We start from the raw sequence: 576716 nt of genomic DNA on the forward strand, positions 1-576716 counted from the left end.
GAAAATGTGCACACTCTAGGAGTGCAACATCCAATGCAACAATCTTTAATTATCTTGGTAAATGGAGTACCTACAAAAGACAAAATAAATTGGCAACAACTGGTAGATTTACATAAAGTTAGAGAAGCCCTGCAATATCTTAAAGAGAATAATGAATATTACAAAGAAATTAATATTGAAGAAAACTTGAAAGATACAACTGAAATAATTCAAGAGACACAAGAAGCTGGTCAATTTGAGCTACTAGATCCTACTACAATATCAAACACTTTAGACCATTATACAATTCATCCATTGCACTCTAATGACACCATAGAAATATGCACTGGAAACGTACCAAATGCGTCAAACAAAAGGATCACCAATCAGCATATGGGAAAAAAGTATAGAAGCATGTGCTTTTCCTCTACTCTTTCCTACTGGCAAAGGAGGAAGATACGATGATAGACCTATTCAAATATCAGCATCAGAATATCGCTCATTACGAATGTATTCTGAAGATCCCAGATTTCGACAAAATGTGGAATACATATTTCACCTACTCTTTGAAAGTGAACTAGCAACTTTATGTTACGGAGTTGCACACATATTAAAATCAGGATCACACTTTCAAAATATGACAGCTAGACAAATATTACTAAAGGTTCAAGAAAACGATGAGGTTTTACAAGCAAATCTTACAAATCTATTAGCAAATATGCGTTGTACTAAAGAGTACTGGTTTCGACGTCATGGAGATGTACGTTGTATGATCAGAAACCTTGGCCCACCCACTTGGTTTGTTACATTAAGTTGTGCAGAATATGCATGGGAAGATTTACATGCTTTCCTACGCATATCAAACGAAAACAAAACAAACATAGATATACTAACACCTGGAGAACTTTGTTCTCAGGATCCTGTTAATGTTTCAAGATATTTTCACCATCGCTTCATTGCTATGCTACATTTTATTTGTAATAAAACTGTTCCTACCCTTGGAGAAGTGCAACACTTCTTTTGGAGAAAAGAATACCAAGCCAGAGGAGCACCACATGTCCACATGCTTTTATGGATTAAAGATGCTCCTAAATTTGGTCAAGACAGTGATGCCACTGTTTTACAGTTTATTGAAAAATATGTCACTTGTGAAATTCCATCAGAATCCACAAATAGTGATCTTCATGCAAACATTTTACAATTCCAAAGACACAAATGTGGCAAATACTGTTGTCGCAAATACAAAAACAAAGGAAAATACTACACCAAATGCCGATTTGGTTTCCCTAGACCAGTTACAAATACAGGTCAAGTGAACAACCTCATGTCTTCAGTTAGACATAGTGTTAAAGGTAAGTCACCTAAAAATACATATTGCATAAAAAGAAAAGAAGAAGAAAAATATATCAATGATTACAATTCAATCATTGCCCACTTATGGAATGCAAACATAGATGTGCAGTACATTGCAGACAATTCTACTGCAGTTGCACGATATGTCACAGCATACTTAACCAAATCAGAAAAGACAGAGCTCCAAGACCTCTGGAATACCGGTCATCAGATAAAACAGTGTCTCAGAAATTATACAGCTTGGACATAAAAATGCTGTCCCATAGAGAATGTGGATCCTATGAAGCAGCTGATCGATTAACTGGTACTGCATTGTATGGTAAATCTGAAAATATAGTATGGCTAAGTCTTGGTCCAGCTAAATCTAGAAAAAGAGTTCTAAAATCATACGAAGATATAGAAACAATAGCCAAACATGATCCCAACAGCCAAGACATTTTAAAAAACAATTTATTGGACACATACTACCCAAACAGGAGTACCACTTTTGAAACCATGTGTCTATACCACATAGCCCAAAACTACACATGTAAAACCTGATGAACAAAACCGTAAATACAAAGTGACAAACTGTGAAGGCAGTTTAGTAAAACTCACCAAACCAAATTTAATTAATCATATCAAATTGTCATTAAAGACTCCTCAACATAAAGAAGTATATTACATGTCCCTGCTACAACTCTTTAAACCATGGAGAAAAGAAGAAGAAATACTAGATAACTATGACTCATATGAAGACGCTTTCAAAGCAAATGAAAGCAGTATAACTGATGTAAACTTTGCACAGTACAAAACAATGTTGCACAATGAACAGCAACACGAAGAAGAACTCCAGGCCCAACTAGATAAGGACACTCCTGACAGTAGTCAACCTTCTGTCACAGGAAGCCAAGAACCACTGGGAGACCCACTAATAACACATGAGGCAGAATTAGCTATGATAGAAGTAGAAAACACCATTGTCAGTATCAAGATAAAGAAGACTTAACTATACTACAATCAAAGCTAAACAATGAGCAACGTAGCATTTTTCAAGAAGTAACATAAGAAATTGCACATGGTGTACAACATGAAAACAAAGAATGCACCTGTGGATGCTTGTCCAGTACGCAAGTACACAGGACTACAAGGACATTCATTGGCCTGCATTAGAGGACCTACTTGCAAAACAACCTTCCATGATATCAAAAGGATATCAACACATCATGCAAGTATAAGAAATCTAGTTTATAAACTGTACTATGCTAAAAGTCCTGTTTTAGCACTAGCCAATTTAAATAACATTCTTCTACATGGTACAGCAAAAGACCTACTAGAAGAAATCGACTATATCCACACAAAATATTTTGGAAGTGAAACGCACTTACAAGATGAATTAGCTGTAAACCAGCTTCGTAACAATTCTGCACATGGCAACCTTTCACTACACACATACAAAAAAGAAATACTAAAATTTGAAAGTACTTCAGCTGAAGTACCAAACCACATGTGTGTATGTTGCCGCAGAACTTTTTATAAAAGTAACACAAAAACTGTAGACCTATCATACAAAGTAGAAGACAATGAAGATTCTAAATGGTTTGAATTAGCTCTCTACCTTATAGCAGAAAACAAATACGAAATAACTGACCCCATAATACTTTGCAGTTACTGCACTACAAAACTTGACAACAACCAAACTCCTTCACGTGCTATCACAAATAACTTGGAATTATATCCACTACCAAAACCCCTTCAACAACTTAATTTATATGAGAGCATCATAATTCAAACAGTGCACCCATTTCAAGCAATAATACGCCTTCAACCAAAAACTGCAAAATTACCTCCCTCTGAATTAGTGAAAGGTATTTGTGGAAAAGTAGTGTATTTACCATTAGTTCTAAAAGAAAATGTGCACACTCTAGGAGAATGCACCTGTCAAAATTACAAACCTATACTATTGTATGTCAGTGGTGAAGCTGGTTCTGGCAAAACATTCCTAATCAAAATCATCAGTAAGTTCCTTCAACAATTGACAAACAACAAACTGTCAGCTCTTGTCAGTGCCCCACAGGTTTAGCTGCCTACAACATAGGTGGTGTCACTTTACACCGATTACTACTCCTGCCAGTAGAACACCAACACAAATTAGATTATTACAAACTTTCTGCAGAAGCTGCAATGGAACTACCAGAGTATTGAAACAAATGAAAATGCTACTAATAGATGAAGTGAGCATGGTGTCCAACCTAATGTTGGCTTTGATTCACCTCAGATTACAAGAAGTACTCAAAACAAACTATGAAGAGCTCTTTGCAGGAAACCACATTATTGTTTTCGGAGGTCTTCTTCAATTGACACCAGTAAAAGGTGAGCCTATTTTTAAAACATTAGGACACAAACTCTGCCGTAAAACTGTTGGCAGCATTGGAAATGTCAACCTTTGGCAACATTTCCGATACAGAGAATTAACAGAAAACATGCGCCAATCTGCAGATCTCACTTATGCCAACATCTTAAAAATTATCAGAGTTGGTATACTTTCTAAAGAAGCAGAAGCAATATTGAAAACCCGGCACATTCATGCACTTTATGGTGATAATGCATGTGCTACAGATGTTATGGAACAATTAGCCCACAAAAATGTCAATTGTATGGCCTTAATGCCAACTCTTGCAAGCTGTTTCAAATTCAATGAAATAATGTTTAGTAAAGAAATGCAACCAATAATGGTAATTAGCGCCACAGACAAACTAGATGTACATGTAATGACGCTACCCATGTGTGACCAAGCCACAAGACTAAATAGTTTAGAAAAATCAATCTCAAACACAGCAGGCTTGGAAAAGATATTAAAATTATCCTTAAATTACAGAGTAATGCTGAAACATAACCTTAACGTGGACCAAGGACTAGTTAATGGAGCACTGGGTACAGTTGTTGGCTTTCAAACATATCCACGTGACAACAAAATTCAGTTTGTCAATATTCTCTTTGACAAACTTTCAGAAGTAAAAAGAATAGGACGCTCAACAGCACGATTCCTTCTCTTCAAAGACATGTATGTACGCAGAGAACAATTTTCTCTAACTCTTGCATACGCAGTCACCATTCATATATCACAAGGTCTTACCCTAGACAAAGCAATGATAGACATTGGTAACACAGTCTTTAAAGAAGGCATGAGCTACGTAGCACTATCACGCTTACGTACACTTGACGGTCTATTTCTAATCAACTTTGATGCAAGTAAAATAAACGCTGATATTCCTTGCATTTTAGAATACAATAGACTTCTTTCACTATACACTCCCCATCTAAACACATATTCTGTTCCACAAAAAGTAAAACATTATAAAAGAAAAATAAATCAAACAGAAAACCAACAGGATGTCACTGCAAATCCTCCAAAGAGAGTAAAAGAAAGTAATACTTCATCAAGTGCCACAAGCAAAAAAGAATCAATTAGGGAAAGTAAACCAGGTACTTCTTCAAAGAAGGAAGACAAACTCCAAAAAAAGCAGTCAGATACAGAACTACCTGGTCCATTTAAACTCTCAAATATAGTTGGTGTAAGTTGCTACGCAAATGTAGCAATGAATATTCTATTTCAATTACCACCAATTGTTGAGAACATTTACTTACACAGTACAGACCCATTGTGTTTGCAAATGTTAGTACTTCACAGAAATGCAGCAAACAATCCTGACAACACTTATAGTGTTTATGGAATAAGACAACAATTGGAATACTGTGCTGGAATGGTAAAATTCACTATAAACTCACAGGAAGATCCACAAGAATTTCTAATGTACTTACTATTAGTACTGGAAAACAAAAACATACCTATAAATGAAATCTTCCAGATTTCATACATGTGGAAACATACATGCACTCTCTGCAACAATGTGACACAAGAACAACTCCCCAATGAACGCTTTGTATATATATCAATACCTAATTGTGAATCCGTTCCATTTCAGCAACTTGTACAAAATGCAAACCATGGTAGATTATGTTCGACCTGCAATTCAGATAATCGCTCCACGTTAGTAATACAAACACATAGTAAATACTTTATACTAATGCTTCTACGTTACAATGCAGATGGTACCAAAAACAACTGCAAGCTGACTGGATTCACACATGGTCAAATATCACTTGGTAGGAAAACCTTCACAACAATAGGTATAATCTACCATGCAGGTGCCACAACCAATTCAGGGCACTACACTGCATATATAAAAAAGAAATGTGGATTGTTTGAATGTAATGATAGTACCATTACTAGCAGAGATTACCAGCAAATCTTCAAACGCTTATTTAATGTTCTTAAAACCAAAATTTGATAACTAAACTGTATTTAAACCTTAAGTACACTTGTAGTAAAAAAATATAAACTGTCATCATATTACAAAAGCTATCTAACTGCCCAAAGATGCTACAACAACTAATCAGATAAATGAATACCACTCAAATAGAGAAAAAAATAGACAGTTAGAATACGCCAATTGGTATCTAACTGTCCCAAAATTTAGAAATATCCAAACAGATAAATCAATACCACGAAATTATATAAAAAAATAAACAGTTAGAATACGCCTACTGGTATCTAACTGCTCCAAAATTTTACAATATCCAAACAAATACCTAATATCTTACTGCTCCCAAAAACTAGAACAATCCAATGTATAAAGCATTAGCCAGAAACAACAAGTAAACACTGAAAACACACAAACAAATAAACTGTAGCATAACAGAAAAAGGTTTTTTTTTTAATGCACCATGGATTTTTTTTCTCCCACAGACCCAATGATTTTAGCAACAAACACAGAAACTGAGCAAATTGCACAGTACTCTGGTTTGTCATCTACTAAATATGAGGGTAAAAAAAAGAAGAAAATGTTGATTGTACAATGTAATAAGTCTTTATAAAATACTAATACCAACATGCTATTTTCTTTTATCACAGAAATGAACAAGAAAAACATGGACTCCCGTTACTAAACCAAATAGTAAGTATAACATGATAAATACAACCATTGCAGCATATCACACCCATACTGGCTTATAACATTGTTCCTTATAAATTTGTTTTTGAGCCAAAGTTATAAGCCACTAGACTCTTGGGTGCATGGCATATGACATAGATTCAAGCATTGGCATGGCATAGATTCAAGCATTGCAACCATTTTAATGTCCACGGACACAAGGAAGTTCCTAGAACACATTCAACTTGCCAGAGGACGATACGGACAGCGTCCTCAGGACACCCCCATTTTCTTATGTACGAACATTTCAGGACACCGCGAGTGTTCTTAGAACACTTTCAGCTTGCCAACGAACAATACAGACAACGTCTTCAGGACACCCCCTGCGAGCATTCCAGGACCCCACGAGTTTTCTTAGAACACTTTCAACATGACACCGAATCCATTCTGTTTATTTACGAACATTTCAGAACAGCCGTGTTGTCCGCAGACAAATCGAACACAACAAAAGCGTCTAGCACATAAAAAAAATACAACATTGCACCTATCTCATACTCCCCCACCTCCCCAAACACTCTTACACACCAACACACTCCGCTAAATACAATTTTTAAACCAAGTTTCATCTCGCTGTCCGCGGTCGTCCGCGAATGCAAGATGTCGGGCGCACCAAAAATCTTACGCGCTCCACGCCCCACGCCGTCCAATCAGCGAACACGTCGGATGTCCGCAGACATCGTGCAAGCCGCTCGGCCAATCAGGGCACTGTCCGCGGAGCGAACCGGGAAGTCCGTCCGCGGAGCGAACAGAGATATTTTAATTTTTTTGCCTTACATTTTGGTCATTTTAAAAAAAACTACTGGACGGATTTACACCAAATTTGCAAAACCACGCTTTCGGGACCAAGCCCCCATTCCTGCCGCAAATTTGGTGTACATCCGTCCAGCGGTTTGGGCTGTAGGCGTGCGCAAAGTTTTTTCCCATTATGTCTATGGGAAAAAACAAAAGTTTTGGGACCCCCCCTATAACTTTGCCCCCCTTGGACAAAACCTCTCCAAACTTTGCAGAGTGGGTCATATACTTTTTTTGCAAAGTTTGGTGAGGATTCATCCAGAGGGAGCGAAGTTATAAGCCACCCAGAAAATGTTCTTCCTTTGGAAACACCAACTTAACCATAACTACATGGACGCTACCGCGTCCATATATATATATATATATATATATATATATATATATATATATATATATATATATATATATATATATATATATATATCCCTCTTGTGTGACTGGTTGTTAAAATGTATAACTGTGTAATCATGTTCTTTCTTAATAACGTAATAGTCTTCCTCTGGGACTGAACATTTTAATGAGTTAGATTGATGACTGTGGTATGCCAGAACGCCTTGAGCGTATGACTTTTTTCAAACCGAGTGATTTGCAGCTTATTTGCAAAAGGGATGTAGGCGCTGCAAAAGAGGCACACAGTGGCCCTTACTATGTGTCTCCACAACACCCTGCACACACGACCCTGCATTATAGGGGAATTGGATGCAGGAGGAGGAACTGTCTCCGGAGGAACAAGACCTGAAGCCAGGCCTGCCAGGCATATATAGATTATGTGCAGCAAAGCTGTACCAATGGCGCATTTGAACTATAAAAAACACCTTTGACATTGGCATATCGAAAGGTTGTATGTGTTCCCTACACTATCAAGTACACTGGGGAACTCCACCCATGTGTATTCAGGGTGCACATTTGCAGTGAGTGGACAATATGCCAGTGCAAAGCGAATTGCATGGGCAGATTGCCTTTTGTGAATCCCCTGTCTGCAGAATGCAGGGTTGTCCTATACCTGCAGGTGCACTTGGCACAAGCAAGTGAAGAAAACCTTTTGTGATTTGTGCCTGAATGCTTATATGCCAAGCCTGTCACCGTCATTCCAGCGTTCTCACTGCCATAATTGACCCTAGAAAGAAGGGTCACTTACCTGTTTGGCCCTAGGCACTCTGTGATTGGTCACCCTCTTCCATTCCCAGTGGTCACTGCCACACTGCAGGTAGTGAGGGTGGCCACAAACGGCCTTCTTTTGAAGTGGGTGAGTGCCTTTTCTGCAGGCACTACAGCACTGTAAGTGCATAGAGATGGAAAGGCACCTGTACAATATTGGAAAATGTTTTAGAAAGCAGTACAGCGAGCTTGATCCCCAGACGCAAGAGAAGTCCTTCCCAACGTGTTTCTCTCAATATTTCTTTAAGAAGTGTGTTGCTCGTTACATAAAGGAAAACTGTGTCATAGGAATAACCCTTGATTTCAGAAGCACCAGATTTATATGAACAGCTCCTTTGGGTACATTTTTATCAAGGAAGGAGCCGGAGCTTTCTCCATGCCTCGCCAGCTTCTGCACGACCTGTTGACCTCTTCATCTCATAAGGACATAGGACATGGCTGACCTTGATGCTTGTATCTATCTTGTACTGGTAAGAGACCCTGAAGTAGCCAACTCATAACTGCCTTCTCTCGGCCCCCATATACTTAATTTGACATGGAACACAAGGCATTTACCTTTGATAGCATGAGACCTCCAGAAAAATGTCAGTGAAGAACTCTAAGGTCGGAATTCTATAACGTGGGGAAGAGGTGTAGAGGAGAAGCAGAAGCCAGAAAACTGGCCTACTTCGAGCTGGAATGGCACACCGAAATAGTAGTCGATGCAAGCCCAGTGGCGCTCGGAGCCATACTCGCCCAGACCAACGGAGGTGACTCCCACCCGAGGCAGGTAGTGGCCTATGCCAGAAGGGCACTGGCACCCCCCGAGTCTGCATACTCCCAAGCAGAAAAACAGAGTCTGACGGCAGTCTGGGCGTGTGAACATTTTCACAACTTCATAATAGGGAAAAGATTCACCCTCATTACGGACCACCACGCCCTACTGTCACTGTTTGGAAACCCACGAACAAAGATGCCCCCCAGATTTGACCCGTGGGGCATTCGCCTACAAGAATACGACTACCACATCATACATCGTCCAGGAGGTGAGCATAACCCAGCCGACTACCTGACGAGACACCCCACAGGAAAGCCAACACCAAGACAGGGTGACATGGAATGCATAAGCTACGTCACCACAAGCGCACTGCCGCAAGCGATATCACTGGAAGTCGTCGCACTCACGTCAGCAGCGGACCCATCCATAGCCCTGGCGATTGAACTCACTGAACACAACAAATGGAAGGACTACAAGAGGGCACTGTCAACGCATCCAGGGGCAAACCGAGGCGAACTAGAGAGGTTTGCAAAAGTCCATACCGAACTGGCCATACATAAAAGACAGAACTATACTTCGCAGAGGATGCAGAATAGTAATCCCAGCTGCCCTGCGGTCAGAAATAATCAAGACGGCCCATGAGGGACACGGGGGAGCAGACAACACCAAATGTCAACTACGCTGCCACGTGTGGTTCCCTTTCCTTGACGCCCTAGTCGACCGCTAGGTAAGGAATTCATTGGCGTGCCAATGCACGGCCAGAGCCGAAACACCAATACCCCTACAGCCGACACAGATACCAGAACATCCTTGGGAAAAAGTGGCGGTGGACTTTTATGGTCCCCTTGGATCAGGTGAATACCTACTCTTATTCATTGATGAACATTCAAGGTTCCCAATCGTAAAGAGATCACCATCCACAGCCTTCGCACAAGTCGCAGCTATCTTCAACGAAGTCATGAGTGAATGGGGCATACCTGACGTCATCAAGTCAGATAATGGTCCGCCCGTCTGCGGCTACGATTTCACAACATTCGCCAAGCACTTAGGGTTCAAGCACCAGAAAATAACACATCTATGGCCACAGGCCAACGGAATGGCCAAGAGGTTCATGTCATCGATCAAAAATAAGTTGCAAAGAGCCAGACTAGAAAATGTCGACCCACATCAAGTCCTATGCAGGATGCTTCGAGACTACCGAAACACGCCCCATGAGGCCACAAACAAGACCCCGCCCGAACTCATGGTAAAATACCAAGTTCGCACACGGATCATACAACACCCGATAAACAAACCAGAAACAGATCCAGAAATCCTAAAGAGAGACGCGGAAAGGAAGGAACGAGCCCGCATCAGACAGATGAAAGGCAAGGAGTGCGCCCAAAGGACTTTCAAGTAGGAGATGAGGTGCTGGTACAACAGCCAACCGTCAAGAAGACTGACTCGAGATTTTCCCCGCAGCCATTACAAGTCACGGCGATCATGGTGACTGCTGAAAATGAAGAACGAGAAATAACACGGAACAGCTCAAAATTCAAGCTCACAGCAACCACGGAAAATGACAGCCTCCAGATCCTGAACCTATTTCAATAGATCCTCGAGACACACTATGGACACCTCCAAGATTCTCCCCTTGCCCAGGAACAAAGAGAACAGAGAGGCCTGACGAAGATCCAGGAGAGGGCACGAGTAGCCGGCCCCAACGAGCCGTGAAGAAACCAGCACGCCTGGTTGAAGAATGTTGACATTGTTGTAAGGACATTTCATCCGGGGGTGATGTTACAGTGTTCGTGTCTCCTTAAGAGACCGACACCATGTCATGTGAGACGCATCACGTGACGTAGCACGCAAGGGGGAGGGAACGGTTAAGAATCAGAATCATATGTACAGAGAATAAAGAAGACGTGTTTTCCACTTCGGTGTGTCTGTCCTCCTTATTGTACCCCCTCCGGGCATAAAAGAAGGATGGTCCATGAATTAACCAAAGTTTAAAAAACCAATGGAGAATTTACCGAATTCTTCTGGTCGAAAAACCCAAATTCCTACTTGCTTTTTGCACTTGTAATGTGGAGGGAGACACCCTGCATCCACCTCACCACCTTACCTTAACTAATCCTCTTACCCCACCCCACACCTATATTTTAATAAAAATGTACCAAAACCTCGAAATATAATCAGCCAAAACAATTTGGACATTTCTTCCTCGGTTCTTTTTAGATTCATTCATTTCTACAGATACCTTAAAGAAGAACATGTGTTTCAGACATTTAGTTATTTTCTCATTGTTAAATGAATGTTTCTTGTGCTTTTCCTGTGACCCGGAACAGTTGGTGCATGTGCTGATTTCTATCCTAGGTATTCATTTCCTGTCCTAGTAATTGTAGCTCACATCTAGATAACATCAATTGGAAATATTCTATAAGATGAGCACAGCAACTCAACATCTATGGGCAACTGCAACATGAAGGTGTTGCTTAAAAGGTTTGTGCAGCCCCCCAGTGCTTAGAGTTTTTGACACTTCTTCGACATTCACCATCCCAGATCCAATGTGTCTTCTCTTTACAAATCATATTCATCGGCCTTGTGCAATATTGTCTTGTATCTCGTGATCACTGAGGGCGTTCCTGCTACTGTATTTAGTGGGGAAGATAGCATATCATCAGTGCAATTGTTATTTCACTGTAGTCAAGGTAAAAGCAGGGGAACTTGTAGAGCGACCCAATCAACCTTCCACAAGGGAGTCCCCCGAATCTACATAGAGTACTGCACCATAAACAGTCAAAATCTCTACAACATGACGAACGGCAACCTCTGTTTGCCACGATACATGCAAAAATTGTGTTTTATTAGGAAACCTCAAACTTGAATGAACGTCTACTCCAGCCCTACAGTGATTTCCTCAATTACATGTTTGCCTTTTTGAATGCCAGATTTCAAGGATAAGCAATGCAGCTTTTAAGCAGCAGCTGGAGAGTTTGGGGTCAGTTTGACATCGGTAACCTACGGTCAACAGATCTTATGTACAAAGGTAGACACGGCATAACTATTACTGGCCCCACAGATACTTAGACAGTGGGTCAGGTTGCTTTTGTGTTTCTCCTCCTCTCAAATGCCCATGGTACTATGACCCCATAGATGCTGTCGAACCCGCTCCTTTCCTGATAAATGCCCTTGCTCTCTTCCCTTGCCCTTCTTGCCATGATATCCTGTCCTTTATGCTCCCAGGCATTCCACCAATCCAACCACGGTTCATAATGTGTTCCACCTTTTCCCCCATTATTTCCCCATGATGATACAGAACCATGCATTGCGAAAACCAACATGCAGAATGAGGTAGTCATGCCGCCGGAATCAGTTATGCTGTGAATGATGCAAGGGTGCACTGGAGTAGCAGGCAATGTAGGAAGATAATCGCTGGAATGCTTGTCGAAAAATCTGCAAACTAGTGGAAGGCAGAGTTGCTGTATGAAGTAGGTAAGAGTCCTAGGAACAGATGAAAAGAATGTAATGGAGGCACGTCATCTTATGGAACCCCTGGCCCTCTCTCTGCTTATTGCAGAGAGGGCACAGCCACAAGGAGCCCATCAAGAGACAGATCAATAGAGCCTACACTCATTTGATCCTCTGGAGGAAATGGGGCACAATTGGGATTCACTGTCAAATAACTCGTCATAAGAAGAAGTGTAGAGAGGAAGAAGAAAAATCCCTGGTGTCCAGTGATAAAGTTGCCTGAGAAATGGCCGCCAGGGGGTGACTTTTCCCCAAAAATGCACCCTCAGTAAAATCATACACTTTCCCCAAAAATTCTAGAATTGGAGTTTATAATATAAATTGGTACCCCTCCTAGAATATTTGGGGAAAGTATTTTAGGGGAAAGGAAAAAAGTCACCTACCTGGCAACTTTTTTCCAGGTGACGTCCTCAAATGGAGCCATCCCGGGGCCAGTGTGCTACCGTTCTCCTAAGGGAGATCCAGGCGCGGCTGTGTCGCATGTTTTCCTTCACAAGTGTCAGCTCATTTTGTACTTAAACTGGGATCTGTATATTGGGATTTTGACTGTAGCCCCCGGGAGCTACCCGATCACAGATTCGCCTTCCCCTAAATGTGCGCCCGTTTACCATTAACCCTCTGCTCGACATTTGCAAAGCTGCCAGTGGATTCTTCTAAGTATTAAAGGAGAATTCTAAGTCAGGTAGGGTGCGGTACTGAAAACTGGCACTAGTGTTCCTCGTGTTTGTGTGTCCTGGGTAGAATACATTTCCCCCAGAAGCTCCCAGGAATGACTTGCACTGTGTGGGGTGCTCTTAAACCCAAGGAATGGAATAGATATTGCACCAGGTCCACACAAGCCTCCTTGGACATGGTTACCTCTGTGTAAGCTGGATAGGTTGACAAGCTCCTGACTGTGTTTAAAAAATATATATGTTTCTTGATGTAACAAAACGAACATGTGATGACTGTGGCCTAGGAGAAATAAACATGACAGTAATAAAAAAGACATGTAATATGGTTGGGGCACTGTTATTCATGTAGATTTTGCAATAATTATGGGAGACAACATATGTGGCAACTGTGCTAATTTGGCATAATGAAGGTGGGGATGCATCAACCACCACAAAGGTGGGGGTCCCTGTCCACCTTAAAAGGTCAGGTGGAGGCAGTGCAGGAAAAGGGCCGGATCGGCGCTCTGACAAAACATGTCTTGCCAGAGCACCGCTCTGTCCTCAAGACCCAGGGTGTCCCAGACCCAAGAGCAGCCTGCTTTCAGAAGACTCGACGTTCGTGCTGAGTCTTCTGAAAGCAGTCTGCGCGTTGTAGCCCAGGCTGCTCAACACATGCAGCATTCAAATTGCCCAATACTGGAGCCTGCATACAAAAATGTTGAATCCTCACATGCAGTTTTCCAGATGTTGAATCTGGTATATATGTCCTGCATTTTACAGACCTCTCTTTATAAAGGTGAATATTGTGACCAATCAAAACAGAAGAGTCCATTATTCGCTTAAAAGGTTTTCTTGAATCACTATAAGACATGTTTAACATTTTAAATTGTGAACATTATGTTGTTCCCATTATGCTCTTTGCTTTTATGCAAATTGCCAGGATTGGGTTCTCTATAGAGATACTGTGTTGCGCAACCTGGCCAGGGACCATGCCTCTTGAGCCCGCGCCCTCCTTCCCAAAGCCCTGCCCCTCCTAAGCGGTGACGGTTCACCCAATAAATGTTTTCCATTTCCAGCACTGGTTGGAGGTACTTTCATGCACATATTAAGTTTGGGCAACTTCAAGGAGAAGGGGCTGTGAAGCAAAATGCTTGGTCAGCAATTAATTACAATATCTCAGTCGGGCTGAAACCCTGAAGCCCATCAGTTGTGAAATTACATATGTCGCACTCATTGGAGCCTAGGCTCCAATAATCAGTGGTGAACTATATGGACTTTTGTGGATCAAAAGTTAAAGATCTGGTCTTAAAATCAAGTAGGGGGCATGTAGTCATTTTTTATTGATCGCGTTTACTGAAACAGAGAGGGTGTTGATTAGAAACAGAGAAAGGGTGTTCAGTAAGAGGTGTCTGGACTCACCTGTTCACCAAAAGAAAATGGGTTTACACAAAATGGGGTGCGCAGGTCCAGGGAGCACTAACCATTCTCTTGCCTCCAGCGTTCTGCAGAGGTCATCATCAGTGGCCTCCGTCACATGCATGCCACGTAGCGTAGTCCACTCATTAGTAGGACTTTTGGTGACTGATTGTTGGTGAACATTTTGAAAGAATATTTGATATTTGAAGGTCATTAAAATACATATTGCTGATTATTTGAAGAGGTTTCTGGGACAAACCTTTTAAGTCCTATGGATGTCATGTTGTCTGAAAATATGTAGGTGCCTATGTTCCACTCAGGCTACGGTCGATGTAGTAGAAGCTCAGGAAAAAAGATCTAGGGAAATTACAACAGGGGTCTGAAATCTCCGGCATAGAGCAAGGTGGTAAATTAATAAAGAATGTTGCATGTCATGCTGTCAACATGTTTCCAAATGCCTCAAGGAAGAAAGACATGGATAAAGGTTTACTGTTTAAATGCTGAGCATAAATAGTGCGAGCAGTAGAATCTGGCAGCCATCTTGGAGTAGATAAGTGTTGATGAGCGCACAGTATTACTACAGTAGGTATCAGCAATGAGCTGGTAATAGATGTAGAAATCATTTAACAGTGTAAAAGGACAAAAGGATTAGCCAAGGGGCCAATTTGATTAGTGGGTGTAATCTGCTCAAAAGTGCAAGTACGCTACTACCTAGTGTAGCGACCTGCTTTCTTTTTTTTCTGAAATACACAAAATGATCCACTGTGATAAGGTTTGTTTGGTCACAGCCTGACCCAATCTATGTTTGGTGTAACCAACAAAAAGTCGGTTGTCTTGTCTGATGTTAGCTAATCTGCTTATGTAGAAGCTTACAGCTCTTTTAGGATCCAGCTGGTGTAACCTCTCTTCTTCCTTTGAAGGATGAGGCGGCAGATAAAATGCTGATATGTTTATTTTCTCTGTCAGGTGAAATTCCGACACCACTTTAGGAAGGAAGGAGGGGTAAACCCTCAAAACAACTTTCTCTTTAGAAACAAACATGAAATGGGATTTGTGCGATAACGCCTGAAGCTCACTCACTCTGCGAACAGAAGTGATAGCCACCAGAAAAATGTTTTTTAAAGTCAACACCTCCTCTTTTGTTGAGGAAATGCATGGTCACTGTGCTGTCTGTCATTATCAGGACCTTTTGCCCCTATATGGCAAACCATGCATAATTCTGACCATTTTCTGTTTGATGTTGGATGATGTCTTTTCACATGGAGCAAAAAGACTACATGATAACAACGTGTTTTATTCAACCATCACATGGTCTTTATGTGCAAAATACTTGCACATATGGAACTTGCGACTTCATTTCTGTTTCCAGCCATGCAGCATGCAGGGACAATGCCCGAGACACCCAGTGCTGAGCGGGATAGCATTGAGTATTCTGCCACCAGCATACTAAACAACTTTAACGAATGTATTTCTTATGAAAATGTACTTGTGGGACATCTCATTTGTGTTTGCAGAGACACCCAGAGACATGAGGCAGGCACAACTGAAAGTTGCACTGCTGCCATAGCAGCAAGAACTGCAGTCAGAGCCCCAAAATGCACCAGGTGCAAACCACTTAGCAAAGACCTCTAGCACTAGACCGCCTGCAATGTATTTCCATTGTTTGTCTGAACCCTGCTAGTTTCTACTTTTACAGCCACAGTCCTGTTCATACCTCATCCAAAACCCTGCTCATCCCTCCCACCAATCCCGACTGTTGTGCTACCCTCATTCCCAGACTGGTGCACCTGAAGCCTGCAACTACCTCAGCTTTCCACTGGAGCCCTCCTCCCAAAGGTGTGCCTGCAACAAAACGTCTAGCCATTTTAAACCCTACTGCAGCCAGGACCTCCCTGCCTGACCAGGTCACAACATTCCTCGCCTCAGTCTACGGACGTCCAACAGCACCATCTGCAAAGGACGCAAGGTACACATCTCAGACAGCAAGCTGAAGGTTCTGCTGCATGGGGTTATGATGGAGGTCCCTTACCTCATGGGGGTAGAATATTCCGACAACCACAAATGCCAGGGCACAATGATCAGGAGAACCATATTGCAATAGGTCTACGCTGCGGCGCACCCTTCAAGCAGCATGGTCAACATTTAGAAATAATGGCAGGGCCCATAAAGGCAAGAGCATAACTTGTCACTGCACACTGCAAGAAGATACTGACCACAGCAGATGTCTCCTCATCAATGCTGCTTGAGTGCAATCATGGCACGAGCAGGCTCAGATGGTGATTGACCTGTCAGGCATTGGGAGAGTTGGAGGGGTTGAGGATGGAGCAGAAGGCCAGTCCCCAAAATGTACTCATGACATACAACAATGATGTTTTATAGCATGTGTGTCAGAGGTCACCATCATAAATCTATGCCTATATGTCACATGTGCCAACACCCACTGAAATGTGATGTCAACACTTCCTACATCTGTGATCCATATCCTTCTTGCACCTGTTGAGTGGGACATCATATAATTGTTCCTGTACATGTGTTGATTAGATGTCTTCATGTCACTGGTGACACCAGACCCCAGTCCAAGGCCCAAATAATCCCCCCCATAACATTCTGGCCTTTGTAGTGTTTTGAAATAGAGGATCAAACAGTCACTCACAGCTTACAGGGTATGAACATGCTCCAACCTGAGTACTCCTTTTTTGACTTTGCATCTTTCTCAGTTGCCAGGTGTGTTTTTTTTTAGATGTTGCCTTGATATTCTGCAGTCCATCAAGCAGTCTGCCTTCACCCCCCACACACCCCAAGCTGTAGCCTATATACCTCCCCTGCTGCCCCCACAGTAGCAGTACCGGGACAGAGGGAGGGTTAGGAGAGTGAGAGGGTACACACCTTGGGTGTAAAGGCCACAATTTACCCACCTATACCTGACAGACTAGCACGTCCTGCCACCCCCTACTTAGAGATGCCAACTATCTTCTCCCTCCTGACAGAAGTAGAGATCAGCACAGTGATGGCCCTTGCACATGACACTACTCATCTCTGCTTTTTCAGCATTCTCTTGCAAATATTAACTGCCATGATGCAACAAATGTACCACCATATTGCTTTTCTCACTGACACTGCTGCCATCAATGGCACTTACAGTCGGTTTTATTTCTTAGCGGGGTTCCCCAACATGGCAGGTGTTCTGGGCTGCACACACTACGCCCTTTAAAACGCATATGCAGTTTTCCATCAGTTTGCAAATGATCTGTGATGATGACCTGCTCCTCCATGTGTGTCCGAGATTCCCTGGGCCAACACATGCTTCCATGGTCCTTCCACAAGCAACCTGTCGCGCATCCTGGAGGGATTGCAACAAGGCTGGGCATGGATACTGGATATGTACATGATATCACACTACCACAGAAATGCACGTCATTGCAGGCCTACTGACCATGCTTCAGCACAACAAAGTACATTGAACACACACCTCGGAGAGAGCACACAATCCCCATCACAAACCACACAGGTATGGCATCATGGCACGGTGGCACAGGTGGAAATGCCCTAACTCACAGGAAGTCCCAGAAACTAGGGGCATAGTGTAGGCCAGTGATTCACTCGGGGTACAACAATCCTAACAAGATACCTCTCCCATATATAAGCATGCTGCATTGGGTGAAAAATATTTTTGACCATTAAATACTTCTTGTACTGTGGGTTTAGTGTATATTGTAGTATTGAATTACTAGTAGGGTGCACACAATAACAAGGATGTTTCCCCAGGATTTGTCTTATGGTAAACATCTCTACCTGCGAGGGCCGACCAACCTACTGGTAGTACTGTGTCCAGAAGGTCACCAACCCCACTCCCCAATGGGGTCACTTCACATACAATCATGAGACCCAACAATAGGTAGGCTGCAGCTCATACCACTCAAACCTGTCACCACCCAAACAGGATAGGAAGGGGAGCACCCCCCACCCCTTATTACCTAAGACCGTGATTGGCAAATGAAAGTGACTTTTTCTAGAATTGCCTTCTGTATATTTGCCCACAGGCATTTCTAAGATGGGGCGTAGGCGTGGAAGTGATTGGTGCAGATGTGGCCAGACCATTCTGCCAAGCCTTTGCTTCACCTCGGATTATAGAGTGAATGGGTACTGGCCAGCTTCTTAGAGTAGTCCCATTAATGTTGTGGCACTTGGTGCGGGCAGGCATTTGTGCCCTCAGTACAGGGTAGACTCAATTGAGATCTTACACTGCAGTAGGTGAGGCGCATGCTTTGAGCAATCCTAAACCTCATCCCTCTCCATGGTTATAAAAAAGGGCCTGCTTCCCCTCATTGGATTCCTACCTTCTGAACACTGGATGCAGTCTTGCAATGACTATGTGCTCAATGCCGAATATTTCAGCTGCCCATTTGCAAGGAGCTGGACCCACCTTGTCCAGACCCTCCTACCAGGAGACAGTGGTATTGCCACCAGGTTCTGTACTCAGACAGCTTCATCACGATCAGCGCTGACATGTTTTACAATCTTCTCCAGCTTGAATGACGCAAGAAGACACAGCCCTTGAGTACCAGTTCTGTAGTGGGTCTGGCACTGCTCAACTTTCCCATGGGAGATACAATTATCATATGGATGGTTGTCCCCCAGGGTAGAGTGTGGCACAGCAGGCTGCTGCCCGACCTACCCCGAGTTGATTGAGGTAATGTTCACAGGTCGTGACCAGTGTGTTGCCTGTTCTTTTTAACTTTGTGGTGGGTCATGTCTGAAACATTGTTATGGTTAAGGAGGAGCATCCTGCCAGGCACTATTCCATTAGGTGTGGTGATGAGGCCTGTCCCATACCTGGTGTCTGATGATTGCCTCATCTTGTCTGAGCATTGTCCTTGCATTGCATTGTAGTCTTGCAGTCTCAGTAGTCCTGCTGGCATGCTGTATATATTTTGCTCTTAGGTCATGGCCTAGGACCATATGTTGCAGAATTCTGGGAATACTGCCCTAGTCTGTGCACTTGCCAGTATTAGCCGCTTAGGCTTTTAAGGCATGATTCTACATATTCCTAAATATCGTGACCTTACGTCTATTGCAGCTGGACAAAATGGTGATAAATGTCTAAGAGTGTTTCTTTATCATTATTAAATGTGCAGAGTTTACATGTTGAGTCGTTATCTCCATTTCGATTCCCAGATGCTGGTACTTCCCTTCTAGGGTACAAGTTAAGGCGAAAATGCAGATATTGTAATCGATCAAAACTACTCGGAAATTTCAATAGGTACTTGGGGAGACTATTATATTGTCTGCATTCTGGGAAGGGTTGGCATTACTATTCATACAATTGTATTTGATCTTGCATCTCTATGCAGTCCTTCATCCATAATTGTTCTTTCACGGCCACCGGCTTTATCAATAAAGTCTCCTCAGTGGTGCCTAAGTTTGCTAGAATCCCAGAGGAGGCCCACTTTCAATCTTCCAGGATTCGCTCACTATGTTTGAACAACGCTCCCAAATTCTCGTATAAAAACAAAAACAAAAATAAATATTGTAGCAAATAGGAATTGCTTGGATAACATATTAGAGGTGTGGATGTTGGGTCTGGATCTGGGTTCCTTTGGAGCTTAGTTCTTCCTACTTTTGGTAACTGCTTCATAAGGCCACCTGAGATGCATCATTAGGGGGTGCAGGCTGGAAGGCAGAATTGCTTGTTGGTTATTTTTGAGGAACAGGTCTATGGGTAAAAGTTATTTGATGTGCGTCCCCTCGTACACGGGGCTTAGTCTTCCTGAAGGCCTTGGTTTGCTTTGTGGGAGCAGGTTCTTAGGGTTCCACAGTTCCTTTTCCAGTCTATTTGAGGGGTGCAGGTCCTAGCACTCAAAATCACATTGCGATCCTGGTAGTCTTACAGAAGCCCATTTGGTTTTCCTTTTCCAATGATTTGAGGGATTCACACTTGGCCTGTTGCAGGCCAGTCGCTGGTAAGGGTGCACAGGCGAAAACCGCTGGACAGAATTTGACATGTTCTGAAACAACTTGGGCACATAGTGTTGACTCACAATCTTTTGGGGGGCTGGGGTTATTGCTTCCAGTACTTTTTTAAATATTTGATGGAGATGAGGGAGCCCCCTTCTCCCAGAAATATAGAGATATCTCCCATGGTGCTTTGCAGGATAGAGTCTTTCCAGAAATGAAAACGTTGGCATCTTTTTTTTGTCCGATGCGAGAGATAACTGCAGTTATACCTGCGGCAACCTGAAAACAAAAATAGAAAAAGTCCATTTGGAGTAGGAAAAACAACAAAATGGCATCAGGCTAGAGGTGGAGGGGAGGCAGACACCATGTGAAATTTGGAAGTTGGAGGGGGGGCGAGAGAGCAAGTGCACAAACGATTTCCCGTAGCCGCGGTTACTCAGCAGATAAACGCAGCAACAGAAGAAAAGGCAAGCAGGAATTAAATTGCATCACACGGAAACAAGTGTTGGAGGGAATGGGAGCGGGCTGGGGAGGTGATGATGCTTAGTGGGGAGAGCAGGCACAGATGAGGGGGCCACTTGTTGAGTGCCGGCATGGGCAGGGATCCATTTTTATGTCATCATTTTTCCCGATATAATAACAACTACAGATAACCAAGGCTATCTGTAGTGCATATTTATTATAGTTGCCGTTATGGGGAAAAAGTAAAAAAATATACATATGTTTGTACACTTACAGTGAGGTAGGAGGTGAACAATTGGCCTGGTAGATTTTTTTAAACAATAGAGTGGGCCTGGGTGAAGGCAGGCAGTGTTGTAAAATATATAGTGGCCACTGGCTATGGCCGAAGGCTTGGTTAGCTGTCTGGTAATGTTGTAAAACATACAAAGGGCACGGCCCAAGTGGGCCTGATACACATGCATAGTGGCTACTGCTGAAGGTCAGTGGCCTGGAAATGTTGGAAAAAATGCAGTGGACACGTCTGAAGGCCGTGCCCACTGGCCATCGGCCATGGCTAGTACTTAGTAGTGTTGTAAAATATAGAGTGGGCATGCCAAATGCAGTGCTTACTATCCAAAGGCCCTTGCTAGTGGGCTCAGTACACATGTTTAGTGGCCACGGCCAAAGGCTTTGGCTAGTGGCCTCGTAGTGTTGTAAAATATACAGTGGGCAAGTTCAAAGGTCATACCCACTGGTCATGGTGGAAGGCCATGGCTATTCGACCATGGCTAGTGGCCTGGTAATGTTTTAAAATATGCAGTGGACACAGCAAAGGTTCATGGCTAGTGGCTTGGTAGTGAAAATATACTGTGGGGATGGTAGAAGGCCTTGATCACTACCCAAGGCCTAAGGCACTCACTAGTGGGCACGGTACACATGTATAGTGGCCATGCATGGTCGAAGGCCAGGGCTAGTGGCTTGATAGTGTTGTAAAATATAAAGTGGGCCCGGCCGAAGGCCATGACTGGTAGTCTGGTAATGTTGTAAAATATACAGTGGACACGGCCAAAGGCTGTCGCCACTGCCCATGGCCGAAGGCCATGGCTAGTGGCTTGGTAGTGTTGTATAATATACAGTGAGCACGACCGAAGGGCAGTTGTACGGAAAAAAAACTATGGTATAACAACACATTTGCTAAAGTTTGGCTAAGTTGCCCAAATGTATCGCAACAATACCCCTGAAATTCGGCGCATTTAGGAAGTCATGACTGGCTTAACTTGGCTCATTCATCTTGCAAAGCCCATGGGCACCTACATATTATGGGAGAAGGGATTCACAATGACATAAAAAATGGCATTATGGGGCACATAAACGGAAGTGCACTGAGTTAAGCCAGAGTTAATGCCAGAGTTAATGCGCTGAATTTCAGGGGTCTTGTTGCAATAAATTTCGGTCAACTCAGCCTTTCATACTGCTGAGGTTGATAAATGAGTACCAACACAGGTTGGGTAATATTCTTTGAATATTTGTTCTATATGAAGCGCTTAAGCGTAAGTGCTATATAATAACATATCATAATCGTTTGGCCTTAGATGTCTGTTTGCATTCACAGTAATTTGGTAATATGGGCCAATACGCGCTGATATTAATGATACATATAGTGATCCATTTTTGTATGAATGTATATCACTTTACAGTGACATCATAACCATATTTTTCGTAGTGTACCTAGAAACAATGCTATGTGATGCCACTTCCTGTTTTGTCAAGTGGTGAAAGGTTGTGTTCCATCGCTTCCCGTGATGTCACTTTGGGGTATGGTCAAATGACATCACTTCATGTGATGTCATCAGAGGTCAAGGGTCGTGTGATGTCACTTCCGCTATCCCAGGCATTTTGGTGAAATGACGTCCCTGCTATTAGGTGGCACTTAAGCACTACCTATGAGCAGAAACTATTACACTGACGTTCAGGTAGGAGGGAGATGACATTTGAGTAGAGAAGCACAGCTTGTGGATGTTGTTTGGTTCTTTACCCACCCATTCACTGCCAATTCCTATTGCCATTGCCACTCACTAGCTGCCAATTCCCGCCCCAAAACACATCCTCCTTGTGCTCTTTCAGCTTCCTCTATCAAGCAGTAACATTAAACTTTAGTCTGCCAATGTTTTTTTCAAAGCATTCTGCTGAGAGTTAATGGCTTAATTGCCGTTTTGTTTGGGGTATTTGACAAACCCTTGACATCATGTAACGAGTTAAGCTCAATTTTTCCAGCTGTTGCAGTCTTATGGCCAAGCAGTACAAGTATATAATTGCCTAGCAAATGCCTTTTCCCATACCTACACAGGAGGCCAAACTGTTGGCTTTACCAATGCTTGCTTTTTGTAGCAGGAAGCCAGGATCCTCTTGCTGTTTGGCTAGAAACAGCTGGCACTATTAGTGAGTCAAACAGCTAATGCAAAGGTCAGGACTGGGTCAGAGATCAGGTCATGATGAGTGAGGAGAGTTCCTGATTAGCACTGAGCAGCATACATTTTCTGTAAACACCCCCCGCCCCCCATCAACAATGCACGCCACGTACAGCTGCTGAGGTCGTGCCAGCGTACAATTTCAGCAGCTGCACAGTGCTATGATGCCGCAGCACAGATAAACAGCCCGCACATTCTCATCTCAGACACCCATTTTACACTGTGATGTGGCAGCTTTCTCTCGGCCCTGCTTAAAAGCAAAGGCGTGGGAGTGGAGTGGAAGAAAAGGGGAAATTCTTCAACTGCAAAACTCAGGGCAGGCCAAACGCCATTACCAACACAGCGCTAACAGAGAGATATTCAGACTAAGACAGCGCCCATTGCCAGTGTACACTCCCTTTCTCAGTGCGGCCACTGGCAGTCACCTAAGCCAGCAGAGATGTTCCAAGACACAAGCTGAATTTGCAACTTTTTTGTGAGGTCTGTGTTTATGCCAGTTTCAATCATGGCCGAGGCCTTGTTTTATTTTTTTTCTTCTTTCTTTTTTTGGGGTTTCTTTTTTCTGTAAAGAGCTCAGAGATTCATTTTGTTTAAAGACACACACGCAGAGCAAACAGTAATTGATCCTTGCAGTGAAAGATGCGTCCAGCGTTGCTTCGACCCGAATCCCCCTTGTGTAATCAGACAATTGGGTTTGAGGGCCCATATCGGTTCTCTAAACAAGGTTACCAAATTGGCATTATTCGCCTCAATCCCGCGCATCAGCGTCAGTGCTCTGACAGCCAGTCACTCACCTTCTCCTCTGGCAGAACAAAAAGCAGTGGTTCAGCTCAATTGTTCGTCAAGAAGCTTTTAACTCAGCAACCCTACACACAATTAGATCAAAGCTTAGTACATCTTAAGGCTTCTGCACACGCCGTGCACCTGCATTTAGAAGCCCCATCAAGCTCCCTCGATTCAGCTTACACCAAAAAGACATGCCTGGGCTTATCCCAGGCCTTTGAAAGTAAACATGGCGGGCACTAGCTATCCTTTCCGCTATCGATCAAATGAGCTGTAATTTATCAGCTGCTAGCTGTCAATTACAAGGCCAGTGGTTTCTTTTTTTCCCCCTTTACAGTATGGGTAATTTACTTGGGGACGAAAGCATTGATTTCCCTAATGATCGTGCAAAATTCTGCTGAGTTTCTTAGCCTGCAAGTGCGCGCTCTGTAAATCAAAACACATAAAAATGTCCTGCACGCTCCTCTTAGGCTTTCTGCGAAGTCTCCTACTGCAATGCCTTGTCTGATGTTCTGTAAAATTGATTTTTATGCGCTTCCTATGAGCGGTAAGTCATCTAAATATGTGCACGGCAATACCCTCATTCATAACACCCAATTAGGCAATTTGGAAGCTGCTGCTGGCCGGCAGTTCCGGGCAGAATGTGGAGAAGGTCTGCAATGTGGGGAATTCAACAGGGGGAGCAATGATCATGTGCGGTCATCTTGGGCCTACACCTGGCAAAATGGCTGTATCAATTACCGACCTCACCTTTTGACACCCTTACTTATGAAGATAAGCACTCGTCCTCCAATTCTTGGCACCTAGTTTGCAGTGTATATATAATTTGTACTTGAGGGCAGCCTGCATTTTGCTAGCACAAATCCAGGCAGGGCCGATTTAGCCTTTCTCCTTTGGAGGTTGATAAACTGAGGCTTATTAAATTGGGTAATAACATTACTTATCTTTAAAGTGCTTACAAGCTGGAGGAAACACGCATGAGCTACTATTAAAAGGTGATTTTTTAAAAACTATATATGATGAAGAACCTGTAGCCAGGGTCTGGAAACGTCAAAAATGAATTCTGCAGGGAAATTAGTGAACTCTACCTGTTTCGCCAATTTCATTCTTGGAGTGAAATTGACAATTCTGGTTGTTTTCCCAAACAAAATTTGTATCGGGAAGTCTTATTGAAGTGCAATCCAATTAGTCGATCAAACATTTTGGCCCCCCCTAACAGGCCGACATTTCAGGCAAAAAAAGAAATTTTGATAGGAAAGACATTTTGTCAAAAGTGGCAAATCTGCCAAAAATCTGTTCCACTGGGTGTATTTAGGCTTTCTGCTGCCCTGTGCCCAATTAAGTGCATGCACCCTCCTTCCATCCCCAACTTAACACCGCCACTGCCAGATTCTGTACCTCAACGGATTCCGCCCCATCAACTCAGACGTTGGCCAAACTACACGTCCTCACCACCACCTTGTCCCATATTGGCTCCATAACAACATAAGGACATTTTTAACGCTGAGGGGACTAGAAAGTTATTGGGCCTCATTCCGAGGTTCGCGTTAAATTTCTGACTTTACCGGCGGAAATACCGTATCCGCGTTGGTAGCAGGGCGTAATTAGCACCATATTCCGACCTCGCGGGCACGCACTTTCCGCCATGCCGGTAAACCCCCTAGCGCCATACCGGTAAAGGGCGCGTCAAACCCCTTACCGACAACAACCGAGACGTAACTAACACCATCGCCCTCCACGTAGTGCGTAAATTGCGGTGCCCGTAATTAACGATGACCGTAAATTACGGGCACCGGTAAAAACCGTAGACGGAAATTACGTCATCGAACAGGAACGGGAAGCTTCATGGCGGCCATCTTTAAAATCACAATCCATTGCAATCCTCTCCATACAGGACTCGTGGGCATATTGTGATAGGCAAAATAGACTCCAGAGACCAGCATCATGCCAAAAGCATTAAAAAAGGGTGCTGCGCGCATCAGGAAGGAGAAATTCTCCCAGGATGAGCTCCAGGTACTCGTCGATACTCTGCATGAACATGCTGAGATTGTTTTCAGCAGCGACATGCGCAGGCCCACCATCCTCAGGAAGAAGGAGATATGGGAGCTGGTCTCGCAGAGGGTGAGCGCTGTCGGAAACACCCCCCGCAGCACGACGCATTGCCGCAAACGCTGGGATGACCTCCGTCTGAGGGTGCGGGCCATCCTCTCAGCAAACCACAATCTGGCCCTAGAGACAGGAGGAGGCCCAGCCTCACCCATAAAAACGATGCCCTGGGAGGAAACATGTGCGGAGATGATGGGCACAGAAGCCATCGAAGGTGTCGGCGATATGGATTGCGGTGATCCTTCATCAGCTGACGCAGGTGAGTGCCATCAGTGTAAACAGTACATGCATCCCTAATGCAAGTCATCGCCAAGGGTGGTCAAGCAGTCACATCATGTTTGGGTAAACCCCCCCCACCCTCCAATGATGCCGTAACAACTGGGACCCAGGATGATGTCAGGTGCAAGGCTGACACCCATATTGGGCATGCCACACAAAAAGCTGGTCAATGTCAGTCACCACATTACTCCGCCAACATGAGTGACCCTGCCGACAGTATGCTTTTCCCATCCAAGCAAAGATCACAGTCCCACTCAGCACCCAAATGTCACCAAAACGCTGCTATCCCATCGTAATACCATTGTCTGGAAGTAATTCTGACCCCCAGATCATTGCTCATGCCGTCTCTCTCTTGCCCCCAAAGGCAGCGGTCATGAAAGTGAGGACCAGGAAGGCCCCCGGATAAGTACCTCCCGGGGCACAGGCAGGGGACAGCGCACACCTGCAAGCAGGAAGAAGGCACATGCCACACCACCTGCCCCAGCAACCCCCATGGAGGGTACACAACCCCCATCCGCGGCCCTGGACATGCCTGCAGTTCTGCGGGACACATGCCCCACGCTGCACCATGAGGAATCGAGTGCGTCAGGGGAGAATGCTGCCATGTGCATCCTCGATGTGCCAGGCAGCACATCACCAAACACCATTGACAACGTGGAGGAGCCCAATGACTATGTTCAGAGCCCAGACACTCCCTCGTACAGCCAGGTTGCCCATAGCGACCCTGGGTCGAGTGACGGCCCAGGGCTCACAGGCGAAGGGGATACACCTGTCTGTCATGAGCCCACTTCCCCTGCAGGAAGTCCTGAAAGTCCTGCAGGCACAACAACACGAAGCCTGCCGACCACATCGCCCACATCGGCTGCAGAAACAGTGCGCTGCCAGCACCTCACGGGCATGATAGAGGAGTTTCTCCGGGACAACCGGGAATCAGGGTTGGTGCTTCATAATGACCTTCAGGCTCTGGGCGAGATCATCAGTACCAGCACAAACCGCATCTGTGAGATGCTTGGCAGGATTGCTGATGCCCTGGAGGCAGCACCCCCCAGACCACAGCCCCAGCAGGAGGTGCCACCCTCCCAGAGCTCCTCCACGCAGACCAGCCCGGTCCGTAGGTCACTGCGCACGATGCGCCGGAATGGAAGGGATGCCCCAGGCTCTGGCAGTGACCATTGACCGTGCAGCCACACACATGTGGCCAATGCTGCACTGATGGGAACATTGTGGGGTTGTTGTGGGGGGAGGGTGAGGGGGTTGAGGGTGTGTGTGGGAGTTTGGGGGGAGGGGGAGAGGGGTGAGGGTGAAGGATCTGTTGTACACGTTTGGACATCATCATACAATACACAGTTTGGTCTATCCTACAATACAGAGTGGACATTCATTATTGTGCATGTGTCTTTTAATGTCTCACAGTGCATGTAGTACATGTATCCCCACACCCAGTGCCCAATGCCCTGTCATCCTCACCCCCTCAGCTGACTTGTGATTCAGAAATATTGCTCGATCAATGCTTGTCGCACGGAACGTCCCTCCCGTGCATCGGCACCGTGTTGCTGTTCTGCCATTCCTTCCCCCACCTCCTCCTCCTCCTCATCTGGTGGTAGCAGTCCCACGTCAGGGGGCAGTGGCACGTTCCGACGGATGCACATGTTGTGCAGCATTATACATGCCATGGTGATCTTGGACACCTTCTCGTGGCTGTAGATGAGGGCCCCACCTGACCGGCTGAGGCAACGGAATCGTGCCTTCAGAAGGCCGAAGGCCTGCTCTATGACCACCCGTGTACGGGTATGAGAACTATTATAGTCCTCCTCGTGCCTGTTTTGGGGGTTGCGGACCGGGGTCATGAGCCACGGTTTCAAAGGGTAGCCAGCATCACCTGCATGAGAGTGGAATGAAGGTAAGTGTTAGTACATTCATGGTGGAGAACTGTGCTAGTCTTACATTGCAGCGGGTGATGACTGGCCATGCACACATGTCCCTTGATACAGTCAACCCATTACTGGTCCGGCCATGTGTGCTGGCCAATGGAATGATGGAGGGGGTAGCTTCTCCCTGATGGGTCATGGTGCGCACTCATGTCTTGTTGCATGTGCATCGTTTATGCATGCAGCAGTGTTGGACTGCATTAATTGATGACTTGCGTAAGACCTGCTGTAAGGGTGTGTTGGTAGTAGTTGGTAGCATACCCTTCATTCAGCAGTGATCCCTATCATGGTGATTGGCAGCTATCCTATGGAGGTGCCGAACCAGTCACACGCAGTAGGATCCCTGTTAAACTAACCTCTATGCACTCCCATGGATGACTGTCCTTTGTGTTGAGATGCAGGAGTCAGCGACATGGTGCTATTGCACTGCATGGTGCACGATGACCTTACGGTGTGTAAGGTCCACCGATGTGTGGTGCATGTGTCGTGGTCTTTGGCCAGGGTAACTGTTTGTCAGGTACCATTAGGTGTTGGCTCGTATTCACAACTGTGTGGTTAGGTGGTAATGTGGCGTGCCACTTGTCATGGGGCACAGTGTTCTGTGAGGTGCACAACGTACAATGGCGTTGACATTCCCTCCCGGGTGGAGTATGCATCCCCCCCCACTTTCCCTCCCGGGTGGAGTATGCATCCCCCCCCACTTTCCCTCCCGGGTGGAGTATGCATCCCCCCCCCACTTTCCCTCCCGGGTGGAGTATGCATCCCCCCCACTTTCCCTCCCGGGTGGAGTATGCATCTCCCACACCCCCTTTCACAGTGGGATATGCTGACAACCTACTCAGAGCCCCAATGCACTGCCATGGCCCATTACAGTTACTCACCAAGCAGCCAGGTACGTTGTCCGGCATGTCAGTCCATGTAGCCTGGTAGTGTTGAGTTCCGCAGGACCAAGGAGTCATAAGTTGATCCGGGGTACCGAGCATTGCATTGTGTGATGGCTTTACTGGCATTACACACCATCTGGACGTTGATGGAGTGGTATTGCTTGCGGTTGCGATATGGCACCTCCATGGCATGAGGAACCACCAATTCTACGTGGGTGCAGTCGAGGGCACCTATGCAATTTGGCATGCCTGCAAGTGCATGGAAGGCAGCTTTGGTATCATATATCTCCTGTGGAGTCCGGGGGAGGCATATGTAGTCCCTTCTGTGCTTGAGGAGGGCATCCAGCACTTGGTTGAGTATCCGGGAAAATATTGGCTGTGAAATGCCATGCATGTGCCCCACTGTATGCTGGTAGGTGCCTGTGGCAAGGAAGTGGAGCACGGACACTACCTTTAGTAGAGGGGGGGTGGCAGTGCTGATTTCTATGAGGCTCACTATGTCGGTATGTATCAGGGCCACTATGGTGGTTATGGTGTCCCAGTCAAGCCGGTACAGGGTATGGATCTGCTCTGGTGTGAGGTTGAAGGGGGTGGCTCTGATGCGGGGAATTGGGGGCTGCCGGCGTGGTAATGGTGGCTGCACCGGTAGGGCATGCTGGCCCTGTCTCACCCTCCTTCTCCTCCTGTGTATCCTCTGTGGTGGGGGCTGTGGTTGCTGTGGTTGCTGTTGTCGTAGTTGCTGCCTTGCAAGCAGGGCCTCCAGCTCCAGGAATGCTGCTACAATTGGTATCATCTTGGTGTGGGAGGGGGTGTGGTGTGTGGGTGTGCTCCTTTTGTGCTGTGCCAGACTCTATTGCCTCCACCTGTGCTGATTGGGTGCACCTGTTCCTCTTCCAAACACTGATCAGGGTTGTTAACACCTTCCCCGCGATGCCGGTATTAACGCCATGGCGGTAAGGTACTTTGCGCCCTTGTGGAGGTCGTTATTTCCGTGTTCGCTTTGCTTGGAATCGGAGATGGTTTACGCCTTCCCGTTATTTCCGCGATGGTGTGTCGGGCGAGCGACACTGGTCCGCTATTTACGCCATCGTAGTTTACGGTGGCGTAAATAACGGTGTGGCGTGTCAGAATGGCCCGTAACGGTAAAGGAAGTCGTTATTCCTTTACCGGCCTCGTTTTTCCCTTAACGCCGGACTCGGAATGACCCCCATTGTGTGCATACTATTAATTCAAGTCTGTTGTTAGCTTCTAAGTTATGTTACTTGAATGATAGTTTTTAGGTCTTCTGTTGCCCAGGATTTGGAGCATGAAAATGTTCCACAGTTGAGTAGACTAGGGATACTTTTTCAGGTCAATTGCCTACTTTCGTTTAGGTCACAGAACAATCTTTTAAAGGAAGCGATCAGAACATAAGTTATCTGCCAACTGGACACAACCGGTAGAGGGTTGGAACAAGGAATGTTGATTTCAATGCTTGTATCTGTTTTCTCGGCATGTACCTGCTGTCACCTCACGGGAAGCCCCAAGATTGGTTTGTGATATGAATGTTTCAGGAAACATAACTACATTTCAGCATGGGCTCTTTTCGAATGGTAAAGTTTATATATACAATATGTGCATGTACGTGGTACAAACGCATCTTAAAAATAAATGTTTATTAAAAAGAAGTAAACCTTCCTCTCAAGGTTACAGCACTGATGTTAGAACGGGACATAATGGAGATGAGGCACTTCACACCCGATGCAGCCCAGGTACCTCCAATCCTTTGGGCTTAAACGCCATTAAAAGATGGAGAAATCACAAGTGAAATTAAAAAACCTGCCTGGGCATAAACACATCAGTGGAGTAAATACAGATGAAGAAGGTTCTTGGAACCTTTGTCTGAGCATTCTCACCCTAGAGTAATGGATAGAGGGGACCCTGAACATTAATGGATGGGAAGCAACAGCATTCCTCGTTGCTTTGCCTGCAGGCAGCTTTTATAAGAAATTAAGTGGTACATACTGTTTACATCATTGCTGTTTGTGCCATTGTCCAAAATGCCCAACACTTCAAGAGTAAAACTGAGTAATGGGTTTTGTTTACAAGCACATTCCCTTTGTGGGTGTGGTTTAGGCTAGATGTTTTGCAAGCTTGCATTTGTGGTAATTTGCGTTTTAGTTTAACTCCTGAGTGTGGTTAGACTCTACAATACAAAGACCCATTTTGAGATTAGTGGGTTGATATGATATGTTTATAACGCGCTTAATACCCAGAGGTTTCTAAGCACGGACCCTGGGATCGAACCTGTGGTGCTCCGTGTCGTCTTGTTTCCAAGGCCAGCACATTGCCCCTGAACTATCCTCCCGAGGTTAGATATACATTTCCTGCTGTCGATTGAGGTACTGTTTCACATTAAAAATCCTAAATGGTGTCTAAAATCTAAATTATGTATAAATGTAACTTTTATGCATTGTACGGCATACTTTGCAGTTTTTGTCATGGTAGCGTGCAGCTGAACATCATCATTGGGTATCATTTCACAGGCTTCTATTTAAATGTACTCTTCGCCATTTTCCATTCTGCATGATCTATTTCATGATTACACTTTGGAGCCTAAACAGACATCCTGCTACGCGTGGGGCACATGAAGGTAAAATAGTGTTTGATTGTGCCCACCTGTGGGGAAATCTGTGCTTCACTTAAGCATAGGCATGCATTCACTATTTTAAAATGATGCATCATTTCTAACGTTTACTTGTATGAAAGGAAACACTTATTTTAAGAAAAAATGCATGTCGTGTATTTGAACATAATAGTGATTGCTTAACACAGTGTATATGTGTGTTAATTAGACAGAACCCCATTGATAACAGGTAGTGGCACTGAGAAAGTCAAAAAGGTTCTCTCTGTTTTGCAGAGTTTTGTAACAGCATCACTAAATAACTAATGCACGCTGGGTTTGGTACACACTTCTTTTTTTAATGAACAAAAGTCCCCCTAACAATAAAGCCTTTGTATATCAGACATATATACAAGTTTGGACAGCGTCAACCTTTCCTGTTAGAGTGCAATGACTGTTAACACCTCAGGTATCAGCTACATTCCAAGAAACAAAACTAACATACATTTAAAAAAAAAAAACTATTGAAATAATCTGTTATAAAAACTCTGCCGTAGTGGCAATCTGCTGTCCTAGGCCTTGGTCTTATTGTAAATAGGTGTCTTAATATAGGCAAACCTGAAGCCTATAAGGTTGAAACCTGGTCATCCAGAAAGAGGGGATGTCAGTAATTTCTCCATGAACTCTTACCCCACCATGCACAATCCTGCACATTAAGTGAAATTGAACTCTTCTAAAGAATTGGGTTTTCTGTGTGGAATGATTTGGATATGAATTGACACAAGAGTATTTAATGTTATTCTAATTAGACATTTTGGTGAAAATGCACTGTAATTAGCAAATCCAACATTTGGAGTGTCTGCCTCAATGTTATGTCTGCATTACAATAAAAAAAAAAAACATAACAGCAGTCTGCTAATGTTCTCAAATCACACGTTTTGAAGTATGTTACTTACTATGCTTCCTATGATAGGAGTGTAATGTGTCATTACACTCATTGTAATGTTTATTGTAATTTAATACAAGAACAGTTATAATTATCTAAATAAAAGGCTTTTTGTTTTCTCTTGTAGGCAATACATCCATTGCTTTCTCCAGAAAGTCTACAATACTGCTATAATCCTTCTTCAGACTATTAGTTATTTTAAAGACAGAACTTCGACAGATTATGGTGAGAAGTTAAGAACATTAGTAGTGACTCACGAAATAAAAACAATTCCTACAATACTTACAAATACTTGTCCAGTCCATACATCTAAGGTGCAAAATCTCTGTATCATGTTTGACCCTTTACTGTCCTTTTCACACCACGTTGCACACATTTCTTCTGCCTGTTTTTTCATCTTCGATCTTTACGAAGAGTTCTGGACTGTTTCCATTTTCCTCATAAGGTAGAGCTGATAAATGCCTTCATTTCTAGTAGGCTTGATTACTGCAACTGTTTATACTTAGGGCTACATCCGGGCACAATGAAGAAACCTCAGATTATACCATGGCACATGTCCCCTTTAAACTCAGCCTCCGAGATCACGTAGATTTAGTATTTCGTTCCTTGCAAGAGTTCCTTTCAAGTCCCTCTGCCTGGTACATAACGCTCTTACGTCTTATGGATGTGGGTTCCTATCTAATAGATTTTCCCCTTACCTCACAAACATTTTGCTCAGATCTGGTAGCCATGCTCAGGTATCGGCCAAGGAATTTCGCTTCGTGCATTGGGGAGGCAGATCCTCTGCAGTACCGCCAACGTATGCCCACAGTTCTCTACCTGTTCAACTACATTTAATTGAAGACCACCTGACTTTCATACGCTTCCTTAAAATGTATATCTTTCCGTCAAACTTTCATTAGATGTATTGGTGGTGCATTGACCTCAAGGATCATTTAAGTCTGGAATCTCACTGCCAAGATGTCCCTTGGGGTAAACAAGAACTTTATTACTCTACATAACACAGCACTGCATGACATAACAAAACATCCACTTGAGATGTGAAATATACCCCTGAGTTAAAAGCACATGATTCGCAAAGGAAATTTGATTTAGGAAGTGCTCACAGACTCCTGAAACTTTGTTACATGAACCTATAAGTCTGGGTAGGGCAGTTTCATATAGGTCTGAGTATTTTTAAGGAGGGGCGTACTCAAGATGGAAGAGAAGGGAGGATTGCATCTCATTTTACTATTCAATGGTCACTCTCTGAGCCTGAGTTTGGGCAGGGCCACAGATCATGAGAGGTTTCTTTTTGTCCAGATGTGTTGGTCCTCATCATGAGTTTGACAGGAACAGTAAAAGTATACAGTTGCTGTAATACTGCCTGTTTTTACCGGTCACCTGATTATAAGATACATTTCCCATGGAGTATTTCCTCCATGCAGATCCAAAAAAATATGCATGTGGTGTTTCAATGACACAGCATACAGCAATCCTCAAGCAGTTCTGACTGCATCATAATGAGTTTGAAAAGGGACAAAGTTACTTTACATATATTTCTCCAGCCAAAGGATGGTGTTAAGGGATTCCACGTCATGCAAAATTGTACAAAGGCCAAAAACAAATATGCAAATAGGTGATGGATGCAAATATATCTGGAAATTTGAACCACTCTTTACGACAAGACACATAGAATGGTCACATCAAATTGGGGACGTACCCCCACATATTGGACCAATAAACATATGGCATGCATCTGAAAGATAGCAAAATCATGTAGAAAAAGAAACATCTGAAGATAGTGAATGGCAGGTGTGCACGCCACCATGCAACTGTCAAACACTGATCAAGGCCCACAATCGTCAGGCTAAATGGCCCCTCTCTCAGTGCCACTCATTGAAAACCTTCTCCGTCAATGGGCTAGAAGCAATCTTTGCAGCCTTCCGTACCACGAGGAATGATTTGGTCCTCCTAGAAATATTCAACAACTCTGCTTTGAAAATGGTGGACACTTATGCCCCCCCAAAAACCAGTCCATCCACCCCTTGGAACAACCCCGAGCTCACCTCCAACAAACGCTCAATCAGAGCCATAGAGAAACAGTGGCACAAAAACCATAACCCTTGAGATCTCACCAGCCTCAAATCTGTCACCGTCAACCGTAGGATTCTGATCACCAAGGCCACAGCTGCTTACTACTCCACTACCATTGTAGCACCCTACAACAGGACAAAGCCCTCTTTGAAGTAGTAAATCATTGTACGAGACCCTCACCTGACACTGAGGTGCCAGCAACTCAGTAAAAATGTGACAGAATCAACATTTTTATTGAAAGAAATAGGTACATTTTGACAAATTATTGAATCAACCTCCCATTGCATTAGCTGCCTCTGCACCCCGGGCATGCACACTGCCCCTCTGAACTGAATTCCCTCCTCTCACTCCCCCATGCCTCCTAAAAACACTTGTTTATGTATTTATGTATTTATTTTGTTATTTGTATAGCGCACCTAACCCATAGGCATCTAGGCGCTTATTCTTAAGAAGATGGTTACATAGATTGCTTGCTTAGATGAAGGTCACAGAGATTGTTTACATAGGTTACATAAATTGGTTGCATACAGAAGCCTGAAGTGGTGGACTAGATTACAACAAACCTGCGCAATGCACATTAGCATGGACCTGAAAGCATGTTTTTGGAAATATGACTTGGTGTTAGTTTCCAAAGTGTAAGAATGTAAGTAGTAAAACTAGTGATATACATTTGGTGTCTGGATAGTGGGCCTGGCCCTCGGCAAACGTAAATGTGTACTCTGATTTGCTTATTGGGAATGCATCATGGCCGAAGTCCATGCCCCATGGATTTGGAGACTAGCCACGGCTGCAAGCCATGAACACTGGCCCTTGGTTACATTATTAGGGTATAGTGGAAACTGAGGTAGGTGCAGTGAATAATAGCAGTAGTTAGATTCCGCTGAGGTCATTGTGGAGCCTTATGCCATAGGCAATTGAACAATGATTTACATCCCCAGCATATGCTGCTGATAACTACAGACATAAGTATGTGTTGCAAAACATATGTTTCTTGAAGGAGGTTTATAGTTCTTTTATATATATGAAAATAGTTAATTTTAATAACTTGTATACAGTGCTGTAACACCATAAAACATGTTCACTTAAAAAAAAAAACTATTAAATTGACAGAAAAACTTTGTTAAAAGGATGTTACGGTTAAGATGCATCCCACCCTTGGGACTCCTCTGCTCCAGTACCTAGCCAGTGCATCCCACTGTGGCATCCCTTGGCATTTCCCTCCTGGGCTCTCATGAGCACTTGCCCATCCATACTGCCCCTTCTATTTAGGCACTTCTCTCACTGCACAATGCATATGTGCATTTATAGGAGCACTGTGTACCATTTTCTTTGTATAAGTAAGGGAAATGCAGATGCAAAGGATTTGTAGAAGATTTTTAAGTGGCAGTTGGCTTGTGGAAGCTTAATATGGTCACAAGGTAAAATGTATAGTTTTTGGAAGTGATTGGTGGATGGATGTCTGACTGTTTGAAAGCAGACATTGATGGAGTGTTACAAAATGCTAATGGAAATGTTGGAGAATCTTATTGAGTCTATCTACTTTACTGAAAAATGTAAAGTAGATGAAGCCTATAAGATTATTTTTTAGTTCTATTTTTTTAACTGTGAAAGGTGTTTTCTAAAGGAACCTTTTTTTGGTGTTTTTTGATTTTCTTTGTTTGCAGGAATGGTCAGAAAGTAAGGTGGGGAGGGAAATGGGGTAAGAGACACCAACTACAAATATGGAAGGGCAGGTGGAGAAGAGAAGATGTTGTGCGTGTATTACATATAAGGAAAGGGGCATGCTCCCTGATTACAGCTTCAAAAGCACTTCAAAATTGCTCCCCCCTGCAGAGTGGTGTGTTGCAGTATATACAGAGTACTGTTGTCTTTGAAGGATATGGATCAACAGCCTCTTTTATTGATTTTATTGCTTGCAAGGTAGCTGGTGTGATGTCGTGTCCCACAGAAGTAGGCTGTGTGGTTACAGTATTGTTTGAGGAGGATGAGGTGGAGCAAGACAACCTACTACTTGCTAAGAAATGAACAACCTTTCTGAGAGCATTGTGGGGGTTGGATTTGGTGTGGCGGAGCATGGAGATGGTCCCATAGGAGTACTGTCCAGGTAGTCTGCGGCTGAGTTACACTCAGTGCATTTCACTTTGGTAGCTTTAGCCTTTGGTACATTCCCAACAGTGGTAAAGAATGGCCACACCCACGATTCTCTCTGGGTGCTAGAGGTTGGCACTTCCTCTACCTCATCTTTTTGGTCCTCTTCCTTGTTTTTTGAAGTACTGTGCTCTTTTTGTTGTGTAGATCCTGCAGCTGGCGGTGGTGGCTCTTAGGGAGTAGAAATGGCAATAGCCGATGGCATTTTTAAGATAAATAGCCATTTTGCTAATATTCGTCCAAGTATGTGCTATGTGCTAGATTGTTAATGGATGATGTTTAAGAATATGTGTAAGAGCTGTGCAAGGGTACATTTTGGGATTCAAAATTCCTAGATCAGCTGAAAATGCAGTTCCGAACTGTTCGCGAAGCACAGACCCGTTTGCAAAGTGAAGACACGTTCGAGGACACGTCATCATGCTGCACGCAAGCGCGTGGTCACGTGACACTGTCTGAAAAGTCAGCAATGGTGTCAGATGTTTGCGAACGTCGATGAATACAAAAACAGTGACAAAAGTTGCAAAAGGTGTATAGAAGTGTTAAAAATGATGCTAGGAGGTGGGAAATGACAGAGTTTTAAGGTGAAACTTTGTAAATTGGACATAAATGTTGCTATATTGGGGTAAGTATGAGATTAGTATGTTGTAGGAATTAGTGTGCACTGTTAAAAACCCATGAAATTCACTGAAAAAACTTTGTTAAAGGGACATTATGGTTAAGTAACTTGCACTGATAAAAACCTATGAAATCACTGAAAAACGTTGTTAAAGGTACGTTATGGTTAAGTTGCACTAATAAAAAACTATGAAATTCAATTAACGTTTTTTGTTAAAGGGACGTTATGGTTACAAGTAAAACTGAAACTCTCAGAAATGTGTCAGTTATGGTAAGCTAAGCAACCATAACTCGTGCCACCATTGTGCACTGCTAAGACTAAAACCGAGGACATGAAAGAAAATGGAAATAAAAAGTGGAAACACATTAGACTTCCTCAAGGGTACTGCGAGTCCCCTTCCGTATTCAAAAGGGTACTCCAAATGGACTTAGGAAATGTACAGTTAGAAAAGTGTTGCTATACAATACGTAGACCACATCTTGATTTGCAGCTAAACAGAAAAACAGTGTACAAACAACTCTGTGCACATGTTGACTGTTCTCGCAGAAAAAGAATACAAAGTAGACAAAGCCAAATTATAATATTGCGAAAAAGAAGTATTGTACATTGGACAACTAATATCGCAAGATGGGCGGAAAGTGACACCAGAAAGAGTGGAGGCAATTCGTAAGACTCCAAAAGCGAGGACTATAAGACAAATGCAGCAGTTCTTAGGACTATGTAATAACTGCAGAGCGTGGGTATTCGACTACAGCACATACACTGGGCTCTTTTAAGCGCACTGACTGAAAGAAACACAAAGAGGGGAGTGCACCTTATAATGGACAGAAGAAATGACTGAAGCATTTAAAGAGCTGAAGATAGCAATATACACAGCTCCCATGTTGGGGATCCCAGACTATCAATATGAATTCTTCTTATTCTCCCACTCCAATGGAGTAGTAAATGCTGCAGTACTGACACAGAAAAAAGACTGTGGGGAACATACCATTAGCATACTACATCAGGAGTGATCTGAGGTGTGAGGAACTCATGGTGGCAGCAGTAAAGGCAGCCACAAGTGATCAGAGTTCAATGTTGTTTATTAAACTGCATGCAGGTTGGAAAAACACCTAATCTAAACTTAAATCTAAGATGGGAGCAAGCGTCTACCATCAAATGAAAATAAGACAGTCCTAGTGGTGTTGTGTCAAATAAAAAGGGCCTATACTAAGAAATCTATTGCCAAACCTTACACCTAATACAAAAAGTGGCGTGGGATGGTTTTCAGAAAAGAAAAAAGTGTTCACAAATAATATGTCAGGATGCAGTAGCTTGGTTCTCCCTTGCCTATGTTTTGAGCACGGGGTACAGTGGGATCTTGGAGCACAGCACACACTCAAGCTTTCCCAGCATGATTCGACAGTTCTGTTCCAGTCTATCAGGAGCCTGGATGGCCAAATCTCGTTTCCCTAGAAAGTATCTTGCCTTCGAGGTCCTGACGTATTCAAATAACAAAACAAAAGTTCCTTCAACAAAATGAAAGTTTGCTTCATGATTTTACATAGGGTGAGGATTCTTCACCCCTGGGTCCCCCTCTTCCGGGCACTGACCCCTCTTTACTTTCTGCTTCCCACCTCTGGGTTCACTATGGCTTATCCTTTCACTCACAAATCTTAATGTCTTTTTAAACAGTTCCAGTGGACATCCCTCAGGTGGGTTCACGTTTGCCTACACCCTGTTTCTTGGGACTTTAGACTTGGCCCCTTCCTTGTTAGCATCCCTCTTTTGGGTTCACTCTTGCCAACTTCACCCTCACATTTACTTTCAATGCCTATGGGATTCACTTCCCATGCCTTCTTTATAGTTCCTAGGTTAAAGGCTTTCGACTGTACAAGGATTTGCTTGACCTCCTGTATGACCACTTTGACCTATCTTGGTGGCTCTACTACAGCCTTCTGGTATCTGTAGTTGTACTCAGATGGGAATGGACCAGGGTTTCTCAGAGCAACACCCACGTGGTGCCGGTTCCCTTCTGCAGCTGGTCTTCCCCTCCCCTTTTCAATCTTGCAGTTCTTTGAACTTCTTTCGTTCTGCCACTTTGCGTCTTTTGTTCATCATAGCCCGATTCTTATCTGTTCTTCCCTCGACTCACAGGCTGTGATGAACCGCTTGACTTTCCTTGTAACTGGTGTCAAGGCAGGTACCAGGAGTCTCCCTTGCTTTGGCTTATCAGCATAGATATGCTGCGTGCACTGTTGACATCTGCTGCAACACACTTGGGCTATTGTCCTCGGTTTTACGGTTCCTTCGGCTGAGGTTTCCATGGGTTTTGTCGAAAAGGGCAATGTTGTGTCTCTCCTCGTAAGCCTCTCGATATTTGCTGCCTTTCTCTTCCTCTTAAATTGCTGGGTCTGGATAGCTGTCTCGTTGTGCGGTTTGCCTTGCTCGTACTGTGCTCTCTTGCTCCACCTTTTATCCCTGTGGGGAAAGTAAAGGGCCGGCAGGTGTGTGTGTGATTCTGATCAATTGCCTGACTCTGCCTGACCCTTGTATTGGGACATGTCAGGTAAACGGCCCTGGTGTTAGTCCCTTTTCTTGTCTGTCGTTTAAAAGTGTTTGTGTCAGAATAGGGATGTGGGGGGCAGTGGTTTTGAATGTCCTTTGTTGTAAGATGGGGAAAAGGTGTTGAAAGAAGGGGGATACTGCATCTCACATGTCGGTGTCCCACTCCCACTCCCTGAGGACCCCCCATCCAGGTGATCCTCCCTCACTGGTCCAACCCCAGGAACTGGATACAATAGCGATGGCCGTGTCCAGGCCACCTGGATGACAGATCTCCAGAGACTAGCTAGGAAGACACCTTCAGGTTTCTCACAGAGGGCACAACTCTTGCGAGCAGACACTGGCTACAGCTGCATTTGTAGTGGAGAAGTCAGTGAGTAATTACAATGGGATGAAGCACCACTGTTTTCTTGGAGCACAATCTCTTCTCAATACTAGAAAGGCCCAAAAGTACATTGACTGCCCAAAAGGCTTTGGGATATGAGGTGACACTGTCAAACCCAACTCTCAAGGTACTGAGATTCCGACTTGTCAACCCATTTGACGGGTCGTCGACAATAGACCAGAACTCAGGTGAAAGACATACAGGGACGGCAGTAGTGAGCTTAAAAGAGGATGGGAAAAGTGAGGTGGTGGTAAGCGCATGCTTACCATCACATTTTTCAATCCAGGCTGCTGAGCTAGTAGCTCTAATACTGGCACTGGAGCACAGCAAAAGCAAGGAAGTGACAGTTTATTCAGATTCAGCCTACATGACATTCACAGTGCTTTCTGGGCTGCTATGTTGGCTGAGGAGGGGCTTCCAACATGCTGATGAGTCACCAGTGCAGCACACGCTCCTATTCCGCAGACTAATAGAGGCGCTCCAGTTCCCACTGCACATAGCAGTGGCAACTGCCGGGCCCACACAAGGGGGGAGAATCCTGTTTCATGGGGCAATGAGGCAGCAGATGTCAAAGCAAAACGCACTGCTTATTTTGGGGAAATTTTAGAAATGGACAATCCGTCCCCGACGCGTAACCATATACGAACAATGGAATTGAAGGAGGGGTATAACAGATTACCCGTGACACAAGTGATGGAATTGCAAGGAGCAGCACCCAAAGAGGAAAAGGAATTATGGGTGGAAATGGGATGCTCAATATCGCCAACAGACTCCCTGTGGTTGCAAAACAACACAGGGAAGGTAGTGATGCCATTGTCATTATTGCACACTGCACTGAAACAGTTGCACCATCCTAACCATATAGGGAAGGATGTACTTTCTGCTCATATAGAAGATTGGTCTGTCCTAACTTGGTGGAACATGTGGCAGAATGTATGACTAATTGCATTGTTTGTAAACAACTCACAGCAGGCCATACATTAAGGGTGGTGTGAGGAGCCTCCAAGTATACCAGGGCTACCGCTACATGATAGTGGTTGTGTGCCCATTTTCCCAATGGATCAAAGCTGGTCCGGTTCCCATCCTGATGCCATTAGAGCAGCAAAATTCCTGGTTCAGGAAACTTTCCCATGATGGGGAGTGTGTGAGGACCTGTGGTCTGACAATGGCCCTCACTTCATCAATGAGATGTTTCACCATATCACAACCTTGCTAGGCATACAACAGAAATTCTCTTGTGTGTATCACCCGCAAGCAAATGGGTTGTGTGAGTGCCTCAACTGGCTGCTCTAAGAGAGTATAGTTAAAATAAAGATAACATTGAACAAGAGCTGGTTAAATTGTTTACCATTGACCTTATTTGCATTGCACAACAAACCAGGCTGTGTCCATCATTTAACCCCACATGAGGTGGTTACCGGGTGGTGCATGAGGCTTCCCCTGGCTCCTCCCAATAGGGCATTGCTGGATGATGAAAAATTGTCAGATGTATTGGGTGAAGAGATGTATGAATACAGTGCTTCCTTGATGGCTAGTGCCTCTTTTATTTCTCGCCAACTGCAGGGACAAAGGGATCGGCCCAATGCAAAACAAAAAGAAAACAACATAGAAACAAATGTGGAACGATTAAAGGCTCCATGACTTTATCCTGGAGAAACTGTCCTTTTGCTGGATTTTACCCAAAAATGGTATAAGCCTTGGTTTACTGAACCACACGTGGTAGAAAAAGTAACAGACCGAGCAGTGTAATTTAAAGTAAAAAAAAAAGCCAGGATCTATATTGGTGATATCTAGTCCTGTCAAGCAGCGGCCTCCCCTAGCACCAACAGCAAAAGGACCAACATTCCACAAGCAGAAGAACAAAGAGATCATCTAGGAGCATCGCAGCCCAGCAGAGGCCAACCCATTTTTACTCGCTCTCAAGCCAGGGAGATTGGGAAATTACTTCCTAAACCTCCAGCGTGAGGATACACTGCCTGTTTATTATTTTTCTTTTTGCGCACTGATAGCATTCATCATGAAAGTTGCAACAGTTATTGCTACGTTATCCCATGCTTCCCCAAGACCATCACTCAGCGACCTTCAAAGGACAATTTGTCCAGTTTGGTAAAAGATCTAACAGTGTACGAAGACATTCTCTGAGTGTATTTTTCTGTGTTTTCCTGCCCTATTTGTCCGACAACTGAATAGAAGAAATCCATCAGTGCTTGAAGTACTTTGTTATCCTAGGATACGCGTTGTGTGGGAACAATTATCCCTTCTTGCAATGAAACAACATTGCGTTCACGGAGCTTGAAATAATAAAGTACTACCAACAAAATAACGCATTTGTAGTGCATTTCAGGTGGGTCATCAATATTCTTAAAGCTATGAATGGTTCCGAAGCAGAGTAAGTAGTGAATACCATTATTAAAAGTGTGCTATCGGTTTCTTGGGTCTTATTTCCGTTTGGTATTTTTGCTCTTATTTTTGGTGAATATCATTTGTTATAGAGAATAAAGCTGTAACCCCTCCTAATACAACCCCAACCTCGGCAGGTGGGCTTACCAGGTCAGGTGGGGAGGTAAGTGGGAAGGTAAGCACTGCTAAAGAAATAAAGAAAGGTTAACGCAGTGTTGACACAGATGTAGGAGGGATTGATCTCTATATCTCTGATACTGCTCGAGCAAGAAATAACATGTGGTACAAGCACATGTTCAGATTAGGTAAACAAACCACTGTGGAGAGTTGCTATGTCTGCTCTCTTATCACCTTTGCCATGAGTGCCTCCAGAATGTATGTGCAACTTGATATGGATGTCTAAAGCAACATTCCCTTAGCTACATAAAAACACTAGACATGATGGACAATTATTGGAAAAAAGACCAGGCTATACAATATATTACTGACGGCCCACAAGCGGAGACAAAAACAACACTGAAATAACTATCATATCCTAAGAAATAACATAAACAAATAGGAGGAGGACCAGGATGCTGGGAAAGATCATAGATGCTTGTGTATGGCCAAGTATACACAGCAAAGGGATGTAGAGAAGAAGTGGTAGGGAGCAAGGTTCACATGCTCCTAATGGTTCCAGTAAATACAGTTCAGGAAGAAAACGACAAATGCCTCAAGGAATGGGAAGCAAGTGCAAAGTTACTGACCTAGCCGGAGAATGAAGCTGGACCAATGCCCATAATACCACTGAAGAAAGCGGCAATATGTTTCCAGAATGATGGAGCAGTAAAAGTTGGAGAAAACACAGAATGCAAGCAGACAGTAAAGATTCCAGGTACGAAAGTAGGGACATCCGTATTAATGCATCGTTACTGGGGCTGTGGCTCTAAGGCATACGAGAAGCTGCCACCCAACTGGCGAGGAGTATGCTCACTGGTACATATCAACACGCCAGCACTAGTAGTTCTACAGAAAGACATCAAGACAGATGATATCCCTAAAATGGATGATAACAGACAAAAGAAGAGATCACTAGAATTAACTAGGTTGAAGAGAGGTAACTACATATCGTCAGCATCAGAAGATTCACTGGAGGAAATACCCCCTGAGCACCGATTGTTCAGCAGAACAGAATTGTTTTTCGCGTCGGTAGTTCCATCAGTACAGACATACACAAACGCAAAATGGCTCCATATTATGAGGTGGAAGCCGGTGCAGACAATAAACTCAACTGTCAATGGCTTCAATGCTATAATAGAAGGACTCTGAGCAGTAATGTTAATGGCCCTCCAGAACAGATATGTTCTGTACCTTCTCACAGAAATGGAAGGAGGAGTTTGCCAAGATCAGGTCGTTTTGCTGCACATTCTTCCCAGCAACCGATGAAGCAAATGGGACACTAACTGAAGCAGTTACCAGATAATCGAAAATGCATGCCAAAATGGAGGAAAAAGCAAAAGGTGCAGGAAAATATGAAAGCTGGCTGGCATATATATTCTCCTGGATACCCACATGGATGGAGAATACTGAAGGTGTTGCTAGCAGCACCAATACTAGTGTTACTGACATTGCGTGTGATTAGGATATGCATCATACAATGCAGCAAAACGATGGAGAAAACTGTAGGGATGAAAGTATTCATTGATACAACTGCTGAGGAGGGTAAAATAGTAGAAGCCCGGAATACCAAGAGGACGCTGATAAAAGAGTGTCCATTGTTCCCAACTGAAATGATAACATTCGAGGATCCCACAACTACAAAAAATATTGGGGGAAATGGGCATGGTGCAACCCAGAGGGTTAATGCTGTAATATGACATGGGCCCTCATTACGACCCTGGCGGAAAGCGACTGACCGGAGCGCCACAGCGTAAATAGCGTTTCCGCCATTGCACGAAGGAGCAAAGTGCGGCCCATTCCGACCCATCGGGCACGAGCACCACGGCATGGCGGAAGTGCAAAGTCCGCGATGGCGGAAATGACCCCAAAACGGCCCACACCGCCGCCGTACGGCGCCCTAGGTGCAATACCGCCACCCCTCTTAGCGGTCACCGCAGTGTGCGCCTACCGGAAAGTACGGTGCCCGGAAATATACGGAAACGGAAGTTAAAACATGGGCCCGGAACGGGAAACATCCCGGCGTACACCTATAAATACACTAAAACCACACAACCACTAAAATCACTACCCTGAAACACACCCCAACCCGTCAACCACCCTAGCGAAACCAAGAAAAATGGGAAAAGCAGCGAAGAAAGCGTGCGACCGCAAGCGGCAGGTCCACTTCTCCCGTGAGGAACTCACCGTGCTAACAGAGACCCTCCAGGAGAATGCTGCCGTCGTCTTCTGCACGCAAATGACCAGGACGGCACTTGCAAACAAGAAGGCCATATGGGCTCTGGTGGCACAGCGGGTAAGTGCGGTGGGGACCGCACCCCGCACCCCACAGCAATGCCGCAAGCGATGGGACGACCTGCGGATACGCGTCCGCAGCATACTCTCTGCCAACCGCAACATTGCCACAGCCACCGGGGGAGGTCCTGAATCACCCATCAAGTTGACCCCCTGGGAAGAAATCTGTGCCTCCACCATCGGAATGGAGAGCATAGAGGGAGTCGGAGGGATGGAGAAAGGAGTGCAGACATCCGAAGATACAGGTAGGTGGGCCAGATAAAACAATGCCAAATCCACACAGTCCATCCATGTGAAGTACCATGCGTCCACATAGTGCAACAGAAACACATGTCCAGGAGAACGTCCACACACATCGGCCTGATAGCGCACGTTAAAACCCACAATAAATACATAAATAATTAAAAACCCCTAATACACGCACTACACGTGCAGCAGGCACACCCTAACTGCAGGCTGCCAAACAACTGCACCCTCACTCCACACACAAATCAAAGCACCTCCAAGGCCCCGACCCAAATCACCCTCAGGTACCACCCCAATGCATGTGATACAATGCCATTCCAATTCCCACAGACCCATCAATAACCCTCGCCCTCCTCTACTCCACCACAGGGTCCGATCCAAACGACGAGCTACAGGACACCCCTACCAGCACACCTGCAAAGAGGGCCAAGACCAACGGCCAGAGACCCTCCACCTCAGCTGCACGCATCAAGACACGGCAGCAGCACAAATCAAGTGGCAGCACACAGGAGGGAACATCAACAGGCACCCCAGCAGCCAGCATGCCCACAACACCACCACCACAGGTCCCCCCAACGGATGCCACAGAAGGCACTGCCTCTGGTGGCAGCAGCACCATAGGTGACACCCCATTGATGGCAGCATGCTCCGACACAGAAAACGGGGATGCCGAAGTCAGATCCATCCATGACCTGTCCCAATCCCCCTGTCTGTCCCATCCCGTACAACATGAGGATACCACGCAGGGGCACCCACAAGACGACGACTGGCCATCCCCCACAAGCCCTGTGGCAAGGCAACATGAGGACAACAGCCCCTCTGTGACACCCCCGCAAATGGCCTTGGCCCAGCAGAGGCAACAGTCCCTCGACCAGTTGATCGAACAACAGCAGCAACTGGCCACGCTCCTCAAGGACCATGCTGATGAATGTGGGGGCACTAAGGCAGACATAGAAACATCAACTGAGACACTTAGGGCACAAATCGAGAGTAGCACCGAGAGCCTGAGAGTCCAAATGGAGAGAAGCACCGAGAGCCTCAGGGGGGAACTGCATGCGACGGCCAAGGACGTATGTGCCGAACTTGCCGCAGTGCGCCGTGTGCTCACTGAGCTCTCGCAAACCCTTAGGGACATGCATGGACGTGAGCAGGCAGACACATCATCCGTTGCAAGTTCCGTCCAGGGCAGCCCCCAACGTAGATCTGGAAGGAACCTGCGCTCCACAGGCAGGGGTGCCCCTGATACCCGCAGAGGGGGCATGCAATAGCGACAGCCCACTGACAATGAGCATCTTTGGACACTGGTGTTCGGGGGGGAGGTAGGGGGGTGGAGGGGGTGTGTTGGGCTCACTTGGGTGGCGGGTCGATAGGGTGTTCAACATGACATCCCATATGCCATAAAAAGTGCACGATCAACCAATGAGATGTGTGGACATTGATCTTTGTGTACTAGGCCATCATAGGCGTACAGTCCATATTGTGCATGTCCCAGACACACGCAGTGCCACGAGTCCCGTGTCCATGTATCAGCCACCAGGCGTGAGTGCTAGAAGCATACATCAATGAGATGCTGACGAATGTCACGGGCCTCCGGTGCCTCGCAGACTCCATGAGGTGCTGCCACATCCCCACCCTCATCATGACCATCTTCAGGTGCTTGCAGTTCTGCGTCAGGGGGCATGGGCACATTTCTACGTACGCACATGTTGTGGAGCATGACACATGCCATCACCATCTTTGCAACCTTCTCATGGCGGTACAGGAGTGCCCCGCCAGACCTGCTGAGGCAGCGGAAACGGCCCTTCAGTAGGCCGAATGCCTGTTCTATGACTACACGGGTACGTGAGCGGGCATGGTTGTAGTCCTCCTCATGCTGGTCCCGTGGGTTCCGGACTGGTGTGAGGAGCCATCTCTTCAGTGGATATCCAGCATCACCTGTATGTGGACGAGAAACGTATGATGTGGAATGCCATTGATACGTACGCACACCCCCCCCCCCCCTTCCTGCCAGGTCATTGCCAATTCACATACCCCACATCATCATGCATGTAATGAGACTCACCGAGTAGCCAGGATCTGTTCCCTGCGTGTCGCTCCATGTAGCGTGGTATTGTAGAGTTCCTCAAGACCATAGAATCATGGGTTGATCCAGGGAATCGGGCACAACAATGTGTAATGATCCTGTTGGAGTCACACACCATTTGTACATTCAGGGAATGAAATTGTTTTCGGTTGCGGTACTGGGCCTCCATGGCATGTGGGACGACCAATTCAACATGGGTGCAGTCGATGGCACCAATGCAACCCGGTATGCCGGCAAGTGCATGGAATCCCACTTTCGTGTTTGTAATTTCCTGCTCCGAGCGTGGTAGGGAGATGTAGTCGTCTGCGTGCTGCAGGAGGGCATCGAGCACTTGCAATAGTGTCCGTGAGAACAGTGGCTGAGAAATGCCATGCAACTGTCCGACTGTGTGCTGGTAGGTGCCTGTGGCCAGGAAGTGGAGTACAGACACCACCTTCAGTAGGGGTGGGATGGCGGTTGGGCTATCTATCATGCTGACAAGGTCAGCCTGTGTCATGTCCACAATGGCGGCTATGGTGTCCCGGTCCAAACGGTAGAGGGTGTGGATCTGCTCATCAGTGAGGTTGAACGGATGTGCTCGGAGGCGTGGGATTGCGGGCTGCCTGCGTGGTGGTAGTGGCTGTGCTGGTGGGCCTTGCTGGCCCTGCCTTGGCCTCCTCCTCCTCCTGCGTCTCCTCCGTGCTGCTGGTTGTAGTTGGTGTTCGTCTTCTTCTTGGAGTTGGAGCACTTGCAGTGCTATCAGGTCCCCCAGGGCCAACATCGCGAGTCCTGCCGGTAGAATTACGGTGTGGTTGTGGGAGGAGACTGGCTGTGCAATTTATGTGTTTTCAGGCTGTATGGCCTCCACCTGTGGTGATTCATTCCACCTGTGCAAACTGCCCTCCCCTTTGGCCGAGCACGTCACGCGCACAACGCTGCAATTCGGGGAATGGTATCTTGCTATTGCTATCATGTATTTGTACCCGATGGCCGTGTAAGATTGGTTGATATGTTCATTCGGCTATGGTCCCATTGTTTCCCATTCTATCTGTGCAGTCGCGAACAGACTTGTGAAGGGTCAGTGGAACGTAGTACTCGAGTAACGGTGGGCCCTCATGCATCACTGTACCGAGTTGCAACGACGGGCGGGGCGTCCCATTCGTGGGTGAAGGCAGTTGCAATTTTCACACACAGCCGCACTCGATGGAATAATTAGTGATTTCAAACGGCCACAGATGCCTTTCCGACGTGGTGTTGCAAATGAGGAATTCGAAGGGCGGCGCTTTCGGTCTTCAGCTAGCGGCGAGGAGATGCCCACAGGTCTGACTGCAAATATAACGTTCTATTGTTCAATGTCCTTGAGACAGGGCCCATGGCGAGGGAGCAATGATTGATATGAATAGTTTGGGATGCGCAATAGCTACGTGGGCGATGAGGCCGGCCGTTCCCAAATACATGTTACTTCACAACACTGGAATTACGGGCTGGGGCACTGTGGATTTTGCAGGCTGCATGACGCACAGACTCAATGGATGTTTCTAATGTTATGTGAGTAATTATTCAGGCGTTTTGATCCCGGGATGAGGGAATGATGAATGGATGCATGGGCAGGTGATTTGATACAGAGTTTGCCATGTACAGGGCTTCTTGGGATCTATCCGCCTCCCCTACGCTATGTGATGGAGGGCTGCCATAGTGGGACCATCGTCTATCTGGCCTTGTTGAGCCCTCCCTGTCTCGAGGCGCCCTCAGACACTTGTGTCCATGCACGTTAACATTCCCATCTGATGGATTCTGTTTTGACAGACGCATGCACAGGTACACTCGTTTGTGATGGTGTTTGCACCTCGATATAGATGGTTATGAGTCGCAAGTGGTTTTGGGGTGGTGATGATCCTTTTGAGTGGGCTAGCATGCATATGGCTGTGGATTTCGTGTGATCATTGAAGTGAGTTGTTCGAATGTAGTTCTGATGGCCATTCTGTTCTTTTTCTTTTCTTTTGGTTGACAGGTATCTCCTCCCCTTTTGCCACTGCCATCTGTATGCCACTCCTGCAGATGGATTTTACTCCCGACACCTGCTGCTTCGTGTTAATCAGTGGAGCAGCATTACGATCTTATGGGACGATCGCCAATGGCCCACATGCCCTTACGCAGTACTGGTGGCTCGTAGCAACATTTCGGCCTTTCAGCTGGACTAGTGCCTCCCCATTGGGACGGCCCTGCGGTTCTGTGCGCTTCCATGTTGCCTTTTCGTACGTGAATGTGGCTCTGTGTACCATGGGGGAACAGGGCGACACACAAGTAGTGGCTGGTCATTTCTTGCGGATGCAGCCCACAATGGTGATTAATGTTTTGGAGTTCATGGCCTGATGGCTGTATGGGCTTGGTGACTTTGATGTGCATAAATTGCTATTCTGATTTGGCCCGTGTAGCGTTTTTCTTTGCAAGTGATGTGGCATATGCCTATTTGGGGGGCGATGTATTGTGAGGAGATCTGCATTGGGTTCCAGCTTCGGGGTTTAGTTGCGTGGTACTGTACTGGGCGCATTTGCCTACTAAGCCCGTGAGGTCAGGGATGGGGGCTGCCTATATGACAGTTTGAATGTTGTCATGCTCAGGGGCGGGGGATTGGGTTTTGTGTAACAGATGCCGGTCAGCCAGGTGGACTGGTGGAATGATGTGATTTTCGGAATATTGCTGGTCACAGGTGCCTGTGTTTGCGTGCGTTTCTTGGTGGGGGACTGTGGTCATGTCCATTGGGATGGCTTCTGTATTCGTGCCATCTGTGCCCTGCAGCTCCCATTGGCCCCTCTTGTGTTGCTTTTGTTCGTTGGCATGCATGGGTGACTTGTACATTTCAATGGTTGCATTGTGACTTCATTGCACCTACGGGGAGTTGTACTTTGTGGGCAGGGAGCGGTGTACAGGCACTCAGTGGGGCCGTTTACGGTTGATTCGCGATGCCGTACTTCTCGCCATGGCGGAATGGTACATTACGCCATGCCTGATGGCGTTAGGTACATGTCCGCTAGGGTCGGAATTGGCGTACCCTTGCGCCATGGTGGTGTTTGCGGTTTGGCATGGCGCGCGCGCGCGTGCTTGGTGCAGTTAGCGTTGGCGTTCACTACGGTGTCGCTAATGGCTTCGTACTTTGCGGTGACGGGTCATAGTCGCACCGAGCGCTATTCGATGGCGGTATTGCATTTCCGCCATCGTTTTTCGCTTTCCGCCAGGGTCGTAATGAGGGCCATGGAGTTTTGATGACCATGCAAACTATATTGGAAACCTTGGAGCAGTGACAAAAATGTGGCTCCCAAGGACAACAGTGAATAGGTTTGGAGATGTGGTCGACATGTAGACCAGAGGGGGGACTGAAGAGAGGGTCCCTGGAATGGCCCTTTTGTCCCCTATACACGTGACAGCCCGAAGAATGAGAAACGAGAGATGCCAGTCACTGTTTAGCCAAACCCCAGGAAGGCCAGCACATCCTACGTATGTGAGCAGATATAGTCTTAGACAACTGTTCAAACCCTATCCAGCCGATGTCTTCATGGATACAGGTGCCAAATCGCTAGTCCAGGTTGTCTAATGATAAATATCATGCTGTGCTGATATCATTAGTGACACCATGACATAGTAACATTAGTTACAAAACAAACTCGCATCCATGCATGAAGTTACATAGACATGCACGTGCACACAAAGGAAGAACATGCATACACAGTTCTAAGAAGAATACCACAATATATATGTGTAGAAAAATCATAGAATGACTGTAGTGAATTCACATGAACCCACAGTCCTCAGAATAAGGAATGACGAGATACAGATTCTGCAGCACAAAGCAAAGGGCCAGTGCTTGCATCCAAGGACAAGGATGGGTGGAACATACCTGGCTCCCGGGACAAGGAGCCACCTGCAAAATAACAGAAAAAATCCTCACTAATTGCAGACCGAAAAGCACAGTTGTGAGATCCTCACCCATGTGACTGAGCCAAGATGAACAATAGCCCTTTACCTGTGGTGGGAAGAGAAGCGGTTCCTAGCAAAGACAGACAGAATCGTTACATGTGTTGCCCAACGAACATTGCAACCTGCAGGGACTCTCCCAGGCTAGGTGGCTATACCAGTCACAACAATTGGGAAACACAGTCTTTCTCTTTACCTTGAGAAGTTACACTGAGCACTGTGAACAGAGCAGGGTCCCAGGCCTGGGGGACCTGCTCCAGCCAATCAGGGAGCACACATCCTGGGTTGGTGTGGAATGGGGCAAGGGCCATCCTGCAACCATGCAACAATGTAATAGATCGTTTTTTGGGAAGTCTCAGGCAAACTCACCTGACATGGAAGCACTGGTCAGACCGCTGATACAGGGGATACCTATAGGTAATAGTACCCGAGCTACCCAATGGGATGGGATCTTAGATTGTTGGGGAAGGGCAAGGGTTTGTGATGTCATAATACAATAAAAGCTTGTGACACATGCTCAGGCGCCGTGGTCGCTGGAGAATATTGCTTTTCCTTTAGGATCCCTGTCTGTTTGGAAAATAAAGGACAGTTCTAACTTGCCCTTGGCTGAGTCCTCTGTCATTGCAGGGAGATGGTTCATTGGGCCCTGGGTACTCTGCAGAGTGGTGACTGTGTAGCTCGAAACCTGGTCCTCTGGCATACCTTTACAGTATCATCGAGACAGCCACAATCCAGCTGGTGTATGATGCCCTCCAAATCATAGATAGCAGTGACTCATGCCTCCTCTTCCTACTTGAGCTCACAGCTGCATTTGATACCCTAGGCCACCATATCCTCCTGTCCCTCCTTGCCAACATGATGGGATTCTCTGGCACTCTCCTGTATTGGTTCACCTCCTCCCTCTCTGCAGGCTCGGACTGGCTTATAGGGCAATAGGCGCATGCTGAACCAGAAATGCACAATGCTTGTGTGGGCCAGTTTTTTAGGTCAAAGTGGGCCACTTTTTTGCCAATGTGGGCCAGTTTGAAGAGTTACTTGACTATGCGGCTAGTATTCTTTAAAATGCACAATTTGCATCACAATTTATCAAAAATCTCCCCCTTGGGTACTATTCAAACAGCATCACAAGAGGAATGAATTGCCATTTGCAACTTTGCACCACTTTTCCGTTGTTGCCTGAAACAATTGTATGCCCCTGTCTGACCCTGCCTCTCGGGCAAACAACATGCAGACCATAAGAACACTCTGCATTCTAACCAACTCCTATTCTCCGGTGGAGTCCCTCAAGCCTCCACCCTCTCGCCAATTCTTTTTAACCTTTACATGGACCCTCTGCGCACACTCCGATCCCGATGTAGCCATCCACCAATATGCATATGATACTCAGTTGTACATAGGATTAAAAATCTCACAAGACATCATTCATCTGTGTGATTACCCAGCCATCATCCAGTCCTGGAAGGCAACTGCACCGACTTCATCCTCATCTCTCCCAATGATAAACAAAAAAATTGTTGAACAGTGATTCAATTATACGTGCCTAAAAGAATTTGAACCACAACTCTTGTATTCAGCAAAACAGCAGCATGTCCTTCCAGAAGCAAATAGCCAAGAAGTCCCAAATTGCCTGACTCCAAATCTCCACACTTTGCAAAATCAAACCCTTAATCCCACAGCTTGGATTTTGGATCGTAGTGTAAGCCCTTGCGACCTTGCACATCAATGGGAGAAATACACTCCTGATTGGGCATCCAGCCACTCGCTGGTCTCCCCGAAAAGCAGTCCACCATGCCTCACCACATCTTAGTATAGGTGCAATGAAATTTGACCCAATCACCTCATCCTATGGCAACTACATTGACTTACTCTCTGGACCAGGATACTGTTCAAGACTGCATGTACCATCTACAAAGCAATCACAAATAGCACACCAGAGTACCTGGCGGCTAAGCACCACATATCTCGTGGCACACGTTCCTCGGGCAGCAAATCAACCAACCAACTTGAATCACAACTCGACCACTAAAAGAGGACCGTCAAACAATACCTCTCTTGTCACATACCCATCCTCTGGAACTCGATCACTGTATTGGCTTGAAATTCCCCACAATTCTCCAGTTTTGCAAATCTCTCATAATGTGGCTATTTCAGCAACACCTGATCCAGGAACAATTCTGAAGGGTGTACAAACAGACATACAGAAAGCAAATCAGAATACTGCGCTACTGTTAAAAGGGTTGTATACGAATTGTTCGAACTACAATTGTTCGAATCACAATTGACCTTTGCACAATTGATCGAATTGTGAAGGTCATTTGTTACATATATGCGGGGGGAAACCCCCGCAACCCCCCATTATATATATAAAGATATATATAACCAAACCAATACATATATATTTTCAAAACAAAATTAAGCCCAAAAAAGGGCCAAATCTGCGGAATGCACTCCCAAGAGCAGCCAGGTCCAGAGAATCCAGTACTTAGCAAATAAAGGGCTGCACGGCAAAGATAAGGTAGCACCAAATGTTCTTTATTAATAAAAAGTGCATAGCAAAGGAGAACCTGAAGGTTACAACGACGCGTTTCGCGATCAACTGATCGCTTGTTCACGATAGTAGGGTAAACACAGAAAATGGACTCATTAAAACACAATTCAAACTCTATGGTTGCAATGTGTAGGGTGTCTCGTACAACACGTAACTCAAATGTAAGGAGAAAAACAATCGGCCATATTGTAGTGACCAAGTGTTACCTCATATCGAACTTAATAGTCTCAAATAAAAACATTAAATAAAATGCTGAGCTTCAAGCGGCAATTTACAGATTAGATTATTGCCGCTAACGCCACAAAGTACACCTAAGAGGGAATAGATCAAAAAGACGACAAATACCTCACAAAACCCTAAAATGGTCAAAATGCAAGGTAAAGTATTATTAAAAAAAATATATATATATATCTATATCTATATATATATTTATTCAAAGTACTGCCATTCTCATGCAGAAGGTTCAAGCTGCACTCTTCACAGTATTTATTAGGCAAAATCGATCCCAATTGGAACAAAAAATGCTGCCGGATCCACACCTTGTTAGCCAAAATTACCTTCCTTTATTTTTCTTGCAGGGGGAATCGTACAATACGAAAACATGGAAATCCTTTAAAATCCAAAATGACCAAAATACACGGGTCCTCTTAAGTGCAGCAATCAGTTTGCTGAGGCATTCACTCATTCCGCGGCCAACTCGTCGCTTGTTCACAACGATTTACCTCATTGTCAAACAAACATTTAAAAAGGCATGAAAGAGAGGCAGCCCAAGAAAATTGGTTATAAACACAGTCAAAGGACTAGTTTTCCTAGGATGCTGCAGTCCCAAAGATAACATGTCGGCCATATTGGCCTAGTGTTTTAGGTAAGTAACCAACAACGTTTTACTTTCTGCGAGTGTCATTCTGATATACGCACAGTAATATATTTACAATAATTGTATAATTCCACACAGCGTACTGCATTCAGGTGCATTGATACTCTTGACATTATTTTTATATTACGGCTGATAGATAATAAGGCATATTACCATATGTGTAGTTGAAGGACAGTGACAGCGCCAGTACCCATAGAGCTTTTTACATATTGCAAGTTTACGAAACATTTCACACGGGAACTATTAATATAAACACCATGTGTTTAGGCGATCTGTTTTTCAAGGTAAAGCGCTTAGTGCATTAGCAGCTTGTTATTTGAGCGATAAAGTGCAAAGTGCAATGAAGCATTTAGCATCTGGTCATTCTAGCTTCTCTTTAACGCTGTGGTTTAATCACATACCTGAATGTATCACAGTTACATGGTACATACTAGGCAACCCTTGCAGAACATAAAATGCATAGTGCAAAAAAGCAGAAATGACCGCATCACTAATAGTTTAATCAATTTCATCTATAAAGTGCGTTGTGCTCTAGCAGCATGTTGCCATTATTTCACAATTCCAACACAATACCAGCTCAACCAATGTTCAACTACCAATAGAGGGCATAGTGTAAATCATGATTGTTCGTTATGCCCTACCTATCTTGAGAATGCCCCAATAAATCAGTTATTGTACTCGCATTAAACTGATGCTAGTCAGCATAATCATCAAATCATTTTGCATGGGAATTACAGTGTCCTTTTGTAACACCTGTTACACCTCCTCTTTCACCATCATTTAATTCATTCAGTATTTATAATAGACATAAGTGCAAAAAGAAACAATCACCTAAAAAACATTAAAAATTTAAAACCTTAAAACCTTGATTATAACTGTTAAAACATTGTTGGTGTTAGTACTGTTACTATTCACCATCAACACATCTTGTTGCTTTGTAACCATTCAATCTGGGTACTGGAGAACTAACAGAATACTCAGGAGAGGTTTCTCTTTTAGATTAGGTAAGGGACTCTAATACCTATACGCCTGTTTCCCCTTTGAGTTATTTGTAAATATATATACCAGGAAAACATGGGGGTGTGTTTAGCATCCCAGAAAGGTATACAACTCTTCATCGATATTATGTCCATCGGGTTGTTTGCTTTCAAAGTCCAGCAGCGGGTTTCTTTTTGTATTAACAATTTCTCCTTGTTTCCTCCCCTTGGGCCCATTTCTATTTTGTGTAGTCCAAAGAAACTAAAATTCTCAATATTACTTTGGTGACAATCAGAGAAATGTTTAGCCATGGGGTAATTGGCATCATTGTGCAAAATTGCACGCACATGTTGTTGGATACGAATTTTAAGTTTGCACTTCGTGCTGCCAATATACCATTTTTGGCAGGGACAGGTAACAACATAAACCACATGATCAGATTCACATGTGATCCATTGTGGGATCCATGTTTTTTGGCCTGTCAACGGATGTGTAAATGCTTCACAATTTATTGCATATTTGCAAATATTGCACCTTGTGCATTTATGGAACCCCTTCTTTTTCATAGTCAACCAATTGGTTTGTATCTTAGATTCATCTTTGGACATGAAACTCTGGACCAGGATGTCTTTGAAAGATCTATTTCTTCTAAAGCTTATCTGTGGGTGACTTTTAAGACTTTTAGCGAGGCCTGGGTCTGCTAAAGAATATTCCAATGTTTTTGCAAAATGTGTCGAATAGTTTTGGCTTCTCTGTCAAAAGTGAGGATAACCCTAGTATTGTTCTTCCTCTGTTTCCTCTTTTTTATTGTGACAGCTTGCTAGTAAGGTTTGTCTCTCTAGCTGTCTAGCTTTCAGGAAAGCCCTTTCAATGACTCGCTTTCAATACATCTGTTGTTGAAAACCAGCGGCTATGATCTTGCTTTCTTTATCATATGCTTCCAAGGTGGTGTTATTCCGTCTCAGTCTTACAAATTCACCATAGGGGACACTCCAAATCAAACTCTTTGGGTGTCCACTCTGTGCATGTAGTGGTGTATTTGAACCCACCTTTTTCCTATGTAATTCACACGTGATTTTGTTGTTCACTATTCTTACATTGACGTCTAGAAAGGTAATTAGAGTCCTGCTATGGGTTTCAGTGAATCTTAGGTTTTTAGAGTTTTGATTCAATTTTTCAACATAGTCCAACCAACCCTTTGCAATACCCTTCCAGATAATGAACAAATCATCGATGTATCTGAGCCACAAGACAACATTTTGTGTAAATTCATGATTCGTCTCTGCCCAGACCTCTTGTTCTTCCCATGCTCCCATCATGAGGTTTGCACATGAAGGCGCAAATGTTGTGCCCATTGCAGTTCCTTGAACCTATCTAAAATATTCATCGTTGAAAAGGAAGACATTATTCGTTAAACAAAGATTGATCATTTCCATCACCATTTGAGTGTGTTCCAAGTAGTTCAATGATTTTGTAATCAGATAATGTAGGCGCGCTCTTTTCCCATCCTCATGTCCAATGGATGTGTATAACGAAACCACATCCATCGTTGCCATTACATATTCCGCTTCCCAAGGGATATCTTCAATTTTGCACAAAAAATCTGTGGTGTCTTTAATGTATGACGGGAGAGCAGAAATGAAAGGGAACAGTACTTCATCTGTGTATTTGGACACATTTTCCAAAGCCGACCCTACGAGACAGACTATGGGTCTCCCAGGTGGTTTTTTCAGATTTTTGTGAACTTTTACCTCATTGTCAAACACACATTTAAAAAGACATGAAAGAGAGGCAGCCCTAGTAAATTGGGTGTAAAAACAGTCAAAGGACTAGTTTTCCTAGGATGCTGCAGTCCCTAAAATAACATGTTGGCCATATTGGCCTAGTGTTTTAGGTAAGTAACCAACAACTTTTTACTTTCTGCGAGTGTCATTCTGATATATGCACAGTAATATATTTACAATAATTGTATAATTCCGCACAGCGTATTGCATTCAGGTGCATTGATACTCTTGACATTATTTTTATATTAAGGCTGATAGATAATAAGGCATATTACCATATGTGTAGTTGAAGGACAGTGACAGCACCAGTACCCATAGAGCTTTTTACATATTGCAAGTTTACGAAACATTTCACATGGGAATTATTAATATAACCACCATGTGTTTAGGCGATCTGTTTTTCAAGGTAAAGTGCTTAGTGCATTAGCAGCATGTTATTTGAGCGATAAAGTGCAAATTGCCATGAAGCATTTAGCATCCGGTCATTCTAGCTTCTCTTTAATGCTGTGGTTTAATCACATACCTGAAAGTATCACAGTTACCTGGTACATACTAGGCAACCCTTGTAGAACATAAAATATATATATTTATACGGTCAATTGTGCAAAGGTCAATTTGGACCCTTGACTTTCGGTCATTTAGGTAATTCCAACAATTGTGTTTGAACAATTTGGGTAATACCGTTAAGAGATGTTAGCCCAAACGCTGGCTTCCAGGATGGTGTACAGCGCTTGCTGCTCTTGAGCTAGTTCCCGCACATTAAAGATTCAAATAAAATAAAACATCAAACAATGTCCAGGTACATGCAATCACACGAAAATATTATGAGAACCCAAGAAACACTGACTGAGGAAACATGTATTTTATATTTTGTGGGTATTGATTGAGTGTGAACCCTGCCCTGGCTTGTAAAGGAGTACTGTATATTGGTAGGCTTTACAGTAATTCACTACCAAGTTAATGGGGTACTAGTTGATCCTAATTTCAAAGAAGCAGAATACTCTCCTCCGTGGGGATACTGGGCTTGATGTGTTTGGGGAATGTATATTACGCAGTGTGGAGAATGTGATCCTTGAAGAGGAGGGTCTTGATTTCTTTTTCTAATTGCATGAGGGTAGGAGCTGGTCTGATATTGGTGGGTATGAGATTGTATAGTATGGGGACTTTTATCGAGGATGCTTGTCTCTGATACTTTCTTTTATGCATTTGTAGTGCGACGAGGCCCTGACTTCTATTGATGCACTGCTGGTCAGAGAAAGCAACTTTGTCTACCCGTTCTGAGGCAGCAGGCATGGTAACAGCTTCGCATATGATGCACTGGCTTTCATTTGCATTATATGGCTTCACTTGTGGAGACCAGTGATGAGGTAGGGAATGGCATGTACGATGCTTCTGATAGCTTCTATGGTGTTAATTGGTAGGCTGGTCGAGCTAGGCCCCGGGCCTGTATACCCTGATGCATGGAATGGGCAGATTGTGTGGCAAACATTAGTGGACAATTCTTTTGAGCAAACTTGAACACAGTAGAGAGTATTCCACGTGTTTACTTTAACCCCACCAACTAATATCACCCTCTACTTCTGCAAATATAACCAATGACAGCAGCATTTCATGTTTGTGCAATTTATTAATACTTTTAGCCCCATCTCAATACCCCAGTCCCAACACAACCCACACTTACCCAACTCAAACCTCCCAATTGACCCCTTATTCAAAGCATTACTCCCACTAAAGCAATGATATCCATCTCCAGCACTAAGCCCAACAGTTCCACTTCTTCCACATAGTCACAGAACTATAGCCTTTTGTCACCATGAAGTGGAGTTATTCGAGTGCAGCATTCTGTTGCTGCACAGACCTCCGTGTTGAGCTGAGTGTTGCAGTGGTGCTGCCAGTGTATGATACAGAGGGCATGTGATAGACATGCCCGAGGCCTGTTGTTTCTGGGCACCTCTAGCCTATTCTTGTAGCCAAACGTGAGGGCAAATTCTGCACATGAGTGGTTGTGTTGCTGTGAACTCCGGTTGCACCTATCGATGTTTATATACAGTACATCCTGGATTGTTTTCAGTCCACCCTATTGCATTTCTGTAGCCACACAGCATGTGCCCCTAGACCTTTGTTTGCCTTTTGTGCCATGATTTAGAGTCTCTCCAGGATAGCCTGCTATTGGTGGTGGGGCAGAGACCCCCAGCAGCACTAAGTGTTATCCCTCCAGTCCATGCATTGGGGGTCTTGTGCCATGAGGGAGGGTGTGTGCAGCAGCAGAACATCCTAGATATAGCACACCATCATCATAATTACTGCAATTAATGTAATTCTGATTATGCTGATGAAATTCATCCTGAAAGTCCTGCCATACCTGGATGGCGTGGGACTCTTGTTTGTGCTCCCACCCCCCTCGACTACCTTTCTTCTGTCCAGGGTTGGACGGGGATACTAAAATATACTACAGCTCAGATAAAAGTGACCCACAACTGCAAATTGATTTTCATTGCTCTTTTGAGGAAACAGTGTAAAGGGTACCTGACAGAACATGTATGCCAATAGACAGGTGCATTTTAATGAACGTGTTTATTAACATTGATCAAAACAACCAGCTCCACAGTTCATCAACTCATCAAACTGCCCACAAAAGTGATCCACAGTTGCCAGACGAGCCAGCCCTCCGGACATAGCCTCATGGCCCAATGGGCGCGTCGAAACCTCACTCTGGCACATCCTCTGCAGTCTGACTGTGGCTCTGGACTGATCCTGCCAGTGGAATTGGCAATGAAGGAGGTGGCAATAGAAGGGTTGAATTAGTTGGGACCCCCTTGGCTGGTGGCTTCCAGGATGTTAAGCAGCTGTAGAATGTTTTCTGGTTGTCTGCTGCGGTCGTTGATTCAGGGGTGGGTACGGAGGCAGGCAGCTGCAATGGAAGTAGACATCACCATGGGAGTAGTGCAAGGGGAGGAGGTGGTGGGTTTAGCCATTGTGGCAGTAGTTATGGCAACAGAACAGGTAGTTGCAGTGCCGGTGACGGTGGTCAATGTGGCGGCTGGTGGTCTTAAAGGCCCAATGGCTGCTGACTGGTGTTACCTTTTAGCCCCCTATGTCATTGGTGCTGGAGTGGCTAGTATCTTAATGTATGCATTGATGGTATATTATGGTATACATTGATGTATACCAACTACCTTCGGAGAGGTAGTTGGTAAACATTAATTGGTTCTGGAGATGACTGAAATATATTGGAAGAGAAAATGGAAATTAAAGACAGAGCCAAACATATCTTCATACTTATTAGCATCTTTGTTTAAACAAATGGATTTTAATGTATTCAAACAAGGAAATGTTGTTGCCCAATATTTAGTTTCCTTAATTGTTCACTGTTAACATCCAACACATGTTTTATGGAATTTGCTAGTTTTGTCTATCCTTGCTCCTTGGTGCTTTTCTGGTGTAACCAACAGCACCAAATAGAGGGATGCTTGCCCTCACACGGATCCCTTTTGACCCGGCTGTCCTCTCAGTTCAATCAGTACCCAATACAGTCCTAATGAAGTGCAGTTGGTGCCATGAAACATGTGTAGGCTGTTCACTGTGCACAACTCTGAAGGATATTAAATATTGGACATTAAATGTTTCTGTAAATAGGAGCTTCTGGGAAAGCCTTGCCAGATTTTTATGTTTGTTGGTCCTTCCTACGAAAAACAGAGTGCACGGTATGTACTTCAGGATGCATCATAACTGTTGAAAATTAAATGAGATTGCCTTTATTTCCCTTGTGCACAACAGTAGGCTTGCTTTGACAGGCTTGCTGGGCTGGCTGCTGGTTTCCACCTTTTTACATTACTGATACCTGTATCCGGTTTTTAGTCTAAATATAACATCTCCCCAAAACAAGTAATTTTGGATTGCCGATTGATTTTTTAATCCTTCTAAATATTTGTTTCCTGGACGCCAGATGCCAAATACCATTTATGAATGAAAAGTTGTCATTCTTTTAGTAAAGGTAGTTTGGACTCATTCATGCATTTAATGCATGTGTCAGTTAAGTGAGAAGAGTATGTTAGATAGGCAATCAAGTGTCGTGCAGCATCTTTAAGAGGCAGTTGAAGGCATTGTATCATTTGACTTTATGGCCCTTAGGAACGTGCATATGGAATAGATGGGATCACACCAGAGTCATTCTGAGTCCAAATAACGGAACCAACTCAGAAAGATGGCAAAGTATGGTTTATTAACAATTATCTAAAATATGGAGGTTACAACGAACATCAACAAATGTACGCTCAGTCTCTCAATGATCTCTGTACAAAATACAATACTTATAGTGATAATGCGAGTGATGTCATAATGTGAGGCAATATTTAGAAAACCTATCAAGGGTCGGGATTGGTTAAGGGAGCCATCTAAGTATACATTTCTATAGTTGCTATGATTGTTATTGGCTGTCCGTTATAAGGTGGACAACTTATGCCTACCTCTAAAAACATGTAATTTCAGAAACATTTAGATACACAGTTTCTCATTGGTCTTCAAACTATAAGTTCATTCATTATATAGACAGATATAATTGGTTGGTACACTTGTACCATGTCTGGAACATTTGGTACATTTAGCAGCATTTAAGCCCAGACCGAGGTGCAAGGAGACAGGACATGAAACTACCTCACCACCCAATTAGCACAGCATCTCTCATCGTCCATGCCTTCTGCCATGAAATTGTCTTTGTACTTGGCCTTGCAGAGTATCCTTGTCTTTTAAGAATGCACGGGATTGAGGGTCCTCGCTCTCGTGTCTGGAACTCCAAGTTCAAGCTCTGTTTCCCTCCTTGGCTCACGTGACAGGAGACCATGATTTGGTCCATTTTACATGCTCTAAATGAATTAAAGCTTGGTTTCCTTTGTGTTTTTCTTTGCACCTTAACATGAGAAGGTTCATTCTCTGCATACTTGTTCTTCTTCAGAATAGATGGCTGACCTCGCTTCTTGAATCTTGACTCGAGGCCAGGCAGCCTCGCCATGCAGCTCCATGAACCTGTTATACTTGCTGCGGCACAGTTTTCCATTCCCTCTTCATGGGTTCTGGCTTACTCAATTCATGGTACTAATGTCCATTTTGTGTACAATGACGGCTTTGCCTGCATTTTATTCACTACTTATAGCTAGCTTTTATGATGACTTAATCTATCTCGCATTTCAGCGTCTGTACATTTATTGAATGGTTGTTCTCTGCAGCACTTTGTGCATGTGTAATCTTTTTCTTTTATACTTGAGAGTCCACTTGATTCTTGCTTCACTATTAGCCCTCTAGGATCCATACATCATCTTCAGCCGTGTCTCGAGACCTCAAGCACACTTTCTTATGACGTCACTAGCTCTTTCTTTTAATATTCCTATTCCTTCAGAGAGTTTCTTCTGCAGGGTATCATCACTTTGGGTGTACATTGGATAAGGTTGTCTTAATGGGTATCTTCTTCTAAACACTCGCTGCATTGTTTGGCACAATGGCTGTTTCAAACACGGCACCATCTCATGTCTCCAATATGATATGATATGATATGATAGGTCATTTATAACGTGCTTAACACCCAGAGGTTTCTAAGCGCGGACCCGGGTATCGAACCTGTGGTGTTCCATGTTGTCTTGTTTCCAAGGTGAGCATGTTGCCCCTGAGCTATCCTCTCCAGACAAATAAAATGGAGGTGGGGAGGGATCTGCTGCAGAGGTATACAGCTGCTCCTCTACACCCCTGCCCGGTCGAGTCTTCAACCACCTCCTCAAGTGTCTCTGCATCCTTGTATTTTCTCTTGAAGAAGTGTTTCTTGGGTGTTCATATTTTCATCACCGCCCTCAAGGTGCCCGCTGTTTTAATGTGTTCATCCACACTTCAGGTCATGAAATTACATTGTCCATTCGGGGTACAATAGACCTAACACCCATGTATTTTGTATGCTTCTTTGGGTACCAGAACTTTGTTCCTTCAAGTGCTACAATGCTGGCCTTTATATAATCTCTGATGGCATCATCAGTCAGCTCCTTGGCTTCCAGTTCATCCTTGGCATCAATCATGATCTTCATTCCTACTGCCTTCTTTGCTGTTTTCTGACATCGTGCAATTATTATCCTGATTACACAGAATCCAAAAATGATCAGCACTAGTATTGCTCCAATAAACATGAATACGTTTGCCATCCAATGAGGAATCCATGAGAACAGGAACGCAAACCAACTGTCATCTTCAATGCCGTCTGTCTCTTCCTCCATCTTTGTGTGTAGGACTGTCAACATCTATATAGCCTCCATCAAGGTCTCATCCTCACCATCGTGAGAAGGTGTGAATGTGCAACATGATGGCCCGATTTTGGCGCAAACACCTCCTTCCACTGATGTGATCATATCAAGAACATACCTTTTCTGGAGGGTCATTAGTCTGTTAAGTGACTTCAATTCAGTACTCCAACTAAGTCAGTGCCTAGTCTGAGATGCCCAATGAAAGCCCTTATTTATATATTTTTATGACTAGTTAATGAATCTGGATGATAAACCCTTGTATAACGCCCCTCTCTTTGAATCCCCCTGACCTCACTGAGCCAAGAAGTAGGTTTGTTTTGCAAATTAAAAGATTTATTGAAAAATTAAACAAGATATATATCACACTTTTATAAATAAATTAATATTTGATAGCACACTTATGAATATGACAGTGATCAACAATGGATAATATTACACTAGCACACTTTTTTAATTACTTAGGAGTTGGTATAGAGAGGATAAAGCAGCTGAGAATGCTGTTATGGGTTCAAGGAAATGCAATGATGGAAAAGAATGCAGCACAGAAATAACTGAGATGGTTTCCACAAGAGATAATATGTTCACTTTTTCTTTTGACAATTCACTCCCCCCCTATGCAATATAAGGAGATGGAAGGAGAGCACTCCTAGCAAGCTTAGAGCAACAGGGATGATTTTAAAACACAGGCAAAAATACTTTAAGTGTGATTTGCAAAGAAGTGAAAATATGCTAAAAATGATTTTAATTCCCTTTAGGAGATTCAGGGTAGGTGACAGCTATTTTGAATTAGTCCAGGTCAACACTAGCAATTTTTCAGGAGGGATTATCAGGCTGAAAACGAATTTCAGCAATGCAAGCAAGAGACAGCTATTTTTTAACGTGTGGTGAGATTGAGCTAGTTTTCAATTCGCTGCACTTTTTCCGAATGCGTAAAGCGCGATTATGGAAAAACTATGAGGAGTCGGTATAGGGCTGAGGATCTTAGCTTTAAAATGAAAGTTAAATCTCGTTCCTAGCACGTGCGGTTCAAAAGATACAGACAATTTAGTGGAGGTAGATTCTCAAAATTAAAGTTAAGCTCAGAATGACAAATGACACTTTCACAGGTTCGAAATCACAGAATGGACACACGATTTCTATGCAGTTCTAAATAGGTGGAAATGGTTTGAATTAGATTATTTTAAACTAAGAGATTGGTTTTGCACAGCTCTGGCTGGATACTCACTCCTAATTTTGGAAGGAATGGGCCTCGTCACAGATCTGGTCAACAGGTTTAGCTGCGGTTCTCTCTGCTCTGCTGGTCTGTATCTCTGGTTCTGGCAAAAGTTCTGGCACTGCACAGTGGTCTGGTCTGGGTCTGGTCTTCTATCGGCACTGCACGGCGGTCTGGATACAGCTCTGCTTTCTGGGTTCTGGCACAGGGTTTTAGCCAGAATCAAACAGCACAGCCCGGCTGTTTTATTCTGATGTGCCCCTTGGAAGTCTGGGGTAAAATCCGTTTGCACAATTGTAAGGCCAGCTGAGAATACTTTTAGCTTGCAGTAGGCCTTCTGCTTCAAAGTTTTGGAATCTATTATCTGGAGTCTAAGTTCTGGATATGGTCCTTCTGGATATTGTCTGGTCCGGCAAAGTGCTTCGCAAGAAAGGGGAAAGAGCAGTCTCTACCTGGGTCTCAGTGGCTCTTTTTATGTCTTTTGAAAGTGGGTGGGAAGGCTGACTTTCTATGCCCAACCCTCTGAGGATCCTGATAGGCTATAGGATTCTCTGTCGCCTGACTGGGGAACTGAATTGTGAGTCATCTGGCATCCTTTTTATGGCATACAGAAAGAACACTCCCCTTGTCACTTTGCACACAAATCTATTTTTGACTTAAATGCATATTTATCTATGTACAATTTTTCTAATATTAAATGTCCAGTTAACATATTTTCTGTAGCACCAAGCCATCCGATCCCTGTCTTTGTAAGATGTTGTGTCCACTTCTGACAGAATTCTGCCCTTTTCATCCAGAACACAACCTCTAAACTTTTCCAGAATTTACACAAATGTGCGCAATATGGGCATCAGATGATGAAGTGTCAGATTTTTAACATACAGACATTTGGGGTAATACCCTATTTTCCGCTACTACCCCCAAGAACATACCACAGAGTCCTAACACCTCTTAAAATGTGCACAGAAAAATCACAGGAATCATGATATTATTGATATAATTTTGACAATTATGTACTATGAATTATCCATCTTTCTAAAATTATGCTCTGGCCCAGAGGAGTGTGGTTTCCCAAAGCACATGGAGGAATTTCTGGTTTGTCCACTTCCTCCAAGCTCAGCTGGCTCACAGAGGCAGTGCCCCTCCCATTTCCTTCCAAGAGGAAGCCATTTACGACCCCATGATTTAACATTTGCCTGAGCCAAGGAAAGTTCATTGTTCTGTTTCCTGCAGTCCCAGGGACTCCTCCCCTGATTCAATCAGAGAGGTGTGATCCCCTTTTGGTGGGGGCAGTAGAATGCAGCCAGGCCTGTGAATGCAGTTGCTGGGCAAGTTTCAACTCCTGTCGGGGGTAGTTGCCGGGCAGAATTCAGTCCCTTTAAGCCAGGCTTCAGCCAAAGGTCACTTTTGTTCCCATTTTTCTTCATTCAAATCAAACTTACAATTTTGGACACATGCAGCTAGAACGCTGATTCTGAGTTCAAAACAATGACATTTAAACAGTTGCAAGCTATGTGACACTCAAAAGTAGGTCACTCATTTATTTTAAACATTTCGATTTTAGTGGCTTTAAATCCCATTTCACTTAAGCTGCTGACATCCACTGCTCAGCCAGTTTTGTTATGAACATTATTTTAGGCTCTTCATCCTTCCAGATTTGGTATGCACACAAGACTTCATTCTACTAAACGTCAGTAAGATTTTTGAATATCTTGCAATGTTTGAAATAGGCATTTTGAGCTCGCATTTCAGAGAAACAAAGGTGATTTCAAAGCGCTTTTTGAGCTAACAGGCACTGCTGTTTTTCCTTTGGCACCACGTTTCACTCATGGCGCTTCTGGCCCATCACGCTCACGCTGGTGGGTGGCAGGTCAGGCGACCATTTTGGTGTGCGCAAAAACTGCTCGGTTTTCCTGGATTCTGGCGCAAATGTGGGCTTTTCAGCCATCTTGGATTTTCTAAGCCCACAGCACCAAATGTTGCAGCATAATAACTTGAACGTGGGTCGATACACCTGACAAGCCGTATGGCCCTGAGCTCTTCTTTTATGGCATTCAATCCCTTTATAGTAGCATTGATTGTCTGTAGAAGGTCCCACCTGGTGATCTGTAGCCATTTGGCATTCACTACTGTTTGAAGTCCATGCATAAATATAGATGTCATTATCATAGCAGTCTTGCTGAACAATTTGTGTTCATCAGGAATAGCTTCATAGACCTTTATCGATTTAGATGAGAAATAATTCTCCCTTTTCATCCTTCGAAGTTCGATTGATCTTCTTTTTCTCAAATGGTCATCCACTTTTGGGAATTCATCAATGTTCAAATCGAACTGAGGAATCACCAATGCTGGAACATGGATGAACACCAAGGAACACACTCTGCCCCAATTGCTGGGTAACTTCATATAGGCTCTAGATCCACAGGCCCAATATCGATCCATTATAACAGCTGTCCCTTTTCTCATTCCTGGAACGTCAATTGTGGCCTTGCACCCTTTATTTTGTGCAACATAATTCTTTCCATGACCCCGGAAACACATTGTCGCATTAACCAATCGAACTACGGCTACTGGGCCTGATTCCTCTTCCACCCATGTCAGTAATTTGGAGTACTTGGCCCACGACTTCAAGCATTGATCATTCACCTTCTGTATTCCTCGTATTGCTTCCTTTCTTGGCAGATGAGATGCACAGGACATCATACTATCTTCCCATCCTTTACTTGTGCTGAATCGTCCATTAATCGGCAGCTGTGCTGTTCCCAGCACCCATGCACCCAAGCTTTTTCTGTCATATCAGAACAGTTCATCCTCTTAATTTCTTCGATGATCACCTTATCTTGTCCTGCTGCAGAATACACAAGCATCTTGTCTGTCCATCCTGGCTCCTTTTCCATGTGAGTAGTCTTAATAAAGTCATCTTGGTACGGGAACAATTGTCTTGTTCTCCATATCAGAGTTGCCCAACTCCCTTGGAATAGTCCCCAAGTAGTACATGCTGAAAGATGGCTGAGGCGTTTTGCATCGCATGCCAAAACCTCCTTTGAAATTAATGTGTTTGCTGTATTCATGGCATAGGGGATGAGAGAGAAGGCATAACAATTCTCACCAGATCCTCACCCCACCTTTTATCATGTGTTGATACCACATATTATTCTCCAGGTGAGCTGAATTATCTAGATATGTATTTATTGCCTGGTTATCTTCCTCTGCATCCCTTTTGTTGCATCTAACATACCCATAGAGATCAAAGAAATTGTCATAATTTGTACTCATAGTGGGTAAAATTATAGGAGCTCTTTCTTCTATAGGACCTTTAGGATACTAGAGATTGAGAAATGTAAGATACAAAAAGATAAATAGAATACACATGCATATGTAAATGATGCATAGAGGTCTGGAAAACATTTGTTGTGCCAACCCAACGCTTGCTGAGCTTGTGCACTCTCTATATTCACATCATCCTCCTCACAAATCCTTTTAATGCAAATGTTCAATTCTTTTACATTTGTAACTGAACAATCTGTTAAATTATAGCAAGAAGGAGTCTTCTTATCACTGGACCATTTTTAGGATCCTGTAAAAAAGTATGGATATTGACATCTCTTCTGACAAGAGTGGGGTAAGACTGAAGTATGAACACGAAGATGGTAACCAGAAGCCGATGTTTGTCACAGTTGTCAAGTATCATGTATTTTATCAATTTAAAACAAATATTCTCCATGAAATGAATCTGGATACTGAGCTCTGTTCGAATTTCTGATCAAGAACTAACATTTAGGCATAATTCTGATGCGCTATTAATTTCTAAATGAATTTCTAAAAGTTTGTTTCAGCCTCTGGAACTTCTCTGTAACACTTTGCACTTCCTGTTAAAATATATAAGCAGTGCCCATTGGATTCCAGTCCAAAAGAAATATGTACTAATCACTTTCTGGTGTATTGTCCTTCTTCTTGGTCATCGATCAAAAATGCAGAAATTCCTCTTCTTGTCTTGCTTCTGGGTCAGCAACCGCTGGAGGGAGGGTCTCACCTTTATAAACTTTCACATCACTTAGATGCAGCCAAGCTCGTCTTCCAGATACCTTAACTGCAGAAGGGGAGACTTCCTCAACAACAAAGGGGCCATTCAACCTAGGTTTGTGCCACCTTCTGGTAATTCTTTTAATAAGAATTAGATCCCCAACATACAAATTTGGCGGTGGCAAAAGTTCACTTGGATTGATCACTGGATTGTCCTCTTGGTATTCCTAGACCTCTCCCCCTGATGCTTGACTTGATCTGAAATGAAATACATACTGGTAGTCATACATGTCAAATATTCGTGCATCTCATCACCTAGAGTCTTTGCTACACTCTGGGCATCACTCCTGACTCTAGATGGAGGCAAAAGAGGCATTCTCATGCAACACTCTGTGACTAACTTGTGAGGGGTGAGCTGGTCTTCAGAACCTGGCTGATTCCAGAGGGCATATAAGGCCTGGTGTAGGCAATATATCCATCCTTCTTTAAAGTCAATTCAATCTTGGTGATCCTCTATTTGAGGATGGGGTTGAGTCTCTCACGTGTTCCGTTTGCTTGCGGGTGAAATGCAGAAGAAAACCTGTGCTTTATTCTCAATAGAAGCCCTATTTGTTGGAATAACTCATTGACAAAATGTAGCCTATTATCGGAGCTCAGTGCTTCACACTAATCCCACCTCGGGAAGACTTCGCACACTAAAAACATAGCTGCGCAAGTGGCGTCAGGGTGTGCACCCGGACCGGCTTCAATCCACCTAGAGAAGTGGCACACCACCACTAATAGATAACTGTATCCATTACATGTCTGCAGCATATCAACATGGTCGATATGTAAATGCTGAAATGGCCCATTCGGTCTGGGTATTTCTCCTCTGATTGTACTCAGTGTATGCCCAGCAGTAAACTTTTGAAACACAATGCAATTCACCATTAACTGTGCAACGTGTTCCAGTAGATTAGGAATTAACCTTTCTTCTGCAATGGTGGCAGCAAGACTTTCTCTGGTTATATGTGCGGGGTAATGCAGTTGTTCAAGTGTGACTTTCAATAATGACACTGGCATCACTGGCTTTCCAGTGTTTTCCAGTCACCACAATGCGGATAAAGAGCACCCCCCCTTTGTTTCCATAGCTCTTGCTCTTCTTGTGGGGCGCTTCCCTGAATTTCTATCAGTTGCCTAATTGACAGCATATTAAACCCCTCTCGTATTAAAATGCTTCTAGGTGAACTTTCTTTAATATCTTCAGTATCAAAACTTGAAATATCTGGGGAATATGCAACCCTTTTGGCTTCTCTGTCTGCGACTTCGTTTTTGCGAGATATAAAGTCTGTTAGTTTAGTATGGGCTGGCCAGTTTACAACCGCTATGACTACTGGGAGTTGTAGTGCTTTAATGAGCCTGTCCAATAGGAATGTGTGTTTTACTGGGGAGCAGAAGAAGGTCAACTCTGAGCTTCTTCTAAAAATGATCTAAACAATACAATTCTCCTGCAATTACAGTGAGCATTACATATACCAGGTAAAGCATTTTTATTCTGCATGGGCCACATCCCAGATATTTGCATATGTGATGATAGTGATATTATTTTTCAGTGTTGGAACATGTCTACTACTAGGGTTAATCATGCTACTGTGAAATAAAGTATGGGATCCAATAATGATATGTTTCGCTCTGATACTAATTACCTCCGGTAGTATTTACCTTATTTTACTGTATTGGATTTTTTTGTCCAGCACTGGCCCTACGAAGAGGATCTCGGAGCACCTTACAAGGTTTAAAAGTTGAAAAGGTGTGAAGTACACCTGAAGTTCTACTACATTAGGATAGGATAGGAAAACTAGGATAGACAAGTGGTAGCAGGGGGGGGTGGAGTGGCAGTGTTATGTGTGGGGAAACAGATATGTTTTGAGGCTGTTTCTGAAAGTGGTGATGGAGGATGCAGTGCAGATGTGAAAAGGTAGGGTATTCCAGGCTCTGGGTGCCCACTGCGTAAATGCTTGTTTTTGTGTGCATGTTAGTTTGCAGAGTGGAGTGTTTAAGAGATACTGGCTTGCTTGTCTGGTGTTTGTGTGTGTGTGGTGGGTTTGAGTTTGTCATGAAGGTAAAATGGGGTTTTGTGGTGCATTGCTTTGAAAACAATGCAGGGTCCTTTGAAAGCAATTATCTGGGGCTCAGGGAGCTAGTGAAGCTAGGCAACAGCTGAGGTGATATGTGAATGTTTGGTTAGGTGTAGGATGAGTCTGGCTGCTGCATTTTGTATAGATTGCACAGGGCCAAGGGTGCCATTTCAATGTCCAGTGAGGAGAGCATTGCTGTAGACCAGATTGGGGAGAAACAGTTCTTGGACTGCAGTATGCAAAGAGTCGGGATGAAGGATGTATCTGATCTTTAGTAGGAGATCTGGTATTAGGTTGCATGTTTCGGTGACAGCAGCTTAATGGTGTGTGAAAAAAAGGTGGGGGTGGATAGTGAAGCCTAGGGATTTGGCAGTTGAGGAGAGGAATGTGTCTGGGGTTTCTGTGGTGAGTTCCTTGATTGAGGGGGTGAATTTGGGTTTGTAACTAGGGTCATATGAGGAGGCATTTTGTTTTGTAAGGGGTGAGCTTGAGGAAATGGGTGGCCATCCAGGTGATGATAGTGGAGTACAGCTTTTTTGAGGGAGTGTTGTAGTGAGGGAAATATTAGCATATTGTCTGAATATTGGTGGAAATGGATGTTGTGTTAGTTAAGAGTATGTTCAAAAGATTCAACGTATAGGTTGAAGGGGAGCCTTGCATTACACCACACTTGAGAGTTGCCTGATGGGTATTTTGGAGTTGAAGTTGTCCATGAGGTAGATGCATACTGCAGCGGATGGGGATGTGGAAGGATCTGATGGTGGTTTGGAGAGGGATTTAACAATGTTTAATAGTTTCTGTGTATGATTACTAGTGGATTGAAGTTCTTGGATGTAATGGGTGGCTTTGGTATTGCATATAGCTGTTTTCTGTTTGTTGCGGCAGTGGTTGAGTGATGTTATGGTGGCGGGTATGTTTATTTTGTCAAAGTTTTTAATAGGCATCTGGCTTCCTGCTTGATAGAGTGGAGGGAAGTGTTGAACCATGGTTGATGGTGGTGGCTACAGGGTTTTTGTGTTTTGAAGCAGTTAATTGTGTGGAGGGCCTGTGTGGGGATGTAGTTTACTTGTTGAGGAGAATGGAGGGATGTGTGTTTTGGAGACAGGAGAGGTATGAGTGGTGCTAAGGATGTGTTCATAATGTGTTTGATTTTTCTGGATGGGGTTGAGGGGAATGTGTGGCAGGTGGGGAGATCCTGTGTGGCACAGTGAGTATGAAGGGGGTTGCAAAGTGATCTGACCACCACACACAGACTAGATTTTCCACAGAGGCATGATGTTTGCTTCATAAGGACCAGGTTTTTGCCAGCTGTGTGTGTGGGGTAGACTATGATTTCTTTGAGGCCATGGAAGTTGAGATTGTGTTTTGTGGGCAGTAAATGAGGTGGATATAGGAGGCACATGGCTGTGTTGGAATGGAGCAAGTGATAGTCAGGGCTTCAGATAGTGTATATGGTGGTATGAGATTAGCTAAGTGTGAGTGAACTATTTTATATAATGGCAATACCATCACCTTGTTCGCATAGTATCTGTGGTGGATGAGATTGTGTGGTGGTAGTATGTCAGAGATAATGTGTGCATGATGGAGTTTGGGCCATATTTCTGTAAGAAAGAGTATGTCTAGGGAGAGTGTGCTAATGTGTTAATCAATTTGGTATTCTGGGAAAATCTATGAAAAAGAATGCTGAATGTTGAATGCATGTTTACTGCACATTCAGCATTTACAAAAACATAGAATTTGATTTTGCCGAATGAGGGGAGCAGGGGATGCAGAGGGTATCCCCAGCTCCCCATGTTTGGTAAAATGTGATTCAGGAGATGCAGGGGTGTCCCCTGCTTTCACTACATGGATGGGGGCAATACATTTCCCTCCCCAAAAAAAGGACCCTGTGGCGGCAGTTCCAACCCACCTTGGGAATAGGGAACTGACATCACAGGGGGAGTGGGGAAACGCAGCACGGGAAAGAACTGTGACACAGAAAAGTAATTAGGGATAAAGGGGTAGCGGGTAAGGGGGATGCGGGTAAGAGATATCTATGTGATCACAGTGAGGCACCATTTTCAGATATGAACATTTTTATAATCAACGTTTCGGTACGTGCAGTGATCTCATAGATCCATTGATTTCATGTGTGTGAGCAGGTGCAGAGTGGCAGTTAAGCAGAATACAGTTGTATTGAATTACTTGTTTCATTGGAGTGCTGTGGTGGAGCTTGATTTGAATGTTGTTTGTGTGATTTGTTTGTATCATGTTTTGTGGCAACCAATGGCCAACATAGGCTAACATGGAACAAAGAATGAAAAAGGAAAAAGATAATGATGGCAAGAACCTCTAGTTCTGTCAGCCCTTTGATTTGGACACCCGGTCTATAAGATGCCTCAAGGAAAACAGATAAATGCCCCACATAACCCAGAAGTACTTCAGCAGGAGGCAGATATAAACAGAAAACAGGGAGACAGTCCTCTTTTGACAGTGAAAACAGCAGCTTCAAGATCACAAGGGGTTGCTGTTGCTACTCTTATTGAGAGAAGATTTGCCTAGCATTTTGGTGCTGGACTGCCCGTGGGCAGGACAAAAACTGATATGCAGGGACATTTATCCTCTGTGAAAGGGACAGTGAGCTAAATACTTGGTAGAGTCTCTCCCAGGGGCAATCCACCCAAGAACAGGTCATTGGGCTGTGTTTGTGCTGGTAGAGGGAATCCCAAACCCCCCTTGTTTTGCATATTAAGTAACGTTGGGTCTCACCCTAAGTTAACAGGGGAATCCAGACGTGGACCCCTTGCTCACTGTTCTTATAGAGGCACAGCTCCACCTCACTGATGAGGCCCGACTAGGCCGAAACACGTGTCTGGGGTTACTGTTGGTACTCTTGTTCAGAGAAGATTTGCATAGCATTTCGGTGCTGGACTGCCCCTGGGCAGGACAAACACTGATATGCAGGGACATTTCTCCTCTGTGAAAGGGTCAGTGAGCTAAAGACTTGGTAGAGTCTCTCCCAGGGGCAATCCACCCAAGAACAGGTCATTGGGCTGTGTTGGTGCTGGTAGAGGGACTCCCAAAACCCCCTTGTTTTGCATCTTAAGTAATTTTGGGTATCACCCTAAGTTACCAGGGGAATCCAAACGTGGACCCCTTGCTCACTGTTCTTAGAGAGGCACAACTCCACCTCACTGATGAGGCCCGACTAGGCCGAAACACATGTCTGGGGTTGCTGTTGGTACACTTGTTCAGAGAAGAATTGCCTAGCATGTCTGTGCTGGACTGTCCCTGGGCAGGACAAAGACTGATATGCAGGGAAATATCTCCTCTGTGAAAGGGACAGTGTGTCATGTCTCGCTGGCGCCGCGGCTCCCTTTGGCGGCGCTGGAGATTGCGGACTATGTCTTTGTTTCCCTCTCACAGCATGGCTCCTGTTACTATGGGTAGCGGTGCAGTGTTTCCATCTTCAGTCAGACGTCCTCTAACGTCACCACGCTGTTCCAGGGATCCCGGATATGGCGCAGCGGAACCACAGCTCAGCGCGTCGCTTCTCTCCCCAGACGCTCCGTAAGTTCACAGCTAGGGTGCATGTTACCTATATCCTCGCCTTTAAACTTACCTTCTCTCTTTACCTACCTACAGACTTGTGTCCTTATCCAGCCTCCAACTTCCGACATCCGAGACTCCTCAAGACTCTTCGTTAGTCACTCCCTTCCAACACGCTGGGTACTGCTCTTTTCTCACTCCTGTCTGATTTTTCTATGACTATACTTCAGCTCATACCCTGTTTGTTTAATTAGAGTACAGAAGCAGTCAGAGTCCCGCGAGTAGAATCCTTCCTGCGTTGAAGAGCGGCATACCGAGGACGATTGGATCCATCCTGCTACATCTTCGTTCCGGCAGGGTTTTCTCCCCCAGGAGGGTTTCCCTGGGATCCCTCACACAACCCCTTTTTCCCTTTCTAGGAGAGGGGAGGTGTCAGGGTCCCTAGGGGGCTCCCCAAGTGCCTCGTTGATTGCTGCACCATCAGGTTAGTGATTGAAATTCTCACAGCAAGCGACGCCCATATAAACAAATCTCATTATGACAACGCTGCAAGCAGCGTTAGACCAGGTGCAGCAATTAACGACCGCGGTACAAGGTTTGTCCCATGAGGTAAAAGCCTTGAAACATAAAAACGCTTACCTGAAACAGCAAATATCACTGAAGCCTCCCACAAGTTCTGAAATCCCTCCGGGTCCATTACCAGGTGGGAAATACGATGGGAATCCTCAATCACTAAGGGAATTTCTGGACGCCTGCACAGTGCAATTCGCATTTAAAACATCTTTTTTCCCCTCAGATAGAGACAGAGTGGGATACATGATTTCCCATCTAACAGGACCCGCACTAGCCTGGGCCACACCTATTGTCACTTCTAATAACGCCATTCTTGATTCAGTGCCTGCTTTTACTGCCAGCCTGAAGGCTATGTTCTCAAGAAAGGAGTACCATGTCTCCACTCAGGAGAAACTGCTAGATATCAAGCAAGGATCCTTAGGTATTCTAGAATACATCACTCGATTCAAACAACTGGCGTCCGGCACCTCATGGGCTGATGACGCTCTGATAACTTTGTTTAGAAGGGGGCTTCATGATGAGTTAAAAGACGAACTCGCACGGGTCTCTAGGCCCAATACACTTGCAGAATTGATCTCCCTCACCATGCAGTTGGACTATCGGCTACAAGAACGGCAAGCTGAAAAGAAAAAAGGGAGAAGTCACCGCTTTGGGCCAGACATTGTTTCAGTCCCCAAAACCACTACTCCAGATGAACCTATGCAAGTGGGAATTACTCGGGGACCTCTTACTCCAGAGGAACGTGCTCGCAGGAAAAGTCAAGGGCTATGTATGTACTGCGGCTCTTCCTCTCATACCGTACAAGAATGCCCTATCGCTCCTCTTAGACGGCAATCCCGTTCGGGAAATGCCAGACCCCAGCCGCAAAGGGAACAACGGTCGGGGCAGCAGGTGCTGGTTCCCACTCTCCAACCCTGATTCCTCCATCATTAGACATGGTAGTTTTACGGGTCTCTCTTTCCTTACCAGATAGAACCGTAGTAACGGTACCCGCCTTGATAGATTGCGGTGCAGTGGGACTGTTCATAGACGATTTATGGGCTAAATCACAGAATTTACCTCGCTCTCCCAAAGCCTTCGCTATACCAGTGGAAGGGGTGGATGGTACGCCTCTGGTTTCAGGACCCATTCGGGAACAAACGTTCGCTTTAAAAATGTCCATCGGTTCCCACAGAGAAGAGATCATATTTGACATTATTAAGGCCGCCCACTATCCCGTCATTTTGGGGTTGCCCTGGTTAAAGCTACACAATCCCTTCATAAACTGGTCAGCCGGTTCCATCTTCTTGGGGTCAGAACACTGTGTTCAACACTGTCTCGCAGACAGCTCTGTAGGATTCTTCACTCCTCCTTCGCCTCCTGACAGATCCCATAAGATTGTGGACCAGATCAGCCTCCTTCCTCCCGAATATGAGGAGTTACAGGACATTTTTTCTTCTCCTCGGTTCTCGGAGCTTCCGCCTCATCGAAGAGACGATTGTTCAATTCGTCTTGAATCTTCACAGCCCATACCCCTCGGTAAAATGTACATCCTGTCGGAGAAGGAAAAATCGGTCTTAAGACAGTATCTTGATACCAATCTTAGGAATGGACTGATAACGGAATCAATCTCTCCGGCAGAGGCATCTTTGTTTTTCATAGCGAAGAAGGACACAGACGAATTAAGGCCCTGCATCGATTATCGGGGTCTTAACAAGATCACCATTCCCGATCGTTATCCGATGCCACTCATCCCTGATATCTTGGAGGCAGTAAAGGGAGCCACAATCTACACAAAACTGGATCTAAGAGGAGCTTATCACCTCATCAGGATTAAGGAGGGGGATGAGTGGAAAACAGCCTTTCGCACCCCCTTTGGTCATTTCGAGTACCGGGTTATGCCCTTTGGTTTATCAAATGCTCTTGCTGTTTTCCAGAGATTTATCGACCACATATTTTCTGATCTCCTTCTCCACACAACAGTCGTCTACCTCGATGACATCCTGGTGTATTCCAAGGACCCTAAAGAACATCACCAACATGTGAGTCAGGTTTTACACAGATTACGGAACAACCACCTATTCTGTAAACCAGAGCAGTGCAAATTCCATCAGACGACAGTTACTTATCTGGGGTTCGTCCTGTCCTCCTCTGGGATTTCAATGGATCCCAGCAAAGTAACAGCGATTCTGGAATGGTCTCCACCCCGTACCGTCAAAGAACTCCAAAGCTTTCTGGGATTCTCAAACTTTTACAGGAAGTTTATTGCAGGGTTTTCTTCTATTGTTCTGCCACTAACAAGGCTGCTCAAGAAGGGGAAGACTTTCGAATGGACAATAGAAGCCCAGTCAGCCTTCGATACTTTGAAAGCCCTTTTCATGTCGGCCCTACTCTTGCGAACTCCAGACCAGAGCCTACCCTTTATTGTAAAAACAGACGCCTCTCACTTCGCCTTGGGAGCCGTGTTGAAACAGGCTCAGGCACATGGACCAGAACATCCTGTGGCCTATCTTTCTAAAACCTTCTCTCCCTCTGAAATCAACTACATGGTTTTAGAAAAGGAACTGTTGGCCATAAAAAGAGCATTTCAGGAATGGAGACATCTTCTTTTGGGTTCCCAACACCCTATCGAAGTACGCACGGATCATCAAAATCTTAAAAGCCTCCAATACGCAGAAACACGTAACACTCGGCAAGCTAGATGGGCACATTTCTTTTCTCCCTACAACATAACATTCACAATCATCCCTGGTAATACCAATCTACAAGCCGATGCATTATCAGGCAGAGATCCAACCTGCAAACTTGGTTTTCAGACCGAAAGACTGTTTCCTCGGGCTATATTTTGTTGCTGTAGTCCAAGATTTTCTTCACTCGATTGCATCCCAAACTTGTTTCGTCAAGGATTCTATCAGTCTTCAAATGGAAAAGTGGGGTCTCTCCTTTGAAGACGGATGCTTTTATCAGAACCATCGAGTCCATGTCCCTACTCTCCAACTCCGTACCGAAGTGATGCATATGTGTCATGATTCTGTCATGGCCGGACATTGCGGTATAGCCAGTACTCGGGAACTTGTATTAAGGCATTTTTGGTGGGAAACCCTGAGAAAGGATGTGAAAGACTATGTTTCATCGTGCATACTTTGCCTCCAAGCCAAAACCCCTCGCAGCAAACCTTTCGGGAAGTTGGCACTGGTACAGATACCTACCCGTCCCTGGCAACTGATTTCCACGGATTTCATTGTCGACTTAACTGCGTCAAAAGGTTGTACCACCATTATGGTAACAGTCGATTATTTTACCAAATTGGCCCACTTTCTGGCTTTGCCCTCTATACCGACAGCCCCACAAATGGCCAGACACTTCATCAATACCATATTTTCTCAGCATGGTCTACCGGACAGTATAGTGTCCGATCGAGGTTCGCAGCACATCTCCCGATACTGGAAGCAGGTCTGTTCCGCGTTAGGAATTAAAAGAGCCTTAAGTTCGGGTTACCACCCTCAAACTAACGGACAGACCGAACGCTTGAATCAGACTCTGGGAACTTACCTGCGTTGCTTTGCGTCTGCGGCTCAAGATAACTGGATGGAACTGTTACCCTTGGCAGAGTTTGCCTACAACAACGCTCCTCATGCATCCATTAGGACAAGTCCGTTCCATTGTACCTATGGATACAATCCCTCCTGTTCTCCTTCCTCCCTTCTCAAAGCTTCAGCATTTCCAGATGCCGACGCCCTTATGGGCGACATCCAACAGGGACACCTTCTGGCCAGGACTGCTTTGTTGGAAGCTCAGGAAAGCTCCAAACGCTTTGCGGATTTGCATCGTTCACCATCTACCGAGATTTCTCCGGGGGATTTGGTTTGGCTCTCGGCAAGATTCCTTCCCAGACACTTGATTCCATCTAAATTGTCTCCAAAATTCTTTGGACCTTTCACAATTTTGAGGTCGAAGGGCTCTCTAGCCTTTGAATTGCAGCTTCCACCATCTTGGTCCCGAATCCACCCAGTATTCCATGTGTCCCAACTCAAGCTCCATGTTCCAGATCGATTCGGCTGTTCTAAGGTCTGTCCTCCACCTGTGTCAACTGATGATGGTCCCGAATTCGAAGTCTCCGGTGTTTGTGATTCTCGTTATCATCATGGTCGGCTTCAATATCTGATCCACTGGAAGGGGTACACTGTAGCGGACCGTTTGTGGGAACCAGCCTCTGCTGTCCACGCACCATTGCTTGTTCGCTGCTTTCATAGGTTTCACCCCGACAAACCCGGTGGGGGGGCCCTTAGAGGGGGGCATACTGTCATGTCTCGCTGGCGCCGCGGCTCCCTTTGGCGGCGCTGGAGATTGCGGACTATGTCTTTGTTTCCCTCTCCCAGCATGGCTCCTGTTACTATGGGTAGTGGTGCAGTGTTTCCGTCTTCAGTCAGACGTCCTCTGACGTCACCACGCTGTTCCAGGGATCCCGGATATGGTGCAGCGGAACCACAGCTCAGCGCGTCGCTTCTCTCCCCAGACGCTCCGTAAATTCGCAGCTAGGGTGCATGTTACCTATATCCTCGCCTTTAAACTTACCTTCTCTCTTTACCTACCTACAGACTTGTGTCCTTATCCAGCCTCCAACTTCCGACATCCAAGACTCCTCAAGACTCTTCGTTAGTCACTCCCTTCCAACACCCTGGGTACTGCTCTTTTCTCACTCCTGTCTGATTTTTCTATGACTATACTTCAGCTCATACCCTGTTTGTTTAATTAGAGTACAGAAGCAGTCAGAGTCCCGTGAGTAGAATCCTTCCTGCGTTGAAGAGCGGCATACCGAGGACGATTGGATGCATCCTGCTACATCTTCGTTCCGGCAGGGTTTTCTCCCCCAGGAGGGTTTCCCTGGGATCCCTCACACAACCCCTTTTTCCCTTTCTAGGAGAGGGGAGGTGTCAGGGTCCCTAGGGGGCTCCCCAAGTGCCTCATTGATTGCTGTACCATCAGGTTAGTGATTGAAATTCTCACACAGTGAGCTAAAGACTTGGTAGAGTCTCTCCCAGGGGCCATCCACACAAGAACAGGTCATTGGGCTGTGTTAGTGCTGGTAGTGGGACTCCCAAACCCCCCCTTGTTTTGCATATTAAGTAACTTTGGGTCTCACCCTAAGTTACCAGGGGGATGCAGACATGGACCCCTTGCTCACTGTTCTTAGAGAGGCACAGCTCCACCTCACTGATGAGGCCCGACTAGGCTGAAACACGTGTCTGGGGTTGCTGTTGGTACTCTTGTTCAGAGAAGAATTGCCTAGCATTTCGGTGCTGGACTGCTCCTGGGCAAGACAAAGATTGATATGCAGGGACATTTCTCCTCTGTGAAAGGGACAGTTAGCTAAAGACTTAGTAGAGTCGCTCCCAGGGGCCATCCACCAAAGAACAGGTCATTGGGCTGTGTTTGTGCTGGTAGAGGGACTCCCAAAAACCCCCTTGTTTTGCATATTAAGTAACTTTGGGTCTCACCCTAAGTTACCAGGGGAATCCAGACGTGGACCCCTTGCTCACTGTTCTCAGAGAGGCACAGCTCCACCTCACTGATGAGGCCCGACTAGGCTGAAACACGTGTTTGGGGTTGCTGCTGGTACTCTTGATCAGAGAAGAATTGCCTAGCATTTCAGTGCTGGACTGTCCCTGGGCAGGACAAAGACTGATATTCAGGGAAATTTCTCCTCTGTGAAAGAGACAGTGAGCTAAAGACTTGGTAGAGTCTCTCCCAGGGGCCATCCACCCAAGAACAGGTCATTGGGCTGTGTTTGTGCTGGTAGAGGGACTCCCAAAACCCCCCTTGTTTTACAGGATCACAAAATGCTGGTATTGAGCTGGATGGAGGACAGCACTGGGAAGTTCTTGTGGCAAAATGCCCCCCCCCCAGGGGAGGTGGGACCAACCCTACATTTGAGCCTTAACTGGATGCCCCAAGGCAGGACGCCCCTAAGCAAGTTTCTCAATAAAGCTTCTTCTGGGTCATGGGAGAAACCAATATATCGAGTTTGGATGGTTCTAGTAAGCTCCCTGACCTCTGCAGGCAGCCCCAGGTAGCATGAATGAGTGACTCTAATGGTTTTCTCCTGAGTTCAGTCTTCCTCTCAGCCCAGTTGAAGCCCTTTCTGAAGATGGAAAGACCATTCTTGGCATTAACCTCTGGCATAATTACCTGCAGACATAATTCCATATGTTCTGTGGGAATCTGGAACACCAAAATAGGCAACTTCTATCCTGTGGAACAGTGGTAATCTTAGCAGAGTGGAAATTTACCACCAGTGGTATTTCTTCTAAAAATGAGGTCTTTCAACTTCCATAAAACTCTTTTGACTTAGTTGAATTTGATTCAACATTGATGTTCTTCTCCTATCATACATTATCTTTGCATTTGCATTAAAAAAAATATTTCCTGTCCTTTTAGTGCTTCTTTTATGGGTAATGTTGCTGGGTCCACATTGCTATGATCTATAACTAAGCTAAAACATTTACATACCATTCCGTTAGAAAATATTTCTCAGGGATGAGCAAACAAGCAGAAAAAGCAACTATGTGAAAATCAAAACCATGAGAATGTCTCACCATGGGCAGACAATAATCATGGCCCTGCATGATTTTTTTAATTATTGCAGCCTAAAATCCAGCATTTGTTATGGCAGTCACTAGTTGTTCCCGTAACAATTTCCTCCTTCGAAGTCAACAGGGAGAGCGCCATATTTCACAAAATGTCCCTCAAATAGCCAATCCTGCAAGTGGTCTCTAATACATCCTTCTCCAGCACATACTATGATGTTATCACTGATGTCATTTGTGATGTCATCAGTGTGTTTAGAGGTTGTGCAATGGGAGTCTCAATGTTAAAGTGGCATAGCTTTTAACATCTGCCAAATTTCAGGGGTTTTGTTGCATTAACTCAGCACCTTAATGTCACGTCAACTAAAGGTGTTTCACTGAACTGTACTTTTTTTCCATTGAACTTATTCAAATTAAGTTTCCTTTAACTGAAGTGTTTGCACTGAATTTCAAAGGTTTCATCATGTTATACCTCCCCAACCTGTAATTCTGCCATTTTGTATGACTTAACTGATGTCATATCCTTTGTTATCAACATGTGTTCTTCAGGTACTTAACATGGGATTCATCGAGTAGTGCAACTTTTTCTGCCCAGTAGATAATGGATTAATAATGGTGTACTGGAAAAGGAAATGTGTTTTGGGGCAGCGGAGGACTGTGACAATGAAGACTGAGGTAGGGGTCATGATGGACTTTGACAATGAAGAGTGAGGTGGGGTTGTGAATATTGTGATGAGGAAGAGTGAGGTAGGGTCATGGGAAACTGTGGTGTTGCAGAATGTAGTGAGGGTAGCAGAGGACTGTGATGCGGAAGAGTGAGGTGGGGACAGTGGAGGACTGTGATGAGGAAGAGTGCGGTGGGGTAGTGAATAACTGTGACATGGAAGAGGGATTACTATTGGGTACTGGGACGAGGAAGAAGGATATACGGTGTGACAAATCGAGGGATTCAGTCACTTCTTGTAAGAGGGAACCTCTTCATGTGTGTGGCTAGGGGGGTGAGCCTGCTACACAGAATTCCCCTTTGGGGTGGTGGGAAAGCAGGACCTCACCAGGAGAGACTCCCCTCTTGGGCATAAGGACTGCCTTTCCACTGAGGAACTCCCTTGTCAGTATTCTCAAATATCCAGTGCAACCCTGTCAGTTGACAGACAACTAGACTCGACTTATATCTGTTATTGTAATGTGAAAACAGAACAAAACTATTAGTCTGGTACTGTGAAGAATAAGAACATGGGAGTGATAAAGAATACCTGCCTGTCAATCACTGAGACGAAGAAACATAAAAGTGTTATGAAGAGTATAGCCCCAACTCAAAGGAAGAACTAGCCAGAAAAACTGTGGAAGCCTCAGCATAGCATAATAAAAGTGGGAGGGCCAAGAGAACTAGCAAGAGAGAGCCGGGAGTTTCAAACCGGCTGGCAGAGCGAAGCTGATAACTCAGGGAGAACGCTGGTTTGCGTGTCTGCAAACCGCAGGAGAGACAAAGTGGCGAAGTGAACTACTGGGAGAACAGGCTGGAGAGAGATTGTTCAGAGGCTGGTAGTCCCTGGAGGGACATTCACTTAGGGCAGCAGAGGAGTCCCAAATCTGACATGGCTGAGTGCAGCAGGCTGAGGACAGACTGGGGAAAATCTGCCAAAAACTAAGGAAATCCCAGGAGGTAGCAGGGCGTGAAATGTGGTGGACAGAAAGGTGAAAAAGTAAATATCCCTTTCTTGGTCAATACAACACACCAACACCACAGTGTGTCAAAGGAGCGAACAGAATAAGTCAGAGTAGCCAACCCGACTGACAGAGTGCAGACCCATGGTGGCCATGAAGGGGAAGAATGAAAAGCCTATTCTTTGTTGATACCACATACCGACACTGAAGCGTGAAAAGAATTGAAGAATGCACATAAGCCGTATTGACTGACAACAGAACAAAAGTAAAGAACAACACTGGCCGGTGACACAGCCCCATTACACCAAAGGTAAAGTGGACAGCGGGAGACCCAGTGAAGAGGGTGTGAGAAATAAGTGGGACACTCACATTTATACACCTTGGAAAACTGAAAATAAAGATTGGAATAATCCTAATGTTCCCAGGGAGTGGCAAGAACATCAGAAAAGCAATAGTCAAATGTGGACTCAACCTACGTGTTTCAGTGAGAAGATAAATCAGAAAGAAGAAAGAAGAGTTGTGAGGTACAACACCTATTCAAAAACTCAGTCAAGAAAGAGAGAAAGTCCTGAGAGGAATCTGAAGAGTCAAAGAAACAAATATTAGAGGGCCTGGAAAAGCCCCATGAAAGAACTAAGGACTTATTACCAGAGATAGCAAGAGACGATCTGAAGATCCAGTACTGAGGGGAATCTTGCTAAAATAAAAGCAATACAGGAGAAGGGAGTCATTCTCGTGGTCTTTACTTTTTTAGTAATCATGGTAGGGTCACAGCGGCCCGAATGCCCTCATTTCTGGCAACATCCCTATCTCCAATCTGGTTACTACCCCCCTCTCTTGGTCTGACCACTCTCTCCTCCCACCTGGGTCCCCTTGGCCCTCTATCTGAGCCACCCCCAGCACTGCCAGCCTCCTTCACCATCATCGACCTATGAAGCGAGTCAGTCGCTTCTTTTGCCACTGCATTCATCCCCCTCTAATCCCCACCTCTGACTCTCACTCTGACTGTCCTTGTTAACCTGCACCTCTCCATCTCTAACACCCTTGACATCTTTGCTCCTATTATGAAGATTCTCCGAAAACCTGCATCCAAGAACAACAGCTGGTACAACTCAGATCTAGCATCTCTGAAACACAAGTGTAGAGTTTTTGAACGGAAGTGACAGAGCTTGGGTTTACCCTCTGACAAACTGGCCTGCTGCCTGCCCCAAAGGCACCATCACTTCTTGATCCACTACAAGAAGTGTTCCCACATCCAAGCCCACATCTCCACATCTCGGGAGCCACTAACAACACGGCCGAACTTTTCAAAATCTGCAAGGAACTCGCCAATCCAGACGCAGTCTCCACCTCTGTCCTCCCTTCCGAGGCTCTCTGCACCGCTTTAGCCTCACATTTCACATAAAAATTCCAGGGCATCCTGTCCTTACTTTCCTGCACTCCCATCTCCACTCCTGCCCCCCTGCCTCTCTTGGCTCTTCTCCTTCCACCCCAATCACTCTCCGCCCTCCTGTTCATAGCACGGGAGGATGTCTCAAAAGTGGTCCGCTCTATGAAGGTCTCCTTCAAATAGGTGCTCCTCTATTCCTCCTGAACTATTAACGACAACATCTCCTCTCACATCCTGGCTCTTGCTGACTTCTGTAACCACTCTTTCACCACTGGTTCTTTCCCTCTATCCCTCAAGCACTCCCTTGTGCACCCTCTCTTAAAAAAGCTGTCTGTTGGCCCATCCTGCCTGGCTAAATATCGCCCTATTTCCACTACCGCTTCCTGGGTAAACTCTAGGAGAAGTTGCCCTCCCCAACTGTCCCTCCACACTGATCTTGTTGGTTGCCTTCATGACTAGAGGAAACTGCCCTCCTGAACACCTGTGAAATCATGCTCGCAAATCTTAACTCCAACTGCCCGCTCTTCTCATTCAGCATGATCTCTCCTCTGCCTTTGACACGGTCAACCATTCCATCCTCATAAAATGACTCTGTGACACCCTCTGCATCACTGACCGATACTCTCGGCATCACTGTCCGGGAACTGGATTGGTTGACCTCTTTCCTCATTAACCGACCTTCCCAGTTGCAATTGGAACCTTTCTCTTCCACCACCTTGCTCTCTACTTGTGGTATCCCCCAGGTCACTATCCTATCGCCAATATCTATCTTGCCCTTCTTGCTCACCTGATTTTCTCCTCTCCTCATTTCCTGTGTTATGCCGATGACACACATCTTTCCTTCAAACTTCCCTCTACTACCTCCTCTTCCTCCTCTCTGATCCCTGACTGTCTGTCCCCAATTCAGGCATGGTGTGTAGCCAACAAACTCTGCCTTAATGGCAGGAAGATGGAGATCCTTCTGATTGGGTCACCTGTGCCCTCCTTTTACCCTACCTTCTGGCCACCATCTTTCGGCCCTCTTCCGCAACCATATTGTGAGGCCAAAAACCTCAGGGTCATCTTCAACTGCGCTCTCTCCTTAATTCCTCACATCATGGATCTTACTAAGAAGTCGCACTTCTAGCTCCTCCTCCTCAGAGGCATTCTTCCCTTCTTCACCTTCCACCAGAATCTCAATGTCTCCAGAGCTCTGGTCCTATCTAGGCTGCACTACTGCACCAGCCTCTTTCTCAATATCCATCTTTCCCATCTATGCCCCCTCCAACTAATCCAGAATAGGGCTGCAAGACTTTTCCTTGGCCTCAAGCCCAGGGACGGTATCTCTCCAGCCCTACAATCTCTCTATTGGCTCCCGGTGGCTGCAAGGATCAAATTCAAGACCCTCTGCATCATCCACAAGGCCTTCTTGGGCCTGCGTCCACGCTATTGCCAACTTTTCCTCTCTAAATACTCCCCCGCTAGAGCCCTACGCTCCTCTAACTCTGACTTTTTGATTGTCAAACGCTTCTCCAAGCAGAGAGTGTGGGGCAGGTCTCTCTCCTCGACTGGCGCTTCGCTTTGGAACAGCCTACCTGCCCGTCTCAGATTTGAGCCAGACCCCGACAGGTTATGGAAACTGCTCAAAACTCTGCTTTTTTTCTACCTCCTTCTCTCTTTCCCTGCTAATCACCCCACTGCCACTGTGACCGGTGGCCTGTTCCTCATGAATCTCACAGGTCTCCAGGCCAGGTCTCCACGTCTTCCCAATCGATACCAGCACCATCCCCACTGCACTGCCCTTATGGGTCCCTGCTTGGCAGCTCTGCATCCCACTCTTGGGATTCGCCTGCACTAACACTTAGCTTGAGGTTCTCACCTTTGGTTCCCCTTAGCACTTCCCTCCCGGTACCTCCACCAGCACTTGCTACTTCTCTGCTCCTCCTTCCTCCCTATATCCTGCATCTCTCCTTACCGCACTTGCATGCCCAAATGCCACAAGGCCTACTAAGACTGTGACTGTATTTTACTGTTTTGCTAATGTTGTGTCCCCTGTTCCCTTCCCATTTAGCCTTGTGGCACTTAGAAACACTATTCAGTTGTATAAGCACCTAAAAAATGCGCAATAATATAAAACTAAATATTAATAATTACTATTGGGTACTGGGACAAGGAAGAGGGTTGGGGTAGTGACATAGATTACTCTTGGGTACTGGGATGAGGAAGAGGGATTTGTGGGTAATGACAGGGATTGCTATGGGATGTTGGAACGATGAAGGGGGATGTAGGGTCAATGAAATAGGTTATTGTTGGTTACTGGGAGGAGGAAGAGGAATGTGGGGGTACTGTCATGGGTTATTATTGGCGATGGGATGAGGAAGATGAATGTGGGGTTAATGACATGGATTACGTTTGCGGTACTGGGATGAGGAAGTGGGATGTGGGGTTGCGACATGGATTAATATTGAAGAACTGGGATGAGGAAGAGGGGTGTTGGGGTAATGACATGCGTTACTATTGGGTACAGGTATGCGGAAGAGGAATGTTAGGGTAACAACATGGGTTACTATTGGGTACTAGGATGAGGAAGATTAATGTGGGTATAAATTACATTGTTTACTTTTGCTGTAGTTGGACAAGGTAGTGGGATTTGGGGGTAACGACTTGCATTAACACTGGGGTACTGGGACCAAGAAGAGGGATGTGCAGATAATGGCACGGGGACTAACTGGGTACTGGGATGAGGAAGAGGGATGTGGGGTAAAGGTAAGATTACTATTGGGTACTGGGAAGAGGAATAGGGATGTGAGAGTAAAGCTAAGACTACTATTGAGTACCGGAACAAGGAAAAGAGATGTTGGCATAAAGGTAAGCTTACTATTGGGAACTGAGACGAGGAAGAGGTAAGTGGCGTTGAAGGTCGGATTGCTATTGACTACTCGGACAAGGAAGAGGCATGTGGGGGTAAAGGTAAGCTTACTTTTGTGTACTGCAATAAAGAAGAGAGATATGTGGGAAAAGTTAAGATTACTATTAGTTATAGGCATGAGGAAGATGGATGTTGGGGTAAAGGTAAGATTACTACTGAGTACTGGGATGTGGAAGAGGGATGTGGGGGTAAAGTTAAGATTACAATTGGGTACCCAAAGGGAATTTTGGGGGAGGTCAGTGAGCTCAGCTTTATGGGAAAGCATACCGGGATTGACTGCTTATCTCTGTGCTCTTATCTGTAACGTCTGATACTGAGTGAATGAAGCATCGAATGACTGCTTATGGATGCTTGATACTGAATGCATAACAAAGTATCTTAAAGTGCCTTAAATATTGCAGATACATTGTAATATATCTGTGTACAGACCTCTAGACAGCAGAATTCGCCGAACTTAGAACGCCACACACGCGCTGCTGTTCTCCTGTCAGCGTGTGTACATGACATCTCAGGCAATGCACCGCCCTTTCCTTGCCCAAGGTTTCCTAATCAGTTGATGGCATTCAGCCGCTTTGCAGAGTGCAAATATCCAAATACTTAAAGAATGTGCGTGCTCACGCAGCAGAGTACAATCATTTTCATTTGCTGGCTAGTGCTCTGGGTCCACAACTCCCAGAAGCACCGGCGCTCCTCATAGTGAAACATCAGGGGCTTCAGGAGCCAAGCCGGTCTTGCGCCGGTCCTCGCCGTCCACGGCACCCAGCGCAGGAAACGCTGCCCATAAGTACTTCCGTATCACACTACACATTATTACAAACCTCAACATGGGACTCCCCCCCTGGACAAGTTAATTCTAGACTTTCATGGACATCAATGTCTAAACAAAGCCACTTTGGCTGCCCGTGTGGTCAGTGACAGCAAGGACAGACTCCAAAACAAGAAAGTCTGGCAATAAAAATACACAAAAAAAACAAGTAAGGTCAATATCAGACCAGAAATCTAACACCACCCAAGCAAATACACATAAACAAGAGCTAAAGGTTTGTTTACTTAACACCCGTTCCTTAAACAGACATGATCAATGTATCCACGATAGAATCATTGATGAAAGGATTGACATCTATTGCTTTACGGAAACCTGGCTCAAGGAGCCGATAGGCCCAACCTGCAACATTCCAGTTCCTGAGGGCTGCATTATACACTATGCCAATAGAGAAACTGGCCATGGAGGAGGGATGGCAGTTATTGTAACAAGCTCCATACACCTCTTCCCAGGAAAATCAACCTGCAATGGTAGTGGTAGTGCCGGTCAAGTGGCACAGCGAGTAGAGCGCTCGCTTTGACATCAGTGCAGCGCCTGCGAACGCAGGTTCGAATCCCGGCAGCGCCAAACTCAGCGTTTCATCCTTCCGAGGTCGATAAATAAGCACCACACACCGTGGGTAATAATACGCAGCGCTCAGATACCTAAGGGTTCGTAGCGCTATATAAATGCCAAATTATTATTATTATTATTATTATTCACTTAAAATATTCACTGACAGCGAACAGTTGCCTCAACCTGATTGTAACCTATAGACCACCGGTTACCAAACATGATTTCAATGAAGATTTCATAAAGCTCCTTAATCTTCTCAAAGGCCCAAATTCGGCCACATTAGTGGTGGGCAACCTCAATCGCTGGCGTGGCAACCCGAAAGACAAAGACGCCATTAACCTAGAAAACGTACTAAAAAAATATAGATTTTAAAGTCACCCATCATGAACCCACAATGGAAAATGGGCATCAACTAGACTGGGTTGTGACTAATAACCTTGAATCACATGATTACAGGACAGATCCCTGCATATGGTCTGACCATTTGTCATGCCCCGCATTCCTGTTTCTGGACACTTGCGGGTATTTACTTCCCGGTGGAAACTGCCCTGGAGACTGTTAACAGCTCACGGAATCCGCTGCACTACAAGGTCCAGAATTCCATCTGCTCGCGGTCACGTGAAACGCCCGCAACGTGCCTCGCGTTCTGAAACAGATTCCAGTACTTAGTGTGGCGTGTCCCTGTAACGGGTGCTCCTAAAACTGACTATTCAGTTCGAGTACTCGATCTACTGTTACTCTGATTCCTGTTTTATTCCTGACCCGGCTTTGTATCAAGGACTATTCTGAACGTCTTTCCCTTCAATTTCTGGCTCCTGGCTCCCTCGGTTGTTTCCCCTGGTTAACGAACCCCTGGCTCCCATTTCGGATTTGTTCTCCGCCTGCTCCCGTATGTTATGGTATTCGGATTTATACAAGAATAAAAGACCTTCAGTGCTACTCTCTGTTGAAGACTTCCACGCACGTTTCCTTCCCTCTATTGTGCTATCACTATTGCACGAGTTTCCTGCTTCCCTTCCCTTTCAACTATTACACAGAAAATATACAAAGACAGATCCACGGCGCTGCCCGCCGCACAAGAAGACAACGCTCTACATACTGAAGTGACCAAACGGACGCTCTGCTGTTTCTGGTGGTCACTCCCTGGATTGGTTACACTTGGGGACGCTCTGCTGAATACACTTGGGGATTATTTTGGACACTTGCCGTTTCGGTTAGCTGGATCATTGCACAGACTTCTTTCAACTGGAACTTCCATTTTCTATCATCACGTCAACTTCCTACTACGCTCTCTAAGGTTACGGGACTTCCTATCTTGCTAAGCAGGTAAGAGGGGGCAAGTACGGGGGGAAGGAACAAGTGCTGTATTTTCGTACCTCTTTGGCTGCTATCTTGAACTATCCTTTTCTTTGTTCCCTTAGCTCTGTTGTCGCTGCTCCTGCCTTTCCACTTAAGTCCCTGGCCTGTTAGTTGGTATACTTTCTACAGGCTGCGCTCTTGGGGGGAAAGTCTTGTGCAAACATCGCGTTCAAGATATCCCAGAACCATCTTGGTGATAGTCCAGGACGTCCCAGAGTGAAGGGGTTCCAAAAGTGGATGCTGACCTTGTATCCTTTAACAATCTGTATCCTTTTCCAAAATTGCGTAAAAGTTGTGACACCATTATAGCGTAACCTTCTCAATCACCCCACCTATACCCAGAGATAAAATTCCCAACCCTCCAATTAAAGTCAAACAACAGAATTTCAAAAATATAAACAGAGGATTGCTTGACACATGTGACACACTAGTGACCAACTTACTAGATCATCTCAAAGAATTGGTAGACATGAATGCCCCCTGCAGTCTAAAACCCTTAGAACTAGCATCAAACAATCCCTATGGTTTACTAGCAAGCTGTCACACCAGAAAAAGGCTAAGAGAAAACTAGAAAACGAATGGAAAAAAAAACACCACAGAGAACAATGAGAATTGGAAGGCTAGTGAGAAAAGCTATAAGGAAGCAATAATTGAGGCAAAAAAGAATTACTACAATAATCAAATCACCTGCAGATAATGCAACCAGTAAGCTCTTCAATATTTTGAAATCTATCAAAAAACCTATGGTAATTTCCCCTCCCTTTGCCCCCGCTCAACAGGAGTGTGACAATACCCAAAATGCTTTTTTTACGAAAATCGTCAAAGCCAGAGACCTAATCTTGAAATCTCAATCAAACAAGCCAAGTGTTACAGCCTCTGTTACAAAACAGGCCATCAAAAACATCAAGGTTTTCACGTTTTCAGACATTACCCCATAGGTCATGATAGAAACCCTTGTCACCATGAAACCAACTACCTGTGCCGAAAATATCATAACCCCAAAAATGATATTGGAGCATTCCGACATCTTTGCCCCAATACTAACGAAAATCATCGATAATCAATTAATCATTTAGGGATGAGATAGTCCCTCGGGACATAAAAAAGGGTCACAGTTACCCCCTGGGTAAAGAAAAACCTAGCCTGGATCCAAGAGACCCTAGCAATCTCAGGCCAATCACAAACTGCAACTTTATCCTGAAAATCATGGACAAGTTAGCCACAGCACATCTTCAAGAGCATGTAGTGGCATCTGGATCTCTCCATACCCAACAGTCTGGATTCAGACCAGCACACAGCACGGAGACTGCTATGATAGATCTCCAAACTAAAATGCTAAGTATCATGGATCAAGGGAAAACAGGACTTCTTATTTTACTTGATCTCAGTGCTGCATTCGATCTGCTGGATCACAATCTGCTCAAAACAGCGCTGGAAAAAACAGCCAACTGCTCTATTGAAGCAACACGTTGGATAATGTCTTTCTTAAAAAACAGGATCTCACGGGTACACTGGGGAGACAAGGAAATCCTCTGTGGTGCCCCACAAGGGGCCAGCATGTCTCCATTACTATTCAACCTGTATCTGATATTTCTCTGTCACGTACTAAACTACCCAAATATCTTTTTGACCAACTATGTTGATGACACTCAGCTGGTAATAGAACTCAGTGGAGACCATAAAAAAGACAACAAGCATCTGATTAAGGTCTATTCCATCATAGAACAGTGGATGGATACAAATTGGATTTGCTTAAAGGGCAAGAAGAACGAGTTAATGGTATTCGGTTCCCATCAAGCCAGAACCCTCCTTCCCCCTGAATACTGCGCTTTCCAGATAGAAAACACCCTAATTCTGGTATTGGAAAAAGTCAAAACCTTAGGCATGATTCTTGAGGCTTCCCTGGGTGCTGGGGTGCAGACCCAATACATAAATAAAACCTGCACATGCTATCTCAGACTTCTTAAAGCCATTAGACCCTACCTCTCGGAGGGCAACTGTGCATGGTGGCCAGAGCAACCATACTTTCACACATAGACTATGGTAATGCTTTGATGTTAGGTTCCAATAAAAAATGCCTTCAAGCATATCAGACCATACAAAACAACGCTGTAAGGATCATTAAGAACAAAACCAAATTTGAACACATCAATGACTCAAGGAAAGATCTTGACTGACTTAAAATTGAAAATAGAATTCAGTTTAAGGCACTGACCCTGGCGCATAGTTGCATCCACAGAAAAGCACATGAGTACTTAAAAACTAGAATACACCTATACATACCTAAACGCGGGCTGAGATCATCTGACCAAGGTACGATATCTGTAGCTGCTCACAAGCGTAAATTGGGCATGGGGGAAGTCGTTCCCCACGATTACGGCAGGGTTGTGGAACAAACTACCAGCCAACATAAGAAATGAGACCAATTATCAGGGTTTCTGCAAACTGGTGAAGACCCATATCTTCAACTAATCTCCTTTCCAAAGGATCCTTTCAGCTTTCATATTGTCTGTCATGTACCGTCTACTTTGTGTTTTATTCTGTGTGCTTGTCTCTGCGCCCCGTACACTCCAGACCAGGACTCTTGATACTGGGCCAGGATGCTGCACACAATCAGAATACTTTTATTTTATTTATTTTGAATTCAATTTGAGAAGGCACCCAACCCATCTCACACCCACCTTCACAAACACCCCGGGTCACAATGGACCATGAACCAGGCTGGTGTGTAATAATAGAATATTTATTTATTTTAAAATTCCAATAAAAATCACACACATTTAATGTAGGGCAGCAATCACCAGTGTGGTGATAATTTACACAGTAAATTGATAGAATTCACTTAGTCTGACCTTGTTACGTAAGATATATATTGCACAATTGAATAAAGGCAAGATTACATTTTGGGAGGTGTTTTCTGATAGCACCACAGTTAGTATTTCCCCCTGCAATGCTCCCTCAAACCCCTGTTAACCAAATTTTGTGTGGGTAGAAAGGAGTAGCAAGGAGTCAGGGATACTAGGCAACAAACAGAATGCAAATGTGACCTTCCCCCTCTGAATGGGAGGCAAAATTGGTTTGAAAACCTTTGAAAATTGAGCAAAATAGCACTCGGAATTGCTAAATATTTATTTTACATGTGCAGTTGAATGAATGAGGTAGAAATGAGTATAGCAGTATCAAAGATGTACGAACACTAGCAAACTACAAGGCAATGTACTAACAATGGGCATATAGTTCAGAAAATTGACTTTGGAAAGAAAAACACAGTGCAGCCAAATCTCACGTGGAGAAATTGCATTTGCTTATTTTGACGGGTTTAAAATGACAAAACAGCTTGAAAAATGGGTCAAAAAGACAAAATCAGAATGCAGTTTTGATGCTTATGGACAAATGCACATCACAGGTATAATATGAAAGTGAAAGGGTAACTCTAAATAGATTACAGGATGAGATTCTTAACGGGAAAGGAAACTCGGTTTTAATGAAATAATTTCACAGGAAAACTCGGTTTGAAAAGTAAGTGACAAGTTTTACTGAGACTAGATTTTAGTGGCTAGAATAGAGGTATGCCGCCCGTGAAAAGGGTTAAACTGCAGTCTCAATCCCCTCATGCCGTGTTCCTCTTTATGGGGGAATTAATTAATTTATTCAAAATAGTACTACGTACTTACACAAGGGCTGAAATGAGTTAGAAAGAATGGTGCTAACGCTTGGAGATCAATACAGATTTTCCTGAAAACAAGGTACACAGAGGATTCTGACAGTTTTAAGGATTTTTGCTAGGGCAGTTATAGTATCTCTTGGGATTGGACCTAATACAAGGTAACAAAGCAAGGGATGCAGTTTGTGGTTGCTGGGGAAGTGATATACTCACAACAAACACTTGAATGGGGTAGCTTGGACAGCGGACCAGGTTTCTGGACAGCAAGGCAAGGTTGGTCACTGCACACAGCGGCAGCCTCTCCTACAAAGGGACGGCTGGGCCTAGTCTGGTCACTGGACAGCATGGCGGATCAGCTGTGCAAGCAGGTAGTGGGGCAAAAGCCGGTCTGGTCACAGGATTCTCCCAAAAGCGTACCACAGCTTTTCCTCCTTTCTCCCTGAATGATTGGGATTTTTGTGGGGTTTTTCTAGATCAGTGGTTCTGCCTGAATAGGATCAACTAGCTCTGGCCTGGCAGTGCAATCTGTAATCTTGCAGGGTGAATATGGAATGTCTGGGTCTCTGGATGCTTGGAAGCTGGAAAAGTCAGAAGAGAGTCCAGAGCTCCCTTTGCCTCCCCTTTACATAAGGAGCATGACATCACAGGATTTTACTATGGGACTGACTTAAGCTAGACATAGCTCTAAAAAGGGATAGGTCAGCCTATGTATGTCGCCTCCTCCCTGGAAGCAGATTGGACTGAAGGAGGTGACTCAGTTTTATGGTGGGCACTTTTACAATGTGCTTTGTCCTACCAAAGTTACTTTTGCCAAAAACCGTTATGGAACAAAACACTCATATTTACAAATGTCATCATCAGGAAACATATATGGGAAGACTACATATTTTACAAGACACACGCTGATCCAAATCCCAAGACGGTTCACTGCGTTTTAGTCATTCTGGTAATCTTTAGCAATTTCTATGGACAATAGTTCACCTAAAATTTTGGTGACTGCAAAAGGCTGTTTTCATGCAAGGCAATGTTGTTCAACATAGCCAACGCAACCATTCTTCTTGTAACTGCTAAAAATGCAGTTTGGTAATGTAGGGGAGTTCTGATGGGCTGGCAAATGTACCCCACAAGGTAAGATTACTAATTGGGTACTGGGACGAAGAAGTGAGAATGGAGTGATATTCACTAATGACGTGCAGTGAAGATAGAGATCTTCATGACATGCTTGTCCAATCACAACAAAGGGTACTCTAAACATGCAGTGGCATCACTCGAGCTGTGGGTGCACACTTTTTAAAAAGTCATTAAGCAAATTAAAGCTTTTTAAGGAAATGCAAGACCTCCAAACAAAAAATAGTCCCCAAAGGCATTTGTTTTTATAATATAAACAGGGAATGTTTCCTCAAATAATTTAAAATGTTGCTATGCACCTAACTAGCACTTACTGTGCGTCCCACATCTCTACATTTAATATTTGTAAAGTATTTACTCTTTTTTGCCACTAGAAACAAATCTCAGCAAAATGGGAGAAATAAATGTCTACACTAACGACAATCCCCAAATCTTCATGAATCATCATTTCTCATCCTGCCCAACAGCCCCAGCCTCAGAACTATCCCAATCACACCCCTTATATAATTTTAGAGCAGTTTCCAAAAACATATCAAGGTCTGAACTCGAATTCCAAAATGGTGGATTCTCACACATGAAAAGCCTTTGGTGCAGCAATGTCTTATGGGAGATATAGCTAACCTTCGTTTTAGGTACATGGCCACTTTCCTAAGTTTTAAAAACTACTGGTCAGATTTATACCAAACTAGCAAATGATTTACACTCGAGTTTGTTATTTGCTGACAATCTGTCCAGTTGTTTTGGCTATCTGTTTGAACAAAGAATGGACATTTTACCTATGGGAAAACCTATGCAAAAGTAAAAACACACCCTGTATTTGACCTGCTATATCTTTTGAACTGTAAAACGGATTTGCAAGAAATGTATACGTTTTGGGCAGCCTGCGCCAGATATCTTGTTTTTAATATGTCGTGCTGATCCATCCTAAAGCTCATAAGTTATTAGACATAAAATATTTGTATGTCCTATGGACGATAGATTTTACCGGCCAAAGACAAAACCCCTCTAGTGATTTTAGAGTTCACTGCCCTTTGGATTTTTCCAGTGGCCTGCTAGCCATGTACTTTTTCCGTACCAACTGTCCATTTTGCCTCCATTTTTTTTTTAAACACAGAGGTCCTTATGGCCCTCTGGCTGTGGCCTTCAGCGATGTCCACTATCCATGTTGCCCCAAATATAAAAATAATGTGTCAGAGGGCTCAGTGTCATTTGGCCATGACTGTGTCCACTGTACATGTTGCACCAATTTTTCCCAAAGTCCCATTGTCCACCACCTAGTACATGTGCTCTCTGCAGGTGTCAAATATGTTTTCCCACTTCGTATTCCTGCGATAACTTCCCAGGAATCATTGATGTTTATGCAGCTACCCATGGTAGCACAGCAGTGTGCCGATTCTGCGATAACAGGAAAAACGCTTGAACTAACTAAAAAGTCTTCCCTGTCCTCACAGACACTCACCATGTGTACTGTGAAGGCATCATGAAGTAGGATACAGACAACACACTTAAAGTTCAAATAAAAGATAACTAAGAATGTCAGGATGGTTGAAGCCCTACCTTGCCCTATGCTAAGGTTGGATTTCCCTACCTGAACGAAACTAAGGAAAGTATGAGTCAAAGACTTCAACTTAATAGTCTGTCTGTATCCAAAACCTATTCTTGCACTCACAGCTAAAGCTAACAAATATGCAGGGATGTCGACGTTAAGAAAAATAGTGTTTAACTTAAAGTTAGGAGCTTCTTCCAGCTCACAGCTTTCTTTCAGCTCCCCTTCCCCAAGCATAAGACAGTTCCATGAAAAAGTCTCAAAATTTACCTTTCTCCAGTTCAAGACAGTATATTTAAAAAACAATCTTTGGGGTTACCTTCCCCAGGTTTCAAGTAACACAATCCAAAACAAAAGGGTCTTGAGACTCCATTCCCAAGACAACAAGTGTGGTCCTTTGAGTCTCAGGGTTACCTTTCCCAAGACTTCAACGTCACCACTTACACTTTTTAAGAAGTCTTCATAAAACACTAGGTCAACCTGACCCTCTTTCTGGCTTACCTCACCAGTTCATTTGCAGTGGTTTCATTGGGCTATTTCACAGTGTTCTTATCTTTCACCATTCAGGACTCTATGGTCTAGAAGCAGTTGTTAGACCGCATGGTCCATCACAGGTCGCGCAACCAGGAGCCCTGGACTCCTCAGCCGAAAAAGGTTCCTTGGCACTTGCTCCTGTGCACCAAGTCACCTTCACTTAGTTCCTTTTCTTTCCCTCTTTTCTTAATGTGTAGTATAGCTCTCCTCTGGCTTCTCCTTGATAACCTTGTGGCTCTGCCACCAAGTGTCACACACCTCTTTCCAAATTGGGGCCTTGTCGCACTGCATTCTCTCATAAAAGTTCACTGTTTGGCTCCCTTCAGCATCCAATGCACTTGATTTCAAGGTTTCAGTTAAATAATTGTGCACCACACATTCAATATCATTCACTTTCAATTTGGTGTTCAATGTGCACTCGTGTTGCCCAGTTATGTTCAGTTTTCAATATGTACTTATTCGCTTCAATGTTACATTTCCATTTAGTTTGGTATTCAATATACATTTGGTTTGCTGCAATGTTAAGTTTCCATTTAGTTTGGTAATCAGTATGCATTTACTTGCTTCAAATTTAAGTTTAGATTTATTTTGGTATTCAATGTGCATTTAGTTGCTTGCTTTCATGGACTGTTTTATCCTTGCGGTCCTATAGGATCACCCTAGTGCATGAGCACCTTCTCGACACTCACCTGTCTTCTGTTTCTCTTCCCGGTGGTTCCCGCTAATTCCTCTCGACTTCTGAAGCCAGGAAATCTACTGGTGTGAGTTCTGCTGGCTTGTCGTGTGTTACCTTCCACACACCAGCAGTTCCAATGCTTCTTCTTAGACACAGGTAGCATCCTCTGTGCCCTGGTCTCCTCAGCAGCTCCTGCTGCCCTCTCTGGGTTATGGAGGCTCCCAGACCTGTGGGAAATACAAAGCCCGCTTGTATCAGGTCCCACAAGTCCTCTGGAATAACTTCTGGCATCATGGCTCTTTCTCCAGTCCCACCATGGCTGCCTCCTCATATGGGTCTCCTGCTGTTCTTCCACACACAGATCTTCCTGTTGCTCTCTTCCCTGCTGGGATGGTCTCCCTTTATACACCTGCAACCCTTTGACAGGCTGCCAGATGTGGATGTTTGATTAGCCTTGCATGACCATAATTAAAGGGACATGCTTGGCCCTCAAGGCACTTAGCAGGCATCTTCCTCGTCCCAGTGGTGAAAGGGTGCAATCTTCATCACTCTTAGTTACTTCTTTGTCTCAATGCTATCTAAATGAGGGGTGCAGGCTTATAATATCCCATAAAGGTTGGGTGAGGTTTAGGTTGGTCGTCAATAGGGAAAGCGGGATACCATGTCTCACCCAAAGGCACCCCACTACCAATCCTCAGGGACCCTCCACCCAGTTGTTTCTCCCTCGCTCTCCAACCCCAGGGTCAGGCTCCAAAAGTGATGGCCTTTCCCTGGCCTCCTGCAAAGAGGATCCAAGGGGACTACGAGTGAGGGTACCCTTAGGTTTTTCACAGTACCACATCTTCATTTGTTCCCTCCTGCACTCAATTGCCTTTTCCCTCCCCGACCCTATCCCATTAACCCCTATCACTCTTCAATTAATTTAACGCAGTTTAGTTTCCGAGTGCATCTTGTGATATTACCGAAGTAATCTTGGAGAATCCCCCAGGATTCCCTCTATAAACTGAACATTTTCTATCCATTATCTGGCTCCCAAGCCCATCCGCATCTCCACCACTTCAGACAGTGTTCTCTTTTCCCCTCCCACCTCTAACCTGATCTGAATGCACCCCTTTTTTCGACTGCAAAAAGCATTTGGAGCACTTTTCTTTTTCAGCTTCTCTCAGTATTATCGCAGGAATCGATAAAAAATAATCGCAGATTGTTCATTTCTAAAAACTCCCAGCCTCTGTGCTGCAAAGCACCATGGGAGATATATAACACTTTCTTTGGAACAGGGGGCACCTCCTCCTCCATCAAATATTTAAAATATTCTGGCTAGATTTAACCAACACCAGCAAAAGAAATATTTGCAATGTTTTGTGCCCAACTTGTTTCTGATTTGATACAATCCATGCAGCGGTTTTTGTTCTATGGGTGTTCAATCAATGCACTTTTTCTCCATGGGAAACCGAATGGGACTGGTCCCAAAAATGTTTAGTTTGAGAGGATGTGTGAACACCGTTTGGGAGGAAAATGACATCCAAATCCATCCAGCGAGTCAATAGTTATTAGCACTAGAATTTTGGAAAAAGTCTACATGCACAGGCTTCACCTTATCTATAGGGATATTATAGTGCAGCGGACGCCGCACTACAGTTAAGGTGAGTATCAAGTTCCATAGGATCCCCAAAAATTGCATTGCTAATAACTTTTGATGTGCATGACAGATTTGGCTGATAGTTTGTTATGGCTACACCTCCCCCCCTCGATTCCCCCCACATTCTTCCCCCTGACTGGACATTTTGGGAAAGATTTGTTAAAAAATTGGAAAGTTATTAAACCATCAATAAAGCAAACAAACTGCTGTCTTCGGCCTACTCCCATTCATTATATAGAAAAGTCTACATTTCTGTGCAGCGCACAACTAAAACTGCTGGATGGAATTGGACCAGGTATGAAACAACTTTGGCACAAAGTGTTGACTCGATTTCTGGGAGGATTCGCTAGTTATCCTATCCAGTAGTTGTTAAAATACTTGACGGAGAAGGGGTACCCCATTATCGCAAAATTATAGCTATTTTTCCCATGGTCCATTGCAGTAGAGAGGCTGAGAGGCTTTTCAGAAATGAAAAATCAGCAATTTTCCCACAAAACTCTATTGCTACTAACCTTTGACTTGCTGGAGGGATGTGGATGAAATGTGCAAAAGAAAAAGTTTGTCAAGGTCTGTCCCCAAATCCCTAACTTCACATGGTGTCTTCTTTCCCACCGCCAACCTCTAGCTTGATGTGATTGATGTGATTGATTTGATTGGTATTGGTATTGGTATTGGTATTGGTATGGTATTTATATAGCGCCTACGTCCAGGCCATCCAAGCGGCGCAATGTTTCCAAACAATCAGTGTTCCCATGGGAGTGACTACATAATCAGAAGAATTTTGAGTCTCTTTCTGAAGTTGAGAATGTTATTAAACTCTGTATGGCTGTGGGGGAATTCATTGCAAAGTTTGATGGCATCCTTTTTCCGACACCAAATAGCATACTTTCATTTGCGGCTTCTCCCGGTAATATCGTGGGAATCAGTCGAATCGAGCAAAAAATAAATAAAAGTGAAAATCCTCTATGTTGCAATGCACAAAAGCCGATATATATAAAGGTTTTAAGGAACAGGAGGACACCCTGATGACTCTGTCGAATATTTGAAAAACGTCTGGATGGATTTACCCCATACCAGTCAAAGAAAGTAAGTCAGCACTTTGTGCCCAAATTGTTTCTTATGTGGTCCAAAACTGTTTTCATGCTACGGCATTTCAAAAACTGCACTTTTTCTCTATGGGAAAAATAAATGTGAGTAGGCTTATAACATAATTTTAATGTTTTCTTAATCACATTTTCATTTTCTAACTAATTGATCCCAACATTTCTAGTTTAGTGGGGCTCTTGACTAACATTTTGTTTCGAAAATGTCATCCAAATCCATCCAGGAAGTCAAATGTTATTAGCCTCACTCAGCCTCTCTGCTGTAAAAAGCACAAAAGCTGGCATACCGGTTTTAAGGAGCAGGTGCCACCTTCTCTGTTGAATATATTAAAAAGTACTGGATGGATTTACCCCAAACCAGTCAAGAAATGTAGGTCTGCGCTTTGTGTCCAGGTTGCTTCTTATTTGGTCCAAATCTGCCCAGCGGTTTTTGCGCTACGGCTGTTCAAATATTGCACCTCTGTGGGAAAATGAATGGGCTGAAAACTGTGAAACTGTGGTGTTTTGTTTTCTTAATAACGTTTTCATTTTATAATGTTTTGATCCCAATATGGAGTATGGGGTGGCCCTTGACAAAACATTTTGTTTTAAAAATTTCATCCAAATCCATCCAGCAAGTCCAACATTATTAGCAATAGAATTTGGGGAAAAATTGCTGCATTTTCATTTCTGAAATGCCTCTCAACCTCTCTGCTGCAGAGCACAATGGGAACATTGTAGCTATCATTTTGGGAAAAGTGGCACCCCATTCTCTGCCAAATATTTTAAAAACGACTGGCTGGAATAACCCCAGACCCCTCCTGGAAATCGAGTCAACGCTTCATGACAAAGTTGTTTCGTAACTGATCCAGTTCGGTTCAGCGGTTTTTGCTGTGCGCTGTGCAGAGATTTTGACTTTTTCTCTATGGGAAACTGAATGGGAGTCCGTTGAAAACAGTGTTTTTTTTGCTTTCTTAATATCTTTTACATTTTTTACAAATCTTTCCCAAATTGTCCAGTCTGGGGGGCCCGTGACAAACATGTTGTTTGTGAAATATCAGCCAAATCTGTTATGGAAGTCAAAACTCATGAGCAATTCGATTTCTGGTCCCTAAAAACAAAACACCAACTATGGGCAATTTTGCCCATGCTCCACCCAGGCATCCTCAATTCCCTCACAACTGATTCCCTTCAGTGTTAATAGTACATAGCACTTCCTGCAGGTGAAAACGGCACCTTCTGTAGACCTGTGTTGGCTTGGAGAGTCCAGCGCAAGACAGCAGATGAAGCGCTCCCATCATTGGCAGCATATGAAGTTGAAAGGAGAAGTTGAGGGGATGATGCATTTGGTGGTGGTAGTTATGTTTCCTCTGTGGTCTGTGGCGTTGCAGGTCTGGAGGAGGGTTGCAAAGCATTGCAACCATGCCTACTGTCAGAACCTGCTCCTGAAATGTTCATCTACGTGCCATGTAATGTATCAAGTGGTTGACAAATTATGTGGTGCCCAAGCTCTGCGTTTTTAAACCTTTTTAAACCCACCATAACTTTCTTGATGTTGTATATAGCCCCGAGATCCGTCGAGAATGTACCTCAGGCTCTAACCCCACAGATATCCACATGGATAGCCCCAAAAGAATATTAGCAACAAGAAAATGACAGGGTGACCCCTCTGAAGCGCTGCTCTTGGAACACAAGAGGGTTTCTGCATTTGTTTATGGAGGGGAACCCAGAGCTATTAAATGATGACATCTTATGTGTTCAGCAGACATGGTTGCGGAATGTCCCTTTATGCAATGGATACATTGCATACTTAAACCTAGCCAATAAAGGTCACCAGGGCCACACTTCATCAGGCCTACTGACTTCAGTAAAATCTGTACATGGTCTTAAACTCATAGAAATTCAGTACCCTAATCCCATTTTCCAGATTGTCATACTGGTCAGGAGAGGGTCCAAGCCATTGGTAATTTTCAACCCCTGTTGAACAGTGCTTGAGTTCCAGACCATCTAATTTCAAGGAAAGCCCTTTTATATGGTCAAAAGAACTTGAAATCTGTTCTATTCATTTGCTAAATGGCCAACTGCCAGAAGATATTCCGGAGACCCCAACTTGTCGAAGAGGTAAATCAACAGCATATATAGTACATCTTTGCTTCCCTCAAGACGATCCTGCCTTTGGCACTTTTGTCTGTGTCACCTACTGACAATAGTGATAATCAGCTTGTGACTCTGATGTGAAAAGGGACACAACAAGGTCAGAAAACCCCAAACCCTCCGAAACTATACCCACCAAATGGAAAAAAACAGCTTGCATATCCGCCCGGGTGATGTTCCAACATTTGTATCAAAATTCGCCTCAAGCTGGGAAATTGGGACCCAATCATTGGAAACCGATTGGGTCCTGGCTCCATACAGGTCACAAGACCTGAAAGGGCCTAAAATAAATTCCAAAAATGACCACACATACAATAAAGAACTGGTGGCCGTTAGGAACATTTATCCAGCCATTTTAAGAAAACTGCAAGCCCTCCCACTAAAAATTGGATCCCAACAATTAAAAAAAGGAAACAGAAATACAGAATTTGGTTGCGAAACTCTCGAGCACAATGCTTGCAACTAGATGTGGAAACGATGTTGAAGGCAATGTGTATTCAGAACACAAATAATCTGTGGGCTCTGCTAAATTTTCAACACAGATAGCCCCACATCTTGATGACAGCGGTTCCAGAAGAGCTATGGGTCTCCCACTTCTCTACTCTACTTGCTAAAGGTGCCAAAATGAGAGAGAGGCCAAATATTAATCAAGCTCGAACTTGACAAATTGATTGGAATAGAGACAAAATTGTAATGCTGATCAAAAAATTAAAAACCTTCCGAGCACCGGGACCTGATGGTCTAACTAATGACATGCTGAGATCTAACCCAGAGGCTTGGACTGACTTTTTTGTCCCCTTGTTTTCAAACATCATGGAAACCAAAGAAGTTCCCTCTTCATGGAAAAACGCTGTGCTGGTGCCCATATTCAAGAAGGGGGTTCGATCCCTCCTGGCAAATTATCGACCAATTACTCTATTGGATCCCCTTGGGAAGCTGTTTGCAATTCTCCTAAACCGTTTAACCACCTGGGTGATAAGCAACCACAGGATGGATTCTAGACAGACCGGCTTCGTCAGGGTGTAGACACGAACATCAATCTGCTACTGCTCCACATGTTAAAACTGGAAGCACTAAGGACAAAAATGAAAACATACCTGGTTTTCATAGACCTTGAACAGCCATTCGACATTGTAGACAGATGAAAGTGGTGGCAAAAGCTTCTATCGTGGAACTGCCCTCCTGACCTAGTGGATGTTATCTGTTCCCTGTACTCAGCAAATTCAGTTCAGGTTAGACCTTTGGGAGAAGGAGCCCTTTCTGACAAAATTGAAACCTTGCTCGCCCTCAAACAGGGATGCTCTTTGGTGCCAATTCTTTTCAATCTCTACATGTCGGACCTTTGAACCAGTCAAGAGAAAATAAGAGCTCTTCCACCGATTCTGAATGCTGTACCTGTCCACTAGATCATCTATGCAGGCAACCTTGTCCTCCTCGATAATGGACTGATGGCCTCCAAAGAAGATAGAAAACCCTTGAGTCTTACATCTTGGAAAATGACTTGAAAATCAATGTCACAAAAACCCAAACCATGTCCTTCTGTGCCCAACATGGCAACCCAACCGGAAAGGGAAGTTTACACTATTCGTGGGGCCTAATAAATTAGACCAAGTTCATTTAACAAAATATCTCGGCGTTCGGGTGAACTCGAGTATATGAGAACATGAATGGGAACTAGCTCTAAGAATTATCGTGGAGAGCTTACCTTGCCAAGGGTTGACCCTACACAAGAAGTATGGGAAATGTTCCATGCTTCCGATGGTCACCATCTATCTACAGAAGGTGACTCCAATCTTTACCTATGCAGCGGAAACAGCCCTTAATTTAGCATGCGATATTTGGGATATTTTGGAAGCCATTTTTAGGTGGAAAGTATTGCGTTTGCCTCCTTCCTTCAATCGCTTGGATCTACAACAGATGTCCTGAAGATAAACCCTGCTAAAATCAACAACAAAAATACAGATGAATGATTGGATAGAAACTCAGTAAAAGAAAGCTCTATAAAAACTATCAATTAATTGCTTGGATGAAAGATGCTCAAAAAACCAACGACCTCGCTACCTAGTAAAATTCCCTTGCTTGATGTTTAGAGATCTTTTTTTGCGACTAAGACTAAACCTCCTCCCCACGAGGGAAATTTTAGGACAACAAAATCAACTGTGATCTGTCGTTTTTGAGAGGATCCTGAGCGAATTGAAACATCAAGGCATCTGATGATTGAATGTTCAAGTTTGACTGCTACAAGAAACAAATATCGGGAGCGCCTGACAGGTGGTCCATCAACATTGGAGGCGGTGGAATGGAGGAATCTGCTCTTTTTTGGAGAACACAATAACATAATATTCACTATGAAGATGTCCTGGAAGGAAATAATCCCAGTTCTCGGACTATAATGAATCTATGAATTACTCCCATGTTTTTGTATTGTATTATATATTTTGATGCAGCAAGGAAACAGTATCCAACTGTCTACCAATCGTTTCACAGTTTCTAACCTATTTAAATCACGTTTTTAGTTTTTAAAGGGAACGTGATATTAGATTTTCCATTTTTTGGAAAAAAATTGAGCATTCCTTTTCATGAATTAGACCGAAAGAGAAATTTACAGGATACTTTTGTATTTTTTTTCTTGTTCTTCTGGTTTTGACCTGATGTTGAAATGTATGTGAAAGGTTTGTAATTAACCAAACACTAAATAAAAAAAATAAAAAAATTGGGTGAGGTTTCGTGCAGGGGGGGGCAAAGTTATAGGGGTTCCCACATTTTATTTTCTTTTTTCCATAGACTGAATGGGGAAAAACTTTGCGCACGGCTACAGGCCGAACGGCTGGACGGATTTTTACCAAATTTGCGGCAGGAGCATTGGGTTGGGTCAGAAAGCATGCCTTTTTTTGTTTGGGGGAAATCCGACTAGTACTTTTGTTGCAAAGAACTGAAATGTATGTCCCAAAAAATGTGTAATATCTGGGTCTGCTCCATGGACCCATTTCCCTGTTCACTCCGTGGACCAAAGTCTCATTGGCCTGGCGGTACACCATGATGTCGGTGAACATTAGATGCAGCGATTGGTTGGCTGGAGGGAAGCGTGTTGTGCGTCAAAGGTTTTGGGAAATGCCGCCATGGTGTATCAGAGGATAGTGTTGTGGTGTGTGTAGCAAGGCTCTAAGCCATTGTGTGCATGGCCGGGACTCTTGTGTGTAGCAGTGTGCGCACTAAAATTAGTCATATCTGGATCCGCTCTGGCATCCCATTTCCCTGTTCGCTGCGCGGTCAAAATTTGGATTGTACTGCAGTGTGTAGTGACGGGATGTGTGTCAAAGTGTTCCATAATGGCAATATTTTGTATCGGAGGACAATGCAGAGGCAAAAGGGCCTGGAAAACATTGTATGGCATCTGGTGGTGGGAAGAAGGGATGGAAAGAGCGCAAGAGTGAGAAGTGCTTCATGTGCTATATCTCATTATACAAGAAGATGGTGGTCTGCCAGCGATATCCGTGCATGCTCCACCAATGCGCGGATACCTCAACAGGCAACAATCTTGTGTGGTCATTGCAGGGAGCCTTCGTTATGGCATGCAATCTGCAGCAGCAATGTTTTTCTGTGATGAGTGGTGGCGGGCACATTTGCAGAAGGGGAGTGCATTCAGCGAAACATGAGATTTTTAAACATAGCATGTAGTATGGCGTGCTGTGTGAGGTAATTCCATAGCCCCTTCGATGCATGGCTGCAGCCATAGCACAAAAAATTAAGTCCACTGGTTGAAAAGGTCGGTCCACTGGTTGAAAGTAGGTGCCACATTGTTGCTTTTTGTGTGCGGTTTGGCTGAAGTGCACACAATGTTGGTTGCATGGGTGTGGTGTTTGGTAGAACAACCTACAGTTGTCGGTGTATGGGTAGAGATGGTGCAGTGACCAGTTGTTCAGTGTGTCCACTGGGTGCACCAACGGAGTAGAGTACATATGGAAGAGGTCAATGCAACTGGTTCTTATATGTGCTTGCACAGTGTGCATTGCGCAGATTAGTAAGTGTTGCAGTGTACTACGCACCATTGTTTCTATGCACATACTAGAGTGTTGGGAGCAGGCCCAATGTTGTGAAGATTGTCTTGTTTGGTTAGCATGCTTATAATGCTTTGCGATTGGAAGTGGGCAGCTCTGCCGAACATAGCCATATGTTTCTGCATTACGGTAAGTGGGACACGTGTCCCTGCCTCCCTGCTTTATAGTGCAGTGGTTGGGTGGAAGTGCTGGTGTGTATGTTGCCTTTGTAATTTCTGGCACATGCGTACATGGTCACCTGCATGGCTCTTTTATGTTGTGGTGAGTGTGGCCTAAGCGTAGACTGTTGGGTGCATGGCCGAAGGCCGTAGGCCATAGGCCATGCACCGAACAGCCTAGGCCTTCATCACAGCCACCACAATGCAGTGATGCAGTAGTCACTCTGCATGCATTTGAAGTTGGTGAGTAGCACACAATGGTTTTAGAGGACATTGTGCACTTGGTGGAACAGCAGAAGTGTGCTGCTAAGCGTACATTAGTATATGGTGTTCATCACTGCCCATGTTGCACAATAGGAATGCACATGTCACCATTTACATTTTCTATGGTTAGGCCATAGGCCATGCACCGAACCGTAGGCCATAGGCCATGCACCAAACAGCCTAGGCCTTCATCACAGCCACCACAATGCAGTGATGCAGTAGTCACTCTGCATGCATTTGAAGTTGGTGAGTAGCACACAATGGTTTTAGAGGACATTGTGCACTTGGTGGAACAGCAGAAGTGTGCTGCTAAGCGTACATTAGTATATGGTGTTCATCACTGCCCATGTTGCACAATAGGAATGCACATGTCACCATTTACATTTTCTATGGTTAGGCCCTTATAAGACTCTTGCTTGAGAAAGTGTTTGAACACATTGCGCCATGAAAGGAAGTCATCAGCATCAGAAAGTTGCAATATGGACATTGTAACCAGCCACTCACATACCGTTCAGCACAGGCAACACAACGTCATGGAGCCATGCATGCAAATATGTGGCCAGGTGAAAGGTGGCAGGTGCTATTGCAGATAGGGAATGCATTACACATGACATGAGGAGTATAACGTGGGGTGCACTAGGGTGTGCTTTGTGTGGTGAGGGCATAGTGTCTTGGATGCATGGCTGGACGCCTCACACGCACAGCTATGTGGGTTGCTTGCAACTACTCAGATTGTTCCATTTTGTGTGTGGTTTGTGAGTTGTGCATGCATTGTTGATTCCATGGGTGGGCTCATTGTTCGCACATCGTACATTTACCAATGCATGGTAGGAGCTTATGGAGTGAACAGTTCTGCAGTGTGTACACTGAGTGCAGTGGTGAGAAAGTGTGTGTGTACCAGTGCATAGGGTTCAACTGCATAGTGTATGTGCTTGAGCAATGTGCATTGCGCAGGTTACTAACTACTATACTGCACTTTGAAATATTTTATCATTGGATTTGGTGGAGTGCTGGGAGGAAATAAACTATGGCTACCTGCAAACTTGTTACTTGGAGATGCTTTCACATGACACAAGACCTGTACTGTGAGTGTGTAAAGGTATGTCTGCAGTGCAGTTCAGAAATGATAGTGTTCAATGCAGAGTTCTTGATGTGAACGGTACATGCGTGTGCGACTATTGAATACTACCTAATGTGGGAGTGTTGCATATACAATAGTGGAAATGTGGAAATGGACTAAGGAGTGCCTGTGCTTTACTGGGGTGTGGCCCTCGCTGTAGCTGGGAAGGCACACGTGCTACAATCTTCCCCTCTGAGCATGGTGCCTTTGCAAATGGAACTGTGGAGATTATCCAATCAGTTGTTGAGGGTGTGGTTTACAGGAAGGGGCAGTGATATATTTCCCCAAACCTCGATGCAGTGAGTTTGACAGAGAGGGATAGATGCAGAGTGCTCATCATGGGTGATACTTTTGAGCAAGATCTGCACAGGTATGCCATGGAAAGAGGCTTTGATACTAACTTTCAGTTGGAAGGAGTGCAGGCTTTTTGGGACACAGTGTATGAGTGGGGTTTCAGAGCCATGGTTCTCCTTTGTACATGTGTGGCCTCTGTCAGTAGTGTGGATGATGTGGTTGTGCATTATGGAGCACTGCATTTGGGGTACATGTCATGCTCACATGTCCTCCGTCACCACAAGAAGTTGATGACAGCAGTGATGCAGATTTTTCCCACTGCCAAGGTGATTTTCTCCTCCATACCACCAAGAGGTGCATGGGACCATGCCGGTGTAATTTGCCCACAGCCAGAGGTCGGGAGGTGTTTAATAAATAGAAGCATGTGTGACTTTATGTGTAGTGCTGGGATGTTCAAGAGCAAGATTTCTAGTGGTTCCAAGGAAATGGAATTTTTTTTACCTCCATTGGCAATGCTGTTTTGCTTACCGCTCTGCACACAGCGTTGCATACAATCCTGTAGAACTGTAAGAGAAGCATTAACGTTCAGTCCGTACAAATGTCAGGAGGAGAAGCAAACACAAACTCATGGAAAGAGATTAAAAAAATTGTATGCAAGCACGTACATAACAAAAACAGGCTAAAAAAAAACATTTGTTTTCTGAGACAGTATTACAAACCCAAACCCCTATCTTGTTTTACATTTACCCCCCAATGCAGCCCCCCCTCTTCTCCCCCTCCCTCCCTAGCACGAAAACCCAGTGTATTATGCTGTACTTTCACGCTTCCACGTGCCACATCCAGCCATTTTCTGGATGGGAGCCAAGGAAAGTAAACTGTGGAGTGAAAGACACTGTTTATAAGGTTGGTGGGTCTGGTGGGTATGCAAACACTGTGCCAGAAGGTCTCTTTGCACAAAGAAGTGCAGAAGGCTATGGTGGATGTGAGCAAGGTAAGGGGCAGGTATCCTGGGTGCATGAATGAACTGTATTTGTTTGCAGTTAGTAACATGCAAGCTGTGCAGCGTGTGCACAATATTTTTTTTCAAGTGTGCAGTAAGTGGGATTCTGCGGAAAACAAAAAACAACTTTGCAGTGTACACAGTAAGTGGCAAGCATCCTACTGTTGTGCATGCTTTGTGTGTATGATATGATATGATGTGCAATTATATGCTACGGCATTTGTAATGCACCTACACACATGTCTAGCAAAGCACAACGAGGCAAGGGAGGAGAAACAGAGGGGAGACAGAGACAACGACCCTACTAGGCCAGGTGTGTATTAGATCGCCCAAGTGCATGGGTGGAAGGAGGGGAAGGTACAGTACATGGGAAGAATAACAAATGACAATAAGTAAAAATACAGGCCAATTGTGCCAAGTGCACGGATAAGTGCACACAAGAGGTGGTGGATGCACTGTTAGGCATACAGAAAACAGACCTCAAGTGCGGGATTTGCTAGAAAGCCAGTGTAGGGGTTCGCCTGGCGGGGGGAGGTGACATGGGTCCGACATCACAGAGTCGCTAGTTAAGTTGTGCAGAATCAGTTAACGTCAGGGAGTTGCCGGGGAGAGGAACAGAAACAGCAGACCCTAAGAGAAAGGCTTTGAGGTGCTTCCGGAACCGGCGATGGTTCCCCTCAAGTGTCAGGGAGGCAGGTAGGCTGTTGCAGAGGGAGGCCCCAGGTGAAAAGGCACATCTACCACCAACTGTTTTTTTGCAGAAGCACCTGACCCTGATGGAGGTGGAGGCGATTGAGGGAAGAGCTTGCGCATGCAGATATATAGGGAGTTAGGATTGAAGGTATTGAGGTCCCAGGGGCCAGAAGGCCTTCTGCATAATGCAGAGTCTTCTCACTTTATTCCTTGCAGCCACTGGGAGCTATTGGCGACATTTCAGTGAAGGAGAGATACGATCCCAAGTCGTGAACTCCTCTTCTGGATGAGTTGCAGAGGGCGGAGAGTAGAAAGGGGCAGATTTAAAAAGAGCCTGTTGCAATAGGGCAGCCTACACAGAAGTACAGCTGTGCAGACAATGATCCTTTTGAAAGTTGCTTTTGCTTGGTACAATACATTCAATGCTGCTATAGATGGCATTTTTTTACGATTTATGTAGGAGGTTGGTTAGTGGGGAAAACATTTTGTAGCATTGTCAAAAGCAAAACAGAGAGTTCCTGTGTTGATATTACACTGTATGATATGGGTAAATGAGAATGTTGCAAGCAGATATCACTGAAGTTTCACTTCATGGTAGGGGCTGGGAAAAAAACCAGTATGCTTTTAAAGAACGTAATGGCCGGTCAGTGGCAGATACCGCGCACAGAGGCACTTATAACACAGTCATACACATAGTGCAGAAAAAGTTTCCGTACCTCCATTTTATGGTGATGGATGCACAATTGGATGAATGTGGATACACAAATATTGCAATCTTTTACTGAACTTTCTACTGGATGTGCTGTCAAGTGACAGTACACCAGCAGGCTGAATTTGTAGCGGTACCTATGAAGTGTTATGCAGAACTGACAGTGTTAGATGATAATGTCTTGGATGGCATTGGTGGAAACGTGTGTGCCCATTTAGCTGTACCCAATGAGGTTGTGCTGGATAAAAGGTGGTTTAAAGGGAAGAAGGACTGCTCTTGCTTTACTGGGGTGCAGCCCTCGTACTTTGGGCACCGCACAGGCTATAATCTGTGCTTCTTATGTTGCTGTCCAATGGACATGGGACTTTCGGGATTATCCAATCAGGTACTGTGGGTGTGGTTCAACGGAAGGGGCTGTCAAACTGCTGCACATTATACTCCGCGTAGTGAGGCTGGCTGACATGACAAAACCCATTGTGTCGCCTATAGGTGATGCCTTTCTACTAGGTCTGCACAAGTATTCCCTGGAAAGAAACTTTGATGGCAATTTCGGTTTGGAAGGAGTGGTCGCATTGTGGAACGGTGTCTAAGAGCGCAGTTTCTCCGACATGGATGCACTTTGCAAAGACCTGGCCACTTTTGCTAGAGCAGATGTTATCGTCATCCACTACGGCGACATGCATATGGGTTACATGTCTTGTTTAGGTCTGTTCTGTCGACTGAAGAGGTTGCTAAATCTAGTGAAGAGGCTTTTTCCTACTACCAAGGTGCTTTTCTCATCCATAACACCACAAAGAGTATGGGCAACTGCTCATGGATGTTGTTCCGACCAGGCTCAGGAAGGTGTCTCATTAACAGAAGCATGTATACTTTTTTGTCCGCTGCTGGGATGTTCTTCTGTAACAATTACCTCATTAGTTGTGGAAATGCAGAATTTTCCCAAGCAAATGGCATTTCTTTGTCGCCCATTGGTAATGCTGTTTTGTTTGCCCGGCTACAAGATGTGGTGAAGAGTTTACTGTTACAAAGTCGGCACAAGAAAACACAAAATCAAATAAAAAGTGAAAAAAGTTGTTCCTCTAGAAGGATCTAAAAAAAAAAAAGGCTCTCTTATGAGCTGCCCCTTATACCGAACTCCCCCTACCCTGGTTGCAAGTTATTACCCTATGCTCGCACGCAGCACGAAAGCTACATCCGGAGATTTTCAGGGTGTGGCAATGTAAATGGGACTGTGGAGCTACAGGGATTGCGCAATAACGTTTCTGGACGGGGTACGTACGCAGAGGACTGATGTACAGAACTGATACTGTTACATGGAGAGCTCTTCAATGTCATTGGTGGAAGCATATGGAACTTTTTAACAGTACGCAATGACGGTGTGCTGCAAAGAATAAACTGGAAAGGGAAGAAGGAATGTTTCTGCTTCATTGAAACACGGCCCTTGCCGTCCTTGGGGAAGCGCACATGCGCATACTCCCCTTTGCCGCTAGCTACCCATGAGATTGGGACAGTGGGGACTATCGCAGCTGTGGGTATGGGCCACAGCAAGGTCCGTTCATAATTTTCTCTCCATTTCTGTTCATACTCAGCCGGACTGACATGGATGGTATTAGGTGCAGGCGCACTGTAGCACAGCAGATGTGATGCACCATTACTTATAGGACAAACCTATGTGGCCTGCTACTCTGTTCTCAAACGCTGCAAACATATTGCACAGCACCTGTTGGGTGTGCCCTTTTGTAGGGTTGTTGTGGACAATTTTCACCCGGAAAGCAGGCCTACATTGTTCCAAAATATACATAAATGTGCATGGCGCATTGTGGTGTGTCCAGGACTTTCCCACTGTTCGAGGGTCCGGTTCCTGTCCCCGAAATAAGGGCTCACGCGCAGCGTGGGTGTGGTCGCATGGTGACGTTGCCATTGTTCTCCTTTGGGCCGGCTGTCCGCTGGACGCGTTTTGGGTGGAATACATTGTGAGCACGTGCATGGGTGTCCTATGCACACTGTTGCTTTTTCTCGACTGACTAAAAGTGTGCCACATGTGCGCCAACCATCTAGGGAGATGCTGGCTATTTATAGGGTACAGCAGGTGGGATGTTTCTCTGTATAGCTACCTGTAAGACATGGATGGATGCGCCGACCTAATTACCACCATTTGTGATGTCATCTTTGATGTCATGGGTGTTAGTCCTTGCAGTGCACAGGGGTAGCGCGAGTTATGGTTGCTTAGCTTACCATATCTGGTGAATTTCGGGGTTTTTTCGGTTTTACTTGTAACCATAACGTCCCTGTAACAACGTCTGTCCATTGAATTGCATAGGTTTTTACTAGTGCAGCTTAACCATAACATCCCTTTAACAACGTTTTGTCTCAGTGAATATATATGTATATATATATGATTGATATATGCGCATACATATATTGATATATAAAAATAGAAAAAAGAACACTATAAAACAATGTAGGTTACTTGAGCAAAACATAGTCTACAAACAGTAGTCAAAGTATAAACACTCACTTCAATGCAAACAGTAGAAATAACATTAAGTTACAACCACTCCACACCACTACGAATGCAACCATGCAACTCAAAGCATAATAACTAACTTAATTACAAAAAATATAAATAACAACAGTAAGTTACAACCACTCTATAACATTACAAATTCAAACATGAAACTCAAAGTATAAACACTCACTTCACTACAAATAGTAGAAATAACAACATTAAGTTACAAATACTCTTTACCACTACAAATTCAACTATGAAACTCAAAGTATAAACAATAACTTCACTACAAACAGTAGAAATAACAACATTAAGTTACAACCACGCTATATGACTACAACTTCAACCATGAAACTCAAAGTTTAAACACTCAATTCACTCAAACAGTAGAAATAAAAACAGTAAATTACAGACACTCTATACCACTATGAATTTAACCATGAAACTCAAAGTATAAAGACTCACTTCACTACAAACAGTACAAATAACAACATTAAGTAACAAAAAACCCACCCCATAGCACCCGTAACACACGCGTATGAAACGTATAAAACTTTGGTATTTATGCAACCTGCCTAACTTTTATACTTATGCTTTCATAGTTGCATTTGAACTGGTATAAAGTGAGTGGTTGTACCTTAATGTAGTTATTGTTACTGTTTGAAGGCATTACATTTTATTTGAGTAATCGTAACTCTTTATTAAACATTTTTTCTACTTTATTTCAGAGTTTTTTTGTGGGGATATGGCATATGAATCTATGACGTATAGGTGTATGTCATATAAGTAGATATATTATAAGTGGATTGGAAATGTGTATGAGTATATAAGCATCTGAGTGTCTGCCCTATATGTTTGTGATATATATGTATTACATATGGGTGTATCACATATGAGGGTATGGCGTATGAGTGTGTGGTGTATTACTGAATTGCATAGAGCTTGCCAATGCATGCTACATGCCATTTGAGTGTATAGTTTATGAGTATATTTTGTATGTGTTTATGTCATATGTGTTTATATCATATGTGTGCATGGCATATGTTTGTGGAATATGGACCACTGGCCACTATGCAATATTGTGGGTTCATGGCGCTAACTGTGACCTTCAGCCATGGCCAGTGGGACTACAACAACTGCAAGTAGGCCCGATGAACATTTCAGTGAGGCAGTTCTGTAACATAAACAACACAGGATGTTGATTTCCGACTAGTACCTCTAAATCATGTTGCAAAGTCCAAAGTATGTATGTGAATTGTACAGGTAAATCTAATCTTGCTTCAATAAAAACTTCAAAAAATGAGGGCAATACTTGAAGCGCCAATCTCGACAGGCTTGTCGCACTGCAATGATAAGCTGCATATCATGTTATAAGTACATAGTAGATTTATAAGAAGCACCCATTATTATCATGTTTGGACCATTAAAAAGCGTAATCATACCTGAGTGTGGCATTCAATCTATGGTGGTGGCTTTAGAACATCTTATGAGCGCAGGAAGCAGGCTGCTTACATGTTGTTTCATAGACTTGTCATGTTGCAATGACAATCACTGTATTGTGTCACAAGTATATGACCAATATATTCACCATTTATGCTAAAAACACAACTTATTGTTTAGCATGCTCCACCAGAACATTTGATCATACCTGGATGTAGTGCTCAGGTGGTGGCTGTGGCTTGAGTTCACCTGATGTGAAATTACATATGGTCAGCTTCAAGCAACTGGGTATGTAAAGATGTATGTAGAAATTGTCTTGTGACCATGGCAGGTGGAAACATTGCCTGAAGCATGACATTCAGACAGGTAGTCAGTGTTTTTACCTCAGAATTTTCATCACAGATGTTCTAACCTCACATTATTGAATCTTTTCTGCAAAATGCAGGGGAGGGAATTTGTGTGACGCAATAGGGATGGGGAGAGCCTAGTGAGTGCGGGGAGGTGAGGAAGACGAATGTGTGGACTTCCCCCACATTCTGTAGGAACAAAATCAGTAAAGGAATATGTAGTACAATAAATCACAATGAAAGAATGTTTTGTTTAAACACATGGAAACATTTCACCATGCCAAAGATCCCTCCAGCCCACCCAGAAGAGCCTTCCGCAATGTCACTTATTCCAAATGGTGACCAAAGGGTCAACTAAGCCCCTCACACTTATCTTTCATTGCACTTCACTTGTTGCTCACCCATGAGCACCACAACACCTATCCCATACCCCTTCCATTCTGCACTTTCACGTTATGAACACTCACAAGGCATAGCAGGTTTGTCCCCCACTGGATTTAATATTTTGTATGTACTTGATCGTTGTTACTTCCCCATGTCCCCTCCCTGTTGCCCTGTGGGTGCTTTGAAAGAGTATTTATTTCCTGTATAAGCACGAAACAAACAAACAATAAACAAATAAATAAGCCTGCCCAAGCCAATAGGGCCTATCGACCTAGAATGTGTGTGAAGTGGCAACTGAGCCAGGACACAAGCCAGGCCCAATGACTACTTTGGGTGGCTTGTTGGCACCAAGGACATTGCTGAGGTGCCTTTCTGTGGCTTGGTGGGTCATGGAGCAAGGCTGTGTTACAGGCACAGTTACAGACACAGTGGCCAGTGACCACGGACTGGCAATGGGAGTAAAGTGGGCACCGGTCCATGCTGCAGGCCACGCCCAATGACTAAGCTGTGCAATAGGCCAAGTGACTACTGGCCGGAGGCCATGGCCAGTAATCCATAGAGCCACAATGGATGTAATGCAGGAACTGTGCTTGGCATCAAGTGAGACTGGGGCCAATTTGGGTGGCTTCGGCCATGGCCCAATCAAAGCGGCTGCTGGCAATGGCTGCAGGCCTTCAGCAGAACATATTGTAAAGCTTAATTATTTTAAAATAACTGACCAACTGACTTGCAAGTTAAATCTCGGGGTAACCTAAATCTAAATGTTCCCAGGTACATAAAGCAGTCATAGGAAAGTAATATATCACTGTTCAGATATATTAGATTTGCCAATGGTCCAATCAGGGTTATGTGAGGAGAGTGGGGGCAGAAATACCATTAGGCGAATATTGACACACAGAGAGGTTTCCCACTAGGTTATGCTTTAACAAATGTCTGGTAAGGCTGGGGAATTGTCAGTCATTTGCCTGCCATGTCAGGCACTATGCCCCCAACCCTACGTGTGCTTCAGAGCCACAGGTTGATTACTGAACCTCCCAATGTATATATGAGTAATTTTCCCTCTCCAGGCAGCTGTTTTACATAAAATAACCTGTTGTAGTTCCCTTTAAGAAGGCCCACTGCTCTGGTGAGCCCAGTAAAGGGCAAGCTCTCTCTCCCTCACACACACACACACACACCCACACACACATCCAGCCATCTATTTGTTTTCTCTGTGTGAAAACTCCTATACAAGTCGCTACAACGCATGTTTTCTGCAGAGATTAGTGGGAAGCTATTGCAATAGGCTTTTCTGAGACCCAAAAAGAGAGGACAAGAGCATACTGTCAAGCATCGCAGAGCCCTAATCAGGATATCTGAAGGGAGCTGCCTCAGAAACTCTTCTTTTATCAGGAATTGGAGTGCATTGGGAGAATAATGCCTGCTTCCCACAGCATTGTGCACAGTATAATGACCTGATCTCTGCTGCCCCAAAGTTACAATGAGCCACAGGAAGCAGAATGATGGTGCCCGAGCCACAGATGGGCCAGGGATATGTGAACCACGACTAATCTCACAAAAATAAAATTCATTTTTTGTTCAACAAAAGTGTCATTCCATGCTGTATGCAATTCATTCAATAAAAACATGTTTTGATTCAGTCTTCATGGACGAAGAAAAATAGAGTGTATCCACCCTATTAAAACTGGTGCTCTCAGTTGGCCCTAAAAGCAGGGCTGTACACTTTAGCTCTATTTGTAATGAGCGTGTGTTAAAGTTCAAATAATAAATTATCTCAACCAAATATAATGGATAATTCTCTTGAGAGAAATGTTTATTCACATCTCTTGATTCATCCTTCTATCGAATATTTTGCTTCATATTCAATGAGAACAGGCATAAAATACTGGCTAGAATTTCTTGTACATTTGCCAATGCATTTCGGTTTTTGAAACCTTCATCAGGGCTGTACATGAATTTTAATATGCCCAAAAATTAACTATGTTGAATAGTTTCATAAACATGTGGTAAAACAAATAATTCAACAGTAATTAAGGATTGAAATGCATAAAAAACGCACATACCGGTTCCATATATATTCAAATGTTCCAACGGTAACGTTGTAGTGGTGAAAAATAAAAAAGAACAGGAAAAACATTTTTCAAAGTCAATGATGTGACTAGCATCAAAATCATCGTATAAACATGAAGGTAATATATTGAATGTGATTCAACGGACTCTTCAACACGTAAATGAAGAATCCAGTCTGAGTAAAAGCTCCTGTTAACATCACATAAAGAATCATCAGAAATCAGTCATTCTTTCAACACCCAGTAAAATGGAATGTAGGATGGATGCTTCCCATTACTCAGCAAAAAAAGCGCTGCGTGCATGTCAAACGAGTTCGCAGTGGCGCGAGCGCGAATGCAAGTGGCAGCATTTAAACGTTGCCATGGACCCAAAGGCATCGCGCGTAGAACACGTACGCCTTGGGTCCCACCTCCATGCGAGCACGGGAGGCAGGAATGTCGCCATGACAACGCCTTACCAAGTTAAAGTGAAACTAAGCCATGCAGTTGTAAGCAAATGCGGAAAAGTTACTGAAAAATGCGCGAATGCGTCTCGCCATCATTCAAAGTCCTGATCACTGACCAATGTTAAGAAAACACAACCTGTGTGCTCATGTTGGACAATATCCTGTATGGTCTGGAGCTTTGGGTGTCGAACGCGTTTGACATGCACGCAGCGTTTTTTCTGCTGAGTAATGGTAAGCATCCATCCTACGTTCCATTTTACTGGGTGTTGAAAGAATGACATTTCCAAACTGGCTGGAAGATCTATTTCAGAGGTACATGGATGTCTGCCATGAAGGGTATAGAAGGGCGTTTGTCCCGTGCTTGAGTGCAAAGAATTGTTATATGCATATTCGGCTATACATAGTAGGTCTTTCCAATTCCTTTGTTCGTGGTGCAGCATGCACCGTAAATATTGCTCGAGTGTCTGATTGGTCCTCTCGGTTTAGCCGTCCGTTTGGGGATGGTGACTGGTAGATAGCCGAACATCGATCTGCGCCATTGCACAGCATTTTTTCCAGAAGTTTGAAACAAACTGGCTGCCTCGATCAGAGACCAGAACAGAAGAGAAGCCATGTAGCTTAACCAGGCCCTCCAGGAACACTTTTGCTAAAGTGGCTGCGCCTGGGAGGCCTTTGAGAGGGATAAAATGGGCCATCTTCGAGAATAAGTCCACAACTACAAGGATGGTGTTGAACCCTTGGCTTGGAGGTAGATCAGTGATGAAGTCAAGGGAAAGAGTGTGCCATGGAACTGGAGGAATGTAAAATGGTTGTAGGAGACCAGATGGTTTTTGTTTCTGTGATTTATTTTGTGCGCAGACACCGCAGGACTGAATATACTGAATGATGTCCTTACGCCAGGTAGGCCACCAAATTTCTCTTTCACCTTAGCTAGGGTTTTGCCGATCACAGGATGCCCTTCGATCAGTGAATCGTGATAGTTTGAAATAATATGCTGTTGTAATTCCTTCTTGGGTACATATAGGCGATCCCTAAAAAAGGGTAGGTGGTCCTTGATGGTATATTGTTCTCCTTGAGTTTGCCATGCGAGGTAGGCATCAGGATTCATTGTCCGTTGGATTTCTTTTCGTAGTTCTGCTTGTGTTAAGGCTGTCGTGATACCCAAGAGTTTGTCTTCAGGTATAATAGGTACTGGGTCTGGAGTTATATATACTATTTCATCTATGCCCATGCGAGATAAGGCATCCGCCTTTCTGTTTCTGACTCCTAGTCGAAATGTGATTACATAATCATATTCGGCGAAGAAAAGGGCCCACCATAATTGGTGCGAGGACTGGGCCTTGGCTGTTTTGAGATATTGCAGGTTTCGGTTTTCTGTGATGACTGTAATGGTGTGTCTGGCCTCCAGAAGGTAGTGCCTCCAGGCTTTAAAGGCAGATTTGATAGCCAGGAGTTCCTTGTCCGTTATGGCATAATTAAACTCTGGAGGTGAGAACCTTTTCGACCAGAAGGCCACAGGATGTAGCTGGCCGGTTTCCGGGTCTCTCTGTGAAAGGACAGCCCCCATTGCGAGACTGGACGCATCAGTTTCAAAGACATAAGGGAGGTCTGGACGAGGATGTCGCAGGATTGGAGCGGAGGTAAACCTTTGTTTAAGTTCCTGAAAGACTTCTTCTGCTTCTTCGGTTCAAGAAAACTTTTTATTGTTTTTTCATAATAGTACTGTGATTGGGTGCACAACCTGAGAGAAGTCTGGGATGAACCAGTGGTAGAAGTTTGCAAAGCCCAGCATGCTTTGTACCCCTTTCAGAGACGTCAGTGAAGGCCATTTCAGAATGGCATCTACCTTGTGCACGTCCATTCTAAAGCCTCATGGAGTAAGGATAAACCCAAGAAATTCTACTTCGGTGACGTGAAAAAAGCATTTTTCAAGCTTTGCAAACAAGCGATGTTGACGGAGCTTGGTGAGGACTGAACGAATGTGCCTGACATGATTTTGTTCCGAGGCTGAGTATACTAAGCTGTCGTCTATGTACACTAAGACGCACACATAAATTAACTCCCTTAAGACGTCATTCATGAAATATTGGAATGACGCAGGAGCGTTGCATAACCCGAAGGGCATGACTTGATATTCAAACAAGCCGTACTTAGTACGGAAGGCGGTTTTCCATTCATCTCCTTTTCCGACTCGGACCAGGTAGTACGCTCCTCGAACGTCCAATTTGGTATAAATCCGGGCATCTTTAACTTGGTCAAGCATCTCAGGGATAAGTGGCAAGGGGTAGCAGTTCTTCACGGTGATCTGGTTCAATGCATGGTAGTCAATATAGGTTCTCAAGTCTCCTTCCTTTTTCGGTACGAAGAACAAAGGACTGGCTGCGGGGGACTTCGAAGGACGGATAAATCCATTTGAAAGGTACTGGTCTAAATAGGATTTCAAATGAAGGTTTTCTGGTTCTGTGAGAGCATAGATCCTGCCACAAGGGATTTGTGCACCAGGAACAAGGTCGATCTGACAGTCATAGGGCCTGTGCGGCGGCAATGTATTGGCTTGCTCCCTTCGGAAAACATCCTGGAAATCATGATATTCACTTGGCAAGGTATTAGTTGCTCCCAGTGTTGATACTGTCGCTCCGGGAGTCATGGGGATACAGACGTCGGGTTTCTCCTCTTGGTAATAGCAGGCAGGGGAGCAGTCACCGGGGAAGGTTAATTTGCATGCCTGCCAGTCTATCAAAGGGTTGTGAGCAACCAACCATGGCATCCCTAGTATTAGCCTGAACTGAGGTGCCTTGATGAGATTGAATGAAATAGACTCCCGATGTCTGTCCTGGCACAGCAAGGTTATCCTGGCTGTGCACTGGGTTTCTGGTCCAGAAGCGATTTCTGTCCCATCCACGGTGGTTACCTTGTTCATAGTTGGCTTAGAACACAAAGGAAGCCCCATCTCTGCTGCCAGTTCTTGATCAATATAATTTCCAACTGCTCCGCTATCGATGTATGCTTCAACGGCATGCATTCTTGACGACTGTTGGTGGTTAATTAAGATCACTGGTATTGCAAAGTGTGAGGTCAGCAACTCTTTCTATTCACTCGACAAACTGACCTCTGCGTTTGTCGAGCTTGGTAGTTTCCCGATTCCTTAGCCTCATCCTTCTCTGTGGCCCGACTGTACTTCTTGGGGGTTTTACTGGACAGTCCTTCAGGAAATGTCCTGGTTTCCCACAATACAAACAAAGCTGTTGTTGTCTTCTTTTGTCCCGCTCTTGTTTTGTTAATGGAGGCCGTATCCCTCCAATCTTCATGGGTTCTACAGCATTGTCTGGTACACGGGGTGTGTTTTCCCTTGGTCGAACATACACGGTCCGAGGGTCCGTCTTAGACCGGTCTGCCTTTCGGTCCTGCAACCGGTGATCTAGCTGCATGACCAGATTTATGAATTCTGCACAGTCTCTGGGTGGATCAACCACCTGGGCTAAGACGTCCTTTAATTCGCCTCATAAGCCTCGATGGAATAACGTGGTTCTTTTGTTTTCTGGCCACCAAGCTTCGGCAACAAGTCTGTTGAAGGTAGCAATGTACGTTAACAAGTCCTGATTCCCCTGTCGGAGGGACAAGAGTTCATTGTCTACTGCTTGTTCCTGGGTATGGCGAGTAAAACGTTTTTCCATTTCTCTCTGGAACCCCCCAAAGTCATGTAATAGAGGATCGTCATGGGTTACCAACAGCACTGACCAATCTGCTGCACTACCACTCAGGTATGATAACACAAAAGCTACCCGAGCTTGGTCATTTGGAAATGCTCCAGGCCTACAAAGAAAATGAAGGCGACACTGATTGATGAATGCCGCATACTTCCGTGGGTTGCCTGAGAACCTTTCTGGTGGTGCTAGGGGCACTGTTCCAGGTAACGTGATCTGTACCGGAGTGGGTGGTATGGCAGGGTTTTGCATCGTTGGATTGCTTCCAGGTACAGGCGTCTGTCCTGCCTGTGATTGCAAGTATTGCCTACTAATCTCTTCAGTGCGTTCTTTGGTCACTATTAGGTCTCTCCGGAGGGCATTAGTCTCTTATCGGGTAGAATTAACCTCAGCACGAAGCTCTCCTAGTAGTTGGGTCAATTGGTCCATTTCTGATGTCTCCATGGCGCCCAGGTGGATTTGTTATGGTAGGCTTCGTGTTCTGTTATGCTCACCTGGTATCCACAGGGACGCCACCCAGCCGGGTTACTCACTGGTATGCTTCTAAGCTTTGCCCTGATGTGGTCTGTGGGGAAGGTTCTGCCTGAAAATACAGGAGTACTGTGTTCAAGACTGTCCGACTGGGGTGAGTATCTTCCCTCCACCCCGGTATGATTTCAGTCCCTCTGGCGCCTTCTCCTCACCTTGTGGTAGAATTAGGCGTGCTCTCCGTCCTGCCTTCTTTGCAGGGGCACGTTGTTTTTCATGGGCAAGTGCGGTCCAGTTACTTCACTGACGCCAGCCCGTTTGATATTGTTCAGGTAGGTCTTATTGCTGTTCTTTAGTTTTATTGCTATCCTGCATGCCTTTCTTTGTTTAAAATGTCTCTTTTTTCTCCCTTAGGTATGCATTCAGCGCGGCGAACTGGCTTGGTTGAGCCCCGCTGGTAAATGATGGCGCTTTAAGAGTGCTATGATGCGGTAAGTAAGCGCTATGCACAGCACTGTGAAGTCTCGCCTTTGCTAACCTGTGTTTTCCTTCCTTGTAGGTCGCGGTGTTCTTCAACGCAAGTGGAATGTCCGGAGTGGTGCCAGCCAAGAGTCGACCAGCCAGGTAAGCCTTTTGAGCAGTTCGTAAATTGTAAATGTCTCTACAGTTTTCTTTAATGTTGCCTCTATCTTCCTCTTTCAGGTCGTTCTGTCCGGGAGGCGTGCAGATTCGAGGAAGCTGTTCTCAGTAGCTGCGAGTGTTTAAAGATGAAGACTGCAGGTAAGCTGCTGCTGCTTATGATGTTCCTTTTGTCTCCTTGCAGGTTCTGCTTCTCCGAGGTTCGAGGGAATAGCTGGACACGGTGAGCGTCACGTTGCAAGCTGCAAAGTAACACAAAGCATGTTCTGCAGTCAGGGTGTGGTTTATATAGCCCAGGTAAAGTAGTACCAGGGAAAGTAGTTCCAGGCCTGCCACACCCAAAACACTAGACCGCATAGCTTGGTTCTTAGGGAACCAAGCTATGTGGATGCCTGCATGTTGGCTGACAATACAATAAAGTAGTTCCCAAGCACATTGTTGTTCATGGTGTATGAGCCTGGCGCCATAGGCGCCAGGACTGGCCCCATGAGGGCTTTTGAAGAGGATGCCAGGCTATAGAGGCCAGAGTCCTGACTCCACCTGGCCAATGGGTTTGTCAGAGGGGGTTTTGGGCGAGGGTCGTGACAGCACTCCTCCCTAAGGCCCCTCCCATGGTGTTCCTTCTGTCAGGCCCAGGTTTGGTTGGGAAGTTCCGATGGAATTTCCTGATTAGACGTGGTGCGTGGATATTCTCACTGGGCTCCGAGTCCTGACTCCACCTGGCCAATGGGTTTGCCAGAGGGGGTTTTGGGCAAGGGTCGTGACACCTTCATGTTTATACGATGATTTTGATGCTAGTCACATCATTGACTTTGAAAAATGTCTTTCCTGTTCTTTTCTATTTTTCACCACTACAACGTTACCGTTGGAACATTTAATGATTCATGGAACCGGAATGAGTGTTTTTATGCATTTCAATCGTTAATTACTGTTGAATTATTTGCCTTACCATATGTTTATGAAACTATTTAAAGTTAATTTTTGGGCATATTAAAATTCATGGACAGCCATGATGAAGGTTTAAAAAACCGAAATGCATTGGCAAATGTACAAGAAATTCTAGCCAGTATTTTATGCCTGTCCCCATTGAATATGAAGCAAAATATTCGATAGAAGGGTGAATCAAGAGATGTGAATAAACATTTCTCTCAAGAGAATTATCCATTATATTTGGTTGAGATAATTTATTATTTGAACTTTAACGCACGCTCAGTACAAATAGAGCTAAAGTGTACAGCCCTGTTTTTAGGGCCAACTGAAAGCACCAGTTTTAATAGGGTGGATCCACTCTATTTTTCTTCGTCCATAATTATTTGGTCCCTATGCCAAAGGAACTTCTCATGACTGGTAGCCCCAGGCTAAAACTTCACTAATCAGTATAAGTCAACTGAGACTGATGAAAGAATTGAGAAACCCCGTGGTGCCCACCTTCAACCTCTTGTTTTTGATTCAGTCTTCAAAAAGTGCATTTTCTTTCATTCTGTGAGCTTGAAAAATTCAATACAAAGTTGTATTTTCTTTCTCAGAAAGTGCATTTTCTTTCATTCTGTGAGCTTGAAAAATTCAATACAAAGTTGTATTTTCTTTCTCAGAAAGTGCATTTCCGAATGGGATGAATGCACATTGTATACTAGGACAAAAGGATTTCAATATTTAGGAAATTACTTTCAGCATATTGCATATCTTTTTCAACATAAATCATATTTTTTCCAGCATTGGGCGTACACATCCCGGAATATGAAATATTGTTCTCACTTTCCAGTATATTTCTTTTCATTACATAACATGTACGAATGTCTACTATTAGTAAATATCTCTGTTTCGCCATGCAATATCATTGTTTCCTTATATGATATGCACATTTCATTTTATGATGTATGCAATATACTATAAGGTGCATATGTTGGATTATTTCACATATTTATCAGTATATTATATAAGGTTTTTGTAAAATAACGATGTGTTGGAAATGCTAAATTATGTATCCGTCGGCTCTCACCATTTCCAACGCATTTTGAGTGTAGCCACACAAACTCTTCCACTTTTAAGTCAAGCTCGGAGCTCATTCACACAAAGGTTGCTTTTAGAACGTATATCACTTAGCAGCAAGGGACACTTGTAGCGATAATTCATCCAATAACGGACATATGAGACTATTCTTCCATACAGCACAGAAGCTAATGACATGTTTCTATAAAATGCAGCCGTGTCTGCTAGGCCTTCATGAGGAACGTGTATGTGTCCCACCAGTAGTGACTCACGGCTAATCGCACTTCCGTCTCCAAAACATCATATAACAGGAAGGAGAGCGAGCCAGGATACTTACATCTGCCAGTAACATGAAGTGACTCCTTTCTGCGAAGGACAAAAAGGAAGTATGCTTAATTACAAACGGTTCTGGGAAAAAATCCCACGGTGCCATAAACAGCGATTGAATAGTTAAGGCTCTGATTACTTACCGGCAATCTTCATTACTCCTAGTCCTACTCTTCCTCGTCACAGTACTTACCTCATGAGGCACCCGCCTCCGACACAGGACCTTCTTCTATTTCTTCTTATTTCTATAACTCCTCCCCCACACCCACGTCACTTAGTTTCATATTACCAAGCCGTAGCATGGGACCTTCCCCGCAGGGAGGGTGAGGAGGGTTGTCAGTACTGTGACGAGGAAGAGTAGGACTAGGAGTAATGACGATTACCTGTAAGTAATCAGAACATTACCTCCACGTCCACTCTTCCTCGTCCCAGTACCTCATGAGGTATACCAAAGCAACAAACGGGGAAAAAGGTCCCAATGAGACACAGAGTCAAAACAGTGCAGAAACACACACCTTTAATAACTCCAATTCCACATCCCTACAGACAAACCTCCAACCCCGAAGGAACCAACCCCCGAGTGGGAGACATTCAACCTATAGTGGTTGATGAAGGTGCTCTGATCAGCCCAAGTGGCAGCTCTACATATCTCCTGTAGAGAAACCCCCCTAGCATCGGCCCATGAGGCCGCCAAACCTCTGGTGGACTGCCCCTGAACGTGCGCAGGCACAGGCAGGCCCTGAAGCCACATAGGCCATGGAGACCACAAGACGGATGCATCGGCTAATGGACACTACAGATGCCTTACGCCCAGCCCCAGCTGGGCCAAAAGTAATCAGAAGACTGTCAGAGTGACGGAAAGGGGCAGTTCTAGCCAAGTACTCCAACACCGCCCACCGCACATCAATGTTATGCCAAGCCACTTCCTCTGGCGTTTGCGGATTTTGAAAAAAGGCAGGGAGAACCAGATCCTGAGAGGTGTGAAAATGAGAAACAACTTTAGGGAGAAACTTTGGATCACACCTCAGCACCACCGAGTCCAGCAGAACCCTCAGGAAAGGGGGGTGACATAACAGAGCCCCAATCTCCCCAAGCCTACGGGCAGAAGTTATGGCAATCAGAAAAGCAGTCTTCAGCGTCAGATGTTTCACATCAATTTCGGAAATGGGCTCAAAGGGAGGCCCTTGAAGAAACTTTAAGACAAGAGGGAAGCCCCTTATAAGTACAAGGACAGGAAGAAGAAAAACCCCTGAGCAACTTCCCCACCAACACCTCCCCATCCAAGTGCCCATCAGAGTCCCCCAAAAGGAGTTTTATGGAGGCCCACTGAGAGCGAAGAGTGGAAACCGCCAGGCCCTTATCAAACCCATCCCGGAGGAATTGAAGGATAGCGGGGAGGCCAGAACGCAGGGGGGGATCCCAGACCGCCCACACCGGTCCCGGAAATGGCTCCAATGTCTGCCGTAAGCCTTCAGAGTGGAGGGTCTAAGAGCATTCATTATGGAATCCACCACAGGACCAGAAAACCCCTGAGATATCAGCCTAGCCCGTGCAATATCCACACTGCCCATTGTATCTGGCGGACCCCCAACCATAGCTCCCCCAGAAGGGGACAAGGCCACTTCGGAACCAGCCAAGGCTCCTGGCACCGAAGCTCCAACAGAGAGGGGAACCAACTCCGGCTGGGCCAGTACGGAGCGAACAACAATACAGTCACCCTGGATATTCTGATGCGCTGAACCACCCGAGGCAGAAGAGGAATAGGTGGAAAAGCATAAAGGAGACCCTGAGGCCACTGCACAGAGAGGGCGTCCACCCCCCACGCACCCTCTGTCTGAAAACGAGAGCAGAAGAGGGTAACTTTTGCTGAGGCCTGAGTCGCAAACAGGTCCAGAAAAGGGGTCCCGAACCTGACACAGATCTCTGCAAAAACCTGGGTCGAGAGGACCAGTTCCACCGAGGAGGGAAACCGGCGGCTGAGTAGATCCGCCCGAACATTGACCACCCCCCTGATATGTGAAGCCACCGGGGACACCAGATGTGATTCCCCCCAAGCACCTATCTGAGCTGCCAGGGCATTCAAGGAGCGGCCGGAACCCCCTTGGCGGTTGACGTAAGACAAAGCTGTCGTATTGTCCGTCCGGACCAAAACTGCCCGGCCCATCAGCAACCTCCTGAAGTACACCAGAGGCCAGAGAATGGCACACAACTCTCGCCAATTGGATGTCCGATGGCTCTCTTCCGGATCCCACAACCCCTGAGCAGAGAGGACTCCCAACGTAGCTCCCCAGCCCCTTCCACTGGCGTCGGTAGTAAGTGTGGTCACAGGAGGAATGATCAGGGACACCCCAGCCCGTAGTTTCGGAACCCTCAACCACCACTGCAGGGAGACCCGCAGCGCCAGAGACACCGGAATCAAAGCCTCGAAAGCTTGAGATGAAGGGAGCCAGTGGGAGAGAAGGTAGGACACCAGGGGGCGTAGATGAAGACGGGCCCAGGGAACTAGAAACACGCAAGAAGCCATGTGCCCCTGCAATTTCAGCAATAGGCGGGCCGGGACATACTGCCTCCCGAGAACCCTGCCCAGAACAGTCAGCAAGCGACGGACCCTCTCCAGGGACAGGAACACCTTCCCCATCCTGGTGCAAACCTGTTCACCAATGAAAACTAGATCCTGAGAAGCCTCCAGTTGGGACTTCTGCCAGTTCACCAGGAAACCCCAGTCCTGCAATGCCTGGCAGACCAATCGGAGATGAGAAATGACAGTCTGCCGGCAGGACGCTTTGATCAACCAATCGTCCAGGTAGGGAAATATCTGAATGCCCTGCAGATGTAAGTGCGCCACCAGGGGAGCCACCAGCTTGGTGAAAACTCTGGGGGCAGATCGCAGTCCGAGCGGGAGCACCCTGAACTGAAAATGTCGGGATCCCACTGCAAAGCGGAAGAACTGCATGTGCCAGGGACGGAGAGCCACATGGTAATAAGTGTCCTGGAGATCCAGAGATGTCATCCAATCCCCCTTTAATAACATAGGAAGAATGTTCTGTAAAGTCTCCATCTTGAAGTGTTCCTTTTGGACGAAGCAGTTCAGGGCTTTGAGGTGCAGAATTAAACGGTACTTCCCCAATGGTTTAGGGACAAGGAACACTCGTGAGTAGAACCCCTGACCCTGCACAGGGAGAGGAACGTGCATGATGGCCGCCTTCAACACTAATTCGGAGAGCGCGGCGTCCATGGCCAACCTCTTGAGCTGAGACCTGGGAACCACAGTCCGAACCATGCAATGCTGGACAGGAGGAGATAGGAAATGCACTCGATACCCCCATTGTACTGTGTCCAGAACCCATGAGTCGGAACACCACCTTTCCCATACTGGAAAAAACTGCCGGATCGCCCGCCCACCGGCAATTCCAAACCGTCAGGACTTAGGTGCCGGCCCAGGACGTGAAGAGCGTGGAGGACCCCGACCCCCCCTAGCTCTCTGAAAAGAATGTGATGAGGAGCCAGGAAAAGACCTGCTGGTCACTGGACCAGCCCCAGAGGAAGATTTCTTGGCCGTTGAAGGAGGCTTGCGTCGAAGTTTGTCAGCATGTTTGTCCGCCCTAAAAACGTTGTGCACCTTATCCTCAAGGCAATCACCAAAAAGCCTGGACCCAGTGAAAGGAAGTTTCAGGGCAGCCGCCTTCTGAGACCCATCAGTCTTCCAGTCCCTTAGGTGCAAATGCCTCCGGGCAGATATACCAGCCCCCAGGGCCATGGCTGAACCACGCACCCCATCAAAAGCCAGATCGGCCAAAAACTCAACCTGTCTCTGCATGGCTGTAAGCAAAGGGGCACAATCAGAGCCTTCATTGACACCCTTTTTCAACTCCCTGAAACCATTCAACACTGTTTCAGCTGTGTAGGAACCATAGATATTTGCTCAAAGGGCCAGATGTGCCCCTGCATGAACCTTCTTAAGGCCGGAATTAACTCGGCGGTCCACTGGATCCCGGACAGCCGCCTCCTCGGCCGACATAGAGGAGCGACCCACCAGGCTGGCGAGGATATCGTCGACCTCAACTGGATCAGACAGCAAAGTCTCGCCCTTCAAAGGGTAAAGTTTGGACATGAAGCGGGGCATTGCAATCTTCTCCGAGTCATGCCATTCCCGGAGGATTTTTTCCCGGATATCGGAAACCAATGGCAACCCCTTCCTAGGTGTATGCCTCTACTGGCGAATAGAAGGGTCGGCCCCCTCCACCGGCACCAAGGGCTCTGAAAATCCCATGCAATCCCCAACTTGAGCCAGCACCTCCTCCACTCCCTCTCTGTCCAGATACTTCCCTTCAGCATCAGCCGAAGAGGAACAAGAAGAGGCCAATGACTCAGCGCCAGAAGAAGAGGAGGATGATGAAGACAGACGCCTGCGCTTGTGTCCATGAGCACGTGTGCGACTCCCTCTACGATGCTTAAGCAGCTTCTTCAACTCCTTTCTGGTCAGGGAAAAACGCTTAGCCTTCTTCTTTCTCTTTCTGTGTAAATCAGGAGAAGAGGAAGACGAAGAAGAAGAAGACAGGACCGGATGCCTGCTCTTTGCAGAATGTTTTCCCATGTTGAGTAAGCTCAAAAACAGTGACCAAGGAAGCCTGCTTCACCAAAGACCCCTGTACACCGAATCAAGGCTCCACATACAAACAATTGCTAACGTGCCTCTCCCACATTCAAATAGAGGCCAGAAAGAACAACAACCAAAGGAACAACATCAATTAATTCCTATGGCAACATGCCTGCAGCACCAGAGGAGGAGCCCACCCTCCTCTGGAGCACGTGGCTCAAACAAGAAAAAGGAGCCGCCAATCCGTGCACAGCCGCCCATGCAGCATGGCCATGCAACAGGAAAAACATGCCCCCCCTTCTCCTTACCTTAACCCGGGTCCGTTCTCCCAGAACCCGGGCCACGATGCCCTGCGCTGGCCAAAGCCCAGCAGAAACCAGGCAAGGCAGCCTGACTCAACCGGGTCCCAAGCCCCGCAGGGAACCCAGGAGTCTTGCCACACCTGAAGGAGCCGAAGGCCCCGCCACACAGCCCCACCAGGGGGCCAGCATTCGGAGCTCCCCAGCGCCCCGCACCGGGAAGAAAAAACAAGCCCAACCTGCCAGAGGCAGGAAAATTAAACTAAGTGACGTGGGTGTGGGGGAGGAGTTATAGAAATAAGAAGAAATAGAAGAAGGTCCTGTGTCGGAGGCGGGTGCCTCATGAGGTAAGTACTGGGACGAGGAAGAGTGGACGTGGAGGTAATAAGCTTCACTCACCACAAATCTTCAGTCGGCGAGGCTTTACATTCAAATACCATTCATGTGTGCAATGCATACTTACAGTTGTTTCTAGCGATTCTGTACTTTGTAAGTTGCAGAAACACGCAACTAGAGAACATATTTTTCTTTTGTGGAACACTAAATTTACCACAATACAATTAAAAGTATCGGCAATGAGAAATGTATTGCCATATAATTGAACAACCTAAGTCTGGGAAGAATGACGCAGAGGAAATGCACATTTGGCCAGGCACATACATACACGCTAAGCTTCATAGGCCATGCAGCCTACCACATGCTCCAGTCTGACCTCTGCATCCGCATCCTCGGCTTTCACAATGGACTGATGCCCAATCAGAGCGTGCCCTATTTGGGAGAATGTGGGTGTTTGTGCGTGGTAAAATGGAGACAGGGCTGTCAAGTCCAAAGTTTAGGTGTGGAAATACTCTAATGAAGGGGCGAAAAGAAAAAGAATGTTTGAAGGGCCCTGGCTCATGAAGGGCAGGAAGATTTGGGAGACTGTCCATGAAAAGCCGGAGACTAGTATAGTCTCCAGTGGTTCACTCGGATTCCCAACAGTATTCACCTCACAGCCCCGCCATGTTCTCCTCCAGGCAGTTTCTTTTTTTAATGTTTCTTTTTTTATCATTTTATAGATACAGAGGATACAACAATAGAAACATCACATGCACAGGCAACAATGAAGTAAAAAATAGTGCAAAGGTATAACATCAGAGACTTAAACAAAGACATCCGTCGTGCTTGAATTATAAGATTTAGCTATCAGGATGCAAATATATATTGTTTTAAAAACACACCATGCAAAAGCAGTAAAGCAGTGTTTTGCCTCATGCAATCGTCAGAGATGCAGTCCAGTAGGGAGGCAGTACATGGTTAATACCACTTGCATTGAACAAATTCTTCCCTGTTGCTTAAAAGTGCAAGCTTGGAGTGGGCGGGGCGAGCTAGCCAGCAGTACGACGCTCTTACGTTAGGCACAGTCCACCTCTGGAGAACTGGGCTAGACTCAGAGAGAATGTGCCCAGCCACACATCCATTCCCTCTCAACTGCAGATCAACATCCCCCCTCAACATACAACCACTGCAGCTAGCTACATTGCAAGTCTCCCTCACAGCACCACTCCCTCAGAATACCATTCACAATATCACTCACTCACTCAATCACTCACTCACTCACTCACTATATTAATAACTTACTCAATCACGTTCTCGCTCTCAACACCTCTCACTGGCGCACACAAACACACCCCACTGTACCTCTCAACACCTCTCACTGACTCACAACACTGCCTCCACAACCGCCCAGTGTCGCAGAATGTCACCTCCACCTGACACCACGGCTCATTTAATCAATGCTGCTGATTCACAACACCACTCACTGACTCAAAACACCAATATCTAACCACCCACTCACTTCTGTATGACCTGCTCACACCACCCCGGCCTCTCATTGTGACCACAACTAGACAGCCCCTCCGTGTTCTGAGCAACCCACTCACACCAACGCCGGCCATGATGATCAGCACTACATGAAATGCAACCACCCACAAGGCCACTCGATTCCCTCAATGCTCGGCTGCAGCCACCTTTAGCACTATTGATCAACATATTCACTGTGGCACTCTGACATGCATCTGATTATTTAGCAATGAAAGCATTATGGTTGCGAGTAGTAGTTCGAAGTAGTGCAAACCCACCAAGAACAAAGCCAATTGTTGACATTCTGCTTAGACATATTTCCTGTAGTCACCTGTTCCTGCAAATGGAGCCCCGAGTCGATTGAAAAAAATGTAATGTAATCGGTTATTTATAACACGCTTAATACTCAGAGGTTTCAAAGCGTGGACCCAGGGATCAAATCTGTGTTGCTCCGTGTCATCTTGCTTCTAAGGCGAATGAGTTGCCCCCGCGCTATCCTCCCGGCCACATACACCGTATTTAGTTTTTTTGCCCTGAACATAATCGGTGTGTGTTGGAGCTCTGAAGCGGCGCCGTTTTCTGTGTGCTTCTGCTGTTGGACTGCATTTTCTGTTCCCGGCACTGCGAGCAAAGGAGTGAAGCTCTTGCCAGGAACTGCATTTCCCAATCCGCTTCCTGGAGGAGGCGGAGTTACAGACCCCCACGTGAGTGATCACGTGAGCAACCCAAGCCCTCATCCCTGCGCCAGAGTCACCCTTGCGGCGATAAGCCCCTCGGGGAAAAGGGCGCTGACTGTTGTGCGGCTGTTTGGCGCTGTTCAAACGGGAGATGGGGAGGTGTGCCCTCTTTGATCCCGTCACCGACATAAAAGGTACATTTTGGGTATTATTGCCGTCTTGTTCCATCAACACACAGCCTTGTTGCACAACCAAACTGTCTCTAACTCCGCAAATTCGCAAAACCAATGTGTCTTCACCTGCGGTGGCCTCCATCACACCAATGGAGGTTGTCGCAACCAGGTCTAAAAGTAACTTGAAAAAAATGACATCATCCACATCAATAAATGACTGTGCGTGCAAAAACACGCCTAAAAACGCAACTTGCAAGCAAAGATATTAGGCAGTTTTGCCCTATATTAAAAAATTCTACTCTACTAAGTACAATGTCCTCTCCCCAACAAGACGTCCTCAATGTAGAAGGTATATCTAAACAAGCTAATGAGGCACAAATGGAAATCCCTATAAGCCCCTCCATGAGGTGCAATGAAGAGCAAATTGAACCAACCCTAAATATACCAAATGCAACATTGGACTCAATTCAAATGGAATCCTTGAAGCAGACTGTTATGTCGAATACTGTAGAGTCGGAAGTTTTAGAAAACATGCCAATTTCTGATAATACCATGCTTCCATCCACAAATCAAATCGAACAAAAGAAAGATCCAAAACTCCAATTGGATAAAATAACAGAAATACATGAGGTGGATCTTAATGATTCGAATGAGGAGGTCTTCGTAGATGAAGCTAAACAAATGACGCCTAGAAGTGTGCATACATCTCTCACCAGGTCACCGACGGACTATCACCAACGATGCTCAATGGACTCTACCATTTCGGAGGCTGCATCCTACATACTTCCAATGCCAAGACACCGTGAATCATCACGTGAAAAAGAAAAGGCTCCTGTTAATGCCGGGCTTTTGGAAGTTACTCTTATGGCAGTAAACACAACAATCAAGAGTTTGTTCAAGCTATTTGAAACTCTTGAATGCAAGATTAATCTACAATCCGCCAAGATTGACCATATTACTTCATGGATCCAAACTCAAGCGATACAAATGGAGAAATGTGGTCGAGTTGAAGAACCATATAATGATCTATCCAAAAGTATTGAAATTGTGACTGTTCCCACTACATATTCTGCCATTCTTCCAACATTTGAACACGTCATTTGTCCAATTGAAGCGGATCTGCAAGTAAGCACACAACAAAATACATCATGGATAAGTGTTGAGAACTCGCCTAAAAAAGTGAAGCAACCAGCAAATGGAGCTCAATATGATCTATTTAACAAACAATCACGGAATAAAGGCCGTGCAAGACATTTTATCACCAAATCGTTCCAATCAATGAAATGAAATAACTAAATAACTAATCGAATACTCTGCGCACAAACAGTGGACCTGACAGATCCTACAAAGTCTAGTGTTGGCCAATCTATTGATGATGACATTTCAGGTCAAAAGGTCCCTGTTACACTTACATCGTCAAACTGTCATATATCACAAATCAATGAGTCTCCATTAAGTCAACTGGTTTCCTCTTTGGAAACAGTAATCCCAAAGGAGCCCGCATTAACAATGAATCCAGTGACTCAGGAAAACTATCCAAAGGCTCAATCAATTGATATTACAGAAAAAATAATGCAAGGAATTTTGCCAACAACGGAGATACCACAAATTGAACAACTCAAAGCTGCAGTAGATGCATACATTCTCCAGCCTACATCTGAGATAAAAGACCTGGCCGCAAAAAAAATTTCACAAATCACTGTGGGGAAATGCTCTGTGGACACGGTACAGCATAGTAAAGCGTTTGCTGAAACTCAGTGTGTAAAAGACAGAGAAAACAGAAGACAGTCTACATGTAATGTCTGGAGCGTTCCAGAGGTGGCAAACAAAACCCATAGTGATGAGACAAGGCACGATCAGAATGACACAATTAAATCAGTAATCGAATCTTATCTGGATACTCGTTTAGGATCGTTCCTCCCGCCAAGATGCTTATTAGCGAAACTGAATAAAGTAACGTTTGCTGACGAACAAAGATTTGCCAGTGAGTTTGACCTTTGTCAAAAGACTAAACAAATGACCAATGAATCGAGCAGTAAACAACTTTCCAAAACTCAAGAACCTATAACAAAACAACAAAAACAGGACCTAAAAAGGAAACAAAAATTTGCAAACCATCATACATTAATTTTAAAATGTCGTGCGGCTCCTTACTCTCAATATGATCTGTCTCGCACAAGTGTACTCAACATCTTTAGTGATGTGCCAGAACTAGGAGACCTCACCTCATTTGATATTAGCCAAGTGGAATTTATTTGTGATACTAATTTGGGGATTGTGCATTTATGGATGAAATCCGGGTTAGTTATGAATTACCTATGGCAGGCACGAATGAAACTCTTTGCAATGGGTTTTCTCCTTGCTCAAGATCCGGAAAGAAACAATAGCGAAACAACCCCAGAGGAACAAGTAATGGCTACTCCAATTACAAGTGTTTGCCAGTGCTTGAAATGCAATGCTGATGATTCTGTATTTCCTAATGCCCGACTCTCTCAGTCATAACCACCACCGACTCAAGAACAATATGAGCAAAAAGTTGACTCCGCTACACTTGTAAGTTGGAATACAAGGAGTTACTCCCATCTTTTAACTAACCCTAACTCCCTCTTGAATGACGCAGACATCATAGTCCTTCAAGAGACATGGCTAAGTGATGTACCACTATGGGATAACCATGTCATCGTAATTAACCCTGCAATTATAGCTCCAAAAGGTCGCCCGATGGCAGGGCTTCTTGTAGCCGTTAAGATGGGAATTAATATACAGTTACAAGCATGGGAAAACCCCAATAAGTTCATACAGTTGGTAAAAATCTCGATGGAGTCTAAAAGGCTCGCATTAATAAACATCTATAGAAACCCAGCCGCGATTACGGATCTATGTTTTTACAAAGACTTATCCAATATGTTTGATATAATTGCACAATCCAAAGAAGTAACTGATGTTATTCTAGCCGGGGATCTTAATATTGATGTTTTCAAATGTGAACGGGGGAAAAGAACACAGGATTACAAAAAGTGGAGTTCTCTCATGAAGCTATTTAACATGAGAATGGCTAATGGATCATTACTGGGAGATATTCCGCAACATGACACGTGGCAAAGAGGAACATCGACAAGCATTGTAGATTACATATACCTATCAGCGGGGCTTTTTATGTCATCTATTGAATTTAAGATAATCAAGCAATCGAGCAGTGATCATCATATGCTATCTCTATCATGGCCAAGAGGCACACAGGAAAAAAGCATTACATCTCAATGGATGCCGCACAAATTGGAAATCAATAATGCAAAATCATGATTTAAGTGGACACCGACTAAACTGATAAGCCTGAATGCAAATCTAATATTACAAAATCACTCACGGAATACTCATACATTTGTCGAAGCACTTGCCACCTACAAAACTTTTTTTAACCCTTCGGACCGTTCTCACCCTCATACATATGATCAGTTACTATCTAAAAAAAAAAAGGAATATCGTAAAGAGCTGAGATTAGCCAGACATCTTCCCTGGCCTGAAAATGAAGAATTAGGTAAAACTTTAAAAAATCGTTATAGATCCTGGATACGGGCTCATAGAGGACAGTTATTTCAACAGGATGGAGAGACCTTTCTGAAAGCTGCAATAAGTAAGAATTCTGCACAAATATGGCAATTACTCAATCAAAAACTAAACCCATTCAGCAATCACAATTAAATGGAGTAATTGAAAGTGAATGGGTAGCACATTTTTCACAATTGTACACAGATAAAGCCTTCCAGTATGATCCTAAGAGTTATTCAGCACTGACCTGGAACATTGAATGTTCAGAAGAAATAATTGAGACGCTCATAACCAAATCTTCATCCTCGCGAGCAGCAGGCCCAGATGGCATAACTAATTATATGCTAAAACAACACCCACAACTTTGGGCCAAGATACTGAACAACATATTCCAGCATATATTAAAGATACAGAGGATTCCAGACTCATGGCGTAAGTCTATCATTGTGCCAATCTTTAAAAAAGGAGACCGTAGCATACCAGCTAATTACCGCCCGATATCGCTATTGGATTCCCCAGGCAAAATATTTAATAGATTAGTCTTAACGGTCTTCAATACTTGGATACTTGAAAATAAAATCAGAGATCGTAATCAAACAGGCTTTGTTCGCGGATTGGGGACGTCTGTAAATCTAATGATTCTAAATGCACTAAAAGCTCAAGCACAACAAACAAAAACAGCATTATTTTTCGCATTTATTGACCTAAATGCTGCGTTTGATTCAGTTTCTCGCGTAAAACTTCTTCAAAAATTATTGAAAGCACAGTGCCCACAAGATCTAATCGATATCATAGCCGCTCTTCATTCAGGCACGTCCATTCAAATTCGGTTGTCCTCTACTGGCCTGCTTTCTCAAGCAATCAACACATCAAGAGGCTTGAAACAAGGGTGCATCTTGGCCTCATCACTATTTAACTTTTTCATTCATGATGTTCAAGAAATCTTTTACAACTTACTTACTGACTCACCAAAAATGAATGGTCTTACAATACAAGCATTATGGTATGCCGATGACCTTGTGCTAATTTCTAAGACACTGATAGGCCTCCAAAAGTTAATAATTGCACTCTCAATCTACTTTGAAAATAATGAGCTATCAATGAACATGAAAAAATCCCAGATTGTAGCTGACACTCCTGCGAGATCACAAAGAACTAAGTTCGTATGGAGGGTCAAAAATATTACCCTCGATATTGTCTCAAGCTATAAGTATCTGGGTACTCAATTTGAAGCCAATTCAGTGACTATTGACCATCATCGTTCACTACAAAGTAAATTGAATATAGCAATTTCCCAGTCTAAATTGATTCTTTATAAATATGGTAAATTTTCGATCAAGCCTGCCCTATATTATTGGCAACAAAAAGTAACTCCTACAATTTTATATGGGATGGCGGCACAAGCTCTAACTGACGTGAAAGATCTAGATAGAATGGAAGCAAAATTTTGGAGAAACATCTTACACCTTCCACAAGCAACCCCAGTATCATGCATAAGGTATGAACTCGGTCTTACATCGCTCAAGGCAAGATATCATTGGCAGCTGTGTGCGTTTTTTAGGAAATGCTTATTGAACATTGAAAGTGAATCAATTCTAGCTGTACTTGCAGCTTATTTATTTAACTCAAATCATTGATTTATAGTTAAATGGGCCACCTATGTCTATCAAATAATGGCTGTAGCTGAAGTAGACGTAGAAACTCTAACACAAAAAAAAAATCTTCTATCAGGACTGGTTGGCGAATCGTACTCTTTGTCGTCAATTCAAAAATTTTAGTAGTTATGTGTTTCCAGATCAAAAAATGGGAACTGTTGAAACTTACCTGTTAAAATCACCATCTCCTCAACTTCGCACAGCAATCTTGAGAATGCGTTTTGGCTTGTGGTTGACCCGAGACTTACTGGCTCAACGGAAACAAATAGACAAGTCAGATAACTTTTGTAGGTTCTGCCAAAAGACATCACAAAAATAAACTTTAGAACACATAGTAGTGGACTGCCCTGCGCTGTGCCCATTAAGGAACAATGCTTACAAGAAACACATGACTGTGGTTGCTAATTTACAGCAGATTATGAGATGGGCCTATCTGCTAAACTCAACGAATATGAGTCTATTTATTGCTTCTGTTGAGTTTTTGAACAATCTTAGCTTGTATACACAATGTGACACTTGACTCTTTTACAAAATCTGTCCTAGTTACAATTACATGTCAGATGCACTAATATGCTTAAGTTCATGAGGCTTAAGGTAATATTATAATATATTGTAAAAATTATGATGGCATTAATGTATTTAATGTATTTCATGTATTTTACTTATTTTTTCATATTTTACTTATATTTCGAGTATTCTTGTAAAAAATCTCTTTTGATTAAAAACAAAAAAAAAAAAAAAATCGGTTACGAAGAGGAGACCTAAGAGCAGGTATGAGAAACCATGGGACATATAATTTGACATCGATTTACATCTTTTTAAATGCACACTATTTCTAGATGTGATTTACGCAGTACGGACATTTCTTTTAAATGGTGTGGCGGCGCAGATGCGGCCGACATTAAAGGTATTCGTTCTACATTGTTTGATTTATTGAAGTGTCTTACCAGTCATAGCCAGGGCTCAAGTCAAGGGTACGCGCGGCTGGACCGAGTCCCGCCACCACTTTTTTCAGAGGGCCCATTGATAGGCTAATTTCTGGTGACGCCACATTCAATTGGTATGTTAATGAGGCCCGCCACTTTCTTTTTGGGATTTGACCCATGGGTATATCTGTCAGATACATTCGGTTTCCAACAATGTCCGAAATTCCAATATATAGATTTTACTTTAAATACCTGTTTCATATTATAAGTTCTTCTAAACTTTATCGCACAAAGTAATAGTTTGAAGAGTTACATTTGATGAATTGTTTTATAATATTGTTTAATGACATACAGCACTTTCCTCTTGAACCTATTGCGTTTCCCTCACGAGAATTATTCGAAGTATCGTAACACTTTGCAACATGCACACATGCACATTTATATAATGTCATTACTGGTGATTTTAAATGATTAAATAGAACATTTCATTGTTTTGTACACTAATGTGTTGGCTTTTATGACAATTGTATCTCAATAAAGCTCAACTTCAACAAGAAAAGACTATGAAGTACAGGGAGAACAGTCATGAAAGGAAAGATTAGGACTGATGAGATAACATGGCCGGCGGAGTGGGGGTTGATGATACAGCTTCTTACTAAGCTCTGGATTACTAACACATATGGAAGAGTGATGTTACCAAAAGACAACTTTCTGATCCAAATGCAAGACTTATTTTCAGCATGTGGATTCCAACTATCTCCTGAATCTCTATCTCTGTAATAAGAGTGTTTCTCTTCTTCAGCCATATCATACTGCCTTTCTCATGATCACTCCAAAATGCTCCATCCCTGCCCAGGTTCTACACTTGCTGCTCCTTTCCTCTCTTATTTGTTCTACTCTTTTATGGTTTATTGTTTAGTTCTCAATTATTGACATCAATGTTCTTAATCTCAACATTTCCAACAAAAAGATCTGTGACTTCTGCTTCCTTCACAAGGATCATCTACTCTTCCTAACCTTTTGAGTTCTGGTTCCAGGTTTTGCAACTATAATCTCTGTGAATGTTCACTTATATACGGCTATTGCAAGCCATAGGTCACCAGAAGGGTAATTTTAGTTTTGCGCTGTCACAAAACTACCAGTTCCTTTATCACCTCTTTGGGTTCAACTGATTTTGACATATTTCAATTTTAGAACTATTTCAGAGCCGTGTGTTCCTTCGTTTGTTCGACTCTTCTCTATATTCCGGTGTCCTGCAGGGATATCACAATGGATACAGGATATCTCTCATTAATGATCCCAGGGATCATCTGTCCTTATGAACCACCATCGTCTTCTCTCACAGCTTTTGGTTCTGTATGGGAATACTGTGCCGGCATGTATTCCCAGACAATAGAACATGTGGTCACTTTGTCCACACACAGTCACTCTTGAATTCTACTGGCGGGGCCATGGGAGGAAGGTGGTAATCAAGTAATCAATATGGAATTATCCTTAAATATCACTCATTTTTTTAGATGTTATCACAAATCCTTGAACAACACAGATCCGTGCCCAAATGATCAGAGAATCAACCTGCAGTAGAAAATGATGATCAGACATATTTACTGGTTTATTCAGACCTGGCCTTCGGGTAGCCGCTGCGATACATCATTCAGATCATTCTGTGCATGCACATTGTTCACAATGGTTTCTAATGATAAGGGTAGGTGGTTTTAAAATGACCCCAATCTGCTTACAAATTAAGTAACTGAATGACACGAGATGGGTTCATTATAAAAGCAGGGATCCTGCAAAATAAAGAAAAAGCTGCAATGCGCCTCCCTCTTCAAATCTATGAAGAGTGTCAACATGGGATTGGGAAGCTGACTGAGTTTATCTCTCTGAAATTGACTTACATTCATCATTAGTTATCATGAATGGGATACGATGGTTGCTCCATTTTTCATCAACTGTGAAGTGAAAGCTGTACTGTTTGAGTCCCAACCTGAGCCAAGGTAGTCACCTGCTGAGGGAATTCCCTGCATGTGCTGTAGATTGGTGTGGAATGTGGTACTGCAGAAATATGTCTGCTTCCTGAAGAGTGTGAAGAGGTACCCACTGGTTTACCTTGAAAGGCTCAGGGGGATTAGAAATGATGACTGCATGGCTCGACTGATTGCCCCACTAACTCCCGTAATGACTTTGAGTTAGGGAGTTACGGGCAAGATAAGATAACCCCTTCTGGCAGGGTGTGATCCTTCACTCCAACCACTATGGACGAGGTTGCCCAGATGAGCCCTGGGACCTTCTTTGCCCCTTTCAAAATACCTCCTGCCCAGCCAAAACCAAAAACAATATCGACCTTCCTCTGACTGTGAACATCCTGAACTTCCCGCTGGGCTACATTTACACTGGTGTCTGCTCTGTAAAAGAAGCATTAATCAGTCTGCCTTCTATCCTTGAATTTTGAGGGATATCCTCGTGCAAATTCAGGAACCTCTTCATTTGAATACGCAGATGCTTCAAAATCTTACATTAATTCAGAATTCCATACTGATTCTTGCTCCGCCCCAATCATACCAAACATGTATTTATTTATTTTTAATATTAAACCACTTATAAAGTGCCACATCCACCTTGAAAAGGCAACCCAGTGGTGAATACGAGCACATTAAGGAAAGCAGAAACTCAAGAGAGAAAATAGAGATACCACCAATTAAAAATGACCGCAATAAAGTCGGAAACAAAAAATGCATGCTGGACATCTTTGTGATTAGAGATGCTGCAAAGAATAGCAGGCAAAGAATTCTAGAGCTTTGATGGCTGGATAGTAAAGGAGCAAGGCCCACCCACCCTACAAATCTATATTTCGGGTTGACAACAAAAGTGCAGATGCAGAGCAAAGCGCTCTAGAAGGCTGATACCAGTGAAACTAATACCCAGAAAAGAAGCAGCCTAATTATGGAAAACCCTATGAGTAATGCATAACCCTTATAACGTTGGGCATTGATCAACCGGGAGCCAGAGAAGAGAATAGAGGGCTACAGAAATGGGATCCCTGTTTCCAAGTGCATCAAAATCCTTGCAGCTGCATTTTGTACCCTCTACAATTTGAGAATGGATGATTTAGGAAGACCCAGGTAAAACGGGTATGCAGTGATTATGTGGAATCACAAAATAACTAATCCAATGACAACAAATCCAAAATAACTAACTTCAAAATAACAAATTTGGGGAAAAAATACAAATAGTGTTGGGAGTGGGAATAGTGAATTTGGGGGTGGGGGAAAAGTATTAGGAAACAAAAGGGGGTCTACACCCAAAACAACAAAAAAGGATTTATTTTGAAATTAGTTATTTTGGTATTAGCTGTAATTGGATTAGATATTTTGTGATTCCACATGATCACATATAACCGGTAAAATGTGTTGAAAAAATCTGATCTACTAGATACAAAATCGTTCAATAATTGGATTTCAAGTGGGAACGTAAAGCAGTGAGGGATGTCTCAACCCACTGGTCCACACCCTACAACATTACTGTGCATTGCTGGCAGCAGAAACCTTAGAAATGGCCACTAGAAAGCATGCTGCTCGCTGAAAATCACCAGAAAGTGTGCAGTAAAAATCAGAAAAGTAGGCCGCCATCCACTTTTGCCTATGTCAGTGGTAACACAGGAGACCACTGCCAAAACCCACCATTGGGCTACCCACAAAGTAGCCTGAGATCACTTGAAAAAGCAATGCTGATTGCCAAAAAGAAACACAGAGCTGTTTGGAAATCCGTTTTCTTGATTCTCAAACATGTGCAAGAATCATGGCTCACAAACCACCTAAAAGATCCAACCTCCTTGTTGGGTGTTCCACATTATTCTACTGCAAGAATCCACATAAATATAATGTCCACAGAAGTACACTTATCAGAGGAAAATCCACATTGAAGATTGCTTGCTGAAAGAAATCTGTCAAAAATGGGTGTAGTACCGTTACTCACCTCTGTCAGAAGCCGGTGATTTAAAACCATCATGTGTAAAGTGAACATTGAACTCAAACTATGCCAAAGAAGAGAGTTCCATCAAAATGCCATATAAGAGTGCCACAAATTGATTTCATGTTGAAAAAGGACTGGAAGTAAAGATGGGTTTGCTTATTTTAAATTTATAAATGTATTTTATTCACAAGGAACTATGTTACAATTGACCAGAAGGTAACCTGATTCAGTTAAAACTTCCAAGAGGCCTTCTTCCCCTGGGAGACTCACACCTTGTTCATTCCCACCAAAAGGAGGATATTGCATGGGCCTGTTAATCAGGAGGGGAGGAGATTTCCTGTGCTGCCTGGAGAAAGAAACAATAGATTCCTTGGGCTGAATAGGGATGCTAATTCGGGTGTGACTGACAACAAACTGCTCTGGCAGGAAGGCAGGCCATGTGACCCTCTGACTCAGCCAAGCTCTGGAGGTGGGCCAGACTGAAATTGTTGATTTGACATTGGATTAAATGTATGTTTAGAAAAATGCTTATAGCAAAGTGTACTGAACTGTCAAAAATATTAAACTTAAAGATTGTTAAAATGAAAAATTCGCTCACAGTTTAAGACTAAGTTGGAATCTGTGCGATGTTCTGAGACTGAACCCCAGAAATTATTCATATTGTAGCTATGGTGTTTATGTTAGGAACATGACAAATTACAGGAATGTGCCCAGAGGGGACGTGCATGCATGTATAAAAATGTGTGCAGAACTAACATTGAGAAACCCACCAAAAGCGTGAAACAGTTGTCATTTATGAACCATAGCTCGCAGGAAGATGGGAGTTGAACAGAAATGTACCTTAGGCAATCTGTCATGTAATTATGTATGATGAACAACTTGTGTATCTTGGAAATATGTTTTTTGGGGAAAATAGATTTCCTAAGAAAAAGCAAAGGGGAGGGATTTCCTTTGAGCCATAAACCCAGCATCACTCTGACACCTGATGACACACAATTCCTTTCTCAAATCAGGGGACAGGGAATTCTCTGACCTATCAGATCCTTAGAGGGTTGGGCATAGTAGAATCAGCCTCCCCACCCACTTTGGAAATTCATAAATAGGGACTGTTGAGGACCCAGACACACACTTTTTTCACTCCTTAACTGATTTCTTGGTGAAGCACCCTGCAGGAAGGTCCAGGATCCAGACATAGATCCAGAGACCAGACTCTAGAACCAAACTCTAGAACTTTGAAGCAGAGAGGGCTAAACCAAGAAGCTGAACCCTTTTTCAGCAGGCCTCAGAATCTTTTGCAACCTGATTCTAACCCCTAAACTTCCACGGGGCCTAACTAAATCCAACAGTCTGGCTGAGCTGTGTTGCTGTTCTAGCTAAGAACCCTGTGCTAGAACCAGGATCCAGACCCATAGAGCAGAGCTGTACCCAGAACCAACCCATCAGATCCAGTCCAAGAGGCTGCGTAGAACAGAGGGCCTTGCTGTGAGCAGAACCCAGTGACTGAGACCTGTCAGGTGGCGAGAGAATCCCAGCCAAACCCTTGACCAGATCTTCAGCGGGCCCATTCCATTCCAAAGCCATAGTTGTAAGTATTTAGTGTAGAACTGTCCATAACCAACCTCTTAGTCTTAAGTAACCCAATCCAACCATTCCAACCTAGCCATAACTGCATTATTGAATCTCTTTTGTCTATTCTACATTCTTCTCTCCTCCACATAATCCTTGATAATGGTAGTGATAATCATCTTGGCGCTAATATATATTTTCTGGAGAAAGGCAATAGTCTCGTTCAGACAGAAACCATCCAGAGGTGCCTCTGGATAGGTGGCTGGGCTGTCGTGTAGTTTGCGGCTCCATAGATTCTTTAGTGTTAAGAAATCTTTGTTTTAAATCTTGAATAGTGCATCTTTCATTTTGAAATCTTGACTCTGTTTCTGAAAAATCGACCTTCACAAAAACCTCTGTAACTTTTGAACCGCCCGTCCTAGAAACAAAATTTAAATGTCATTTTGAAGCTAACATCCTCAGCTTTCAAACAAACCCATTCCATTTCCTTATAGTTTTGCCGTAATCGCATTTCCTGTGCTGCGATTTCGCATTTGGCTCAATTTCACTTCATAGAAAAACAGCATTTCTTGCTTTCAACTTCTGAATTTCATTTTTCATCTGCTAATCATTCTATAATCATTGCTAATGTTGACCTGAAGCAATCCAAAGCAACTCTCACTAGTTCTGAGTCCCATTTTGCGAATTAAAATCAAATTTAGCATTTTCCCATTCATTGCAAACCACATCTAAAAGCAACTGACCTGTTTAAAATCAGCCCTGTTTCTCTCTGCTTGCTGGGGGGAGTGGGATTGAACTACATTGTTGATTGTATTCCGGATACCTGTGTGCCCTCATTCCATATCTTCATATTGCATGTTGGGGGGAGTGAGTACTACCAGGGGAAAGAATGATCATATTGTCTTTTGATTGAAGTCATATTAAGTTTTATTTCTGTGTTGCATTCTTTCCTATCATTGCATTTCCTTGAACCATACAAAGTATTCTCTGCTACAGTATTCTTCCTACTTTTACTCCTAACTGATTAAAGCGATTGTTGATATTGTAATATTACCCATTGCTTATCATTGTTCATAGTCATAAGTGTGATATTCAGATATTATTCATATTCATAAAAGTATAATCTATATATATTGTTCAATTCTTCAAATAAATCTTTTAATTTGCAAAACAAACCTATTTCTTGGTTCATTGAGACCGGGGGAATTCAAAGAGAGGGGCGTTATATAAGGGTATATCATCCAGAATTAAAAGAACTTTGATATACAAATATATAAATAAGGGTTTCCATTTGGCATCCCATACTAGGCATCGATTTAGTTGGAATGCTGGATTGAAATCACTTACAGCAGTGAAGGAATTTCTTTGGTGACCACAGATGGAAAAAATATGTACTGGAGACTAAGGAGAATTGACCATCAAGAGATAATACTCTTCCATCCACACCCCCTGGTTTCTGGCCTATGAATGTCAGCATTTGAAGGGACTTCAATGGATACCGCCTAGATGGAACCCAAAGGAATGCTGCTTAGGGTGAGAAAGCCCTGATAGATAGGCCGGGGAGATCAACCAGCAGGGGAATCAGGTGGGCGGCAAAAAACGAATGGTGTGAGTCTTTCACTCGGCAGTCAGTCTTTGGCTCCTATCTGAGGTTTAGAAGAGAAGGGCCAATCAGATATGCATTGCCAAGCTGTTCACGAGTCTGTGCATGTAACATAAGAGCCTGGCAGTATTGTATGTTGTAGGATTGCATTGGCCTCCTGAGATGGTTATTTTGTTTGTTGGGCATTGGTGTTCCATACCTTGTAAGGGAGGCAAGCCGTCCTAAAGATAATGCAGGCCTGGAAGTGCAGCTGTTGCAAATACTTTTAGGTAGGGTTGATGAGGCTAAATTCACTGCGCGCTATTTGCATGGTTGATGGAACGAGGCCCAGGTCCTTGAACTGAACTGGCGCCTATGCCTGCATCCAGACAGACCAGCTGCCTGCGTTGTCTGGTCCTTTCCTGGAAGAAGACAACCTGCAGTTTTGCTGGCACACTGGTTGAGAGAATTCCTTTGCTCATCAAAAGGCATAGTGAGCGAGAATTAGCTACTACCATATGCTGGAACCGACTGCATGCCGTGGCTGACACGGGTGCGTTATTTTTTTGTATTTCTCCTTGGAAGGCCCCCTTTAGTAGAGGCATGCTGGTTCAGAGCGGATTTAGAGATGGTGCCATTAAACAAGCGTTCAAGTCCTGCCTGTCTGCACAGAGATATAGCTGTGTTCACACTTGGTCAATTTTCCAGGTCACTTCCTGTAATAGTCAGATTAAAATGTGTGACCCACACATATGCTGGTTTAGATCTCACGTGCTCTGGTCCTTACGTGTCTGGCAAATTGGGGGTGCATGGAAAGTGCACAGAGAAAGTAGTTTGTGCTGGTATTAATTAATCAATTCATGCTTTCATTTTTATTCTCCAAATAGTGAGCCCCAAAAATGGACCCACCACTTTGGCATTTTGCTTTCCACTGTTGCCACATATAAGACTAAGTTCACTGAAACTCTAAGAGAACTATGGACACTGAAACCCCTGGATGCATTCTCTGTGTCACTGGTACTCTGGCCATTGTTTATTGTGCTACTTCAGTGCTGTGTCACTGGCACTGTGCCCATTGTATACTGTGCTATTTTAGTGCTGTGTCACTGGAACTGTGTCCATTGTTTACTGTGCTACTTCAGTGCTGTGTCACTGTGCCCATTGTATACTGTGCTACTTCAGTGCTGTGTCACTGGTACTGTGCCCATTGTTTACTGTGCTACTTCAGTGCTGTATTTAGTTGCTTTATACGAGAAAAACTATTATGAAAACTCAATCATTCCTCTGCTACAGTGTCTTCCGGCATTCCTATGAGTAATGTAATAAATACATTGACAGTATCATAAATCCAGCAAGGTGAGGGGTGCATTTGTGTACCTCAAATGCAACCTTGTTTTCCCTCCTTTTTACAGCGTTTTAGCATTGCATTAGATGCGTGGCTTCGTGTCAATATTGTCAATGCGCCCCTTCCTGTAAATTCCACTTTAGGCTGGCGACTGTGCACATTTGTATACTTGCTGTTTGCCTAAATGTGGGCTGTGACTGAAATACATCTGGGTAGCTTGAACTCAATGAAAGGTTGTGTTTATCTTCATCACTTGGCCCACAACCCACAGTGCATTGCTATGTAAACTCTTCACCTTCTAATTATGCACCCCAGACAATATTAATCATAGTGCCCTCCCCTCAGATCTCTGAAATCTACCCCCACCGGCAGTATTTAACGTGAAAACTTCACCACTCCAGACCAAAAGTTGCATCACCCACAACATAGCAAGGTAAGCTGTCAGCAGACATGTTACACTAAAAGCGCTCACACAAATATACTTTTGTTTTTACAAAACTCCCACACAAGTTCTATATTTATTTCACCTCCAGTTTCACCTTCTGTGAATGGCCTGTGTGGACGGGGGTGTGAATGTGTGCAGGCATGAGCGCCTAGATATCTTTCAAACTCAGGGCACTCATATAGTGGTTGTTGGCGCAACAGAAGTGAACAAAGGCCTCTGTGCTATTTGAGGGAAACTAGTGGTAGCAGGCAATACCACTTTGCTGTTCACTGCTGCCCCCAGCCACTGCTTGTCCAATCCTACCTTTTATATAAAGCTAGTAAAATAAGAAGGCTGTCAGTTCCTGCTAGTTTCACTAGTGTTGTATTACTGCTGTTAGGCTTTGGTTATTAACATGCTTTAGCCTGGCTGAAAGGAGATCACATGGGGGAGGGGGTAGTGAATAGCAGTCAGAGTGAGAAGGTAACATAGGGAACAGAAAGCCCACGGGGGATGAGAGCGTCCACAGGGGGAAATCCTGCGGACTTTCTCTCTCTCTCTTTCTTTTTCTGACCATAACCAAACTGTTATTCTTGACACTTCACTTTTGTTTTCTTCCCATAGCTCTATTCCTTCTCATTCCTGCCCTTTTCAACTGTTCTTTTGCAACATTCCTCCTTTTCTTGCTTTTCTCTACTTTCAGGACTGTTATTCTCACTCTCATGTTCTCTCGACTTGACTATTACTCTCTGCTTCTCCTTCACCTCCCTGCCTAGTCTCTCTCTCCATTGAACTTTATTTTTTAATGTTGCCATCCATCTCCTAGTTCAGCTTCCCCTCACTGTCCTACTGCCCTTTTCATTGCCAGGCTTTGAGGGCTTCCTGTTCCTGGTCGTCTTCAGTTCCATTTTCTTTGTATTTGTATTTGTATTTGTATTTTGTTTATTTGCATAGCGCCTCCAGCCCTGAGGCAACTGAGCGCTGTTCTTACAATTTAAACCAATAAACATATTATACATTATACATATTATAAAATAGACAGGGTATTTATATACAGTAACAAGAGGATAAACACTTTATACAATTTATACAGCAATGGGAGTGAAGTAACATTCCTGAGATAGTAGGATAGGTCAGTTATGTTCTTGGTCCTGTAGCCATGTTTTTAACTTGTTATGGAAGGCCATGAAGGACGGTTCTGCTCTGATGTAAATAGGCAGTGAGTTCCACTTTTTTGACGCCATGCTGACCCCGCCGGCCCGTTGTTGGTTGTAGCGAGGTATGGTGATGCAATGTGATTGGGCAGATCTACTGGGACGTGTAGATGTATGTCGTGCAAAGGTGTCACAGAGGTATATGGGTGCCTGATTGTAAAGGCACTTGTGTGTTAGTGAGAGTGATTTGAGATTGATCCTTTGCTTAATATTCAGCATTTTTAATTATGTCTGGCTGTTTTGATGTGCTGTCTTCTAGGTATATTGCAAGCTGATCTAACTGCATTATTTTGGAGAACTTGCATTTTGTTGATATTCTGTACTGATGCACCTAAGTAGAGGGCATTACAATAGTCAAGCTTGGATAATACTAGAGCTCTTGCTACTGTGATGCAATTTGTGGTGGAGAGGTATGGGCGGCAGGCTGTAATAAGCTTGCATGTGTATGATGTTGAAGATGCTAGGGTGTTGGATTGTCTCGTAAGAGATAAGGTGGAGTCAATATAAATACAAAGGGTTTTCATATTGTCTGCTACTTCAATAGTATTACCGTCAATATTGAAGGCTTTGAAGGAGGTTCCTAGTTTGTTAAATTTGGCTTTGGAACCTAGTAAGAGTAGTTTGGTTTTATCGTCGTTAAGACATAACCCGTGGTTCGCCATACAAGTTTGTATGGTACTATATATGTCATTCCGTTTTTTGCTATCTATAGCGTAGTCACCAATGATAGGATTGAGTATCTGGGTGTCATCCGCATAATTGGTATATGTGACACCCATATGATCAAGTATATCAAACAAAGGCTTGGTAAAAACGTTATAGAGTGTGGGTGAAACGCACGATCCCTGTGGGACCCTGCAGGAGACTGCTGTGGGTGGGGCTGTAGCGTTTGGAGCAAGACCCTCATGGATCAGTTAGAGAGGAAGGATTTAATCCATGAATTTGCTTAGTCAGAGAAGTGTGCAGTCGTTGATAGATGTTTGCAGAGGATTTCGTGGTTCACTAAATCAAATGCAGCAGATAGGTCGAGTAGTAAAAGGAGGGAGGATTTTCCATTGTCTTTTAATGTCTGGATTTGTGTCTTTAAGTCAAAAAGTGCACTTTCAGTCCCATGTCATGGTCTGAAACCTGACTGACTTAGTCCTAAAACGTTATTGGTTTCTAGGTACTGCTGGATCTGAATGTATGCTGCATGATCTAGTATTTTCAACAGGAACGGTACAGTAGTAATAGGTCTATAATTAGACGGATTGTTAGGGTCCAAGGTAGGTTTCTTCAATAGAGGGAGTACCCAGGCATCTTTCAAGTTCGTGGGAACAGAACTGGTGTCAAATGAAGCATTGTTGAATGTAGTGATAAAGGGGGCAAGTGCAGTGGCTGCCTCCTTTATGAGCGTAGCCGGACAGACGTCGCCCTTGCAGTTGGACGGTTTGAGTTTAGTTATTATATTCTCTACTTCTTTGGTGGATAATGGTTTGAAGCTGAATTGTAGGAGATGTGGATGATGTGTCTTGTGGAGTGGCATTGTCAATTAGATTTTTCTTGATGGATATTTTGTTAAGTAATAGCGCGATTTTGTTTTGTAAGGCATTCTGAATATTGGAGCACCATAGGGTGTCCTTAGTACAGGAGTCTGGTGTAGGTGCAGGTGATTGCAACTCTTTTGGTATATTGAACAATTCCTTAGTACTAGAGTTAGCCTTAGCTATTCAGTCATTATAGCTATCTTTTTTTGCCTGGACAATGGCTATTTTATTGTTAAAGGATGCTGCAATAAGTAGGTCTTTATTTTGTTTAGAAGGTGACTTTTTCCAGGTAGTTTCAGCAGAACGTTTCTCTTTTCTAAGAGTCTTTAGTTGTGGTGTATACCATTTGTTCACATGGGCACTTGGTTTCGACTTCTGCAGTTTGAGTGGAGCTATTTTATTAACAGCGTTAAGGATAGTGTCATTGAAGAGATTCACTAGATCCGATGGGTCATATGATGTATTAGTTTGGTGCGTAATAGGACGTAATAGTGGTAGCAGGTTTTCTAATGTGAGATTACGTTTACATCTTGTCATTGATGCTTGAGCTTGGCTATGTGTTTTTTGTGGTGTGGCTATATCTATGGTGAAGGTGATTAGGTGGTGGTCTGTCCATGCGAGTGGTGTATTTGCCAGTACCTTGATATTGCAATTAAGGTCCGCTAGCCAGTCGAGCGTACAGCCTTTGTTGTGGGTTGGGCTGGTGATACGATGTGTAAACCCTAACTCAGAAATCGTGTCCTTGAGGGTAGAAGCTTTGGCATCTTTGGGGTCGTCACAAACAAGGTTAAAATCACCTAGTATTATAATCTGTGATTTATATTTAGTGTTAGTAGTAAGTTTGAGATTTCAAAGGTGGTGGTATTCCCAGGGGGCCGGTAGATCAGATGGAATTAATGGTAGATGTGGCAGATGTAGCTAGTCGAACTGTGAGTAGTTCAGTCGATGGTAGGTGCTGATTGTTACTTATTCTTAACTCTAATACAGTTTTGTAGATAGATGCAACTCGTCCTCCTTTAGCTGACGTCTGTCCAAATGTAGGATGGAGTAGTTATATGGGAGGGCTAAAGCTAGTGAGGGACCTAAGGATAAGTTTAGCCAGGTTTCAGTGATAGCGATGATATCGAGGTCATTGATGGATATAATTTCCAGTATATGTAGCGTGTGTGCCTTGACAGATCTCGCATTGATCAGCCCTACTTTTAAAGTATTGGCGATGTTATTAAGTGAGGCTGGTTGTGTTTTGATATAGTTGTTAATTTTAGTAGATTCAAAGGTGCCTATATGGATATGCAGACAGTTATCTAGGCCATTGCAGCAGCAGCAGAGTGAAAATGCAAATGTAATGTCAGCTACAGATCTAACCACTACTGCCCATGTATATGCTCTGACCTGACTTCCAAAATACGGTGGTATGACATTACATTTAGGCCTTCTTCAATGGCAATAATCGCACACCATTGTCTGCCTTCATCGTCATATCCTTCAACCAATACCACCTTTTCCTCGCACTGCAGCAGATTGGATTACCAAGGGAAATACTTGTTCCTCCTCTTTGTGCATGGGTATTCTTGGTCTGAATGGAAACTCATCAGGGGTTCTCATAGTTTTGTCTGCGAGGCCTGGCAATCCCGCCAGGAGCACACACACATCATATGTAAAGACTTCTGGTTCTAACGGTATAGCTCTCATAGCTATACGTCCTGAGTATGCTCTGATCATTTCACACACGTTTGAATAATGCATTCCTGGGGTGGAGCATACTATACTATCCTCGGTAAACAAAATGGTCATGTTTAATTTAGTCATCAGGTCCCGACCCAGAATATTTACCGGGGCCTGGCGTGAATATAATAGAGGTACATTTATTTCGCGCTCTCCCACTGAGACTGAGAGTGCATCTGTAAAGGGAAAACCCTGCATTTCGTGAAGCGTTTGGACTTTGGCCACAGTGGGGAACCAGCCCCTGAACTCACAGTTGCAACGTTTGAACAAACTCCCATGTTCTGGGAATGTACCACACTGTATCAGTAACAGAGACTGCTTCAGTTATTTGTCGCTTATTTTCTTGAGGAGAATCAACTACTTTAGAATTGGCCCATATATCTGCCCCCCCAGGAGGGCTTTGGGTTTTCCAACGCAGTTTGAATAACATACGTCTTGCCTTGAAAAGGACCCGTTGTTCTGGGTCGAAACACGTGTCGGCAGTCTTGTTTTTGCATCATTTCATAAAATCTGTTTCGACAGCGTATTTTGACTGAAGAATCTACTTGCTTTGGACTCTTTGTTTCACCGTATCTGTTGTCCAGTTACACACTCAATTTGAATAGGACATTTACCATTTGCTCAGGGCTGCGCAATCATTTAGAGGTGACAATTTCAAGTGTTTGCATCTGTAAAGGGAACTCTACTATGAGCTCCAGTATCTATGGCCTCGCCGGACAAGGAAAATTTGCCTTCTTGTATGCATGAACGTGTTGCACCCGTGTCAACTAGGAAGGAATATTCTTTACCCCCTATGGTGACATTCACCCTAGGTTCCCTATTATGGTCTAATGTCACTGATAGGATAGAACACATCAGAGTCTCCTGTGAGGTGTCCTATTTTATATATAGGTTCAGTCCACTGTACACTTGTGGGTTCCCCCATTTCCAGGGTTAATTCCCCCTCCGGGATTATTGCCCTGAGCCATCTGCGGAGGTGCCTGCTGGGGTTGTCCCTGCGGCAAGTTCCCTATGTTCGGTGGTTGAACCACTTGCTGTGCACCTTGCTGCAAGCCTGCCGCCTGCTGCTGCACAGTGTAATTTTGTGCACCACCCTGTTGCGGGATGGCAGGTTGATTCGCCATGCCTGCCCCCATCCCTTGGTTATTTTGCCACATGCCATGACTTCTGCACATGCGCGCCACATGTCCAGTCATTCCACACAGACAACATACTGGCGTAGTTGGATTGCCAATTTGTGTGTTCTGGAAGCCACCTTGAACATTCTGAAACCCTCCTCGGTTACCTCGAAACCCTGCCTGATTATTTTGCCAACCTCTTCCTCCAAAACCTCTTCCTCTTGGGTAAAATCCTGTGTTACCCTTATTATTCTGTGATGAGTTAGTCACGTGTTGTGGACTTGGCTCGGCTGGGCTGGTGAGCATGGCTCCCTCGAGAGCATACTTTGTGAGTTTCTTTTGCACTAGCTTCGCCTCCTCTCCCTTACGAGTTGCCTCCTTTTTCTGATTCTTTTGTTGCAACATTCTACAATAGTGTGCAATTGTCAACTGTATTTCAGCCCATGTTTTAGCCTCGATTCCTACCAATTTCTTGAGCTGTTTTTGCACCGGTTCTGGTAACCCTTGGCACAATATATGGTAGAATACAGGGATGGATCTCGTCCAAGATTCATGCATTTCGAGCTCCCACGCCTCTTGAAAATTCTGGATATAAAGCAACGGATCCTCTGACTCTTTCATTTTTCGAGTCATTATAGCTCCCATATCAGACGTGTCTGGATATAGCATACGTAGCGCTTTCCACACTGCTGCTCTACAGTTAGTAAATGCCGCTCCATCATGGGAGGTGTTAGTTAGGGTTACCCTAAGGTAGCCTGTCCGTTTCCATACATCATCGGCTCTTTCACCAAGTATGGCGATTAGGAGGTCCTTTATGTCTCCTATAGCTAAGGTGACACACCCCGTCATCTTCTCTAACTCATGTATCCACTTTCCGGCTCCCGATTGCAACATTGGAAGTTTATTTTTAAGGTTCTCTCGGTCCATGTGTGGTCATGGAATATATTGTGGTCTTGCTCCTCCCTTTTCTATCAACGGGAATTGGAAAGCACAGTCCTCCTTCTCTTTCCCCATAGTTCTCTGGTCTACCGCCGGGGTTACCTTCCCGCCTTACCGTCTGACTGGCAATGCCCTTAACCTGTCTGCATAGGCAGGCGCCGACGCCCCCCTCTGACCGTGGGGTGTTTTTTCATGTCAGCTGGATTGTCCAGCGGACTTCGGTGTCCTACTTGTGGACCCGCTAGCATCTGACCATCGTACCTCTCGGTCCCTTGGGAGCCATTTTCACACCGTCTCCCTTCGTCATATGCCACTTCCTCCTTTTCCCCACCGGAGTCAGACTCTGAATACTCCCAGTTTACGCAACTTCTTGCATCTTCTTCGTTCTGCCCAATCTCTAGCCTGTCTAGGGACAGTTCCCTGCTCCCACTACTTCGGGTGACATCCTCAGTGTCATATAGCTGAGTGCTCTCTAAGCGCTCATCCTCCCTTCCCCCTTGGGAAATTAGTTCCAGCCCCATCTCGTCATAGATTTTATGAATCGTTTCCTCGATGCTTCTGGTGTCGAAGTCATCTTCAATATTTGTTCCGCTTGTACCTGGTACCGCATCCCTTGCAGAAAATAATTCTTCTATGTCTTCCCATTCTACAACAGGATTGGGTTTTTTAACTTCCCATTGTACATATTCTAAATCTCGTACCCTCTGTCTGTACTTACGTTCCGCTTCCTCATCTATTTCCTTTCGCTTCTTTTCTTCTTCTCTAGCCTTATCTACTTCCCTCATCTGTTCATTTCTACGTTCCTTTGCCCTTCTACTTTCCTCGTCTTCTCGCTTCTTTACTTTCCTTTCTTGCACTGTCCTTTCTTCCTCTAGCTTTAGCATGATCTGCCTGTACTTCTCATAGGCTGCGCATTGTGTGCGACTGAGCGGTATTTCTTGCTCTTAGCGATACAATTATTCTCGCCTTAAACTATCCTTCTTTCTTACCCTCTCATATCTTATTTCCTTTTATTTCTCCTTTTCCTTTCTCTGCACCTCATCAGACCATTCCCTCGGTCTTATGTCATCACTCCCTCTACCATCAAGTTTTAGCAATATTTGACCTCCCATCCACTCGTCCTTTGCGCATGCTAACTCGCTACTTCCTTTCTGCTTCTTACCCTCTTTCTCGAGAGAGATGTACTACTCTGTGCCTGATCCTTTCCTTCATCTCCGCGTCTCTCCTTGTCCCTCGTGACTACGGTGGCAAGATTACTTTCCTGCTCTTTTTCTTTGATGTTGTCACCACTGCATGCAGGCGACTCATATGCCGGGTTGCTGTACCCCGTGGCTGCCTTAAATTCTCTTAGCGGGTAAAGACCCTCTGACTTACTCCCTTCAATCACTGGTTCAGGTGGGGCAGGTGGCGCGGTAGGCGTCTCACCCCCTCTGTACATACATTTAATATCCAATCTGCGGGTGGTTCTTCCTCCTTCATCTGCTCGAACATTTTCCAAAGTTAAAGGATGGCTGGGCATTTCTATAGCTTTTTGCCGGTATATGTGGCATGTAGGAAGGTGGTCATGTGCTGTAATACAGCCTTAGAGAGTGACCCGTTCTGGGGCCACGGCATAAACATCTTATTTGCAGTGCCCTTAACCCACTCCTGGCTATATTTCTTCAGCTTTGTTGCATGCTTGGGCAGTTGCTTGCATAAATGCGCAAGCGGAGTAACTTCTTCCATTCTTAATTCTGTCACCAACAATAATTATACAGCTCTTTCAATCTTTCAATAGTATGAGCGAGCACCAAATACGCAAGCTCCAATCCAATCTTTTCCCGCCAAATTTTATACCAACAATTTACTCAAAACTCATCAATTCAGTGGCGATTCCCTCAGTTACAGAATCGCGTAAATCCAAAATGCATTTTAAACAATCACCAATACAATTATTTTACATTCGACATACAACAGAACACATATGACAGACGTTTGACAGACTAGACAGACACCAGCTGGTCATACGTATACCTGCCTTCTAATTAATACCCCGTCATGGGATTTGAACGAGCCCCCGTTATGAGGTCTTTAAACATCATCGTAGCCTAAATTGTCCCCTCTCTGTGGGCTGTGGGTTCACGTTCCGTCTGACCACTCTTTAAAGCGCAGGAACAAGGCGAATCTTTACGTTTTTGCTCAGGTGCGCCTCTGGTATTCCTTATGTTTCATTCTTCTCGGGTGCCCCCCCGGTATTCCTTACGTTTTACTTCAGGTGCCCCCCTGATATGCCTTATGTTTTATTTCAGGTGCCCCCCTGATATTCTTTACGTTTTATTTCAGGTGCCCCCCTGATATTCTTTACGTTTTATTTCTTATGCTTGTGTCATTACCCCCTATATATATATATATATATATATATATATATATATATATATATATATATATATATATATATACAGTCTTCTCTACTTCTAACTATTTTATTTTTTCTCCACCACCCTCTGTTACCTTTCCCTGACTTACTCTAATGCCTACACGACATTTGCCAAAGTAACGAGTCTGTTGTTTTACTCACCGATCGCATCTTTTCCTCTCCGGAGCTTCGGGATCACCGCCCCTTCCTTTTCCTGCTTTTAAGAGTTTCATCCGATCCGCTGCCCGTGGGAATGAGAAGAGTTATGCTTGGAAAGGCGGGTTCCTTCAGACCCACTGCAGATTTTTGAATTATTACTCTATCATTGTCCATGGGGAGCTTCTCAGTCTACTCAGCCGGAATGGAGAAAGGACTTGTGATTTTACCGAAGGCCTGGAGTTACTTTGTGCCATCGGTTTAAAGGTGTCTTATAACTATCAATCGATAATCAATAATCGATGGCCGAAACCATCCTCACGCTACCAAGTGTTCTGGAGGAGAGGAATTCGCTGATGGCCCCATTGGTCAGCACTCACTCTCTAGAACTTGTAAGACAAGATAGCTGCACCATGTGAGGACAGGGGGTGCAGGATTCACTTACTCCGGCACGACTCAATAACGAGGACTCAATAGGTTGGCAAAGGGAAGTCAGTTTAATGACAAGTACATCAAACAGGGAAACAAACAGGAATGAGCTGTAGTGCGATCACCTGTCTCACTCCGACTTCCTCGAACTTCAGTCAGACAGCACTTCTTATAGGCAGAAATCGTCATTACTGACGTCTAACTTTACAAAAATCACAATGCAATATAATTGGTTAGGAAAGGTAACTTTAAGTATAGGTGTTATATCTGTATATGATAGTAGGGCATGCGGATTGGATAACTCTTATCGGGTGGGCGTCTACAGCCATCCCTCTACATCACGCATGATAGACGTCATTACAACTACGACGTCCTATTGGTTACAATATCAATAGGACTTCAGATAACTTAGTCCATTGTGATTGGGCAGGTTACACCCCTAGACATAAATTTCCACTTTTAATTAGCAGCATGCAGAATGGACACCCCTGTGCCTAGTGTCCCAAGTTTCATCCTGCCTCCCTTCCATCAATCAGTGTTTTAGGGCAACGTGTCAATTAGTTGGCTAAGGATGGCCTCGAAACTGTAGTCTCTTATCGGGAAATGTTATGGCATCCTCGGGTCCTGGATGACATCAGGCGATGGTACTTCTTTGCGCCTGGCTGGTCACGTGTTAGTTCACCATGAATCTGCTTCAGTTTCCAGCTTTTAGTGCATTTAATTCTGTGCCGGCCTAGCCACCTGCAAGGGCCCCCCTTATCTTGACCTTCATGAGGCAGGCTGGTATGCTCTGAAGTTGGAGTCTTGTGTGCTGACGCTCTCCTCCCCTTCTCTGGTTGACCTCGATTTCCTAGGCATGAGCCGCTCTTTGTTGAGTTTCGAATCTGCTCCTTTTCTTGCCTTTGGCTGGGTTTCGAAACTTGGCCTGTCAGGGCTTTGGCCGCTTGGGTACCTTTCTTCTTTTAGAAAATGGAGTCACACTTGTATAATGTGCCTTATTGAGGTAGATATATGGTTGGCGCTTGCCACTCTATCTTCTACTAAGCATTGCAAGCAATATCGATTTCTTAGCATCTTGCGTTTCAAGCCTATTTACACACGTTTAACAGGACGGTTGCTTCCATCTTGTCTCGTAACACTGTTTCCTCACTTTGTAACATTGTCTCCTCTCTGTGCCTATTCCATTCAATTTAGTAGTTACTCGCACTGGCGTGTTATCTCGGATAGCTGCTCTTGTTCATTCTCGGATCTGTTCAGGCCCTTGTGTCATTTCCACTGGCTTTCCATTAAGGCTTTTGGGGTCTCTTCGTGGACCGTGTGTAGGTACTCTTCATTTCATATCAGCGGCTGGTATGGCTGTCTGATAGGGTACCGTGCTGTTCAGGGTTGTCTGGTTATGGGTGCTTTAACCGGTATGGATCTTCTGATGTATAATGGGCAGAGTCCCAGTGCAGCTCTTTGTAGGTTCATTTGCTCTTCATACGTCATATACCTTGACGAGTATGCTCCCGGTACCTCAAAATGAGGGGAAGGGGTGCAGGCCATGTCTGGGACCTCCTCTACATCCTGACATATCATTTCTTGAACACCTTTCTTTTGCATAACATTGTTTCCCCACACTATTTGTATTTAGAGGTAAGGACTGGCAATAGGTTTATTAGTATAGGCCCTTTTATTTTGACAAGACACCACTACAACTGTGTTATGGTCATTGCTTGCTCACATCTTTAGATTTAGGATTAGATAGGTGTTTTTCAAACCCAATTGAAGTTTAATAAACACCCTTGAACACCTTGAAGTGGTCACTTGCGTCTGTCTTACTGTTGATACCATGCCTTCCTTACAGTACTCAAAAATTATAGCAGCTGATTGAAATTCCCTTTGCTCTTATATGAAAGATCTGCTAAAGGGCAGATTGGCCCACTCTTCATTCTTGCGTAGGTTCCACAAGAGGTGTGTGATTTTTGCCAGCATGATCCCTCTTGACTCCTCAGATTATGCAAAAAAAGAGGAAGACCATTGTTTGGGGCAGAATTAATTACCACAATGACCTAACAGATTGGTATTGTTCAAAGATAACCACCATTTGTTTACAGCATCATGCAAGTGGAGATCCTACTTGCAGATGTTCCCTTCCAAAAAAAACTAAAATTTTGCCTCAGTGCCTTACCCACTTTGGAAGCCACAGGGCTGAAGCTGGGTATACCCAGAGATATGCGTGGGAGCCGATGTGCAGCTTAGTCTCACTTGAATCATTGTTCCATCTGGTACTAGAGTGCCCCTTCTTTCTGCCCAGATAATTAGTCATTTGGGGGGCTTCTTACATTCAACAGCCCTGGTCTTGACCAAATACCTATGGGTAAGGCTAATGCTTACCTCTAATCAAGCCTGAATAATAGATTTGACAAAACTCATAGAAATAATTCTACAGGGTTTGAAGAGCAGAATGGTTGAGAGAGAATCATCTTGGAGGGAAATATGGGATTAAGTGTATGCCAAATGACTAAATTCATATCGAAGACACTTGGTTAACTTCATTACAAGCCGATTAAACTGTGTATATTTGGTTGTATTATTTCATTTGTATTTATTTGTTCTAATTTACCAAAGTGTAAAAGTTTCTTGTAAACTGTAAAACACTTTTTAAAATAAAAAAATAAATTTAAAAAATGTGTATAGCCCTTTGAGTGGTTGCATGTCTTTGTTGGACCTTAAGTTCAATGCAGGACGTCACTGCACTGCATTTACAGTGCAAAATGCATTGCGCTTTCAGAGGGTGGTACAGGAGTGTGTGTAGGGGGGTGGGGTAGCAGTAGGGTAGTTAGTCCTGAAGGCATCATTAAAGGGGGCTGGACCAGGAACATAATATGTCCCATGCTGAGGAAGGGGAAGCTCTGCTGCAATGGAGGATCAAGGTATGTGTTTGGGTCGAGAGGTGTTCTTTATGATGGGGCAGTGAAGGTAAGGTGAATGCACCCTTCCTGGATGCTAAAGACAGTGCGAAGGGAGCAAAGAGTGGGACCCATGCAGTAAATAATTTTGATGTAAAGGTATGTAACCCTTTGAGTAGTAGTTTCCAAATGTGTTAGCAGTTGGCATAGCAGTTTAAATAAATGTTTCAGTTTGGATTGAAACTTGAAATTCTGTTTCTTGTTTGGATAGCAGTTTCAGTACCTGCATTCTGTTTAGTGACTGAAAGAGGCATTACCACTTTAGTTGAGGTTTGAAATTTGAAGCAGGTCAGAAGGCCTCCAACCTATTTCTCATTTAGATGGTTTCTCAGTTTTTTGTAGCCATTGACTTGGATCTCTTCTTCTATAATGAGTTCTAATCACCAGAGTGTATGGACACCCAACGTTTCCTCTACTCATTGAAAACAAATTTTCCAGGCAACACCCCCTACTACAGTTCCCATACCTCATGTTACGAGGGAAGGTTCTTTTAACTGTGCAAGTTTGAATACATAACATTCAACTTTACTATTGGTAATTAGCAGTTATAACCTACAGAATAATCGTCTGTCTTTTATGGTTAGAAAAAAGAAGTCTGAAAACACCAGTTGAATCATGGCGTCCATGCTAGCTAACAGATGTCAGCAACGTGGCAGCGCCTAGCATACCAAACTTTACACAAACTCTTAATAATCTTCTCTTACAAGATTAACATTAACCAAAACAAGAATCTAGTATGTTTCATAATTTTACAGAAAATAACATTAATTGAATAAAATTGAAAGATGATGCAAATTAATACACGGAAGATAATAGACACTCCATTCAGAGGATATTATATTCACAAATTGAAACATTACTAGGATAACGTTTTTATGCCCATCTACATATATAAAAGTCAACATTTGTCTGTGGGTTTGTGGTGGGATGTGTGGGTTTGGGGATTTGTGTCTTGGCGAATAATTGCTCCTTATACAATTCCACATAGTTTCATCAATCTGCATCACATTTTGCATAGTCAACTGTTAGCACCCTCCGAACTATACTGGCTACGTGATACTTGGACACCCCACCCCTTTCCCCAGATTTCAGCACAAGTACACATGTTTTGGGGGGTTTATGGCTTGGTGATGCGGCGTTCCTCATACAATTGTTCCTTTTATGGAAAACCACAACAAACTGCATTATAGACAGTCCGGTTTCCGTCCATCTCATAGTACCGAGGCTGCTCTTCTCGATTTTCAGAATAACATGCTAGAGATTATTGACAGGGGTAAAGCTGGGATGTTGATCCTGTAGGATCTATCAGCAGCATTTGATCTCGTTGATCACGAGAAATTACTCATATATCTGCATCAACAAGGGATATGCTCAGAGAAGGCAGTAAAGAGGATCAAATATTTCTTATCTAACTGAGTTTCTAAGGTACAATGGGGCGCAGCCACCACTCCTGCCACTGAAATTAAATATGGAGTGCCACAGGGTGCTTCAATATCGCCCGTCCTTTTCATCTTGTAGATACGCGTATTGTGCACTTTACTGTAGATGCTAGGAGTCTTCTTTACGGACTACGCAGATGATGCGCCATTGGTCATCTAACTAAGCGGCGATCATCAGCAAGACTCTCTAACTCTAGAAAACATCTATAAGGCAATTGAAAATTGGATGTATTTAAACTGGCTCTGCCTTAACGGCAATAAAATGGAGCTTCTCATCTTTGGCTCACCTCAGGCCAGGGTCAAACTAGACCCAGCTTACTGTCACTTTGTGTCGCAAGGCAATAAAATCAAAACGCAAGTGAAAGTGAAAACGTTAGGAGTCTTTATGGAGGCAATGACTAGGATTGTTGTGTTCCATAATACCATATATCAACAACAAAAATGTGGTAGCAATAACATGGGCTATGATTCTACCAAGATTGGATTTCTGCAACATCTTACTATGCGGTATGACTAAGTCTAACATTCAGACATGCCAAGTAATTCAAAATGATGCTATTCACATCGCTATGAACATCTCTAGGAGGTCTCATATTACCAATAGCAGGAAAGACTTACACTTGTTACCGATACAACAACGTATCAACTTCAAAATGGGTTCACTAATACACCGCTCTCTCTATGGAAAAGCCCCAAAGTATTTAAAAAAACATTATTGTACCTTACAGACTGGCGAGACACTTACGATCCTCAGACCTGAGCCTGCTACAAGGAATCAGATCGAAAAGAACCATGGGTCTAGGAAGATCATTTCGGACCAAGGCTCCTGCATTCTGGAACTCTTACCTCCGTCCATCAGAGGGATCTCTGATTGGAATTGTTTCAGGAAAACACTAAAGTCATACCTTTTACATTAAGCTAGTTCCCCTGATCACTAACAAAAAAATTGGGACTGGATGCCTTGTCTCGTCACTATGTCTGTACCTTTTGTGTCTATGTGAGCGCCCTGATGCCCGCGGGTATCAGCGCTATAAAAGTAAATAAATAAAAATAAAATTAATTCCTCACCGTTTCACCACTATACACAAAAATCTGCATACGTACATGATAAGACTCTCCATAAATTACTGGCTACAGGAAACCATGTTCAAAGGGAAGAACAACAAAAAATGTATGAGAGACGGATGGACCTGAGAGGCAAAGGTGAAGGCAGGTAGCATTCCAGAGGTTTCCACATTTAGCCACATCAGGTGAAATTACTTTTACAGACGATTTATGAGAGATGATGCCTGCTGACAAAGCCATAAACCAGGTTCACCAGGAAAGGGGAAAAAAAATGTTTTTTCTCAACCGGTCCTGACACGAGGAACAAAACTCGAGGTACCTTTGGGACCAGGCCCTAGGATGCACGGTTTCCGAGATATTTGCAATGAAATACATCACACCAGGGTGAGGCGGAACAGTGACCTACAGGATCATTCATCATCAACAATTGATGAGAGTGTTATCATGTCTGTCTATAGAACCATTTCAGAGAATGGGTACTTCTGCTAGTATTTCTATAAAGGCAAAGATGCATCATAAGTTCAGGAAAATATTTAAATTAGCAATATTTTACTGATGTTGAACATTCCATTTCACAAAAACCTTTGCAGGAGGAAGTGCAGAAGATTTTTTATTGATTATCGAAGAGATATTATGCAAGCGGATTTGCTTCAAATATAATTGGGCTATAAATATCATGCATATCATTCCTTAGGTTGTGTGATGAATCCTATGGATCCCTAACTAAAACTGTGCCTAAAGTCTCCTGCCAGGTGGCTATGGAACGGCAGATTCTTCCTGATCCTGACCTTGGGGGTGGTGTACTGCGGTTGGATCACCTGTGAGGAGACAAGGCCCAGGGTGGTGAGGAGATTCCCTAGGATGAGACACAGTATTTGTCCTTTAACAGAGAGAACGTTTTTAAGTTGCCAAAGCAGGTAATGGCCTATTGTCATTATGAGGTATCCAAAGCACATATAAAATCTGTGGCTCTGAATGCAAATGCCTTTGAACCTGAAAAGACCTTAATACCCGAAAGACCATGGGCCTCATTATGACCGTACCGGTATCCTGGTAGTAAACCCGCCAGGATACCGGCAAAGGCTATTACCATCTCCAGCACTCGGTCCGGTGGCATTACTGCTGGATTACAAGTGCCGGAGTGCAGGTGTAAATCCCCATTCATGGAGTCCCATAGGACTGTGTGGGGGTATGTGCCATCATTACCAGCACTGGCAATACCAGTGCTGATAATGACAGCATTTTTTGCCCTGTAGGGCACCTGCCTTACCTCCAGCGTTTAGGTAACTGAGGTACCCCACCATCAAACCTGCAGTTGGACCGGTTGAGGCCGTGTAAGGTGATTCAGGATGAGGGGCTTCATTATGACTTTGATGGTATCCTGCTGGTAAACCTGCCAGGATACCGACAAAGGCTATTACCATCTCCGGCACTTGGTACGGCAGCATTTCCGCCGGATTGCGAGTGCTGGTGTAAATCCCCATTCATGGTGTCCCATAGGACTCCAAGAGGGTACTTGCCATCATTACCAGCACCGGCAATACTGGTGCCAGTAATGACATTTTCTGCTTGTAGCAGGAATGCCTTAACTTCAGCTTTTAGCTGGTGGTAAGGCAGGTGCCCCACCGGCAAACCTGTAGTCGACCGATCCGGTAAAGTGCTGCTATACATGAATACCAACACTTTAATACCAGACTGGCCGACTCGGAAGGAGACCCAAGAATCATCCCTAATCCCAAAGGTGTATTGAAAAGGAAATCAGAAATATTGCTTTAGACAAACTGTCTTCCTCTGTACCAACACATTCTAATGGTTCATTTTTAAATAACTGTAAGTGAAATAAATCTACCCTTAAAAACCAGAGGTTATTTAAAACAACTAACTTTGTTGTTGGAGACTACAAGTCCCCTAATCCCATGTGTACTGGGACGAGGAAGACGGCTGAAGAGGTATGCTGTGGTAGAAGTCAGGCAATTAAGCCTAACAGCCCACACATGAAGGAACCTGAGTGGCATAAAAGGAGTGTGTGCTGTGGTAGCAAAGGTAGAAAGAAGAAGACACAGTGTTTGCAATCCCGGCAAAAGTGGGAGAACCAAAGGGGTGCCTGAACGTTGATGCAGCAGAGTTCACCTGCTTGTTCTGAGAGGGTCCTGTTCCCCCAAACTCTGAGTTGCAGAGGCTGCACAGCGGAAGGCTGCCTTACCCCATGTGAGTCTAACTGCAGAGATCACGCCGCAAGAAACGTGACGGAGACCAAGGCGAGGAGTGCTTTGAAGCCGTGGGTCTCAGGCGCTATAGGGGCTCCTTAATTGAGTGCCGGACCGGAGACACCCTCAGCGAGGAAGGGTTTGGGTGTCTGTGAAGCCAGAAGCAGTAGAAGTTTTGCCAGAAGCCGTGGAAGGTGTGCAACCCGCAGAACAGGGATCACAGAAGCTGGTGAGCCAAACATGGCATTTTGATTCTTTGAGCAAGCACTGCTTGCAACAGTATCCAGTCCAATCTTTACTTGCTTATAGACAGAAGTACTCAAGTGTGTTCTGTAATTTCTCTTTCACTCGCGTGATTATCAAACGCTGCAGAAAGTTCATTTTTAATTTCGTTAAACATTGTAAACTGTATGAAGAAGTGGTCACCTGTGCCTAATGTCACTGTTCAAGGAAAGAGTGAGCTGTATATTTTATTTCATGTGAACTTTAAATGATTATACAAGAAGTAAAGTGTTTTAACATTGCATCTTCAATTGAAGTGAGAGCATGCATTGCCCAAGCCAAGAGTACTCCACTATTCAGGTTGAAAGAAGCCTTTCTAAAAGGCAGAAAACAGTCCAACTAAACCTGTGAGCCCAATAGAAGTTTAACCTTATCTAAGATACAAATGTACAAGCATTACCTCAAGTCAAGAGAGTATCATCAAGACTTCTGGTTAATTATTTGACAAACAGTTGGTAGAGAAATGAAGGCAAAGTTGGGGAAGGGAAACTTGCTGTTCATAAATATGATTTGAAGTTGACACAATCTATATTGCCAAAGACTTTGAGCAGCAGAGAGAAGTGGGTCATAAAGGCAAAATTATATTGTCATTGTGACAGACAGACAAGTGAAGCAAAGAGGCTGCCCCTTTTGAAGAGATGTTCAGAGGAAGAGTGCTTTGCCTGGTTGAAGGTGTTGAAGTGCTTTAATGTGAATCTTGTCTGAACTAAAACCTCTTATAAGTGCTGAAGCTGTGTGTGGTGTAATCACAAAGTAATGAAGCTGTGGTCGTATATCTGGATGTCAATGGATGCAACACATCAGTAATACAATTGAAGAGGAGTACTGTACATGGTACTCTTTAGTAGAAGTGAAGTTGTTGAAGTAGAAGAACCAGTACTGTGAAGTCATTCTGACAAACCTACTGTGAATTCTACGTTGTGAATAGTGACATAATAACTGTTAACTAAGAACTGTGTTGGACTAACAATTGTAGAAGTTACATTTCTTTTGAACTGTGGCAAATCTTCTTGGATTATTGGAAGTGGAAGCAACAAATCAAGGCTAGGAATACCATTGATGCTGTTTTGAGGACTATCTTACATATATGGATTTCCTTGTGTCTTTTGTTGAACATTGGAGCGGAATTCACATTGAATCCTGGGTAAGGGAACTTGCTCAGGCTTTTGAGAGGTTATCAAGAAACTGTTAAAATTAATGTTGATGCCGTTTCAATTGCCATATATTTTCTTTGTATATTTTGATGTTTAAGTGTAAGGGCCAGACATCCTACGTTAGAATATTTCTCCTTAGTTTTGTTAGGCAGAGAAATCCTCAGCAGATTATGGATAGTGAGGCATCTAATGCCATTTTTACTTTAACAAAATGGGATATTTGGATAAAATCATCTAACAGTTGTCCACCTTGCATTACTGACCCCTAACAGTTGTCTGTGTAGTGGGATTACACATATGCAAAGACATCCTTAACCTAAAATCTGCATAAATTTCGGCATGGGAAAAGTAAACATTGGGCCTCGTTACGGGTCGGGCGGTCCGGAATTAACAGTGGCGGTAAACCCGCCACCACTGTTAATTCCGGACCGCCCGATCCTGAGTCCTGCAGGCGGGAGGTGATCTTCCCGCCAGGTCTGACCTGGCGGGTTGAACATCTCCCGCTGCAGGCGGACGTGGAAACACCAGCACCATCACGAGATGGTGCTGGTGTTTCCACTTCCCCATTCCCATTGAGTCCTATCGGACTCAATGGGAATGAGGATTAACACCATTCCGCCTCAGTGACTCCCGGGACACCGGGGCTGTAATGCCCTGGTAATTCCGGGAGTCAAAGAGGCGTAATGGTAATACGAGTCTGGCTGTAACCAGGCGGTTTTACCGCCGCGGTTACCGCCGGACTCGTAATGAGGCCCATTATCTTCTGAAGGCTTTTGGTCCCCAACGGAAAGACAGATGTCACAGCCATTTTATATGAGCCCTAAAACTTAAGCTTGCCAAATCAGTAAATATAGTCCAATGTTCCAAACATTTTAATGTTATAGTGAGTGTTGTGAAAAAAGAAATGAGCATCAAGCCCATTGTGCTTTATCTACTTTGTGGTTCAGGCATATAAGATTTTCATTACCGACAAATTTTACAAATGTAACAATCTGTCATTATTATTATTATATTATTTATTATGCGTAACCAAATTTGCCTGGAGGCATACAGGCGCAGATCTTAAAACAGGGCTCTTCCAGGAAGAAGTGGGGTTAAGAGCCAGATTGTCTAAAAAGATGCGTCTTAAGTTTTCTTTTAAATTCCTTAATCGTCCCACAGTTTCTTATGATGGGTGGTAGTGCATTCCATTTAATAGGGGCACATGAGCAAAAAGAGTCCTTTCTCACTAGTTCCAGGGAGATTTTCGGGACCTGTAGGTTTCTGTCTCCATTCTAGAGCAGTGTGTGCGATGCCTGCTTCATTTTTAATCTATTAACAATGTAAGGTGGATCCTCGCCGGATAAGGCCTTAAACGTCATGGTGAGGAGTCTAAACTCCACCCTTTCTTCAATTGGCAGCCAATGCATCTTCCATCTTACATCTGATACATGTGCATATTTGCGTAGGCCCATGATGGCTCTTATAGCACTGTTCTGTACTACTTGCAGTTTTCTCAATTCGACTTTATTTATGCCAATGAGGAGAGATCCACAGTAATCTAGTTTTGTGGATACAATAGCTCTTGCAATTGTTTTCACACCCAGCTTGCGACAGAAATGGCCTTATGGTGGCTAAGAGCCTGATGCAATACGTGGATGAAGACACCAGATTATTAACATGGACTGACCTACTCAAGGATTGATCGGAGGTGACTCAAGAATTTTAATGTTTTCCTTCACCTGAATGTCATGGTTAGCAATACGAAATGTTGGTAGTCTGATGTCAGCTTGCTGAGTCTAGGTTTGGATCCAACCAACATTATCTCTGTTTTCCCGTGATTCAGGGCCATGCTGTTTTCATCCATCCAGTTATAAATTAAATCATATATTTCTGCTACGCTTGTGGTGTCCTGCTTGTAGTTCACTGACAGTGTGATAAGACACTGAGAATCGTCAGCGTAGTTCGGCAAGCATATGTTCTTTTTTTTCTAGATCATCAAAGCAAGGGACCGTAAATAAATTATATAAAATCGGTGCTAAAGCTGCTCCCTGGGGTATTCCGTAGCTCATAGTTATTGGGTCTGCCTCAGCTTGTTTGCTACATACCCGAATTGTTCTTGAACCTAAAAAAGACTGCATCCAATTTCTAGCATTAATAATAAAATTGGCTCTATTCTCCAACCTCTCCAGGAGGAGTTGGTGTTCCACCAAATCGAATACCGCCGAAAGATCCAAGGCCAGCAGTAGCATAGTATATTCTTAATTGATTTTTGACATTATATTAGATTTGAGTTCCAGAAGGGCTGACTCCGTACTGTAACCTGGAAGGATGCCTGATTGCCTATTATTCAGGATAGGGTTTTCCTTAATATATGCTACCAGTTGTTCATATGCTACTCTGTCCATAATTTCTATGATGAATGTGGAATTGGTAATAGGCCGATAGTTCTTTGCCTCTTGAGGGTTTAAGTCAGATTTCTTTTAAAGTGGGGTGATCCAGGAACCTTTCAGCCTGTTAGGGACTTTGCCTTCTTTAAATGATGTGTTAACAGTCTCAGTTACGGAGCCAATGAGCAGTTCTGAGCAAGCTTTAAAGGATGTGGCTGGGAATTGGTCTCCTTTGCAAGTAGACAGCTTACATTTAGCAAGAACGACTCTAAGTTCATCCTCAGATATGTTCTTAAAATTAAACTCTGGTGTTGTTTATAGCCTATTGGTGATTCGAGCCCCTTCGGTAGAATTTTCGGGATCTATTATTTGATTTTTTTCAATTCCTTCTTTTATTTTGGGTGTCTTATCTATCATGGCTTGTTGAATCGATGTACACCAATCCTGATTTTTATCCAGATCTACTTGATATAATGTATTTGGTTTTTCCAGTTCCCTTCAAATAGTAAAAATGACATTTGTGTCATATTGAGCATCCTGGATACATGCCTCATAGGATAGCTTTTTTGCATTAATAACTGCTCTTTTAAAAGTATTAGCAGCACCTGCATAAATGAGTTTGTCCTCCTCCGTTTTAGTGTTTTTCTATTGATAGAAAGCTTTCCTCTTTAGAATTCTCAATTGTTTGAGGTCCTCCGTGAACCAGGTATTCTTTATGTGATTCGTCACCTTGCGCTTTTTTAGAGGTGCCGTGACCTCCAGGGCATTAGCTAATGTATTGAGCAAGTTGTCAGTCAGCTCTTCTACACTCATATTGGGTGGAGCCTCATCTTGGGCTATGGGACTTATCCACTCCCTCATGGCCTCCTGTGTCACCTTCTTCATGTTTCTAGAGGTAATCCATTTATGTTTAGTATTCTCTATCTTAGTTTGAGTTGGCATGTCTACCCCATAATCAATAAAAGTATGATCGGACCAAGGGCATTCCATATTAGGGGCGCTAATTTCCAGATTAACTGAAAAGACCCAATCTAATATATGTCACTTGATATGTGTGGGTACTTGGATATGGTGTGTAAAGCCTAAGTTCTTTGTAAACCTATCTAGTTCCCTAGCAGTTTGTCTTTAGGGTGATCCTTCCGGAGATTTAAGTCTCCCATTATGATCCATTTGCCCTGAGTCTTTACCTGTGCAAGTATCAGGCTATTACGATGTACGAAGAAGTCAGGAATATTGTCTGGAGGGCAGTATAACAACAGGGTGTTGAGTGTAGTGTTGGCATCTATCATAATTTTAACACACAAGGTTTTGCATCCCTCAAACACTGTATATCGTGTTTCCAGATGTCTAATGAGTTTTTTTTATAAATGATAGCAACCCCTCCTCCACTCTTATGAACCCTATTGGTGAATAGAGCAGTATAGCCTATAGATGTCGCCTGAGCCACCAATGGCCTAGCTGCCTCATGCAACCAAGTTTCTGTCAAGGTACAGATATCAAAATTCTTATCTTGTATGTAATCAGCTATTTCCACTGAATATCTCACCATAAATCTAGTGTTTAGTAGTAGGAAACGAAGACGCTTAATATTCTCTCTTTCAATCTCATGGATCTTGTTGGGGGTACTAAGTTGCCTATTACTATAGTTTGTTTGTATTAATAATGTTTTTTCTGAAAGCGAGGAGACTCAGTTTTACCTCATGCACCGTTAAAGTATTTTCCGGCACTACTTCCCCGACTGAAGGCATTTTTTCACAGTGAATCATGTTGGTCTCCATCAAGGTCGTGTCACGCCCCTGCGGAGACCATGGTCACTGTGGCATAGATGGTCTCTTAGACGGATTGCGGCCATCTTTACTCCCAAGATGGCCACCGCTATGGATGGTGTGGGTCTAGACTTACACCAAGGTCGCGCGGTGGAAGGACCGCCCCCCTGCTCCGGAGCCAGTTCATCTGTTCCTGCGGACAATGCGCAGATGCGTTGCTACTTTTCCACAACAGCGCTTCGTGAGTTCGATACTAGGATCTATTGCATACTAGTTTGTTTGTCATTCCTTCTGTGTAATTCTACCCTTTCATTCACCTGTTTCAGACTTGACTCCTTCTCCCAACACTTGCACGACAGCGGAGACTGGAGTGTACTCTCTCAGCCACACTCGTTACGAGCTGAACCTCACTGATCGGTTCGCTAGTGAGAATTTCTCCCTGGCGTGCGGTACGTGAGAATTGATAGTCAGTCCCTAGTATATCGGGGGTTAGAAGAAGAACCAGAATTGACACCTGATATTATTTCAACTATTCAGAAGCAGGGATATGCAGGGTCCGATCCGCAGCATTGATATTTGAGAATCATTCTATTCCTGGGACATCCTCGAGGTTACTCCTATCCCCGTCTCATCGGAAGACCTACAATATAGCCCGATAAGTCGTATCCCCCTTCCAATCAGGTACTCCTCGTCTTCTCTACCCATATTCTGCCTTCTGCTTACCCTTCTTAAACTTACCACTTTCCTCTGTCTTTATCCAGACGGCTCCCCTCCAGCGGATAGTCCGGGTACCAAAAACCTCTCCAGACAGACGACATCTATCCAGTGGTGGCTATTGATACCTCTCGATTTATACAGACCAATCCTCCATTTGCTGCTCTCTGGATGCTTAACTCATCTCAAGGATGCTTCTATAGAAACAAACAGTTATTCATTCCCTCCGAAGAATTAAGAAGAGTGGTACTTCAACTCTGTCATGATTCTCAGATGGCAGGGCATTGCGGTATGGCTAATACCAAGGAATTGATTCAACGCCATTTCTGGTGGCCAAAGATGGGCTGAGACATCAGAGACTCTGTTTCGGCATGTGCCATATGTTTACAAACAAAGACCCCTCGGTCGGCCCCAGTGGGTCTCCTATCGGTGATGCTGATTCCTGATCGACCCTGGCAGATATTTTCGACAGATTTCATAGTCGAACTCCCTATCTCAGACGGTTGTACAGTAATCATGGTTACAATCGACTACTTTACGAAGATGGCACACTTTATTCCTCTACCATGCATTCCCACTGCAGCTCAAATGGCGAAAATTTTCCTTTCACGGATCTTCACGCTCCATGGACTTCCAGAAACTATCATCTCCAATTGTGGTTCCCAATATACTTCACGTTATTGGCAACAGATATGTAAGAGCCTTATATCTCCCGAGCATTGAGTTCTGGCTTCCATCCTCAAACTAACGGTCAGACGGAACGACTGAACCAGACATTGGAGGGCTATTTGCACTGCTACATCTCAGCTTCACAGGACAACTGGGTTTCTCTGTTACCATTGGCGGAGTTTGCCTACAACAACTCCCGTCATTCCGCTCTGGGTTCCAGTCCTTTTTTTTGCTCATGTGGATTTCACCCTTCCTGTTTTCCTACTGGCCTTCCCTCTTCATCACGATTTCCAGATGTGGATAACCTACTTCAAGTTATCCAGACAGGTCATTTGGCGGCCAAATCTTCGCTGCTTGAGGCTCAGGATAGAGTCAAACGGTTTGCCGACAAACACCGTTCTCCAGCGCCCTCCCTGAAGACGGGTGATTTGGTATGGCTGGCCTCTCATTTCTTACTACGGCATCTGGTCCCGTCCAAGCTGTCTCCTAAATATTTCAGACCCTTTCCCATACTACGGAAGTTGGGTTCCTCTGCTTTCAAACTCAGGCTTCCCCCTTCTTGGTCCCGGATTCATCCCGTGTTTCATGTGTCCCAACTGAAGAAAGATGTGTATGATCGGTTTTCAAGATTAAGGAATACTCACCCTCCTCCGGTATCTACCCCGTCAGGTCCTGAATATGAAGTGGCGGATATTTGTGACTCTCGTATCTTTCGAGGTCGCCTTCAGTTTTTGATTGACTGGCAAGGTTATTCTCCTGCTGATCGTTCCTGGGAACCTGCCTCTGCCGTGCATGCACCGGCTCTTATTCGCCGGTTCTTCCGTAACCATCCGGGGAAGCCGGGGTCCCCTGCCCTTCGGAGGGGGCATATTGTCACGCCCCTGCGGAGACCGTGGTCACTGTGGCATAGATGGTCTCTTAGACGGATTGGGGCCATCTTTACTCCCAAGATGGCCGCCGCTACGGATAGTGTGGGTCTAGACTTACACCAAGGCCGCGCGGTGGAAGGACCGCCCCCCTGCTCCAGAGCCGGTTCATCTGTTCCTGTGGACAACGCGCAGATGCGTTGCTACTCTTCCACAACAGCGCTTCGTGAGTTCGATACTAGGATCTATTGCATACTAGTTTGTTTGTCATTCCTTCTGTGTAATTCTACCCTTTCATTCACCTGTTTCAGACTTGACTCCTTCTCCCAACTCTTGCACGACAGCGGAGACTCGAGTGTACTCTCTCAGCCACACTCGTTACGAGCTGAACCTCACTGGTCGGTTCGCTAGTGAGAATTTCTCCCTGGCGTGCGGTACGTGAGAATTGATAGTCAGTCCCTAGTATATCGGGGGTTAGAAGAAGAACCAGAATTGACACCTGATATTATTTCACCTATTCAGAAGCAGGGATATGCGGGGTCCGATCCGCAGCATTGAGATTTGAGAATCATTCTATTCCTGGGACGTCCTCGAGGTTACTCCTATCCGCGTCTCATCGGAAGACCTACAATATAGCCCGATAAGTCGTATCCCCCTTCCAATCAAGTACTCCTCGTCTTATCTACCCATATTCTGCCTTCTACTTACCCTTCTTAAACTTACCACTTTCCTCTGTCTTTATCCAGACGGCTCCCCTCCAGCGGATAGTCCGGGTACCAAAAACCTCTCCAGACACACGACATCTATCCAGTGGCCGTCGACACAGGGTTTTCTTCCCCAGAGGGTTTCCCTGGGGTCCTTCCCCTCCTTAATCCTTGTATTGAAGGCGGAGGAAGGGTCTCAGGGAGGCACTCATTGTCTACCCCTGTCGGAACCATTTCTGAAGAAGGAAGCATAGGAGGGAGAACGACTGGTGTTTCTCTAAGGCATGGGTGCACAACATACGGCCCGCGGGCCAGTTGCGGCCCGCCATGCCCTTTTGACCGGCCCGTGAGACACAAAGACTTTCCTAATAGGAAAGTCGACTTTCCTAATAGGAAAGTCTTTGTTGTCTTCCGGGCCGGTGAAAACACTGGCCCTCATTGGCTCAGCACACACACGCATCACGTCGCTCCTACGAGCCACGTAATGCGTGTGTGCTGCACCAATGGAGGGCCAGCACTACGGCTGGCGTGGTCCATAAGGCTTGATGCCGGAAGGCATTTCAGCCTTGGACCACGCCAGTCGTAGTGCGATTCCAGCGTTCCAGCTTACCTGCCGCTTACCTGCCTGCCTTCCAGCACGTCTCCGGTAAGTGGTCTGTTTGTGTTTGTGTGTCGGGTTTGTTTTGCTTTATGTTTGTGTGTGTATGTTGCGGGGGGGTGTGTGTCGGATGTGTATGAATGTTTGTGTTTGAATGTATTTTGTGTGTATGTTGAGATGCGGGGGTGGGGGGTGTGTCGGATGTGTGTGAATGTTTGTGTTTGAATGTATTTTGTGTGTATGTTGAGATGCGGGGGTGGGGGTGTGTGTCGGATGTGTATGAATGTATTTTAATGTATTTTGTGTGTATGTTGAGATGTGGGGGGGCGAATGTTTGTATTTGAATGTATTTTGTGTGTATGTTGAGATCTGGGGGGGGGTGTGTGAATGTTTGTATTTGAATGTATTTTGTGTATGTTGAGATGCGGGGGTGGGGGGGTGTCGGATGTGTGTCGGATGTGTATGAATGTTTTGATTTGAATGTTTTTTGTGTGCTGAGTTGGGGGGTGGGGGTTCGGGTCTGTGTGTGTGCTTGTTTGAGAGTTTGCTGATTTGGGGGGGTGGGGGGTTCGGGTCTGTATGGGTGCATGTTTGTGTGTGTGCTGAGTTGGGGGTGGGGGGGTTTGGGTCTGTATGGGTGCATGTTTGTGTGTGTGCTGAGTTGGGGGGGTGGGGGGTTTGGGTCTGTATGGGTGCATGTTTGTGTGCTGGGGTGGGGGGTTCGGGTCTGTATGGGTGCATGTTTGTGTGTGTGCTGAGTTGGGGGGTGGGGGTTCGGGTCTGTATTGTTGCATGTTTGTGTGTGTGCTGAGTTGGGGGGTTTGGTTGGGGGTGAGGGGGCCATGGGGCATAGTGTTTGGTTGGGGGTGAGGAGGCCATGGGGCATAGTGTTTGGTTGGGGGTGAGGAGGCCATGGGGCATAGTGTTTGGTTGGGGGTGAGGGGGCCATGGGGCATAGTGTTTGGTTGAGGGTGAGGGGCCCATGGGGCATAGTGTTTGGTTGGGGGTGAGGGACATGGGGCGTAGTGTTTGGTTGGGGGTGAGGGACATGGGGCATAGTGTTTGGTTGGGGGTGAGGGGGACATGGGGCATAGTGTTTGGTTGGGGGTGAGGGGGCCATGGGACATAGTGTTTGGTTGGGGGTGAGGGGGCCATGGGGCATAGTGTTTGGCTGGGGGTGAGGGACATGGGGCATAGTGTTTGGTTGGGGGTGAGGGGGCCATGGGGCATAGTGTATCTAGGGTCAATAAAATATATATGTTAATTAAACAGGCGAGATACAATAACTAAATAGAAATAAATTATAACAATGGAAAATGTGTAGTACAAAATGTAAGTTTGAAATGCAAATAAAAATCGTTACCCCTCAAAAACATTCTTTTTCCATGTGTTTAGCCTCCTGCCACGCCCCGCCTACCGCCCCGCCCACATTTACTTTTCGGCCCACTATAGCCCTCATGTAAGGTACTTTCGGCCCTCTGTCAAAATCAGTTGTGCACCCCTGCTCTAAGGTAACCTTTCGGTGTATTCAAATTCCTCGTAATTTGTCTAATTATTACAGTGGGACAAATGTTGTTAACTGTTAATTCTTCCCTCTGTTCAACATTAGATTTACTTACCCCATCTTCCAATGCTTTCTGTGTTGTGACTGTTTTGTATTTGTCCAGTACAGCTCTGGCTGCTTCCAGCGCTGCCATTACTTCTATTATCCCCTTATAGCCGCGTAGCCTAGAGGGTAGCCTCTGCCGTCCTGTCACAGACTGGCACAGACTGGCTACGCCCATCCGCACCGGCACGTTCGCGCCGGGTTAGTATTCAAATGCTAGTCGGGAACTACAATTCTGTAGGGAGTTGTAGTTCCGTGCCTCTAACGTAGCGTGCATGCATAGAGTTCATCTCTTATTCAAATCGCACTACTTTAAAAAGGAGAAATCTAACAGTTGTATTAATTCTAAAGGGTGTATAGCAGCAATAACAGTAATTAAAACCTAGCAAAACATAGCAGGCCCTAGGACAGTACAGGGCAGACCACCTCACCACCCCACCCCCCTGAGATACATAAAGCAATTAGCACCCTTGCTATGTGAATCAGGGATGTGGGAGCTAATGCTTTTTTTTAAAGGAAATTCAGCTTTGAGTGGATGGCGTGTGCCGAATTTCCATAAAAAAAGGCAAAGCTAGCCACCACATGCAGAAACGGAGTCCCTTTTCTATGTCCATGGAGGAGATGGGCGGTAAGGGAACAGACTGGCATGTTAATGGAGCCTGGGGGCAGGAGAGGCCATGCAGATGAGTACCAGCAGTGGTGGAAGAGGGGAGCGAATGATAGGTGGTAGGGGGACAGAGTGATTCTCAGTGCTGCAAAAAAATGGTAGGCTGTGGGTGAGATGGTTATCAAGAAACTGTTAAAATTAGTGTTGATGCCGTTTCAATTGCCATATATGTTCATTGTATATTTTGATGTTTAAGTGTGTGAGCCAGATATCCTGTGTTAGAATATTTCCCCTTAGTTTTGTTAGGCAGGGAAGTCCTCAGCAGATTAGGGATAGTGAGGCATCTAATGTCATTTTTAATTGCCTGCATTCAAAGCGGCATTTACTATATAATAAAGCCTGCCTAACTGACCACTTGATGGTTGTTTGAAAGATAATTAGTTGCCATAATCTGCAGCAGACAAGAAAAACTGGTCTAAATGTACTGTGCTTCCATATGGTCTACACTTTCTGAATTTTGGGGTAACTATCTGGCTGTGCTTTCTGAATTTTGGGGTAACTATCTGGCTATGCTTTCTGAATTTTGGAGTGCCTCTCCATCCCCAGACCTTCTTTTGCCCTCGTTATGAGAATGGTGATAACGGTAAAAGGATCTATTTTGAAAATGCTAATTAATTGGGAGTTGAAATCGCATTAGCTATTTCCCGGGTGGGGTACATAAAGAGTACTGAATTGCATAAATAACCCATATTTACACCATGTAGTACTCTCTCTACCCCAAGCAGTAAATATGCCACACAAACCCAAATTATAAGTAGGGGTATTTTAAACAAAAGTAGCATTTAAAATGCCACATATTTGTATGGATAACCCACACTCATGACAGGATCCTTTATGTGAAATCAGCTTCCTCCTCCTACCATATATCAAGGGTACACGCGGAGTAGCTCAATAGAAGGTACAGGATCACAAGACTTAGGCTGTTTCATATGGATGAGCGCAGCACAATCACTCCCAAACTCCCTGCAGAGCACGGCCCCAGGCGCCCATCATGCGAAGAATGTCTGACTGTTCCACTGAGGGCAAACTGCCTCAGAGCACGCTGCTGCGCACAGGAAATAAAGGATTAGCAGAGCTATGAAAGACATTCGCTTCAGAGAGCAGGCGAGGTTTAAATACAGTCTCGTGTAGGTAAAACTTACCCTATAGCATGCTCGTACCGTGCCCAGGGCAACTTTACATTAAACGGTATGGCGCTGAGGTGTTATCTGCACAGAGAGTAAAAAGAAAAAAAACTCTATTTAAAAAACGTTGTCCACCAATGAGGAAAAATGGCCGCTGTGCGAGCTGTCAATCAAATCTGTGACTGGTGAACTGCAGTCTAATCAGATGAAGGTGGCGAGGTTGCTCTGTGCAAAGAGAACTGGCAAGGTTCTTGCACTTCATAACGTGAAACGTTTTGCACTAAATGCAGAAAATCACTATGTCGAAATATCAATGTACAAATTAAATCATAAGAAATAATGTGGCAAAAAATTAGGTACAGGTCAAAATATTGTGGTGAAAATCAAATCATATACAATCGTTCTAAAATAAAAATTGTGCACGTGGTAAAATGGGATAAATGTGTGTTCAACAGTGCTCAGGTCGTTTTTTTTATTTTTATTTTTTGTGCATGCTGGGGAATGTTGTTGCAGTTGGAATGTGCGATTTGCAGAGTTCCTCTCGCACTACCCGTTTATAAGACACTGTTACAAGTGGTAAAGGCTGCCACTGTTGAAGGAATGGCAGATTCTTAGGGTCTCCTTGCAAGACGACAGTGCATTAGGCCAACGTATACAATTTTAGAATATGTTTAAGAAATACTTACTGAAAAGCATGGCCTAAAACAGCATCCCCTTTCTCTCCAGCTCATTCATACATCTGTGGTGTCCAAAAGGGGGACCATGCCAATTTCTCTTGTTAGAAGTGACATGCAAGAATGAATTGTACACTTATGACAACTGCCATGAGAAGGTATCTGCCAATCTATGCCCGGGGTCACATCAGAGCCAAAGGAATAATGTAACAAAGCTCCTACCCAGTGGGAAAGGTTGATGGCCACAGAAGAACTGCAAAGCTAACCTGGAAAGTACATCTAAAAGTGAAAGGTGAACCAGAAGCAGTCGCACCTGGGAAAGACAGATTGAGCAATCGCAATCCGTCTTTCCCATGCGCAATTGTGCATTCACCGCCCGCGGTGGGAAAAAAAAGAAAAATGTCAAAGAAATTGCCGTTTGCCGTTTTGGAACATTTTTTCCATGGCCGCCGTCATCCCAAAAAGGGACCTAGTCCCTTTTCTATTTTCATGGCAGCGGGCATTTTTTTTGCAATTTTTTTTTCCAACAGGAGCTGGCTTTGCTCTTAGCTCATCTCACGTCGGAAGGAAAAAAAATGAAAAATATTGGCACCCCGGTAAATCCAGGGGTGCAAATAGCTTTCACGCCCCACTCAGGCCTCCAAAGATCAGGCTGGCGAGCAGTTAAATCCCATGTCCGTCCCGCCGCCGGGTTGTGGAAGCTACATTCACTTTCAGTAGGAAGTATTTTTTCTTGAGAGTCTTTCCTACCACTCAAAAGTAGTATAATTCATGAGCGATCATCAGTTGTACATGAAAGGTCTGTTGCTTATGATTTTCACGGATTGCTTTTACTCCTACTCTATGATGAACACTGGCCTACAAGTTACAACTTCCCATCAGTTGGACTGTGGTGTGTTGTCTGAGAGGTTTGGGTATAGCAACAAAAGTGAGGTTGTCACAGTTAAGCTAATGGAACAGTCCCATGTACGTAAACCTTATTGCGGTCATGCAGCGTAGCGGTGAACCCCAGCCAAGGGCCCCATTTCGACTTCTGTAACAGTCAGAGGAAGCCAGGCGTGCAGTAGCCTTTTCTAGGAAATCCAGAAACAACATGGCAAGGGTGTACGATATCATGAGCTCTTCATAAAAGCCAGCAAAAGTCGAGGTTCATGCTTTTGGGGGAGGGCTCACAAGCAGTGAACAGCAACCTTCTAAGTTACAGGGCGGCCCCAATGCAAGAGGAGTCGCTATCACAACAACCATTCAGAAGGCAGCTGCCCATGTATACCCTGGCGTCACCACACAGTCAGTATGGCAAGTCTTCGGGAAGAATTGGATTGTGCAATAACCCAAAAAGTAAAGTTTAAAATCACTGAACAATGGCAGAGCTGGTCCTTAATGCTAGCAAGAAAAATAAGCCCAATCGGCATGCATTGTGGCTCCCCCTCTGCCTGCTCCAAACAGGTGCAGAGGAATGCTTTTGTTTATTTTAAAGCGCAACCTTTCTGTGAATTTTGCATGCACATTAAAATACACAGAAAGGACTCCTTATTTGCACAAATTTACAACTGGGTTGGGGAAGGGCATCTGGATGTGCACTTTTAGATTGGCATCTCCCCAGTGTCACCAAAATATGTTTGTAGAGTCTGCCCAATATTTTACTGCCTGTAACCAAATTCCAAAGATAAGTGTATAGCCAGCTACAAAAGCGTATGCGATCTCTCGGCGGTTAGTTGTACCTGTTGAAGTCTTCTGTGTGTAATCACAGGTTTAAAGCCTTTTTGATGCTTGCTCTGTTTATGTGCACTCTTTTAATTTTTAATATACATTCCTCCAAGAATGCAGTTCAAATTATTGTTTGTAATTATTAGTTAGGGTCAAGCGTGTGCTCTTATTTTTCAAAATATTTGCTCCTAAACAATAGCCAAGGTTGATTACCAGTTTGGCACCCTTTTTGGGATCCTCTTGTATTGATTATATTCTGATATCTAAGAAAATGATCCCCTTTGTACTAGGTGCATCCTTTTGTCAACACGCAATGATAGCACACGTGCCCTCACCAAAGAAATCTAGAGGTAGACTTAATACCACGTTTATTGGTATCAATGGCCCATCTGCAAAAAGAAGAAAGCAACACAGTGGGCCTCATTACACGGACGGCGGTAACCATGGTGCTATTAGCGCCATGGTTGCCGCCGGTATTTTACCGATTCCGCCTTGGTGAATGGGGGAATTACCGCCCCATTCCAAGGTTGGCGGGGCGGTAATTCCCCATTCACCAAGGCCCTTCCCCATTCCCATTTGAGCCCCCATAGGGCTCAATGGGAATGGGGAAGGAGCAAATAACGGTACCGCTACTAGCGGTACCGTTATTTGCCCTGAAGTCCCTCAGCGGGTCCCTTCCTTAATGTGTGATCTGGCCACACTTTAAGGATGGGACCCGCTGAAGGACCTCGTAGTATGGCGCTAAGGGATTACCGCCACCGGTGCCCTTACCGGTGCCGGTAATCCCTTAGCGCCATCCGTGTAATGAGGCCCAGTAATATAGCAAGTGGTATGACATCGAACTCACCTTTTTGAAAAAGAAGAACATAGCCCTGGAGGTTTGCTGGAAGAGATCACTAAACCCGAAAAATAAACTGGTATGTTTTAGACACAAAAGAGGATACTATGCTGCCATAGGATGAAAACAAAATAGCTTTCCTTTACGACTGCATTTACATAGCTACCAACATCTCAGCAGAAGTGGTTTGCATACGAAATTAACTGAGAGAACCTTTAGACTCCTGCAAGCGGCTCACAAGATTCAGCAGACTGTCTACATTCTTTGAAAAAAGTCAAGATCCTGCAAAATCCCACAGGCCACCACTTCAGGAATCTACACCTACTTTCATGTTCTTCATTTTCAGGGAAGTCACGCCGACAAAATAGCCAAAGCTCTATAAAATGATGGCATCTTCTGAAAAAGCCCTACCATGAACAGATTATGCCATTTAAGCCATCATCAAGCCTCCTATGTCAGCTATGTGGTTAGTAGCTTTTATGAAACCTGCATGCCTCCCAAGAACACTAAACAATCTTTGATTTACCCACTCCAGTGCTGAAGAAACCATCTGACCACCCTACCATCTTTGTTAACTATTGGCCCTGTGTAACTAATCCTTTCCTCCATAAGGGCCTCAGAATTGTTTTTGAACACAGTAATTTAAGGATTATCATGCGTTCCACCAACTTCTTAATGACCACAAAATAGGGGTTTGGCCCACTAGAGTGACTAAATCTCCACTCTTATTTATGAAATAAACAAATCCTGAACACTTTCAACAATACCTCACTAGACATACCCATTATTTTGGACCTATCAGCTGCATTCAATATAGTAAACCACTTTACTCTTCTGAGAGCCTCCTTTGGTATCAATGGAATTGTTCTCAAATAGATAACCAACATCCTTTGCCACTGTGAGGTACATGTAGGGAGGGGGGCATTTCCTCTTGAGAACTAGTGTTTAGAATTGAAGACTCCCACTGTAAAGCAGATCGCTTCGCTTGTGCAGCATACATGGTATCTCTTGTGTGCCCACAATGGCTGTTTTTCAGACTTAACTAGCCATAGTATTGTGCAGCGAATCGCCCCACCCGCACAGATCTGGAAATTCAACTCCAGGCCAAAAGAGGGGCAGGCTCGCCGGACCACAGTCTTGAGTACCCCAAACACAGAAAAGGCAAATTGTAGGTAGATAGTAGGTACCAGCACAGTGCCCAGCCAGTCTGGGAGGATGAGAGGACAGGTAAATACTCTGCAGCCAACCGGTGGAGAGGACAGGTGAAAAACTCAGCAGGCAAGAGGTGAAGAAGCAGATGAGAGGCAGAGAGGAGGCACACCAACAGACTGAAGCCAACAGGACTGGCACGCCAGGAGAACACAGGAAAAGCATGGAACAGGAAAAAGGGCTCCAAGACTCCTGGAGAGGTCGAAAAAGATAAGGAAAATAGAGGAGTCTGACAGGGCAAAAGAACAGCACAGGGTGAGGAAGTCCAGGAAACAGAAAGCAAAGTAGGCAAAGCAGGCTGAGAGTGCTGGGCAAAGCGGTGTACTCAGGAGCATTAAGGCGCACCAAATGAGGAAAGCAAAGCGATTTTATGGAAGACAGAAGACAGTTTCCAGCGCCTCCATTGTCATGAAGACTACCAAAAGCCTGGGTGATTGCAAATGTGCTAAATGCTGGCAACAGACCACCACTCTTTCCGGGTAATGGCGGCACCCCTCATTTTTCATCAGGGAGCCTGCCTCCTGTCCCTAATGTACCTGCGACTAGGTACCAACAATAGTGTCCGCCTCCAACGTGGATAGATACGCCAGGTAAGGTCACGCAGGATGCAGTGGTGGGCGCATCGCGACGGGTGTGGCTGGCACCCACAGTGCTGTGTCCCCTCTCTGTGGTTGTTCAATATCCCCTCATAGCTCTTGCTGAACTTATTTCGCCTTTCTCCTTTTCCTTGCAAACCTATGCTGATGAAATCCCCATCGCCTTCAAATTGAGTGGTTCTGCACCAGACCCACAACTCATCTCATTGTTCCACCCTCACCTCCAGGGCTGGAGGAGAGGCAATAGTCTCTGCTTGAATAGCGCCAAAACTAAACTGATATTCTCTACATGCCACCTTCAGTACACGCTCACCTACCACTCTCCTGGCCACTCAACAAGGGCCCATATCGTACTGTCCCTTAATATCCTCCGTGGACTACCTGTTGCTAATCACGTGTTGCATTATCCATCTTGCATATTGGAACTGTGCTCCTAAGTAGCAGGTGGGATTGTAGGTACAGCTGGAGCAGGCGTATCAAATGTTTTGACCATCTCCGTCAGAGGAGAAAATCATTGACTTTTCAGAAAGAAACTCAAGACCCATCTTTTTTTATAAGTCCTTTGAACCCTAATTTTGCTCTGTTATACTTAGTTTTATGTGAGCAGGACCTCACTCTTATCACTGAGGTCCCACGTCAGTATATTGAACACTCAGGCTACTCCTTGACTTTGTGCTTGCCCTTAACTCGGAATGCAATGCTTTTGATGCCGATTTATATTCTGTATTGCTTTTGCACATTTTGATTTTATTATTATTATTATTATTATTATTATTATTATTATTATTATTATTATTATTATTATTATTAGTATATTTATGCCAGGCATGTGTAGCACTCCCCTCCCTGCAGCTCTTACCTGCACTGGAATGTACTAAGCTGTGAAAGATTAGGTTATCCTTCCCCTCAAGCCCCTTGCGCAGCTTTCCACCTTCATCTTGGGTCCTAGGAGGCGACTGTCTTCACAGATAGCACCATCAAATTCAGTTCTAAATAAAATGAGTAGTCATTGACATGAAGAAAAGTCTGACAATTACCAGAGTAACAGTGGCAAATGGTGGATAAAGTGGGTGTTTATTTGGACTCACCATAGGCGGTTGTCAGGGGCAACATTATTGAAATGTCTTCCAAAATCAAATACAGGAAAAAGAGAGTGGTTTGAAACCTATTTAAAGAAAATCACCATTTCTAAACTGAAGAAACTGAAGAAACTCAACCAGAGGTAAATATGATTTAAAGTAGCAGTACACTTTTAGGACAGAGGTTATTTATTTATTTTTACGTGTATTATGCGCACAAAACCCAAGGGCATCGAGGCAGTGTTAAAACTTGCTCTAAGTCTCTGGCACCCAGTTACCTCAGGGCTCGGCGCTCGGTATAAATAAAGAAACTAAACTAAACTAAACCAGGTACTTTTAGGTTGTGGAGAAGAGGGAAGGAACGGAACGAGTAGCAGGTAAGGTGTCTCGGGTACTAGGTAAAGAGCCAGGTTTTCAAGGCTTTTCAGAAGGCCCAACATCATTATTCCTCCCTCAGATGCAGTGGGAGTACATTCCATTGAACGGCAGCTACAGTGGGTAAGCTGGCTCCTCCACTTTTGGCTCACTTAGATTTGGCCCGGACAAGTCTGTGGACCTAGGCCCTCCTTGTGGGTCTGGAGGATTGAGCTTTAACAAAGCTTTGGAATAGGTAGAGAGGTGCCAATTTGGATAGGCTTCAGTGTGTGATCGAGAGTGTTTTGACGATAATCCTTTCCTTGCCAGGTAGCCAGTGGGTATTTCTTCTTTCCTCAGATATGTGCTTTCTTTTGGGGATGTTGAGAGCTGCTCTGATGGCATTGTTGGATCACTTGTAATTTATTAATATTGTGCAAGGACGAGCTGGCAAAAAGGGCTTTGCAATCATCCAGTCTCACTCCAATGATGGCTCTCTGGATGGTAAGGCAGTTATGTAGGCAGCTGATGTTGCAACGGGGTTGACCTGGCATGTTAGGGAGAGTGAGGAGTACAAGTAGACACCTAGGGTCTTTACTGAAGTGGAGACTGGTATCAGGAGATTGTCAATGTTGAAGTTTGCATATTGGGGCAGAGGTTATTTTATGACTGAGGGAGGCCCGACCATCAGGATCTTTGTATTTTCATTGTTTAAGCAAAGGCTATTGGCTGCCATCCAAGCCTGGATAGCTGAGTAGATTGAGTTCAGGGCGTGGGAGTCTTCTGTGTAGTTACTAGTGAGGGGGAGCAGAATTTGCATATCATCAGCATAGAAGTGTAGGAGATGCCACTCGAATCCAGGAGGTCGAAGAAGGGTTTGGTAAATATGCTGTATAGTGTTGAGGGATTAATAATACATGGAGGTCAAGCCAACGGAAAGGCAAAGGAGTTCACTCAAAGGACATCATTCAACCATGTAGACAGGGTAAAGACCCCGCCTAACTGCCCAACAGATCATCATACATAAAACAACAATTGATTTATAACATTATATTTATTAGTTGCAAATAAAGTCTTAAAAAGTATTAAATTGTCTAAAGCTCTAGTACAATATACAGAAATATATTTAACAATTAGCAAAAAATGTGCATACTGTTTAAGGTGCTAGTATCAAATAATGACTGCTGTAATAGGTCACCAGCCAATCAATCGTATAAAACCTAAGAGTTAATCTGGGCATGCCGTGGGTGGAGCCCCAAGCAAGTGAAGGGAATCACTCAAGTGGGGAACCCCCAGTCGCTCTGACCAGACTAAATAGATAAACAATGAAATGAATATCAAAAAACACAGTCCAAATAATATTAAATCCAGAAAACCGAACAAAGACAATTTCATTTCAGTAATCAAATCAGGAACACAAAACAAAAACTAGAGAAAGAAATATATCGAATTCCAAAATAAACAGTCAAGCACACACACTAAAATCTAACTATGGGATGCTGTGCGTGTATAGTATAGTGTTGAGGGAACACAAGAGCCTTGGGGCACACTGCGTGAGATGGGGCATTGGGTGGCACAGGCAACTTCTGAGAAGACTATTATTGGTCTGTCGGCCAAGAATGAGGCTACCCAGGACATGGCTATTTATGAGAAATTGGCTGCTGAGGTCAGTTGGCGGTAGAGAATATTGTGGTCAATCAGGTCAAAAGCAGCAGAGAAATCTAATAAAAGCAAAATTGCAGGCTTCCCTTCCCCTCTGAAGGAGTCCAATGGAGTTTTTAGGTCTAGCAAAGCTGATTCTGTCCCATGACCTTGTCTACAAATTTATTGATGCAAACCTAGGATTTGGTTATATTCAAGATACTGCTGGATTTGTAAGTACACAGCTATATCTAGGATTTTGAGGAGGAATGGTACTGTCATGATATGCTGATAGCTGCTGGGCATGGCCAGGTCTAACAAGGGTTTTTTAGGAGGGGGAGGACCCATGCTTCCTTCAGTGAGGTGCTAACCATACTTAAAGAGAAAGAGGCATTGGTGAAGCTGTTGATGAAGGGGATAAGGGTAGAGTTGGCCCTAAAAACCCTGCAAAAGATGTTCTTAGTATAAGGAGCAGAGGTTGGTAAGCTCATGGCTTTCATATTGGGCCTGCATGGTTAATATTAACAGATTGGAATTCTGGACCTTTTTTTAAAAAAAATAAACGCTAAAATGTTTATCAGTGGCACTTTAGAGAACAGCAGTAGGCTATACATGAATATGTAAAATAGCACCCAAAATGAGCCTTCAGATTGATTCCTTTAGGAAGAGCTACTCAGGAAATGGGTCAGAATGGCAATGTCTTTGGTTGCTCCAAGTCCTTAGGGTAAAGCTAAGTATCCCTTAAAGTTCCCTCTGGGTCTCTTCCCGGCCTCACTCAGAGTCTCTTGCAGTAGCAAAACCAAGCTCCTCCTTTCTTAGACCGATAGTTTGCAAGTGAGCCTACTTGGTCGTGTTCCCTTTGTGAGTTGCTGTACTGCTCCAACTTTTCTTTGGCTGTGCCAGGACCTTCATATGACCCACAAATTCCACTAAAGGCAACGCAGGACTTCAGTATCCATAGGTTGGGTGCTTGGCTTCTAAACCTCCCATTTCCCGGGCCAGAGGTCTGGGTCCTACTGCCCATCAAGCCAATCTTGCTTTACTCCATGGCGTCCGATGTGGGCTTGTTCCTATGTGACCCTTTTCTGGTCTCTGCCATCTATATTCCCATATTAACTGCCATATTAACTTTCTCCTGGTATGCCTCCACAAATCTTTGCCTTGTGCTCGATCATCCTCGCACCTCACTCAGAGCCGTGGGACACATTGTTCCCACTATTCTCCTCTTGCATCTTCCTGTCTTTTCCAGGCTTCAACTTCTCTCAAGCTTCTCCTTTCACCTCCTCAATAGATCTCACTACTCACACCTAATGCTCTGTTCCTTGGATTGTGTCATGATTCCTGCCCCTCATGTCCCCAGCCCTCCAAGATGTCAGGCTGGAGCCAGGCCATGATCACCTACATGGCCCTCAAGGGCCTCTCCATCCCTCCAAAGACCCACTTGGAGTCAGACTTGGCGCATGTGGCACCAGACTCACTCCCATAGGATAACATTGGGGATTGGACTTGTAGTGCATTGATGGGGACAAGATGGATGCCCCCACATATTTCGGTTCCCAGAACTGCATGTGCGGTCTAGTCTTCTGGGTGTGGCTCAGCCCAGAGGCACCTGGGATACCGAGAGACTATTTAAGCCACACCCAGGCTGAGAAACATGCTTTGTGTTTTCTGCACCTGCAGTGTGACACTCACCGTGTTCGGATCGGTCTCCAGCATGCCTGCATCTTTATTCTGCGCTCAGCTCCTGCAAGAACAAGAACACCGTTAGGAACAGCCTTACCTTGCGGCGCTTCTGCCCATCAGTCATTCCTCTTTCTGTTCTGCAGGCATCTTCGGCAGTTTCATTCCCATCCCGGCACGCCACTTCCTAAGGAGAAAGGAAAAGAACAGAAAAAAGGCATTAGTAAGCATTCTGCAAATCTTTGCTTATTTTTAAATACTGTACAAGCTTCAAACGCTTACCTGAATCCCAGCCGCTCTGGGGGAACTCTGTCTCCGGAACTTCTCATCCATCTGCAAGAGGGAAAAGACACTCCAGGTTAGCGTGGAAACATCTAGAGGCGCTGCATACCCACAGCATTTGTTCTTCATATCCGGCATCCACGCTAAAAACGTTGCAGCACCTAAAAGACACAGAAAAAGAACTCAGTTCAATGCAAATACGAAAGGGGTGCATCGCGCATCGCGCTCTCACTCACCTTCAGCGTTACTCATCTCAGCAGCACGCCGCCAACCCCGGACGCCGGCCATCATCTAAGGAAGGAAAGGAACGAAGTTAGAGAACTGTTCAAAAGACTAATTATACTTACCTGTCAAACTCTTGCCAGTAAAGTAACTAGGCAGAAACGAGCCTGCATCAATCAACGCGCCCCTGCACTGAAGGCAGGACGGAGAGCACACTATCCAAGAAAACAAGGTGAGCTGTGGATCAAAGGGAAGGGTTGGACCCCCGGGAAGAAGGGGATCAAGCACACAGAGACAATAGGGAGTTAAACTCTACCAATCCTGTGTTTCAGGCCCGGTCTCCAGTCGAATAGCCTCCAGGGAAGGGTTTGAGGTTGTAAGAGATCAGAACAGGCTGAGTGACGTCCCCGTGGATACCAGGTGAGCGTTACAGATTGTCGCGCCACTGCTACCTCCTCTGCTACTATGTTCACCAACATTCCCTCTTCATCTCCACTGCTCACCCCATCACTCCCTGTCCCTCTCTTCAGAACCTTCTTTTTATGCTATAACTTCTTCTGATCTTACTCTTGCCACCATGTCATTGGCTCATCTTTCCATCTCTTCCTCCTTAGCCCCTTCTCTATCTACCAGCTCCTCTCCTCCTTCGGCCACCTTGAACATCCTTTCTTCCTCAAGCCTCTCTTTTCTCCAGCCTTCTTACACTGTCCTCTTCCCCAAACACCCACACCTGTGACCTCCCAGGACTTCCTTTAATATGTGCATGTCCCCTCCACCTGAGCTGGGCTCCGTGTGAGGTCTGCAAATATTTATGTTTCCTTGTGCAAGTGTGAGATTTGTTTCTTCTTAATTGATTTTCTATACTGGGTGTTTTCATTTTGGCCCACTGAGCCCCCTGAGGTCCTCAAAGTAGACCTTTTCAAGGTTGTCTCCCTTTTTGTATTTTTGGCAAGTTTTCCATATGGAGAACCATGTGCTGGGTGAGTGATGCTTTATGCTGGTAAGTGATGTTCCTGCTTTTTCTGTTAGACACCTTTTCATTACAGAATGCAAAGTGTTTCTCAACAACTAGGGATGTGATAAAAATAGGGCTTGTGGTCTTCATACTATGACATTCAGCAACACTCTGCATATTGCTCCTGTGAAGATCAGATGCTAAAGACAACTGCACATGTGTGTGCATGACACCCTATATACACGGTACAAGGCTAAGTTCCATGAGGCAAAATATCCAAAACCTGGAGCAGAATGAACAACTCTTAGCATGAGGGCGAGGAGATGGCAACCTGAACCCTAGATGGTACCTCAAAGACAGAGTTGGACAGGGAAATGAGCAGGGCACCCAGCACCCACATGCAGGTGGAAGGGAGGGGGAGAAGGTGGGTTGGGCAGATATATAGGACAGTTGTACAGGAGAGAGGGAATAAAAGGAGGTGAATCAAAAGCAGCTTAGATGCATCAGAGCTGGAAGTGTAGGAAAAAATGAGGGGATAGAAGGAAGAGATGGAGATTGGCTAGAGAAGAGGGGGGAATCAGCACTGAGGCACAGAGTTGGGTAGGTGGAAGGCAGGAGGAGAAACAGAGGAGAGGAAGGAACAATGAGGCAGGTGCACAAGAGTGGAGGTGAGATTGCGAGCAGCTGGAAGAGATAGAGAAGAAGAGCAGAAAAGGGTTAATCCCAGACTAGGTCACGAAAATGGGATAAGTGGAATGGAGGAAGAAGAGAAATGCAGGAGAAAAAAGAATGGGCAGATCATAGGCGGTTGAGCTGGAGGTGGAGAAAAGGAAGGGGCAGATGGAAGAGAGAGGGAGCAGAAGGATAAAATGAGGGAACTTACATGAGGGCATGGAGAAAAGAGGAAGGGCACTAAGAGGGACAGTTGGATGTCAGGATGGGCAGGAGAATACCTGTTGTTGCGGTAAATCACCCTTTGATGTTCCAGTGATACCTATACATACATATGTTAGGTCAGCACAGTATGCCTACTCCCCCATTGGGCTGACCCACTACACAGCATCCAAATAACAAATGTTCGTGTGTGTGTGTGTGTGTGTGTGTGTGTGTGTGTCTGTGAATGTGTTATTGTGTCGCATGACTGCATGTGTGTCAGAAAAGGTTTGTAACGAAAGGCAGTTATCTTCATCCAAATCTCACAGGAGGGGAATTCTGTAGGCATAGGGTGTGCTAATTGAATGATGTGTGATACATCTCCCTCCAGAATGGTTGCACCATAAAGCAGGACTTTCAGGTCTGGTTAATGGTCCCCCTAACTGGAAAACACCTCCATCAGAAAGGTAGGGAATTGGGACAGCTGCTAGGCAATCACACTAAAGTGAGATATAACGTCATCATCAAGTTACACCCATTCTTATTAAGCAGGGTGCAAGCAGGTGACTTGGTCACACTTGTCCAAATATTGGACAAATCCATTTTGTCTAAATCTGTTTGCAGTTATTCTTTCTATATTGTCACATGGGGAAGTCTATGAGGGGCTGTTGAGTTCTTGAAGTGATTTTACAACTGTGAAACTGCGCATGCCCTGCCCATATTACAATGAATTGCCCTGACCTGTCAAGTTCCAACATACTCTATGGGTTGTCCCGGATATATATATATATATATATATATATATATATATATATATATATATATATATATATATATATATATATATATATATATATATATATATATATATATATATATATATATATTATTTTTTTTTATTTTATTTTATTTTAAATTATTTTTATTTTATTAGTGTATCATAGTTTAACGAAACCTTTTTACACATAAAAACACATCAAATACAAAAACCAAACCAAAATATACAAGGCCTTCACGTATCTTTCAAAATGGATTATTAAAAGTGTATACAATATTGAATTAAATCAATTCTTTTAAAAGCAATAAATGTGCATTTCCCACAGTCCGCGTCTACCTATTCATCTATTAAAAGACACTTTAGGAACTTGGTAACAACTAAAACAGTATTCACATATTTACCACTAACAAGCAAGTGCCACCAGACATCTCTGTCACTGGGTTTATATTGGTCTTTGATTTTTCCAAACATCAGTTTTCTTACTTCTTCTACATGTAAGCAATCAACCAGCAAGTGTCTTGACGTCTCTATCGTCTCAACCTGCACAGGGAATCTGCATCCCGAGGAGCTTCACTAACTTTGCTCGTCTCCCCCATACATCCCTGTGTACAGGTCGGAACAAAATCTGATAAATAGTTTTATAAAATCTGCTTTGGGAAATCTGCACAGAAAATTTGGCAGCTGATTTAAGGCTTAATTTTCACATAAAAAAGTTGGCAATTGTGTTATGGTGAGAACAAAGATTTCTTTTATTGATCCAACCCCACACCCCTACTTTTCATTTTGCTGCTTCAGGGTTAGTCAAAAGTAATTCATTACTTATCCCTGTGTCAGCCACGTAATTCAGACTCTCCCTTTCCCACTGCAATAGAACTCTCCATTTAATCATACCATTTATAGATGCCAGGCCTAATTTATATCGTATGATTTGCACTGGAAAACATCTAGGGAGGCCCAAAACATTTTACCAAAATATCCCTTCTAATAAATTAAAGGGCAGAGCATAAAGCTACCCCTGCGCCGTAGACAAGGCTTGGAATAACTTTCATTTTGTAAAAGTTGATTGCGGGCACCAAACAAAACCTTCCGTATCTTCTTAACAGTACTAGACCATGGGTTGCCAAAACAGTTGCCTTTCTTCTAAGTTCCAGCGCACTTCATTACTCATGGTAAAACCCAAGTCGCCATAATAAGTTAGGACTTGCAAACGGACTTGATCCAAGCTCCACAAAAACACATTTTCTTGGCGGATTTTAAAACCATTACATTTGATTTAGTGATGTTAACTTTCAAATTATTTTTTGCTGCATATCTTTGCAGGGCATTTAGTGATCGCTGTAGTTCTATTGGATTTTGTTGCAATAGGACCAAGTCGTTCGCATATAATAGCCAATGAATTGGGTATCCTTGTATTTGCTCAGGATAAGATCACATATCTAATAATGCTTGGCCCAAATCTGCTAAAAATAGATTAAATAAAGCAAGGCCGAGGATAGATCCCTGCATTAAACTCTATGTGAGGGAATACACTTTGTCAATTTCCCCTGCTGATTAAGTCGTACTTGGAGCATGGTGTGACGTGTAACTGGATTATGGTGTCCAATAATCCCTGTGGACAACCCTAGTTATCAAGCTTCTACCATAATAAGCCTCCATTAATGCTATCAAATTCACCTTCAAAATCTAGAAATGCTAAAAAGACTTTACATCCCTTTGTCAAAGTCCTTTTCTTAAAATAATTTAAAATAAAACCGTTCACTATTGTGTTGTTACCTTTTATAAAAAACCCGCTGGGTGCACATCTTACCTAGAAACACTTTCTGCCCACTCCAGGAGACACTTTAAAATCAGGGCTGCAAATATCTTCCTATGGCATTAAAAAGGGCAATACGATGGTAATTCTTTGGATTAGTCGCATCGGCCTTCTTGAAAATTGGCACAGCTATAGTAGACTTCCAAGAGGTAGGTATTATACGCTCCTTCTTTATCTGCTTAAATACTGTGTGTAGCACACTTGCCCAAAGTTTGGGAAAAGCCTTTAAAATAAAGTTGCCAGAGCCTGGGATACACTAGATTTCTTTATTAAATCCTCAATCACTGGACAAGGGCGCAGTGTGTTGGGACCCGCTCCTGCAACACTTGCTGTTGTGTTTTGGCTCAGGAGGGCCTCCTTACCTGCCACAGACTTTGGCCACGCCCCCTTTGGCCTTTTTCAGCTCCTACTGCAGCCCGCAGGGTGAAGCTAGCGGGACAAGGGCGCGGGGACGTTTGCGGACTTGTGGGGGTGGCCCTGGACATTGGAGTGTGACCCAGACATTGAGGTGAGGCTGAGGCAACTATTGTGGGGAGGGCAAAAAGCCTACAGCGTTCAGTGTGGGGGCTGGGCCTCAACCACTCTCCTCCATGTGCTCAAGGTCCGGCACAGCAGCCCAACAGCCCATCAATCCCACCTTTGATTGTTGAGACCCTTTTCCCTACTGGAACTGTTCTGTAAAACCCTAAGCCTTCTCTCTAGCCCCTCTCTTCTCAGGCTGCATCATGGTTGGCTCTCTCAAGGATGTCGCAGTTGGAACCACGGAAAGAGGAGCCATCTCCTCCCCCTTCTCCCCCCTCTACCTTTCCAATTCCTCCCTCTTAGTGAGTCTTCAGGGCACTCCAGTCCCACTGCTATACCGAAAGCATATTATGGGCAGAAGGCTGATGGGAGGCACATCATATAAAGCACTGGGAGCCACGCAGGGGGAGGGAGTTTGTACTGGGAGCTTTTGCGGGAATAGAGCACCTGTGCAATCTTCCTCGGCCACTGCATGTGCTAAAGTGGTGGACCCAGGGGAGTTTACGCCCAAGCTACCCTGCTCCTCCAGCCCGCAGATGGGACCCCCATCATGGCCTTATAGGAGCTCCCGTGGTCCTGTTTCACTTCCTCCCCCCATGCCCGGCTCTGCAAGCACCTTTCTGGAGGAACTTGGGACCCCTGTCAACCTGCTAACCCCTGGAGGGGGTCTTGACTGTGTTGCCACAGCCGGATTTCTGGCTACCTTGGCTAATGGCTGTGAGAGGATCTCAATGGGCATTTCGAAACTGACGGGAGGGCATGTGTCATTGGCCCCTTTTTTGGCTCCACCTCTGTCTCCGGTTTTGCCGCTGGACCCTATCCATCCACCTTCTGGTCTAAACCATGATGTCACAGCCACACTATCGCCACAGGCTCTCCCTGAAGTCCACTCCCCTGCTCCTCCGGTGCCCATGTCTTTGGTTTCTGGGGCCATGGGGCTGGATAGCTTGCGTGGGGGAGAGAAGTCCAGCATCTCGTCTAGAACCGGGAGTAAGCCCGCGTCTGATGTTCCTTCGGGGGCTAGTTCCTTCCTTCATCTTAGCCCTCTTTGGGTTTCTAAACCCCCCCTTAAAGGAGATCACTGTCTACCAGCCCCACCTCCCCCAGTTTTTCCAACTCTGCTAAGCTGCCCCTGTCATCTTTTGTTATCGGAAATGGCTGAGATTAAAAACCTCTTACTAGTCTTGATTAAGGGGATGCGGGGAGAGAGGGGTGGGGAGGAAGACACAGGTAGGGAAGGAGAGAGTTTAGCAGTGGTTGGCATAGGGGGGCCAAATCATGCCTTTGACAAAGGGATTCATCCCCCGATCCCCTGCCCATCCCCAGCTCCCATGGTCAAGACTCTCCCATCCATGAGGAGTCTACCAGAGGTAGGTCTCCCATTATTTCTACCCTTACGGAGGGAGACCACTGACCAAGTCTCAAGGGCTAAGCCCCCACCTTGGCAGAATTCCGTAGGGAGAGCCCAGAGAAACGTGTGCCCCGTGGGGTGGCGGGCTGGTGTCCTAACACGTGGTCAGGGGAGGTCTTGGTCGGGGCATCACACTTCTGAAGGCTGTAGTAGTGTGACGGTCCTTCTCCATGGTGTCCCAAACCTTTCATCTGGTACAAGAGAACCAAGGGACGCCCTGCAGAATAAATGTCTACGTTGGGTGCGGGCGGTGGGGGAGTGTGGGTTTGTGTCCAGAGGTTCCCTGTTGGAGTGCTCTAGACTGTCCAGTTTTTCAGCCAAATTGGATATTGTCAAACTGGTTTTTGCAGATGCCCATTTGGCAAGGGACGTTTTGGACAAATGCAACGGCCACCGATGGGCAGGGAAAAGTGGCATCACAGTCAGTGCACCTCCCCTATCTGCCTCTGTGTGCACTCCAGGAGTCCCCTCTGGTTCTAGTCCCCTTTCAGGGGCAAATTTGACTGCCCTGGGCCCAAGGCGATATGGGAGCTACCAGAGGTAAGAGGGGATGGTTCCTGATCATCGGCCAAAAGATCTGTTCGGGGGCACTCAAGCAGGGCCCGGTTTGTTGCACGGTCTTGTTGCTTTTTTCTTTGATGTGTCTTTTTGTAATCATGTATTAGAACTGTTTTTTAGGATGCACTTTGATGGCCTTTCAGGCCAGATAAGGTTGTTTGATGACTTCTAAATTGAAAGCAATGGATCATTCTATAAGCCCCACTTTTTCCTTCAATGTACAAATGACTTCGGGTTGACTGAGTACACTTGTGAAGTATTCCGTCCAGACCTCTTCTGCCACTGGATTTAACTGCAGAGCTTGATCAAAAGCACCCACTGCCTTAATCAACTTCCAAAAGTGATGTGACTGCTTTGATGATAAAGACCTCAACATTACCTCAGTATCATTCTGGCCAAGGATGCTTTGTATCCTCTCAGCCAGTATGGGTATGCTTCAAGTTTCTCCATTCTCTGCAAGCTAACTGACCATCCAAATCTTTCCATTTCCTAATGCCAGCATGTAGGTTTCTATTTTGCTGCTGAACCATAGGGCCACAACTATGAACATGCTTATAGGACATTCTCCTATTTCCAGAGAATCCTATTTCTTCCTCCTCGCTCTCTACGTTTGGACCATAAATTGCCTTAATACCCAAATCCCCATTGTACTAACTAACCATTTAGCTACTTCAAAATTATCGTCACTATTTACACTCTTCTGAACCCTACGTTCCGTTACTAGCTCTAATAGATTTGCTGACACAAACACATAATCCAAGGTTGCATGCTGTGTGTTTCTGCTCCAGGTAGTTTCGGCAGGTATATCACCAACAAGTGCCCCGTTTAAAGTGCAAAAACCTCTACAATCCATGAGATGCATCCATGACCTCACTCTCAAAGAAACTTAGCACAACATGTGGAGACATAGGACCCGCTAAAGGTATACAACAATGGTCAAGCCTCCTGCTATTACTATTCCAGTTATGGTGGGATTTGAAAGACATTCATCAATCACTTCAGCAATACAGTCCAGAAAAACGTCCTGTGCAATCCCCAACAGATTCCAACATATAATGACCAGCATGAAAGTGTTAAGCCCAGATAATCTAGTTGTGCCCCAAACTAATTTTGCCACCTGAACAAAATACATGGCGATTTCCACTCAAGTAACCTCAGGCCTAAACCACTTCATGCAACCATAAGAAGCCCTAAAGATGATCCCCCCCGTTGCACCCTTCTTGCAGGAATTAATAAAGCAGTGTAACCATCTAGACAAGCCATGTCTTTTGAAGCATTAGTGCATCACAGGCAACCAATACCTGCTCCCACCGATTAAATAAGTGACCAAAACCCTTGTGTTCAATAAACCCATTTTTACTTCCACCTCTTTAAATATTACGCAAAGTAAATTTGTTCCCTGCACTTTTGCTAAGTCCCCCAGCAACATTGACCAATTCTCAATTTCATGAGGCAAGGATCTAATTATTATTTCAGATGGCATCGCTAGTACACATGTCATTTGCAATGATTGATGGGGTAACTGTGAGCTGTCAAACACTTTTTTACCCTCCTCCCTTTTTAACACAGACAGAATCTCATAACTTCTCTTAAATCATATCCCATTGGCACGAAAAGCTTAGCAGCATCCAAAATAGTGTTCTTTACCAGTTCCGAGGGAATGAGCAGGAACATTTTATCTAAACAGCTATCGCTACAAAACTCGACCTGATCAATATCACACAATGAAGGGATGGCATAAAATAAATGCAACACATTCTCTTATACCTTGTTCCCTATACAGAATTATTCTACAGTAATGCGAATAGTGATAGGTAGCACCTCATCTTCATCCTATGCATTATCTTCCCACCATACCAAAAACCATTACTTCTAAACCCACCTTTGGTTGGTCCCTCAGGAGAAGCCAGTAAATACAATCCAGTAGGACCAATGTGATGCTTTGTTCTAGTTCTCACCATTTTTTCAGAGAAGCACTAGCTACCCATACAAAACAAATGATAAGGCCCGCCTAGAGATACTCTGTATGATCTGGGACCCCAGAGATCACCATTTAGGGGAGCACCCATCAAAGATTTATAACCCACCCAAAGCAATCCATTCCCCCAAGTGAATAGAAAGAGTTTTCACTGAAAGTCCAATAACTCAATGTGCAGAAATTGAAGTAGAAGTGTCTAGAAAGCCTAGAACAATCTTGGCAGGATGGTCATTGTAATGATCGTAATGACCCATCCGTGCCCTGGAATGTCTAAATATGTTTATTTCTATAGATATTCAGACATCTCTGCCAGCAGACCCCGAATGTAGGAGGTGGACCTAGTCAGATAAATGACCAAATACCTACTGCATGGTATTTTCCAAATACCTTCCTATCTATTTTCCAGATCCAGGAAGGAGGTCTGTGGCTTAATGATATTTAGAATCTTAGATTTATCAAAATGAATTTAATAATCTGAGAATGCTATAAAGGAACCCATGACCTTTGTTCCATTTTGTGGCAGAGACATTGAGTCTCTCATAAGGAACACAGCACCATCTGTAAACAGTGACAATGTATACCAGAGTAAAGTCCAATAGTGAAATGGCTTTGACATACTGCTGGTGCGGGCGAGAGGATCAATGTTGTTGGTGTTCTGGCTGACATTCTAGCTGGTGTGTGTTTGGGGCTTTTTCTGGAATTCAGTGCATGTGCCTGATGAGCTATTGACCTGCTACAAGCCTTGTTTGTCTTGTAGCATCCTTACAGTGGCAGCGCTGGGTGGCAAACTTGGCTTTTGGCATTTCTGAAAGTACTCAGGGAGTAAGGAAGCTTGGGTGAGGATCTGTCAAATTAATGTAACTCTGAAGTCATCATCTCTGAGGCTACAGACTTGAGGGGCTGGGGTCTGGCAGGACTCTGCTCTCTTCACCTTACACTTGACCCTGATCTGTGCATTGGTTGCTCACGCACATTTTCCTTCAAGCCTACCATCTATTTTTCAGTAAAATGCTAATGTTGCTGTTGATAAGCATAACATTCTACTCTCTATTATGGACACACTTTCCAAAAACATAATCAATTATTTTACATGTCCAGTTCAACCACACTAGAGGTCAGTGATGAGTGACTGGCTGGGGGAAGATTTAATAAAAGGTCATAGGAGGTCTAGAACAGATATACCTGCTTCTATTGTCTCAGATGGAAATGAGGAATTTCTTGGACCACTAAAACATCTAAAGTTGAGGTGGTTTATCTCGGGAGACTGGTATATTGAAACAAGGAGGAAGTGTACGGATCAAGGGAAGAACAATAAGCAATCAGTTGTTATTTTGGTGTCTGAGGGTTGTTTCAGTGTCCTTGGTTTAGTTTTCTGTAGTGTATTAGATTGAGTCATGTGTTGCAGAGTGTGTGCAGTTTGCCATGATTTTGAGTTTGTGCTTAGGTAGAAGTATGTGCTTTTTGTATGGAGTTTGAAGGTGAGTTTGTAGGAAATTGGAAAGTTTTAAGAAGGGTAGTAATGGGAATGGTCTGTGAGCTTCTCTGCGTGGGTTATGTTGGGTAGCTGGGTTCAAATCGTTGTATGGTGGTTTGCATTGATATGCTTTATTTCATTGGTGCCGTCCACATTCAGTTCATTGGGTTTTTGTTGTTTTTGGTTTGCAGTGTCTCTCTTTGTGTTGTGGTTGACTGTTTCTCTTCAACAGTAGTTCTTGTATAGCTCTTTGAGTTAAAGAGCCAAGTTTTAAGTCTTTTTTTTAATGTCATGTGTTCTTCTGTTGTTCATATTTCCTAATGAATGGAAATGGCAGAGACCCTTCCTTTGATGGGGATTGGCACGAGCAGAGCTAAAATATTACAGGAACACAAGTGCAGCATATGCTGTTGAATGAAGGAGTGCGTCCTAAAGACACAGTGCTGGATGTTAGTGCAAAAGACTTGCAAAATAATCGTAGTGAGAGCGACAAGATACATCCAATGCACAATGTCATAAGTACAACATTTGATTCGTTAGAATTGTGACTAAATGAGAATGCAGCAACATAGAAACACCATGGAAACATTGTGTGACTAATCAACTTCCGGGTTAACAGTTGTCCAGGGGTGAATATTGGTTTCTAAACCATCAATCAGCCCTACACTTCTAATACACCAGAAGGGTTCCAAACAGATTGGAATAACAAGCAAATGTATTATTTATTTACATAATATGCATATGGCTTGATTTAGCTTTTCATATAACAACATACCTACATAAATATAAAATAAAAAAAAGTTCAAAGCTAAAAGAAACACTCTAACATAAAATTATACATCGGCACATTACAATATCCCGAGGGATAGGTTATTTAAAATGTCCATACATAATACAAAGAATTTTATCATGTGAAACATCAAATTAATGTCATTACCTTCCAGTAATCGATGCCACTTGGTTATTACATTTTCCTCCCATTTCAAATTACAATATGTTTTCATATGCTCATTGCTGAGGTTATTTAGGGGCCTATTCATGGAACAAACGTGCGCCGAAAATCCCAGCGCAAGCAGGCGCAAGGAGGCGCAAACGTGAGAAAGCAAGTAAGGTGCTGTTCTACTTTCCCACTGGTTGTGCGTCAAATCCGTGCATGGTGCTCACGGGCACACATGTCATCAAACGGGGTGCGCTTCGCGCACAGCAAAAGCGCACATAGCGCAGCGCACACAACAAAAGTGGGCGGAACAGTGGGCGTAACACGCGGAATGGGGAACAACGCGTGAAAAAGAAGGCGTAACTGGGGAAGTACTGCAGGGAACTACACAGAGCGCCCACACGGACGCGAACAATCCGTATTCATGGATTCGAATACGGGAAACCCGCAGACGGCAAAAGACCTACACATGCGTCAACGATCCGCCACACGAAGGCAGGCGGAAGCGTCCCCGTGCACAGCATAAAAGTGCGCGCAAACAACAAATACGTATATACAGCTACGATGAATGCCCCATTTGCCGCAGCACTGATCGTGGGACACCGCAGGAGGAGGAGAATAGCCAGGGCACGCATTTTTTCACCACGGACAAGCCTTTTTGGGATGCCTGACGACCAGGTCTATGGCAGGTATAGGTTTCCACCCCATATCATCCTAGACCTGGTCAGGGAGTGGGAAGATGACCTAACATCCCCCACCCTCTGCTCCCAAGCATTGAGCCCCTTGGAGAAGGTGCTCAATGTCCTGCATTTTTTGGCCACTGGGTCTTTTCAGCGGACTACTGCCATAGTGGGTGGGGTCTCACAGGCCACGCAGTCACGCTGCCTACACCAGGTATTGGCAATCATGAAAGCGCGCCCCTCAGTCCGCAGGCACATATACATGCTCCGAACACCCGCAGAAAGGCAGGCCGTTGTCCTGGACTTTTACAGGGTGGCACACTTCCCCAAAGTGCTCGGTGCCATTGATTGCACCCATGTGGCCCTACGTCCACCTAGGGCCACTGAGCACATCTACCGAAACCGCAAGCACTGGCATTCCATCAACGTACAGGTGGTATGCGATGCAAAGGGAATCATCACCTCTGTCTATGCAAACTACCCTGGCTCGACCCATGACAGTTTCATATACAGAATGTCCGCCCTGAGCCGGACCCTGGAAGCTGGGCAGCATGGCGACACATGGCTCCTAGGTGATTACAAATGCCTGTGCACCTGCATGCATGTCACACACACACACAAATACACAAACCCCAATAATCACAACCATTATCACCTCTCCTGGGGACAGTGCCTACCCTCTGAGCAACCACATGATGACGCCAATCCGGAACCCCACCACACCACCCTGTGTAAGATACAATGCGGCCCACATTGCAACCAGGGCCATAGTGGAGCGCACATTCGGAGTGCTCAAGTCACGCTTCCGCTCCCTTGACCACTCTGGCGGGCAGCTACTCTATGCACCCCCAGTAGTGTGCAGGATCATAGTGGCAGCTTGTGTCCTGCACAATGTTGCAACACAGCAGGGCATACTGGTGGACATGGTGGTGCCCCCACATCCCCAACCACAGGCACAGGCGCTGCCCATGGGAGGGGATAGGGCACGTGGCGAGGAAGCCCGGTCCCAGCTTGTGGCCAGATTTTTCACCTAAACTCCCAACCCTGCAGAGTGCACACAGGCCTGGCACATACCACTCGATGATGACAAAGAGACAGTCAACTGTCACAACCTTACCACCCTGAGATTGTTGCCATGGAATTGCCACATTGTGTGCATCCCTAGCTACTTAAACACAAGCAATACTGTGTGACCAAAAGGCACACATGCAAGGTGTGAATCACACAGACCTGCAAAACAGGCCATGACTATCACTGGTATGTCACTCAAACCCTCCCAAACCACAAACCACAACATGACATGGCAAGCAATAGCCATACACCAACACAGTACCAATAAGGTACACATTGCCATGTGAAAAATGTAAATGGGCATCAGACAATGATGCCTGACATGGAATCAGATGAAATGACTGACCAACAACCTCCCACCCAAAATAAGTCATACCCAAATGCATTCCAAATGTCGTATTTGAAACATAACAATGAATGCCTGTCCACATGCACAATGTGCATTGCATAATCAACACTGCAGCTACAGTGTGCCATGACCACCTCCTGCAACACACTGCTCAGCGCACAGCACAGTCAACAGCCATTGTGTGTGATGCACACCGTGAGCATCACATCTAAGTGACAAACTACATAAAATAACAAAATGAAGCATGAACTGGATCATCAAATGGTCATAAAAGATTCGCTGCAGGGACACAGTGGGCACCAGAAGGCAAACAGAGTCTACACGTGGACATGTAAGGGTGGTTGTAAATGTAGTGGATCATAGTGCGAGTGTGTGGGTCAGTAGGGACATGCACTCAACATATGCATGTGAAATCAAGTGACCATCACTGTCCTCTACACATCACATGTGAACATTCACCATGTGTATAACCCAGCATGTCAAACCACAACTATCCCCTCACACCTGAAAGGTAAACACAACACATGAACAGGCATTGATGAGCAGAATACATCATGTACATAGTAAAGCACAATTACAATTTCAGGGTGCCCATCACACTGCAGGGTAAGGCAACTATCAACAACAAAACACCCCCCCCCCCCGCCTCCCTCACAAATCACCACGACCCACTGAACAACTGCATCTGGGTTATTCATCCGACATCCTTGATTTCCACCTGGCCACAGGATCACCCTTCCCCTTTGTCACCATCTCCCACCTTGTGTGTAAAAAGTTGCCAGCACCCTCAGAGTCCACCTAGATTTGCAAAAGCACAGAATCCAAGAGAACTCAAAGCAGGACAACACAGAAGCCAAGCAAATACTCTGCAGGCAGTAAAACAAACCAGAACAGCCTCCAGTAGATGACTTCAAGTAGCAGTATGCCACAAAGGTCAAGTATTACCACAATGATGTTAACAACCAAGGTAGCACAGTAAAACAATGTCACAACAGGATCTGAACCATGTGTGGTACATAACATAGAATGATGCAACATGAACGGATGTCTAGTGTCACAGCTCCCGTGTACAGGTGCCGGAGTGGCACGAACCAACCACCCCCACTGTGGCCCGGGTGCCTGCAAGGTCAAACTCACACCGGCCTCTGAGACCCTGGTGGGGAAGGAGGTTCAGGGATATGCAGTCGGCACAGGCATTGGCATACTGGATAACCGGAATGAGGGGCAGGAGAGGGGAGTAGGATTGACATGGGAAAGAAGGGAATGCACCAAAATGTAGTACACACATTAACACATACACAAATAGACCAAACTTGTTCACATGCACATAGCAGCAAATTACTCAAATGGAAGTCAAAGAGAAACTTATCTCTGGGGTGAGTGCTGGCCTCCTGCCTGCGCACTCTCCGGTCTGGTAACAGGAGCAGTTCAATGCTGCAAAGAGAGCCACAGTTAATAATCCGTGCGTGCCCAAAACACACAAACACACCACCAAATATGCCCCAAAGTAACAAAATACTCTACAAACAGACAATCTTGTGTGGATGCTTCATACCCATACGTAACATTACGCCTGTGATGGTTCATACACAGTCAATGCATTAAGTCAGACGCCGGTGGGTGCGTGGCAAATGGAACACCAATGTGTCACGATTCACACAACATGCAATGTTCCCTGGGTAAGCAGACAGACGCATATAGCAAGGTCTGACTTCAGAACAAGTCCTGTACCACCATGACCAAAATAAAGTAGCCAGTGCATGTATCGAATTCTACTTGGAAATGAAATGCACTGCACCCAAGTCTGTCTCTTGCTGTCTGTCCCTGTGAGCTGCTTCATTCCATGTCTTGCAACGCTACATGGCTAATACAAGTGCCTCAATGGACCATGGTGGAACGGAGGGTATGTGCCACTGCCCATGCAGGTGCCCCAGACAACTTTCCCATCAACTAGCCATCAGTCCACCAACACATCTGAGCTGTATTGTGTGCTTCAACACCAATATTTGTCCAAGCTCACCGTCAGTGCTGCTACTAAGCATGCATGTTCAACTGGCCAGGTGGAAGGTTTGCTGTGTTGTGACCGCCTTGTGCTGCTCACCTTGCCTGGAGTCCCTTGAAACACGTCATCGTTTATTGGATGTATGATCGCAATCCCTGTGCCTCTGCTTGCGCACATATGCGCATGTCGGCACCACCAAACGTGTCCAGTTTCCAGACGTCCAATGGCCCATGTCTGCTGGCAAAGGTGGTCTTGAGGCTCATCCCCCTGCAGAAAGTCCATGAAACACATGATTAATGCTTAATATTCATCTGTGTGTGTCTCTTCAGGCATTACATGAGTGGACCATGTCAAAGACGTACATCAGAAATCACACCATCAGTCCGTCTTTCACAGCAACAGTGTGGAACACTCTATCTACGGCATGATTTTCAACAAGCACATGTTCATTAAAGATAAGAAACATACTACACAATACATAGCAATGAATGTACACATGAATCATTAAACACCCCATCTAGCAAAAGAAGAACAGTGGTCAATTACACCCCAATCATCCCCACTAGGGGTGTTAACACAAGTTCCACAGCAGCAGACATGCCACAGATATGACAGTCCATTGCCCTTGTGTAATAGGCTGTTACACCGAACCATCCTTGCGAGCCCATGGACAAGGGAAGCAGGAGTGGCATATGTGAGTCAAGGACCCCAAGCAGCAAACACATACACAAGACAAGCTTGAAGGGCCCAGCTGGAACAGACAGTGTATGCTTTCAAAAGCCACAAAGCACCACACCGTCACATGAAAGCACAATAGACTACCAATTTTAAACTATATTAACTAATTACACTAACTATGAAAAACCTACTTTACCTATTTAAACTAACTATCAAACAGAAACTTAACTAACTAAACTAAAAGAAAAATCAAAAATGGCCACATTCGACCCGGGGGGGGAGGGATCCAGGAGGGGGGAGGTACAGGGTGCTGCTCAACACCCACATGCTATGATGCTGAGGAAAAAAAAAACTCCATGGGCTCAACGCCTGCACAGCCCGACCTATGTGGGAGATAGATTGTCGTCCGAGTCTGGCTCTTCCTGGAAAGGAGGACGTGGCACAGGAGCAGGACCACGCCTAGCCGCAGCTTGCCCCTCGTCGGCAGCAGGTCTGCCGGACGGGTGAGCCTGGTTCTGTGTGGCGATGACATGTAGGTCTGCATGCAGAACCTCCCGTGATACATGTGCTTCCTCTTGCAAGGTAGCACGTGTAACACGGAGTTCCTCCTGCAAGGCCTGGCTGGACAACTGCTGCACCTCCCAGCAAGCATGTAGCTCAGCCGAGATGGTACGCTCAAGATGTGCAAACCTCTCCTCTGCCCGCTTCCTCTGGGACATCAGAAGGACACCCAGAGTGGATCTGAGGGAAGCATGCTCCACCCTCAGGGCCTTCATGTGTGCCTCTGTGTGAGCAGCAATTGCTTGACACAGAGATGACATTTCAGCCTGGCGTGCCTTGTCTGAGGCCGCCATGCCCAGCCTGAGCGAGCGGGCTGTGGACCATGCCGCCTGATGCTGGAGAAGCACCTGCCTAGCAGGGGGGAGCACAGATTGGGCCACACGCTCCATGCTCTCAGCGATGTTCTCCATTGCTGCCCCCTGCCATTCAGAATTGGCAGTCATGTTTTGCTCCCACTCAGTATACTGTGGTTGCGCGCGGCAACCACGTTGCTGGGCTTGACCCCTGCGGCACCCAAGGACCGTGTGTCCTTGTTGTGTTGGCACCACCCGCAGCTGCACGACCACATGCCCCGTCAACGTGATGTCCCAGGCACATCAGTGACTGGTGTGGAGGGTGACCCTGCGTCCCGATCCACCACGGGCGGAGGTTCCAAGACTGTCTGACCCCTCAGTGCAGGTGTCGCGGACAGAGGAGTATCCACTTCAGAATCACTCACCCCTGACATATGGACCTGATGCTCATCCAACTCGACATGGTTGTCAAAGTGTTCTTCAGGGCTGGACTCATAGGCAGCCAGAGACAAGATGGACTGTAGAACTTGGGGGTTTTCGTGCCTACCACCCCACTCCCCCCACTTGTGCTGGGTTGATGTAGTGATAACAACCCTGTGCCTGGCATGACAACACCATCCTCCGGCTCCATTGCATCATCATCTGAAAAATAGAGAGAAAAAAGGTCACTACACATGTTAGAAGCACACAACACACACACACACCGACAACAAACACATCAGGCAGACATGTGACACACAAAATAGAACCTGGCATGCATGCTGGGTCAACTTGGAATTGCTTCTGTGATCAGACCTGTTGAAAGGTGGCAGTCTGCATTGAAGTGGGTCTATGCAGTGCAGCAAATATGTATGTTACTCACTACCTACATGTACAAGGACTCCATGGTGTGTGTCAGAAAATGTGGAGGCATTGCAAGGTCAACTTCAGGCATCACGTGCAATGTGCATTCAATGGGTAGCATATCTACAAGCAAAGCACCCCTCCACCCAAGTGCAAAAGCAGGGATGTCTAGCGTGGTATCAAAAGGCTGACCATAGACCTGTGTTTTGACAGACAGTGTTGACTAGCATCAACAGCTTCATGTGAGTCAAGTGACAACACTGCAAATGATGAAGGGACAGTAAGCAGGACACATGATGAAACCTCTGGAGTCCACCCACGTGTGAAGAAGACACTACACCAGTTGGACAGAGTCATTGGCCATTAAACAGGCTGAGGCCTGTGACCCTCACAGATTGTCAGACACTAAACATGTGTGCAACGCAGTACTGAGCCACAGTTGACATGGGAAGGAAGATGAAATGCCATGCAATTTGGGTCATCATGGACTTGTGTAACAGTGATCATCCAGTCATGGACACATATGGGCATGCGTGGAATGCACATGGAGCATGAATGGGCACTCATGTCCCTGCGGGGCGTCTGACCTCTGCACAGTCCAAGTGAGACACCCTGCATTAAGTACTAAGGATGTACCACAATGGATATGTCTGGCAGATTGGACGCTGGATGTTAGAATGTACACAGGAGGCATGACCAGGGAAGTAACCAACGGCAATATTGTAGCAGACCAGTGCTAATATGGAATTGGGGTGCAGAGCAGGGGGTTGAGGGGCAAGGGAGCATGCCTAGATTGGCTACCCCTTGCAGGCAGAGGACACATGCACGTCAGTCATGCTATGCATAGTTCCTGGGCTGAGAGGAAGCTCACCCCATGCTACATGCAGAAGTGCAGTGAGCTGGAACATGGACGTGAGGGGCATACTGGTAACCAGCATGTGACTACGGTGCAAAAGTGGTGATGTGGACAGTCCCCATCTGCTCCACATGTCCACCATCCAGCAGAATAGACATGCATCAGGGAAGCATTGCATTACTCACACATCATAACCATGTACACGTGACATGTAGTGGCAGTCATGCACAACACATCACACAAGTAAAACACACACGTCCTCGACAAACACGCATCAACACTCACCGGACTGGGCATCAAAGTCCGGCATCTCTCCCACTCCTTCGACCGATTCAGATGGTATGAACTCTGCAACGAGTGACTCATGCAGAGTGAGGTCTTCCTCCTCCGGTGCAGGCCCACCGCCAGTCACCAGAGTCAAGTTGTAATTTGAGGCACGCTTAGCCTTAGCGCTGCGTTTGAGGTAATTCCAACGCTTTTTGCACTCTTGCGCCGTGCGCACCTCATGGCCAAATGCACTCACATGTTCCGCAACTTGCTTCCAGTGGGTATCACGGTGGGCAGCCGTAGTCTGACAATTAGCACCCACTTGCATGTCACGGCTGTGTTTCCGCACGTAGCCCACGAGGAAGTCCAGTTCCTGGTTGCAGAAAGGCTTCTTCCTCGATGTGCAGGAGGTTGTGGCTGTGTGTCGGGTCCCAGCCTGTGCTGCAGGTGCAACCTTCCTCCTCTTGGATTGTGGCGCAGACCCTGGCTGGCTGATGCTGCCCTGATCAGTATGGCCAGTGGGACTGGTGGATTGAGCCAAGGGAGTGGCAGGTGGAGGGACGACCAAAGGGCTGACTTGTGTCAGTGGCAGCTGGGTGCCCCCTAATGGACCCTGCGCATCAACATCCGCTGTGGCAGAGTCATTGACCGCAACTGTCCCGGTTGGCAGACTCACAAGCGGGGTGCTGTTGGTTGCATCTGCCCCTGCACTTGACAACACCCAGCTGTTAGGGGCAGCAAATGACATTACTGCCCCAGGGACACGTGTCTTGGTCAGGACAGCCCTGCGTGCCCCTACGGATTCCCTCCGGTCCTGTTGGAAATCTTCCAAGGGCTCTTCACCAACGCAGCCTGCGCTGGCAGACCCTGAGCCTGGGTGGTGGTGTCCACAGCTGCACCTGCAGCTACCACTACCCTTGGGCCTGTGGCAGTTGATGAAACGGACTGCCGGGTCACATGGGCACCAGTGCCAGATGCAGAAGCTGCATCTCCCGGAACCACAGGGGGTGGTGGCATGACTGCACTGACACATGGCACAACATCGTGCTCAAGTGGCGCACCCCTGCCTCTTCCCCCTCTGCGGCCACCCTAGACACCTTGGAGTCCCCCGACTCCCTGGTCACCCCAGCCACGTCCCTGACCACGCCTGCCACAAGGAGTACGCCCAGCTGAGGCGCCCCTCACCTTTGGTGGCCTCCCAACCATGGCACAGATGGAGTAGTGCCAGCACAGATGGAGTAGTGCCAATGGGAGGTGTACACCACAATTGACCTGGGCAATTGGGGTGAAGGGGGTGGGATGCAAGATGTTAACAGCCTCCCTGCTCCTGCAAGGCTGTATGTCACCCCGGTGATGTAGTGACGGGTCACACTATGCTCAGGCACCCCAAAACTTCAGTAAAACCGTGCACGCAACCCTGCAGCCTACGTGTGTGGAATCAACTTCCCTCAGTAAGCGGTGGCACCCAGTAAAATGAAAAACGCGTACGCGTGGGACACGCACGCTACTATGACCTCGAAAACAGGTGCGATACACAGGGGCACCCGCAGTGGGTAAAATAGCATGCGCGACTCACCCTCTGGCTAGCGTGATAATGAAAAACACGCGTAGCCAATACCCCCGCCAAAAGAAGAGATACGTCCTCGATCGCTGTGAAGATGTGATGGCGTGCGAAACAACACGAAGCAGCTACACACGTCGGTCTCCACGAAAGGTACGTACAGCGAACTGCTGGCCCCGCTCACCTTTAACCCGTTCTGAGGGAAACGCACGCGCGTGTCACGTCATTTACGCGCGTAGGCCCTTTCCTCGGATTACACGCATTCACACGCGGACGTGCAGTTTTTTCACGCACGCTGAACCACTATGCCCACGTCACAAGGGAAACGCCCGCGCGTGTAACATCAGAGAAGCGCTTACGCGCTAAGGGCTTTTGGTCCAATGAAAACACGTACGTGTGCTGGCCCGCTTACGCGCTAAGGGCCTTTCCTCCAATTACACGCTGACGTGCAATTTTTTCATGTGCCAAATCACTCCGTATCAAGCTGGCCACACGAAAACACACGGCAGACTACGCTCCTGCCCAGAAGGGCGAATGACTGCCCCCCAGAACCCCAAGCACGCTCCCACCTGCAATCTGCTGCTGCCTGACTGCCTGCTGCCCACGTGCCCTGCCATTTGCTGCCTGCACGTCAGCCAGGGGTGCAGTTGCTGTGACCACCTCTGCTGGAACCGAAGACTCCCGACTGGGATTCCATCACTCCACAGCCCAGCCCCAGGACCCAGTTGCCCACCCACTCCTGCCTCTGGGGTTGCCATGTCAAGCACAACACCATCTGGCAGCACTGGCAACCCCCAGCCAGAGAGGCAGAGGGCCACCAGCTTCAGTGCCAGGGAAGTTGGTGTCCTGGTGGAGCAAGTCCTGGGGCAGTATGATGCCCTCTTTGGAAGTTTGCGCGCCGATAATGAAGGACGGACCAGTTTCTGGATGGACATTGTGACTGCCATCAACGTGGAGGGGGAGGCAGTCCGTGACTTACATCATGTCAAGAAGCGCTGGGAGGACTTCAGGACCAGGACCCTCAACAAGGCCCGGCGCCTCGCGAAGGCAGCGGATGCCGAGGGGTGCCGGGGCCAGCTGTCGGACCACCAAATGAGGGTCCTGGAATGCATATGCCCAGCGCTCTACGTCCAGATCCTTGAGAGGCAGACCCGTCTGGAGTAGAGCGGTAAGTGTACATGCAGGGTGATTGGACGCTGCGTGTGTCGTGGTGTGCCAGTAGTGTGCAGTTTGCACATGTGTTTTTGTAGGGCCATGTTGGGATGTGTATGAACATGGGCATGAGGCTGCCACATGTGTGTACTCTCAAGTGTGAGACACATTGATTTTGTATGTGTTGGTAAGCATGCTGGACAAATGCAGGTGTGGGAGCACACATGTTTGAATTTTTGTGTATGTACATTGGCATGGTTGTGGCATGGATGGTGGTTCCTAATGCATGTATCTGCACTGTGTACATGTGCATGTGTGTGTATTTGACAAGTGTGCAACTGTGATGCAACATGGATGCATGTGACTCTGATATGTAGAAGGCTGAATGGCAGATCTGACATGTATGGTGATCTCATCACTGCAACAGTTGGAGGAGATGTAGACATGCATGTAAGTGTGGTGGTGTGTGTGCATGTCTACTGCACTCCCTGTGTTTCATGTGATGTCTGGCTCACCTCTACTCATGCTGTTGTATGTGTATGGATGGTGCTGGCTGTTGTGATATGGCAGTGGAATTGCTCATGTGTGTGAGTTGAAATGACATGTGTGTTGGGGATTGTGATGCCATGTCTGAAGTTTGACACTGCCACTCATGTGCAACTGTCATGTGTGTATCGCTCCATTGTACAGTGCCCTGATGCCTGTGTCCTATCTCTCCCTGTCTGCAGCGTCAACTGATGAAGAGGGCGGAGAGGGTGCTGTGGAGCACAGCGCAGGGATCGCACCGCCAGCCGGAGACGCAAGGCCCGGCTCCCCTCCCAGGTTGTGATCTCGTAAGGGAGTGAGGAATCCGGTGCCGCGTCCCAGGCCGCAGCTGCCGAGGGTAGGTCCAAGAGGCGGAGGTCGGAGTTGGACTCCTCGGCAGCAGAAGGGGCAGCTGAGACCCCACAGGGTCAGACGGAGGAAGATGGCACGGAGTCATCAAGGTTGGTGGGGGGGTTTGGTGGAGGAGGAGGCCGTGCAAGGCACAGACACGGGGTCTGGAGGTGGGGATTCCACTGGTGATAGTGGTGCAGTTCAGGGGCAGGGACAGGAGGCAGCACAGGCCACCGCGGAGGTGCCTGTGTGTAATCCTGTCCCCGATCCTGTGACTGCATCATCCTGCACCAGCAGGGATGCCTACGTCCAGACCCGTTTTCAGGGAAGGGATCCTCTTACAACAACTGGCCTTCCTCTCCCTGCGGACGTGGCTATCCGGGACCGGGTTGAGCCTGTCGTGAGTGGGATGGCGTTGCGTCAACGGGGCTTGCGAGTTGACCTGCAGTGTTTTTGTGAGGACACTGCACGTCATCTCAAATGCCTCGTTGACCTACTGGGACGGGTCACCAGGGCTGGATTCCTCTGTTTTCTGGACCTTGTTCCGAACCCCTCCTCACCTGAACCCCCTATGCGCCAGTCGTCCTCCATGCCATCTTCCCACTCATTAATCACCTGGGTACCCTGTGAAGCTGCCTCTGACCCTGCGGCCAGGCTGGTGGAGGACACATCCCTGCCACAGTCGGGAGTCGGACGTCCAGCAGGGGTGGCCACCTCAAAAACTGCACCCCAGCCAGAGGAGGATGTGCAGGCAGCAAGAGCCAGGGCACAGGCAGAGTCACAGCAGCAGCAACAAGGTGGGAGCCATGATGGCTCGGGGCCTTCAACATCGGAGGGGCAGGCATCGGCCAGAGGGCAGGAGGACCCAGGACTGGAAGTGTCTTCCGTGTGGCAGCGGTTAGGCCATGCTATAGATGCGGAGCGGCAGCGGGCAGAAGAGGCACGGCTCACAATGGTCAGGGCGGAGAACTCCATGCGTAGGGCTCTGAGGCGGGCCGAGTGCCTCGAGGCAATTCGCAGGGACCTGGAGGTCCACATGTCATCGTCCCTGCGAACCCTCAGGGCCATGGAAGAGGACCGCCTCCGGGACATCAAGCAGGAGTTCGATGATGCCCTGGCCCGGGAAATCGGGAAGTGAGCCGTCGGACTTGCCCGCTGCCATTGTAAATAGTTTTTAGAGTTAGGTTTCCTTTTCCTTTTCCTTTTATTTGTGGTCAATGGACAGTGCCACACACATTTGTATATTGTTTTATTTTTATGTACTTTCTTAGGTAGGTTTAATTTGTTTGGTTGGGCTCATGGACCCTTTACATAGTTGGACAATGGATTGATTTGATTTATTTTTTGGATTTTGCACATGGATTCATGGATTTTTTTTGGACAATGGATTGTGAATAGTTTGATCATGGATTAATTAGAATATTTGTTTTCATTATGGACTTGGAGTAATGGATTTTGTTTTGGGACAATGTATTGTAAATAGTTGGGCTATGGAATAATTTGAATTTTTATTTTCATTATGAACATGAAGCAATGGATTTTTTTTTTTACCTTTGGATTTGCGTTGGTGGAGGGAGAGTTTGGACTGTTTTTCTTTCACATTTTTTTGGATTGGTTATAATTTTCATTCACTCATCTTTTGCACATGCTTTTCATTTCATGTTTGCTATTTTTGTATGATTTCATTTCATTTATTTATTTTTGTACATAATACATATTCATATTTTATTTCCATGTGTGGGATTCGCTCATTGAGTTGATGCATGTGAAAATGTGTGTTTACACAATCAATGCCAACCAGTGTATCTGTGTGACAGACATGTGTTGATGTACATAGTTGACTTTTGGTTTGTGTCTTGAGATATGCATGTCAGTGTGGGGTGGATTGGGAAATCATTGCGTCTCAAGAATGGGGTGGCGTGATGTGGTTTTTTTGGTGTAGAAGTGGCCCATGATTGTGCTTCTTTATTTTGTGTAGGGGGGACATGAGTGGGGGCCTGCTGGCAGGTGCCCCTCACTGCTGGGGGCTGGGGGTGCAGGGGGACATGAGTGGGACATGAGTGGGGGCCTGCTGGCAGGTGCCCTTCACTGCTGGGGGGTGGGGGTGCAGGTGGACATGAGTGGGACATGAGTCGGGGCCTGCTGGCAGGTGCCCTTCACTGCTAGGGGGTGGGGATGCAGTGGGACATGAGTGGGACATGAGTGGGGGCCTGCTAGCAGGTGCCCCTCACTGCTGGGGGGCGGGGTGCAGGGGGACATGAGTGGGGGCCTGCTGGCAGGTACCTGTCACTGCTGGGGGGTGGGGGTGCAGGGGGACATGAGTGGGGGCCTGCGGGCAGGTGCCCCTCACTGCTGAGGGGTGGGGGTGCAGGGGGACATGAGTGGGACATGAGTGGGGGCCTGCTGGCAGGTGCCTGTCACTGCTGGGGGCTGGGGGTGCAGGGGGACATGGGTGGGACATAAGTGGGGGCCTGCTGGCAGGTGCCCCTCACTGCAGGGGGTGGGGGTGCAGGGGGACATGAGTGGGACATGAGTGGGGGCCTGCTGGCAGGTGCCCCTCACTGCTGGGGGGTGGGGGTGCAGGGGGACATGAGTTGGTGATCACTAGTGGAAGGTGACATGTGTGCTGGCTGGGGGGCATGCCCAGGGGTGCAGGGTAGTCCCCTGTGTTGTGGGTTTCCTGCAGGGGCCGTAGATGGGGTGGAGGGCACACCTGGGAGGACCCACACTTCCAATTCACGTGTACCCCACTCACACAGGGCCAATTGCGTGTGAAACTTCCCGCGAACCCCAGTAATACACGTACCTAACTCGCACAGGCCCTTTCGCGTGTGAAACTTCCCGCGAACCCCAGTAATACACGTACCCCCACTCGCACAGGGCCAATCGCGGGTGAAACTTTCCGCGAACCCCAGTAATACACGTACCCCACTCGCACAGGGCCTATCGCATGTGAAACTTCCCGCAAACCCCAGTAATACACGTACCCCACTCGCACAGGGCCAATCGCAAGTGAAACTTCCTGCGAACCCCAGTAATACATGTACCCCACTCGCACAGGGCCAATTGTGTGTGAAACTTCACGCGAACCCCAGTAATACACGTACCCCACTCGCACAGGGCCAATCGCGTGTGAAACTTCCCGCGAACCCCAGTATTACACGTACCCCGCTCGCACAGGGCCAATCGCGTGTGAAACTTCCGGCGAACCCCAGTAATACACGTACCCCACTCGCACAGGGCCAATCGCGTGTGCAACTTCCCGCGCACCCCAGTAATACACGTTCCCCGCTTGCCGTTTGCTATGTGGCGGCCATGTATACTAGTACAGGGTTAGCGCAGCCCTTTGCGCTGGATTGGGGATTTTGATGGCTTTTCCCGGCACGAGGGGCATTCTTCGGGGCATAACTGGTGTTGCTGCAGGGTCGCTGCGCCACTCTGCGCCATGGCTGGTTTTGGTAGCTAAAATCCATGAATACACTGTGCGCGGAAATGGATTTTAGCGCACGCGGCTGGCGCAGAGATTCGCACGCGCACACTGTGCGCCAGCCGCGTGCGCCTCTTGTGCGCTAAATTCTATGAATTACCCCCTTAAACTGCATAAGCGATCAACACGAGATATCAACACGAGCTATGCCAAGCTTTGCACCCTTAATAGCTAATACTTCAGAGCCATTGAACTTAACAATAAGGTATGCTCTGATTGTGGCACTTTGATGAAAGGCACTAATGTACCTACGAATCTCAGTTATGTACAAACTGTTTAAAGGAATTCACTACTATTAGAGTGAGTAGACAGTCGCATGATCGCAAATTCAATACTATGGTTGTTAATCTTTGTTTTTAGCCATCTTTTAACATAGCAGAGAAAAGAGAATTTATGGTTACATATCCCTGCATCCACCTTTGATGGATGGTCTGTAAATAACTTACTCTGTCAAAGGTCACACCGTCAATGTTTTTATAGGTAGTCATTACCTCTTCCATTATGGTCTGATTATCTAAATGTATTAAGGTCTCAAAATTTGATGCTAATTTATATTGCACTCTGGCCGAAATCCTCATGATGTTAAATTCTAATAGCAGATATTCAACTGGCACAGCTTTAGGCATAAATAAAATGTGCAATATCTTAGTTTCAAACTTTACAAGCTCAGAGGTAAGTCTGTCTCCCCATATTTCAATCCTGTAAGTCATGCACGGAACAATTTTAGCAGAATATAGCAACAGAATAGTCTTAATAGAGAATCCTCCTTGTGTGCTAATAAAGTGGTTCAAAGCATGGCACACCTGCCTGCATTTGATTTTAATTTCTTGCCATTGTGTCCCTCAATTTAGTTTATTGTCAAGGTAGACCCCTAAATATTTATAGTGGTGAACTACTTCAACAGCATTCGAGTCAACCTACCAAGTCATTCGATTGGATTTATGACTTTTGGTTTTACCCAGGAAGGTGACAATTTTGGTTTTTGCTTGTTAATTTACAAACCATTTTCATTAGCTTAGCTGCCCAGTTTCTCTTGGAGTCCTAATGGGCTATAATGAAGCAGTAGAAGATTGTCTGCATATCCGAGCCATTCAATCTGCAAACTACCTAACTTAAGTGGGAAGGATCTGCTAGATTTAAGGCACCGGCAAGATCAGCCAAGTATAAATTAAACAGTGCGAAACTGGCCACTCACGTGCCCCTCTCCATCCAATCTCACACGCACTGAGGTGTTACAGTAAAGTACTTTAATCATGGACAGCAGACTGGGGCGAATCTTCCATGCTACATGTTTGTTCTGTAGGTGATTTCGCAAGATGGTATCGAAGGCAGCACTAAAATCGATAAATGCGCCATAAACAGGGAGTTGGTGACAAGCCCATGCATGCTCGATCAGACTAATCAAGATCAACAGTTTGTGTGTAGTGCTAGATTTTGCTATAAATCCTGTTTGATTAGATGGTAATATTGAATTTTCATTAATCCAATTATTACGTTCTTTAAGTTGATCTTTTGTGAAGATTTTCCCTGGAATGTCTAGCATAGCTAGCATGCGGTAGTTTAAGGGGTCATTCCAGCACCCTTTTTTATGTATTGGAAGTATGATGCTCTCTTTCCAAATGGGAGGAACATCCCTCATTTCCCAATGTGTGTAAAAAGGGTATGTAGTGAGTTGGCCCACAGCTCGGGGACAACCGCAAGAGCCTGTCACATGTTCCGTCTGGGCCAACAAGCAAATTATAAACCTCCTTGTCCAATTTTGGGAAAGTGGAAGGAATGGCAGGCTTATCTCCAAAAGGTTCTGGATTGTTGGTTAGTTGCAACACAGCGAAAATACAATTATTACCCAGTGAAAAAAGGGACTGTCCAGTCAAGTTTGTATAAAAAATATCTACTTTATTTATATCACAACAGACAGTTCTAGCAACACCACGAAATACAGCCCACCCTGTAAAGGAGTGCAGAGGACAGACATTTTCAAAGAAGGAAAATGGATTCTCTCTGTATACTGACAGGAGGGTAGTCAGTATGGTCAACAATCACAACCGTTTAAGGTTACTTGGCTTCAGCACAGAGGAAGCAATGGGTCTTAATATGCCTCTAGGGGCCTTCCGGGAAGTACAAGGGGGGCAGAACCACAATGTACCTTGTGCTGTAGGTCTTCTTGGTGCTCAACAGGGTTGAGTCGGCTTCAGGGCACTTTGCAGGCTTCTGTGACAGAGTTCAAGACGGGAGTCATCTGCAGCAAGATGGTTCGGTGAGTGAAGCTGGACCAACGGCTGAAGGCTGGCCTACAAGGCAGCCCGGGTCCAGGAATTGTCTCACTGCTAATCAGCGGTTCTGAAGCACTGGTCTAGATGTCCCGAAGTGACTGTGGCTTGACAACGGTCAGCATTGCAGAAACACAACTGGCTGGAAAATGTCCTTTAAGGCTTATGTCGGTATATAATCGTTGCAGCACTTCTCCCAGCTTCTTCAATGGGCTTATGTCGTTCTTTAAGGCAGATGGCCCAAAGCTGAGGAGTGTGTTGCAGGCAGCTGACTTGTCCTTTGTTGTAGGTTCAGAGACCTTCTAGCACTTCCTACCTAGGAAGATTGCTGCAGAGCCCAGCAGGGCATGCTGTGTGTTAGCTCGGTACTGGTTCTGGAGCGGCCCGAGGTCCCTCTGAGGTCTTTATCTCCCTCTGCTCCCTGGGAGGTGTTTCACGGGCGGAAGATGTAAGGCACACTATACCTTCAGCCAGGGAGCAATGATGAGTTGCTCTTGCTATTCATTGTAAGGTCTTCAGGTGATCTGCCAAAAGAGGGGCTCAGCCCTTTTTTAAAGTCACGTGGTCCACAGTGATTGGTGTAGACTAAGTCTACTTTAATGATCCAATCCTGGGTTCCCTACCAGCAATCTCCTGTATGCATGAGGTCATAACTAGAGGGCATTGTGACAGGAAAGCTAAAGGGGTGGAAACATGTGATACCAAGACCCACCCATATTCCTGTGTGTGGTTGATCAAAGAGTCTATCTGGTTAATTGATATCTCTGTGGTTCCTAATTTAAGCAGCAGGTCTCCCTTGATCCTGCGGTGAGACCAGACTCTCTCGCTCCTGCAAACCACAATCTTTTACCTTATGAATGGGGTCCCCCTACTGGGGTAGCCTACTGTAAACACGCAGTCACAGACATGACAGCTCACTGTCAATGATACTGAGGGTGGGAGCTGTCATCAGGTTGACACAGTTACATATGAAAGGTTGCTGGGGTTTCCTGTCTCCTTTGTTAACCTCTGGAACCAGGCCTCATGTGTGTCTGTTTTAAGTACACTGTATTACTATGTTAATTTCTGCCACCAGCTGCAGTCCTGGACAAAAGAGCAAGGTGGATCCATGAAGCCTTTGTTAGGTAAACAGGCTGGCCATGGCAGGGGGAGGCTTGGTCCTCCCCCTTCCTGCAGAGGACATAGTGCACTCCTGCCTGTCACATTCCTGCTAAATATGACAGGGTGGACTGTGCCTGTAGGCTGTGCCTACCCAGAGTACACAGGTCTATGCGTGTGTCGTTCTGTGAGCAGAGGGACATATGTGTGGATTAGCCCCACACATTTTCCTGAGGTTGGTACCCCATCATTCCACTTAATTAAACATTTCAAAAAGCCCAGGCGAGTGCACACCAATGGTGCGGATGGTTGAATTCCTCACAAATTGAAAGTGTGAACATCTTGGCTAGGACTATAAATAACTAAGTAGGAAGGAGGCCAAAAAGGCCTTATACAGGAGCTACATATATAGAAGAAATACACAAATTAAAAACTGGTTATATTTGAAAATAAAATGAGACTGGATAATCTTAGGTTTATAGGTGTTCTAGAAGGAACAAAAGGAAAGTGATTCTAACAATATGAAACTATTAATTATTCTAAAATGAGTAAGCAATACTTTCTTGAAATATGACTCTTTTGTGGAACTCAAGAGAAAAAAAAGAGAGACCACATCATGATCCATTGAGGCTGTCAGTGATACAACACTGAAGAGAAGGGTGTTACATTGTTGTCCTGCTCACTCAAGCAATTAATATTCACTACTGTGAAAGCAATATAAATAGAATCAAGCAGATAGTTTCACATTCTATGTCCGATCAGCTCTATGCACAGAAATAAATGCAAACCATTGATAATTTGCAAAATCAATAGATCCCTTTAAAGCTTTGGGCGGCACATCTAAAATAATGCTTCAGCTAGATTATAAGCTATTTTTTTATAATCAGATGCAAGATTTATCATGAGTACAGTACATCACTGACCTTCGAAAATGTTGTATCAAAAATAAAATGAGTGGTTTGGTGGGTGATGGTAATGCTCAAAAGGAATACAGTTGGAGAATACTGGAATTAATTGGTTGGTGATAGGTGGTATCATGACAACTCTAAACAAGACTCTGAGATAAAGAATTGACTTGGGCACTTATTTAATGCTGGAGCAGGGTCGGTGGCTAGAGTAGGGGGAGACTGAACTGAAAACGTCTTGTTCTAATGGCAGCACTGGACAGACAAGTTCGGCATTGTTCAGCAATGGAGAGCCAAAATGAGGAAACAAAGCAATAAAAAAGAAAAATTGGGGGCAAATATTTTAGAAAGAGATATAATCTGTTGGGAGAGAAGGAAGCTATGGCTAGTTAAACAAGTGAGAGGGAGGATTGTGTAAGCGGTACAAGTAGTGAAAGAAATCAACTTAACGTTTACTTCCAATTTCAGTCATATTTTTTCCGTCAAAGAGGTAAAAGAATATTTCAACCTGGGTTGGGCGATACTTTCTAGCGAACAACCCACCCATAGACAGCTGGCCATTCTGACTTTCTATTTGGCATTGTCAACATGGATAGTGAATGGAGATCTTGAAGGGAGATGTTGGCCAGCTTTTTTGAAAATTAGCTACATAAAATGTGTTTATGTAGCTTTATCGTCCAAAGGCAGACAGCAGGTCTTCTATCAGAAGGTTCCTACAGGAAATGGCCTGCTTTATGATCCATAAACAAAAATTGATTTACAGTTTACAGAGTGCTCAAAAGCTTTCGTTGGTTCAGTACCAATACATTCACCTTTAAGATCATCTCATACTGGAGCCACAGATTTACATTTTCCATTAAATACTCTGATTGATAAATCTTAAAATATAAGGATAGACTTCCTAAACCTAAAAGGAGTGTTAAACAGCTGTTGTGTCAAAAAAGGAAGTTATCAGGCATCATAGACATGTGAATGACTGCTTATAACTTCTGCTGTGGCAGTGCTAGAAAGTGATATACCTGTAGCAAGGCCAATAAATGTGCCTTGTCAAAAGGGTGTAAGGAACTCCCCTGAGCCGGGGATGGGAGGTCTACCAAGGTTAATGCCAGAGCCAGACCTACCCCATGAGGTGAACAGTTGCAGCAGAGACAGTCCCAAATCTGGCCCCCATGTGCCAGTCTGAATCTGTGCAGAATCATGTCTCCAGTCTCTGAGTGCCTATGCTCACCAGTGATATTTTACTATTGCAGATGACGGCACACAAGAAAAAGAAGAGACCCAGAAGGGAGGAGAGAAGATGGAAGAGACAGAGCAATTGCTTACATGAATATAGCTACAGTGCTGCAGAGACCCAATCACCACATCAGAGCAGTTACCGAGAGAGAGACGACACTATCCACACAGTAGCACAGAGCAGCTGAGTTACCGCCTAGAGCAGCCGTGCAATGATAGGAACCAGCAGAGGCCACAAGGCGTCCAGCAATGGGAAATCATCGACTAAACCGCCATGTAGTTTCTAGGTGAAGGTTCTCTGCACTTACCCTAGTGGTCCCCAGTAATATAACCCTGGAGAAGCACTTTGCCATTGATTTTCCTTCGCTGCCAGACCTCCCAGGGGCAAGCTTGTGTGGAGAAAGTGGGTGGGGCTAAGACCCGCTTTATGCATCTTTTTATACATGCATGCTTGGGGAGAGGAAGGAAGTCATAAGATTGGTAAGGGGCAGCCAGACCACCCACATCTGTGGAGGGATATATAAGCCTGAATTGGAAACTGGAAGTGTAGGTGAATCGGGTGAGCTCAGAAGAGGAGGTAGACAGCAACCAGGAGACCAGCAGGAGGAAGGAGGGAGCAGCAGATTGTGGAGATGAGGTTTGGAGCAGTTGAGACATTGTCTTAGTAGTGATAATGGTTCTGTAATGTGAATGTGCATTTATGTGACACAAGTATGTAGAAGGGCCAGTGTAAGGTGTAAATGTAAGAAGGCCGATATCTGATAAAGGAGCTTGGTTGGGTAGCGGTGTGAGAGAATGAGCAGTAGAGAGGGAGAGTGGTTATGGGAGGAGGAGAAGTACTGTGGGAGGAAGAGTAGGGGTTTGGTAGAAGCAGTAGTAGTGTGGGAGGAGTATTGGTAGTGGTAGTGGTAGAGTGAGTAGAGTGAGAAAGAATATAACATCAAAGGGTGGAGGCAGGAGAGCAGGGAGTGAAACATTGTTGAATATGAAGTGGTTGGGGAGGAGACAAGGGAAGAGCTGATTGAGTAGAAGGGAAGGGACATAAGTGAAACCAGGTAAATCTGGCAGAAAAGCTACAATGCAAAAACTCCTAACTTTCAGCATTAGAACACTTACCTGTGGTGAGAGTAGGAAAAGTTAGGAAGTCCCTCAGGGAGTTGTCGAGCCTGCTTTCAAGGACAACATCTTAAGTAGAAGGTAGCTAATAGACAGTAGGTGTCAAGAATCTGTAAAACTAACCATGGGTTATAAACGCCTGGGTTACCAAGGAGGTTTGTGGGAAGGTGAAAGAGAGGGATGGCCATAGGCCCCACAAAGAATATAAAAACAACCCTGAACCATTCTAGAGGTTCAGAGAGTTTTCTGTGCCATCCATGACCTAACATGAATTGAACACCCTTGAAAGAGTAACTTAAAATCAAGATAGGCAGGGTGTTTCCCTCACACAGAATAACATTTGACAGGAAGTTATTTAATTTGAAAAATGGTAGAAAAGGAGATAATTGTGCAGACTATTTTGGTATTAGTTTGGGAAAACATATTTTCATAATAAAAAAGTGATGGCCACAAACATAAATGTAGAGCTAACTCCCTGCTCCTGCGCCCTGCCCGTTCCCACTTTTACCCACTATGTACTGTTTTTATATTTTTTTAATTTTTTATTATCATTTGGTTTTACAAATTTAAACCTTAAGCTATTTATCAAAAAGCAACATTACAATAGTCAGATAATAAAAAACAATTAGCAAACACAAGTACGTTAAAATTAATCTAAGAAAATCTCTTGATACCCCATCTTCCAAGGCGATCCTTATCGCCCCCAATTAATGGATTGCATGTAAGATGTGCTATACAGCTCACATAGACATGTAACATGATAGATTGACAACATTACTTTTTACCTATTATTAAAAACACTTCTTTCAGAAATGATAATAGAGCAACAGTTAATGAAATGTGTTTGCCTTTGAGCAGAGCTGTCCACCAGTCATCGGTTGTCAGCGTGGTAGATTGCGAGAAGAATTTCCCCAACCATCTTCTCCTTTGCTGGGATCAACTTGGACATGTAAAAGTCAAGTGGTACAGTGTCTCTCTTTGGTCTTTACAAAGTCTGCATTCATAATTTCTAAGTTTTTTTTTCTTGCTTCTATAAGGTCTTGAGTGAGCATCAAGTTCATGCGGAAGCGCAGCAATTGTGATCTCAGCTGTTTACACAGACATGTTTCCAAGTATCGTAGAGGTTTCCCTCTAGATCTATGTTCCAATCCCCTATGGCCGAAAAGACTCAGTTCTCTCACCTTTTCCCTAGTGTTAATCGAGTCTTGATCAAATAATTTTTGTGTGACTTTGGCCATTGCCCTCATCAAGTTCGTTTCCGATGTGTTCAGATCACACAGAAACATTAAACAAGCATTTTTCCAAATTTCCAGTGGTGGCTCCATCTTATTCTGTAGGGCTTTATTTAGTACTTTTAAGCCACATTCTGGTGTGCCCAGGCGGCATTTGCGAAAGAAGGCTAGAGTTTTCCATTGGGTAATGGCATACAAGGAAACCAGTCCTATCTCAGCAGTTGGATCAGTAAGCAGTACTGTAGGCCCAGAACCTGTCTCCAAAATAAGCCTTCCAGCTTCGGCCATAGCTCTGCTGGTAAAAGAAATGTAGTTTCCGAGCTATATGTGACAATTGGAGCCACCTTCATTGTATAGAAGTCGATCACAGGCTGAAGTGTAAATTTACAGTGCTTTCTTTGGATTAATCGTGCCTGCGAGGTCAGGCTTCTAATCTTAATTCTCAGCCTGGCTTCTTGAGGAGCTTCAACTCCACTATTGTTTATACACACACCCAAGTAAACCATACTAGAAACTTCCATGATTTTTTCACCTTTTAGGTACCAAGCCTGCTGTGATCCTGTGGCCAATTTGTCCTCCCTGGAACAGAATTCTTGATTTTGCCATGTTAATCTTCAATACATTCTCATCCAAGTAACCTGCTAGTGCATTTAGTTGTCTCTGGAGACCAACTTGTGTCTGGTCTAACAGGATTAGGGCGTCTGCATAACGCAGACGGCCCACCCTTTCTCCAGCTATTCTAGGAGGGAACATTCTGATGTCATCAAATGCGCTAGGTATTTCCAAGATGAATTGATTAAACATAGCTGGGTACAGGGCACACCCCTGTTTCAAACCCTTTGTTGTTTTTATTGGGTCTGATAAGTCTCCGTTTTTATCCAGCCTCACCTGCAAGCTTGTGTTAGTATGTAGCACCATGAGAGCTTCTCTTACATCCCTCTGGCAGTTCCATAGCTGTAACTTCTTCCACAATGTGGCTCTTTTAATAGTGTTGGAAGCTTGGGTGAGGTCAATTGAAGCTAGATACACTCTCCCAGTTGCCTTCAATTTAAGTCTGGCTTTAATTTGGTTGATTAAAAAAAGGTTCAGGGAAGTGCCTATGCCTTTATCAAAGCCTGCCTGCCATTTATCATAGTATCTCGTATTGTTTTTTCCAGATATTAACGGCCTTCAGAACCAAAGCACCAAAAATCTTGCCCATTCCATCAAGAAGGATGATAGGACTATAGTTGGATGGGTTACACCTATCTCCCTTCTTAAATATAGAGATCACAATTGAGGTACTCCATGAATCAGGGATCGTCTTTGTTCTCTTGATTTTACATCATCACTCCCGCCCAGCCGTCTGGATCTTCCTTTAGCTTGCAATTCGTCAGAGCATCAGATCCGGGGGCCCTTGAATTACTAGCCAACTTAATTAGGGCTTTTCATATCAGATCTTTCTTTTGGAAAAGACCATCCAGTTGTTGACAACTACACCCCATCTCCCAAGGCGTTATCCGTGTTGAACATTTCACTAAATTAGTACCACCAGACCTCAGCAGGAACTCCATTTCCTGTTAATGAGGCCTGGGGGGCATTTAGGTTATTCATGATCCTCCAAATCCCAGTAGGGTTTTTGGTCACCGCTAGACGCAACATTAATTACGCATCTGTTTGGTTTAGGAGCCACTTGTGACTTTTTATCCAGTTTTTACATTGCAATTTTAATTTTCTAACAACGTAGCTATCCTGATGTTTTTTTCTTGGCATGTCTCAAGTTCCATTTCAAAGCCTTCTTTCTACTCATCACTTCCACATCAAAGGCGTGATGTTTCTTAAAACCCCACCTTGCGTTCCGCTGAGCAACCTCTTTGAAAGGTATACATTTCCAGCCAGTATCTTCTTGCCCACCTATTTCCTTAGAGATTTTAAGTCTATTATCTCCTGGTTGGATGAGTAAGTCAGCAGGCCCTTTTATCGGCTTACCATATGCCCAATTCAAGATGGCCACTGCCAAGATATCATGGTCACTTTTATCTGTTGTCTTTTCAATCTTAAAATTCACAAAGTTTGCATGTAGAGTTTCTGAGGCGAACACATAATCAAGGATTTTTTTCCCCACCTCTTCTCCGTGTCACTTGAGCTGGGATATCTCCATCCACATGACCATTAACTATATAGATGTTCTTCCCTTCCAGTTCCTCTCTCCAAGCGATCCCTCTCTACATAGGAGCCACCAAGCAAATCACCAACAAAATTCAGACGCTACAAAACAACGCCCTTAGGGCAGCACTCAATATTCCCAGGAGGGAACACATTTCCAATATCAGGAAATCCCATAACTGGCTCAGCACAACAGACAAAATCCTGCTTAAAGTAGCATCGCTCACCCACAAATGCCTGAATAATGCTGCCCCACGCTATCTGGCAGACAGAATATGCAAACACACCCCCATCAGACCCACCAGAACCTCCAATGTTAATCTGCTCACCGTCCCCAGGGTTAAACGCACCAAAATGAGTGGCAACAGCTTCCAGGTGAAAGCACCTCAACACTGGAACTCCCTACCACCATCGCTCAGAACTCCCCAACCTTACTCACTTTTTAGACGCAACTACATCCATTGGTTAAAGAACACGAACCACTAACACCTCTAACACCACACGGCTGCTCTCCGCGTTGCATGCTCTACGTGAATCTTTAAATTTGTAATACTAAACTTGTATATATTTGTAATTCTTTAAATACATTTACTGCATTTTCTCCTGCCAAACTGTACACATGTTCCCTCTTCGTCACACTGTAATTATGTAATGTAAAGTATAATTATGTAATGTAAAGTATAAGCAACCTGTAACCAAGCTTTGAATCACCTTGCTGCTCATGCGCCCTCATACCCTCGGGTCTGGTGCGCAATACAAATGAATAAACTAAATTAAACTAAACGTTCATGGAAGCATTGATGCAAGGGTTTGTTATTAAAGCAGCCTTCTCGTCAAAACAATGGATGTTGAGATCACCACAGATAAGAACTTCTGCATTGGGCCTTATTCGCAAGCGTCATCTATCGTGTCTAGCACCTCTTTTACAAAGCCCTCGCCCATTTTTCCTGCAGCATTCCATATATGTTAATAATACGTAGATACTTCAGGTCAACCCCATAGCTTATGCAAGTACTGACCGAAAGGGCTTGTATCAGAGGTGAGTGGCAGCATTATTTAATCACTTGGGCATTGACAGTGTTTTTTAATGCAGTGAACAAAGTGGCCATCGTGTGCCCAGTCATTCCCTTAATTGCCGGATTGATGTAAACGGAATAGTCTTCTAAAAGCGGTGCCACGTCTCCTGGAGACATATTATTTACTTATTCCTCAAACCTCAAAACACCAACTTCGAAGAAGTGGACAAAGCCTTGCAAGTTCCACGAGGCCAGAGAGACTTTCATGTCTGGGCCCTCTAACTGACTGTCTGAATCAGATCTTAGCAGCTATGTTGAGGAATTCTCTGCGGCCAGAGCTCCTGCCAGCCAGGTCCAATTATCTTCCTTTGCCACTCTTTTTGTGAGATCTTTCATCTGTGTTCTGGAACTCCTTTTTATCACATTTTCCACAGTAATTTGAATGTTCCTATTTTTGACTTTATTATCTGGCGACCATAGCTCATGGTCACCCACATGTTTGATACCTTCTGTCATTTTCGGCCATTCTCTCTTAGAGTCCCCAATAAATACATCATATCTTTCATTCGGTTTTACACGGGAAGTGTCCTCTCCATCATAATTCAGTAATGAGAAGCCCATAGGAAGTAGTCTTCCAGCCGCTTGCATAAGCCTGTTCATTTTCCCTTTAGTGGAAACGTAAATTATCACCTTGTCCAGTCTTTTTTCCTCCAGAAATTCAATTAGATGGAAGTCACTTGAATCAACATCTCTCAGTGTAGGGATGCAGTGTAACAAACGCAAAATGTTTGCCTGATTTAGCACTAAATCATCCCATCTCACCAAGACACGTTCAAGGAATAGGCGAAGTATAGTGTTATCTTTACCTTTTTCGGGCTTGGTGTCCTCTGCTCTGCGTGAACCTTTCTTCAGTATCCAATCATCTTGTTCTGTCTCTGCTCTTATTAGTTTGTTTATGTATGGCTGCTCCTTTCTCATCCATAGTCTCAAATAACCATTTCTTTTCTTTTTATGATGTTGTTTTTAACTTTTAGGGCTACAAAATTTGATGGCGGCTCGTCTTCATATGTATCTGTCGCACAGTGTCCCTGTGGTTGATTATTAGTCAATCTTCTTTTTTGACCATTTGCAGCTTTAAAAGGTCACAGATTTCCTGATAAAGACTTTTTCCTTTTCCTCCCCCTCAGGGAGGTCTTGCATACTTTTAGCCACTGGTATCAGGAAGCTTTTTTGAATTTGAATAGATTTTCTTTAACACAGTCTTATTTCCGGACTGGACGGCAACTCTTCTATTGTTAGGCCCTCTTTAACAGACTTTTCGTCTGATTCGCTTGTACCTTCATTCACTCCACCAGGTTTTCCATTTCGATATCCAGTACCGAGTCTTCATCCTACGTTATGGTGGAGGTGGAGAGATTCATCAATTCCTCCCTCTGATCTTCCTCATCTGTCTCTTTGTGAGAGTGATTTGAGTTGTATTTACTTTCTTACAATTCTCTTACTCAGGACTCTTGTCTTAAGATATCTACAGGCTGTGGATCCAATTCGTCCACTGGCTTTTGTCCACCCTCTATCGCTGATTTACCTGTATTTCATTACCACAGATAAGAGACCCTGAGATTTAGTCATTTGCTTAATATTGTCAGAGAGAAGGGTACCTTTTGATGTTTCTTTTGCTTTGACACAGCAGCTTTTAAAAGCTATTTTTATAATTAGGTGAATGTGGTTTTAGCCCGGCAGCACCCAATTTGGTGAAGATCTCATATCTTTTTTTAACGGGTCTTAAGTCTAGGTCTAGGTCCTTATCCTCATCTGAAATCCAACTGTCTTTTCCCTTACAATCGACTACAGACGATGGAGTTTGCAGGAGCATCTCTTTTTAATCCAGAATTATCAGATCTCTCCAGTATTGTTTCCAAGGTAGACTCCAATTAATGCGCAAGGAGGCAATTATCATCAGTTGCCATTTTTCCAGACTTTAGAGTCCCCCTTGTTAACAGGCGTTGTTTGAGTTGTCTGCAATGTTCTGCCTTCGACTAAACTGATGGTTATATCTTTGAGTCTCTCCAGGTCAGCTCTCCTTTTGTTCTTTTCTTGCATAATAGGGTAAATTATGCTATGTAAAATGGCCGTGATTTGCTCCATATTCTTTTCAAGGTTTGATTGAATAGCCGTCACAAAACCTTCTATGAAAATCATCTTTGAATGTAACATAGCTAGTATAGTTGACTGGTCCCTTATCTGGTCGTTAAAGTCTCATGAAGTTTCATATAGGGTGTTAAAGTTATTGTTAACGCTGCTATTAAGTCTGTGTCTATGGAAGATTTTCTTTTAGTTGGCTCGTCAATTTGAGCCGTTTCCATGGCTATCAAGAGGTCCTCAACCGAGGGGTTATATGAAAGGCTTTTTGGGGCTCCACTTCACTAAAAACAGCAGAGACCCATTCTCAGGTTTGCTTAGTCTAGTCCACCCTTCGAGACTCGGTTGTGAGAACACTGTAGGACCTTGACTACTATTGGGGATTGACTCCCCAGAATCGTCTTGTTTGTTATTTAAATCAATAGGGTTCTTAAGGTTCGGCAATATCTCTAGAGCAGGCAAGACTTTCTGTCCAACCTGCTGATGTTGCACTGAACCTGGATTTTTTTGCTCCCCACTTTTCACAAAACAATTCTTTGTTTGGAGAGTAGCAATTCCGAAGTTAGGGAGGGGGGTTTCCACGTTGTTCTTCAATGGGATAGGGTGTTTTTTTGTATAGGGCGTGAACTGGAGTTGTGATTACCAAATCTGTACACTGTGGGAGGGGAGAGCAACATGCCTCCACTGAGAGATGCCCAGCCTCCTCCCCCCATAGATTTACTCTTGCTGAACCCATAAATTCCACAGATCCACCCTGTATTGCATCTGATTTTTGTACCCTTGTTTTTGATATCACTAGGTCTTGGGCGGGACTATCTAGCATACTTTCCTTAAGCTGCCCTGTGCCCAATTCCTTTTGCATGATGTTCTCAGGGGATGCCATTGCTAAGGCAATTTCCACCCTGATATCAAGTGGGCAAGGGTCCCACACCAGAGGAAATCATATCATTCTAGACCTCCTGGGTCTGAGTCTTCGTTGAGACTGTTGAGACCTCATCTTTTATAGACTCATCTTCCTTCCTCTGATCCCACTCGGTTGGCAGTTTATGGTCCCCAGCATCACTGGGCTCAGCCGCTAATTTCTCTATTGTTTCCTCCATCATGATAAACATCTTTTGAGTTAGTCATGCAGTTTAGCTAAATTTAACGTACCAAAGAAAAAAAAGAAAACGAAAAAGGCTTTTTATGGCAGTCAGGTTTGAATTTGCAAGCCACAATAGCTTAATCAGCTCCATCGTCCACACATAGCATTTTAATTGTTCGTGTGATGTGTATCCAAAGAAGGGGGGTGCCGTGATCAAAGGAGCTCTCCACTTTCCACACTCCGAGATCACCTTCCTTTGAGGATTGGTCCAGATAGAGCCGTAGCTCTCACGTGGTGGGATTCCAGCCCTTACCTTCTCCGGCTCACTTCACTTGATGCCACCGGTATCAAAGGGAAGACCCCTGCAGTCTCCCGGCAGCGTTAAACTTACCCAAGGCTCACAGGAGGTAAGCTATAGCAATTATTTGCTTACAAGTTAATACGTAGGCTGGGGGGTGTAGCATGTCTGCTCACAAAGCGTCCCCAGAGGCGTTTTGGAAGTAAAACACAGAAAAATGCCCAATATAATGCAAACACCACAGCAGGGCAAAAGAGTGAACCACTAACCACCAACACTTTGCCTCCACTTCGTCAGGGGATAGCTCTGCAACCAGCAGCAAGCAGCAAGCAACCAGAAACCAGCAGCCAGCTATGCAACCAGGCCAGTAACAATAGTAACGGGTCTAAAAAGGCAGTTCTGAGCGGCCTGCTTACCTTTCTTTGCCAGTGGCGCTGCTGTGTCTCTGTTTGTATGAAGACATTTGTGTATGGATGCAGAGCGGCTCCTCGTGAGACAGGGCTCTTAGAGCAGCGGTATAACGATACCTCCTAACCTCTCCAGGAGGCAGCCTCTCAAGAAATGGCACTCTTGGGGCAGCTCTTGGATCGATTGGGGCGGTATAACGGAGGTATAGCTGCAAAACACAGCAGCCTCCTTGCCCCCTCCACTCTCCTCTCTCCTTGCTCTTGTCCGCCCTGATCCGCTCAAGGTTAGAGGAATGGACCTCTCAGCATGATCGACAGTCAAGCCCCACTAAAACTCACTAAATCGCAGCCCCTTCCGACACTCTGACACTGAGACATTAACAACCCCTTTACAATAATCCCACCCTAAATGAACTATATGGATTTGGCTGTAAATGTAAGCATGTGAAAAACCAGGGAGCCTTCGCTTTTATCGGTATGAAAGGCGTTGGATGAATAGCTATCAGCCAGCTAGTCTTGTGGCACAATCAGTTAGTGCATCTCAGTTCGAGCCCATTGCGCAATAACGTGAAAAATGACTAAAGTGTTAATAAAATGTATTTGCGTTATGCATAGTATGTTACATTTTTGGAGCTCACCCTCCCTTTCCCTAAAACCGTAACAGGGTTCTTAATTAAAAAAAAAATCTCAGCACAGGGGAACAGTGGGCCCAGTTCAAACACAGTCCTGGCAAAACAGGGACCGCTGGTCACCCTAGTATTAGTTCTACTCAAGCTCCAGAGTGTCCACTAGGGATGACATTAAGGTTGTGCTTCAAGGAAGATTAACAGAGTTACCGTTCAGGGTCCAAATCCAAAGATAACAAAAAAAGGAAGTACTGGACAGTCTTGGCCAAGTGGAAATAAGAAGTGTGTTGAACATTAGCAACTGTTACAAAATTAAAAGATCATATTATGCAAGATGAAGATGTTCGACATCTTCTCAATACAATCAATCTTTTGATGTCTCGGTTAATGTTAAGAAAATGAATATGGATCCATTCAATTTGGTATAGTAAATGATATTGCCAACATAAAAGCCAAGATTTAAAGTATGTATATCTCTTATCTATAATTCATAATATAAGAGAGTGGTACATCATCAGGATAGTAATAAAAAAGATCTTTACCAAGTGGACTTGAGTCAGAATGTCTCCAGTTTGAATAATTATTTTGATGAGCAAAATCTGATGGGTATAAATAACCTCACAGTTATTTTATGTAGCAATGCTATTTAAAATGTTGAATGTAGTTCTCTAAGCTAGTCTAGTCCCTCTATCCCGGGCATAAGTTAATGTCACCAGATTTCAAAACCTGATATAGGTGCTATACCCTGTAGCCCTTATTGACTGATTGATCTGATACATACAGAAGTGAGGTTATACACAATGATTTTAGCCAAGAGGCTGCAAACGTGTATTTCTGAAATTGTACATCCCTGTCCACAAGGTTTTATTGTTAGAAAATAACAAAGGCTTAATGTATATTTTGAGAGGCCCTATGCTTAGAGCAGTGAGCAGCAAGACCGACTTGGAAATCTTCTCAATTGGCGCAGGTAAGACTTGATCAAATCTCCTTTCGCTTCATGTTGCAAGGTATTGTGTGGGAGTGAGGGGGCCAGTAGGCCCCCATCCCTCCTTTCCTTTAGTACAAACTTGGACCATGTGCCTCCAATGGTGGGGAGTGCCCCCGTCGCCCTTATGTAATACCAGCATCGGCTGGCATTTGCATAGATGGGGCTGTAGTGTAGGACATGCGGCATCCATTTTGTGACCCCCTTGACTTCATCTTGGTAACTAGGCCTCACTGCGATAATACAAAAAGGCTTCTCTCCCCTTTGCAGCGCCGCGCACATCGCGCACACGGCCCCCACCTTTTCTCTCACTGTGTCTGGAAAACTTTGCGGCTCCATTCTCACGCTCGAGCCAGAGGTAATTGCAACAAAGAACAAATGTAACCTCTCACTCTTCCTCTGAGATCACTGTCCTGTGTGTGAACCGGCTTGAGCCAGGCCCTGTAGCTCATCCATCTCCACAAATCTGCTCATGTCCCCTCACCCTCGCTATTGGAACATTACTGCCAATGTAACCCTGAGTCCCTGCAAGGTATTCTCTTGATGTACCAGAGATGTGCCCTCACCATGGTGCCCACCAAACATGCCCCCAGCTAACATCAGATCTTTGCCACAGTATATTGTCTCCCACTACTAACAAACGCCAACCTGCCTCAGATTCTTTACGAGTCCAGACCCTCGCTTCAATCACTGTTATCATATTGGTCAAGACCCTTAACCTGATGCCCCATATAAGCCTCAATAAGTAATGATGTAAATACATGAAGGAAGTTTATAGGTTTACAATGATTTGTTCAAAAGAGTTGCAATGATCATTATTTAGTGCATGCTTCACTAAGATGTATTATGTTAGCTTAGTAAGTGGCCACCCCGCTTTGCAGCGACCTGACCTTCACCCCTCCTGGACGCTGACAGCCGGACCACGTGATGTTCACCCTCCCGCCAAAGGAGCAACCAACCCAGATGAGACAGTGCCTCCATGGACATACAGGCCTATAATGCCCATCCAATCCTGCACTGATTAGGTACCCTCTGTTAATTACGTTATCTATGACGATTTTGCACTTTATAATGCTGTGTAAATGAAATGTGTGCCAGAGCGCTCTCGGGCAGCAGAGTTCTTTGGATGGCAAATCTATATAAAACATTTTGAACTCTCCCAACCTGTCCTCTTAGCATCATTCCCCGTCTGGGTGTGTCTCATTTATTCTTATTGCACGTACAAGACGGGGAGGGCTCTTACAGTATTGAAAAACTGGACATTCATGAGAATTTTCTGAAAAGTAGTCAAAAACTATATGAAAAGGCATATTTAAATGTGATTATTAATAACAAAGTTATGTAAATATTTCCCATCTTCAGATATACACACACAGGCCTGCCCTCTTAGCCCACTCTTATTTCACATCTACTTTGAACCATTAGCTCACGTTCTCAGAAGAGATGCTGGAATTTCCGTTTTTTATTTTGACTCTAAGGTGGTGCTTTAGCTTATCAAGCCTTAACATCAACCTTTGTACTCAAAGTGTTTTTTCAAAGTAGTCTTCTGAGAGTTAATGGCTTAATTGGAGCAGTAAACGAGCTACTGGTGTAATAAAAATGTCTTAAGCAGGTCTGCCTACAGCCACTTGAATTATAAGCAGTGTGTGTCCCCTTCACTAAAGTCCGGTAAAAAACAAGCATTGGAAAACTCAACAGCTTTGGTTGTGTATATGTGTATAGGCATCACTCAGACTTGTACTCTGTTTAGCTTTAGGCTTCCTAGCCTCTGTGACTTGTCCCTTGCCCTCGGCCTAAGGGTCCACGATAAGGTGCCAAAGGGCTCCCTTTGCTTCTTTACAGACGTTGTCAAACCAACAATGTCCATTTTTTGGAACACATTGACTTTGGCGTTCGGACCAAAAGTGGCTTAATTGTATAAAACAAATATGCAAAATACACCTCTTATATTTTTTCTGGGGCTGAATGTGATAAAAAAAATATATATATTAGGAGGAATATCAGGCTGGAATTCAATTTTATTTTATTAGAGGAGATAGACCATTATTGTAGCTCTGATTATCCACGGGAAAGGTTTTCAGTTTGTCAGTTTCAAGTGAACATTAACCACAAACTGTGATTGCCATATATTTAATAAGAAAAGGCATCGCTGTTACCATTCACACATTATTCTGGGAATTAATTAAGGCGTACACATGTTTATGCAATAAAAAAGCTTAACTCTTAGCTGTCTGATATGATACAAAGGTGTATGCCTCAATTCATTCTCCTAACTGTATGCATGAATGGGGCTATAGGGATGGCTCTTCTGAAAACACACTGCCTTCAACATAGTGTTTCAATATTGCCTGAAATCAGATCTGCACATTAGCTTTTTAACGCAGCATCGCCAAACTCAGTACTGCACTGTTGCCCACCTGCTGAAAAAGCTGCCCAGTGATCACTCTTCCCTTTAGCTTGCAGCTGCACTGCCATACACATATTTTTAGGAGGAAATCTGTACAGCTACAACCTGCACTGTTACAGTAAAGTAGCCACATACTAAAAGGTCAAAATTGTTTACATATCGTTTAACCTCTGCTGTTATCTCTCGTATTTTCGGTGTCAAATACAAAGGCGTTTTCCGAATTGAAATTAATTAGAGAAATGCACTGGCACAACACTTAAAAACCATGCTCACGTCTCATTTCTTCTGCAATCCTTTCTCATTAAATGTCAATTTCTTTGAAATCGCCAATGTAATGCTTTCGTCAGTAATTTCTACTATCTATGAACATGATGTGTTCAATGTGCATTTTTTTTAATCATCTGCTGCAATCTATATTCATTTCAGCGTATGATCTACAGGTGGATTCTAATGTACTTGTTGGGATATCCTATTCATTACGTTATCCCAGCCATACAGGTGGAATTCTCAATTGGTATACAGCTCCTACATACAATCTATATTTTTATTTGTTGTCTCACATTATTGTACTTTTGAGAGTCAGTCCTATGTTTGTTTCACTGTCCCCTTGTTTTTGCATAGGTTTCTTTTGATTGTAAAGACATATTGTAGAGTTTTGCAAAAGAATGATTGCAACAGATGATAAAAACATGCTCATTAAATGCATTATTTTCATATTTGGTAGACATTACTGACGGAAGCAGTATATTGGATAGTTCAAAGCAGTTGACGTTTAGGGCCTGATTCAGGGAATTTTAAGCACGGTGCAATGTGACTTTGCATTGGTGCAATGTGACTTTGGACTGCCAACAATAACCCTGATTTATGGACCAGTGCAACATGTATTTTGCAATACAAAGTGGCTTTTCACCAGTGAAAAATCACTTTGCAGCGTGCAAAAAATTCCATGAATCAGCCCCTTAATAGAAAAGATTGCAGAAGAAATGTGACATCAGCATGGTTTTAAAGTGATGTCCTGGTACATTGTTCTAAATAATTCCAATTGTTAACATTTCTTTTTGGTTTATCCCCAGTTTATCCCCAGTTTAGACACATTTCCAGATGATAAGCACACACACACGTTCTCTCTTTCTCTCGTCCACGAGGCTGCCACTGACTCCAGATTACCAATCAAGAAACCAGGCAGTAGCACACAGCAAATGCCAGCATGTCACCTCTGTCTCTGGTCAGCCAGGCGTGCAGGTGACTCGGGTCTGTTGTATTGAGGTGTCCATGGAAACGCCATCACAGGCCGGCCAAACAGCTGCTTTCTCTTTCTTGACAGAGGCTCCGAAGACAATGGGCCAGTGGAAGTTACCCTTAAGAGGAGACTCCAGCAAAGTTCACAGCCCCAGAGATGTGAAAAGAAATAACCGCAGGGCACTTTTCCTCTCGCCCTTTCTTCTTGTCCCTTTCCTTCCACAACCTTTAAATAAGAGATGAAACCAAGAAGTTGATTTTTCTCGCTCAGAAGGTTTACTGTGAAAGCACATTCAGCTAAGGTACCTTTTGTGCATTCCAAACCAGCCTTGGTGGGCTGATGCGCAGGAGACCTTTTGCTACGTGGGGGACATTCTCTATTGCTGTTAGTGGAGACTTCAGAGCAGAAAGCAGCTTCTGGGCTCCAAGTTTCGGGGTTTAGGTTGCATCTAAAGTGCATTTCTAAAGGCCTGGCTTTGGATGGTGGAGTCAGCGGCCATGCTCTTCAACCCAAAATAAAGGGATGTTGTTCCGCCATCAATAAAGTAAGCTTAATTTGCAAATGAAAAGGGCCTACATTACAGCTTCTGTGTTCCCTCTCTGTCCCGGATTGCGAGTTTGTGTGTCACGGACTACAAAAACGAATAAGCCAGGAAGTGTTTCAGTGCGGGGAAGCGGTGCAGGTAAGACAGGATGAAATAATGAAATAAACACAACACCCCCCCCCCCCCATTTCCCTTATAACAGGTCATAGAGTACCATAAACATGATTCAAAACATTGGGGTCTTGAAATATCAACATAAGTTGCCCTGTGCCTATAATGGTGTTGCCTGCTTGTGAAGGTACGGAGGCTACCCTTTGCTCCGTGCTGATAGTTGAATAGAAGGAAACAGACCTTCTTCACTTGTTTAGCAGGGCCACAATAAATAATACAAAAAACTGATATAAACGTTATCAGTAAGTTTTGATGTTTAATTTGATATATATTAGTAGCCCTTTGTGAGACACGTGTTTCGGCAATTGCTATGCCTTTTTCAATCAGGGCTATTGTCATTTGTTCCATCACAAAGTCAAAACACTTAAGAAAGAAAACATAAATACACAGGTCCCACATCAAATGATAATGTCAACATAATTATTAGTATTTGCCACAGAGAACAGTGGACGGAAGATACATTTTCCCCATTCTCCTGACAAAATGAGGAAGAACAAGGAAAAACTCGGTCCTGTTGAGGGATGGGTCATACAAATAAACTACATGCCCATTGAAACGCAAACATAATCGAATGTATGGATTTCACTACACAACGTCACGTCGTGAATAGTCACATGTAAACCTCATGATCTTACTGCCACATGATAGTACATGCAAAGTACAACGCATGAAGGAATAATGTGTATAAAGCACACAATGCACATCATTCTGACGTTGGTTACCACAATGAATGCAGGAAGACTGGGAGCCATTGTACATGCGCACAGAAGGAGTAGGTGGATGCATAGACCCCGGATTTTCACAGCATGCACCACGCTTTTTGGGATGCCAGATGTCCTGGTTTATGCAAAGTACCAGTTCCTATCCCATATCATACTTGAACTGGTCAGGGAGTGGGAACAAGACCTTGCATCCCCCACCAACTGCTCCCATGCCCTTACCCCCCTGGAAAAGTTGCTGACAGCAGTCAATTTCATAGCCACAGGCTCCATTCGGCGCACCACAGCTATTGGTGGTGGCATATCTCAGGCCACCCGATCCCGCTTTATTCACCCGGTGTTGGCCTGCATAACAACACGTGCATGTGTGCGCAGGCACATATACATGCCGAGCACACTGCAGGAAAGGCAGAGAGTTTGTCAGGATTTCTATGCAGTTGCACACTTCCCATGTGTATTTGGAGCCATTGATGTACACATTCTGCGCTAGGCCCCGCCCCCCCTGATTGATGGATCATATTTACCACAACCAGAAGCATTGGCATTCCATCAATGTGCATGTCATCTGTGATGCAAACTGAGTCATCATGCAAGTTAATGCCAATTGTCCTGGAAGCACACATGACAGCTACATTTACCGCCCATCACCACTCTTCCAGGCCCTGGCATAGGGAACCTTTGGCAACACCTGGCTCATTGGTGAGTATCAACTGTCGCACACATGCATGCAATCACATGACACACTGAACAAGAGACCATGCCAATAACAACCATTAACACATTTGCAAGGGACAGTGCCTACCTGCTATCAAGATTCATGTTCATGCCATTCAGGAATCCTGCCACACCAGCTGAGGTAAGGTACAATGCAGCACATATAGCCACTAGGGGCATAGTGGAGCGCACATTCAGGGTGCTTAAGTCATGTTTCTGCTCCCTTGACCACTCTGGTTTGGTATTGCTATATGCCCTACCAGTAGTATGTAAAATCACCCTGGCACATGTGTCTGCATAATGTTGCCACATGGCGTGGTATACCAGTTGATATGCCAGAGGGTCATCGCCCTCAGCCACAAGCACCACCCTTGCCCTTGGTTGACCAAAGGTTACAGGGAGAGGCTGAACACAATCAGCTTGTGCAAACTTACTTCACATTAAAAACTGCCCCTGTGTAGCACACACAGTGAAGCCACATCCCTGGTGCCATTCAATGATGACTTGGGGCCAATCCTACATGCCCATAATAACATCCTGAGAATGTGTGTCTGGGAGAGCCAAACAGTGTGTGGTAATATCCATAAAATCAACTGCAACAAACACTGGCACAGTCATAGCAACTTTAAACAACAGTGTCCATGTTGTACACACCAAAGCACACAACACAAGCTACGAAATCCTTGACCACGTTCACATGGCCACCACCAATAGTGCATGCAGATCCCCAACAACCAACAGGAGAACACAATTGGGGGTAGTGGCAGAGGCAGGGGCTCTGGTGGGTGGTGTCAGAACTTGAGGGGGTTGCCTGGCGTAGTGGTTGAAGCAAGTGGGATGTGAGGATGGAGGTACTGTTAGGGGGCAGCCTGGGGTAGTGGCAGAGGTGAGGGGGGCTGGTGGGTAGTGTCAGGACTTGAGGGGGCTGCCTGGGGTGGTGGCAGAGATGAAGGGGGCTGGTGGATGGTGTCAAATCTTGAGGGGGCTGCCTGGGGTTAGTGGTGGAGGTGAGGAGGGCTAGTGGGTGTTGGCAGGAGTAGAGGGGGCTGCCTGGGGCAGTGGTGGAGGCAGTGGGGGCTGGTGGGTGGTGTCAGGACTAGAGCGGCCTGCCTGTGGGTAGTGGCTGAGGGGAGGTGGGCTGGTGGGTGGTGTCAGGACTTGAGGGGCTGCCTGTGGTAGTCACAGAGGCAAAGGGAGCTGGTGGGTGGTGTCAGGACTTGAGAGGACTGCCTGGGGTAGTGGCAGAGGTGAGGGGGTTCTGTGGGCGGTGTCGGGACTTGAGAGGGCTGTCTGGGTGTAGTGGCAAAGGCGAGGGGGGCTGGTGGGTGGTGTCAGGACTTGAGGGGGCTGCCTGGCGTAGTGGTGGAAGCAAGTGGGATGTGGGGATGGGGGTACTGTTAGGGGGCAGCCTGGGGTAGTGGCAGAGGTGAGGGGGGCTGGTGGGTAGTGTCAGGACTTGAGGGGGCTGCCTGGGGTGGTGGCAGAGATGAAGGGGGCTGGTGGATGGTGTCAAATCTTGAGGGGGCTGCTTGGGGTTAGTGGTGGAGGTGAGGAGGGCTACTGGGTGTTGCCAGAACTAGAGGGGGCTGCCTGGGGGTAGTGACAGAGGCATGGGGGCTGGTGGGTGGTGTCAGGACATGAGGGGACTGCCTGGGATAGTGGCAGTGGCGAGGGGGATGTGGGGACGAGGGTGTACTGTCAGGGGGATGCCGGCGGAAGTGGCAGAAGTGAGGGGAGCTGGTGGGTGGTGTCAGGACTTCAGGGGGCTGGCTGGAGTAGTGGCAGAGGTGAGGGGGGCTGGTGGGTGGTGTCAGGACTTGAGAGGGCTGCGTGGTGTAATGGCAGAGGCGAGGGGGCTGTTGGGTGGTATCAGGACTTGAGGGGGATACCTGGGGTTAGTGACAGAGGTGAGGGGGATGTGGGGAGGGGGATGTACTATCAGTGGGATGCCTGAGCTAGTGGTGGTGGTGAGGTGGACTGGTGGGTGGTATCAGGACTTGAGGCGGTTGCCTTGAGTATTGGCGGAGATTAGGGAGGCTGGTGGGTGGTGTCAGGAATTGAGGGGGCTGCCTGGGGTAGTAGCAGAGACGATGGGGGCTGGTGGGTGGTGTCAGGACTTGAGGGGGCTGACAGGGGTAGTGGCAGAGGTGAGGGGATGTGGGGATGTGGGGACGGGGGTGTTTGTCAAGGGATGCCTGGGTTAGTGGCGGAGGTGAGGGGGGCTGGTGGGTGGTGTCAGGACTTAATGGGGCTGCCTGGGGTTGTGGCAGAGGTAAGGAGGCTTGTGGGTGGTGTCAGGTCTTAATGGGGCTGCCAGGTGTAGTGGCAGAGGCGAGGGGGCTGGTGGGTGGTGTCAGGACATGAGGGGACTGCCTGGGGTAGTGGCAGTGGCGAGGGGGATGTGGGGACGGGGGTGTACTGTCAGGGAGATGCCTGCAGAAGTGGCAGAAGTGAGGGGAGTTGGTGGGTGGTGTCAGGGCTTGAGGGGGCTGGCTGGAGTAGTGGCAGAGGTGAGGGGGCTGGTGGGTGGTGTCAGGACTTGAGAGGGCTGCATGGGGTAATGGCAGAGGCGAGGGGGCTGGTGGGTGGTTTCAGGACTCGAGGGGGATACCTGGGGTAGTGACAGAGGAGAGGAGGATGTGGGGAGGGGGATGTACTACCAGCGGGATGCCTGGGGTAGTGGTGGCGGTGGGGGACTGGTGTGTGGTATCAGGACTTGAGGGGGTTGCCTGGAGTATTGGCAGAGATGAGGGGGGCTGGTAGGTGGTGTCAGGAATTGAGGGGGCTGCCTGGGTTAGCAGCAGAGACGATGGGGGCTGGTGGGTGGTGTCAGGACTTGAGGGGGCTGACAGGGTTAGTGCCAGAGGTGAGGGGTTGTGGGGACGGGGGTGTATTGTCAAGGGATGCCTGGGGTAGTGGTGGAGGTTAGGGGGGCTGGTGGGTAGTATCAAGACTTCAGGGGGCTGTCTGGAGTAATGGCAGAGGTGAGGGAGCTGGTGGGTGGTGTCAGGACTTGAGGGGGTTGCCTGGGGTAATGGCAGAGGTGAGGAGGACTGGTGGGTGCTGTCAGGACTTGAGGGGGCTGCCTGGGGGTAATGGCATAGGTGAGTGGAATGTGGGGAGGGGGAACTGCCTAGGGTAGAGGCAGAGGTGAGTGTGGCTAGTGGGTGGTGTCAGGACTTGAGGGATCTGCCTGGGGTACTGGTGGGTGATGACAGTGGCTGGTGAGTGGTGTCAGGCTAGAGGGGGCTGTCTGAGGCAGTGGCAGAAGCAATGGGGCCTGGTAGGTGGTGTCGGCCTATGGGTAGTGGCTGAGGTGAGGGGGGCTGGTGGGTGGTATCAGGACTTGAAGGGCTGCCAGGGGTAGTCAAAAAGGTGAGAGAGGCTGGTGTGTGGTGCCAGTATTTGAAAAGCGTGCTTGTGGGTAGTGGCTGAGGTGAGGGGAACTGGCGGGTGGTATCAGGACTTGAGGGGCTGCCTGGGGTAGTCACAGAGGTGAGGGGGCTGGTGGGTGTTGTCAGGACTTGAGGGGGCTGCCTGGGGCAGTGACGGAGGTGAGGGAGGCTGGTGGGTGGTGTCAGGACTTGAAGGGGCTGCCTGAGGTAGTGGCAGAGGTGAGGGGGGTGTGGGGAAGGGATGTACCATCAGGGCCCTGCTTGTGCTTGTGGCAGCGCTGAGGGGGGCTGATCGGTGGTGTCAGAACTTGAACTGACTAACTGGGGTAGTGGTGGATGTGAGGGGGGGCAGGTGGGTGGTGCCAGGACTTGAGGTAGCTGCTTGTGAGCAGTGGTGGAGGTGAGGGGGATGTAGATGGGGTGCACTGTCAGGATACTGCCTGGGGTAGAGGCAAAGGTGAAGGGAGCTAGTGGGTGGTGTCAGGACCCGAGCAGGCTGCCTGGGGTAGTGGCGGGTGGCGAAGGTGGCTAGTGGGTGGTGTCAGGCAGGGCTAGAGGGGGCTGCTATGACTTAGGGGTATCTGCCAGCAGTTTGGATACCTTGGGAGTAGGGGGGACGCTCTGCAGTTATGCAGGGGTGCAGCTGTTACTTACGGGGGACCTCACAGGGGTTCAGCCATTTTTTACCATGGACATCGCCCAGTTTCACAGGGGTACAGCTGTTACTTAAGGGGGAACTGGTGCAGTTTCGCAGGGGTGCAGCCGTTTCTTACAGACGTTTGCACGCAGTATTGCTGGGCTGCAGCCATGATTTACGGAAGTCCGGATGCAGTTTTTCCGGTGTGCCGGATGGTGGGTCAGTGGTGGACATGAAGATTTGCGCAAAGGTTAGTCTTTTCAAAAAGTCTTTTCAAAGGTTTGCCTGGGGTCGTGTTCTGGCCATTCCTGGCACAGCTTGGTTTTCTTTGCGCTTCATGCTTCTTCATGCTTTGAAATCCATGAATTCAAAGAATGCGCAAGGTGGCTTTTGCGCGCAGTTGTGCGCAAAGTTATTTTACACGTCAAGTACTTTGCTGGGTCTTTACATTTTTTCTATAAATCAGGCCGTTTGTGTATTCCTACCAGATAAGGCCCAACCCTGTCCACTGACAGGGCTAGCAATTGGGGGATTGCTTCTCTTTCTTCCAGTGCAAAGTGCAGATAACACCCTTTCCCCCAGGACACCCACTCCACAGGATGCTGGCCTGGTAGCAGAAAACAATAGACACACCCATTCACAGAGAGTCAGGCATCACACAAGGGACCTGCCTTTCTAAAAGCCTTTGGTCTTATTGAGAAAGGAAGGGGGAGAGTAAGGGTGAGCCAGAGAGGGGTCTGCACAGTCTTTGGAAGATTCTGCCATCGTGATTCTCTCTACCTCTCATTCTCTTTCCTGTCCCCTCCACTTCCTCTGGAGCAAAGGTAGCTTTAGTCCAATGACCTGGAGACCTCTTGCCTAAAAAAGAAGGAGTCTGCCACACCTTCTGGAAATCAGCTGGAATCGTATGGACTCATCTTGTACCATCCTGGATATTTCTTTGGACCCTGCTGAGAGAGGAGTCTTTTCCAATGTTCTCCAGTGGTGGGGTGAAGGCAGGTTTCCAAGGAAGAGACCAGCTCTGTCGCTTAACCATTCCCAGAGACCGTTGGGGGTGATCTGATGCTGGAACAGGACATGCCTCTCTGCCAGCTTGAGCGGTACCCAGGATCTCACAGTGCTGGATGAACCCCCGCAGTTGTGTGCCAGCTTCGCCGTGTTTGGAATTCTGAGAAGAAGGACTTATCTTGTAACTGAGTCCCTGGAGTGGGACTCACAGCAACCTAAGACGTGATCTGATGCTGTATCAAGACAGCCTCTCTGCCAGCGGTCCTCACTTTGTTGGAGGACTCCTGCAGTTCTGTGCCAGCCTCCCACATTTTTAAAAATACAAGAAAAGGACTCATCTTCTTCCCGAGCCCCTGGATTGAGACTCACACCACCCTGAGAGCCAAGACAGCCAGGATCCTGGTGTTTTTGCCGTTGAACAGTATGGAGCGTGTTTCATTAACTGTTCAACCCATTTGAACCAGCAGAACCCGCCATTGCTCCTTTTCCTCTCTACTAATCTTCGCACATACTCCTGGCAACCCCCTCGATTCTGGTTCAGTGCAACTGAACCACCAAGAACTGCAAAGAAGGTACTATTGACTGTTAAATGACCCCCTCTGTGCGTTCTTGGGTCTTAGAGACTAGTTAGGTCACCTTGAACCCTTTTCGGTCACAAGTGCATATCCTTTTTCAAGAACACTGTTGCTTTTGATTGCCTTTCACCCCTGATTCATTACCCAGAGGTCTGCATCTATTATCATTGCTTATTCTGTGTTCTTTCCTCGGGGTAGGCTTTGTGTAGTGTTTTTCTAGTTAGCTATTATTGTACATGGTGTCTTTAATTAAAGTGTATATATGTGGTTGTTCCTCAGAAGTCAATTTGTCACAACCAGATTAAAAATGAATTAGCAACTTCAGTACCAAAATCTTCTTAGATAGTTTACACAGACCCTCACCTTCTTTCCTCCCACCCCACCGCTTGTTCACAATACATCATAGCTAAGGCTGCAATATAAGGATTCAGGGAGGAAAGGCCTTTGAGTGGTGTAAAGTCTTCAATTTCTCCTCCCTGTCAATCACTGGTAAGCGTCTGGTTTTGCTGCTCCTTTTCCAGCTCTTTTTCCTACTTAAGCAGGCCTTCCAGCCCCTTCTTTGCAGCTGGGGCAAGGAAATTAGGTCTCCTCTCACCTGTCAATCATTGGTAAGCTTCTGGTTTTCCCTCTCTTTTTCCTGCTCTTTTTCCTACTTAAACAGACCTTCCAGCCTCCTTATTTGCAGATGGGGCAAGGAGATTATGTCTCCTCCCACCTGTCAATCACTGGAAAGTTTCTGGTTTTGCTGCTCTTTTTCCTACTTAAGCCTCAGTCTCGCCTAGGCGTCCTCACTGCCGGGCGTCCTCGGCTAAGGACGAATGAGGAAAAGTACACTGCCTGCCTGTGCCTTTTAGGGCCTGGAAGGGCACAGGATCAACCACGCTGCCCCTCACATCCTCTAATAGACATAACCATTTGTCTTGTCCATCCACAGCCTATCCCCACGATCTCAAAGGCCTGTGCTGCAATGCGCCAAAGGCAGCCAAGAATGGCCACCATATCCAACCTTATCACCCTACCATGCCTCCCACAACAACACCCTCACATCATCCGCTGCTGGCCCCATTATGCTGCTAAATGCCCAGTTGGCCGTAGCCCAGGCCGCCGCCATCAGTGATCTAATCACAGAGAGTACCCTTGATGCGATCTTCATCACAGAAACGTGGTTCACCCCTTCCTCCTAGCACATCCTCGATGTTCTCCTATCAGCCAGAAACAGTGTTCAACAAACTGGTTGGCATGGAAAGATAATTGGCAGCATCGCTGTCATCCATAAATCAGACTGGCCCTGCACAGTCCTGCCATCCACACCCTCCTCCTCATTCAAATCCCTGTTGTGTCGTTTTCCCCTGACCCACAAGGAATCATCTCGTCAGCATCAATCACACACGCTAGTAACATCCTCCTTGGAGAATTCAACATCCCGGAGATGCCACCCTCTAAACACGTACATGATCCACTCTACACAGTAGCCGACTCATGCAACCTCCAACAAACCATACTCTCACCAACCCACACAGGAGGGCACATGCTCAACCTCTCCTTCACCACTCCTGCACTTCTCACTTGTGCCAACCCCCCTCCACTCGACTGGTCAGACCACCTGGCATTCCCTCTGACCCTGCAACACTACAAACAGCCCCATAAGTGACAGGCTAAACACCCTGAGATCATCCGCGGCTCATTCAAACACTTCCCCCTAGACCTCCTTGAGCCAGCTCTGGCCACCGTCGCCTCCACCGGGCATGTTTCAGGCCACCTTGAAGACTTCTCTAGTGCCACCACTGACCTGGTTAATAACTATAACACGCTAAAACTCACATGGATCAAGGCCAGACCATCTGCCCCCTGGTACACTCCTGACATCTGGGCCAACAAAAGGGCAATCAGGCTGGTGGAACAATTGTGGCATAAACACTGCCATCAGGAGTATCTCTCCTCACGCAAAACTCTGCTAACCATGTGCAAAAAAGCAGATTTCTGATGCCAAATCAGCTTATTTCGCCACCACAATTGAGGGTGCCCCTAACAAAAGCAAAACCTTCTTCGACATTGCACCAGGCTCACCCCGGGCACCAATGTCCCAGCTTCGCAGGAGGAATGCAATAGCATTAACAGCTTCTTCCTTGATAACATTCCCAAAACCAGAGACTTTATCAATTCGGCAAAGGCCTTCAAAGAGTGACTACACACCCCTCCCTGGGAACTCCCCCTTGATCAGACTTCACCCCTCTCACCATTAAGGAGCTCTCTGACACCCTTGCATCCCTCAAATCCATAGCCTACTCGGACAATCTCCTCCCAGCCTTCATCAACAAATAGGTCCATGGCTGCGTCCTCAACACACTCCTTAATATGGTCAATGCCTCACTCGCTGAAGGCTCCTTCCCAGAGTCTCTAAAACAGGGCTGATTCACCCCCTCTTTCAAAAAACCCTCACTCGACCCTGACGACCTAGCAAACTACAGACCCATCACGGGCCTCCCTTTCATAGGGAAACTCTTCGAAAAGGCTGTAGCCAATCAATTGCTGGCCAAAAATCAAACAACTCTGCCTCTTCCGCAACTACCAATCAGGGTTCTGCCCCAAATGTAGCATGGAAACTGCCACAATTCAGGTGATAGATGATGCACTACATCTTACAGACAGAGGTGACTGCTGCCTCCTCATTCTCCTTCTCCTCGACCTTTCAGCATATTCGACACGGCCGACCACCCCATGATCATCTCGATCCTTGCCACCAGAATGGGCCACACAGGAAAAGTCCTGACTGGTTCTCCTCATACCACACCAACAGATTCCAGGCCTTCCAAATTGGACAGTTCAGGTCCAAACAGCCCCTTTGAAAATTCTTAAATGAACCCAGCATCTCCATCCACCAATACGCTGATGACACGCAGCTGTACCTTAAAGTTACTGGTCCTCAAGACATCTCTCATCTCCGCTGCTACTTGGACACCATCCAGAGTTGGATGTCATCTGCCTACCTAAAACTCAACTCCACCAAAACTGAGTTTGTCGTTATTGACCCCCCTCCAAAGAACAGATTGTACAAAACTGGTTGGACAACATAAACCTAGATGGATTCATCAAGCTCACCAACTCAGCCAAATCCCTAGGCTTCATCGTCGATAGCGGTCTCTCCCTCCAAAACCATATGGCTAAGAAAGCCCAAGCTGCCTGGCTCCAAATCTGGCTCCAAATCTCCACACATAGGAATATCAAACCCTTCATCTTCCCACTAACTTCTGTACAGTAGTACAGGCACTGGTCATCTCATACATTGACAGGGGTAATGCCCACCTCGATGGGCTCCCAGACTCGTACCTGGCTCCCCTCAAAGCTGCCCACCACAGCGCAGCCCGTCATACCTTGGATGCCCATAGATTCGACCACATCACCCCCATCCTATGTGATCTCCACTGGTTCCCCCTCCCCGCAAGAATTCTGTTTAAAACTACATGCATCACATTTCAAATCATTCTCCAACTAAACCCCATTTTACCTGGCAACCAAACTCTGTATCTCAGGAGGTTCCCAGACCTCTCGTAGCCCGACCATCAAAGGGTTAGATTCCACACTTACCCATTAGGAAAGGACCAGAAAGCAGTCCTTCTCCTCTATTCCCCATACCTCTGGAACTCACTCCCCATGGAGGCTCATACTCCCCATTCCATCATGCAGTTCCGGAAAATCTTGAAGACTTTCATCACTTCCTTCCCCAGTACTGAAACCCTGACAATCCCCCACTGTACTGCGTTACTGTTAAAAACGCTACCTCGATGTTAGCCGCTGGCTTCTCCTGAACACTGTAAAGCGCTCCACTGCATATGGGCCATTTACGTGCTATAAACAATAAAATAATAAGGTTGCTCAGTGGCTAGTCAGAAAATACACATCCCCCTTCCTTGAAATACATCATTTTTAAACAACCAGGCATTCATTGCAAGAATTGAACAAAATGTTTCCTCACAGTAATGTGGTCTTGACCTTTGAGATCCACCTAAGATCCTGGAAACAAGGCAAACCAGTTCCGATAGTAGGACCTCTTGCAGATACAGTCAGTGGAGCCAAGTTTGTTACATTCAATAAACACACACGCAAAAGGTGGCCAGCCAGAAGCAACAATTTGCAAAATAGGGGGTTCAACTGACCTCTTTAGGTCAGGGAGCAGGAGCTGGAAAATGTGAAAGAAAGTGCAAAGGATACAGAGTAACGCAGGCTCCTGCCTTCCTCACTGAAACACAGGACAAGACAATATAAACAATCTATTCATTTAGCGATAAATAGAGAAGAGAGTGGCCAGTAGTTTGAACAGGCTATCAGCACTCCCAGTTTTGCATGCAGCGTTGTTGTTTTTTTTTCTTTTAGAAGCACATGAGTATTGGATTGGAGTTGGTTATTTTGCATTTCACTGTGGTTCTATATCTTTTGTGCAATCCAGTATCTCAGATGGAACACTAATTACTGTTTTTTACAAAATCGAATACACGTTCCTCAACATGTTTCACTGGTATATTACAGGTTCAGCGGGAGGAGGCTCGATGTTTTGCAAAAACCTATGAAGAGCCGCCATTGGCTTACACAGTCATGCTTCGGGTGCAAACTATAAGTAGAGGCAGTCTCCCAAGAGTTTCAAACCATTCATTTGCTGGCATATGTGAGAAGCTAGAGCACGCTCCCTAACGAATGAGAAAGTGAAAGGCTTAAGGATATTGTGGTCCTTCTGAAGCTTTCACAAAACATTGTGATAACCCTCTGATCTCGGGCCCACTGAGTACATTGTGGGACATGGATTTCAGTGTGCCAATTGAGGTTACATTAAATCTGGAAAATGACATCCTGTTGGAACGCCAGTACAGTGGGTGGCAGAAGACCTTCTGGGACATGAAGATCTGTGGGATCTTTGGAAGACAGTCTACCCTGGGAAATGTTGAGCTAGGGGATACCTGTAGTGAACCAAAAAGTGTGCATTCTGGTGCCAGCTGGGGTTAACTGGGCATGTAAGGCTCTACATAGTAAAGTTAGTTGCATGTGGCATTTCATATGTATCTAAGAGAATATACGGACTGAAAAAAGACATATTTTTATTTCTATATACTACTGTTTATATAGCGCAAACAATCAAGTTTTAAAGGCATTGTGGAATTTGGCTTGATCAATGATAGTCTTCAGAGAAAATAGGCAGGAATTCCACAGCCTAAAATCCGAACAGGAAAACTTTCTGCTCCCTAGACAAACATGGCGAAAGGTGGGGCATTTCGGTGTTTTGTCTGTGGTGGCGCAGCAAGACAAAAAGGGACAAAGACAATTGGCCTCATTACGAGCATGGCAGTAGCCATGCCTGTATGGCAGGCACGGCTACCGCCATGCTTGCTACCGGCACTGCCTCCCACGATTGGGCAATAACCGGCCCATTACGAGATGAATGGGACTCTGTCAATACCAGGCCATGCATCTATGCAAAGGGTTAAGAGTGAGAAGGCAGTACTGGGTGGGATGATTGACAGTCCTTTCTCCCAATAAGAAAAGCACTTTGTTGAAGTTGGTACTCTCTTCTAATCAAACCTGTGTTTCCTTGTTTTTCGGTGGCTATGAGACTGAAAACGACGATGGTGAGGGTGTCCGTTATGAGTGGGCCTATTAAATCTCCACGAACGAGAAGAGTTATATAATTTATTTAAATAAGAATTTGCGCCGTTGCGCTTGATAGGTTGTTACATGCAGTAGTGAAACGATCGCCTAAAACTGTTAGAAGTTACAAGAAGAAACGAAAACCCTGTCGCGTCTCGTACAGTGCTCGAGTACGAGATGGCACTGAGGGCTTTTGCCTCTAGCCGAAGAAAGAGAAGGTCAAGTCCGTCAGCTGAGAGTCAGTGGCGCTGAGAGGATGTGTCTTCTGCCGACGAAACGGAAGTCCCGTAAGCCAGACGGAAGCCAGCTGATCCGAGACAAACCTATCGGAGGGGGTCTGGTTGTCGGAAGAAGACAAAACAAGTCAGTAAACCCGGATATATGAGAGGCGTGTCCCTGCACAGCCATTCATACGAGGTAAACACCCACAAGGGGGATGACTGTTTAACGAAGCTACGATCTGAACAGGCAGAGACTGTTCGGCATTATGCTACCAGAACGAGTTTGTTAAAGAGCGAACAACTCTTAAGAAGGTATGTGTCCTAAGACTCTGTGAAGATCCGTTATGCTCTAAATATAATCGGCTATATGAAAGGGTTATATGAGTAGGAGGAAGGATTGAAAGGAAAGATCTAACTGCACACCTCTTACGCCACCGAACTCACAGAAAACTTTGCACTAGATCACGAATATATAATTAGTTGAGTGAAGAAGCCATATAAGACTTTCCAATATGAAGAGAGAGATGATGAAAAGAGGCAGAAGGAAGAACACAGAAAAGAAGTATGTTGTATACTAGAGTTTACCAAGACAGAAGCAAGAGAATCATTATAACCCTTATATACTATAAATAAAGAAGAGTGAAGGAAAAGGAAAACTGGAGCTATTATCTCACCTGAAAACTTACCGTGAAAGAGGGATCTCCTCTATTTGTTCCTGTAGAAACTCCAATGACCTGTATCCTTTTTACCTAAAAAGAAAAGAGAAAAGGAATTCAAGTTAATAAAAGTTATTTGTTAAACCCTAACAAGCGTTTCAGTGTCTTACTCTTACTCTCACCTTTGGAACAGTGACATTTTGGTGGCTGCGGTGGGATAAGAGTGGACACCATTGAAGCTCTAATAAAAACACTTAGCCAAGGACAGCATCTTCTACAGCAGGCTTTACAATTACAAAGCCAACAAGCGCAGGCTGATCGACAGGCTTTTGAACAAGTGCTGCAGGTGCAACAAGCACAACGGATTGAGGCTACAAATGTACGAAGACATTCACAAGTACCTGCATCTGTTCTTCAAAAATATGCTGCCGGGGAAGACCCTGCACATTTCTTTGTGAATTTTGAACGAGTGGCCAGAAATGCCCAGTGGCCCAATGATAGGTGGTGCCACTACATTGCCCCACTCATGACAGGAGATATGCAAATCGCTTATCAGGCAGCGAACCTGACGGGAGATACCAATTATATGGACATGAAACGTGTAGTGCTGGAGCGCCTCGGACATGATGAAGAAGCGTATAGAATAAAGTTCAGAGAGATTAAATTGCAGTCAGATGAAACACCACGCCTTCTACAGGGTGAAAGAATTAGGTGACAAGTGGTTACAAACGGCCACAACAACAACACAAGAAATGGCTGAAACAATTGTATTGGAACAATTTATCGAAGCACTACCTTTTCCCATACAGAGGTGGGTACGCCAACATCACCGCCCCAGTCTCATTGAAGCCATAAACGTTGCTTCAGCTGATCAGAAGGCAGGTCAAGGTCGACCGGTAACTTATACAGGAAGTGCGAAGCCCATCACAAGTCTACCCAGCACCTCTAGCAGGCCAACCAGTGTTCAACAATGGCCAAACTCAATGGTCAAAAGAACAGAATGCGAAAGTAATAGATCACACCCAGCTAGTAAAATCCTGCTGCTTCCCGTCCATCTGGTCCTCTTCCTAGGGGGCTCCAGTGTTTTGAGTGAGGAGGCTGGGGAAATTTAGCCAGATTTCGTCCTAAACGTGTCAAACCTGAACCAATGGACGCAGGATCAATTGAAGTGCCTAAGAGCGGGGAATGTCAAGACCTTTCACCTTCACCAAAATCTTCTTATGTTTATACCTGTGAGGCAGAAGTTGATGGGAACCCAACCAGAGCCATGATTGATTCAGGGAGCTTACAAACAGTAGTAAGTACAGAACTGCTAGGTGAAACAGGAGACTCAACTAAAAAGATTCCTATTAGATGTGTACAGGGGGATGTAAAAGTTTATCCTACCAAGGAAATAAGAGTGAAGGTAGCTGGGGAACAAATGGGGGTTAGGGCAGCTGTCGTACCGGTATAGAGCCTCTTTTGATTGAATCTGACGTCCCCAATTTTACCCAAATTGTAAGAAATTTGGAAGAGAAATTGTTTTAAAATGCCCCTTTCTATGGTCAAGAAATTCTTACTGCCATGGTTAAAGTGAGGAAGAGCAGAGCCACTGCAAGGAAGTTGAAGAAAGGCTGGGAGAAAGAAATGTTTTACCCATCGCAGTGGACTGGAGGATTGACGAAGGAGGTGATAGTTTCCGCATGGCACAAGAATTAGACCCACTCTTAAAACATGCTAGGTCAGCGGCACAGGAGAGTATCCATGGGAAGGAGCCCTATTTTATAAAAGAAATGCATCTGTATTATCGAGTCACAAAATATACAGGGGGAGAAACTCGAAAACAATTACTAGTACCCAGTAAATATTATAAGGCAGTATTAGAGGTGGCTCATGTACAGGTAGGAGAGGGACAGTTAGGATTCTTTTGGCCAGGGATTCATGCTCAAGTAACCAGATTCTGTCAGGCATGTGAAGAATGTCAGAAAAAAAATAGAGCGAATGTTAAAAAAGTGCTGTAACAACCTATGGCAATAGTTCTCGAACCTTTTAACCGTATTGGCCTGGATATTGTGGGACCGCTAGATCCCTCCTCAAGAGGACACAAGTATATCCTAGTAATCGTAGATTACGCTATTAGGTATCCTGAGGCATTCACTCTTAGATCCACTAACACCCAACAAATTTGCAATGCACTAATTCCTTTCATAAGTAGGGTAGGGATACCGAAAGAAATTGTCACGGATCGAGGAACCAATTTCATGTCGGCTGTTCTAAAGCAAGTTTGTGAGATTTTACAAATTGAACACTTGAAAACCGCTGTTAATCATCCTTAAATGGATGGCCTTGTTGAGAGGTACAATCAAACCATGAAACTGATGGTACGAAAGACTACAGAACCCGGGAGAAAGGAACTGGGACAGACTATTACCTTGGATATTACTTACACTATGAAACACCCCACAATCATCAACAGGATTTTCTCCATTCAAACTTCTCTTTGGAAGACCGGTGAGAGCTTTGTTAGACATATTAAAAGAAAATTGGGAAGAACAAACGAGCCAAGAGATCTCCCTCACAGAATATGCGTATCAGCTCAGAGAGAGAGTAGAGAAGTTGCAAGCCATAGCTCGAGAAAAATTGATTCAAGAGCAAGGAAGGTAAGAAAAATACTACAATCAAAATTCTCAGTTAAGAACATTCCAAAAGGGGATCAAGTATTGGTCCTAGTACCAACATCAGAAAATAAAATGTTGGCAACCTGGAGGGGGCCCTATGTGATAGAAGAGGTACTAGGACCATTAAGATATAGATTTAGACAATCAGATAAAAGAGTACAATTACAAACCTATCATCTGAACTTACTTAAGAAGTGGGTGAAACCTTCTACAATGATAGCGATGATCAACACTAGTGAGATCCAAGCAGAACATTTTCCCCAGGTCCAAAAAAAGGTTGGAAAAGAAGCTTTGAATATAAATCAGAACTTGACTACTGCTCAGAAGAAAGAGGTATCAGAAGTAATAGACAAATATACAGAAACATTTTTGTCCCTACCTGGGAGGACCAATCTAGCGTACCTTCACATAAACACTCAACCTGGAACTATCGTTAGACTGAGACCTTATAGAATACTGGAAGCAAAATTGCAGACGATTAATCAAGAAGTTCAGGAGATGTTAGAGGTTGGAGTAATTGAACCGTAGCGCAGGGACTGGTCATCCCCAGTAGTCCTAGTTCCCAAACCAGATGGGACTTCTCACTTTTGCATGGATTTCCGAAAATGAAACGAAATCTCGAAATTGGATGCATATCCCATGCCCAGGATAGAAGATTTGTTAGATAAACTAGGTAAGGCCAGGTTTGTGACAACTATTGATCTTACTAAAGGATATTGGCAGATACCATTACATCCGTCCGAAAGAGAGAAAATGGCTTTTGCCACACCTTCAGGTTTGTTTCAGTTTACTGTGCTGCCATTTGGATTACATGGTGCCCCAGCAACTTTTCAGAGACTGATGAATTCAATTGTTAAAGGACATGAACATTATGTTGGTGCTTACCTAGATGATATTATTGTGTTTAGTCAGTCTTGGGAAGAATATTTGTTGCATTTAGACACCATTTTACAGGAATTACAACAAGCCGGTCTTCATGTGAATCCTAAAAAGACGTTTATTGCCAAATTTCATACAAAGTATTTAGGCTACTTTGTCGGGCAAGGGGTTATTAAACCCCAAGAAGAAAAGCTAGCTGCAATTCAGAAGTTGCAATTCCCTATGAATGCCAGGCAAGTCCAAGCTTTCCTTGGTTTCGTGGGATATTACCGAAGGTTCATCCCCCATTTTTCATCCATGGCAACACCTTTACCTAACACATCGGCTTCACCAAAAAAAGAGTGGCGGACTAACAAGACAGAGGGAGCTTTCAATGCTCTTAAAAATGCTCTCACCGAAAAAGCAGTTCTTCACTGTCCAGACTTTTCAGCCCCATTTTTTTTTACATACTGATGCGTCTGGAACTGGCCTGGGGTCAATGTTATTTCAGAACCAAGGGGAGTCTGAAAGACCTGTTCTATTAATTAGCAGAAAATTGCTCCCACATGAGATGCACTATGCAACTATTGAAAAGGAGTGTCTCACCGTCAAGTGGGCCATAGAGGCATTGAGATATTACTTATTAGGAAGAGAGTTTACTCTAATGACGGATCATGCCTCCCTGATATGGCTGGCCCGAAATAAGGACACAAATCCTAGGGTTCTACGATGGTTTATTTTCTCTTCAACCTTTCTCCTTCAAAGCAGTCCATCATCCAGGTAGATTGATGGCTCAAGCTGATTTTTTGTCATGCAATACTTCCCTTTCCGAACGTAAGGGCCCAGAAGGGGGGGTATGTGACAGTTCTGCTGAGAAAATGCCCATTCGTGGGTGGCGGTATTGCCAGGCTCCCGATCCCCATTCTGCCCAATAGGGCAGAATAGGGGTGGGGAGCATGGATGCGCCGGTACCGTTGATAATGATGCCGGCGGCATTACGAGTTATGCTCGTGGGTGCCGCACACCCCTCAGGTAAGACCTGTCGGGCTGTCAGGAACCCGCAAGCAGAACTCGTAATGCGGCGGGACGGTATGAACGGTGCCAGTGCCTTAATGGGTGCCACCAGGGTCCTAATGATGCCCATGTATTTGCTAGGGACCCAGAATGGTTTTGTGAACCAAACTAAGCAAAGTGCCTTCTGCTGGACTCTTCATTCTCACAGATAACTTTTGCACACTGTGTTGAGTGCGAGATACATGACCACGACGCATGGGCCAGTTTAGAAGTTGCTAGGTACACCATCCGCTGCCGCCTGCGGCAGAATCAAGAAGATCCAAATACACTGCACTTGCAGAAGTCAATCCTGAATGACACCACGACGTTTATCAAAGTTGACTTTAGCTCTACCCAATAAGTGTTTGATCTTTTACAGCAGCAACAGTTGAAATAAACAGGCTGTGCTACAGAACAGATCTGGGTTGAGAGTGGCATTAATTTATATTCCCAGATTTGTATGATATGATATGATATGGTTATTTATAATGCGCTTAATACTCAGAGGTTTCTAAGCACAGACCCGGGGATTGTGTGTCGTCTTGCTTCCTCTTGCTTCCAAGGCGGGCACGTTGCCCCTGAGTTATCCTCCCGAGTATTAATGTCAGTTGGCTTGTTCATGGATCCACAACATTCTCCTGACCATTGCTCAGTAGAGCTGTTAACTAGCAGATTTTGATTTTTACTGATTGTTAATTTTAGGGGTATAGATGCACCCACAGGTGTATTTCGGGTAGGGGCAGAGGTCAGTGGGGGTACTGGGAGGAGGGCTCACTGGAGGGTGTGCCTGGGATTGTGGTGTAGGTCAGTTGGGGTACTTGAAGGAGGGTAGAATTGAGGATGGTGCCTGGGCTTGGGGCGGAAATGAGTGGTGGTATAACAGTCAGGTTTCAAAGTTTCGAGCTGTATCACCACTGTGTGTCTAAACAAACAAGAATCTGCATGTCATCCACATAGGTGTAAAACTGGAACCCCGTGGACTATGTGCAGTCAGCCACGGGAGGCACGTACAGATGAAACAACAGTGGTGATAACACTGAGCCTTGCGGGACCAAAGGGAGTTCATAGGATTCCTTCTGTCCCACAGCAAGGATCACCACGACCTATTAGATTAGTGGTGAGGCAATCCAAAACTGTTCTGTGAATGTCCTGCTGGGGCATAGATTCTGACAGTGGTTGACCGTGATAAAGGCCATTGACCGGTCCAAAATCTCCAAAGCCACAGCATCTCCTGCATCAGTGACCTCATCGGGATCATCCAATATGTCAACAAGCGCACAATTTGTGATTATTCAAGAGAAATATTTGTGGATGAAGACTATTGTTTTTATGCAAAAAATTTGTATCAAGAAATCAATACATTTTATTCGGAAAATAGATACATTTCCATAAAATGCATGATGATTTCATACAAAGCTCAAAACACTTGAAAGCAGCGTAATCACATAAATGAATATCCCATAACAAAGTGAATTACTTGTATGTACTATGATGAAGCCATGCAGAGTCCATACATGCATGATTGCAAATGTGTGTATTAGATTAGCTTCCCCAGGAGTGGTAGTTATAAGATGGGTCGAGAGTTAGTTGTACATTTTGGGTCCAATAAGGGCTTGTTCACCAGTATCCTCACCAACTGCCTTCTTTATTTAGTACAAAACCTTGCACCAAAGATGAGTTTAACATGTCAGAAAGGTCCTACATGATAACAGTATCCCCTACAAAAAGGGCCAACCCCTACTCTGCCCAGGAGCAGGGAGTTATGAAGTAGAATACAGAAAATTGTCCTGACAGGAAAGGACACTTTTCTGTATTGTACATGATAACAACACTCACGGTTTTGCGTTATGCGGCTGTCATAACACCAGTAACACTGAGCCAGTGGCATTCCCAATTATGATCATTTTCTCCCAAAGGGTTTTTGTGAGAGGGCTGGAATTTGACATAGTATCAATCTCTTTGTCCAATGCGGACAGCTCGTAAGCATCCATATCTGCATGAAGGGTCAGGATGTGTATGGTCAGCCCTCTATGGTTGCACCTGGCCTATAAGGGCAGAGTATGCCCTTTTCAGGTTACATTTGCCCTGTGATGACTCCACCGGCATATGATGGCTGCACCAGGGCATGTGGGGTTGTCCCTGGGCATATATTGGATGTATTTAAGCATATGAGAGTGCTAGTCCCATTGAAAGAAGCCAGACCTATTGGCTTTTCAAAATGTTTGTTTCTAAAAATGTTAAATAAGATAATGTGCTGCTTTGAAATGATACTCCATCTGCATTTGTTTCATTCTCATTACATTGGTATTAATATTTGCAGACATGATGATTAGCATCCGGGCCCTCTGCAAAATGTAAGCAGTTGTGAAATAGATAATAAATCTAACTAATTTATTATGATGCTTTCATGTAAATGTATGCAATGCAATCAGTGCATTCAATTCATCTTCTGTGGGGTTTGTATGTGCATTTGACAATCCTGTTGTTTATTTCCCTTCCCTGGCTCCAGAGTTATATACTTGATTGCAGAAATGATTTGTATTGTGGAGCACAATGATGGGATGCAATTAGGTGTATAATTAATGACTTATTATTCGCTAATTACACAGTGGAATCCTGTGATGGGGAACCGTGTGAGGTGTTCCAGCGGGCGCTCCAGTCACCCATGCACAGTCTCCTGCAAAGGGCATATGCTCTTGCTTGTAGCATATGAAGATTTGTGAGCAAACGATCTTTTCCAAGGGCAAACGAGTGCATGTTGCCACGTAGGTGACGTCCTTCTGCACAATAAAGTTGTCGTTTGAAGACACTCGTCAACTGACCTTAATGGAGTCATTGGAACTCTAATTTGAGGGCACTAGACATGCTCATTTGTTTCATTGCATGTCTCAATCATATCACCTCTTTGGGGTTGTATGGGGTTCATGCTGCGGTTCACAGCCTTCTCAACATTTATTTACACAGCCTGCGATTTACAGTGTGTTGATGCTCACCTCGCGGATTTTCCAAACAGGAGGTTCGTGTTCAGGCAAGTGTGATTTATTAAGGGGTGCTTACGAGTTTAGCTGTTGTGGGTAAACATGCGGTATTGCAGGGCTCAAGTCGAGGATACGCGCGGGTGGACGGAATACCCCCTCTTTTTTCAGAGGGCATCTTGATATGCTAATTTCAGTTGACGCCACATTCAATGGGAATGTTTATGAGCCCCTGTCACCTTTTTGTTTTTAGGACTTTGAGCTTTCGTGTACGGGAATGCTGCATGTGTTATGGCTCTGCCAAATTCCGTGTTTCAAATCTGAAACTCTTCAATTCTTCGTACTTTTATACCACATGTTGTATAATGCAATGCCCATGGCTTCCTATGAAATTCCCAAATGTGTAATAACTGAAGGGCCTGCAAAACTCTGCATCATGTGGACACTTCAAGTTACCACATGCTTAGTGTGATGCTGCCACTTTAAGGGCACATGCACGCGGCAGAGTGACGTTGCATTCCCGCCTCATGCAGTATAAATAAAGTGGGCATTGCAGACCGCGGCAGTGCGACCGTGGAGCCCGACCTAGCGACAAGTGTGTGTGCATGGCCTTTGTTGGTGGGGGAGGGGCTCACGGACACTTCGTTAACAGAGACCTTCACACTTACTTACTGCACTCAGTAATGGTAATCAGGCCCTAAGAGTGCTAAACATGCATATAAAGCTGTCCACCGGAAAAATGCACACAGCAGAAGCTGTTTTTTTTTTTACCCCAGCTTCCATAAAACTGAGGGCGTAGAGACAGCTGCTCGACCTGTTTTGAGTGATTTTAGTCTTCTGATCCCGTTTCATGGGCCGCCTTTTAAAAAGATCACCCAGGAAACGCTGCCTTATAGAACAAATACTGTCTATCGGGTGAGTCATGGGCCTGCAGAAGCTAGAAGCAGGAAGTTGTCATGGGGCCCAGGAACAGGTAAGTGTCTGAAGGGGCCTAGGGGGTGGATTGTGTGAGGAAAGGTGGGTTGCTTCAGGCAGGGGGGATTGATATGACTCGGTAGGGATGAGGGCAGAGGGCAGTGTGGGAAAAAGACATACTGTTATTTTTTCGGGGCAAAACCCCCCACCACTCCCAATCACGAAAAGGGCAGGGATGGTGATAAAGAAAATGAGGGGGTTAACTGCTGCTGGTTGGAGGTTGCTCCCGGGTGGTCTAAAAATTGTATTTTTTGGGAGCAGCCTTCAACTGTCAGTTTAAAAACATATAAACGTTTTGAGGCAGGCTGATTGGACATCGCGCGACAGTTGGGGCTGACCATTTTAAGACAGCAGAACCTTTTTGAGACTTCTGTCTTTAGTTCTAACTTTTTGGCAGGCATATCGTATTACAAATCTCGTGTGAACAGTTGTAAATACTAGCCAAGACAATCTGCTAGTGGTCCTCCCGCAGCTTAAGAGCTACATGTGGTTTTGGTGGTAATGGGGACACTTCTAGGGGCACACCCATACCCAATGTACCTACACTACAAGTATGTAGCGTCTTTTTGAGGCACATTGTGAGTCAAGGAGTGTTAAACAATTGAACACATTATGCTCTTCTGCAAACAGAGCAGAGACTAGTGAGGTAAATTCGTTTTAGTGGAGGACCCATTGTGAGTGACGGATCGGCGGGAAGAGACTGTGGTATGTTAATGCCTATGAATATTATCTCTGCTTTTCCTGGATCTCGGAATAGGCAGGTGCCAACCATACAGTCTTGTATTAAAGCTTATAGGCACTTAGATATTTTCTGTGAAGTGGAGGTTGTGTTCTTATCTTTGAACACCATTTTTATGCTATCAGTATACATTCGGTAGGAAGTAGACTCTGCTGTTGGCTGGAAGATGCATGTAGCAGTTGAAAAGCGAAGGGGAATAGAATTGAGGAACACCCTCCTCGTTGGAATAGGGCAAGAGACCGGATTTCACTTGGGGTTCTCTGTCTTGATTCTTTGAGGTGGTTCATTGTCAGACTATTGTTGTAAGTGCAAGTGCATGGTGTTTTGTCATCTGGTGAGCAGGATGTGATGATTGACTGTATCAAAGGTTGATCAAGGAGGAAGAGGCTGACTATGGTATTCTTGTCTATGTTGGCAAGGAGGCCTTCTCTCATGTGAATTATGGGGCACTCTGTGCTTCTGCAGGGACGGAATCCTGGTGGCTTGTCGTGAAACAGGCCATTAGATTCTCAATAGTGCTGTAATTATTAGGATGTCATTTTTTTCAATATTTTGTCAATCATTGGGGTGTTGGCAATTGAGCAAATGTTTGCACTGTTATGAATGTGTCCATACCCTTTCATTTTGGTTCTGTTTTAGACCAGAAAGTCCACCAGAACGTAATTCAATGTACAACCCAATATTTTCTTGCATCTTTTAACACTTTTCAACCCCAGAAAAGGTGTCTCCATTCTACCCTTTGAAGACCCTGTCTTTCATTCGACATATGTATGTGTCCTTTCACAAGATGCAGGTCCTATTCTGCTCTTATCTTCCTTAGCCATAACCTCCCTTACCAAAGCCATTTCTCACTTGGGTCACGCACAATGGGTGTTGGTGGGTGGTTTTGACACGTAGATGGTACCAAGCATCATGTAGAACTCAAAGAGGTCTTCCCTCTAGGCACCATTGGACACACGGCTACCCCAGACCTGGTGTCTCCAAACTCCCCTTTCAAGACCCCGCCCCTGCAATCAACATATCCATGTGTCATTTGACAAGATGCCGGGCCTATTCCACTCTCTTCCAACTTATCCACCCCCACCATTATCAAAGACAGTTCGCACTTGGGCCATGCTCTCGCAATGAGGGTCAGTGGGTGGGTGGGCGCATATCAGGTGCCGAACACCATAAACAACTCAAAGGGGTCTTTCGCCTGGACACCATCGGCAGGGACTGCAATTAGTTATACAAAACTTTGTTAAAAGGCTTTCCTAAAGGCAGATCTCGTGCACTTATAATTTTGAAAAAAAGGAAAAAGAAAATGGAAGATATTTTTGAAAGAAGAGAAGTAGAAGCAGAAGAATTGTTCTTACGACATAGACAGACACCTGGAGATGCACGAGCATCTCAGACTTCAACGTCATTGAGGAATTTATTTGAAAGATTAGAAGCAGTTTCTAAACAAAAATTAGCAAAGTGGTGGGAGATGAAAACTCTAAGAATGTACATGGACATGGGAAGAATCCCACGAGGCTTAAGGATTTGTATCTTCCCATCCTTTGAGGATGAAGATACAGAAGATTTGAAAGAATGGAGACACTCCTTACAAAAACTTCAAAAGATATGATGATTAGAATCATAAATCACTCAGCACCAGCACATGAGAAAGCATTAAAAGAAATAAAAGCACTAAAAGAAACAATTGAAAAACTAAATCTTCCTGAAATAACTTTTAAAAACTATCAGATACTGGATGATTATTTGAATAAATTCACAGAAGAACTGAAATCCAAAAAACAAAAAGCGTTTCTAAGGGATGAAATTGATTATAAGATTGGAAGAGTATACACGTATCAGAGAAAATATGACATAAAAGGAAAAACTACAACCATTTCAAAAGTATATCCGAAAAAGAATAAAAATGTGAATACACAATCATCAACCACTCACTCAACAGATACAGAAACGAACAGTGAAATGGAAAGAGAAACAGAAGAAGTACCAAGTACATCTAACATAACACAAGAATTCAATTTTTTAGAAGAATTCCGCAGGCACAAGTCCATCACAAAATCAAATTTTCAGCAAGGGATGATAAATATAAGAGGCATGAGATCGGGTATAAGCAAAAGTATGTCAACCAATTTACCAAAAACAAGAGAGAAAAAAGAGGAGGAACGCAAAAACAAAGGAGGCGGACAAGGAGGAATGCAAACCAGATCACAAGACAAGAGGACCAAGTGAATTTAGTTATAAATTTAGCTGGACAGGAAGTGGACAAAACAACAAGTACAGTGTTAAATAAAGGATTAAACTATAGTCCATCAAACAAAGCAGATTATTTTCATACGCAAGTGGATCTGTTCAAATTTTGTAGAAAATTGAAACTGAAAAAATATTTTGCTGAAGTAATGAATAAAAAAGAAAAAAGGCAGAACAAGAAATTTCACCACTCACAGTTGAAATTGTAGAAGGAACACTGAATATCATGAATCTTACTGAGGAAAATTATACTACAGAAATGTTTTTGGAAGAACGGAATATTAATCCTTTTTAAACGGAAGAATCAAACTTAAAATTGAAATCAAAATTCAATCCTAAAATGGCAGAAAACAATGTGATAGATGTTTTTCAAAAAATGGTGAGTGAAGATCTGAGACAAAACTATCTCAAAAATAAACCAACGAAATTCAAACATAATCTTTCACTTAAAGAATCAAAAGCTATTGATGCTCTTGTCAAAAACAAACAATAGGTAATCAAATCTGCTGATAAAGGTGGTAACATCGTTCTTATGCAAAGAAAAGATTACGTAACTGAAGGAAACAGACATTTAAGCGACAGAAATTGTTACTCTAAACTCCAAAAAAATCCAATTAAAGAACTGCAGACTCAATGGCATCTTATGATTAAAAACTGGGAAGCAATGGGTCTACTATCAGAAGAAGAATACAACTATCTAGATAATATCTACCCAATAATGCCTATAATATACTTCCTGCCGAAAGTTCATAAAACATTTGACCAATTTCCAACATGTAGACCAATAATAAATGGCATAGGCTCACTAACAGAGTGATCCTCACAATACATTGACCTACATCTACAGCCATTAACAATGAATTTAGCATCATATCTGAGAGACAGTAAACATGTAAAACAACAGATGGAAGAAATACCCTGGGAGAAAAACTTTCTTTTTGTAACCTTAGACGTGGTATCTCTATTTACCAGTATTGAACATCTTAAAGGTTTAGAAACAATGGAATTCTTTCTAAAATCAAGATCAATTTCTTTTTTGCAACAAAACAAAATGATTCTAGAAATGTTGCATTTTGCTCTAACCAATAACAAATATAAAATAAACAAAGTGTTACATGCAGAAAGTAACCATGTGAAGCACATAATCAAAAATATACCTTATGGTGAAATCCTAAGAACAAAACGGAATTGTAGCTCAAAAGAAAAATATGAAGAACATGTCCTAATACTCAAAGAAAAGTTTATAAAGAGAGGCTATAAAACTGAAGAAGTAGAAAAAGCCATAAGAAGAGCTGAAAAAATACCCAGAACTGAACTACTGAAAGATAAACTAAAGTTGAAAAACAAAGAAACAAAGGTAGACTTTATTACCACTTACAACAGGGAAGCCTATATTTTAAGGAAACTTCTAAAAAACACTGGAATATTCTACAAAGTGATGATACGATCAAACCCAATATAGAAGTCAAACTAAGGATAATTTATCGAAGAGCCCCAACATTGAAGCAAAAAGTCAGCCCAAGTCATCTCAAAGAAGATAGAACTGAGACCCTCAGTCAATTTCTAAAAGTGCCGGCACCAACAGGAACTTACAGCTGTGGGAACTGTGTAATTTGTGATCAAATGGAGAATGGAATCAAAGAAATAAGATTACCAAATGGAAGATATCAAAAGATAAAACAATATATTAATTGTAACACAAAATATGTGAGTTATGCAATAATATGTATTTGCAAAAAAAGATAAGTGGGAAGTACAATTAGAACACTTAATATCAGACTTCAAGAACCTCTAAGAGCTATCAAGAATAAGGATCTGAGATACCCCATGGCAGTACACTACAATCAAGAACATCAAATAACTGAAATTAAAGAAATCAAGTTTTTAGGTATTGAAAGGGTTGATAAAATGGAAAGAGGTGGAAATAGAGAGCTTCAGCTAAGAAAAAGAGAAGCCAAATGGATATGTACGTTGGACACGTGTCACTGTGGCCTGAACTCTGAGCATGAGATGGCTTACTGGCTATAAAAAGGAAGACTATAGCCAAGTTATGAAAATAGAGTGCAAGACTTTTGAAATGGCATTAAAACTCTCAAATACTATCATGTTCTAGCATATTATTGTAATGTTTTATGTTAATATCTTTTGATTTTCAGCAAAAATGGCTCATTTATTTCCTTTATGGTAAAAATATGGAATGCATTAAGAAGAAGTATAGATTGGTTATGTTGTATGCTACGAGGTTTCTTTTATTTGGACTGCTTTATCTATCCATTCCTTCTGACGCTTTTCTTTGTTTCTTACCCTTTATTTTCTTGTCTGGTATCATTTAAATAAGGCCCCAAAGGAAGGATAAACTAAAACCAGAGAAACAAATTATTATGGTATCACGGCAGGATTGGAAAATTAAAATGGCCGCCTGACGTTATGGCGTGACGCGTGACATCATCGCGTAACGTGACACGGTGACGTCATGCGTCACACGATCGCGGCCTTTAAAAGGGACAGAAAATCTCATAGAGAGATAGCGCGGATCTTGGCAGACTGGAGGCAATCGTACCGAGGTGAACAGAAGGTAATTTCTTTTAAATTTAAATTCAAGAAAGTAAGGAATACACTCTGGGTTTGAAAGGCACTTCAAATTTAGGAAGTATGCAGCTTTGGACAGATTTGAGACATTAATGGTAGCTTCAACTATGCAATGATTTTTACTACTTTAAGGAAGGCTTTAAAAATAAGGTTTGGGAAATTGTAAAGAGTTTGGGTTAAAACTCATGATACCCTTTCTTATTATTTACAGAAACCTGCTAAAAATACTTCCATAAATGAGAGAGATAAAAATGAAAAAGGAATAATAAATTAGAAATATGACTACAAAACAAAGAATTTAGGTGAGTACAACTAACAGGCAATGTAACCATAGTTGCTCACCGCATTTCACCACCACCAAAATATGGAAAAAAATATGAATAATATAACTAAAAATTAATTATTTTTATTTCTCTTATTTCTTTAATAATTTCCTCTTCCTACTCAGTATCTCTCCTGATGAACCACGTGCACAAGACGTGGGGAAACACGTGTTGAGAGGAAATAAATATCAGTATGTGAACCAATGTGTGAAGAAGGAAAATGCATGACATTAATGCAAAAAATAAATACTACTCAAGAAGTAATCTTGTTGGTGTGACGATATTGTTTTTGCCAGAAGCGCACTCCACATAAGTGTTTTCTAAAAAGAAAAATTGGCCACATGTACACCTGCCCTGCAATCAACATATCTATGTCACTGTTGACAAGTGCCTGGACTGATTGCATTTGCTTCATCCTTATCCACTGCCTCCCTTATCAAAGCCATTTCTCACTTGGGTCGTGCGCTCACAATGGAGGTAGGTGGGTGGTTTTGGCACATACATGGTACCAAGCACAATGTAGAACTCAAAAGGGTCTTCCCTCTAGGCACCATTGGCCACATGGCTACCCCAGAACAGGTGTCCCCAAACTCCCCTTTCAAGACCTACTCCTGCAATCAACATATCTATGTGTCCTTTGACAAGATACCAGGCCTATTCCGCTCTCTTCTGACGAATTCACCCCCACCCTTCCCCACCCTTATCAAAGGTAGTTCTCACTTGGCCCATGCACTCCCAATGGGTGTCGATGGGCGATTTGGCACATACCAGCTGCTGAACACCATGTACAACTCAAAGGTGTCTTCACCTGGGGACCATTGGCCATATGGCCTCCACAGACACAGTGTCTACATGCTCCCCATTGAATATCTTGTTGCTGCAATCATCATATCTGTGTGTCCTTTGATAAGATGCTGGGTCTATTAATCTGACTTCAGCCTTATCTACCCTCACCCTTAGCAAAGGCAATACTCACTTAGGCCATGCGGTTGCTATGGGGGTAGGTGGGTGGGTATCAGGTATTAATATCGCCACATATATGGTCGCCGTAAATAATATTGCCGGGAAAATGTTGTGGCGATATTATTTGGGTGACCATATATGTGGCGATAGGGGCAAAAATAAATAAATAAATAAATAAATAAATTTTGGGGTTGCGGGGGTGTCCCCCGCATGTTCCATGCAATAATGTTGCCACAAAAAAACGACAGTTTTTCGGAGATATTTTTGTACGGCGATATTTTTGTGGCGAAATTATTACATGGAACCAGGTGGGTGTACATGCACAAGGGTTCTTTCACCTGGGCAACATTGGCAACATGCAAACCCAACACCTTTGGTCTCCATACTCCCCTTTCAAGACCACCGTCCCACTGAATCAACATATGTATTTGTCCTTTGGCAAGATGCCAGGCTATTCCTCTCGCTTCTTATGGGGGCCGGAGGGCACGTACTGGGTTCCAAACACCATGATTATCTCGAAGTTGTCTTCCCTCTAGGTACCATTGACCCAACATCTCCAAACTCCACTTGGAAGATGTCATCCCTACAATCAACATATATATATATATATATATATATTATATATATATATATCCTTAGACAAGATGCCGGGTCTTTTCTGCTCTATTCCTATTTATCCACCCCTTCCCTTATCAAAGACTGTTCTCACTTCGGCCATGTGTTCACCATAGGGGTAGTGGGTGTGCACGCACAAGGTGACGAACACCATGTACAACTGAAAGATTTCTTTCGCCTAGGCACCATTGGCAACATGTACACCCCAGATCAGATGTCTCCATACTCCCCTTTAAAGAACACCGCCCCACTCAATTAACATATGTTTGTGTCCTTTGACAAGATGCCAGCCCTATTCCACTCACTTCCTATTTATCCACCCCCTTCCTTATCAAGCCATTTCTCACTTGAGCCGTGCGCTCAAAATGGGGGGTCGGTGGGTGGTTGGGCATATACCGGCTGCTGAACACTATACACAACTCAAAGTGGTCTTCCCTCTAGGCACCAATGGCCACATGGCCACCCCAGACCCATTGTCTTCAAACTCCCCCTTGAAAACTCCATCCCTACAGTCAACATATCTATGTGTCCTTTGACAAGAAGCCAGCTAATTCCACTCTATTCCTACTTATCCTCCCCCTCCATTATCAAAGGCAGTTCTCAATTGGGCCATGCGCTTGCAATGGGGGTTCGTGGGTGGGCACGCACTGGTTGCCAAACACCATGTACAACACAAAGAGGTCTTTGACTGGGGACAATTGGGTGCATGTACACCCCAAACCTGGTATCGCATACTCCCCTTAGAAGACCACCGTCCCACTGAATCAACATATGTAAGTGTCCTTTGACAAGATGTCGTGCCCATTCCACTCACTGCCTACTAATCAACCCCCTCTTTTATCAAAGCAATCTCTCACTTGGGCCATGTGCTCACAATGGGGGCCAGTGTGTGGGTTGGTGGGCATGTACCGGGTGCAATAACCATGTACAACTCAAAGAGGTCTTTCCTCTAGTCACTATTGGCCACATGGCCACACCAGACCTGGTTTCTCCAAACTCCCCTTTGAAGATCCTGTCACTGCAAACAATATATCTATGTGTCTTTGACAAGATACGGGCCTATACTGCTCTCGTCCTAGTTATCGACCCCATCACTTATCATAAGAAGTTCTCAGTTGGTCCATACACTCGCAGTGGGAGTTGGTGGCTGTGCATGCACAAGGTGATGAACACCACATACATCTCAAGGGGTTCTTTCACCTGGGCACCATTGGCCACATGTACACCCCAGAAGTGGTGTCACCATGCACCCCTTTGAGGACCCCCTGTCCCTGCAATCAAGATATTTGTGCGTCCTTTCACAAGATTCAGGCCTATTAGGCTGACTTCATCTTTATCCACCCCACCCTTATCAAAGGCAGTTCTCACTTGGGCCATGCACTTGCAATGGGGTTCGGTAGGTGTGCACTCAAAAGGTGATGAACACCATGTACAACTCAAATGATTCTTTTGCCTTGGTGCCATTGGCCAGATGTACACCCTAGACCAGTTGTCTCCATACTCCCCTTTGAAGAACCCTCTCCCTGAAATCAAGATTATCTGTGTGTCTTTTGACAAGATGCTGGGCCTGTTCTGCTGACTTCATCCTTATCAACCCCCTCCCTTATCAAAGGCAGTTCTCACTTAGATCATGAGCTCGCAAAGTGGGTTGGTGAGTGGGTGGGCACGTACTGACTGTTGAACACCATATACAACTCAAAGATGGTTTTCCGTCTAAGAAACATTGACCACATGGCTACCTTAGACCCAGTGTCTCCATACTCTCGTCTGAAGCCCCCTCGTCCCTTCAATCAAAATATGTATGTGACCATTCATGAGGCCCTGGACCTTTTCCACTTACTTCATCCTTATTTCTCACTTGGGCTATTCACTTACAATGGTGGTGGGTTGGTGGGCACGTACCAGGTGCCGAACACCATGTACCACTCAAAGGCCACCCTAGACCCAGTGTCTCTGGACTCCCCTTGGAAGACCCCTATCCCTTCAAACAAAATACGTATGCAACTATTAATGAGGCCCTTGAATTTTACTGCTTACTTCATCCTGATCCACCCCTTCCCTTATCAATGGCAGTTGTCACTTGGTCTCTGTGCTCTCAATGATTGTCGGTATGTGCCCATGTTCTTTTACGAAATGTGGCATAATTAATCCTTCATCTTCCTCAATCTTTACACTTACCCAAATATGGCTATGCCCCAATACTATATCACGCCCCTAAAGAACAATCATCAAAATCTGAGGTCAGTCATTCCACACGACAAATTCACACACTTACCCACTTTTTCAAACAACTTCAAATCCTTGGCAAGAAAACATCCCTGCAATCTTCTATTGCTATCATCATCGCACAGCTTGTTATCTTTATTGCAGAATCTCCTCGTAGATTTTCCCCAACTAAAGGTCATAGAAATCTTGGTTATTACAGTTTTCTCGTTTTCATTTTCTTAGTACATTTATAGTGTGTTTTAACCAATTTACATCCCAATGTTCTTTTGATCTATCTCAATGACTTTTCAATTTTCAACCATTCAATGTATTATTATATCTTGAAGTTCTACATTAAATGATAGACTATTTTTTTAATATGTAATGTTTTGTCATAGCTCTTATTTTTTTATGGCACCATTGATGATCAAAGTACCAGAAAAACTTTTCTTCGTGTGACACATCATTGACATACTAGCTGGTGTTCAGCCTGGCAGGCCCGACTTGCTTACAGGGAAGTTACCAAACTCTAAAGTGTTTAGTAATTTAGAGGTTTTTATTGTTCTATATGTTAATGGCATACTTTAATAAGTATTTTCTTTTTGTAATATTTTTGCTACAACTTGCAGAACATAAAACGATGCCTTCCTGCAGTGTTTTGGGTTGCCCCAATATGAGCCATGATAGCACTCCTGGTGCAGTGATCCATATTTTCCCTAAGGATATGTCTTTGATACAATCATTGTTGCCCAGCTGAGGCTTTCCATTATCCAAGATTGACAGTAGAGCCAAGGATGTCTTGGAGGATGTGAGGGGCAATCCATTCTGCATCTGCAACATGCAGTTCTCGGAAGATAAGTATGAAACATCAAAGACCCCAGACTCACTCGTAAGTTACTTGTCAAAGCTGTTCAAACTGTGTTCCTATATATATATATATATATATATATATATATATATATGTATATATATATATATATATATAAATATTACACGGCCACAGTAGTGGCCGTGTAGGTATGGTTCAGTTGCTGTTTCCATAGGAAGAGCACTTTTTGGGCGGCTTATAACTTTGCTCTACTTGGACGAATCCTCACCAAACTTTGCTAAAAAAGTATATGGGCCACTCTGATTTTTTTTGCAAAGGTTGGAGATGTTTGGTCCAAGGGGGGCAAAGTTATAGGGGGAAAACTTTGCGCACCGCTACAGGCCAAACCGCTGGATGGATTTCAACCAAATTTGCGGCAGTGGCAGGGGCTTGGTCGCGAAAGCGTGCTTTTGTAAATTTTGTGAAAATCCATCCAGTAGTTCCCTTAAAAACGATCAAAAAGTATGTCTCTACAAATTCTTGTCACACTTCCCTGTTTGCTCCGTGGAGAAGATTGCAATTGGCTATTCCGCGGCGCGCTGGCCGTGACCATGTTGCGCTTTCACCGATTGGTTGTGGCACAGCGTGAAGTGCGTCTTAATCTTTCGATACGTCCGCCATGTTTACATTGTTTTCTGCTGAATGCGGACATCGCCGCTAATATACCTAAACGAAGAAGACACCAATGCACTTGTTACACTTATGAAACACTGTTTCGAAGGGTGAGCGTTAATGAGACTTGGTAGTGGAAAGTAAAACATTGAAGTATTATTGTTAGTACTGTCGTACGGTACAGTGAAACTTGCTCCTCATTGTACGAAATGAACTTAGTGCGTCCATTTTAGAATACATAAACAACATTACTGCGGTCAGACTGGCGGGAATCTGAGGTAGCCACCTGCTCTATTTCGTACACACGGCAGTTCCACTCGTGTACGGGAGTAGTGGTTCTCATGAATAGCCGCTGATATGTTGTTGCAAAATGAGAATGTATTTGCATTCGCAGTGAAGGCCACTTCATTTTTTGTTTGAAATACGAGCTCAGTACGGCCACATATTTGTCGACAGCCATAAGGGTCAGTTGTTTCTTAACCTTGAGGTCCAGGGAAAGAGCAGAAAGAATTTAGGGAGTAACAGTTAGAAAAATATATCGTTTGATAAGGTTATGCTTCAAAAACGTTTGCAGCAACCATGAAATATTAGTTACACTACTGTCTGACTGCAGCTAACGCAATGGAGCCGGTCCACATCATGTAAGTGTATTTTTCCCACCTATATACCCAATAGATATTACATTTTTACTTTGGGGGAAAAAAAGTATTTTTTCCTACTGCATTACAAGGTTTGCATGCCGTTTAATTTTTTTCCCCATTATGGACATTGCACATTGTCGCCGTTTGCAGGGTGCGAGTACATTTCTTCACAATAAATTATTATTTAGTAGTAAAAGTATGTGTTACAACTTTGTTTTGTGCAGAGGTTGGGTATTGATATACATTTCATTTACGCTTTTCTCCTGAGATATTTCCTTTCCTATTGTAATTGTCACAGATTGCAGCTTCCGAGTGACGCCTTTTTTAACCGTCAAATGCAACTGTTAATTACCGGTTGTCTGTGCATCATATTGCACATTGTTGCCATTTGTAGGGTGCCAGTACATTTCCCCAAATTAAATTATTCTTTACTAATAAAAGTATGTGTTACTACTTTGTTTTGTGCAGAGGTTGCGTATTGATATATGTTTTATTTACGCTTTTCCCCTTAGATACTTCATTCCCTATTGTGATTGTCATGGATTACGGCTGCAGAGTGACGGCTTTTTTAACCGTCAAATGTAACTGTTCATTACCGGTTGTCTGTGCGTTATAATTCAGTGGGATGATCGTGTTGGCCCTCTGTGTCCATACACTGCTGTCGCAATAAGAAGTAACATTCCATCCTTTCTGGTGGTGCAGATCACAGCAGTAGACATTGTCTTGCACATCAATGTGGGAGGAAAACGACTCCTGTGGCGGCAAAGCTCACTTTCTGTGTGTGAAAGAGACCAACGTGCCCACTAACATTTTCATTGTCGATGAAAGACAGAAACTTTCTACTTGTATGGAAATGTGCATAGGGCAATCATTTCGCACAGTTCATTGTGAAACACAACTACTTTACTAATTGCTTAGGGCGATGATTTCGCTCAGTTTATTGTGAAATAAAACTACTGTACTAATTTTGAAATGTCAGTGTTTTTGTTTACAAATGTACTCTCTGCTTTCACAATGTGGCATGCTATGTTGCATGTTGTAATGTGTTCTTTTGTAGGTGCTACATCACGGCACGTACGTCAATATGGACGCATTTGTTTAAACTGCCAAGGAACGATATGGAGAAAGGTACTGCATACCCCACTTGCTTTGGCTACGGGAGGGTCAGGCCCATATTATATGCTTTAGTGCCGTCAGGCCAATTTCTGTCACTGTCAGACAAATTTCTGTCACCCAGATGCCCTATTAACCAACATTAGTTCAGAATACTTACTATCTTCTTAAAAGCGGGAAAATGAGGTAAGGTGCACTGAAAGTGTTTGGTGCACAGACATGTTTGTAAAATAATACATGGTTACACCCTCCCAATACACATATCTTCACACCTTTCAACCTGTGCCACTTACGGAATTATGTGTCGAACGGTGAGTGGTAATGTTGTTGCTTCCAGTATTTGTAACGTCATTGCGCTTCCCATCACAGAGTTTGTTTCAGATTTTATGTAAACGTAAGTAGACTACTCCATTGCATTTTGTAAGCACATTTTTACAGAAAAAAATTACTACATTAACAACACATGTGAATAAAGGTCATTGCCAACACTCGAAAAGGTTTATGTTGTGTATGTGATAGTGTTTTGATATTTAACAAGTGTACTCATGTACATAACAAATCAACGGTACAGGTTCCATCTCTAAGGGGTAACATCTATGTATGGTTAGTGGCCACAATGTCGGGGCTGTGGCTACTGGCCATTACTGAAAGGGACAAAACCTTGCATTGAGGTCGCCATGTCCACCAGGGACTGCCTTTCTGGTAAAGGTTTTGCTTATAACCATACATTTCTCAAGGAACACAAATGTGGTGCTGCCTTTACGGTCACACAGTTTCATTTTTGCTTTCTGTAGCCTGCAATGGAAAGTGAAGAAGCGTTTCTATCCAACACCTGTCTTCCCTTTCTATGGTGGCCATTTTGAAAAAGGATTTGTTTTCTTCGCCCGGGAACGCCGGAGGCGTTCCGGTTGAAGACAAAGAATTCTCTTTCTTGGTAGCGCGGGTTACTGCTGTAAAATCTCGATTGCTTATGGCATTCATCCCTCACTCTTTGGGGAGGAATGGGGGTTAATGATCCAGATACGTCGGTATGCACTCTTGCTTATATTGTGTTGCACGCTTGCCTTGTGGAGTTATGTGCCGGAAATTTTCCATTTTCAGGTTCGTACAAGAATATACAAGGTACTTCTCAACTATCACCCAGTCACACATGTCATTGTGAAGTGCGTATGACTTTTCGAACAGGCCCCCATGCTGTGCGCCAGCATATGATAATGTGGAATTCTTCGGAAGGTGGGCAGTTACTTCAAATGTTCCTTTACAGTAGTATGCTTATGTGTTACTATTAGAATCCTGATAAATATAGTACAACATTTTTGTTAATGTACTGTTATGATGTATTTACACTACTAAAAACCTATGGCCTTCAGTTAAAAAATCTTTCTTAAAGGGACGTTATGGTTACGTTGCTCTCCCAAAAACCTGTAAATTTCACTACAAAAAAGAACTTTGTTGAGGGGACCTTATGGTTAAGTTGCCCTACGAAAAACCTGTGCACTTCACTAAAAAAAAAAATGTTCGCCCACCCCATTAAGGTTCAAATTAAAACCGAAAAACCCCTGAAATTCGCCAGTTAAGGGAGACTGAGCCCCCATACTTGCCATCACCACTGTGCACTGCTAACAGTCACACCCAGAATATGAAAGATATATCTCAAATGTAACTGGTGACATCACTGACCACATCACATATTTAGCCCCTTTGTTTTCGTTCCCTGCTCTATATATATATATATGTAAATTCAGTAAAAAAGCTTTGTTAAAGGGATGTTATACTTCACAGTGAAACCAAAAAACACTGCACATTCCCCCATTCTGGTAAACTCAGCAACCATAACTCGCAGCATCTATATGCATTGCTAATACTAACACCCCGGACATCAAAGATGACATCACAAATATCATTGATGACATCACTGATGAGTCTACGCTGCAGCGTTTCGGGACAGAAAAAAAAAAGAAACGACCAAGAAAATGGCCACCATGGAAAGGGAAAAAGGAGTCCATTTTCCCTCTCCATGGTGGCCATCGGGAGCGGACGCTCTGGGAACAAAAATGTTCCCAGCGCGTCCGCTCCCGAAAAAGGATCAAAAAGAAGGTAAGTGGGTTGGGAGGGTAGGAGTGGGACGGGGGAAGAGTGAAAAAAACAATGTACCTGCATCCCCGACGGGGGACGAGGGAAGCCCCAAGCCTTGTGGAGGCGCAGAGCGGGGATGGCCCCGCTCTGAGTCTCCACACGGCTGGAAGCTTCCCTCATCCCCCACCTGGGACGCAGGAACAAGAAGGTAAGTTGGGTATTGGGAAGGGAATAAAAAAAAAAGACTTACCCGAGTCACCGGCAGGGGGCAAAGGTAGGCTCTCAGCCTTCGGGAAGCTCGGAGCGGGGATGGCCCCGCTTCGAGCCTCCTCATTGTTTGAGGGGCTGCCACGCCCCCCGCCAGGGACAAAGGCCGTGGAATCCCAACCGAGGGATTCCTGGCCTGGTAACGACTCGGCGAGGGCCAATCAGAATGGCTCTTTCATTCTGATTGCGCCCTCGCAGGGTACTAATAGTGAATATTAACTGCAATCAATGTGTTAGATTAGCATAGTGGCATTTAAAGACCCGTTTTACATTCATTAAAGGCACACAATGTCCAGAGTGCAACGCATGAAAAGAAATACAAAGGTATTCAGCCCTTTATAATTAAAACATAGTGCTAAGTGCCAAGTGCAATAACAATAGTAAAAGCACTTAATAAAGTGCATAGGGCCATGTAAAAGATCACTACTACAACACAGTGGTAAGCAGCAAACAGGAATGAGAACAAGCTTTAAAAATGCATACAAGAGTTACTACCCAATACCACAAGATGAAGGCAAGTGTACTGAATTTACCATGTGCACAAATGCAGTACGCATCAGTAAATATCAGTGCATACAGAAAGCTCCTGGCAACCAGAAGATAAAGTGCAAATGGTTAGTGTAAAAGAAGAAACAAGATAAAATGCAAAATACCAAAAAAGGCACAGTGCCAAATGTGAATGTATCATCAGTAAATCTGAAATTACTGCTAAATAAAGCCAATTAACAAACAGCTATATAGTAGAGTACATATCCATATTGCAGGACCCGCCACCATGATAAAATAAAATAAAAAAGAAAATATAAGGCACAGTGCCGATAACAACAATAAAGTGCAAACACATCATAACTATGTCAAATTTAAGTAAAGTTCCCAGTGCCAATCGGCTGAGAATAATTCACATGTAAATCTATTATGCAAACTGTATTAAAGTATACTAATGTGAAGTGTAACAGCTGAACAGCTGCAATAAGACCGTTATAGCAGTTTGAATCAAAGCTAAAACATGAACATTCCCATGAACATTCCCGTTGCTGCCACAACCAAGTAAAAGCAACCAAAAAAGGGGGTACAATACTCATGAATACAAAATATTTTTATTCAAATCACAAATATAATGATGAAACATATTAAAAGATCAACGATGAAGGAGACAAATGCAAATTGTCTCACACCCTAAAAAAGTACACAACTCCTCATCAATATTATGTCCCCTCACCCAGGTGATCCTCCCCCACTGGTCCACCCCCATTGTCTGTACACAAAGGTGATGGTCGTGCCCTGGCCACCTGAGAGAGAGAGACCTCTGAGGACTAGCAGGTGAGACTACGTATGGTTTCTCGCATACCCTTCCCCTATGCAATGTAGCCGCATCTGTTTCACAGGGAAACCGGGAAAGGAAATCAATGTTACCCTGGTCTTTATCTTTTTGGTGTAACACAGTGAAACAGTAGAAGGTAGAAGGTCTAAGAACCATTGCATGACTCGAGGGTTAGAGACCATTTGTTGGCTTATCCATTGATTGATGGATTGATTGTTTATTTATAATGCACTTATACAAAAGTGCTTCAACGCTCATCCATGCAAGTGAGGGGAAGACATAGGGGAAGACAGGACACATGATCTTACTAGGCATGGTACATTCAGATTATGAAGGTGAACAGAAAAGGAAGTGCATGGGGGTAGTTGGGACTAAGTGTGCCAGTCCCATCAAACCATGGGCTAAGTGCAGAGAGATACCACTCTCATGAGCCGTAACCAAAGTGCAGTAGTGCTGTGGCCAGTGCAAGGCCCAGGGGCAAGTGCAGGACACTGGCGAGGAGAGCTTGGGACCTGTGAGGCTCTGAAGATAGACCATGCAGCCAGTCAGTGAACTCAGGGGAGAGAGAAAGAGAGCAGAAAGAGGTGGTTAGCAGGGGAGTGGGAGAGAAAAGGAGGAGGCCAAGAGGAAAACCTTGATGCATTACTAAAGGTGAGTGGTCTGTTACCAGTGTGAACTTCCTTCCTAGAAGATAGTATCATAGATGGGTGATTGCCTATTTGAGGACAAGTGCCTCTTATTCCAACACAGAGTAGTTCTTCTCCAGTGGGAAGAGTTTTCGACTACTTAATAGGATAGGATGTTCTAATCCATCACTAATTTGCGATAAAACTGTTCCTAACCCTGTGAGAGAGGCATAGGTCTGTAACACAAATTCTTTAGAAAAATCTACTACCTTTTTATTGGGTTCTGACACAAGGTTTGTTTTAAGTTGTTGTAACATGCATCATCCTCATCACTCCAATAAACATTTTGGGGCTCAGCGTTCTTTAATGCATCCATCAACCTAGCTGTTTTATCTGAGTAATGTGGGATAAACGGTTCCATGTGTTAATATCCCCGCAAAAATATTGCAATACAAAACTATTGCCATATTTTTGTGGCGATATTGACCCATGGACCCTGCGGGGGACACTCCCGCAACCCCTGCATTATTTTAAAATTTGCGGGGGACACCCCCACAACCACCGCTCCCACAATATATCCTCCCCAAAAATATCGCCTATGGCGAGACAAACGGCCATATGTATGGTGATATTTTTGGTGGGGATATTTTGAAGAGATACCGGGATAAACCTACGGTAATAACCAATCATTCCTAGGAGTGACCTAAGGTCTCTCTTGTTCTTGGGTGTGAGGGTATCTAAGACGGCTTTCACTTGTTCTCGTTGGGGTTGGACACTGCCATTCCCTACAAAGAAGCCGAGGTATTTCACGGCTGATCGAGCCAGCTTACATTTGGATGTTTTGGCAGTTAAGCCAGCTTCTCTGAGGGTTCTCATAATAGTAGAAAGATGAAAAAGATGGTCTTCCCAAGTCTTACTATAAATTACAATGTCGTCAATATAGGCCCCGCAGAAATCAGAGTAGGGCTGTTATATCTGGTCCATAAGCCGTTGGAAAGTTGCAGGGGCCCCATCCAGGTCAAAGGGAGGACTTTGAACTGAAATAGTCCCGGGGCATCGAGAAAACTGTCTTTTCCTTATCGGGTCCATGTACTGGGACCTTCCAATATCCCTTGGTTAATTCTAGGGTTGATAGGTGTGTGATACTTCGGAGTTTATCTATTAACTCACTGATACACAGCATAGGATAGGCTTTAAAGGTGGAGATGGCATTTACCTGACTGAAGTCTATGTAAAACTTCCAAGAGTGACCAGGTTTAGTTAAAAACACAATAGGACCATGGGCTTGAAGAGGGCTTGATAATGTTTGCCTTCAGCATTTTTTTCACTTCCTCAACCACTATTTGTTTTTGGGCTTATGGGAGTCTATAGAGTTTTAAATGGACCACGTTTCCCTTCAGAGTTCTGATATAATGAGTAGTACCATGTACTCTCCCTGGTTTCTCACAGAATAGATCAGGGAATGTGAAAACCAGGTTCTTTTAATCTTCTTGCTTCTGTCTAGATAGTTCTTGGGGAATAAGCTCAGAATTGTGTATCTCCTCCGGTACCAAACAGTCAAATGTATGGTCTAACCATAAGGCCCCACCTAACATTAAAATATCTGTAAAACCACTCACAACTAATACACTGTCCCTACACTAACCAGAAATAACAGACTCCATTCTAGACTATTTAGGCTTCTCAAAGTGTGTACCCATTCTCAAACCAATACACTGGACAACCAGAGATGCCAACTAGGCATAACAGATAAAAATAACCATAAGGACAACCAAAACAAACAAAAAAGTACAAAACCTAACCTTAAAAGAGAATCATTGACCCCCACTCTCATCACCAGCCATCAGAATAAAGGTGCTTTAATTAACGCTAGATCGTTGGTTGCCCATGCTATAGACATAGCAGAGCTAATCAGTTCTAGAGACCTAGACTTCCTGGCCATATCAGAGACCTGGCTACATGCTGCGGCCGAGCCAGCTCTACTATTGGCCAAACCTGATAACTATACTATCATTAGATCTGACAGAGTAAATTCTAAAGTAGGCGATATTGCTTTGATTGCTAAATCTAACCTAGGCCTTAGAATTACCAATCTGCCTTCAGTAAAAGCATGTGAAATACGTACCGCCAAACTTGCCACTTCTAATGCTAGTACATTTCACTTAATATATAGGGCCCCAGGACCTAGAGACTGCTTTGAGGAGGATATTATGACTATACTATCAAATACTAAACTCAACTCACAACTACTTCTAATAGGCAACTTCAATCTAGGCTTTAGTGACCCTAATGACCTTCCGGCCAAAACCCTCTCCAAAACCTTAACTGAGCTAGGTCTTTCGCAAAAAGTCAACCAACCGACTCATGAAAAAGGCAGAATCCTAGACTGGATCGCAGACTTAAACTGTAAGACCGAAATCACATCAGTTGAACCTCAGTCATGGACTGACCACCACCTAGTATCTTTTAACACCTCGGCCATACGCCACCTACCAAAAACACGCCTATGGATCCATCTCTAGCTACTAGGAATAAGAGAAATATTACTTCAGATAATCTCATGCCTCTCATAATCCGGACCCTGAACGCTGCCCGGAGTCCCTTGACCCCTCTGCATTAGTAGACTCCTATAACTCCTCCAGCACTCAAGCCTTAGACACTATTGCCCCTATCAAATTGTGCAAAGCCAAACCTAGAGCACATCTCAACTCTTGGTTCACTCCCCAACTTAAAATCCTCTGAGCAAAGAAAAGAAAAATTGAGACCCTATGGAAAAACTTACCATCTAAAGAAAACAAACAAAACCTGGATGAAATATGCATGAAATACAAATCAGAAATTTTACAAACCAAATGGTAAATGTACAATGAGAGGATCAACAAAGCTAGTTACAATACCAAAGAACCCTTTGTGATCCTAAGGGAGCTAGAATCCGTATTTCAACCAGAGGATCTGTGTATAAAGGATAAAACATGATGCACCAGCATCCGCAATCACTTCCCTACAAAATAAAATTGAGGCAAAAAGATGTAACATCACTAATAAAACGACCACTAAACCACAAAAAAGGGCCAGATCCCTTTGTTGCAATTTGAATTTTTTCGCAAGTTACCATACAAGAGGTGGAAAAGATTATCATCTCACTTAAACCTTCAAGATGGCAGGGAGATGTTTGTCCAGCACAAATCATTAAAGATGCTGCCAAAGACTTGGCATCTTTTATCACTAAACTTATAAATGCTTCCTTCCTCAACTCCAATGTCCCAAATAACCTCAAGGATGCCTGGGTGATGTCGCTTCTAAAGAAGGCCTCTTTAAACCAAACTATCCCTACAAATTATAGGCCTATAACTACCGTCCCATTTTTGCTTAAAATAATTGACAATGCTGCATATATCCAAATACAGTAGTACCTAGAAGTGAACAATCTACTAGGACTACGCCAATCGGGCTTTAGACAGCTCCATGGCACGGAAACAGCCCTAATCAATTTAAAAACGCAAATTGACCTCTTAAAAGACAACAGACAATGTGCCCTACTGCTCCTATTGGATTTATCAGCGATGTTTGATTTAGTGGACCATGATGTGCTCTGTAATCACCTAACTACTGCAGCACACTTTTCAAAAAAGCCACAAATTGGATCCAATCGTTCCTTAATAACAGAACGATGAGAGTCTTCCCTCCACTGGCTGCGGCTGACCCTTCTACTATTACTTGTGGAGTCCCGCAAGGTTCATGCGTCTCACCAACTATGTATAATGTAGTCACTAAGCCCTTGTTTGACATTTTGGACTATCGCGCCTTGAAACACTTGTGTATAGGGGCGTTATAAATGCCATATCATATCATATCATATCTGGGTATTACCTACACTAATTATGCAGATGATTCCCAGATACTCCTACCTCCTACGGGTGATTACAACACACATGGCCTCTGGCTGAATGATGACAAAATGGAGATCTTGATCGTGGGGGCCCGAGCTAAAATTGACAAACTTGGATTCCAATACAACTCCTTTAATATAGACGGCATTGATATCAAAGTTGTCAAGGAGACAAAAACACAAGACTTCTACCTGGACTCAACCTTAAATCTAGCGAAACAAGTCAATGCTACTGCTTCCGCTACAGCACATACGTGCAAATTGATCTGAGCCTGCAAACCGGTCCTCTCCAACAATAGTTGTATCACAATAGCTAGGGCTTTAATCTTGTCCAAACTTGATTATTGCAATGCTCTAAACGCTGGCGCAAATAAACAGGTGCTGAAGAAATTGCAGATCCTGCAAAATAATGCAATACAATCATCATTAAGTATCCTCAATTCCACCACATCTCCGAAGTGAGAAGTACAAAATGGCTATCTATCAAGGATAGAATCCAGCTTAAAATTGCATCTATCACACACAAATGCCTGAATAACGCTGCCCCACCGTACCTAAAAGACAAAATCACCAGAAAATGTTCAATCCAACCTACTAGATCAGTTAACTCAAACTGTATCATAGTCCCCAGATTTAACTTTAAAAAGGCTGGGAGGGTCGAGTTTTCCTGTGCAAGCTGCCCAATGTTGGAATGCTCTCCCGACTCACCTGCAAATGAACCAATCCTTCATTAACTTCAGGACTAACCTCAAAAGTTCGATAGTGTGAAATGACCATTGACTGCCTCACTACTATGCCTAGCCATGTGAATACTGCTAATGTTGCCCGAACTCCATGTATGTCTGCTTCTTACTATGCACTTATTTACTGTACCAACACTGTATACTGTATCCTGATGACTATATATGAAACCTAAGTCTCATATCTTCTTACAAATGCGCCCAGATACCTTCAGGTCAGGCGCGCAATATAAATAAAATAAACAAACAAACAAGACAACATCGAGGCAGAAGCAGCAGAAGGATATTCTTTCCAATCCTTGAAGAGATTTACATGATAAAGGTGAGTCTTTTGCTTCCTGTCAGGTTGGACTATTTTATAGGTACAGGTCCCTGTTTGCTATAGTACCTCATATGGCACATGCCCCTTTGAGACAAGTTTATTTTCAGAGGTAGGTAAGAGGACTAATACCTTTTGTCCTACAGAAAAGGATCTTTAATGTACCTTTTTATCATAGGTGGACTTCTGTTGGGCTTGATCTTTTTCCATGTGAGTGTAGACTAGATTTCGAAAGAGTTTCATATGCTCCTGCAATCGGGTAGCTGTTTGTAAGAGGGGAATAGATGCCTCCACCCTCTTTTCCCAGGTCTCCCGGAGCATGTCTAAGACATCTTGTGGTTCTCTACCGTAAAGTAGTTCAAAAGGAGAAAAGCCGGTGGATGCCTGAGGGGTCTTTCCTACTGCAAATAGGGCCCAGGAGATTATGTTATCCGAGTCCTTCCAATGCTTATCTACCAATTTTCTTGAAATCATCTTAAGAGTTTTGTTAAATCTCTCTACCAATCCGTCCATTTGGCGGAGGTAAACTGAAGTTCTTAAGGTAGAAATATGTAATTCCTTGAATTGACCCATGAGTTTGCTCATAAAATATGATCCCTGCTCCGCTAGAATTTCCTTGGGGAACAACCCTAGAAAAGTATGGTAATACATGTTTTAAGATTTGCTTGGTTGTATTGTTCCACATGGGGAACGCTTCCAGGTATCGGGTAGCACAATCAACGATTACGAGGACATATTTACTGCCCAGTCTAGAGGTCTCCAATGGTCCAATGATATCTATCCCAATTCGGGAGAAAGGGACTTCTATGATGGGGAAGAGGTTTAGAGGGGCAGCTAAGGGAATATGCATGCAGGTTTTCTGGCATATTTCACATGTCTGGATGAAGTTCTTTATGTCAGCATGGATACCTGGCTAATAGAATTTCCCACTTATGTGAGCTTGAGTTTTATATTGTCCTAAATGTCCCCCTCTCAAATGAGAATGTGCCATCTCTACCATGATATTACGATGGGTTTTGGGGATTAATAATTGAGTTTTACTAAGGCCCTCTCTGGTGGTTTCCTTTCTATATAGTAATCCCTGTTTCAGGAAGAAAAAGGGGCTCCCCTTTTCTAGACCTTCTCCCTCAGGAAACACTTGCAAGAAAACCTCTGTGAGTGCTGGATTATTTCGCTGGGCGAATGATAAATTGGGAAGGATGGTAGGTTCTTCTTCGCTCTTTGCCTCAGTGATGGGTGGTTCATCAGCCTCTCCAAAGCCTAAGCTACCTCTGTCAGTTTCTTCTGGTTAACTTTCTTCCTTAAGAAGGGTAAATAGAACCTTCTCAAGAATTCCCTGTGCAATTTTGTCCCCACAATATATTTTCAAATGGAGTTTCCCTGTGGTTGTGTAGGAGAACCTTTATGTCTCCCGGAAGTCCGGATTTATGACGCCTGCTAGAACGTCCTGACCAAACCTCCAGGCTAGGCCAGATTTTGGCACCAATCTTATAAAAAAAAACCTCAGGGGATATAAGGACTAATCCATGGGAATCATCCCTCTTTTCCCTGGAGGGATAGTAGCTTCTCTGCTGCTTCAAATATCAAAGCATATTGATTATTTCGTGGTGGTAGAGGAATCTGAGGCTCTGTGACTAAGTTTGTGGCATTTTAGGGTCCCTGATGTGTCTCGATTGAGTCACACCCACTCCTGATACCAAATGTAGGGAAGGCATGGTATCAAAAAGTGTAGACAGACACAAGTGATCACAGTTCAAGGGTGTTTATTGAACTTCAATGGGTTAGTTGAACACCTATCTTAATCTAAATCTAAGGATGGGAGCAAGCTAGGGTCATCAAACAATAATAATGCAGTCCTAGATGCGTCTCTGTCATAATAGAAGGGCCTATACTAATAAGCCTATTGCCAATCCTTACCTCTAAAATACAAAATGGTGTGGAACAATATTGTATGCAAAAAGAAAAGTGTTAAAGAAATAATATGTCAGGATAGTTGAGCAGTTGGCTTCCCTTCCCCGCATTCTCAGCACGGTGCAAGACGGCAAATCGAAGCTTCGCACACACTCTGGCTTCCCTGCCATGAGGACATAGTTCAAAGCACAACTATCAGGGCCTTCTGCCAAAGCCTCTTTCTCAATAACAGTCTCTTACTATAGAGGGCCTGTTGTAATAAACAAGCACCAAAGTTCCTTTCTTATCAGGATTTTCACATTCACATGTTCTCGCTTCCAGTGTTCATCATGGGTATCCCTCCTTCAGGTACGGACCATGGATCTCAATTTCTGCGTTTTCTTCTTGATATCAAAAATTGAGTACTTTCGAATGTGTGAGAGTTGTAGAAAGTAACGGTTTCTCGACGAAAATGTCAAGGGTATCTCCCTCCTTGTGTGCCCTTCTTGGTTTGCCGTCTTCCTTCCTTCGTTCAGCTTCCGTCTGGAAAGTACTGTTCCTTTGTGTACTTTGCCTCACGCAAAATGTGCTTGCGTACTCCACCTTTTATCCGTGTGGGGAAGTTTAATTGAAGTCAATTGTGAGTGATAACCAGTAATTGCCTGACCTTGCCAGAAGACAGTAGTGGGACAAGTCAGGTACAATGCTTGGGTGTTAGTCAGTTTTCTCCCAGAGAGGGCTGTCTGTGTGAAACTGTTTGTAAAGGGAAAGGGGGGTAGAGTTTTTAAATATCCTATCAGGTAGGATGGGTTAAATGTGTTACTGGGAGGGGGATACCGCGTCTCGCCATCAGCTGTCCCACTCCCACTCCGCAATGACCACACACCCAGGTGATCCTCCCACACTAGTCCAACCCCAGGGTCTGTATCCAAAGATGATGGCCGTGCCCTGGCCACCTGAGAGCGAGACCACAGGGGACTAGCGGGTGAGACAACGTCTGGCTGGTTTCTCACACAACACAGTAGTACTTTCCCACCAACAAATAATTAGGTTTGTGTACAACGGTGCAAACGTAGTGCCCATCACAGTACCCCATAGTTGTTTATAATAGGTCACTTCAAAAAGGAACACTTTATTATTGAGACAAAAATAAATCATTTCCATGATCATATCAGTGTGTGGCAGGTCATTTAGAGATCTAGAGTCTAAGAAGTGTTTACAAGCAGGCATACCAACACTATGATCTATGGAATTATACAGTGAGACACCATCTAATGTCGCCAATAATAACCCTGCCTCCCAAGAAATGTCATTGACATATTTGAGAAATTCCTTGGTGTCTTTGAGAAAAGAGGGCCAATTGGAGACAAAAGTGAGTAAGGTCTTGTCAATGAATTTCGACATGTACTCCGATAAAGACACAGAAAGATTAATGATGGGCCTGCCTGGAGGATTAGACAATGATTTGTGGATGGTTATCAAAAAATACATAGTTGGAGTAACTTAATGGATAGGTGTCAAAAATGTGCACACATACAAATCCAAAATAACTTTGTAAAACCATTACTTAATAGTATTTTAAGATCTTCTTGAATAGCAGAAAAGGGATTCTCTGAATGTTGCTTGATAGGTGACAATGGGCTTCAGTGACATAGTCATCACGATTTAACAGGAGGATGATAGAATCCTTATCTGACAGTTTAATAACTACATTTGAGAATTGTGTTAAATGAAGGTGTGTCGCTGTGTGACGGTTAAATTACAACATTTAGTAGTCTATACATTATGTCTCAATTTCTGTAAATCAGTGATGACCAAGCCCCCCAAAGCCTCCAGACAACCCCTGCTCAACATTGGTGGATTTAATTTGGACTTGCACTTCACACTACTACTACTAGGCCATGCCAATTCTGTGTCGAAGTCCATAAAATTAATATGCTCACTCTCAAAGAGATTAAAAAGATGAGCCAAGTCCACCAAGCTAGGTAAATATGAAATAACAAGGTTAGTCCTGCCAGATAATGAAGTATGATGCATCACCTTTTGCGAATTCATGGCAAACATGTTTTAAGTTTGACTTTCCTCATAAATTGATCAAAGTCCAATCTTGTGTACTCATAGTCATACTGCAACCTTACGCAAAAATTTAAGGCCTCATTTTAACACCTCAGTTTGTTGTGATGTAAGCTGATGGTTCAATAAATTAACCACCTGTAACTCCGAAGACTGGATTATTTCTTTCCTTTGCCTCCAAAGCGTGTCAACCTCTCTTGAAGTATTTTTGGAGTGGCCTTTGCCCTCTCTCCCTGGAAGGGTTTTCCTCCATTTTGGTGGCTTCAACCTCTTCCTCTTCCATGGCCCTCTCCTTCTTTTGAGTCTTGCCATCTTGCCAGAGGAGTGTCCTTTCCTCCAAAGAATGTAACCTCATCTGACTCGGAAGAGGAAGCGGTTGCTTTAGAGGTGTTTTCTATTGTGTTATCCTTAGAAATAGAGAGTAATTTGTGTAATTGATCGAATCTCTTGGCAAATGTATATCCACACCCCAACAACTAGTCAGTTTTATCATGTATAAACTTGTGTTGTATGTATTTATATATTCAAGGAAAATGTTTTAGTTGCAGGGATGTTAAGGTGAGAACGTAATGCAACAAAACCTTGGCAATTCAGATAAAGCCACCTTAACTTCGCCCCCGCTGTTGCGCAGACTATGACCACAGTGATGACATGACAGATCAAATCACTGATGACATCACTAATTACCTGTTGTATGAGAACAATAATGACATTACAAATCACATAACTGATGCCCTCATCGGTGACAACAGTAATTGCATTGTATATAACAGATTACATCAATGAGGAATTAGACATAACATCATTTATAAGTTAGCTCATGAAAACTTTGATTACCTTAGTAAGAATTTAGGCTGTGGACTTGGCCTTGACAAGGGCTGGGGTCACTGGCCAGCACCAACATAGCTAGTGGTCCGTTAGTTTTCAAAAATACCAATTTGCATGGTTAACTGACATGTCTAGTAGCCTGTCACTGTTTTAAAATATACAGTAGGCAACGTTGAAAGCAGTAGTCAGTGTCCATTGGTTAAGGCCATAGCTAGTGCCCATTAATATGTCAGAATATACAGTCGACATAGGCTGTGGCCACTGCCTAGTATTGTGTTGAAGACCATGGCTAGTGGCTGGTTAGTATATATAATATTCAGTGGGTACAGTCGAATGCTATAACTAGTGGCTGGTTAGTGTTGTGTAATGAGGAACAAAACATGCACAGACTGTTGCCAGTCGGTAACCCTGTACTGCACTCCTAGTGGGAATGATATCCCAATTAGTGATTAAGCCTGACTGAAACCAAAGGACTCCCAGATGGGAGTAGTTGTTCAGCAAGGCACATTTTCAACTATTTCAAAGAAAAGCGATCAGCTTAATCAAGTGTTTAAAGTATTGAAGTGTTAAAGTGGTTCACCTGGTACATCCAGCTCTATCTCGCTGTAGGCCCCCAGTCAACAAACAATCCGGCTGGGAGCAAACACAGTTAACAGACTGACCTAGGTGACATTAAGTCATATCATTCACATTGAAAACAAATTCAACTTCCCACACTTAAAAGTATAAGAGGTGTGAGGGTCAATAAATTCAATTCCCAAAATAGTATATCTAAGAAAGTTTATAATTCACAAACAAAGGACAACATTTCTGTTGCTCTGGACAGAATGCTCTCTAACAAAAACATATATTGTAGGTAACAAAGGTAGGGTACACCTTTTAGCAGTATAATATGAACAAGTCATTCATATACAAAACAGAACAAAAACAGTTATCCAATTTCAATTTTCCCACTTCTGAGCCATCACATTCATTCAGCTCAGAAGTTCTAAAGACACTCCTATTGAGTTGTCAGTGCCAACGCGTTTCGGATTGTAGGAAATCCATCTTCAGGGCAGGATGTGTTTTAGATTTCAACAAGATTCAAAATTCAGTGGGATTTTCCTCAGGGTATAAGGATACACTAATTAGTTTCAAGGGGAGTTTGGAGAAACTAAAATGAGTATCTAACAGAGGTAGAGATAAACTGACCTGCTTTCCTTGGTACCCATAAACAATTCATGGACACCTGTGTAGTTAAAATTACATGACAAAAACAGCTTGTCAGGATCAGATCATTGGTGAGGGATCAAAATCTCAAATTATGTGAATATAATTTCATCGTGACTCACCCGGTCGGAAGACCCAAGATGTCTCGCCGGGTGTAGTGGCTGTATCAGGCTGTGGCTTCAACAATGAGCGACTGTAAGTATGAAGAAAGGAGAGGGGGTAACTTCAATGCATACGTACTCCCACTGAATGGCTATTAGTGCCGTTGGATGAGAGGTGAAAAAGTCACCCCTGTTTACTAATTAACTGTTGGTAACATATTCGCTCAAACATTACTCGTACTCGTTTCCGTTGTCCTTTAACTTACTTGTGAGAAAGATCGCCTGTAGGACGCTGAACGAAGCCGCCCACCTCGAGGACACGCTGCACAGCCTACCCAAGCCAAATCCGTTGCCCTGGGAACAGCCGCGCATGCGCATCCCCGTGCGGGCCGCCATCTTTGTATGGGAAGATCAACAGAATAATTCTACTCAGGGCTGTCGTGGTGTTGCACAAGCGCTTCCCAGATACCGTTGCTAAGGACGCGCTCGGAGCATGCGCCACGTTGCCATTGGATTTGTCAGTTGTTCTGCTTCACTCGTACTAGTAAGTACATAGGTGGGGATCATAGCATTGTCCGGTTGTGTATGGGGGTACATGCGCCTGCTCGGGTGAAGTCAAATTAATTAGTTTAGTGTTGTGTAATGCACAGTGGGCATGGCCGAAGGCCATCGCTTATTGCATTTCATTAGTTTAAAATGTACAGTGGACATGGGCAAATGATGTACAAACTGCCCAATGTCAAAGGACATTTCTAGTGGCCCATTTGTATGTTAGAATATATAGTAGGCACAGTCAAAGATTGTGGCCACTGGCCAGTATTGTGCTAAAGTCCATGGCTAGTGCCTGGCTAGGGTATATTATATAGAGTGGCCATGGTCAAAAGCCATAGATAGGGGCTGGTTAGTGTTGTATAATACACAGTGCGCAGGTCCGAAGTCCATTGCTTATGCCATGTTAGTATTTTAAAATATACAGTACACATGGCCAAAAGATGTACAAAGTGCTCATGGTTAGTAGCCCATTTAAGTGTTATAATATATTGTGGACATAGTCAAACATTGTGGCCACTGGCCAGTATTGTGCTAAAGTCCATGGCTAGTGCATGTTCAGTGTATATAATATACAGTGGACACTGTTGAAAGCTGCATCCATAGGTAAAGGCCAACATCTATGGTTGTGAGCTTGTTAGTCTTTTAAAATATTCAGTGCACACGAGTGAAGGTTGTGACCCTGTCCATAACTGAAGGCCATGGCTAGTACCCATTCATGTGTTAAAATATATTTGACCATGCATACTGACCAAGGCTGAAGCCCATGCTTAATAGCAGTTCCTGTTGTAGTGTAATTAGTGATGTGATCAGTGATGTGAACTGTGATGTCATCATTGTGGTCATAGTCTGCGCAACAGGGGCCACAAAGTTAAGGTGGCTTTAACTGAATTTCCAGGGTTTGGTTGCATTAAGTTCTCAACTTAACATCCCTGCAACTAAAGTTTTTTACATGAATTTCAATGGTTTTGTTATTCGATACATAATTAACAATAATAATTCAGAGAATTCAGCTTATCAAAACACTGTGTTATGTCTAGAAAGTAAAATAAAAAGCAATTGGACAACCACATTCCCCCCAAATTAACCGGTTGTTACATAAAATGAGTTTGCATATGTACTTAACTTTTTGAAGTATTAACATGTATATGTACTGTTCATGAAAAGTTATTAAAGTCTTACAGTAACTGTCAGTATATTTTAAAATAAATATTTACAAGACTACTGCACATATATATGTAGAAATATATATATATATTTTTAAAGTTTTATTGCTGCGCCTACCAAGGATACATGCACGGCTACATAAAGCAACGACTGGGGGAGCGGGTAACCCGTGTGTGCGAAATAAGCGAATAGAACGTTGACATCCTTTGATGTGGCTATGCATCTTCAAGTCTAATACACCAGCCAATGGTATGACATGCTGCGGTGCCGCACCTACATGTTATACGCATCAACAAACCATCCAGTCAGTCACACATTGCGAAGTATTGACGCAAGTACACCCATGCCGTTTGATGTAACCTGCGTGTGCAAAATAAATAAATGGGATGTCAAACTCCTGTAACGTGCCTACGCCTCTTCATGCATAATGCATCATCCAACCATAACACGTGTTGCGGTTCCGCGCCTACATGTGACTTTTATACATGTCAACAAACTATCCAATTACACGTTGCGCTGTATCAACACAGCTACGCCCATGCTGTTTGACGACATCCGCGCATCCGAGACTGTCCAATCAGACGGCTTGGCAGTCTGTAGCCGTGAATAATCACCACACCCACAAAAAATAACTTTACATTAATCATTGCTATCCGTACTTACCAGTGAAAGGGTTTTTGAGTAACTGCAAGCACGTTTGGCACTTTACCCTTTAAGCTCTTCATCCTTTTTACCCAGTTTTCTCAGAATCAGATTTTCCTTTGTCTTGTGATTTGTTTAGTTTGTCTATTTTTTGTTTCATTTCCTTGTTTTCTTTTTTTTACTTTTTCATTTTTTGCAGCATTGTCTTTTTCATGTTGTAATTTATTCTTTTATATTTGCTCCCCGGAACAGTAGGAACAGTGAGGATGGCATCATCATTTGGGTCGACAATCCTTCACCACCCAAGAAGAAGCACACAGGAATGAAAAAAACTCCAGACAGTTGGCGCTTTTTTAAAGTGAAGGAACATTGCTCCAGAAAAGAGGAGGAGGAGGTACTGTGCACCTTCTGCAATATGACTCCACACTGTGGGCCTTCCGATATCCCATTTCAAAGTCTAGGAACATGGACAATGACCAACCATCTGGTGTGAGTTCACTGGGACGATGTCGATGATGAATATCGTAAAGCCCGTGAACATCACAAAAGAAAAATGCATGCAACCTGTTCCTTGCATAGACATTGATCAGCACCACCTACATAAGCTCCATCCACCAGTGCATCAACAACTCCAGCTGCAAAGGAAGCCTCTACATCAGCAGTGGTAGCCAGTATACAAACTCCTACCTTACAAACACCCATTCCAACCATGATGAAAGTCATGTGTACAAAATACTGTGATTGGATAGTTAAGGAAGATGCCACATTTAGCGAATGGCAGAATTTAATCACACAACACCAAATTACTTGCCATGGTTATTATTTTTTAAAGTGTCAATTTATTCCCCCGCCCCTTTTTTTTCGAAACTTCAACAGCGATATCACAACCAAGTTTGCATTCACCAGTTGCACTGCTTCATAACACTTCCCAGATTCCGTGATGAAAGTCTTGTGTGGACGATGCCTCGAATGGGTAGCCATCGGAGAAGCCACAGTTAAGGAATTGGAGACATTCCACTACATGTGAAACATCATTATAAATACTAGAAAGGTCACTACGAAAGCTTTCCATACATCTCCTGCTTCCCTCTACAGCAGTACCACTAACTCTCACTAACTGAACAGGTTATCATGTCTGTTCTTGCGAGAGAGGGGCGCCCGCTACCTTTGTTAAACTATTTGTTAAGGAACCTGGGATTGGTAACCCTAGGTCTCCTGGGGGCAACCAGACGTGGTCTCCCTCTCACTGTGCTTAGAGAGGCATCAGCTTCACCTCACTGATGATCCCCAACAAGGGTGAAACACGTGTATGGGGTTGCTGGTGGTACTCTCGTTCAGATTGGAATTGCCATTGTATTTCGGTGCTGGACTGCCCCTGGGCAGGACAAAGACTGATATGCAAATGGATATTTCCCATCTGTGAAAGGCACAGTGAGTAAAAGCAGTGGCTGCGAACTCTCAAGTGGTTAATAACCACTGAACAGGTTATCATGTCTGTTCTTGCGAGAGAGGGGCGCCCGCTACCTTTGTTAAACTATTTGTTAAGGAACCTGGGATTGGTAACCCTAGGTCTCCTGGGGGCAACCAGACGTGGTCTCCCTCTCACTGTGCTTAGAGAGGCATCAGCTTCACCTCACTGATGATCCCCAACAAGGGTGAAACACGTGTATGGGGTTGCTGGTGGTACTCTCGTTCAGATTGGAATTGCCATTGTATTTCGGTGCTGGACTGCCCCTGGGCAGGACAAAGACTGATATGCAAATGGATATTTCCCATCTGTGAAAGGCACAGTGAGTAAAAGCAGTGGCTGCGAACTCTCAAGTGGTTAATAACCACTGAACAGGTTATCATGTCTGTTCTTGCGAGAGAGGGGCGCCCGCTACCTTTGTTAAACTATTTGTTAAGGAACCTGGGATTGGTAACCCTAGGTCTCCTGGGGGCAACCAGACGTGGTCTCCCTCTCACTGTGCTTAGAGAGGCATCAGCTTCACCTCACTGATGATCCCCAACAAGGGTGAAACACGTGTATGGGGTTGCTGGTGGTACTCTCGTTCAGATTGGAATTGCCATTGTATTTCGGTGCTGGACTGCCCCTGGGCAGGACAAAGACTGATATGCAAATGGATATTTCCCATCTGTGAAAGGCACAGTGAGTAAAAGCAGTGGCTGCGAACTCTCAAGTGGTTAATAACCACTGAACAGGTTATCATGTCTGTTCTTGCGAGAGAGGGGCGCCCGCTACCTTTGTTAAACTATTTGTTAAGGAACCTGGGATTGGTAACCCTAGGTCTCCTGGGGGCAACCAGACGTGGTCTCCCTCTCACTGTGCTTAGAGAGGCATCAGCTTCACCTCACTGATGATCCCCAACAAGGGTGAAACACGTGTATGGGGTTGCTGGTGGTACTCTCGTTCAGATTGGAATTGCCATTGTATTTCGGTGCTGGACTGCCCCTGGGCAGGACAAAGACTGATATGCAAATGGATATTTCCCATCTGTGAAAGGCACAGTGAGTAAAAGCAGTGGCTGCGAACTCTCAAGTGGTTAATAACCACTGAACAGGTTATCATGTCTGTTCTTGCGAGAGAGGGGCGCCCGCTACCTTTGTTAAACTATTTGTTAAGGAACCTGGGATTGGTAACCCTAGGTCTCCTGGGGGCAACCAGACGTGGTCTCCCTCTCACTGTGCTTAGAGAGGCATCAGCTTCACCTCACTGATGATCCCCAACAAGGGTGAAACACGTGTATGGGGTTGCTGGTGGTACTCTCGTTCAGATTGGAATTGCCATTGTATTTCGGTGCTGGACTGCCCCTGGGCAGGACAAAGACTGATATGCAAATGGATATTTCCCATCTGTGAAAGGCACAGTGAGTAAAAGCAGTGGCTGCGAACTCTCAAGTGGTTAATAACCACTGAACAGGTTATCATGTCTGTTCTTGCGAGAGAGGGGCGCCCGCTACCTTTGTTAAACTTTTGAATATAGGTTGACCTTTCACGGGAGTTAACTGTGCAATATCTAGTGCAAATCCACTGGGATGATTATAACAATGCAGCTAAAGGAAAATACAAATATAAGCAATTTACAAAAATGAACTTGCACAACAACAGCAATTGAACTACCTCACAAAACACTCCAAACAACTACATGTACTGCATACCTCATATACATTAAAAGTACAAGAAGTACAATCAAATAAGCTTCAACCTTAACAGCGAATACAAAAACTACTTATCCGCATTGTTTAAACTTAAAAATAAATAAAAATATACTTGCCACTCAAACACAGCAAATGAAGAAAATGATAATGAACACCATCTGATAGCAATGGTCACTACAACTAACACATGCAGCACTGCAAATAAACCTTCAAATTTGTAAATAAAGATTAACACTTACTTTCACATCAGCCACACTCCTGCCATGTGCACATCCAGAGTTCAGGAATCAAAAGGACAAAACTGCTGAAAATGGTGGCTTTTATACTTTCCAAAACAAACTACTAAGATGGCTGTCACATTTTCAGCACAACCTATCACTAAGCCCTACATAAATGCAAAAATTACAACAACCAATAACAAACAATGAAACTGACACAAACCTATTTTTACCCCACGCAGCCTCTTTCATAGCCATGGCTATTCGACGTGGCTACAGGTCTTGATTTGTATCCGCAGCTACATGCACATTTTTCTGCAAGCCCAAAATCAAACTAAATTAGCTTAAAACCTTCAAATCAAATAAGTAAACAACTAAGTACATAAAATAACACACACAATAAAATTCTGCTCTGTATCATCCACATGAACATATGATTATTGCATAGAAAATGTATATTTATAGACGCAAATTTAAATATACTCATGGTTCCAGTCGCAACTAATGAAACGCAGAATATTATCAACGCGCCTACACATGTTATTTTTATAGATGCGGCTATAAAAGAGCCCCTCCTAGATGTTTGCTGATAACCGCGTCTATCTCCAAAAACTACAAATTCAAAATTGCATTTCCAACAAACTCCAAAAACTGTCCCTAGCATGCCTACCAGCCCCCCTCCACTCCTTATAGTCATCATCCACTCCCCTAGTCTCTTGCAATCCCCCAAAACACTCAATGTGTATAAGATGCCCCCCCGCCCAAAATTTTGGATAGCCGGTGCTACTACATGTCCACAAACACACAACGTGTCACTTGCTCGAATATAGCCACGGCTGCACTGGGGGTTGGGATGAGGATCTCCCCGAGAATAGCAATGCCGCACGCTGGGATAGCAGCGAATAATAACAACAGCACCATCGACCAATTAGAAGTACAACACACACACATCATACATACCCTGCTCATACAAACTACTAGAAATTCAAACTAGGAATCATTTTCTTGGAAACAGAGAAATACTGAAGATATCATGGCTTGTTTGAAAACTGTATGGCTAATTGGAGATAGTTGCCTGTTTTGGTTGCTGGTTTATTGTGAGAAACTAAATATTAACAAGGTTTGAGAGATTTTACAATTAAATGGTTTGGATTGCTGGGAATGTGTTGGTTCCAGGTTTTTCAAAAATTGTTAAGTCTGAGAAGTATGGGGCACCCAGGCGTCATACTAATTAATTGTGGAGGCATTGATTTGGGAAATGTACGAGGGGTGTCCTTTACTTTAATGATGAAACAAGACATTGGAAACTAATGGAACTAACTCCCCCCACCATCTTTATCATTTCCAATCTCACTCAGAGGCAAAAAAGAGATGTAATAGTAACATTAAGAAATCCTGGAGAAATGTCAATAAAGCAGTTTCAGCATTCATGACAGACCACAACCAATTATGGATTGCAAACAACAACCTACAGTTCTACATGGCCAATTTCTATAGACATGATGGAGTACACCTAATCGATGAAGGAAATGCAGTGTTCCTTCATAACATCAAAACAGTATTCCTAATGTGCTAGAGTTCTACACTCAGTGTACCCCAAAACAGTGTTTTTAAGGACTACTTATATAAAAATACACAAATACAATAAATAATAACAAAAACCATTTGTTATTATAACCGTGGCTACAGTTCATTCACTTGTATCATAACTGCGGTTGCAAAAAGTCAGTTGACAGGGGAGTGACTTCAAGTTTTATACTACAATCCACCATAAATGATCAATACAGAACAACACTACTCAAGTACTCATGTAAAGTAACTGAAAAATAAGAAACCATAGAAAAATACTTAACAGTAGACTAGATAGGCAAACATTGCACACCTACACCTCATAATACCAAAAGTTACAATACACAACCTAAAATACATTGTATGGTGCATCTAAAACTAGACTACAATTGCTCCTTTTTATATTAATTTTGTTAAACTATTTTCTTCTATTTTCTCCAAAGTCTCACATGTTCAGAAGTCTGAAAACACACATCCAAAATAAAAAAGACTCTCTAATATCTACCAGGACACTGTAGTGATTTTACACACCTGACTTCACTATACCTAAACAAAGTACTTTAAAAAAAAACACTGACACCCCAAACTATATAGCCACGGATACTGAACTGCACATACCCTCGGCCATCTCTAGTCCTTTGTAGCCTGCGATATAACTGTGAATATTGAAAAAAACGGCTGAAACTAAAATGCTTTCCAGCCCCCTTGCACCTCACCAAGTGGCCCCCTCATCCTTGCCAGCTCCCCCCACTACCCAGATGGCCTCCTCACCTCCCCTGCCCTCTCCCTTTCCCCGCACAATACACACAGTTTGCTATGAGGTGTCAGCTATTTGCGGATATTGCAGAGGCTTTGGAAGGCTTAGTGTTGCAAACTCGGCCCCTGTACTCCCTCCAACTCCCATATTTCAATCAGTGCCCTGTAGCCATCCCCCTACCTCTGCCCTGATGGCATTTGTATGTTGTTTGACCTGCAAACATATTGTCTAGCTAATCATGGACAATAATTAATGAATGAAGACTAAATGCACACACGGGACAGTCCTCTTGTGTTATTTCTGGTCTGCCATTGTTACATAGCAAAGAGATTGCAGCTGGTTTTTCCAGTCAATATTTTTGTAATGAATAACAAGAAACAAGTTTGTAACAGCCAAACTCTTTAAAATCTGCGAGGAACTGGCCAATCATGTTGCAGTCTTTACCTCCCCGGTTCCCTCCAAAGCACTCTGTATGTCTCTGGCCTCTCACATTACCGCTAAAACTCAGGACATACTGTCCTCTATCTCCTCTTCCTCTCACTCTTCCCCTCCCAGCCCCCGTTTGGCCATATCTCTCTCTCCTCTTTCTCTCTGACAACACCTGGCAAGGTTTTTTGACAAGTCCGATCTATGAAAGTGTTGTCTAAACAGGTGCTCCCCTGCTCTTCCAGAACCATCAAGGACCATATTGACACCCTCGCTCCAGCCTTGGCTGATATCTGTAATCACTCTTTCACCACTGGAACTTTCCACTCTGCCCTTAAGCACTCCCTTGTGCACCCCCACATCAAGAAGCCAGCTGCCAATCCTACCTGCCCAGAAAACTATCACCCAACCTCCATCACCCCTTTCCTGGGCAAACTCTTGAAAATGCTGGCCATCTCCCAAATCACTCTCCACACTGAATCTGTTAGTTGTCTCCATGATCATAAGTCTGGCTTCAGAGCTGCCAGAGGCATGGAAACTGCTCTCCTGAACACCCGTGAAGATCTGCTCTCTAACCTTGATTCCAACATTCCTTCTTTCCTCATCCTCCTTGATCCTTCCTCTGCGTTCTGCACAGTCAACCATGCCACCCTGATAAATTGACTCTGTAAGAACCTGGTGATCACGGATCAGCACTGGAGTGGCTTACCTCCTTCCCCTTGGACCGCCCTCCCCCCAAACAGGTCCAACTTGGTCCCTTTCTCTCTGCCACCTCTCTCTCTACCCGTGGTGTTATCCAGGGCCCTAACCTCTCACCCTGGTTTTTCAACCTCTACTTGGGCCCTTTGGCCCACCGGATCTCTACCTTCTCCTCTATCTTTGAGTGTTATGCAGATGACCCTCAGCTTTCCTTTCTGCTCCCCTCTACCTTCTCTCCTCTCTCGCTCATTCCACAATAATCCACACCTCAGGGGGGCCTTTTGATTAGCAAATCATGTATTAAACTCACCCAGAAAGCTGTGAAATCCTAGCACGGACCTCATTTCACCAAAATGCCTGGGGTAGCATAGGTGAAATCAGATGACCCTTGACATCTGATGATATCACAGGAAGTGATGTCATTTGACCCCGCCACGAAGTGACATCACGGGAAGTGATGGAACACAACCTTTTATCCCTTGACATAACAGGAAGTGGCATCACATAACATTGTTCCAAGTGCACAATGACAAATATGGTTACAATATCACTGTAACGTGATAAACATTTCATACACCATATGTATCGGCATTAAAAAACATGCTATAACTGCAACTTGCGAAAAGCAAACTACATAGTCCAAAATGGTTGCTTATTCTACTCTAAATGCTTTTCGGGGTATTTTATCTGCATTGTGAATTTGAGGTGTTTAAGAACATACTAAATCAGTGACCTACTCCCTGAAGTGGACCTGAAATAAACCTTTAATGAGTCTAGTAATTATTGTATAGAATTCCAGAAAGACAAATTTTTTGTTATTTCTATTCTTTCTTAAATAGGGTGACTGCTCAAAGTATTACACTTGTGGAACCCCCTGTTTTTTTAAGAAGCCTGACCAGCTCCAGAAACAAAGAGCCACATGGCATTGGCCACATCCCAGGAGCTTCAATTTGTAAGGGGTAGCAAGGGAGACCACAGCCGTAGCAAGGGAGACCTCAGGGGTCACAAGTGCAACCCCTAAATGATGTCCCTGAATCCTATAACTTTACCCATTTCCATTGTTCTATAGCCTTTACATTTTTCTACCCCCAGAACCTCTGCCTCTAGTTTCTCACTGCACGCATTACTCAACTGCAGCAAGTACTTCAGAAAAAAGTCACAGCCCTTTTAACATGGCTCGAGATCAGCCCAATGGAGACTTCTATAGAACTCCAGATACAACTTATTAATGTCAATACCTACATTAGTGCCTTTGACAAGAGTAAAAATAGTAAATCAAGGAATTTAAACTGGTCCCTAAACTATCAATGTTGGGGAGGTCACCAACATTGTTACTTGAGTAGTAGAACACAACCTGCCTGTTATCATCTTCGTTTTCAGTCACAAAGCACACACACCTTATATTATATTCCCCCTTTCAGTGACATTACTTGTAAATAGGGTTACACAAAATATGTTTAATTGCTATCTGGGATTTAATTAATTTTTGGGACATTTGTCAAGATAATGTGGTGTCATTGTTTTCATTTTTGGTTAGACTTTCAAAGGCCAGGAACAGTTAACCCAGCAAGGTAAACAGTAACTTTCTTTCTGTCAACCTGCTTCCAAAATCCCTCTCAGGTAATATGGTCCTGTCTTGGAAAAACCTCTGCATTTAGTTTAATGTAAGAAAATTATCTCTTTATGAGATTTTCCTATATCAGGCCATCCAGTTGGAAACCCAATTACTTTCACATCTCTTGCTTTTCTATTTTCCTAAAATTCACAACCTCTTCCTATATGATTGAGTTTAAATATCCATCAAACTCTATCAAGCTAGCATCATTTGAAGAGGCATATTTAAATTGGACATAGCCTATCGTAGGTTCCCTTCACATACGTGCACACACTAAAGTCATCCTCATTGCTTCCATGGCTCATTTAATGATTGTTGTCTTAAGAGATGTTTTAGCTCTGAGGTCGCCCTCCCCTTAGGAATGAGGAATCAAATTGGTCTGCAATATAATAATTGTTCTTATAATTCTCAGAATGGACATGTAATGTTCATAAACATTATATATTTAGATTCCCACAAATATTTTGAAGCAGGAACATCCTTCATGTTTTTGTAACTGCATGCATAAATCATTTTTTAAATATTCAAATGTATATATAATTCATACATTTTAAGCATGTTTTTTTATATGCATGAGATCCATGTCGTCTCCTGAATTCAGATCTATCTTTGCTTTCCTTTCCTTTGTCTTTCAGAAGCCGATAAAATAGCTCAGCAGGTTCAGTGCCCACTGCAGTTATCTTGTGTGATTTACAGGTTGCAGGTTCAAATCCTGGCAAGCCCAACTCAGCCTTTCATACTTCTGAGGTCAATGAATGAGTACTAGCTTTGTTGGATGATATTGTATGTACATATGTTCTATGTAAATCACTTTGGCGAAAGCTCCATATAAATAACACATCATCATTCCTAATCAGACAAATGGTTCTAAAAATGTGTTTCTCCTTTAAATCCGTCATTTTGTGCAGTGCATTTTCAGATAGGCCTTCGTTCTATGTATTTACTAGCTTGTATTTCGACTGCATAGTGTTTACTCCTACTATCAGAGACATCTGTTCTTGTAAACAAAGGACTATTTTAATAATCTGATTAATGGAACAGACACACATTTTCCTGCAGCCTTACTGTTCTGTCAGGTCTGAGGTTAGGGTGTGTAGAGACATCCACTCATTTGAAGGCACTATAACTGACTGACAATGAATTCACCAATATGTTAGAACAGTTGACTTTCAGATAAAATTAGCAAATAGGAATATGAAAACCCTGATTTTGGAATTAATTTTGACTTGTTGTTTGGTCTTTATAAAACCAGCCCTTGTTCTTGTTAACACAAATATGCATTAACCATGGTCAAATTGGTGGATATGAGCAATCTGACATTTGCACAAATATCCCTTTCAGACTTCAAACTAAGTCGACAATTTCAATGTCACATGACATGAAAAAGAAAAGGCTCTCTTTGTTTTCATTTATGTTCGTAATGGCAATCAAATGAAGTGTAAGATGATCAACAGCTTAAAATCACACTAACAAATGATTTGTAAAACACATTCTAGCATTTTTTTGCATAGTACTTTAATTCAAGCTGTTTAAGAGTGCCTTTTCCCTTTAACAAGTCAGCATGAATACATAAGCTCCTTTGCACTACAACACAGCATGTTTTTCTGAAAATTCTGTTTTGTCTGATTCACATTCATTACTTGGTATTTCAATATAAAGTAATTTTGAGATTCCATTATTAATCGAGAGCAGTGCATTCAATGAAATAATTGCTACACAACTAAGGTGAAGGAGGAGGTGATAAAACCAAGATGCAGAAATCATGAGCGGAAGTAGTTGCACCAGCAAAGAGGCAGAACTGGTCACGGGAGGTAGTGAAATCAATAAGTAGGCATAGTTGATAGTATCAGGAGGTGGTCTCATAAGTAAGGTGGTGAAGGTGAAATCAGCAGTAGCTGGTGGAAACTTGGATGAAGGGAAAGGCAGCAATAGTAGGGGGTGGAATCATTTCTAAGAAGGAGAATGAGATTATGTCATGAGGTAGTTACATCAGTTAGAAGGATGCAGTGTTTGTTTGTTTGTTTGTTTTGTTTTCTTATATAGCGCACTGAACCCTGAGGTAACTAGGCGCATAACTTGTGGAGTTGGTTACATACATGGTATAAATACAAATTACAATTTACAGGAATTAGATAAAATAGAATAAAGGTATTACAGAAAGATTGCAGTAAGATTACAGTATGGTTCCAGTTTTGGAAGTAGAGGCAGTTGCAAGACAATGTAGATATTCGCAATAAGATACAAGTATTTACAAGAAGATGGCAGTCAGAGTTAAGTACAAAACAATGCAATTAAGATCCATAAAGGATATTCACACTAATATACAGACATTTCTATGCAGATAGCAGTTGGATTTTAAGTTGGTACTTTGGATTACAAGGTTTGTTGTGAGGAGGAGTATGTAGAGAAGAGCCAGGATTTAACTTTGCCCCGAAAGTCTAGAAAGGAGTGTTCATTTCTGAGCACTGGTGGCAGGGAGTTCCAGGTTTTAGCAGCAAGAACTGGGAAGCTGAGTCCTCCTGGTTTTTGGAGTCTGTATTTGGGAATGCTAAGGCAGTGTGATTAATTGGCTCGGGTGGACCTGGATGATATTTTGGCGCTGAATTTATTGGCCACGTATTTGGGTGCGGTGTTATTGAGACATTTGTGGGTGATCATGAGAGTTCTGAAAGTGATTCTGTCTTTTATGGGGAGCCAATTGGCTGTCTATCTGGCTTGGTATATGTGGTCTGTTCGTCGGATGTTGAGGGCTGCTCTGAGAGCGTTGTTTTGCAGGACTTTCTGGATGTTTTGCTTGCTGGTCCCTAGGTAGAGGGAGTTGCAGTAGTCAAGTTTTGAAAGTATCAGTGCTCTCGCTAGAATGATACAGCTTTGTGATGATAAAAATGGTCTACAGGCGGTAATTAGTTTAGTTGTGTAGGCTGAAGAGGACGCTGTGGCGTTAACTTGACGAGAGAGAGATAGGGTGGAGTCGAGGTAGTCCCCCTAATGTTTTGGCATTTTTAGAGACCTTAATGACGTTTCCGTCGATATTGAAAGAGTTGTATTGTGGATTATGCTTGTTGAGGTGTTGTTTGGTGCCAATGAGTAGAAGCTCGGTTTTGTCATTGTTTAGACAAAGCCTGTGTTTGGCCATCCAGTCTTGAATGTTTCTATAGATTTCGTTTAGGCGGGAGGAGTCGTTATCATAGGAGCCTGAGAGCGTGATGAGGATCTGAGTATCATCAGCGTAGTTGGTGTATGGGACTGACATGTCATCTAGGAGGTCAAATACCATCTTGGTGAAGATGTTATATAGGGTGGGGGGGACGCAAGAGCCTTGGGATACTTCCCAGGTGATAGGCAAAGAGTTTGCTGAGGACGTGTCAGAAAAGACTCTCATGGATCTTTCGGCTAGGAAGGATTGGATCCATTTTGCTGCGTTAGGAGAAAAGGATGATGATGTGGTAAGGTGTGATGTTGATATGCTGTAGTCGACTAAATCAAAGGCCGCAGAGAGATCAAGCAGCAGGAGGAGGGATGGGTGTCCTTTTTCCTTGGCCTCATCCATCTGGATCTTCAGGTCTAGCAGTGCTGTCTCAGTGCCATGTTTAGGTCTGAAGCCTGATTGTCGGAGGCCAAGGAGGTTATGGGTTTTGAGGTGGACATGGATTTGAATGCATGCTGCTTTGTCGAGGATCTTAAGCAGGAATGGGAAGGTTGTGATGGGGCGGTAGTTGGTGGGAATACTTGTGTCTGGCGTGGGTTTTTTGATGAGAAGTTTGACCCAGGCATCTTTGAGGTTCTTAGGTACTGAGCATGAGGCAAAGGAAGAGTTGATGAGAGTTGGAATGAAGGGGGTGAAGTCTTTAGCTCCATCTTTAATGATGGATGCTGGGCAGATGAGCACTTGACATTTCGATGGTTTGAGGCCGGCAATTATGGATTCTACCTGAGAGATGGTGACCGGAGAGAATTCAAATAGATCCATGTTGTTGGGATGAGGTTTGTGGGTTGGGCTGGTGTTGGTTGTGCCTTTTATTGTTAGGAGAGTTATTTTAGTTTCTATTTTAGTCTAGAGTAGGGCTATTTTGTCTAGTAATGCCTTCTGGATGTTGGCACACCAGGTGGCATCTTTGTCACAGGTTGTTTGGGGAGGTACAAGCGATTTCATTTCCCTTAAAATGGTGAATAGTTCTTTTACATTGGAGTTGGCATTTTGTATTCTACCGTTAAAGGTGTTGCTTTTGGTGGTTACAGTTTGAGGTGATGGTAAGGAAACGCAAGTGGACACATCAGGAGGTAGTTGTGGAAGCAAGAAGGTGGTGTTGGCTTGAGTAGGAGGTGGTGGTGTGAATGACATGGATGAGTCGATCATATTAAACAGTGATGAGGAAGAGGCGAGCATGACACCAAGCTATTGTGATAGTGAACAGGAGGAGTGGGGTTCAGGAAGAAAACTGTAACAATGAAGAGTGGACTGTATCACAGACTGATTGAGAAACTGATAAGGAGGAGGAGTAGTTTTAGGAAGAGGGGGATCAAAGGTGACTCGAGGTGGAGAAAGAAGATGGTAGAGCCTAAGAGCTAAAACTCCAAATGGTTTGAAATGTTCAAAACAGTATTACAAGGTTCTTGTATAGATATGAATATTTGATTGTATTTGATTGTTTGACATGGATCTAGTAAAGGTCTGTGCTACTGCTGAACTTTGGCATACTGGTGGCTAAATAAATTAAACCAAAGGGATGCTCTTTTTCTGTTACAGAGATAACAGACAGACTGACCACTATTAGGCCTTGCATGTTTCATCTAAGCCCACTCTTTCTCAAAATCCCCCAGTAGTTTAAAATCGGCACTGTATATTTGTAGTTAGATCCTCTCTCTTTGGAAAAACCTTATATTTCGTTTTTTGTCTGGTTTAATTTTTTTTAATAGAAAGAAAACAGAAAATGAGGAACGGGTCATTGTGTTCATTGTGAGTTTGGTGGTGTTTGCAGGGGAAATAAACCCAAACTTGTTTACTGTTAGCGATACTCAGTCTGCCGGAATTACCACATATTACGAGTGTGGTAACATTGGTTTTAGTCCCCATTTGGACAACGCATTGGACTCCATTGGGATTTTGGAGGAAATACTGAGGTGGTAATTCTACCTGTTGGAATTCCTCCACTTTTTGTCATTAAAGTGGAGGCTATACCTCCACCATTTTACCACATATGTCTCCTCTACTTTAACACAAAACCTTGAATATGGTGGCATTGTAAAAGTGACATTGATTTCTTGCTGCCAAAGTAAGTGGTGGTAATATTGCCAACATTTGTTTACTGCAACACCAAACTCATAATGAGCCCCACAGTTTGAGCAAGTTGCCTTTTTGTCTGACATCACACTTAATTTGAAAACGTTGTTCATAATAGGTATTTTTTTCTAGTTTCAGTTTCAGTTAGTAAGTAGAGCCCACATGGTTCGAATAATTTGTTTTGTATAATTGGAAGAAGAGAAAGCTGATTCGAAGGAAAATATTACTCTTGTTGAAAAACGCTTTCATCCAGTTCAAACCATAATGACATATTGGCTCAAATTGGATTGAACTGATGTGTGCTAATTTGAATAAGACATTTGTTGACTCTGCTCGACTCCACTTGTGAGCCATCTCTGTGGAGACACCAATGACTGAAGCCGAATCAAGCCTTTTTCTTCATTGTTCGCACTGGCAATTGAGTTGAGAAGTTTAAGACTCGCCTACTGCTAGCATGAGGGCCTACAACAAGAAAAAGCAGGAAGAACAGCAACGAGGAAGAGAATTAGGGTCAAGGAAGAGCACAATGGTCTGCAATGAGGAAGAGCAAAAGGGTCTCAGATGAGGGACCGCAGAATGGACTGCAGTGAGTAAGAGCATGAGGAACTGAAATGAGGACGGGGATGGGGCTCTACAGTGAAGAGGAGCATAAGGGACTGCTATGAGGAAACGCACAAGAACAGCAAAGAACACTAGGGACTGTGATGGGAAGGAGCATGAAGGACTGCAACAAGGAATAGGATGAGGGCGAGAGATAAGAAAGAGCATGAGGGATTACGACAAAGACCATCAAGAGTAACTACAATGAGAATTAGTATGTGGGACTGTGGCATGAAAAACCAGATCAAAGAGGAAGATCTAGAGGTACTGTGATGAGAAAGTACACCAAGGACTGGGCTGGAGAAGGGCTTGGGGGTTGCAGCAAGGAATAGCATGTGTTATTGCAACAAGGAAGAGCATCATGGACTGGGTTGAGGAAGGGGATAAGGAACTGCAATAAGGAAGTGTGGGACAGACTGAGATAAAGAAGAGCATGAGGGGCTGGATAGTGCTTGATTATAGCCATTAAAGGACTGGAAATTTTGTGTTGTATCATTGACTTTAAGATTAACATTGTCATTATAGATCTTGTTAATATTGTTAGACATGTCTTGGACGTTAGCTAAGTATATAGTCCATTAATCTGCATTGTTACTCAGTTCAATGTGCTTAAACTTAATCTGAAAAATCTTGCTTTTGTGTATGGTATGCCAGACAAATCAAAACACAGAATTGGTGCTGTAGAAATGCATTCATGGTATTGTCCATGGAGTACTTGTGGCTATATGCTTACTATTAAGAAACAATACATGCAAGGAGGTGGTTTAATAGCAGATATTGTCATTTTGTTTCTCAATATGGAGATGACGGTTTCCTACCTCTTTTAAATGCCTGTAAAACAGTTGACCTGTACGAGTTCAGTGCCAAATTAAAATCTGTCCAATGTCTTAATCTTCTATTTAATAAAACCCTCAAACAAAACATAAGTAAATGAAATTTAAACCATCAGATATCTGACCAAAATTGGACGAATGCCAAAAATGAAGTTATTTTTCCCATAGAAGATTTCTTTTGGCTCAGTGTATCATCACTTTAAGATGAGCTTGTAGTTTGCTCCCCGAGCGGATTAGTGGACACGGCAGTTTATTTCCATCAGTACAACTTCCTTTCCCTTTTCTCAAGTTGTAACGACTTGTTTTAAGTTCTAATACACTGAAATGCAGTGAATCCACTTCTCCAATATACCAGCAGAGCAGGTCGCAAATATACAAGTCTTATAAAGTGGGGAAAGCAAAGGAGACAAAGAGAATGTAAAATAAACGGTACGACGTCCTTTCGTCGCGGGATTTTTTTTTGCAGGGTTTTTTACCGTGATTTTTTTTCTTTTAAACCCATTGAAATTTTTAGAAAATGGGGGATTTGGGAGGCCAACCACCCGGCAAAAAAAAAAAACATTCAATGGCTTTTTTCGTAAAAAAATCGCGGTAAAAAACCCTGCGAAAAACATCCCGCGATGAAATGACATGGAACCCCAATAAACTTACTAGTGCTCCACCGCGGCACTGATGCGTGTGTGCCGATGCGTGCGTGTGCTGGATTTATGTGCTTTCCAGGTCCGGAGGTGGGACCAACCTTAGGCGTCCAATACAATGAAAGAACATCGTGGTCCAGCCAATAAAATGAATAGGAGATGCTCTTCTTCAAGCAATATAGTTAAAGGTTAATGTTCATACCGCGCACTGTCACCAACGAAATTGATACCCAGGTGCTCAGGCGGATCTGTAAAACAAAAGGCGGGTGGGTTTGGTTAGTCCAGTGAAGAGGGAGTAGGAAAGTGAGAGAAGTGGTGTGCTGTTGGCAGCTTCAGTTCGGTTTTCACCGTGTGCTGAGCTTTGGTGTGAGTATTGGACCGATGCGAGACCTCGTGTGCTGTTGGTGCGGTTTATGTGTTGTTACTTTGTTGTTGTTGTAGTATGGCGAAGTGCGTGCAGTTTGCTGGTTGAGAATTGATTGTGTGGATTTTCCGGTGAATTAGGTATGAAGAGATTTGATCTTGGGTTAGTAGGTTATATATCCTAGTCCTTGCAGATTTTGTTCTATTTATCTAGCATTTCTGTAGGTAAGTTTAATTGCCAATTTTATTTTTTTGTCCATCTATTTGTTCTGATTGGCGGTGTGGTGTGTTCCTGGCTCTGATGTATTTGAACTTAGTGAAATGGGACGGGGTGTGTCTAATCCCCTCCTCTGGTATTGGTGCTGTAGATTAGCAGTCCCGTACTCTCTTGCTATCTATTCCGTCAATGGTCTGTTGGTGCATGTGTGTAATTTGGAGGCCAAGGTGCTATTGATAAATCGCCCATGTCCTTCCATCTTGGTCTAGCTGTGTACTCAATCTTTAGTATCGTCCTGTCGTAACTATCTCTCAGTTGGTGAGTTTGGTATGTCGTAGAATGTCTTCCTTAGATTCTGTTTGTAGTAGGTTGCTTAGTGGGATCTGGGAGTGTTGAGCGTGACTTGATGACCTTTCCTTTCAGGATACAACAGTAGCAAAGAGGCCAGCAGGACCAGCAGCGAGACAGCACTCGAATTCCCCTCGACTGATGTAGCCCATACAAAAATCACACTTAACCTTGAAAAATGTGTTTTTTGCAACTACACTGGCCACTGTTTATAGAAAAGATCTTGGAACTGCAATATAAATAGAGGCCAATATATGTGTTGTTCTAAATGTCTCATCCCGCATGATTCCAGATTGCTCTACCTCTATTGATGCTGGTGCTATTAAAGCCATTCTTTTGGATAATACTTTAGAAAAACATTTGAATCCATGTTTAGAAGGAAGATTGGCCTGTAGGACTCGCATCTCCCCAAGCACTCATCTTCCTTTCATGTAGTTATTTTTAAGTCTCATTCTGGTATTTTTAAGAATTAAGACCTCCTAACAAATTTGGCAAAACAAATATATGACCTGATGTCTATATGGGCCTGCTATCTTACTGCTACTAAAATATTGTACTAGCACTTCTATACTGCCACCCGTGAATTGGGCATATAGGTTATTATTTTATAGATGTCCCATTGCTTAAAGGCTCAATGTAGTCAGAGAAGGGTGGGCCTCATTCCAACCTTGCCAACATCCTTGCAGTAAACCTGCCAGGATACCAGCAATGGCTGTTACTGTTTCTGGCACATGGTCCAGTGGCATTGCTGCCAGATTACGAGTGCCGGAGGGACAGAGATAATCCCCATTCATGGAATCCATTAGGACTCCATGAGGGGATTTGCCGTCATTACCGGCACCGGCAGTGCCAGTGCCGGTAATGAGGGCTTTTTTGCCAGTAGGGCACCTGGCTTATCTCCATCTGGCAAACCCGTAGTCCCACTGGCAAACCGGTAGTCAGCCGACTTGGAATTAAGCCCTTAATGGTGCCAGATTTTCTTTATACAAATATTTGTATCACTCTGGAAATGTCAACATTATACCCTTCAGCCATTGTTGATTTCCTTGTGCCATGTGTTTTGATTACTCATGTAATTATTTGCACCTCTGCTTTTTTGATCCTTTTCTACTTTCTGTTTCTGTATTCCCAAAGAAGTGATCAGGCTTCCAATATGGTCATTCAATGTGCCCAACATCAACATATTCTTTTATTTCAAATAGCATTACATTACGAAAACTAACATTACATTTCAGACATTGCTAACTCATTTAGAATAACAGCTTTTAAAATGCCTAAACTACTTATAAATATTGAACGTCCCATTTCTTCATTTGTGCATAGTATTTTTCTGTATCACAGGGAGCCACTGGTGATATGGCAAGTACTTGTAGAAGGAGATCTGTTGTAGTCTTAGAACATACAGCAAATAGCTCTTGTGTGTGATAGGTGACTGCCGCACAATGTAGGTGTCCTGGGACAAAGGTGAGGGTCTCTAAGGAAGGCAAAGCTCATCTAGCACACAGTAGATGCCAAGGATATGGGGTTTAATGCTGTTAGAGGCTGTGCAGGGGGAAGAAGTGAAGACTCACCTGGGCCTTTCTGTGACAGAGCGTGTCAGTGTTTCCATGCCCATTGTCCAGCACGTTGTACGCTTCACAAAGGGAAGCATGGACGGCAGCTATTTAAAGGCAGTGTGACTGATAAATGCTATTCACCCCTCTACCCAAAGAGGAGCAACTGTTTTTGGATAAGGGAGAGTGTAAGTGGGACACCACTGGTGGGGATGCCCCTCTGCGGATAGGAGATTCTCCCCCAGGGATAGCATTGGTTCTCCCTATTTTAATACTTTTGTTGGCTACATGGGTGTGAACTGGTATAATGACTTAATAAATCCTTTTGGACTATCTGGTGTGGTTTCTGACCTTCCATGTGAAAGGGACGTGTTGGGTGTGCAGAGAGGTTGGAGCGGCGCACCCCCTTATAGACAGAAAGATAAATAGGCAGTCTGTATTAAACGAAATCGAGAAAGAAGCCTGCTGAGCCACTAAGGGGTGGGACCCTCCTCTTGGGAGGTATGGCCAGACTACCAGGTGCATGCGCCAGGCTTGGCATGAGAGCCAGCAGCTGATCATGCTCAACGCAGGCAAACCTATCGCTCGAGGAGTCAGGAGTGCTCAGCCTGAAGCAGTGACACAAGACCGTCTCCAGAGGAGAGGCTGAGAGCCGGTGAGGAGAGACGACAAACTCAGGTCCCACAGGGGGCCTGACAGAGAAGCAGCCAAGCTCCACCCAGTGCTCGATGCCTGGAGGAGACTGACAAAGACGTACTGCGGCTGCAGGACTCTCTGAGTCTCTCAGTGGGCACTGATGCAGGAACAGAGGAAAGGGGTGGGTCCAAGCACTCAGAAAAAAGTAGGGCCAGCCTAACAAAACCCTAAGGTGTGGTGAGAAACCCGAGACCCCAAGGTGGGGTAGAAGAGACAAGACCCCAAGACTAGGTAAGAGATCCAAGATACCATGGTGGGGTAGACCAGACAAAACCCCAAGGTGAGGTGAGAAAACCGTGAACCGAAGGAAGGGCAGAAGTAATGAAAACCCCAAGGCGGGGTGAGATACCTAGACCCAAGGCGAGGTGAAAGAGACAAAATTCAAAGGTAGGGGGAGAGAGTGGAGACCCCAATGTGGGGTGAGACAAATCCCGCCCAGGACAGGGCAAAGAGAGATTTATTGGACTGACTTGTCGGCAGAGAAGAGCTGGGGTGAGGGGCCGCTATTGGAAAAGACATAAAACACGAGGGGGGGGGGGGCATAGGCCAACTACCAGTCATTTGCTTAGGGCCTAAGCCCAATTGTATTTCGCTTGAGTTTATGTGTTTCTTTACTAGGTGGTAGGGACAGCACTGGGGTAGTATAGGACTCTAGGCAGTAGACTTTTCTATTTGTGACACACATCCTGTCAAGCACCCTTTTTATCTTGTTCTTAACAAAGTGGGACCAAAACACCTTAGAGTTAGGGAAACCATAGCGTTTTACTGGTTTAAAAATAAAGACACATTTTGAAAACAATACCACCTTGTCCGTCTCCTAGCTCTGATCTAGCACAGCAGGTACAGCGTGCATTGAAAGCATGCTGATTGGCAAAAGAATTGGAAAAAGTGACAAGAACAAAGAGAAGCATGAAATTCAGGCTACTACCGAAGCTTTAGAGCCTGCCCCAGAGGGCTCTATTATGTGGTAGTTGACCACCACCCATGTTAGTGGTCCCGAACCGAATGAGAGGGCCTCCAACAAGTGCAAAAGGCACCTAGCACACAATATGGAATGGTTCAAATGCATTTAAAGCTTTTGCAGAGGGCAGCCTCACCTGGGTCTCTCTGTAACACAGCTTTTCCAGGTCTCCTTGACCATTGCTTAGTGTGTTTACATCTCACATCGAAGCTCGTGTGCAGTTTTATAGGCAGTAATGATATGATAAGTCATTTATAACTCGCCTGTACAAAAGTGTTTCTAGGCGCGACAAGGAAGGGAAGACAAAAAAAGGATAAAACAACGTTCTTACTAGGTCTTGCGTTATTCAGATTGAGCAAGTGCGGGGGGAGGGCGGGTGAGAAGTGTCAGGGGGAGAAGGAGGGGGTGAGTGCAAATTAATTCATAAGTGCTGCCAGGGAGGTGGCACATAAGTGCAGATAATCCGGGGACCGTAGGGTTGCAGATACAGTCTCTAAGTGGTTGGGAGGGCCGGAGGAAGTGCAAGGGCAACTGGTCATGAAGGAGCCTGGTCTCGTAGGTTCACTGGGTGGTCAGGTAACCGGAATGCGCAGCAGTCAGGGACAGCAACAGGGGAGAGGGAGAGAGAAAGCAGAAGCGAAAAGGAAATCTTGAGTTGCTTCCTGAACCTTAGGTGGTCCTGTTCAAGTTTGAGAGAGGCAGGAAGGCTGTTCTAGAGGGCGGCCCAAGCCAAGCACACCCCCCACTCTCTGCCTGGACACGCGTCTGACCCTCAGAGTGTTGGAGGTGGATGAGCGGAGGGCTCAAGAAGGAAGATGCCGAGGAAGAGAAAGTTGGATGTAGCGTGGTCCCCGGCTCCAGAAAGCCTTGTGGCCCATTACAAGCTTGCTGATTGTTTAGAGGGCTAGAAGCTGAGGAGAAGAATAGAAGGTGGGTTTCCACTTTGGTAAGAGCTTGGATTCCCCACTTTCTGAATGTCTGAGGAGAACAACAAATGCTCTAATGGTGTTTTACACCTACATTGCACACTTGGTGATTGCCTGAAGATAAAAAAAAAACATGTTTTAATCTGGCATGTGACCCGTGGGAGTAACAATAAAAGGTTGGTCTATTTCTTCTTCTCTATAATATGGAAAACATCGCCATTGGTCAGCTAGCCCTAAATCCACAATAATGGGCTTCAGGAGACTTATTGATTTCTGGCCTAAATAGAGCTGGAGGGTTTATGTATGGGTCCATATAGCGCCACGTTGAAGTCTGCCACAACGCAAAATGGGCCTGAGAATTGTGCAATTGCATACCACATTTTTGCATATAGATAGGAATGTCAAAAATGGGGCCATAAAAACTGGCTACCGTAAGTCCTTCACTTACCTCAATCAGTGACTCCAAACCAGATATCACTCACCTTGCCTGTTTATCATTAGAAATCCTTGTCATCTTCAATTGCGCGTTCTAGGCAACCATAATTGCAATCCCTATGGTGTATGCATTTGTATAAATAGCTGATTTGTCTTAAACCAAGCAGGCTTAAGTGCTTAAAGATGTCCGCATTGTGTGCCTGATTCACAGAGCGTTTTCCTATGGGATTTCACCATTATAAAAGGCTTTCGTGAATCAGGCTCTTTGGGTGCAGCTCCTGCAGCAGAACTATGCAGGCCTAGTCCTTCTTCACTTCCTACAATATCAGGTTTCTGGGTTGTTTGCATTGAGGACGTTACCGTTCCAAGGTATAATTCACTTCCTCATAATTGTCTAAACACGTGCATGGATTTTTGCTCAAACTGTGAAAATACGTTGCTCTATTCTTCTTTTCTTCCCTGGAGTCATGAAAATATCTTTCCATCTGACAACCTTTCCCTCGCTTCCTATTTGCACCACCATTCTATCTTCCCATGTCCCCACCTCCCCGCACTGCCCCCTCTTTTCCCAGTGCACAACCTTCAGAGAACCTCTGCCTACCTAATGGCCGCCCACCATAGCAGCCCGCACACGGATGGTCTACTTCCTGCAGAGTAGTGCCTTCCCCTGATTACTGTGTCAGCAGGTTTAGCCCATAATTGCTTCTGATAATGATATCAGCCTCAGCCCCCTGCTTTCTTATTGCTGGTTAGGCCTTGGTGTATGCTTGGTGCTCACTTTCCCTCAGGTTTTCATCTGTCACTCCTCTTCTTCACCTCCCCAGGATGTGTTTATTCTCCGCATTCCGTTCCTCTGTCCTATTCACAACATTCACTAGTGCCACTTGGTTTCTCCATTTGATTTGAATGGGAGATCCAGCTTTTAAATCACAGCACCCATTTCCTGTCGGGATAAGCCACATGTATGGATAAATCAAAAATACCTTTGGTCCAATGAACAGCTGATAAAGCACCCTGATGAGCGCATACATTAGTTCAGTTTAATAACAGAATGTTGCATTGGGAAATACCAACCTAGCCTTCAACTCTAGTTTTCATCGGTACTCGAAAAAGGCCATCAGTACAGCCTTGTAGAACGAGGGAGCGGTCATTATCGAGGGATAATAACCCCGCACCAAGTCATGGCCCGTGGTGCAGCCGTGGGCCATATGTTGGGGAAGGGCTAATGTACAAAGTGATAAGGACCCCTCCCGAGGTCTAAAAGGCTATAAGCACATACTGCTAGTATAAGTCATGTTTTGGAGTTTTGGTGGTGAACTAACAAATATTAGTTTAATATGCAAAAGTCAATTGGAGAACTCAGTAAAGTAAATATGATTGTATTTTTTAGTATTTAAGTAACAAGGTTGTCTCCATAAATTAAGCGTTTCAATTGCAAACGTGGTAAACTGGAGAGGATTTAACGTGAGCATTCCTTAGGGGCTGTGTACAAGTAACTGGTTTCTCTATAGGAACGTGAACGCATTTTCCAACGTATTCGTTTTCACTTTTGCATGTTTAGTAAGATTTGAATCAGTGAAAAAAACAGGTCCTCCTAGATCCGAAGCATCTTGTTGAAAGAGATCTTCCCTAGAAATGATCGTATTGTATTATTGCTTCCCCGTCTGCTTTTGAAGTCAGTGGGCCACATTACAAGTCCGGCGGTAACCCTGACGGTGCTACCAGCGGGTTGCCGCTGGACTTGTAAGATTTACCGCCACCTGGCTTGCCGGTAACACTGGGGGATTTGAGTCCCATTGGTTCCCATAGGACTCAATGGGAATGGGGAACACAGAAGAACCGGCACCATTAATAACGGCGCCAGTGCTTCCATTACTGCTTGCTTACTGTGGCCGCTGTGTCCGGCAGGGCCAACCCTGTCAGGCACAGTGGCTCCTGCAGGCAAACCCGTACTGTTTCCAGACCAGCACACATGTAATGAGGTCCAGTATGCCCAGAATGTTTTCAATACCAGTCGTTATTGACTGCATTCTGAATATTCAGACTGGAGAAGAGAGGAGGTCAATGACAATCTCCATGTGCTAATATAGCCTTATAAACTAAAGGAGGGGTCATTATCGCATTATACCCTACTTCAATTTGGTTTAAACTACACCGAGCATTGAAGCACTGCAAAAGGAACAGCCACAGGCTGCTGTGCAAGAATTAAGGGGCATATCCAGCAATTTTAACCTTTCGGTGCTGGTGCATCCACACCTCTTTTCCAGAGAGTTCCTGCCTATTAGATGTGTGAAGTATTTATGAATCCCCTGGCATTGGAGAGCATCTAATCAGATTGCCTGGATTGTAGACATTAGCTATCACACTGTTCCCTTGCACCGCCTATCACCCCTTCTCTCTCCCTTAAATTATTGACAAAAATTCGAGCCGCATGCGCCCTCGACACAGGCGCCCCATCAAATTCTGACATCTGCTACTCACCCTCTTCCTGGGCCGCCATGGAAATGGAAGAGGGGTTCCTCTTGGAACCCACAACTGCTATTTCCATACTTGCTTTTTTTGTGTAGTTTTTGGGGTGAAAACAGACCGTTTGCCCATTCAGCACAGCCCAATTGTTCCCTAAAAAGGCTCTTAGTACCCTGGGCTATACTCATAGGTGCCAATGTAAATAATGCCTTGCCTGGTAAGCTGAAAAAGATGGAGAAGGCCTGCAGCACTCGCTAAAGAAGCACACTTCGACCGGGCCTATTATCTTGGTACAGACCACCAGTGAAGGTATTATCGAAAAAGGGCACTATTACAGAAATACCCAGTCTTAATCCAGGTATAACAAAGTATCTTGATGACGCACATGGGGTTAAAAGTAGATAAAAGGAATACAATTGTCACTTTTTTCTGACCATGAATTGGCTGGGCACTCCTGCCGCAATATGTTTTCCTGAAGCATATGCAAGGAAGAATTTTCCAGAAATCCAGCAGCGCCTTCTGAATTTCAGAATGGAGAAGCAGGCCTGTTTATGCGCCCTTTATAAATATCACTATCCTCCTGGGTTGCATATTTTGCTAACCCTGGGAGGTATTCACACAAACTCAGTAATGTCACAAAAAAGTCGCTGAAATCAACAAGCTGTGACTGGGTAGAAGAGATTGGTTTTTGAGCGCCTCAGACTGGATATGCCATTCCTTTGGAATTGAATCTAATACAGGATGCTAGTTTTTTTTTTTAATTCTGCATTGACTTCATATCCATACCGCTTCGTCTCATCCAACAAAATCTCCAGAATTCAAAGCGCGTTCATTTTTTTTTTAAAGGTACATTTTAAACAGCAAAGGAAAATGTCACGATGATCAAAATAAGAGTCACGTTATTTGCGTTCAAGCAACAGAACTGATCAAACCTTTGCATGCTTGTTGAAAAACGATCAAACAAAATGTCATTGGTTTTTTTCCATATTTATACAGAGAATTGTTTCATGAAAGATGCCGCCGGCCAGGAGGTGATTGGTGGTTGTTTCAATCAATCATTTCTCATTGGACAGCCAATGAGATTCACTATGCCCATCCAAGGCGTGCACGTTAGTTTGGCAGACTTCATCAATGACTTTCACTGACATTCCAGGGGTGGGGCAATGTTTTCAAGGCCTGTGAAAGATCGGATTGCCCTCCCCCTTGCCCTTCCCTTTGCTCTTGGGGCACTATAAAACCTCAATGCTGTGGACAGCAGCTTAAAAAACGCAATACATTTAAAAAATAATGTAACGGTTTTTTGAGAAGCCACCCTCAACACGGGGAGTCCCTTCCCTCCCCACTAAAGTGCTTGTTCAACAAACTGTTTAACAGATTCTTTTTTTAGCCCTATCTCAGACAGATATCATGACCCTTGGATATCTCTCCCCTCAGCTAACAAAGAGCCAAGAACGAGGCCGGTGTACGGGAAATATATTGGTATTTATTCAAATTACCATAAATAAATCACAAAAGTGAGTTAAAAAGAACACAGACACAATTCTTCCCTTTCTGTAAATCTCATTTCACTAAATAATTACACTGGGTCAATAATATAATTTCACCCCAAACTTTTGGTTTAAAATAAACACAGGGTGATTTATCGCTTTATTTTTCAGACCCCACCTCCCCCTGCCCTTTGCTTCGGTCTATGTTGGGAAGTCAGACCGAATAATTGGAATGCTTTGGGGAATTTTGGATCTCAGACCTCCCTTACTGAAAGGCCTGTGTTGGGGGAGCTGGATAAAAAGGTTGGACTGATTTAAGAACAAAGACACCCCTCTTCCTTATAGAAGTCAGGGTCAGCTGGACAACAAGGATTACTCAATTCAATTATAGGCTACAGTTTTCAGCGCACACTGGGAACTGAGCTTTGTTAATTTTGAATTTTAACAAAATGTGCCCCGTCCTGTTCTGCCAAATGGGGAATTAATTAAATTAATATAGGTTATATAGTCTAAGGATCTACAAAGTTTTGCCCCACCCCACCCACTATAACAGGAAAGGATTCAAGGCAAGCAGACTCCCCCCACCTTTTGGTTTTCCAGGGCTTAGTTCTACTTACATAGCAAGCCTCTGTTTAAGGTTTCAGGAAAGCCAGCTGCATGTCAGGACACTCTGCAAAGATAGGGCAGGGGTCTGGTCACTCTACTCTCAAAGATGGACTCTCGCTCTCCACCACAGGACACAGTCAGCTTTGAGGCCTTCCTCGAAATAGACCTCTCTACCCAGATGCACTCTCATCAAACTCCTCTGGTGTCTCCTTACAGCTGTCAGATGGTAAGTTTCAGCAGCTTTCCAATCTTCCTCCTTTTTCTGTCACCCGGTTTTTGTATGTCTGTCCTCTGTCCTACTTCAGTCCTCCTTATTTAGCAGAAATGACATCACCAATTTTACAATATTGGGGAAGTACCCTGCAATAATCCCTGCCACTAGGATTGGACAGTTACCCTTCTCCCTCCGCCCCAACTCAGGATTGGTCTAGGGGTTTGGAGCAACATATGTCTATTCCCATTTGTCATCATCCTTTGTTCTCCTTTCAACATTTTGGCATAAACTAGTTATGTATCACAACTTCATAATCTTACTAGCAACTACCATACTAAACATATTTTCTGTTTTAGCAGATCATGGAGAATCAGATAAGCCGACCGCCAAATGTGTACGATGTAGCATGGCCATGTGGCACATTTCTGCCATTTCCATAAAAAACACAACAGTTATGAAGATGTAAGTTATTAAGCATATCTATACTCCTCTCTATCTATGGCCCAACAGGTTAATGCCATAGCCTCGTCTGCAGCACTCACCACTAAAATCATCACACAGTCAAACCCTTCCTTTCAATACAAAACTGCCTATCCATCGCCAGAGCCACTGTCGGCACCAAACCTGACTACTGCAACTTACTCTTCCTGGGCAACTCTGCCAAAAACATACACAAACTTCAAGTGACGCAATGCCCTTCGAGCAGCACTAAGTATCCCCAAAATGGAACACATATCTCAAGCAAGAAAAGACGCACACTGGCTTCCAGTCAAAGAGCGCATTCTCTTCAAAACACTAGCTATTACACACAAGTGCCTCTCAATCACTGCCCCCCTTACTTTTCCAATAGGATCACCCCTTGCACATCATCCAGACACACCAGATCTCACCTCACCAACCAGATCTACGTCCCATCCTTCAGAAGAACCAAAGCGGGCGGCGCCAGTTTCCAACACCTAGCACCAAAAAAACTGGAATGCCCTCCCCACAGCTCTGAGAAATGAAAAATCATATACTGTTTTCAGAAAAATGCTTAAAACAAAACTGTTCAATTAAGTGTTTTGCATTACCACCTGAGCACCAACACACTGTTACACTGTAACCCTTGTAAGGAACTTGTAATATGTCATGTCTGTAACACTGTATATATCTAAACAATGTAACCATCAAGCCTACTGTAACAAGTGCTACGATGCCTGAGGGCCGCCCGGTGCTATACAAAACCAAATAAATAAAAATAAATAAATAACCTTCATTTCATTTTCCTCCTGCTCACCTACTCTCACATTTGGAGCATGTTCAGATCAGCCAGAAACCTAGTCTAAATGGTCATTACAGTTCCCAGAGTCAGAGGTAGATGCATTTTATATCCCCAAAATCACCTGGAAATTACACAAAAAATGGTACAAAATTTAAATAAATCCACAATATGGTTGCTGCGAAAAAGGCCTAAAGGGCAATAATCCTTTAAAATTAATTGTGAATTTTCATGTTCAGCAAATGTCTCCCTGGGTCAGCCTGTGACCAGAGATTTTTTATGAGTCTCGTTGAAGTTGGAAGTTTGCTCTTTGAAGTGGGTGCCCCCATTTTCACACATATTAGTTGTGCTTCAGCCAAGGGTGAACTTCATTGAAGTCCCTGCTTTCAGAGCCAGCAAGTCTGGAGAACACTGGTCTTTCAACACCCGCAGCAGCACATTTTATTACGGGGTAATTAGATAGAAGATGTGACATCCAGGCTCGAAGTGGGAGTTTTCCTTTGCAACGTTTTGACCATAGCCAGAAACAGATTTTCCAGGAAGACAATGTTGATCTTCAAATGTCACGGGAGTTTTGTAGGTGAAACATATTATACATTGCTTTTGACAACCCACACATCATGTTTTGTTTTCCTGACATTTTTCTGAGAGCAGTGCTATTTTCTCCCACTTTGGCTTTTTAAAGCCGTTTCTATTTGCACACACATGTGCAGGCCGTTTTTGCTTTCAATGTTTGAGAATCCTGCTTTCCATGTTACAGGGATCTTTGATTCCTTCTTCTTTTGTAAATTAAACTGTTGCTTGTCCATCAGTAATGACAGGTAGGCCCCTTCCCTTTAACATTACTTGAAAAACAAAAGCAAAAGCCAGGCCATTTTTGTTTCAGTGTTTATATGACGGCCATTCATGTGAAAGGGACTTCTGTGTGGGGCCTTTAAATGCACCCCACAATAAATAAAATACTAAATGATAAATAAAATATAACCCATAGTTTTAAAATGATTCCAAAATCATTGTAGGTGCACTCTATGAATTGTGTTTGTACTGTACTTTTTTTTTACTGTGGGCTAAAGCATTGAATATTAAACCCTGCAAATGGAGTGGCAGCATGCCAAATAAAGTAGAAGAATCTGCTGCCGGTTGCATGCCGTGGCAGGCACCAATCTGAGGGTGGAATTGAAAGCCCTGCCGGTGCAAGGACCCGGGATGTCCTCGTCCAATGAAAGCCCTGGTGAAACATCTTTAGGAAAAGATGCAGATACAGTTCCACACAAACACATACACAAATCAGTGCACTTACCTGCATGCACTGGTACTGTCCTGCTCGCTCTGGCCATTCATTGCAATGGCAGCATGATCATCCACATGCAGCTCTGGGTCACCCCAACCTGCGCAGGCCTAAAATGCCAGCCCTGCCAAGGTCCAGTAAAGAGTGCTTCCCTTCACCACTTCCTCCCACTGCTCCGACAGAGGCTGGTGTGGAGTCAGCGTTATAACCCCCCAACCTACTTGTGTGAGAGATGGGATAGGATGGAGTGGTCATGATCTCACTGTTGCTCAAGAGTTCTTTAATATAAGCATCCCCAGGCTGTCAATTTTCTCCAGCTTGTGGATCCACTGCTCCACATGCATGGGCCAAACCTGTACTGTGCATTTGCAATGTGTTTGGCTAGGACAGCAAACCCCATCTCACTTCCACAGTACAGAAGGATAATGTCACATTGAGGCAGGCTGTTTTAGGCCCCCTCTTACTCAAGGGCATTATCTCTCTTGCATAAGATGCTGAAATGAGGTGGGGTCCTGCCCTGTTGGGCAAGCCGCCAGATGGCGAGCACAGGTTTCTTCATGGGGGAAGGATCTGGCCAGTCTGCAGTAGATCTTTTAGATGCCTTGAGTGAGGGGGACATTGATGATATGGAACAGAAGGAAGGAAGTGTGTGCTGCAGTGTGAGACGTATGGCAGTGTGATCTGTCCACTGCTGTGGAAAAGGTAGGAAGCACTTTATGGCAGAAAATATGGTGAATAACAGATTAACAGGCCGATTCATGGAATTAATGTGCGCCGAAAATTTCGGCGCAAGCGTGAGAAAACGTGCGATTCGCAGTGAAAGAGCGAAAATCGCAGATCAAGTGCGAAAATCGCAGGGAAACCAGCGCACATCGATTCATGGAAGTCCGTGCACGAGAAAAATATTGGATGTGTGCTGAAAAAGTGCACGGCGCACGCCGGCGCACAGGTCATCTAACGGCGTGCGCCACGGCCACAGCGAAATCGCACGTAGCGCGGCGCACATAACAAAAGTAGGCGTAACACGGGGCATAACACTCGGAATGGGGAACAACGCGTGAAAATATGGGCGTCACGGGGGAAGTACAGGAGGCAAGTGCGCGGAACGCCCACACGCTCGCCTACAACACTTATTCATGGAATCGAATAGGGCAAACCAGCGCACGGGCATAGACGCGCACAGGCCCAAACACGTCCGCCACAAGAATGCAGGCGGTAGCATCCCTGCGCCTGAAATAAATGTACGCCAAAATGTGCGCTAACAAAAAGCACCTATATACAGCTATGATGAATGTCCCATACTGTGGCCCTCTAGGACAAATGACGTGCAAAGGGGTAGGCGACAAACACGGACACCCGCTGCGTGAAAAATAGCATGTGCATGCATTTCGGGGTGCGCGGAAAGTACCACACGCGATTGGCCTGGGTACGTGTATTTCGGGGTGCGCGTGAAGTGTCACACGCAAATGCAGCAGGGTACGTGTATCTCAAGGTGCGCGGGAAGTTCCACACGCAAATTCAGCAGGGTACGTGTATTTCGTGGTGCGCGTGAAGTTCCACACGCGATCACAGCAGGGTACGTGTACTTCGGGGTGCGTGGGAAGTTTCACACGCGATCACAGCAGGCTACGTGTATTCCGGGGTGCGTTGGAAGTTCCCACGTGAATACAGCAGGCTACGTGTATTTCGGGGTGCGCGGGAAGTTCCACATGCGATTTCAGCAGGGTACGTGTATTTCGGGGGTGCCGGGGAGTACTACACGTGAATTGGCCGTGTGGATCCTCCCAGGTGTTCCCTCTACACCCTCCACGGCCCCTGCAGGCAGCCCACACCACAGGGGACTACCCTGCACCTCTGGTCATGTCCTGCAGGCAGCAAATCCACCATGACCATGCCCCCCAGCCAACCCACATGTCACCTTGCACTACTCCCAGCACCCCCATCCCCCAGCATCCAGGGGCACCCTCCACCAGGCCCCCACTCATGTCCCACACATGTCTCCCAGCACCCCCTCCCCCCAGCAGTGCAGGGCACCTGCCAGCAGGCCCCCACTCATGTACCACTGCACCCCCACCCCCAGAAGTCAGGGGCACCCTCCACCAGGCCCCCACTCATGTCCCCCTGCACCCCCACCCCTCAGCAGTCAGGGGCACCCTCCACCAGGCCCCCACTCATGTCCCACACATGTCCCCCTGCACCTCCACCCCCCAGCAGTGCAGGGCACCTGCCAGCAGACCCCCACTCATGTCCCACACATGTCCCCCTGCACCCCCACCCCCCAGCATCCAGGGGCACCCTCCACCAGGCCCCCACTCATGTCTCCCTGCACCCCAACCCCTCAGCAGTCAGGGGCACCCTCCACCAGGCCCCCACTCATGTCCCACACATGTCCCCCTGCACCTCCACCCCCCAGCAGTGCAGGGCACCTGCCAGCAGACCCCCACTCATGTCCCACACATGTCCCCCTGCACCCCCACCCCCCAGCATCCAGGGGCACCCTCCACCAGGCCCCCACTCATGTCCCCCTGCACCCCCACCTCCCAGCAGTGTATGGCACCTGCCAGCAGGCCCCCACTCATGTCCCACACATGTACCTCTGCACCCCCAGCAGTGCAGGGCACCTGCCAGCAGGCCCCCACTCATGTCCCACACATGTCCCCCTGCACCCCCACCCCCCAGCAGTGCAGGGCACCTGCCAGCAGGCCCCCACTCATGTCCCACACATGTCCCCGTGCACCCCCACCCCCCAGCAGTGCAGGGCACCTGCCAGCAGGCCCCCACTCATGTCCCACACATGTCCCCCTGCACCCCACCCCCCCAGCAGTCAGGGGCACCCTCCACCAGGCCCCCACTCATGTCCCACACATGTCCCCCTGCACCCCCACCCCCCAGCAGTGCAGGGCACCTGCCAGCAGGCCCCCACTCATGTCCCACACATGTCCCCCTGCAGCTCCACCCCCCAGCATCCAGGGGCATCCTCCACCAGGCCCCCACTCATGTCTCCCAGCACCCCAACCCCCCAGCAATCAGGGACACCTGCCAGCAGGCCCCCACTCATGTCCCCCTGCACCCCCACCCCCCAGCAGTCAGGGGCACCCTCCACCAGGCCCCCACTCATGTCCCACACATGTCTCCCTGCACCCCCACCCCCCAGCAGTCAGGGACACCTGCCAGCAGGCCCCCACTCATGTCCCCCTGCACCCCCACCCCCCAGCAGTGCAGGGCACCTGCCAGCAGGCCCCCACACATGTCCCCCCAACACCTCATGTCGATCCACAATCATGGTCCCCATGCCCCCTCAATACACCCCCCACGCCACCCCAGTCCGAACACACCACCAGGTATGACATCCACCCCACAAAGAAATCATCACCACATGATGCATCCCAAATGGCTAGTCTGCACATCCACATATATCCGTCAAACCCACACAATGAGAGCATGTGAATGATAAAACACACATTGTGACATGCATGAAACCAAAGAGAGAATACCACACATTGAAGTACCAAATGATAATGTATTAAACAGAAAAACAAGGGAATGAAATGGAACAGAAGAAAATGGAAATAAGAAATGAAATCCTGCATGTCCAATAAATGAAAAAGATGCATGAAATCCAAATGAAAAGCAATCCAAAAGCAAGTCTCCAAAGTGTTAGTCTGAGAAAATAAATCCAAGGTGCAAAAATAATAAAAAACCATTGATCCATGGAAAAAAAAAAAATCCAAATCCATTGTCAAACTATTTACAAAGTGAACATCCAGGGTCCATGTGCCCAATCCTTAAAATGAAACCTATGAAATAAAACCCTACCTAATGAAGAACTATATACAAGAAGTTTGGGCATTTTCCAACCGCACCAAAAAAGAAAAAACTGAAAGGAAACTTAACACTAAAGAACTATTTACAAGGGCAGCGAGCTAGTCCGACGGCTCACTCCTGGATGTTCCGGGCCAGGGCATCATCGAACTCCTGCTCAATGTCCCAGAGGCGGTCCTCTTCCATGGCCCTGAGGGTCCGCAGGCATGACGACATGTTCTCCTCCAACTCCCTGCGGATTGCCTCGAGGCACTCGGCCCGCCTCAGGGCCCTCCGCATGGAGTTCTCCGCCCTGACCATCGTGACCCGTGCCTCTTCCGCCCGCTGCCGCTCCGCATCTATGGCGTGGCCCAACCGCTGCCACACGGAAGACACTTCCCGTCCTGGGTCCTCCTGCCCTCCGGCCGATGCCTGCCCCTCCGATGTCGAAGGCCCAGAGCCATCATGGCTCCCACCTCGTTGCTGCTGCTGCTGTGCCTGTGCCCATGCCCGTGCTCCTGCTGCCTGCACATCCTGCTCCGGCTGGGGTGCAGTCGTTGATGTGGCCACCCCTGCTGGACGTCCGACTCCCGACTGTGGCAGGGATGTGTCCTCCACCAGCCTGGCCGCACGGTCAGAGGCAGCTCCACAGGGCACCCAGGTGACAAATGGGTGGAAAGATGGCATGGAGGACGACTGGCGCATAGGGTGTTCAGTTGAGGAGGGGGTCGGAACAAGCTCCAGCAAACGGAGGAATCCGGCCTGGGTGACGCGTCCCAGTAGGCCAACGCGGTCAACGAGCCATTCGAGATGACGTGCAGTCTCCTCACGAAAAGACTGCAGGTCACCTGGCATGGCCCGTTGACGCAACGCCACACCAGTCAAGACAGGCTCAACCCGTACCTGGATAGGCACGTCCGCAGGCAGAGGAAGGCCAGTTGTTGTAAGCTCATCCCCTGCCTGAAAACGGGTCTAGACGTAGGCATCCCTGCTGGTGCAAGATGATGCAGTGACAGGATCAGGGACAGGATTGCACACAGGCACCTCTGCGGCGGGCTGTGCTGCCTCCTGTCCCTGGTCCTGCACTGCACCACTAGCACCAGTGGAATCCCCACCTCCAGACCCCATCTCTGTCGCTTGCATGGCCTCCTCCTCCACCAAACCCCCCACCAACCTGGATGACTCCGTGCCATCTTCCCCCGTCGGGCCCTGTGGGGTCCCAGCTGCCCCTTCTGCTGCCGAGGAGTCCAACTCCGACCTCCGCCACTTGGACCTCCCCTTGGCAGCTGCGGCCTGGGATGCGACACCGGACTCCTCACTCCCTGACAAGATGACAACCTGGGAGGGGAGCCGGGCCTTGCGTCTCCGGCTGGGGGTGCGATCCCCGCCGCTGTGCTCCACAGCACCTTCTCCGCCCTCTTCATCAGTTGACGCTGCAGAGAGGGAGAAATAAAACACAGGCATCAGGGCACTGTACAATGGACTCATACACACATGACACTGGTACATGAGTGGCATTGGCAAACCTCAGACATGGCATCACAATCACCAGAACACATGTCATTTCAAATCTCACACATGAGCTATACCACAGCCATATCGCAACAGCCAGCACCATCCATACACATACAACAGCATGAGCAGGCAAAGGTGAGCCAGACATCACATGCAACACAGGGAGTGGACTACACATGCACACACACCACCACACTTGCATGCATGTGTACACCTACGCCAACTGTCGCAGTGTTGCGATCGGCATCCATGTCACATCTGCCAATCAGTCTTCCACATCCCGGTGTCACATGCATCCATGTTGCATCACTGTTGCACCCTTGTCAAATACACACACATGCACATGTACACGGTGCAGATACATGCAGCTGAAACCAACATCCATGTGTGACATCACGGCCATGCCTACTTACATACACATTCATTCAAACATGTGTGCACACACATCTGCATTTGGCATGCAAGCCTACACACACAAGCACCATCCATGTCTCACACATGAGAGCCCTCGCATGTGTTAGCCTCATGGCCCTGTACACACACCCCCATACTTGGCCCCATAAAACCACATGTGCAACCGGCACACTACTGGCACACCACCACACGCACAGCTTACAATCAGTATGCATGTACACTTACCGCTCGACTCCAGACGGGTCTGCCTCTCAAGGACCTGGACGTGGAGCACTGGGGATATGTGTTCCAGGACCCTCATCTGATCTTCCAACAAGTGGCCCCGGCGCCCCTTAGCATCCGCTGCCTTCAAGAGGCACCGGGCCTTGTTCAGGGTCCTGGACCTGAAGTCCTCCCAGCGCTTCTTGACATGATGGAATTGTCGGACTGCCACCCCCTCCGCGTGGATGGCAGTCACGATGTCCGTCCAGATCCGAGTCCGTCCTTCCTTGTCGGCGCGCAAACTTCCGAAGAGGGCATCATACTGCCCCAGGACTAGCTCCACTAGGACACCAACTTCGGTGGCAGTGAAGATGGTGCCCCTCTGCCTCTCTGGCTGGGGGTTGCCAGTGGTGCCAGATGGTGTAGTGCCCGACATGGCAACCCCAGAGGCAGGAGTGGGTGGGCAACTCGTGGTCCTGGGGCTTGGCTGTGGAGCGATGGAATCCCAGTCGGGAGTCTTCGGTTCCAGCAGGGGTGGTCACAGCAACAGCACCCCTGGCTGATGTGCAGGCAGCAAATGGCAAATGAGCGTGCTCGAGGCTCTGGGGGGCAGTGATTCGGCCTTCTGGGCAGGAGCGTGGTCTTCCGTGTGCTTTCGCATGGCCAGCTTGATACGCAGTGATTTGGCACGTGAAAATCCAGCATGTCTGCGTGTAATTCGGGGAAAGGCCCTTAGCGCGTAAGCGCATCAGCACACGTATGCGAATACATTGGCCCAAAGGCCCCCAGCGTGTAGGCGCGTCTATGATGTTACGCGCACGGGCTTTTTCCATGGCGTGTGGAAAAAATAAGCACGTTCGAGTGTCAAAGCATGTAATTGGTGGAAAGGGCCTCAGCGCGTATGCGCGTCTGTGACGTGCGTGCGCGGGCGTTACCCTGTACATGGGTGCATGTTACACGTCCAATGACTGCAAGTCAGAGTGTCAGCTCATGTAATTGGAGGATAGGGCCTTAGCGCGTATACGCGGAAGTGACGCTGGACGTGTGGGCATGTTTAAAAGGCACGTGTAGGACGCCATTTCCTTGTACGTGCTTTTCGTGAAGAGCGAGTGGGTGAAATCTGTACTTCTTGTCGGTTCACACGCGATTTACTTCACGGCGTTTCAAGTTCGTACTCCCTGTTACCTCTGACAGCTTTTTCTATTTTTTTCTTTTTTCTGGGCCTGTTTCCTCAAACAGCGTACACTTCTTCAGTTGTCCTGTCTCCTCAGACAGCGTACAATTCTTCTTTTGGCGGGGGTATTGCCAGCGTGCACACGCGCATCTTTTTCATGCTATTTTTCCAGGCAGCCGGTGAGTCGCGCACGTATTTAACATCTGTGCTTGCCCCGTGTGTCGCGTACTCCTTCAGAGATCATTCTAGGCTGCGTGTGACACGCATACGTTCATTTTTGTGTTTCTGGGTGCCACAGCGTAGAGCAGGGTTATTTTTCCACGCACGTGGTCTAGGAGGGGTTGCGTCACGTTATCTCCCTTTTTTGGGGTGCCTGTGCATTGCGTGACCCGTCATCTTTCCCCAGGGGTCACATACAGCCTTGCTAGAGCACTGGGGTTCGAATTCCATCTAGTACCCTACCCCTTTGACCCCCAATTGCCCAGGACAATAGTTTACTGCAACTCCCATACGCACAAAAACATCAGTGCCATGGTTGGGAGGCGAGCACGCGGTAAGGGTGACAAAGGTGGCCGAGCCTCAAGAGGTGGGCATGGTGGATACAGTAGGGGACGTGGCCGGGACTTGCAGGGTGCCCCTAGCCCCCCATGTGTGGAGGACCAGTCAGGGACACCCATGACCCCCCACCCTGGTTGAGGGTAACGTGGCTGACACCATCCCTGCTCAGCCCTTGTTGGACCAGCCCATTGTGGCACCAGACCTGGCACAGGGTGACTCCCAGGCTGACTTCCAGGTCAGCAGGTCTAGGCCACGTGTGGCGGTGCACTTTGGCGTCACCAGGCCACGTTGATCAGGGGCAGCAATGTCATCTGCTGCCCCAAGTGGGCAGGGTGTGGAGGCTGTAAGGGCAGCTGCGGCTCCATCCACCCCAGCTCTCACTCACCCAGCCAGGACAGTGTCGGTCCCAGTCCATCCTGCTGACGTTCCCCCTGACTACATCACACTTCAGCTAATGCCTGCATCAAGTCCCATGCTCAGTGTTCATTCCCACACTCCTAGTACACAGTCCACCGGGGCTCCTGCCCCTAGTGTCCAGAGCGGCGTAGGACACTCAGGATCCCCACCATCTTCCAAGCGGAAGAGGAAGAGTGCTTGTCCAGTACAGGCTGATGCCCCAGACACAGCTACACAGTCAGGCACCTCGAGGAAGCCTAGCTTCAGTGAGGCCGAACGTGATGCACTTGGGGAGTATGTGTCCGCACATGACCGGGAAATGTTGATTACTGCAGGGTGCAAGACGACACCTGCTCAACGTCAGGCACACTGGCAGACGATCGCGGACATCATAAGTGCCCTTGGAATCGTGAGGGGCACAGCTAATGATTGTTACAAGCGCTGGAATGACCTGAAGCGCAGGGCAAAGAAAAAGATGGCCTCAAGTCATGCTGCTACTCTAGTGACTGGAGGTGGGTCTCCAGCAGAGGACATTGAACTCAATCCACATGAGTATGTTGCTGGGACCTACACCACGGAGGAACAGATCCAAGGCAAGGGAGACCTGACAGATTACGAGGTATTGTCCGGTGAGTGCACATGCATGTGTGTGTCATCCATGTGCATTGTGTGTGTGTGAGGGCTTCTGATTGAGTGCCAGGTGAGGGTGTGTGTGCCTGAGTGGTTTGGGTCACCCATGTGCTTCCTCCAATACATTCTGCGCACCAGGATTTGGGTATTGCAGTATCCCTTCTGGCATCAGTAGACATTTAGCCCAACATCACGCCAGTTGCCCTTGAAGTGTCATCTTGCCACAACAATGTTGCATATTTTTCTGTGTTCATTCAGGCTGATTGTTTGCATTCCACCATTTTTTACTAGGCATTTCTCAGTCCTATTGTCACATGTGTGACATGGCTATGGTACATGCCATCTGTGTGATGGCATGTGTCATGTATGTGTATTGGACATGCCAATCACAGGCCAATGTCTGATGGCACTGCTGGCCAGCATGCAGCAAATGTGTTGATCTTCCATCTTGGTGTCATCAATGTGTGCCATTTGCCTCCCCTTCATACGCAGTGACGGCGCATGCATGGGAGGGTTATAGTCATGTGGGACATGTGTCAATGAAGTACTGGTTCTGTTGCTTCTCAGCCCAAATTGTGTGCCATGGTGCTAATGCTTGTTCCCATTTCTTTTCTTTCATGTCTTTGCAGGGGATGACGCACTTGATACTGCTGGGGTTGTGGAGATGGTGCAGAACCAGGAGGGGTCTCAGGGCTGACCGGGCACCAGTGAGGGACGTGGTGTGGTGGTGGGTGAGAACCCACACTTGCTGCAGACCATTCCCTCAAGGGGTGACTCTGGGTGCACCTCCCCCGAGCTCTATTCAGGTGTCGATTCAGATGATGAGACATATGTGCGGTCGCAGGTAAGTGTTTCTGTGAGGGATTCTGTTCTGTCCGACCCACCTGCACCAGGGGTAGAACCCTCAATGGGGATGTCAGTGTTGGTAGGTCCGCCTTTGGTGGTTACGGATGCAGGGTCACACTCCACAACATCTGATCCTGTTCCTGGGCCAGCAGATCAGAGGGGGAATGCAGCCCTGCAGCCTCAGGCAGTGCCGGCACAGCAAGGCGCAGTTCGCCTTGCCCCTGACAGGTGTGGTGCCCGCCGACGCGGTCACCGTACGCCACCTGGCAATACCGCATGGGAGCAATCCATATACGGTATGGCAAACTAACAGGCAGCATCAGCTGAGATGATGGCTCCCGTCATGGATAGGGTGGCCACTTCCATTGTCTCCCAAGAAAGGCTGATGGAGCAACTACAGCAGGCAACAGACTCCATTTGCCAGTCACACAGGGAGGACATGTTGGTGTCCAACAGGGACAGACAGGCGGCACTGGAGACTCTGCGGGAAGCCATTTCTATAGAGTCCCAGGGCCACAGGGAAGCCCTGAGGGTGGAACTCCGTCACCTCAGGGTGACTCTTGTTGAGCTTGAGGCTTCAACTGATGCGAGGACAGAACAGCAGCTGGGGCGTCTCAAACGTACGCTCTCAGCTGAGATGCAGGCAACTCGGGAGGAGGTCCGGGCATCCCGTGAGTTGTTGCATGGTGACTCCGCACGATTATTCTCCAGAACCAGACCTTCCACACCTGCATGTTTGCTGCCATGGAGGACCAGACTAGGGCTTTGTGTGGGCTGCCTCCCATAGTGCCACCACCTCCTGATGCAGCTGCAGAGGGTGGGGAGAGCGACAGCAGCGATTCTCCCACAATAGGGTAGCCGTGCAGGCCATAAGCCCATGGAGGTGTTTTTTTTCCGCAGAATCCACACAGGTGGGTTTTGGTGTGAACCCTGTCCTCGGACCTCCTGGGTACCTCCCCCACCCCCCCTGGCCCATACATGGCCATTTTTGATTTTTGATTTTTGATTTTTGATTTTTGATTTCTGATTTTTGATTTTTGATTTTTGAATTTTGATTTTTTTTTTCAGTGTGTTGCCTTGTGTGGCTCCCGTGGGCATCTGCTGTATTGTGGCTGGGCACATGCAGGCTTGTCCTGAATTTGGGTTAGATGCTTGGGTTTGTGAGACACACACCCCTCCTTCTTCCCGTTTCCATGGGCTTGCAAAGAGTGTGCCCAAGTGACATTGACTTACACAGTGATGTTGACATGCATGCACCGTCACTGCGTATGAAGGGGAGGCAAATGGCACACATTGATGACACCAAGATGGAAGATCAACACATTTGCTGCATGCTGGCTAGCCGTGCCATCACACATTGGCCTGTGATTGGCATGTCCAATACACATACATGACACATGCCATCACACAGATGGCATGTACCATAGCCATGTCACACATGTGACAATAGGACTGAGAAATGCCTAGTGAAAGTGGTGGAATGCAAACAATCAGCCTGAATGAACACAGAAAAATATGCAACAATGTTGTGGCAAGATGACACTTCAAGGGTGCTCAGTGCTGTGTGGTCAGTCTGTAGTCAATACTGTGTATACATTCCTAGTGCATATTGTTGTTGTATTGTACACTGCATGGTGTATTGATATCTGCCTCTGCATCCATCTCATCCTCCTGATTTGCAGGTCCATTCCTCATTTCTTCACAAGGCCGTCTACTTTGGAGATGGAGTCCATGTTGTAAGCAGTGCACCTACACTTTTGCGTGGCGCCAACACTGTACAGTTGGAAGTGGTCGAAGTGCTGGCATTATCAGGTAGTGAGACTACACATTTTTAAAAATTCGTACTGTCATGTTTATGGTAGGCTTGAGGTTGTGTAGCTGATTTGGATTATTGCTAAATATTTGCTCATGTGTGTTGTTGGTCCTGCATTACTGTGAGCATTTCATGTGTGGCCAGTTTCCATTAGGGACACTGAAATTTGTGAAACTTGTTTCATGTTGTGGGGATTACTTTGTTTGATCTCACATTGCATGACATGCCATGGTGTGTTGTGTGGCGGTGCCGGGGAGGGGTTGGGTGACATGGCACTGTTCTCCTGTTGAATTTTGCAAGTGGGTATTCATTTTTGCTGCATAGAAGTGTGTCTTCTGATGACACTGCATTGGTGGTGTTTGTGTAGGTAGGGATGCACACATTGTAACACTTCCAGGTGAACAATCTCAGGCTTCTATGGTTGTGACAGTTGACTGTCCCTTCATTCATCATCATTGTCTGATTGAGGCATCATTGATTGTCAGATGGTATGTGCCAGGGCTGTGAGCACTCCACAGGGGTGTGATTTCTATGTGAAGTAATTAGCCACCAGCTGCGTATGCGCTGCCTCAACCCCGTGCCCTTTCCCCTCCCATGCGCAGCGGGCGTGCATGTGGTTGGGGATGTGGGGGCACCACCATGTCCACAGCCAGGCCCGGCGTGTTGCAACATTGTGCAGGACACATGCTGTCACTATGATCCTGCACACTACTGGGGGAGCGTATAACAGCTGCCCGCCAGAACGGTCAAGGGAGCAAAAGCGTGACTTGAGCACTCCGAATGTGCGCTCCACTATGCCCCGGGTTGCAATATGGGCTGTGTTGTATCTTACCTCGGGAGGTGTGATGGGGTTCCGAATTGGCGTCATCATGTGGGTGCTCAGAGGGTAGGCAATGTCCCCTGGGGAGGTGGTGATGGGTATCATTAGTGGGGTAGTGACATTACTCTGTATCTGACATGCATGCATGTGCAGTGGCATTTATACTCACCAAGCAGCCATGCATCACCATGCCGCCCAGCTTCCATGTCCCGGTTTAGGGTTGACATTCTGTAAATGAAGCTGTCGTGGGTGGACCCTGGATAGTTGGCATATACTGAGGTGATAATTCCCTTGGCATCACATACTACCTGGATGTTGATGGAATGCCAGTGCTTGCGGTTTCTATAGATGTGCTCAGATGCCCTGGGGGGACGTAGAGCCACATGGGTGCAATCAATGGCACCTAGCACCTTGGGGAATTGTGCCACCCCATAGAAATCCTGGACGGCAGCCTGCCTTTCTGCAGGTGTTCTGGGCAGGTATATGTGCCTGCGGACTGATGGGCTTGCAGTGATGATGGCCAACACCTGGTGTAGGCACCGTGACTGCGTGGCCTGTGACACCCCCCAACTATGGCACTTGTCCACTGAAATGATCCGGTAGCCAAGAAGTGCAGTACATTGAGGACCTTCTCCAGGGGGGTGAGTGCTTGGGAGCAGAGGGTGGGTGATGTGAGGTCATCCTCCCACTCACTGACCAGGTTGAGTATTATGTGAGGTGGAAACCTGTACCTCCCATACACCTGGTCATCAGGCATCCCAAAAAGGCTGGTTCTGGGTGTGAAGATTCTGGCCCTGACTATCCTCCTCCTCCTCCTGCGGTATCCCACGGCCACTGCTGCTAGGAACAGTATATTCATCCTGGCGTATGAGCTTGTTTGTTGTTTGCGCGCACTTTTATGCTGCGCGTGTCAACGTACGCCTGCTTCCTGCGAGTCGACGTACGCCGGCTTCATGCTGGCGTACGTGTTTCCGGATTGGACCGTCTTTTTTGGCGTGTTGTAGGCGACCGTGTAAATCTTCCCGCCCACCACAGGAATGCACGTAGCCCGCTCTCCCAGGCCCAGTCGCGTGTGAAACTTCCCATGCACCCCTGGAATACACGTACCCAGCCCAATCGCGTGTGAAACTTCCCGCGCACCCCCGAAATACACTTACCCTGCTGGAATCGCGTGTGGAACTTCCCGCGCACCCCTGAAATACACGTACCCGGCACAATTGCATGTGAAACTTCCCGCGCACCCCGAAATACACGTACCCTGCTGAAATCGCGTGTGGCACTTCCCGCGCACCCCTGGAATACACGGACCCAGCACAATCGCATATGAAACTTCCTGCGCACCCCTGAAATACACGTACCCAGTCCAATCATGTGTGGAACTTCCCGCGCACCCCGAAATGCACGTACCCTGCTGAAATCGCGTGTGGCACTTCCTGCACACCCCTCAAATACACGTACCCAGCATAATCGCGTGTGCAACTTCCCGCGCACCCCTGAAATATACGTATCCGGCACAATCGCGTGTGAAACTTCCCGCGCACCCCTGAAATACACGTACCCAGCCCAATCGCATGTGGAACTTCCCGCGCACCCCGAAATGCACGTACCCTGCTGAAATCACGTGTGGCACTTCCCGCGCACCCCTGAAATACACGTACCCAGCACAATCGCGTGTGAAACTTCCCACGCACCCCTGAAATACACGTACCCAGCCCAATCGCGTGTGAAACTTCCCGCGCACCCCAAAATACACTTACCCTGTTGGAATCGCGTGTGCAACTTCCCGCGCACCCCTGAAATACACGTTCCCGGCACAATCGCGTGTGAAACTTCCCGCACACCCCGAAATACACGTACCCTGCTGAAATCGCGTGTGGCACTTCCCGCGCACCCCTGGAATACACGTACCCAGCACAATCGCATGTGAAACTTCCCGCGCACCCCTGAAATACACGTACCCGGCGCAATCGCGTGTGAAACTTCCTGCGCACCCCTGAAATACAAGCACCCAGCCCAATCGCGTGTGGAACTTCCCGTGCACCCCGAAATGCATGTACCCTGCTGAAATCGCATGTGACACTTCCCGCGCACCCCTGAAATACACATACCCAGCACAATCGCGTGTGAAACTTCCCGCGCACCCCTGAAATACACGTACCCAGCCCAATCGCGTGTGAAACTTCCTGCGCACCCCGAAATACACTTACCCTGCTGGAATCATCCCTGAAATACACGTTCCTGGCACAATCGCGTGTGAAACTTCCCGCGCACCCCTGAAATACATGTACCCAGCACAATCGCATATGAAACTTCCTGCGCACCCCTGAAATACACGTACCCAGTCCAATCATGTGTGGAACTTCCCGCGCACCCCGAAATGCACGTACCCTGCTGAAATCGCGTGTGGCACTTCCTGCACACCCCTCAAATACACGTACCCAGCATAATCGCGTGTGCAACTTCCCGCGCACCCCTGAAATATACGTATCCGGCACAATCGCGTGTGAAACTTCCCGCGCACCCCTGAAATACACGTACCCAGCCCAATCGCATGTGGAACTTCCCGCGCACCCCGAAATGCACGTACCCTGCTGAAATCACGTGTGGCACTTCCCGCGCACCCCTGAAATACACGTACCCAGCACAATCGCGTGTGAAACTTCCCACGCACCCCTGAAATACACGTACCCAGCCCAATCGCGTGTGAAACTTCCCGCGCACCCCAAAATACACTTACCCTGTTGGAATCGCGTGTGCAACTTCCCGCGCACCCCTGAAATACACGTTCCCGGCACAATCGCGTGTGAAACTTCCCGCACACCCCGAAATACACGTACCCTGCTGAAATCGCGTGTGGCACTTCCCGCGCACCCCTGGAATACACGTACCCAGCACAATCGCATGTGAAACTTCCCGCGCACCCCTGAAATTCACGTACCCGGCGCAATCGCGTGTGAAACTTCCTGCGCACCCCTGAAATACAAGTACCCAGCCCAATCGCGTGTGGAACTTCCCGTGCACCCCGAAATGCATGTACCCTGCTGAAATCGCATGTGACACTTCCCGCGCACCCCTGAAATACACATACCCAGCACAATCGCGTGTGAAACTTCCCGCGCACCCCTGAAATACACGTACCCAGCCCAATCGCGTGTGAAACTTCCTGCGCACCCCGAAATACACTTACCCTGCTGGAATCATCCCTGAAATACACGTTCCTGGCACAATCGCGTGTGAAACTTCCCGCGCACCCCGAAATACACATACCCTGCTGAAATCGCGTTTGGCACTTCCCGCGCACCCCTGGAATACACGTACCCAGCACAATCGCATGTGAAACTTCCCGCGCACCCCTGAAATACACATACCCAGCAAAATCGCGTGTGAAACTTCCCGCGCACCCCTGAAATACACGTACCCAGCCCAATCGCATGTGGAACTTCCCGCGCACCCCGAAATGCACGTACCCTGCTGAAATCGCGTGTGGCACTTCCCACGCACCCCTGAAATACACGTACCCAGCACAATCGCGTGTGAAACTTCCCGCGCACCCCTGAAATACACGTACCCAGCCCAATCGCGTGTGAAACTTCCCGCGCACCCCAAAATACATTTACCCTGCTGGAATCGCGTGTGCAACTTCCCGCGCACCCCTGAAATACACGTACCCGGCACAATCGCGTGTGAAACTTCCCGCGCACCCCGAAATACACGTACCCTGCTGAAATCGCGTGTGGCACTTCCCGCGCACCCCTGAAATACACGGACCCAGCCCAGTCGCGTGTGGAACTTCCCGCGCACCCCTGAAATACACGTACCCAGCACAATCGCGTGTGGAACTTCCCGCGCACCCCTGAAATACACGTACCCAGCACAATCGCGTGTGGAACTTCCCGCGCACCCCTGAAATACACGTTCCCCGCTTGGCGTTTGCTGTTTGGCAGCCCTGTAAACTCGTCCAGGGTTAGCGCAGCCCTTTGCGCTGAATTGGGACTTTTGATGGATTTTCCTTGCGCGGGGGTGTTCTTGGGGGCGTAACTGGCGCTGCTGCAGGGTCGCTGCGCCACTCTGTGCCACGGCTGGTTTTGGAGGCTAAAATCCATGAATACGCTGTGCGATGAAATGGATTTTATCGCATGTGGCTGGAGCAGTCTATCGCACGGGAACACTGTGCGCCAGCCGCGTGCACCTCTTTTGTGCGAAATTCCATGAATTACCCCGTAAATATATTACCCTTATCGAGTGTGGGTACTCTACCATGCTCTTTGGGGTTCAGCACGTTGAGGATGTTGAAGAGGGTTCATTTTTATCCTTGGCTGTGTGAATGATGCTCCCAAAGAAGATGTTGGATGGATGGTGGCTGATTTTGGGACGAGGTCTGCGATCATCTAGTGAAGGTCCATTATTGTCTGGTATTGTAACATTTGCCACACCTATGCTACGTATTTATTTATTTATTTTATTTGGTGATAGCGCCCAGACCCGGAGGTATCACAGCGCTAGAAAGGTTACAGTACATGTGGCAGAATTACTGTAGGGTTACAGGCAGTAACATGAGGTCAATAATGCAGCTAGTAGAGTTCAATGATAACAGGCAGTACATTTCAGGTGTGGTTGCATGGTAAATTCTGGGGCATTTGTAAAACAGTCATTTTATTCTTTTCCCAAAAGATGGGGTAGGAGGGTCCATATTGAATACAGGATGGTAGGGCGTTGCATATTGTTGGGGCACACTATGTTCCTTCTCAAATAGAGCAAACTTTGACAACGCCAATAGGTTTGGCCTTTGTATAGTGAACATATTTTCTGAATTCACGCAGACATTCTTTGGCAGATAGGAATATTTTGAGGGGAAAACAGATGATTAAGAGGGTGGGTAAATGAGTATGGTTATGGTGCTGGACGGATGAATGAAAGATTTTGAAGTTGAATGATAGGATGAAGATGTGTGGGGTTTCAGAGGCGTTGCTAGGGGGGCCCAGGGGGCTATAGACCTGGGTCTTTTAGTTGTTGCTCTGGATAGAATCTCATGGGCTACAACCAAAAGGCTAGCTAGCCCCAAGCCCCAACAGTCCTGACATTAGCGTAGCCCCAGATCTTTTCCAGACCTAGCAACACCCCTGTGTGGACAGATGCATGCTGTGTGTGGTGTGCATGGATGGATTACTGAGTACCCATGAAGATATGACTAAATGAATGTATGGATGGGAGAATCAGTGAGAATGTGAAGACGGGTGAGTGAGTGAGCGTGAGGACAGCAGTCTGAAGTTGACAGCAAGCAGAGTGCAATCATTTAAATATTTACACCAAACATAGCAAAACATATCTTTGTGCATTATTTTAGATTTATTTAGACACCATTCTGTCTTCGAAACTGTTGTTCCTTTCATTTCCATTGTCGCCTCTGAGGAAGGATAGGATCCCTCCATGTAACCTTGCCAGTCACAGTAGCAGAGGCAGCTTTTGGTGCTGGGGGGTGGAGGGGGGCAGGGTAATAGGGCACCAGCGAGAGGCTAGGGTGTGTATTGGGCACGCATAGGGCATGGGGGCATAGGGGCCCCACTTGACTCTGACCCTGCCTCTGCCACAAGTAGGTCATTAGAAGCAAGGAAAGTGCTTGGACTCTTAATCATGGTTCCCCCCACCCACTGAGATAGCTCCCAAGTATCTCAGTTCCATGCGTGGCACCACGAGCCATCCCGGATTTTTCCCATTTTATGCTGGCACTTGCAGTTTCGTTTTCCCATTGTAAGTATGAGTCTCCAAATCCCAGCATGCAAATGGGAAAAGCCAGGACTGGCTTCAGGTGTCATGCATGGTAGTGGGAAAGTGGGCAGCTATCTGCTGATTTCTTGCGGCCTCGTGGGAATAGTGCGCAAAGTTACTTACATTCATCATTCTGCAACTGATCTCTTGCCCCTTTCTTCTTCCGTAGTTTTCTGGGAGTAGCAGCTTGATAGGGCAGGAATGGATTCTGCTGGAGCCGGGCAGACCATTTCAGGTTTCAGGGTGTGGTATTTGCATAATGTTATGGGCTGAGAGTGGTGGCAACTTGAAACAAGCATTGCAAAGTGTCCAATTATAAGCATCAGTAATAATTAAGAATGTTTTGAGGTATAGAGGTTCTTTGCAGAGTGTTGACCCACGTCTGCTTCAGGATGGAAACAGGCAGGGAGGGGTAAAGGGTGCAGAAAGGGCACAGAAAGAGAAATAGATGGAGTGTTATGGGTAACTAAGGCCTCATTGTTAAGCCCTGTTTATACACACTGGTTTCTAACAAGAAATAGAAAAATCTCTCTTCTTACCAAAAAGGATGCATAATAGAAATGTATCCATCGCCCCCAAAAGGTAGGTGGGTATTGAGATAAGGGTTGCAAAAAGGGCATAATGGTATTGAAAGGTGATATGGCCGCCCCCACTGAAAGGTAAAAGAGGGGGTAAAACATAAAAACATATTTGAAAACAAAATAATTCGTCATTTCTTGATAGAACCGGTCTGGCAGTGGGGTATAGAGGATATTAGGAGCAGGCTGAGGAGGAGGGCATATTGACACACTGGTGATGGTTGCGGTATTAAGAAATGCTATGTTATGTTATGTTATGTTAAAGGATATTTGTACCGCGGACTGTCACCATATCAGTGGCCCCCTGGCGCTCTGTTGGATCTGAAATAGGATATGTTAGTTGAGGCTGAGATGGAAAAAGCTCAAAGAGAGCTGTAATGTGCCATAGGCAGCTTCACTTCGGTTTACACCATTCGCTGAGCTTAGGTGTGATTTTTTTGTTCGGTAGGTGTCATGTGCTATTCTGAGAGGCTATGTGTGGTTTGTTTCGTTGTTGCAGTGTAGTGTAATGCTTGCAGTTTGTTGCGCTTCATAGGTATGTTTGTGTTTTGTTTAGAATTTGAGAGGTGTAAGCAGAGGGCTGCATTTTTGAGTGTGCGGTTAATGGTAGCGCTCCATCATACCCCCTTCACTTTGGCCACCTGCGGCACGTTTCCCTGCCAGTGTTGTGCTGGTGGGATCTCCCACCAGTAATCTGTGCAGATTTGTGGGTTGTCAGCAGAGGTGTTTAGTGGTGAAGCCTTCGCCACCCCCACATCCCGCTTTTTCAGACTAATGATTGTCTACACCGCTTTGTCCCCTGGCTAATCATGGTGTGCAGCCACCATCACCTCCCTGGGCCCCTTCAGGGGTGGGCCTTTTCTCTGTGCCCTTGAGCTCTCTGGGCCCCATGGGTTATCTGTCCGGTCACCTCTCTTACCCTTTCAACTATAATGCCCCCTGTCTGTGGTTCAACCTAGGACACCCTCATCTCTCTCCAGAGCCTCCACCAATAGGAGCATTCCAAGGGTTGTGGGTGTGGCTCATTTGTTTTCATCCAGTTCTAAGTTGAAGAGACATGTTTTTAGGATTTTTCAGAATTTTAGATGGTCCTTCATATTTCGTATTTCTCTCAGGATGGAGTTCCACATTTTAGTGGCCAGGTAAGAGAATGCTGACCCACTGAGTTTTTCCTTGTGTATGGTTTAGGTCCCAGGCAGATGTCGTTGCTGGATCTGATTGTTCTGGTCAACTGGAAAATGGTGATTTTCTTTTGTAAGAATTCTGCTCCTTGGCCGTGTGTTGCTCTGTGTGTTATACACAATGTTTTGAATGTGATTCCTTTTTTGACTGGTAGCCAATGTAGCATCTTTAGTGCTGGAGTGATGTTGTCCGTTCGTGATAGTTTGAGGTGAAGTCTGGCCACTGCGTTCTGTATACACTGCAGTTTCTTCAGTAGATAATCTGGCATTCTGAGGTATAGGCCGTTGGCGTGATCTATCTTGGACATAATGAAGGAGATGATGGCCATTGTTTTGTGTGCGAAGGAGAGGAATGATAGAATCATTTTGATTGTGTGCAGGTGGAAGAAGCATTTCTTGATTATTGCATTTACTTGTGGTTCTACGGTAAACTTGTTGTCCATTAGGATTCCAAGTTTTTTTACTATTTTGGATGGTGTGGGCGCTGTTCCTAGTTCTGTGGGCCATGGGATGTATTGGTTACTTCCCTGGTCTGGTATATAATCATGATTTCCGTCTTACCCGGGAAGATTTTGAGGCTGTTTTTGTTCATCCCTTCGTAGAGTTCTTTGAGTTAGTCTACTAGCATGATATTCTCATCTTGTACATCTTTGATTTTGTAGATAATTTGGGTGTCATTGGAGTAGTTGTAGCAAATGAGGCCGTTCCTTTTGATGAGGTTGGTTAGTGGACTTATGTAGATGTTGAAGAGGAGTGGGGATAGGGAGGATCCTTGTGGTACTCCACAGGTGGTGTCCAGTGACGCAGATTTGAATGGTTTTATCCATATTGTTTCTGTTCTTTCAAGTAGGAAAGATTTAATCCAGAAAAACGACGTGTCAGTGATCCCTATTTCTTACAGCCTCTGGATGAGGATGTTGTGGTTGACTATGTACAACACTGCAGAGAGGTTCTAATTGTATTGGTGCCGAATTTGTGTTGGAATCTGCGTTAGTCTTTCAAACATCCTAGAGAGAGAGAAGTGCCGTCTCTGTCACTCTCATGGGTCTGCTGCCAACTTGTGCCTGGTCCAAACATTGGTGGTTTTCAATGTGTTGCAGTGTTTGTTCGTAGATAGGTTGCTAGCAGTTTTGACGGATAGGGAATGTTTGATATTGCTCTGTAGTTAGAGAGGTCTTCCACATTGCCTGTAGTATCCTCTAATATCCTTGAGGAGTGGTTTGGTGTAAGGAGACTTGAAAGCCTGCGGTACTCTTGGATGACAGACAGACTTATCTTTTATTAGATAATGATCCCACCAACATGATCATGGACTTATTCAAAAAAGTAGTCGACAAAGCAAACACTCTTGATTGGATTTCCGACAGAACAGAAGAATTTTTGATCACCAAATTCCCAGTAATCCCTGTGTTCTATGGGTTACCTAAAATCCATAAGAACATTAGTGACCCACCATTTAGACCTACTGTTGCTGGAACCAATAGCATTTTTCAACCATTGGTGGTGTACTTGAACACAGCCTTGCAACCACTAGTCCAAAAAATACCAACTTATCTTAAAGATACTATGCATTTTCTACAAACCATCAAAGCATTAGACACCAACTTGTCTAATCTAATCTTATTCTCCATGGATGTACGCAGTTTATATACTTCCATCCCGCATGACGATGGCATAACAGCACTAGAATGGTTCCTACTGAGACATTAGGGAATCGCAATCCTCAAAACCTTCGTAATTGAACTAATCAACATCATCTTGTACAATAATTACTTTAGGTTTAATGAACAATTCTATCTTCAAACCTCTGGCACCTCTATGAGCTCTGCAGTTGCCCCATCGTTTACAAATATTTTCATGTTCCATTTTGAAAATACCTTTGTCCTGGAACATCTCCAATGGAAGAACAAAATCTATTGCTGGTTAAGATATATAGACAACATATTTGGCGTCTGGGACGGTACTGAACAAGAATGACTTGAATTCTTTAACTATATCAACCATGCAAGGATAAAATTCACAATCAAAATTGGTAAAACTAAAATCAACTTTCTAGATGTCACGGTGGAATTGAATAGCACCGCGTTCAACACCTCTATCTTTAGGAAACCAACAGATGTCAATAGCTCTCTCCACTTTAACAGCTTTCATCCTAGGCACTTAAAAGAAAATCTGCCATACAGCCAGCTACTACGACTGAAACTCATCACTTCAAATGCAGCAAATCTACAAACAGAATATGAGACCATGAGATCAAGATTTATGGACAGAGGATTTCCAGAAGAGATTGTGAACACAGCTATATTAAGGACTGACACACAGATACGTGAATATCTCTTGGGAGAGAAAACAAAGAAAGACACAACACATTTGATTTACACGTTGAGATGTTCAAGTCAAAGTTTTCAGATCAAAAAAATAATCTATAAAAACTGGGATTTGATAAAATCGGACCCCAACCTACATCGCCTGTTCCCAAAGCCACCTATGTTGGCATACAAAAGATGCAAAAATATACGAGACACAGTAATTAAAGCTGAGAGACCCAAAAGATCTGTACAAAGGAACCTAAATAAACAAAAAATTGGTACATTTCCGTGTCTTAACTGTCAGCATTGTTCAAACATCATTAAAGAAACCACATTCGGCACCCCAACACAGGAAAGAAGACACCACTGAAGAACTATTCCACCTGTGAAACCAACAATGTTATTTATGCAATAAGGTGCCCATGTGATAAATACTACGTTGGAAAAATGGCCAGATGTGCCAAAGAGTGCTGGACTGAACATAAGTCGCAAATTAGAACCCGTAATGTCAAATCTCCAGTGTTTCGACACTTTAGAGATAACAACCACAACATTTCCCAAATGCGGTTTGCAATACTTGAAGTAGTATACCCTCTACCAAGAGGTGGCAACCTGCCCAAACTACTTTCTCAAAGAGAACTCCTATGGATACACAGATTGGATGCCATGGCACCCCTGGGTCTGAATGAAGATTTCTACTTAGGACCATTCCTCTAAATACACACATTTACAAACTTTTTTTTACCACAGCACACAGGGGTAAACATGTGAGTAGTCCATAATGTAATCAGACTGTGAACCCATGTGGCACAGTTAGTCTTAGACAATTATGTTGACTGCTTATTAATATTCTTTCACAATAGTATTTCATGATGTTCATGGTTTTTATCATAGTTAATACCAATGTTGTAAATGAGATCTTTATATCCAGACACAGATTGTATGCTGAAGACACCTAATTAATTTCTTATGAGTAGGATTCTGTTTAATAATTGGCCAATATCATCTTGCCATTAGCATACCAAAGGTGATTACCCATCCCCATCTTACTAAAAGGTGCAAAGCTTTATTTAATTGGCTAGCAACGTTAACAAGTCATTTAATAGCTTTTTTTGAACTATGACTAGATCTAGATGACCTCCTGTTCCTCTGATCACCTCTGCCAATCGTCAACTGTTGCAATTACTGCACAGGAATTATCACTTCTAATGGCATCTGCACATGAGCACCATGTAACCACGATGCGGGCCATCCAACTCAAGACAAGCTCCCGTTGGACTGACGTCTTACACTAAGAGCAGCCACAACTAAGAGTTTTTCTCCCATGGTACTGCTATTAGCAGATTTACACATTCTTTAATATGCACACGCATAACTAGTATGGTTGTCATGCGCGCACGCGCATGTTTAATGACCTCATGCTGCCTAAAACTATGCCTGTAAGACAAATGCTTGACTTGAATAGTAGCCACTACTGAGGCATACCGTCACATTGGAACACTATTATGGAGCTCTTTCCAATCTGCCTACTTCTGAGGAGGACATCATTCGTGCATGTGCGCAATGACATCATCTCGGTAAAAACGTGAATAGACGTTCCAAATTCGACTCACACTAACTTCTGCATCCCCTTGCCGTATTTTAGCTTACTTCATCCAGTAGCAGTAATAAACAAGAAATGTTCTGTGTTTTTATTACCTGTATTTTTTTAAAGATGATGACGTCATACGCGCATGCGCTGGATGATGTCATCGTGGTCATCATTCCGCTATAAGGCTGAAGCCCATAATGGCATCCACACACAACGCTGGAGTCAACCGGTGGGACAGTCATTCTGGGAAATAACAGCCAAGCCTTATGAGTAAGTCTCTACCTGTGAACCTGAGCCGTACCTCTTAATAAACCACGAGCATGTTATACGGCTCTTTAGCCCTTTAATATTATTATTGATTATCCTTTTAATCCCTTTCTTTTCTATTTACCGTGGCCAGTTGCCTACATGGTGTGAAGTCGCATCCATGGCTGACTGCTAATAGTTGCCACAGTCGGAATTAACACCTACTATCTACTGCATGTAGATGATCGCAGTAAGTCAAAATGTTTATTCTTTTACAACAGGTTGGCGCTGATCTAATGTCCAACTAACTCATACAGATCAGATCCTTTTTCTCTATACTCTCTTTTGTAAGACATCCAGAGCGCAATCACCATGAGTCTGCCTATGGAGTAAACCAGTTAACCGTGATCGTGTTCACGCCTTTACTCCAGCACTAATTTAGCTGGTAAGACCAAATTCTTCAAACAGATATATCTCTATTCCCTTGTTTGATTATACTATTAATTACGGTTAGGCTCTCTATATTGCCCAGAGCTTATGCAGACTACCAAGACTAGGTTGCAGTCTGAGTCCCCTGAAAATTACACAAGGTTAGCAATCTATTCTATTCTGTTAAACCACTGGTCCCCTTTTGATGTACCAGACATTTTGAAACTCTGGTTTACCTTTACTAGAGCATAGAGATTTGTGGCTCACTCTCATTCTAATGGGAATGGTGACGATCTTGCTTCTAAACATGTACGCATCTTACAGATAGCTGAATTTTGAAGAAATATACATGTAATACATGTGGGTACGATAAAAATTTGTTTTCAAGTATAAAAGTTTCTTTCTTAAGCTCAAAATGTTCTTGTGACAATGTATATGGACATGTAATGTTAGCTTAAAAATGCAATGCTACATATATGGGCTTTAATAAAAAATATTCCATATGTACTTTTTCTATAGAATCATACATGCCCCTGATGAAGAGTGTCTTTCACTCGAAACTTATTGGGCCCTCTTTGCATCTTCATCATGAATAAAAAAGAAGATTCTTGTGATAAAATATTGCTATATTGTCATTTTTTGATTTATGCAATTCCAAACAAAAGACTACGGGGCTGATTCATGGAATTATGTGCGCCGAAAAACGGGCTTTGTGCGCCATTCTGCTCGCAAATCCCCATTTGTGAAACAGGGATTTGCAGGCAGAATGGCGCACAAAGCCCGTTATTCGGCACACATAATTCCATGAATCAGCCCCTACATGTCTTACTGTGAATGTTTACTTGAGACCATTTAGATATGACTATAACTACATCCTAAATTACTAGTCTGGTAATCCAGACAACGGATAGTGTGCAGGGGACACAAGTTCCCTAATTGGGAACTTTTTTCTTTGTTGCTATGTCTCACCAGCTTCACAAATCTCTCTCCTGATATTTGGGTGAAGCTTGTTCTGTGATTCCAGGGTAGGTGGGGCATGGCGCCCGTTCTGGTTGATTGGTCTGTTTTGTATGATCTGATGTGTGTCAGTGATTTGACTTTGAAAGTGGTCTGCGAGGTTGTCGCATAATTTTAGTGAATCAACTGGTGTGTTGTTCATCCAGGTGGGTTTCTCATCTCATTTACGATGTTGAATAGTTCTTTCTGGGTGTTGGTGGCTTTTGTGATTTGGTTGTCATAGTATTTGTTTTTGGCTTTGAGAATTTTGTTTTTGTATGCTCGGATTTGTTTTTTGATAGTTTATTCTTTTTGCTTGGTCATCGTCTTTCCTCAATTCTAGTTCAAGTTTCCAGTTGTTTTTTTTTCATTATATTGAGGTGGATTGTAAACCACTTGCCACTGCTTTCTTTTGTGATGGGATGAAGGGTTTTTTTCTGGGGAGATACTGTCTATTGTTTCTGTAATGCATTTCTGGATTAGGTTTGCTTTTTCGTCTATATCGGTTCCGTCCAGTTTTGCGGTTGGTAGTTTTGAGATTTCCAGTTGTTCTGTTAAGTTACTTCTTTTCATGGTGTTCCAGTCAATTTCTTTTCCAGGTTGCAGGGAGCTTTTGGGGTTGTTTCAGTGCTTTGGCTGGTAGTTGGATCATGAATGGTATGATGAGGTGGTTGCTCCATAGTATTTGTACTGGTGGTGCAGTTGAGATCGGTTTTTTGTTGGTGAAAATTTCTTCCAGGGTGCACCCTGATGTGTGTGTCACTCCTTTAACCATCTGGTGTAGTTCCATTGTCTCTAGTTGTTTGATTAGTGATTTATGTGAGTTTGTGTTTTCTTCTTCAAATCATATGTCCCCGAGAATTATCAGGTGATTGTGTTTGATGGCTAGATTCGTGATGGCTTCTGTGAAGGTGTATATGAAGGCTGCGTCGTAGGTCGGGGGTCTATAGATGAGTATGAATGTGAGATTTGTCTTTGAGGTCACAGTCATGTGAAGGATGAGGGATTCACGGATTCTGATGTTTGGTCATCTGTTTTTATTTTCACGTGTTCTTTATGGGGTATTGCAAGTCCTCCTCCTCTTTTTCCTTTTCTGTTTACCTGTATGGATTTGAAGTTGTCGGGTAGACAGCTGTGTAGTGTGACTTTGTAGTTGTCATCTAAAAAGGTTTCTGTAATGACTAAGATGTCTATTCCATTGTCGTAGAGCAGAACAAAGATCTCTGTGGCATGTTTAGACTTTGATCTAGATTAGGTTGATGACATTGCACTGTATTTTTTTAACAGTGCTTTGTTTTGTTCTTGGTTTTGTCTTATGGTGTTCTTGTTGGTGGATTTCCTTGTTGCTCACATGATGAGAGGGGTGTTCAGTAGGGTCTGTTTCATCATTGAGTAGATCTGCTAGGTTTCATTTTGGGTGCCTGACTTCTTCCTGTTCCTCTTCTGTATCTCGTTGAAGTTGCTGCAGGTGCCCTAGAGTTTTGCTGATATATGGAGAAAGGGTGTTGTTCTCCCTCTTGTCCTTTGCAGATGTTTCTGGTCTTTTCCTGAGCAGTCCTGGCATCTTGCTTGAGCATCTCGGATCGTTGGTGGTTGGGAATTGTTCTGGTGGGTGGTCCGTCGCGAGATATGGTGTTAGATATAAAGATTTTTCCATCTTTTGGAGTTTGTTCTATTTCCTGTCATGCTTATGGGTGTGTGTTCCGTTGTCATGTCTGTTGGCGTGGTGACATGGTTTGGTTCCATTTGACTTGTTCTTTCTCCTGATTTTCTCTCGCATTGCCCAGTTCTGTGTCACAGCATATGGTGGTCCTTTGCAGTCGTATAGTTGAATGAGTTGCGTTATTGTGTTTCAGTCTCAGGGTCCCTTACCCGCCAGCAACACTTTCCAGAGTTTTGTTTGGGTTGTAGCTGTTCTTCGGCGTCTTTCTGGCTTTTGGTGATCTGTGGTTGTTGACAAGGGGCGTGGTCAGGGGGGTCTTATGGTCTGATAGTTAACAGATTGGATAGGCAGGGGATTGAGGCAGAGGTGGATCGTGCTTCCTGGATGCGTGCCTTAACGAAATGGGGTGATTATCTTTCAGGGCATGGATTAGTCTTGTGAGGGGTTAGCCCTAAAATGCATCCATGTTTGCTTTGCTATGATTCTTAATAAAGCAGCCTTTTTATACCCAGAGAGGTGTTCCATTAGGAAAGTCATGTACTCCTATTCCTCATTCCGACTTTAATTCAGTTTTGGGCCAACTTTACACAACTGCTCCTGCACCCTCCAAGCCCAGAATTGGGAGCAGTACATATAATGAAGCGTGTGGCTGCAACCTTTGGCTCTCTGGGTATGTTGGACTACAAATCCCATGATCCCTTACCATTGACAATGATGGCTAGGGATGATGGGAGTTGAAGTACAATACATCTGGAGAGCCACATGTTTCAGACCCATACCAAGGCCATTCTTTTTTTTTTTTTTTTTTAAATATATTTTTATTGGCATTTCTTAAACATTAACTTTGCGACTCAACATAGTCCCAAACTTCCCTTTCCCACCCCCCTCCCTCCCCTCCGGTATTAGTGTCTCTGCGGTCCTTCGAGTCCCATGTGTGTTTCTGATTCAGCTTGTAAACATGTCTAAGATTCGGATGTTATGTGGGCACCATTGGAGCATGTAGTCACTTTGCAGGAAGTCTATGGTGTCTCCCCAGTCTGTAGCGAATTTCTGTCTGTCCCCTTGGAGGGTATATGTTATCCTTTCCATCGCCACATATGTCCATATCCTGTGGAGCCATTCTTGCGTGGTTGGGGGGGTCTTTTGTTTCCAATGTTGAGCTATTGCCAGCCAGGCGGCTATGAGGAATCCCATAAAATTACGTTTTTGTGTCCTATTAAGTGTTTTGTCTGTGGGAGCCCACATGCCGCACATCCAAATCTCTTCTTCTAGGTTGGCCATGTCCTTGAATATTTCTTGCATCTTATTTTTGACTTCCACCCAGAACTGTTGTAGCTCTCGACAGTCCCACCAGATATGTCTCCAGGTGCCCACTGAGTCACATCCCCTCCAGCAGTTATTTTGTGTTGTCGGGAACATTTTATGTAGCCTTTCCGGGGTGTAGTGCCATTGGATCATCACTTTAGTCCATGCTTCCCTTGTTTGAATTGCTCGCGTCCACTTGGGAATTATATACCACAGGTATGTCCACTGCGTTCTCGGGATTTGTTTTCCTAGCGTAATTTCCCATTTTTTCATGTAGTACCATGTGATGTGTTCTTCTTGGACGTTGATGAATTTGTAAAGGGAGGAGACAAATTTCTTTTCTCCCGTTTGGGTTAGTATGTAGCTCTCAAACGGGGTTGGATCTCTGGTCAGTGCCTTCGTGATTCTGGGTGACATGAGCCAGTGGTGGATTTGCTCGTACTGGTATCTGTCCTTCTCCGTGAGGCCTAGTATATCCTGGCAGTCTGTGAATGATCTTATCTGCCCTCCCTCAAACATGTCGCCCACTTTCGTGCACTCTGCGTTTCTCCATTTCTGGAATGTGCCTTTTTCTACCCCTGGGGGGAAGTCTGGATTGTCGAACATTGGGATGAATGGAGCTGGGTCAATCGTGAGGGTTTCTCTTTTGGTGGCTCTGTCCCAGATGTCCATTGTGGTGCTCAGGATTTCGCTTCTCTCGATGTTTTGATGCCTATGTGTGGGTCTCTTCCATAATAGATGTTGCAAGTTGGATCTCGCCACTGCCCTGTCCTGAGCCATCCACCATTTATCTGATGTGTCTGTGATCCATTCGTGTAACACCCACAGCTGGGCCGCTTCGTATTAATTCCTGAAGTGTGGGAGCGCCATCCCTCCGTCTGGTTTTTGGGCGGTAAGCGCTTGTTGTGAGAGTCTTGGTGTCTTGTTTTGCCATATGTATTTAGTGATTATTTTTGTGAGTGACTTGAAAAATGATGTTGGGACTCTTATGGGGAGTGCTTGGAAGTAATAGAGCAGTCTGGGTAAAATCGTCATCTTAACGACCGTTATTCTGCCCCACCAGGATACTTTCAGAGGGTTCCATCTGCTCAGGTCTGATTTGACTTGTTCCAGGAGTTTCGTGTAGTTCCCGGGGTATAGGTCTCTTATCGTGGGTGTAAGGGTTACTCCTAGGTATCTCACTCCTTCCTCTGCCATTTGGAGACCTAGATCTTTCGTTATCTTGCGTGTCTCCACTTTGTCTCCGGCCAACGTCATTACCGACGATTTCTGCTTGTTTATTTTGAGGCCTGATATTTCTCCGTAATCATCAATCAGTTGGATAAGATGCGGGAGCGTCGTACTGGGTTCTGTGATGGTCATCATCATGTCGTCTGCGTAAGCTGCTGTCTTATGATTTAGACCTCCCATTTCTATTCCCTTGACTTCTGGCGTTACTCTGATTTTTTCCAATAGTGGTTCGAGGAATATTGCATAGAGAAGGGGCGACAGGGGGCATCCCTGCTTCGTACCCCTTCCTATTCTGATGGGGTTTGAGAGCTCCTGATTGACTGCGATCCTAGCGGTCGGTGTGTTGTAGATGGCTCGGATCATGTTTATGAATTCATTCCCCATTCCCATTTTCTTGAGGGTTGCCATCAGCATCGTCCATTCGACTCGGTCAAATGCTTTTTCTGCATCTAACGATATTATTGCTGATGGAAGTTTCATGATGCCTGCCTTCTCTATGAGATGTATAATCCTTCTTATGTTGTCGTGTGTTTTTCTGGTGGGGATGAAACCTGCTTGTTCCTGGTGGATTAGTGTGGGGAGTAGCGGCGCCAGCCGATTCGCTAGTGTCTTTGTATAGAGTTTGGCATCTATATTGATTAGGGCTATCGGGCGGTAGGAGCTTGGGCTCTCTGGGTCTTTCCCCTTTTTATGAAAGACCAGAATCTTTGCTTCGTTCATCGATGGGGTAATGTTATTTTGTAATCTGAAGGTGTTGAATAGGGTGGTCAGATGTGGGATCAGGGTTTGCGCATATGTTTTGTAAAATGCCGCGGTGAAGCCGTCCGGCCCCGGGGCTTTATTCTTTGGCAGGTCTCTGATTGCCTTCCTCACCTCTTTTGGCGTTATTGGCGCATCCAGGGCTTCTTTCTCTGACAGGGATATTGTTGGCAGGGAGATGTCCTCGAGGAAGGCCTCTTGTTCTTGCTCGTTCGGGTGTTGCGAGGAATATAGGTTCTGATAGTAGTTTGGGAATACTTCTTTAATGTCTGTTGTTTGTGTTTTCTTTGTTCCTTGTTCGTCTTTTATGGTTTGCACCGTTTGTTCCTGCCTTTTGCCTTTCAATTGTCTTGCTAATAGTTTGTCCGCTTTATTGGATTTCATTGCATACCAGTGTTTCGTGTATAACAGCTGTGTTTCTGCTCTTTTAGTTCTGATAAGGTCTATTTGGCTCTGTATGTGTCTGTATGCCCTTTTGATCTTTCTGGAGGGGTTCTTAGACATTTCTTCTCTTGTTTCTTCCAATTTTACTTCGAGTTCTTCTTCCCATTTGTGTGTGATCCTGTCTTTTTGTGCTTTTATAGCTATTATGTGTCCCCTCGTCACCGCTTTGAAGGCTTCCCATGTCGTGCTTGGGGTGACTTCCAGGGTGGTGTTGTCTTCGAAGTATTCCTCTATTTTCTCTCTGATGGTTTCTTTCGCTACTGGGTCTTGTATCACTTCGGCAGGTAATGTCCATCTCCATAGGTTCGATCTTTTCGCAAATTTTGGGAGTGAGATCCACAACGGAGCATGATCTGAGAGCGAGATATGGCCTTTTTCGATGTCTTGTATTTCCCCTACTAGTGTCCCCGTTGTCCAGATATAATCTATCCTGGAGCTTGTATTATGTACATGCGAGTGGTAGGTATATCCTTCTGTCGTTCCTTTGAGTCTTCTCCAGATGTCTTCTAGAGCTAGGTTTTGCATTGCCTTCTTCAGCGCCTGCTTGGGGGATCCTTGCTGGGTGCCTTTGGGGTTCGAGCGATCTTCCATGCGGTTCCATGCCAGGTTGAAGTCTCCGGTCAGGATTATCTCTCCCTCTGCGAAGGGTTCTAGTTTGTTTATTGTGTCTTTGATGAAGCCTTCCTGGCCTGTGTTAGGCGCGTACAGGGTGGCTATTGTAAGTATGCGGTTATGTATCTGGGCCTTCGTGAATATATATTGGCCTTCCTTATCCGTTAGTGTCTCTTTGATCCTTACTTGCAAGTGGTTTGCAAAGGCAAGGAGTACTCCTTTCTTTTTTCCTTCATTGTTTGATTGTAGGATTAGCTTGTAGCCTCTTAGCCTGAACTGTCCTCTCTTTTTTTTCTGTATGTGAGTTTCTTGGAGGGTGATTAAGTCGAATTTTTCTTTGTGTAGGAAATGTTCTATTTTCTTTCGTTTCACTGGTGAGTTCAGTCCTCTGACATTGTACGTTAGGATTTTCAGCCCCATTCTTTTTGGTTGGTTTGTTGTTTCGTATTATTTCCACCTCGTGGGACTCGACTGCGTTCGTTGATACCGGTTTTGGGGTCCCTTCCCCTTTGAACTTCCCCTTCTATTTTCTCCCTCTCCCACCTCCCCCCCCAACTTTGTCCCTGAGGAGGGCACTGGGCCCTATGGTTGCTCTGGCGTTGTGCCTTTGCTCCATGCCCTCTAACTTCTCAGGGGTAGCGGTTTGCAGGGAGTCCTAAACCCTGCTTGTGGAGTGGATTCCATGGCCGTCCTCCGGCGCGGCCGCGCTTGTGGTCGCCTCCTGCTCTGGCTGTCTTAATTTTGCGGATATTGCCTTCCCCTCCGGGTGGTTCTCTCTCGTGTAGAGGGGTTCTGATGTCTCAGCATTTTTCTGGTTTGCGTGATTGGAGTCTCGTTTTCCGTTTCTCCGTTTGCCAGCCCTTCGGTTGTCTCCTTTGCCTTCGGGGTTCACTATCGTTTGTGGTCTCTGGTTCCTGGTCTCCCAGGATCTTAAGGCCGTCTTTGCAATTCGTTACTCGGTGTTGTCTTTCTTCCCAAGTGAATAGGAGGCCGAATGGGAATGTCCATTTGTATCGTATTTGTTTTTCTGAGAGGATTTTTGTTACTTCACTCATTTCTCTTCTTTTTCTAAGCGTTGATTGGGCTAGATCTTGGAACAGCTGGATTTCTTTCCCGTTCATTCTTATTTGCCCCATTGTTCTGGCCTTCCTAAGAATTTGTTCTTTCTGTGTGTATCTTGTCATGGCCACAAGTACGTCCCTTGGGCGGGATCCGGGTTCGCTTGTTCTGCGGGGCCCTACTCTGTGTATCCTGTCTATTTGGATATCTTCCTCTGATCCCTCCTGTAAGATTTCCTGGAACACTTGTTGTACTGCCGTTAGGAGGTCTTTGTCGTCTATCGTTTCCGGCATGTTTTTAATTCTGATGTTCGATCTTCTAGATCTGTTCTCCAAATCCTCGCATTGGGATTCTAGTTCCTGCGCTAAGCGGGCGAGTCTGTCTTGCGCTTCCGCTTGTTGGAGTGCCTCCTCATCCATGTTCTGGACCGTCTTTTCCAGATTGTCTGTTCTCTCTCCGAGGTTGTCTATCTCCTTTTTTAGTTCCTGTACTGCTTGCTTCATTTCGTCCTTCATGTTGTCAAATTGCGCCTGGGTAGATGCGATGAACCGTTCCTGAAATTCCTTGAACCAGGATTTCATATCGTCCCTCGTGGCCATATCTGCGTTTTCTACCTGTTCCGGTGTGTCGCCTCCTTTATGTTTTTGTTTGATTGGACGTTTGGGTATCGAGTGTCCCAGTCCCCAGATTTGGGTCAGGTCTTGGTCTTGTCTGGGTTTACCTTTTTCCGCCACCGTTGCTTGTGATCCACTCTTCGTTCTGGGCTTTGACATGTGTTTGGGCCTCTTCGCTTGGATTTTTTTTGGTCTCCTGAGTGTGGGCGGTGGAGTCGTTTCTTCTGTGGGGGTTTTCTGGGGCTTATGATTCGCTTCTGAGATTCCTTTAGCGGGGTTCTCCTTAGTGGTTATTCGTTTGTGTTGGGTGCTTGTGGAGTTCTGCTTTCTCGTGTTTCCCCGTGGTCTCTGTTTCGTTTTTCTTTCTCGGCTTTTTGTTACTTGCCAGGACCCGGGTTAGACCCTGCCTGATGGTCTCCCCTTTTCGCGTTTGCGTTGTGTTTCTGCTGTCTTTTGCTAACCCGCTTTTCTGCCTTGTGTCGGGGGGGGAGGGTCTGCCGTGGAGGTTCCCTATCTCCCTCCAACTTTGGGTGTTGCACGAGGATTTGCACGAGGATTTGTCTCCCCGTCTTCCTCCTGCCTCGACGTGTCTTTCTTTTTTCTCTGCGCTGGATGGGGGGGGGTCCTCGTTGCCAACGACTTTTGTGGGGATAACTCCTTCCCACTTATCCCTCTGCCTTCCCCCCGCCTCGTACCTTTGATCCGTTAGTTGCTCCGGGGGCTCTCTCGAGGGTCTGCCGTCCGCCTCTCAGCCGCCGCGGGCTCCTCGCTCCCTTCGCTGGACTCGCTCGATTCCTGATGTGGGGGTGGGTCTCGCTGTCTGGTCCCGTCCTTATCGTTGTGCTTCCCGCCGCTGTGTGCGGCGTCGGATCTGGGGCCGATCTTGCGCTTGCGGGGTGCGCCGGTTGGGGAGCTTGCTTCGCTCCGTCTGGCTGTGACCCGGCTGGTTCCCCCCGTTCCGCCCGGGCTGGTTCTTTCGGCGGGAGTCGTGCCCCTTGGTGCTGGACGATTCCTTGCTTCGTGCGGGGGAGGGGCGGGTCCGGGCCGGCGCTCGATCTCTTTTGGTGTTCCCCACGTTCCGTAGCTTGTCGGAGGGAGGATGTTTCACCTTCCTCCCTATCTGGGGGGGAAGTCGCTTCTCGGGTGTCTCGGTAGGCTCTCGAAGTGAGGTGCTTAATGTTGCGGCCCGAGCCGGGGGACGGAGCTACGCTCACGCGCGTCCGCTCCGCTCGGCCGCCATCTTGGAATGCCATTCTTTTTTTTTTTTTTTAACCAATATTAGCCTCTCTGGGTGTCATAGCATGTCAGGTGCGTATCCCTATACCCGATGCACAGCCCATTACATGCAGCAAACAATAATGGCCTGTTGCCACAAGTTTAATAATGGGTACACAATCTAAATTATCCATTTAGCAGTGGGTAAATCCAGGCCCATACTCCAAAAGAACTGTAATGAAGTACGGTGCAGCAAACATTCGAAAATGGTAACCCATAAACAGTGGAAATGCTCCATTAACCCATAGTGTTTCCCCACTTCACTTCTGCATGCCTAACCGCCCCCTACCTTTCCAGCCATTTCTATGCCCGGGCCAGTCCAGGCAATGCGTTTTAAAGTAGATGGCAATAGAAAATAAACAGGGGCCAGCACCTGCTGTTTAAGGGCTGGGAATGTGCTGCTCTGTTGAATGGAACTGCAAGCCCCGATTCACTCTACGCATTCCCAACCGAGGCCCTATGCTGGCACCCTCAGCGGCTGCCTATGCCCGGCAGAAAGGAGGAGGCGCTGGCGCATGTTATCCATTCAAAGCCTCTCTTTCCCCCATGGAGAGCGCCGGCTTTCCTCATGCCCTCCTTTAAAGTCGACGCACAGATATCCATCAAACAGCACCAGACTCTGAACTCGCGCTACAAAGGCAGGGACCACAATAGGCCCAGGTGCACCCATGCCAGGAGTGTAGTCCTTCATACATTTTTTATTGCACGTTTTACTAAAGCGGAAGGCAACTTAGCAGTCTCAACTCATAACATGGACAACTGCGCATCGGAGCAGCTCTTCGTGTGGGGCTTAAGAAAACACCAAAAGAGGCATTAACAGATACCTAAAGAGAAACGACTGTCCACTTTGTTTAGAGAGCTGTTTTCGTGCTGTGTAATTCTGCAATAGCATGTCAGATCTGACTGTAGAGAAAAGCTCTCGGTCTAGTGAGTGTTTATCCATAAACCGTGCACTTGCAGTGAACTCTGAGTGGCTGTATCTTGCAACGCCGACATCAGTCCTATGATACTGGTGAATCTCAGCAAGTCCATACTGGACCCACCTCTTTCGGCCACCCCCGTCGACCATACCACAAAGACATTCCATCATTCCCCATCACTGATTCAATGATGAGATTCTGTAAAGGTATGGATGAGCTGAGCCAGTCCTAGAGCAGGGCGAGCTGGGCGACCACCCTGGGCGCCATGCCCCACCAGGGCGCCATTAACCCCCGCCACACCAACTCGGGGGAGTCTTTTAAGGGCTCGCCCGAGCTGGCCTAGTGGGAGAAGGCACGGCAAGCACCCTTATGTTATTAAATGCGCCCGCGACGGCATGATGATTACCGCCCTGCTCTGACGCAGGAGCAAGGAGGTTTTCATTGGAATGGGATGCATGCTCATGAATTAGCATGAGCGTCCTATTCCAGAGAAGCCTGCGAGGCGCCAGAGCAGGGAGAGACAAAACAAATGTGGCGCTCCTGACCCTGCACCCAAACCTCACCTCTCCCCCTGTTGACCAGGGGCGCGCGGGGTGGGGGTTGATGCCAATTCGCCCACGGCGCTGCTGCCTCTAAGGCCGGCCCTGTGGACAAGAAACACAGATTCAGAAAAATAATGTTCCTCTCTTTGATGAAATTTGCTCAAAGAAGAATGACAGTTCGGTGGTTAGTGATGGAGTTCCCTTATTCCTACTAAACAGCGATGGAAATTCTTACACCAAACCTGGCAGGCTCCCACCAACTGCACACACCAATTCTATTAGCTGAGTACCTCTGTTTGGGACCTTACGGTCAGGGCTTTTGTTTCGGCAATAGCCCCACTGTCATCAGTTTCCTGTGCTGACTTCCACATACAGGATAGTGACAGCATCGATTGCAGGTCTGTTCACCCTGCATTGAATCAACCTTCTTACGTTTGTTTCTCTTTGGTTGCTGGGGATGGATTTGCCCACTATACAGCTGCCACTAGCACTCCAGCCAACTGAGCTGCATTTCCTTTACAATTGTCGTCAAGGCTCAGGGCCTCATTCCGAGTTGGGCGGTAAGGGTTTACCGGCACTGGTAAGGATGCCGGTGCCGGTAAATCCTTACCGACCTATTCCGAGGTCCCTTAGCGGGACCCGCAAAGGACGTGTGGTCTGGCCACACGTCCTTGGCGGGTCCCGCTAAGAGACCATGGTGCTATTTGCGGGCCCGTAATTAGCACCTTCCCCATTCCCATTGAGCCCTATGGAGGCTGAAATGGGAATGGGGAATGGTTTACTAAATGGGGATTTACCGGGTCCTCCAAGGTTGGAATGACCCGGTAAGTCCCCATTCAGCCAGTCCGGACCCGGGTTTGAAGGCAGCCATGGTGCTAATAGCACCATGGCTGCCTCCAAACTCGGAATGAGGACCTCAGTGTTGATAATGTCCCTCTTGACTTTGTCTCGGGTTGTCAATTTTTCTTCCTGGTCCAACATGGATTAGGCCGCATATCCATTTCCATCTCTTTTTGGGCTACACAGCACAAAACATCCAGACTCACTTGTAGTGGAAAAGGTTACTTTAATGTGAAAGGCCACAGCTTAAAAAAACACGCTAACCTGGCTCTTTGGCATTATAGACTACCAAACCATTAACAAATGTATCAATACAATAAATTCATGAACTATCCCTTTGGCCCCTCCACTCCCTCCCTTCCCTCTACAACTCCCCTGACCATCTTTGCCACCATTTCCCCCATCCTCTCCCCATCTAATGTCCGTACTTCTTTCATACCTCTTCCCCATTCTTGTATTAACAGGCTAGCCTGTCCATCCAAAAGGTGCTAGCCCTCTCCTTTACCACACTTATAACCCTGTCGTCTTCCCCCAAGCATCCTTCAAAGGACCATGTCCCCGGTATACAGAAAACCACTCCCCACAGGTGTACTTTCTCCCGCCTTCCATTTACCAACTTCACCTCAAAGCATTCACTACCTCCTCTACCACTATCCTAATGTCCAACATGTACTATTCATTCCCCATCATAGACTGGTGAACAATGACTTCTCTAAACATGTCAAACTCTTCACATCTAATATCAGGGTGCTTCAACACACACACACCCCCCAAACTGCCCAAAATCTCCGGATTCATTTTGGCCTTGTTTTCTCTACTGCCCCGTCTCTAAACCCCATGCTCCACACTCCCTTTGGCAACAGCTCTGTGAAATATAACTTAACCTCTGGACAGTCTGTCCTCAAAAACATTACGTCCCATTCTATTTTCTTTATTAGTGCCACCCTTGGCTGTGTAACAAGATCATTCTCCCTGGCATGAATTACTACTGCCAGCAGCATTCCATGATTCCTCTGTGGCCCCGCCATCAAGGACAACAATTGGTCCCATCTTAAACCACCCAACCCAGACCATTTTACCAACACATCCTCATAGCTGCACCCCAGCATCATCCCAAACACCCTCTTCCTGCTTGTTTCCCTGCCCATTTCACATGGGAGTGGCCGCAAATCTAAATCTGAAGAACCTCTCAATTTCCTTGTGCTGCATACAAGAAAATTGTGAAATCTATGCATATTCCCCATCTTCCCTGTCTCTTACCCTCACCTCTCCTTTTAACCCAGGTCTCTAATATAAGGCTTGGACTTCCCAGATTTCCAGCACCCCAATCTCTTAATATCCTGTTCACTCATTCCTACAAGTCTTGTCATCCGCAATACCTATCCTATTCTAAATTAATGTGTTCTAAATGCTTTCCTGTCCCCCCTCAAAGCTGCCAGAGCTTTCCTCATTACCCCCAAAAGCTGCCCCATCGTCACACCTTCCCAATTCTCATGCTCTTACCAAGGCCACACTGCTCCGCCATGCTCTTCTACTTTCACCAGGTACACATCCACTCCCCTTGCTCAGTTGAACCCAAAACTACATGCTCTGCTGGTCTTTTTTTGGTTTCTTAATTCTAATCTTCTAATCTCTAAACTAGTCTCTGACAAAACCACATTTTCCCACCCCAAACCCACCTTCCTTTATTCTGGCAACAATTATGCTATCCTAAAAGCACCAAAATCAACCATGTAAAACATGCCTTGAACATCCCTCCTTCCCATGTCAACCACCAAACCTCCTCCAGCAACCCACATAACTTTACTTGTAAATCCACCATCACCGCCTTTTTTCTTCCACCCTTCGGACCCCTCTCCCTCACCCACCTCTTAAGTAGCCTATTTGCCCTTTTGCACCCACTTGGCTCGAATCCTCAAAAACTATTCTCCATAAAACGCAATTCCCGATAGTTTCCCAGCTATACTTGACAAATGTTTCGCAATCATATTTATGATATAGTTCAATGCATCCTCCCTTCTTTTTTCACCTGCATCCACTCTCCCAGCCCGGTTCTATGCCATTTCATCAACACCAGTTTTTTCGATGGGTTTTATTTAGAAAAATGTTTGCCGAAAAAACGAATTCCCATTTTTTAAAAGTTATTTATGGGGGGATTTCCTCCTCTACCTATTTTTAGTTGTTCCCGACCCCGCGCAACCCTTTCCATGCCCTTTCCCACCCCCCAAAACACGGGTGTCAATGAAACAATGTTGTACCCCCAGCCCAACTGTGTGCTGCCGCTCACAAATTCCAACCAAGCTCTCCTGTAAACGTCCCTTGGACCTGCAGCCAAAGAGGTCTCAGCTAGTTGCAGAGTTCTCACTCTTCTCGCTACCACAAGTCCATTGGGATCTGGTGCACTTCTTGATCTGCTTCCGGTGCCAAGCCGCAGAATCTCTGCCGCTGTGAACGAGACAAAGCATCGGCAATGCCATTATCCTTCCCTGGGACATACCTCACTCTGAACAAAATATTGTGCTGAAAGCACCACAGCACACACTCTCTTAACAGTCTGTACAGCTTTTAATCCCTTGCGGACTGTGTGTTCACTACCCCCATCACAGATTTGTTGTCAACATTGGAATTCACCTTTTTGTTTTCCAGTTCACTGCCCCCACAGTGCCAATGCCACCAACAGTGGAAGAAATTCCAAGAAGGCTATATTCAACTCCCTCTTCTCCACTGCACTGGCCATTCCTCAGTGCACCACCTACATTGCCAGTACACCTCAAAATCTCCTGCACCAAATGCCTCCATAAATACTTTAACATACCAAAACAATGGGCCACATGGGAGCCCAATGGACACACCGTTGAAGCTCTCCAAAAACGATGACCACACCTTGAAATCTTCCATGAGGGTGACCAACAGCCATATTCTGTGCTGCGGCTGCTTAGCCCCTGACGTGGAATGTGCCATATTCCTGCAAAATGTGCACCCCAGAGCTATCACAGTGCATGCAAAATTCAAGTGGCCCAACAATGTATGCATCGCCTTTAACACCATCTTGTGTGCTCCTACCGAACTCTGTAACATCGCCATCTGCTTGTTCAGGCATGCGGGATGTCATGTTTACCGAATCCAACTCTATTCCTAGAAACTTTATTTCTCCTCTGCCAGGGGAAATCAATACTGCTTCATTATCCTTCTAACAATGTCAATATATTCTTGTGCTCCTCCGATAAACAGAAAATCATCTAAATAATCTAACACCCTTTGGGAACTCGACCTGTAAGAAAAACATTATTGTAAAAATTAGCTAAATCGCTCAAATAGAACATATGACATTGCGCACCCCGTGGGCAGTGCCTTTCGACAAATATCTGGTCTTTAAGCTGCATACTGTAAGGATATATTTGGGGATTTTATTGGCAGTATGCAGTATGCAGTATGGAAATGCAGCCATTTCAGAAATAGGTGCCCGGCACAGTTTTTCAGCGAGCATTATTTTTAAAAGCATTTAGCAAAACGTTTTAGAAACATGCCAGTCATTTTAAAATGCAGAAGTGCATAGGTACAATTTGTATGTTTTCATGTGCTAAAACTGCATTAGAAATACATAATTAACTAACCCTATACTAATTGTCTTACTAAAATATTAACTGCCCCTCTAACATTGTAATGCAAGTCGTGAGAACAGTGAGATTCATTCCATTTTTTTAATGAAATGCAGAAATATGTGCAACAGGAAGATAAATGGAAACTTTTGCCTGAAGCTTTCATTGTTCTGGAGCAGAGAGAGTTTTTACAAAACATTTTTGCAGGATGATTGGTAGGAATGGAGAGGTGGTACAGCTGATGGCCATTAGGTCGACTCCTGCTAAAGCAACAGGTATCAGTCCTCATGAGGTGTTGACAGGGAGAAAAATGGTGCTGCCACAACATTTATTGTACAGAACACATGAACAAACACTTGTGAGTGCATCTATAGTTCATGAAAATGTGAAAGAATTGAGGAAGCGCTTGCAACATGCAATTGAATTTGCGCAGCGAAATTTGGAAAGAGCTGCTGATAGTGCAAAGTCCTACTATGATAAAAAGACATCTGTGAAAGAGTATAAAATAGGTGATTGGGTATATAAGTTTCATTTTGGGAGAGGTAAACATAAAACCTCAAAATTTCTTGCGGCATGGCAAGGCCCATTCAAATCATAGATAAGGTATCCCCGGTGGTATATAAAACTAGAAGACAGAGGGTGAAATAGCGACAGAGCAATTTGTCCATATCAACCAAATTAAGCCCTGTCATCCAAAGCATGAAATCAAGAGGCTTGAGCAGGTGGAGAGGGGTTAGGTGTACTAACTGCATGGGAAAGAAAGCTAGCAATAAGATAACTGATGAAAACACAGTAAGTTTGTATGTTAATGGATGCGTGGAAGAACTGTTGACTATCTATGATGCATGCATAATGAAAATGACAAGGTGGTATTTTATTCCATGAGAAACTAAAAATAAAGTAGTAAATTAGGTAATGAAAAAGAAACGTTTAAAAAAAAGCACATAAAAAAATGGGACACTATGCGTTCATGAAAGGTGCTGAGTCAAATCAATCTATTCTAGCACAATGTGATGAAGTTATTCTACATGCAGATTTTTGGAAAGGTGTAATAGGTGGGGTATTTATGTTGCTTGTTCCTCTATAACATGTGCTTATTTGCAGATATCCAAAAGTGACAAGTCTAAAGGATTATAATGTTTTGGGCCACATTTTTGTTGCACTTTGCTTTTGTTGATCCCCCGCCTCTTAAACCATACCTCCTTTCAATCTGAATCCATTTGCCACCAGTTGTGACTGGTTATCTATGCTTCTGTGGACCAAGGGTATCTGTGACGCATCCCTTCCTCCTACAGTCCTGGCTCCTCCCATTTCTTCTGCGGTTCGGCACATGCAACTCTGTAAAGGTCAGTGGACCCTACCTTCCTGTTCCCTGCGTCAACCCCAGCCTTCCCGGTGAGAGTCCAGGTGACCTATTTGATGACCTTTACTTGCCTCCGTTCCTTGCCAGGCCATACTCAAATAACACATTTGTATTTAGTGCTGCAGTCATCTCCCAACTCCATGCAATCCCACACAATTAAGAAGCTGCCAGAAGCTACCCCAGCCACCCTTAACACTCCATTGTTATTTGGTCAGTCCTCCCTGGAACATGCTGGTAGATTTACTCCTCCATTGTTGATCCTTAACAATCTATTAATAAGGCACAGAAGAAATGATAAATAAAGGTAAACCTTTTGTGTGAACAGGCCCAGAGGGGGCAGAGGAATTGGGCTTGTGATCCCCTTGACGTCCGGTTAGCTCCACTTTTGTTTATACTTTATTTTAATACTGAGTAGATCTAATCTACCTTAGTACCCCCACCCCAATATTCCTTTTGTCTCCCACCAGTGCCGGTGCAAGCGCTAGGAAAATTACACAGCTGCCTATGGTATTGGCCATCAGCCGGTGCCAAATAGTAGGTTTTCCTTTTTGCTTTCGTGAATTACAAAAGAGATGTAAACCAATCTGAATTAAAGTAGCTGCATAACATCTTTCTGCAATTAGGGGGGTTCTCTGCTGGAAATAACAGTGCTCACATTTCTGCCACTAGCATGGCAGTAGACGCAGGGTCATTGCCTATTTGCAGATGTTTTTGAGCAACAGAGCATATAGTCCGGCTAAAATAAAAACACTGTGCCAGCATGAGGAAATGTTGATAAAACAACGTAGTCTGAACCAGCGCACTCACACCAGGAAAGTCAAGATTCATGGCAGAACTCTCCTGGAACCTTCGGCGGCCGAGCATGGGCCAAACAGAGTACCCCTCACAGGAAGGAGCAGGATGGAGAAGGGATGAGTGTAATGGTCTCATGCAAGATCAGCAAAAAGGAGTTAAAGGGCCGTATGCACATAATCTCAGAATATGTCACAGTGTGCTGTGCTTGCAGCACATTTACTCAGAAACATTTTCACTAGTGTGAACAACCTGATAGTTATAACATTTTAAGCAATGCTGGAAGGGCTGACTCTGAGTACTGCCCCAAAATTGACTTGTTGCAGCTTTTGCTTTCAAGTGGGAGTGATGCATATTTATTCATGCACCTTCAAAACTACTTCATGAATATATAGACATTATTTTACACAAACGCTATTTGAAAGTTGCATTTATTTATGTCTGGGTGAATCCACAGCTACAAGCATTATCTTGAAAAGTTAATAAAGATGCCCAATTCATTTGCAAGTCTCTGTGCTTACCTTCAAAGCAAAACTGAACCATACTGGTCGAAACTTGCTGTCTTTGCCAGTATATGTCTTTCCAGTGAAGATTATAAATCCAAGTTATGCACGCTGGCTGAGAATATGTGCATTTTAATGGTAAATGCACAGAACTCAACCTGTCAAAGTTTAATGTTGGTCTTCTGGTGTTAAAATACTGGTCAAACTTACTGCGAAAGATATTCAACAAGTTTAAAAACTGGAAGGTCATACTAGTAATTTGATAATGGAATAAATGGCCTGACCCTCCATATTGAGGGTGTTTAACAACAAGGCTGAGAAACTAATAATAATCCATTGAGGGTGCTATGGAACATAGAGGATGCTGATGGCACTTTGCCTGCAGTTCAACTGAGCTCCAAAGGGCTGCATATGATTTAGCCAAGCTACACTGCTCTGCTGTTGTAGAACCTGCTCCCTGGCTGTCCCTTCCCCCCTTCTTGGACATCCTGAGATTGGCTAGTGGGCATACTGGGATGGAGTGTACTTTTTTTCTTTTTTGGGGGGATGTGGAGTCTTTCTGCAATGGTCATGATAATGTGTGGTGCAGACCTGCAACAGCTGGCCTTACCACCTTATCCTCTTCACCTCGCCCTTCCACCCACAAACAAGTACGTTTGGTAATGAGCTATTGATGAGACAAGTGCAGAAAGCAGGCATGGTTGCACATTGCACAGTGTACCTGCCCCACTCCTAAGTGAGCACATGGTCACTGGTAAGAGCTGCTGATTGGGTTAGAGAGTCATATGAAAGATGAGCTTGCCACATGCATGTGAGCTAGCAGGCTGCATGGATCTAGAGCTCATGCTGTACCTGTACTTTGCAAAAAAAATGTGCATGTTCACTGATATGCGGTGCACGTTGTCTGTTGAGGGAATTTGCCCTGGCTTTGAGAATGCTGCTTCTGTACAATTTTAGGGGGTAAACCTGCACTGGCGTTGCACATGCTGAACGTCTAGCAGTTTGTGAGGGAAGCTTGCACTGATCATGTTTGTGCCATAAATGCACTGGTTTGAGAGTAGTGTGCACAGGTCATTGAAATCAGTTGCTCTTCCATTGCTGTATTTGTGCATGTTTGTGAGGGAAACTTTCTCTGACCCTGGCATGCATGTTCCTGTTTGCCAGGGACTTGCACTGACCCTGCCCATGTTATACCTGTTTGCTAGGGAAGCTTGCAATGACATACTCTGTGTATGATGGAGGAATGTCTAACTCTATCCATGCTGTCCATGTAATAGATTACATGTAATAGAATTGCCCATGCTGTACTTGTACCAACCTGGCTTGTCCACTCTAGACATGAACTTTTTTGTGTGGGACACTTACATTGGCTTTTTTGTGAGGCATCTTCCCCTTGTGAGAAAAGCTTGCTGTATCTGTTTGAGATGGAATCCTGCACTAGCCATATCCATGCTGTATGTTTATTTGGTTGTTAGGAATGCTTGAAGAGACCCTTCAAATGATGTACCTGTTTGAAGAAAATGTCCACTGGCCCTGTCCATGTGGTTCCTGATGGATTTTGAGGAAAGCTTGAACAAGCTTGGTTTATGTTGTACTTTTAGGTATGCCTCTGCTGGTCCTGCCTATACTGTGCTTGTACCTGTTCTGTTTGTGAGTACTTGTTCTGTTTGTGAGAGACGTGTGTGCTGGTCCTATGCAGATAGTAATGGTATGTGTTATTTTTATATTTGCTAATAAATATAGAACTTTTGGAAGCTTTGCAGCACTGCTGTCTAAACTGTGACTTAAGGGTGTCTGTCTGTCAGGGAATTTGCACCTGTTGCTTACCATGCTGGACCTGTTTGGCGTGTGATAGTAACTTGCTGTGTTTCTGACCATACTGGGCCTCATTCCGAGTATGGCGGTAAGGGATAGCGGCCACCGGTAACGAGACCGGTGGCGGTGATCCCTTACCGCCATACTCCGAGTTCCCTTTGCGCCCTCGCCCTTAACGCCTGCTTTGAGCAGGTGTTAAAGTCGAGGGCGCAAAGGGGCCTCCAGCCAATAACGGTGACCGTAATGAACGGTCACCGTTATTTGCATCTTCCCCATTCCCATTGAGCCCTATGGGGGCTCATTTGGGAATGGGGAAGAGCCTTGGTGAATGGGGAATTACCGCCCCGCCAACCTTGGAATGGGGTGGTAATTCCGCCATCCACCAAGGCGCTGCCGGTCCGGGTACGGCGTCAACCAAGGCGTTAATAGCGCCATTGGTTAGCGCCGTACTCGGAATGAGGCCCACTGTGTCTGTCCAGTGTGTGTGATGGAAGCTTTCAATTCTACTCCCTGTGAGGTTTGTGTCCTTTGTGTTATGACAACTTTCTCTGATACCCATATTATAACTTTCCTGTATGTCAAGGACTTTTCAACTTCTGCTGCATGTGTTGTATTGTCTTTTCTGTTTGTGAATAACACTTGCAACATTTGTGCCAGTACTGTACCTGTTAGCGAGTTAAGGAAGTGGTGTGGCATACATTCATGCAACACAATTAATAATTTGCAGCAAACTGAGTAGTACCAGGAGGACATTTTTTTGGGCAGTTTGTGAGAAATGGGGCATTTTGAAGAACATTGGTTTAGTAAAATTGGTTAAAAGTCACAACTAGACAACACACTAAATGCCCCTCTTGGAAAACCTACTGGAAGCAGAGCTTTCATCACATCTTCACTCAATCTCATGGTGGCTGGCCGGTCCGGGAGGCAGATCCACTGCCCTATTTGTGTATCTGGTCCTAGTGGTAGCCAATTGGCGCCCATCAGCCTGGACAAAGAATGTTCACCAGGTGGATATCCTGAAATACCAGATGGAGTTTTCCACCTGCTTGGGGATGGCAGTGGATGGCTCACTCCTGTTCTCCTCTCCATCTCTGAGATGGGAAAGGAAGTCGCGCCACTCGCCAGTGAATGCAGTCGAGCAAAGGATATTTTTTTGACATGCCTGTTTTTGAAAGAGCATGTCATGGGACTACCACTAAACAGAGCTAACAGTGGTGGTAGCAAAACTGCTGACAGCCAAAGTCACTAAACCTCACTGTGCCCATCTAACCCACTGGCCGACTCTACAGGGCACACACTCAATGTCTTGATCTCCTCTGACCTCCCCGTCTCCAGCCCTCTGACCACTCCTCTCCCCTGGAGAAATCACTCCCTCCTGTCCTCTCATCTCTCCCTCTCTTCCCCCCAAGCCAAGCCTACCCCAAAACTGCCACCTACCTTTTCGGACATCTGGCCCATGAAGTGTGTGTCAGTTGAGGCTTTTGCCTCTACCTTCTCTACCCGCCCCCCCCCCCCCACTGGCTGTCTCACATCCCCACATCCTGAGACAGCCCTGCCGCTGCTCTACTCTTCAATTTCTGATACTCTTGATGCTCTTTCCCCTGTCATGAGGGTCCGTTTGAAGTCCAAAGCCAAGTGCAATTCCTGGTATGACTCCGACCTAGCTACCCTTAAACGTAAGTGTAGGGCGGCTGAGAGGAAATGGAGGGCTTCTTGTTCATCCTCTGACAAACTAGCCTGTCGCCTGCTCCAAAGGCAATACAGACTCTTGGTCCTCACCAAGAAGAGAGTCCACATTCAAGCTCGTGCCTCTGCGGCATCTAACAACTCGGCCAAACTATTTCAAATCTGCAAGGAGCTGGCCAACCCTGCTGCATTCTCTACCCCTCCTGTTGCCACCCAGGCTCTTTGCAATGCCTTTGCCCCTCACTTTATATGAGAAACACAGGACATCCTTTCCACCCTTTCTACCTCTTCCCCTCCTCTCCCCTCTCTGTCTGTGCTTGCTGACCTTCAGCAACCCCCCACCCTCCTTCTCGTCCTTTCCTCTTTCCCCCATGATGAGGTTGCCAGACAAGTCCGATATATGAAAGCCTTGTCAAAACAGGTTCATCCCTGTTCCTCTAAAACCATCAAGGACCACATTGACACCCTCGCTCTGGCCCTTGCTGATTTATGCAACAACTCCTTTGCCTAAGGATCCTTCCCCTCCCCTCTGAAGCACTCCCTTATGCATCCTCTTCTCAAGAAACCCACAGCTGATCCTTCTTGTCCGGCTAACTATTGCCCAATTTCCATTACTCCCTTTCTGGGCAAACTGCTGGAAAAGTTGGCCATCTCTCAGCTTAACCTTCATTCCAATTCTGTTGGCTGCCTCCATGACCACCAGTCTGGCTTCAGAGCTGCCAGAAGCACAGAATATGCTCTCCTGAACATCCGTGAATATCTCTAACGTTCCCTCTGCCCTTATCCTCCTCGATCTCTCTTCTGCCTTTGACAGGATCAACCATACCATCCTGCTCAACCGTCTCCGTGATAACCTGGGTATCACTGATCAGGTTCTGGCCTGGCTGACCTCCCAGGTCCAACTTGGGACCTTCCTATCATCTATGTTCCTCTCTACCTGTGGTGTTCCCCAAATGTCTAACCTCTCGCCCTGGCTTTTTAACCAATACCTGGCAACTCTAGCCCACTGCATTGCCATTTTCTGCTCATATTTCCAGTGCTACGCTGATGACACTCAACTCAATTTCAGGCTGCCCTCGGCCACCCCCTCTCCCTCTCTCATCTCTGACTGCCTAACTGGCATTCAAGATTGGTGTGCCACCAATGATCTTCATCTGAATGCCAGCAAGAAGGAGATCCTACTCATCGCCACTCCTTCACCATCTTTTCCCCTCAATCTCTGGCCGGCTTCCCTTGGCCCTCCTACCCCTCCTACTACCCCCACCTGCGAGGCTAAGAACCTCAGGGTCATATTTGACTCCACACTTTCCTTCTCCGCCCACATCTCCGATGTCTCTAAAAAGTCAAACTTCCTAATGCACCACCTCAGAGGTGCTCTGCCTTTCCTCTCCTTCCCCCAGAAGCTCATGGTCTCCCAAGCTCTGGTTCTCTCTAGGTTGTACTATTGTAACAGCCTCTTTCTAAATCTACCTGCCTCTAATCTCTGCCCTCTGCAACTAATCCAGAACAGGACTGCAAATCTTGTCCTTGGCCTCAAGCCCTGGGATCGTATCTCTCCAGCTCTGAAATCTCTTCATTGGCTCCTAGTGGATGCAAGGATTACATTCAAAACCCTCTGCATTGTCCACAAGGCTTTCTGGGGCCTGGGTCCAAAATACCTTCAGCTATCCCTCCGAAAATACCTCCCCTCTAGAGCTCTTCGCTCCTCTACCTCTAACTCCCTCAGGGTCAGTTGTTTTTCAAAGAAATGAGCTTAGGGTAGATCTCTGTCTTCGGCTGGGGCCTCCCTCTGGAACAGTCTCCCTGCCACTCTAAAACTTGAGGAGAACCATCTCCCGTACCGGAAGCGCCTCAAGGCCTTCCTCTTTTCTTCTGCCTTCGCTCCCCCTCTCCCCTGCTGATCTGTTCTCTCTTGGCAGTGTGCACCTGCCCACCCTCTGTCCTCCGGGCCCAAGTACCTGCTCACCCTTCCACCCTCCTGCACTGCCTCCGGGCCACCCCTTGCACTGGGGTCTGTATCCGTACCCATACAATCCCCCCACCCCCCTTTTTCTTCCTGCAATTATCAGACCTACCCTGTCTGCTGCCTTAAACCCAGCACTTGCCAATTGCTGGCTGCACTACCACTGTTTGTTGCCTTTATTATTTATTTATTATTATTTATCTGTTTCTCCTTTGCTCTGCACTTTCCACTTCTCCCCCTTCCATGCACTTTTCCCCTCCCCCATGCACTTGCGCGTTCTTAATGTCACTGGGCCTAGTAAGATCGCCATTTTGTTCTCGCCTGTTCCCCTCCCTTGCCTTGTCGCGCTTGTGTACGAACGGGATAGAAATAAAATATCAATATTATCAATATCAAACCTCTAACTTTCAGTGACTCGAGTGGCGGTTTCTGCCACTTTCTTTAGTGGAGGCTTAATGGATACAGGTGGAGAAAGGATAGAGGTGGAGATATTGCAAGCATAGTCAGTGGCAGTTCCACCTCCAAATCGGGGGTGCTTGCAGAGAGCCAGTGGGGTTGTTGGAAGAAAGCAATAGACTCATTACAACACCCTGTCAGTAGACGCCTACTGTATGGAAATAAAGTGGCTCACAATAGCCCAGAAAACTGCCTCACAGACGCACACACATGCTTCTGAGGGTCATTTTCAATTATACTTATATCATAGATTCTTTATGCTTCTCCCTATTTGTAATGCTAATTCGTATCGATCTGATCGTAATTTCTAATCCAGCCTGTCTATTATATATTATCTATGCAAGAGAGAGTGATTTAATTTAACCTTGTTTTGAAAACGTCTAAAACATGATGCAGAAACTGCAGCTTGTGAACATGGTTGGCAAGACATCCATGTGAAGTGGTGAGGAAACATCTTGTATAATCAGGACACATGGGGTTGATAGTGGGCGGGGCGGCAAAATTACCTTTTGTCTGAGTTGCCAAAAATCCTTGTACCGGCCCTGCCCCCCACTATTAGCTATACTGCTCATACATACCTGTGCTCTAGCTCTTTCCCTATATCTCTGCTTCATCCATCCCTCACTAAGACCTCTAATTTGTCCTCCTTTCTTTGCCCAGTTTGTTTAAACTCCTATTAGGCAGGTACATCACACAGCCCCACACGACACTGCACCAAAGGCTATGATGCTCAATGGATGAACATGCACGGTACTCATTAACATCCTGTAACATTTATAAAATCTCACTCATTGACTCAGACTCTGCCACTGATTTTGGTAAGCCATCACTCCTCAGCAGCTATCCTGCTCAGATTCCAAATGCACACTCATATGATGCAGTGCATTGGAAGGAAGTACCACACATCATTACAAACTGCATCTAATCATTCATGACATTCAATTATACTTCTGCCATACATCACAGATTTGTGATTTCCCCTCCTCATGCTTCATCAAATCATCCACTAGACGGATTTGACTCACTGAATTTGCACTGTCCGAACACTCCTATTCATGGAACTGCTATCAATTCTTCATCTTGCCATTTCCTTAAAGTGTTGCTCACACAGTGGCATCCCTACGTTCTCTCTGCTACACGCTCCTCGCTCCTCACCATCACCACTCCCTCCTATCTGCCAACCCCTGATTTTTTTCTTCATGTATGCCCTAGCCCCCATCCTCTTTTTCTCCATACTCCCCCCAAGACTCCTCCTGCCTCTGCAAACATATCACTCACATTTGCCTGCACGGCATGGGATCTCAGCACTGCCTCCACCAGCATCCTCAAACAGAACAACATCTATGCAATGGATCACCTTCACAAATGGCAGGTTGTGACTTCTCCCCTTTTGCACAGCGTGACAGTGATGCAGCGCGGCCTTCGGGGAGCATGGCTTTCGAGGACACCTATTTGACTCCTTGGGATTCAGCAAATCCCACTTCAGGTGAAGGGCTATAATCATACATGCCATGTAATTTATCCATTTAGACCAAGGCATGCTGAAATCTAGAGTGATACACTAACACACTACCCGGCAATATGGGCATCAGACAAATACCAATAACACATAATAATAAATAGCTCATGAGAATTTCCCTTAGAAACTGAGATTGTAGACAACAAGTAACGAGGCCCTAATCAAACTAAGCGAGAAATCAGTGATTCACTTAGGCTTGCAGGGAACGTTGCATTCACTGCTTGGGTCATTTTGATGTATGGATGTGCTTGAGCAGATAGTCTTGTTTAGTTTATATTGAAGATGTTCTTACCCAAGACTCACAGCAAAGTTAATTGATCAGGTAGCCAAAGTAAATGTAAAACCTGATTGAGTCATCATCACAACTTCAAACCTTTTCCAAGCAGGCAACCACCCTAGTACTTTCAATGTTAAATTCAAACTCACCTCTGCCCTGCATAAGTCTGTCTCATCAGATGTAGACGCTGCCCTGAACCCTAGATGCTGCACACTCTGCTAGTTAGTCCTTTTAATTTGTTTTTTTTTCCTTTTGTTGATAATGTACTTTAGGGAGGTCTGCGCCCCTCCAGACTTCTCATATGCAAATCCGGAAGACTTTTTTGGTTGCTGACTCCACATTTCAGATGGGAACTGCCAATGCGGGCCGGTACTTTCAAAGTCTGACATACATGCCAAATGCTGGACCTGCATCTCCTCCAGCTTTACTAAACTTCTAGAGGGCTTTCCCAGTGTTATGCTTCCCTTCCGTATATGTGTTTGGAGAGTCTGCAAAGCAGTATCACCATCCATTTACCCAGTCTCCTATCTCTTTACTTTGAGATTATCCTCTATAGGGGTACATCAAGGAGTGGTGGAAATCACGTTTGGGCAACTGCAGACCAAACCCATTTTTATTTAGTTGTACAGAAAACTTGAGCGTTTCTGTGACCTTGTTGACCAGGTTTCACTATCCCAAACCCTCTCTTTCCTATTTAAGAAGAGAACCCAATCTCTGAGGATTGGGAAGGAATACATTTCGATGAATTTCCCTATCCGAATAAAATGGTTTTCCACTCTTTGAATGGAGTCTGAGCAGGCTACAGCTTTGGGGAGTTAACGTTCTAGTCTTCATTTACCCCTAAACATCTTCTCCTCCATTATAGTGGCCATCAGGCACAGTCGACAGAGCTTTAGACTTAAAGACCCAGGTTTGTGGGTCCAAGCTCTTTCTTAAGGAGACCAACCTCTGCCCATGCTCTGAGGGTCCTGTTGGAAGCTGAATACTCGCCATAAAGGGGCATCTACTTGTGCCCAGAAGAAGCAGTGGTGGCAGTTGTCAACTCAGGATTTAGAATGTTCTGGACTTTCCTCATTGGCCGCAGTGGGCTGCTTTCAAGCTGGCTCTGCTTCATCATCCGAAACCGCTGTAACACACCCTGCAGACAAGGTGCAGTATTTCTGAGCAGGTCACCCGGCAAATGGTTCCAGAATTTGAGAAACGTACTGCAAGAGGGAACAGCATTTCCTTCCAATTCACCCTGCAAGCAACTCTTCGTCTCTCTGTGACTGAGAAGCTGTGTGTATGGAACTGATCAGCCTGGGTCTTCGGACACACTAAGTACTGCTTGGCTGATAATGAAAATCCTGTGCCTGGCCTCTTGAGATCAGGTATGAAACCTAGGGGGGACTGCAGGACTTATGCAACTTTCAATGCACAGTTTATATCAAAAGAAAAGATAGTCAAAATACCCCCTTAATCACACAATATCAAATATCTATATCAATGTCCACAAATGTTCTCACAGTGCAATCTAAATGCACGTTCTAAGTAGGTATCTTTTGATGATTAAAACAGGCAAACTGAATCACCATATTAAATTCATATATCTCCATATGCCACTCTAGAGAATACACATGAGAACCCATCTACACATGTAGAGGAATCCATTGATGATAATCCCAAACACAGCCATACCAACAATACCATGGCGGTGAGACTTAAGGGTGAAACAAAGATCTAAATTCGCCATTGTCTGCCTCTCCAAAACTAGGGTAACTTAATCACACAGAACATCCACTACCATACAACCAACATCATACAGCCAAACCACTCCATGTCGGTGCAGGTTTCCTTCCATAGGAGCTCATGTTGCTACTGTGAGTAAAGCACCCAGAGTGGACCGCTTACAATTGCACTTATGAGCAAATAGGTTCGCTCCAGGCAATATTCATCATGTGCACTGAATAGTGCAAAAGAAAAGATGAAAGAGATGGCAGCAGTCTCTTAGACCTCTCGGTTTCACTCTGCCGTGCAAATAGTAAACACCACTTGCAGTACGCACCTGGCAGGTGTATGCCATAGGAAATCATGGGTTTTACACCAGCATGGAAATCTCCTGCTGGAGTCAAAACAAGTTGTTTTTAACAGTGAATGGTAAATGAGGGGCAAAATCGCAACTCCCTGTTCTGCCCGCGCCCTATGCCTTCAAAACCAAGGACAATTCTCTGGAGCATGAATGGAGGCAGTTAGACAGGCGAAACACAGTTACACATGTCATTAGCACCTCCATTTTTGGATGGGGGATAAATAAATAAGCCACATAGTGATTTTAAGATCTTTAATCCGGATATACCTATTTGTTGATAGTTAATTGTTTAACATATATAATGAATACCACACACTTCTACCCATCACAACTATATCTGTTGATGACACTCAAATGTATCGCCTGAATCCCTCCATGCAAGCATGGGCAGTGGCTTCACACTTGATCCTTGTTCCCCCGCCAGCTGACTACACGTGATGTTGGGGGAATGATGCCATCTGAGCGAAAGCAATTCCCAGAAGACCTGCTTCAGTAATGTCTAAAAGGAGGATTGTGGTTGCTTGGTCTCTTTTTTTTTCTTCTTCACCTTAATCATTGATGTTGGACGCAATGCACTCTACACAATTCACAACGGACTAACAGCCACTGTCTTTAAAAAGAAATGGCAGGGGATGGACCAAGGGGTTTTGACAGGAACAGACTAGAGCTCTATACTCTGAGCACCGCCACCCCGGCTAATGAGGAACTCAGGACTGAGATGTCCCTTTCTGTTATGTTCATTTCAAGAAAGCAGGAGTGTTTTCTATGACATGTAAGAGTATAATGCTTTCTCAAGTTTTCAGAAGAACCAATGTGTAAGGTGGCATATGTCTTAACTGTTTCTTAATTTGGGATTTTCCAACATGTGGAATATTACAAAGGTTTAATGCTAATTATGCCCACAAATTGGCTAATGACAGCCCCCAGACAATCTACATAATACTTGGGATGCATTTGCGATTAACAGGCCTTTGAAGCCTGCCTATTTCTTCCCTCCTGTGTGCACCCTGCTCTGCATGCTCTCCAGTCTTACACCTGTTCTATTTTGCTATGGCAGGGCTCTGCACCCTTTGGCTTTCCAGATGTGAAAGTTGTAGTCCAAAACATCTGGAGAGGTTGCAGACACTTTTGCTAAGGAAATATAGTGACCCATTCATTCTAGTGATACAAGGCAGAGCCATATGACCCATTTTGTGTGTGGGGCGTGAAGGGGTTCTGTTGTGGCACAGAAACAACATTGGAATACATTATCATTAGGCTAACTGTGACTTCATCCTATCAAACAACAAACCTTTTATCCACGTTGTTCTCAAGTCCTTGATGTGTATGATACACAGTGGTTGGTTATATGTGTTTTTGCTGCATGCTAGAGGCCTCCATGTCATGGGTTGAAGGGAGCCCTATGACTTACAAAATAAATGGTTTCTTTTTTAAGTCACTCTGCCTTCATAAAGAAATTATTTCATTATGGTTCAGCCTTTTAATGGAATATGTCCGTTATGAAGTCAGAGTGACTTCAAAAAGAAACAATTTATTTTTGAACTAATAGGGTTCCCCTCTACCACATGACATGGAGGCCCTCGGATCCCTGCAGATGACGGAAACAAGTGTTCCTGGCTACTGCATGGAAATTAAGGCCTTGTTCCCTGGACCAACGGATTAAAGGTGATAAAATGTATTTTCGTTAAATGTGTGTGTGTGTATATATGTATATAATGTAATGTGCATGAATGAGTGAGTGCATGATGAATGGGTGGCTGCTTGTGTGAGCCTGTGTGAGTATATGCTGAATGGGTGCACACCTAAATGTATAGGTGGCTGTCTGTGTGAATGTATGGTGAAAGGGAGTACACTTAAATGTATGGGTGGCTGGGTGTACATCTGAGTGTATGGGCAAAGGGTGCACACTTAAATATATGGTTTGCTGAATGTGCGTCTGTGAGTGCATGGTGAAAGGGTGCACACGTAAATGCATGAGTGGCTGCCTGGGTGTGCCATTATGGTTAAAGAGTGAACACTTAAATATATGGGTGACTAGTGTGCATGTGTGTGTATGGTGAATGGTGTGTGTGCTTCTGTACAGGGGCACAAAAAAACCTACATTTCGAGGGGGATAACCCTTCAAATGTTGGGGGAGGCGCTAACTTCATGTGTGGTGGGGAGGAGCACACTTATTTGTGTGGGGGCATCTACCTTCTTTAAGCATTCTAATGAGACTATTCTAGTGCAGCTTCAAGTTTACAAGCAGTTAACCCTCTCCTTTAAATCTGAAAGCACCCGCTTCTGGACTGCTGTGAGAATGAGCAGTCTCCTGTCCCCTCCCTACCCTTCCAATCGCTCCTCTGGCATGCAAGTACTAAGTGTTATAAATAGGTCAAAATCACCCAAAGAGCTAACCTTTTCACTACTGTCTGGGACACAATATATATATATATATATATTACATGGCCTGTGGTAGCGGCCATGTAGTTATGGTTAAGTTGCTAAACCCATAGGAAGAGCACTTTTTGGGTGGCTCATAACTTTGCTCCCCCTGGACGAATCCTCACTAAACTTTGCAAAAGAAAAAGGTATATGGCCCTCTCTGAATTGTTATGCAAAGTTTGGTGAGGTTTGGTCAAGGGGGGGCAAGGTTATAACGGGGGGGCCCAAAATTTCTTTTTTTCCCATAGACATAATGGGAAACAAATTCTGTCACGCCTACAGCCCAAACCGCTGGACGGATTTCCACCAAATTTGTGGCAGGAGCGGTGGCTTGGTCCCGAAAGCATTCTTTTGTTAATTTGGTGTAAATCCTTCCAGCAGTTTTTTTTAAATGACAAAAACGCAAGGCAAAAAAATGTGTGATATCTATGTTCCCTGTTCGGTCTGCAGACTGGCCTCTGATTGGCTGTTCTGTCCGTGGACTGGCCTCTGATTGGCCAGAAAATTCACTGACTTTTGCATGGTCAGTAGACATCGGGACACGGCCGCTGATTGTGTGGAGAGAAAATATGAAATGCGTCGGTTTTCCTGAAATGCCCGGTACGCGAACAGCATGGTGAAAACATTTTAAAAAAGCAGCATTGCACTTGTCAAACTCAACAAACAATCTCTGGGGATGTGGGGGGATGAGGATTGGATTGGATATGGCCATAAGAAGCCAAAAAACAGGTTGTTTCACCCCCCGAATGTCCGCGAACACTCCAGTTGTCCCGGGGCAGTCCTGTGGTGTTCGCAGACACTTCAGATGTCCTAGGACATCTGTACCTATTTCTGCATTACAGGGTTGGGGAAAAGCAGTTTTTGGATGGCTTATAACTTTTGCACCACTCGATGAAACTGCATGTAATTTTGCAATTGTAGGTTTGTGGGATTCTGTCAAGAGGGGGCAGAGGTAGAGGGGGAGGTCCCAAAATATTGTAAAGGTATACAAATGTGGTTTATTTGATGAATCTGCACATTTGGCAAAACAATTTTGGATCTAGATATAAATAGTTTTGTAAAGTTTGGTGGGATTTTCTCAAGAGCGGGAAAAATTAGCGAGGGGTCTCAACATTTTTAGATGGATTAGAACTGTGTTGCTATTTGACGAATGTGGACAAAAGTTTTGAGAAAGATTGTAGACCCAACCTTCAATGTTTATGTAAAGACTGGATGGACTTTGTCAAGTGGGGGCTAAATTATAGGACTATTGTATGTACATACATTTTGACACTTTTTAAAAAAGAAAACATGGGTGGATTTCGAGCAAACTCGTGAGGAGCATTGGCAAGGACATTAAAGCATGGTTTTGCAAATGTGCCTGTGTTTTATTTTTTGACAAGTGTAATAATATAGGTACAAAAAATAGTCATATACCTTTGGTGACTGAGGTATAGCCTGTGGCCGTGGGCAGTAGCCAGATTGTCTGGGTCATGGCATGAGTTCATGACGCGGACAATCTGACTACTGGCCATGACCGATAGGGATGACATTTTTTTTTAAAGTGGCTTTGTCTGTCTGGGACCGGCTATGTGGTAAAGTTATTTGAAGGTAGGGTAGGTTTGAAAGGGAAAAAAAGTGCTTGTGGTAATATGTTCATAGGGTTTTACAGGCTGCCATTGCAAGGGAAGAGGGGCTTTGTACAGAGCCCTGCCTTCTCTTTCCATGGTGGCTGTCTTGGAAAAGGATTTTCCAGCGTCCTGCTGTAGGAAGAAACATCTATGTTTTAGCCCCCTGGGTTCCTGCTTTGGGAACCAGGGGTGCTAATGGCCTTTACCCCCCATTTCAGGGGCTGCAATGGACGATAATGGTCTGTAGTATTCCTTATTTATTTATTTATTCATTTATTTATAACGGACCAATGCCCGCAGACATCAGGCTGTTTGGTTACAGTATTTGTTGAGGAAGATGAGGTGGAGGAAGACAGCTTACTACTTGCTGAGACCGGAACAACCTTTCTGAGAGCATTGTGGTCATTGGATTTGGTGTGGCGGCGCATGGAGGTGGTCCCGTAGGAGTACTGTCCAGGTAGTCTGGGACTGAGTACAAAATTGCACTCAGTGCATTTCACTTTGGTAGCTTTAGCCTTTGGTACACTCCCAACAGTAGCAAAGAACTGGCACACCCATGATTCGATCTAGATGCTAGAAGCAGGCACTTCCTCTACCTCATCTTCTTGGTCCTCTTCATTGTCTTTGAAAGTACTGCGCTTTTTTTGTTGTGAAGGTCCCCCAGCTGGTGGTGGTGGTGGCTGTTGGGGAGGAGGGATGGTAATAGCTGAGGCCATTTTTAAGATAAATAGCAGATTTCATAAAATTCTTCCAAGTATGTACTGTGTACTAGATTGGTAATGGATAATGTGTATGAAAAGGTGTAGGAGGTGTGCTAGGGAAAGTTTGAAGTTGAAAGTTCCTAGAGCAGTAGAAAATGCAGTTCCGAACTGTCTTCGAAGCACGGATGAAATCACGAAGTGCAGACGCCTTCGCGAACACGTCACCATGCGGCACGCAAGCGTATGGTGACGTGGCACTGTCCAGAAGGTCTGCGATGAAGTCAGATGTTCCAGGATGTCTACGGATGCAAAATTATTTCAAAAAAGGTGCAAAAAGTGTATAGGAATGTTAAAATTGATGCAACAAGGTGGGAGATGGCAGAGTTTTAAGGGGAAACTTTGTAAATTGGACACAAATATTGCTTATTGGCTAAGTATGATATTAGTAAGTTGTAGGAAAATAGCATACACTGGTAAAAACCCATGAAATTCACTGAAAAAACTTTGTTAAAAGGACGTTATGGTTAAGTTGCACTACTAAAAACCTATGAAATTCAATGAAAAAACTTTGTTAAAGGGACGTTATGGTTAAATTGGACTAATAAAAACCTATGAAATTCAATGAAAAAACTTTGTTAAAGGGACGTTATGGTTATGGTTAAGTTGCAGTAATAAAAACCTATGAAATTCAATGGAAAACATTGTTACAGGGACGTTATGGTTACAGGTAAAAGTGAAAAACCCCAGAAATTTGCCAGTTATGGTAAGCTAAGCAACCATAACTTGCGCCACCACCGTGCACTGCTAAGTCTAACACCCTGGACATCAAAGTGACATCACAAATGTCATTGATGACATCACTGATGACATCACATATCTGGCTCACTTATTTTGGTTCACTGAAAAATCTAGGCCAGGTGGTTTTATTCACTGACAATCAGAATATTTAAATTCAAAAGGTGATGTATATCAAAACGTTAACCTTGTTGTATGTTCTTAAAGTACCGAGTTTGGTCTCAGCTCATGGTGCACATGCATGGGGCAATAGCAGGCCTCAAACACACAATTCATTTGTATACAGGAAGATAAACTTTAATGCTATTAACATTTTCTGATGATGCTGTTTCTTTCTTCCTTACTTTAGTTTCCCTGTATGTGTCTCTGATTTATATGCATTGTTGGTCTTCATATATATTGTTTGTACTAGCACAGGTGTGTAGTAAGTCTTGAATTGTTAGCTAGTTATTACATGTTTAACATTACACAATCACCCCTGACATCTTGCTACCAACATAATAAAAACAACCCCTTGTAAGTAGGGACTTTTCATCAAAATTAATTTCACATGTGATGTCATCAGTGATGTCACCAATGACATTTGTTATGTCATCTTTGATGTCCTGTCCTGGGCGTTAGTCTTAACAGTGCACGGTGGGGGCACGAGTTATGGTTGCTTAGCTTACCATACATAACTGGCCAATTTCTGTGGTTTTTCGGTTTTACCTGTAATTACAACGTCCTTGTAACAATGTTTTTCCATTGAATTTCATAGGTTTTTATTAGTGCAACTGAACCATAACGTACCCTTAACTACGTTTTTTCATTGAATATATATGTATATATATATATTTTTATTTTTTATTTTTTATTATTTGTTTAGTTAAATATATAACTTTTCAAATTATTTGTCTTTTTCTTTTATACAATAAAACAAGGATAATGATAATGCACAAGATAACAATATACAACCTAACATCAAAGAATAAATTAAAACAACCTTACATCAAATACCAAACGTCAAAAAGCAATATAGTACAAAAAGTAATATAGAAAAATATCAACATAACACAAATAAACATTTTTCTCAACACGTAAATAAATTAATCGTCAATAGCTTTGATGTGATCTGGTGCATTCATAAAAGGTATAACTTAAATAAAAATGAGTACATTACGCCCATCCTATGGGTAGCAATGTAACACAATATGTTACTGTATAAAAATGATAAACTATCAGGCGTTTTCAAAATAGGATGGCTAGTTCTTAATTGTTCCCAAGTGTATTCATTGGTAGCACAATATCAGGAAATTGAACTATCGCTACTTGTACAGCGACTCGCAGATTTGCAAATAGAAGATGCCATAATTGATCTCCATCCACATGTCCCTGTACAACCAGCTTTTTATCAAAACATCTGCGTCTTACATCATTTAATGCAATACAATCAATTATCAAATGCTGCAAGGTTTCTGTCTGATAGATGTATAAACAGTAACGACAGAAGTTTAACTTTGGAGTAATTAGCTTCCTTCTGCACAATATATCTCTGGTATTCCACTGGTTCAGTCTAAATCTCAGAAATTTACTCCGAAAATGCTGAGAAGGACATTTTGCTAGATAGCTCGCCAGTGTGCCATATTTTTAGGGCCAAATAGATAAATGTTGAAATCTTTGTGTTCAGAACATTTTACTAGAGTCTCAGACCAATCATGCTGAAATATCTTGACCTTTGCACTGTCTGGATTGGTTATTAGAAGGTCTGTAGTACCCGTAGCATCAACTGCTGCATTCAGAACATGAGTCCGCCACCTCACTGCAAAGGTTTTGTGGGAGAGGTAGCAAAAAAGGGGGGAGTGGGGTCACGGTAACCGTACCACTAGAAAGATCAAGCGGGGTAAATTGCTCTCAATCTAGGAGCTCAATGAGGGGATAGGCCAGGTCAAGGATGGTATAAAATCAATCAATCTTTATTAATCGCATATCAAATTACATAAACATAGTGCTGAATCCATGGTAAAACACATAAAAACAAACAATCAATGCTACATATCTACAATTAAAGTGCATAGTTATCTACTCATCCTCCTGCAAAGCGAGATGGACATAAAGTGCACAGTGCAAATACAATTTAGAGACTCAATGCACAATAGAAAAATCCAATTTTCAAAAATAATATCGAACAATTCCAAAAAAAGGGGGGACAATAGGGAAAGAAAGGGGGGGGCAAAACACACTAAGTATGAAAACAGGAAGTAATGTCCCCTGTGATCTTCTAATATTGTCCCCAATTCCAAATTGTATTTAAAATGATCTGACAAGTTGAAAATGCAATGATGGTAAAAAGAATTGCACTACTTGTCACCATTCCGACCTAAACAGTCTAAACAGCACCTTTTCTATTTTGCATTGAGTCTCCTAATTGTATTTGCACTGTGCACTTTATGAGAGAGGGGTACACGCATTTGCCATTTTTGAACAATGATATATTGCACATATTCTGCAAGATATATTGCACTTGTTTCACACAGTTCCTTTCTCATAGCATACAGGAAACATTTTTTTCTTCTGATACCTCTTAGTGCATGACAATTTGAAACAAAAGTGTCAACATATGGTGCCATTATTTGTGGACATCCTAAATATATCAAACCATATCCAGACTATGGGCCTCATTACGACCCTGGCGGAGTGGGTTTACGCCAGCGGTATTCGCGGCGGACCCGTCCGCCCTACTACGAGTTCCCGTAGCGCCATGGAGCGTTTTCCGCCTGGTTTTTCCGGGCGGAGAAATCCATGGCGCTACGGGACCTTGTTGTTAATTACGCCACCGTATTTTACGGTGGCGTAATTAACGCCTTCCCCACTCCCATTATGCCCTATGGGGCAAAAATGGGAATGGGGAAGGGTAAAATGGGGAATGGGGATTTACCGCCCCGCCAAGGTCGGAATGGGGCGGTAAATCCGCCAACCCCCATGGCGGTATCGGCAGCTTTCCGCCGTGCTCCATGGTGCATATTGCACCACGATTTCCGCCAGGGTCGTAATGAGGCCCTATATATCTTATTATGTTGGATGCACTGGATGCCACTCAAGCCCTTTATTGAGTCCTGAAATTTGGCTGTTGGTTCAAAAGATAATTCTTTGTTCAAACGTAAGCAATCTTTGATTGATATGTTCTTTGTTCATACCTTTGATCTTCTTCAGTGTGACCCATCAGATATTCTCATGATTGTGCCATTGTTCTTTGTAATGTTTCAACAATGGGGCCTGCATGATATTATTCTTAATACAGCTGCGATGCTCTATAAGTCTAGTTTTACACTTCCTATTGGTTTTTCGTATATAATCAGGTAGATAACATTTTCAGTACTGTTAGTTTGATCTTTAATAACCCATTTCTCTTGCAGACCAATATCCACTTCACTGGTTTGGTATTCTTCCCTTTTCACTTGTTTTTGCACAAGGTGTGAACACAACAACATTGTGAAGACAAAATATAACATCATGGTATGCTCTTACACAATAACTGGGTAGATAATTACAATTTGACATTTTAACAAAAGGAGCAACTATCAACATATGCCTTTGCATAGGAATTATGTTTTTAATTTGAAATACATGTAGTGAGTTAACCATTGCATCATGTGCTAAACACCAACAAATCACAGGCAATGGGGCAATATTGCAATACACCATATCCCTGTCACAAGGTTTTGCATTGTCTCTCAGATCAAGTATCAGCACAGCACCAGAGCTTTTGTATTCCACTGTAGTACCGGACAGTGGTGGCTCTAGAGCAGAGAAGAGGGAGATTGAAGGAGGAGGCAGGACACTGCTGAAGGTCACTTTGAGTAGTAGTAGTAATAATAATGACCAGACCTTGATCAGGAAAGGTTTTCCTGGATTGTGATAAACACTGCAGCATTAGGCCCCAATATTTATCAACATTAAAGTGAGATTATTTACCACTGACATTATCTCCCTGACAATCTCTTTCAACTAATGTTAACATTGTGGTAAATGGAATCAGTATTGAGTGTGAGTTATTTGAAAAGAACAGTATTGTTAAAGGCGAGGTGTACATAACTGGTAGGAGATAGTAGGGGCCTCATTACGACCCAGGCGGTCCGGAAAAAACGGTGGCGGTAAACCCGCCGCCACCGTTGTTTCCGGACCGCCTGAGTCCGACCCCTGATGTTCCCGCCATGTCTGACCTGGCGGGGACAACACCGCCCGCCTGCAGGCGGACGAGGAAACACCGGCAGCATTACGAGATGCTGCCGGTGTTTCCATGATCCCCATTCCCATCGAGTCCCATAGGACTCGATGGGAATGGGGATTAACACCATTCCGCCTCCGTGATTCCCGGAAAACCGGGGTTGTAATGCCCCGGTAATTCCGGGAATCACAGAGGCGGAATGGTAATACGAGTCCGGCGGTAACCAGGCGGTTTTACCGCCGCGGTTACCGCCGGACTCGTAATGAGGCCCAGGTGTGTTGTTAACAGTTGTCTCAAGACACATTAGATGAAGACTATGGGCCTCATTACACGGTAGGAGGTAACCATGCCGCTATTAGCGGCATGGCTACTGCCTTACCGCATACCGGGTCTGGGTAGGCGGTATGGGGACTTACCGGGTCATTCCGACCCTGGAGGACCCGATAAGTCCCCATTCCAAATACCATTCCCCATTCCCATTTGAGCCCCCATAGGGCTCAATGGGAATGGGGAAGGAGCTAATAACGGTACCGCAATTTGCGGTACTGTTATTAGCTCTGAAGTCCCTCAGCGGGTCCCGTCCTTAACGCCTGGTCTGACCAGGCGTTAAGGACGGGACCCGCTGAGGGACCTCGTAGTAGGGCGGTAAGGGATTACTGGCACCGGTGACCTTACCGGTGCCGGTAATCCCTTAGCATCTACCGTGTAATGAGGCCCTATGGCGTTACAAAAATGTGTCTGCATTATGTGTGTAAAAAACAAAGCTGGAGACAAAGAAGGGTCTATGATATTACAACCACCTCTGTGCAGAAGGTGGCTTTGGGGCATTATAGAGCACAAGGTGCATTAGGCTGGGAAGGCGTGACGTTTCCCTCCATCTTCCTGAACCAGAAAGTGGAAAGAGTTCAACATGGAGATTGCTGGAGGTGAAAGTCTGACACGCTGCTGGGGAACATTTATGTAGGGTGACTGTTATGCAGGAGAAGAACTAGGATTTGCAAGTTCCCTGGGACCAGCCCAATGTGTCCTCCATACCTCCAGCTGATGCCACATTTCCATATGCTGCGAAATTGAATAGTGGAAGGAGAAGAAAGGAGTAAGACATCATGTGACAGATATACATTAAACAGCTGTTGGAAGCTTGTCTGGATTCTAGGGATTCCTGGAGCCACTCTACTGTGCTATGTGTTAAATTGAAGGCCCAAACAAACATAACTTAAAGGCCCAATGGAAAAATTATCCGCCAGGCTTCGAAAATACTTTCATAGACAAAATGTGTCTATTAATGAAGATGGTGTGTGTTCCTGCAAGTAACACAGGGAAGAGCTATGTGAATGGCCAAGCATTGGAAATCAAAAGGTCAATCCTTCATTGCAAAAGGAAAGGTCGAACTGAAAAGCAGACTTGATACACATTGGTTTGCAAAGGAAGCGGGCGCCCCTCTCTCGACAGAACAAGGCCTGATAACCTGTTCAGTGGTTATTAACCACTTGAGAGTTCGCAGCCACTGCTTTTACTCACTGTGCCTTTCACAGATGGGAAATATCCATTTGCATATCAGTCTTTGTCCTGCCCAGGGGCAGTCCAGCACCGAAATGCAATGGCAATTCCAACCTGAACGAGAGTACCACCAGCAACCCCATACACGTGTTTCACCCTTGTTGGGGATCATCAGTGAGGTGAAGCTGATGCCTCTCTAAGCACAGTGAGAGGGAGACCACGTCTGGTTGCCCCCAGGAGACCTAGGGTTACCAATCCCAGGTTCCTTGAAATTTAGTTGCAAAGGTAGCGTGCGCCCCTCTCTCGACAGAACAAGGCCTGATAACCTGTTCAGTGGTTATTAACCACTTGAGAGTTCGCAGCCACTGGTTTTACTCACTGTGCCTTTCACAGATGGGAAATATCCATTTGCATATCAGTCTTTGTCCTGCCTAGGGGCAGTCCAGCACCGAAATGCAATGGCAATTCCAACCTGAACGAGAGTACCACCAGCAACCCCATACATGTGTTTCACCCTTGTTGGGGATCATCAGTGAGGTGAAGCTGATGCCTCTCTAAGCACAGTGAGAGGGAGACCACGTCTGGTTGCCCCCAGGAGACCTAGGGTTACCAATCCCAGGTTCCTTGAAATTTAGTTTGCAAAGGTAGCGGGCGCCCCTCTCTCGACAGAACAAGGCCTGATAACCTGTTCAGTGGTTATTAACCACTTGAGAGTTCGCAGCCACTGCTTTTACTCACTGTGCCTTTCACAGATGGGAAATATCCATTTGCATACCAGTCTTTGTCCTGCCCAGGGGCAGTCCAGCACCGAAATGCAATGGCAATTCCAACCTGAACGAGAGTACCACCAGCAACCCCATACACGTGTTTCACCCTTTTTAGGGATCATCAGTGAGGTGAAGCTGATGCCTCTCTAAGCACAGTGAGAGGGAGACCACGTCTGGTTGCCCCCAGGAGACCTAGGGTTACCAATCCCAGGTTCCTTGAAATTTAGTTGCAAAGGTAGCGGGCGCCCCTCTCTCGACAGAACAAGGCCTGATAACCTGTTCAGTGGTTATTAACCACTTGAGAGTTCGCAGCCACTGCTTTTACTCACTGTGCCTTTCACAGATGGGAAATATCCATTTGCATATCAGTCTTTGTCCACCTCACTGATGATCCCCAACAAGGGTGAAACACGTGTATGGGGTTGCTGGTGGTACTCTCGTTCAGGTTGGAATTGCCATTGCATTTCGGTGCTGGACTGCCCCTGGGCAGGACAAAGACTGATATGCAAATGGATATTTCCCATCTGTGAAAGGCACAGTGAGTAAAAGCAGTGGCTGCGAACTCTCAAGTGGTTAATAACCACTGAACAGGTTATCAGGCCTTGTTCTGTCGAGAGAGGGGCGCCCGCTACCTTTGCAAACTAAATTTCAAGGAACCTGGGATTGGTAACCCTAGGTCTCCTGGGGGCAACCAGACGTGGTCTCCCTCTCACTGTGCTTAGAGAGGCATCAGCTTCACCTCACTGATGATCCCCAACAAGGGTGAAACACGTGTATGGGGTTGCTGGTGGTACTCTCGTTCAGGTTGGAATTGCCATTGCATTTCGGTGCTGGACTGCCCCTGGGCAGGACAAAGACTGATATGCAAATGGATATTTCCCATCTGTGAAAGGCACAGTGAGTAAAAGCAGTGGCTGCGAACTCTCAAGTGGTTAATAACCACTGAACAGGTTATCAGGCCTTGTTCTGTCGAGAGAGGGGCGCCCGCTACCTTTGCAAACTAAATTTCAAGGAACCTGGGATTGGTAACCCTAGGTCTCCTGGGGGCAACCAGACGTGGTCTCCCTCTCACTGTGCTTAGAGAGGCATCAGCTTCACCTCACTGATGATCCCCAACAAGGGTGAAACACGTGTATGGGGTTGCTGGTGGTACTCTAGTTCAGGTTGGAATTGCCATTGCATTTCGGTGCTGGACTGCCCCAGGGCAGGACAAAGACTGATATGCAAATGGATATTTCCCATCTGTGAAAGGCACAGTGAGTAAAAGCAGTGGCTGCGAACTCTCAAGCGGTTAATAACCACTGAACAGGTTATCAGGCCTTGTTCTGTCGAGAGAGGGGCGCCCGCTACCTTTGCAAACTAAATTTCAAGGAACCTGGGATTGGTAACCCTAGGTCTCCTGGGGGCAACCAGACGTGGTCTCCCTCTCACTGTGCTTAGAGAGGCATCAGCTTCACCTCACTGATGATCCCCCACAAGGGTGAAACATGTGTATGGGGTTGCTGGTGGTACTCTCGTTCAGGTTGGAATTGCCATTGCATTTCGGTGCTGGACTGCCCCTGGGCAGGACAAAGACTGATATGCAAATGGATATTTCCCATCTGTGAAAGGCACAGTGAGTAAAAGCAGTGGCTGCGAACTCTCAAGTGGTTAATAACCACTGAACAGGTTATCAGGCCTTGTTCTGTCGAGAGAGGGGCGCCCGGTACCTTTGCAAACTAAATTTCAAGGAACCTGGGATTGGTAACCCTAGGTCTCCTGGGGGCAACCAGACGTGGTCTCCCTCTCACTGTGCTTAGAGAGGCATCGGATTCACCTGACTGATGATCCCCAACAAGGGTGAAACACGTGTATGGGGTTGCTGGTGGTACTCTCGTTCAGGTTGGAATTGCCATTGCATTTCGGTGCTGGACTGCCCCTGGGCAGGACAAAGACTGATATGCAAATGGATATTTCCCATCTGTGAAAGGCACAGTGAGTAAAAGCAGTGGCTGCGAACTCTCAAGTGGTTAATAACCACTGAACAGGTTATCAGGCCTTGTTCTGTCGAGAGAGGGGCGCCCGCTACCTTTGCAAACTAAATTTCAAGGAACCTGGGATTGGTAACCCTAGGTCTCCTGGGGGCAACCAGACGTGGTCTCCCTCTCACTGGCCCTCATTACGACCCTGGCGGGAATCGAAAAACGATGGCGGAAATGTAATACCGCCATCGAATACCGCTCGGTGCGATCATGACCCGTCACCGCAAAGTACGATGCCATTAGCGACACCGTAGTGAACGCCAACGCTAACTGCACCAAGTACGCGCACGCGCGCCATGCAAAACCGTAATTACCACCATGGCGCAACGGTACGCGAATTCTGACCCTAGCGGACATTTACTTAACGCCATCAAGCATGGCGGAAAGTACCATTCCGCCATGGTGAGAATTACGGCATCGTGAACCAACCGTAAATGGCCCTACTGAGTGCCTGTACACCACTCCCTGCCCACATTGCACAACTCCTCGTAGGTGCAATGAAGTCACACAATGCAACCAGTGAAATGTACAAGTCACCCATGCATGCCAACGAACAAATGAATGTAGGGGCTCCAAGTGCCTTGTGAGTGGCCATCCATATTTGGCATGTCACCATTGCCGTACCGATGCACCACAGGCATGTGAAGGTTCAAGTACAGCAATATGAACTGAAATATAAGACAAAACAACAACAGGCCCCCATCGCTTGACACCAGTGTAAGGCAACATTCAAAGCAGTATCCTGAGGGAGACTGCACCAGCCCTGTACTCTTGCCAGTAAACAAACCAACCATCAGCATAAGCATGTACCGCACAAGTTGGCAGAGTGACTGAGCAGCCAGGCTCATCCCAAGAGGGGCCAATGGGAGCTGCAGGGCACAGATGGCACGAATACAGAAGCTATTCCAATGCACATGACCTCAGTCTCCCTCCAAGAAACGCACGCAAACACAGGCACCTGTGACCAGCCATTTTCTGATAATCACATCAATCCACCAATCCACCTGGCTGACCGGCATCTGTTACACAAAAGCTAATCCCCCGCCCCTGAGCATGACATCATTAAAACAGTCAAAATGGCTGCCCCTATCCCTGACCTTACTGGGCTTCGTAGGCAAACGCGGCCAGTACAGTACCACGCAACTATACTCAGAAGCCGGAACCCAATGCAGATCTTCTCACAATACATCGCTCCACAAATAGGAATATGCTACATTACTTGCAAAGAATAACGCTACACGGTTAATATCTGAATAAAATATTAATGCACATCAAATTCACCAAGCCCATACAGCTATTAGGTCATAAACTCCAAAATATTTTTCATTACTGTGGGCTGCATCCGCAATAAATGACCAGCTTCTTCTTGTGTGACGCCCTGTTCCTTCATGGTACACAGGGGCTACATCCACGTTCAAAAAGGCAACATGGAAGCGCCTAGAACCGCAGGGCCGTCCCATTAGGTAGGCACTAGTCCAGCTGAAAGGTTGATATGTTGCTCCTAGCCACTAGTACTGCGTAAGGGCATGTGGCCCATTGGCGATCGTCCCATAAGATCGTAATGGTGCTCCACTGATTAACTCGAAGCAGCAGGTGTCGGGAGTAAAAGCCATCTGCAGGAGTGGCATACAGATGGCAGCGGCAAAAGGGGAGGAGATACCTGTCACCCAAATGAAATGAAAAAGAATAGTATGGGCATCAGAACTTCATTTGTATTACTCACTTCAATGATCACACTAAATCTACAGGCATATGCATGCTAGCCCACTCAAAAGGATTATTTCCACCTAAAAATCACTTGCGAATCATAACCATATAAATCGAGGTGAAAACACTATTACAAACGAGTGTTTGTGTGCATGCGTCTGTTAAAACAGAATCCATTAGATGGGATTAGTAACGTGCATAGACACAAGTGTTTGAAGGCGCGTCGAGACAGGGAGGGTTCAACAAGGGCAGATAGACGATGGTCCCAATATGGCAGCTCTGCATCACATAGCGCAGGGGAAGGGGATAGATTCCAAAAAGCCATGTACATGGCAAACTCTCAATTAAATCATCTGTCCATGCATCCATACATCATTCCCTCATCCCGGTATAAAAACGCCTGATTATTTACTCACATAACATTTGAAATTTCCATTGAGTCTGTGCGTAATGCAGTCTGCAAAATCCACTGTGCTCCAGCCCGGAATTCTAGTGATGTGAAGTAACATGTATTTGGGAACGTCCTGCCTTATCGTCCACTACGCTATTGCGCATCCCATACTATTCATATCAATCATTGCATTCTCGCCATGGCCCCTGTCCCAAGGACATTAAACAATAGAACGTTATATTTGCAGTCAGACCTGTGGGCGTCTCCTCGCCGCTAGCTGAAAACCGAAAGCGCTGTCCTTCGAATTCCTCATTTGCAACATCACGTCGAAAAGGCATCTGTGACCGCTCGAAATCACAAATTCATCCATGTAGTGCGGCAGTGTGTGAAAATGGCAACTGGCTTCACTCACAAATGGGACGCCCCGCCCGTCGGTGAACCTCGGTACAGTGCTGCATGAGGGTCCACCGTTAATCGAGTACTACATTCCACTGACCCTTCACAAGTTTGTTCGCGACTGCAAAGATTGTATGTGAAACAATGGGACCATAGCAGAATGAACATATAAACCAATATTACACTGCCATCGGGATTAAATACATGATTGTAATAGCAAGATGCCATGCGTCACATTGCAGCGTTGTGTGCGGGACGTGCTCGCCCAAAGGGGATTGCAGCTGGCACAGGTGGAATGAATCACCACAGGTGGAGGCTATACAGCCTGAAAACACATAAATTGCACACCCAACCCCCTCCCACAACCACACCCACTCCAAAATGCTACCGGCAGGACTAGCGATGTTGGCCCTGGGGGACCTGATAGCACTGCAAGTACTCCAACTTCAAGAAGAAGACGAACACCAACTACTACAACAACCGGCCGCACAGAGGAGACGCAGGAGGAGGAGGAGGGCAAGGCAGGGCCAGCAAGGCCCACCAGCACAGCCACTACCACCACGCAGGCAGCCCGCAATCCCACGCCTCCGAGCTCATCCGTTCAACCTCACTGCTGAGCAGATCCACACCCTCTACCGTTTGGACCGGGACACCATAATCGCCATTGTGAACATGACACACGCTGACCTTGTCAGCATGATAGATAGCCCAACCGCCATCCCACCCCTACTGAAGGTGGTGTCTGTACTCCACTTCCTGGCCACAGGCACCTACCAGCACACAGTCGGACAGTTGCATGGCATTTCACAGCCACTGTTGTCACGGACACTATTGCAAGTGCTCGATGCCCTCCTGAAGCACGCAGACGACTACATCTCTTTACCACGCTCGGAGCAGGAGATTACAAACACAAAAGTGGGATTCCATGCACTTGCCGGCATACCGGGTTGCATTGGTGCCATCGACTGCACCCATGTGGAATTGGTTGTCCCACATGCCATGGAGGTCCAGTACTGCAACCGGAAACAATATCATTCTCTTAATGTACAAATGGTGTGTGACTCCAACAGGATCTTTACACATTGTTGTGCCCGATTTCCTGGATCAACCCATGATTCTATGGTCTTGAGGAACTCTACAATACCACGCTACATGGAGCGACACGCAGGGAACAGATCCTGGCTACTCGGTGAGTCTCATTTCATGCATGATAATGTGGGGTATGTGATGCGGCAATGACTTGGCAGGAAGGGGGGGGATGCGTACGTAGCAATGTCATTCCACAAACATCCTTTATTGTCCACATACAGGTGATGCCGGGTATCCACTGAAGAGATGGCTCCTTACACCACTCCGGAACCCACAGAACCAGCATGAGGAGGACTACAACCATGCCCACTCACGTACCGTGTAGTCATAGAACAGGCATTCGGCCTACTGAAGGCTCGTTTCCGCTGCCTCAGCAGGTCTGGCGGGGCACTCCTGTACCGCCATGAGAAGGTTGCAAAGATGGTCATGGCATGTGTCATGCTACACAACATGTGCGTACGTAGAAATGTGCCCATGCCCCCTGACGCAGAACTGCAAGCACCTGAAGATGGTCATGATGAGGGTGGGGATGTGGCAGCACCTCAAGGAGTCCGCGAGGCACAGGAGGCCCGTGAAATTCGTCAGAATATCATAGATTCATGCTTCTAGCACTCACGCCTGGTGGCTGATACATGGACACGGGACTTGTGGCACTGTGTGTGTCTGGAACATGCACAATGTGGACTGTACGCCTATAAAGGCCTCGTACACAAAGATCAATGTCCACACATCTCATTGGATGATTATGAAATGTTCATTGCATATGTGAAATTATATTACACACCCCATCGACCCGCCACCCAAGAAAGCCCAACACCCCCCCTCCACCCTCCTACCTCCCCCCCGAACACCAGTGTCCAAAGATGCTCATTGTCAGTGGGCAGACGCTATTGCAAGCCCCCTCTCCGGGTATCAGGGGCACCCCTCCCTGTGGAGCGCAGGTTCCTCCCAGATCTACGTTGGGGGCTGCCCTGGACGGAACTTGCAACGGATGATGTCTCTGCCTGCTCACGTCCATGCATGTCCCTAAGGGTTTGTGAGAGCTCAGTGAGCACACGGCGCACAGCGGCAAGTTCACCACATACGTCTTTGGACGTCGCATGCAGTTCCCCCCTCAGGCTCTCGGTGCTTCTCTCCATTTGTACCCTTAGTGTCTCTGTACTTCGCTCCATTTGTACCCTTAGTGTCTCTGTACTTCTCTCCATTTGTACCCTTAGTGTCTCTGTACTTCGCTCCATTTGTGCCCTTAGTGTCTCAGTAGATGTTTCTATGGCTGCCTTAGAACCCCCACATTCATCAGCATGCTCCTTGAGGAGCGTGGCCAGTTGCTGCTGTTGCACGATCACCTGGTCGAGGGACTGTTGCCTCTGCTGGGCCATGCCCATTTGCGGTGGTGTCACAGAGGGGCTGATCACCTCATGTTGCCTTGCCACAGGGCTTGTGGGGGATGGCCAGTCATCGTCTTGTGGGTGCCCCTGCGTGGTATCCTCATGGTGTACGGGATGAAACAAACAGGGGGATTGAGACAGGTCATGGATGGGTCCTACATCGACAGCACCGTTTTCTGTGTCGGAGCATGCTGCCATTAATGCAGTGTCACCTATGGTGCTGCTGCCACCAGAAGCAGTGCCTTCTGTGGCATCCATTGGGGGGACCTGTGGTGCTGCTGTTGTGGGCATGCTGGCTGCTGGGGTGCCTGTTGAAGTCCCCTCCTGTGTGCTGCCACTTGATTTGTGCTGCTGCCGTGTCTTGGTCCGTGCAGCTGAGGTGGAGGGTCTTTGGCCGTTGGTCTTGGCCCTCTTTGCAGGTGTGCTGGTAGGGGTGTCCTGAAGCTCGTCGTTTGAATCGGACCCTGTGGTGGAGTAAAGGAGGGCAAGCGTTATTTATGGGTCTGTGGAAATTGGAATGGCAATGTATCACATGCATTGGGGTGGTACCTGAGGGTGATTTGGGTCAGGGCCTTAGAGGTGGTTTCATTTTTGTGTGGATTGAGGATGCAGTTGTTTTGCAGCCTGCAGTTAGGGTGTGCATGCTGCACGTGTAGAGGGTGTTTTTAGGATTTTTAATTATTTATGTATTTTATGTGACTTTTAGAGTGCGCTATCAGGCCAATGTATGTGGACGTTCTCCTGGACATGTGTTTCTGTGGACACATGGTACTTCACATGATTGGACATTGTGGATTTAGCATTGTTTTATTTGGCCCACCTACCTGATTCTTTGGTTGTCTGCACTCCTTTCTCCATCCCTCCGACTCCCTCTATACTCTCCATTCCAATGGTGGAGGCACAGATTTCTTCCCAGGGGGTCAACTTGATGGGTGATTCCGATCCTCCCCCGGTTGCTGTGGCAATGTTACGGTTGGCTGATAGTATGCTCCGTACGCGTATCCGCAAGTCGTCCCATCGCTTTCTGCATTGCTGTGGGTTGCGGGGTGCGGTCCCCACCGCACTTACCCGCTGTGCCACCAGGGCCCATATGGCCTTCTTGTTCGCAAGTGCCGTCCTGGTCATTTGCGTCGAGAAGACGACGGCAGCATTCTCCTGGAGGGTCTCTGTGAGCACGGTGAGTTCCTCATGGGAGAAGTGGACCTGCCGCTTGCGGTCGCACGCTTTTTTAGCAACTTTTCCCATTTTGTTTGTTTTAACTAGGGTGGCTAACGGGTTGGGATGTGTCTCAGGGTCGGATTTTTGATGGTTGTGTTGGGATTCTGATTTTATAGGTGTACGGCGTGCTGTTTCCCGTTCCGGCCCCATGTTTTTACTTCCGTTTCCGTATATTTACGGTCACCGTATTTTGCGATTACCGCTCATTACGGTGACCGCTATGATGGGTGGCGGAATTGCACCTAGGGCGCCGTACGACGGCGGTGAGGGGTGTTTTGGGGACATTTCCGCCATCGCGGACTTTGCACTTCCGCCATGGCGTAATGCTCGTGCCCGATGGGTCAGAATTAGCCGCACTTTACTCCATCGTGCAATGGCGGAAACGCTATTTACGCTATGGCGGTCAGGTCAGTTACTTTCCGCCAGGGTCGTAATGAGGGCCACTGTGCTTAGAGAGGCATCAGCTTCACCTCACTGATGATCCCCAACAAGGGTGAAACACGTGTATGGGGTTGCTGGTGGTACTCTCGTTCATGTTGGAATTGCCATTGCATTTCGGTGCTGGACTGCCCCTGGGCAGGACAAAGACTGATATGCAAATGGATATTTCCCATCTGTGAAAGGCACAGTGAGTAAAAGCAGTGGCTGCGAACTCTCAAGTGGTTAATAACCACTGAACAGGTTATCAGGCCTTGTTCTGTCGAGAGAGGGGGTGCCCGCTACCTTTGCAAACTTGATACACATTGGAAGAAGAAATTCAATGGCTCCTTCTACATGAAAGCAGGGTGTTCAAACACTGAAACTAAAAATGCTTACATGTGCGTTTTGCATGTTTTAAAGCAAGAAATGAGAAAAAGGGTCCCCAGTTAAAATTAAGACATCTGGGAAAAGAATTAGTGTGTGTTGACAAGATGCAATGTATCAATAAAGATAATATGCTTCACATGCGAAATACCAGTGATAATTGAAAAGAAAATGTTATTTTATTTCCATAGGCCAGAGGCAGACCCTATTTTTGATGGATGTTGGGCATACTTCACACATGATTCCCCACTGCAGGCCTTTTAGCCTTCCAGTCTGTAAAATTATAATTGTAATTGATTATTTATAATGCGCTTAATACCGAACAGATTTCTAAGCATGGATCTGGGATTCAAACCTGTGTTTCTCTGCGCCGTCCTGCTTCCAAGACGGGCACGTTGCCACTGAGTTATACTACCCATGGCAAAGGGTATCCCTTTAAAGCTAATGGATACCAGCTATTTATAACTACCATAACGTGTCTGTCAGCCCTGAATGGGGAAAAATACAAACAAATAGAAGGTTTTGAGATTAGAATTGTGGTCAACTTCAGATAACAGGACAAAGTGTCAGATGCCAGTATGGCCTTGTGGCATCACAGGCAGAGGTGAATGTTTTGCAGTATGATAATGATCTCCTCAGCCTACCAACTTCTAACAACAGAACAAGGCCTGATAACCTGTTCAGTGGTTATTAACCACTTGAGAGTTCGCAGCCACTGCTTTTACTCACTGTGCCTTTCACAGATGGGAAATATCCATTTGCATACCAGTCTTTGTCCTGCCCAGGGGCAGTCCAGCACCGAAATGCAATGGCAATTCCAACCTGAACGAGAGTACCACCAGCAACCCCATACACGTGTTTCACCCTTTTTAGGGATCATCAGTGAGGTGAAGCTGATGCCTCTCTAAGCACAGTGAGAGGGAGACCACGTCTGGTTGCCCCCAGGAGACCTAGGGTTACCAATCCCAGGTTCCTTGAAATTTAGTTGCAAAGGTAGCGGGCGCCCCTCTCTCGACAGAACAAGGCCTGATAACCTGTTCAGTGGTTATTAACCACTTGAGAGTTCGCAGCCACTGCTTTTACTCACTGTGCCTTTCACAGATGGGAAATATCCATTTGCATATCAGTCTTTGTCCACCTCACTGATGATCCCCAACAAGGGTGAAACACGTGTATGGGGTTGCTGGTGGTACTCTCGTTCAGGTTGGAATTGCCATTGCATTTCGGTGCTGGACTGCCCCTGGGCAGGACAAAGACTGATATGCAAATGGATATTTCCCATCTGTGAAAGGCACAGTGAGTAAAAGCAGTGGCTGCGAACTCTCAAGTGGTTAATAACCACTGAACAGGTTATCAGGCCTTGTTCTGTCGAGAGAGGGGCGCCCGCTACCTTTGCAAACTAAATTTCAAGGAACCTGGGATTGGTAACCCTAGGTCTCCTGGGGGCAACCAGACGTGGTCTCCCTCTCACTGTGCTTAGAGAGGCATCAGCTTCACCTCACTGATGATCCCCAACAAGGGTGAAACACGTGTATGGGGTTGCTGGTGGTACTCTCGTTCAGGTTGGAATTGCCATTGCATTTCGGTGCTGGACTGCCCCTGGCAGGACAAAGACTGATATGCAAATGGATATTTCCCATCTGTGAAAGGCACAGTGAGTAAAAGCAGTGGCTGCGAACTCTCAAGTGGTTAATAACCACTGAACAGGTTATCAGGCCTTGTTCTGTCGAGAGAGGGGCGCCCGCTACCTTTGCAAACTAAATTTCAAGGAACCTGGGATTGGTAACCCTAGGTCTCCTGGGGGCAACCAGACGTGGTCTCCCTCTCACTGTGCTTAGAGAGGCATCAGCTTCACCTCACTGATGATCCCCAACAAGGGTGAAACACGTGTATGGGGTTGCTGGTGGTACTCTAGTTCAGGTTGGAATTGCCATTGCATTTCGGTGCTGGACTGCCCCTGGGCAGGACAAAGACTGATATGCAAATGGATATTTCCCATCTGTGAAAGGCACAGTGAGTAAAAGCAGTGGCTGCGAACTCTCAAGCGGTTAATAACCACTGAACAGGTTATCAGGCCTTGTTCTGTCGAGAGAGGGGCGCCCGCTACCTTTGCAAACTAAATTTCAAGGAACCTGGGATTGGTAACCCTAGGTCTCCTGGGGGCAACCAGACGTGGTCTCCCTCTCACTGTGCTTAGAGAGGCATCAGCTTCACCTCACTGATGATCCCCCACAAGGGTGAAACATGTGTATGGGGTTGCTGGTGGTACTCTCGTTCAGGTTGGAATTGCCATTGCATTTCGGTGCTGGACTGCCCCTGGGCAGGACAAAGACTGATATGCAAATGGATATTTCCCATCTGTGAAAGGCACAGTGAGTAAAAGCAGTGGCTGCGAACTCTCAAGTGGTTAATAACCACTGAACAGGTTATCAGGCCTTGTTCTGTCGAGAGAGGGGCGCCCGGTACCTTTGCAAACTAAATTTCAAGGAACCTGGGATTGGTAACCCTAGGTCTCCTGGGGGCAACCAGACGTGGTCTCCCTCTCACTGTGCTTAGAGAGGCATCGGATTCACCTGACTGATGATCCCCAACAAGGGTGAAACACGTGTATGGGGTTGGAATTGCCATTGCATTTCGGTGCTGGACTGCCCCTGGGCAGGACAAAGACTGATATGCAAATGGATATTTCCCATCTGTGAAAGGCACAGTGAGTAAAAGCAGTGGCTGCGAACTCTCAAGTGGTTAATAACCACTGAACAGGTTATCAGGCCTTGTTCTGTCGAGAGAGGGGCGCCCGCTACCTTTGCAAACTAAATTTCAAGGAACCTGGGATTGGTAACCCTAGGTCTCCTGGGGGCAACCAGACGTGGTCTCCCTCTCACTGGCCCTCATTACGACCCTGGCGGGAATCGAAAAACGATGGCGGAAATGTAATACCGCCATCGAATACCGCTCGGTGCGATCATGACCCGTCACCGCAAAGTACGATGCCATTAGCGACACCGTAGTGAACGCCAACGCTAACTGCACCAAGTACGCGCACGCGCGCCATGCAAAACCGTAATTACCACCATGGCGCAACGGTACGCGAATTCTGACCCTAGCGGACATTTACTTAACGCCATCAAGCATGGCGGAAAGTACCATTCCGCCATGGTGAGAATTACGGCATCGTGAACCAACCGTAAATGGCCCTACTGAGTGCCTGTACACCACTCCCTGCCCACATTGCACAACTCCTCGTAGGTGCAATGAAGTCACACAATGCAACCAGTGAAATGTACAAGTCACCCATGCATGCCAACGAACAAATGAATGTAGGGGCTCCAAGTGCCTTGTGAGTGGCCATCCATATTTGGCATGTCACCATTGCCGTACCGATGCACCACAGGCATGTGAAGGTTCAAGTACAGCAATATGAACTGAAATATAAGACAAAACAACAACAGGCCCCCATCGCTTGACACCAGTGTAAGGCAACATTCAAAGCAGTATCCTGAGGGAGACTGCACCAGCCCTGTACTCTTGCCAGTAAACAAACCAACCATCAGCATAAGCATGTACCACACAAGTTGGCAGAGTGACTGAGCAGCCAGGCTCATCCCAAGAGGGGCCAATGGGAGCTGCAGGGCACAGATGGCACGAATACAGAAGCTATTCCAATGCACATGACCTCAGTCTCCCTCCAAGAAACGCACGCAAACACAGGCACCTGTGACCAGCCATTTTCTGATAATCACATCAATCCACCAATCCACCTGGCTGACCGGCATCTGTTACACAAAAGCTAATCCCCCGCCCCTGAGCATGACATCATTAAAACAGTCAAAATGGCTGCCCCTATCCCTGACCTTACTGGGCTTCGTAGGCAAACGCGGCCAGTACAGTACCACGCAACTATACTCAGAAGCCGGAACCCAATGCAGATCTTCTCACAATACATCGCTCCACAAATAGGAATATGCTACATTACTTGCAAAGAATAACGCTACACGGTTAATATCTGAATAAAATATTAATGCACATCAAATTCACCAAGCCCATACAGCTATTAGGTCATAAACTCCAAAATATTTTTCATTACTGTGGGCTGCATCCGCAATAAATGACCAGCTTCTTCTTGTGTGACGCCCTGTTCCTTCATGGTACACAGGGGCTACATCCACGTTCAAAAAGGCAACATGGAAGCGCCTAGAACCGCAGGGCCGTCCCATTAGGTAGGCACTAGTCCAGCTAAAAGGTTGATATGTTGCTCCTAGCCACTAGTACTGCGTAAGGGCATGTGGCCCATTGGCGATCGTCCCATAAGATCGTAATGGTGCTCCACTGATTAACTCGAAGCAGCAGGTGTCGGGAGTAAAAGCCATCTGCAGGAGTGGCATACAGATGGCAGCGGCAAAAGGGGAGGAGATACCTGTCACCCAAATGAAATGAAAAAGAATAGTATGGGCATCAGAACTTCATTTGTATTACTCACTTCAATGATCACACTAAATCTACAGGCATATGCATGCTAGCCCACTCAAAAGGATTATTTCCACCTAAAAATCACTTGCGAATCATAACCATATAAATCGAGGTGAAAACACTATTACAAACGAGTGTTTGTGTGCATGCGTCTGTTAAAACAGAATCCATTAGATGGGATTAGTAACGTGCATAGACACAAGTGTTTGAAGGCGCGTCGAGACAGGGAGGGTTCAACAAGGGCAGATAGACGATGGTCCCACTATGGCAGCTCTGCATCACATAGCGCAGGGGAAGGGGATAGATTCCAAAAAGCCATATACATGGCAAACTCTCAATTAAATCATCTGTCCATGCATCCATACATCATTCCCTCATCCCGGTATAAAAACGCCTGATTATTTACTCACATAACATTTGAAATTTCCATTGAGTCTGTGCGTAATGCAGTCTGCAAAATCCACTGTGCTCCAGCCCGGAATTCTAGTGATGTGAAGTAACATGTATTTGGGAACGTCCTGCCTTATCGTCCACTACGCTATTGCGCATCCCATACTATTCATATCAATCATTGCATTCTCGCCATGGCCCCTGTCCCAAGGACATTAAACAATAGAACGTTATATTTGCAGTCAGACCTGTGGGCGTCTCCTCGCCGCTAGCTGAAAACCGAAAGCGCTGTCCTTCGAATTCCTCATTTGCAACATCACGTCGAAAAGGCATCTGTGACCGCTCGAAATCACAAATTCATCCATGTAGTGCGGCAGTGTGTGAAAATGGCAACTGGCTTCACTCACAAATGGGACGCCCCACCCGTCGGTGAACCTCGGTACAGTGCTGCATGAGGGTCCACCGTTAATCGAGTACTACATTCCACTGACCCTTCACAAGTTTGTTCGCGACTGCAAAGATTGTATGTGAAACAATGGGACCATAGCAGAATGAACATATAAACCAATATTACACTGCCATCGGGATTAAATACATGATTGTAATAGCAAGATGCCATGCGTCACATTGCAGCGTTGTGTGCGGGACGTGCTCGCCCAAAGGGGATTGCAGCTGGCACAGGTGGAATGAATCACCACAGGTGGAGGCTATACAGCCTGAAAACACATAAATTGCACACCCAACCCCCTCCCACAACCACACCCACTCCAAAATGCTACCGGCAGGACTAGCGATGTTGGCCCTGGGGGACCTGATAGCACTGCAAGTACTCCAACTTCAAGAAGAAGACGAACACCAACTACTACAACAACCGGCCGCACAGAGGAGACGCAGGAGGAGGAGGAGGGCAAGGCAGGGCCAGCAAGGCCCACCAGCACAGCCACTACCACCACGCAGGCAGCCCGCAATCCCACGCCTCCGAGCTCATCCGTTCAACCTCACTGCTGAGCAGATCCACACCCTCTACCGTTTGGACCGGGACACCATAATCGCCATTGTGAACATGACACACGCTGACCTTGTCAGCATGATAGATAGCCCAACCGCCATCCCACCCCTACTGAAGGTGGTGTCTGTACTCCACTTCCTGGCCACAGGCACCTACCAGCACACAGTCGGACAGTTGCATGGCATTTCACAGCCACTGTTGTCACGGACACTATTGCAAGTGCTCGATGCCCTCCTGAAGCACGCAGACGACTACATCTCTTTACCACGCTCGGAGCAGGAGATTACAAACACAAAAGTGGGATTCCATGCACTTGCCGGCATACCGGGTTGCATTGGTGCCATCGACTGCACCCATGTGGAATTGGTTGTCCCACATGCCATGGAGGTCCAGTACTGCAACCGGAAACAATATCATTCTCTTAATGTACAAATGGTGTGTGACTCCAACAGGATCTTTACACATTGTTGTGCCCGATTTCCTGGATCAACCCATGATTCTATGGTCTTGAGGAACTCTACAATACCACGCTACATGGAGCGACACGCAGGGAACAGATCCTGGCTACTCGGTGAGTCTCATTTCATGCATGATAATGTGGGGTATGTGATGCGGCAATGACTTGGCAGGAAGGGGGGGGGATGCGTACGTAGCAATGTCATTCCACAAACATCCTTTATTGTCCACATACAGGTGATGCCGGGTATCCACTGAAGAGATGGCTCCTTACACCACTCCGGAACCCACAGAACCAGCATGAGGAGGACTACAACCATGCCCACTCACGTACCCGTGTAGTCATAGAACAGGCATTCGGCCTACTGAAGGCTCGTTTCCGCTGCCTCAGCAGGTCTGGCGGGGCACTCCTGTACCGCCATGAGAAGGTTGCAAAGATGGTCATGGCATGTGTCATGCTACACAACATGTGCGTACGTAGAAATGTGCCCATGCCCCCTGACGCAGAACTGCAAGCACCTGAAGATGGTCATGATGAGGGTGGGGATGTGGCAGCACCTCAAGGAGTCCGCGAGGCACAGGAGGCCCGTGAAATTCGTCAGAATATCATAGATTCATGCTTCTAGCACTCACGCCTGGTGGCTGATACATGGACACGGGACTTGTGGCACTGTGTGTGTCTGGAACATGCACAATGTGGACTGTACGCCTATAAAGGCCTCGTACACAAAGATCAATGTCCACACATCTCATTGGATGATTATGAAATGTTCATTGCATATGTGAAATTATATTACACACCCCATCGACCCGCCACCCAAGAAAGCCCAACACCCCCCCTCCACCCTCCTACCTCCCCCCCGAACACCAGTGTCCAAAGATGCTCATTGTCAGTGGGCAGACGCTATTGCAAGCCCCCTCTCCGGGTATCAGGGGCACCCCTCCCTGTGGAGCGCAGGTTCCTCCCAGATCTACGTTGGGGGCTGCCCTGGACGGAACTTGCAACGGATGATGTCTCTGCCTGCTCACGTCCATGCATGTCCCTAAGGGTTTGTGAGAGCTCAGTGAGCACACGGCGCACAGCGGCAAGTTCACCACATACGTCTTTGGACGTCGCATGCAGTTCCCCCCTCAGGCTCTCGGTGCTTCTCTCCATTTGTACCCTTAGTGTCTCTGTACTTCGCTCCATTTGTACCCTTAGTGTCTCTGTACTTCTCTCCATTTGTACCCTTAGTGTCTCTGTACTTCGCTCCATTTGTGCCCTTAGTGTCTCAGTAGATGTTTCTATGGCTGCCTTAGAACCCCCACATTCATCAGCATGCTCCTTGAGGAGCGTGGCCAGTTGCTGCTGTTGCACGATCACCTGGTCGAGGGACTGTTGCCTCTGCTGGGCCATGCCCATTTGCGGTGGTGTCACAGAGGGGCTGATCACCTCATGTTGCCTTGCCACAGGGCTTGTGGGGGATGGCCAGTCGTCGTCTTGTGGGTGCCCCTGCGTGGTATCCTCATGGTGTACGGGATGAAACAAACAGGGGGATTGAGACAGGTCATGGATGGGTCCTACATCGACAGCACCGTTTTCTGTGTCGGAGCATGCTGCCATTAATGCAGTGTCACCTATGGTGCTGCTGCCACCAGAAGCAGTGCCTTCTGTGGCATCCATTGGGGGGACCTGTGGTGCTGCTGTTGTGGGCATGCTGGCTGCTGGGGTGCCTGTTGAAGTCCCCTCCTGTGTGCTGCCACTTGATTTGTGCTGCTGCCGTGTCTTGGTCCGTGCAGCTGAGGTGGAGGGTCTTTGGCCGTTGGTCTTGGCCCTCTTTGCAGGTGTGCTGGTAGGGGTGTCCTGAAGCTCGTCGTTTGAATCGGACCCTGTGGTGGAGTAAAGGAGGGCAAGCGTTATTTATGGGTCTGTGGAAATTGGAATGGCAATGTATCACATGCATTGGGGTGGTACCTGAGGGTGATTTGGGTCAGAGCCTTAGAGGTGGTTTCATTTTTGTGTGGATTGAGGATGCAGTTGTTTTGCAGCCTGCAGTTAGGGTGTGCATGCTGCACGTGTAGAGGGTGTTTTTAGGATTTTTAATTATTTATGTATTTTATGTGACTTTTAGAGTGCGCTATCAGGCCAATGTATGTGGACGTTCTCCTGGACATGTGTTTCTGTGGACACATGGTACTTCACATGATTGGACATTGTGGATTTAGCATTGTTTTATTTGGCCCACCTACCTGATTCTTTGGTTGTCTGCACTCCTTTCTCCATCCCTCCGACTCCCTCTATACTCTCCATTCCAATGGTGGAGGCACAGATTTCTTCCCAGGGGGTCAACTTGATGGGTGATTCCGATCCTCCCCCGGTTGCTGTGGCAATGTTACGGTTGGCTGATAGTATGCTCCGTACGCGTATCCGCAAGTCGTCCCATCGCTTTCTGCATTGCTGTGGGTTGCGGGGTGCGGTCCCCACCGCACTTACCCGCTGTGCCACCAGGGCCCATATGGCCTTCTTGTTCGCAAGTGCCGTCCTGGTCATTTGCGTCGAGAAGACGACGGCAGCATTCTCCTGGAGGGTCTCTGTGAGCACGGTGAGTTCCTCATGGGAGAAGTGGACCTGCCGCTTGCGGTCGCACGCTTTTTTAGCAACTTTTCCCATTTTGTTTGTTTTAACTAGGGTGGCTAACGGGTTGGGATGTGTCTCAGGGTCGGATTTTTGATGGTTGTGTTGGGATTCTGATTTTATAGGTGTACGGCGTGCTGTTTCCCGTTCCGGCCCCATGTTTTCACTTCCGTTTCCGTATATTTACGGTCACCGTATTTTGCGATTACCGCTCATTACGGTGACCGCTATGATGGGTGGCGGAATTGCACCTAGGGCGCCGTACGACGGCGGTGAGGGGTGTTTTGGGGACATTTCCGCCATCGCGGACTTTGCACTTCCGCCATGGCGTAATGCTCGTGCCCGATGGGTCAGAATTAGCCGCACTTTACTCCATCGTGCAATGGCGGAAACGCTATTTACGCTATGGTGGTCAGGTCAGTTACTTTCCGCCAGGGTCGTAATGAGGGCCACTGTGCTTAGAGAGGCATCAGCTTCACCTCACTGATGATCCCCAACAAGGGTGAAACACGTGTATGGGGTTGCTGGTGGTACTCTCGTTCATGTTGGAATTGCCATTGCATTTCGGTGCTGGACTGCCCCTGGGCAGGACAAAGACTGATATGCAAATGGATATTTCCCATCTGTGAAAGGCACAGTGAGTAAAAGCAGTGGCTGCGAACTCTCAAGTGGTTAATAACCACTGAACAGGTTATCAGGCCTTGTTCTGTCGAGAGAGGGGGTGCCCGCTACCTTTGCAAACTTGATACACATTGGAAGAAGAAATTCAATGGCTCCTTCTACATGAAAGCAGGGTGTTCAAACACTGAAACTAAAAATGCTTACATGTGCGTTTTGCATGTTTTAAAGCAAGAAATGAGAAAAAGGGTCCCCAGTTAAAATTAAGACATCTGGGAAAAGAATTAGTGTGTGTTGACAAGATGCAATGTATCAATAAAGATAATATGCTTCACATGCGAAATACCAGTGATAATTGAAAAGAAAATGTTATTTTATTTCCATAGGCCAGAGGCAGACCCTATTTTTGATGGATGTTGGGCATACTTCACACATGATTCCCCACTGCAGGCCTTTTAGCCTTCCAGTCTGTAAAATTATAATTGTAATTGATTATTTATAATGCGCTTAATACCGAACAGATTTCTAAGCATGGATCTGGGATTCAAACCTGTGTTTCTCTGCGCCGTCCTGCTTCCAAGACGGGCACGTTGCCACTGAGTTATACTACCCATGGCAAAGGGTATCCCTTTGAAGCTAATGGATACCAGCTATTTATAACTACCATAACGTGTCTGTCAGCCCTGAATGGGGAAAAATACAAACAAATAGAAGGTTTTGAGATTAGAATTGTGGTCAACTTCAGATAACAGGACAAAGTGTCAGATGCCAGTATGGCCTTGTGGCATCACAGGCAGAGGTGAATGTTTTGCAGTATGATAATGATCTCCTCAGCCTACCAACTTCAAACAACAAAGAGGCTAATGGCTTTTACCCATGGCCTTAAAAAAACACAGTCCAGGAGACACTGGTCACATGCTTGCCAGGAATGGAAACTGGCTTAGAGAAAGGAGAACTAAGATTTGCATAAATGTGAAGATTTCACATCAGTTTAAATGGACTATAATAACTAGTGATTTTCTCAGCAACTATAAGTCACACTGCATCCATTCATATGTCACTGTAAAGATAATTTCAAGGCAATTTTGTTGAAATAGAAGTTATCCACATAAGACATATAGAATTGCAATAGCAAGCTAAAATGTGTTTCTGGATGCCCTGAAATGTCCTGAATCTAAGAATTAGCGACCTGATGGAGAGTAAATTGGGATGTGGAGAGTAGATTGCATGTTCATAACTGTTATACTTTTTGTATAAACAGCAAACAATTGCCACATGCCTGTGCAACATGGTGCAAACAGTGCTGTTGTTATATTAAATCCTCCAAGAATAGATGAAGCAGAATATATATAGGCATTTATTAGTAAATGCTAACCTTTGCCATGTAGGTACTTTTTTGCCAAAACTTTAACATGAAAATGGGAATTTCAAAAGGGTGTTGCAATATTTCTGTTCTAGACTCCTAAACAAATCCTTAGAGAGAGGCTGGACATGGGGGTGTAGAGAAATTAAGCTGCCCAATCCTGGTTGCAAGATAATAAATTGGCACCTCCTTAGATTATTACGTTTGTGGGTGTGGTGAGTGGTATATAAAGCGGATGCTCTATGAGAGAATGGGAGGGATTCTAAAATAAACTACCAAACAGCTGACAAAAATCACCAAAGGAGATCTGCTGAAATTGCATCTGGGTGTAGCTTGGAAGAGAGTTGGAGCTGTCTATTGTTGAGGAGACTAGAAAACAGTGACTTTGAGGCTTCCCTGGAACCATAGAGGGAGCATTGCTGTGGAAATCCATTGATTGAAGTTCCGGCTACAATCTTGTTTTTCCCTAAAAGCTAAGTCTTGCTCAGTTTCATTGAGTGCAGAACCCAGAGATTTCCAAAAGTAAGTACATTTTCCAACAAAATTTCAGCATGGGGATTTATTTAATTCACCCATTCCCTTTCATAGAGGGTGTGGGGAAAATTGTGAAGACCCATAACATATTTGATTGTATATTCATTTAATTAACTCCCAAATAGATTGACGCAGGGGGAGCTTGGAAGAATTCGAAACTTTCACCCTCTCTTCTAGCGGTAAGATACAAGATAGTCATTTAAAGTAATTGGTGTGGCTTGATTTTGCTGTTCACCCATGACTTCTCTAATGAGAAGGGGTGTCCCTTCCTAAAATGTAAATTCCCAACTGAACCCATGCCAAAACTTGTTTTTAAACAAAAGATATACTTGCCACCAAAAAGAACATTACAGCTGTCACCATCCCCAAACCTAGCTTTTCAAACCAAAAGATCCTTGTCCCTAAAATGAAAATTCCCCACTGAAAACCATTCCCCAACGTGCTTTTAAATAAAAGGTATTATTATCTTTAAAATGAAATTCCCAATTGTCACCACTCTTTCAACATTGTATTTAACCAAGGGGTGCCCTCTGCCCCACAAAAAGAAACTTTAAACTGCCCAACCTCCCCAACACAGGCCTTCATATGAAGGGGGGTCTGAAAAATCAAAATTCACAATCATCCCCATTTTACTGTCCAACTTCCTCAACAGAGGCCTTTAAGTGAAGTGGGGGTCAGAAAAACCAAACTTCTGCATTGTCCCCACTCCCTAGACCTGGCCTTTGAACAAAAGGGTGCTGCATGTCATTAATGCTTGAGTCTTTGGGACTGAAGGGGGGAAGTGCTTTGCAGAAGTGAGACCTAATGAATTCAACACTGAACTTGTGGTGTATGTCTTGTTTTTAAATTAACCCTACGTCTATTCCGAAGCAAAATGTTGGTTAAGTCCTATTTGCCGTATGCATTTTTGCAAATCTGTGATTTAAACTGCTAGCATTTTGAGTGTGCAGGGAACTCCATATAGCAAGCCTTGATGTGAACTATATTCCACAAATTGAAAATGGTGCTTTGCTTTTGATACTAAACCTCCCAGCCAGTGGTGTTGAAGATTATGTCCTAGCAGTGTGCCATATTATTATTATTGAAATTCAACATTCCACTGTCTTTATGGGAAAAGAGTGTTGACATGTTATTTAGCCTGTGTTCCATGTTTCTGAGACAAATGTAAATGTGGATTGTATGTAATTGAAGCTGTGTTTTCTGCCACAAAGAAGGTGGTGGCTATATGATCGAACAAAGATATTACTAATTGAGTTTAAAAATAAAATAAATATATATTCTTTCTATACCCCGGTCTGATTCTGTGGCTCACTTTGGGGGGGGGGGGGGAATTTATGCAGCACTATAGCAGTCTTCAGTAAGGCCAGCCCTAAAAAAACATAAGTGAGTGTTGTAGGGCTTCTCTTGATTGGGGGTGGAAAGGAATTCCCCAGGTTAAGGGTGGTCTATCAATATAATGCTACAGCTAGAGCTTTGAAGTGAAGTGGACCTTTGCATCATGAAGCCAACTATAATGAAAATGTATGGGGTAGTGGATAAAACAGCTGCAGAGCCACCACACACAGGGGAACATCCACATTAGTGACTTCTTATGCTTTGTACTCGCTGCCTTTTGTTCTTCTCCAAATCTTCTCTATGCCTCCCAGAAGGGCTGAATAGTACAACACCACCATGATCTAGCATTAAAGAGGGAATCAATGGGCAATTAGTATATATCCTGGGTAAAAATTCAGTGAGTGGGAGGCTGACATTACTAAACTGGATATCTGGCGAAAGCTCCATATATAATTTTGTGTTTTCCTGACTCTGGTTTACTGTCTTTCCCCAGACGTGTCTGCATTCACAGACACATTTGGGGCATAACTCCGTGATGTGCCATTAAGTGGCCCAAAGCCTCTCAGGGCCATGGTGCCCAAAAGGAAACCTGTTCCCTGCATAGGTAGCATAGTACAATTACCTGTGAAGTTCCACAAACTCAATAGCAGCTGAACACATGGAGGCTGAATCACTGTTTTCAAGCCAGGGACTGTGACACCCTGAAGTTCCAGGCCTTTATGTGTCAGTTTGTGGCACTCAACAATGAACGTTTGAAACCTTAATGAGAACCAACCTGCTGTGTCATGGAGATGTTCCTTCTGGGAATTTCCATACATTTGCAGTTCAACAGCTATCCTTTGTTCCTAGGAAAGTGAACTTTGCACGGATGTTGCGTACTTGATCATGGCTTCTGCCTGCCTCAGAACAGTAAGGCCTACAGAAATAGAGCTAGATCCTAACGGATACTTGAAGAGTGTCTGGGGAAATGGCTGAAATCCACATGTATGGGAAAGTTGGGGAAGATGCCTAGGAAAGTTCAATTTGGTGATTTGGTGGCTGACAAAAATATTGAAGGAATTCACTCCCCCGGAATGAAAGGTAAGAGTTCAAACAGCTGCCAAATTCCCTATTAAACATGAGAGTCTGCATCTGAACTTTGCCAAAGGACACAACGTTAAGGGATGACTGGCTGTGAGGAAAGAAGGCATAGCCATAAGGTACCATGCACAATCTCTGCCTGATTGCCTCTTACCAAGAGCAATCAGGTGACGAGGCTCTGCCAGTTCCCCCAGATGCAGGACTTCTCCTGCGAACAAAGGGAACTTTAGAACTGGTGCACCCTCACCTTGATAGAGTGGAAAGAGCTGGGTAGCATGTCAAAAGACACTCTGCTCTCAGCAAAAAGCTTGTTGCTCATCCAAAAGCACACCTGAAACAATAGGGTAGGAGCAGATGACAACTGAAGTAATTGTACAAGACTGAGTCAGAGGGGTTAAGGTCTGAGAAGCAATGAACAAGCAACAAACTCTGAAAGAACCAGTTTTTAATTTTTAGGGGTGCTTGCCAGGGCTCAGTCTTGGCACTTATTTCAGAGCCCCAATACTTTATTGTCTCCGACTCAGATTGATTATGCAGTAATGATAGCCAGTGCATCCATCAACCCAAATGAGCAGGAGCGAGCTGTAGTTGAACCCCAAATGTGTCAAAACTGGGGAGCAGCTATGGGTGGTGGCAGAAATGGTGGGGAACAGCCCACCTGCAATGTCACACGCAAGCAAGAAATTATTATGGTTCTGGCACTTATTTTCTTACAAATTAAGCACGGGAAAGAACTATACGATTTCCAAAAAGCTCTCATCATGCTTGAGCTGTATGTGCTGGGCTCGTGCACTTCCTTGCCTCTGGATAAGCTGCACCGCTTCCCAGCATCAGCCATTCATCTCGCTCTGATCCAGAACCTTCTCTTGAAGCCTGTTATACCAACTTGTTGGTAGAATTCCTGAATTTTAAGCAGAACTGTCACCGCACCATCAGAGACAAGGATCCAAAACCATTGGTTTCCGCTTTTGTGTGGACCAGAACTGTTGATAACTGGTGGCCAGATACCTACAAACACCAGCGGGTGTGGGGCTTCTGCGGATTTAGATCCCTGTAGAAAGGCACCCAGATCATTTCAACGAAGGACTTTCCATTAATAAAGGGCTTATAATTAGCATTGTGGGTACTGCAACTTCAGACCTAGTGTCGTGCTTAGCCAATGAGACATTGGGCATGCCTCCTGTTGATGCCAAAGAGAGAGTAACTCCTGATTTAACGTAAACATATCATGAAATGCCCAGAGTTGGTACAGTCTAACCTGGTACCAGAAGTACCCGATTTACTTTAGACACCCTAACTGGTAGGGTTGCAACCGGGAAGTCTTAACCAACTCTATTAAAAGACTCTTTCTAATGGAGGTGTACTTACCTGTAAGCTGCACATTCTTTAGGTTTTGCCACATGAGTATTATTTAATAACATCACCCCGTACAAATTCCACTACAGAATGTCATAGCATGTTATGCTATTTCTTTAAAGCAAACCGCTCCTCTTGTAAGAGTTAGCCACCTTACCAAAGCTTGCGTGACACTATTACTCCCTGAACACAGGGCTGTCTGGGTGTGTTAAGAAGGCTATTTTTCACCAGCGTGTGATTTGACATCAGTGTAAAACATTTAAGCCGGACACTATTCAGCATTTCTATATCTTACAGAATAGGGCGATCTCATTCGTGAATGCATTCAAACACATGCTTCCATTCAATGCAAAAATATCCCCATTTATGACATTTGACTAACTTGAACAAACATGCATTATGAAATCACAAAAATGGCCAAGCATAGAGACATCTTGTAAATCCTAGGCTTCTGGCCTCATCCATCAATTCCTCTTCCTCACTAATCTTCCACTCCATATGCACCACTACTCATCCATATGCTCTGACACGCAGGGGTGTTGCTAGGTCTGGAAAAGATCCAGGGGCTACATTAATGTTGGGACTGTCCAGACTCGGAGCTAGCTAGCCTTTTGGTTGTAGCTCCTGAGCTTCTATCCGGGGCTGCAACCAAAAGACCCAGGGATATAGCCCCCTCAACCCCCCCCAGCAACGCCTCTGCTGACATGTCACAGGTGTAGCTAAGCACAAACATTCAAATGAGTGCATCAATAGAGACTTACACAGATTTTCAATGTGGATATAAATTGATAGGAGAATAGGGTCTGCCCATGTCTGTGCCTGCTGCAGCCTTGTAGGCTCTGATTAGCTGTCAGATCTGTCTTTGCTGTTCCAGCATAAATATGAGCCTGTTCTTTCGAATCCTCGTGCTCCTTTATCCCAGAGCTACTGGAAGGCTATTTAAATGCACTTACCTCCTTTTCTATCAATATCCTCTGCATGTTACTCTTGTGATTACTCTGCCAATAGTATCTCACGATTCCCAGTTCTAGAATTTACAATTTCAGAGATATATGTCCATTCCTGTTGCTCTATTTTAGTAGCTTCTATCGTAGGCTGACCAGATTTTTAAAATAAAAAACCTGAAGGGGCAACGACATAGAACTAGGACTACAGTTTCAGCAGACATAAACACAAAAGAAGGACCAGCACACACATAAGACTCCTTTGAAACTGCAGTCCAATTTCTACATCATCAAAGTATGTGTTAATTGAAAGCTCAGAACTCTCACTTGAGGATATGAAATGCAAGCATGTAGTGCTGTGCCTGGCCAGATTTCGGCATTTGTCCGAGGGTTACCGGCAAAAACCATGCATCCCTCAAATCCTGGGACCAAGGGCAAAATACCAGGATGGTCCCAGGAAAACCGGGACATCTGGGCACCCTAGATTCTATAGTTACATCTATTGTTACATCTCTCAGTCCTCGCCTGCGGAATCACTGCCTTCGTTCCACTCGTATTGCTCTTCGTATTGCTGGGGTAGCGGGTCAATCAAGGAGTAACATTCATTCAGGTTTCCCTGTAGGAGAAAATTGCCCATATAATGGTTTTCAGTGGAGATTATTTATATAATTTTGGGACAGATTCTAAAGTAGCGCTGTCCAATCACTTTTGAAAAAGGTGATATTGCCACTTCACGTGGGGTGATATTTATGAAATATCTGCTTTTGTCTCATGAGTACACATTCAAGGAGTAAGGCGTCTTCCATTTTACATAAATTTCACTATATTGCATTTACACAATAAACATTAAAAATACATTAAAATGTACCATCTCAGTCGGATCACGCTCCTAAGTGCTTGCAATTGCAAACTCATACCAATTAAGCCGAGACTAATACAGTAAACAATCTTTCTGTCCTAAAAAACAATTATATGTATGTACACTCATTATCCATAACTTCTTTCCTAATGAACAAAACACACACACAAGGAGACAAAATGAAGGGAAGATACAAAACTATTATGTTACAGATGAGAATACGAGTTTACCGCCCTCTAGTCCCTTATCTAGTCAATTGTATGCGCTTCAACAAACAATTTCGAAACGTTACTGTTCTTTCTAATCCGATCTCTTTTAATAAATAACATTCTTTCATAGGCATAAAGGCTGTTTGTTTTCATGAAAGCCACAACCCCACTGCAAGTCCAGCATTATTTTTCCAATGTTTCATTTGGACTGTTTTGGCTATCAATATGCCCTTGTTGAGTCATAACTTAGTATTTGATAGCAATTTATTAAGCATTCAATGCCCAGAGACTGGGCAGTATGGGCAGTTATGTGCTGCGAAGCCTGACTTCGAGAGCAAAGTCAGGGTTTAAAGGGAGGGTTCGGGGCACATAACTGCCTGTGTTGACTCCAGCTGCAGCAATGATGCTACTAGCACTGCAATAACTGAAATGTAAGCAAAGAAATGCTGCACTGGCCTCCTGATCTGCAGCACCTTCTCTACAGTGGCATAGAGCAGTTTGAACAGGCACAGGTGCCCACCTGGCAGCTTCTATGACAGAAGAGTCACTATGGTGCAGAGGCTGCATTTAATATACAAACTTCGGTTCTAAAACCTTATATATAGGATGAACTCTCATTCTGGTGGCAGTTCAAACTATAAACACATGGGTATGGTGGCTGAAGATTTACTTATTATTAAAGCCACATCTGATTCATAGCAACCAAGTGTCAACCCTAGGATCGCAGACAGCTCTACGAGGCTGTGTGGATTCCAGGTTCCGGCCTGTCTGCATCACAGGAAAGGAGACAATAAGGCAAGTTGTCTGCCTTTCATGATTCTCTCAGAGGGAAGGTTACACCTTCTTGCCAGACTTGGGATCTCCCAGCTGAAGACAAAGGAGAACTTGCCATCAAAGAGGTAGGTACCTGGCAAAAGGCTGCCTCATACTAGACGGTTGCGCAAAGTAGAGCATTTGGAGTTGAAAGTTCAAAAGGGGGCAGAGTTAGGACAGCCAGGGAACACAGGTGAGTTGGGAGAAGGGCTCCTCCATTTTATTTTCTGTGAGCTTTTCTCTCCTTAAGGTCCCCTTCACTTCCTGCTAAACAAGGTACTCTGGGTAAGACCTAACAAGGCAAGCGACACTTGTCTCAAGGATGGGAAGTGGGCCTCTTAAAGCAGTCTTGCTTTCCACAAACCCCCTGTGGCCCTTTACCTCCTCCATTGAGTTAAAGAAGGAGACCTGCTCTACTGCCTACACACTACCAGGGCACTTTTGCGTTAACTTGCTGTGGACCCGGATCTGCCCCTTTGCTTCCAAACCTCCTTAGGCTGTGAGAGCAGAACCTGAAACGACTCACCTTATCCTAGATACTCTGCAGTGGGTCTCAGATCATATGGAGAGCCAGGACAGCCAGGACCCTTCATCAACCACATCAAATAATTGGTCAAACCGCATTTGAACTGTGTTCACTATATGTGAAACAGAGGAAACCGTTTGTGCTGCTTTTGGCACTCTACTGAAGTTCAAACCACTGCTGTTTTGCTGTTGAACTGGCATGCCACTGCATTGTGTCAGCTGTTTGGCTCAAAGAACCAGCTCATCACTGTGGAGAAACTCAAACAGTTATCACTTCAAGCGGTGCATCGGAATACCAAGGGCACTGCATCAAACTGACAGACCTCGATGGAGCATTGCATTACTCATCAACCCAAACCACCAGTTGCAACATCTCTAATCTGATTCAACACTTGCACTGAGACAGGTGAGCTATCTGAACTGCATGATCCGAATGCCACACTTATAACGCACTGATCTCCCGTTCTGAACCAACTAGATGCCAGCTGGCCACTTGAACCAGCATGACTCACCTACTCGAACCTGGATTCAGCCACACTTCAGTAAAGCTAGAAACCTGGTTCAGTGTTGTCAAACTGCCGAGCATTTGAAAATGAAACTTTGGGAGGCTCTGTCCCCGTAGTCCTCTTTTGGGACAAAAGAGACAAGTAAGTCACTTTTTTTTTGCATTTTTGTGCTCTTCAACAACATATACTTTATGAACTATTGTTGCAATTCTTGCCCTCTCGCCATTAAGCAAAGTATCCAGAGAGCATTTACAGTCTTGTTCTGCATTTCTCTGTCTTCTTTTGATGGGGTGTATTTTTATAGGGTTTTAATAGTTATTTGTACAATTGATTTCTTCTGTAAAGTATTTATATTTTTATAGAATTTTGATTGGACAGTCTTTTATTTTGGAACTGTTACCTCGTGTTTGGGTTGCTACTCGATCACATTCACACCCGTTCTGACAGCACAGCCTTCCCTCGGCCCACATTACCATGAAAGGCCATGGAGGTACATCTCTCAGCTGTGCCTGTTTTTTATTTATGATTGGGTTCACTTTTGTTTTGTAGGATCTATGTGATTACATCAAGTCCATTTAATCGAAATTGATGGAATCACATAGATTTGTCTGCAGTTTTTAAAGATAATTCACTGCATTTCACTGCAAATGTATGCAGTGGGAGATCCCACCCCTCATATATCACCCCCACATTTATAATTACCCTAACCCTAACCCACCCCCCACATTCGTTTTCTGCAAAATGCAATGGAAACATTTAGATGCATTTAGATGCAATCAAATTTGCTGAATTCTCCTACGATGGAATACCAACTTCTATATGTGTGGGGGCTGAGCAATTGGTTTAGCCTCTACTCATCCTTATGCTCCTGCAGAGCAAAAGACATTTTGTCACAAACATGAAATTCATGCTGCATGCAGCTGCTCCTTTCTTAGTTTTCAAACCATGGGTCGGAAATGGCAGAATAGGCCAGCGGATGAATCGAGAAGCCACAACACAGTATAAGGGGAACAGGAGGTAGGTTGCAGCAGCTGTAAAAACTTAGATGTCAACAGCTGAAAAGGAGTGGTTGGAGAGAGCAGGGACGACTGATAAGAGTCTTTCGGATCCATGGCAATACCAGATAATAATTGAGACTCAAGAAAGTAAAGTTATACTCTGGAAACTATTTAAGTTAATATAATAACTAGGGGCATAACACACAATGGAAATGCCTCTTGAAAAGTGCAGCGAAAGTCAGTTCTGCCCCTTATGTAGTACAGAATAGGGCAAACAGGTTTGGTCCCATTTTATTTAACAAAATAAATGTCACATTGGGGCAAAAATGAAGTAGTCTTATTTGTATGTAATTTTTTCTGCCTGATAGAAAGAATATGCTGATTTTGCCTCAAAATGTGCCCCATCTTCCACATTGGATAACTGGAGATACATTATTTGTGTCCTTTATTGCATAAAAAGAAACTCCATTTTTGAGCTAGGTTGCTAGGCTTGGAGCAGAATGCTATGTAATAGTGTTGTGTCTGAATTTGGATCAACACCTCTAAGGGATCTGCAACCTGCATCTCGCCTGTTGATTTTGGAGTAAAACTCCCATGTTTCATCACCATTCCCTATGCTTTTTAGGGGTGACAGGCTTGTAGTCCAAATTATTTAGAAAGCCAAGCATTGCAGACCCACCACCTACTTACTTTGTTCCCTTTCCCGCTAACAGAAAACAAATGGGTAAAACCTTTCCACTCTAATAAAAAAATCTTTCTGTAATATGAGTTGAAGAAAAATGTGTTTATCCCATTTGGTATGATGAAAGAAACAAAAATGGTGCTAAGTGCATTCGATCATTGTATAGTACTGGTGCAAACATCTGATAATGTGGCCCGAGGTGTTAACCTTTGTTCACTATCTAATGTTTGCATGTACTCTCCTCCCTCAATAAACATAAGAGAGGTTCCATGCCTGTAGTGTATTTCAGTAGCACTTATTCACTATTAAACCAAACCTTCCACACAAAGCAAGTCCACCCAACCCATTTATCTGCCGGTCCAATTTAAGTAAAATGTTTCTGCTTACACCATAAACCACTAATGCCTTTCATTATATCATACATTTCTTCTTTTAGCAATGTCCTTGTGGTGATGACCATCAAAGGTTCCCAATGTTTTACCTTAATGTTTAAAATGTGTGTTATTTGTTTTGTATTGATAGGGTTTTAAGGTTTAACAAAACCACCGATTTTTCTATAAATATTATGCACTTAACAATAGGTAATACAAATTAAATGCCTTTACTATACATGTATCTATTGTATAAAGTGCATGAATACATTCATTATTCTTTACATTTCAATAGAATGTGCCTTATTACATGCCTATAGTATCAGCCTCCATGGCATTGTTGTTAAAACATCATTTGAGCTCTAAAATATTCTTTCTTGTGTACTCTAAGGGTCTGATTCACAGAGAGATTTCCAATGGGACATAACAATTATAAAACTCTCCTGTGAATTAGACCCTAAATCTGCACATTTATAGCCCGATTCATGGAATTTGTTGCATGGTTCAAAGTGACTATGCACTTCTGAAAAGTGACTTTTCACTGCCGATACAAACCCTGATTCATGGAATTGTGCAATGTGTATTTTGCAAGGTAATTTTGTACTGCAAAAATGACTTTTTACTGACTGCACTAGAAAAATACACTTTGCACAGTTCAATGAATCAGGGTTTATCTCGGCAGTGCAAAATCACTTTTCAGCAGTGCAAAGTCACTTTGAACTGCGCAAACAATTCCATGAATTGGGCCCTTAAAAGTAATATTAATGAAATGTTCCAAATCAGTATTACAGAATCTGCAATTATATTACCCCCTCTTTATCCCAACTCTTGCTCATCAACAAATTGATACTGGTTAAACCATAATCCTCAACGTTGGCTTGTAATTCAAACAGATTTTCCCAATGTTTCACCACACCGTTTGCATGCATCAATCTCTCGTAATAGGACACATCATCATGATCTTATTGTCTACTGCCTTAGTTTAAAATAAACCATTGTAACTGTTCCTCCAAGTCTAACCATAAGTGGAAATATCCCAATTTCCAACTTTTCTTTTCTATCCTACTTGATCTTTTGTCCCTCAGTATCCTTTTCCAGATAGTGCTCAGTATGTTAATTAACACTCCTACCATTTTTCCATAACATATATGATATATACCATATATGATTTTGTATGCTAAGATTAAGAATATTTTTAATTTGCATAAAGTGATAAATGGAAGTCAGGAGCCTGCTATAAAAAAGGGATTTATCATCAGAAATTTGAGCAAAAATCATCTTTCTTCTCAGATTCCCAACTTGGGCCATTGTGTTGTCTAGGTGCACATTTCACAATGTAGATTGTATCCAAGCTCATGTCCCAAAAACCAAGTGAGTCTTTCTCATCTGGCCCAAATATATCTTTTTTTGGTTAATTACTAACTTACGAACTGTCATATATTCAGTTATTGCATATAAACTCCTTCATAAACCATCCACAGTATTGTCAATACCCACCATATTCTTTTAAAGTGAAAAATACAGCATGGTTGATATTTCTACTTCTCATTGTTTATGCTTGTCAATTAAAACAAGCAATGCAGTTGAAATCTTGTAAATCTTGCCTGTGCTTATTCAGAGATAAGTTCTCAAGACAAAAAGTCCAGCCGTCAGCTTTGCTATAGAACAGATGCACCATTAATCATTAACTAATGCATTAGCCGAGCTGAATAGACATAGCCATGGGTATTCAGAGGATATGTTCCAATTGTTTTAAAAAAAAAATGAAAGCTCTTACTTTCTAAAAGGTTGATTTTCATGGAGCTTCACAGTTTATATAGGGAGATGGGTCATAAAGTCTCAGCCGTGCTCCTTAGTAAAATAATGCTTCTAAAGGCCAGATTTCCATGCAACCCTGACCTTTTGAACTGAGGCACAAAGCACAGCAATACACCATTATCTGCTGGGTGCCTGCTTCAAGGTCTGTGGTCTCAGATCAATTATTCTTCACATTTTCTGTTAATAATGAAATCTCATAAAATATATGACAGCTTTTGGAAACAAAGTAAAAGCATTCATTTGTAGGATACCAAAAAAAAAGAAATCATATAATTGAATATAACTTTTGAATGCTTTGCTTGATTTAAAAAAAAAAAAAAAGATTTGAATTCAGCAAAGTGTTCCACACCATAGACGTCTAAACACAATATATTAATAAGTATGAATTAACAATAATGTTATTTATTTAAATAGCTTTGTCATATCACTGGAACACGAAGGATGTCCACACATTCAGAGTTTTCTTTGATATGCCATTAATGCATAGACCACAATAATGTTTTAGATCCATACAAGAGATTATGAGTGAAAAATATATTTCAGTCACATTTGATCATAATAAAGGGGGGGGTACTTGGGAGTGTCAGTATCTGAAGAACCCCTGTTAAATGGCTCGTTTGAAGAGAAAATGTTCCAGCAAACAATGCTGCATGGTTGGATTTTATCATGTATTCAGGGCTAAACACACAATAAATAGGGAGAGGTCTCCTGGAGGAATGGGACTTAGCTGACAGGAGAAGGACTGATTTGGGTTCCACCTGGTTTTATCTGATGGAAATTTCGCTGAAAAATACATTATCCAGACGGGAGCCTAATGCAGACGTCTTTCCTAAGGCAAGACAAGATTGCCTGAGAGGGATTCTGGAATAGGTGGCCAGAATTGGACTCAAATTTACTTTGCAGAGCTTCCTGGAGCTGTTTCTACCTGTCCCAGGCCTTTAAAAAGACAACCCAAAAGTGAGTACAATAACCCTTGTACATTTAGATATATGTCCCAAATGCTTGCAAATGGGAACTGGGTCTGTAAGACCATCGTTCCTCGCCTGCCAAGCCATTACAGAAGGGGAAAGACCATATGCAAATCTGTCTTGGTCCCACCTCAAAGAGGGCAGTCCCCGCAAACTGTTAGGTCACATCCCTTCTGCACGAGACCACAAGCATCCCCAAACATGTTTCATCCTTGTTGGGCCTCATCAGTGAGGAGTACCTTGGGTCTATAGGCCCAGCAGGCACGGGACCCACGTCTGGGCATACCTGTCCCACTCGGGGTGACAAAGCAAAAGAAAGAGGTGATGGCTGGAAGGTTAAAATGAATCTTAACCTCTGCCATTGCTCTAGGCAACCCTGCAGACTGTCATTCTTCACCTGGCAAACCATTACAGAAAGGGGAAGGCCATATGCAAATCAGGCTTGGTCCCACCCTAAAAGGGGCAGTCCAATCCAAACTGTTAGGTCACATCCCTTCTGCACGAGACCACAATCATCCCCAAACATTTTTCAACCTTGTTGGGCCTCATCAGTGAGGAGTAGCTTGGGTCTCTAGGACCAGCCGGCACGGGACCCATGTCTGGGCACACACTTTGTACTTGGGGTGACAAACCAAAAACAAAGATATGATGGCTGGAAGGTTTAAAATGAATCTTAATCTCTGCCATGGCTCTGTGCAAGCCTGTAAACCATTGTTCCTTGCCTGCCAAGCCATTAGACAAGGGGAAAGACCATATGCAAATCAGGCCTGGTCCCACCCCAAAATGGGTAGTCCACCCTGAACTGCTAGCTCACATCCATTCTGCATGAGACCACAAGCATCAACCAAAAAAATTCTGCCTTGTTGGGCCTCATCAGTGAAAAGTAGCATGGGTCTCTAAGCCCAGCAGGCAAGGGACCCTTACCTGGGCAAACCCTTCCCACTCGGGGTGACAAAGCAAAAACAGAGAGGGTATGGCTGGAAGGTTTAGAATGAATCTTAACCTCTGGTATTGTTCTGGGCTACCCCCCAGTCCATCGTTCTTCGCCTGCCAAGCCATTACAGAAGGGAAAAGACCATAGGGAAATCAGGCTGGTACCACCCCAAAAGAGGCATCTCACCCCGAACTGCTAGGTCACATGCCTTCTGCACGAGACAACAAGAATCCTCAAACATGTTTCAGCTTTGCCGTTCCTCATCAGTGAGCAGTAGATTGGGTCTCTAGGCCTAGCAGACACGGGACCCACGTCTGGGCATACCCTCCCACTCAGGGTGACAAAGCAAAAACAAAGAGGTGATGCCAGGATGTTTTAGAAAGAATCTTAACCTCTGGCATTGCTCTGGGCAACCCTCCAGACTAATGTTCTTTACCTGCCAAGGCATTACAGAAGGGGCAAGACCATATTCAAATCATGCTTGATCCCATGCCAAAAGTGGTGGTCGAGCCCGAACTGCTAGCTCGCATCTCTTCTGCACGATACCATAAGCATCTCCAAACATGTTTCAGCCTTGTTGGTCCGCATCCTTATGTGAAACATATATTAAAACTTTGTGACGAGAATATCTTTTTATTTCTTTGAAAAGATATGCCGACAAGCACTGATATTTCAAATGTTCATATTGGAGAAGATTGCATATTTTGGCTAGAATAGTTATTTGAACTTCCCCTTATGCAAATGTTCAATATAAAATATTAATGAGATAATAACAGGCAGTGTCTGCTTCTTTGCTGTAGATAAGCTGCCTGTATAGTATGAAATAGTGTAGGTGACTTCCCAGCATTCAAAGTTAGGGTACCACCTTTAATTATTATGATTTGTTATTTTAAATAAAACAGAATATTCAGATTAAAAACTGTCTGTTTCATGTCCCGTAAATTTGGGGTGGGATTGTCATGGCGGGTGGTGTTGGATCAGGATATGTTTCTCTGTAAAATTAATCTTCAAGACCAACATATATTCAAGAGATAAAGATTGCAACATGGTAGGACCCATATTTGTTTACTTCCTACCTGTTGAAGAAGGATCCCTACAGTTGGCAAACAATCCACCATATCTGGCAGATATTATTTATTTACCAAATTAAATGCATTAAGTTCAGCCAAGTGCCTGGGCATTCACTTTACAATAAAACATATACAAAACGCAAAATGTTTAGCTAAATCAAAACACTCGATGATAAACAAACACAGCAAGTTGCTTAGACACATCATTTACACACAACTGGATACAACATCAAATAGTTCAAGAATAAATTAGGGCAAGGGTATATGTTTTCGGAGCGCTCCTAAATGTTAGCGAAGAAGCCCGTAAGTAAACGTGGGGAGGGTATGCATTCCATGCACGAGGAACAGCCTTAGAAAAGGCTTGGTTGGAATAAAGCACATGGTTCAAGAGGGGAATAACAAGACATGGGTTAAACAAGATTGGTGCAAATAGACATCACTGTATCAACCTGTTATTTACATCTATTATTTGCAATAGCCATACTCTACTGTCATCCTTATTTGTCCCATTTTTCCAAGCATTTAAGAGTAAGGAACTCAAGCGGTCTTTTGCAATACAACAACCATCCAGTGCAACCCATCAATGTGTCTGGTCAACCTTATGAAAGGTGCTGAATAGATCAATATAAGACATGCAAAGTGCCATATTATCTCTTTAGAAAAATATTACACAGGGTTACTGTACCCTGTGTAATATTTGTAATTATTAAGTTTGTTTTTTTTTTGCTGTTTTGACACACTTTTATTGTAATTTATATCCCTGTATGTTCTTTTCTTGCAACCTTGTACAAATTGCGCCCTGATGCCCTTGGGCCTGTTGGTTTGCGCGTTATAAATAAACAAATACAAATACAAATACAAATATCCATTTCAGAACATAATATACCTATATCCTCTAAGTCATCTTCATTAATATACACTCTCTTTTCTCTCAATTTCTAATATGCTAATATGAAATCACAACAATGCAAATTGTGTCAATGTGAAATGTACAATGCACCTAGTATGTTGCATTTGTATTTGGTATTTGATGGGGGTACTAAAAGCTTTGGTCTAAAGTTTGGCATTTATATTCAATACTTCCATTTTCTTGGGATGAATCTTCAAATAGTTAGTGTCCATCCAACATGTGATTGAGGCTAGAGAATTCTTTAACATGTTTCCCTGTCAACACTCTTTTTCCTGAAACTGTTATGTATATCAGCGTATCATTAGCACAGTTTAAAAAGTAAAGACCATGATAATGGATGTTGTCAGTGAAAGGATGCATGTAAGTTAAATAACAGAGGAGACAACATGGAATGTGTGGGACTGCAGGTTAAAGGATCTCAGAATAGATGTAAAATGACCAAGCACATCCGCTTGCATCCAGCCTCACAAAAATAATCAAAGTTGGCCTGTAACTCTGAAGCCCTGTTGTTCCAGGTGGGTCAGTAGACTGGGCTGATTGATGATGTTGAATGCTGCAGACAGGTCCACTAGGATCAGCGTGCCTGACCCTCCACAATTAACCTTCTCCCTCACTCCCTCATTTTGTCCAACATGGAAGTTGTATCCAGTAATGTGTTGAACTTGGGAGGAAGGCGTTACTGAGCAAAATCTTGCATTCAGCATCTCAAACAAAATGTGCATTAAATAACAGAAGAGAGCTGTGATGGTCCGTCAGGGTTGTTCAACTCCAGGCCTCGAGGGCCTGATGGGTTTCCAGGATATCCAACATTAATATTCATGAGGAAAAGTCTGCATACATTTAGAATCATTGTATGCAAATGTATCTCATGAATATATATGAAGTAAACTGAAAACCCAAAATGGATCCGGCCCTCGAGGCCTGGATTTGGACAACCCTGAAAGGATTCCATTGCGATAGGCGATTGTTCAGTGTTAATTTTAAGTAATGCCTCTCTTGTGACCACTTTCCAGGGGTCGACGTTTATCCAGTGTTTGTCTGGCCACTTTCTATCAGCAAATGTACCCAAATCAATTTTGAATTGGACTCCATAGTGATCTGACCATAGGGTTCTTAAAAGGTCTAATATGTTGGTTTCAGGGATGAAAGCGAACATCTGGTGAAACACAATTCTAGCTTGGTGCAAGTGTTCTAAAATTAGTGCAGGGAGACTAAAATCCAATTATGAGTCAATGAGGTTCAAAATATTGGGGCGGGTTACCAGCACACCAATAGCTTAGGTCAACAATGAATAGTAAATAAGGGTTAGAAAGTACAATGGGCCTCATTACGACCCTGGCGCTAATGGGTTAAGGGCGCTGTAAAAGGCTGCGGCGCCGTTAACCCATTAGCGCCTTACTACGAGGTCCCTTTGCAGGACCCGACCTGAACGGCTGGTCTAGACCAGCCGTTAAAGTAGGGACTCGCAAAGGGACCTTGGTGCTAAGTACGGTACCACAATTTGCGGTACCGTACTTAGCGCCTTCCCCAGTCCCATTGAGCCCTATGCAGCAAAAATGGGAATGGGGAAGGGCCAATGTTCAATGGGGAATTACTGCCCCACCAACCTTGGAATGGGGTGGTAATTCCCCACTGAACATTGGTGGACTCGTTACGATACCGGCACCAACCATGGTGCTAATAGCACCATGGTTTAGCGCCAGTGTCGTAATGAGGGCCAATGTCTACAGCCGATTCAGCTAATGCATCGTCAACATCTATTGGGTTTAATCGGGTGGTCGATAGATGAGCAGTAGATTAAAGCTAAATGCATTAGAAGAGGAGATTCAGAACAGCAGTGATTCGAGATGAGATAGAACAGGGGAGGTTAGCTTGCTAACCTCTAGGAAAGGTTGAGACATGATGACCATTCTCCAGCATTGAGAGTTGTGTGGGGCAGGGTATTTTTATTTAATGGAAATATTCACCAAAGTAGAAATTGCCTTTGTTTTCCTCAAAGGCCTAAGGTGTCGCATGACAATCACTTGTCCCTTTTTGTGTGGCATCATTTAGCAAACATAATGAAAAAAAAGCTTTGCAGAATGGTCTTAATAGAAGTGCCAGGAGCTGAGGGAAAAACGACAGCATCTCTGATCTTGGGACTTTTCTGAGCACAGACAGAAGTATACAGGTTTGCTTTCAGCGCACCGGTGGCGTTCCCGCGGCGCGCTGGCATGGAGTACATTATTTCATTTATTTGGCATTAGGCAGGGCCAAGATCAAGCGCCATCAGAAAGAAACAACAAATAAAACAAAAGTCCTATAGGAAGTGTAGCAAAAATGGATTCCTAAAAGCCCACACAATCTATGTGAGGCTGGCTCACGGGTGAAGTGTTTGTGTACCAAAGTGTACGCAATTTCAGACGTCCTGGTCCAAATGTCAATATTTCATTGTAAAACAGTTCATTAAAAGAAATAATAAAACCATAGATAAAGTGTCCAGGCTAAAAACTAAGTATGCGTAATCTGGCAAAGAAGAATTACAATTTGAAAGTGTGCCCACTATCTGCTGGCATAGAATTCAGTTTCTATCTATTCAGCGGTGGGAGTTCAATGCCGACACAAAGAAAGGCCAAACAAAGCAAATGTCTTTTAGGCAACGTAGCAAAGTTAACTCCTAAAAGCCAACACAATCCGTTGGATAATGGCTCATGGGTAAACGTGTCCCTGTCCAAATTGTGTGCAGTGTGATATGTCACTGTGAAAATGTAAAATGTGAGGTCATTGAAAGAAATCCTTTTTTTAAAAGCATTCAATCTATCTGACCTGAAAGCAAAGTATGCATGTTATGTTATATTACTTGGCATTTATATAGTGTCTTATATATCATTGGTATGACCTCAAAGCGCTGGTGGGTTGAACCCCCTCGGGAACCGTAGTTCAAGTCAGAAGAGAGAGATATTGCCGTTTGGTGCGTGGTTACACCGGACATGTGTGCAGCCGGTGTAGCTGGTGATAGCTGCTTCTTAGCGATTGGTGTGGTGCTGAGGAAGTCAGTTGGATGTGTTCAGTCTGGTGGGTGGACACCCAGACTGAGTTCTGGCTGCGTTAGGCCTGAGGAGCGCCTATGCTAGCCGGAATGTGCTTCAGCAAGCTGTGTTTTATTAGGGTGATGAGGTGTTCATGGGGTCGTGTTTGTATGCGAACAGCTAGGCCGAATTATCAGGGGTATAGCTGTGTTCTAGTTGAATGATGGTGTATAGAAGAGAGTAAGCGTAGTGGTGTGATATGGTGGTTATCAGTATAAGCGCCTGAGACCAGGCACGTGAGCAGGACAGAGGGGACGTAAATAGTGACATACATATGTATAGCGACAGTATGGATAGACTGTCAAACTGGCAGAGAAGACTTACAAGGAAGAGCTTTTCTGCTTCATGCTAACGTAGAGTGCTGTTGTATGAGAATAGGCCAAACACACAATGCCCACACAAACGAAAGAACAAATCCTTATGGCAAGTTGATTCCTAAAAGCCCACACAATTGGCGTGAACCTGGCTCAAGGGTAAAGTGTCTGTGTGCAAACTGTGTGCCATTTGATATGTCAATGTTCATATTTCAACATATTATTGCGAAGCTATTATTGAAGGAAATAATTTTAAAAAACAGTCGAAGTAGCAGGTCTAAAGGCGAAGTTTCCATCATCTTGAGGAGAAGACTTACGCTTGCAAGTGCATCAGCTTCTTGGCGTGCACCTGGTAAAGTGCAGGTGATGTATGCTAGTGCATTTGAGACTTCCACTTGTAGGCAACCAAAGCGCTCATTCCAATCACTAGGCACGTGTGCAAATCAGTGCAGGCTTGTTGGAAGGAGTGACCCAATGGCAGTATTTCCGCCTGTTGGGTTCAGGCTCATACCTAGTGGAGGGAGAACTGATAATAAGAACAATTACAGATGCTAAATGTGTGTGAATACGCATCTATCTCAGTGATGTGTCATTAATCCCACCTTTCATAAGCTCCCGGGATTGTGATTCGCTGAAAGGTGAACATTCCAGAGTGCAAGAGTTATGAGTGGTTGCACCTCCTATCAATTTACTGGAAAGAGTCCTTATGCCTGAGGCTTGGAAAAGATTGGTTTTGTTCTACTTTTCCTGCTTGGAGTGTGTGCCTGTTTTGGGTTGAGTACTTTCAATGCTGTTACCACTTGTAATGTGCAAACTTTACTCATGGCTTCAAGTTTGTTGGGACATTTGAGGCTGCACTTGACCAACTGCAGCCTAACGTATCGGCTTTGATACCTTTGTGTTTAGAAGTTACTGGTGGCTTTTTGTAAAGGGTTTGCATGTGTGGCTGGGCTTGCTACATTTTGGTAAATTGCGCTTTAATATTTTTCCATGATATTAAAGTTGTATTAGAGCACATGACTGAGAATGACACGCGAGGGTTCCGCAGAAGTTGGAGGCATGCTGGACTGATAAACTGAAAGTGAGGTGCACCAAATTTGAATGGAGTGATATTACCTTGGTGCATGGAGGAGAGAAAGAAATGCACTTTGTTCTAAAAAAAAAGAGAAAGGAAATGCTTGCCCATTCTGCCAGCGGTGAAGACTGAATGTGCCACATTGTTCCCAAGGTGGAAAAGATGTTGGGTACAGTGACTGGGAGGGGACACATGGCGAGCAGTCAAATATTCAGGGAAGCCAGACTGTCCAGACGATGCACCATTTTGCCACCATCCTGGTTTACCAAGGACCCAGAATGGTGCCTCTCAGCTGGTTAACACAAAAGCTTGCCACATGGAATTGCTTTATTGCAGTTTAGCACTGATTTCCAGACGGTGAAAAGGAGAAAAGTTGTAAAGAAATACCTGATGGGTGTGTTATGTTACAGAGAATTTGTCTTTCTGAGCTCTGTGTGGAGACCTTGGCTGTGAGAGGGCAGGGGGTACTGTGAGCGTGTGTTTCAATGTTGACAGGTCTAGGCTGCATAATGATCCTTGGGTTAGGGCATTCCCAGAATCATTCCTTCCCTGGGTCTGTGGCAGGGCTGGACTGGCCTACAGGGAACTCTTGAGATTTCCCGGTTGGCGTCTGCACCTTGGCCTTTTTGTATTTTATTTTTACATTTTCTCATAGGAAAAGGGTTGGGTTTGCTCTAAATGTGCAGTATGGGGTCACTTTGAAAATTATGCCCAGGGCCTCTTTTGGTTCCCAGTCCACCCCTGGTCTGTGGTGGCTTAGGTGAACACATTATGACATCATAATCGTGTGTGCCCACCCGTCTTGTGAAGTGTCAAAGAGTTCCCTGGTGTGAGTGATATGCAATCCCCAAGTCATGCCAGAGATGTTGATGCAGCTCGCCGAGGGGGGGGGGGGTAGGTCATGCTGGGTCTTTGATGTACAATGCACTTTCATTGCAGGGCCTGTTAAAGAAGCTAACTACTCCGGCGTCTACTTCGAGCAGTGAGGTATTTAAAATCGGCAAAGGGATAATATTTAAAAGAAATAGTGCTGTTTAACATCGTACATCTGCAGGCGCCGTGCGGAAGTGAATAAGAATTGCTGAATCCGAATCCAGCTGCTAAGCGGCGCGTCCCAGGGGTCGTCTGGAAGTTTCCTTGCTGGAGGCGCAGGCGCTCTTAAGTCCCGGCATGGGTACGCTTACTTCAAGCGGCCTTAATACATGCGCCCGAGTCAGCAGAACGGAGGCGTAGTGAGCGTGAAGCACGTCTGGAGAGTCAGACGCTGCTGCTAAACCACGGCCCCGGCTTCCAGACAGTGAGGAACAGCATTATCCCGTGGGATCAACGGCCACCCATGTTCAACGCAGAGGAATGAGAACACATGCGGCTCTGGCCAATGGAAGGCCTGCTCCTGCCGCTGCTGACAAGAGCACTGGGTGGCCTCGCCTTTCAGAAGCTTTAAACGTGTTTTAAATTGGAAGCAGCAAGACAAACCGTGACCGTTTGAACAGGCTAGGTCAAATCAAGTGTGTGTATGTGTGTGTTTGCGTGTGTGTGTGTTTCCATCAGTGGTACACATTGTGTGTGTTTCTGTCTGCTATCTGTGTCTGTGTTTGCATCCTAAGCAGTGGTGGAAATGGAAAACATGTAAAGGGGGATCCAGTGCGTTTTCTCCAATATAACGTTGGAGCCTCAAGGTCTAGGGCTCCAGATGACTCGATGTCATATGGGAAACCTATATATCTACAGTAACATAGTTAATGCACGAATACCTATCATATATGTTGCAATATACGACCAAATGCAATATTTGTAACAACAGTATGATTTCTTGTACTATTCATAATGTGTCAACAATCGCTATCATGTGTACCATGTAACTAAGTTATTGCAAGTAACAGCGCCTCAATGCCCCTGGGCTGCTTGCGCGCTATATAAATATAAATAAATAAATAAATAAATGCATTTGTTGGTCAACAGATGCATTTGTTACCGTGTAATTATTTGTTTTAACATTGCCTGTAATCGTTTAATTGTGGACTTCAAAGTTCATTATGGAAATTGAATGAAATATTATTTCAAAGTAAATAATGAGACTCAGCATTGTATAATTACAAGGATTCATATTTTCAGAGATGACATGTGCATGGGTGAAGGGCTGCAACCGCTCTTAACACGTTTCCTCCAGAATTCTATGTCTTTGCATACAGATGGAGAGATTAGCATCTCTGGATATCAATTACCCAGGCAAAAAAACGGTACCTGGTACCATCTTCCCTCCACTAAATGAAAAGCTTACTGGACCAACAGGAAACTGTATTTTCCCTGTTCTGTGAATCTGTGCCGGGAACAGTGTGAATGAGATTATACTGCAAGGGAAAATAAGAAGCATCCGAAAAGTGGGATTTCTGATTATAGGTTCTCTGATTTTTGTATGTCATCTGTTTTCTAGTCATCAGTGGTTGAAGTGGGTGGGAGCAGATGGGAGTGGTGCGTCTTTACTTTTTTTAAATTCAGTTTCACAGTTCCTATACTTTTATTTTAAAAAGGAACCGTTCCGGAATGGTTTTGTCTTAAAATAAAAGTGTAGGACGAGTATGATGTTCCCTTAAACAGCAGGCACATTTGTTTTTTTGCTTTCACCCTACTGGCGGTTCGAACCTGGGACCAACTAGATCAGGTGCAACCTCACATCACGATGAGCTGGGTTGCTGTTATTTGTCCAGTGGCCTGCTTGGCACAAAACCCATTCCCAAGCCCCATCACAGCCCTGCTCCTGCAGTAATCAGAATTGTTCTTTCACATTTAAGCAACTTAATGTGAACATATTGCAGGCACAGCTGTATATGTGCAATTGATGGGTAGGTGGGAGGAGTGGCTTCATTCTTTAGCATGCCCCTTAAGAGGTGTGCCAGGCGGGTGATTAGAAAGAGGAAGGTGCATAAAGCTGCATGCTGCAATAAATAAAGGTCCTGTAGGTAGTTTAAAATGCATTTTGCACTTTCTTTCACAGTGTTTCCTTCAGCTTTTACACAGTGGCGGGGGTAGAATGCAGGAAAGGCGAGATCCATGTCTGGGGATTGTATTGCTCATGAGAGAAGGCGTGGTGATGGGATTTTTGGGGGGCAGGGAACATAGTTCCACTGCTTATTTTCCTTCATTCCGACCATTGCATAAATCCTCAATTCGTTGCAATATTTTCTCTGCCACCTCCCTTCTTTGGGCCAAGGATTGAAAATCCTTCTCTCAAACTCTGCAGGAGTTGGAGGCCTTACTCGACATTGTTGTGGGAATGGTCTGATCTATGATCAGCTGTGATGCCCCACTTGGGGTCCCCTGATTTCTTTCTAACGCTTCATTGTTGCATTCAATAGAATACGTTGAAAGGTCAAAGAGGGATACCATTGAGTTTTCTTCAATTTGGAGGTTCGACTGCTGCGCCGCTTGCTGAACCTCTTTCTTTGCACTTCGATTTAGGGATGTTACTTTTGTTTCAGGTACCCTTAATAGTTTCCCCTTGGATCTTTGCTGAACAATTCTCTGGGGCGGCAAAGGTGTTTTCAGGTTTTGAAAGAAGGTTCGAGAGGCATTTGATTTTTGTCTCCTATCTGATAAGAGTATTTCTTAATTTTTTTGGTTGCAAAGGCACTTTGCGCACCAATTTAATTGTATTTTCTCAAAAATTTATAGATTGCCATTTCCCTGTTACAAGTTGGCTTGCCCTGATGATAGGATGGATCCATGTTGTCACACATTGTAATTTGAATCAGAAGGATCTGGGACAAGATCATTCACTGTCTCTATTTGGTTTAAATCTCTTCGCTATAGAATTGCCTCCACTTGCCATGTTATCCATTTGGGGAGCTTTGTGAACACCCCTCTTTAGCGCATTATTTAAGGTTGTTTTCCCAGGGACTACGTTCTTTTTTGGTTTTGTGGTCAGGCGAAAGGCTCATTGGAGATCCACTGTTTCAGGTTTTGCCAACGCGAGGTCACAGATCTTACTGCTGGATTTTATAGCTTCTTTGTCTGAGTTATATATAACTTGCAACCATTTCTGCGATTCTCTAATAGCCTCCATCATAGCACTTTTATCAGTTAGTTCTCCTCTTGCTATGTCACATAATCAGTTTTGCCATTGACTAGACTGCTCAGCTTCCCTATCTAGTCTGGTCTGGGCCATCTCTGTGAGTGCCTCAAGGAAGATCAACTTAGAATGGACCATTGCCAAGAGAGTGGCTTGGTCTTTATAGTTCTTATTAATTGATTCATACAACTTGATGAACGGGGCCAGCGAGATTGTGAGGGCTGACATTATCAAACTTTGAACTTGAGCTGGAGAAGTGATTGGACCCTGAGCGTCCCGAAGGGACGTATTAGGAGAAAAAACAGACTAATTTAGACGTGACGCAGTTGCCACTGAGGATGAGGTTAAGTAGAGAGCAGAAGACTTTCAAAGTATCCAAAGCACTTTCATAATTGGGAGGCTATTTGGGACTATCTCCGGCTCCCCCTGCATCTCCTGAGTTGATTCCCCTTCTCTAAGGGGATTGGATAAAGCAGCACCTACGGTCTTTGTGTGGGGGCAGGTGTATTAACCCTTTCCGTGATGCTCTGGGTGCCTGTAGAATTTCTCTTTCTTAAGGCTTTTTCATCAAGGGTAGCTTGGATCACTGCAATATCCTGCAATAGTCTCAGCGCCAACCTAGAAGTTGACGTCAGGCAAACATCACATTTTTTCAGGTTTGAGTTTTCTGACAGCATGCAGGACCCCCCCCTCCAACCTGCCCTGCCTTATCATCTCTGACAAACTCAGCTCACATAACCATTCTTAGTATAACTTGTTGCAAAAGCACCCTCATGCTCTTGGGCTTGGGTGCTTTACAAATCTAAAATATAAATAAATATATCATTTTTCCAAGAATGCAGCACCATGGACGTTTCCCAGTCTCGTAGTCAGCAGGGTAGCATCCATCCCTTCCACCCTGACAACAATGCTAATGAGGGGAAGGGCCATACGATTGCGATCCTCTTCACCAATGAGCCTGCCCACTCTATCCAGACTATCCTGATGACTGGCCCCCATCACGTTAGTCAAAACCTCTGGAAAAAACCCTGGACCAAGAGTCCCAGAGGGCAACTGGGACATCTCATTTTCTACCTCTTGCATTTATCCATCAGTCACATCTAGGGGAGGTGGTTGACCCTGCTTTGACTTTTCAGACAGTGTGTGTTTAGCATGCAAGTGCGGGGATAGAGTGGACATTCTCACCTCAGAGTCAGAGTCTGCTTCAGATGTCAGCGGTGTAGATGTGGTGCCTTGCAGTTCCAGCTGCTGCCGAGTGCGAGTGCCCACCTGCTCCGCTTGTTCCATCCTAGGGAAAGTCACAGTCTGTGTTTGTAATTATTTGAATTTAATTACAGTGTCTCTGGACCCGGTCACCGGCGCCTCATGCAACGGAAAACTCCTGGCAGACCAGTAGGGCATAGGGAAGCAGAACGAGCCAGCTTGAAATTTACGCAGCTCCACGCCTCGCAGATGCCGGTGCAAGAATTTATGGAGCCTTAGCGGGATTAGACTCTCCACTCGACCACTTCCCGTCACAAACTGCCATACAACTGCAGCTTGACTCTGCAGCTGAATCTGCGCTGCTCTGCGCTGAAAGAGAGTATTTGAGCCCGGCTCCTCCTCACAGCAAAAAACAGCGATAACAGACTGCACCAGCCCCAGTGAACTGCCTCTAACAACTGCAGCTTGACTCTGGAGCTAACTATGCGCTGCTCCGCGCTGAGAGTATTTGAGCCTGGCTCCTCCTCACAACAAAGAACACTGATAACAGACTGCACCAGTGAACAGCCTCCAACAACTGCAGCTTGACTCTGCAGCTGACACATGCTTCAGATCCAGCTTATCCCAATGCCCTTGTAGTGCTCTCACCCGTGGAAATATAACACATACCTTTGCACACACAGCAAGAACACTTTGATTTGCCTCCTCCAGCAACTATGCCGTGAGCCACTGACACAATGGCTGTGAGTGCTCTCTCTTCACAAAGCATCATTGTCAGGGACCATGGCTGACATGGAGTGTGGTTGTTGGGGACAACTATTCGACTACCCAGGATTCGGTGAGTCCCACTTCAAGCGAAGAGGGTATATCCAAAGTGTGTTCCCATGTAAATGAGGGGAAACCCCAGTCAGCCTGGTTCATGTTCTCATTACAAAACATGTGCCTGCCAAACTGAGCTCTGGCTGAGACAGTGCGGCGGCACAAAATGTTCAGTGTATTGCTCTGCAGGTAATGCCCTTGAGAGGGGGCAGGAAGGGTCCTACAAACCTCTGGAGGAACTCTTGCATAGTGATTCAGTTAAATACTGCATTCACTTGGTGTACCCTAGCACAGAGCCAGACGTCATGGCCAGAGCAGAAATGTCGGGATATTCCCAAGGGACTCCACAATCCAGACATTAGTGAGAGACCGGGGTGCTTTAATATAGCCTTAGAGACCTGAGTGTGGGTCATACTCATGGGCTAGTGACTGGCCACCAATACAACTCAGGCCATACGTCCGGCTCGCTCATTATCACTAGCGATCATGACCCCTCCTGATCTCTGTAAGGCTATTAGCACATGGTGATAGTAGCAATACCTGTTTTGGAGTTTTTTTGTTGAAGTAAAACATGTTACTTTCATTTTTGGTAAAGTAAAATGACAAACTGAGTTAGTAAGTTCAATGTGCTTTTATTTAGTAGTATTTAAACAACACAGTGGCTTCATAATTCAGCATTTTTATTGCAGACTTGGTTGAACTGAAACAGGTTGAAGATGAGCATGCATTCGTTGTTATTTAAAAGTAAACGGTTTCTCTATAAGAAAGTGAAAAGATTTCCCCATGGTTTAGCTTTCTCTTTCAAGTGTTAAATAGGATGTTGCAGCAAAAACGGTCCTCTGAGAAAAATAGTCTTGTTTAGAAACATCTTACATTGTTGTATTCCTGTCTGCTTTTGAAGACAGAACGTTCAGAAGGCAGTCAATACCAGTAGTTATTGACTGCCATCTAAGCATTGTGACTGGCTGAGAGGAGGTTAATAACAATATCCATATGCTAATGAGGATTGGTACGATCAGTGGACACCCAACTTCATGGGTGACCGAAGGTCCAGCTGGTGGGGCTCACGCAAAGCCGAAGAGGGTGGTTTGTGAGACTGTATCTGTCTCTCAAGCTACACCAGGCAGTGAGAGGAGGTAAAGACGTGCTTGGTAGACTGGAGCAGAATGTCTGAGAAAAAGTGCAAAACCATACTGCGGTAAAGACCAGCAAGAAGAGTGATCTGTGCAAAACGCCTCCCTACTGCAAAACCCCCAACAGTTTGCTCATTCATATCTAAAGTATACATTACAGCATTTCCGCTGGATATATTTAATGGGCTGACACTTTCACCCTCAATGAAATCTTTATATGTGCGCATGACATCTTCAAGTTTCAGCAGAGACTTTCCAGGAACATTTTATCAAAAATATGGCCTCATCGAGACTAATTTCTCATTTCTCTCCTTTACACTCCTACTCAGGAGACAGTACTTCTAATCTATGCTACATTTGTCTGTATGCCAACTTCACTTTGGAGTCATAACACATATTCGATTTGAAGAGGATGCAGCAAGCAGTTCTGACAATGGCGTCCATGCTGTCCCATCATTGCACTGTGAAGTCTGCACTGCCACATGAGTGCCCTTTCCCCACTTATAATAGTACCTTTTAGTGCCATGGACACATCCAGGATGAGAGAATTACTCTTCCATCAATGTAGCAGTCTCTTAAAGAGTGTTAGGCCTAATCCTAAATGCCATGTGCAGCGCTGTAGCTTCACATTTCTGTCTTTCTTGCTGTGCCTGCAAGCTACTTACATCCGGGCTAAAGCCTTGAAACGTGGTTCTGTTACCACACTTCGCTGTGCTTGGTTGGGACCAGTTCACCTTTTCCTCTGACTCCAAAGTGTCAGCAGAATGGAATAGACAATCAATCAATCAAGGGGGTGAAGTAGGCCAGCTGCACTGAAAATGCATAGATGCTGGACTGTGTTACAGCTAGGACCTGATTCCTGAAGAATTGCACTGGAGCTCACCAGGGGATGTCCATGAGGAAATCACATTGACACATCCTCCCTTAGGCCTCATTCACAAAGCCTAAAACTAGAACAAACCCAGAGCGGCCCGGGGCATCCCTGAAATGTTCTTTAGCACATCTTTGTGAACTGCATTTGCACATGAGCATCTCAAAGATGCTCCAGGCATCTCCCGATTTGCTCTGTGAATCAGGAGCAAATGGGAGGTGCTCCGAGCAGTTGGCTGCATCAGTGAAGCTAAGGATGGGCCTAAATGCTCTTCCTCTGCCAACACTGTACATGCAACCTTCACACATCCTGAAATCCTGTGCCCTAAAGTGACATGTTTGCATATTGCGCATCACAAATCACAAATAAATAAACAAACCACTGTCTGCAAATGTGCAGTGCGTTTCGCTTGCATGGAAGAAATGAAGTGTCCCACAGGTCAGACAGGTTGTCCAACTCCAGGCCTCGAGGGCCGGAAACGTGAGGGGGTTTCATAATATCCCTCTTTAATATTCATGAGGTAAAATTTGGACACATTTAGAATCAGTGTATGCAAATTTTTCTCATGAATATTAATGAGGGTGATCATGAAAATCCAACATGGATCCGGCCCTCATGGCCTAGAGTTGGACAGCACGCATATCTGTTTTCCAGTGCATGGGTTTCATGAAGTTCAGTAATTAAGTGACTAGTTGCAGGAGCCTCACCTCCCCCATCCCATACATGAACCTGATCCCAAAAAGACCTGTCAATCTATTCACAATTACCATCGTGAATGAAACAGCTGTTATCACTGTCACAAGCCAGGCTCTTGAGGCCTGCAAAGTAGGATTCATGCTATTGTCTTAAATTTGTTTATTACATCAATAATCGGTTGTCCCAGTGGCTCTGCAGTTCACCCCCGGCAGACATCAGTCACGTGGACAGCCCACATGTTCACCACTCATTTCTGACTTTGGGCAAGACTGTACTTCACAAGGCCGAAAAGCAGCCGGGCACACCCAGATCTTCATCCTTCAGAGCTTATTAAATTGAGTACCATTAAATTGGGTCATGAAACCAGCTATTATCATAGCTGCCTACTTTCCCAGTTCCATGCAGGTGATTTCGAGCCGGTCCTGGTTTTTGCTTCAATTGCATGCTGGAACTTGCAGTTTTGTGTTTCCTATTGTCAGGGTGGGCCTATCAGTCGCAGCATGCAGTGTGATTAAAAAAAAAACAGGTCTGGTTTGAAGAGACACACATGGCACTGGGAAAATTTAGAGCTCTGTATTATAGCAACTAGAAATGGGAGGAATCCGCCACACGGCACTATACAAAAGAATCCTCTGCTCATATCACGTGTTCATATTATTTTAGAGAACTCGCTTTTATGCCCTCTGATGGCTGGTAGCAGGGGACACATGGGCGTCCGCTGACGTATGCCCTATGCTGCGCACTCTCATGGACAGCTGCTTCTGGCTCCCGTCGTTATTTTTTTGGCGCAAAAGGTGCTGTTGTGCACTTTCCTCAGTAGACAGGGGCCGACTTGACACAAAAGTATTGCGCAGTCCTCGCATTCAATTATTACTGGCAACAGGACTGAATCCTAGAAAAGAGTGTGTACACACGACAACATTCAAGACGATAGAGAGGAGCAAAGGCAGTGGCTCGGGAGGGAAAGCACGTCGTTCCATGGAGCCTTTCGTTTAGCGGATGCCTTTCATCTGACAGGCATGAATAGGCGCGCGCCTTGCTTTCAGGGGATCCGGCGACCTTGTTTTCTGAAAGAGAGCTGAACGTGGCACTGCGCTTTCCAGGAAGTGACAATAAATAAAACAGTGTGCGTCGGTGCTGTAGGTTGGCACATACTGAAGAGATTCAAGAAAAACGCACAAAAGGAAGGCATCCTGCGAATGGAACAATGCTTGGCACCGCTTCTCGTCTCTTCAAGCCTTCCTTGGGAAGACTTCACCCTTTTCCAGTGTTGCTGTGACATCTAGTGCAGCGGTGAATGTAACTGGAACACACTCACGAAAACGTGCGCCAGGCTTTATGGAGAGAGGTGGCATTTACAACACAAAAGAAAGGCTGTTGACTTGCAGCCTCTGCAAGGTCTCCAGCTTTACCTATGTTTATGAAGTGCCGTTGTTACCCTAGGTTTGTTCCCGAGTTGATGTGTGTTTGTTTTTTGTCGCCAGGTGTTCTGAGCCTCTTCCATGCATCCCATGAGGAAATATTCCAATATTCTCTTCTGGGCCTCCTACTTTGCTTCCCATACCCTGGCTTCTAGACCTGGGTTTAATTAGCGGAAACATGTGTGTCTAATTTCTTCTGGGCTACTTAACCCCTTAAGTTCCAAGGACGAGTATGCTCGTCCTTTTTGCATAGACTTGCATAATAGTCTGGCAGTTAACATATTGAAAAAGCAATGATATGCCCCCATTCCACAGTTCCTCAAACTGTTATGAATGTAAATGGTGACCCTCACACTGACAGTGGTTTGAATCAGGTGTGCCACTTCGTACATTTGAGTGGTTCTACTTGTTTCAAGCACAGGAGATGGCGAGGAGAGGAAAGGCGGGCTGTTTAGCACATGATTCGCCGTTATTGGCTGGACTTCGGGTCACAGTTTAGGTAGGAAGGTGTCTAGCTTCATGTTCACTGGACTCGCCGGTCGTGGGTGGTAGGATTCGGGGCCACAGTATCTCGATTCTTACACTTCTCACCAGTCTCCCGCCAACTAAGCCATTGTTCTGCCCTCCCAGAAGCCCGAGCGTTGACTCGCGAGTGTCGGGCTGCCATGTTGGCTGTATGTGCATCCACATATGTGGTTCCAGGGGGGCATGGTCAGCCTGCCTAGCCACGGCCAGGGGGTTGGCCAGAGTCCAGGAGAGTGAAGATGCTTGTGTGCACAGGAAAGCATGATAGGAGTCGCTCTGCACATGTCACAATTCCCACAGAGCTTTGATTTCCCTCTGTGATTTGGCATGTGGCGTGGTCATCACCAGTTATTGGATGGGTTCATGACACCACTACATGGTGTGTAATGATATCACAATGTATTACCATTTATCCATAACAGGCTTATCACTGTTTCCACAGACGGTATATCAAGTTATAAAACAATGAGTGTGTGATGCCCTTTTACATGCTTGCTGTGAAAGAGTGACCATAGAGGATTTTCCATAGACGATCCCACGCATCCCTTTACCTTATCTCTGGTAGGACCGTGGCTTATATTTCTGCATACAACCGTAAATTGTTACTTGAGTCAGACAATTGCTCTCTATATCCAGACACGTTGTTTCATATAAATATGCATATTCCCTCAAGGTACCCCCATAGGGTGATGTTTCACTTTGCTCGAAGAGGAACTCAAAGGACCCAGCTTTAGGGATACTTCCAATGACCTCAAGTATGCACCCATTTGAGGTATGAATATATAACCCCTAAAGATTATCAAATAAGGAATATCCTTTTTCGAAGACAGTATCTAACGTACACTGTTTCTATTATCTTCTCCCTCCTTACAGAATGTATCAATTGAAAACGATAAATTGCACTAATATGAAATTACGCTCCTGAAGAAAGGATCCTACACCCCGAAACGCGTTGAGCTTATGAATTTACTTATTGGCTACCCTGTATACAATTTCTTGTGTGTGACTTATGCAACATATATTGTGTACAATACTAATGTACAATATGAATGAAATATTGTAACCAGACAATGATGAAATATAACTGCATAATAATTTATTTTTAGTAAAGAAAACTTCTGTGAAGGCTGTATCTATGAATTTGAATTTTGTGTATGAAAAACATAGGTGGATTTTCTGCTTTCTTTAATCTTTTTCGAAATGTTCGATTTAACATTGTATTGCCATTTCTACAAAGATTCTTTGTCTATTTACAAAACCCTAAGTGTGCATGGGACGGGAGTGCTCCACAGCCCGTGGACATCGTTTTTTCCTTGTTTTGTTAAACTTCAACCTAGTGCCAGGGTTGCTTACAGTCCCTTGCACCTCACCATAATCTATCTCTAAATTAATGAAATACACATACTACCCTAATGTGTGCATCTGTGTAGTTTTTCTGTTTCATGTAAGGATATCCAATTGTGTGCAAATCACGGTTCAGATAATAGAGTAAGGTAGGGTAATGTTGCACGGGGAGGCTCTTTTCAGAGCAATACCATGCTCTGGGGGCAAAAGGGATCTTATTGGTGCTTCCAGAAGATGTAACCCTCTTCTTTTGGAAAGTAAGCAGAGCACATTTTATAGGCTGTGCCCCAGAGTTATCTTTTCTAGCTCTGAAAACCTCACTGGTATGACACACAATGGAATATTGCCTCCACCTGCCAGTGTGTAACAGAGTAATCCATATGTCATACACCTTTTTATTGAAAGTAACTTCTAATGTATCTGCTGTTGGTTGGTAAGCCAGCCCCTAGCCTATCCTACCATCCTCACATTCATTTAAATTCTCTGTAGCCTTCATACATGTCTTCTATTCAGAAAAGGATTGCGAGTGTTACCCAAGTCTAAGCTAACTTCATACACAGCGGGGATCAATTTCCAGAGACAATTAGTCAATGTATTGAATTAGGTTGGACCCATTTGACTTTCCATTCACTTCTTATTCACTGGTGTCAGGCTGAATGGCCTGTAGATGTCTGACTCCTTCTTGTATCTTGTAATACCCTAGTATATATTCCTTATGGTTCCATTATCATACATTGGGCCTCATTACGACCCAGGCGGTAAGTTACCGCCTGGGTCGTACCTTTACCACCATGGCGTAAACTACCATGGTGGTTGGCGGACTTACCGCCCCATTCCGAGGTGAGTGGGGCGGTAAGTCCCCATTAACCCATTTACCCTTCCCCATTCCCATTTTTGCCCCATAGGGCATAATGGGAGTGGGGAAGGCGTTAATTACGCCACCGTAAATTACGGTGGCGTAATTAACAACAAGGTCCCTTAGCGCCATGGATTTTAACACCTGCTAAAAGCAGGTGTTAAAACCTCCATGGCGCTAAGGGACCTCGGAATCAGGCGGTAAGGGTCGGCGCTGTTTACGCCGCCGTAAACCCCTTACCGCCTGGGTCGTAATGAGGCCCATTATGTTATGTTATCCTGTATTTACACTGCACCTATCACTCTAGTGGTCGTATGGCACTTGGTCCTGTCCGGGAGAGGGCGTACTATGACTCCACCTGGGTTCCACCAGATCTAGTCTGTGGATTTGAGAAAGTAGGTTGTGACAGGAGGTAATATGAAGGAGTAGGGTTAGGAAGAGAGGTGAGTAGCAAAGAGGGATTAGGCAATAGAATGAACACGCTCAGAGGGCAGGGGAAAGAGGGTAGTAGTATATGGTTGTGATAGTAGGGATGCATGTCTTATAACTGAGATTCGTTATAGCTATACATGAGGGGAACCTTTAAGTATGTGTAGTTCTGTTTTGAGCAAATCTTTAATGAGACAGCAATATCCGAACCCGCCAATTCCTGGTACTAGATGCAGTTCATGAGTAGCTGCGTGATGAACTTGAGAGGTGCTCAAGCGGGCCCTCGTAGTAGTCAGGCATTAATAACGAGATCAACGTGAAAGCATTGGCTTTACCTTCTTGACTATGGTTTGGGGCTAGTGTGTACAACTGTGGATATGCAGCACCCTCTTAACATTGACTTTAGTTATTTCTAGACAAAATCTTACTGGGACGTCCTTTTGTTTCAATGTCGTCTCATGACATGGACAGATGGTTAGACTCAGTTTTGAAGAGCTGGTACTTGAATTATTATGTGACAAACAGAGACCTTAAGGGTTTAGTGGGCAAAAATCATGAACCATACAATGAGGCTCATTCCGAGTCGGGCAGTCCAGAAAAAAGTGCCATTATACTAGCACTTTACCGGACCGCCCGACTAAGTGTTTGCCAGTGGGGCACCTTGGCTTTCCTCCAGCTAAAAGCTGGAGGTAACTCAGGCGCCCTACCGGCAATAAAAGCCCTCATTACCACCACCAGCAATGCCGGTGGTGGCAATGACGGCAAATCCCCTCATGGATTCCACTGGTACTCCAGGAATGGGGATTTACACTGCACCGGCGGCACTGGCAATCTGGCAGCAATGTCACCAGACTGAGTGCCGGAAATGGTAACAGTCTTTGCCGGTATGCTGGCGGATCCACCACCAGGATACCGGCAAGGTTGTAATGAGGCCCAATATTGTATCTACCACATCTATGTGAGAATAGGATTTGACTGTTGGGTTGCCTAGTCATCATACCTAACTTTGACAAGGTATTTTTGGACTAATGGCAATGTGGATATTTTTCTTATGTCAAATGATAGTGATGTTACTCTCATCTAATATTGGACCAGCAATGCAGACTTAGAGACTTTCATGATTATTTCTTTCTTGTGTGATGGCGCTGATTGATGAATTTGCATTACTAGTTGGCCGAAAGACAGACAAGAGTTTTTCATTGACTGCATTCATCCATCTTCAATCTGCAACCTTTGTCTTAATATACTTGACATAGACTTTAATCTTCTCCTGCTGAAGGAATCTATGAAGTTAATATCTTGATTGCGTCGAATTGCTTCGATTAATATTGTGTATCCGTCTTTTCTACTCAATAGTGCCATTTACAGAGGTTCAGGAAAAGAGTCTAAGTTTTTTTTACTACTGGGCATTTCTGAAGGGGTGGTTTGCTGCGCAAACCAAGGTAGTAGTGACATTCTTCAGGTTCATTTGTGTAGCTCAGGCTGATGGCCTTGCTACTGCCAACTTTAGCACTGATTGGGACTGGTATCAGCCTTAGCTTTCCACCGAATGAAAGATTCCATTTTGCACTTTGCAATCACATATGGTTCAAGCGCAGAACTTGGTCGCACTTTGGCATCAGCACTCTGCTTTGTAGTGGACGGAGGTGCTGCTCTGCATTGTATTGTGGCTTCTGCACCAAAGCGCAGAACGTGTCAGTGGGTTTGGGGGTAAGGAGGACTATGGTCTAGAAGGACAACAGTCACTACGGCTGATGTTCCCATTGTTCAATGTGCAACACACCCTAGATGTTCACCCCGTAGATATCATGTTGCCTAGCGATATGCACGCTTTCACACAACTGGAAAGCTGGCTTGCACTGCTCCTACTGAACAAAAGCAACTTATTTTCCTCGAGGTCCAAAAGTGGCAATAGATCGTGAAATTGATTTGCACTATATGACACCCAGTGACATGAGATAAGATCACATCATAAAAAATGTCAATGCATTCATGCTTCTGACATCACAACCCTCTGTATACCTCTTAAGAGTGTGAAAAAAGAAAGCCGTCTCAGGTCCTCATTCTTGCCACTGCACCAAAACTGAAGGAATGAGGGAAACATATTGCGTGACCGCACGGTTGAGTTCGTTCCCATAGTTCTTCTCCATCACCCCACATGACGGTGACAAATCAGTGAATCACTGTATGCGTGTGGTGCAGAGGCATCGCTAAGGGAGGTTTGGGGGGACAATAGCCCCGGGTCTTTTGATTGTAGCCCTGTATAGAAGCTCAGGAGTTACAATCAAATGGCTAGCTAGCCCCGAGTCCTGACAGTCCCGATATTAGCGTAGCCCTGGATGTTTTCTAGACCTTGGAACACCCCTGGTGTGGTGGATGGTACAGACACCAGGGTGCTGTCTGTGTTTCCCTGCTGTCTCTTCCATGCGCATATGCACACTGCAAAAAATTAGCCCACCAGTCCTCCATTTGTTTGCATGGATATTCCAAGCATAAAAAACGACCGGTGGGGGGGGTCAACAGTCCCAATCGGTGCAAGTGACTACATTCTGGGGAAGAATATTGACTGTCTGTGATGGTGTTGAGTTTTCACACGGAAAGCGATTCACAGGAATTAGGCCCGGGAACCTCACACTGGCACTAACTTCCCTGTACTTTGGATCATTAAATGTGCTCATGTGGAGCAAATACATTTTTAGATCGTTATTTTCGTGAATTTGAAGAAACCGGAATGAGGCTGTTAGAGTGAAAAAGGGTTCAAAGGCTGGGCCTTTCGGTTACAGTTACACATGTAACGACCATTGGTGGAGAAATACCCTGGAACTGGACTAATTAGCAGATTTTTGTGTGTGAAAGGATCTGATTACAGAAACATTGCACCAGTGCAAGTGCAAAGTGTGCACGGTATTAACACTAGGGCAAAGTTTTCCCTATTTTTAAAAACACTAGGACACATTAAAAAATCATTGCACCTTGACAAGTGCAGTTAAGCCCAAAAGACAGACTCATGTGAGAGAATCACGTGAGAAAAGACACCTGTAGCCAGAATATAGGCCGGGCGTCACCTACACGGAAGGCAGACCATGCAATTTCTGCTGTAGGGGTACCGATTCTGCAACAAAAAGTGTGTCCACTATGTTTGTGGGCATGCATTTTGGGAGAGGTGGAGGGGGTTTATTTGTTCCATTTGCATGCTGCCATGCCACGTGTAAATGATGCAATCTGATTGGCTGTGCCACTGCTTATCAAGAAAGCATGTGCACTGGGATTCACGGCTAGTGCGTGTGGAGCAGCCAGAGGGAGTGCACACTCAATGCACTTCCCAAGAGTGCCAATTTAAAGTTGGGAAGTAGGGGTCTCTATGGGGGAGTTCAGTTAGAGATGGGACCCCAAAGAACCAGTGAGGGAGTCTTCGCCACCCATTAAAATCAGCATTTGTTTTTGACCCTGGTTACTGGCGACAACATATTTAATGCGGTCAAGAGCTGGCAGAAGCATGGAAACCATTAATTGTTTTAATGTCCTGCACGCAGGAAGGGGGAGACGAAGGGGAGCACTAATTGCATAGCTAGAGTATTTATGTGCTCTTTCACAAGAGAATATGCTGGCGGGGGCCTGTTTTATAGATCATGGACTTTGAGTAGTTGATCTAATAAAGAGGTGTTCAGCATTTATTGAAAGGAGCGTTTTGCTGCTTGAACGTTTGTTTTCCACTGCAGCATTTCAAGTGTCCTGTGTGTCCTCAGCACTGTGAGCGAAGCTCTTGCTGAGGCATTTTCGCTTCCTGGAGGAGGCGGACCTGACTGTGGTCACGTGACGGACCACGTGACTTTGAAGGTCTATTTACTCCCGGCCCAACCGCCTGAGCATATTGAAAGGAGCGTTTTTCTGCTTGAACGTTTGTTTTCCACTGCAGCATTTAAAGTGCCCTGCGTGTCCTCAGCACTGTGAGCGAAGCTCTTGCTGAGGCATTTTCGCTTCCTGGAGGAGGCGGACCTGACTGCGGTCATGTGACGGACCACGTGACATTGAAGGTCCATTTACTCCCGGCCCAACCGCCCAGGCGGGTGTTCAGCATTTATTGAAAGGAGCATTTTGCTGCCTGAACGTTTGTTTTCCACTGCAGCATTTCAAGTGCCCTGCGTGTCCTCAGCACTGCGAGCGAAGCTCTTGCTGAGGCATTTTCGCTTCCTGGAGGAGGCGGACCTGACTGCGGTCACGTGACGGACCACGTGACTTTGAAGGTCCATTTACTCTCGGCCCAATCACCCTTGCGGAGTTAAGCCCTGGAGGCAGTAAGGGCTGGAGCTTCTGTTTTGCTGTTTAGCTGTGACCTGTGACTGTGCCCGTGCAACGGCCCTGTGAGTATCATAGACTGTGGCTATAAGTTACCACTCCTCTTGTGTGAACTCTAACCAGTACTCAGAGTAAGGGAGGAGAGACGGACTCCAGCAGCTCCGCAAGCTGTTGGGCGTTCCTTACCCTGATACTGAGTGCAGCCTCAGTCGTCTCCTGATTTCCCAGAATGATTACCCAGCCTATGACTTTTAATATAATACTCTAGGGGCCTATTTTGGATACATTTCTTACCTATTTCCTTGAGTTTAACAAAGGACCCATATTATTCTGTGTTTTACATTTAATCTGTATTTGAGGTACTGGTACGTGTCTTTTTGCCGCTCCCCCTATTCAGTGCATTTCAATAATTACTGATTGCTACTTCACTGTTCTTAGTATCTGTGACCTCTACTCCCTGTGATATTTATTTTAATATTAATTTATAACCTCTAGCATCTAAGCATTCACTGAGCCACCTTGCTGTCTCCCTTCCAGTTCTCCGCCTTTTACCCCTCCAGGCATTCTCATTGTTTGGATGACACGCAAGGGACTCAGGAGCCAGACCACTATGGAGGCTTCTTTTGACTCTACCCTTCCTCCTGAGGTGGTTCCTGTCCCTACTCTGTTAGACTCTACCCCATCTATGAACCCTATTACTACCCCTCGGGGTAAACCACAACATATATTAGTAGAGAACTCCTTGGTCAGCTCTCAACAAAAAAGTGTGGCCCAAGCCCAAATCCATTCAAATGATAGGTCTGCTGTACTCAATCTGATGGGTATCATCCCACGTACCCCAATCAATAATAGCTGCATCTTTTTTGGAAAACATAAATGCACAGGAAGAACGATTAGAAGCTACTATAGCTCTGAATGTGGAGGAAGCTGGTTCCCGATCTAGGGCAAGGGAGGGTATGGAGCATCTGAATAATAGCATGGTGAACAATATGCACCCAACCCCCGCCCAATTACAACCTAGGTTGCCACTGCCTATACCAATGATGGATGCCCCTGACAGGAACTCTATAGAACCTCCTGCACTATCTAAAGAGGTGATTGTTCTACAACCCCTCCCCCCCATCAGAGGACTATAGGAACCAGGGTGGTCCTTCTGTCAAGTTAACATCGGAGGTACCCTCCTCTAATGGGGAGGCCAATTACAGTTCCTCTATTCATGTTAATCTTTCTGCTATCTCTGTACCTGCTGCACCCACCCCAACAGTGAAACCCACTGTTTTCAAAACTCCACTTACAAAATCTTTTCTTCATACACCCAAAACAAAACCTAGTATGGGTAAACCTATTCATGGGAAACAAATCTCCAATTTGTTTGGTAAAAGGACTGCCACTAGTACTCTCATTAAACCTCCACTTTCAGTCCTAACAGTGGCTTCATTGGACCTTACGCATCTTGAGAATGTAGCAAAGAAATTGGAGACTGAAGATCTTGTTGATAACGATATCGATGATATTAGTATTATAGCATGTGCAGACAAGGCATTAGCTGAGGGTCACTTGGAATTTAATTCCATTAATACTAATAATGTAACCCAGCAAACTTGTGATGCCTCTTATATGGGTTCCCCTTCAGAACTCACAAATTTTATTGATGAGTACACAGAGAAGCAAAAATGGCTTAGTGAAAGGGGCTTACACCCAGATATACAAAAGGATCATGGAAGTGAGTCGTTCGTACACCATACCCTTAAAGAGGCAGATGATAGAATAAAATTAACTCAACCTACATTATCTGCACTCAATATGGTTCTTAGTTTGTTTGTGAGTCTGTATGATAACATTTGGTCAGAGGTTAGATCTCACTCTCTCCTCCTCTCTGAAATCTATACTAGGCTAGAAGGTCTAGATAGATTTGAAGAGTTGGTTAAAATTATTAAGGAAGATAACCCCTCAATAATAAAACAATGCCCAGACTCTACTCCTCATAGGCAACCTTATATGGAAGGGCCTCTAGTTAATAAAGTCCCTAATGTGGAGAAAGACAGTACTCCGGGGGTCGTTCTTAATATGCTTCAAGTCAATACTGTCCCTCCTTGTTCAGACAGAGGTTATGTTGACCAATCTTCTCTAATCCCCCCATCGATCCCTGATGGTGTTTTAGTGTATCCTCCCCCGGTTGCTAAACTTTGTGTCACTCCCATAAAAGTGATTACTAATTCTTTAGTGGAAAAAGCCCAAGAGGGGTTGACTCCTAATCTCCCTGGTTCCACTCCTCAGGTACTCTATGGTAAATCTATTACATCGGAAGCGGCTGAATCACCCAAAGGAGACACTGCTGCCCCTCTTCCCGTTTCTATATTAGACCTTCCCTTGGAGAAGCCTCTTGACTGTATCGATCTCACTAAGGAAACGGCATCCTTAAAGGGCTTTGTTCATATAGGTAATAAAAAACATATCCAACAAATAAAGAAAACTAAAAACCAGAAGAACTTGAAAAAAATGTATTCTTTCTCTAACAAAATCTGTTCATGGAATGTGCTCCTTTGGGTGTTACAACTTCTTCCCCCCCGGAGGCGGTTAAGACTCAGGGGGAATCAGCGATAACTGATACCGCTACCTTTAATACGGTTGTTGTCTCTGTTGGCTCCACCTCTGTTCCGACTATTCCGGCTGTTTCCGGTCAGCCCAAAGTTGTGCCAGGGATTTCTATGTCAAAGGATATTATTCCCCTTGAGTAGGTGGGCAATATAATCCAGGGGGAGGAAACTCATGATATATGCCATCCAAAGATAATTAGTCAACCGCAGCCTTTAAATAACATTGCTCCAGTTATTTTGAATACACAAATCACAGGTAATCCATTGCCACTCGATCTGATTGCAGATCCTTCAATTACTATGGGTAACTCCCAAACTGGTATAAACCCTACCCTCTCTGAGCCCACTCCCATCCCGGTAACGGCAAATCTTGTCAATCTTGACATGGTGAAACAACTATTTCAGGAGTTTGTGTGCGCAAACTCACTTACTGGGGTGGATTTCAATTTGACTTCACGTTTATCTCAGGTTAGGGTTCCCATAACAACTTTTCCTCCCACAGATGGTCACCCACTCTGCCATTCTGATGGTCACTCGACCAGCACAGAGTCTATAATGGAAGAGCGTGTTATGGGATTTAGACCAGTGAAGGGTCTTTATGTTCCCAACTTTTCTAACTTTGCTCACCCAAAGCCCTCAAGTGGCTCTGTAGGTCTTTCCACTGGGCCTGAACCTACCCAAAATAGGAATTCTCCCAATCTGTATGAAAGATTTCCTGTAGGACCCAACATTACCCAAAATAGGACTATATTAAGGGGCGCTAGGGGTACTGATCTGGAAGCTGACTCTCTGAGTCAATTTACAAAAAGTATTACTTACTCTTTACCTCAATCAACTGAGGTTAAAGAGTCTATCAAAATTTTGCAGCTTACTAGTTTATGGGGTCAAGATATGCCTATCTTTCTTAATCGTGGAAATATTTTAAAAATCTTCCACCAACTTCCTACACTCTCACTTATCTCTAGTTACGACATTGGAAAGGATTTTCCTTTTTACTCAAGGATGTGTAGATATGAGTCACATTATTCTGAACTCTAGAGTGGTACTAGAACTAATAATGGGACAAAGGGAAGGTTTAATGCAGCTTGCCTTTGAAGCAAATTTGCTACAACCGAATCAGCATTCTGGAAAGAATGGTGGGTGTGAAGAATATAGGGGAAACCTTACTATGGTTTATTACCTGGAAAGAGCCTCTCAACCTCAACGGAGGCAATTTACGCCCAGATTTAATGGTAATGCTAGAAACTGGGCCCAGGTCACCTCAGGTTTATGGAAATGAGCACTCTTTTGAGTGCCCTGGTACTCTTATCAATATTAAGGTCCCGAATGAATTTATTTTTCTTTCCTGGAATTCCAGGGGAAATTCTCATCTGTTCACGAATACTGAGACAGTACTTATGATTACTGCCTCAGATTGCTTTTTCTTACAAGAAACTTGGTTACTCTCTCCTCCCGTTGTTGATGGATTTGATATTCATTCCCAAAATGCTAAACCTAGTTTAGGAGGGAGGGCCTCCGGGGTCTCCTCATTGGATTCAGAGCTTCTCTTGGTTTCAGGAATAAGGTTCTCGCGGATACTCCATTTGGTGTTTTAGCTATGGAGGCCTCCTCCCTTGATCAACTGGTTAATCTCCTCTTGATTAATGTATACTGGCACAAAGGCATGGCTGCCCTTGAGCCTTTTTTAGAATGCTTAACGGATATGGTACTTTCATGGAGATCCCTACATCCCAGGGGGAAATTGATCTTGGCTGGTGATTTTAACTCCGACTGTTCCATTTCATCCGAGGCCAACTATGACGACATCGGTTTGGCTTTGGAGGATGACAATCGGCAAGGCCAGAAATATGTTTGGGGTAGACTTTGGAATCTCGCTTTGGACTCGGTAAGCCTAACCTGCCTTAACAGGTCTTTTGACGCTTCTCTCCCACTCTGCCCTACATGGCATAGAGGTCTTTCATCATCTACCATTGACTATGTCTATGTAGATCATTCTCTGTCCCTTCTCTCCTCTGAGGTCAAGGTCTCCTTTAACCCTTGGAGTGACCACAGGTCACTGCTGGTTACATTCTCTTCTCCTTTTCCCATGAAGCCTCTGCCCGCAGGGGGGCATGCCATCTCAAAACCGTGGGACAAGGTCAGGGCTACGTTGGTCCCCTGACAATATTAATCTACTTAATTATACATTGATTCACTCATTTAATCACACTTCTCTCTCCTGGAAACACGCGGTATTCAATACCTTATACTTTGATAGCTTTCTTAATGCTTTGCACAGCAGCATCTCTGGTTCACTAAGGAAGGGTATTCCTAAGAAATCCCATGCCCTTAGGTTCGATCAGGAGTTGGCCAGTGAAAAGGCCCACACTCGAAAACTTATCAGGGAGGTCCAACTCCTTGATATTGAATGGGATAACAAAAAAAACTAAAATTAGAGCTCTCTGTCAAAAATATAAAAATTACTGCAAATCCAGAAAATCTAGTCTGTTACAAAATGGCACAGAGTTCATGCTTAAAGTCCTTGTCAAAAGAGATCTTAGGGCTTTTTGGGCTATTTTTTCTGGCCAGGATGATGTGGCGGTGGCCGACCAGTTGAATGCTATTCCTGAGGCCAAATGGGTCGCGTATTACACTGAACTCTTTGATATGGGCGGAGAGGGCCCAGAGCTTTGCAAAAAGAGAGAGTAAGCGCTTAACGATACTTGGAAGCCTGACATTGACTATGAGACAATACTAGGCTTTATTGTCAAAGCTAAGAAATCAAGGGCCCCTGGCCCTAACGGCTTAACAAATAACACACTTAAAGCGGAACCTGAAATTTGGGCTAAACTCCTCTGTCTCTTATTCCAAGATGTAGTTAACTCTGGTAATGTCCCATCTAGCTGGCAGACCGCCCATATTGTCCCCATTTTTAAGAGAGGTCTACAGACATTGGTCAAGAATTATAGACCAATCTCCCTTATTGATGCGGGCTGCAAGCTTTTCGCTGCTATGCTCCTCTCGCACCATAATGTTTGGATTAAGGAAAATAATATTCTTCCAAAGCAACAAACAGGCTTCAAGGTTGGACACTCAACTAATCTTAATGTATTTATTCTAACTGCCCTTCAACGTTCAACATGGATAAAATATGGTGGCTCTCTCTATATGGCTTCAATCACCCTATCAAATGCTTTTGATTTAGTAATTAGGTCGAGACTCTGGGAAAAACGAACTAAATGGGGGATTTCGGCAGGTCTACTCACTTTAATTATGGCAATGTATGAGAATTCGGGCGTCCATATTAGGATTGATCTCAAAGGTACCCTCTCTAGAAGGATAAGGACTCGTATTGGGGTTAGACAAGGCTGCCGGTTAGCTCTGTGCCTTTTTATCCTCTACTTGGCAGACGTAGGGGAATTCCTTGAAAGTACAGGCATGGTAAATGCAAAATTGGGGGATCTCAGGCTCTCATGGCTGGCTTACGCCGACGATTTTCTTCTTTTTGATCACACCAAAGTCGGCTTTTAGAGGCTTATCTGTACATTTGAAGAATATGCCTTAACTAATGGGTTAAAAATTAACCCAAGTAAAACTCGAACAATGGTCTTCTCTAGAGGGAGAGAGGGTAAAAAAGTATGGAAAATTGGTGGTGAAAATATCATTAGAGCACACAAAATTCTCTATTTGGGATTCCTCATTCTGGCCCAACCATCGGCCATTGAATTAAGACATTCCCCTAGACACAAAATACTTTCGCTTATTTCTCAATCTATTAAGCTGGATAGCAAATACGGCATGTTCTCCGTCAAACCTGTAGTGGATTTCCTCAAGGGAAAGGTGATGCCAAAACTAATATACGGAATGGAACTGCATTATCTTGTTCTTTTGACCTTCTCGGACACCCTTGAGGGTATCTACTGGAGAAAAGTTGTGAAGCTGCCTAATTGTGTTCCAATAGTTGCCATAAGGTATAAATTGGGTCTAGTCTCTCTGCGAGCTAGAATTCTTTGGAGAGTTCTGACACTTTTCTCTGCCTTGCTCTCTCCGAAACAGGATACCCTTTATGTTGATGTTGGTAAGATGCTCTTCTCGCAGGGATCGCCTGACCAAAATGTATATCTTTTGAGATTTAGTGTCCTCTGCGATAAGACTCTATCAGATCTTTCCACTGACATGGATACCCTGTTAACTAACCCCAAAAAAGTCAAAGAATGTCTTTTCACTAGCGATTGGAGTAATACGCTGGAAAAATTGCATGCTTACCCATCTCTCAGTGATCTGCAATTTGACCACAAGAAAAGAGGCTGCCTGTCTTTTATCTTAACTCAATTTCCCAACCACTATTATCGTTCACTTCTTCTCAAACTCAGATGGAATCTCCTACCTACCAAAGAAGTTCTTTATAGAAGGAAGGAGATCAGTGATTTGGACCTTTTATGTCGATTTTGTCATACCCCCAGGGTAATTGAATCTACACGCCATCTTTTTTTAGAATGTACTGCTCTGAAAGGACTTAGAGATATCTACTTAGGCAGATTCAATACCCTGGGTCTATTGGGGGCAGAGAATGTTATCTGGTCCCAGTCTCTTTCAATTTCTAAAATTAAAGACGGTCTCGCTGTGGCGGGTTTTATTAAGTCTCTTGATCTGTATCCCCCTCCCATTTGACCAATTTGTTTGATGAATTCCATCTTTATGTACTACCAAGTCTATCATGTATGTATACAAACCCTGGAATTTTAACTGATACTGCTGCTAAATTCGTTCTTTTTATGTATGAAGGGATTTTTTTTTTCCTTTTAACTATAAAATTTGTGTCAAAAATTTTAATGTGCACTGAATTATTTTAACTTACTTTTATATGTTACTTACTGATAGAAAGAGGATATGTGGATCTGTATGTGTTTTTTTTTTAATCCTATTGGTAATGAAATAAAATCAATATGCAATGTAACAGTAATGTATGATTCCTTTTCTTTTGTTTTTTGTTTTTCTGTATTTAAGGATTTCGTTTGTAAAGGTTTCTTTTTTAAACCGTGCACAATAAAAAAATAAAAAAATAAAGAGACTTTACCTCCAAGAGAACATGAAAATGCTTATAATTGTTTTTTATAATGTGCTTAATACCGAAGAGGTTTCTAAGCGCGGACCTGGGATTCAAACTTGTGTTGCTCTGCATGGACCCGTCATCTTGCTTCTAAGACGAGCGCGTTGCCACTGAGCTATACTACATAGAAAAGCAAAAGTGGCTGAATATTGAAAACTGGCTCCTTCCATTGTCGGGCTGCTGTTAAGCACCATGCAGCGGTGCTGCTGGCAGTGTTAAGCAGCTGGATATGTAGTTTTGTTGCCCTAGCCTGGTGGCCTTTGTGCACCTGCCTCCACGAGAGAGAGGGGCCACTGCACGCCCCGCTCTAGACCAGTTGTGAAGAAAGAGGTTCATCAGGGAAGCATACTGCTGTAAAGTGATTTCATTACTCTTGAGGTAGGTTTCCAGGTAAATATATTTAATCATCTTCATATGTTACAAGTTTGACCCACTGGTGCCCACCATCCATGCAACATATTCCCAAATGACATTGTTGGAGCGCCGGGGTGGCATCATTCCATCGCTCATAACAAACATTGTGAGCTCTGCCTGTGACGTCACATATTCACGCAATTATCTATATACTCCAGACGTACCTTCGCAGGAGACAGGCCGCTCTCCCGAGTTCCATTCATATCACATACCATAATAAGACACACTAGGTGTTTCCCTCTGGCTACTAACAAAATACACAACACCTGAATGGGTTTTTAAGTCCAAAAGGGCAACTGCATTTTGACTTTTAAACGTAACATGAGCGAAACATAACTTTATAAATGTCTTTGTTGTCTTGTGCTGGTTAGAAAATTTCAAGCATCAGTTTAAAAAAATTCAAGACTAGCATGGGTAGAATTTTAGACTTTGTACCTAGAGCTATATACCTCCCTATCCCCCGATGTAGTCCTTTATCCATAGGTGGTCACCCTTTGGGTGATCCCTCCTTCAGAATGGCATTTTAACAGGCCCTCATAACTACCTCACCCCATCTTTATAGACTACCCTATAACGTACCGCGGGAACTTTACCCATAGCATCTTCCACCTCAGATCTACTTACTGCTAACTTAAACACAACTATAAATTAATATGTACATGCATGCATTAATAGGTGCCAGCAGGCATGTGTGACGCTATATGTACATGACGGCTGCAGACAACCATTTCAGTCTTTTGTAGAGGGCTGTGACAGTCAAGTGCACAGTACCGTGTTTTTGTGGATCTGACCATAGGGGTTGGTAGAAGCCCTCTCCCAGCACTCTCCATGCTCTCCCAATGATTTTACCAACACTGGACCATGGGGATGTCGCTCGCACACTCACCACCATTGTCCAGGATAGTATTGGCATTGTATTCATTACCCCATGCCCAGGGCCATGCTGCCAATCATTGTCACAGGCCCAGGACCCTGTAACCTTGGTCCCCTTCTGAGGATTATAACTTGAAGGGGACGGGGAAACCGCATTCCGGCTGTGGGCCTCAACATGTCTGGAGGGAGGCAAGTCCACCTGCCCAAGTGTTGCGCACTGGCCCAGTGGAGTCATATGCGTGCCATCGACTTCCTGAGCAGATAGCTATTTACATTAGGTGAAAACTTAAACATGCACCACAGGGGTGGCACTTACATTGTTGTGTGGTATTCATCCTCGTTCCTGAAAACGAAGGAAAGGGTGCTTTTTGAAGTGTAAAACACTGATGTTTGCCTCTGTGAAATCCTTTAAAAGGTTGTTGTTTTTTTGCATATTTCTTTTAAGTCTTATAATATATTACTGAGCTAGGGCTGTAACGGTTTATTGAGAAGCCGCCCGCAAAACGGAGAGTTCCTTCCCTCCCCACTTAAGTGGTTATGCAACAAACTGTTTAACTGATTCTTTTTTTTTAGCCCTATTTCAGACACATATCATGCCCCATGGATCCCTCTCCCGTGAGCTAACAATGAGCCAAGAACCTAGCTGGTGTATGGGAAATATATTGGTATTTATTTAAATTATTAAAAGGAATAGAATTTAGCACATAAATGTTACACACCACTTTATCCGTGGCATAACACAATCAACTTCTATCAGCATAAATAAATCACAAAGTGAGTTAAAAAGAACACACACACAATTCTTAAACTTTCTGCAAATTTCACTTCCCAAAATAATGACACTGGTCCATAACAAAGGCACTTAATCGTGTAAAAGATTGCTAATTATGATTTCGCCCACACTTTTGGTTTAAAATAAACACAGGGTGATTTCTCGGTTTGTTTTTCAGACCACCCCTTGCTTTGGTCTATGTTGGGAAGGCAGCCAGAACAATTGGAATGCTTTGGGGAATTTTGGATTTCAGACCCCCTTACTGAAAGGCCTGTGTTGGGGAAAATGGATAAAAGGTTGGACTGATTTGAGAACAAAGGCACCACTCTTCCCCTCTTCCTTAAAGAAGTCAGGGTCAGCTGGACAACAGGGATTACCCAATTTATGTATAGGCTATCGTTTTCGACGCTAGCTTTGTAAATTTCGAATTTTAACAAAATTCAACCTGTAGTGTTCTGCCAAATGGGGAATTAATACAATTAATATTTTTGGTTGAATAGGCTAAGGATCTACACAGTTTTGCCCCCCCCCCCACCCACTATAAAGGGAAAATATTCAAGGCAAGCAGACTCCCCCATCTTTTGGTTTCCCAGGGATCAGTTCTTTGTTTAAGGTTCAGGACAGCCAGCTGCATCTCAGTACACTCAGGAAAGATAGGGCAGGGGTCTGGTCACTCCACTTTCAAAGATGGCCTCCCGCTCTCCACCATACGACCCAGTCAGCTTTGAGGCCTTCCTAGAGCTAGACAGCTCCATCCAGATGCACTCTCAGCAATCTCCTCTGGTATCTCCTTACAGCTGTCAGATGGTAAGTTTCAGCAGCCTTCCTGATGGTCTGTCCCTTCTCTCTGTCCTCCTGCCTTTCTCCTTTTTCTGTGTCCCCTGTCCTAGTGCAGTCCCCCTTATATAGCAGCAATGACACCATCGATTTTACAATCTTGGGGAAGTACCTGCCATAATCCCTGCCACTAGGAACGGACAGTTACCCTTCTCTCTCTGCCCAAACCCAGCCTTCAAGTCAGGATTGGTTTAGGGATTTGGAGCAATATATGACAATTCCCATTTGTCATCATCCGTTGTTCTCCTTTCAACTTTTTGGAAAAAACTAGTTATGTATAACAACTTCAGAATTTTACTAGCAACTGCCAGACTAAGCATATTTTCTGTTTCCACTACCTATGGGGAATTAGATAAACTGACCAACAAATCTGTATCATGTAACATGGCCATGTGGCACTTTTCTGTCATTTCCATAAAAAGCACAACAGTTATGAATATGTAAGTTATTAAGGATATCCCTAATTTCAATTTGCACCCGCTCACCAACTCTCACATTTGGAACATGTTCAGATCAGCCAGAAACCTAGTTTAACTGGCCCTTACAGTTCCCAAAATCACCTGTAAATTACATAAAAAATGGTACCTAGATGACATCCATCCGCCTTATGATAGCTGAGAAAAAGGACTAGATGATAATAGTCCTTTTAAATAAATTGTGATGTTCATGTGGGACAAATGGTCCTGCTCCTGCTTCCGGCCATTTGTTTTCACTGGGTCAGCCTGTACCTTTATCAGACTCATTTGTGTTGGAAGCTTGCTCTTAGTTGTGCTCCAGCCAAGGATGACTTTTCTTCAAGCAGGTCTGGAGAACACTGAATTTCGATCACTTTAGCAGGACTTTTTTTTATTGCGGTTGGTCATTAGATGGGAGATGTGACATCCAGGCTGGAAGTGGGAGATGTCCTTGTGAAGTTGTGAAGTTTTGCCCACAGCCAGCAAAGGGGTCTTCCTTGGGCTGACATTTTTTTTATGAAGACAAAGTGGTTCTTCAAATGTCACTGGAGTGTTGTGGGTGAAACATAATATACATTTCTCTTTTATTATTTCTCGTTTTTATTTGCACACATGTGTGCAGGCTGTTTTTGTTTTCAATGTTTAAAAATCCTGATTTCCATGTGACAGGGATCTTTGATTCCTCCTTCTTTTGTACATTAAAATGCTGCTTATCCATTGGTAATGACAGGTAGGCCCCTTTCAACATGGCTCTTTAATTTTTACTTGAAAGATAAAAACAAATGCAAGGCTGTTTTTGTTTCAGTGTTTAAAATCTTGCTATGAAAGGGACTTCTGTGTGGGGCCTTTACATGCACCCTACAGGGCAGACACAAGTGTGAAATGGAGAGTCCTAGTTGCCCCTTTCCTGATGAATCACAGCTCACTGGGACAGAGCCATTAGCATTCCAAAGCTCCTCATTCTGTGTGTACTCCACTGTGAATGCCTGCACCACATGAGCCTGATTTCTTTTTAGCTCATCTGCGATGTATCTAAGTTGTTACGAAAACAGTGAGGCAATAATGTATGCACACTTGCACATTTTATTCAGCAGATGCTTGTGTGCAACAATGATGTGAGTGAAGACAAGTAGGCCGATATAAAGAGATGTCTGGTTGTCTTGTGCAGGTTAGAAAATTTCAAGCATCAGTTTAAAAAAATTAAAGACGAGCATGGGTAACATTTTAGACTGAGAGTGCCACCAACGGCACAGGCACATATTTAACTCTTTGAAAAAACATGTTTTTTGTGGGTTTTTTATTCCTTCCCTTTGTTGATATGACTGCTTTCCCTGCAGATGTCCTTTATCTATCTGACCCCCCACCTAGCCAGGCCCTTTTTGGCCAGCAGGTCTGCAACTTATCGTGAAGCTGAGCTACCACTGCAATGCTGTTTGCATCAGTTTGGTATACAGGGGTGTAGAGGCTTGTTGGGGAGGAATAGTGAAGAGCAGTAAGCCTCTAGTCTCCTATAAGTGGAAAGAACAGTCACAGATGCTACAAATAGAGGGCAAGATGCGGTTATGAATTTTTGATCATTAGACACTACAAAGGTTATCATCCCAAGTTGCACACCTACTTGTTATATTATTAGCACCTGTGGAAGCCGGGCAGCCAATCACATTGCTGTGATCATAGACTGCTGTAAAGATGTATGCCCTCCAGCCTAAATCACCCCTCGCCCAGCAACCCCAACCACACCACCACTTCCCTTATGTGGATTCTGCCAGACTCCACTTTCCTTATCCCCAATTCCCCATGTCTCAGCTACCTGCCACCACTGACATGGGGGACAGGCTCACAGACCCTTCTACCCTCCATTTTCATGGGAGCCATCTTCGCTGTACTTTCGTTTTGTAAGAAAGCACAAGTAACTGCTCCCTATCCCTCTCAAATACCAAAAGTTTCAAAATAATGTCCCACAAGAACCTTACAGGTTGCTTCTGGCAGCGATATTTGTTTTAATTGATTAACTTAAGTGTTTTTGTAGAGCACACAGCGGTGGGTTGCAAGGCATTTACCTGTTGGTCCACCCGTGCACACTAGAGTGTCAAGGGGGAAGATATTGGTTTTATGTTGGTAATCCATTGTTATTGCCAGATCGGCCACAGGGGCATTTTGTCAGGAGTGAGGGTGACCATCAAAGGGATCTCCAGTTGTTGGGTTACAGTCCCTCATCCAAGGGGGGGAGCCAGTTAGCCACTCTCTCTCTGGACAGTGGATAAAGGCTGAGGTGTAGGAGTAGTGTAGGAGAGAAGCCAGCCGTTATCCAAAGAACCTGGGAATACATATACTTCCACATGCAGAGGGAGACAGTGTGTGACTTCTGTTAACCACGCCCTGCACCTCCAAGAGTCCCATTCCAGCTATGTTCAGGCAAAAGGAACTGTATTGGGCCAGGCAGTGCCCAGAAGAGGTTATCGTAAGCCCTTCCTTCTACTCACTAGTCAACATATAATTAGTAATTGTTTCTGGAAGCGACTCAAAAAATGATTGGGCAAGGATCTTAACTACTATATGGGTGTCTTCTTGAGCACTCTACAAACCTATCACATCAACGCTGTTCACAATGGGGTGCAGTACGTGCGCTATACTGAAGAGATGCTCAACCGCGCATGTGACATGGATGCTCATAAGAGGTACATTTCCAATGAGGAAGTGGTGCATTGTGCAGTCCCACCCCCCATTGGCAGTAGATACCGAATGCAAACACTATGCTGCAATAGTTCGCCGATTCAGATAACGCAGTCCCCGCCAAGGAGTGTGTCTTAATAAGTAGCCAGTCTTTAAAAATATTGTGTAGTTGGTTGAGGCAGTGGGGTTACTCTGCTGAAAAGGTTGGGGGAGGGGGCATGACATATAAAGAAAAGGGGCCCCTGCCAAATGAGGGGGACAAAATGCCATGAAAATTGGGGGGAACAAACGCCCTTAGCCCCCCCAAAAGTACACCCACAAGGCTAAGGCAAGAAACTGATAACCCATCCACCTCAGTATTATTGAAAATAATATGGCTCAAAAGATCTGAAACTAATATGTGAAGCCACTGCTCCTTTTAAAACTAGAGCCCCCAAAAGCCCTCTAGCCCATGGTGCTCTCCTACTGTAGCTATGCTGATCGTACAATATCGTAAAGCAGAAAGCGCATGTAGAAAATCCAAAAATGTTATTACGGTAAAAAAAGGCGAAAAGTGCCATAAAACTGTATAAAATAGCGATATTTGCGGGTACAGCAAGGTTTCTCCATAATGAGATCTTAACCTCTCTGAAAAATAACAGAGAACGTTTCACCACTAGCACAACATTTCTAAACTCTAGTTACAGTGTTTTAGTCATAATACCCTCTATGCAACAAGCCATCGCTTTTAATGATTTTTGTGTGAACAAGATTTAAGTTATTCAAGAGAAAATTGGCCAGGCTTCTTCCCAGTCCCTGCCCATAATAGGTTTATCTCCACAGATGGAAGTATTGTTTGACTTCAGTTCAGTTAGCCCTGAGATCATTATTTCACTCTTAAAAAACCTGAGAGCAACCAACAACATTCTTTATGTTCTCGCGCCATTTGTGGCTCAAGCAAATGCCACTTCTCTGGCTCAGTACATTACTACATTTGTTAAACTGTCTCTAGATCAAGGCCTAGTCCCACCTGAATTAAACTGTCAACAGTGTCCCCCCTGTTGAAAAAGGCCTCATTGGATCTTAACGATCTCCAGAGCTATTGACCTGTGGCAGGCCTTCCTGGTCTGTCAAAATCTTGGATAAAGTAGTTAAAGATCAGCTGCAAGAACATGTCGAACCTTTGTCATTCTTTACACCTTCCAATCAGGGTTTTGCCCTCATTGCGGTACTGAGATTGTCCTGGTGACAGTCTGGGAGAATGTCCTTAAAACCGCTGATGATGGGGATCTAACCCTGCTGATAATACTCGACATTTTGGCAGCATTCAACACTGTGGATCATAGATCTTGAGGCCTAGACTGTCCTCAATGGGTGGAGTCTCTGAACATGCACAGAATTGATACAGCTAATTTCTTTCTGTCTAACTGTTATCAGCGAGTTAAGCTAGCCTGTCACTTATCTGATGCAATTCAACTGGAATGTGGAGTCCCACAGCACTACTCTCTGTCACCTCTATTGGATAATTTATAGTTGCAGCCATTACTGTCCATTTTCAGAAGATTTAATCTGAGGTATTACTCCTATGCAGATGAGGTCCAGATTTATGTTAGAGTGAATAAGACAGTGGAGTCCCTGTACAACATGGTACAATGTATCAAAGAAGTGGGCTGCTTGATGACGAGAAGCTCCAGCTGAACCCCAACAAAACAGAGTTGGTTCTGTTTGGGCCAAAACACCTTCTGGCAGATTGTGCTAATCATCCAACCCCAGCTTGTATGCTTGGCTCCTCTATGACCTTTGTTCTGAGGGTCACAAATCTAGGGTGCCTCTGGCAGTCCAGGCTTGGGTGCAAGCAGAAAATAGGTGCCAAGGTACAGTTGGTATTTTGCTCTCTCCATCTGCTATGACACACCCTTCCATTTGTCCTCCAGAAAGATCATGCAACTGTTGTAGGAGCATTGGTTAACTCCAAATTGAACTATAGTAATGCCACCCTTACAGGCACTCTCAGTGGACAAATTAAACAGCTTCAGAGGGTGTAGAACGCTACACTTCAATTTAAAAATGTATATGTAAACCACCTAGAACTGCGTATATCTCCCCATTGCGCATATCACTACACTGGCTTCCCGTTAAGGAGAGGATTGATTTTAAAATCCTTGTTTTGTTTTTAAATGCTTCACCAATCTTGCTCCAGGCTATCTATCAAGTTAGGTGGTTCGTTCTGAGCCAAGTCACCACTTACGACCTTCTGACAAACATCTTTTGGTGACTCCGCCATCCCAATTTGTTTATAGGGGCGACAGGTGTTTTTCAGCCTATGGACCTAGATGATGGAATCTACTGCCTCTATGCAAAGTATTTCCTCCTTTCGCTTATCCGCAAAACCTTGAAGATGCATTTGTTCACTTAATGTTATTCTGGAGTGACACCCGGCTTGGACCATTAGCCACCTTTGGCATGAATCAAGTCCTTCCTTTGAATGGCATCTGCGCTAGTATGCATTTACGTCTGTTTTAGCACATTGTAAATCCTGTAAACCAACTGGAAATATAAGGCCTATGAGCTGTTAACCTTCTGATCATTCCTGACAAGTAATGAACCAAAGACACCCCTTAGCTGGCATGTCCATTGAGGGCATGGAACCCTCATGTGCCTTGTTCACACATCTCCAACATGTTTCAATCGCCACCTACCAAAACCAGTTTCTCCCTTATAATGTTGAGAAACAGATAAATAATTTAGACAGTTTAGGATTATCCAAATTTAGCTCAAGTCTAATAGTGATGGTGAAGGTGGACCATAGATATAGTTTTATTATCTTAATATTATCTTATTTTATTACGGTTTTACTATTCTATCCTTCCAACCAATACTAACTGACCCTGCAGGTGTATAAACCTTAGGGTACGCTGGTGGACTGCCTGTTTAGGGTGAAGGATAGGAGAGAAAACACACTAACCTGGTCTAAAACATATACACTTTCGGTAAGAAGGGGCCGAATGGGTGAGCACGGAAAGGGAGTTGTTTCTCAATTTATAATGCCCCATTCTCATCTGCTCAAGAGTATTTAAAATCAAAGCAATCAAAGTGGGTACCCAATTAATATTTGGGCATCCCTTAATGATGATTTATTGGAGGGATAGAATAGTGATTACTAAATAAAGAAATGTGTACAAATGGACTGATTCTCTGTGTGTGACCAAATTAATTCCAACAAGTAATGGGCTACATTCAATAGTAATCTTGTTCAGAAAGGAATTGCCATAGCATTTAGGTGCTGGACTGCCCATGTGGGTCGGGCAAACACTGATATGCAAATGGATATTTCCCATCTGTGAAAGGTACAGTCAGCAAAAAGCGTGTGTTGCAAACTCTCATCTCAGAACAGGTTATCATGCCATGTTCTTTCTGGAGAGGAGTGCCTGCTATCTTTTTTGAAATATTTGCAAGGAACTTATGTTTGGTCACCCTGAGTTACCTGGGGGCAACCATACGTGTACTCTCTGCTCACTGTGCTCAGAGAGGCATAGCTTCACCTCACTGATGAGGCCCAACAAGGCTGAAACACGTGTATGGGGTTGCTGTTGGTAAACTTGTTCAGAGTGGAATTGCGATTGCATTTCGGTGCTGGACTGCCCATGTGGGCGGTACAAAGACTGATATGCAAATTGGTATTTCCCATTTGTGAAAGGTACAGTGAGCAAAAAGCATGTGCTGCAAACTCTCATCTCAGAACAGGTTATCATGTCATGTTCTTTCTGGAGAGGAGCGCCTGCTACCCTTTTTGAAATATTTACATTTAATAGTAGGCTCAAATGATTCAAACTATAATTACCTGTATTTCCTCATTGCCTTGTGGCAGGACTTTGAGTATATATAATTATAAAACTATGTCTAGTTTGATATAGTGGCATATGAGGAAATACAGTAAAAACTGCCAAAATCCAATCTGGTGCCATTTTATTTTCAACTGGTTTCTTTTGTCCCTTGCAGCAGTGCCATTTGTATATGGCTTCTGGTCTTGGGTAGCTGACCCACAACATATGGTGAACCTGCCAAAGAAGGTCTTTGTTCCCTGCTGAAAAGGCTTGACACCTTCCTGGGAGAGCAGGACCTACTTCCTCCAGGGGTGGGGTAGGCGCAGGGAGTTTCAAGGGGTCATTTGCAATACAATTGGCAAGGCACATCAGGGAGATAATTACTGGAATCCTTTTGCTCTCAGGCAGACCTGGTAGGGGGACAGTATAGTACAGCAGGGGAAAGGACCTGCATACAAGAGAAGGTTTCAGCCATCTTTAAAATGCCCAGGCTGCACTTACATACTGAGACCTGCCAATCTTCCTGCAGAAAAACCACAATGGCACCTGACAGTAAAGGTATAACCCTTATTAGAAAAACTGGGATTGCCCCATTACAGAAGACTTGGAGTTGACCGATTCGCCTCCCCCTTGATTGAATTTTCTTTGAATCGTCATTATGGACCCATCTTCTTGAAGATTCTCACAATACTTCACTAGAAACCTTTTGCTGTAAGGACTGTTCAAAGACCCCAGCCATTGGGTTGAAGAGAAGGACTTTCAAGGAGGTTTCAGACCTATTCCCTAACCAGTTCAGGGGAACCTTTGAAGTTACCTTCTGATGAAAAGGCCTGAATGCAGCTAGACACTGATACTCAGAGCTCTGCCTGCTGAAATGGCAAGCCCTGCAAGTGACCCTGGCAAGATTCCTCAAAGATAAAGGTACCTTTCCTTACAGAATTACTGGAGGGTCCCAAAGAAATCCCAGGACCAAATGAAGCTGCCTTTGGCTCTCTCTGCCAATTGAAGCCACTGTGAATTTTCCATCCATTTTCAAGAAACTGCAAACAACCAAAGGAGCTGCCTTTGACACTTAATACGACTTTGAGCACATTTGAGCGCAGATCAATTGCATGTCTGTCCAAAGATTCTTCGAGCCTCAAGCCATTTGCGCTTGTTGAAATGGAATGCGTCAGCACACAGCTGAATTCAAATCACCACTTCATGCATCAAGACCCAGTTGAACATTTGAACTGTGTGGATTCGGAGCATTGCCACTTGTCCCAAGCATCTACGAGCCACGAGCTGTTGCCATTTGTGAAATTGCACAGTGTTGCTGAAACCCTTTATAGCAGCTGGACCAAACCATTCTCAGTTCAATGCACGGGAAAGTGCCCGAAAGAGGACTCAACGCTGTCAAGCTCGTAAACGTAGACATTGCAGTATCTAACAGTGGCTTTGTCCCCCTGGCGTTGTTCGATGGACCTGGTGGCATTTAAGTCCACATTGTATACCTTAAAATGCATATTCTTCCATTTCTTTTTCTTTCCTGCAAGATTATTACCTGCAGACCCCTGTTCTTCATACCCAGAATCCCCTCTTCTCCTAATGTCTGCATGGTGTTTGGAATCGTTTTTCTGTCTTTTTTTAGTGTAATTAAAGTCTTATTTTATGAAACCTTAATTGGACATTTTTTTTTTATTTTGTTGCCAGAGTACTAATGTTGTTTTGAATGCTTCCCTGCTGGCTCACACCCTCCTGAAGAGTATGGCCTGGCAACTTCCCATAATACCTTAAAGAGGTGAAGGAGGTATACCAATTCATGTTGTGCCTGTTTCACTTTTATGAATAAGGTCAATTCTGGTCTATTAGTACTTTGGGGGTAAGTAGGAATTTAGAAATCTCTACTCATCCCTGTGCCCCAGCAGGGCAGTACCATTTCATCAAAGCATGGATCACTTTCATTTAACTTTAAGATAGATTACCTGTGGATAAATGTTACTGGTGTTAGGTTTTGCAAGTGCATTTGTGTGCCTTCTCTTCGGAGCAGTACTTTGATGATCGCACTGAGTAATCTCTCTTTACCTCACGCTCTGATTTCCTGGGTTTTCGTCTGCTTTCTTTTTATGTTTTTATGTTCTGTTCTTGTCCCTGTGAGCGCTCTGAGGCCCGTGGGCGATTTAGCGCTATATAAAAACAAATATAGATAGATAGGAGGATTTCAGTCTTACTCCAGAACTTTCTGTAGGCTCCGATTTCACCAAACCTATTTGTGGTGTGTAGGACCCAAGACCGTTCAACTGTCAGATTCTGCGGGTTAAAGAGGATGTTGTCTGTTCAAAGCACATTTTGCTCTTCAGACTACCCATATGTATAACGAGGGACCTGATGATCATCGTTGGCTTGGCAGGCCAAGGGCCCCAGACTGACCACAATGAGTATAGTGACGACAGTGGTCAACCCAGAGATTAATAGGTTGGTGCGATCTTTGACACAGAGTAACTACGTAAACTCGTGTAGTGCACAAATAAAATTGCACCTTTCCACCCTATTGAAAGCTTTCTGCTTTTCTATGGCCGACTGAGTCCGCGGCCACCAGACAGTTTGCAGACACAGTCAATATGTGTCCGTTTCCACATGCGGTCTGTGGATGATCGTTGGGAAGTTAATCCTACCTGGTCGGATTGTATTATGTTATGTTATTAAAATGTCTAAAGCGCACGTTGACCAAAGGCACCTTGGCGCTATCTTCTTTATATACCTTTGGGGCTAATCTGTGATTACCTTATTGAGGATATTTATACCAATATTCATCTCGACATCGGTTGCTAGGTTCCACACTCCATGGGCTGTTTGCTGGCTTTCAGGGTGACTAATTCATTCACCTTCTTCATTCAACTGGTCAGCATGCCCTGGTCAAGGAAAGCAGTGCATAGTTTCAAAAGAAACACTATCAGAATTTCATTGCATTTTGTATAGAATTTCACAGCGTAGCGGGCAGACGAGGCGCCTTTTCCTTCTTAACCAAAATCACGGCCTTATTAAATTCATCCTAGGTCATTACTGGTTCTTGTTTGAAGCATTTGTCAAGAGAGATATTTGGGATAAAGGAATCAGATACTGCAGGCATTAGGGGACATTCAGAAGATGACCCTACAGTTGTGTAGCAGGTCTGGAATGTATTTCTTTACATTGCTTTACTTGGTTGTTAATGTGCCTTACAGAGTATTGATCCTGTCAGTGTGTTCACCACTTCTTGTTTCTTTCTGTTCAGAAGAGTCAGCAGTTTTCCTGACTTTGCTTTATTCGTCGAATCTGCAAGCTGGCCTCTAGCACAGAAAGGATGCAGATCTTTTTTAGTGCATATTTCAATTGATGGCATGGTTGTGTTCGGCCAGGGCACTGACAGTACTTCGCACAAGGCACTTGGTTGATTCCACCTCTATTGCCACCAAATCAGATTCTAGTATTTCATTAAGAGACCTTATCTCTAGGGCTAATCTCTAGAGGACAACTGCCCTCCCCTCTGGCAGTGGTTTGCACAGTCGATGAGCCTGTGCCATCACTTTGACTGCATCCTTCAGATGACTCTCAAACAGATAAGGAGCCAGGCAGAAAAGCAGCCAAAAAAGAAGGAAGCGCAAGAAAAGAGTTGCTATCATCCTGCCAACAAATATGTCCAGGCTAGATTAGTGTAATGTGGTATCTAGCAGGATCTCCATAGGAACAATTCTAAGACTGTAAGTACAAAACCTCCCTGGAAAACACATGTTTGGCCTGAAATTGTCAGATTATGTCACTCTGGCCCTGCAGTCCCTATGCTGGCTAACTCTGAAATGCAGATGGATCTCAAGATATTCTGCTTAAAACAAAAGATGTATTATGGTCAGGCACTGAGCAGTCTTCCCACAGTTATCACACTCTTGCAGCTGACGAGATACCACTATGTCACCCACCATCCGAGGTACATTGTATCTGCAGGTAATTTTCACAACGATCAAGAATATCTTCCTGCTGTTTCTCAGACTTGAGTCGACTGCCTGAGCTTCAGGCGTCCATGAAAACACACCTTCATCGAATCAGGCTTTGTTGACAACACATGCCTTTGTGGCCATGATCTGTCACGCTCAGATTCCCAATTTTCTAGACTTGGGAAGGTCTTTATTGCATGTAGTGCATTACAACCATTCCTAAGTAAAAAATCAAATAACTCAGCATCCTGCAGAATCTTAATCTTTTATGTTCTTATATTTCCAAAAAATGGAAGCACACTTTGTGTTTAGGCATTCCCACTAAATATATGTTAGTGTTAACAAAGTACATCGATTGGGCCTTGATCATAATTACATTGTGCAAAAACCTGGGGTGCGGGGAGAGGGTGTGTGTGTGTGTGTGTGTGTGTGTGATATCACTTCCTGGGATTTCATTGAGATGGTGAGGGGTGCATTATGTTACGTCTGTTACCACTATGGTTTTGGTGAAATGATTCCACTTCAGTTCCTACCTTCACGCAAGACAGTGCACCATGTTTTCCTGAAGCTCACCTGGCGAAACTTGAGCTTCTGACCCCATTGACATGGATCCTCAAAACCTGTGTCATGGCACATGGGTTGCCACATGAATTAAAACGAATCCACTCTTTGGAAATGGTATGAAAGGAACCAGGGTTCACCACATTCCAACATAAATCGAAGATATATGTTTGAATTATTGAAGATGTGCACATTACTCTGAGCCAGAACTGAAGGCAACACCTGAAATATTATTAAGGAATCCCTTTCCTCTCCAACTATGCACTGGTGTTAATTTCCAACCAGTCTCTTAAGGATTCATATGGAGTTTTTACCAGGAAAGAAAATTGTTTATTGGGCACGTTTGTGGCGGTATTTGTAATACATATTTCACCCTTGCCTGGACAATTTGCAAACAAATGTGTTGACTGTTTAAAAACAAATAAGATTCCACATATTTGACTTACTTAAAGAAAACAGGTGCCAAATGAAATGGCAAGCATGTTGACCTCACATTTGCTTTGAAATGTCATGATGTTTAGTCACATCTAATCATTCCTGTTTGTGTTTGCATACAATGCACGTTTTGGCAGTTTTTACCCTCCTCGATAACCCCTCTGTGTAAAGTGAGGGGCAAAATGGTGCTAACCTGCCTGGTATCACACTAAAGGACACCCAATAAGAACTGAGTTTCCAGTGATAGGAATAAATAAACAAAGTATTCTGGTACAGCAGGACAGTAAGACCACCTTATAAACATTTATATATTAAAGGTATACCACCAGCTCCTATACACCTATGTAGGTAAAGGGGCTGGTATGTACCCCTACAAACTACCCATTAAAAGACAGTCACACTGGAAGAATAACAAAAACTTTGCAAGTAAAAGCCCATTCATTTATTTACTAACCAGCCACCATGGAATCTTAGAATGTTCACAATAAACATGTAATACAAGAAGAATTGTGTTCTTTAATATTATTATTATTATTATATTATTGTTATTATTAATAAATAATAATAATAATAATTTGAATGTATGTAAATAAAAGGATATCAACGTGGTTCCTTCACTATTAGCAAAGTTGGCACCACAATATGATGTATGTACAACTTGTTTACATAATTCGTGTTGGCTTGCCTGTGACATCTCCCTAAAAGGTGGGCACACATGCAATCACTTGTTGAAACAGCTACACATATTTCTAAACATGTATTCCAATGAAACACAATTCAAGTCCAATTACTTACACAATGCTATTCCCCCAGTGTATTTAAATAATTTGAGTGGTTTGTACATCACATAGATTTTCGTATAGTGAAGCATATATGGTTTAGAATAATTTATTTTATCCAGTATCAATAATAAGTATTGGTACCAGAAAGAGTTTGCATAAATATCAACACTGTTATTCAATAAAAATCAATCCCCTCCATGTAAATATGGTGCTGAGCCATAATGAGTGGTGTCTAATTCTACATGTTTGGGTTAGGGAAGCGGTGCTCTCAATGGAGAATACACATTTGATGTTGGTTCACTCCTCCAACATCCAACATAGGAGAGTGGTCTTGTGATGTTCTAACACATGGGTGAATACCCCTCCCTCTTCACTTCACAAAGCTGGTCCCACTGTGCAATCTAAGGAAACAGGAGTGAATGTAAACTATATTAAGATCATTTTTTATGGGGATGGAAATGACACAGCTAAGCTCCCTTTATCTCCACATGTCTCTTTTAAGTATCTATGGCTTTCAAAGGTCTTGCGTTATCAAGCAATTCTTGGTTAGGCTATGGAATGTAGCCATTCAATTCACAGCCTAAGTGGTTGACTAAATCTGCTAAAACACCCTGGGTACCACTTTATTGGATTTAATTTAAGAAGAATTATGCTTTAACTGCACAGATAAGCTATGAGTTCTAAATTGTGTACACAGCGCAGAAAAATGCAATTGGTTCTTATTGAAATTAACTCTTGTTTGGCATTGAAAAGTGTGGAAGAAAAATGCATTTCACACTATGATCTCAAGAGAGTCTATATGGAATGAGCACCCCTAAGTGGAAATCAAATCCCATCCTCACTCCTGGGACATGGGGAAAAAAGGACTTATGAAAAAAGAGTTTTCATACTCACTTTTGAATAAATATTTAAGGCCCATCACCAGCAGGGACCTTCAAGCATTCCAAGGGTAATCCCAGTTCTCTGGACTCTTCTGGTCCCTTTCACCCTTTTTCAGGAAATCAGATAGGCCACAGGTTAATCTGTTTCAGGTTCCCTCATGGGTAGCTTCCTTTCATCACCAGACATTATCTAAGTTCAGCACTCATCCATTAGGAACAGGACTTCCCCTTCTTGACAGCTTTCAAAATCATAGCCTTTTTTTATTCCCTTTGTGTTTCTACTTTTATAATGGTACTTATTCCCACACTTTGTCATGACGATGTCAGACGTTTTGAGTGATAACATATTTCCATTGGCTTGCTCAATAGGAAGACAACGACAGAGAATACAATACAATCCCCCAAATCTTCATATGTTGACCACATTTTCAATACATGTGAAAATGTGGGGATTGCCTGATCTCACAGCTTTAAATGCAAATTCAATTTATGTTTCACATTTCTTTGTGGCAACATGACACATTGATGAGATATGGGTTTCTGGATTGCCCCGGTGCTAGCGAAAACAGTGATACCAAACAAAATGTGTATGATCAAATAGGAAGATTTATAAATATTTCTGATTTTATTAACCATTAGCCATACTACAAATGTCAAATTTAAACTCATTTGATAGAGGATTGCATCACGCCCATAACACACTTTTCTGTTTGATTCTAGGTCATAAGATTGTGGATTTATATTGAACAGTATTTTTTAATGCATTTATGAGGTCTGTTGCATCTTAAGTGTAATTTTCTTAAATTATGAAACCCTTGTGCTACCATCATGAGTCATGCAAACTGCTCTCAGAGGCACCATTGTCTATTTTCCATTACTGGGCATCTGGTTGACTTTATTGCCTTAATTGATGTCAAGAGGTGACACTTTAAGGACATTGTATCTTCTTGAGACTGTGAGCTAGGAGTGCAGGACTCTGACCATATGGTAATTTTAGATTATTATCTTTGCAAACACCATGAATTGGATATGTCCCATTACTCTGGAATCTTTGTACAGATGGTTCTTTGTTCTGTGAACCCAATGGGACTCATTATGAGTTTGGTGGTATTTCAGTGGTAAATCCACCAAAATTACCATCAAGGGGGGGTCCCAAAATTTATTTTTTTCCTTTGCGCATGCCTACATCCAAAACCTCTGGATGGATTTCCCCCAAATTTGCGGCAGAAGCAGCGGCTTGGTCCCGAAAGTGTGCTTTTGTAAATTTTGTGAAAATCCGTCCAATAGTTTTTTTTTTAAACGATCAAAAAGTAGGTCTCAGAAAATGTGTGATATCTATGTCCGCTCCGCGGACACATTTCCCTTTTCGCTCCATGGACAGGTCACCAATTGGTTTGCGTCATGTCCGCGGACATGCAACGCGTTTGCTGATTGGATGATGAAGAGCGTGAAGTGCGTCAGATTGTTCCGATGCGCCCGCCATCTTGGATCCGTGTTTTGTTGTCTGCGGACATCGCAGCAAAAACATATTAAAAAACACAACATTGCACTTATTAAATTTATCAAATAATCTCTGGGGAGGTGCGGGTTGATGAGGATGGGATGGGATATGGCTGCAAGAAGCAAAAAACTGTGTTTCTTTGTCACGAAAGTCACACGGTACATTTGGAGGTGTTCCACAATATAATGTGCCTAAAGTACAGGTGAAAGAGATTGCATTTTGGCATTGAAGGGATGGAGATGTATAATTATGGAATTGTGGACTTGTAAATATAGACTGTTGCTTCTGTAGTCTGCAACCTCAACTTTATCTTGTGGTATTACAGAGTAATACTACATTCCGAATGCCCGTTACTCTATATTGTTTATATTGGTTGCCGAATATTTATTACTATTAAATAGAAGCAATTTTGGGTTATTTTACACTCTTAATTAAAATGCTTGATGTTTATAAATTGATGTGCTGTGGTACAACCAGCGCGCGGCAAATAAAGGGCTAATGTGTCTGTGTTAAAATGTAATTAAAATAATAATGGAGTCAGACTGGCACCCTCTAGAGTCTGGCATCTGAGGCAGCCACATGCAGTGTCTGATGCAAAGAATAGCCCTTCACGTGTATGAGAATAACAGTTGTCATCGATGCGGTGAGCGAGTTGTTACAAAGTGAGAATGTATTTTGATTAGAGTGAAGGTCACCAGCTTTGAATTTTTGGTTGCGAGCTAAGGAAGCCCACGCATGGGACACACAGTATAAGGTTCAATTGTTTTTTGACCTTGAGAGAAAGGGAACATTCTGTAAGGAATGCAATGAGAGGAGGTTTGTAATAATGAAGATTTGATAAGGTTATGCATTCCAAAAGTGTGTAAGGAACATGTAAATTAAGTTTAGGAAGAATCTTTGGTGCGCAAGCAGTGAGCGTTACGGTCTGACTTATGCCAAGAGAATGGAAATGGTGAATATAATGTAAGTTTGAAATATGAATTGCAAGTACCATCTTTGTGTGTAGATGTCTTTTTGACGTGGTTATGGGGAGTGCAGCATCGAGGTGCATGTAGACCACCACTAGGTTCACCCAGGTTCAATGCTAATATTTCATTAAAATGTCATATATGACCATATCGAATTGTGTATCAGTTTCCATGTTGTTTTCTCTTTGTTGAGATTGTTTGATATCTGTGCTAATCGCTAGTTTAAACTCTATGCCGAATTAATAAGTCAATAGATTAATTGTAATAAAGTTCGGGTATTGAGACGCATTTTCTGTTATGTTTTCGAAACAGATATATTCTGCCTTTCTGCGATCGTCATAGATTCCAGATGCCAACTGGCGGCTTCTTCAATCGGCAGCTGAACATAGCTGTCAACGCCTGGATGACAGTGACTCTTTTTTGGGACGATCGGCCAGGGCCCATATATCCTTATGCTGTACTAGTGATTAGGAGTAACATAACATCCTTTACGGTGGTCTAGCCCCAAGTTGATGCAGAAGCACTGGAATTCACTGTACGACCCAAGCGGTTCTTTTACCGAAAATGAACACGTTGTGTACGCAAAAAGAACAACATGTGCCTCACGATAAACATTTTGGATCGCGAGCGAAGAAACAAATTTGCAATATAATTGAATATGGCAATAGTCGGATGTTCTCGAAGCGTTTCTTGTGAAATAAAAGTACTTTACAAATTGTACAGTGTTATTGTTTTCTTTTAAAGTACGGTGTAATATTCCGAAATGTGACGTGCTGTGTTGTTAGTCGATGTGTGTTGATTTTTGGGTTCTGCGTCACGTCACGTAGGTCATTATGGGCGTGTTTGGCTACACTGACGAGGAACGTCACCGAGAAAGGTGTAGAATATCACTAGGTTTGGTGATGTGAGGTTCAGGGACGGGGCATATGATTTAGTGACATCAGGGCAGTTTACATTAGGCAGATGCAGCAATGGATAAGAATAGCAGAAGATGGAAGTGCCCTGCTGCCAGATTTCGTATGTTTTTGAAAGAGGAAAAGTGAGGTAAGTTGAATTGGAAATGTTTGCGATAGATCAACGTATGTATAAAAATACATGGCCGAATCCTCAGGCCAATAATATTTTCTGAGCATTGCACTTGTGAAACTTATGAAATAATGTCTGGGGAGGTGAGGGGTCATGAAGATGGGTGGGATATTTCTGACCTGATTTCGAATGAGTTTACAAAGTTTGGTATGATTTTGTGCAGGGGGGGTAGCTTATATGACGATTGTATGTGCATTCATTTGACACTTTTGCAAAAATAAAACGTGGGTGGATTTCCAGCAAACTTGCGTAAGGCGCATTGGCAAGGATCTACAAGCATGGTTTTGCAAATGTGGCAGTGTTTTCTTATTTGACAAGTGTCATAATGTAGTTTAAAAAAAATAGTGGTATAGCTTTAGTGACTGAGGGGTAGCCTGTGGCCATGGCCAGTGGCCAGAATGTCCGGTTCATGATATAAGGTCATGGAACGGAGGATGAACGCCCCAATATTGCCATTAGCATAACACAAAATGCAAATGGAAATATTGGAAAATCTTATTGAGTCTACGTACTTTACAGAGAAATATAAAGTAGATGGAGTCTATACGTTTTATTTTTTTCTATTTTTTGACTGTGAAAGCTGGTTCCTAAAGGAACATTTCTTTTGTTGTTTTTGGATGTATTTCTTTTTGGCAGGGGAGCTAAGAACGAAAGGTGAGGAGGGAAATGGGGAAAGAGGCACCAAACACTAATATGGAGGGGCAGGTGGACAGGGGAAAATGTTGCGCGTGTGTTATTTCTAAGGTAGGGGGCAGTGTTTGTTATGCTCCTTGATTACAGCAGTGGTGGTCTCTCTTGGGGAGGAGGGATGGCCTTAGAGGATGCCATTTTAAGATAAATAGCAGTTTTGCTAAAAGTATATACTGTGTACTAGATTGTTAATGGATGAGTACGAATAGGTGTTGGAGCTGTGCAAGGGAAATGTTGAAGTTGAAAGTTCCTAGATCGGTAGAAAATGCAGTTCCAAACTGTCCACGAAGCACAGATCTTATTGTGAAGTGCGTACGGGTTCTTGGACACGTCATCATGCTCGCGCCATCATATGGTCATGTGGCACTCTCCGGAAGGTCTGCATTGAAGTCAGATGTTTGTAGACATTATGGTTAAGTTGTGCTACTAAAAACCTATGAAATTCAGTGAAAAAACTTTGTTAAAGGGACGTTATGGTTCCAAGTAAAACCGAAAAAACCCTGAAATTCGCCAGTTATGGTAAGCTAAGCACCCATAACTCGCACCACCACCGTGCACTGCTAAGACTAACACCCAGGACTTCAAAGATGACATCACAAACGTTTCTTGTTTGCAGATTGCAGTAATGTGCATTGTTTCAGTTCAGCAAAGGTACCAATTTTATGAATGCAAATATTTCCATTTTGAACTGGGGCTTTCATCATTTCTTGTTTTCAATTTAAATTTTGTTAAAATTCAGTTCCTGTGTCAGTTCCAAGGAATGTTTCTGGGGTGGGTGGTGGGGGGGACCTTGCATCATTTGAAGGGTGCTGTCTCTCAGGGGAGAAGGTACCTACCTGCATCCCATATGTGCATCATTTTCGTGGTAGCTACTGAGAACCACAAATCATGAATGAAGCAATGCATTATTCCGTTGCCGCTCCATTTCTCTTTCATCTTCCCCTAAAGCATATGATGCCAGTGCCTGCCAAATGATTATCTAATATCTTTACACAAGCTCAAACATTTGGCTTGTCCAATGATTGATTTTAACAAGACTTCAGTGCAAGGAGCAGATATGAGCACACACATATTGTTTATAAGTGAAGTCGCTGAATGCACAGTTGGTTAAGACATAGCCATAAAAACAGTGATAATTTACAACTGTAATGAAGCCACTAATTCTAAAATAAACTGCTCACATACAACATTGACAAGCCCTATCCAGCACAAAGTGTGATGTTACTTTTGATAGAGCTAGCTCAAAGAGATCCCAAGATGGTGTGTTTTGAGCAGGAAGGGGCAAGTAGATGGTGAGAAAGGGATTAGTATGGCCATGGGCTATTAATGGGTTTGTTAAAAGCAAAACAACAGCCAGAAGCTGTATGTCCCTAATCGCATGCCAATACCTATCTGCGCTCAAATGCAAACCTTTCAGCTTATAGGTGCTACGAAAGTGCCACGTAATAGCCAAAACTAAAAAGGAAGCTGGAACTACTCCTCTAGCGTCTTCCCACTGTTGATAGACACATCTGAGGTTTTGGCAATTGCTAATATCAATCCATTGCTGTTAAGAGCATAAGCGGCTTCAAACAATATTTTGACTTGATGATCTGTCCTGAATTCAATCTGGGTAATGACTGAGTGCCGTGGGAGATCAAAGTTTATTTTTCCCAACATTGGGAAAAACCACATATGTTGGATTGCATATGCCGATGACGTGGTGCTTCTAGACCACACGCTTGTGGGCTTGAATCCTTCAGTACAGGAACTCTGAATTCTCGGAGGAGAATAAACTTGTTTTGAATCAGGGCTAAACGAGACATATGTGTGTTGGTGGGGGTAAGGGTTGCCAGGAAGTTGTTATATTAATGGGGCACTTATCAAACGTGTTGTAGAATATAAATATCTTGGAGTGAGCATAGATGAAGATCTGAAATATAGTACAATGAAACAGGATAAGAATACGAGAGGATATGCATTAACTAAGTGTATAAATAAATTCTCAGCTTTAAACGCTGCTTAACGTTTAAGGCGGATCCTTACAGTCTACAGACAAGGCATGGTTCCAGCGGTGGCATATGGCCTGGAGGCTCTATGCCCCTTACATTTTGGCTGGCTTAGTAGATTCGAAGGAGGTATATGGAAACGGAATATGGGGCTCCCTAATTGTGTACCTCTTGAGGCTATTCGCCTGGAAATTGACATTACATCGCTCATAGGGTTGATACTTCTGAAAAAAAAAGAGGGACCCTCTTTATAAAAGCACAAGCTGATGCCCTCTGTCCCATGCTGACATTCATGGGAGAGATGCCAAATAGTAAATATCCTGATGCCCTAAAAACATATTCCCAACAGGTTGAAAGCCTGTTTGAAACAACTATTGAATGGTCCCCAATTGCGTGAAAGATAAGTGTAGGTTGATCAAGGAATTTACAAACAAATCCAAAGTATGGGATTGGTTGCTAAACCATGAACATTTGGCTACACTGAAAATCTTTAGGGATTGTGTCTCAATACAAACCACCTACCTGACACCACAAAACTATTAGAAAGGTGTCCCTCTGCTGCATTGTGGAGATTTTTATTACTACTCTGCTTGAATCAGTTACCACTTATGAGGCCTTTGGGAGCTGGATTGGGCAAATCAAGTTATGATAGGGAACGTAGGCTTTGCCAAAAGAAGCATGTATTGGAATCTGCAAGCCATGTACTCACGTGTTGTAAAAATGTGGATGATCTATACATAATGTATTTGGGCCTGCATGTACACAGTCTTACAGAGATTGAGAGTGATGACGTTTGGTGACAATGGGCTCTATCAGAAGTTGGGCGGTATCCTGATGGTAAACCATCAACGCAATCACCATTATTGCAACTTGGTCCGGTAGTATTAGAACCGGATCCCAAGTTACGGTGGCAGTGTAAGTGCCCGTTTTTTTGTTGAGTCCGTAGCACTCAATGGGGCATTTTCGGTGCAATTACCGTGCAATTACTGCCACGATAATTGCACCGAAAATCGGAGGAAAGTCAGCATATTCACCTCCAGCTTCTAGCTGGAGGTGAATCCTCCGAGTTTCCCCCAAACTGGGGGTTGGGCAGAGCAGTAATGTGGGAGTAATAGCTTTACCGCTAAATTTTTACTGCACTGCCCAACCCCTGATGAGACCCAATGTCTGTTGGACTCGGATCATAAATGTAATGTGTCACTATTTAAACTCTGGTGCTATTAGAAAGTTTATGATTCCATTAAGGTAGATTTTGAGTGCTGTTGGGAATTAGTGCAATATAGAGTAAATGAAATGAGTGTATGAATTGATAGCATTTTTGCTTGTTTTATCATTTTGTCTCTCTTTATTTTTATATATATTTGATTGAAATGTTCTCTTTTAATGTAATTGTTAGTGATGTATTAGAACTATTACTTTTTTATGGGATTGAAGTCTTAATTGTATTTTCTTTTTGTAATATTAATCATTGTATAAATGTGAAAGGTTTTTTAAACTAAATCACGAATAAAAAAATAGAAAAATCTGGGGACTCTTCTTCTTTTAGCTTTTGTCGAAAGATGGACTAGGCATGTGCTCCAAGAAAATGTGTGATCTTTTATACGTATCAGTCAAGATATGGTGGCCTATTTTCTGCCTTTTGTCCGGCTTAAGGGCTTAAGTTGCTCAGAGGGCATCATTTCTCAATCCTCTATATATAAAATATAGAAAACACCACAACCATCCTGGTGTTCCTGCCTTCCAATGGCAGTTGGAGGCTGCTAGGCCTGGAACTGGAGTAGGGAAATAAAGGGCCTGGGCATGTGGAAGCTGGGTATGCAAACCCCAAAGTACCCCTAACTGTGCATGTAGAAACTGGCCATACCTGTTACTCTGCATGTGGTAGTTGCCAATATCTGTCACGGGGGATGTGGTAATTTTTGAACGTAATGCATTTGGCATGTTTCCATGGGCCCTTTTTTTACCTTGCCCCAGATAACTTTTCAGATCTGTAATGTGCATGTGAGAGGAAGGACACCTTTTCTCTGATATTATAACTAGCCATACATTCTTCTGGAAATGTGGGAGTTGTCCATGCTTGCTATTGGTAATGTGAAGGCTGGTCATTCCTGTAACTGAGAATGCGAAACTGCACATACCTCTGAATAAGTATATTGTTATCTACCTTGGGATCAAGGAATAACTGCAATAACTGGAAACCACACAGAGGACCTGGATTTCAAACCTCCTTTATTTTTCACCTCCTTACTCTTAATCATACTGCCTCACATCCTACCGTCACCTCTGCTTCCTCCCACGTGTCCCTCCCACCACGTGCTTCCTTCCATGTCAGGCCTGACACATTAAAGGGGCAGTGTCCCATCAACTCTATAACACCACCCCCTCACAAATGTCCTTTGATCATCTCAGCATTCTTCTACCAGATGCTTTGGTCTTCTGATTATTCTCTGGGATCTTCCTCTTTTATTGTCTTGTTGTATCTCTCGTTTCTTTCGTTCTTCTCGCTGAGGGATCTCTAGAGCCCCTTGAGCCTTGGAACCCAGTTGCATCCCGCATCATGATTGGTTGACCCCCTCACCAAATGAGTGGGCTGCCTCGAGCCGGGAGGCAAAGCCGGCCCTCTTCCTAGGGCCCACACTCTAAGGCTCAGGACCTGTCTTTCCTCCATGCTCCTGCTCGGTGGAGGTTGTCCTTACCATGCTGGCATCCCACGCTACCTCCCGACTCCTCACAACACCAAGGACCTGGAAACTACATTAAGATGGCCGCCGCCGCAATGCCACACATTGCCTGGACCTTCCTGCCATGGGTTAGGCACCCAGTTGATCCTGCATCATGAGTGGCTGACCCCCTCACCAAATGAGTGGGCTGCCTTGAGCCGGGAGGGGAAGTTGGCCCTCTTCCTAAACCCTGCACTCTAAGGCTCAGGACCTGTCTTACCCTGTCTTCCTGGGAATTCCGGTGCCGGTGTCAGTTCGACCCAACGGAACTCTTCCCACGGTGATACTGCAACAAGTACACTACAACTTGAGACTATCCACTAAAGTGTTGTTACACTATGACTCACTAAACTTCTCTCTGACACTCCAAAAATATCTGCCAACGCAATATTATTCTCGCGCCATAACTGGTACGATACCCCACTGTATACATTGTTGTAACTACTGTATTGACTGTGTTTCGATTTACTCAGACCATTATGATTTTTAATCTGTGACAGCCCATTTCCTCAGCCGGTCCCTCAGTTCCTTTGTGTTTTCTCCCCAAACATGATCGTTCGTGATTGTATGTGTACTCCCTACACCATGTATGCTTACCCCCTGCCGCTTGGTCGCCCATTTTGATATGTGTTGTCTCCCACACCCACTGGTCGCACGTAAGCTGTGTGCGGTCTCACTCCCTTCTTTAGTTGCCCTACCCTGCACCCTTCACCTTCCATACCTCTACTCCCCCTCCCCATCTCAGCAATTCCCTTCCACACCTGTTCTTACTGTTTCTACGCAACAATATGCTGCTACCGCTCTGCTAACTGGGTTGACCATACCACCTATTTTGACCCTACTTTCGTATGCTGCTGCCGTCCTGCAACTTGTGGCCGGACATCATATCTGTACCATCTAACGGGATTTATGCACTGATATGCTGTTGCCGACCCTCAAGATGGGGCGAGCGACGTGTCTCTACCACACCTAATTGTGTCTTTTGCATCGTTATAATGCTGCCGCCCTGCTACATAGGGCCGGGCAACATGTCTGTGCCATCTAGTCTGACTTCTGTACTGGCATGCTGTTGCTGACCCGTCAGAGGGGTCGGCCAACATGCCTGTGCCACCTACCCCAGACCTTTGCATCGGTATATGGCCGCCTCCTTGCAACATGGGGCCGGGCATCATACCCGTACCTCCTATTCTTGACTATTGCATTTGTATGTTGCTGTTGAACTGTAACATGGGTTGGGCAATATGTATGCACTTGAAAGCACTATTTAACTAAACAAGCCGCACCCTGCCACAAGGGCCTATGTAACATGAACGTAACAATGTCTGCACAAGCACTTATGTCACCAAGTAAGCCTTCTTGTACAGCACCACGATGCCTGAGGGCAGTTGCGCGCTCTATAAATGCAAATAAATAAATAAATAATCAGCACTTCTTCTCCTGTTCTGAATTCCATCCGTCTCGCTCATCTCCTGCGATCGCCCTCTTCCTTTGCTCAGCGTTTACTTGAGGCATCTCTTTCACCTCAGTATCCTTGTCCCCCTGTTCTGCTGGTATTTTGAGAAGCCTGGTGTTAACTTGATATGCCATCATGATTTCGGCTGGTGCCCTCCCTGTAGCCTCATGCAACGTGTTCCTGTAATCACTTAGCACCCTGCATAAGGCTTGGTGTGCTGAGGTTCCTTCTGTGTTTGCTCTCTGAATTGTCTTCTTGATGGATAACATCAATTCCTCAGCCATCCATTCTTTTGGGGCCAATGTGGTGGGATTTTCTGATGTATGAACCACATGTGTCTGGCAAACTTTGTAAATTCGTGCCCATTGCAAGGGGGCCCATTATCCAACTTGATGGTGTGTGGGATCCCCCATTCACTGAGTATTTCGTCCATAACTCCTGCCAATAGCTTTTACCGGCTGTGTGATCGCTTGCTACTCCTTTCACTGGGTATAGGAAAAAAGCCCATGCATATTACTCAGTATCTGAAAACAGTCCTTTTATTTATTCTTTTGTTCAGATAGCCACTTGGGAGTACCAAGAGGGAAAAAGGGCCATGCACGGATTGGAAAATGTACACATGGACAGTGCAAATCAGGAAGAGGACAGGCTTCTTCTGATGGGAAGCCAAGGCAGAATTACATAGACTTGAGACTACAATTATTTCTCTGAGGCCTGTGAATCCATCTTTACTGGGGTCTGTTTCTCTCTTTAAGATTGTGTGAAGGCTTGTAGGTAGAGTATGGTCTTTCTGGCTTTCCTTAACTTAAAGTGATCCTTAGATCTGAAGGCACATTGTTCCATCGGAAAACGGCCAGCTTTCTAACACCGAACCCCACATTTTTGCTTCTTGATAGTCAAAGTCTGCAATAGGTCGGTGACCTGAAGATTATGGTGGGGGCACCATGTTTTGGTAGTTTGTAGGTATTTAGGACTATTATCTCAAAGTGCTGAGTGTGTTAGTCACAGGAGCTCAAAGAGCCAATTTTTCTCCTCTGGTTGGCGGGGAAGAAACTTTAGCACTGGAGTGGTGTCATTGTGTCTCTTTAGGCCTTAAACCTTAGCTGTAGCCTGATTCTAAATCACATCCAAGTTATTCATAGTTTTTATTTTTTTCGCCTGGAACTGCACATAGCCTGCTACAAGTTCTAGGCATCTCACCATGTTGACCTGATATTGGAATCCAAGGTGTACGAGGCATGTGGGAGCTGACCATACCTACAACAGGCATGGTGCTAACTGACCATTCCTCTAACTGGGAAAATATCAACTGGCCAAACATTTTAATGATTGTGTGAGGTCTGGTCATAGCTGTGACTGCAGGGGCATGCAGCAAGTGCCCATGCATGTTTCCGAGGGAGCTTGCAACTTTGGGCATCATTCTGAGTTGGGTGGTATCCCGGCGCTAATGGCGCCGGGATACCACCCAACACTATTAACATTACCGCAACTCGGTCCGTTGCAATTCGCGCCTGATCCCGGGTTGCAGTGGGGAGGTAAATCCCCATTCCCATAATGAACCCAATGGGGGTTTCTTGGCACTGTTACCGGTGGCGCAATCAGCACTGCACTAATAGCGCCGAAAATCAGGCAGAAAGGGGAGGTAAAACTCCCACTTTCCACCCAACTCAGGATTGGGCTGAGCGATAAATGTGGAGGGAATAGGTTTGCTGCCACATTTTACCACTCCGCCCAACTCTTGATGAGGCCCAATGCCTGTAACTGGGCATGTGAATCTTGGGCATGTGTGATACTGGGCATGTAAAAACTGGTAATTCTTCTGACCTGCCATGTTTAAGCTGGCCAAACTTGCTTCTGAACCACTGAAAATTGGCAATATATGTTAGTGGGCATATGGAAACTAACATTTCGGGTCTTTCGTTGCACTGCATGAACTGGACAAACACTGTATGTATGCACTGGGGTCTTTTGAAAACGTGGAAAATACATACATTACTGCAGCACTGTGGAAAATGAGGAGTATGCGAACTACTCTAAGAACTGGGAAGCACGCATTACATAGCATTGTGTGAACTTGAACAATGTCTACTTGGGGTAGCATTTTGTAAAATAGTCAAATATATTCAATACTGTAACATTGCCTGTTTTAATTAAATAAATATATGAGTATGGCAGCGGGCAAAATAGAAAAATATGACCCTTACTTTGGCACTGTGAAAAATGCAAATGTCCATCATGTTTTGGTAGTGGGACTAGTAGATGGTATAGAGTTGTCTGCTTGCTGGGGCCGTTGATAGCATGTGAAGATAAATGATGTGCTGACAAGTGGATTCTTACATTGTACTGATGACATGGGGAGATCATATTTGGTCACGAGAACAGTTTATCCTAGAACAGCCGCTATAGAGAGCTGTAACAAATCTGAATATTATAAACTCTCTGGTTCATCCGTGGGCTCTTTAGCCCCTAGATTTACAAAATAATTCACATCAGTGATGTCCGAAGATATAGCCACTATCATAAGGGCGTCCTTTCAAAGGGGAATCTTTCCTACTCTACTTAAAACAGCTCAGCTAAACTAAACTCAGCGGTTCCTTGGGTTTTGTGAAATTTCAGGCCCATATTTAACCTACCCTTCCTTAGTGAGATCATGCAAGGAGAAGTCACCTTTCAATTGTCCAAGTATGTGGAAAATGGGCCTCATAACTATTACGGAATGGGTTAACGGGCGCCGCTAATGGTGGCAGCGCCGTTAAACCCATTCCGCAATATTACGAGGTTCCCTTGCGGGACCCATTGTTAGCTCCCACACCCATCCCATTGAGCCCTATGGGGGAATGGGGAAGGTCCGGGCACGGGTTCCCTGAAGGAGGAATTACCGGGCCCTCCAAACGTAATTCCCCATTCAGGGAACCCAGACCTGATTTTGGAGGCAGCCATGGCGCCATTAGCACCATGGCTACCTCCAAAGTCGTCATGAGGCCCTATCCTCTATCTGCTTCGCAGTCAGGGTTTCGGCCAGGTCCTAGTAGAAAGACTTTGGTCGTATGTACCTGAGAGAAATCTTTGGCCATTAGAGACCCAGGAGACTCAGCAGCCCTGATTCTCCTCAATCTCTCAGCTGCCTTTGACACGGTAGATCGTGATGCACTGATTCAGCGAATTAAGTCTCAGATGCATGTGTCAGGACCAGCACTGGCGTGGTTAAAATCTTACCTGCCTGGCAGGAGTCAAAAGGTCCACCTTGGAAACTTACTGCTGGCTAGGAACTGGTTGTCTTGTACAGTTCCACAGGTCTCAGCCCTTTCACCTCTACTATTTAATGTATATCTAGATCCCCGTTAGCACCAATTATTGAAAGCTAGGGTTTTGAATGCCAGTTATATGCGTATGGTGCACAGATTCTAGTGTACATAACAGTAACGACACATGTAAGAAAGTAGGATAATGTGTGTCTGGGAGCCATAGAGAGATAGAGGCAGGATAACGTCCTCCAGCTTAATGGGGAAAAAACTGAAATTGTACTGCTGTGTAACTCGAGGGAGATCTCTCTGTCTTGTATGTGGCCTGCTAGTCTAGGGACTCCACCTGCCCCAGTTGATGTAGTCAGAAACTTGGGAATGTTGTCCTTTGCTCCTCAGGTGGATTCTGTAGTGAAGATCGCCCACCTGCATCTGAACAATATAAACAGATGTGGATATTTTTTAGATTCAAACAATTGTTATGTTATGTTATGTTATTTTGCACTTATATAGCGCCTTATATACCATTGGTATGGTCTGAAGGCGCTGGTAGGTTGAACGCCCTTGGGAACCGGTCAGTAGAGGGAGTAGAGAGAGTCCAAAGGTGCGTGTGCGCACCAGGTATGTGTGCAGCTGGTGCGGAATTCCTGTGGCAGCTGCTTCCTAGCGGTAGGTGTGGTGGCTGATAGATCAGGAGTATGTGTTCGATCTGGCCGGAATTATCCAGACCGAGAGTGGCAGCGTTAGGCCTGAGGAGAACGCTTGGCTGGGGGTGTGAGACCAGCAATGTTTACTTAGAGTGATGGGGAGTGAGCGGCAGATGTTGATATGAGAACAGTTATACCGAATGGTGTCATAGTATCTCTGTGTTCTAGTTGAATGGTGGTGTAAGGAGAGAGTAAGCGTGGGGTGTGATAAGAGGTATGCATCCACAATCAGCCTCTCTCCACACTCAGCGCCTCTCCACACTCAGCGCCTCTCCACACTCAGCGCCTCTCCACACTCAGCCTCTCCACACTCAGCCTCTCCACACTCAGCCTCTCTCCACACTCAGCAGCTCTGCTCATTCTTCCCCTCTGTACTCTCTTCCGCTCTGCAGGCTCCTCCGTTCTCCACTCTCATACTGTCTTCTGTTCTCTTCACTCATCATTTCCCCACACCCCTCTGCTCTCCATACTCAGCTGCTCTCCACATTCAACCATTCTCTATACTCGTCCGCCCTCCCCACTCATTCGCTCTCCGTACTCGTCGGTTCTCTACACTCATCCGCCCTTCATACTCATCGGCTCTCCATATTCATCCGCCAACTGCATTAATCCTCTACACTCGTCCACACTCATCAGCTCTCCACACTCATCCGTTTTCCAGACTCATCTGTTCTTCGCACTCATCCGTTCTTCGTACTCATCCGTTCTCCACACTCATCTGCCCTCTACACTCATCCGTTCTCCACACTCATCTGCCCTCTACACTCATCCGTTCTCCACACTCATCTGCCCTCTACACTCATCTGCCCTCCACAGTCATCTGTCAACCGCCTTAATCCTCTACATTCGTCCACATTCGTCCGCTATACAGCCTCTTCCGCTATACAGCCTCTTCCTCTCTCCACACTCTTCCGCTCTCCACACTCTTCCGCTCTCCACACTCTACTGCTCTCCACGCTCTTCCGCTCTTCACGCTCTTCCGCTCTCCACGCTCTTCCGCATTCCACGCTCTTCCGCTCTCCACGCTCTTCCGCTCTCCAGACTCTTCCGCTCTCCACACTCTTCCGCTCTCCACACTCTTCTGCTCTCCACACACTTCCGCTCTCCACACTCATCGGCCAACCGCATCAGTCCTCTGCATTCGTCCACACTCATCAGCTCTCCACACTCATCCGTTTTCCAGACTCATCTGTTCTTCGCACTCATCCGTTCTTCGTACTCATCCGTTCTCCACACTCATCTGCCCTCTACACTCATCCGTTCTCCACACTCATCTGCCCTCTACACTCATCCGTTCTCCACACTCATCTGCCCTCTACACTCATCTGCCCTCCACAGTCATCTGCCAACCGCCTTAATCCTCTACATTCGTCCACATTCGTCCGCTATACAGCCTCTTCCGCTATACAGCCTCTTCCTCTCTCCACACTCTTCCGCTCTCCACACTCTTCCGCTCTCCACACTCTACTGCTCTCCACGCTCTTCCGCTCTTCACGCTCTTCCGCTCTCCACGCTCTTCCGCATTCCACGCTCTTCCGCTCTCCACGCTCTTCCGCTCTCCAGACTCTTCCGCTCTCCACACTCTTCCGCTCTCCACACTCTTCTGCTCTCCACACACTTCCACTCTCCACACTCATCGGCCAACCGCATCAGTCCTCTGCATTCGTCCACACTCATCTGCTCTCCACACTCATCCACTCTCCACACTCATCCGCTCTCCACACTCATCCGCTCTCCACACTCATCCGCTCTCAGCACTTATTCCCCCTCCATACTCATTGGCCCTCCACACTCATCCACCCTCCACACTCATTGGCCAACTGCAATAAACCTCTATACTTGTCCACATTCATCCGCTCTACACAGTCTTCCGCTCTATACACTCATCTGCTCAATACACTCATCCGTTTTCCAGACTCATCCGCTCTCCATACTCATTCGCTCTCCATACTCGTATGCTCTCCACACTCATCCGCCCTCCACACTCATCCGCCCTCCACACTCATCGGCCCTACACACTCATCGGCCCTACACATTCATCTGTCCTACACACTCATCGGTCCTACACACTCATGGGTCCTACACACTCATCCGCCAACTGCATTAATCCTCTACATTCGTTCCTACTCATCTGCTCTACACACTTATCTGCTCTACGCACTCATCCGCTCTACGCACTCATCCGCTCTACGCACTCATCCGCTCTCAGCACTCATCCGCTCTCAGCACTCATCCGCTCTCAGCACTCATCCACTCTCAGCGCCCATCCGCTCATCCGCTCTCAGCGCTCATCCACTCTCAGCGCTCATCATTACATTGCTCGTTTAGTACTGTTTGTCTTTATAGTTTACATTCGAGATTGTTTAGCTGTAAATTTCTTGCATCAGGTCGATTGCTGGGTCGGTGTTATTGTGATGAAGCTAGTTTGGAACCGTTTAGTCTTAGGGGAAGAGCCAGGTTTTCAGTAGTTTGCGGAAGGCCGTTAAGTCTTCAGTTAGGCGGATGTGGGATGGGAGCGAGTTCCACAGGGTTGGGGCCAGGGCTGAGAATGATGATCCGCCTAACCTGATTGAGTTTGTCTTAGGAATTACTAGGAGGCCGGCTGAGCTTGATCTTAGGGTGTGAGTGGGGTGGTAAGGTATTAGCTTGTTTTGAAGATATTGAGGTCCAGTTTTATGCAGTGCTTGATGGGAGAGGCATAAGGTTTTGAAAGCCACCCTACGGGCTACTGGAAGCCAGTGCAGTGTCTTAAGGGCTGGGGATACGTGGTCTCTTGGACCAAGCGCAAGTAGCATTTTGGCTGCCGCGTTTTGTGCTCTTTGGAGTTTATTTAGTTGGTAGGTATGAATTCCGAGGTATAGGGGGTTTCCATAGTCGAGTCTTGATATTACGATTGATTGGACTGCAGAGACTCTGTTGGGAAATGAGAGGTATGGAAGGATGCGCCTAAGGTTTTTGAGGTGGTAGTGGCAGGATTTTGAGACATTGTTGACTTGGCGCGAGAGTGTTAGGTCGGAGTCCAGGGTGCATCCAAGATTTTTCACTGTGTTGGAGGGTGTCGGTGAGTTGCCCATTGCGGGTGGCCAGGGTAGTGGGTGCAGAAGAAGGTCGGAGTTGCCGCAGACCATGATTTCTGTTTTGGAGGGGTTTAAAAGGAGGTGGCTTTGGGTCATCCAGAGTTCTATGTTAAGGAGGCAGGATGCCAATTCAGGTCGGGAGTTGGGTTTCCAGTTCAGGAGTTTTAGAATTAGTTGAGTGTCGTCGGCGTAGTTGTAACACAGGATATTGTGAGAACGAATTATTGGTGGGAGGGTGATCAGGTAGAGGTTGAACAGGAGGGCGGATAGACATGCTCCTTGGGGGACTCCCGTGTCGACTGGTCGGGCTTGTGAGGCAAAGCTGGAGAGTGTCGTTATTTGGTGCCTATCTTTGAGGAATGAAGCAATCCATTTAAGGGCGGTTCCACGAATTCCTAGGGAGTGGAGGCGGTCTAGGAGGATTGAGTGATTGATCGTGTCAAAGGTGGCCGATAGGTCGAGGAGGATTAGTGCGGCGCGTCCCGCGGAGTCTGCTGTCATTTTAAGGTCATCCCAGATCGAGGTTAGGGTGGTTTCAGTTCCGTGACGTGATCTGAAGCCTGATTGGGCGGGGTCTAGAAGGTTGTTTGTTTCGACAAAGGCATTTAGTTGGGAGTAGGCGGTTCGGTCAATGAGTTTGGCAAGGAACTTGGTGTTTGAGATTGGGCGGTAGTTTTTGGGCTTGAGAGGGTCGAGCGAAGGTTTTTTAATTAGAGGTTTGACGTGCACTATTTTGAATGCGTCGGGAAAGATACCGGAGGAGAGGGAGGAATTTATGATAGATCTTGCGTGTTCGCCTGCGCAGGTGGAAGCAAAAATGTCTTTAAGGGTTGTGGCAGGGCAAGGGTCCAGTGGTGATCCAAATGGTTTGCGAGCAGATAGAAGTTTGAGAAATTGTTCTGGTGATATTGGACTAAAGGATTCAAACGTTGGTTGCGTAGAGGTCGCGCGTGAAGGGCTGGCCGGTACGGGCAGAGGGTTGCCTGGAGGCTGTAGTAGAGCTAGTTTGGTATTTAGAGTTTTTGTTCTTTCAATAGCCGTGTTGTAAAAGTGGAGGGAGAGTGAGTCGCAGAGTGATTGTGAGGGGGTCGGGACGGTTGTATTACAAGCTGGATTGGTGAATTCTGAGATGATTTTGTGGAGTTCTTTGCTTGGGTTTTTGCAGGTTAGGATTCGGGAGTTGTAGTGGGCTTTTTTTGCTTTCCGAATTTCGGCCTTGTATTGATATAGGTGTCGGGCCAAGGTGGTCCTGCTCTCGTGGGTTTTCTTTTTCTGCCATTTGCGTTCTAGGTATTTGTAAATTCGTTTAGTGGTCTTCAACTCAGGGGTGAACCATCTGGGGAAAGGGCCACGGCGGGTTGATGGTTTACACGGGGGGTGAGTCGCAGAAGAGATGCATTGAGCCATGAGTCAAAGAAGTTAGTTGGTTATTGGGACGGCAGGTGGGTGGTGGAGATTGGAGGAGTGCCACCGCTAGGTCTGGGGTGATCATTAGTTTTTTCCAGCATTTGTGTAAATTCGGAGGTTCGGATGCGAGTACGGGAAGGGGGTTGGGTGAGTGGATGGCGAACGAGAGTATGAAGTGATCGGACCAGATGACTGGGGTGGGGGGCTTTACAAGAATCAGGGTGTTGGAGCTAAAGATGGCATCTAGAGTGTGTCCTTTGTAGTGGGTCGGGCCGTTTATGTGGGGTTGGAGATTAATTGCATCTAAACCGTCAACCAGGGAGTGTGTCTTAGGGTTGTTGGGGTTGTCGAGCCATATGTTGAAGTCACCAAGGAGGGTGAGGTTGGGATGGTTTAGTTGGAGAGTGGCGATGGAATCGCAAAGGTTGTTTGCAAATTGTCTATCGTAGCCAGGGGGCCGGTAGATTATTAGGAAGCTGTGTGAGAGCGATGGGGAGAGGGAAAGTTTAACGAGGAGAGATTCGCAGGATGGGATGGAGGGTTGGTTGTCTATGATTGAGGCGCGGAAGAGAGATTTGAAGACGAATGCTACCCCACCTCCCCTGGACGGACGGTTCAGTGGGAAGAGGGAGTAGTCAGGGGGAAAGGCTTCACTAGCGATTGGGCCAAAGTCATCGGAGAACCAGGTTTCAGTGATGAAAACTAGGGCAGGTTTGGCAAAGGTGAGGAGGTCATAGATGGAATGTCTGTTTTTTGCTACGGAACGGGCGTTAAATAGGATACAGTTCACATCGGCAGGCAAGGTAGTTCTCGGTGCTGGAGCGGGTTGAGGCGGTGGCGAAGGGAGTGGAACGGTGGGGGTAAGGTGGGTGATGCTATAAGGGAATAGTGGGCGGGCGGAAAAATTGGCAGGTTTCGGGCGGGGCTGGGTGGCTGGGTGTGATAGGATGATCGGGTTTGGGTTGGGGGATTTGAGGGAGAGGTGTGGGCGGTTGGGAGTTTCAGTTGCAGTTGCTGAGAAATCGAGGGAGAGGGGTTTCAGGAAGGGGGAGGCCATGGGGGAAGGCGGAGATTGCGGGAGAGAGGTGGTGGGTAGAGACAGGGGAGACGAGGAGTGCTGAGAGATTGAGGGGGACCAGGAGCGTTTCCTCTTTAGTTTCTTTGCTGCGACTGGTGTGTGGGAGAGGGTAGGGGGGCCAGAGGGGGAGAGGGAAGCAGCTTCGGTTCGTGCCAGGGCTAGGCGTGCAGTTTTTAGGGAGGGGAAAGAGTGCGGTCGGGGGGGAAGGTGGTAGGGGTATGAGGGCAAGGCTGTGGGTGGGTGATTTCGGGGTGGGGTGTGACAGGTCTGATAGCGAGGGGAGGAGGTATGGGCAATGCTGGCGGGTCGGTGGTGGGGTTCAGGGGATGAATGGTCTTAGGGTGAGTGACTCGCCATCGTGCTCCTCTGGCTTGGTGTTTGGAGAGGGGAGTGGAAGCGAGTGTGGAGGAGGGTGGGGTGATTTGGGACGGAGGGGGCGGGAGTGAAGGCAGGTCGGAGAGTGGGGGTGGTCCACGGGGCTCGTTTCTGAGGGACTCTGGTGGGGTGGGTGCGCTCATGATTGGTGTGGACTTTTAGGTTGATTTAGGAGCGTTTCCTGATTGCAGTTATAGGATCAGGGTGTCACGCCTTTAGGCACACTTCTAGGCTCAACAGGTCAGAGACAAAATTAGACTATTTGAAGCTCTCTAGATGCAATTTGCCAGCAGAGATGATATAAGTTTAGTAGGTTACCTTTCTGAGTTCACCTGTATTCGGTCAGTTTCTAGATTCAATTTACCTAGAGAGGGTGTTAGATTATTAGTCACCGTTTTAGATTCTACATTACACAGCTAAGCTGTTAGTTATCTTAAAGGAATCGAGCAGGTGGAAGTACTTCTTCCAATTCACCTTTATACAGGGAGGGTATTAGGTATGCATCTAAATCAACTTTGTATCAGAATCTTAGTTGCCGTCTAGATTCTACATTACACAGCTATACTGTTAGTTATATTAATGTAATGTATTAATGTACATTCCTAATGTAAATGCGGTTAGGAATATTCTAAATTCAGCTTTCTCAGAGTGGCTATTGGTCACAACATCTTAATGCAGTTGGGTACACTTCTAAGTTAAACTTTCTCAGAGAGGTTATTGGGTGCAATTTTTAAATGCAATTGGGCACATATCTAATTCCAACTTTCTCAGAGAGGCTATTGGTCACAGCTTCTAACTGCAATTGGCACACTTCAAATGCAATTGGGTACCCTTCTAAATGCAATTGGGTACACTTCTAAAATCAACTTTTCTCAGGGAGGCTATTGGTCAGAACTTTTAAATGCAGTTGGTCACAGCTTCTAAATGCAATTGGGTACACTTCTGAATTCAACTTTTCTCAGAGAGGCTAATGGGTGCAATTTCTAGAATGCAATTGGGAGTAACTTCTAATGCAATTGGATACACTTCTAAATTCAACTTTTCTCAGAGGGGATATTGGGCGCAACTTCTAAATGCAATTGGGAATACTTCTAGATTCAATTTTTCTCAGAGAGGCTATTGGGCGCAACTTCTAAAAACAATTGGGAGTAACTTCTAATGCAATTGGATACACTTCTAAATTCAACTTTTCTCAGAGAGGCTAATGGGTGCAATTTCTAGAATGCAATTGGGAGTAACTTCTAATGCAATTGGATACACTTCTAAATTCAACTTTTCTCAGAGAGACTATTGGGCGCAACTTCTAAATGCAATTGGGAACACTTCTAGATTCAACTTTTCTCAAAGAGGCTATTGGGCGCAACTTCTAAATGCAATTGGGAATACTTCTAGATTCAATTTTTCTCAGAGAGGCTATTGGGCGCAACTTCTAAATGCAATTGGGTACACTTCAATGCAAATGGTCACAGCTTCTAAATGCAATTGGGTACACTTCTAAATGCAATTGGGAACACTTCTAGATTCAACTTTTCTCAGAGAGGCTATTGGGCGCAACTTCTAAAAACAATTGGGTACACTTCTAAATGCAATTGGGTACACTTCTAAATTCAACTTTTATCAGAGAGGCTATTGGGTGCACATTTAAATCTACTCATACATGTATAGATTAGAGTTTCCAAGTGCAAATATGCTACAGCTATGACTGGTTTACAGTGGTAATGCTTTGTTAGAAAGACTTCAGTTCAAGAAGTGGTGCTATCCAGAATCCAATGCAATGCAGCTAGCTGCCTGAGCATGGCAAAGAAATGTATAGCTTAGTTGCACGCTGTTTACAATTGAGCAGTTTGAACGATCTACAGTCTCAAAAAGCATTATCACATTTCTGTTTATTTATTTATTTCTACATTTATAGCAGAAAGCCAAACCCTCAGTCATCAGGGCGCTAGTTACAGTAAGTGCCAAGTGACATTCTTCAAAGTGCAATATAGATTACAGCATACAGGTGGTAAAAACCTAGATTAGCAGATGAGACTATCGGTGTGTAAAGCAAACATGAGTGACAATATAAGTATGATTTCTGAAGCCTAAACTCTATGAAGATGGCCGAGTTTTAACATTGATCTGGAAAATCATTCAGGGAATGGCGCCCAAATACCTTGCAACATGTGTAAAGCCTCACGTTCTGGCTCGAGTGTTTCAATCACATGTACGAAAAAAAGGCTTTGGGGAAAAATGATATGCACTTGAGGCTGCCGCCTTTGGCATGGTATTCCAATCGCTATTCAAAAAAGTCCCACAGTGCCATTTATTAAGGCAAGGTTAAAAAACATTGGCCTTGTTCCCTTTTCATTTCTTAACAATAGGACAGATAGAAAACTGTTGGATATTGCCAGTGCCTGAAATTCGCTTTATGCGTATTTAATTCCTGTTTTAATTGTTATGTAAACTGTTGGTTTTTCCTGTGTGCTCTTTGAAACAGGCTTGTCGGGTAATATGTCTGCGTTGAATAAATAGTTGTTTATCTATCTAAATGTGTTTTAATATATGCTGATGGGCACACTCTGCAGACATGGGGCCATTTTCCACTGAAATCATGCAATGTGTGTCACTGCTTGGTATTGGCACCGATTTGTGGTTCACTGGAGTACTGGCATTGATTTGTGGGTACTAACAGTGGATAGAGGAGCCAGTACAGGGGGCTGGTTCTGCATTGGACAATTTACAAATGTGTTGTGGCTATAAAGCTCTTTAGAATTGCCTTACAAACCCATCAGTTTTTCAGCTATATTTTTATCAAATGTTCTTAAAATGCGGCTTTTCACATATTATCAAATACATACCTTTGGGGAGAACCACACTTGGGAAAATGGGTTGAGATCCTACCCAATTTTGACCTGCGTTGCAAGAAAATTGTATTTTTAATTGTGACCTTTAGGACTCCTTCCCATAACAATGAATGCAGAAGAGACCTCAGCATGACACGATCCTGGATGCTGGGATTATCCCCTCTTGAAGAATGGTGCAGATACTCCCAATTTTATGATACGGGTGACTGTTCCCTCCCAGCACACTAAAGGAAGTTTTATTTAATTGATGGGATCTGTAAGATATTTAGTAAAATTCCACTCACTTCAATCCAAGCTTCGGAAGAGAAAGAGTGAAAAAGTTAGGTTGCATGCAAGGTGGGTGGTGAAAGGGAAAGGAGATAAGTACGGTCAAGCAGGGCCTTAATTTCTCATTACTCTGTATGAAGTATATCCGGCTGTATAAAGCAAGGTTGTTGGTGGGATTCATCAGTCTCAAGACTGCACTTATCTTGGTAGGGCCGGCTCTGTTGTAGGAGGCACTAAGAGTCGAAGGTATGGACCCAGGTTACGTGAAGCGCCTTCAAGGTCTGCACATAAACACAGCTGCTGTTCTAGGTTTGGTCCTAAAAGGGAAGTAGCACAGGATTTTGAAATAGCTGGAATGTCCACCAGGGCTCTGTTCTTGCCTCCACTTTATTCACTTTGTTTCTCATAGTTGGTGAGCTTTGGTTTCAGGGTTTGAGTCCCATTGTCCCTAAAATGGTCCTATTAGTTTGACAATTTTATGACATGATGCAGTGCAAATCTATCGGAGATAGAATGGATTGATCAACTCTTGGAGGACTTTTCATCCTATTACTACCATAAGTAACTTAGCATAAATTCCTACTAAACAAATCGATGATCAGAAGGATCCCCCAAACATTGGATTTTGATGGGGGGAGCATCTATATGTGGTCCCTCTGGGCTTCATTATTGTTGTATCCAATGTATACCCCCCTGGTAATGGAAGAAGTAGCTGGATAAAAGTTCCTTTAAAGTGTGTTACATGGGAGGGGTGTATTTTGTTTCCAGTGGTGTGCAGAGTCCGAATCTAAGTGATCCGGCCGCGGCTGAATTTACCGCGGCCGGAACGTTTGCATGAGAAAGGTGCAAACTACCAAAAGTTTGCACCTTTCTCATGCGAACACACATACATACTCACACCCACACACACAACACACCCACAACACACCCATAACACACCACCCACCCACACCCTCAGCACACACGCACCCACACCCCCAACATAAACAAACCCCACTTACCTTCTTCTTCACGCTGGTTTCCTGCGGTGCCAGTTTCCTTTCACTTCCATGATCGGGGACCGGCACCGCAGGGTCCTTTTCTTTTCTTTTTTTTTATAACGGGGGCTGCAGGGGTTTCCCCCGCAGTCCCCCGCTCACTATACTAAAAAATATAGTGAGCGGGGTGTTGCGGGGGACACCCCCGCAGCACCCGTTTTTTTTGCGCAGGTGTGCTGCGGGGGTGTCCCCCGCAAGCACCTTGCTCACCATAGTGAGCGGGGTGTTGCGGGGGACACCCCTGCGGCCCCGGCATCTTTCATTTTAATACTTACCTATAATGCTACCACCAAATGTTCGAACTTTTGGTGGTTTGAACCTTTCGTGGTAGCATTTTTCAGACTTTTAGTCCATGCGAACTTTTGGATGCAGTCCGTTCAACCGCATCCCGGAGGCCTACCAGCTGTCCACACCAGTCAGATCCTACAAAGCTTCTACCATTGTTGTTTATGGCAGTATGTTGTGGGCCACACTAATGTTTCAGTACTGTCAATAAAGGAAAACATGTTTCATTTAAGCCTTCTTTGTGTGGAACTAAGCTCCTCCTTGAACCTATTAAGGATGTAACCGAAGGACAGTGCATTTATTCAGCAAGTGTCATTATTGGTCCTGTGTAGAAACTGAGGTTTTGGTGATGGCCAATACGAACCCAGGCTTCATGCTTAATTTGGTGTGAAGATCTCAAGCCGCTTCAAACTATTTTTTGACTTGATGATCTGTCCTGAAATGCGCAGCCTATAAGCCAAGTTCAAAGTAGGGATTCTTCCTCTTTTCCTTTTTGTGGAAAGATGGACTGGCCATGTGCTCCAAGAATATTTGTGCTCATTTACCTGTACCAGCTAAGAGATGGTGGCCCGTGTTCTGCTTGGCATGCTCAGAGGGCCTAATGGCTCAAGCCTCTATATGAAGAGGCTGACTTAGGACATGTTCAGGGGACATTGGTATGGGCATCTAGTACCATATTCCCTAGGGTGACCTTCAGGGCAGAGAACTTTGTTTGGAGTTCCACGATCTAAGACGAACATTTCTCCAGGGGTGGTTATTGTTTGGTTATTTCAAATTAACTGTAATAATCTACAATGCAGTTCTAGTGGGACTGTAAGGTTTTTCAGTTATAAGTCTTGGAACTATCTGCTCCCGAACTTCTTCCTCTTACTGTTTTAATATTCCTAAAGGTGATAATATGATTGTTTTCCACAACTCGTATTAATATCAATATGCTATAAAGTGGTAGATAATTTCAACGTCATTCTTTGAGCAGATTACTGGTGCATTGTGCATATAATACACCATTCACTGCTAATTTTTCAAAATGATTGAAGTGAGAGAATGTGCCTTTAAATCCATTTCAATATTGACCAACCAATATAACTGCTCAAATGTGTCTTGCCACTAATTTCCTTGATGGAGTCCCCTGAAGTGATCTTACACAATTTCCCTAAGTAAGAGTGAAGGGGATGATTTGTGCAAAACTGGAGTATGTAGAATTTCTATGTGTTTAATTAGATCAAACTTTACAGGTTTCCCCCGATGTTCGAGGTATAAGGCTCTAACCTCACGTCAATATAGACAAGCAAGTATAAACTCAGGGTAGTTGATGGTTTGTATCTGAAGATTCACTAGTGCCTTAGGCTTGTTACGGAAGATGTTTGTAGGGTACTTAGGTTATAGAAGAATTAATTTGATAATAGGGATTAGGCCTAGGTTGGAATTTTGTTTGGGTGTTTGAGAGCACATGATTTGTGGGTAGTTGCGAGAAGTGAATTGTGTGTTGGGAGTAGTACAACCTGTGTGGATTTTGTAGGTTTAGGAGTAAGCCCAAGCAATGAGAACCACACATATTTTCTAGCCAGAGAAGAACTGAACTGAGAACGCAACATGCATTTTATAGTCATAGGTGAAACCCAAAGCACCGATATCTACATGTCTATATTGTAGATGTTGGGTAAGGCCAAGGCACTGAGAAACCCACGTGCATGTTTTAGGCTGAGAAGAAGAACAAAGTACTGGGAACACCACATGAGTTTTGAAAGTGCAAGACATGGTTAGAGCATTGAGAAGCCCACATGCATTTACTAAGCAGAGGAGGCAGCCAAAGAACTGAGAACCCCATATTCATTTTAGGCAGATGAAAAGACCAAAGCAGTGAGAAGCCTGTGTGCATTTATTGAAGGTACATGTGAACTCAATTAATATGTCTGAATCTGCTGCAGGACACGGGCTAGGGGGAGGAATAGACATATGTTGGTGAAGCTGTTGTGAAGCCCAGACAGTATGTGGGTCTCTGCACCGGCCACACCACTCAATCCAGTGGCATGGCTGGCGCAGATTTCCCCCTGCAAAGAACAGGAGTATCTGTCTGAAAATAATCTTGTGGATTGGAAAGAAATGCAAATGTGCATGCCACACCTTTGCTCATGCATTGGGTGCAAGAGGGTGGAGTTCAGGAGGAGGAAGTTGAGCCGCCACCAACTAAGGTGCAAGCAGGAGGAATTATGATAACAGTTCAGCAACGAAGCAAGCAATCCACAGAGGAGGAAGAAGTGGTGATTCCTGAGAATTTCTCACCGCTGCTTTCCTTGGAAACATGACAATGAAGAACATGAAAAGAAGAAGAGCAGTGGTGACCGCACCTAATCAGCGGGGCCAGAACACCATGGACAATCACAATGGCAAAGTTCTTCCAATAACGCCCTTATACAAAGCAGCAAACAGTTAAGCGATAGTTCCCCAGTCAGCTATCAGCTCTCAAAAGATGAATAAAAGATCGGTCACACTCACAGAGAAATGGATTGGCCTTTGGAGATCAGCACATCTTAGAATCTTCTGGGGAAGACAATCGTCACGAAGCAGGACTCTTGTAAAATCTATTTATTTAGATACACACAAGTAAAAAAAGAAAAGAAAAAAAAAGAACATGAAAAAGGTTATGCTCTATCACCTGATTCAGGATCTACTTTGGCGATACCACAGATAAAGTGGGAGTCCAAGAGCAAGAGAGTGCAAGCATTGATAAACCCATGCAAATGTCAAGGGCTAGGTTTTCCAGGAGCACTAGTGTACTGTTTCTTGCCAATAATGGTCCAAAAAACAGATACTAGTGTTAATACAATTTGTCTTTCAGTCAAATCAGCACTTGCTCCTCAGTCAGAAGCACACACACGTGAGCCACTTCAAAGTACTCAAAGCAGACCGAAAGAAGGAGCTGACTACTCTACCTTCCCAAAAAAAGAAGCAAGGAGGTATTTATGATGGAACAGCAACAATCACACTTATTTCCACCTAACAAATATGCACAAGTGTCTCTTATGGGAATCCGGGTACCAGTTTAGCACCACTTCACTTAAAACCAGCATGAAACATCCACATCTGTAAGCCTGAAAAAGGAAGGGTGGTGGAAAGGGCAGCCTCCCAACCCCTCAAATCACAGGCATTAGGCACATTTGCCCTACTATCCCGTACCACTAAACCAGAGAATACTGCTGCTGGGAAGCGGGGTGAAGAAGTGGGAGGAAGGCCAGGCATGAGTTAAACCGAGTTCAAGCTGAAAGCTACAAGAGAAGGAAAGAGGGCTGAGGGCAAGGAGGAACAGAGGTAATTCAAGGTGAATGGAGGAGGGTAGAAAAAAGTCATGTTAAGACAGTGAAGGAAGAGTGTACCCCAAGAGAGGGGGTAGGTGGGCGAGGTGGTAGTTGGCTGAGAAGAAGCAGTTATACATTCTGAGTTGGGCTAGAATGGGAATATAGGTAACCAAATGACAGTTAACAAACCCAGAACAGTATCAGAAGCTGTGAAGTGAATGGATAGTCAATGGCTAGAAGCATCAATGTGTGTGGAAGCGGGAGCCAATTTAAGGGGAAGCTCGCCAAAGTCCTGACTTGAACAGGGGTATTGGCCCAAAGCCCTAACAGGCTGCGCCTGGGGCTAGAGGCCAAGTTCGGACTCACAAAAGGAGGAAGTGCGACACATGACCCTCTGGGAGCACAGTGCTTCAGATACCTTCCCGACTTCCAGTCAGGATGCAGACAGGTTCCTGGGTGTTGAATGCCCCGTTTTGCAGCCAGGACCCTCATATGATGTGATACCGTGGGAAATCTGGTTAAACAGGATATGGCCAAAAATACCCTACTTGGAAATGAACATCCAGTCAGTCACATGAATCTCTGGGAGCAACCACTGTGATGCAGATGGCTTTCAGACTTCCAGCCAAGATGCCAGCAGCGTCCTGGGTATTTTCGAGACAGGCCCCTCAATTGATTCACTGAATCCTCTGGGAAACAGGATGTGACAAAAAAAACATGAAAACAAAATCCAGTCAGTCTAATGGCACTCTGGTAGCTAATCACAGTGTTCCAGGTGGCTTTCAGACGTCCAGCCGGGTTCTATACAGGATTGTGGATGTTGAATCCTGAAGGCAGGACCATCAGATGTGGCAGAGAAACACCTACATAAGCAGAATGTGGCCAAATAAAAACTGAAAACTGACATCCAGTCAGTCATGTGACCCTCCAGGAGACACCCACAGTGCTCTAGATGGTTTCCATACTTCCAATTAGGATTCAGTCAGGGTTCTGGGTGTTGTACTCTCAAAGAGCTTTGTTCTGCAGGCAGAACCCTCAGACGATGCAGTTTCCTCTCAAAAAGCAAGATGTTGACAAAACATACATTGAATATGAAAATCCAGTCAGTCACATGACCCTCTAAAAGCCAGGCACAGAGTTCCATATGGCTTCCAGACTTACAGGCAGGATGAATACAGGCACACTCTTGGGTGGTGAAACCCAGGGGAGCTTTCTTTTTCCTACGGCCTCAATGAGTGAAAACCCAAATGTGTCAAATATGCACAAGTGAAAAAAACAAAACACGTAACAAACACAAAGTGATTCTGGCAAGGCTGGCATGGTGGGAAATGGTTTTGGAAAAACCCAAATAAAACCACCAGCCTGTTACGTAAGTCAATCCTGTTCGACAGCTAAATAAAACCCACAAAGTCAGAAGGAAGCAAGCTGTGCATTTTTAAGGCCCTCAAATATGTTTGAGTGGCTCAGAGACTCTGGCTGGCCAGTCTCCCCTCGAGATAATTCGGTGTTGCTAATGGATAGGAGGTCTCAAACTGTTCCTTGAATGCCACAGCAGAGTTCAACCCCCAGTAAATCCTGCGGGAATTGTTTGGGGCGGGGCGAATCGCCTCAGAAAAGCTTGACCTTCAAGCAGTGCACATTTTGGGAAATTCAAGCAAACCTAGTCCTGAACAAAAATACTTTAAATTGTTCCATTTGTGTTCCTTGAGGAGTACCCTAATACCACGGAAAGTTATATGTACATCGCGTGCAGTGTTAATGAATAACACTGAGACGTGTACTCTCTGTTTCTTACAAAATTTCCCAAAAAGTGGGAAAGCTCTTAAAATCTATATAAGGTTGTATTCTAAGAGACAGTACACGAGGACATACCGCTCTGTAAAGTGGAGCTTGAATCCCATTTAACTGTCTGTATTTACTGATGTAGTGTTATTTCGAACAGTGATTAGCATGAGAAACTGTAGTAACCTAGTGCATAGAAGTAGCATAGCGCTTAGAGGTATTTATTGTTGGTGTTCTATCTGATGAGAGCTGTGTCTATGTGTGACTTGGACGTGGAGCTTGGAATGTTATGTGAGGCCTGGAATGGGGAGATGAAAGGGTTCCAGGATGGACCGTTAGGGACGAGCAGGGAGAGAACCAAGGCAATGGCAGGACATCACCTCATCTCCTTATCTCACCTTTCCTACTATAACTGTAACTAAATAAAGAATAATTAATTTTGGTAATCCTGGATCTGGAGTGGTTCCTGTTTATCCTGCTTGCATTGAAAACCACTCCCAAGATACTACATTTTGGCAACGAGGATTTCAAAGAACCTGAAGAAAGGTGGGAGACTGAAAACTGATGTTAATTGGAAATCCAAGTGACGGAGAAGTGAAGCCTCAGAGGTGATGTCGCTCCTAGGGAAGAATAGAGTCTTGGAAAATGGAGCAGAGGCTGCAGCATGTGTAAACTGGAGAAGTCTATGCTGTTTGGGGTCTGGTATGGCCCAGGAGAGGTGTAAGTCCTGCAGGGTGCATGAGGATGAACACAGCATCCTTGCAGGCAGCCTGAAGAAAGGTGTACACTATGCTGCTTTTGGTGTACCAATGAGGACACTATCACTTGCAGATGTCCTGAGCGCGGAGCAGCGCCGTAATGAAATGAAAAAAACAAAGAATAATGCAGATTTCTTGGAAATGGACTGCCTGCGTTTTTAAAGGTCCTGTGTGGTATGAAATGAAGAGCGGGTGAAATTTGGCTAATCGTGGAGTGGGTCCCTGAGGGCTGTGGGTGGTACGCACACCCTGCAGGCCCTCTCTTGTTTGTGTTTCAACCTGAACGCAGGGACCATAACGGATTTCATTTCCTCACATGGAGAGACAGTGAACGGAAGAACTCGAGGAAAGGCTCTAGCAACTTTGTGAAGCGTCATGACGTTTACGGAACAAGTGGAAGTTCGTAGTGTAATGAGGAGCAGCAAATGTCCATTGTTTGGGAAATGCAGATGCACATGTATATTTTGAATAAGAACGTTCTTAAGAATTTGAATTTATGGGATGTTTAGTATTATGATTTCACACTTCCAGAATGGTGCCTGACCAACACCATGTCTGGTAGTGTTGGTCATCCCTTTAAAATGTCTATTTATAATGCTCAGTGGACATGCTTTGAGCATGCATGAGGTTTATTTAGAATGTGTGATGAGATGCATGAATATTTGATGTTGCATTGAGTGAATGCATGAGAGTCATGGTTGCATTGAGAGAATGCACAGGTGTTATGGATGCATTGTGAGAATACATGAGAAGTATGTTGTCATGTATGTGTTTGTGACGAAGCGTGTGAGAGGTAGCACGCATGTGATTAGGGGTTAGGCTCACATGCTGGCCGTGTGTGACGCCCTGTTTTAAAACCCTACTTAAACCGGTAATAGAAGTTGTTGAGGAATCCTAGGAGCACAGAGAGGTTTTTAAAATTGTATTAAGAGTTATTGGGGAATCCTAGGGGCATAGTGAGGAATTGAAGATTCATGAGTTTTATTTTGAGGAACCCTAGGAACATAGAGAGGACACTATGGTAGGAGACAGTTTGGTATGCCTACGCATAAGATGTAGTTTTGGGTCCTACATTAACATGGTAAGTTGTCTCCTGTGAGAGTTTTTTGGTAAATAGTGTCATTTTCGTTTTGGAGGAATGGTGCAAATTCCTGTGAAGTTCTGTGGTGCCTGGCAGTGCTATCTTAGAGTTTAAGTTTGGGTCGTAGCATGCCTAGTGGAATTTTTGTTTGTGTTCTTGAACAAGGCACACAGATTGGTTGCCAGCGTTTGTTCTAGTACTTAGAATTTGAGTTGGGATTATTTTCAAGTGTCAGGAGGGACACTAGGTTGAGTGTAGGTTAACTAGAACACTGGCAAATCAGTTTATGAATTTTACATATTCTCATAATACATTTTTATCCTAAGTATGTAGCGAGCACAACATTTTTCATCTTCTGTGTGCTCATGCTGAATTTTGATTTATGGAGAATTCTTCAGCAAGTGCTACATTTGTCATCATTTTGGCATTTGTGCAGAAGTTTTCTTGTTTTTGCACGGTAGTGTCTGTGCACTCTCTTTACACACCACACCTTTTGTGGTTGTGTTGCATTTTATTTGTGATCTCTGTCCTGTGAGTGGCTGTCCTATTTTATTCTTTTCTGTTTTGTGTGGAGAGAGATGGTGATGTAGTGTACTAAGTAGCTAGACGGTTGGTGACTGTATTGGTGCTTGTAGATTACTTCGAAGGTTAGTGATTCCAGACCTTTAGTTTTTATTTTCCATGTGTTTTGTTTATATTGGACGTAGTGAGTTTTGCGTGTTTTGTAGAGATGGGAGTATCCTGCATTGGGGTGAGGTTTGTGCCGGACGTGGCAGGTCCAGGGTAAGGGTGTGGCAGACCCTTACGGAAGGTGTATAGGTTTTTGTACTGATGGTTTTTGGTGGTTAGTTAAGCTTTTGCTCAGAGAGAGCAGATTGTGCTTAGGGATGGCAGCCCTAAGGTCCTGGGGGGCAGACCAGGACATAAGGAGGTTAGTTTCTGAGGGTTTATTTTTAGCACATGGATAGTTTTTCTTTTTGTGTTTTTAAGGAGGGGGATGTTGTAGTAACCTAGTGCATAGAAGTAGCATAGCGCTTAGAGGTATTTATTGTTGGTGTTCTATTTGATGAGAGCTGTGTGTATGTGTGACTAGGAAGTGGAGCTTGGAATGTTATGTGAGGCCTGGAATGGGGAGAGTGTAAGGGTTCCAGGATCTCACCTTTCCTACTATAACTGTAACTAAATAAAGACGACTTACTTTTGGTAATCCTGGCTCTGGAATGGTTCCTGTTTATCCTGCTTGCATTGAAAACCACTCCCAAGATACTACAGAAACCCCGCCTGCTCCAATAATCCTGTCCAATAGCCGTGTACATTACTGGCTTGTATAATAATCCCAAATAGTTTAGTATTAACAATCTGAAGACATCAACACATGCGTTGCCTGCTTTTCAATCTTGCCATATAGAGCAGCAGTTTAAAATAGGTTTTGTGTGGAAACACCTCCTCCCAACCTCACCCCATGTCCCCCATATTGTCCTTGTTGTATTGGAGGCATGCTACCACACACACACCCGCAACATGAACTCCTGCAGCTGGGAGTTCGGGAACCACTCCGCGCACGTGATCTTTCACTAAAAATTACCTTTAATGTCTGACAGAACCCTTAAGACACGTGCTGCTATTATTCCTCCCCCGACGTCAGATTCTTGCTTCATGTGAATGTTCGCTTAAAGTCTGTTCTCGGAGCACGCGGCACTCGTCGTTTTCAATGACGCGCTTGTCTATTAAACGGTTTATCTTTTCGAACACCTGCATTTTAATAGCCCTTGTCAAAACAGAGTGGGCAGCCACCCCCGTTCATTATGCTATCAGCCAAGTGCACACTATGAATGCTCTCTTATGTCTCCGAGCACTGACAGGCGAGGCTGGCATGGTGCAGATGACGGGGAGGTGTGCTTAGTTGGCAGTCTGGGTACCTCAATAGTGATACTCAGACGGGACTAAAGAGAACATTCAATATTGGGGGGCTGCTGTCATTGTTGAAGAAAAACATGTTGCCTCTTCATCACGCTGCTGTTCCAGCAACTCGTGACTGAATTATATATGCAGGCGTTTGAATGGTAGACGGCATTATTGCTCAACTCAACGGCAGTCATTTGAACAAGCACAAAACTACTGAATTATCCCGTTAGATGTACGATTCATGTACTTCTAGTTGACTCTAGTTAGAAGAACCAGCGCTGGCAATTGGGCCGGCTCTCGCTGGATCTTAGATCTGGCATCTGATGTGTAGCCGGATTTCGGAATCCGGCCAGCCTCAGCCACAAATAGGCCATCGCAAGCGCACAACGCCATTAAAAGAAAAAGAAAAAAAAGTGGGAAAACCCAAACCAAAGAGCTGGTCGAGTTATGGAATGGAGTGGGGGTGCACATTGGTGCCATGGGCGCTCTTCTGGCTCCACCCCCTAGCTATGTTACAGCAGGAGCCAAGGTAGACCCTCGGCAAACCTGGGGGGCTCGCCTTGGTGGGCTAATCTGCTCTGTGCGAGTGCACTGTGCGCACATAGCCTAGGGTGACCAGATTTCCAAAACGAAAAACCAGGACGACCAACAACATAAAAGAGGGACTACCCCATCGCAGCCCACCATTTACCGCCGCTCCCACAGCCACCACCCAATTATATTTCCAGCACTTCTCCTTTCAATAAACTCTATATGATCTCTTTTGTGCAGTTTTGTCTGTGAATCTTGGCATGTTCATTCAAAACTGGCTTTTGCTCAAATTGATATAACATGGCTTGCTGTTCACCAATTTACAAGCAAGTCTCTGTAGCACAAAGTGTTCTGACTTGTACCTGAAAGGTTGGGGGTTCGAGTCCATCCTCCAACTTCAACATTCAGAAAGTGTTGTGAAAAAAAATATATAATTTTCATGCCAGCAGCCACCCAACCCTGCAAACCCCAGTCGGGGTTTCTAAAATGAAAAAACTACCCGGACCCCGGGACGGAGGGTGCTTTCCCCGGACTGTCCCGGGAAAACCAGGACGTCTGGTCACCCTAACATAGCCTGTGTGCACAGTGCGCTCGCACAGAGCAGCTTAGATAACTGAGGCGGCTCGCCCCCAGGTTTGCTAAGGGTCAAAAACCCTGTGATTGAGCAGAAAGTGCACTGTGCGCACAAAGCAGAATTCAGCTTCGGGGGCTCAGTGATAGCTGCCTTTCCAAAATTAATTCTGGTATTTGTAGTGTGGGATATCAGAATACATTCTGAAACGGATGGTACATGCTGTAATGGCTTGAAAAGTACACAAACCATAGTAATATATGCTTACAATATATGCTTACTATGGTTTGAATGCTTTTCAAGCACTGAAAGAAATGGTGCCATTTTTGAAGTATTATGTTGAACATCTCCTTTGATTGGAGTTCAACTGGCAGCTCCACCCCCTCTGAACTCTTCCCACTCTACAAACTCCGCCCCCATACCGGCCCTTGTGGGATCCCCCTCCAAATTGTTTTCCATTCCCACCACTGGTAGGAATAACACAAAAGCAAAAAAACACCAAAAAATGACATTGGCTTGTTCAAATTGACCCTTCTCTACATTACATTGCAAAGAGGGTGAGAAGGTGAGCATCAGAGATTCCAACTTTTTCGCCATAAAGATTTGTATTGCCCAAAGTGAATGGAAGTTGCCTGCGCTAAAGAAAAAACACTTCTGAAAACCTCAGAGGGCTTTTTAAGAATCTTACCTCCATCTCTTGGATGGTAAAAATTGATGTACAATCTATCAGATTAATGCATGAATTAAATACCACACAAGGCATAGCGTGGTGCGCAGAAAAATTGTCAATCGATGCAGAAATTACCCATATGTACCGTTACCAACATTCTCATAATGTGGGCCTTAATCTTAAGTGTATCCTTTATTTACTTTACCCAAGTGAACTGGTTACATCAGGATTGTCACCCTGCTCCTGCCATCCAATGATCAGCCACATCAGCACACATGCACCTGAATGCAAACCAACCATGTAAACAAATGCTTTTACTTAATGAATCAAATGTAATTTCTGGTCTTGGGTGAACGAGTTTGAGGAAAACTGAAAACACCTGCATTTCAAGTAGTTTAAGGTTCCCTGAAGTTTCAAGCTTCTTTGTAAATTCAACCAAGGAAGGGCTGGGCAAAGGAGGGCAAAGGAGGGTCATAAAAGATGCCACATTGCCATACCTGCTTTGCAGTGCAGAGGGGTACGTGGATGCATTTTCCTTAGCTCCCGCCCCCTACCGCCATCATACTGGAACAGCAGGAGAAAAGCTGTATGTGGGACTCCATGCCTTGTCCCTATACCGCATCGATCGAGTGTATGAGAGACGATATGCACTCAGGTGACCATACCAAATGTACCCTCATACTGAAAGAGTAGAAGGATGTCAGCATGCACCATTGGACATCATGTAGTGCTGAGTGAAATCTGACAAGGGCAGAGTGATGCCATGATGTAGATATACGAGGCCAAACAGAAACAACATGAAAATACTTAAGAGTGACAATGTAACTGCAGTGACAAGAGAAACATGTACGAAATGATAAAGTAATCATATATACAAAGAAAATAAAGTAACTTGCTGACCAATAAGTGTAAATATGCAGTAATATAATGTGGCTAGGACGGCCATGATCGGATGATGGATGATGGCTTGAGCTAAGACTCAATCCAGCTACCTCAGGGACAGACCAGGGATGCAGAGTTTCGAGACGTGGGAGAAATAGCTTCATGTGCAGAATAAAAAGTCTACGTTGGCCTGGAATCAAGGATGCTATTTTAAGGAATAATTGCAAGGCACAAAGGGAGGCAGACGGATAAGACATGTATGTAAAACATATTTCTCTCAGATTAAAATTGAAGAAAACTTTTGCATGAGCCACGTATTGGACAATTAAGGTTAATACATGATGGAGTGCGAAAGTCTCCATAGATCAACAGGAGCATGAACACCCAGTATAATTAAATCAAATAGCAGTAAATAAGAGGTCAAAATTGACAAATTTGCGGTCTCTTCACCCATGATTCAGAATTCAAAAACAAGGGCTATTCATTAAGCTTCGGGTGAAGATAGTGATGTGCTTACACTCCCTCGAATGTCCAGAACAGAGAGCAACTACAAGTTCAACTACAGACAGGAAACTTTGGCTTATGGTTGGAATGATGAGAGATGATGGCTTAATTCAGAAAGTGGGGAATAATCTGACGTGATATGAGCACCTGGGTTTCATTCTGCTTATGTGATGCCAGTGAGCTGAAAGTCGAAGGTTCGGTGAGCATACCAACCAATCAGAGGGTCTATGGGGCAATATGCTATACAATGTTGAATAGACCAATCCGCTGCCATTTTCTCTGCTATAATCAGTATTATACATATTTAGAGGTAGACCGAGGTGTGTCCTACAGATAAGGGGCAGCACATGATGTACTAACCCCTATGTATGCCAGAGGTACATATATTCCCTTAACCAATCCTTCCTTTCAATAGGTTTTGTAGTTTGCCATGTAGGATGACATCATAGATGATGCATATTGAGGTTTTTAACCTCAGTAAAATCAAGTTTGTGGGTGAGTGTGCGAGCATTAGTCCATTGTTGACCAGTTTGACCTACTTTATTGAACTGAGAATAAGGTTGTATGTTGCCATATTTTCTTAGTCTGTCCGGTTATTTGGTCTGAGATCTTTATTGGTAATTCATCTAGCACAAGAGACGTTTCAAGGTGCTAGTGCACAGCATTCATTTGTCTTTCCCCTTTCTGTAATGGCTTGGCAGGTGAAGAACGATGGTCTGAAGGGTTGTCCAGAGCTATGCCAGAGGTTAAGATTAATTGTAAACCTTCCAGACATCACCTCTTTTGTTTTGCATTAGTCACCCCGAGTGGGACGGGTATGCCCAGAAATGCGTTCCATGCCTGCTGGGCCTAGAGACCCAAGCTACTCCTCACTGATGACACCCAATAAGGTAGAAACATGTCTGGGGATGCTTGTGGTCTCCTGTAGAAGGGATGTGCCCTAGCAGTTCATGCTGGATTGCCCCCTTTTTTAGGTGGGACCAAGACTGATTTACATATGGTATTTCCCCTTCTGTAATGGCTTGACAGGCAAAGAACGATGGTCTGGAGGGTTACCCAGATCGATGCCAGAGGTTAAGAGATTGATTTCAACCTTTCCAGCCATCACCTCTTTTGATTTGCGCTGCAGTACCCTGCAGGATAGTGGTCCATCACTTACAATAAAAATGAGTTTGTCTATTTCTAGCTGTCAGCCTTGGATGTAAATCTCTCCTTATTGTTCTGTAACCTCAATTGTGCTTTTTACCATCTGATGAAGAAGATCTATGTGACTTCGAAATCTCATTAATTATTCCACTGCAGCATTAATATTTTCAGTGAGCCCAATAAAAGGTATCAACACTAGAACTTTTAGGATATTTCTAGCTGTAATTTGAAATGTAAACGTGTTTCTTACTTCCAGTGTAAGTATGTTAACTTGTGCTAGATATTTGTGCTATTTCTAGCCTGAGAAGGGGCACTTATGTTGGAAATAGAAAACAATACTGTATTTCGAGGACGAGCAGGTCTCCCCGGAGTGAAAATAGAAAAAAGGTTCAATATTTTCAGCGCAAATGGTACCACTAGCAGTAGAAAAAGAAGAAATACTCTTTACATTTCCATCAAGGGTGGGGTTGGCCACCGCAAAAATATGTTCTTTTCATTTCTAGTACAGGTGTCCCACATTAAAACTCGAAAGAAGTATTGACAAAGTGGCAGCCAACAAGGAGGCAGGACACTTTTCCCCCTCAGTGGAATATGAGTAATTGAAGGGTTGGGAAGAAGTACTTAATGCCACAATGGGGGAGGGGGGGGGGGGGTTAAGGGATGAAGGGTTCTATGTTCATTCATCGCCAGTTTTTTTGCTGAATGTTTTTTGCCAAAATAATTTGACCTTTTTTATTTTATTTGGGTCCTCCACCACAAACCTCCTCTCCCTTGTTATTTATTCCCTATACCCCACTCTACCCCTTATATGCCCTCACCCCACCCCATCATTTTCAATGATATTTTTTGGCAAAGAAATGTCGGCAAAAAATGCTGAGAAAGAAAAACAGGCCATGAATGAACGTCGTACCGGATGAAGGGGACGCGAGAAGTCCTTCCACACCATGATTGACCCACAAATACTTGAGACATAATTAATTTTATGAAGAGTCATCCAGCACATATTCAAGGTCACTTGGGGCAGTTTGTGCATACCTAGTCATTTAAATCTCCAAAAATGGTATAGTACCCTAATTTTGAACATGTAAAGGATGTATAGGTGGACATTTATTTTGAGTACCCGACATCTTATACATGCAACATTAATAATAATAATAATTTGGCACTTATATAGCGCTACGAACCCTCAGGTATCTGAGTGCTGCTTATTATTACCCACGGTGTGTGGTGCTCACTTATCGATCTTGGAAGGATGCAAGGCTGAGTTTGGCCCTGCAGGATTCGAACCTGCATTAGCAGGCTCTGCACGGATGTCAAAGGGAGCGCTCTACTAGCTGTGCCAGTAAGTACTGATTATCCTAGAGTACTGATTTCTGGATGCACAATCCTACCTATAAATCAGAGCTCTTTAAGAACTCTTACTCCAGCTACTCCCGGGGTTTATGCACCTCCACCACAAACCGAAACTATCATCTTCTCAGGGGCGGTCCCATAAAGACGTTGCAGAACATTTGTGGAAAACTCACACATTTAACATCTAACCCACAATCTTTATCTCTCCAGTACGGCCCTTTATTTCAATCACAAATATTGCTACTTGCTGCCCCGCAGGACCCAATAGGAAAGATGATTCCAACACAAATGTTTTCAAGTAAATGGGATCTGGGTGACTGACATATACTTCCCAGCAAATTCACTTTTGGAGTCAACACTGTTATGTTATATCATTTATAAAGTGCCAAAGCCCTCAGGCATCTAAGCGCTCATTACTGCATTAGTATTTGCATGCATTAGTAAATGCAAAAAAAAGGTATGCACGTGAGGGCCAAAATGCAGCCAAACAAATTTTCAAAAGTAATGTTCTGATGAAGGAAAAATAGAAGACTCCAATAGCGTGGCATGATTTTGCAGCTTCCTTTTTACATTGTCTAAGAAATTAAGAAATAGCAAGTGTTAAGATTGAGCAAGACACTGTAATCCCACATAGCAGGGCATTTGAAAGGGCCATGCCGGCATCTGAAGTGTGATTTTGCTCAATGGCTGCAGTTCTGTGCCTCTGCGGCACACCATTTTTACCTGTCCCGCAGGTCTGAGCCGACAGCAACAGCATGTGTGCAATTGAGAGCAGCACCTTTGTGTCCTCCCCAGTAGTAGGGCAGCATACACTATGCCCCATCTCATGATTAGAATATTTTAATCTATGCATACAAAAGAAAAAACTCTCAGCACCAGATGAGACAGTCACAGCAATAAATACCGCAGACTCTCAAGTGGGTAATTTACCAAAGAACAGGTTATTTAGCCGTGATCGTTCTCACAGAGGTGCACATATGACTTTTTGATTGTTCAAGGGACTTAGGTTTAGTCACCCTAAGTTTCCTAGGGTCATCCAGAGGGAGGCACAGCTCCACCTCACTGATGAGGCCCAACAAGGCGGAAACACGTGTCTGGGGTTGCTGTTGGTACTCTTGTTCAGAAGAGTATTGCATATTATTTTGGTAAATGACTGACCATGTGGGCGGGACAAAGACTGATATGCAAATGGATATTTCATTCTGTGAAAGGTACAGTGAGCTAAAGTGTGGCTGCGGACTCTCAAATGGGTACCTTCCCAAAGAACAGGTCATTCAGTCGTGTTTGTTCTTGCAGAGGGGCACCTAGGACTATTTTTTGATAATTAATTATTGAGACAGCACGGGAGGTATCATATGCATCAGTAATGGTAAAGAAAGAGGAAATTAAATGCATGGTACCTCTAGATGCATTCAAGAAATGTCTAGTGGAAATCATCAAGGAGATGGATGAAATCAAGGAATTCCCACTATAGATTACATCTCCAGAATGAAAAAGGACTTACAAAAGTCTAAACAAGCGAACGCTTTCCCATATTCAGAAGAAGGGTACAACATGGACCCTCAAGCCAGGGCCTATGTAGACAATACCTGAAGTAATCAGCGAGTGCATTTCAGAGCTACCTCATATAGTGCTAGTAGCAAAGAGAGTACAGAATCTACAGGCTATGAACTCGCAGGACCTTCCGGTCAGTCCTGCTATAATATAGACTATACACAAAGAAGGGGAATCCTTTGAGGTAACACTACAGGAAGGGGCAGAGTGCAGATGCAGAGGCTAAGGATTCAGGCAAGCCAACAGTGGCAGGGACAGGATGTGCGGGTAACCAGATGTGGAAGGCGGCCATAGTCAATCTTTTACAAAAAGGTTTGGGATATGGACCACTAATAATCACAATGCCTACATTTTTTGTAAAGAGTTCCATCAATTCATGGTAAAATTAGATCAAAGGAGTTTTTCGCAGAGCATCTTTTTGAGTCACGGGCCAACCTGACTGGCTTCAGGGCTCCTTCCCCATTCACTCCCCCTTGTCAGCCATGTCGTCTTAATTAAATGGATGGCATCCTTGATGTATGATAGCCACACCAAATTCTACTTATGCCATAAATATTAGCAACTGATGCTCCTCGCGATGCTCAAGTATAGGGCTGTGATACGGAGTGGGAGCCTTTGCTTCATTGACTATGAGGAAGACTTGCTGAGTGCTTATGATGGTGGTGGTGAAGGCGACTACAGCCAAGAGTGGTGAAGCCGGATCACAAAGTTCTCCTGCTACTGTCGCACCCTTGTGAACCTTCACTGTAGGTTCCATCATGCAGTGGGAGTTCCTTCACTACTCTGCTCTTGTAGGGGTTCTACGTGTTTTCAAAGACATTTTTTGAAAGTCTGCAGTTTGTTGGACCTGAATATGACCAGTTCTTTTGTTTGCTATGGGAGTCCCCAAATGCCTTCTCCATACTCCCCAATTCTAGACTCCCACCCCAAACCCAACCTCCCTACTCACCTGCCGGCACATACAAATATCCATCTATATGTAATTGGTTGAATCGAAAAAAAGTAGTGGACCGTACTGTAGGCTTTCAAAAGAAAGTCTATTTAAAAACGGGTTACTTCTTAGGAACCTTCTATACATATTCCAAGATGTAATGTGACTCAGTTTGCTCAAAGCATCCATGTTGTACTGTGGTGCAGTTGGGAATCTTCACTTTTGGTTCCAGGATGCAGGATACTTACTCTACCCTTTGAATATGTTCACTGGTTGTTATTACACATTTGGGAATCTTCACTCCAGGTTCCAATATAGGGTTCCAATATAGGGTCCACTATAGGTTACAATATATAGGTTCCAATAGAGGGAAAGGAGCATTCTTTATTACTCTCAAAATGTTCACTAATTGTTGTATTGTGCTGGGGCCTTCACTCCACGTCTATCTCACTCAGAGAATGTGTGGCGGCGACTGTTGTGCATGGGATAATCTTCATTCCATGTCCCAGGAGGCACTGCAAACCTTTCTATTTCCCACAAAGGTTACTGGTTACACGTTTGGTGACCTTAAATCCATGTTCTTGGGTGCAACATAGCTGCTCTCGCTTTCTTATCATATTCGGTGGTTGTGTGCTGAGGAACCTTCAATCCAGGTTCTGAGAAGCAGCACTGATCCACTCCCTCTCTTACAATGTTCACTGGTTGTTGTTCTGAGCTTGGGCACTTTCATGACAGATTCCAAGATGCTGCGTAGTTGGTCTATATTTTTGCTGCACTGTTCACTGGTTACTTACTGGTAAAAGCTTTCAAACCTTTACTCCATCCTTCACGATAGAGCTTGAGTGCTCTTTTTTTTTACACGGTTTACTGGTTGCCAGGGTCGGACTAGGTCATAAACTCCATCCAGGCACCAATAAAAAACGATCCCACAATCACACAATAGAATGAATTGCTATCCAGAACAGACTGTTTGATTGATATCCAAGGGGGGTGTTTTGGCAAAATGTGTTGCATTCTGGCCAAAAAAGGTGCATTCTGTAAAAAAAAAAAATGAGCCCATCCTAGATTTATGGGCGGGCACTGTGGGCATTGCCCTATTGCCCTAAAGGCCGATCCGAGCTAGCTGGTGGTTGTCATGTGCTGGGTAACATTTATGCCAGGTTCCCGGATACAGAATGGTTCCTTTCCATCACAACACACCAGCTTTACGTGTGGCCAGGATTTCCACTTCTTCATCCCCCACCTTGCTGGATCCTTCTCCTGCTTTCTTGGACCCTCTGTCGCTCTCTCCAAGGCGGTGACATGGGATCCCTTACATAGTTCCCTTCCTCGTTGACTGCTCAGCACTGGTCTCCTCATACTTTGACATGTGGATGTACGTCTGCGGGTGCATGCAGGCATTTCCAGCAGATGTGTTGGATGGCCCCTCTCACAGGGCTCTAAGCAGCAAATCTTCCTTCTCCTTCTCAGTGTTAACCTGTCATCAGCATCCCTTTTCTGCACTGGCAGGATAGATTACTTTGGGTCTTCTTGCAGCTATTCTCATTCTTGATTAACCACAAAGCTGTGCAAATCATTGTAATGCAACAAGCCAACACACACCCCTTCCCTTACCTTTCACATAATATTTTCAGAAACATTATTGCGTGAGACAAGTCAGCATGTTGAGGGTTCTTAACCTCCTATATCAGCGTTGTCCAACTCTAGGGATTTGAGGACCGAATCCATGTCAGGTTTTCAGGATATCTCTCGATATTCATGAGATACATTTGCATACAATGATTCTAAATGTATCCAAATGTTTCCTCATGAATATTCATGAGGGATATCCTGAAAACCAGCCAGGATCCTGACCCTCGAGGCCTGGAGTTGGACACACCTGTCCTATGTTGTACCCAAAAATGAGAACAGCTATACAGTCAGAAACCACCTGAAGTGTTGGGCATTCATTATTATTATGGTATTTATTGAGAGCGGACCTCGCTTCCAGAATGTCCTCATTCCTAACATCCACAGCACTGGGGCATGGTCATTCACCAGGGTGAAGTTTCTCCTGACATGTGGTAACTACTGTCCACTTAATTGCTGGACATTCCTTTTCAGTGGTGGTCTAGACTAGTGTACCTTTTCTCAGGAACAGCTTCTCTTCAGCATTGTCCAACTTTGAGAGAACGGCACACAATCCTTCTTAAGAGGCATCCACTTTAAGAATAAATGGTTGCTTGAAATGTGTTACCATCAGGACAGGTGGGGAGCACAGGACGTTCTTGAATTAAGCAAAAGCACTAATTGGCAGAGGGTAGCTCGAGTTGAAATCTAAGGAATTAATCCTCTCGATGATCCAGTTAACCCTAGGAAGGATCTAAGTTCCTTCTTTTTGGGATAGGCCACATGTTGACATGTTATGAATTCTCGTGATTTTTGGTTTTAATATGCCAGACCCTGCTTGATTTCTGAGATATTTTAATGTGTACATTTGTCAGGGTTATTGGTTGGGCCTGCGCTTCTCAGGATAGAACAAACCAACCTCAGATGATGAAAATGTCCTTGCTATGCAGCATAGGCTTGATGTTTTTGAAAGAGGAGGTCCTTTAACAATTGCAACACAGCTGGTGGGCAATGCAACCAAAGGGCAATATGGTGAACTAAAAAAGACCCTGAGGTGTAGATAGAACAAATTATATTTTCCTTGTTAGCTGGATGCTGGATGGAGTGGTACTTGCCTGCAGCCATCGGTAAAAAGTAAGGTTATAATGTAGGTAGCATCTTCCAGGCGCACAATGAGCAGATCAATATGGGGCCTGCGATACGCATTCAATTCGAGGATGGAGTTTATCCTTCGAAAGTCTGTACAGACTCTCCAAGCCTTTATTATTTATTTATTTATTATTTATCTGTTTCTCCTTTGCTTCGCACTTTCCACTTCCCCCCCTTCAATGCACTTTTCCCCTCCCCCTCTCCCATGCACTTGCGCGTTCTCAATGTCACTGGGCATAGTAAGATCGTTGTTTTGTTCTCGCCTGTTCCCCTCCCTTGCCTTGTCGCGCTCTGAAACACTTGTGTACGAGCGCAATAAAAATAGAGAATCGGGGTGGACCGTTCGCTAAGGGACTTCTCGGTCCCCCCGCATTTTCTGTCTATTTTGGCCCTTTTCATGGATGATGAAGCAACGAGCAGAGTGCCGCCCGGGTTATCATTTTAAAATCTAGCCCCCGATCTTGACAGAAAAGGAGCCAATTTCATAGGGCCGCATTAAGTAAAGGTTGGCGGAAGAGAAGTCGCCGACATGATTGAAAAAGACAATAGGATATAGCTTGGGAGATGAAGACTAAACAGAGTTCACAATATTGCAGTGGGCTGAGAAATGTCAGGTTCGAATGGGCCGGCGGCCCTTATCTGCTGTCCGTATGAGAAGACCTCCCCAAATATCTCCAACGCGCGGAGTCGGCGCGCACTATACGATGCCGGAAGATGTTTATTTGCTGCCATGGGCTCTTGTAAGCCATGGCCTATAAATACAAAGCCTGTATAAATAAAACTGAAAATACAGAGCACAAAAACTGCAGTGAATCATAAATGACAGTAAATAGCATTTTATCTCACTCCAGTGCCTTTAACATTGTTGTCTGCAAAAGTAAACATAATTTTGTGTGGCCCAACGACAGGGAACTCTGGGAGTTATGCAGCTTTTTGGAAAGATATGGCCCTTCTTGGGCAGAGATATGTTTCATGTTCCGTCTGCTTGAAGGCTCAGTGTGTACTGAGGCGGGGCCGGGGCTCTCTTTTTCTCTCCCCTCTTACATTTCCAGAGCTGCCCAGTAATACTAAACAGCTGTGGGGATTTATGTTGACTGAGCTTTCCAGCGAACAGTAAAGTGGACGCATGCTGATAAAAAATGTTCAAATGGAATAAAAGTACTTTAATGCATATAGGGTTACAGATTATGTGCAGGGCTGCAGAAAACATGCACTTACGTGGATTGTTCAGTAACTTTTTAACAACAGTGCTCCAGAGGAACACGGGAATAAATCAGAGGCAGAAACTTTGAAAATAACTAAATTATACACCACCGAGATGAAGCGGCTGGAACTGGGCGAACCAAGGAGAGCTGAAGCACGGTTCGTTCTGTACCTTTATTCGGCATTACGCCCTCCGTGGCAGTGGGTCTCGCCCACTGATGTCGGCCTTAAATGTCAGTCCCGCCCTTCACTGTGCTGCCTGGCCCATGGGGCAAAAGAGGAAAATGGAAAGACAAGATCAATAACGAAAGAGGGGATGTGAGGCCATTGATATGATATGGCTGCAAATTCTCAATTGGTTGCCAAGTCCATTGCTAGCGTGCCACAATGCGCGGAAGCTTTGCAACCTGGGAAAGGAAATAGTGGCGCTATTGTAGCATAGTGCTACACAGTGAGCACCTCTGAGAAAATGCAAACCGGGCTGCGAATACAGAACATGGATATTTCAGCGTTAAATAGCGCAACCAAGATGGCACGACATAAGGATTGTCCAACTCCGGGCCTCGAGGGCCGGAATCCGGATGGGTTTTCAGGCTATCCCTCATTAATATTCATGAGGAAAAATGTGCATACATTTAGAATCATTATATGCAAATGTACCTCATGAATATTAATGAGGGGTGTCCTGAAAACCCAGCAGGGATCCGGCCCTCGAGTCCTGGGGTTGGACAACAAAAACAGCAGTTCACTTAGCAGACCCTCAAAGCAGGTGCAATGAAGGAGCAGAGTATAAGAGGCCGCCCACAAAGGAGTCTGAGACATATGACAATGGCAGCCGACACGGGAAGGCAAAAGCTGACCATATATGAAATAAGCGCAAAACATACAAATAGGCGATGCAGGTTCAAAAGGGAGGAGCTGTTTCTCCCTATAAATGGCCATGACACAGAGTGGAGTCCCGCGTTAAACAGTAGCTCCACTTAGGCAAGCAACCATCATATCCAATAATGATAATTTAGCGCTACAAACCCTCCGGTATCTGAGCGCTGCTTATTATTACACACAGTGTGTGGTGCTCATATATCGACCTCGGAAGGATGAAAGGTTGAGTTTGGCCCTTCCGGGATTCGAACCTGCGCCAGGTGGCTCTGTACAAATACCAAAGCAAGCACTCTACTCGCTGTGCCATTTGACCGGACCAACTAGATGCAAACTCACTGTTCACAATCTCATAGTGTTTTTAAACAAGTTAACCAAAGAATCAACTAAAAGAATTGTAAGTCTTTAAATGAGGAGTTGCTACTTTGGTTAAATATGTGCGTCACTGATTCCACTGTCTACAGGGCGCCTGGGACCAAGGGGGGTCGTGTTTTGGATGGTTGGTCCCCTACTCCTGGTAGCTAGCACGCCTCCATTGCTGCAGACATCACTCTTGGCAATTGGTGTGGGAATGTCAGGGCAGTGCTCACTTGCATCACCAAATCCTGTAATAGTTTCATAGACCTGCACCTGCACCCTGTACCGGTTTGTATTCCCTCATGCCAGGTTCTCATGCATGCTCATTGTGAGACTGGTGAAGATTATTGTGGCAGCAAACCATTGCCAAATAGAGAGGACATATTCCCTTTGATGGATACAAGGATGATGTGCATGCAAGGCCAAAGTCGTCAATTCTCTTCAGCATATGCTGCTGTGTTCGATGAATGGCATACCAGTCCCTTCCTAATGTTGTGCCCAGGTCATCACCACTCCAACCGTGGACATCTAGTACACCACGCCTTTGGCATTGGCCTTGCAGGATGGAACACTCTATTGAGCTGAATTGTTCCTTTGTATGAGTGCCTCCCTTTGTCCATGGTCCCCTTTGGTTGGTGGTGGTTGGCGTGGCCCTGGGTCATAATATTCCTGTAGCGGCTTATGGCACTTTTTCATCTTTCGCAGCATGTCGTGCAGTGTCACGCATGTGTCAGATTGTTGAAGGGATGATACACTTGACTTGATGTTTAGTTTAGTTTAGTTTATTATTTGATAATGCGCTCCAAACCCAGGGGTAGCCGGGCGCAGCAGATACAAGAATGCTTAAGCTTAGGTAACATGCATAGGATACATACGGAACGTGTAGTGCGATACAGATATGCAGGGAGTACAAATTATGGATACAGGATACAAAAATACAAAAAGAGTACAAGTCCCTTACGTGAGAAAGACTGTTATCAAGGTATCACAGCTGTTGAGGTGGTAATAGAGCCGGGCCTAGCGCAGCAGCACTGAGTGTGAGTCATCATTAGTCCAGAGCCAGCTTTTCACGATGTGCCTGAATCTAGTGTAAGCTAGGTTGGCTCTCAGTGCATTGGGCAGTGCGTTCCAGGCACGGGCAGCTCTAACAGGGAAGCTTGCTCCACCCACTTTAGGTAGTCTAAATCTGGGTGTTTCGAGTAGGAGGTGGTTAGAGGCTCTGGTATGGTGAGTAGAGGATTTTCTAGTCAGCCTGGCCGCGATAAAGGGGGGCGCAGTGTTGTTCAGACCTTTGTAGGTAAGGGACAGCGTCTTGAGGAGGACTCTATCGCTAATTTTTAACCAGTGGTAGTCTTTCCTGATGTTGGAAATATGGGCTCTACGGGGTATGTCCAGAGCTGCTCTTAGAGCATTGTTCTGGAGTATTTGCAATTTGTTTATGACTGTTTTGCTGGCGCCCGCATAGAGGGCGTTGCAATAGTCCAATTTAGACATTACTAAGGCATTGGCTAGTGTGATACAATTAGTTGTGGAGAGGTAAGGTCTGCAGGCCCTAATTAATTTACAGGTGTAAGCTGTGGAGGAGGCTATGGAATTAGCTTGTTTTCTGAGGGATAAAGTAGAATCGAGGTAGAAACCTAGTGTTTTTACCTCAGTTGCTACTTTAATTATATTGCCATCTATGTGGAAGGCAAGGTAGTTAGGGGTGAGTTTTTTTAGGTTGGAGTCGGAACCCATGATCAGTATCTCTGTTTTGTCATCATTCAGGCAGAGGCCGTGGGAGGCCATCCATGCCCGAATGAGGAGGTAGATCTTGTTTACTAGAGCTGAGTCTTCGAGAAAGTTGCTAGATAGTGGTATGCAGATCTGCGTGTCGTCCACATAATTGGTATAGGTTACCCCAAGTCTGTCCAGTTTTTCGAAGAGTGGCTTAGTGAAGATGCTGTACATAGTGGGAGAGACACATGAACCTTGTGGGACGCCACAGGTGATTTGAATTGGGTCCGCTGATGCTGAATGGGAGAACACTCTCATCGTACGGTTGGCTAGGAAGGATTGTACCCAGGCTATGGCTTCACTTGAGAAATGGGCGGCAGACGCTAGGTGGTTGCATAACACTGCATGGTCCACCAGGTCAAAGGCCGCTGATAGGTCAAGGAGTAGGAGCATAGCTGTTTTACCTTTAACCTTCAACTTGTCGATTTGTGTCTTAAGGTCACTGAGTGCCGTTTCAGTGCCATGAAGTGGTCTGAATCCAGATTGGCGAGATCCTAGTAGTTGGTTCATCTCCAAATAGTTTTGGATCTGGAGGTAGGCTACTCTATCTATGATTTTGAGGAGAAATGGGACCGTGGTGATAGGCCTGTAATTGGTTGGGATAGCTGGCTCAAGGGTCTGTTTTTTAAGCAGGGGCAGTACCCAGGATTCTTTGAGGTTAATGGGTACAATACTAGTTCTGAAGGAAGCGTTGATTAGTTTAGAGATGAAGGGTGCTAAATCTCTTGCTGCGTCCTTAATGACTTGCGCTGTGCAATTGTCACCTTGGCAATTAGAAGGCTTTAGTGATGAGATCACCTTTTCAGTTTCCAGAATGGAAATGTTGGTAAATCTGAAGGGTTCGTAGCTACTTTGGGTGACTGATCTGAGTGTGTCAGTCAGGTGGGCGGTATGGGTTTTTATAGGGCTCAAGGAAGCTTTCTACTTTGCAATTTTAGTTTGTAGAGTTGTAATTTTATTAGCTAAGGCATTTTGGATGCTAGTGCACCACTGTTTGTCCTTGGGGACGTTGTCTGTAGGAGCGAGAGGGTTTTCCATTTCCCGGAGGATAGAGAAGAGTTCTTTAGAATTAGAATTAGCTTTGCTAATCCTCTCATTAAATGAGTCTTTTTTAGTTTGGATAATTTCCTTCTTATATTTTTTAGCAAGGTTGACAAGAAGGGTTTTATTCTCTGCCGAAGGTGTATGCCTCCAGATAGCTTGGAATTTACGTTTTTGGATTCGAAGTTCTTTAAGGTGCGGGGAGAACCATGAGTTGAGATGGGATTCTCGTTTACTTTTACATAGTTTGATTGGGGCAATTGTATCCAAGGCTTTGGACATGGCGCTATTAAATGTCTCGAGTAGCATATTAGGGTCAGGGTTAATATCACTAGTAGTGAGAGTTGGTAGGAGGAGTGGGAGTAATTTTTTGGATGTGATTTCTTTTTTACTTCTAGTTGGCATGGGTGGTACTATTTCCTGGTTGTTAGGTTTAGGAGGCTCTATAGTTGCTGAGAAGCAGATGAGGTGGTGGTCAGTCCAAGTTTGAGGTAAGATATTAGAAATGATAGTATCACAGTTTCGGTTTGCTATCCAATCTAGAGTCCGTCCTTTTATATGTGTAGGGGCTGGGACTTTCTGGATGAGGCCATGATCAACTAGTATGGATTGAATGGAGTAAGCTTGCTTGTCCTCGTTATCATTAAATCCCAGATTGAAGACCCCTACTAGAAGAAGTTGGGTGGAGTCTTTGATATAGTTAGTAAGGAGGCTAGATAAGTCCTCCTCAAAGTTGCCTAATGGGCCTGGTGGTCTGTACACCAGTAGTACAGTTAGTGTACTATTATTAGAAATAGGTATTTTGGCCGAGAGAAGTTCGCAAGATGTTATTTCCAGGTGAGTCTTGCATCTAACTTAATTTTGGTGATGATGGCTAGGCCCCCTCCCCTGGAGTTGGGCCGATCGACTCTTAGTATGTTGTAATTGTCAGGTATGGCAATCATGAGTGCAGGACCTGCAGTGTCATGGAGCCACGTCTCAGTGATTGCAAGGAGATCTAAGTTATCCATGGCAAGTATATCGGCAATTTCGGTGTTGTGTGCTATGAGGGACCTCGCATTTATGAGTGCCCATGATAAGGTGGGAGTTGTGGTTTTCTCTTGGGTGAGTCTAGGATTGGGATTATTAGGCCTCTTTTGGTTATAGAGGGAGTCAGTTTGTGTTTAGTGATGCCTTTCTGTCATAGGGGCAAGAAAGTTAGAGTCGGGCGCAGTTGAGGTTAGTGTAGGGCCTGTTGGTCTAGTTCTTTTATTTTTGAGGTCATAAAGGCGTGGCAGTCTCGCTCTAAGTTGTATGTTTCTATCTTGCAGGTTGCAAGGTGTAGAATTGGTAAGGGCCATTGTTATGGTAATGGTTAGGAGAGTCCCGAGCAGGATACAGCATGTGTATATAGGGGCAGTTTTAGTAGTGCACATGTTGGGATAGGTCACATAGGGGCAGCTATATTTGTCAGTCTCAGCAATGACTGAAATGCATACATCAGAGGGTACCTAGATTTGACAATTTTCAGCAATGACTAAAATGCATACATCAGAGGGTACATAGATTTGACAATCCTCAGCAATGACTAAAATGCATACATCAGAGGGTACCTAGATTTGACAATCCTCAGCAATGACTAAAATGCATACATCAGAGGGTACCTAGATTTGACAATCCTCAGCAATGACTAAAATGCATACATCAGAAGGTGCCTAGATTTGACAATCCTCAGCAATGACTAAAATGCATAGATCAGAGGGTACCTAGATTTGACAATCCTCAGCAATGACTAAAATGCATACATCAGAGGGTACCTAGATTTGACAATCCTCAGCAATGACTAAAATGCATACATCAGAAGGTGCCTAGATGTGACAATCCTCGGCAATGACTAAAATGCATACATCAGAGGGTGACTAGATTTGACAATCCCCGGCACAGACTAAAATGCATATATCAGATGGCACTTATGTTTGACAGTTCCCAGCCATGACTAGAGTGCCTAAAATGGGAGATATTAGATTTAGAAGTAACAATTGAACTATGTTTACTTGAGGTATAGTTGGCACAAACATATGTGGCTTTGCAAGATGGTACAGCTATGGTAGTTGAGTCTAGTTGTCGAAATCGAAATAATATTATACCTCCTACCTCATTGTTTGAATGTATGTTGGCCTACGCCAAGTTCTCTAAAAACATCGTGTAAATAGATTCCGCGGCAAGGTCTTGACCTTAATGTATTGTGTAAATCGCCATCTTGGATTTAGCCGCCATTTTAGGTTCTCTTGTAGTGTGGAAGTCACCCTGAACAACAAAATGGAGGCCGAATGACATTTCGAGTGTGATTCTGGCCGTTGTGACCTCCGCACACATGAATAAGTAATATGCCTGCAGGCCACTTGTTGGGGTCGCGAACTGAGACCTTGTCCTATCCCTGACCTATGTGTAAATGAACAACTGTATCAGCGAAACTGATCGAAATGCATACATTATGGGATTGACCTGGCAACGAACTCTAGGCCTGGTCCTAAGAATGGTTAACCCGCGAGGGGGTTGGCCAGAGCTGGATAAAAAGTATAAAAACCTGAGTATCCCAATGTACGGTCTCTCACACTAACACGGCGAACTACCGTTGATAGTTCGTTCTGTTACTCTGAGGGCCGAATAGCTATCCGTTTGTCAATTGACTTTTTGGTAATTGTTGTAGCTTTTGAATAAAGCACTTTGTATGTTCTTTGTAACCTGTGTTGGTGTGTTTCCTTTGGGCTTCCCGGCCTCATATCAATTTCTCTGTTTCCACATAGTGATACTTAGTAGCATTGTATCTAATGGCCGGAAAATTATAAACTTTACCATAACCCGTTAATGGTACAGTGATATCGTGGTACACAAGACCCTTATATGCCTATCATGATGTGAGAACAGATATATCTAAGGAGGCTGCAATTGCAATGCATTTAGCGATTGCGTGAACATTGGTGTATCATTTTACACTGGATAATACGACCCCATAGATTGTTTGTGTTGCCGTCGCATTCAGTTGCACTCGAAGCATGCAAGGCGTGCAGAGGCTAGATCGCTGACGGGTCACTGTGACTCTGTTAACACGTGAATGTACAGGTCGGAGATGAGCTTTCTCTGCCAGTGATAACAGTAAAGTAAGCGATTGGGGAGTGTACTTACATGGCTTAAGAGTGAGAGTCGGGCAGGGAGCCTGGCCGATGCCGCATATAGCCGTGGACAGATGCAGACAGGCCCTTCGAGTCGCGGCCCTTAGAGGACAGCGGCCGGCTTCCGCCTCTGGTCAGCCGCAACCAAGGAAGTATTGGCACACAGCCAGTCATCTGGTCTAGGAGGGGAGCCTGGCTTAAAGGTGCACATTGGGAATCATGGTGGCCATCTTTAGGTGGCTGTTACGGTTATTGGCAATGGGCAAAGCCTTGCTGTAAATACGTTGTAGCACGACGAATAAAATGATTTAGATGAAGCTTAGGGTGGCTTACTTCATCTGCTGCTGCTCATAAGCATCAGCCAGTAGTCAGGCACTTTGGTGATGATGCCACGAGGCGGAGGGGCTCCTGCCCTGGCCGAGGTGGCAAACGAAGTGTAGAACGCAGAAGCAGACAGGCCATTCCAGTCGCGGCCCTTAGAGGAGAGCAGCCGGCTTCCGCCTCCGGTCAGCCGCAACCAAGGAAGTATTGGCACGCAGCCAATCAGCTGGTCTAGGAGGGGAGCATGGCTCAAAGGTGCGCATTGGGAATCATGGCAGCCATCTTCAGGTGGCTGTTACGGTTATTGGCAATGGGCAAAGCCTTGCTGTAAATATGTTGTAGCACGACAAATAAAATGATTTAGATGAAGCTTAGGGTGGCTTACTTCATCTGCTGCTGCTCATAAGCATCAGCCAGTAGTCAGGCGCTTCTTCATGGAGTGTCGCTGGGTCTCCTGCCGTGGAGTGAATGCCTGGATTTCCCTGCTCCACCTTAGAGAGCAGTGTTTGCTCCTCCAAGGTCTCTGTCAGTGTCAGGTGTACTTGTTAGGGGGGGCCCTTTTTCTGCTGCATCACTCTTCGCATGCATTCTTCAACAGCTTTTCCTTGGCCGAGAGGATAGTTTAGGGGCAACATGCTTGATTTGGAAGCAAGACGACGCGGAGCAACACAGGTTTGATTCAAGGGTACGCGCTTAGAAACTCCTGGGTATTAAACGCATTGTAAATAACCCATTATAATTATTGATAGTAATTAGCACTGCCTGAGATCACATCATCCTTTCTGTAAGTTCTCTATGTCCCAATATGTGATGCCCACAGCTTTCACCTTTTGCAGGGATCTTTCTCTATGCGGCTGTTTTTGCATAATCAGAGAGCTTCTGGGCAGTTTTCTCGACATGTTATCCTTGTGTTTGTCAACAACTCGGGAGGATAGCTCAGTGGCAACGTGCTCGCCTTGGATTCAAGACAAAAGAGAGCAACACAGGTTCGATCCCCGGGTTCGTGCTTAGAAACCTCTGGGATGTTAACCACTTTATTAATATCATACTCCACTGGAATATTTCGCTGCACCTCTTCACTCTCAGTTCTGGGTTGTGTTGTCACTCCCTTGGTTCTAGGACAACGGAAGAGAAATTATACCGGATATAGAAGAATTGGTTCAGTACAAGGAGTGTTCTGTACTTCAGAGGAATGTTGGCAATCCTTTTGACACATCATGTTCTCTACTTCTATTTATGCAAATAGGGCTATCTTTTGTGTCTGTGTTAATTGTTATCTTTGATATGTGGAATGTATATACATTAAATGTGTGTGTATACGCATGACACAGAAGATGATTGTTTAGTGGATAGGAATGTGAATATATGGATGAGGATTTTGGAGGTGATGATGGAGAAAAATGGAGGAGGCACCCGGATAACATGGGCAAGGTCCTCCTCCCTCCCTGGGTAAGGGGGAGGGCCATGGCAAGCGCGCCAAAATCCAAGAAAAGCCCGCTAAGGGCGAAAAAGGAAGGGGACATGCCTAGCGGAATATAAGCCGATGGGCGTCCTGCTGCAGGAGCATCGAACCCCAAGCAGAAGGACGCCCACCGCACCAAAGGACTTGTTTTTGCGGATGCTGCGAGGGCCTGTGGAGCCAAGTCAGTGAGGCGGCATCGGAGGAGGCGAGCTACTAAAGCGTGGCCGTATCGGAGAGAAGGCAAACAGGAGGTGAGAGAGCGGGCATAGGACACCTGTGTTTGCTCGGTGATGGCAATCCGCTGGATCACAGAGGCCGAGCGGAACAAAGTTTGAACCGGGCTGCATTAGGGTGAATATACCTGACATTTGAAAAGTGGATAAGTTTGAGCCAGGCCACGGTTGGGTGAAAAGCTTGTCCAGTCATTATTTCACCATCGGAAGGGCGCGAGGACGTGACATTGTGGAGCCAGCTACGAGCTTTGGGCGCGCATATGTGACTTTGCATATCTGGCTATAAAAGGGTGAAAGTACATGATAAACTAAGTGAAAGTATTGGATTACACGTATAACAGTGGATGAACTCTGTCTTTTGTGCCCGGGTTTGGTTGCTTGAAGCCAATTCATATTGCATGGTCGGGGAAGGGACAGGAGGGCCACAAAGAGACTGGGGAAAGCGATTTTTCATTAAAACTGTGGAGAAGCAAAGGGAGAGAGCGCAGCAGTGCGGGTGTACCCGGGCATCATTTGGATGAAGGAAGCATTACGGGCAACTGACCCACACTGAGCCCTACCTAGCATTTGAACGTTTTAAAGACTCAAGGTGCTGCAAGAGAAACAGTTTGAAAGTATTGACAGCGGAACAGTGCAGCAGGAAGAAAGAAAGCACTTCAAGCAAGTAATAAGAACATTCATTGCCTGAAAGTCCGCTGCACTTGAGGGAGTGCATGTGCTTGGGTGTTCAAGAGGGCTGATCAGTAGAAGGAGGAAGTACCCAATGGGAGTTGAACTTTCTTAGAGGACAAAATCAAGCCATTGCCTGAAGGCTGCTGTAAGATTTACAGTGCATGTGCCCAGGTTTTGCATAAGGAAGTCATTTGAAGAGGAAGAGGCCTACTGCAAGGGAGATGACCACACAAACCCAAGGAGCGCCAGGGTTTCCCTGCCCTGATAAAGATTTGGAGGCCTTCTTATCCATGGTACGGTTGGCAGCGGGCAAGCATGGGACAAGCTGGCTGCACCTGGTGAAATCACACCTGGGCGATGAAGAGCCTGGCCTGAGCCAGAGGGCGGATTCATCTCTGATGTTCTCTAGCTTATCAACTGATGAGGCCATGCACGAGATCCAGGCCATAGAGGAAGAGGACGAAGAAGACGGAGAGGATGGGCAGAGCGAAGAGGATGAACCAGCAACTAAGAGAAAGAGGACCATGACAGCAGAGGCGAGGGCCAACAAACAGCAGGCAGAGACTGCTAAGAGACGCAAATCGGCTGGGGCTAGAAGAAGGGGGAGAGTGCAGGAGCATGTGGCCCTGACGGCGCCCTTACCTGCTGAGCCTCCAAGGAACAGTGGCAGTGCACCCAGGGCTCCTGTGGCCAACTCGGTGGTGGTAGCAGCAGAGTGACTCACATCCTTGGAGCAGGTGAAAGGTATGTTCATGCAATGTATGCAAGCATGGGGGAATGGAGGCAATGGTCAAATGTTAAGCGGTAATGTAAATGCATTTAATCAAACAGTATGGAATGCTGAGGCTGTTCACCATCAGGGGGAGAACTTGGGTTTCGGGACCTGGCTGCAGAGCTAAGCCCCAGAGGTATGGCGCAGGCCTCACCGGTGTCCGTTGTAATGCCAGCAGCCGGGGGATCACTCAGTTACAGCAGGTCTTTGCGACCCCATCAGGCCTGCAAAGGCATGGGTCAGCCTTGGGGGTTCAAGGGGCGGCTTTCTCACGGGAAATCCTCGTTGGTGGGGGCAGTCCTTGGGGATAGCCGTTGCCAACACTGGCAGCAAGTCAGATTCAGGGTGTAATGGTGGGAAATGTCACACAGTATGGATGAGCAATGCCAGGTTTTGCACCCCCACGGGCAGCGGGGAACTCATTGGTTTGGCACATACCATTGGCTTATAAGGAGAAGATCTGGCAGAAATCATTTTTTGAGATCTTTTCCTTATTGGACATGTAGCCGGTGGGGATGGGATTGAGGGAATTAACTGAAAAAGAGAGGGAGAAGAAGGATAGGGAGAGGCCCAAAGTGGAGGACAACATTAACAATTGGTTGGCAGCATTTAGGATGTTAGCATCCATCATGATTGAAAAATATCCTCAGGATGCTTGTGCGTATATACACACATTGTATTTGACTTATGGCGGTGACTGAAATATCATGTACACAGTATTCCACAAAAACAGCTTCCTCCCTTCCAGCTACAAGATTGTTCTCAGTGTCCCCCTGACACGTCCAACATAAATTTAGGTGAGGATACATGGATTTAAAAAAAATATACATATTTTAATGTTTATAAAACACAATCAAATAACAAATGCTTAAAAACTGAGCATGATTCACTGATCTGAATCATGTGTCTAAAACACAAACAACATTTCATTCAGATACATATGCATGACAAAAAGGAAAATTTGAATTTGTCAATCTTTGAACACAAGCAATCAATCTTGTGCCTTTATAAATATCTCTTTTTAGGGAGAGTTAATGTGCCAACACTCTGTGTGGGTTTCTAGAACCAATGTTCATTGGTTAGGATGCAATCAAATAAATGCTATACACATCTCCCATTGGTGCTGTCCTCAGGGAACTCTTTGTTTTCATCACATGATGATGTTCAACGTGTTGCATAATAGAAGCATATTGTATTCCAATCAATCTAAAATCAAAACATACGTAAAACCTTATTATTACCATGCAATATTCTTTTTTACCGTGTCAGACTGTGGGGACAAACAACTGAACAAACCTAATATTATTTGTTAGCATGAGGGCAATGATTAATATCGTACTAGAATAATGAATCAGGGATAATGGTCCACTGAAACACAGCAGTATGTTTACTTATTCAGCATAGGGCAATTTTTTGTCCCTATTCTTAATGTTTTCAAACAAGTGGATATGGTTACCTTCTTGGTGATCATTCATTCAAACGCACGTTGCCTATATCCCATATGAGCAACACAGTTTCTGATTATTTTCACATATACAATTAATTCAATTACCAGATGGGATCCTGTTTCGCAGATACCATGGGTCTATAGTCTCGTGGACAATGTGGTCTGTAAGATTACAACGGTCCCCTGCTCCATACGTCATTAAACCTCCACAGAAACTAGAGTGAATAGAGACGTATAGTTACTATCGAGATACATTCCTCACTATCCCTCCAAATTGATCAGGTGAAGAAGTGGCTTACGGGTCATACTATTTGGCTTCTCGTTTTGAGTGCTGACCCAGAGTGTTATTGCTACTTCGGTCTTGATACGAACGTGCAGTGAAGCAAAACACCACCCGTGTTAGTGGTGGAGTCTCCCAGAGTCTGTCGGGACAAGAGAAAGGGGGAGGATGAAGATTGCTGTTCTAGAGTTGCCACAATTGCATGTATCCTTCCCACTCTCTCACATTAATTCTCCCTAAAAATGATATTTATAAAGGCACAATATTGATTGATTGTTTTCAAAGATCGACAAATTCGAATTTTCCTTTTTGTCATGCATATGTATCTGAATGAAATGTTTTTTGTGTTTTAGGCAAGCGGAGAGGAAGCCAGATGCAAGGCGGGATATTGATATTGTGAAACTGCACAGTTTAATTGAAATCATGTGGGGGGTTTGCCATGACGAGGGGAAGAGGGTTTTGTTCATGGTAGTCTTCGCATTGGCTTTCTTTGGAGCCTTTAGAGTAAGTGAGCTGGTGCCCAAAAATAGGGATGGTAGGGGCTTTGGGTTTCTAAAGTTGGAAGATGTACAGTTGACAGAAGGACAGGTATGCATTCATATAAGAAGGTCCAAAACCAATCAGAAGGGGAGAAGGAGGACGGTTACACTCCATAACATCCAAGGAAGCATAGTGTGCCCTGTAATGGGTTTGGCAACATACCTCCAGCATAGGCAGCCGCCGGGTACAGCGGCTCCTCTTTTCTTGCACAGGGACGGGTCGGCCTTGATCCGTTTCCAGTTCAGGAGGGTCATAGACATGGCATTAGAGAAGATGGCGTAACCAAAGGGGTGTTTGGGACTCACTCCTCTGGATAGGGGCAGCCACATCAGCGGCTGAGGTAGGCCTGGATCCGGAAGCAATCAGGAGACTAGGGGGACGGATGTCTGGGTGTTTCAGGAGATACATCAGGCCGGATAAAATGTAGTGTTAACAGCTTCCTACTCATCTCCTTCTAACTAACAGCGACACAGAGGAGGAGATGATCCGTCTAGGTAGTAGGGCATTCATTTGTGTCAAGGGCTGTGGCGAGCTGGATGGCCGAGAGAGAGGAACTGACCGCCGGCGAGTACCGGATTTGGTGGCACGGGGTGCCCGGAATGAGATAGGCTCAGCTGCATAGGCATATCAACAAATTGATGGGTAAGCAGCAAAGGCCGGATGTTCTGATTATACACTTATGAGGGAATGGCTTGACAAGCCTGGGGAGGGGGGCGTTAATGGGGGAGATGATGTTTTCATTACTGGAGTTGTCCTCGCAGCTGGGCGAAACCGAGATTTTGTGGAGAGATCATTCCAAGGCAGGAATGGAGGGGCGCAGAAGTCAAGAAGAAAACTGAATGGCGCAATGGTGAAATTTTGCAGGGGCAGAGATTTTCCCCAGATCAGGTACAGCTTGATAAATTTGAAATCCCCGGAGTATTACTTGAAGGATGGAGAGAATGTGTCGGCATCTGGGATGGATCTGTTTTACTGGAATGTTTGCATAAAGTTCCTGGAATTGTAAAGTTGGAAAGGGGGGGAGCCGCGGTGGGCGGTAACCCACCTTTGGTGTGGCAGTGTTTTGGCAACCAGTGGCAAGATACAGTTTCTGAATGAGCCATGGGAAAGCCGGAAGGGTCTTCACTCTTCTCTGGACCAGCGCCTCTTGGTGGCCTAAGCGGCGGAGGCGTCTGGTGGTAGCAATGAGGGCTCAGCTTCCCCCGAAAAAACGGCAATCCCCCAGCCCAGGAACACGAAGGGTTGGGGGGAGTTGGGCCTACTGTGGACTTTGTTCAGGAAAGTGGGAAGAAGGTTTTTGGACACAGAGCAGTCGCCACAACTTCGGAACTATTTTCACAAAGTGGTGTTGTTTGCAATGTTTTGAATTTATTATGTTGTGAAAATAAATCTGCTGCCTTTTAATGTCAAAAGGAAGACATGTCTCATTCTGCACCTTACTGGGAGGGTAAAGAAAGGGGCAAAGAGAATGAGCAAATGTGGTGATACAAAGATGGACAAATGCCCAGGTTATAATAACATGTGCTGCTGCGGTGTTTTAAATATACATGATGGCTTCACTTCTTTGGAAATTAAAAAATTAAATGAGGATTCATCCCATGTGAAAGGTTTTTCTGCATGATTACTGCCTTGCCCTGTGCCAAGTCTCCTTGTTCGCACTGCTGTGTCTCGCACTGTGCTTACAGGGTCTCCAGGCTGCAATCTTCCGCTCTCCCGCTGCTGTTTGTTAGCGATCCTGCGTCTATGTGAGCATCAGCACTCTGCACACAGTTCACCGCTATGTACTAACATGTCTGGCTAAACATAGCCTGCACATGTTTGAGTATCGTTCCTTAGCTAGTCACGGTGTGTAGCCACTCCCCAAGAATCATTGTGATTGTCTCATGTCTCCCCGGATAAGTAGCTAATGTCGAAATCTGGATACCCAACTTCTAAGTCTGGTGCTGGCACTTTGCTGCAGTAAATGTGTGATTGTGAGCAGGTCCATTTATCTCGGCTTCAAATTGTAGATATGTGTAAACACAGCAGTTTAATGTGCTGTCTTGATGATATGGTCCCAGTGTCATCCAGTGGCGTTTCCTGCGAGTGCCCTAGGGTGGCACGTTCTACCCCTGACATCTAATTGGCCACCCCAGGTGCAACCCCATTATCCTACACTATGACTATTATGTGTGTGAGCACTCGTACTTCATGCCACCCCTGCAAAAGTCAGTGCCCCACTTGGGCCATCGCAGTCAAGAGTCTGGACACGCCACTGGCATCATCACATCCTAGCCTCTATAACTTAGTCTCTGCAGTGCCCACCCACCACGTTGTGTCATGCATGCGCGTTTCAGATGCTTTTAGTTGCAGTAAAATGCTGCCAGTAGATTGATCTGTTGCGTATTAAATGCCTAGAAACATACAAGTGAGCCAATCCTTCTGGAGTTTATTTACAGTTTGTTATTGACTGTGTATAAGGACAGAACAAGCACTGGTGTCCTGCACGCTAATTCAGTTCAATCATTACCACTGTTACTCATATATACAGAATGTAAAATTATGTTTGTGGGTGCAGCCTCCGAGTAATCCTGTACCAAACCAGTTAAAGTTCTTATATTTCGTTTTAGCGTTTTCTTTTTCAATCGCTACACATCCATTCTCTGCTGCAACTTTCAGAATGCAGCGATCTAGCTCAGTCTCTTGCAAACTGGCCTGCTGCCTACTCCAAAGGGAATACCGCCTCACCATCTCTTCCAAGAAGAGGGCTCATGTCCAAGCCTGCATCTCCGAAGCCGCCAGCAACACTGCTGAGCTCTTTAAAATCTGCAAGGAACTTGCCAATCCTACTGCAGTTTCATCCTCTCCTCCTCCGTCCCAGGCCCTCTGCACTGCACTGGCCACCCATATCCCCTCCAAAACACTGAACAGCCTGTCCTCTCTGTCATCTACTTCCAACACACACCCTTATTGTGCCTTCCTTGCCCCTCTGCCGCTCCCCCATACTGTCCTCCTTCTCTCCCATTGCACCTGACGAGATCTCCAGAGTTGTACACTTTATGAAAGTCTCCTCTAAACAGGTGTTCCCCTGCTCCTCCAAAACCATCAAGGACAACATCGCCTCTCTCGCCCCAGCCTTGGCTGACCTTTGCAACACTCCTTTGGCACTGGCTCCTTCCCTCAACCCCTTAAGCACTCTCTTGTGCACCCCTTCCTAAAAAAGCTGTATGCTGACCCTTCTTGCCCAGCTAACTACCGCCGTATTACTATCACCCCTTTCTTGGGCAAACTCATGGAGAAGCAGGTCATCCCCCAACTGACCCTCCACACTGAAATGGCTGGCTGCCTCCATGATTATCAGTCTGGTTTCAGGACCTCCAGAGGGACTGAAACTGCTCTCCTGAACACCCGCGAATACCTGCTCTCCAATCTGGACATTAACACTCCCTCCATCCTTATACTTCTTGATCTTTCTTCTGCCTTTGACACAGTCAACCACTCCATCCTCATAAACCCTCTCCATAATACCTTTGACATCACAGACAGGGCACTGGCATGGCTGACCACCTTCCTTTCAAACAGACCCTCCCAAGTAAAATTGGGTCATTTTGTCTGCTACACCTCACTTTCTACATGTGGCTTCCCTCAGGGCTCTATCCTATCGCTATGGTTTTTCAACACCTATCTGGCCTCTTTGGCACACCTTATCTCCACCTTCTCCACTCATTTCCAGTGTTATGCAGATGACACACAGCTCTCCTTTAAGCTGCCATCCTCTTCCTCCTCTCCTTCCGCTCTCATACCTGAATGCCTGATTGCTATTTAGGCATGGTGCTCTGACAACTATCTCTGCCTTAATGCCAGTAAGACAGAAATCCTTCTCATTGGGACACCTGCTCCTTGTTTCCACCCACTCGCTGGCAACCACCCTTGGGCCCCCTCCCTCATCCACATGCGAGGCAAAAAAACCTTAGGGTTATCTTTGACTCCTCACTCGCCTTCTTCCCACACGTGCAAACCTTGCCAAGAAGTCCACTTTTCAGCGCCACCTCCTCAGAGGCATTCTAACTTTCCTCACCTTCCCCCAGAAGCTCAACATCTCCAGAGCCCCGGTTCTCTCCCGGCTGGACTACAGCAGCAGCCCCTTCCTCAATCTGACTTTTTCCTCCCGTCAGCCCCTCCAACTAATCCACAATAGGACTGCAAGACGTATCCTGGCATCAAGCCCAAGGACTGCCACTCTCCAGCCATAAAGTCTCTCCACTGGCTCCTGGTGACCGCAAGGATCAAATTCAAGACCGTTTGCATCAACCACAAGGCTGCCTGGGACCTGGCACCTCTCTAAATCCAGCTTTCACTCTCTAAATACCTCCCTACCAGAGTTATTCGGTCCTTTGGCTCAAACTCTCTGCCTGTCAAATTTTTCTCCAAGCAGAGAGTGGGAGGTAGAACCGTTTCCTCAGCAGGTTCCTCCCTCTGGAACAGTCTCCCTGCCCCCCTCAGACTTGAGCCTTATCTTTTTAAGTTCCGGAAACCTCTCAAGACTTTCCTTTTCTCTTCTTCCTTCCCTCTCACCCTCCCCTACTAACGCCCCCTCTGCCACTGCAACTGGGGCCTGGTCCCTTCTGAATCCTACAGGGGCCAGACCACCCCCCTACCAGTCCTCCCAGCATCCACTGCCTGCACTTGCCCTCAGGCTCCTTTCCCTAGACTAGCCCAACTTGGTCCACTCTGTCCATCACACAAACCCTCCCTTCACCCTCTTTCCCCAGGCACTGGCTGTCTTGCCCCCCCCCAGCACTTCCACGCCCCTCTTTTCTGGGCAACCCCCTCCTGCATTTCTCCTTCTCCCCTGCACTTAGCGTCTTTGTCTGCACATGCACGGTAGGAGGTAGGATTGTCACAGGGCCAATATCACCGGTATTGCGCTTTTTTGTAGTTGTCTTTCAATACCCCCCGCCCACACGCTTTGTCTTGTGGTGCCTGGAAACACTTGTGTATAGACGGCATCCAAATATCCAATTAATAATTTAAAAAATAAATGCATTAGGGGGGTGTTATGTTGCATTGAATGTTATTTAATTAACAGCCACAATGCTTTCCTTGGATTCTTCTTGGCATGGGTGGTAATTCTGCAAGTGGGTCTTTCCATGAGGGCCAGGGTGTCCTTTCAGGAAATATTAAAAGGCAGGCTAAGGGGGTCATTATGAGTTTGCTCGTCGTAATAATTCTGGTAGTATTAGATTTACCGTCCACTGAATTCACCGTTGGTACAAATACCAGTGGCAGCATTCAATAGCGGTATTCCAGGCAGACTTAGAAGGTGAAGTAAACATTCTAAAGTGACATCAAATTTTTTATTTTGACTTTTCCCTTCAATACAGTAAAACAAAGTATTTACCATGGGCCATGGAAAGTGGGAGAAGAAGTAGACATCCCTGACGCATGCAATGCATAGAAGGGTGAGTATTGACCCATTTCTGAATAACAAAATGCACAGTAGTGGTTTGAACCACTGCCGGACAATTCCCATTTCCACATTCACGTTGAAGCTGGGGATGGATAAACAAATGTTTAAAATCATGTTTACAGGTGGAGGTGGTATTTCTGGAATACCTCTGATTGATATTCCAGAAATGGCATAAGTCACAAGACTCCAGGGAAAAAAGTCCTTACTACATCTGGATTGTGAATATTAAATCACTACCCAAGAGTATGGATGCATTACAAAATGCTATTATAAAGGTTATCAGTAGTGTGCCAAAGGTGTGTGACTCACTTGCTTACTAAAGATATATTCATTATACAACGCCAATACGAAAGGCGGGCGAGGGACATGATACTGCTCAAGGTGTGGCTGAATCTAGCTATAGGCCGCCTGGGATGTGATTTTTAGAAGGAAGTGAACTGTGGTGATAGGCCGGTAGTTGATGGGAGTGGATGGGTCGAGTGAAGGCTTCTTGAGGAGGTGTGAGATCTAGGATTCTTTAGATGATGCAGGGTCAGAGAAGGAAGCAATTGAGGCATTGATGATGTCAGTGATTTGCGACAGTAGGAGTTCCGCGCATTCTTTGATGAGCAGTGCAGGGCAAATGTCTGCTTTGCATCTGGAGGGTTTAAGATCCTTTAGGATGTCGGTGACCTCTGGCAGAGAGATTGGGTGGAAGTGGAATAGAGGAATGGGCTGCAGGAGCGGTGTAGGGATGGTGGAGGTCTGAGAGGCAGTGCTGATGGTGGTCAGTTTAAGTTCGATTTTGCTCTGTAGTAAGGCAGTTTTGTCCAGGAGAGCATTCTGGAGATTGTTGCACCAGGTAACATTCTTGGTGACTTTGGATGGAGGTGAGACTGGGGAGTCTAGTTCCCGTAGGATAGAAAAGAGCTCACAGGAGTTAGAGTTGGCGCTAGCAGACCAAGTATTGCAGGAGGATGCTTTGGCCATTTGGATGTCTTTTTTCTATGTTCTGGAGAGTGCTGTGAAGCAAGATTTGTTCACTGCTGAGGGGCATAGGCGCCAGGTGTGTTCGCTAGAATGCTTTTTGGAATGCAAGGTGTGTAGCTCAGGGATGAATAAGCAGTTGGAGTGTGTGGATCATTTGGGGTGCATTTTTTGAAGGGGGGTGAGTGCATTGATGGCTAAATTGAGGGATGTGTTGTAATGATTGACTAAACTGTCAACTTCCAATATGTTGGGGGAGGGGGTGACTTTCCAAGCAGTGGCCGGAGAAGGTCGCTGGAGAGGCTGCAGGTGCATTGGGAGATGATGGGGGGATGGATGGGATGGGGGAGGGGCTTGTCCTATGGTGGGATGGTGAATGTGATGAGGTGGTGACCAGACCTGGTGCAGGGGGAATTGGAGAGGACGTTGGTATTGCAATCATGGTCTAGTATCCAGTCAAGTGTATGTCTTAGAGCATGTGTGGGCTCAAGTGTTTGTTTGTGCAAAGTTGAGGGCGGAGGTGGCGTGCCAAGGGATATAGTGTCGGATATAGTGTCTCTATCTAGAGGGTCCGCGTAGCCGAGATTAAAGTCCACTGCAGCAATGGCTTTGGAGTTGGGTTTGAGACTACTAAGGAGGAATTGCGTGAAGTCATCCCCGAATGCAGTGGTTGGCCAAGAGGGCGGTAGAGAATGTGCAGAATGATTGTGAAGGTGGGTCTCAATGAGAACATGACTGAGAGAGAATGACAGTTTGGGAGGGGGGTGGAAGCTATGTCGTGGATGACAATCGTGTCTTTGTATATAAGAGCAACCCCTCCACCTTTCTGTAAATTCCGATCGTTGTGGCGAATGGCATAGTTAGGTGGAATGGCGATGGAGAGAGCAGGGCCAGTGGCATCATGGAGCCAGGTTTTGGTGATGGCTAATATGTCAAGGGGTTTGGCCACAATGGGATCAATGATGTCAGGTGCGTGGGCAATAATTGAGCATGCATTGATAAGCGTGCATAATATGCTAGGTGGAGGGGTGGCGGAAGGGTGTGGCGGGGTGTTGTATGGGATGTCCACTGCTACTGGCGCGGGATCTGACACCCTGAGTGTCGAGGTTTGGGCACTTATGCGGTTGTTGCAGGTGGTGTTCATTCATTTAAATGAATGGCTCTTGTTCTACATGTGCCACAGAGAGGCTTCTCCTGTGCTCCAAAACAATAGTACCAGCAGCACTAAAATTCCCTCTGACTGTACCCTATCTGGGGGACAGCTTAGGCAGTTAAGGATGTCAATGGCTAATTGGATAGACACTTTGGAGAATGAATGCTGCATTAGGTCATCGTCTTTCCTGCGCTGGCATGTGTTACTCAAATACACCTCAGCCATCACTGTAACTGTAGGCCTGCTACCACTGCCTGTTGGTCTCACAGGTCCAGACACGTTGAAAAATGCAGAATCTGGAAGCAAGCCACACAGGGGTGTATTTGTGAGAGTTGCACACCCTACATGGTGTGCCCCTTCCCCTGCCCCTATTGCAGCAGAGAGAGTGGTACCAGATGAAGACACATTTACTACTGGATGTTGGGGCTGCTCTGTTGTCATTGTTGCCTGCCCTTTAAGCCGCTGCTCTCTAAGCACATGCCTTTTGATGCAGACTTGCAATTTCAACATATGTCTTCTGAATGTGTTGCCCAACTAACCATAGTGTGGAATGCAGCCCCTTCAACCAGTAAACGAGAGTCAACAAATGCTGCCGACAGATACTCAACATTTCCTTTCATATGTTTTACATGTGCATCATTCTGATGAATTGATAGTAGTTTTATTTTTATTCGTGATTGGGTTTCAAAATTAAACCTACACAAAATCACACAATTGAAAGTTGATAAGAATAAGCAAAATAGCAATTCTTGCAGCAACTGTGCAATGTCTAATTCGCCTGTGGTATCATGTTCCAGTGCGGTTTTGGACAGGTGAATTTCGAGCAAGTAGGTCAATGGAAGTACCCCACTGAATGAACCAGAGCCTTTGGCTCACATGCTGTGTGGCCTGCTTAAAGAGCTCATCACCTGAGCTGCCACTGAGTCGGGATGAAGAAGGCTCTATTGCAGAACTACTTTACTCACACAGCCAGTCAAGCACATGCAATATTGAATTCCAGTGGGTCAACACAGACATGTGTACCTTGTGGTGTGCAGATATGTGCTGCGCTTGCAACCCACTCAAAACACTTCTGGTGCTGTATGACCAGTTGAAATGAGAGCAGATATTATGTGCCAAAGCAAACATATCATGGACAGTGGAGTAATTGCTGGAAAACTTGTCACAACAAGCTAGAGAACATTTGCTAAGTATGGAACATGAACTGTTTTCCCCACCCTTGGTGCGGAAATCACGTTGGAGCATTGTTTCCTTCCACAAATCCAATCCCTTTCTTGTCAGTTGTTTTAGCCTTCCCCTCTAGGGTTAGTTGTTGTAGCAGCCACAGCAGAGGGTGGTACAAAAACTGCATTGGTAGTTTGGTAATCAGCAGTGGGATCATGATACTTAGGACACAGATAAATCCACACAGGTATCTAAAGAATGTACCTACCTTTGCACAAGTTTCTGCATGAAAAATTAAGTAACTTACCTTGTGTAAAGTTCATTCTGGGAATAAAACTGCATACCTACCTGTGTGTATGTCTAGTACTCTGTAGTATCAATTTTGTGGCGAAAACTGGCATCACAATTACTGCTTACCTGCAGGCTGGTGCTAATGTGTTACAAGAGCAATTTTTCAACATTATTGGTTTTTATTCTGAAATGCAAAAAAATGTGTATTTATCGCACCCTGATTTTTGTATAGTGGGTAATTTATATAGGTCTGAAAATGTGCCTGAATAATCTCGATCATCCCAATCTCTCAAAATGTGGAAAAGTTCGGAGAAACACAAATACAGTGGGAAATATGGTGATTTAGGGTTTGCACAAACGTATTCACCCAGACTCCCCACTGACGATCAGAGAGGAGAGCAAGGGAATAAGTATAACTCGTTATAATATGGAGTATAGAAAAGAGGTTAGGCAATTGAATTCATTGTTTTTAATGCCAAATGGGCACAGTGGCATGTATTGCCCCTAAACATCATAAATAAAATGGTATCAGCCAGGGACTTCACACAATTCTCTACAAATCAATCAACTCTGACAATGGGTCAACGCCTTGCTATTTTCAGATAATTAGCAGCGTCTGGCGAATGCCACAAAATGATTGTGGTTTAGAATCCGACTTTCGGGTAGGCAGATGCCTTGCCTGTTTAATGCCAGTGGCTGGTATATCCTAGGGTCCCACTTCCAAGCAGTGAAACGACAGACAACTGGAACAGTAGTGCTATGACTCCGCAAGGAGGGAAATCGGAAGTAGCATGCATACCATATGTTTAATTTGTATTTATCTATTTGCATTTTTAAAGCGCTCACAAAGCCCAGGGTCATTGAGGCACTGTTACAGAATTTTGTTGTTGTTTTGTTGTCTTAGTTGCAAACTTAAATACCCAGAGGTTTCTAAGCACGGACTCGGGGATCGAACCTGTGTTGCTTCATGTAGTTTTGCTTCCAAGGCGAGCACGTTGCCACTGAGCTATCCTCCCGGGAAAGAAAAACAGGTGTGTTATGTGCATACGTCACTGCATTCCTTCTAATGGGTGCACATCATCACATGTCCTTTCCCTGGGCTGGGAATTACTTTGCTCACTTCTTAAGTTTGGGTGACTGCACAGTATCAGGCAGGTTCTGTGAATTTGTCTAAACAAAACACGGGCAGGCAGTGGCTCTTTGAGTGTTTCAGTTCCATGTAGCCTGGTCTGTTTTTTTCTCACAGTTTCAAAGTATAGTCCCGGAATTTGCATCATAATGTAGCACCCGAACTGCCCCATTTCCTCGCACGCCAGTTTTCTCGAAGCCCATTTACTCGTATTTTACCATATTTTACTGCATAATTTAGATGGGGGTTTGTTTAGGTATCTAGCGCCTAGATGCCTTCGGGCCATAGTTTAGCGCTTTATAAATATTGACCCATTACCTTATATTACATAGAAAGATTGGGGATCTAGAGGGGGCTACCAGGTTCCCCCGCATTCTGTGAGGTAAAATATGGTGAAAGGAATCCGAGCAAATGGGCTTCGAGCAAATTAACGCGAGGAAATCAAATAGATCCTGTAGCGCCTACAAGGCCCATATGGAATTGGAAGCAGTTTTGTCAAGATGGCAGAGATTTAGCTTCAACAGTAATTCAACTCTTCAAAAGCCAAGCGGCTGTCAGCTCACAGTGCATTTGAGAAGTTTGTAGAGGTGGCGCACAGATCTCCAAGTGCAGCTTCTGGTAACAGCTGACCTTGTCCAGTGAAAGCTCCTTTAAACAGCAACGGCAGAACAATGGGCCTTCACCCTTCTGCCTCCTGGTGACATGCTGTGTTAAGGTTGTTACTTAATACTGCTGGGCTATTATGCATGTCCTCAGCACTAAGAGGTGGAGCAATAATCCACCAGCTGGAGGGCTTGACTTGGTCCAAATGGCTCTGCGATCCATTTAAAAGTCCTGAATGAAGCGAGGGCCTTTAGGGAGAGCCCTGGTACTGTTGCCACTCATAAGGACTGACAGTGAGGTGATTATAGCTAGTAGCGCACCCAGCATAATGTCCATCGGGGTGCTGTTAGGAGAGCTAATAAGAGTAATTTTCTGTTCTTGAGAAATGCTGCACTCGTAGAGTACAGCCATTTCCTGAGTCGAAAAAACTATGGAAAAGGTGGCCTTCATGGAAATGGTAGACCAAACTACCTGGAGTCCCTTCTCCATTTCCATTGACGCACCTTCAAGCCAGCAGGAGAGGTGCGTGACTATCATGGCGGGGGCCTGCTTTTGGAGGCCTTTGCTACAGCCAGAGTGGGCGAAGGAGCGTGGGCGAGGGGTGAAAAGCGCACTACGCCGAATCCTAGACTCAGAAAAAAGGCCATTACTAGTGGGTAATTAATGCCCACATCCTAAGCCTCCTGATTGGCTGTGTGTGCACCGTTGCCAGGCTGCTCTTTGAATACATTCTTTTTTGCTGTCCACTTCTGGAGATTTCTGCGGTGGGGTTACTCTAGTCTACACCCTCATTTACCATATCCAGACACGATTAGGAGCCCCGCAGAAAGGACATTTGTTTACCATAAACTACAAGTTGCATTTCAGAGTCACATTTCTTGTGTGGTGTTTGTGTGTCCTTCCTCTGCCTCAGCAGGGCAGCAGTAGCTACACTATAATGCAATGCTCACAGGTAAGAAGACGAATATACAGTTATCATAAAGGCCTACTCAAAATAGCAGAGGAAACTAGGCACTCGAATTTCGCTTTTGCTAAAAATAGTAATTTGAAAAATAAAATATTGAGAAATGATGCACGGGGCTGAGTGCATTGCAAATGGTGTATGACTGAAACTGCAAACATCGTCTGATACATTATTTTAATTTGGTGCGTAAGCCTGTAATTACCATGGAATGTGTATGCTACTTTTCCGTTAACTATTTAATATATTTTTTTAAAAAAACTGCTATTCAGGGTCATTTTTCAATAAACTGGTCTACGCGTAACCCAGAGAGACGCTGTCAATGCACTTTGATGAGAACAGCTGGCCCCAATTTCCCGCGCATACCTGATGGGTTGTGGGAACATTTGGATCCCTTTGGCACATTTCTTGCTGGTGAAATGACTGCTGGTGTGTAGCTTGTATCCTGTGTATGCATCTGGGACATGGCCCATGGCATAGTGCAACACGAAGGGCCCAATTCAATGAACCTTTAGCGCAGTGCAAAGTGACTTTTTCGCTGGTGCAAAGTGACTTTGCACTCCCAACAAACACCCTGATTCACAGAGCATGGCAAAGTGGTGTATTTTTGCAATGCAAAGTGACTTTGCACCACTTTTGCACCAGTGCAAAGTCACTTTTCACCTCTCTGCGATCAGCGTTTCAGAGGGATCTACGTTGAAAGATTGCATTCCGAAAAGCTTGAGTACAAATAGCAGAACTGTACTGCTCGTATTTTGGAACTCAAACTTTTCCAAATGTCCCCTTTTGTCCCCTCCGTTCCATTTAATGTATATGGGGGACACCCCCTGCAGGCCATAATGCCGAACTAATGGAGAGGGGGACACCCACACAACCCCCAAACCCCATTGTTCGGCATTATTGGACTTTTTTTTCCCAAGCCAAATGCAGTGAGCCCGGTTCATGGAAAAGTGTATGTTTCTCCCGCAATTGCCACGTGCCGGTAACAACACTGTGTGATCCTGCGCACAGAATAATAAATGCGCGCCCTCCGTATTCATGAAAGTCATTGCCCAAAGTAACCGTATTCTTAAGTCGCTCTAGGGAAATGCCCCTGACCCGCCCCCACGCCAAGCTTAAACAGGCAGAACAGCTACCTTTGCCTTCTCCCCGAGCGAGAATACACGCACCCTTCAAACATTGTGCGGGGTCCCACGCAAGCGGTCCTGCATCTCTGGGACCCTGCGCAGGGTCCCCCAGACATCTTGGCGGCTACTCGGGTAAAACTCTGAGAATCTGCATGCGAACCCCCGTAAACCGTTCCTGCACCCCACTACACAGCGTACGTCAAATCAGAACCCCGGTTGCGTACACTCACCCCTAAATTTGAAATGCAAACCCACCTCCATGCTGCGATTCCTATGTGCAAGTGCCTTTACTCCTGCTTTCGGGTGGCATACAGATTGAGGGATTTGTGTGGCGGGAAAGTGGAGCCAGCTGTTCTCATCAAAGTACATTGACATCGTCTCTGGCGGTTACGCTTAGACCGGTTTATTGAAAAATTACCCTGAATAGTGGTTTTTCCAAAAATATATTAAATAGTTAACGGAAAAGTAGCATACACATTCCATGGTAATTACAGGCTTAATTAAAAGAGACTGCGTGGATGGTTCCATGAATATGTGTCGTTTGGCACAATTGTGTGCGTGCGATGGACTGCCTGCAGGCCGTCCCTCGTAATGCCCAATTATTCTGTGTTCCGCACCCTTCCCAGCCCTTTGCGCAAGCCATATACACACTTTGCGCAGTGTCTCGCGCATGGTGCTCAACGTCTCGCAGAGACGTGCCGAGCCTGCGTGAATTCCACGCAAGTCCTGGAAATGTATAGAGCATTTAATTCCAAGAATCGACGAATGGGATTTTGCACGCAGTTTGGTGCGCCAGTTCCCTATTTCCTGTGCAGGTAATTCCATGAATTGGCCCTAAATGCGCATTCTGCTTTTTATTTACGAGCTTTTGTTGCAATACCATTTCAGAGCACCTAGGCTTGCCCATAGAGTGGTGTACAGGGCCCCGACCAGGAATACTCCAGACCTTAGTCTTCTGGAGGAAAGAAAATTAGGGAGGGGAAGATGAAAGGATGGGCAAGCAAAAAATAGATGCATCATGCACAACAAGCGAGGGATGCAGCGGGGAAGAATGTTTGGGATAACATGGGTGTTTGTCAGTCCTGTGTACTGTATATGAACTCCATGGTCAACCACCAAATCACTCAGGCTTCACCCCTGCCCTCCTCATTACGAGTTAGGTTTTGAAGGTAAAACAGGCAGCATTTGGTAATACCACCTGCTTTACCCCTCTGTCTGATTATACCAGTGTGGATCACTTACGGCAGGAGGTATTCCTTGGAGTACCTCCGCCAGATAATGCATGTTAATACGGCATGAAACACCTTCCATTTTACGTAAACCCAAGAAGTACAGGGAATAATGGCAAAAACTCCCCCAAAATCTTTTTTTACTCCAGTAACAGGTATTGAAAGAGCTTCCCTTCACTGCGAGGAAAACATTTCCTGCTCAACGACCTCCAAACCGGGGGAGAAGGTTTGAAACTCTGATGCCTCCCTACTCAGTACCTTTGCAATGCACAAAAAGGTCGAGAATGACCATTTGTACATTTAGATTTTCACACGCTAACCGTATATGGGCACAATTTTGCTTTTAGATACTTCAAACCATGTTTTGTTTCAATATTACTCCAGAAGCTAACATGCATGATTACCTAGATACAAATGATAATCAATGCATTTTTCAGGCAGCTCACAAATCCCAAACCTTCACAAATGCTACTCTTATATCCTCCCCGCATACTCCCTAGGGTCAAACATCCCTATACGGCCCCTCTAATATCATTTAAAGCATATTGTAATTTGTCATACTTACAAATATGTATTTAATCCTTGGGAATTAACAATGTTATGCCATATGGCATTTATATAGCACTCTATATATCGTTGGTATGACCTCAAGGTGTTTGTGGGTTGAACACCCTCAGGGACCGTAGTTCAGGTCAGTCGAGAGAGTAGAGTATCAAGGTGCTTGGGTGCACTCAATATGTGAGCAGCTGATGAGATTGCCTGATGGTAGCTGCATCCTAACATTAGGTGTGGTGGTATTGAGATTAGCTGAATGTGTGCAGTCAGGAGATTGGTCTCTTAGACCGGATTCTGGCAGCGTTAGGCCTCTGTAGGATGCGTATGTGTGCAGCTAGGCCGATTTTTCGTCGGGTATAGCTGCGTTATAGGAGGATGTTGAGGTGTTCATGGAGTATTGTTCGTATGTGAGCAGCTAGGCCGAAATTGATCGAGGGGTGTAGCTGCGCTCCATTGTGTGTTGTTGTAGAGTACAGAGTGAGTGTAGTGATAGGAGAGGTGAGTGTATAGAGTGGAGGTTTTATTCTTATGATCCCACTGTTCCGGATTTCATTGACACGTTTCACGATAGCTGCGATCAGAGTGACTTATTAGTGACTTATTAGTCGCTTTCAGTGGTGTCATTGCTCAGTACCTCCTCGAACATTTTTCCGCAGATTGCAGGGTGTCAGTGGCCCTAGATGGTCTTATAGGGTTTATGGAAAGAGTCCGGTTTTTAGAACTTTGGATAGGGCCATGTAGTCTTGGGTGTGTCAAATCTGTGGGCACTGCCCCCTACAAAAAAAAAGAAAATGGTGACAATACATTCAGTGATTTGGACTGTTAGTGTGGGCAAACATTCTGAATTTTTCTCAGTGGGAAAACCAATGCAAAATCCTAAGGACATCTTTTTTACTGCTTCAAAACTGTGAAAGATTTTCAACAAACGTCTGAGAGTTTTTTCCAGCTGGCCTGAAAAACCTTTTTAGACATTTGTTTTCTGATTCGTCAGGGAGATCAAAGGTTACTAGCCACAGGAGTTCAGGGACAGTCAGAGGATCACAATTTCACCTTTACTAAAGGGCAACAACCGCCCCCTCCTTTTAGGTCTCATAGCTCCATGGGACCATGCAAATTGGCAGCAGAGTGCTGTATAAAACCCAATAGCATAACATAATTTATGTCACTGTTCTCTTAGGAGGGTCCCATGTCTCACAAGTGACAGTGGCATGAGCAGGTTTATGGGTTATTCAGCCTGTGGCATTTGCTGCATAAATTATCAATATTCCAATTACATGTGGAGATAATACCATGGACGAGTGAAGAATTTTGTGTAGTGCACATAGAACAGAATCACTTATTGGTGAACTGTATTTTGGCAGCCAAAGACAATAATACCCATTTATCCAGAGTGATTTGCCCAGAATCACGTAGAAGTGGCTTGAGGGACATCCTGGCTGTGAGCCCAGTTTTTCAGACTGGAGCATTTTCAATTCTGTGGGCTTCAGATAACACAGTCTAACAGTATTGTATTGTAGTGTTGACGAGGAGAGGTAATTACTGACGGGCCCATTGGTCAGCACTCACCCTCGAAAACCTGTAATACAAGATAGCTGCACCGTGTGAGGACAGGGTGCAGGACTTACATACTCCAGTACAAATCAATACTAGGGACTCAGTAAGTTGGCAAAGGGAAGTCTGTTTAATGATACATACATCAGCTTGTGGATATCAGCAGCATCACGAACACCTGTCTCGCCCCGACTTCCCTGAACTTCAGTACAACAGCCTCTTTTATGGGCAAACTTCGTCATCATTGACGTACACTTCTATAAAAAATCATCATGCAATATATTTGGTTGGGAAAGGTAACTTACGTATAGGTGTTATATCTGTATATGAGAATAAGGCATACGGATTGGATAACTCTTATTGGTTGGGCGTCTACGCCTATCCCTCTACAACACACGTGATTGACGTCACTAAAAGTATGTCGTCCTATTGGTTACAGTCTCTATAGGACCCTAGATTACATGGTCCATTGTGATTGGACAAGTTACACCCCTAAACATAAATCTCCACTTGAATTAGCAGCATGCAGAATAGACACCCTGGTGCCTGGTGTCCCAAGATTCACCCTGCCTCCCTTCCATTAATCAGTGGTTTAGGGCTATGTGTCAATTAGTTGGCTGGGTATGGCCTCGGATCTGCAGTCTCTTATCAGGAAAAGTTATGGCACCCTCTGGTTCTGGATGACATCAGGCGGTGGTACATCTTCGCGCCTGTCTGGTCACGTGTTGGTCCACCGTGAATCTGCTTCAGTTCTCAGTCTTTTCGTGCATTTGATTCTGTGTTTGCTTGGCCACCTGAATGGGCCTCTCTTATCTTGACCTTCACGGGCGGGCTGGCATGCTCTGAAGTTGAAGCTTCGTGAGCTCATGCTCACCTCCCCTTCTCTGGTTGACCTCTATTTCCCCGGCATGAGCCATCCTTTGTTAAGTTTCAATCCCGCTCATTTCCTCAGCTTAGACCTAAATGTCAAACTCAGCCAGTTGGGCCTGGGCCACCTGGGCATCCTTCTGCTCAAACAAAATGGAGTCGCACGTGTACATTGTGCTGTATTGAGGTAGACATATATAGTTGGTGCATGCCGCTCTATTCTTTTACTTAAGAGTTGCAGGCAGTATCGATTACTTAGCATCTTGCGTTTCAAGCTTATTTACACACGTTCAATAAGGCGGTTGCTTCCATCTTGTCTCATGGCACCATTCTCATACGTTTTCACAGTGTCTCTCCCCTTCGTCCATTACAATTCTCCTCGCAGTTGTCGGTACTGGTATGCATAGCTTTCAGTAGCCACTTCTGGTTGTTCTCAGGGCTGCCTAGGCCCTTAGTCTATTTCCATTGGCCTTCCATTAAGGCCTTCGAGGTCTCCTCGTGGACAGTCTGTAAATACTTGTCGTTTCGTACCAATGGCAGGTACAGTTGTCTGATTGGGTACCGTGCTGCCCAGGGTTGCCTGGTTATGGGCATTTCAACAGATATTGATCTTCTAATGTACACAGGGCAGAGGCCAATTGCAGCCCTTTGTTGGTTCAGCTGCTCCTCGTATGTCACATACCTTGGCGAGTACCTTACTGGCAACTCGCAATGGGGGCAGGGGTGCAGGTCTTATCTGGGGCCTCCTCTACACTCCCCCCTATGGTCGGTTCATCGACCACTCCTACTTCCTCCTTTATATTCAGTTTCTTTGATTCCTCAGCTTGTTGCTCATCGTTTTCTGGATTTACACAAGATGGTGTGAATGTATGCAATTTTGGTGTCCATATCTTTATCACTCCTTTCAAACTTCCTGCTGTTTTCACATGCTCCTCCTTGTTCCAGGTCATCAATTGGCATTGTCCATTTGGACTGCAGTAAATCCATTTGCCTTTATACCTTCTTCGTTTCTTGGGATAAGTGAATTTTGTTCCCTCTGGTGCAAATTCACTGGCCTTCACAAAGTCCTTTATCTCCTCATCTGTCAGGTCTCTGGGCTTCCAGCCTGGTTCGACATCGACCATAATTTTCATCCCAATGGCCTTCTTTGCAGTTTTCTGGCACTGTGTGATGATTATCTTGATAACACAGAATCCTAGCAGCACCATTGCTAGCAAGGCTCCTAGAAACTTGAATATATCGGCCATCCATTGCGGTACCCATGAGAATAGGTTCCCAAACCAACTGTCATCATCCACTTCGTCCATTTCATCACTCATTTGGTTTTTTAAAGTTGTCAACATGCTTATGGCCTCTGTGAGGGTTCCATTTTCCTCATCATGCGATGGTATAAATGTGCAACATGATTCTCCGATTTTTGCACAAACACCTCCATCCATTGCTGTAATCATATCAAGCACATATCTGTTCTGGAGGGTCATTAGTCTAACCGCTCTCAGCTCTTTTTTAATCGCATTGAATTCTTTTATTGTGGTGTTGATGGTCCGCAGTAACTCCCATCTGGTTATCTGCAACCATTTAGCATTCACTCCAATTTGGATGTGTGGCAGGAGCAATGTGGTGAATACTGTTGAAGTGAGGCTGAGCAGCCTGTGTTCGTATGGAATCGCATGAAATGCCTCTTCCGATTTGGCAGAAAAGTAGTTTTCTCTCTTCGTTCTGGATGTCAGCTCTACAGACCTCCTTTTCCTCAGGTGAGCATCTGCTTTTGGAAAGCTGTCCAAATTCAGTTCACTTTTTGGGATCACTAGTGCAGGAACGTGGACGTTCACCAGTGTGCATATGTCTCCACATTTCCTAGGTAGTCTTATATATACCTTGGACCCACATGCCCAATAGTGATCCATTAGGACGGTGGTTCCTTGTGTCATTCCTGGGGCTTCATATATTCATCCGCAGTTTTGATTCTCCCCCATTTTCCTCGTGCCATTACTTCTAAAGCACAGTTTCGGGTTTTCCAGCGGTACTATCTGCAAGGGTCCTCTTCTGTCTTTGACCCATGTCAACAGCTTTACCAATTTCGGCCACAATGGTCTGCATAGTCTCTGAGAGTTCTCTATTGCTTCTTTACAGGCTCCAAGGACCATCCAAGCTCAGCAGGTTACTACTCCTTCTTCCCATCCGTCTGGGGAGACTACTGATCCCCAGATCTGCATTTGTCCTCGGTTCTTCCATATTTGAGCTTCTTCTGCCGTTTTCCCTTGGACGTTCAGTCTTGAGTTTGTTTCCCCCCTTATTCCTGACCCTTTGACGTCAGGATTTTCATATCTAATCACATGATTCTTGGTGTGCGCCCTATTTCTTGTTTTGATGTCCTGGTCAAACCCGTCTTCATCAGGGTAGTCCTTTTCGTTGGCCCATATCAATGAGGCATCTCTTCCCATGAATTGTCCTCTGATGTTGCACATAGCTACATGTGACATACAGTGTGCTGTGGGGACATCTACTTCTACAGCCAGAAATATCTTGGACTTTCCCATGCTGTATGACAGGAGTGCACAGACAAAACATTCTCCTTCTGATTTCCCTCGTCCAACTTCCTTCATGTGCTGGTACCAGATATTGTTTCCAAGATGGGCTGTGCTGTCCAAATAGTCATAAAGTTCATTGTCGGCTTCATATGGGCTTCTCTTGATTCTTAATGTTTTCCTGTAATTAGCTATCACACTGTCTCTGAATGCGTCTGTGCTGCTCTTTCGTTCAGGTAGCTTCTCAGGTATTGTCCTCGGTGAGACAGGTTCGATTTCCTGCCCTGCAGTAATAGGGGGAGGTCTTGTGTTTCCTTTCCTTCCCTCATGCATTCTCTTGTAAACCTCCTCCCACCACCATTGGCTCATCCTTCCAACACGTGGCAGTGTCGTAAACTCGGTCATTATTTCTGGTGTTGGAGCTGGCGTACTTGTTATCACATTTGTGGTGGTTGTCTTGCTCAGCTCTTCGTGTAGCTTCTTTGCTCTAAGTATGAGTGGAAACACATACTCGACTACCGCGTGTGTTTTCTCAGTAAGTTCTTTCGCAGCTTCCTCTGTTCTCTTGAGGGATTTTGTCATGCCATCTCAGTCTTGTTGCTCGCTTGGTTCTCTGTTCTCTGGAGCTGTTCGTTACATAGGTATCTTTTCTTTTTCGGTTGTTCCGGCCTGTGGTTGCGTAGCCATTGACACTTGCCCTTGCTCGTGTGCATTCCATGTATGGGTGCGTGCCGTGGACAGTGCTATGTTATCATTCATTCCGTGCTGACCCTGTCTCCAGCTTTTCTCACCATTCATTACTTCAAGTGTGTATGTATTACTGCTAATTACATTCAACTGTAAATCATTTGCTTTATTATCAGGTTTTCTTGGAACAGGGATCACTATATAGGGTCAGGGTGCTTTTTTGGCGCCCAGACGCTCATTACCTGGTGGATGCACAGACGTTGGGATGCTTCGTGCACCAATAAAAAATGCAGTTCTGATCGTTAATGACAAAAATACTACAATAATAACTATACATATACATATGATTGCCTTGAAGGACAGTTTGCAGCACCTCCTTCCAGGAAAGCGGGGCCGCCCATCCACTGGTGGCACAACTAAATTACTGTTTTGGGCCCCCATCTCAAATATGTCCATAGTCAATAGTTTATTTCTTTTCGTATCCTGATTTCGTTACTTAAAAAGTTCAGCAACCACTAAAGTGGCGGGTGCAGTTTAATGTCCCCCCTCTTGCGAGTGATGATGGAAGTCTCTAGTTATGGAGTACAGATCCTTTGCTAGACTATGGAAAAAAGGTTTGACTATCGCTTCCAGCATATCACATTCGTTTTGTATTTCTATGATAAACGTTGTCCCAGGGCATTCTTCAAAGTCGATTAGGCCCTGAATACATACAGAGATCTTTTCACTGTGGCACCATAAAAGGGTGGCTTCGCTGCACATCACGCATAGATAAACCATTGAAAAAACAAAAACAAAAATGAAAATAAAAGTGAACATATGAGAAGGTAGGAAAAAATAAGAAAAAGTTTGAAAAATGTAAACACGTCAGTGAAGTTCATTGCTCTGCTCCTTTCGCTTGGTTCTTCGAGGTCGAGTTGCTGCAAAGTCTCTCTCCCCCCCATTTACTCCACTGCGGGAGGATGATGAAAAATAGAAAAAACAGAAAAATAAAATCCCGATATTGGTATCCTTGTTTCTGCTTTCCTCGATCTGTCCTCCGTTAAAAGAATGGAGAACTGTGTCTTTATTTCTGTGCTCTGCCCCGGGGGTGAGGATGAAAACAGTTTTATCTTGGACCTCTCCCTTCTAAAACCCTTCTCAGCAGCGGATGTCCATGGTTGCTTCTCAGCTGTGATGCAATAGCTCTCAGGAGTCTGTTGAGTTGGGCATTCTTTGCTGGATCATTAAGAAAAGTGGGCACATCGACAGTGATGGGTCTACCCACTAGTTCTGGAAAGTTCTCGATGAGGTGAAAGAAGACTGTGAAGGCAATTCTGTTGTCTTCAGGTGACAATGACATTTGCTCGGATTCTCTGTTTCTTAGGTCACCGGTCTTTTTGCAGTGTGATCAGTCCTTGCCTTCTTGATCTGTCCCTCGCTGACTAATTTCCCTGGAATTCTCTCAGAAGCTCCCTCTGAAAGATGGACAGTTCAATTTGTAGCTGTATGCTATAGAAGAGTGTTCCTATCTTTCTCGCGTTGGCAGGGTCTCTGAGGAAGGTGAGGGCGTCAACCTCAGCAGGTCTCCCTACCATTTCCGGAAAGTAATTTACTAAGCAGAAGAGGACATTGTGGGCTAGTAGGCTGCCCTCAGGGGACAGGGACATTTATTTGTTTTGCAGAGTCTCAATCACAAGGTTTTTTGCTGTTGTGAACAGGTTCTTTGCTTATCTACCCGATCTGTCCCTCGGCGGAAAGGTTCACTGGAACCTCCTGAGGTATTCTTGTGGGAAGTTAGATAGCTCTACCTGGAGCATTATGCCTTGGAGAAGAGTCTTCATGTGTAAGAAATTGGCTGGAGTTCTGAGGAAGGTTGCAACATCGACATCAGCAGGTCTTCCCACCATTTCTGGATAGTCTGCAACGAGTCTAATTAGGACATTCTTTGTTCACTACTCTGTGGCTTTACGTGTTTTTGTTACCAGTGTCACTGCAGGTTCAAAGTATGCAACCTTTTCCTTTGCTCTGCAAGTTCATCTGCACATTGCGTTTGTTTGAAAAATCTTGCATCTCGTTCAGTGTTTAGAGAGAAAGTTCAATGTATAGCCACAATTTGCCTAGCGAGTTCTTCAGTTTGTCTTTTCTGCTTGTGCGTCCTTCTTCCTCACCATAGACCTTGTCTGCACGTGCTGTGGTCCTTCCCCGTTGTCTGTAGATTCCACGGTGGATGCAGCAGGAGCACCTTCTCCTATAAAGGGCTTGATGTAATTTAGGAAAATCCAGGCTCTTCTTCCTTGGAGCTTGACAGCGGACGGGGTGCAGTCCTCCACAATGAAAGGGCCTTTAAATCGTGGTTCGTCCCATTTCTTCCTCGTAAAGTTCCTCACCAAAACGCTGTCACCAGGGAAGATGAGTGGTGCACAAAGACTGTGTGCTGCGCCTGTCTCAGCACTGTCTGTTGTGGTTTGTGATGTGCTGTTCCCGTTACGCCGTCGCTGCAGCTGGCCTGAAATGACAGATGTACTAGAGGTAAGGCAGTCAAGGTAATTCTTCATTTCTTCTCCCAGAACCTCTCTAGCAGGCTGGACATCACATCTAGCCCTATCTCGGGGGGTAAGAGGGGTTCTCATTCTTCTACCAGTGATCATTATGTGCGGCGTGAGGTTATGGTCGGAGCCTGGCTGGTTCCGAAGCGAATATAATACCAATGGCAGGCAGTGCAGCCATCCCTTCTTTAATGTGAACTTCAACTTAGCTATCCTTTCTTTCAATAGGCCGTTGAGCCGTTCACATATGCCATTTCCTTCTGGGTGATACACCGATGAGAACTTGTGCTTTATACCAAGCAACAAGCTAATCTGCTCAAATACTGAGTTTACAAAATGGGGCCCGTTGTCTGACCTCATAACCTCACACACCCCCCACCTGGGGAAAACCTACCTCACCAGGAATTTTGCAGCACAGGCAGCATCAGGGTGTGTACAGGGCCCTGATTCTATCCATCTAGAGAATGGAAACACCACAATTAAATACCTGTACCCATTACAAACCTGAATCACATGGACATAGTCGATATGCAGGTGCTGGAAAGGCCCTTCACGTCTGGGAATGATTCCTCTCATCACTTTCAATGTGTGCCCAGAGGTGAATTGCTGGCAAATTATGCAATTGACCATAAAGAATGCAACATGCAACTAGATTTGGCGTGAAACAGTCTTCTACGAGCGTTGCCGCAAGATTTTCTTTTGTCATATGGACAGGGTAGCAGAGCTGTTCTAATGCTACCTTTAGAAGGGTGACAGGCATTACTGGTTTACCAGTGCTGTCCTGCCTCCATAACCCATCAGAGGGTTTTAAAGAACACCCTTGTCGCTTCCATAAATTCTTCTCATCCTGAGGTGCCTCCCCCTGGAGTTCCATTAACTGTGTCTGCCCCATATTGCTATAGGCTTCTGTAGTGGCTCGGGCTATCGTCATTCGTTCATGTGTACGTGCCACCTCCACGTCCATGATTGTCTCACCCTTGGATGCCATGCGCTTGGCTTCCGTGTCCACTTCATGGTTTCCACGTGACCCGAAATCTGTTCCCTTGGTGTGAGCGGCGCACTTGATGGCCGCTATGCACACTGGGAGCTGTAGTGCTTCTATCAGCCTGTCCAACAAGGCTGCATGTTGCACTGGCGTGCCGTCCGCTCGGAGGTAGCCCCTCCTTTGCCATCGTGCCAGGCCTGCGTGCACGGTGGATGTCATATAGGTGGAGTCACTGTACACTGTTACTACCTGGTCTGCGTGATTCTCAATGGCGAGTATCAATGCCACTAGTTCTGCAGCCTGTGCCGAATAGTGGGATGGTATTCGTGCACTGACAAGTACTTGGAACTCTCCATTTGCCATGTGTTTGATCACGGCCACGCCTGTATACCTTTGCCCGTCTTCTTGGTCAATTCTTGATGACCCGTCAATGAAGATGACTTCTCGCCTGGCAGAGCATTCTCTCTTACCCTGGGGATCTCATCATAAAACTCTTCATAATTGGCACAGTCATGCACAGGTTCTCCCTCTGTGACTGGCTCAGCAATAAACATAGCAGGGTTCACAGTTTTGCATCGCACTATTTTGATCGATGGATTTGAGATAATCACCTCATATGCAGATGCTCTCTGTGAATTCAAGGTGCCTTTTGGCTTCTCCAATATGGCAAATAATGAGTGCTCAACATATAATGTCATGGAGCATCCCATCACAATGGGTGATGCTTTCTCGATGGCAAACGTGGCGGCTGCTAAATTTTGCTCGCATGGGAAGTGGCACCTGCTGACCGGGTCCAAGCTCCCACTGTAGTAAGCTAGGGGCTTGTACCCCAGCAATGTTCGCTGAGCGAGCACTGCTGTCATAAAATTGCCATCGGTATGAGAGAAGAGATAGAATTCCTCTGCATAATTGGGGATTCCGAGAACTGGGGCCTTACAAATTGCCCCCTTTCGCTCTGCAAACCCCTTTTCCATTTCTTCAGTCCATTCAATTTTTCCTTCTGTTGCCTGGGCTTTCTTTAAGGCCTGGAGCAAGGGCTTGGTGTACGAGCTGTAATCGAAGACCCTGCTCTGACATAATTGCATAGGCCTAAGAAGCTCTGCATTTTTTTACAGTGAGTGGCTTAGCCATGTTCATGATAGCTTCAGCTCTCTCTGGTTTTACCTTTTTCCCTTCATGTGAGATTAGTTGCCCTATGTATAACACCTCTTGTTGGCAGTATTGCAACTTGTCCTTGTCCACCTTGTATCCCTTCTCAGCCAATATGGTCAATAGCTGAACAGAGTCGTGTCGGCATTGCTCTTCAGTGGTGCTGCAGACCAGAATGTCATCTACATACTGCAATACAACACTGTCTACCGCAATGTTGCTTAGGTCCATTTGCAGGACTCTGTTAAAAATGGACGGAGATTCACAATACCCCTGTGGCAGCCTTGTACTTTTCAGGTGCATTTGTCTGAAAGTAAATGACATCAGGTCTTGTGAGTCACGGTGCAATGGAATCGAGAAAAATGCATTCTTCAAATCGATTACCGTGAAATATTTTGCCTCCGTAGGTATGTTGCACAAAATGGTGGATGGATTAGGGACTAGAGGGAACTCAGATTCGACTATGTCATTCAATGCTCGTAAATCCTGGATTAAACGCCAAGACCCTCCCTTTAATTTTTTGACAGGATAGATCACCGTGTTACAAGGTGATTCTGACGTTACCAGAATGCCTTGCTCCATCATGGCAGAGATTGTCTTCGCAATCCCCTCATCCGCTTCTCTGGACATGGGGTATTGCCGCGCTCTTGGTAGGATCGCTCCAGGCTTGAGTTTAATCTTCACCTCTCCTGCCCCCTTCAGGAGTCCTACGTCATAAGGCCCTTTTGTGCATACTGTGACTGGCACCTGGGCCATGTCCTCCTCAAAGTACTCTGGTCGTACCATCGCGAGCATCATTCGCTGTGGCACTTCTCGTTTGATCATTTTGACCCAGAATATGAGACTTACTTCCACCCGTGTCTCCTCTAAGTCGGGGTGCTCTTCGAACAGATCATCATCATCTGTCCCTCTTCTTCATGCATGGGTATTCTTGGTCTAAAAAGAAACTCATCAGGGGACCTCATAGTTTTGCCTGCGAGGCCCGGCAATCCCGCCATAAGCACTCGCACACCATATTTGAAGACCTCTGGCTCCAGCGGTAAAGCTTTCATAGCTGCACGTCCCGAGTATGCTCTGATCATTTTGCATACATTGGAATAATGCATTCCTGGCATGGAGCACACTATGCCATCCTCAGTAAATGAGATTGACATATTCAGCTTTGTCATTAGATCTCGACCCATGATGTTTACTGGGGACTGACAGGAGTACAGTAAAGGCACATTCATTTCATGCTCTCCCACTGAGACCGGGAGAGTGTCTGTAAAGGGAACTCTACTATGAGCTCCAGTGAAACTCTGGGTGTCTATTGCCTCGCCGGACAAGGAAAACTTGCCTTCTCTTATGCATGAGCGCGTCGCGCCTGTGTCAACTAAGAAGAAATACTCTTTCCCCCGTATGGTGACATTTACCCTTGGTTCCCTATTAGGGTCTGGTGTCACCGATAGGATAGAGCACATCCGAGCTTCCCTTGAGCTGTCCTATTTTATGTATAGGTTCGGCCCACTATAAGTTTGCAGAACACCCCCATTGTTCATACCTTGTGGTACCGGCGGCGGTGCCTGCTGGGGTTGCCCCTGTTGCAAGTTCCCCAAGTTAGAGGGTTGAAACCCTTGCTGTGCACATTGCTACGCGTTCACCGCCTGCTGCTGTACCAGGTGGCCCTGTGCATAGCCTTGTTACGGGGCGGCTGGCTGATTCGTCATACCCACTCCCGCTCCTTGACTATTTTGCCACATGCCTTGGCTTCTGCACATGCGTGCCGCATGTCCTGTCACTCCACACAGCCAACACACTGGCTGTGGTCGGGCCATCTGTCCATCTGGCATAGCTGGACTGCCCATTGGTGCGCTCTGGATACCACCTTGAACATTTTGAAAACCTCCTTGGTTACCTCTAAAGCCTCCCTGATTACTCTGCCATCCTCTTCCTCCAAATCCCCTTGCCCTCTGATAATATCCGCGTTACCCTGAGTGTTTTGTGGCGGGTTAGTGGCACATTGCGCACTCGAATCAGCTGGGCTTGTTAGCATGGCTCCCTCGAGCGCATACTTCGAGAGCTTTCTTTGCACCAGCTTCGCCTCTTCTCCCTTACGCGTTGCCTCTTTCTTTCGATTCTTTTCTTGCAACAGCCTACAATAATGGGCAATTGTGAACTGGATTTTGGCCCACGGTTTAGCTTCTATTCCTACCAATTTTTTGAGTTTTTTTGCACCGGTTCTGGTAACCCTTGGCACAGTATATGATAGAATACAGGGATAGATTTTGTCCAAGACTCATGCGTTTCGAGCACCCACGCGTCTTGAAAATTCTGGATATAAAGCAACGGATCCTCTGACTCCTTCATTTTTCGAGTCATTATAGCTCCCATATTGGATGTGTCTGCATATAGCGTACGCAGCGCTTTCCACACTGCGGCTCTACAATTATTAAATGGCGTTCTGTCGTGAGAGGTGTTAGTTATGGTTACCCTAGGGTAGCCTGCCCTTTTCCACACATCGTCTGCTCTTTCTCCGAGTATAGCAATTAGGAGACCCTTGATGTCCCCTATGGCTAGGGTGACGCCCCCTGTAATTTTTTCTAGCTCATGTATCTACTTCCCGGCTCCCGATGTGAACATTGGAAGATTTTTTTTTAAATGTTCCCGGTCCATGTGTGGCCATGGAATATATTGCGGTCTTTCTCCCCCTTTCTCTAGTAGTGGGAATTGGAATGCGCAATCCTCTCTATCTTTCTGGTCTTTTGCCAGGGTGGCGTTTCCGCCTTGCTGCCTGCCTGGTAATGCTCTTAGCCTGTCCCCATAGGCAGGGGCTGATACCCCCCTCTGACCGTGGGGTGTCTCTTTGTGTCGGCTGGACTGTCCAGCGGACTTCGGTGTCCTACTTGTGGACCCTCTAGCATATGAACATTGTACCCCACGGTTCCCTGGGAGCCGCCTTTCGCGTCGTCTCCCTTTGTCGTACATCGCTTCTTGCGCGTCCCCATCGGAGTCAGACTCCGAATACTCCCAGTTTGCACAACTTCTTGCATCATCTTCGTTCTGCCTATCTTATAGTATATTTAGGGAACATCCCCTACTCCCACTACTTTGGGTGACATCCTCAGTGTCATATAACTGAGTGCTCTCTAAGCGCTCATCTTCCCCTTCCTCTTGGGAGATTTGTTCCAGTCCCATTTCATCATATATTTTATCAATCGCTTCCCCGATGCTTCTGGTATCAAAGTCATCATCAATAAATGTCCCGCTTGTACCTGGTACTGCATCACTTGCTGGAAAGAACTGTTCTATGTCCTTCCTGTCTACAACAGGATTGAGTTTCTTCACTTCCCGCTACAAATATTCTAAATCTCGCGCCCTTTGTCTATGCTTACGTTCTATTTCCTCGTCTGCTTCCTTGCGTTTCCTTGCGTCCTCTCTGATCTTATCTACTTCCCGCATCCTTTCGTCTCTACGTTCTTTTGCCTTTCTAATCTCTTCCTTCCTTTCATGCACCCTTCGTTCTTCCTCTAACTTCAACATATTCAATCTGTATTTTTCGTAGGCTGCATACTGGGTTCGACTGAGCGATATTCCTTGCTCTTCGCGATAAAGTTGTTCTCGCCTCAGCCTGCCCTTCTTTCTATTTCTTTCATCCCTTGTCTCCCTATCCTTCTCCCTTCTCTGCTTTTCATCAGGCCTTCCTCATGGCCTTGCATCATCACTCCCCTTTCCATCTAACTTTAACAATATCTGTCCTCCCATCCATTCATCCTTTGCGAATGTCATCTCATCACTTTCTTTCCGCTTCTTTCCCCCTCTCTCCTTATCGAGAGGTGCACTAGTCTGTGCCTGATCCTTTCGTCCATCTCTGTGCCTCTCCTTGTCCCTCGGGACGGCGGAGGCTGGAACAATTTCCCGCTCCTCCTCTTTAGTCTCGTCACTACTGCATGCAGGTGACTCATACGTGGGGTTGCTATATCCGGTGGCTGCTTTGAGCTCTCGTAATGGATAAAGACCCTCTGACTTGCTCCCCTGAATGACTGGTTCCGGCGGGGCCGGTGGCGCAGTAGGCGTCTCACCCCCCTCTGTACATACATTTAATATCCAGTCTGCAGGTGGGACTTCTTTTGTTTGTTCAAACATCTTCCATAACTCGAGAACGGCAAGGCGTTTCTCAAGCTTCTTGCCCGTATATGTGGCATGTAGGAAGGTTGTCATGTGCTGCAAAACAGCCTTAGACAACGACCCGTTCTGGGGCCAAGGCATAAACATTTTATTGGCAGTAACCTTAACCCATTCTTGGCTATATTTCTTCAACTTCACGGTGTGCTTAGGCAATTGCTTACATAGATGCATAAGCGGGGTGACCCACTCCATCTTCTCACTTCAATAACCACAATGTTTACACAATAACTTAAATCTCTCCACCAATATGAGCGAGCACCACAATGGCAAGCTGCAGTCCACTTTTTCCCGCCAAAGTTTATACCATCAATTTACTCAACAGAAACCATCAATTCACTGGCGATTCCCTCTTAGTTACAGAATCGCAAAAAAACAAAATGCATTTCATTCAAGCATCAACACATTTTTCATATCAATACATTTATTGCGCATTCACATATAGCAAGACACTTATGACAGACGCTTGACAGACTAGACAGACACCAGCTGCGCAACGTATAGCTGCCTTCTAATTATTACCCCGTCATGGGATTTGAACTACCCCTTTATGACGTCTTTAAACATCATCGTAGCCTAGCGTCCCCCTCTCTGTGGGCTCTGGGTTCAAGTTCCTTCTGACCACTCTTTAAAGCGCAGGAACAAGGAGAATTTTACAGTTTTTCTCTCGGGTGCCCTCCCGGTATCCCTTACCATTTTTAGTCTCGGGTGCCCCCCGGCATTCCTTTTACGTTTTTGCCTTTCCCAGGTGCCCCCCCTGGTATTCTATTACGTTTTAGCTCAGGTGCCCCTCTGGAATTCTATTACATTTTGGCTCAGGTGTCCCCCTGGAATTCTATTACGGTTTGGCTCAGGTGCCCCCCTGGAATTCTATTATGTTTTGGCTCAGATGCCCCCCTGGAATTCTATTATATATGTCTTCCTTTTATACTCGAGTCATTAATCCACTATATATATATATACCGTCTTCGGTGTGCAGTCATAATGTCGAAAAAATGTCGAATTACAAAAATGTCTAAAACATAATGTCGAAAAAAATAATGTTGAATTTTTAATTGTTTTATTTATATGTTTTTTTTGGGTTCCGGGGGTAAAAAAAAGGGGTAAAACAGAAAAAATTACAAAAAAGCTGGGTGGAGGGGGAACCCCCCCATTTCGAACAAAAAGCAACCAAAAAAAGAAATTCGACATTTTTTTTTTCGACTTTATTTTTTAGACATTTTGACTTTCGACATTATGACATTCGACTTTATGACTATAAACCACTGTCTTCTCTACCTCTAACTAATTTATCTTTCTCCGCCACCCTCCGTTACCTTTCCCCCACTTGCTCTAATGCCTATAAGCCATTTGCCAAGGTAACGAGTTTTGTTGTTTCACTCACTGATCGTCTCTTTTCTTCTCTGGATCTCCAGGATCACCGCCCCTTCCTCTTCCCGCTTTATGGTTTTCATCCAATCCGCTTCCCGTGGGAATGAAAAGGGTTATGCTTGGAAAAGCGGGTTCCTTCAGACCCACTGCAGATTTTTTGGGAGTAAATATACTATCACTGTCCACGGGAAGCTTCTCAGCCAGAATAGCGAAAGGACTCGCGATGTAACCGGAGGCCCAGAGTTACTTCGCGCCGTCGGTCTAAGGGTGTCTTATAACTAAATTACTCTATTATCAATAATCGATGGCCGAAACCATCCTCACGCTACCAAGTGTTGACGAGGAGAGGTAATTACTGACGGGCCCAATACGAAAACTTGTAATACAAGATAGCTGCACCGTGTGAGGACAGGTTGCCGGACTTACATACTCCAGCACAAATCAATACTAGGGACTCAGTAAGTTGGCAAAGGGAAGTCCATTTAATGATACATACATCATCTTGTGGATATCAGCAGCATCACGAACGCCTGTCTCGCCCCGACTTCCCTGAACTTCAGTACAACAGCCTCTTTTATGGGCAAACTTCGTCATCATTGACGTACACTTCTATAAAAAATCATCATGCAATATAATTGGTTGGGAAAGGTAACTTAAGTATAGGTGTTATATCTGTATATGAGAATAAGGCATACGGATTGGATAACTCTTATCGGGTGGGCGTCTACGCCTATCCCTCCACAACACACGTGATTGACGTCACTAAAAGTATGACGTCCTATTGGTTACAGTCTCTATAGGACTCTAGATTACATGGTCCATTGTGATTGGGCAAGTTACACCCCTAAACATAAATCTCCACTTTAATTAGCAGCATGCAGAATAGACACTTTAGTGCCTGGTGTCCCAAGATTCACCCTGCCTCCCTTCCATCAATCAGTGGTTTAGTGCTATGTGTCAATTAGTTGGCTGTGTATGGCCTCGGATCTGTAGTATCTTATCAGGAAAAGTTATGGCACCCTCTGGTTCTGGATTACATCAGGCGGTGGTACATCTTCGCGCCTGTCTGGTCATGTGTTTGTCCACTGTGAATCTGCTTCAGTTCTCAGTCTTTTCGTGCATTTGATTTTGTGTTTGCTTGGCCACCTGCATGGGCCACTCTTATCTTGACCTTCACGGGCGAGCTGGCATGCTCTGAAGTTGGTGCCTCGTGAGCTCATGCTCACCTCTCCTTCTCTGGTTGACCTCGATTTCCCCGGCATGAGCCATCCTTTGTTAAGTTTCGATCCCACTCGTTTCCTCAGCTTGGACCTAGATGTGAAACTCAGCCAGTTGGGCCTGGGCCGCCCGGGCATCCTTCTGCCCAAACAAAATGGAGTCGCACATGTACATTGTGCTGTATTGAGGTAGACATATATAGTTGGCGCATGGCGCTCTATTCTTCTACTTAAGCGTTGCAGGCGGTATCGATTACTTAGCATCTTGCGTTTCAAACTTATTTACACACGTTCAATAAGGCGGTTGCTTCCATCTTGTCTCATGGCACCATTCTCATGCGTTTTCACAGTGTCTTTCCACCTCGTCCATTAAAATTTTCCTCGCAGTTTTCGGTACTGGTATGCATAGCTTTCAGTAGCCACTTCTGGTTGTTCTCGGGGCTGCCTAGGCCCTTAGTCTATTTCCATTGGCCTTCCATTAAGGCCTTCGAGGTCTCCTCGTGGACAGTCTGTAAATACTCCTCGTTTCATACCAATGGCAGGTACGGTTGTTTGATTGGGTACCGTGCTTCCCAGGATTGCCTGGTTATGGGCATTTCAACAGGTATTGATCTTCTAATGTACACAGGGCAGAGGCCCATTGCAGCCCTTTGTTGGTTCAGCTGCTCCTCGTACGTCACATACCTTGGCGAGTACCTTACTGGCAACTCGCAATGGGGGGCAGGGGTGCAGGTCTTATCTGGGACCTCCTCTACACTATTGTTTATTTATAAAGCGCTTAGACACAAAATGAGTGCTTCAAAGCGCTCCAAGATGGGAGGGGGACGTGGGATAGAATCAGTCATAGGCCTTGGAAAATCCCGAAGGATAATTCCAAATGACAGTGGATCTTTAGTTTTGCACCATCATACAGGGCTTGATTTACAGAGTTTTTACCGTGGTGCAAAATGACTTTGTACTGGTGCAAAGTGACTTTGCACTGCCAACAAACATCCTGATTTACACAACCGTGTAAAATGTATTTTTCCTGTGCAAAGTTACTTTGCACTGCAAAAATACACTTTGCACTGTTCTGTAAAGCACTTTGCATTGAAAATGTACTCTTTGCACTGCGCTAAATGGGCCCAATTCACGGTACAAGGAGTACTTTTTCAGTGCAAAGTGTTCTGTAAATCAGGGTGTTTGTTGCAATGCAAAGCCACATTGCCCCAGCACAAAGTCCCTTTGCACGGCGTAAAAAAATATTTAAATCAGGCCCACAATGTATACTAGCTTGGCAAGAATTATATTAGTTTGATGCATACAGACGAACCCTAGAAGTTCCGTGTTTAGAAGAGGGGGCTCAACCCTAAAGCACAACCTTTGACTTAGCTGGAAGCAGCATCCAGAAAAAGGTTACCCTGCCTCAAACATGTAAGTGTGCAGGGACAATGTTTGCCTGGGTTTCAAATCAGTTCCTTTTTTGAGTTGACATAAAAATGTTCTGTGGTTTTCCATCCTGTCATTTAAAAATATCTGAATACACTGTAGGAAGTCAACTAAGAATGACCCAATGGCAGGGCCTGATTTGTACATTGATTTCATAAACATATCCAGAAATGTATAATCTCAAGTTGCCATGGTCAATGGTTGAGATGTGTAGCAAATACCGATATCAATCTGTTTTTTTTTTGTTTTTTTGTACAGTATTTGCACTATCATTTCCTAGCCCAAAACACAGGAAAACAATCACCAACCTGCAATGTGATAAACCTCTAAAACCCAGGACCGGTTGATCAAATAAATGGCATAGGCCAACTAGAGGTGACTTTAAACTTGGTTATACATCAGTGTTTAAATCACCAGCTATTTAATGATTGATAGCCCCCTATCCAGTGCATGATGCAAATGCACATCCCAAGTCCATTCGAGAGTGCACGGGCGCATTCCACTTCTCAACCTCGCTCTACCACCTCATCTACACAATTCCATCCTACACCATCCCACATGGCTACTGCATACAAGCCTACAATCACACCATTACCAGCCTCAGTCATAACCTTACACACCCCTTGCACCTATATCACCACTAAAATGGCACATACTCTAGGCAACTACTCTAACAGACCACCCAAAACACCTCACCCACGCCTTCTTACAGCTCATCCACCCAAAAACCTAGCACTTCCCTCACCTCTCAGCATCTCTCACATGCGATCCTTCAATCGCAACCTACCTACAGTACCCGCAGATCCTCCCCAGGCTTAGACTACACACTCTCTACCTCCTACCCCCCCATCAGTCTCCTTGCCAGAAACACACGATTGAGACAACGCACTTATCCTCTTACATCCATCTCACGTGCCAATCTCTCATGCTCTCCAACAAGAAATACCAGCCCTAAGTTGGTTACACACCACCACTCTAAAGGCATACTCTCAGCCACCCCCTACTCATCACCTGACTCTACCACACCATGCATTGGCCATGCCTGTCCTCAGAGACTCCGCTCCAGAACCCACTCATCCCCCTCCCGCAAAAAACACTTTTCCTATTTAGCGACTGCATCTAAAATACCCATCTCACTTTACTCCCTCACACCCCTGCTGGCCCCCGCCCAGTATACCTCTTGCACAGCCCCTATGCCCCCAAAACCCTTGCCTGCACTCTTGCTAATGCCCATTCCATTTGTGCCCATGCCCCCGACATCCACAACTTCCTAATCGACAATAATCTTGACCTCGTAGCTGTAACTGAAACCTGGCTTCACCATGCTTCCAGCCCCCTCCTCTCCATTGCTGTACCTACTGGTTGTTCCATCCTTGGGGCTGATCAGCAAGACAGCTTAGGATGTGGTGTTGCCATCATACATAAATCAGCTCTCTCCCTTAGACCCTCACCTCTACAACAACCCTCAGGCTATGAAATCCTTCTGGCCAAATTCAAATCCTCCCCCCAAACTACCATCAACCTACTCCTCCACTGCCAACCCTCCCACTCTGGCACACCTGAATCTGACATCCCCTGCCTCATCTCTCCCCTCCTCAAACCCAAAACCAAATTCATTCTCCTAGGGAACGTCAACCTAGGTTTTAACCACCCCTCCGACCTTAAGGCATCCACCTTCACAGCTACCTTGGATGAGATTAACTTCTCCCAATTAGTCCTCTCTCACACCAATGAAAAAGGAAGAACTCTTGACTGGATACTCCAATGCAAAATTACACTCCAAGTTTCCCCTCCTCTCCCCCTTTCCTGGTCATTGATCCCGTTCACCTTCACCACCATCACTAAAACCACCCCCTGTATCAGTGAACCCCTTCACATCACCGCCAGACACACCTGCACGCTCACTGTTGAGATTTTAGCCCCCCTCCATCCATATTTCCCTTATTCCTCCCCTGACAACTCCTCACCAGAAGCCATTCTCTCACCTTACAACTCATCACTGCTCATATTATTAGACAAACCTGTTCCACTCAAAACCAGGTCCCTCAAAAAACATAATACCTAAAATTGGTTCTCCGATGATCTAGCCTCACTTCAGAAAAAGAAACAAGCCCTCGAACACCTCTGGTGGAAAAACCCCTCCACTACAAACAAAGCAGCCTTCCAATGTACCGCAAACTCCTACAAATCAGCTATCATTCACACTAAAGCTAACATCTTCAATACCAGGATCGCGAATGCTAGTTCCAATGCCAAAGAACTATTCTGAATCCTTAGAGAGCTCAAGACCCAGGTAACCCACCCACCCCCCGACAACCTCGACAAAAGACAAAGCTTGGTGAACACTCATACAATCTGCCATTGTCAGCAAAACACAGACATTAAGGGACAAAGCTATCCACAAAAAACACTCCTACCACTGCCGCCACCCTTCTCCCTGGCCAGCACCCTCTCCACTGCTACCCCACCCCCCAATTCCACTTCTCCACCGTCTCCCCATTAGAAGTCTGGACCACCAGTCAGCACCTGAAAGCCTCAACCTGTGCAGGTGATATCTGCCCAACCCACATTGTCAAAATGTGAGCTGAACCCCTGGCCCCTATCATAGCTACCGTCATCACTGCAAAATTCAAGACCAACTTGATTCCTTCCGCCATCAAAGAAGCCTCGGTCACTCCTCTCCTGAAAAAATCCACTCTTGACCCCACCATCCCCACCAATTATCGTTCCATCACCACAGTCCCATACCTCCTCAAAATCCTCCAACGCACAGCTTATTCACATTTGAAACTACACCTAGAAAGTCACAACCTACTAGCGACCCATCAATCTGGCTTCAGATCTAGACACAGTACTGAAACTGCCCTCCGTGACCTTAAGTTCCAGCTTGACCACATCAGGGACAACGGTGAGCTTGCTATCTTTCTTCTACTAGACCTCGCAGCAGCCTTCGACCTAGTCAATCTCAAGATCCTCTGTAAACACCTCAGCACCACTTTTTACCTCGCCCCAGAAGCCATACACTGGATCCAATCCTTTCTTTCCAGCCGCACCACCAGGATCTTTTCAGGCTGCGAGTCAGCTGACCCCATTGTCTGATGGTGTCCCACAGGGTTCCCGCCTCTACAACATGTATACCAAACCACTCTTTGGCCATCTCGACAGCTTCAACATACCTTATACCAACTTTGCCGATAACACTCAGGTCCTCCTCAAACTCTCCTTCAACCAAGACACTGACACTACACTAATCAACCTTGTCTTCAGCATCATGCAAGCCTGGATGGCCACTCACCATCTTTGCTTGATGGATGGGAAAACAGAACTCCTTATTGCAGGATCCCCACATCACCGCAAACATCTCAGCCCTGCATTCAACTCCTTCTGCATACATTGGCAACACCATCCCTGTCTCCAACCAAGTAAAAACGCTAGGCATTTACCTGGATGCAGAACTGAGCATGCAAAAACACTTCAAAGCTATCGCCTCCTCCACAACTTATTCTACCAAACTCATTATCCATTCCAGGAAATTCCTCACTTCTGAAAACTGCCTTACCCTAGCCAGAGCCAACACAGGCAGTAAACTAGATTATTGTAATGCCAATTTAGCTGGGACTTCATCTAAATATCTTCACAAACTCCAAATGCTGCAAAACAACACCATCAGAGCAGTCTGGGGCCTGTGACGCTCCGACCACATCTCCCATATCAGACGGGAGGCCCATTGGCTTCCCATCAAAGCTTGCATTGAATTCAAACTCCTAGCAATCACCCAGCACTGTTTACATAACACCGCCCCCTTCTATCTCACAAACCGTATCACTAAGAAACACAACCTGTGCAATCTCCGTTCCTCCACTTCTGCCGTGAACATTCCCAGATTTACCAGACAAAGAGCCGGGGGCTCCTGTTTCACCACCATCGCTCCCACACTCTGGAACACCTTGCCTTTTCACATACAAGTTGAACCTACCTTCACTATTTTCCCACGAAAGCAAAAACCTTTTATTCAACAAATATCTGTAATTGCAATGCCTTAACTACCATGTAACTGCCATTTGATCATTGATACAATGTAACCACTATCTTGCTATCATACCTGTAACTTTATGTTTTGCTAACCCTGTACTCTAGCGTTGTGATACCTTCAGGTCTGGGCGCTACCAACAAATACAATAAATAAATAAATACAAGTGAACATATATTCAGTTACAGAAATCATCTGGTGGTCTTCCATTTGAAAATATATTTTACTGTGAACCTGAGGGTTTTTATGAGAGTTTGGAGTTGTAAGCAAGACAAAAAATGCAATTTACTGTTTTTGTTTCATTCAATTAAGCAAATGTAACACATTACAACGCCCAAACACCTTGCACCTGGAGTTTCAACCACTATAAAGTCCAGTGCCACAAAGCATTGTATCCACACTCAGAGCGAAATTAGCAATATACAATTGATCTTCATGCAAATGCACACACAACATGGTACAGGATTAAAAGCACATGTAGCATGGAAAGGAGAGCCCATGTGTGTGCATCAGATACCACCGCAACTACTACTGTACATCTGCATAAGTCATTGTGCTGTAATCAAACTGAGCCTAAACTTTGGCTCTCCTGCACTGAAGCCCGTGAATCATGCATTATACTCATTCTTTAGCAGACACAACATGTTGGCATATGTTTATGCAAAGAAGTACTGCAGAAGAGTACATAACAGATCCCCTCACGGTGTACATATTAAACAACATGCCAGGCAAATGCATGTACAAGTGTACTGAATCAATACAGTGTCCGTGCCTGAATATAAAGACTATCAACACCAATCACTTTGCATACGCTGTCTGTTCTTTCCAGCCACCCTAATTCATGGCCCATAGCTAGGGGAGAGAGAATGTTACCACTGCAACATGGATCACTGTTATGTGCTTCTTTTATTGACAGTGGTCAGACGCAGAGCAATATAATGGACACATAGATCTGAAAATGTGTCACAATAATGTTATTCATATTCCCCCTGTTTCCTTTCACAGGCAGTTGTGGTTGTTACAGAGGCCAGAGTTCCCATTAATTCAACAGAATCCTTGCCAGATGTGACCCAGAAAAATCCTGATTCGCCAGAGGAAATCACAACAAACAGCCAGGGTGCAGTGGTGGCTTGTGATTATTTAATTGGCCGTGCTCACTAGCCAGGGCCAAAGTCTGAGCCTGGCTAGTGGGCCCGAAAAACACACATATAGTGGACACGGTCAAAGGCCATGGCTGTTGGCCCGGTAGTGTTTTAAACTATACAGTGGGCACGGTTGAAAGCTGCGGGCCTGAAAAACATGTATAGTGGACTAGCTGAAGGCCGTGGCCACTGGCTGTGGCCACTACCATGGCTTGTGGGCTGGTAGTGTTGTAACATATACACTGGGCACAGCTTTCAGCCCTGGCTAGTGGGCCTGAAACACATATTCTGTGAACACAGCCAAAGGCCATGGCTAGTGGCCTCGTAGTGCTGTAAATTATACAGTGGGCACGGCCAAGGCCCTGGCTAGTGGACCCTAAGACATTTATAGTTTCCATCCTTCCCAGAAAATCATTAGAAGCATGTATCTTGCCCTTTGTCTCATTCGCTGGAATGCAGGCAGTTAGGTGCCTGGAATCCACAAGGCCTTGCATAGCTGTCTGAGCTCACTCATTGGTATGCTACAAATCAGATGTGACTTTGATAATTAGGTGAACTCCACACCATCATACTAAAAGACGTGTGGCTTATATCTTCAGATTATTCTGCCGCCAGGTGGGTAGTTAATCATAATCATTGAATTTGGAATGGAGGAGTTAAATGCAACCTCTGTACTACAGTGACTTGGCTTTCATCAGCAGCTGTCAAACAGGATATCTGGCACCTCTGAACCTGTTCTGTACAACTGGAGAGCAGGGGCAACAACTCAGGATGCTGAGACGGCAGGACACAGGAGTACACTATTGTTTTGGCATAGAGTTTAATTAAAAGGGTGCCTGGGTAGCAGCTAGCAGGCCATCCTTTCTGGGATTAAATTACCTTCATCGTTTTATTATTTAATACAAATCAAAACAGCCAGTGATTTTACACCCTTACCAGGTGGCAATTTGTCAGAGCCAGACACATTTGGGTGGAACCAAGTGAGGAAATCTTAACATTTGAATGTAAGGTTGAGTACACAAGCGATGCAAGTAAATATTGCAGTGTGCATATATAGACTATGCATACAGTGAGAAAATGAGCAGGGACGTAGTGTAGAAAATGGGTGGCATAAGTGGGAAAAGTGTAGTAGGGTGTATATCATAGAATGGAAGTGAGGTACACCTATACAGAATACATATTTGCCTAAGTATCACTTATGTAGATTTAAGCATTTAGGTGTTCAAAAGCATGTTATAATCAAAATACCTGCACCTTTAAGGGTCTAACCCAGGCTTTTAAAGAATGGTTTTTCTACCCAGGGCTTCTTTCAGTAGAGGTAATAGTTCAGCTTAGTAACCCTCCTTCTGAAGATAGCACTGCTGTGGACTCCATTGCCGCAGAATCTAATTTTGCCTAATTTAGCTCCAATTCTATCAAGAACTGATTTGTTATTGAATATTGGCATTCAAGATGTCCCATAATCATGTCATCCATTACAAAAGATTGCGATGGCCATCTTGATTTTATTAAATTGGTTTACCTTCTAGCCTGCGGACAGGTTCCTATTGCATCCTGGGGAAATCCCTGTGCAGTGCTTTTCTCCCTCCGCGTGACAGAGAAATATTGATTTCCATTCACAAGATAGGTTCATCAATGATCTTTGCCTGACACTCATCTACTGTATGACTGATTGGGTGTTTGAGTAAAAGGTCCATTAATTGATTTGTAAATAATTACAGCTAAACCTAGGGATTTGAGCAGGTATTGATAAAGGCATTGCTTTAGTTGGCCTAGTTCTCCAATATTGTGTATTTATGCAATTGAAAAGTCTGAATTGCAAACCTGATTAGCATGACCACTGTGTTTTGCGTTGAATGATGCACAATTATGCTGGGTTCAAGAGTTGACCTCAATTGCATCTTATCAAGGAATAACTGGCTATAAGGCACTCTTCATTACTGCCTCTTAGCCATTATCAGCTGGCTCCGTTAACTAAATCAAGCGTCTTCTTCAAAGATGATGATACAGAAGAGCTCTCCACACTAGAGGTAGCTCGCGCTCTCAATCGCGCTAGTGAAGAATAGCCACCATTAACCCTTTCACTGCCCTTGGGACATATATATATATACATATATATATATATATATATATATATACACATCCTAATTCTGGCAGAAAAGCAGCAAAGTCCTGACCCGCCACTTTTACACAATGCCCCCTGATATATGCCCGAAGCTGAAAAACCACCTAAGAGGAACAGGATCTGGCTCCCGCACGCTGTTTGTGATTAGCATGAGGGCAGTGAAAGTGAACTTTCCAAAGTCCATAAGGGTGAACTTTCTGCAGTCTCCGATTGGTTGACAATATCCCGCAACACATTCAAATGCAAATCCTCCTTCTAGGAAGTGATCTACTTTTTCAAGGGATGGTGCATTTCCATGTGCTATTTGATTCTGTGCTGCAATCCGAATATGGTCCAAAAATAGTTCCCTTGATCCCTCAAACAGCCTTCCGGTTCCCTTGATCATCTATGGGGGAAAAGCAAGAAAACACACTTTCTTTTACCTGCTGAAATATCAGCCATTCATTTTAGACGCTGGGAAGGATTTCAACCAAGCTGAATGGTGCTGTTGGGGTTTCCTCTCACTAACCAACATCACATACTTTCAGAGCCTTTCAAAAACATTTGCTACCAGTCTCCGTTGATGGGTCATCCTCTAAACTTTAACCCCTGCTGCCGGAAGTCGAGCTTTGCTCTGTGATTCCAGTGAGAGGAGTGTGTGCCATGCATTCTAACACACCCCATTCCATTTAAGAGATGCCAGTCCGGTCCTGTCGTCATTTATGTGTTGCATTCTGGATCGTATGATCCTGCATTTCTAAAGGGAACAGCCAAGACAACAAGCACCTAAAAGAAAAGGGAAAAAACAGGACTGGACTAGCATGTCTCATAGGAGATGGAGTGGAATGACTATTGTGTGCATTGTCTTGTGAATTATGCGTGACCAAACGTTAATCTCCTGGGTTTAGACCTTTGGTATTGAGTGTCATTCGATTACGTTTCATTTCTGCTCAGCCTAACCGCATCTTTAGTATGATCGCCTTGTACCTTTCAAACTATAGTGAACATGACTGGCACTGCCCTTAGGAACTGCCGTTAACTTCGACCCACGTACGCACAGCTTTCAAATTTTGAACGAGGAGGAATGCAGGGGCCTTATAATCAATTGCAAAACAAACCGTTATATAGAAACTGAATTGTCATTCAGATGTAGAATTAAGAATGCTTGCTGGCCTCATTCCATGAGGAAGACTTGCCATGGTGGGCCGCTCTCGGAGAGAGATATAGGGGCGTAATGGCGGGAACCGCTTTAGACAGAGAGCTTGAACGTGAGCTACCTCGTGGCAAAAGCGACGTCTGAGGAAGGGAAGGTGTGTGAAGGGGAGAGAAGAAAATCCTACCGACCAGCATGAGTGTAAGGTACAGACACAAGCTCTTGTTTTCTGCTGATGAAGATGATCACATGACTGGTGATGGCTAAAGAGTACTTTCATTTAAGACAGCTGTGTGTGAAACAAAAACGCTCTTTTTTGTGGATGCAGACACCCGCAGGATTGAGTGAGATAAACGCATGTCTTTTTGAAAGTGTATGTAACTTTTTTCTGAGGGAGCAGAAAATCCTAGTGACTGATGGAGGCTGAAGATTAGGTATGATGTTCATTCATCGGCAGTTTTTTTCCCGAAAAACATTGGCAGAGAAAGCTAATTGGGAAATATGCCATGGGAACAGGGGGTGATATGATTGATTATTAATAACATGCAGAGATTTTTAAACACAGACCGGGGATCGAACCTGTGGTGCTCCACGTCACGTTGTTTCCAAGGCAAGTACTTTGCCCCTGAGCAAGCCTCCCACGACTGGAGGTGAAGGGGTAACAGCATATAAACAGTGAGCGGAAGAGGGAATACGAAATAGGGGAGGGAGGGCTTGTGGGCAACACGCCAAATTAAAAATATAAACATTGATGGTTTTTTTCAGCCAAACATTTTCAGCAAAAAACCCATCGAAATAAGAACTGGCAATGAATGAACATAAAACCGAAGATTATATGCAGTTGTGTCACAAAGAGGGAAGAACAGTACACCCAGAGACTGGAATTTAATTTTCGTACACAGATACACCTTGTTTAGGAAAGACATAGAAAGCTCTCTTGGCAACAGGGAGTAAACAGCAAACTAAAATAGTCCCTTCCAAGGTCCCATCTGCCAAGAGCTTGCAGGCACGTATACCCCAAACAGTAACAATTGCTAGGCCATGCTGGCCATGATGAGTCTCTTTAAAGAACAGGAGACGCGAGCTGTCAATTATCAAACAGGTGTAAGAATGGATGAAGTAAACACAATGCATTCCATAGTATAGAAGCACCCAGTGGCCTGAGCCCAAACACTCCAGGCCGTGTTCCAGACAGCACAGTTTCCTCAAGGCTCACCCTCAGGACCAGGTTCAATTCATGCGCAAATCCCTATTAGGGTTGCCAAGGGAACCAAGCAAAAAAGGTGAATATAGGTATTTTGATGTACAATGTGCACTCTTATCATTCTACTTACTTTAAGCAGGTACTAATTAAGAAAACGATGATTCCACATACACTAATTAGCAGAAGTATTAATGGTGAGAAAATTCTTCATAAAAACTAGAGTATTCAAATTGTAACTCAAGACGGAGATAGTTAAGACTACTTAACTCTAATAGATGTTCACAAATCTATAATTAAAAGGGCACAGGGGGGCCTGTCTTACTTTCAGGGTAAGCTTATCACCGTAATCCCCTTTGCCAGTTATACTGCCTCACTGCAGTGAGTGCAAACGCCCATTAACTTCACATTTAAGGTCCAATACAGTCACTCAAAATCTTGGTTACTTTATGTGGTCCCAGGCACTTCATTGTCCTGGGTAGGGTCCGGCTCTTCGGGGCCCTGTTTGCTCCTCGATGTCTATGTGTTGGCCGGGTCACCTCCTGGGAAGTTGAATGCTTCCAGTGGTAGTTGGATCCCTCATGGGTATTGCATTTGCAGGTTCCCCTACTAGCCTGGGGGTCTCCTTTAGGACAACTCTATTGGACATTCCCCCTACCCAATCTATAGGGGTACAATTGTAATCTACCTACATTCGTATTACTTCTAGGGCACTAAGGGTCAAGCAGTTGGCCAGCTCCTGCCCCGCCTAGACAGCACCCCAAACTCTGCTTCCACCCCTTTCACTGTTTCACATTTATGGGATATAGGACCCCAGGCTCACTCCAGCAACCAAAGGGGATCAAGTGGACTGACTTACTTCTGCATCCTCACACTCTCTGACTAGTTCCTGACCTCTGTTCCAACAGCCTTAACAGTCCCTCTACCCTGGTCTGTATTCTCCCCCTGGGCACTGGGTCATTGGGATCCTCTGGAACGGACTTAGACGTCACTCTCTGGATCTTTGAACGGCAGTCTTCCTTCTTCCCACTGCATCTCTCACGCCTGCTACCGCACATAAATAGTGATAAACGGTTACCTTTTATAGGGGAAGCAACAATCCGAATGTGGCTATAAGTGCTCTGATTGGCTTGCAGGTTCTTTCCTGGTTTGACATGGCCCTGCTCTGCCTTGGCTGCATGTGCCCACCTTTACCTAACTCAAGATGAGAGGAGTTTTCTAATGGGGGGGGGGGGGGGGGGGGGGGGGGGGGGGGGGGGGTGTGTGTGTGTGTGTGTGTGTGTGTGTGTGTGTGTGTGTGTGTGTGTGTGTGTGTGTGTGTGTGTGTGTGTGTGTGTGTGTGTGTGTGTGTGTGTGTGTGTGTGTGTGTGTGTGTGTGTGTGTGTGTGTGTGTGTGTGTGTGTGTGTGTGTGTGTGTGTGTGTGTGTGTGTGTGTGTGTGTGTGTGTGTGTGTGTGTGTGTGTGTGTGTGTGTGTGTGTGTGTGTGTGTGTGTGTGTGTGTGTGTGTGTGTGTGTGTGTGTGTGTGTGTGTGTGTGTGTGTGTGTGTGTCCATTTTAGGGTCAGGCAGGATTATCATGGCTGCTTCCTGAACCAGTAATCTGCCTGGTCAGTTTCTTAAGAAATGGCTCAACCTAAGCAGGCCGCTACCTGGCATTTTGATGGAGAACAGGCTCACCTCTCTCTTTTCATTGTTGGGTAACTGAAATCTCAGGTTTTTGTTCACAGCCTCCTAGTGCTAGCCAGATGTAAAAGAACTAGAGCAGCGGGTCCCACCTTTTCCTTCTCTGCTGCCAGACTGCAGAATCCCACCCCGAAAGAACTAGGATTGACTTAAGAACATTTGGGGTTTAAAAATGAACATTTCAGCGTAAGGAAGCCACGCCGTCAGGCGTTAGTTCACTCTGCAAAACATACTGTAGTGAGCAAAGGGCACACCAAAAAACAACCGTCTTCATGAAAAACGGGTCATGAAAAAAAGGAGTCGAGCGAGGCTCACATACCCGTGTGTATGTGTGCAAGCATTCTAGCCTGGTTAGGGACGGACCTGGAGATCCCCCATTTCCAGGCTAGCATCACACATGTATTGGCTCCCCTTGGCCCCCAGAGTACCCCTATCTATGTTGGCTGGTGTGGCTATAGTGACTTTGTCACAGTGAATAATGGTGAATGTGAAACACGTGATTTCTTTAAGGGCGCAGAAAATTCCATTAAATTCTGTGACGAGTTACACACACACGCAACTCCTTTTCGTCTGCAAGAGCAAACATTCACAATCATTTGAAATACAGGCAAGATTAATTAGGAGATTAAATGAAAAGAGTTCACATATTAACAGGTCGTACAGGCCTAGAAGAGGGTTCCCAGGGGGGAACCAGGGGTGATTTTGGGGTGATTTTGGGCGCTGCACAGGTCAGCAAGTTGGCCTGCGCATAATGCGCCTCAGGGGGGTGCAAAGGGGGCAGGGAAGGTTTGGTAGCAAGCAACAGTTTGGACGAGCGTTTGTCCCCTCTCACCCCCTTGTTTTTGGGGATTAATAGTGGGGGGGGGTCGGCCCTTATTTGAGAATTTTGTTCCCCCCCCCAATTTGTAGGACCGGGGGTTTTTTTGTGAAGGGTTAGAAAGGGACAGAGGGGCTGATAGATTTTGTGTGACAGGCTGAGGCGTTAGACGGGGGAATGTGATGTAAGGTTCATTGTTGCTGATGTGGCAGGTCAGCCTGGCTGCAGGTCATAGGAAGGAGGAGATTGGTGTAGAGGGGAGTTTACAGGGGTAAGAAGTTGCTTGATGCCGGGGACATGGCCCTTTCGAGGAGAGGTGGGGGAAGCCTAATGGGGTACTAGCGTGGTAAAGGAAGGGGGTGGTGCTGTTTGCACGAACGGGCTACCCCGGGGGTACAAAGAGGGGGAACAGTTATTGAAGAAGGAGGGGCGTGGCTTCGGGGAGAAATTTGAAATTATTTAATTATTTAATTGTGGGGAAATGGAAATGGTTTATGTATTGAATTGTTTGGCAAATTGTTGAAACGGTTATGTTAGTCTGTAAGGACAGGGAGCCAGGTTACTGTTTCTTTATGAGCTGTGGCCTGTCACATTAAAGCGACCTTTTCCACTTTAAAGCGAGTTTGGGTATTTTTGTGCAGTAAGACCAAAGTGACTGTGTGGCCCCAATTGCACGTGTGCCATAAGTTGCCACATAATCAGCAGAGGACTGTGATGTTGACCCGCTTGAATTGTACATTGCAGACGTTAGAAGCCCCGCCCCTCCCCCCATATGGCCATTGCAGTGGCTGCTCCAACAGTCAAAGACGGGCATTGGACGTGGCATTCTTCACATTAAGTCAGTGACAGCTGTTGCCTCAGATCCGTCATGCGCTGCGTCCATTTTTAGGGGACACAAAAAAACGTGTTTTCCTGAATGCTGCTGATGCTGCACTTCCCAGAACGTGGCATGTCCACACTGACTGGCAGATGTCGAGCAGCTAATGAGAGAACGGATGCCAACTTAGTGATGGTCACAATGAAAGGTAACCCAATGTTTCCTGCCTTATTTATCAAGGTGAAAGCAATTGATGTTCAGCAGCATCTGAGGGAAGTCGGAGAAGACCTAAACTGAGAAAAAGACACCAGCAACCTCTACAAGGATAATTACCCAAGCAGGAGCCTCAGTGACAGCAAACACATGCAACACACCCTGATCTACACATTCATAAGAGTTACCATGAATGCTGTCACTGGGCAGTTAGTTACTCGGCCTCTGCTCACCTTCAGCTGAGTAAGGTTCAGTGAACACTGGTGTTGCCATCGATGCAGTGTTTCACAGGGAGTCGTTTAGGTGCCCCTTTAACCTCTTTGCGGCTAGAACTGGGAGTGAGGTCTGTTGCATAGCAGACGGCCATCTTATCTCCCCTTCAATGGGTCTGACATGATGCAGTCTACAGGGAGAGGTTGTCGTGGGAAAGGTGCATGCTCTCTGCTGGAATCGTGATGATGCAGTCTACAGGGAGAGGTTGTCGTGGGAAAGATGCATGCTCTCTGCTGGAATCGTGATGATGCAGTCTACAGGGAGAGGTTGTCCTGGGAAAGGTGCATGCTCTCTGCTGGAATCCTGATGATGCAGTCTACAGGGAGAGGTTGTCGTGGGAAAGGTGCATGCTCTCTGCTGGAATCCTGATGATGCATTCTACAGGGAGAGGTTGTCGTGGGAAAGGTAAATGCTCTCTGCTGGAATCCTGATGATGCAGTCTAAGGGGAAAGGTTGTTGTGGGAACGGTGCATGCTCTCTGCTGGAATCCTGGTGATGCAGTCTATGGGGAAAGGTTGTCGTGGGAAAGGTGCATGCTCTCTGCTGGAACCTGATGATGCAGTCTACAGGGAAAGGTTGTCGTGGGAAAGGTGCATGCTCTCTGCTGGAATCGTGATGATGCAGTCTACGGGGAAAGGTTGTCGTGGGAAAGGTGCATGCTCTCTGCTGGAATCCTGATGATGCAGTCTACGGGGAAAGGTTGTCGTGGGAAATGTGCATGCTCTCTGCTGGAATCCTGATGATGCCGTCTAAGGGGATAGGTTGTCGTTGGAAAGGTGCATGCTCTCTGCTGGAATCCTGATGAAGCAGTCTACGGGGAAAGGTTGTTGTGGGAAAGGTGCATGCTCTCTGCTGGAATCCTGATGACGCAGTCTACGGGGAAAGATTGTTGTGGGAAATGTGCATGCTCTCTGCTGGAATCCTGATGATGCCGTCTAAGGGGATAGGTTGTCGTTGGAAAGGTGCATGCTCTCTGCTGGAACCTGATGATGCAGTCTACAGGGAAAGGTTGTCGTGGGAAAGGTGCATGCTCTCTGCTGGAATCGTGATGATGCAGTCTACGGGGAAAGGTTGTCGTGGGAAAGGTGCATGCTCTCTGCTGGAATCCTGATGATGCAGTCTACGGGGAAAGGTTGTCGTGGGAAATGTGCATGCTCTCTGCTGGAATCCTGATGATGCCGTCTAAGGGGATAGGTTGTCGTTGGAAAGGTGCATGCTCTCTGCTGGAATCCTGATGAAGCAGTCTACGGGGAAAGGTTGTTGTGGGAAAGGTGCATGCTCTCTGCTGGAATCCTGATGACGCAGTCTACGGGGAAAGATTGTCGTGGGAAAGGTGCATGCTCTCTGCTGGAATCCTGATGACGCAGTCTACGGGGAAAGGTTGTCGTTGGAAAGCTGCATGCTCTCTGCTGGAATCCTGATGATGCAGTCTACGGGGAAAGGTTGTCGTGGGAAAGGTGCATGCTCTCTGCTGGAATCCTGATGACGCAGTCTACAGGGAAAGGTTGTTGTGTGAAAGGTGCATGCTCTCTGCTGGAATCCTAATGACGCAGTCTACAGGGAAAGGCTGTCGTGGGAAAGGTGCATGCTCACACCCACATTTTTGTTTGGTATCAAAGGGCTTCTGTACTTCATGTTGAGGGATTTTTGGAATCTTCTGGCTTACTTTCAGCATATGTGTGGGCGTTGTCATATTGTCCTCTGCCCATTTCCTCTTCGTTTTGTGCGTAAAATATATGAGTATTTCAGCATATAATATGATGGGATTACAACATGTACTTTCCCTATGGAATGGAACTCGCGGCAAACACCGCAGAGTCCATGGTGCTGCACTGCTAAAAACAGGAGGTATTTGTCAATGCTGCCTCTTTTTACCACTACTGCCAAATTAATTATCAGGGGCTTGGTGTCTGAAGCCTCATTTTATTAAATGGGTCATAGATACGTATTTGCAAAGCTGAGCTTGCCTCTTTCTTTCTTAGGGCTCTATTGGCTGATGAAGACTCTAACTCCAATGCCTCTACCATTGTCAATAACAACAGCATCCTCTGTTCAGCATCCACAGTCATCAATCCAGATGCCTGGGTTAAGCTAACATCTCATGCCTCAGGTTTTGCCTTTCGCGGTGATGGTGAGGACGTACAACTCTGTTGCATCGTGTGCTCATTGATTACCTTGCTTCTCCCTTCTTATGTGAGTTGTCATCACGTGGTGGTGACCAACCACGTCATCTCCATGAAAAGTTGCCCTTTTCTCAGCTGGAAGGAGCACAACATTCAAATTCAAATGAATTGTATTGGATTGGTTAAGACACAATTCTACGAATTACATATAATGAAAACAACAAATACATTTAAAACCAGATTGAAGCTCCATTGTCATATAGTTATCGTCTTTTTAAAGATTGCATAGTAAATTCTGGTTAATAGAACATAATACCCATGCTTTACTTAGGAAATTAACAGAATTTCGTTATGAGGTATAAAACTTCTAAATCAGTGGTTTCCATACTTTTTTTTTATGCTGACCCCCACTTGAGTCAACATACAGTTGGCAGATCCTGCCTCCAAATGACAAAAGTGTCTAGATGTTCTATGAAATGCAGTTACCATCATCCCATTTGGAAGACCCTCGCGACCCCCTAGATCACCCTCTCTGCCTCCTGGGAAGGCCAGCTGCACAATTTAAAGACCACTCATCTCATGGAAGCAGCCAGTCAGTAGAAACAGTATCACTATTTCCATGCACTAATGAAGCCCAGACTACCCAATTGTCCAGCTTTCTCAAGTGAGGGTACCGGTCAAGTAGAACAACGCTTATGTGCAAATTGCCTGAAAGAGGAAGCCATGTGAATTAAGTGTCACTGGCCTCTATACAATCACATGTAGGTGGTTTCCAATCCTGCTTGTACCATACCCCAGATGTATTTATTGCCCTAACCTAGTATAATCATAAATACTTGTGGGCGCTTTAGTGCAAGCGCACATTTGCCAAATGCTTCCAAATCATACAATGAGCCTTATTTTTTTGTTTTTTTAAAAGTGTCAATTTCATGATGGGTACCGTATACATGTGTTTGCACTTTTGTGTAATACGGCTCCTCCTTCTGTGCATTTTCATCACTTACACTACAGCGTTCATTCACCGATGGGTGTAATTTGGATAGGTTTTTTACAAGTACATTTAACTGAAAAAACTCATCGAAATATAAAGGGGGTTGGAAAAATGTATATAAGGGGTGAGGGGTTTGGGTGATAGGTAAAAACAATAGAGGATTGAAGGCTTGGGGGGAACCCCCCAATATAAGAATAAACAATTTCAATGAGTTTTTTCAGTAAATAAAATACTCGGGAAAAAGCCCATCAAAATTACACCGCCGATGAAATGACATGGAACCCATTTTTCAAACAGGTGCAACAAGTTTTCCTGCCACAAGATGCTCTTACGGGAGGCCTTTGCAGCGGATTCCTTTGGAATACCTCAGATTTCTACAGGTGCTAAATCAGGTGGATTTCTGAGGAATCCATTGGTCTGTCGACAGAGGGAAAATATCATGCCGACGTTAAACCATTTTCTTTTCACGGGCAGAGTGGATATGACTGGCAGAAAGAGTCATCCCATTCCTTGCCCCACTCGCCCGAAAACATGTAGACAATTCCCCAGAGTCAAAAAAGTTGTGTAATACCTGGCATAAACCTTCTACACCATATGTTGACACTTTGGGCCTCATTACGAGTCACCCGGTATGGAAATAACAGTGGCGGTAAACCCGTCGCCACCGTTGTTTCCATACCGGGTGATCTCGCGTCCTGCAGGTGGAGGTGTCATTCCCGCCAGACCTGACCTGGCGGGTTTAACACTGCCCGCCTGCAGGCGGACATGGAAACACCGGCACCTTCACGATATGGTGCCGGTGTTTCCATGGTCCCCATTCCTATTGGACTCGATGGGAATGGGGATTTAACGAATTCCGCCTCTGGAATTCCTGGGTCTCCGGGGTTGTAATGCCCCGGTAATTCCGGGAATCACAGAGGCGGAATGGTAATGCGAGTCCGGCGGTAACCGAGACGGAAAAACTGGCAGGTTACTGCCGGACTCATAATGAGGCCCTTTGTTTTGCTCTGGGGGACTACGAAATGGTCCTTAAGGTGGAAAGACAATAGATAATCTGCCAGTATCTACAGCACTGCAAAAGAACATTTGACACTCAACAAACACACTACAATTCAGGGTTTTCGTGGAAAGTCTGAAACCTTCCCAACCATGCCTAATTGCAACGCTGCCAATCAGAAAGACCTCTTTCTCGCTCACTAAGGACGCATGTTAATCCAGATGGCTACAAATAAATCAAGTTTCAAAGAAAAATGAATTCAAGCAAAACACTGATGGCAAGTGATCATGTAAAAAGGACCTCTTTGCTCAAAGCAAAGAAGCCTGGGGCACATGAACTCGTGTTCTTTTTGATCCTCAGAAAAAGCTCCAATAAGCCGCACGGCCATTTTGTGCACCGGCTAAGGCACATAATTCATGAATGACAAAGTTCAGTGGGTTTACGGCAGCTGTTCAGTTCCAGCTACTTGACCACCCACTTCAGGAGAAGTTGGAGCGTTCAATCAGCTCCCGCCTCTTGCATGGCCTTCACGCAGAGCGTGAACACGTGTCCAATATGCTTTCAAAAACGTGCAGCGGTTTCAGCAGGACTGTGACACAGTATATCTTCCACATTAATGGAAGTCAGGCAACCAGCAGCTGGGCTGAATGGGAGGATAGGGGTAATGTGGTCCTGCCAAATTGGGCATTATATGTGTTTATATTCTTTTTTTACCATCGAACGAGCAGGTTTTAAGAAATAAAGCATTTATTTGTAGTTTTAGGATGCACCGGAGTTCTAGGCCATCTGTGTTCAAATGTGTTGTAACATAAAGTTATTGTGCAATGTATGTGCAATGTATGTTCAATGTACTTTTTTGTTCCTACTTCCTAAAAGGATGACAACACCCTATGCATACAAAAACAAACACAACGACCCAAGTTAGCCTTAGTGTACTCTAGTTTATATTTTGCAGTACAATAAAATTAAGATGCTGAAATTAGGTGACTAAGAACAGGGCTTTGCTGAGAGTGATCATTAAGGACTCAAAGTTCTGAATACGAGCTGTTATGCAAACATTGTGTGATGTAATCTTGACAACATCCCATCGTTCTGGAGAGCTTTATGCCAAATGCCTCCCGCTTCTTAGTAATGGAATAATAGGTGGTATTGTTAGCCAATGATACTCAACTCATCGCCCTCAGATTGACGAAGTATGGAGTGGCCAATGCTAGGTTTTGAGCCAGTTACTGCAAGTTGCACGCAGATCACTGAAGTAAGCATTTAACTCACTGAGCAACCGTAGCGTAGAGGAGGAGCCAAAGGCCTCTACCGGAAGTCCTGCCCGTTTTTTGAATATATGTTGGGAACAGGAAATAGTGATACGCACAACACCTTTAATGATGCCCATAACACGAGCAGCCTTTGAAGCAAGGTATCCATTGAGAAACCATTCTTTATGTATCCACGGAAAGCTGATAGTCTCTTGGGAAAGATCCCCAAAGAGTATCTAAAGACGGGTGGAAGAGGAGACTGGTGATGTCACATGAAGCAAGGGGACATGTTAGAAGAGGTGACAAAAGAGAAGGTGAATAGACCATATAGTAGCTGATGACGAAGTAAAGAATCAAGTGACCCTTTACGTGCGGAATGAAGATTGTACGTGTAAATAGCATGGAGGAAAATGCAAAACCGTTTTATAATTGTACAGATGCAGTAACACAAGTAGGCTAAGAATTCAGAAAGGTTGGCTATGCATAGTGAATTGGCGGTGCCGCCAATAGAATCTGGATGTTCCATGACCCATTTTAGCAAACTTGGACCCCATAAATAGAAGGGCTAAAAGTGTAGCGCAGTAGAATAAAGCAGCTGACGGCGAAGGAAGAGTCGAGAAGGCTTGTCTGGCCCAGTGTCAAGGGTTGAGGCAGTCATGAATTTGGCTATCTATCATGGAAAGATAGAAGATGTGAGAAGCAAGATGGGCTCCTGTTGAGGTGTAATGGAAAAACGCTAGAAGCACCGGGTTTATTCACTTAATGGTATTAAATACAAAGAAGGAGCTCAAAATGTGGTCTCCAGTCACATGGTCAGATGAAAATATACTTTGTACAAGGTACGCCGAGACCAGAGGATAAGGCCATGCTCACACTCCCTTCTATTCTTAGGCATAGTGATATGTTGCAAGGCCGAGTTAAAAGGCCTAATTGCATGGCAGACAGTAGGAGTGATGATGAATGTTAGGCTAATTGGGTGGGGGGCATGACCAGGCCAACCCTCCGGCACCTGGGGTATCAGCTTGCGTGCTGCTAGCAAGAGGAATATTCCAGTAGAGTACAAGTGTGCCAACCAATTGTAGAGGGCCACGTATCAAAGAGCCCTATAGTTTGAGAAGCCAATAAAGCATTGTGTATTAGTGTGACACGGAAGATGACTTGCACTAAGGGTGGGCTAAGTTGCCCACCTGACCTTAGAGACCCAATCACGATCCCATACCCAATAGAATGTATACTTAGATGTTCCGCCTAGACAAATCACAATCCCAAGTAGGTTTTCTTATTTTGCCATGTAGTAGGACGTCACTCAGGACGAGTTTTTACAATAAATGAGTTTTTTTTTCATAAAAATCAGAGAGAGACTTATGACTGTGCGTCGTCCGTTGAAGCCTGTTGTACTCCCTATTTTAGACAATTGCAAATAAAACAGTTGTGCTTTTGCCAACTTCCTGAGTCGGTTTGTTTATTGATGTTTGACTAAGATCTGCATCGCCATCCATCTCAGATACTGACTGTTACCTCATTTTAAAGGGCCTCTGGGTTCACTTGGTAGCAGAGGATGGTTCAGTAGGCTTTTAGAAATTCAGGAAAATCAGACACACTGTGCCCTCCAGCCAGAGGAACACAAAGTTTCCTGTGGAGAGCGGCCGATATAGAACTCTTTCAAGAAAATCGATACAGGTGGGATGGGTCCCTCTTTGATGAAATCCCTCCTGTTTCCACAGGCGCTAAGCGGACTGAAGGTGATGGTGGCAGGGAGGAGGGAGTGATCCCGAGGGTCTGGAGCTGAAAGGCAAATGGTGAACAGATTGAGGGAACTGGCAAAATAAAGGGCACAGGATTGTGGGAATAAGGAAAAGGTAATAGGGGTTGCTTAATATATGATGAGGAGCATTAGAAATATAGGACGAGGAGCGTCATAGAGCCCAGTTTCCTAACTCAAGGAGTTTTAGAAGGAGTCATTTCAAAACCCAAGTGGGTAAAATTAGGCTGCGCACAGACAGGTCTGTGGGAGGAAATGATTCAAACTCCAATCAGGTTATTTTAGGGGCTGAGAGAAAAGGAGCATTGTGATGAGATATATGTAAAGTCGACTAGACTGTCTGTACATTTTATATATTGAAAAGGTGTTGAAGAGCGACAAAGATAGGCTGTGTTTAGCAGAGACAAAAGGTTATTATCTATCTTGGGTCATTGTCTGGGCCGACTGCAGGGTGGATTGAGAAAATTGAGAAATAGAGGCTTTGATCGGCGAGTGTTGGAGCCCGCTCATATTTGTTATTTGTTTTTTAAATGTATCTCTGTGTGAACCACTGGTAAGCATAGACAGTCAATTGAGACTTGTCACAATGGGAGAAGTCACTCCACTGATACACATGTGAAAAAAAACTGACAAACATGTGCTCAAGATCAAACAGTACAGTGCAGAATGGGTAAAGGGCACAGCAGATTAAATGTTCATGCCGTGGCCACAAGGGGGATTGCTGTCAAAAGCAGTACTGCAACACCTGACCACATTCTTGCATGCAGCATACAAAGGCAAGGAATTGGAGAAAATGGTAGCTATTTTAGAGCTCTGGAAAATGTACCAGGAGGAATGGGAAGACCAGCCTCCTGAGGAATGGATGCTTAGCCAGAGCAGGGAGGAAGGTGTTG

Source organism: Ambystoma mexicanum, chromosome 5p, assembly GCF_040938575.1.
Source record: "Ambystoma mexicanum isolate Mex_15411 chromosome 5p, UKY_AmexF1_1, whole genome shotgun sequence".
Taxonomy (NCBI): Eukaryota; Metazoa; Chordata; class Amphibia; order Caudata; family Ambystomatidae; genus Ambystoma; species Ambystoma mexicanum.